At 41.9% G+C, this 487,587-nt stretch overlaps 4 protein-coding genes, 1 long non-coding RNA gene and 2 pseudogenes across 20 annotated transcripts; 4 read left to right on the top strand and 3 right to left on the bottom strand.

The window, feature by feature from the left end:
- Positions 1-635: 635 nt before the first annotated feature.
- On the top strand, positions 636-2,263 carry LOC125963650 (uncharacterized). The gene is made up of 2 exons (XR_007475885.1): positions 636-987; positions 1,997-2,263. It is a non-coding gene; the product is annotated as an uncharacterized LOC125963650 (long non-coding RNA).
- A 775-nt stretch (positions 2,264-3,038) lies between these two features.
- TMEM266 (transmembrane protein 266) lies at positions 3,039-147,199 on the bottom strand. 3 transcript variants are annotated; one of them, XM_049706609.1, is made up of 12 exons: positions 147,116-147,179; positions 135,294-135,367; positions 91,354-91,485; positions 88,694-88,882; positions 72,452-72,606; positions 69,448-69,521; positions 51,935-51,991; positions 50,374-50,512; positions 48,429-48,544; positions 34,914-35,103; positions 5,597-5,659; positions 3,039-4,261 (listed from the first exon to the last, which is right to left on the bottom strand). In XM_049706609.1, the coding sequence occupies exons 3-12, from the start codon at positions 91,389-91,391 to the stop codon at positions 3,681-3,683; spliced, it is 1,602 nt and encodes a 533-aa protein (XP_049562566.1). In that variant the 5' UTR covers positions 91,392-91,485; positions 135,294-135,367; positions 147,116-147,179; the 3' UTR covers positions 3,039-3,680. The 3 variants fall into 3 exon arrangements, with proteins under 3 accessions (XP_049562566.1, XP_004276399.1, XP_049562567.1); XM_004276351.3 differs by lacking the exon at positions 135,294-135,367 and having other exon boundaries at positions 147,116-147,199; XM_049706610.1 differs by lacking the exons at positions 51,935-51,991; positions 135,294-135,367 and having other exon boundaries at positions 147,116-147,199.
- UBE2Q2 (ubiquitin conjugating enzyme E2 Q2) lies at positions 17,364-386,371 on the bottom strand. Of its 3 annotated transcripts, XM_004276354.4 has the most exons (13): positions 385,879-386,368; positions 375,328-375,429; positions 370,889-370,993; positions 363,601-363,657; positions 360,621-360,761; positions 357,746-357,830; positions 356,338-356,398; positions 355,494-355,584; positions 333,644-333,702; positions 324,351-324,399; positions 323,802-323,897; positions 318,452-318,518; positions 313,867-316,564 (listed from the first exon to the last, which is right to left on the bottom strand). In XM_004276354.4, exons 1-13 carry the CDS (start codon positions 386,065-386,067, stop codon positions 316,533-316,535), a joined length of 1,134 nt encoding a protein of 377 aa, XP_004276402.1. In that variant the 5' UTR covers positions 386,068-386,368; the 3' UTR covers positions 313,867-316,532. The 3 variants fall into 3 exon arrangements, 2 of the variants coding, with proteins under 2 accessions (XP_004276402.1, XP_049562573.1); XR_007475879.1 differs by lacking the exons at positions 313,867-316,564; positions 318,452-318,518; positions 323,802-323,897; positions 324,351-324,399; positions 333,644-333,702 and adding exons at positions 17,364-17,577; positions 25,630-27,253; positions 348,126-352,063 and having other exon boundaries at positions 385,879-386,371; XM_049706616.1 differs by lacking the exons at positions 355,494-355,584; positions 356,338-356,398; positions 357,746-357,830 and having other exon boundaries at positions 385,879-386,371.
- On the top strand, positions 146,817-281,064 carry NRG4 (neuregulin 4). Of its 11 annotated transcripts, none has more exons than XM_049706625.1 (10): positions 146,817-146,980; positions 150,041-150,102; positions 155,523-155,610; positions 191,526-191,678; positions 195,671-195,736; positions 197,717-197,810; positions 252,608-252,757; positions 260,723-260,802; positions 270,408-270,491; positions 279,903-281,064. In XM_049706625.1, the coding sequence occupies exons 5-9, from the start codon at positions 195,727-195,729 to the stop codon at positions 270,422-270,424; spliced, it is 351 nt and encodes a 116-aa protein (XP_049562582.1). In that variant the 5' UTR covers positions 146,817-146,980; positions 150,041-150,102; positions 155,523-155,610; positions 191,526-191,678; positions 195,671-195,726; the 3' UTR covers positions 270,425-270,491; positions 279,903-281,064. The 11 variants fall into 11 exon arrangements, with proteins under 11 accessions (XP_049562582.1, XP_049562580.1, XP_049562584.1 ...); XM_049706623.1 differs by having other exon boundaries at positions 155,520-155,610; XM_049706627.1 differs by having other exon boundaries at positions 155,508-155,610.
- On the top strand, positions 182,738-183,839 carry LOC101281597 (surfeit locus protein 1-like; annotated as a pseudogene).
- FBXO22 (F-box protein 22) lies at positions 282,109-312,709 on the bottom strand. 2 transcript variants are annotated; one of them, XM_049706615.1, is made up of 7 exons: positions 312,620-312,709; positions 311,956-312,094; positions 301,678-301,765; positions 300,774-300,869; positions 296,611-296,775; positions 288,617-288,782; positions 282,109-283,563 (listed from the first exon to the last, which is right to left on the bottom strand). In XM_049706615.1, exons 3-7 carry the CDS (start codon positions 301,730-301,732, stop codon positions 283,146-283,148), a joined length of 900 nt encoding a protein of 299 aa, XP_049562572.1. In that variant the 5' UTR covers positions 301,733-301,765; positions 311,956-312,094; positions 312,620-312,709; the 3' UTR covers positions 282,109-283,145. The 2 variants fall into 2 exon arrangements, with proteins under 2 accessions (XP_049562572.1, XP_004276401.1); XM_004276353.3 differs by having other exon boundaries at positions 312,460-312,698.
- LOC101276858 (eukaryotic translation initiation factor 1-like) lies at positions 333,723-334,400 on the top strand (annotated as a pseudogene).
- Positions 386,372-487,587: the final 101,216 nt, after the last annotated feature.

The following is a 487,587-nucleotide window of genomic DNA, read 5'->3' as shown; positions in this document are numbered from 1 at the left end:
ATAAACACCCACCACGCCAAAGAGAATTCCTGGCCATCAGCCTCTAATTGTCCAGGGTCTGTGAAAAACCCGAGTCTATGTGACTTGATCTGAAAAACCAAGGTTTGGGCTGGAGGACTTGCCCAGGGCTGACTGGAGAGGGGCCGGTTGTGTCATTCAGGGAAGGTCTTACAGCTCCCCAGTTCTGGGTGGACTTAGAGCCAGGCCTGCAGGTCTCTGGCCAAGCTGCCTTGGGGGCTGGCCACCAGTACTGGTGGCTCTCAGCCTTGCCTTCGCTGCCAGGTCTGGCAGGTCAGGGTGGCACCCTGGCCACAGGATTGGCTCCTCTCCAGCTTCGTGGCAGGGCGGAGCCAAGAGGCTGGCCCTGTGGGAGGAGCCACAGGGCTCTGCAGAGAGGGTGGGTGGGTCCCTCCAGCCTGAGGGGCCACGTAGGCTGATTTCTCTCTCTGGCTCTCCTGACGACACCACAGTTCGTTTCACCATATCCAGCATGGCATCTAACCTAGACAGACCTGGGTTTGAATCCTGCCAGTAGTTTAGCTGTATGCCCTTGGGCAAGTCATTTAATTAATCATTCTGTGTCTGTTTTCTCCTCTGTAAAGCAGGGAAAACAGCACCCAGTTTGCAAGGCTGTGATCAAGAGGGAACGCTGCAAAGAGCACCCATCACAACAGGAAATGAATAAATGGGAGCCATTACTGTTATCACCCTCTTGTTGGCTTATAGGAGACAGCAGCTGTTACCAGACCCTCCTGTCTCCTGGAAGATTACCAGAGTGGGCTCTCAATGGGTTGACGAGCAAGGGGAGCTGTTTCCCAGAGCTGCAAACCTCCCAGGGAGTGCTCAGGCTCCATCTCCACCGGTCCCCAGCTGCCCGCCAGCCATAACTCTGGGCTGTGGCACCCGGGGGAACCGTGAAAGCCAAAGCTTTTACTCTCCACCTCCTGCACTTCAGGCTGTGAGAGACTGCCCTGCGCCTGTCCTCAGGTGAGTGGCTTCCTCTGTCTGTGTGCACCCTCTAACTCGGTGACTGTAGACTCTGTTCTCAGAGAGGCGGGACCACCTCTTGGCATCTCTGCCCCCAGTCTTCATCTGCTTGTGCGGCAGTTCTAACACTGCTACTGCCTGTTCAAGCAGGAAGGCAACAGTGAGTGCTCAGGCAGAATTTCACCTCACAGCAATTTGTAAATACCCTAAGAAACCAGCTTTTAAAAGTGGAGGTCTTCTAGGTGGGGAGACTGAGGCAGAGAGCAGGGGCCACTTGCCTAGCATCTTACCCCATTGCTTTCCTCCCTGTCCTGTGGTTTTCTCTGCAGTGGAAGGCCACGGCAGAGGCGGTGCCAGCTAGGAGCTGGGTTTCAGCTCTGGCACAGGACAGGCTCATTTACCTGTTTGGGTAGCCAGCACTAGCCCATGAGCTGGGGTGACGGGAAGTCAGCAAAGAAGGCATCACAGCTTAGCAAGCTGGGCCTGGCCGAGGAGGGTAGCTGTTTCTAGTCCAGCAGATGCAGACCGCTAATAACAGACCCTGCTGACTCCTGCCCTAGAGATTGTAAATCAGGTAATGCCCTCCAGCCCATCATGTGACAAAACCTAAGAGTGATCACTTTACTTCCAAAGGCTCTAAAACTTGGGAGTCCTAGCATCTAGCACACTGCCAGGCAGATTTGGGCTCCAGTTTCAGTGCCTCTCTTATTAGTGTTTGACCTCAGAGAAGTTTCTTAAACCTCTCAGCCTTGGGTGCTACACCTGTAAAATGGGCCGTGTTACCACCTCACAGGGTCATCAGAAGGTTACAGGAGCCCAAGTGTGTAGAGGCCTTACAGAGTGCTCAGTAATGGAAGCTGTAACTGGAATGCCTCAGATTACACCCCAAAACGGCTTGGTTGGACACTGCCCCCTTTAATATCTTTTTTGACAAGTGCTGATCTCCCCACAAATCATGAGGGTGTTCTTTGTCTGCATGTGGTAATTTCCCTCCTTTTTTCCAATTCAGCCATCTTTCCTGAGTGACTCTGTGCCCAAGCCTGTGGCCTTACGCAGGGCTCTAGGGTTTTAATGGGACTCGGGCCTGATCCCTGATCTTGAGGACCAAGCAAGCAGGGATGCAGATGCTGACCAAACCAGGGGATCACTGACTGCACTGTCAGGGTGAGTCCAAGGGGCCACAGGAGCTGGGAGGACACCCTGACCTACTACTGAGACACTTGAGTAGTGAGAACAACCTGCACACACAGGGAGAAGAGAAAGAGCAGGTTGGGAGGGGTGGCCAGGGGGCAGGCAAGTGAGCTCATTTAGGAGTTGTGACCCCACCAAGAAACTCAGTTGAGGCAATGGGAGCCCTTGAAATGAAAAAAATTCCCTTCCCTTTTTCTTCTGGACATATAAAATGAAACATAGTGGTCATAAAATCCCTTGGAGGCTTTTCAGCAAGGGAGACAGTGACCAGGCTCAGCAGCCCGGGTGGGGACACACTGATTGGAGGGGGGTGGAGCCAGAGCTGGGCCTGGGCCTTAGCAAGGCTGTGATGATGGGGTCTGGGGCAGGTGACTTGGAGTGCAGAATGGCCAGCGTTCCTTGACTGCTTGTGGGGGATGAGAAGGGAGCCAACATTCATTCACGTTCATGGCTGGGTGGATGGTGGTGCCCTGGCTGGGAACCCGGGAGGAGGCGCAGGCTGCGGGCAAGATATCATGCTCAGCTTTGGACCTGCTAAGTTCAAGATCCCTGAGGGATGGAGCCCTGGGTCAGTGAGCTGCATCTGGGAGTTGTCAGCAAGGAACACAGTATTCTGAGCTCCATTTTGGTGGGGAGATGAGGGAAGGGAAGGTACTAGTTGACAGTCACACAGGCAGGCAGTGTGAGCGCTTCCCTCCCCGGGTCCAGGGCTCCTTCCACTCTATAAAGGCCTCGGGCACACCAGAGAGGGGTTCGGGCTCCCTGGGTTGGTTTTCAAGGCCAACTCGAACCCAAACAAGCTACTCTGGGGTCCTCACTTGGACTAGCAACCAAAGGAACACCTCTGCCAACTGGAAGTCTCAGTGCAGGTGGTTTTTATTATTAAAGCCAAGATTGGAAAATGGCTGTCCCCCCACCCCCCTAACCCTCCCACCCACCTTCAGATCCATCCCTTTATGTCCTGTGAAGGTGAAAACTAGATTTGTCTTGAAAAGACTCAGAAATGCTCATGCCTAAATGAGAGAATGAGGACAAATGAAATAGGCTCAGATGGTGGTCTGTGTGTGATTGTGTTGGCTCCACCCAGGATTCCTGGAAAAGACGGCTTGGGGGTGGGGCTGGATAGCCCCTGCTCACAGTGCTGTTCCCGGGGGTCCGGGGTGGGCATCAGGAACAAAGGCAACGGAAGAGGCTGAGCTGGCCCCCGCACTCTGCCCTGCTGAAGCTGGGCCACAGGCTGGTTTTTGTAAAAGTGGTTTAAAAAAACCCCAGCCACGAGCACCACCCTCCCCTGAGCAGGGTGAGAGGAGGCGCCAGCTCTGGGCTTTGAGGTCTGAGGCATGTGGCCTCCTGGCCTGGCGTCACCTCCCTGGAGGCAGGCAGCACCCTGAGGGAGGCCAGGAGGGCTCCTGGGCCCCTTGTGTGGCCCCGGTAGCCTCCAGGGCCCTGGGAGAGCGTGAGATGGCTGGCTGCCCTGCTCCCTCCCAGCCTGCCCGGAGGCTCTAGGCTTCAGGGACCCTGTGCAACTTTTGCTCTTTGGATTCCAAAGATCTGAACTTCTCCTCCAGCACAGGTGCAGCAGGCTGGAAATGGATGACAGGCTTGATCTGAAAGACAGTGAAGCCCTCCTGGTTCTTCTGGTTGAACAGACTTACCCTGTGCTCCAGCTCGGGGCTGGTTTGGGCCAAGCCCGCTGTGCTGGGCCGGGCAAGGGAGGCTGGGTCCAAGGCCCTCTGGGATGGGCAGGGGTCCTCTGACAGGGAGGACAACAGGTCCTGGACTGTGGCCTCTGCCGTCTCCTGCTGAGGTGGCGGCGGCAGTGGCAGAGGGGAGGGGCTAGGCTCAGAGGACGGCTCCTCGCGGGCAGTGCTGCAGTCCGTGGAGGAGCCCAGCGTCTGGCTGCTGTCACTTTGTGCCTGGGTGACGGAGCGGGAGGCGCTCTCAGAGGTGGCGCTGGCGCAGGTACCATTGCTGCCAAGCTTCAGGGGCACATCGACAGAAAAGAGGTCAGAGGAGATGGGCTGGTGGATGTCTATGGCCGCCGTGGTGACCACGCACACAGCTGGCTCTGGGACACCGCTGTCTGCAAGGAAGGAGGGGATGCGGGTCACACTCCGCCCTTGCCACACCTCTGCGTGCCCTGATGGGGGCGGGTCTAGGAATGGGGCTGGACGGTGGGCAGTGAGTGTGAACGGGCTTTGCAGGGAGAAGTCTTGGTAGGCGGTCCAGTTCTCCAATATTCACTGACCGCCCTGAGGGAGGATTATGCCTCCCCATCTTGCTGAACTCAAGTGCGGACACGTGACGTGACTTGGCCAATCATCTGTAAGAACTGACACGTGGCATTTCCCAGAGAAGCTATGTAAACCAGACGTGCTTTGCTCTGGCAGTCAACACTGTTCTGGAAGGGGAGACAGGTGTTCTGCCTGCTGGGTGCTAGAGTAAAGATGACAGCCTGGGCACAGAGCCCCTGGCCAGTGTGCCATGGGCCTTTGTTGATTTATTTAAACCACACAAATGTGGGGTTATTGCCACTGTGGCATAACCTAGCCCATCCTAACTCAGAAAGCATGGTGTGCCATGACAAGGAATTTGAATTTCATGGTCAGAGGGGGTCAGAGTTTTAAATGGGTCCAGTGTGATAGTGACATGACCAGAGCTGTGCCTTCAGAAGACTGATTAATCTCTATATGATGCATTGTAGGGGGAGGGTGGAGGACACCTCAAAATGTCTTTTCTCTAAGTGAGGAGTATCAAGGGGCTGAATCATAGTGGATGTAGTGTGGTCAAGGTTTCTCTCTAAAGTGGTGGGGAGAGTGTACTAGGAGACAGAAGAGGGAGTCTAGCCTTAAAACGGAGTTTACCAGGATTTAAGGGCTGTGAAACCCAAACTACAAGATTCAAGACATTGGCTAAGGAGAAACAAGACGTTGAAGGACTGAGTATTATTTTTAAACTCAACCTTTCCCATAAGTGAAAACCACTAGGTCCCCCTAAGACTTTCTGAAGTGCAAGAATGAAACATAAATCAAGCAAGGACATGCCCAATGCCTGTTGCTTCTCGAGCCCAATTACGCTGCTATCTCACCCCCATCGTGCTCATCCTGAAAGGTTCTCAGGTTGGGAGGCGCTGAGGTCACTTAGACGTCTAGATTCCAGCCCCCTTCCATTCCAGGGTCCCCCACGCAGCTCTCTTTGGCGATCCCAGAGCATTCCCACCCCAGCACCCACAGCTCTAGCACTAGAGTTTGCTGGGAGCCTTGAACCCTGCCTGCAGTTATGGTTCACAGGTGCTGGGAGATGGACAGCCAGGTCGAGTTGTCCCTAGCCTGGATGTTAGGGGTTGCCAGGGTCACCTCTGGCGCAGGGCCACACAGAAGTTCTGGTACATGCAGAACAGCCGCCAACACAGACTTACCACTGCTGGGCCCATTGTAGTACTGGCTGATGTAGCTGTTCATGTCATCTTTCACTGCAGCTTCTATGGAGGTGGGGAAGAGAAGGGTGAGTGTGATGGTAAGCCAGAGAGTCCAAGAGGCAGGGGCTGTGGCCAGTTCACGCTCCTCCCCCAGTATTCCTGCCCCTACCCCCATTACCACGAGGGGAGGTAGGCACTTGTCTCCCACAAGCTCTCTGACGCTTTGATCCTCCGTGGGGGACTGCATGTCTCATCTGCCCCAGGGCTGGGCTGGACTGGGTATCAGGGAGCATCTCCAGCTTGCTGTGTGATATGAACAGGCCCTTTCCTTCTCTGTCTTCAGTTTCCCCCTCTCTGAGATAAGGGGTGTGGAAGTAGTTCCTCAGGGCCTTCCCTGCCTGGATGTCCTGAGTCTCTGAATCCATCTGAGGTTCTCAGGGTCACCGGGAATGCTGTCCTCAGTGCAAAAGCCTCAGAGCCCCATTTGCAGCCACACACAGCCAGGTGCTGATCATCGGCGATAGCCCCCTCGGGCTTCCACGCTGTACAGGAATGGACATGGGCGCTGGGCATGCCCACCCGCTACACTGTTCCCAGCACATGGTAAGTGCTCACTAAACAGTTATTGAATGAATAACAAATGAGAAGGTGTAAAGCTGTCCAGGTCAAGAGAGATGGTAAGGGAACAGGGTCTCAAAGAAATGTTGGTTCATTTTCCTGAAGGGGTGGGGAAGGAATGGAGAGAGGAGAGGTGAGAACTTCACAGAGAGGCCTGCCCATAGGAGGAAAAGCAGATGACAGGAGACCCCAAAAGCCATCCTAAGGAGCTTAGCTTTGCCTAAAGTACAGTGAGGAGCCACCGGAAAGTGTGAACATGGTCAGGTGCGAGTCACTCCCAAAGTTGTGGGGAGAGTGGCTGGGAAGGTGTCAGACTTTAAGACAGGAGAACAGAGACCACAGTGCCCGGGTGAGGAAGACAGGCCCTGAGGGAGGCTGGGTGGTGCCTGATGGGGCAGAAGGGAAGGACTGGGGTCCACACCCCAAGAAGCCATGGTCTGCAGGTGATCGGGCCTGATGCTTTCTGTGGCCACCTTCCTGGGCACACCTGAGATGGCTGCAGAAGCCAGTCTGCCCTGACACTGGGAGACAAGGTGGCAGCACACACAGCAACCTGGCTCTTAAAAGCTTTTTTGGCCTCTTTTGATCGTTAAATGCCTGTGGTCATTTCATTCTTTTTTAAATGAAAAAAGGTGTTTTTTTCACTAATGTCTGAGCTGAGGGAGGGGCCCCAGGCTGGCTCCAGGCCCTGCTTCAGGATCAACCAGCAACACTCCCTCAGAATCAGACAGCAACACTCTTCTCCATGGTCCTTCATAATTTATGTTGTAAATGCTGTCTAGCCCTGCAGGCCACCCTGGGTAGTGGGAGGTGGAAGGTTCTGGTCTCTTATCTTGGTTTTATCCTGAGGCCGTGGCAGCAGGCACCTGTGATGGGGCTGTATAGGGCCATGTGACATGGGCAGGACAATGAACTCAGCTAAAGTATCCACAGACCCATGAATCCCAAAGGGGCCACTCTCAGGAGGTGGCCTGGAGTGAATGAGAAAAACCCAGAGCCTGGGCTCTTGCGCCCACCATGGGAACCTGGGCACGTCACAGCCCCTCTCTGGGCCTCAGTTTCTTTATCTGTACCACGAGGGGGCCAGCGGGGCTCTTAGAGATTGCGACAGCTGGCTCCCGACCCCTCTGCCAGCCCTGAAGTTCCAAGAGGTGGAGTCAGAGCAGAGTGGGAAGGGACCGGAGGCATCTGAGCTGTGTCCCGAACCCCCAGTGCAGGAATCACCTCAACACCTGCCTGACGGGGGGCTCTCCCCACCAGGGCCTGTGCACCTCAGGGAAGGGGACTCCTACCTCTTTGTTGAGCAGCTCTAATAATCAGGGTCATATCACTGATGAACATAGATGCAAAAATCCTCAACAAAATACTAGCAAACAGAATCCTACAGCACATTAAACGGATCATACACCATGATCAAGTGTGGTTTATTCCAGGAATGCAAGGATTCTTCAATATACGCAAATCAATCAACGTGACACACCATACTAACAAACTGAAGGAGAAGAAACATATGATCATCTCAATACATGCAGAGAAAGCTTTCGACAAAATTCAACACCCATTTATGATAAAAACCCTGCAGAAAGTAGGCATAGAGGGAACTTTCCTCAACATAATAAAGGCCATATATGACAAACCCACAGCCAACATCGTCCTCAATGGTGAAAAACTGAAAGCATTTCCACTAAGATCAGGAACAAGACAAGGTTGCCCACTCTCACCACTCTTATTCAACATAGTTTTGGAAGTTTTAGCCACAGCAATCAGAGAAGAAAAGGAAATAAAAGGAATCCAAATCAGAAAAGAAGAAGTAAAGCTGTCACTGTTTGCAGGTGACATGATCCTATACATAGAGAACCCTAAAGATGCTACCAGAAAACTACTAGAGCTAATCAATGAATTTGGTAAAGTGGCAGGATACAAAATTAATGCACAGAAATCTCTGGCATTCCTATACACTAATGATGAAACATCTGAAAGTGAAATCAAGAAAACACTCCCATTTACCATTTCAACAAAAAGAATAAAATATCTAGGAATAAACCTACGTAAGGAGACAAAAGACCTGTATGCAGAAAATTACAAGACACTGATGAAAGAAATTAAAGACAATACAAATAGATGGAGAGATATACCATGTTCTTGGATTGGAAGAATCAACATTGTGAAAATGACTCTACTACCCAAAGCAATCTACAGATTCAATGCAATCCCTATCAAACTACCACTGGCATTTTTCACAGAACTAGAACAAAAAATTTCACAATTTGTATGGAAACACAAAAGACCCCGAATAGCCAAAGCAATCTTGAGAACGGAAAACAGAGCTGGAGGAATCAGGCTCCCTGACTTCAGACTATACTACAAATCTACAGTAATCAAGACAGTATGGTACCGGCACTAAAACAGAAAGATAGATCAATGGAACAGGATAGAAAGCCCAGAGATAAACCCACGCACATATGGTCACCTTATCTTTGATAAAGGAGGCAAGAATATACAATGGAGAAAAGACAGCCTCTTCAATAAGTGGGGCTGGGAAAACTGGACAGGTACATGTAAAAGTATGAAATTAGATCACTCCCTAACACCATACACAAAAATAAGATCAAAATGGATTAAAGACCTAAATATAAGGCCAGAAACTATCAAACTCTTAGAGGAAAACATAGGCAGGACACTCTATGACATAAATCACAGCAAGATCCTTTCTGACCCATCTCCTAGAGAAATGGAAATAGAAACAAAAATAAACAAATGGGACCTAATGAAACTTCAAAGCTTTTGCACAGCAAAGGAAACCATAAACAAGACCAAAAGACAGCCCTCAGAATGGGAGAAAATATTTGCAAATGAAGCAACTGACAAAGGATTAATCTCCAAAATTTATAAGCAGCTCATGCAGCTTAATAACAAAAAAACAAACAACCCAGTCCAAAAATGGGCAGAAGACCTAAATAGACATTTCTCCAAAGAAGATATACAGACTGCCAACAAACACATGAAAGAATGCTGAACATCATTAATCATTAGAGAAATGCAAATCAAAACTACAATGAGATAGATATCATCTCACACCAGTCAGAATGGCCATCATCAAAAAATCTAGAAACAATAAATGCTGGAGAGGGTGTGGAGAAAAGGGAACACTCTTGCACTGTTGGTGGGAATGTAAATTGATACAGCCACTGTGGAGAACAGTATGGAGGTTCCTTAAAAAACTACAAATAGAACTACCATATGACCCAGCAATCTCACTACTGGGCATATACCCTGAGAAAACCATAATTCAAAAAGAGTCATGTACCAAAATGTTCATTGCAGCTCTATTTACAATAGCCCAGAGATGGAAGCAACCTAAGTGTCCATCATCGGATGAATGGATAAAGAAGATGTGGCACATATATACAATGGAATATTACTCAGCCATAAAAAGAAATGAAACTGAACTATTTGTAATGAGGTGGGTAGACCTAGAGTGTGTCATACAGAGTGAAGTAAGTCAGAAAGAGAGAGACAAATACCGTAGGCTAACACATATATATGGAATTTAAGGAAAAAAATGTCATGAAGAGCCTAGGGGTAAGACAGGAATAAAGACACAGACCTAGTAGAGAATGGACTTGAGGATATGGGGAGGGGGAAGAGTGAGCAGTGACAAAGCGAGAGAGAGGCATGGACATATGTACACTACCAAATGTAAGGTAGATAGCTAGTGGGAAGCAGCCGCATAGCACAGGGATATCAGCTCGGTGCTTTGTGACCGCCTGGAGGGGCGGGATAGGGAGGGTGGGAGGGATGGAGACGCAAGAGGGAAGAGATATGGGCACATATGTATATATATAACTGATTCATTTTGTTGTAAAGCAGAAACTAACACACCATTGTAAAGTAATTATACTCCAATAAAGATGTTAAAAAAATAATAATAATCAGGTTCATCTGTGCTCAACATGGTCAGTGTGCCTGACCCTCTACCTCCAAGGAGCACAGTCAGGGCCTCCTAGGGACGTCCACTCCTTGGTCAAGCAGCCAGTCTCTGTCTCCTCAGGAAGAGCCTGCTATGTGAAGCCTTGCAGATCCTGCCCCCACAGGTACCAAGGCTAAGCCGATTTCTACTCACAGTCTGTATGACAGAACTTCCAGCACTTAAAAAGCCCTCACATCCCTCCTGAGAATTCTCTTCTCCTGAGAAACCCCTGTCCATTTTTCACCCCTCCCCAGTTTTCCAGCCTCTCCACTCTGAAGCTTTCACTGTGGGCTCTAGATGAGACCAAGATGGGGGGAGGAGTAGGGAGGAGGGAGCTAGCGTTTACTGTGCCCTTCAATGCTCCAGACTGCAGGTTCGGCACTTCACACACCAACCTCCTTTAATCCTCACTGCTGTCCTGCAAGGCTGGGATTGTTCAACAGATGGGTCCTTCCCAAGATCCGGTGTGATCATTCCCCTAATGCAGCCTAACCTCCTCCAAGTGGGTTTAGCAACCACCCTACTCTGCTGACTCACGAGCTCGTGGCCAACATCAATGCCCAGGTCTTCTCTGCAGGAGCTGGGGCCAGGCCAGCCAGGCCTTTGCCATGCTGTAGCTGTGTAACCCCCCTCCCCCAGAGGACTTCATGTTTATCATCTCAGGCAAATGTCAGCTTGCTGGTTTCAGCCCAGAGCCTGCTGAAAGCATTCTGAATCTTGATTCAGTCTACTAAGGTATTCTCTCTCTCTCCTGTCTCAGTGTTGACTATTTGAGGATGCTCACATCTTCATCCAAGCCATTGATAAAAATAACCTAGGCCAGGTGACCTTCAGCCCAGATATCTCTCCTGAGCTTTTGACTTGTCTGGCCAACTGGACAGCTTCACCTGGATGACCTCCAGCTACCTCTGACTCAACATGTCCAAAATAGAACTCAGTTTCTCCCTCCACCTCCATCTTGGTGAATGGTTCCCTTGCCCACCCAGGCTGGGACCCTGGTCACTTCTCCATGCTTCTTCTCCATCCTTACCAACAATGCAACTGCTGCTGAATCTGACCAGTTGAGGGACCCCAGATACCCTCTGCTATGGCCCATAGTCCAGCCTTAGGTCAGACCTCTTGCTTTCCCCTTTGGACTCTCGTCATGCCTGTGGGATTAATGAATGGGATTGCTCACTCCATGCACATGCCTGACACAGAACCTAGGTCTCCAGGCAGCCACTGCAGGCCTGTCCAGTCTGTATTTGCTTCTTCTGCTCCAAACATGTTCCCACACAGGGGCCTCAGAGTGAACTTTTAGACAAGTCAGAGCAAGGCCTGCCCGGGCTTCCCTAGCAGTGCTAATGCTGCCCGCCCACCCCCACCCCCGACCACCCGTCTCTGCTTCAGGTAGGCCCCCTTCTCCAAAACTGACCACTTGGGCTGGAGTTCTGTCCCCAACCACACAGGGGCCCAAGAGCCTTAGAGGGCAGGGGCCACATTTTACTCAGAGTCTCCCCAGCACTTAGCATGGGGCTTGGCGTATACGAGCGGCCAATAAATAGGATGACTGAACAGTGACTATGGCTGGGTCAGGGGCATGCAAGACCTCCCAGGACCATTCCCCTCACCCTCTGAGATGCTCTTTGCACCCTGCAGCACACAGCCTTGCTCTCAGTCCCTGGTACTTCCTGCCCAGAGACTAGTGACTACTGGGTGTCTGGGAGCTTGAGGGGGAGGGAAGAAAGGCAGGCACAGATGCTTGTGGCCAGGAAGAGGCCATCAGTCAGCCTCAACATGGGACTACCCATCTTCCATTTAAGAATAACCCCCTGCCCCACAGTTTGTTTTGATTTGGCACCAAGGAGCCCTAGGGCCATGTAGGAACTGCCTCACAGGGAGACTGGGTTGGCTGACCCTGGAGGGGTAGGAAAGAAGGGTTGGTACAAACACAGGCTCCAGGACAAAAGAGCCCAGGTGCCAACCTCAACTGTGCAGACATTTGCTGTGTGGTCTTAGGCAAATCCCTAGCCACTCTGAGCTTCAGCTTCCTCACCTGTAAAATGGGAATAAGAAATATCTACATGCAGGTGAGCTGTATGTTTCACTGAGATAATGAAGGTCAAGTCTAACCTGGGGCTGTTCCTCACCTCCCTGAAACCCCGGCCCATGGTGCTCCCTGCCAGCCCCAAAGTCTTGGGTCGTTTCTGTGGCAGCTGCTCTCAGCTGCCCAGCACCTTTCTTCCTAGGGTGTGAACATTCTGCGAAGCCATCCTGACTAATCCTCCTAAAGCCGGTCAGGTGCTGTGGTGGCAATGCTCATTATGTGGGGTTTGCTCCTTGGGCAGGGCCCCAACCTGCCCAGCGAGGCGGAGGTGGAGCAAAAGGGTGGTGAGTCAGCAGGGCCTCCCATAGGTGACAGGACTGGCCAGCCTGGGGATGGGGGTCAGGACTGCACACCCACACGTCATGTGTAGATCCAGGCCCCAAAGCCCAGAGGGAAGCCCTGATTGCTGGTCGGGACTCCCACTCCCAAACTCCAACTTGCTGCTCCACAGCTCAGCAAGCCTCACTGAGGGGGGACACTACTATTCACTGAGCACCTGCTGTGTACCAGGCTGAGGGCAGAGTGCATGACTGAATGTTCAGTTCCTCTCAGTGAAGATGTGCTTCCACTACTATTCTCATTTTGGAAAAATTAGGGTTGAGACACAAAACCAGCTGCATAACTTGTGGGGCCCCTTGTTTAAAAATCATTAAGGTTAGGACTTCCTGGTGGTGCAGTGGTTAAGAATCCGCCTGGCAATGCAGGGGACACGGGTTCAATCCCTGGCCTGGGAAGATCCCACATGCCACGGAGCAACTAAGCCCATGCGCCACAACTACTGAAGCCTGCGTAACTTGAGCCCATGCTCTGCAACAAGAGAAGCCACCGCAATGAGAAGCCTGCACACCACAACCAAGAGTAGCCACCGCTTGCCGCAACTAGAGAAAGCCTGTGTGCAGCAACAAAGACCTAATGCAGGCAAAAATAAATAAATAAAATAAATAAACTTATTTTTTTAAAAAAAGCATTAAGGCCCAGAAATAAACCTACCCATGTATGGTCAACTAATTTACAAACAAGGAGCTAAGAATACACAATGAGCAAAGGACAGTCTCTTCAATAAGTGGTCCTGGGGAAACTGGACCACTCTCTTACACCATAAACAAAAATTTACTCAAAATGGATTAAGATTTGAATGTAAGATACCCTCATCCACCAGAGGGAAGACAGCAGAAGCAAGAAGAACTACAATCCTGCAGCCTGTGGAATGAAAACCACATTCACAGAAAGACACACAAAATGAAAAGGCAAAGGAATATGTACCAGATGAAGGAACAAGATAAAATCCCAGAAAAACAATGAAATGAAGTGGAAATAGGCAACATTCCAGAAAAAGAATTCGGAATAATGAGAGTGAAGATGATCCAGGACCTCAGAAAAAGAATGGCAAAGATCGAGAAGATGCAAGAAATGTTTTAAAAAGACCTAGAAGAATTAAAGAACAAACACCTAGAAAAATTAAAGAACAAACAAACAGAGATGAAGAACACAATAACTGAAATGAAAAATACACTAGAAGGAATCAATAGCAGAATAACTGAGGTAGAAGAACAGATAAGTGAACAGGAAGACAGAATGGTGCAATTCACTGCTGCAGAACAGAATAAAGAATGAAAAGAAATGAAGACAGCCTAAGAGACCTCTGGGACAACATTAAATGCACCAACATTCACATTATAGGGGTCCCAGAAGGAGAAGAGAGAGAAAAAGGACCTGAGAAAATATTTGAAGAGACTATAGTTGAAAACTTCCCTAACATGGGAAAGGAAACAGCCACCCAAGTCCAGGAAGCACAGAGAGTCCCAGGCATGATAAACCCAAGGAGAAACATGCCAAGACACATAGTAATCAAATTGACAAAAACTAAAGACAAAGAAAAAGTATTAAAAGCAACAAGGGAAATACGACACATAACATAAAAGGGAACTCCCATAAGGTTAACAGCTGATTTCTCAGCAGAAACTCTAAAAGCCAGAAGGGAGTGGCATGACATATTTAAAGTGATGAAAGGGAAGAACCTAAAACCAAGATTACTCTACCTGGCAAGGATCTTATTCAGATTTGACAGAGAAATCAAAGACTTTACAGACAAGTAAAAGCTAAGAGAATTCATCACCACCAAACCAGCTCTACAACAAATGCTAAAAGAACTTCTCTAAGTGGGATACACAAGAAAAGAAAAGGACCTACAAAAACAAACCCAAAACAATTAAGAAAATGGTCATAGGAACATACATATCGATAATTAACTTAAATGTAAATGGATTAAATGCTCCAACCAAAAGACGCAGGCTCACTGAATGGATACAAAAACAAGACCCATATATATATGCTGTCTACAAGAGACCCACTTCAGACCTAGGGACGCATACAAACTGAAAGTGAGGGGATGGAAAAAGATATTCCATGCAAATGGAAATCAAAAGAAAGCTGGAGAGGCAATACTCATATCAGATAAAATAGACTTTAAAGTAAAGAATGTTACAAGAGGGGCTTCCCTGGTGGCACAGTGGTTAAGAATCTGCCTGCCAATGTAGAGGACACTGGTTCAAGCCCTGCTCCGGGAAGATCCCACATGCCGGGCAGCAACTAAGCCCGTGTGCCACAACTAGTGAGCCTGCGCTCGAGTCCATGAGCCACAGTTACTGAGTCTGCATGCCACAACTTCTGAAGCCCACGCACCTAGAGCCTATGCTCCACAACAAGAGAAGCCACCGCAATGAGAAGCCTGCGCACCACAACAAAGAGTAGCCCACACTCGCCACAACTAGAGAAAGCCTGCATGCAGCCACGAAGACCAAACGCAGCCAAAAATAAATTAATTAATTAATTTAAAAAGAATGTTACAAGAGACGAGGAAGGACACTACATAATGATCAAGGGATCACTCCAAGAAGAAGATATAAAAATTATAAATATATATGCACCCAACATAGGAGCACCTCAATACATAAGGCAAATGCTAACAGCCATGAAAGCGGAAATCAACAGTAACACAATAATAGTGGGGGACTTTAACATCTCACTTATACCAATGGACAGATCATCCAGACAGAAAATTAATAAGGAAACACAAGCTTTAAATGACACAACAGACCAGATAGATTTAATTGATATTTATAGGACATTCCATCCGAAAACAGCAGAATACACTTTCTTCAGTGCACATGGAACATTCTCCAGAATAGATCACATCTTGGGTCACAAATCAAGCCTCAGTAAATTTAAGAAAATTGAAATCATATGAAGCATCTTTTCTGACCACAATGCCATGAGATTAGAAATAAACTACAGGGAAAAAAATGTAAAAAACACAAACACATGGAGGCTAAACAATATGTAACTAAATAACCAAGAGATCACTGAAGAAATCAAAGAGGAAATCAAAAAATACCAAGAGACAAATGACAACGAAAACATGATGATTCAAAACCTATGGGATGCAGCAAAAGCAGTTCTAAGAGGGAAGTTTATAGCAGTACAATCCTACCTCAAGAAACAAGAAAAATCTCAAATAAACAATCTAACTGTACACCTAAAGGAAGTAGAGAAAGAAGAACAAACAAAACCCAAAGTTAGCAGAAGGAAAGAAATCATAAAGATCAGAGCAGAAATAAATGAAATAGAAACAAAGAAAACAATAGCAAAGATCAATAAAACTAAAAGCTGGTTCTTTGAGAAGATAAACAAAATTGATAAACTTTTAGCCAGACTCATCAAGAAAAAGAGGGAGAGGACTCAAATCAATAAAATTAGAAATGAAAAAGGAGAAGTTACAACATACACTGCAGAAATACAAAGCATCCTGAGAGACTACTAGAAGGAACTCTATGCCAATAAAATGGACAACCTGGAAGAAATGAAAAAATTCTTAGAAAGGTATAAACTTCCAAGACTGAACCAGGAAGAAATACAAAATATGAAGAGACCAATCACAAGTAATGAAATTGAAACTGTGATTTAAAATCTTCCAACAAACAAAAGCCCAGGACCAGATGGCTTCACAGGTGAATTCTATCAAACATTTAGAGAAGAGCTAACACGCATCTTTCTCAAACTCTTCCAAAAACTTGCAGAGGAAGGACCCCTCCCAAAACTCATTCTACAAAGCTACCATCACCCTGATACCAAAACCAGAGAAAGATACTACAAAAAAAGAAAATTACACACCAATATCACTAATGAATATAGATGCAAAAATCCTCAACAAAAAACTAGCAAACAGAATCCAACAACACATTGAAAGGATCACACACCATGATCAAGTGAGATTTATCCCAGGGATGCAAGGATTCTTCAGTATACACGAATCAATCAGTGTGATACACCATATTAACAAACTGAAGAATTAAAACCATATGATCATCTCAATAAATTCAGTAAAAGCTTTTGACAAAATTCAACACCCATGTATGATAAAAACTCTCCAGAAAGTGTGCATACAGGGAACCTACCTCAACATAATAAAGGCCATATATAACAAGCCCACAGCAAACATCATTCTCAATGGTGAAAAACTGAAAGCATTTCCACTAAGATCAAGAACAAGACAAGGATGTCCACTCTCACCACTAGTATTCAACATAGTTTTGGAAGTCCTAGCCACAGCAATCAGAGAAGAAAAAGAAATAAAAAGAATACAAATTGCAAAAGAAGTAAAATTGTCACTGTTTGCAGATGATGTGATACTATGCATAGATAATCCTAAGGATGGCATCAGAAAACTACTAGAGCTAATCAATAAATTTGGTAAAGTTGCAGGATACAAAATTAATACACAGAAATCTCTTGCATTCCTATACACTAACAACAAAAGATCAGAAAGAAAAATTAAGGAAACACTCCCATTTACCATTGCAATGAAAACAATAAAATATCTAGGAATAAACCTACCTAAGGAGGTAAAAGACCTATACTCAGAAAACTATAAGACACTGATGAAAGAAATCAAAGATGACACAAACATATGGAGAGACATACCATGTTCTTGGATTGGAAAAATCAATATTGTGAAAATGACTATACTACCCAAAGCAATTTACAGACTCAATGCAATCTCTATCAAATTACCAATGCATTTTTTACAGAACTAGAACAAAAAAAAAACCTTAAAATTTGTATGGAGACACAAAAGACCCCAAATAGCCAAAGTAATATTGAGGAAAAAAAACAGAGCTGGAGGAATCAGACTCCCTGCCTTCAGACTATACTATAAGGCTACAGTAATCAAGACAATATGGTACTGGCAAAAAACAGAAATATAGATCAATGGAACAGGATAGAAAGCCCAGAGATAAACCCACGCACCTATGGTCAACTAATCTATGACAAAGGAGGCAAGGATATACAATGGAGAAAAGACAGTCTATTTGATAAGCGGTGCTGGGAAAACTGGTCAGCTACATGTAAAAGAATGAAATTAGAACACTCCCTAACACCATACACAAAAATAAACTCCAAATGGATTGAAGACCTAAATGTAAGACTGGACACTATAAAACTCTTAGAGGAAAACACAGGAAGAACACCCTTTGACATAAATCACAGCAAGATCTTTTTTGACCCACCTCCTAGAGAAATGGAAATAAAAACAAAAATAAATAAATGGGACCTAATGAAATTTAAAAGCTTTTGCACAGCAAAGGAAACTATAAACAAGATGAAAAGGCGGCCCTCAGAATGGGAGAAAATATTTGCAAATGAATCAGTGGACAAAGGATTAATCTCCAAAATATATAAACAGCTCATGCAGCTCAGTATTAAAAAAAACAAACAACCCAATCAAAAATGGGCAGAAGACCTAAATAGACATTTCTCCAAAGAAGACATACAGATGGCCAAGAGGCACATGAAAAGCTGCTCAAACATCACTAATTCTTAGAGAAATGCAAATCAAAACTACAATGAGGTATCACCTCACACCGGTTAGAATGGACATCATCAGAAAATCTACAAACAACAAATGCTGGAGAGGGTGTGGACCTCTTGCACTGTTGGTGGGAATGTAGTTTGATATAGCCACTATGGAGAACAGTATGGAGGTTCCTTAAAAACTAAAAATAGAATTACCATATGACCCAGCAATGCCACTACTGGGCATATACCCAGAGAAAACCATAATTCAAAAAGACACATGCACCCCAACGTTCACTGCAGCACTTACAATAGCCAGCACTTTACAATAGCCAGGTCATGGAAGCAACCTAAATGTCCATCAACAGACGAACGGATAAAGAAGATGTGGTACCTATATAAAATGGAATATTACTCAGCCATATAAAGGAAAGAAATTGGGTCAATTGTAGAGATGTGGATGGACTTAGAGACTGTCATACAGTGTGAAGTAAGTCAGAAAGAGAAAAACAAATATCATATATTAATGCATATATGTGGAATCCAAAAAAATGGTACAGATGAACCAGTCTGCAAGGCAGAAATAGAGACACAGATGTACAGAACAAATGTATGGACACCAAGTGGGGGAAAGCAGGGAGAGAGGGTGGTGGTGGGATGAACTGGGAGATTGGGATTGACACATATACACTAATATGTATAAAATAGATAACTAATAAGAACCTGCTGTATAAAAAATTAAAATCAAATATGAGTCAAAAAAAAAAAAGTGTAAAACCTGAAACCATAAAACTCCTAGAAGAAAATATAGGCAGTAGGTAAACTCCTTGACATTGGTCTTGGCAATGCATTTTTGGATTTGACACTAAAAGCAAAAACAAAAGCAAAAATAACTGGGACTATACCAAATTAAAAAGTTTCTGCACAGGAAAGGAAACCATCAACAAAATGAAAGGCAACTTACCGAATGGGAGAAAATATTCGCAAATCATATCTGGTAAGAGTTAATATCCAATATATATAAAGAACTCATACAACTCAATAGCAAAAAAACAAACAATCCAATTAAAAAATGGATCTGAACAGACATATTCCCAAAGAAGACATACAGTAGGGCAAAGGTACATGAAAAGGTGCTCAACTTTACTAATCATCAGGGAAATGTAAATCAGAACCACAGAGAGATATCACCTCACACTTGTAGAATGGCTATTATCAAAAGGACAAGAGATAACAAGTGTTGGAAAGAAGATAGATAAAAGGGAACCCAAGTACACTGTTAGTGGGAATCTACATTGGTGTAGCCACTGTGGAAAACAGTATGCAGGCTCCTCAAAAAACTAAGAACTACCATATGATCCAGCAATTCTATTCCTTGGTATATCTCTGAAGAAAACAAAAACACTAATTTGAAAAGATACATGCACCCCAATGTACACAGCAGCATTATTTATAATAGCCAAGATATGGAAACAACCTAAATGTCCATCAATAGATGAATGGGTAAAGAAGATGTGATATATATATACATACATACACACACATATACACACACATATATATACAATGGAATGTTATTCATCCGTAAAAAAGAATGAAATCTTGCCATTTGCAACAACCTGGATGGACCAGAGGGCATTATGCTTAAGTGAAATAAGTCAGACAAAGACAAGGTATGATCTCACTTTTATGTGGAATCTAAAAACAAAACAGGAGGACCTTCAAGATGGCAGAGGAGTAAGACGTGGAGATCACCTTCCTCCCCACAAATACATCAAAAATACATCTACATGTGGAACAACTCCTACAGAATACCTACTGAATGCTGGCAGAAGACCTCAGACTTCCCAAAAGGCAAGATACTCCCCACGTACCTGGGTAGGGCAAAAGGAAAAACAGAGACAAAAGAATAGGGATGGGACCTGCACCTCGGCGAGGGAGCTGTAAAGGAGGAAAAGTTTCCATGCACTAGGAAGCCCCTTCACTGGTGGAAATGGGTGGTAGGCAGGGGGAAGCTTCAGAGCCACAGAGGAGAGCACAGCAAGAGGGGTGCAGAGGGCAAAGCAGAGAGATTCCTGCACAGAGGATCGCTGCTGACCAGCACTCACCAGCCTGAGAGGCTTGTCTGCTCACTCGCCAGGGTGGGTGAGGGCTGGGAGCTGAGGCTTAGGCTTCAGATGTCAGATCCCAGGGAGCAGACTGGGGTTGGCTGCATGAACACAGCCTGAAGGGGGCTAGTGTGCCACAGCTAGCCGGGAGGGAGTCTGGGAAAGTCTGGAACTCCCTAAGAGTCAAGAGACCATTGTTTTGGGGTGTTCGAGGAGAGGAGATTCAGAGCACCGCCTAAATGAGCTTGAGAGATGGTCACGAGCCACAGCTATCAGTGTGGACACCAGAGGCGGGCATGAAACGCTAAGGCTGCTGCTGCAGCCACCAAGAATCCTGTGTGCAAGCACAGGTCACTATCCACATCTCCCCTTCCGGGAGCCTGTGCGGCCGGCCACTGCCAAGGTCCCGTGATCCAGGAAAAACTTCCCCGGAAGAACACATGGCATGCCCCAGGCTGTTGCAATGTCACACCGGCCTCTGCGGCCACAGGCTCACCTTGCATTCCGTACCCCTCCCTCCCCCCGGCCTGAGTGAGACAGAGCCCCCTAATCAGCCATTCCTTTAATCCCCTCCTGTCTGGGCGAAGAACAGACGCCAGAGGGCGACCTACACACAGAGGCGGGGCCAAATCCAAAGCTGAACCCCAGGAGCTGTGCGAACAAAGAAGAGAAAGGGAAATTTCTCCATGCAGCCTCAGGAGCAGCAGACTAAATCTCCACTATCAACTTGATGTACCCTGCATCTGTGGAATACCTGAATACACAAAGAATCATCCCAAAATTGAGGCAGTGGACTTTGGGAGCAACTGTAGACTTAGGATTTGCTGTATGTGACAGACTAGTAACTGATTTTTATGTTTATCTTAGTATAGTTTTTAGCACTTGTTATCACTGGTGGATTTGTTTACTGGTTTGGTTGCTCTCTTTTTTTTTATTACTTTTTATTATTTTTTTATTTTAATAACTTTATTTTAATTTTAAAATATTTCTTTCATTTTTTTCTCCCCTCTCTTCTGAGCCGTGTGGCTGACAGGGTTTTGGTGCTCTGGCCGGGTGTCAGGACTGAGCCTCTGAGGTGGGAGAGCCAAGTTCAGGACATTGGATCACCAGAGACCTCCCGGCCCCACGTTATATCAATCAGTGAGAGCTCTCCCATATATCTCCATCTCAATGCTAAGATCCAGCTCCACTCAATGACCAGTGAGCTCCACTGCTGGACACCCCATGCCAAACAACAAGCAAGACAGGAACACAACCCCACCCATTAGCAGAGAGGCTGCCTAAAATCATAATAAGTTCACAGACACCCCAAAACACACCACTGGACATGGCCCTGCCCACCAGAAAGACAAGATCCAGCCTCATCCATCAGAACACAGGCACCAGTCCCCTCCAACAGGAAGCCTACACAACCCACTGAACCAACCTTACCCACTGGGGGCAGACACCAAAAACAACAGGAACTACAGACTTGCACCCTTCAAAAAGGAGACCCCAAACACAGTAAGTTAAGCAAAATGAGAAGATAGAGAAATAAGCAGCAGATGAAGGAGCAAAGTAAAAACCCACCAGACCAAACAAATGAAGAGGAAATACGCAGTCTACCTGAAAAAGAATTCAGAGTAATGACAGTAAAGATGATCCAAAATCTTGGAAACAGGATGGAGAAAATACAAGAAACATTTAACAAGGACCTAGAAGAACTAAAGAGCAAACAACCAATGATGAACAACACAATAAATGAAATTAAAAATTCTCTAGAAGGAATCAATAGCAGAATAATGGAGGCAGAAGAAAGGATAAGTGAACTGGAAGATGAAATAGTGGAAATAACTACTGCAGAGCAGAATAAAGAATAAAGAATGAAAAGAATTGTGGAGAGTCTCAGAGACCTCTGGGACAACATTAGATGCACCAACATTAGAATTATACGGGTCCCAGAAGAAGAAGAGTAAAAAGAAAAGGATTGAGAAAATACTTGAAGAGATTATAGTTGAAAACTTCCCTAATATGGGAAAGGAAATACTCAATCAAGTCCAGGAAGAACAGAGAGTCCCATACAGGATAAATCCAAGGAGAAACATGCCAAGACACATAGTAATCAAACTATCAAAAATTAAATACAAAGAAAAAATATTAAAAGCAGCAAGGGAAAAACAACAAATAACATACAAGGGAATCCCCATAAGGTTAACAGCTGATCTTTCAGCAGAAACTCTGCAAGCCAGAAGGCAGCGGCAGGAAATATTTAAAGTGATGAAAGGGAAGAACCTAAAACCAAGATTACTCTACACAGCAAGGATCTCATTCAGATTCAATGGAGAAATTAAAACCTTTACATACAAGCAAAAGCTAAGAGGATTCAACACCACCAAACCAGCTTTACAACAAATGCTAAAGGAACTTCTCTAGCCAGGAAACACAAGAGAAGGAAAAGACCTACAAGAACAAACCCAAAACAATTAAGAAAATGGTAATAGGAACATACATATTGATAAGTACCTTAAATGTAAATGGATTAAATGCTCCAACCAAAAGACATAGACTGGCTGAATGGATACAAAAACAAGACCCACATATATGCTGTCTACAGGAGACCCACTTCAGACTTAGAGACACATACAGACTGAAGTGAGGGGATGGAAAAAGATATTCCATGCAAATGGAAATCAAAAGAAAGCTCCAGTAGCAATTCTCATATCAGACAAAATAGACATTAAAATAAAGACTATTATAAGAGACAAGGACACTACATAATGATCAAAGGATCAATCCAAGAAGAAGATATAACAATTGTAAATATTTATGCACCCAACATAGGAGCCCCTCAATTCATAAGGCAAATGCTAACAGCCATAAAATGGGAAATCAACAGTGACACAATCACAGTGGGGGACTTTAACATCCCACTTTCACCACTGGACAGATTATCTAAAATGAAAATAAATAAGGAAACACAAGCTTTGAATGACACATTAAACAAGGAGGACTTAATTGATATTTATAGGACATTCCATCCAAACACAAGAGAATACAATTTCTTCTCAAGTGCTCAAGGAACATTCTTCCAGGATAGATCATATCTTGGGTCACAAGTCAAGCCTCGGTAAATTTAAGAAAATTGAAATCGTATCAAGTATCCTTTCCGACCACAACACTATGGAACTAGCTATCAATTACAGGAAAAATTCGGCAAAAAATACAAACACATGGAGGCTAAACAATACGCTACTAAATAACCAAGAGATCACTGAATAAATCAAAGAGGAAATCAAAAAATACTTAGAAACAAGTGACAATGAAAACACGACGACCCAAAACATATGGGGTGCAGCAAAATCAGTTCTAAGAGGCAAGTTTATAGCAATACAATCCTACCTCAAGAAACAACTCAAATAAAGAACCTAATCTTACACCTAAAGCAATTAGAGAAAGAACAAAAAACCCCACAAAGTTAGCAGAAGGAAGAAATCATAAAAATCAGATCAGAAATAAATGAAAAAGAAATGAAGGAAATGATACCAAAGATCAATAAAACTGAAAGCTGGTTCTTTGAGAGATAAACAAAATTGATAAACCATTAGCAACAGTCATCAAGAAAAAAAGGCAGAAGACTCAAATCAACAGTATTAGAAATGAAAAAGGAGACGTAACAACTGACAGTGCAGAAATACAAAGGATCATGAGAGATTACTACAAGCAACTATATGCCAATAAAATGGACAAGCTGGAAAAAATGGATAAATTCTTAGAAAAGCAAAACCTTCTGAGACTTAACCAGGAAGAGATAGAAAATATAAACAGACCAATCACAAGCAATGAAATTGAAACTGTGATTAAAAATATTCCAACAGGGGCTTCCCTGGTGGCGCAGTGGTTGAGAGTCCACCTGCCGATGCAGGGGACATGGGTTCGTGCCCTGGTCCGGGAATATCCCACATGCCACGGAGTGGCTGGGCCCATGAGCCATGGCCGCTGAGCCTGCGCATCCGGAGCCTGTGCTCTGCAATGGGAGAGGCCACAACAGTGAGAGGCCCGCGTACCGAAAAAAAAAGAAAAAATCTTCCAACAAACAAAAGCCCAGGACCAGATGGCTTCACAGGCGAATTCTATCAAACATTTAGAGAAGAGCTAACACCTATCATTCTCAAACTCTTCCAAAATATAGCAGAGGGAGGACCACTCTCAAACTCATTCTACAAGGACACCATCACCCTGATACCAAAACCAGACAGAGATGTCACGAAAAAAGAAAACTACAGGCTATATCACTGATGAACATAGATGCAAAAATCCTCAAAAAAATACTAGCAAACAGAATCCAACAGCACATTAAAAGGATCATACAACATGATCAAGTGGGGTTTATCCCAGGAATGCAAGGATTCCTCAATATACGCAAATCAATCAATGTCATACAGCATACTAACAAATTGAAGGAGAAAAACCATATAATCATCTCAATAAATGCAGAAAAAGCTTTTGACAAAATTAAACACCAATTTATGATAAAAACCCACCAGAAAGCAGGCAAAGAGGGAACGTACCTCAACATAATAAAGGCCATATATGAAAAACCCACAGCCAACAGCATTCCCAATGGTGAAAAACTGAAACCACTTCCACTAAGATCAGGAACACGACAAGGTTGCCCACCCTCACCACTCTTATTCAACATAGTTTTGGAAGTTTTAGCCGCAGCAATCAGAGAAGAAAAAGACATAAGAGGAATCCAATTCAGAAAAGAAGTAAAACTGTCACTGTTTGCAGATGACATGATACTATACATAAAGAATCCTAAAGATGCCAACAGAAAACTACTAGAGCTAATCAATGAATTTGGTAGAGTAGCAGGATCCAAAATTAATGCACAGAAATCTCTTGCATTCCTATACACTAATGATGAAAAATCTGAAAGAGAAATTAGGGAAACACTCCTATTTACCACTGCAACAAAAAGAATAAAGTACCTAGGAATAAACCTACCTAGGGAGACAAAAGACCTGTATGCCGAAAACTTTAAGACACTGACGAAAGAAATTAAAGGTGAGACAAACAGATGGAGAGATATACAATGTTCTTGGATTGGAAGAATCAACATTGTGAAAATGACTATACTACGCAAAGCAATCTACAGATTCAATGCAACCCCTGTCAAACTACCAATGGCATTTTCCAGAGAACTAGAACGAAAAATTTCACAATTTGTATGGAAACACAAAAGACCCTGAAGAGCCAAAGCAATCTTGAGAAAGAAAAACGGAGCTGGAGGAATCAGGATCCTGGACATCAGACTTTACTACAAAGCTACAGTAACCAAGAAAGTATGGTACTGGCACAAAAACAGAAATATAGATCAATGGAACAGGATAGAAAGACCAGAGATAAACCCACACACATATGGTCACCTTATCTTTGATAAAGGAGGCAAGAATATACAATGGAGAAAAGACAGCCTCTTTAATAAGTGGTGCTGGGAAAACTGGGAAAGCTACATGTAAAAGAATGAAATTAGAATATTCCCTCACACCGTATACAAAAATAAACTCAAAATGGATTAAAGACCTAAATATAAGGTCAGACACTATAAAACTCTTAGAGGAAAACATAGGCAGAACACTCTATGACATAAATCACAGCAAGATCCTTTTTGACCCACCTCCTAGAGAAATGGAAATAAAAACAAAAATAAACAAATGGGACCTAATGAAACTTCAAAGCTTTTGTACAGCAAAGGAAACCATATACAAGACCAAAAGACAGCCCTCAGAATGGGAGAAAATATTTGCAAATGAAGCAACTGACAAAGGATTAATCTCCAAAATTTATAAGCAGCTCATGCAGCTCAATATCAAAAAACAAACAACCCAATCCAAAAATGGGCAGAAGACCTAAATAGACATTTCTCCAAAGAAGATATACAGACTGCCAACAAACACATGAAAGAATGCTCAACATCATTAATCATTAGAGAAATGCAAATCAAAACTACAATGAGATATCATCTCACACCAGTCAGAATGGCCATCATCAAAAAATCTAGAAACAATAAATGCTGGAGAGGGTGTGGAGAAAAGGGAACACTCTTGCACTGCTGGTGGGTATGTGAATTGGTACAGCCACTATGCAGAACAGTATGGAGGTTCCTTAAAAAACTAAAAATAGAACTACCATATGACCCAGCAATCCCACTACTGGGCATATACCCTGAGAAAACCATAATTCAAAAAGAGTCATGTACCAAAATGTTCATTGCAGCTCTATTTACAATAGCCAGGACATGGAAGCAACCTAAGTGTCCATCATCGGATGAATGGATAAAGAAGATGTGGCACATATATACAATGGAATATTACTCAGCCATAAAAAGAAACGAAATTGAGCTGTTTGTAATGAGGTGGATGGTCCTAGAATCTGTCATACAGAGTGAAGTCAGAAAGAGAGAGACAAATACCGTAGGCTAACACATATATATGTAATTTAAGAAAAAAAAATGTCCTGAAGAACCTAGGGGTAAGGCAGAAATAAAGACACAGACCTACTACAGAATGGACTTGAGGATATGGGGAAGGGGAAGGGTAAGCTATGACAAAGCGAGAGAGAGGCATGGACATATATACACTACCAAACGTAAAATAGATAGCTAGTGGGAAGCAGCCGCATAGCACAGGGAGATCAGCTCGGTGCTTGTGACCACCTAGAGGAGTGGGATAGGGAGGGTGGGAGGGAGGGAGACGCAAGAGGGAAGAGATATGGGAACATATGTATATGTATAAGTGATTCATTTTGTTATAAAGCAGAAACTAACACACCATTGTAAAGCAATTATACTCCAATAAAGATGTTAAAAAAAAAAAAAAGCAAAGGATACCATAAACAAGAAGAAAAGACAGCCCTCAGGATGGGAGAAAATATTTGCAAACAAAGCAACTGACAAAGAATTAATCTCCAAAATATACAAGCAGCTCATGCAGCACAATATCAAAAAAACAAACAATTCAATCCAAAAATGGGCAGAAGACCTAAATAGACATTTCTCTAAAGAAGATATACAGATTGCCAAAACACACATGAAAGGATGCTCAACATCACTAATCATTAGAGAAATGCAAATCAAAACTACAATGAGGTATCACCTCACACCAGTCAGAACGGGCATCATCAAAAAATCTACAAACAATAAATACTGGAGAGGGTGTGGAGAAAAGGGAACCCTCTTGCACTGTTGGTGGGAATGTAAATTGATACAGCCACTATGCAGAACAGTATGGAGGTTCCTTCAAAAACTAAGAATAGAACTACCATATGACCCAGCAATCCCACTACTGGGCATATACCCTGAGAAAACCGTAATTCAAAAAGAGTCATGTACCACAATGTTCACTGCAGCTCTATTTACAATAGCCAGGACATGGAAGCAACCTAAGTGTCCATCGACAGATGAATGGATAAAGAAGATGTGGCACATATATACAATGGAATATTACTCAGCCATAAAAAGAAACGATTATTTGTAGTGAGGTGGATGGACCTAGAGACTGTCATACAGAGTGAAGTAAGTCAGAAAGAGAAAAACAGATACCATATGCTAACACATATACATGGAATCTAAAAAAAAAAAAAAAAAAAAAAGGTTCTCACGAACCTATGGGCAGGAAAGGAATAAAGACCCAGATGTAGAGAATGGACTTGAGGACACGAGGAGGGGGAAGGGTAAGCTGGGGAAAAGTAAGAGAGTGGCATGGACATATATACACTACCAAATGTAAAACAGATTGCTAGTGGGAAGCAGCTGCATAGCACAGGGAGATCAGCTCAGTGCTTTGTGACCACCTAGAGGGGTGGGATAGGGAGGTTGGGAGGGAGACGTAAGAGGGAGGAGATGTGTGGATATATGTATACATATAGCTGATTCACTTTGTCATAAAGCAGAAACTAACACACCATTGTAAAGCAATTTAACTCTAATAAAGATGTTAAAAAAATAAAATAGAAAATAAAAACAGAACAAAACTAAAAAGATACAGAGGACTGATTGGTGGTTCCCAGAGGCAGGGGCTGGGGGGTGGGTGAAATGGGTGGGTGAAAGAGGTCAAAAGGTACAAACTTCTGGTTATAAAATAAATGTCATGGGGATATGATACAGCATGGTCACTATAGTTAATATTGTATTTTATGTTTGAAAGTTGCTAAGAGAATAAATCTTAAAAGTTCTCATCACAAGAAATAAAATTCTGTAACTATGTATAGTGATGGATGTTAACTAGGGTTATTGTGACTCTGCAGTGTATACAAATATCGAATTATTACCTAGTATACCTGAAACTAATATGTCAATTATATATGTCAATTATACCTCACTGAAAGAAAAAAAGCATTAAGAATTTCAAGAGTGACAGCAGAGCATCGAACCAAATGTGAGGCCCTCGGTGACTGTATGGGTCACCCCACCATAAAGCCAGACCTGCTCAGAGTTTAAGTAGCTTGTTCAAGGCCAAGTTGAGATTCAAACCCAGCCCTGAGTCTTAAACCCACGTCCTTCCCTCAGTAGCACCCACACCAGCTCTGCCCTGTCAGCTGCCTCGCTGCCCAGTTCTAGTTCTACAGCTCTGGGGCTCCCCAGGGGCCCCAGGGGCCCCCATCAGGCACACACATCAGGAGGCCAGTGATGGCGGAAACCCCGGCTTGCCTCCATTGGCACACAGGCCCCTCCTCTCCCAAGGTTAAACACTGGTGCCAGCTCTGCGGGCCTGGTGCACCTCTGGGGGGGTTTCTCTGAGCACTGGTGCAGCACGGGGGGACACCGAGGCTCACTGTGATATATGGTGGAAGCTGCGGCATCCCACCAGGGGCTGTAATTCAGAAGTTATGGGTGAGCTTCAAGACTAATAAATTTGGGAGGGAAGTATTAATGACTACACAGGGGCACTGTGAACTTGGCAGGCCCCAAAGCCTGCAACTTTGCCGCCCGGGTTTTAAAAATGATTTGTGCTGGAGCAAGTTTAAACAGAAGCTGGTCGGCATTAGTCTAACCGTGACCTGCTGGCAACTGTTGAGACTGCAGGAGCCACTTCTGCCCGGGCTGAGGATGGCACTCCCGCCCTCCTGGGCTGCCATCTCCCCCCCGGAGCAAGGCCCTTGCCCAAGGGTCCTGAGACTTATCGCTGTTGTCTGCAGGTTAATCCCCAGATGGTCTGTGTACTAGTGTGATATGGTGAGCTTCAGGGCCCTCGCTGGCCTGAAGGTCATGGTGAGCAATGAACGTTGACCTTTCTCCGTCTCCAGCGTGGCCCAGAGCGCCCCTAGCTTGTCTAGCCATAATTTCTAATGACGTGGAAATCCCTCCCTGGACACAGCTCCTGGTCAAAGAGAGATCAGCTGGGGTGCCCTGTCTCTCTGGCCCATCTGAGGCTGTGAATCACGCATGCCACTTGCTAGCCCCCCAGGCTTCTGTCCTCTGCCTCAGAGGCACTGCCTTTTCTATTGACAGCTCTGGGGGTTGGCCATCAAGTGGCAGACCAGGAATGCACTGTGCACTACTGAGTGGGCTGGGGCAGGCAGGTGTGCATCTAGAGAGCTGGGAGGTAGGGGGTGTCACAGAGGAGATAAAGGAGAGCAGGGGTGGGATTCCAGGACTAGATGGGAAGGGCATTTGCAACTGCTCCCAGGGGTGCACGTTTGCCACCTCTATGGGAGGCCTGAGTGCCTCGTTCAGACATGCCTCTAGTTTCCGGGAGGGTCAGCACAGACCCCATAACACCCTAGCTGGCACATGCAGCCAGTCACTTTCTCCCTTCTTATTCTGTGTCCCTCCACCTCCTCCTGGAAGTTGCCCACTATGGGGACTGCAGAGAGAGGAGGAACAGGGTAGAGAGGAAGGCACTCAAAGCTTCACAGCACTAGAATGTGTGGGATTATTTTAAAGGCTTTGTTTGTTTGCAGACTCTCTGACCCCCGATCTTGATTCCCTGTGAATCCAAATGTGGCATCAGGTGTCCAGGGTCTGGAGGTCATTGGCTGGGGGATAGCAACGGCCATGCTGTTATCTCAAGAGCTCAGTCTCCTGATGAGAGAGACAGAGAGGTGCTGCAGAATGTGTGGCTGTACTGGAGGTGCTCAGCTGAGCTCAGGTGTTTCAAGGTGGGCTCAGCTGAAGACAGAACAGCACCAGGCAGGCTCAAGCATCAGGTGAGCAGCTGCCATGGGCAGGGCAAGGAGGCTGACCGCTAGGGAGAGCAAGGAAGCGGCTGCTCCAGCCCCCTCTGCTCCATCAGGAGGAAGGGCCTGTGATGGACCAGGAGGCTGTAAACCTGCTCTTCGCATCCTTGGAAAGCAAGACAAAGTGGGCAACAGCTGCCACTGACTTCCAGGAGAACTTTCAGAAAGAAGATTCTTATATTCTTGTTATATTATATTCTTTTATTCTGGATTCCACAAGCACCAGCATGGGGAGCTGAAAGCCAGGAGTGGGGTTTTTGGAGTGGGCTATTGCCAGATGCCCCCAAGCTCCGAGAGAAAACCCAGGATTGCAGGACCCAAGGGAAACAAGTGATGTCCACAAGCCTTATTTTGTTCTTCGATCAGTTATGGGCTTGCAGATTACATTCCATGCAACAGACTTTAAGGGGAGCCTGCTGAGGGCCAGGCGCAGTGGGCCCCGAAGATAAAGTGTGGGACCGACCTGGCACACTTGGGGCCTAGTGGGAGATCGTATAAGGTCTCAAGAGAAGGGCGTGGTGACTGGGAGCTCACTCTGTGACGGGTTTTAAGGATGTTTAAAGAAGTTTGGCAGGCAGGCCTGTCCTGCCAGTGAACAACATATGGAAAGGCTCAGAGACTTACTACTGCGCAGAACACTTCCCAAACGCAAAGATGTTTCACTCAGCTAGAGTGCAAGTGAAGACAGAGTGCAGACTGGAAGGAAATGAGATGGTGGGGGTCGGGGGAGTGGCCAGCCTGGGACAAGACCATCAAGGGTCTTATATGCCACCTGTTACGAGTTGAGTCATTGCGTCCTCCCCCACAAAGTCATATGTTGAAATCCTAACCCCCAGTACCTCAGACTGTGATTTCCTAATTTGGAAATGTGATTGTTGCATATATAATTAGTTAAGATGAGGCTGGACTTCCCTGGTGGCAGAGTGGTTAAGAATCCGCCTGCTGGGCTTCCCTGGTGGCGCAATGGTTGAGAATCTGCCTGCCAATGCAGGGGACACGGGTTCGAGCCCTGGTCTGGGAAGATCCCACATGCCGCGGAGCAACTAGGCCCGTGAGCCACAACTACTGAGCCTGCATGTCTGGAGCCTGTGCTCTGCAACAAGAGAGGCTGCGACAGTGAGAGGCCCACGCACCGTGATGAAGAGTGGCCCCTGCTCACTGCAACTAGAGAAAGCCCTCGCACAGAAACGAAGATGCAACACAGCCAAAAATAAATTAATTAATTTTTTTAAAAAAGAATCCGCCTGCCAATGCAGGAGACACGGGTTTGAGCCCTGGTCCGGGAAGATCCCACATGCTGCAGAGCAACTAAGCCCGTGTGCTACAACTACTGAGCCTGCGCTCTAGAGCCCACGAGCCACAATTACTGAAGCCCGCACGCCTAGAGCCCATGCTCCGCAACAAGAGAAGCCACCGCAATGAGAAGCCCGTGCACCACAAGGAAGAGTAGCCCCTGCTCACCACAACTAGAGAAAGCCCGTGTGCAGCAATGAAGACCCAATGCAGCCAAAAATAAATAAATGTATTAAAAAAAAAAAAAAGATGAGATCATACTGGAGTAGGATGGGCCCCAGACCCAACATGACTAAGGTCCTTATGAAAAGGGAAATCTGGACACAGACACACACTGAGGGAGAACACCATGTGAAGAGAAGACAGAGGTCAGAGTGACACTTCTACAAGCTAAGGAGTGCCAAGGATTAGCAGCAAAGCACCAGAAGCTGGGGGAGAGGCCTGAAACAGATGCTCCCTCACAGCCCTCAGAAGGAACCAACCCTACCAAGACCTTAATCTCAGACTTCCAGCCTCCAGAACTGCGAGACAGTAAACTTCTGTTGTTTAAGCCATCCAGTTTGCAGTACTTTGTTTCGGCAGCCCTAGGAGATACCAGCCAAGGTGTTAACTCAGGGAGTGACATGAAGGATTTATGAAAGATGACTGTGTGTGTGTAGGGGGGGACAAAGGACTGAAGAGGGCACCTATGGGGGCAAAGCTGAGGTCAGGGAGCCAGCCGAGGTCCAGAGATAAGGAAGGCTGAACAATGCACATGGAAAAGGGGAATGTTTCACGATATATGTAGGCAGTGAAACCGGAAGGAACTGGTGACGAGTCAGGATCTACAAAGTCCTAGAAACCCGGAGTAAAGGCAGGAATCAAACAAGCTACAGCTGAACACAAATGAATGTCAAAATCCACACGGGGGTACAGAAAGTGCGCTGCCCAAGGATGGGCTGCAGGGACACGGGGCTCGACAGAGCCATGTGGGCCTGGGTCACCTGTGAGCTCAGGCCAGGCAGCCACCACAAGGCTCAGGAGTTTTCTGGCCTTGTCACAGGGGTCTTGGGTCCAGAAAAAAGGCAGGGGTGGCCCCTCGACACTCTGCCCTGGTCTTGCAGCTCCCCAAGAACTGCGTGACTGAAACATTGGGATGCTCAGGGAGGGGCAGAACAGCAAGAACTTGGAGAGCTTGTCCCCTGAGGACTGGTTGTGGGAATGCAGGTGACAGTCTCTGGAGGAGAAAACAGAGGCCAGTCTCCGAAAGGATATCTCAGCTGGGAGGGCACCCACCAGGCCTATATATAAAAGCTTCGTCCATGTGGGAGAGGTGGGTGCCGGGGGCGGACCTCAGCACAGCCTGAGGAAGAATTTTCTAACGGGCAGAGCCATCTGATGTTGGGTTGCCATGGGCTTCTCTGGGAGGTTCGGGGTACCTATTCTTAGAAGAAGGTAAAACTCTTGCCAGGTGTAACAGATGGGATTAGCGTATCAGCTGAAGAGCTGGACTCAGAAGTCCCTTCTACCCCCCAAATTCTACAGTTCTAAGGTTGGAAGGTCTCTCAAAAGATCATAATAGCAATCACCCCGCTCCCCAAAACCTGTTCACAGTGCCTTATAGCCTACAGAGCTTTCTCACATCCATCAGTTCCCCAGACTTCCTGTAAGGCAGACAGAGCTGGAGTGATGAGTCCACTTTGCAGAAGGGAACACGGAAGCCCCAAATCACAGAGCCGGGGAGCGGCAGAGTCTGGAGCTCTGGCTTCCTGCTGCCCAACCTGCCCAGCCCTGCTGGCTGCCGCTACCCTGGCAAGGAGCACTCAGCATGCCAAGGCAAAGCGGGCCCCACATCAAGCTGGAGTTTAGGATCCCACAGCCTCGGTTCCAAGCCCAGCACCTCCATTTCTTTTGTGTGACCCCATGAAATTCTCTCGACCTCTTTGGGTCTGAGTTTCCTCCTCCGTATGAGAGAAAGGAGGTGTGAGGACGAAATGAAATCACACTGTAAAAAGCTTCTCTTGGAGGAGTTTGATGAATCTTAGTTCCCTTACCTTTAGGTAAAAAATGGGGACCCAAAAATGTATTCTGAATTATTAGGGGACATCGATACTTTAAAAAATATCTTGGTAAAGTGAAGAAATCCCTTAACCATCATTTTAGTGATAACATTTTCAGGTGCAAGTTGGGGCAGGGAGGACTCAGACATGAGCGTTCATGTTCAGGCTCCCAGGATTCCCCCGGGGCTCCAGCAAGACCACAGATCTCCCCCGCTGTGCCCCCTGAGCCGAGGCTGATTCCTGGCCTGAGCCCATGAGAACACAGTCTCTCCAAACCTCCCAAAGGCCCAAACCTGACACGGCTGCATCACCAGGTGAGGGTACTTTCACCCCCAATCACGAAATAATACCACCTGACATTTGCAGGACTACTTTGCAATTCTGGAAGCCACTTTCACCTGCTTCCTGGAGCCTCACAACAACCCTGTGGGAAAAGCTCAGCATTGTTCCCATTTGACAGCTGGTAAAACCAAGACCCAGAAAGGTTAATTCCCCTCTACAAGGTGACACAGCTGGTCGGTCTTCTACAGAGTATTCCGCCCCAGGGTATGGCCGGCACTCCCATTTCCACCAACATCACCTGCCCATCAATTTACTACCATCCCCAAAGCATAGGTTCTGGGCTGTTCTGGGCCCCAGGCCTGAACTTACTATCTGGGCCCTAGTGGGCTGGGCAGTCCAGTAGGAAAGTCCTAGGCATCTGGCTGGAAGCCTAGCTCTGCCATTTATTACTGAGGCACCTTTGGACAACTTTTCTGGGTCGCAGTTCCTTCATCCATAAAGTAGGAAAGTCAAGCCTCCTGCAGGCGGTTACCGCGAGGACTGGGGAAATAGTGCACGCAAAGCAGCCAGTGGCCCACAGGCATGAAATGAGTACACGCCACTGAGATCATGTAGAGGTCGGGTCAAGGGAGCTTACCTGAACGCTTTCTCCGAGGCTCAGAAAGGTAGTCCCGGGGGCACTGATCTGAGGGTCACCACCACCGCCACCGCCACAATCGTGGGCCGAGATGGGGGCACGGTCCTGCCAGGAGGCGTGCTCCAACTCCGGGAAACTGTGCACAGAGCCCTAGGGCAGGGGTGGGGACGGGGCTCCCCACGACGGGACTGGGGAGGCCGCGGGCGGGCTCACCTTGCACGGGCTGCAGCTCCTCCACGACGCTCTCATCCGCGGTCTCCTCGGCCCACGTACCGGCCTCCACCACCTTGTAGCGGCTGCGCGGCTGGCTGAGCACGTGAGGGGCCTGCAGCGCCGCCTCGCGCTCGGCCGCCAGGTCTAAGTCCTGCTGCGCCAGGTGCGCCCGCAGCTGCCGGATCTCAAACTGCAAGAAAGAGCGGGGCGGTGGGTGATGGGCTGCGCAGGGGCGGGGTGGGGGTGGGGGGCGTGGACCCGGCCCGATCCCGACGTCTGGGCGCTTTGCTCTTGGGGGAGCGGGGAGGAATGGGCTGAGCATCCCAAGGCTGGAGGAGGCGTTCCTTACAAATCTCCCAACGACACTAGTCGCAAGAGTCTCTGACGTTTCTGGAGCCTTTTCCGAGTCATAAAAAACACGTTCCTGTGTCTCACCTTGGATACTGTGTAGTCTGGCCCCATAGTGAAGACAAGATGGCCGTGAGAGGAAACACAGCCGTGGTTTGCGGGAAGAGCATCGGAGGAAGAGGAGTCAGGGAACGGGATTCGTTCTGGTTACTTGCCTAAACGTGCCACCCAAGAGCCTTATTCTGGCGTCCCACACTGACGATTAGTGGAAGACGGGAAACCCCGCAATATTGAGGGTCAGTGTAACTAGCCGGTGGGAGCCCATTGTGGCTTACTGGGCTGCCCCTGACCCATCTGTCTTCCAGCAACGCCCATATCCCCTCTTCTAGGAGGTGTTCCGAGGGCTGGCCAGACCAGACTGGACTCTAGTTCCCACCCTGCGGCGTACTGCCGTGTGTTCTTATCTGTAAAACAGGGGTTATCACCCCACAGAGCTCTCTGAGGACTTGAGGGCTTCATAAAGGCTTTGTAAAAAGCTGCACACATTTTTATTTTGGTTTCATTTTTTGTTGTTGTTGGGGAAGGTTGCCTAGAGAGGCTTCCAGATGCCTCTTGAGTTTGTGGCTGAGACGGCTGTTCACACGCTGGGGCCTCCCTGGGCCATCTGGGTGAAGGCAACGTTTGGGTCTGACACTGAAGGGCCTGGCCACGGGCTCAGGAGGAAGGAGATCTTTCACTGCCACCTAGTGTTCCAAACACACATTGCATCGCTTTGGCATAACCCCACAACCTCCAGTCAAACCCCCAAAGGCCTGAAGCAGGGAGGCGGGTAGAGGAGTCCCAGGGAGTCCCCGGGCCTGGGCTCCCTACCTAGGAGATTACCTACTTGCCCATGATCCCAATCTCCAGCCCTGGCCCCTCCCTGCAATGTCAGATCAAACCTCCAACTGCCTACCTGACAGCAACACAGAATTGGGGCACAGGTGTCACAAACTCAACCTAGTCTAAACAGGACACTTCGCTCTATCCCCACACCTGCCCCTCAGGTGTTTTCATCTCATTTTAGCTGTATCCCAAAAAATGCAATCTCCTCCCTTGCTTCCACACTTTCCCTTATCCTTGCCATCCAATCTGCCCTCAAGTCCAGCTCCCTAAGTGCTACCACAAGCCTGCCCACCTCCCTCCACCTCCACTGCCAGCTCTCACCTGGATGATTGCAGCCCTACAGCCCTCTACCGTCCATTCGCCAACAGGGGTCAGAGGGATTCTCGTAAACCTAGATCAGACCATGTCACCCCCTTGTCCATAGACCTTGTCCATAGACCTTGGCTTACATAACAGGTGCATGTTCTGGCTCTGCTTACCTGGTTCACTTCACCACATTCTTTCTCCCTTTACCTCCCGCTGTGACACAGGCCTTCTCATCATTCCTTAAACACACTAAGTGTGTGTTGGTCTCAGGTCCCTTTCCCAGGGACCTCTGGTCCCATATCACACTGCTGGCTCCCCCTCTTGGAGGCCTTCCCCGACCCCTGACCTAAGGCAGCCACCCAGGCACTCCATCACATCACTGTTCGAATTCTCTACATTTTGCTTGGCACCTTCTGATATTTTTGTTTATTTTAATGTTTTATTATTTTTCTTTTGACAAAAGTGAAACACACAGTTGAAGCATTCACTAACACTAGGGTGGCCAGGCATCAGGGCAACTTCCCAATGTCAGTGTTCACAAATTTTGTCTCTGGGAACACTCAGATTTTCCCAGAGTTCATCAGCCTCCTGCCTGAGGACACACCTCTGGCTGCCTCTGTGCTGGGAGCAGGGCAGAAAAATGGGGCAGAAGGTCCAGCCATTAGATGAAAGGACTTTCACCTAATCCTCATTTTCAGCCCTGAACCTCTCCCCAGGCCTCTGCCTCACCCAGTGCCCACCTGCAGAGCTCTCTGGTTCAATTTCTCCAGAGGACGAACCTCTTGCCTCTTGTATGATGGGGGAGTGTGCAGAACTTGGGAGGGGACACGGAGGGTTCAAATATTATGTGTACAGACTTCTAGCCAACCCCTCTCCCCTGTGGTCAGCTTCACATTCACCCCGTTCCTCCCAAAGTCTAAAGGGTACTGAGGGGGGAATTAGCCCATTTCCCTCACTATCCGCCTCTTTAGACACTATAGTTATAGATTCTCCACTCTGCTAAATCACTCCCCATTTCCCTAAATCCACTGAAATCTGTATCCTCTTTGTCCTGATGGACAGGACTTAAAGAGAGTTTCTTAATTCTTATGTGTTTATGATTTTTTTCTTTACTATCATCTCGGTGGAGTTTGGGGAAGGAGATCAGATAAACACGTGTGGTCCATCACTTCAGCTGCAGTAGTGTGCTGGTATAGAAAAAAAGAGGCCTGATTTATAGTACATGCTAATCTCTGGTATAAATACTCCCACCATGGCCAATTGCAAACTACCAACATGATGTCATGCAGAACTGTGAAGAAATGTGCACAGCTGGCTCTCACGAGTCAGTGGGAGCTCCAGCACACCACTGCCACCCTCACCGCTCTGTAAGCGCAGGGATATAGAATAGAATCTATATAAGAATAGAATATAGAATATAATCTCTGTAAGAGCAGGGATCTTGCCTGTTTTGTTGCTTGGTACACAGAAGGGACTCGGTAAATACTGCTGAATGAATCAATAAATCAATGTGTGAAACCAGTCAGCTTTGCCCAGCTTTTTTCTGCGGTTTCAGGCTGAGCCCTAACTCCAGCCACAAACTGGGCCCCAACCTTAACCCAAAGCTGAGGCAAAGCCTGAGCCCCAACACTGAGCCCCAAACTTGGTCACACATTGAGTCCTGACCCAAGTCACATACTAAGACCACATCCTGATCACACACTGGGCCCTAACTCTGGTCTCAGACTAGGCTCAGACCTGGATCTCAACAACCCAGTACTCGAATGGGGCCACTGGTCTCAGAAAGTGAGAAAGCGAGACTAGCTTATTATAGAGTGGCCTTCTGTGCAGGGGGAGAGGGCTCGAGCCACCCTTCTCGCAGCAAGGTCTCAGATGTCACGTAGGGCCCATTAGGCAACCCTCCTTAGCTCTGCTGGGGCTGGGAGCCCCTCCTGCCCAGGATGATCTGAACTTCCCATGGGCATACCCAGCCCACTTTCTCCAAGGCCGCTCATCAGGGCCGGCAGCCCTAGCTAATGGCCTCCTAGGCCACTCTGAACAGATGCATTATTGATAACTTGTAATTGATACAGAGCTGCCCATGAGTGTCCCACTGGAATTCAGGCCAGACGCCAGAGGCCATGGCTTGCCCAAGCCCACATGTGCAGATATAGGCATGTACACTGAAATAAGTTTTAGGCTAGAAATATGAACCCGAGTGTATGGTAGTTCCCCCATTCACTCCTTTATTCACTTATTCACTAAGAAGTCAGGTAAAGCATGGCGAGGGAAACGTTAAAATCCTGTTATGTGTATTGGAATGACACTGCCTCTCCCAGCTTCACAGTGAGTCCTGGGTGGCCCAAGCGACAGGCACTGTCTGCGGCACTGCAGGGAACAAATGTCCCAGGAGAGTTCTAAGGGCTAGCTCTGGGTGACATTTGTGGCAGAAGAGGCACGGTGTGTCCGGGAGACAGAGACCGGGAGGTAAGAGGTGTTGGGGGAGGTCAGCAGGGGTCACACCAGGCAGAGCCTTGTAGCCATGGTAAGACATTTTAAGGACTTCTGCCCTTATTTAAAGAGAAACAATATACCACTGAAATCTTCTGAACAGAAGGGTGGAGGGGTGGAGGTGGAGGAGTGGTGATTCAGATGAGCATCTCGAGAGGACTGTGCTGACAGCTGAGCGGGGAATGAACTGGATGGGGGTAAGCCAGGGCGGACATGGGAATACCAGCTGGGAGGCTGCTGCAGCAGTGCAGGCCAGGGATGACCAGAATTTGGACTAGGGTAGAGACAGTGGAGATGAAGATGAAGACTGTTTAGGAGGTAGAAGTGTCAGCATGGGCATGGATTGGAATGCGGGTGAGGGAGGAGGCAACCTGCTTTGGGGACATATTTTTACAAGCTTCACACCCAGAGGGCATGGGGTGGCTGGATGCTCTGATCCCTCACCCTGAGAAGGAACGGCTGACTCCTTACGGAGACACTGCAGATGGGCTAAATGGCTCTCAGCTCTGGTCACTGGCTGTGACAGCCCAGGGGACTGTCTGGATGTTCTAGCTGGGACCCTCAGAGCCTGGTTCCTGATTCCCATATGCTGAACATGGCCACATGTGCTTCTCCAGTTGATGAAGCGCTGTCAAGGGGTCCTAGGAGAGCAGGGCCTCTTTAGTCAGATGGGTGAACTGAGGCCCCATGATGGGCAGGAGGCTTTTGTGCTGGGGGACAGTGTGAGGTAAAGGCTAGGACCACATGGTGCATCAGAGCAGAGTTGGGCCCAGAACCCATGTCTCTGGCTTCCAGCCCCCCAGACCCGGTGTCAGGGAACTTGAAGCCTTAAGGGAGAGATGGAAGTGACTCAGCTCAAACAGAATATGGGGGAGCTTCATGGTAACGGGGGCCAGGAAAGAGCAGGAGGGCCCCCATGTGGGGAAAAAGCCAGGGCTGGAGGAGGAGCCTCAACTCTCGGCCCACCACCCCTCCCTCACTCTGACTTTGGTAAGTCTCCTTTCCTCTTTGGGCCTCAGTTTCACTGTGTGTTCAGTAAGGCTAACAGAGCAGCTGAATTCTGGTCTATAACAAGCTCTGTGCTGGCTCTGGGACTGTAACTGGGAGGGAACAAAGTGAAAGGGCCAGTTAATTCTTGGTGCTGTCTTCAGGGCCATCCCCTGCTCCTACGGAAATGCCTCACTGTCAGACAGCCAACTCTTTAGAGAAAGATAACATAACCCAGAACCTCTAAAATGCATCAACAATGTGTAACGTACAATAAGAATTACTATTCATGCAAACAAGCAGGAAAAAGGGATCGATTATCAAATCATAAAGCAGTTAGAGAAAAGTGTGGGAAAAGATGGACAAAATAGTTGTAGCATTTCAGTGGAGAAATAGAACCTAGAAAAAGAATCAAATGAAACTTTTAGGACCTTAACATACAATATTTGAAATTGAGCACTCAGTTGGATGGGTTTAACAGCAGACTGGACACAGTAGAAGATAGGGATGTTGAACTTGAGGATAGGTCTATAGAAAAATACTAAAAGTTACAGCCAGGGATTTCCCTGGTGGTGCAGTGGTTAAGAATCTGCCTGCCAATGCAGAGGACACGGCATCGATCCCTGGTCCGGGAATATCCCACATGCTGAGGAGCAACTAAGCCTGTGAGCCACAACTACTGAGCCTGCGCTCTAGAGCCCGTGCGCCTAGAGCCCGTGCTCTGCAAGAGAAGCCACTGCGATGAGAAGCCCACACAACGCAACGAAGAGTAGCCCCAACTCACTGCAACTAGAGAAAGCCCATGCACAGCAACGAAAACCCAACACAGCCAAAAGTAAAAGTAAATAGATAAATTTATTTTTTTTAAAAAAAGTTACAGCCAGAAAAAGAAAAAAGAGAGAGAATGGGGGAACAGAATAGGGTATAAGGAAAAAGTGAGGCATGATCAGAAGGTCTAACATATGTAATTAGAGCTCCAGAAGGAGACCGATAGGATGGGACAGAAGCAATAAATAAATGATGGCCAAAAACTTTGCAAATCTAATGAAAACACCAACCCACAAATCCAAACCCTAAGGAGGATAAATACAAAACTCCCACACCTAGAAACCCTATAGTCAAACTGCTAAACACAGAAAGGAGAAACACCCATAGCGCTGAGGCTCTCCAGGTTCACGTGAGCCTGGGCCTCTGGGAAAGAAAGTGCATGGCGGCTTTGAGGATAAAATGAAGCAAATTTTCCACTGGCAAACTGGGCCAGTGGGGAAAAAAAGACCATTCTATGAGTTGGGAAGAAGGAAAGTGCAGTCACAGCCCTTCTTAATGCACATTATTAGCTAAGTATTTCTAATCAGATAACCTGACCAGATCTGCTGGGATCCACAGGGAAGCCCTCAGCGTGCATTACTGGAGTGAGTCAGGCCCCTTCCATTGGGCTGGGCTTTTAATGCATGCCCAGGCGGGGCCAGACCCCGGTGCGGGGGGGTGGGGGGGGGCGGCAGGGCGGGCACACCCAGCCCATCTCTGCCTTTAATGGTCTGGTTTGTGAAGTACAACTGACAGGGCCTTGGCCTGATCAATGCACACTTTGGCCAGAAGCTCGATGGTATCTAATGCAATAGCAATAATTTTCTTCCATCCTATTAGTGCTGTCTGCACAGACTGCCCTGCCTTCAAACCCATCTGCTATTGGGATGGCATCCAATGTTTATTTCCATTAGTTTCGCCATTGTTGGTAACAATAAAACTCAGGAGACAGTTGCAAACTAATGATTTAGGAGCAGGGTGAAGCTGAATTCGACCTTGGCCCCTTTCCATCCACTGTGAAGATGACTGGTAGTTGGCTATAAATTTAAATTATGGCAAAAGGATAACATAAATTATTCCTCTGATGGCTAATTTTATCAGCTAAATAGGCTTGTCATTAAAGCTATCGGCTGTTTTACAAATCACTGCCCATGTTTAAAAAAAAAATTTCACTTCCCACAGTGGGGATCTTGAATAATCCGGGTAACAAAGACTATTGTGCTGAGCTGGGGGGCTTGTGGCCTCTGCCAAGAAAAGAGGGGGCTCTCTGGAACGCATCAGCGTCTAGCGACACCCCGAGCCAGGATAGAACCCCTTTCCTGCTGCTCGTGACCTGCTGAAGGGGCTGCTGGCCCTCGAAGGACCGTGGAGTGGACACCACCCCCCACCTGCCTCCAGCGGGAATGCCTATCGCTTAGGGTCCAGGTTATCGTCCTGTTTCTTCAGGAAACAGGCCAGGGAGACTTGCATCATCCAGGAAGGATTAATCATTGTGATGGTGCCTCCTGCTAGTGGGAAGCGGGGAATGGAGGTAGAAACATCGTGAGCCTATTAGGTGACTGTGCAGGTGACTGTTTTCTCCTTGGCCACTCAGACTACTTTTGTCAGCATCTGGTGCCTTAGGTGTGACTGTGTAACTGAGTCCTCCCACGAAATGGGGGCAGAAACAATGTCACCGCTTTCAGGCCCGGCCAGTAAAAATCTATGCACAATTCTCTACCCTCCCTTTCTTAATCCCCTGGCTGAAGGGAGAAAACTCCAAACACTTAGAAGAAGAAGGAGCCATGACAGGGGAAGAGCCTGGAGGCCAGAGTGACTGTGTGGAACAGTGTCCCTTTACCCCCTCCCCAAAGCAATTGCACTGGGCTGCGGTGTGGGTGACAAACACGCTCCTCTTGTGTTCGGCCACGGAGATGTCTGGATTTGTTTAATGGAGCAGTTTGTGTTACTCATTCTAACAGTGACTTGTACGGATGCCCTATTTCTGGTGGAGGAAAATGGACACTGAACTCTGAGTTCCACCCCAGCCCTTCCTTCCATGACAAACAGTGAGACACTGGGCAGGCAGCAGCCTCTCTCAGACTCAGCCTTTCCATCTATAAAAGGATTAATAATACCCAGCCTGCCAACGTTGACCATCAAAGTCAAAATGAGCTAAAACACGTGGCAGCACATTTGTAAATGGTCACCATTATATAAATGATTTAGTATTATTTTTGTTCTCCCTCTTTTTTAACATTTACTGAGAGACTCCAGTGGGCCAGACTTTATATATTACCTGAATTAATCTGATAGTCACAGCATCCTTGTGACATAAGCCTTGTTTCCTCCATTTTTCCAATGAGGATCCTGAGGTCCAGGGGTTAAGAGGGTTATTGGTGGAGCTGAGGTTAGAATCCCACTTGCTGATTCCCACGGTAAGAGGATGCTCTCCACCCTCCAAGCTGCCCCCGCACAGGACTCTTCTTTCAGAGACCACCGCCTGCCCCAGGTCTAAGGCTGACCTAAGGGGCTCACAGAGTTCCACTGGCCTCCTTGCTGGGCCTCAAGTCACCCTAGACTGAGCCCCACCTCCCTGGGTCTTTTGCCAGTGGTCTCACTGGATGGTGCTGAAGAAGAAGAACTTAACTGGTCCCACAGGGCCCAGCAGGGAAGAGAAACAAACTTCGACCATGAGCTGAGTTGGATCGTATTATTTTGGACCAAAAGTTGTTGCAAGGCTTATAGAGCAAAGAGCAAGTACAATGGGGACTTCAGAGTATGTTTTGGAATCAGAGCAAGGTCCTGGGCAGGGATGTGCTAAAACCTCAGAAGTGGTTTCTTAAGACAAGTTGGAAGAATATTTCACTGCATTGATTTAACCACTGCATCTGAAATAGCTTTGATTTCTGAAGCAGCCAGTACAAAGAAAGAGACAAAAAGTTCATACCATCTCTCTGAAGGGCAGGAACTAGCACCCCACCTCTGGAATCCATCTGTGTACCAGAGAGATGAGTGCCTAAGAAAATTCTGGCTGGACGGGCAGAGAACAAAATCCAGATACAGAGCAAAATAAAAGTGAAAGGACCTTCCAGTCGAAGGACTGTTGAATGCAGGGGTCTGAGGCGACCTGCTTCCACCACAGAAATGAGCCATCTGGAAGAAGGCTGCAGAAGGTCAGCCAGGGCTTGGGAAAGGTGAGACTGACCAACAGTGTCCCCCTCCCTCCCCCCGCCCCAACCCTGGCCCCTCTGGGCTCCTCTTTCCAGTAGGAATCTGCTAAGGATGAGGTGAGCCAGTAGTCAGGAGAGATGAGGGAATGAGGGAAGCACTGAATACTGTCTCCCTGTGAAGACCAGAAGGTCAGTGTGATCTGGGGGGAGGAAAGGATTAGAATGAGCTGTAAGAGACCCCTGTTCCATCCTAATCTCCTAACTGGCCTCAGATTCCTCCAACTGCCAAATCCAGGGCCCCCTCATCTATAACACAAGGGAGTTCTGGGGCACCTTGGGCATGGCCTGTGGTGAGAATGAGATGCCATGTGGCACAGAAGATAAAATGTGCGAGATATTCATGCAAGAAGCTAGCAAAGCATGTCACCCAAGAGTCTCCACAGGGTCACAGTAAGAAGCAATTTAAGCTTTCTAAAAAGGCTAAGATGAATTTAAAAAGAGTCACTTTACAGCGGAGAGACCTGACAAACACTACGTCAGCGTCAACATCCACGGTGATGTCATAGTGACAGTATGTACCTTTGATATGATGGGATGAGAATGGCACGGGACCTCTGTCTCCCTCCCCAAAACCCAGAACTCCAATCTAATCACGAGAAAAGCATCAGTCAAATCCCAACAGAGAGACATCCTATAAAATACCTGACCAGAACTCCTCGAAACTGTCAAGGCCATCACAAACAAGGCAAGTCTGAGGAACTTTTATAGCCAAGAGGAGCCCAAGGAGACATGATGACTCAATGTCATGTGGTGTTCTGGATGGGATCCTGGAACAGATCAAGGACATTCGATAAAAACTAAGGAAATCTGAACAATGTGTGGGCCTTGATAATAACATATCAATATTGGTTCATTAATTGTAACAAATGTGTGATACTAATGTAAGATGTTAATCATGGGGAAAAGGTGGGGAAAAGGGGTACAGGGTATATGGGAACTCTGTACTATCACCACAATTTTCCTATAAATCTAAAACTGTTCTAAAAAATAAAGTTTAGTTTTAAAAAGAGCTAAGATGAGTGAAGTGTTGGCAAACAGTTTTACAAATACATGCCAGGGAGAGAGCAAGGTGAATGCAAAGTGAGTGTTTTGTTTAAACTGAGATTCTACACACTTCATTGGAATTTTGGGTACATTTCAATTTCTTAGGTAGCACATACAAATTCAGTTTGGAAATTGCTTCATTAAGCCCTAAGAATTCCTGCTGGGAGAGAGAGAGAGAGCGCAAGAGTTTGTGACAGAGATGAACAGAATGACCTGGAATGGGGTTGGGTGGGGTGGGAGTGAGGGCAGCAGCATGAGACTCTTTGGAAATGCTACTGAGGCAGCTGAGGGCAGCCGGGTTTGTGCCTGCAAGAGAAGAGTTGTCCTCAGGCAGTGGTTTAAAGACACCCTGGTGCACAGTCTAATCAATGTTTTCACCGAGCCCTGAGAAGTGACGTGGGTATAAAAATGTCATAGAACACGATCCTTAGCAAGGTGGGCTGGGGAAGAACACCTTTCACAGATAGGACACCTGGATCTACTCCTGGCTCTAAAAGCCCTCTCTTAGCTCTGTGCTCTTGGGCAAGTCACCACTTCTCAATTTTCTTATCTGTAAAATGGGTGTACGTGGAGAAATGGGTGGTTAGTTCCCATAGAGTCACCATTTATCACGTGCCAGGCTTTAGGCTAAGCAATCGCACAACCATCCTTCAAGGATTGTATTATTATCCCCATTTTTCAGATTAGGAAAACCAAGGTCCACAGAGGTCCCCTTGGTGCCCAAAGCCACAAGTAGCCAAGCTGGCTTTGCACTCAGGTCTGTCCCTAACATCCTAACCATTCCAGGCACTATTCTCTCAAAGGGCCTAGCCATCCCTGACATTCCACGAGCCAGCATTCACATTTCTTTAAGGGCATTTTTTGCTCAGTCAAGTCCCAAGCCTGGCCTTAAAATCCAGCTGACAATGAGGTGTCTATTTGCTCCACCCTGTGGAGCGGGCACGGCTCTGGGAGAGCAGCGTTCGTGGTTTCTCTGCAGAACCCAGTGACCCAGCGTGTGGCTCTGGCCAGCCCCTCCCGCCTCCCTGGCAGCCTGCTGGGATTCCAGCCCATCTGGCCCTTTTTTGCTGTCTTAACTAAGATGACAGGCTTCAGGTGTTTTTTAAATTAAAATGGTTTGTTTCTGTTTCTCTCTTTTCCAGATGTCACTACGTAGAGGGAATCTGTCTTTATTTATTGGCTCTTTCCTGTGCAGAATGCAAGGGAGTCTCCCTCTGGCCCAGATCCCTGGGAAGGAGGCCACACATAGAGGGTGACGTGAACCGGGACGGCAGGAATGTGGGGTCCCCGGGGGCTCAGGACGGGGTCACAGTGGAAACCAGGAGGGGTGGCCTGCCATCGGCCACGCAGCACGTGGGCTGTTAACGTGGCCATGCATTTATGGAGGGCAGATGCGGCGCTGCGTCTGTGTCTTTCACGTGGCCAAATGCAACGAAGCAGAGCATTCATTTTCCTATGAGACAGCAGACTGAGAGCTGCCTGACCACGCTCTGGCCGGGTCCTGGATGACACTTGAGCTGTCCTCTCCCTGACCCCTCCACCTCCCTCTGCCCCAAGCCCAGGCCGCGTTCCCCTTGGTGGTTCTGCCGCCTCTACCGGGCTTCCCGTCTCCACTCCTGCCTCTCCCATCCGTCCTTCAAAGGCTTCCAGAAAGATGCACCAAAAACTCAAATCTGAGCAAATCCCCCCGGCCCTGCTTCCAACACTCCAGGCTTCTTCCCTCCCAACTGGATGAAGCCCAAACTCCCTGGTCAGCCCTGCGGCCCTCCCCAAGCCTGCCTCCAAATCCCCCCACTCCCCGCCTCTGCTCACACCCTGAATAGCCTTGATTCCCCCAGCCCAATGCCCACTCTCGTGCCTCACCTGTCCCCTCTACCTGGCACCCTTCTCCAGGGGTCCGTGGCTCAATGTCAGCGCTTCTGGAAACCCGTCCACCCCACCGAGAGCCCCCGACGTGTCCCTGCTGAAGCATGTATTACACGGGACTGCTGCTGTCTACCATGGGCCTGCCAAATGCCCCGAGTCACCCAAAGCCTCCTGAGGGCAGGGGCCTGTCCTGTGCACACTCCTGGCTGACCAGATGCACGGGTAAGCACGAAGCTGATGCCAACTGCTTCGGGACTGGAGCATCATTCTTCTTCCCAGCCTAGACGGCCCCACTCCCGGGACCCCAGGGACAATGTGCCCCTGGGGACTGTGCCCCCTGATGGCCCCTCTTGTCACTCATAAGCGTTTTGTGCTGAAGTGAAAGGCCGTGGTGTTCCCCAAGTAGATAAAGAGATAAATGTTCCCGGACAGACATTCCAAGGGGATGACTTGGAAGACATGGCCTGCGTGTTCCTGTGGGGTAATTCCACACACTCCCCACCCGCTCCAGCGCCTCCTCCAGCCACGAGAGCCTGGGGCTGGGGAGCCAGGAGACCCACACGTAGGGGGTGCTGGGCTGGGGACAAACACGAGTTGGACGAAGCCTGCCCTAGGGGAGCATCCAGCTTAGTGGGAGAAGCAGCTCCGGGTGCGAACAAGCACGGCCCGCGGCAGTGAGTGCCCAGGACCCTTGGAGGCCGACGGCGAGGGCTTCGGGGCTGGGGCCCATCCTCCCACACGCGTTCCCACCACCTTGCGAGCTAGTCGCTCTGTGGCATTCCCACCCTGCACGGCTGCTACCAGAACATTCCCTGCACTTGAGGCTATGTTTCTACAGCGCTTTGCAGCCTTGCTGCAGGGCCCTGCTGTCCTCCGACCTCCTGAGCACCCCAGTCCCCTCCCCTAAACTCCTATAGAAGGGGCTGTCTGTCCCACTCACATGCGAGCGGTCCCCTCATCTTAGGGAGGAAAGAACTGAGGGCAAAGAAGTGTGTGACTTGGTTGAAGTCCTGGGGGAGGGAGCAGAGGACTGGGGGGCTGGACCTTGAGAGAAGCCTCTGGATTCCCAGACAGACCCTCTCCAAGCCCCGGTTGCCTGTCCCCCTGGCTCTGCCCAGCACAGCCTTGGAGGGCCCGTCCCTGTCTCTGAGTCTTTGCCAGGGTTCCTAGAGGGCAGAAGGCGCTGCTGAAGCCTCTCTAGTGTGTCTGGGGGTCCTGGGTGGCAACTGGCCCACAGCGGTGCCCAGCAACCTCTGTACACAGAATCCGACCCCTGCTTCAGAGCCGGTTCAGGTTGGAGAGCTGACTGGTCACCACGGAGAGATGAAAAGAAGCCTGGCCTTAGAGCCAGGGCGGAGTCCGGGCCTGGCTGGGCTGGGCTGGGCATGAGTGACCTTAGAGACGTGTCTCCCCACTCTGGGCCTCAGGTTCCCATGTGTCTGTGAAGGGGCTGGAGGAGGTCGCTGACCGCAGGGCACCTGCAGCTCTGGCACCCTAGGGGACTTTAGAAACCGCTAGGGTCCTCAGCCCTGGACGGAACTGGGCAGAACTGAGAGTGGCCACGCGTTACCCCTTGCTCCTGACAGATCTGCGTCAGTCTCTCCAGCTGCTCGTCCTGGATGACCTTGGCCTTCTCGTACTGCTGGATGACCATCTCCATCTCCACCTTCACAGGCAGGACGTAGGCTGGAAAACAGAGACAGCCCCGTGAACAGCTTGGCGGCGGCAGGGCTTGGTGGGGGAGGGGCTGGTCCCAGCGTCCAGCCAGCAGCAGGCTCAGGCCCAGGTGTGGTTCCTGGAAGAACTGGGGTGGGGGCGGTGGTGTCAGGTACCCAACAGCACCCAGAAACTATAAGAGGGCTAGAACCCTAACCCATCACGACTAAGATACCGTTTTTTTTTTTTTCCTTTTCCATAGTGATAGAAGAACCCTTAATTTTGGCTGTGTGCACAGCTGCCTGGTATGAGGACTATATTTTCCAGTCTCCTTTGCAGCTGTGAGAAGCCATGAGACTACATCCTGCATGACGGGATGCAAGTGCAGGTGTTGTGCAGTGGCTTCCAGGAGCCTTCCTTAAAAGGCACCTGGAGTTGAGGAGGAAGTGGAAATATGAGAACCCTCCCACATGGCTGGTGGGAATGTAAAATGGGGCCGCTGCTCTGGAAAACAGGAGTTCTTCAAAATATTCAACAAGGAGTGACCATATGGCCCAGTAATTCCATACCCAGGAACCTAAGAGAAATGAAAACGTATGTCCATACAAAAACTTGTACATGAGTGTCCACAGCAGCCCAAAGTGGAAAGAGACTAAATGTCCATCAACTGACAAATGGATAAATAAAATGTGGTATATCTATACAATAGAATACTATTTGACAATAAAAAGGAATAAAGTACTGATGCATACTACAACAAGTGAAAGACGCCAAACACAACAGACCACATAAATGATTCCACTTATATGAAATGTCCAGAAGAGGCAAATCTATTCAGACAGAAAGTAGATTAGTGGTTGCTTAAGGCTGGAGGGGAATGGGGAGTGACTGCTAACTAATGGGTATGGGTTTCTTTTTGAAGTGATAAAAATGCTCCAAACTTAGATTTTGGTGATGTTTGCACAATTCTATGAATATACTAAAAAGCATTCAATTGTGTACTTTAAATGTGTGTTTTACAGTGTGTGAACTATATCTCAATAAAGATGTGTAAAAAGAAAAGGCAGCTGGGGCTTTCCTTTTGCTTCTTTATCTTCTTCCTCCCTTCCTTCTTCCTATTGGCTGAAATGAGGATGTGATGGCAGGCACTGAAGCAGCCATCTTGAACCATGAGGGTGACTTTGGAAAGTAGGCTATGTGCAGCAAAGCAACAATACAAGAGGAACCTGGAATCATGACTTCGGAAGCTCCTTATTGGCCCTGGACTGCCTACCTTACTGGCCCAGGCTTTCATGTGGGAGAAATAAGCTTCTGTTTTGTTTTAGTCACTGCTATTCTGAGTCTCTCTTACTCACAGTGGATCCTACTTATAAAAGACATACATTGAGACCCAGAGAGAGAGCCTGGACTCTGGATTACGGGGCCCCATGAGCTCCCAGCCAGTGGCAGCCCCTCAGGGACAGAGCCAAGAGCAGAGCCTGTGCAGATGGGGGAAGCTGAACAGCTAAGGAAACACTGGTGGGCGTCAGGGGTCCTTGGCTTCACTGCTGACTCAGAGCTGGTTTCCTGTGTAACCCTCATCCCTCTTGGCTTCAGTTTCCCCATCTGTGAAATGAGAGGAATGGACTAGATGATCTCCCAGTGCCTTTCCTGCGTGGGCCTTACAAAGCTGGACCTGATCACATCTCAGTTTGATGAGGACTCTGGATTAGGGGCTCCCTGGCAAGATGTCAAACCCCACAGTGTTCACAGGATGGGACATGGGGCTGGGGACCAGGGAGAGGGCACCCCGATAATGGGATGAGAGACCCCAGAGACCATCCTTCCTGCCTCGAACTCACCCCTTTCGGGCCACTCACCATCGATGACCCTCTTCACCCGCCAGATCCGGAGCATGATGATGAGGCTGATGGCATCCCAGGGGCTCCTGGGCCCGTTAGCCACAGTGGACGCCACCATCGGGGCCAAGGACAGGATGATCACAGCCCCATCAAACACCTGTGAGAGGAGGTGGATTTCAGTGCCCTGGGCCAACTTCCTGAATGTCCTGGAACCAGAGACCAGGTCAGGCAAAGCAGCTGGTGCTGGCCAGTGATCCCCTGCACCCCCCTCAGAAGTTCACCCCCATCCCTGGCTGCCTCTCGTGACCCTCCTTAGTCTTTAGGGACCTCCCACCCCAGACGTGCCCCTGAGCCCTCTCTCTCCTCCAAGTGACCTCAGCCCATCGCCAGCCTTGGTTCGGATGGCCTTGGGCTGTTCCAAGCTTCTTTTGCGAGCATACGTCTCCGGCATCTTGTCCCTTCTCGGGGTGGGGTTTGCATCCCGTGTCGCAGGTTTCCTGCGCTGGCCTCACTGAATCCCTCACTGGCAGTGGAGGCTGAAGGCAGGCCCCTTACCCCTGGGAAGCAACAGCCTAGAGCCCACATCTCATCTGCATCTGGTGCTGCTGCTGAGTCTCTAACCCTGCATGGAGGCAAAGCTCGGAGAGAAGGGGACCCAGCCTGCGCTTCAGCTCTGGGCCTTGACCTTCCATCTGCCTGTTCCAACCTGGCCTGGTCTGAGACTTCCACAGGCCAGGCCCCTATGTCTGCTCCCAGCATTTGGCCCAAAGAGGCTAAAAAGTGTGTGTGGTGAGGAATGGGGTGGTGAGGAAGGAATGGGCAGCAGACACTGACAGCCTTGCCTTGTCCTGTGCACACCAAACTCTGGGGGTCAGCCAGCCTCCCCCGCACCTCATCTCCACCCACCACACGCCACCTGCCTTTATACAAAACAAAGCAACCGGTTTGCTCTGCAGAAACCCAGGCTGAGAAACACATTTATGGTTCCCCCACTCAGCTCTCTGATCATGGGGCCATTTTAGAGTGGATTTGTTTTAAAACACATTTCAAAAGCTTTCCAAAATGATTCAAGAATAACTTTTTATGGCATGGACATATAGACACCACCAAATGTAAAACCGATAGCTAGTGGGAAGCAGCCGCATAGCACAGGGAGATCAGCTCGGTGCTTTGTGACCACCTAGAGGGGTGGGATAGGGAGGGTGGGAGGGAGACACAAGAGGGAGGGGATATGGGGATATATGTATATGTGTAGCTGATTCACTTTGTTATACAGCAGAAACTAACACACCATTGTAAAGCAATTATACTCCAATAAAGATGTTAAAAAAAAAAAGAATAACTTTTTAAATTTTGCAGAAAGTCAAGGAGATTTTTTAGACCATTCCTTTGCTGGAAACTTTCTCAGTTCACCCCCCTCCCCACCCACCCAAAGGCACAGCTGAACAGACTCCTGTGTCCAGTGTGGGAAGGAGATGGCCTTTGTTGATGGCTCCCACCCTGGGATGGATGAGACAGTGACATTTCCTGGCTTCCAGGATGGTTGGCTTGGGGGGTGCAGATGGACATTGGTCTTTACCTCTATTTTGTTTTCAATGTAATCCCAGATCCCGAGCACCACTATCCGAAGAACAGTCTGAGAGGAAGTGAGAAAAGAGGTTATGGTTATTGTTCTCCCTCCCCCCTCCTCCCGGCGGAGAGGATTCCAGAGCTCGGAATCAAGGGCTCTGCTTCCTGTTCAATAATGGGAGAAGTCTTCACCATCCCCTAAGTGCTTCTCAGCCCACGCGCTCTCTCCACCCCCGCTTTGAGTGCCCTAGCTCAGGTCTGCGTCACCGCCTGTGCCAGCCCCTGGCTAAGCACCTTCAATGCTCCCATTACACACACATACACTCTGAATCCTTGGAATGATACGCAGGACCCTGCCTCCTTCTCCAGTCATCTGTTGCACTCCTGTCATGTCACAAACCACTTGCAAATCAATAAACATGCAAGCTCTTTCTCCTTTGCCTTGTCTTTGCATGTGGCTTTGACTCCCCCATTGACTTCCCCCCGACCCCCAATCTCTCTTCTCTCCTTATACAATAATTGGAATTTCAGCATGGCCACCCAGATAAAGACTACATTTCCCAGCCTTCCTTGCATCTGTAGTGGCCATGTGACCAAGTTCTGGCCAATGGCTTATAAGGAGAGAAGCTCTATGTACCACCTCCTGGTTGCAACCTTTAAGGGATTAGGCTCGTCCTCCTATTTCCCTCTTCCCAAAGACTAGAATGTGGGTGTGTAGGTGTGGTGGGGAGGTGTCTTCAGTTAGGGAGGGCTGGCAACAAGCATGCTGGGCCCCCACCAGCCCCAAGCCACCACGTAAGCCTTAACTGCTGACCCCACCTTGTTTAATTAAGTCCATGTGTTTTTGGTTTTCTTGTTATAGCATCTTGGCCTGTGTGCTAACCAGCAGGGCCTTTTCCCCTTCCTCTTCTTGGAAAGGCCTTCTCCTTCTGGCCACGGCTCAAATGTCACCTTCATGAAGCTTTTCTACCCTCCCCAGGCTCGGTGCCTCCTTCCTGGGTGTTCCTATAGGCCTTGGACCATCAATCACCACCCTCCCTCCCTTGGACTTGATCTTACTCTGTGGTGACTATCTGCCTGATCCCCCAATTCAGGCTCAGGAGACACTGTCTGATTTCTCTCCTTTACCCCTAATCCCTGGCATAGAGTGACACTGAGCAATTACAAGTTGTGAATGAATGAACAAATGCATGCATGTCTGATTCCTTAAAGCCCTCAGGAACTCACTCCAATGCCTCCGCCTTCTGTGGCGGTTTCCTCACCAAAAGTACATCTTTCTCCAAAGAAGATACTTAAAAGCTGGTCTCATATGACCCTGGTACAATTGTCGTAGGCCCTTCCTTGAACCAAGATGAGAAGTTCACAGTAATTCACACCAGGTGAGGTCCCTGCTCCCACATGCCTATAGTACAAGGCCAGCCATCTGAATGTGGCAAAGCTGTAGAAAGCCTAGGGATCTCTACCCACACTTAAGCCACAAAAAGGCTTGGCTGCTAAAATTTACCTCTTCCCCATAAAGGACTATCCTGAAGAGATGAGAAGGAGGGACGCTGGTGGCGGCCAGCTCTGTCACCATGTTTGATAACACACAGGGACATGTGGCAGCCTGATGCCCATTCCACGTGGCTTCCCAATCTCTCGCTTAACTGCACCATAGCTTCGAGTGGGTGCAGAGAGATCTGGGTTGGAGTCCAATATCTTGAGGTCACAGCTCAGTAATCGGCTGGTTGTGTGGCCTTGGGCAAGTCAAATAACCTCTCTGGGCCTCAGTTTCCCCTTCTGCTAGAGAGATGAGTTAGAAGATACCAATCTTCCAATTCATTATGAGACTAACATTTGCCATCTGGTACATATCAGTAGGTTGCAGATCCTGGGCCAACCCTCCTCACACATGATTCTCATTTTACTGAAGGGGAAGCTGAAGCTCAGAGAGGTTAAGGAAGCTGCCCAAGGTCACTCAGGCCTTGGGAGGTGAGTCGGCCTTTGGACCCAGAGGTGTTTGACTCTGTGTAATGTACTCAAGCTGCCTAAGAACGCCAGATACTGTCCTCGTTTCTTTTGCTGCTGTTCACTCCCTCGAACTGCGCTGACTTTGAAACTCAGTATTTGTCTCCTCTGAAATGATACACCAGCCACATCCACCTCAAAATCCCAATTCTGGGGCTCCCACAGCAAAAAGTCCAGGCTAGCACAGAGAGGAACAGGGCCTGGTCCGGATGGGATACCCCCTTCTCCCCGCCCCGCTATTGCTTCGTCTTTGGAAATTGTGGTCAAATATACAAACATGAATTATATCATCTTAACCATTTCTAAAAGTGAACCGCGGCATTACGCACATTCACGCTGTTGTGCAATTATCACAACCATCCACCTCCAGAACTTTTTCATCACCGCAAACTGAAACTCTGTGCCCATTAACCATCAACTCCCCCTTCTCACAGCCCCTGGCAACCACCATCTACTTTCCATCTCTATGAATTTGACTCCTCTAGGTTACCTCATTTAAAAGGAATCATCCTGCTTTATAAACAAAGCAGCATTTACTAAAAAGTCAGTGTGGGTATGAGGAAGGGAGCTGGCCAGGCTGAAACTCAGCAGGAACCCCAGAGAGGGGAGGAGCAGACGGCAGACAGCACCGGCGGGGCCTCTGTGCTCTAGGAAGGGATGGAGGTTGCGTGGGCTTATGGGTCAAGGTGGTACCAGGTAGGCAAGTGGAACAGCGGGAGTACTGGCCACCTATTTGCCTTCCCTCCTTGCTGGCCCATCCACAGGGGACCCACCCTGTGAGGGAGACTTTCCTTCCTAGCCCAGCCCATGGAAACAGAACAGCCAAAAGGCAGCTGTGGAGATGGCTTGGGAAACAGCTCCCGGGCCAGCCTCCCGCTGTAGATGGGAAATGGCCTGGAACTGGCTGTTCCGAGTCAGGGTCAAAGGTGGAATGAGAACCCAGCTCTGAAACACTCCACCCAGGGTTTTTTCCCCTGCAGCATCCTTTGCTGTCCGTGGAGGTAGGGACCTGGCCATGCTGCCCTGCCGCGTCACGGCCCCCAGCACGGGTCTCACCCAGACTGACTAACCCATTGTTGGCCTGTGTGTCTCCATGTGCAGGCAAGGACCCCCTGCTTTAGCAACATCTGGGGATTTTGTTTAAAATGGAGATTCCTGGGCTCTCATGAAGATCCAGGATGTCAGGATCTCTGGGTGCAGGGCCCAGAAATATGCCCTTTTTTTAACAAACTCCCCTGGAGTACCCAACAGAACGGCAGGGATGTGTAAGGTGACAATGCCCTGGGTAAACCCAGGGAGACCACATGCCCAGATGCAAGAAGGAGAAAGAGAGTTAGATCAGGAGTCAAAGGTCAGGTCCCCCTTTTGGGCTCTGACTATCCCTTACTAACCATGGGACCTCGGCCGAAGCCCTCAGTCAGCCTGCAGGAAGGCAGAACTAGTGACCCCGTGCTGCCTGCCTCAGCTAGCCAGCTGCTACAAAGCTCCGTTGGAAAGAGCTTTGTTGACAGAACTGCAGGAGGACACTAAGGAGGGGTTATTTTTATCACCCACCCCCACCCCAGGGCCCGCGGCCTTGAAATCCTGCCCCTAAGATTTGCAAAGGGCTTTGAGGGGGGTGGGACTGAGGGACCTGGACCCTCAGCTCCAGCTGCCTCTGTCCCACCTGGGACAAAGGGTTTTCAGCCTCCTTCATTCCAGTCTCACCTTCCAGAGATGAGGATGCTCTGACAATCAAGATAGGCCAGAGTCTTGGCAAAATCTCCAGGATAGTACCATTTATTATTTACTATAATCCAAGCTCTCGTGCCATTTTACAGATGCACAAACTGAGGCTGAGAGGGGCAGGTAAACCTTCTGGTCCCCAGGCCCCTCTTCCTTCCCACCCCAGAGGCCTCATCTTTTCCCTCAGCAAGCCCCGCTCTCAGGAGGGACTCCCCTCATTTCTCCCAAGGGAAGGGGCTCAGGCTTCAGGCAGCACGAGGGGAGGATGGGAAGTCCTGACCCTCTGCATCTGCTCCAGGCCCTGCCTCGCTCAGGTGGCAGCAAGGACTCCTGGCCTCCTGCCGCCTGAGGCCTGAGCCCCTCCCCTTAGGGGAATCGGCCTCTTTCCCTGGGATGAGGCCTGATGAATTTCCTAGGGTTTAGGAACCCTGGGAGATGCAGGCAGAAACACCTGCTCGTCTATCAGACGCCTTTGAGCAAATTTTTCAAAGGCACCCCTTCCCCAAGCAGAAGGAGATCCCCTGGCTCACTGCCTGCTGAGCAGAGTGGGGGCTGGCACCCTTGCTCCCTGCAGAGCCATCCCCAAAGCCGGGCCCACCGGCCGGGGAAAACGGAGCAGCACACATCTCGCCCTGAGCTTGTGCCCCTGGAAGGCTGCAGCCGGTGGCGTTGGGGAGCGGGGTGCTGCACGGCTTAGGGGAACAGCCTGGCCTGAGGAAGACACACGATGGGCAGCAGGCCGCTGGGGGCTGACCCCTGGTACTTCCTCAAGAAGCAGATGTACCCTTGGGCAAGTTTTTGCTGCCAAGACGGCTACAGGCTCCCTCCTCTGCAAGCCCCCGGTTAAACTAGAGAAGCAAAAGGAAGACATGGAGTCCGGGATCCAGCTACAAGGAGAACTTAGGAAATGTGAGGAACGTTTGTGGGGGCTAAAAGCAGTCTTGAACTGGTTTGCAAAAGAAAGGTTTGCTAGATGACATGCACAGGTTGAGGGGTGATTGCAGGCAGCACCAGGGTGCCCCCTGGGGTTAGGCGTTGATAAAACAGGAGTAGAGCCCGCAGCCACCCCTTCCCTCCTTCACCCTCAAGTCTTCCAAATCTGTGCGGAAGAGGATGGTGAATGGAGACTGCCTCCTCCCTAGGGGTCTAAGGATGACTCCCTTCCAAGAGGCAGCAGCTGATATCTCCAGGGACCTGGGCTCCCAGGCACACTGGCTGCACTGTCTCCCGCCATGCTGGGTTCATTTTGGCAGAAGGTTCCCGGCTACCTTAAAAGAATGGGTTCAAGACCCACAGGGTAGAGCACAGTGGTGACAACATGACCAAACGGCAGTGAATTAAGCACTGACATGCCCTGGCTGTGTGCTCACCGTGCAGGGGGCACCGTGCTAGGCTTGGGTGACGAAGGGAGAAACTGGAACCCACGTGATGTGCAAGGTCTGTCCCAGAACTCCCTCTGGGCATATGAACATCTCCACTTCCTCCACCCTGAAACATCTCTCACTGACCCCATGTTCTCCCAAGTTTCTGAAGAGATGCCTCCACTAAACCCACTGCAGTCTGATGCCAGCACCCAACATTCCAGGAAAACTGCTCGCCCCTGGTTACCAATGACCCCTCAGCAGCTTCAGGTGTGCTGCCGGCTTCCTTGTTCTAGAAGGCCTCCTTTTGCTTCCAGGATCCCACACCCTCTGGGTTCTCCTCCCACCTCCCTGGCTACACCTTCTCAGTCAGCTTTCCATCCCAAAATTGTTTCCTGGGGCTCCATTTCTTCTCCTCTCACGCTCCCTTATCCCCGGACAATTGCACCCTTGGCTTCAACTCGCACCCAACACCCTGAAGCCCCACCCAGTCCACGACTCCAGCTGAGACCTCCTCCTGCAGCAGTTCCCAGGCTTAGCACAGGGCATCCCCACCCCCTCTTAGGAGGCCAGCCTCCCCCGGAAGTCGTGCTCACCCTCACTCTTGCTCGCACGTGCCCCCTCCCCCAGGATGGCCGGTCCCCAAGTCCTGCAGAGTTTAGCTCCTCCAACTCTGTCCAGCTTGTCCCTTCCTCCGTCCCACTTCCACTGCTCTGGGTCAAACCTTTAACCTCTTACAGCTAAATGGCACCTTCTAAATAGTCTCCAAATTCCAGTCTCCCCCCACCTCCGACCGCTGCTGCTTACCAGCTGCCAGAGGGATTCCTCTAAAAGTCCAACTTCATCACCCGCTTCTCCCGCCTGGAGCCTCCTCCCCACTGCCTTCAAAACAAGACCCCCACTCCTGAGCAAGACATGGAGGGCATTTCATGACCTGGCCTGGTCCCCAGGACATCTCTCACCATTCCCTGCTGTAGTCAACAACCAGGCACGCTGTGGTCGCTCACGCTGTCCCTTGTCTGCTCTGTGACTGCTGCCTGAAGGTCCTCTATCCCCACCGTGCACTTAGCACCTCACACATCCGCAAGCAGCCTGCTTTCCCTCTGAGGTCTCCTACTGACTGCAGCAGGAGACTTAAGCTCCATTTCCGGTTCTCTCATTACACACGTCCCCTTGGCGGCTTCCCAGTAGACCGCAAACACCTGAGCTGGGCCTGCACCTTGATGATCAGGGCAGAATCCTCACGCCCAGTACCACCTACAGCACCTGGCAAGGAGTCACTCAAAAATGTGGGCTGAATGAATAAATTAGCAAGAGCTTCCATTTATCAAGTCCTTCCTCTGTGCCAGGCTCTGTATTAGGAGCTAGGAGGTTAATTTTACGTGTCAACTTGGCTGGGCCGCAGGGTGCCCAGATACCTGGCCAGACCTCATTTGGGGTGTGGCTGGGAGGATGTTTCGGATGAGATTAGCATTTGAACTGGAAGAATGAGTAAAAGCTGATTGCCCTCCCCAACGTGAACGGGCCTCATCCTATCCAATCCACCTGATAAAACCAAAAGGCAGAGGGAGGAAGGATTTGCTCTCTCTGCTTGACTGTCTTTGAATTGGGACATTGCAGATTCCGACGTGCACTGAGATGCGCATCATCAGCTCTCCTGGGCCTCCAGCTTTTGCCCCCTACAGATCTGGGGCATTTCTTGACCTCTGTCACCACGTGAACCAAGAAGCTGTAAATCTCTCTTATTACATAAATATACACATCTAGGTTATATTTGTTGGTTTTGTTTCTCTGGAAAACCTAGACTAATAGAGGGACTTTATACACATTATTTCGTTTCTCACAAAATCCCTCTAAGATGGATATTTTTAACCTCCTCTTACAGACAAGGAAGGCTGATGCTCAGACAAGCTAAGTGACCTCCCCAGGACCAGACAGCTGGCAGGAGGCTGAACCAGGAGGCTCAGAGCCTGGGCCTGGCCTTCCCTCTATGCCACTGGCCCACATGAATGAACTGCCGCCTGGGTGGGAGGACACGCCACGACAGCCAGAAACAGCCAGAAGTGGTGTGAGGCGAGGGCGGAAGGGAGGACTCTGGGCAGGAGAGGAGCAGGGGGCGGCGTCACACGGGCTCAAGGGCCACTGCTCTTAAACCCAAACTGAGTCACGCTGAGATGGGGTGAGTCTGCAGGGCTGTTGCTGTTTATAACAGCAGAAAACGGGGAGAAATCCCACAAGTCCAAGATGAGGGTTAATCTGGGGACATCGTACAATGGCTGCAGCCACTGTATGGCAGGGGATTGCCAAAATGTTAGGATTTGACAAAGCTGGATGGTGGGAACACATGTGTGCATTAAATGGTTCACTATGTTTTTGATGTGTTTCAACTATTTGCTAATTAAAAAAAAAAAAAAAAAACACCAGGTAGAATCCCAAGCACGTGGTTGTAAAAATATGTACATGAAAAGACATTTACAAAATATTCACAGACAAAAAGTGCGTTCCAGAATACCAGGTCCACTATAACCCCGTTTTTCTTAAGGAAAAAGTGTGTACGTACACACTTGGGCATTGAAAGAGGCTCACTGGGCGTAAACCAAGTTAATAGTGGTTGTCTGTGGGCGATGAGAATGTCCAGTGACTTGGTCACTGTCGACGTAAACCAAGTGAATAGTGGTTGTCTGTGGGCGATTTGGTTTTTCTCGTTTTGTCTTGTCTGTATTTTCTACAATGGGTGGAATTATCTTTGTAAACATGAGGATTATTGTTATACATCAGGGTGATGAGACGGAACCTTGTGCTTATCCAGAGGAGTCACCAGGGACCCAAACTTTGGGTTGTCCGTGTGGTGGCCTCTCAGCTCCTTCTGAATGTCACCCTGACAGCCCGGCATGAGGTCTTGGTCTGTGTCTGAGGCCAAGGGTCACTGAGAATGTGCTTCTTCCCTACTAGGTCCCTCCTCCAGGAGGTAGAAGTATTAGCCCAGCTCTCCCCACTTGCATGGATCAGTTGTTGCTGAGAATGTGGTGTTAAGTGGAATGTTCTGGACCTGGGATTATTTCTACAATCTCAGAGCTGGAGGGAGGACCTTAAAGGTTACGTTGCATGGCCCAACCACCTTCCAATGATTTTTCATCCCTTGTCTGGTAGCCCAATGAGCTGGTCATCTAGCCTGAGCTTGCAGACTTCCACCAGCGGTGAGCTTGACATTGTCTAAAGCAGTACATTCCAACTTGTTTAGAAAATTCATCTCTATATCCAACTTTCATGCTCCCTAAGATCATTGTCAAGGTCATGGCAAATGAAAACAAGATTTTGAAAAAGAATTTCTCACATGTTTAATTTATTCATGCCTTCATTGGTGGGTGTCAGATGCCCAGCCCTACACCAGGTGATGGGGGAGACAGAAGACTATACAGGCACACCTTGGAGATATTGCAGGTTCAGTTCCAGACCACCTCAATAAAGCGAATATTGAGTATGGTAGCTCCTCAGAAAACTAAAAATAGAGTTGCCATATGATCAAGCAATCCCACTCCTGGGCATGTATCCAGACAAAACTATAATGCGAAAAGACACATGCACCCCTATGTTCATAGCAGCACTATTCACAACAGCCAAGACATGGAAGCAACCTAAATGTCCATCAACAGGTGAATGGATGAAGAAGATGTGGTACATGTACACAGTGGAATATTACTCGGCCAAAAAAAAAATGAAATAATGCCATTTTCAGCAACATGGATGGACCTAGAGATTATCATACTAAGCGAAGTCAGAAAGAGAAGGACTAATACCATATGATATCACTTATATGTGGAATCTAAAATACAACATAAATGAACATATCTAGGAAACAGAAACAGATTCACAGACATAGAGAACAGACTTGTGGTTGCCAAGGGGGAGATGGGTGGGGAGGGAAGGATTGGGAGATTGGGATTAGCAGATGCAAACTATTATATATAGGATGGATTAACAACAAGGTCCTATTGTATAGCACAGGGAACTATATTCAATATCCTATGATAGGGGACTTCCCTGGTGGTGCAGTGGTTGAGAATCCGCCTGCCAATGCAGGGGATCCGGGTTCGAGCCCTGGTCTGGGAAGATCCCACATGCCGCAGAGCAACTAAGCCCGTGCACCACAACTACTGAGCCTGTGCTCCAGAGCCCGTGGGCCACAACTACAGAGCCTGCGTGCCTAGAGCCTGTGCTCCACAGCAAGAGAAGCCACTGCAACGAGAAGCCCGTGCACCACAACGAAGAGTAGCCCCCGCTCGCCGCAACTAGAGAAAGCCCACGCACAGCAACGAAGACCCAACACAGCCAAAAATAGACAAGTAAATAAATAAATTTATTTAAAAAAATCCTATGATTGGGGCTTCCCTGGTGGCGCAGTGGTTGGGAGTCCGCCTGCCGATGCAGGGGACACGGGTTCGTGCCCCGGTCCGGGAAGATCCCACATGCCGCGGAGCGGCTGGGCCCGTGAGCCATGGCCGCTGAGCCTGTGCGTCCGGAGCCTGCGCTCCGCAACGGGAGAGGTCACAACAGTGAGAGGCCCGCGAACCGAAAAAAAAAAAAAATTCCTATGATAAACCATAATGGAAAAGAATATTAAAAAGTATATCTATATGTATAACTGAATCACTTTGCTGTATAGCAGAAATTAACAAAACACTGTAAATCAACTATACTTCAATAAATTAAAAATATATTTTTAAAAGTGAATATTGCAATAAAGCAAGTCAGGAATTTTTTGATTTCCAGTGCATATAAAAGTTATGTTTACACTACACTGTAGTCTATTAAGTGTGCAATAGCATTATGTCTAAAGAAATAACGTACATACCTTGGTTAAAACATACTTATTGCTAAAAAATGCTAACCATCTGAGTCTTGAGCAAGCTGTAATCTTTTCGCTGTGGAGGATCTTGCCTCGATGTTGATGGCTGCTGACTGATCAGGGCGGTGTTTGCTGAAGGTTGGGTGACTGTGGTGATTTCTTAAAATAAGATAACAAGAAGTTCGCTGCTTGGATTGACTCTTCCTTTCATGAATGATTCCTCTGCGGCAGGCAATGCTGTCTGATTGCATTTTACCATAGTAGAACTTCTTTCAAAATTGGAGTCAATCCTCTCAAACCCTGCTGCTGCTTCATCAACTAAGTTTATGCAATATTCTAAATCCTTTGTGGTCGTTTCAGCAATCTTCACCAGCAGTAGATTCCATCTCAGGAAACCACTTTCTTTGCCCACCCATAAGAAGCAACTCCTCACCTATTAAAGTTTCATCATGAGACTGCAGTAATTCAGTCACATCTTCAGGCTCCACTTCTAAGTCTAGCTCTCTTGCTACTTCTACCACATCTGCAGTTATTTCTTCCACTGAAGTCTTGAACCCCTCAAAGTCATCCATGAGGGCTGGCGTCAACCTCTTCCAAACTCCCATTAATGCTGCTATTTTGACTTCTTCCCATGAATCATGAATGTTCCCAATGGCATCCAGAGTAGTGAATCCTTTCCAGAAGGTTTTCAATTTATTTTGCCCAAATCCATCAGAGGAATCACTATCTGTAGCAGCTAGAGCCTTACAAAATGTATTTCTCAAAGAATAAGACCAAAAAGTCAAAATTACTCCTTGATCCATGGGCTGCAGAATAGATGTTAGCAGGCATGAAAACAACATGAATCTCCTTGTACATCTCCATCAGAGCTCCTGGGTGACCAGGCACATTGCCAGTGAGCACTAATATGTGGAAAGAAAGTAGGTATCAACAGTGGGCTTAAAATATCCAGTAAACCCTACTGTAAAGAGATGTGCTGCCATCCAGGCTTTGTTGTTCCATTTTACAGCACAGGCAGAGTAGACTTAGCATGATTCTTAAGGGCCCTAGGATTTCCAGAATGGTAAATGAGGATTGGCTTCAGCTTAAAGTCACCAGCTGCCTAAGTCCCTAACAAGAGAGTCAGCCTGTCCTTTGAAGCTTTGAAGCCAGCACTGACTTTTCCTCTCTTGCTATGAAAGTTCTAGATGGCATCTTCTTCCAGTAGAAGCCTGTTTCGTCTACATTGAAAGTCCTTTGTTTAGTGTAGCCACCTTCATTCATGATCTTAGCTAGATCTTCTGGATAACTCACTGCCGCTTCTACATCAGTACTTGCTGCTCCACCAGGTACTTTTAGGTAATGGAGATGGCGTCTTTCCATCAACCTCATGAACCAAACTCTGCTAGCTTCCAACTTTTCTTCTGCAGCTTCCTCGCGTCTCTCAGCCTTCACAGAATTAGGGCCTTGCTTTGGAGTAGGCTTTGACTTAAGGGAATGTTGTGGCTGGTTTGATCTTCTATCCAGACCACTACAACTTTCTCCATAGCAGCAGTAAAGCTATTTCCCTTTCTCAGCCTTCGTGTGTTCACTGGAGTAGCACTTTTAATTTCCTTCACGAAAGTTTCCTTTGTATTCGCAACTTGGCTAACTGTTTCACGCAGGAGGACTAGTTTCTGGTCTGTCTCTGCTTCTGACATGCCTTCCTCACTAAGCTTCACCATTTCTAGCTTTTGATTTAAAGTGAGAGATGTGTGACTCTTCTTGTCACTTGAACACTTAGAGGCCGTTACAGAGTTATTAACTGGCCTGATTTCAATACTGTGTCTCAGTGAATAGAGAGGCTGAGGGAAGGGAGAGAGACTGGGGAACAGCTGGTGGGTGGAGCAGTCAGAACACACAAAACATTCATCGATTAAGTTCGCCGTCTTACAAAGGATTCATCTCCAAAATTTACAAGCAGCTCATGCAGCTCAATATCAAGAAAACAAACAACCCAATTCAAAAATGGGCAGAAGACCTAAATAGACATTTCTCCAAAGAAGATATACAGATTGCCAACAAACACATGAAAGGATGCTCAACATCACTAATCATTAGAGAAATTCAAATCAAAACTACAATGAGGTATCACCTCACACCAGTCAGAATGGCCATCATCAAAAAATCTACAAACAATAAATGCTGGCGAGGGTGTGGAGAAAAGGGAACCCTCTTGCACTGTTGGTGGGAATGTAAATTGATACAGCCACTATGGAGAACAGTATGGACGTTCCTTAAAAAACTAAAAACAGAACTACCATACGACCCAGCAATCCCACTACTGGATATATATCTGGAGAAAAACATGGTCTGAAAGGATACAGCACCACAAAGTTCTTTGCAGCACTGTTTACAATAGCCAAGACATGGAAGCAACCTAAATTCCATCAGCAGATGAATGGATAAAGAAGATGTGGTACATATATACAATGGACTATTACTCGGCCGTTAAAAAGAATGAAATAATGCTATTTTGCAGCAACATGGATGGACCTAGAAACTGTCATACTGAGTAAAGTAAGTGAGATAGAGAAAGAGAAATATCATATGATATTGCTTATATGATACAAGTGAACTTATTTACAAAACAGAAACAGACTCACAGACTTAGAGAACGGAATTTATGGTTACCGGGGGGAAGGGACAGTTAGGGAGTTTGGGATTGACATGTACACACTGCTATGCTTAAAATGGATAACCAACAAGGACCTACTGTATAGCACGGGGAACTCTGCTCAATATTATGTAACAACCTAAATGGTAAAAGAATTTGAAAAAGAATAGATACATGTATATGTATACCTGAATCACTTTGCAGTACACCTGAAACTACCACAACATTGTTAATCAACTATACTCCAACATAAAATAAAAAATAAATTTAAAAAAAGAGAAGCACAACCCTCTTGCCTTCCATCTGATGACTGAGGCTCACCAGGGCCCCCCTGGGAGGAGGGAGCAGGCAGGAGAGGGACCCCTCACAGATCCAGAATCTTGGGGTGGCTGCTGATGTGCACAGATGAGGGAGGTCCTGACTCAGTTTAGTTTGGCAACGGCCCTCGCTTGGCACACAGCACAGGTAACCCAGCAGGCCAGACTCCCTCGAGACCCAGCGCAGCCGACGACAACTTTAAGAGACAGTGCCGGGGAGAACGAGGTGGCCCTAATAGCTGATGTTAAAGGAAACCTTGATCAACTGACAGGTGGATACACAAAATGTGGTCTATCCATACAATGGAACAGTATCGAGACATCAAAAGGAACAAGGCACTGATGCATGCTACAACGTGGATGAACTTGAAACTGTGCTGCATGAAAGGGCCAGACACAAAAGGTCATACATCGGGCTTCCCTGGTGGTGCAGTGGTTGGGAGTCTGCCTGCCTATGCAGGGGACATGAGTTCGTGCCCCGGTCCGGGAGGATCCCACGTGCCGTGGAGCGGCTGGGCATGTGAGCTGTGGCCGCTGAGCCTGCGCGTCCGGAGCCTGTGCTCCGCAACGGGAGAGGCCACAGCGGTGAGAGGCCCACGTACCACCAAAAAAAAGAAAAAAAAAAGTCATACATCATACAATTCCAGTTATATGAAATATGCAGAAGAGTTAAGTTCATAGAAACAGAAAGCAGGTTAGTGGTTGGCAGTGGCTGGGGAAAAGGGGGGATGGGGGAGTGGCCACTTAATGGGGACAGAGTCTCCTTTGGGGGTGATGAAAATGCTTTGGAACTAGGAAGGGGTGATGGTCACACAACACTGTGTGTGTGCTAAAGGCCACTGAACCTTTAAAATGTTTTGTTATGTAAATGTCACCTCAACTGAATCCTAATAATAATAAACAGGAGGAGGACGAGGAAGAGGACGCAGCAGCTGCAGCCGCTGCCTTGAGGCTCCTGTCTAGAAGGCCGGCTGTGGGTTGGCTTTCTCCTCTCCCAGGAAGAGCAGGGCCTCTCTGCATCTCCACCCCAATTAGGGGATGGGGCCGACACCCCATGACCTGTACTAAGGCCCTGCTGCAGGGTAGCCCAGCCTGGCTGGGCCCCAAGGCCTCCTGCAGTCTCAGGAAGAGAAGTTGCTGGCCTCCCTGGTGGCAAGTGGCTGCTGGGCCTGGTCTCAGACAAGGGCAGGGGGGCACTTTGGAAACACCGTTAGCGTAATTCTCCATCTGGATTCCAAAGGCTCTGCCCCATCTCGGTGCTGCAGGGCCCCATGGAAGTGGGATGACCCTGCCTGACCTAGCACGGCAGGACCCAGAAGCCTCCCAGGCACCCATTTGCACCTCGGGCCCCTGTCGGGCACCCACACAGCCTGACTGGGTGCGGGGCGCCTGCTCTCACCTGCCTCACTGGTGAATAGCTCGGCCTATTTGAATAGATGTCCTCAAACTGAGGCCAAACCAGCCCTGCACTTCTCTTCTGTGGGCCTAGCTCTGTCCTCCAGGGCATCTTCCCTGGAGCCGCCCTCAGAGCTCTGAGATGGGCAAGGATGGGCTGGCCCACTGCACACCCACCCCGAGGCCTGCATCTGTCCCACCTGCAGGCCTGGCCGGTTTCTGCTCCTCCTATAGGCCTCAGTTTCCTAACTCACAAAGTGTCCCGCCCAATTCAGGGGCTGTCCTAAAGCTCAGCTGGGACAAGGGGTGGAATATCGCTCAGCACAAGGTGAAAGGCTGCCTGGCATCAGGAGTCCTTTGGGTTGGACTTTCTTGGAATTTGCCTGTGACACCACACCCATGTTAAGTCATCTGGCTCGGACTGACCCCCACCCTTGGCCTGCAGCCATTTCCCAGAGGAAGAAAGGCCAGCCCCGAAGGGGTGGCATTCGCTTCTCCCTAGGTGAGGCGGCGTGCCAGTTGTGCTGGGTTTGTAGTCAGAGGTATTCCAGGGCTGGGCTTTTTCTTTCTCAGTTGCTGGTCCAGGCCCTTCCCCCAGATACTTGGTCTGCTCCCCACCTGCCGGCACTAGGGCCATGGGGAGGATGCAGTGGTGACGGACCAGAGGAAGAGTCCAGAGCCTTGGGCCGCTTTTGGTGGGAACTGGCTGTGTGACCCTGGGCTGCCGTCCTCGTCCATGTGGTTTTAAAGGGACACTGCTGGCATTTTCAGCAGGCAAATAACGCAGGGCCTGCTCTGTGGCTGAGGGATGTTTGGCTGCCCTGGCCCTTCCCACTAGAAAGAGGGAGTCACCGTGCCCCAGTCATTGTGCCCCAGTCATTGTGAGAAGCACAGACACCTTTGCACATTTCCAGCCCTCCGGGGAGCAGGGGGAGGGGGCCTCTATGGGACTGTTCTAACCTCTTCGGATGCTAGGTTCTCCTGGGAGGTCCGTGGAAACCCCGGCTTGCTAGCTGGGCTGCCTCCTCACGAGATCACTGGGTACCAGCCCCTCTGCTCACGCTGGGCTGGGTGTACTGGGGGAGGCAGGTCTCCCTGGTTACTTTCCTGTTACGCCTCTATTATCTCTCTGTTACTCCTCTGTTACCCCTCTGTTACTCCTGTTACCCCGTTACTCCTCTGTTACTCCTCTGTTACTCCCACCTTACAGCTCCACCCCCACCCTCACCATCTCTAACCAGGTCCAAGGTCACAGTCATCCTCCGCCAGCCCCCAGCTCTCCCTGCTGAGCCTGTGGGAAGCCCAGACTCTTCCGTGGCATGGGGGGGGGGCGAAGGGGGGGATCTGAGGCCGCCATTCCTCTGCACTGTCGCTTGTCTGTTTCAGGTGGCTCGTCTTCGGCAGTGACAGGAAGGGAATGCCAAATTAACACTGGGTGATAAATTCTGCAAAGCCAATAAAACGAAAGCAGAGGGATAGATGGAAGAACCGCAGCAACTGATTAAGCATTTTTGTTGGCAGTCACAGACACATGGCACATTTTCCAAGGTTTGCATCAAGGAGACATCTGGCTACAGCCCATGTGTGCATGGGAGGGAATCCCAGTGAGCGGAGACAAAGGGGGCCAGGAGGGCAGGACCCTCCAAGGGGCAGCAGGCTGGGGAGCAGGCACTATTCGGGGGTCTGAGGCGCCTCCAGGGCAATGACCTCGGCGAGCTGTTAGGGACGCTTCCCAGGAAGGGCAGTGTCGGAGTCCTCGCCTGCCAACCCCGTGGGCTGCGGGAGCCGAGGCCTGGGAAAGAATGTTCCATGCTTGGAATGCCTGCTGACCAGCCCCACCACACCCCACACCCAGACTCAGGATGCTGCATTCAAGGCCTGAGGCGCAGGCCTCCCCTGAGTCTGAGAGAGAAAGTGCGTGCCATTAGATGGGGTCAGAGCCAGCCCAGGAGGACCTTGGGGTGCCTAACTCCTTGGGCTCCCTGATCACAGTACAAAAAACTTTTCCTCCGTACCTCCACCCACAGCATTGCTCTCCCGGAGCATCCTTCCTCCTTCAAGGCCCCGCTGGGCTCTGGGACTCAGAGCCCCCTCTGCCTCTGAGACCCTTGCTGGTGTAAGCTGCGTGCGTGTGTGTGTGTGTGTGTGTGTGTGTGTGTGTGTGTGCACGCGCACACGTGCAGGCATACATGCCACCCCAGCAGGCTCTGTACCGTATTCCTTTCTTTCCGCCCACGGTTGCTGACCATGCTGAAAGGCCCCACTGGGGCTCTGCATGGGCTAATTTGGACCTGTGGTCGTGGGGCCGAGGGCACACACAGGGAGTGGGCCAGTGGCCAGCTGACTTGGGCCCGTCTTCTGTTAGGAGGAACAGGATTTCCACACAAAACTCTCCAGTCCTTCAAAGACCCGCCACCGCACATAGGATGAAGCCCAGTCTTCTCGGCTTCCCCTGAAGACCCTGCCGGGAGCAGCCCCAAGTCAATGCCCCTGAAACACAGGCCAGGGGGTCACTGTGAGAGGCCTCACCCCCATGTCAAGGTGGTGGAACTGTTCCCACACATTTCAGACCCACTCAGGGCTATCAGCTCCCACCAAAACCCAGGGTCCACGAGCTTCCAGGTGCTTTTTCCCTCTTACCTCACACATAGAGATACGGACTCGGGCTTCATCAGCTGGCTCTAGCAACGGCGAAGGGCACCCATGCTCCCTCATCCCAGACACGTGCCCCTTTGCTCCCACAGAGGGGGCACAGCTCAGTCTAGCCAGACCGTGTACCCACTGAAGTACTGGGTCCAGTCCACTGCCCAGCCCTGTGACTCCGCCCTCTCTGCCCCCTGGGCCTCGGCCCCGAGGGGCAAGTCACCTATGTACCCAGGACCATGGCCACAGCGTCCTAATCAGTCTCCCCACCTCCAGCCCCCTGGGCTTCAGCCCGGCCTCCGCCTTCTCCTTACCGGTCACACAAACTATTTGCTCTCCTTCAACTATGTCTCACTCAGTCTCACCTTCACAGATGTCACCATCTACCCTCACCTGGACGACACCTGCTCACCGTCTGGGTCACTCGCTGAGGCCCAGCACAGAACTCAGCTCCCTGCATCGTGTCTCCCTCTTTGCAGCCTCAAGGTCTGGCAGAGGGTCTGTCATTAGAAAGTGTTTAGAGAATAAAGCTTGGTCTCCCCGGGCCAGGAGTCGCCCTAAAGAGATGGTCACGGGGCCCAAGTCTCGACCTACCTCTGAGAAGAACACTGAGAGAATGACCAGACTGATCCAGTGTATCACGCCAGCAAACTGGAATGCACTGGAAACTGCAAAAGCACAATAACAGGGGCCAATTTTAGGAGCAAGGAATTAGGTGCAACTGTAGAGGGGCCCTCACAGCGCGGAGGCAGGCCTCCAGGAGCCCGGAGCATGAGTATTTAGAACTGGATGCATTCGGGCCAGAGAACACCAGGCAGCTTTAAGGGGTGTCTGTGATGGAGGTGGTGGGAGGCTGGTGGGCCAGTGATGCTGTTCTTCCCTCCATCCAACGGGCTGCCTCTCAGAGCTCCAGCTCCGTCCCATCAGCCGCCGTGGGCTTTGCGCCCAGAAAGAAGCCTTCCAGGGGAGCCTTCCAGAGGGAGCAGGAAGACACCTCAGACCTGGGTGGGCAGCTTCGGTCAGATCGAGATGAGCTTCCAGAAATCCCCACAATTCACCCCCAAAGCACTGTGCACTGTGAGTGGGGCTTCAGGCAAGCTTACTCTTCTCATTCTGAAAATTCTGAGTGGCTGAGACGGCGGCGTCAGCCAGGGTCTTCTGGGGGAGAAGGCAGGAGCCGGGACTGGAGAGGACACCAGTGGTGGGGCAGGGTGTCAGCCTCCCGAAAGTGGCAGAGCGAGCAGCTGGGGGCTGCCACGCCTCCGGACACCAGAGTATGAGCGGGGAGAGCTATCGGCCACTGAAAGCTCCCACCTCCCCTTCCACCAGGCAATCTTTGGCATTAAGGCAGCACCTCTGGCAGGCCCTTTCACAATACAGGGGCCGTGACCAGCCTCTGAGCTGTAGCGGAGCGTAGTTTATCAGGGAGTAAGGCCAAAAGTAGGGTGCTGGGGCCCAGGACAAGGTCAGGTGGGCTCCGATGGAGAGCGGGTGGGAGGGGATGCCCCCTCAGAGGACCAGCCTAAAAGAGATACTGGTAGAACATCCCCGGACAGTGGGGCAGGACTAAAACAAGGTGCAGGAATGCAGCTGGGAGCACACTTCCCTCTGGTCAGCACGCAGCTCAGATCCCCTGGGGGACAAGGAAAGATGCCCAGAGCTATCAGTGGGGTGGGCTGGCCGAAAGAGAGGAACCCACAGCCTCCCCCAAAGCTCTGACATCGGCAAGCCCTGGGGGTGGGTGGAAACAAGGCCCTGGAGCATGTCCTGGGGGAAGGAGGCTTCAAAGACAGGTTCCAAGTGGGAGACTTTGGGGTTCCTGGCTTTGGACCAATACGAGCCTCAGAAGGCAAGTCCTGCCACACTGTGGATTCTTTCCGTCCTGGGTCACATGAATACGAGTGGGAACCGGGAGGCTGAGGCCTGTGTGACTCTGAAGAGACCTCCAGATGATTCTGGAAGCATAAAATCTCTCCCCATTATTTCTCAAATGAATTCCTGTGCCTTTTTTTATGGTTTGCTTTAGAAGAGCAATAAATCTCTGATTGTGCATTTTATGGAATTTAAGATGCCTTTTATGAGCTGCTAGTGGATCTCCCACCAAAATCAATCTCCTGGACGCTTAGTTTTAAGCAAAATTCCAGTGTCGGCCGTGTTCTCAGTTCTACTCAATGCCTGAGCGGCCAGGAGCCCCAAGTATAACCCAGGAAAGAATGACTCTGTTACGGTCAGACCTCATAAAAAGCAGACATACCAATGAGTAGGAGGGAAAGTATACAACATGGTTTAATTGAAGACAGGTTGACTGTAAAATCGGTGCTAGTCACTTTCTGCTGGAAGATACTTTGATTGGAACCAAGGGGCCACCAGCTGTACAAAAGCCAACGAGGCTTATCAGACAAAAGCAGTTCTGCACTCCCCGCCGTCCTCTCTCAGAGAGCGGGGAAGGCTAATAGGACTTGGAACCCTGAAGAGGACGAACCCTGAATACAGACTCCAGTAAAGGGTCTGGGGGCATTGGAGAATACAAGTCTAAGATGACTGAATGGGTCCGGGGGTGGGCCAGATCTACAGTCCTGGACGTTGGCCAATGGCAGGAAAGGAAATCTCTCGGGTGGCGGGGGGGTCAACAATTTCATTTCTTTTTTTCATTTGCACTTGAATGAGCCGTCTTCTGACTGGGGGACCTCTGGGGAGCCAGGAGCTCTACCAGAAACCACTCACTCAGCCAAAGCCAAGAGTCAAGACCCTTGGCCCCCTGCTGGTGCCCCAAACAGGGGTCTACAGGGTGGGAGGCAGGAAGAGGGCCCTCCACTCTGACAGACGTGCTCCCAAGGGACACTTGGAAGGACAGAAGAGGTGGCGGACAAGCTATCTGCTGCCATGTGCGTCAGGCTCCCGTGAACATGAAACTAGGACGAACACCCAGAGGACCAGGTTGGGAAAGAAAACGGGCCTGATGGCTTGAAGTCCCAGCTCTAATACCTCTCAACTAGGAAAAGTCTAACTTCTCCCAAGCTTAATTCCCAAATCCATAAAAAGGGATAATACCAGTCTTGCCTGTCTCACAGGGTTGCTGCTAGGGTCAAATACATGGAGAAGTGCTTTCAAAATGATCACGTTATAGATAAATAACGCTGCCAACTTACAGATGGATAAAAATACAAGGAATCATAGCGTCATTGTGGCTGCTGTCATTATTAGTTACTACAAGGTGAGACGCCTCCACACATGGGAACTCTCTTTAAGCTACAGCAAATCCCAACCTGGAAAATTCCAAACGGGAACAATAAAAAAAATGGTGCACACAGGGGTCCCCAACATTTTGGATCTCATCAGTTTCTGATCACGGAATGCTGGGGAAGGGGAGTGAAGAGGCCACATTGGGCGGAGCGGGGCAAAGCGATGCTGGGGGTGGCAGGGAGAGAAGCTGCCAGATGCTTTCCTCCCAGTGGTCATACCCATGAGCCATGGGGCCAGGGGTGGGCAGTGCCGTCAGGCTGGGGGCAGATCACACTGCTAGTTGGGGACCCCTGATGAATGCACATGGAATATTGACATCATATGTATTTACATATGTATCTCTCTTGCTACTCACACTGGAGAAGCTTTATATCTATTAGAAGTTCCAGAGTCAGGAGAATCACCACCAATATTACACAGGCTACCAGGAAACTGTTGACACTTGCACTGAGCAAAAATACCTGCCACACGGCTGCTCTCTTCCCACAGCACGGCTTCAGCCAGGTAGACCTGCGGGGACAAAAGTGGGGGAGGAGGCACTGAGAGGGGGTGACGTCCCCACCACAGCCCTGCTCTCAATACCTCCCCGGCTCTGTGCTTCCTGATGAAACACAGCTTTCTTCAAGGGGCCACTAGAATGATGAAGACCGGAAACATCTCATTAAGAGATGGAGCTCGGTATGCAGGCTGACCCGGGCAGCTCACAGCATCTCCCTGTGCTTCAGTCTCCTCATCTTTAAAATGGGTACAAAACCACATCTCATAGGCTTCTTGTAAAGATGGAAGACCACAAAGGTTAGTGGAGAGCCTGGCTATGTGGTAAGTGCTGCATGAATTATTATTATTACACTTATTATATTATACTTCCGCATAGGTCTCAGAACCTAGCACAGGCTCTGCATTTAGGATACCCTCAGCCCACCTCTAATAAATGCTCAATGAATTCGTAAGTGAATTTTCTGTTTTTTCAGCTATACAAGGAAAGATTTGAACTGATCCCTGTTTCTCAAAGTAGATTGTAAGGAACGCTAGTTCCACAGAAAGTTAATGATTGTTACTCAATAAAAAGTTACTAGGGTTGGATAAGTTTTAGAAAATTTGGGTCAAAGTTAAGTGGATAGGGCTTCCCTGGTGGCTCAGTGGTTAAGAATCTGCCTGCCAATGTAAGGCACACAGGTTCGAGTCCTGGGCCGGGAAGATCCCACATGCCACGGAGCAACTAAGCCCATGTGCCACAACTACTGAGCGTGCGCTCTAGGGCCCGTGAGCCGCAACTACTGAGCCCGCGAGCCACAACTACTGAAGCCCATGCGCCTAGAGCCCATGCTCCACAACAAGAGAAGCCACCTCAATGAGAAACCCGTGCACCACAATGAAGAGTAGCCCCCACTCGCCACAACTAGAGAAAGCCCGCGCACTGGAACGAAGACCCAGTGCAGGCAAAAATAAATAAAAAATTTAAAAAATTATTAAAAAAAAAGTTAAGTGGATATTTTTCTCTGCAGGACCTTGTAGTGCCATTAATATGCTATCATGCATCACTGTGCTCCAAAAGGGATTACAGTATCAGTTTTTCCCAAACTCACTGGCCCACGCACCCTTTTGTCATGTAGCACCTGGAGGGACTAGTGTTCTATGGACCGTCTTTTGGGAAACCTTTGACTAGATGATCGTGAACGTTCACACATAGACATGAGGCCACCAACAATGAAATCTTTCCTGAGTAGGTTTGGAAGTGGAGAGAAGGCACAGAATCTCAGAGCTGGTGGGCCCCTTAGGGCATGTGATCCACTCCCTTCAGGAACACAAGATCCTGGTGGAAAGGGGGTGCCTCTAAGGGGGCATGGGGATGGTGAAGTCAGACCTCACTGCCTTGGTGGGTTGTTTAGAAGCTGGACCCGCCCGCCTGCCTTGATGAGGAAGAATTAGGTGCCCTAGAACAGCAGAGACAGCACTGGCTGGGGAGTCCTCACTGCTGGCTTGGCCTTCAGGCTCCCGGGACCATGTCAAAGGCGCTCCGGACGTCAGCCTCCCCATCTGTCAAACTCCTTAGCCTCCAGGGTTATTGACAGTTAAATGAGAAAATGTATCTGACCTGTAAAGCACCAAGTAGTTGATGGTGATGGTGATGATGATGATAAATTATCTGATGGCCCAAAGATTCGGCCGTCACCCACTGTCCTTCCTGTCCAGAGGGAGCAACTGGCTGGAGCCTGCTGCAAAGCGGCCGGTACCCATCCCTGAAGATCGCGAGGGTGTCTCTGGAAAGGGGAGCTCTGCCTTGAGGTGCTCCCTTCTCCTCGAAGGAATAATGTAGGTGCTTCAGGGAGATTTCTTCCCCACGGTCCATCAAGGGAAAGCTTGAAGGAGGCCCCAGCTGTTGGAAAGTGGGACAAAGCTCATGGCTCTTCAAGGAAATTTGGCTTTCAGGTGATGGGGGAAGAGGAGGGAGGCATTTCTGGACAAGCAGAAGATGATTGATGGGACACCCTCGCCCATGGCCAAGAGCATGGGGCGAGAAGCGAGGAGAGCTGCCAGGCAGAAGAGAGGGTTCTTACTGAGGACAAGCAGAAGACAGGGGGACAAAGGTGAGCGGAGGCCAGACGAAGGCCATCGATGAAGGCCTGCTTCACGCGCTGCAGATGGGTTTCAAAGTCCCCCGTGGAACCACTTCTCTCCACCTTCCTGCAGGTTCACGAGGGCCACCCAAAAGCAACAGGCTACAGGGTAAACCCCAAACTGATACCATGTGGAGCTCTAGGGTTACCAGAGAAAATACGGGACAAGCAGTTATATTTCAGGTAAACAATCTCTCAATGATCTTCTAGTATAAGTATGTCCCAAATGTTGTATAGGATATACTTACACTAAAAAATTTATTCATTGTTTATCTGAAACTCAAATTTAAATGGGTGTCCTCTATTCTTATTTGCTAAACTGACAGCCCTAAATTCAGAGCAGAGGGGTCTTGAGGGGGCCTGGTGAGGGTGGCTGGGATTTGGTCAGAGGAGTGCATGGGATCCCTGGGATACAGATTAGAAGACAGTGTCAGGAAAGGAAAGGCCACGTGAAGGACACCTGTGGAAGGGCTGAGCGTGTCTGTCCAGGAGGCCAGGAAAGAAGGACCAGAGTGGTCAGGGACAGCCGCGCCCTACCTGGCACAGAGAATCCTGGAGGCTCCACCCACAGGTGCTATCAGCTGTGTATGCTTTTGCCTATGAAAGACCCTTTGAATTGTAAGGTACCTTTGGCCATCATTACTTGGCTGACCTCCTCTCCTCCTGATACATCCCGAGAGTGTCACCCCTCCTTCTCCCACAGTGTGACATCCCCGCCCCCTTCCGCTGGCCCTATTTTAATCTTTCGCACCTCTCACCCCAGTTCTCGCCCAGCCTCCAGCTGCCTCGGCACTCCCTCTGGAAGTTTCCTGCGGCCTCCTACCCTCCTGCCCTCCTCCCCGGTTCCCAAAGGAGACCCGGCTTCAATTCCACATCCTCTCTAAAACCCAGTCCAATCGTCTGTGGCCCCTACACTGATGCCATTTCACTGTCACCTGAAATCTGAGGCAAGCACCCTCCGCAGTGATAAATGAAAAGGGCAGGTGCCAAAGCCGTCTGCCTGGGCTGGCGCCATGCTGAGCAACCAGAGGAAGACTCGCCTGCACGTCCAGCGTGAGAAGCGGGGCACCTGATCTCACCTGTGCCTTGTGCACCCCAGAAGCGTGGGGTGCATCCCTCAGAGACCGGGCCTTCTACCCTGAGAGGAAGGTCCCACGGGGAGAAAGGGATGAAACAAACCATTTGTTTCTTCAAGTGGCAGGCTTTCCCTCTAAAAAGGAGACTCCACACTTGACCTGCCTCTCCATGGGAACGAAAAGTCATTTTATGTTGCGGCTTCAAATGTTAAGATGTTGCTTTTGGGACTTCCCTGGCGGCCCAGTGGCTAAGACTTCACGCTCCCAATATAGGGGGCACGGGTTCGATCCCTGGTTGGGGAACTAAGATCCCGCGTGCTGCAAGGTGCAGCCAGAAAAAAGAAGAAAAGATGTTGCTTTTCCTTTTCTTGTTTGATCAGAAAAACTTCCTAAGCAGACCCAGGTTTGGTTATTGGGAAGCGGTCGGTGCAAAGTGGGGACCTGTAGTCCAAAGCTGGCAATGCGAGCCTTGCCCTGGCACCACGGCACTCCTCGGCCTCGGGAAGCAGCCAGGGAGGGGCCAGGAAGGTGGCAGGACTCAGAAACCAGGCAGGGAGGGGAAGGTCTGGAAGTCAAGTGATCGCCAGACACCCCATGTGCTAGTCAGGCACTGTGCTCAACACAGGCCACGGCTCTAGGGCAGTTGACATTCCAGTGGGTGAGAGTCAAACAATAAACATAACGAATTAGGAAACGAGATGGTGTCCTACAAGGTGGTAGGTACTGTGGGACGAAAGGGGGGCATGAAGGGTGACATTTTAAACTAGGTGGTCAGGGTAGGCCTCACCCGGAAGGGCTTCCCCTTCAGGGCTGGGGGCAGCTGACCTAACCCCACCCCGAGCAGGTGTTGCAGGTGTTCCCACAGCCCACGGGGCAACCAACCAACGCAGTTCCCAAAAAAGCCCAAGGCAGCTGCAAAGTGGAGCCCATGCTCACTGCCCTGGTCCTGTGCTTCCGCTCCCGCACCAGCCCAGTGGTTCCCCCCACCTCTGCTCTGCCTTCCACTACAAGCCCCTCAACCATGCCCGTCTGGGGGTGACTTCCTGAAACCCCCTTTGTGCACAAGTTCAAGGGGTGCTATTTGCACACACTCTATGTGAACCCCAGGACAATACACACAGGGGAGGACTCAACTGAAGCAGATGGAGGGAGACCACCCATCCAAGAAAGGATGGTGTCCAGGGATACAGTAGCGGCTGAGGAGTGGCGGCAGGGGGGCTGCAATCTGTTTCCAGGTCAGTGGTTCTCAACCCTGGCTGAGGACCACTAAGAGAGCTTTTAAAAATCCCAGTGCCTGGGCCATACACCAGACCACGCAGACCACACACTATGGGGTGGGACCCAGGCCTTAGCATGTTTTGATCTCCTTAGGTGATTCCAATGTGCAGCTGAGATTGAGAACCACTGTCCTTGGTCCTTGATGCTCAGTGGGCTCTGTAGACCAGCAGCATCAGCATCACGTGGGACCTTGTTGGAAATGCGGACTCTTGGGCCTTCCCATACCCACTGAAAAGTGTCTGCATCTCAGTGAGATCCTGGGTGATTTAGGTGACAACCACTGCTTTGGATTTAACAAGAGGTAACGGGTAGCTCAGGAGGTGGGCAGGGCATGGCAAAGGGAGTCTGGGTGCAGGAGAGATGAGGCAGTGAAGGCAAGCAGGTCCCCAGCCAGCCCTTGGGGCCGAGGTGCAGGACCCAACACTGAGGGAAGGGGGAAGCAGGTAGGCCCCCTGGGGAGCAGAAGGTAGCGCTGAGACTGAGTGTATGTGTTTGGGGGCATCGAGGGCTTCTTAGCCCAGACCTGAGGCTGAAGCCGGAGCCCAAGCAGGCTCTGGGCTTCCAGCTCCTTGAAGAGCAGGACCACGGACCCCAAGACTCCAGAAAAGAGGCTGGGATGAAGCAGAAGACTTTCTGGCTGCCCCAGTGTTTGGAAATCCCAGCTACTAATAAAATTTCCTCTGAAATTCAAATGACTCAGATATTCCTAGGAGACTGGGTTTTAGTAGAAAAATAGAATCTTTCCAGCTTCACAATATCCCTGAGTGATTAAATAATGACTCAAGGAGTTTAATGGGTCAAAAGGGAAATCAGCATTGACTCTTTAATTAGAAAAGATACCTTCCTCCATCTCTTGAGCGTTCAGCCCATCAAAGCCCTAGAGCTGGTTCTCAGGGTGGTGTTATCCCCAGGATCACCACCAGAGGGCAGGCGTCTCTCAATTTCCTATCGGTGCAGTGGCAGCGAGGGGACACCTCCAGGAGGCCGGCTTCGGCTGCCAAAGTCTGTAAATACCAACCAGATGGCATCTCCTGGCAGGCAGGTGACTGTTCTACTGTGTGGGTGCACCAGTCACTCCTGCGGCCTCAGAGAAACCCTGGAGAGGGAGGAGAGGCCGAGTACCCTTACTTCTTCTGCTTTCTATACTTAGGTGTCTTCATAAAAGTTTGAGAGGATAACTTTTAGAATATTAAAATGAACTCTGGCAAGTTTCTGATGAATCCTTTATATGAGGTCAAGCCACGAGAGTGGCCCAGAAGGAAGCGGCTCCAGGTCACTGCTCCATCAGGCAGCATTCCCAAGCCTGGCACTGAAACAGCCCCGTTCTGAAAGGTAGAGCAGAATTGCTCTGTGCAGTGCCAGGATGGCAGGGGCTATGTTTGCTCCTGGGGGGGTCTGGCTTCTCCCACCCTGGCAATCCACAGTGTGGCTGCCAGGCTGGCGTGGCTGGGAGGATGCACGATGGGGGGAAGGGGCGGTGGCGAGGTATGGGGATTGTGGAGACCCCCAAGTTGCCTGCAAAGTCCACAGGCAGGGGACAGTCATGATGTCCCTGGAGGAGGCGGAAGATCACAGAAGAGCTTATTTCCCAGTAGGTGGCCAGACCAGATGGCCTGCCAGTCCTACTCAGTGGAGATTTCCATCCATTAAGTCCCCAAAGAAAGGGCGTGTAGTTGAAGCCTTAATGAAGTCTGGGGTGCTGAGCCTCCCCAACCTGCCTCAACTATGACCTTGGGAGGCACTGCTAGATCAGAGCCTCAGAACCCTTCTGTGTTGCAGAGCTCTCCAGGGCGTGAAAACCGTGGCCCCATACCTGAACAGTGCACAAAACCACAACACTGTGCATAACATTCCAAGGGGTGCACGGACCCCTTGATTCTCACTGATAGGTCTTCTAAGGACACCTGGGATCCGAGTTCAAACCCCAGGACTGGGCAGTTGAGACCCGTCCAGGCCCTGAGATGCTCCAATTCTGTGACGCTAAACACCTGCCGCCTGGAGCCACAGACTTGGTGGTGTTTTTGTCAGAACATCCTATGGCCCCACTGGATTTTTCTTTACTGTATTTTTTCCCAAGGATTAAAATACTGTCAGAGAAAGCCACGAAGCTGACTTAAATCCAACTTCTGGCACTGACCTGGGTTTTATTTTTATTGATTTAGCAAACACTTATAAGGCACTTACTATGTGCGTATGCTATTCCGAGCACTTTACAAATGTTAACTCATCTAGTAGTTTTAAAAGACAATTCCTTCTATTTTTTTCTCTGTTGACAAACAATGGGGAAAGCCAGACTCTTCCAACCGTCTAGGTTTGGGTGGTAACTGTAGCCCCACCACTGCCTGAACACTGAGTGCGATCTTTGATCCCCAGTTTCCTAAGCTCCCAAATGGGAATAAGTACTATCTTACTGCAGGATTGTTGTTCTAAAATATTAAAAATAACATATATAAAGCCCATAACATAACGCTTACTGCACGGCTACCATTCATATCTACTATGATGATTTAGGCCTGTGAGCATTAGAAAAGGGATTAATCATCTAAATATGGGCAGTTCCAACATCCATTCCATTCTGTACATAGTCATTACATGCCCACTAAGTGCCAGGCACTCTACTGGGCGCTAAGCACAGGAGAGTGCTCAGGGCCTTCATCCGCATGGAGCCTGCAGCCTTATAAGTGAATTCAGACTATGCAATGAGCTCTTTGCCCCAGACTACCCTGAAAAGCTAAACACATAAAGGGAGAGGAAAAGGCAGGAGAGGGAAATGAGCTCACATGTGCAGAACTTCTTCAGAGAGACAAATATCCACCCATGAGAACCATCAACCCAACACCCACAGGGACACCCTTGTACTCCTTTCTCACTCTCGCAGGGAGAACCAGAAGAGCAGGAAAAGCACTGTCAAGCATCCCCTTTGTTCCTGTACCCAATTCCAAGAGGCAAGCCACAGCAGCACAAAACACCCAGAAATGAGAGCACACAACACACTGCAGTCACGAGGACTCTCAGGTTGGAGGTCAGAGGTGACTCTCCCAGCCCTTGGGGGAACTGAAGAAATTGAAGTTCCCATACGAGCAGCTTCCGTTCTGCAATCAGAGCTAAAGGTTAGCCCCACTGCCTTGGGGCGGAGGGAGGGAGGAGGGCTGTGTGCAGCTGGGGTCACGGGAGTCTGACATGTTCCTGTTCCAGAATCTCAGATTTCTTGCACCCTGGGAAATGCAAGCGCTGAGAAAGACAGCAGGGTGTGGTGGCAAGAGCCCAGCCCAGGAGCTGTCACCCCGCTTGGCGAGCCAGCAACCCCCCTCTGGGAACACAATGGCTAATACGCACCATCGACTGGCTGCCCCTACTTGGGGGAACCCAGGGCATTGCCCACACATCTCTGAAGGGCTTCCATGGGGTTCAAGCCTACTCAGGGGAGGGAGTGGGGCCCTGCTGGACCAAGGGGCCACAAGACCCTCTCCCACCTCGAGTCCTCAATTCTGGGAAGTGGCCAGAAGCTTGAGAGTCTCCTTCACGCTATGCTTTGTGGGCAGGGCTGCCCGAATGAGGTCAGCTTCCTACCCTGGTGGGAACCAGTGGGCTACGGCTTTCAGGCACACCCCACGCCCACTTCTCTGTCCAGCTCTCCCTGGTTCTGAGATGTGGCTTGGCACATCCCGGGATGGCCAGCTCCCTCTTCTTCTCTTTGGCTAAAGTTCAGATCTCAAGGGCCTCCGCAGATGACTGGAGACCCGCAGATCCCATAAAGTCAGCTCACTTTCCTTGGGCGACCTGGCCTTGGCTTCAAGTCCCCCACCCCATTCCATGCAGCGCTCACGCACCCACGCGAAGGTGGTCAGAGGTGCTCTGCTGCCACCTAGTGCTCTCCAGAGGCTGTACACCCTGCCCTGTGAGTAGGTGGGGACAAGAGGTTTACTTCGCTGAGAAATAATGTTATCTGTGAACTTACTGCCTTCTTAATCAATATAAAATCTTTGCAGTTCTTGGACTACAGGAAATAGGCTCACCTGTGCTTACCAGAAAATACTTTTTGATCTGAATCAAACCTTTATTTCCTGTTTGGGACATCAAGAACCCTCATGGAAGCCTAAGCCTACAAAAAATATAGAGTCGTGGGTCACAGGGTCAGCTCGGGTCCAGGGACAGCTGGTGTGCCAGAGGAAGAGGCAGAGTTTTATTAGAGACAAATCTGCTTGGCATCAAGCAAATGCAATAAGGAAGCTCTTTTTAACTTGTTTTCTTCCTTGAGGGAAAAATGAATCAAAGACTTCACAAGCCACGTGATGCAGAACTTCTGGACTTTGCACTTGCAAGGTCATGGCAGGGATGGAAATGCCTTTTAACCCTAAACCCCCAAAACCCTTCCCTTCTTCTAAAAGGATGCTAAGATTGTACTAAGTGAAGTGGGCATGTTCTGAGGCAAATCTGATTTATTTCTTTTAGGATGACTTTGTGGAGGGGGTGTGGAATTAGCAGGGATGCTCAAAGGTGGGCCAGCCAAAGACCATGGCCTTGAGTTGTGGGGAGTGAGAAGCCTGGTCCCTTCCTGTGGTTCTTCCTGGATGCCACACAGGTCTAGAGCCAGCCCCCAACTCTCCCCAAATGGAAGTGGCCTTCCGCTTCTCTTCTAATCCTTATCTTAACCCAGCCTCACTCGCTCAAGTCATTCCTTCATTTAATCAACACCCCTCATGTTCCAGGCTCAAAGGATCTGATCTCTGCCCTGAGGGAGCACTTGGTCCAGTACCAGAGATAGACTTGAGAACAGAGTAGAGCTCAGTGTCACAAGTGCTGAGATAGAAGAAGGTCAAGGGCTATGGGTGCACCAAGGTGAGGCTCTGGCCTGGGTGGGGTGGGAGACAGAAGACTTTCCGGAGGGGGTGGTCCTTGGGCTGGACAGTATGGGAAAAGAGAAGGGAATTGGGGGTTATGGCTCAGGGGGTACCTCCCCTCCTCTCTCTTTGCCTCCAGCCTTTGTTTGCTGGCATATCTAAAATTATTTCAGTCCTTATTTAAAGATGTTGCTATATTGGACCCTGTCATCTTTTCCTAGCCTGACATCTCAAAACCATTAGGTTTTCTTTCTCTGATTGTTAAGTTCCAGCAGAAATGTGCCATTGGCATCATCTCCAAGCAATAACGTCCCTTTCTGTCTACCCAGCCTTCCTCCAAGCTTCTCCCATCTGGGAGTCTGGCCCTGACCAACCAGGTCAGACCTCTTAGAACCCTAAAATGTAAATAATTACAAAAGGCTGAATATCTTTCATTTCTTACTTTGTTTTTATATTTTGACAAAGACTATCCTACCTACTCTTCCATGACCCTCTCTGCACCCTCTTTCCACTAAAAAGATGGGTAGCACTATCTCTCGATGTAGCCCACAGAGTCTCCTCTATAAAAGGGGGTGATGACCCTTGCCTTCGCCGCCTTCCTCACACATATATTGTCACCATCATTTTTCCTATCGGCTGTGAGCTTCCCGAGGGTGGAGGTTCTGCGCTTCTCCGAATTTTCTGTCTGCTGTGGCCTCTTGTCTAGCCCAGACCCTGCAAACCAACCAGGCCTTCAATGTAGTGTAGCTGGTTGAGAAAGAGTAGAACTCCCAGTGTGTGCCATGAGTCAGCCTCCTGCAAACCCAGTGTCCCTCTTCCAAAGGTGGACAGTTGGTTCACTGAGAAGCAGTTCTGTGTCTCACTTTCCCACTGTTGAATGGGGTGATGTCCAAAGGCAACCAGGCAGAAGGGGCTCTGGTTACATGGAAACACAAAGCGTTGTCCCCTGGGAGAGTGGACACAATTCAAACTGTATCTGAGCGAAATAATCGAGCCAACCAAGTTACTGAAGAAACAGTCTGAGAAGGCAGACATGCTTCTAGATCTTTTCCAAGTCGAACACTGACTAGAAAGGAAAAAGGGAAGCTCTAATTCTGGATCAAAAGCTACGAATGGAGGCTTGGCTTTCTTAGAGACTGTGGTGTATTGTGGGCAATTCTCCAATATCCATCCCACCCTTGACCCACGGGGTAACAGCAGTGTGTTTTGGGAAATGACACAGTTCAAGGGTGGCCCTGACTGGGCTGTGGATTCCCATACCCCTTACCATGTGACCCAATTCTAGCCAATGGGACATGAGGAGAGAGCAACTAAAGGATTCTGGGAACGTTCTTTGCTGCTCTTAAAAGAGAATGATGGGTAGCCATTCTCTGTTGCCAGACATGTATGAAGGATGTGGCCAGATTACCAAGGGCAGCCCTCTCAAAAAATAAGGGGAACCTTACAGCATCAGGATGAAGCTAACACTGTTGACAGCAGAGTGGACAGATAGAAGGAATCTGGTCCTTGTTGCTACTGTTGAGGGTCTGGACCAACCTCAAAGCTGCCCTAGCTCTGGGCTCCATGGGCCATGAGCTGATGAAAACCCTCATTGTTTGAGTCTGAGATAGGCTTCCTGTGGTATGCAGTCCAAAGCACCTGGCTGATAGGGTTACCAATCCTTTGTGAGAAGGATGATGCAGTGAAGAGATATTAGGGCAGTAGAAAGGTACAGGACTTGGAGATGACAGAACATGAGGACGAAGGAGAAGGAATTAAGCTGGTCTCTCAGGGTACCGATGTAGTGGGGCGTTGTGGCTGGCTCAGCTGGGGCTCAGAAGTGCTCAAGAACTTCCTCTGTTCCCCTTCCCCCTCCTCTGTCTGTTCACATCTGCAGACATTCATGGAGATCTGTGTTTTACCACTATTGAAGGAGGAGGAGCATGGCTGGGGGGAAGATGCAAGGAGGGAAAGGATGATGATGATGATGATGATGATGATGATGGTGATGGTGTAGCTGGCATGATGTGCCAGTGCAGCCCCTTGGATTGAACCAGAGACCTAGGTGTAGAGAAGTGAAGGCCAGAAGCAAATAGGACCAGAGCAGTGGCCATAAGCAGAGACAGTTCTGGGTTCACTGATAGCTTGGTACAGAGTCTGGGGGGAGGGGAGGCTTTTCTTGCCCATCTTGCATGGGCATCCTGTGGCCTTGTGGTTTCTGAAAGGCCCTGAACTGGGCACTAGTGTTCCCACAGTGGACACTGTCAGTGTCAGTGGCTTCATGGGCAGGGAACATGGACAAGAGGGAGCCAGAGCAGGGGAGGAAGAAGGATGCAAGTTCCAGTGGTGACTATGCCTGACCGACTGGCTTCATGAATCTTTGGTGTCTTGGAAGCCACTGGCTCCTGTTGAGGCAGGAAGGAGGCTGAGGGTCATTGGAAATGAGCCAACATGCACATGTGACTCCCTCTGGCAATGGGTTGGGGAGGTCAGCCAGGTAAGTCTAGATCCACTGACTGGGGCCAGACAGAATATGTTTTGGGAAAAGACAGTTCAGTCTGGGGCCTTGTTGGGTTTGAGATGGCCAGAAGTCCTGGTTGGGCAGATAATGGTTCCTCAGGCTGGATTTAAGTGCTGTCACCAAAAAGGCTATTTTTAGCAATGACTTGGGTGGAGACAAGAACATTTGCTCAATATTTGCTCAAATATGCAGCCAACTCAGAGGTAGAAGAACAGATAATTCCACAGACACTTGTTAGGATTCTAGGTGTGTCTGGGATCCTGTGGAGATGTCCAGGAAGTAGTTGGATGTGAGCCAGCAGTTTGAGAGAGAGAGAGAGAGAGAGAGAGAGAGAGAAAGAGAGAGCAGCTGTGCTAGAGACTCAGCTTTGAAAGTTACAAGCTGAAGAATGTGAATTTTGGTTATGTGGGTGGATGCAATTACCCAGTGGGTAGAATTAGTAGAGCTAAACTGGCCAAAGACAGAAAACGAAGAACCCCAACATCTAAGGACAAAGCAGAGAAAGAACAAGTTTTAAAAGGCCTAGAATGGATAGCCAGAGGGGTAGGAAGAAAATCCAGAAAGTGTGACAGAGCAGAGGACACACAAGACTGTGTTTCAAGGGCGGGGAGTGGATGACGTTTTCAAATGCTGGACAGAGGACAGTGTAAGGACCCTAGCAACACGGAGGCCGTTGATGACCTTGAGGAGAGCAGTTTCCACGGTGTGGATGGGGCTAAAGCTGGACTGCAGCAGGCTGAGGAATGAATGGGAGAGAGCAAAGGGGGCATGGCTAGTGCAGATGAGGCTTTTAAGAAGTCTGGCTGCAAAGAGGAAGAGAGAGATAGTGGCAGCTAATGGGGGCGTGGAGTCAAGGGGGGATGTGAGAGACCTGAGTGTGTGATGAGTCAGTGTGAGGATGCAACTGATGCAGCACAGTTCATGAGAAGGTGTGAGGGGAGGGGAATCAGAACTCAGAGGTGAGGTTGGCCCTAGAAGGGAGGAAGCGAGGGACTGAGGGGTGGGGTGAAGCTCATTTGTGACTGCTTCTACTTTCTTAGGGAAGGAGGAGAGGAGGTCATCTGCTGGAGGCAAGAGAAGGCTTGGGGGAAATGGAAACAATCTGAAATGGCCGCCTGGGGACCAGGAGTGAAAGCTAACCAGGACCACAGAGAACTGTCAGGCAAAACTGAGAAGCAAGTTGAGACTGGAGGCCTTGAGTCTGGGAGGTGCTTTTATAGACTGAATGTTTGTGTCCTCCCCCCCCACCCCCCAATTCGTATGTTGAAGCCCTAAGCACTGCACCCACCCCACCCTGACGTGATGGTATTTGGAGGTGGGGCTTCTGGGAGGTAATTAGGTTTAGATGAGGTCAGGGTGGGGCCCCTAATGACTAATGATGGGATTAGTGCCCTTATAAGAAGAGGAAGAGACCAGAGCTCACTCTTTCTCTCCACTCACGCACAACGAGGAATGGCCATGTGAGAACACAGTGAGAAAGCAGCTGTCCGCAGCCCAAAGAGAGAGCTCTCACCAGCCACTGACTCTGTTGGCACTTCAATCTTGGACTTCACACTTCCAGAACTGTGAGAAAATAAATACCTGTTGTTTAAGCCACCCAGTCTGTGGTCCTTTGCTATGGCAGCCCCACCAGACTAAGACAGCACCAATCTGCACAGTTGTCTGACTTTCCTACCTGAGCCCTCAGCAGTCTGTGTGTAGAAGCAAAGAGGGTAGACAATAGATAGCTCTGCAGTTTAAGATCTGCTAGGCAGGTCCACGAGAAGGACAAAGCACTGTTAGGAAAGTCAAGGAGCTTGAGACAGATGAAACTCTTCCACCTGTGCCTAGGGGTTTACCCACATCTCAGTGACTGCACGCCAAAAAGTTAAGGGCCTTTGACGGTATAGCCTAACAGTGGTATCATGTACAATGCATGCTAACCATAGTCACAACTGTGACGTTGTAAAGGGACAGGTGACAAATGGAAGCCCAGTAGTGCCAGCCTGGATCAGGAGCCAGGGCTCTATTTTTGTCTCTGTCACTATGTGACCTTGGGCAAGTTCCTTCCACTCTCTGGACTCTGCTATCCTATTAGAATATTTAGAATATATACTTTCTAAGGATTTTTCCAGCTCTAACATTCTCAGATTCTGGGAAACTTAAAAGCACTGAAATACCACTGAACTCAAAAGAAGTGAATGGTGGGGTGGCTGGGCACTATCTTGCTGGGGTCCCTGAGGTCCCTTCATTTCCTACAGAAAAGATTCATTCCTATATATAACACTTCCCTTAGTAGGAAGAGGTGTATTTGACAAGACTTACACCAAAGCTTTTCGAAGACCTACCAGAACTGTAAATTGTGTTGTTTTGCATCATTTCAGAAAGGGCCAGGTTGGAAATTTGGGGAAAACCCCAGGAAATGCAGCAAAAGCCAAGAAGCTTGTGAAGAGAGGCTTTTTCCTCCCTTCACAGTGTGCTTTTGTTCTGCTTCCTTGTCACCTGGCTTGTGTCCTGTGCCTGCTCTTCCTTCCTCCAGGAAGCCCTCTAGCTGCCAATGGAGCCGGCTGCCGAGAACTCCAGCAGCGAAGCAAATCTCTTCACCCGGCTGCTTCCTATTTACCCAACAGGAGCAGCTTTCCAGGGCACACCTGGAGACTCAAACCAAATCAAGAGCCTCTCTGCCTTGCAGGCATCCCATTTGTATTCTCCCTGCTCAGAAGAAACCTTGCAGGGGCCTGATTCAGAAGCAAATGGAATGACAAAGCAGGGACTCTGCCTTCTCCAGTTCAGGCTAAGGAGTGGTGCCCCCAAAGCCTGGACCACCTGTGGTGCGTATGCCTCCAGGGTGCAGGTGTGGATAGGGTCTGGAACTAGATCCTGCAAGGTGTTCCCGCTTCTTTCCTTGCCTTCCGACTATAAACTTGAAAAGAGCCTAAAGGTGGCGCTGGTGGGGCGGGAAATGAGTCCATGAGAATGGCTGGGGCAGGATACCAGGCTGCACTACCAATTTTGACCTCCAGAGGGCAGTGGCACAGTAGCCAGGTGCTCAAGGAAGGCTTGACCGCCAACATCTCTGGCGGAGCCAAGGACCTGGAGACCTGGAGAAGCTGGCCCTGTGGTCGGATGGTGCTGCCCATGCTCAGAATGCTGCCACCCTCTGCCAGGCCACCCTCAACTATTTCCAACCCATTTGCCTACCCTTGTTTCCAATGTCTTGCTGACTCTAAGCACAGTACTTGGAAAAAATTATATTTTCAGAGAAAGCCACTGGAGCGAAGTTTTTGCAAAAGGTGTATGGTTTCACAATTGTTACGCAATTTATCTTAGGGAGGCGGGGAGGCCCTTCCAAAACACTTACAGGGAATCCAAGCTCTGAAAATTTAATTGTAGCTAAGGCTTCTCATTTGCTTCTAAAATAACCTGGCAACCCTTCGTTTTTATATTCAAAGCTGTCAGCATGTTCCAAAATATTTAGCGGTAGCATCTGAGGAAGGAGAGTAGCCCAGAACTGGCTCCCAAGCTCCTGGCCAATGTTTAAAAGTCTATATCTAAGAGCAACAGGGTGGGGCTGGGGAAAGTCTGACCTGCCCTGTGACCCCAGGACCTGTTCTTGCCCTTGTCCAGCCTTCAGCTTCCCCCACGTGAATGGAGGGTGTCACTGCTGTGTCTTCCCTGTCCAGATTGAACAAAGGCATCCAATCTGATTGACCAGTTAAGTAGGAGTAGGTAGGGGCCACTCCTTTGAATCAGGAGCCAGCATATGCTATTTGTTCTCACTGGAAAAAGCAGCAGACCTTTTTAAGGTCTGCAAAGCTCCTGGCTGAATGGTGCTAAATTCCCTCCCACCCTTAGCATGTTACTGCACATGTGCTTTCTTCCCCATCTCGTCCCTGGTGAAAGAAGACGTGATAAAAAGAAAGTATATTCTAAATCCATTCTTTATAGGCACTGAGACCTTGGGTGAGTCACACTAAATCCTGTTGGTCTCTTGATTCCCAGGTGTCCAGATTGGGGGTTGGATGGGCTATTATGCAGTGTGACAGCATTTAATTTTATAATTCCCCAAGTTCCAAGCAAATGTCACTTAATAGGTTGTCTAGCAGCAACAGGTATTTTCTGTGCCCACAGCCTTTTTCTGAGGAAACAATATCTGAGGAGAAGAGCCGGAGTGGCCTGATGTGAACTTCTGGTCTCTTACTATTCAGCACCTCTCACCTCTGGGCTGCCTCGCTGTAGGTACCCATGGAAACCCAGGGAGTTATGCAAGAGACGTCTTAGCTACTCAACGGTACCAACACCTACCCTTCTCTTTGGTAATCTTCATCCAGATTTGACAGGAGCTGCGAGCCCACCGTGGAGAGGTCAACCGCAGCCAGGGGCAAGTCCCGATAGGCAAAGTTCACCAGCTGCACGGGAGCAATGCTCTTGGTTTCTTCGTCTACTTGTTGGGAGATGATCTCAACTTCGGAAGTTCCTCCTTCTGTGGCAGGCCTGAGTTGGGGATGGCAACAGGGCAGAGTCATCCCTCAAGAACAATTTTTCCATTCCCCAAGGAAAAGAGGGAGAATGCACTAGAATCTGTGCTGGAGGAGGGCAGGGGAAGTGTGAGGTCACCATTCTTCCCCGCTGGCCAACCCAGGGACTGGACTGAGGCCCTACCGGCCGCATCTCCCTCACGAGCTGGGGAAAAGTGGAAGCATGCTCAGATCTTAAAATATGAGGTTTGGGGGGCAGTGTCCTTCATCAAAGGGAGGTAAAGACCCAGATGGAAACTCTGCCAACCAGCAAAGCCAGGACTTAGACTTTTAGTCTTCTCGATAACTAGACTTTACGTTGGAGTAATACATTCTTTTAAATTGTCTTCCGTGTTTCTTTGTAAAGGTCCTTGGGAATGTTTCTACCATCTGTACCACAATAGAGAAGAGAGGTGTTTGTTCACAACTGGATGTACTGCTGGTGCTTGGGGAGCTGACCTGGAGGACTGTAGGGACCAAGTGAGCCTTGGGACGGTGAGGACAGGAGGGGCCAGCTGTTCTGGGTGCCACTCCCTTCCTACTTAAACTGGTCCTACTACAGCTCCCTTTATAAGGTTGACAGTAGGAAATGGGGTTCACTTGAACAAATGTCTGAGGGGTTTTGGGTCTCCTACTAGGTTACCATCAGGCTCACCTAGGGCACTGCAAGTAACCCACAACTCCATTGGCATTACAGGGCATCTCAACCAGAGGCAGGACTACCTCCCAGCCCACCAGGGGTATTTGACAATTGGTGGAGGCATTTGTGGCTGTCACATTACCAAAGGAGGTCACTAATGACATAACTAAGAAAGGGGACATTACACATCCTGCAGTGTGTTCAGTAACTAAGAACTCTTCTTTCCAAACACCAACAGCTACACTGTGAGTAGATGGTGGGCTGGATCATTTTCCTTTAACTTCCTGGGCTTCCATCTTTGGTTCCCCCAACACATCCTTGACCCTATTTCATCTGTAGAATCTGAGGGGCTGGGTCTTGTGTCTCTGGCCAAACAGTGGAGAGGAGTAAAAATTAAACATTTGAGGGAACACTGAGAGGCCAGTTGTAATGCAGCCCAGTCTGCGATAAACTGTTCAGGGGCTCTGGTGCTGATTCCAATGCTGACTTCTGCGGACCTCCTCTGGGGCCTCAGTTTCTCCAGCTGAAGCATGAGGAGGTGGAATAGAGGCTCTATTCTTTCTCTGTGATCTGACATGGATGTGAGAAATATGGAGCAGGTGGGAGGGGCTCTGGAGTGATAAGTTCCTACACTTGGCTGGACAGTACTACATTGTAAATTTTTCCAACCACCATTGAAAGCTAACCAATAATACACAGTGGCAGTTATCCAGAAAGTTTGGAACTGAATCTGCCGACTTCTCTTTTGCTTGAATCATCCCAGATAATTGAGAAAAAAGTGGGATTTTTCCTTGAACGCCACAGATTGGCTGCCTAAACTACCTGAATTCACCAAGTAATTTCCAATGCCCCACTTCTCTTTTGTAGGCTTTATTTAAACCTTAGCTCTTTGCTACCTGTCAAGCACAGATAATAGTACTCATCACGGTGTGGCATTTACAAAATGACTCAAGATCTTCAGACAGAACAGTCACAGGATGTGAAGCTTCTGTGTTTCTCAACAATTGAAATAAAAGTGTGGGTGTTCCTGGGGGGAATCCTGGCTCTTCCAGATGTTTCCCAAAAAGTAGATGCTGGGTCAAATTTGTTCTTTTGGAAACTGTGGACTGCCAAACTGAACACGTAGAGCTTTCTGATCAATGAGATATTCATGGAGGGCTGGGGTGAGTTTCTGAAACTAACAGGATGTGGCTCTGAGAAGCATGGAATAAGCTACTCCTGCCTTCCTGCCCTCTGTTCCCCTCTTGCCAATGGTCATGGTGGCCCAGCACCATCTCTGGCCATGGATCATCTCAGCGGGAGGAGACAAGGCCTCCTTTAGGGGGAGTGAAAGTCTCACAGTTATAGCCTGAGTACTGGGACTATTCCCTGGTCTTGAATATGAAGAACAGTATGGTGGACAACACGTATCAGTGGCTCTGCTCTGCACCCCTCACTTTGCCACGTGACTTTGGAGCTTCCCATCAAAGGGAAGAGTATATTTCCCCACCCTTGATGCTGTGTTCAGTCATGAGACTTGTTTCGGCCAATCTGATATTAGCAATCCCACTGGATTAGCAATGGGATTACAATCCCAGTTTTGGATTGCAGAATTCCTCTGCCTATTTGAACTAAAAAATGAGATGACATGAATAAGGTAACTCTGAGAAAAAGTAGATGTTAACACATTATTTTAATGTCAGGCTCAAGGACAAAACCACCTGGAGCCCCTCCATCTCTACAGGGCTGGGGAAGGAGCTATTGGCTGTACCCCCAATCCTGATGTGCCAACTCAGTATCCACAGAGGGCCGATCCCAATGCTACTTACTGCGGACTGGTCATGTTGAAAGATGCAACCAGAGCCATGGGTTTTTTGGGTGTCTAGTGGGGCTCAGCTGTCTTGAAGCCTGATGTCAGCATGTCCAAGCGTGGGTTCTATAAGGCATACAAATGTGGTGCCCTGAAAACAAATAATTGAATAGTAGGAATTGATTACACTCAGATGTCAAAACCAAAGTCCTCCTAAGCTCATCTAAAAATGGAAGCCCTTAGAACATTCTTCCATATAGACTTTCCTTCAAAGTAATAGTGAACAGATTCCTACCATTACCTATGGCGGATAGCAATAGGCATAATTTCACTCTTTTTTAGAGATGAAGAAACAGGCTCAGAGTGATAAAGTGACTTTCCTGTGTCACACAGAGATGGCAGAGAGCCAGGTTGGACCACAGCTCTTTCTACTAAATAGACAAGGAAAAACCAGGGTAACTTTATACTTCAGCTTTAGGAATCTCAAAAATCAGGTTTGTCTCAAAAATCTCGTTTCCAGGCTTCCCTGGTGGCGCAGTGGTTAAGAATCCACCTGCCAATGCAGGGGACACGGGTTCGAGCCCTGGTCCGGGAAGATCCCACATGCCACGGAGCAACGAAACCCATGAGCCACAACTACTGAGCCTGCGCTCTAGAGCCCACGAGCCACAACTACTGAGCCCACGTGCTGCATCTACCGAAGCCCGCGTGCTGCATCTACCGAAGCCCGTGCTCCGCAACGAGAGAAGCCACCGCAATGAGAAGCCCACGTACTGCAATGAAGAGTAGCCCCCGCTCGCGGCAACTAGAGAAAGCTGCGCGCAGCTATGAAGACCCAACACAGCCAAAAATAATAAATAAATAAAAATAAATAAATTAATTTTTTAAAAATATCTCATTTTCCCAGAAATTTCTTTCTCCCGAGATTTCCCTCTCCTCTGGTAGTTCTGTCTCTCCACTCTTCCAGGCGTTCCTCTCTTCTTCCCAATTGGGTCTCTCCAGGAGACAGGCAGCACACCCTAGAGCCAGCCTGCCCGTGGTCATGAGTGAGGAGATAGATGGGCCCCTGGGCTGGACAGCTGGTGTCTGTCAAGTGGAGTAAAATGGAAGCTTTGTTCTCACCCAGACGCTCCAAGGACAAAGCTAGTGGCAGAAGCTGAGCTGTGCTGAAGTAAAGAGATAAGATGTCCGCTCCGGAGGTCAAGGAAAACGTCCCTGTCTGCACATGCGCAGAAAGGCTCCTTGGGGGTCAAAAAGGGAGGGGGCGCCACCCCATAATAAGTGTGGACATACCCCCACAGGCCTCTGCGGTGGGATCCATCCTAGCAAAAAGTTGTGCAAAAAGTTGGGGAGGGTCCCAGGGCCAGTCAGGTGTGAGAAAAGAAACAAGATGCTCGGCCAAATGCAAACAAAGACCGGAAGGACTGCCCTATATAAGTGATTTCAATCCCTTCTTTACTGCCTCCTCATTCAGGACGCCTGCACTCCTCTCTGGGTGTGTATTTCTGCCTTGCTTCTGACTTCGATAAATAAACTGTTTCTGGGCTTCCCTGGAGGCGCAGTGGTTGAGAGTCCGCCTGCCGATGCAGGGGACATGGGTTCGTGCCCCGGTCCGGGAGGATCCCACATGCCGCGGAGCGGCTGGGCCCGTGAGCCGTGGCCGCTGAGCCTGCGCGTCCGGAGCCTGTGCTCCGCAACGGGAGAGGCCACAACAGTGAGAGGCCCGCGTACCGCAAAACAAAACAAAACAAAAAAATAAATAAACTGTTTCTCTCTGTGCTCTCCCATACCGTTGTGCTGTGCCTCTTATAATAAACTTTGTATCTGTTTTGCAGTTTTTGCCTCCTTGAAACATTTTTGCTTTCAAAGGAGGTAAGAACCAGGGAACTTTGCTTCTAGCCTCTAGCCCCTGGTGGACTAGCCGCTAGGGTCAATCCCTGGGCAGGGAAATAAGATCTGCTTCAAGACTGCTGTCCCAAAAATAGTCAGAGGCTGGCTCCCACTCACTAGCCCTCTGTCCTCAGTTTGTCCACCTATAAAATGGGAATAATAATAGAACTAACTAAATGAGTTAATGCGTGTAGAACACCTAGAATAGTGCCTGGCATGTAGTGCTGGCTTTTATCGACATAGTTACTGTTTTATAAATTTAAATTGCACAGTCTGTTGAAAGCATTTGGATGGCTGAGTGTAAGATTTCCTCTTAAAATCCAGACTAGGTAAATAGAGTATACTTTTCTATAAGTGGATGCTGTGGTACCACCTAGAAGTCTTCCGGGAGACAGTAACAATCAGGCAGAATGTACAAAGACAAGGAGACAGACCCATGTTCTGGGTGATTTTGAACAAGTTACAAGGGAGGTTATTCCAAGGGGCGGTCCTTTTGTAAGTTATATTCTAATTGCAAACTGCTTTTCCTACAAGACATCAACCCAGGATGAATACCCTCTCCCAATCCTGAAGCTCAGGAGAGACAAAGGGATAGAATTGTTACATCACGCAGAAGTAAAAGGTGCTCCTGGAGTAAGCAGTGATGGTAAATTTACAAAGTGGAGAAGTGTCTCTAACTTCTGTGTAATTAAGAAAAGTGAGAGGCTTCCCTTGTGGCGCAGTGGTTAAGAATCCGCCTGCCAATGCAGGGGACACGGGTTTGAGCCCTGGTCCTGGAAGATCCCACATGCCGTGCAGCAACTAAGCCTGTGTGCCACAACTGCTGAGCCTGTGCTCTAGAACCCGTGCTCTGCAACAAGAGAAGCCACCGCAGTAAGAAGCCTGCGCACCGCAATGAAGAGTAGCCCCTGCTCGCCACAACTAGAGAAAGCCCGCGTGCAGCAATGAAGACCCAACGCAGCCAAAAATATAAATAAATAAATAAATTTATTTAAAAAGAAGAAGAAAAGTGAGAGCTCAAGTTAAAGGAAACTGAGGAAATCCTGGGAAAGTCTGAACTTCGAGCAACCGGAAATAAGAGAGATGGAGAGCTTTCTAAAATCATACGGGCTTTAATACAGGGGACCACCGTTTTCACACCAGATGTTTCTGGGGCAAAAACAATAACAACAACAACATGGAACCAAGAGGCAGGGACAACAGCAAAGAGAATTTGGACAGACATTTTGTAGCCACACCTTGCCAGTGGTTTCACTTTACCTTACACTTTCATAAAGAGGGTCTACATGTAAAAGCCAGAACTCTCCTGTAGTATTTGTAGTATTAACTGCCTAGTAAATTTATAACGTTCTCCATTCCATAACACAGATTTAGTCAGTTTCAATCATTTCTGTTCTCTCTACAAAGCCTCCAGCTAACCAACTCCTCCCAGTGGTAGGAATGGTCGTGTGGACTGTCCATCCTCCACTAACAATGAAGTCGGGATGGAGGTGTCCACAAATAGGAGACCAGGTGAGCAATACTCCCTTCTGGAATGGTGTTTTAACGAGCTGTATTCCCAGGGTGGGCACTTTACAAGCTCCACAAGGTATTAGCTCTGTGGAGAATATATGAGGAAGGTCTCTGCTTCCATGGACCTTCCAGTCCAGCTGGGCAGGCAAGTGTGAAAAATAAAAAACTCCAAAATTTTTGGGTACCCTTAGCAGTGAAGAACAAGTAAAACTTGATAAATCTATATGTACAAAAAAATAAACATCAACTCCTATACTAATATATTATGGCTAATATAAAATATATATAAAAAATAGAAATGAAAGTGATTTAATTTTAATTTGACTTTTTAGGAAGGAAAATTTCAAATATAGAGAGTGGTAGGGAACTGTACAGTGAAATTCTAGTTAGTCATCACCCACTTCAACAGTTAACAGCTCAGGGACAGGCTTCTCTGTATCCTGCCCTTTCCCCACCTCTCATGATTATTTTGAAAGAAATCTCCGACGTCATTTCATTCATCTGTAAATGTTTCAATACGTAGCTCTAAGAATAAGGATAAGGATTCCTTTTAAAAGATGTAACCACAAAACTGTCATCACTACTAAATCAACAATATTTTCTTAATATTATCAAATATCCAGGAATTGTTCACATTTCCTTGTTTTTCCTGTAATTTTTAAAGGTTTGTTGAATCAGGAGCCAAACAAGGTCCACACATTATGGTTGGTTAATATGACTCTTCAGTCTCATTTAATCTGTAGGTTTCCCCCTGTGTCTTATGTTTTCCGTGCAATTTGTTGGAAAAACTAGATCATTTGTCTTAGAAAGTTTCCCACAGTCTGGATTATGGTGATTGTATCCCTTCGTTTTCATTTAACATGTTCCTCTGTCCTCTGTATTTCCTGTAAATTTTAGTCTACAGACTTTAATCAGATTCAGGTGGAACTTTTTTGCAAGAGTATAGGCAGTGTCATGACTTCCATTCAGAGACACAGAATGTCTTCTTTTTTCTCTTTTTGTGACATAACAGCCATTGAGGGTTGCCTCCTAGATCCATTAATTCATTAGGCCTTGCAAAAGGATCATGCTATGATTTCACCTTTCCTTCTTCATTTATCAGCTTCTATGAAGAAAAACTCCCCCTCATCAACTATTTGATTAGCCTAAGGTACAGTTCATATAGAAAAGGAAGGATAAATGCTTAACTTTTCCCCCTTTATTTATTGGTTTTCAAAATAATCTTCCAAAGTCAATCGATGAGGTGTCGTTTATTTTCCACAGTGTCACGGATTTAAACACTCACTCAGCAGGGGTTGAGCGGGGGAACAGGCTCGCTGGAAACAGGGACTGCAGTTTCCTGCAAGGAGATGTGGGAGTGGGGAAGAAATGATTGGCATCTCCTGTACAAGGCAGAGATGAGGCAGGAGAGAGGGTTAAAATCATATTTGGATGGACAGTAAGTAGGCTGCTTCAGAAGTTTTGATCCTTAACAAGTAGCACACTTTAGAAGGCAAGATGCTTTAAGATGATGTTCTTTAAAAATAATATTTTCCAAAGGAAAGAACGCCCAGAGCACAAGCCTAGCGTGAAGCAGGTGTAGTCTAGCACTCTATAAATGAACATCTGAAGTGCAAACCTGCTGTGTCTCATAAACCCGGTAAAAGCAGAAGAGAAAACCTGTTTTGGATTTACTGGGTCTGGCAGTGGTGGGGAGCAAGGCTGCTGTTTAAACTCTAGTAAAATTCCAGTCCTTTCCACTTGTTGCTCATGAGTCTGTCTACGTAATTTGCCAAGACCATATTTGCTTGTTCCAGCCAGATCTGCGAAGTTCAAGTGGGCATCCTAGGAACCTTAGAGCTGGAAAAGACTTCTAAGATCAAGCAGTCAGTTCCCTTACCTACCAGGGGAGAAAATCCATAATTCAGCTCACCTGTCCCCGGGGTGACCAGGTCTATTCCTCATCTCTTACTAGAGTGACAGCCCCTTGGCATAGGTGACCTGCTTTCATATGCATTCCATTGGTTACCAAACCTGGTTTCACCTGGCCTTTCAACCTGGCCTTCCGGGAAATATAAATTCAGAGGTTACACTACAGAAATGCTGAATCAGAACTCTGCAGGTGGAGTTTGAGAATCTTTTTAAAGTTCCCCTGGTGTTTCTGACATGCAACCACTCCAGTTGACCCTCAGTATCAGTGGTCTTACACTTTCCATTGCAACTGAATCACCTGGAAGGTTTATGAAGACACAGATTGATAGCCCTACCCACGAAATTTCTAATTTAGTGTGTCTGGGGTGGAAGCTTGAGAGTCTACGTTTTGAAGAAACCCCAGGGGATAATGATTTGCTGATCCACAGACCACGCTCTGATCTTGTGATTCAGAAAGTTTGCTTGAGGTAATAAAGAAGGTATTTTTTTCCCAACATATTTTGCAGATGAAGTTAACTGGTTACAAAGCTAGTGTGGTGGAATTGTCAGCAAAACCTACCCTGGCCAGGCTGAAGATGACCAGATATATCAGTTAGGAATACTTTTTATTTGCCAGTAACAGAATATCTGGCTAACAGTGACTTAGGCAGTGAAGACTTTTAATTATCTTACATAGCAAGAGGCCTGGAGGCAGTGGCTCAAAGGTAACACCAAGGACCCAAGCTCTTTGCATCTTTCCATTCCCCCATCCCCTGTGTGATGCATTATTCACACTTGTTGCCTTGTGGTTGCAGAATGGTTGCTGCAGCTCCAGCTTGCACATCCTCACACTAGCTCCCAAACAAGAAAAGAATCAGAGGTTTACTCCAATTAAGATGTAAAAAAAAAAAAAAGAATCAAAGGCTTTCTCCTCACGAAGCTTTGATCTTTTATTCAGTCAGCATTCTCTCTCCAAGTCCTCTAGTCAACATCTGATGTCTCTTGCGCAGAGTGGGGTCACACGGCTGCAAAGGAACCGAGGACAACGCACAGCTGGCCAAGGGAGTAAGGAGTGATATGAGAGCCTAGACCAATCATGATTCATCCTTTGGAGCTGTGCATATTGTTTCCATAAACAAATCTCAGTTCTCTTAACAAGCAAGGACAGGAAGGAGCTATTGTGTGTATAACCAATTGTCTGCCAGACCAGGTTTGGACACTCCACTGAATAAGTTTCCTGGGTCTCCAAACAAGACTGGCCAAGTGTTGGTAACTCGTCGGCAGGAGATGTGAAAGATGTGTTCTTACCAAACCTTGGGGCTCTTTTAGTTAGAGAGCATTGCATGTGTGTGGGGTTCAGTTTTGACATCCTAAAGCTCGCTGTAGAATCTGCTCCTAGGGAGAAGCCACTCAGGCACCTTTCACAGACATGATGTTCCACACCCCCAGGCGGAGAAGGGTGATTCTTATGCTAGAAGAGAAAGGTTGCTGTATAACAACATGAAGTCATCCTTGTTGCTACCCTGACCCATTCACACCTTGCTCCGTTAACAAGAAGTGAAAATGAAGAAAATCAATCATGTCTCCGAGCATTCTCCCACTCTGATCTCCAGTCCACTGCACAATCCTTAGTGGCTAAGCAAGTGGGCAGGGAGCACACAGTGGCTCTCTTTTCTAGATGCAGCACAGTCTCCCGTGGACCCCTCTTACTTTCTATTGTTTGCGCCTCTTCACTTACACAGCCTCTCAACTATTACCAGTCTCATAAAGCAGGGGAAACACAAAACGAGATCACACAAAACTAGATCTGAAATTACTCAGGTATTCCGAGAAGAAAACAAAGAGGACCGTTATTCTAATTCTTCCCTTCCTCTCGATATTCTTTTTCCTAACAAACACTCCCCTAAGTTGTCCCTGCTGGGACAAAGGACCTACTGGCTCCTCACCCCTGGCTGGCCTGGGCAGAAAAGGATGCCCCCCCCAGCAGGCATTCCTCAACCCCAGCCTGATGTCATTTTCCCTCCAGAATTCTGCAGTTCCCCAGGGGGAACTCAAATAGCTATGATACGGGGAAGCACCAACAATGAGCTAGGGCTGCAAGTGGCTGCCCTGTTACCCCTACGTTTCGCCTTTTCCGTCCCAGTCAAGCAAATCTTAAGCGTAAGATTTAAGATCTTAAGCGTAAACGCTGCAATTTGCAAATCTCTGAAGCAATCTTCACCTGTACGTGATGTTGACTAAACATGTTAAGAACCCAGACATAATTAACTTGGCAATTGAATTCTACATGGCACCAGGCAAGTGACTCTTCTTTGGTAAATGGAGGGACGAAGTCCTCTTTCTTCAACACTTTTTGGACTACATGTGGTATGATGCAAAAATGACCCCATTCTCACCCTTCCTGTATTTGTCATTGTTACAGACTGAACGTGTCCCTCAAAACTCATATGTTGAAATCCTAAGCCCCAACGTGGTGATATTAGGAGGTAAGGCCTTTGGAAGGTAATTAGCTCATGGGGAACGAGCCCTCACAAATAGGATTAGTACCTTATAAGAAGAAACACAAGAGAGATGACTTCTTAGCCATGTGAGAATACAACCAGAATACCACTGACTGTAAACCAGGAGACGAGTCCTCACTAGACCCCAGATCTGCTAGCACCTTGACCTTGGACTTCCCAGCCTCCAGAATTGTGAGAAATAAATATGTGTTGTTGAAGCCCCCCAGCCTAAGGTATTCTGTTACAGCAGCCCAAATGGACGAAGACAAGTCACATAACTTTCCACTGCCCCTTCACCTGTCACTGGGCTTGGCCATATGACTTGCTTTGTCCACGTAGGTTGGAAACTTGACACGCATAAAGGGATATTTGGTTAGATAGTATTTCTGGGTGTGTCTGCAAGGGTGTTTTGGATGAGATTAAAATTTGAATTGGTAGACTGAGTAAAGTTGGTTGCCCCCCCCAGTATGGGTGGGCCTCATCCAATCTGTCAATGGCCTACAGAGAACAAAAGGCTGAGTGAGAAAGAATTTTCTCTCTGCCTCACTGACTTTGAGCTGGGGCACCAGCCTCTTGTTTTCAGACTCAGGCTCGAATTTACACTATGGGCTTTACTGGGTCTGGACTTCTCAGCTTCCATAATCCTGTGAGCCAGTTCCTTATAATAAATCTCTTTATTCACACACACACACACACACACACACACACACACAGACAATACACATATATATCTATCCTATTGCTTCTGTTTCTCTGTAGAACCCTGACAACCGTATCAGCAAACATGAAAAGCATTCATGTGAGTGGGACTGCCCTCTCACGTACACATTTCCATGACAGCCTGCATGCCTGGTCACCCCAGCCAAGGACAGCCAACAGCCAGCTGCCCACCTCCCCCCCCCCCCACCCCCAGGCATGTGAGTTGGATCAAGACCAGAAGAGTCACACAGCTGTGCCCAGCCTAACTCGCAGGCTCACAGACCCAGGAGGTGAATAAAACTTTGGTTTTTTTAAAAAAATCATTCTTTAGTCATTTATTAGCACCTGTTGTGTTCTAGGAAGTATACCAAACATTGGAGTTATCAAGATAAAAGAGATGCACTCAAGAAACTAGTGGGCTAGTGATAAAGACAGATGCATAGATAGAAATTAAAATTCAAAGAGGTGAGAAGAATGAAGCATTACAAAGGAGTGTTTTGAAAGCTCTGAACTTCCTTATAAATATTAGGTAGCTAATGACTGCTCACGCTGGCAGGAACAATCCTCTTCCTTCAGCCATCTGTTAGGAAAGGTTTGTTTCTTTAAGCCCACCAAGTTTTGGGGGTGGTTTGTTATGTGGTATTATTGTGGCAATAGATCACTGACACATTATAGATAAATGTCCACTGCAACACATAAAATAATACAAAGATGTATATTTTAAAAAAGACAAACCTCTCTCCAGCCTCCATTTTAACCCTCCACTTCTCCCTTGAGGTCTTATGTTAATACCCAGGTGTGGAAACCCTTGCTCAGAACTATGCAAGCATGTACTCACATATATAGCCTAATTTTTGTGGGTTTGTGTTTAACAAAACAAAACCAACTTTGCAATTTGCTCTTATCACTTAGCAATATATAATGGACATCCTTTCTGATCAATAGGTAAAGATTTACATTTTCTCTAACTTCTTAATTCATATATATACACAGGTACAATATATAATTTTATATAATGTGCTTATCATAAAATTCACGTCTTTAGTGGCACCTGTTTTCTTTTTTGCCTGCTTCCCCCTCCCTTAATATACATATTCACAAACACACACCAGTGTTAAGCTTGTGTATATTTTTCCTTACTTTTCTTTGTGCTTACACAATTATACACAAATAAACATCTCATTGTTTGTTTTATTAAAAAAATACATTATTCAAACTTAACTGCTCTTTGTTTTTCACACTCAACAGCGGAAACTATAGAAATCCCCCTCTCCCAAGTCAGGCAGTAAAACTCGAACTCATTCTTTCTTTTATGCTACATAATATTCCATGGTATGAATGCTCCATAATTTAGTTAACGATGTTCCTGTTGATAGGCAGTTTTAGATGGTTTTTTTTTTTGGCCACTGTGAAAAATGCTACAATAAATATCCTTGTATACATTTCATTATGTACTGGTATTTTTATTTGTATGGGATAGATTCCCAGGAGTGAGACTACTGGGCCAAAGAGTATGTATCTTAAATTTTAATAGTTAAAACAAGACTGCTTTGCAAAGGGTTATAGCAATTCACACTCCACAGCAAAGTATGAATGCTCCCTTTTGAGGGAGCGTCTTAATCATTTGCAAGCTGTTGAGGGTGGCTGTGGACCAAATAAGTCCAAATACTTGCTTAATTATACCCTCTTCTCCATGGGCACTGGCGTGAAAATGGAGGACAGGATGAAACCAAAAATAGCAATAGATATCCTTACACCACAAGAAAAGACATAGTTGACTTAGGAACTACCCTGTCACAGTATTTCTGAGCTGTTTCAGCAACAGTCAAGGCCCGAGGATCCTGTTTCCTTCCTTGTGCCATAAACCCTAACCTCTCCCAGCTAAACCAACCACATAACCAGGTCCTGGGTTCCCACCCGTGCCCATCTCCTGCCCACCCCCAGGAGTTACAAGCTGTGCTCTATGGAAGCAGATCTGACTTTCCTGGGAATGAGGACAGGAGAGCACCACAGTGGAGGGGGCGACTACAGGAGATTCTGGTGCCACTTTCTAACAGTTTCCAGTAATATTTGGGGCACTAACCTATATATTGATATACTTACTTGTTAAAAACAGAGTGACTCTTGCTAAAATTCTCCTTTGATAATGATTTTTATCTAGTTGGTCAGGAACTATATCTAATTTAAGCCTGCTATATTTCCACCCACACTCTCTGCCAGTTTAGAAGTCTAAATGACATGGACCTCCTCAGTTGTACCTGCAGGGGCAGGTCCAATAACAGGAGAGACTAGGACCAACCCCATCCTTGAGGGGCTTTCTCCAACGTGGCTGTTCAAGGGGAGGTAGGGGGACTTCCAGGGTGGTCCAGTGGTAAAGAATCCGCCTTACAATGCAGGGGACATGGGTTCAAGCCCTGGTCTGAGAAGATCCCACATGCCGCAGAGCAACTAAGCCCGTGCACCACAACTATTGAGGCTGTGCTCTAGAGCCCGCGAGCCACAGCTACTGAGCCCGCGTGCCGCAACTACTGAAGCCCACGTGCCTAGAGCCCGAGCTCTGCAACAAGAGAAGACATCACAATGAGAAGCCCACACGCCGCAACGAAGAGTAGCCCCCGCTCGCTGCAACTAGAGAAAGCCCACGCGCAGCAACGAAGACCCAACAACGAAGACCCAATGCAGCCAAAAATTAATTAATTAATTAATTTAAAGAAAAGGGGGGCGGGAGGTAGGGAGCTGTCAGGAACCAAAGGGTGACCTTTGTCCCACTTCCAACAGGACAGGATGTCCTTCCAGTTCAGTGGAGAGAGCCCGGCCACAGCCTCACTCTGAGGGGTGAGGTCAAGGGAGTCTGGCTTCTGGGGCCGTGATTTCCAGAATAAAATTCACAGACGCTAAGTTGGCCCACCTCCTCAGTAAGCAAAGACACATAAATTCAAACCATTTTTTTCTCTGATGGACTGGGAAAGATTTATAATCCCTAGTACTGAGGATGGTGTGAGAAAATGGCCATTCATGCACATTGTTGATAGAAGTGTAAATTGTTGCAAATTTGCCGATGGGTAATTTAACAATATTTATCAAAATTATCTTAACGTGCACACTTTTTGGCCCAGTCACTCAACTGTTAAGGGATACACTTTAGGGAAATAATAAATGCATACACACATATACACATATAGAAGTTCGTTGAATTGTTACAATAGCACCATGCCTAGCACACAGTAGGTGCGCCACAAATATGTGTTGATAAGGAATCAATGAAACAATAAATTGAAAGCAATGTAAATGTCTATCAATAGGAGATTGGTTAAATACATTAAGGAACTTCTATATTATGGGATTGTCATACAGCTATTGAAAAGGATGAAGTTGAATGGTTGCCTAGAGCTGAAGATTGGGAAGTACTGACTGCAAAGGGACATGAGGGAACTTTTGGGAATAAAGGCAATATTCTAAATCTTTATTGTGGTGATAGTTCCAAGTGTGCATTTAAAATGGGTGCTTTTTATTGTTTATAAATCATTCTTTCACCAATGTGGCTGATATTTTTTTAAAAAATGGATGAAGGTGTACTATTCTCATTAACATGGAAAGTTGTCTGCAATATAACATTAAGTGAAAAGGTTACAAAATGACAAGTAGATGATGATCCCACTTACATAATATATAGAGAAAATATGTGTGTGACAGGGTGTGCAATAGGACTTTTCCTATTGTCTCAGAGTTTTGCAGATGCCCAAAAGTTGAGGACAAAATGGTAAGTACTCACATTTTCTAAAGAGAGATGTCAGACTATATATTTGGAACATACTAACAGATGGTGAAGCTGGTCCAGTAACTACTACTCCTGACAGCCTGCAGGAGAGAAGGCAAGAGAAACATATGCCAGACTCCCAGGCTGGCTGGGGCATGGGAGGTGGCCAGGTGGGGACAGAGAGCATTGGTGGGAGCAACCTGCCCTTAACCACCAGGCTAAGCAAGGATGTGGCATCAGTCAAGGATCTTAGTAAAAATTAAACTCAATAGTTTAAGCAGAGTATGCATTTTTAAAGGATGCTGAATGCCAGGTGGGTCAGAGAGCCAGGCATCAAAACTCTATGGTCAGGAACAGTGCCTGGACCCTGGCGCTGCTCCAGCAAAAGCATCGCTGATGCCACTGCACCACACCAACATCCTCTCCTTCTCAGCTTCCAAATCCTAGGTCCCAGCTCCATCTGATTGGCAGAGATAGAACACACAGCTGTATCCTGGCTGCAAGGGAGGCTACCACCTTGCATGGGGGGTGGACTCAACATGGGAATTTCCCCAGATCTAGAAAGGCCACTAAAAGGATGCAAGATGATCACAAATATGGCAAGTGCCCTCTACAGTTACAGATTCCAGGGGACATCTTGACAGGACTCCACCCAAGAAGGCCAGAGGGGTTCCAGGGGGACAGTGTCAAAAGGAGGAACTGAAGGTAGCCCTCCGAAGTTAGGCAAGTATCCAGTGGAATGGTGCGTGCAACTCCCCTACTGCCCCCAGAGGGGTTAGAGTGGGCAGAACACAGGAGGTGGGTTTCTAAGGAACTTACAAAAGCATCCCAGGATTAGGCTGAGTGAATTGTGGGGAAGGAGCAGAAGGGCTGATCTTTAGGTCAGGCTGTGTGGACTGGATGGAAGTTTTGATTTACATGGGATATTTTAACACCTGAAAATGAGCCTGTCCTAAATCCTGAAAGTGACTAGAAAAGCTAAGGCATCTTCCCACATTCATGTCAGGTGATGGGAAGAGAGAGACAGCAGAATATGTTGGAAGGACGTATCGCTTGATATGTTCATCTAAAAGGTCCAGATGCTGTATCCAAAATTATTAACAGGTAGGGAGGTAGGGAAGTGGAAATCTTGAGGAGAGGTCTTGTTTCTCAGTGCTTTTTGTTCATGAGCACCTTTTGTTTAAAAAAAAAAAAAAGGATAATCTAGATATAATGAACCTTGAAAACACTGTGATAGGTAAAAGAAGCCAGATACAAAAGGCCACATATTGTACGAGTCCATTTACATGAAATTTCCAGAACAAATAAATCTCTGGAGACAGAAAGCAGATAAGTGGTTGCCAGGGGCTGAGGAGAGAGGAATAGGGAATGAATGCTTAATGGATCCAGGGCTTCCTTTCGGGGTTATGAAAATGTTCTGGAACTAAATAACAGTAATGGTTGCACAACACTGTGAATGTATTGTCAATAATGGTACATTTCATGTTATGTGTATTCTACCACAATTTTAAAAACTGGGAAAGCAAAACCGAAAACCAACCAAAACAACAACAGAAATCTAGAAATACTGATTGACAAGGAAAGATGTTCACTGTAAGGTAATTTTAAAAAGTAGGCTTTAGGGGCTTCCCTGGTGGCGCAGTGGTTGGGAGTCTGCCTGCCGAGGCAGGGGACATGGGTTCGTGCCCCGGTCCGGGAGGATCCCACGTGCCGCGGAGCGGCTGGGCCCGTGAGCCATGGCCGCTGAGCCTGCGCGTCCGGAGCCTGTGCTCCGCAGCGGGAGAGGCTACAGCAGTGGGAGGCCTGCGTACCGCAAAAAAATAAAATTAAATTAAAAATAACTTCTAACTTTACAAAAAAAAAGTAGGCTTTAAAACTATGCTCATATTTGTAAAAAAAAAAAAGCCAGTATAGTGTGATTTATATAATGTGATCTGAAAGGATAGAGCCATAATGTTAACAGTAGTTATCTCTGGGTGGTGGGACTACAGGGAACTGTTTACTTTATATTTTTTTATGTTGTCTAATTTTCCTTAATAATGAACTAAATCTACTTTTAAACTAAAAAAGATACATAAGGTAAAAATTGATAAGTGTATACAAGAGATACAGGTAAAGGGATACGGGAATTCAGAGGCTGAAGAGACAGCTTCCAACTTCCTGGGTTCTTGATACTTCCTCAAAGTGGTCTTCTGACAAGTATCCTTACCTCCAGGCTTCTTTTCTCTGACACATCTTATATGCTGCTACCACATGACTCTTCTGAAGCACAGCTGGGGTTTGCTTGGTCCCCGCTGCTTACTGAACATGGTCTCAATTCCTTGGCCTGTGATTCAGAGGCTGCCACCAACTGGCCATAACCTTTGAAGCCATTCTTCATCCTCTTCATGCGCTATGGTCCAGCCACCTTGTGCAGACACCACTTTTCCCAGGACACGGACACATGCACACACATTATCCACCTCCCTGCCTCTGCTTATGGAATTCTCTCTGCATGGAACATGGATTCCCCTATTCCACAGGCCCCAACCATAATACCTGCTCTCCCATCCAATCTTCTATAACCCAGTGTCACTGCTTCCACCTGAAGACAGTGTGGGGGAAGGGCATCTCTCTCCCAACCACTTTAATGGTACCTCACTCAGTGCATGAATCACTTTTCTATCTTGTGTTATAGTGGTTTAGGCTCCTGTACCATCTACTCTAGACTACAAGCTCACTAAGGTCAGGGTTCATATTAGCAAATTAAAAAAAAAATCTCAAAGCACTTGAAAAGATGCTCAACATTGCTAACTGTTAGAGAAATGCAAATCAAAACTACAGTGAGGTACCACCTCACACTGGTCAGAATGGCCATCATCGAAGTCTACAAACAATAAATGCCAAGAGGATGTGGAGAAAAGGGAACCATCCTACACTGTTGGTGGGAATGTAAATTGATACAGCCACTACGGAGAACAGTATGGAGGTTCCTTAAAAAACTAAAAATAGAACTACCATATGATCCAGCAATCCCACTCCTGGGCATATATCCGGAGAAAACCATAACCCGAAAAGATACAGGCACCCCAATGTTCATTGCAGCACTATTAACAATAGTCAAGACGTGGAAGCAACCTAAATGTCCATCAACAGAGGAACGGATAAAGAAAATGTGGTACATATATACAATGGAACATTACTCAGCCGCAGAAAAGAATGACATCATGCCATTTGTAGTAACATGGATGGAGATCATCATACTAAGTGAAATAAGTCAGACAAAGACAAATATCATGTGACGTCACTTGTATGTGGAATCTAAAAAGATGACACAAATGAACTTATTTACAAAATAGAAAGAGACTTACAGACTTTGAAAACAAACTTAAGGTTACCAAAGAGGAAAGAGGGTGGCAAGGATAAATTAGGAGGTTGGGATTAACATATACACACGAACATACATAAAATAGATAAATAACAAGGTCCTCCTGTATAGCACAAGGAACTCTACTCAGTATTGTGTGATAAGCTATATGGGAAAAGAATCTGAAAAAGAATGGATATATGTATAACTGAATCACTTTGCTGTATACCTGAAACTAAAACAACACTGTAAATCATCTATACCCCAATATAAAATAAAAATTAAATTAAACCTTTAAAAATAAAAGAAAAATCCCTCAGGCACATTTCTATGTGCCAGATTTAGTTCAGCAGCTTTTCTAAAGGCAGAAAAACAATTCAGGGCCCTTAGATGGCCCCCATGAGTATGCTTTCTGCATTCAAAAAGTATTCCTCAGTAACCCATAAAACTCGAGGACAATTCTCAAACCAAGTCAATGCTTTGAGGCAGGCAGCTTTTGGAGGGGCTGTCAGCAGTGAATGTGCAAGATCACCTTTGCACCTAAGGAGAAACATGGATGAGCAATTACCCAGCAACTGATCTCCCTTGGAATTCAGTAGCACATTTTTAAAAATTTAATAGACTTTATTTTTTAGAGCAGTTTTAAAGTTTACATAAAAATTGAAAGTACAGAGCATTCCCATGTGACCATCTCCCCCCCCCCGCCGCCATAGCTTCCAATGGTGTATCTGTTACAATTGATGAACCAGTATTGATACTTTATTGTTAGGGTTCAGTCTTTGTCTTGGACACTCTCTGGGTTTTGACAGATTCAAAATATCATGTGTCCACCATGACAGTACCATACAGAACAGATCCACTGCCCGAAAAATCCCCCCTACCAATATCCAACAACAACTGCTCTTTTTACTGTGTCTATAGTTTTGCCTTTTCCAGAAAGTCATATAGGTGGAATCATACAGTATGTAAGCTTTTCAGTGTAACCATATCACTTAGTAAAATGCATTTAAGCTTCCTCCATGTCTTTTTGTGGCTTGATAGCTCATGTGTTTCTATTGCTGATTAAGTTCCATTGTCTGGGTACACCTCAGTTTGTTTATCCATTCACCTATCGAAGGACATCTTAGTTTCTTCCAATTTTTGGCAATAATGAATAAAATTGCCATAAACATTCATGTGCAGGTTTTTGTGTGAACACAGTTTTCAACTCCTTTGGGTATATATACTTAGGAGTGTGCTTGCTGGATCATGTGGTTAAGAGTATGTTTATTTTTGTAAGAAACTACCAAACTGTCTTTCAAAGTGGCTTCACCAAGCTGCATTCCCTGCAGCAATGAATGAGAGTTCTTGTTGCTCTATAGCCTCACCAGTGTTTGGTGTTGTCAGTGTTTTGGGATTTTAACCATTCTAAGAGGTGTGTAGTGGTATCTCGTTTTAATTTGCCATTCCTTCATGACATATGATGTGGAGCAACTTTTCATCTCCTTATTTGACATCAGCATAGCTGCTTTGGTGAGGTATCTGATGTTGGGATATTTTGTCCACTTTTCAACTGGGTTGTTTATTTTCTTATTACTAGGTTTAAAGAGTTCTTTGTAGACACTGATGAAAGAAATTAAAGATGATACAAATAGATGGAGAGATATACCATGTTCTTGGATTGGAAGAATCAACATTGTGAAAATGACTCTACTACCCAAAGCAATCTACAGATTCAATGCAATCCCTATCAAACTACCACTGGCATTTTTCACAGAACTAGAACAAAAAATTTCACAATTTGTATGGAAACACAAAAGACCCCGAATAACCAAAGCAACCTTGAGAACGAAAAATGGAGCTGGAGGAATCAGGCTCCCTGACTTCAGACTATAATACAAAGCTACAGTAATCAAGACAGTAAGGTACTGGCACAAAACCAGAAAGATAGATCAATGGAACAGGATAGAAAGCCCAGAGATAAACCCACGCACATATGGTCACCTTATCTTTGATAAAGGAGGCAGGAATGTACAGTGGAGAAAGGACAGCCTCTTCAATAAGTGGTGCTGGGAAAACTGGACAGGTACATGTAAAAGTATGAGATTAGATCACTCTCTAACACCATACACAAAAATAAGCTCAAAATGGATTAAAGACCTAAATGTAAGGCCAGAAACTATCAAACTCTTAGAGGAAAACATAGGCAGAACACTCTATGACATGAATCACAGCAAGATCCTTTTTGACCCACCTCCTAGAGAAATGGAAATAAAGACAAAAATAAACAAATGGGACCTAATGAAACTGCAAAGCTTTTGCACAGCAAAGGAAACCATAAACAAGGCCAAAAGACAGCCCTCAGAATGGGAGAAAACACTTGCAAATGAAGAAACTGACAAAGGATTAATCTCCAAAATTAACAAGCAGCTCATGCAGCTCAATAACAAAAAAACAAACAACCCAATCCAAAAATGGGCAGAAGACCTAAACAGACATTTCTCCAAAGAAGATATACAGACTGCCAACAAACACATGAAAGGATGCTCAACATGATTAATCATTAGAGAAATGCAAATCAAAACTACAATGAGATATCATCTCACACCACTCAGAATGGCCATCATCAAAAAATCTAGAAACAATAAATGCTGGAGAGGGTGTGGAGAAAAGGGAATACTCTTGCACTGCTGGTGGGAATGTGAATTGGTACAGCCACTATGGAGAACAGTATGGAGGTTCCTTAAAAAACTACAAATAGCACTACCATACAACCCAGCGATCCCGCTACTGGGCATATATCCTGAGAAAACCATAATTCAAAAAGAGTCATGTACCAAAATGTTCATTGCAGCTCTATTTACAACAGCCCAAAGATGGAAATAACCTAAGTGTCCATCAACAGATGAATGGATAAAGAAGATGTGGCACATATATACAATGGAATATTACTCAGCCATAAAAAGAAATGAAATTGAGCTGTTTGTAATGAGGTGGATAGACCTAGAGTCTGTCATACAGAGTGAAGTAAGTCAGAAAGAGAAAGACAAATACCGTATGCTAACACATATATATGGCATTTAAGAAAAAAAAATGTCATGAAGAACCTAGGGTTAAGACAGGAATAAAGACACAGACCTACTAGACAATGGACTTGAGGATATGGGGAGGGGGAAGGGTAAGCTGTGACAAAGCGAGAGAGTGGCATGGACATATATACACTACCAAACGTAAGGTAGAGAGCTAGTGGGAAGCAGCCGCATAGCACAGGGAGATCAGCTCGGTGCTTTGTGACCACCTAGAGGGGTGGGATAGGGAGGATGGGAGGGAAGACGCAAGAGGGAAGAGATATGGGAACATATGTATATGTATAAATGATTCACTTTGTTATAAAGCAGAAACTAACACACCATTGTAAAGCAATTATACTCCAATAAAGATTTTAAAAAATGATACAAAGGATCTTATTTACAAAAAAAAAAAAGAGTTCTTTGTATAATATGGACACAAGTCCTTTATTAGATGCGTGTTTTACAAATGTTTCCTCCAAGTTTGTGGCTTATCTTTTCATTACATATTGTTTTCTACCTTTATGAAAATAAGTACCACAGCACACAGAGAGACTGGGGCCATCTTTGACATCCAGCATTTATTGGGCCACTCCATTCGGCCCCCCAGGTCTATGGGCTTATGCTTGGTCCTGTGTGTGCCCTGAACAGACCTCGATTCACTGGGGTCAAAAGAAAAACTAATTTTTAAGTCAAATAGAAAAACCTGCCATTGCCACTTTTGAAGTGTGCCAGGAAGTGTGTAAATCATCACTAAGCATGTGGAGTCTTTTAATATGTTTAAGTATTGCTGCTGCATCTTTTTTGATCTTCATTTGTGCATTTATTCAACAAACGTTAGAGCCCCTGGAAAAACTCGGTGCTGGGCCTGGGTCCTTGCTTCCAAAGCAGCCACACTGCCTCTGCCCCAGGCCCTGGGCACCACATAATGAGCTGAGCCCGCAGCCTTCCCTCTCTATCCATGGACTGTGTTCAGAAAGACTCCAAGCCTCTGCACCTCTGCTAACTCCCAAACTACAAGTTTCCACTTCCAACCTCACCTTGCCCTTCAGGTCTGGTACCTGCTGAGGTCTTTCTAGTTCCAACTTGGGCTCCACCTCACTGTGCCTCTGATCCCAGGAACACCTGGTACCAAGACCCTCCAAGGCACAGGCCCAGGTACATGGGCTTTCCCAGCTCATGCGGCCTCTCAGAGGGGACTTCAAGGGAGATACACAGAAGAATAAGATATATCCTTGCTTCTAACAGTCTAATTGGAAGAAAAGGATATTAATACAAAGTAGTCTGTGATAAGTGCCAACAAATTCTGCAGATAGCAAATACAGTTGGTAAGTATAGTTAAAATTTAGAGGAGACTTGACTGTGAGTTTAATTAATCCCTCCCCCCTTAGTTTTCTCACCAAAATCCTAGCTTTTCTGAGTGGTCCCTAGACCAGTAGCAGCATTGACATCCCCTGAGAGCTTGTTAGAAATGCAGATTCTCATTCTCATTCCAGACCTACTGAATCAGAAATCTGCATCTTAACAAGATTCCCGGGACACTTGTAGGACATTACAGTTTGAAGAGCAGTAGGATGCATGATGTTTAAATTCCCTTTCAGTTCTAAGCTTCTGCAGTTTGTGACCTTTACTATGACCTGATCAGGAAGGAGGCTGCTAGGAGTTCCCTGGGAGGATGCTGACTGGCTAGGCCTGAAGTGAGCCTGAGGGTGCCTCCCTAACCAGGCTCCAGGGCAGGCATCCAGGCACGGCAGGCAGCTGCTGGCGGCTAGTTAGCGTGACCCTGTTGTAAATTCATGCTGCCCTCCAGCCAAGGAAACAGCGCAAGTTGTCACGATGGAGCGTGACCCGAGATGAAAGCTGGGGGTGGTGCCCACGTGCAGTGAGCTCTGCCGGTTTATGCGGCTTCACTTAGAGACCTGGAGTCCTGGTCACGGAGCAGGCTCAACTGCTCTGCCCATCCTTTGGGCTGCTGGGTAGGTGGAGTTAAGAGGAGAGACGGGAATTGCAAGAAAGATTTATGGCGAGTTCCGAGGCTGTGGAGATGGGGAAGAAAATGCCTGCTAAAATCTGTCCCTGCAAATACAAAGAAAGCTTCAGATATCAAATTCCCATGCTTTTTTGGCGTTGATCATCTGCATGACAGAAGGACACAGAACAAAAGCAGTGCAGAGGGAACCAGCAATGTGGGTTCTAGCTCCTGACTTCCCTCTTTTTTTTTTTTTGCAGTACGCGGGCCTCTCACTGCTGTGGCCTCTCCCGTTGAGGAGCTCCGGACGCGCAGGCTCAGCGGCCATGGCTCACGGGCCCAGCTGCTCCGCGGCATGTGAGATCTTCCCGGACCGGGGCACGAACCCGTGTCCCCTGCATCGGCAGGCGGACTCTCAACCACTGCGCCGCCAGGGAAGCCCCTGACTTCCCTATTTTGATTGATTTGGACAAGTCTCCCCGCATTTCTCAATTTCCACATCTGTAAAGTGAGACCAGATTCGCTCATTCAAGTCTTTGAGCTCCTAGGATGAGCCTGACACTGGGGCTAGGTGCTGAGAACACACGTGATATTTATGGCATTGACATTTGGATCATTTTCTAAAGAAACTTCCAGCTTAAATATTCTATTTTAAGGACAGGATTTGGACCGAGACCTGGGTTCAAATTTGAGCTTTGTGACTTAGCAGCTGGGTACAAGCAACCTCTTAAATCTCAGTTTTCTCATCTAGAAAATGGGATAACAGTTCCTCTTTCATATGGTTGCTGTGAGGGTTGGACAGTAGGTGTGAAGCACTTCACAAGGAGAACTCAATGCAGTCACTTAGTAGGCAGCTACCACCACATGCCCTGCATGAACTACGTACTCTAGTGTAGCTAGCCCAAACTAAGATGTTCTGTCCATGCAAAATACACACTGGACACTGAAGACCTAGTATGAATAAAATCATTTTTATATTGATTACACGTTGGAATGATAATATTCTAGATATATTGGTTATATAAAATACATTAAAATTAATTTCACCAGTTTCTTTGAACTCTTTGTATGTGCCCCTAGAAAATTTTAAAATTGTGTATGTGGCTTACATTTCTATTGGACAGTGCTGGTCTCAGAGAAACAAAAGCACACTCTGCTGTCCTTGTGCTCTGTTAGCTCACACTGTGATGGGGAGATGATATTTACATGGGAATCCATACCCAAGAGAACCCCAGTGCGGTGCGGAAGCACAGGATTGTGAAAAAGTAGAAAGGAAGGGGGAATCAGGCGGCCTGGGGTGGCTATGGCAAGCTTTCAGGAGGAGCTCAGGCGAGTACGGTGTGGGTAGGCAGAGGGCACCCCTGGAGGGATGCACAGACTGTGAGTGAGCTTCTTCAGGGAAGGGCCTATGATTCTCCCACCATGCCTTGCATACGACTGATGACTGTTTGTTCTTTGCAGGGGCCGAGGGGTGGTGGGCTGAAGGGGAACACAGGAACCATGCAGAGGGAGAGTGAACACAGAGGGCTTGTTTGTGAAGAGGCTGGACCCTCAGAACTGGGGGGCTGTGCACCTGGGAACAAGTAGGAGCAAGGTTGGCTAGACAGGGTGGCAGCTTAGCATTGAGGCAGTGGATGGCGAGGCCATCTCCGATCTTTCCCGGGTGTCCAGGGCTCATGCTCTCGCGTGTAATCCTTCCCTAGTCACAAGGTGACTGTAATGACAGACCACTGACAAACAGACCAAAACTTGCATGTCTGAGGGAGCACTGTCTTGTAATCTAAGCATCTCGGCAGGCCAAGTATGTATTTCAGCACATCCATTCATCTTTCATCCATTCAAACATTTCCTGAGCCCCTACCTGGTACCCAGATCCGACAACAGATATGGGGGCCACAGAGATAACTGAGACACCAGCTCTGCCATCCCCTTGAGCAGGGGTTGGCAGACTATGGCCCGTAGGCAAAATCTAGCCCACTGCCTGCTTTAGTAAATAGCATTTTACTGGAACACAGTCACGCCCAATCTTTTCTGTATTGTCTGACTGCTTTTGTGCTACAATTTGTGCAGAATGAATAGTGTGACAGAGATCAAACAGCCCACAAAGCCTAAAATATTCACTATCTGGCCCTTTGCAGAAAGTGTTTACTGACCCCTGTCTTCGAGCAACACCCATGTAAGCAAATAATGATAATGTGACACTACCAGAGTTCTGGGAGAAGGATGGGCACTGCTGAAAAGAAAGGGAAGGAGGTATCAGAGGGGCTGATGCTCAAACTGTGCCTTGCAGGACCACGGGTTGGCTGGGCAGCCAAGGGAGTAGAGAAATGGAAAGGATCCTCCTAGGAGAAAGAGCTGCATATGTGAACACACAGAGGTAAAACAGGGCAAATTCTGGAAGTTGGCTCTGGCAGGGCCACAGGCCTTTTCTTTATTTTAAAGATAGATTTTATTCATTAAAAATTTTTTTGTTTATTTATTTTTGGCTGCGTTGGGTCTTGGTTGCTGTGCGCAGGCTTTTCTCTAGTTGTGGCGAGCGGGGGCTACTCTTCCTTGCGGTGCGTGGGCCTCTCATTGTGGTGGCTTCTCTTGTGGAGCACAGGCTCTACAGCGCAGGCTCAGCAGTTGTGGCACATGGGCTTAGTTGCTCCGTGGCATGTGGGATCTTCCCAGACCAGGGCTCGAACCCGTGTCCCCTGCATTGGCAGGAGGATTCTCAACCACAGCACCACCAGGGAAGCCCAGGACCACAGACTTTAAGCAAGCCCTTGGTGCAGCCTGGCAACCCCACATCCATCCCCTAATCCCACCACTCTCGCGCTTTCCTGGATGACTCCTCGATGCCTTCCTCTCTCTCCTCACACCTCCGACGCTTCTGTTCACACTCAGCTGATGAACTCCTTACTGCCCTGGGGGAACTGAGGCAATCACAAGAGAACCTCCACATGCTCCCCAGCTTCCCTCTTACCTGCTGCCTTGCCACCAACTGTGCCCTCCCTCCATCCTCCAGATGAATTGTCCATATCTAACCAAAGACCATCCTACCGCTGGGGATGAGATCCTGTTGGCTCTTCCTTACTCAAGGCATGGTTTTCTCAATTGTCTCTTGCATCATCAATTTCTCCTTCTCCATTGGATTAATCTCAAGTGCTTCAAACACGCTATACTCCTCCTCTTGTCCTGAAAATTTCCCTTAACATCATAAGCCTCTGCCTATCTCTCTGCTCCTTCACAGCACATTCATCTGAAAAGGTGTGTGCATGTGCTGCCTCCAATCCCTCTCTCCTCATTCTCTCTGGAATCTATCTTCCCTCAAGCTTTTGCCTCCCCCTCCTCAAAACTGCTCTCACTGAGGTCACTGATGACCTACTTGTTGTTAAATCTACTGGTCAATTCTTCCAAACAGGCTTTTTTTTTTTTTTGGCCACACCACATGGCATGCGGGATCTTAGTTCCCCGCCCAGGGACTGAACCTCTGTCCCCTGCAGTGGAAGCACACAGTCCTAACCACTGGACTGCCAGGGAAGTCCCTCTACGGGTCAATTCTTGATTGTCAGTCTACCTGGCCTAATAAATGCATTTGACCTCTTCTGCAGTACACTTTCTTTACTGGCATCTAGGAATCTATCCTTTCCTGGGTTTTCCTCCTCCTGTACAGGTCACTCTTCCTCACCTTGCCAACAGATAAATGCTCACTTTTCTCCATTTACTCCCCTGGGAATCTCATCCAGACATATACGCACTGTCCAACGAGCTTGCTGTGATGATGGAAATGTTCTATACCTGTGCTGTCCAGTATGGTAGCCCCTGCTCACATTTGGCTATCGAGCACTTGAACTGTGGCTAGAGTGCTTGAGGGACTGAATTTTAAATGTTAATTTTAATTTATGTCAAATTTAAAAAGCCATTCGTGGATAGTGGCTACCATACTGGACAGTGCAGGTCTATTTGCTGATGACTCCCAAATACATCTTTACCCTCAACTGTTCCCCTTAATTCCAGACTTGTGGATCCAACTGCTGACCAGACAACTGTACTTAGATGTCTCACCTGCCTCAACACAGCCTTTCCCGTCTCTGTGAACAACAACCCCATCCTTCCAGTTGCTCAGGCCAAAAAGCCTTGGGGTCATCCCTGACTCCTTCCTTTCATACCCCACATCCACCCTGTCCGCAAATCTGTCAGTTCTGCCTTCAAGATACATCCCAAAACTTAACACTTCTCACCACCTCTCTACTCTGGTCCACGTCCCCCGTCATCTCTCAGCTGGATTACTGCAATAGACAGCTCACCTGTCCCCCTGCTTTCTCCTTTGCCTGTCCTTCGCCCAGCAGAAACCCTTTTAAAACCCAAGGCAGATACATCACCCTGCTGCTCACCACCTCCAGTAGCTCCCTACCCTGGCTGCCGAGTGACGGCCCTCAAGGTTCTGTACCCTGCCCCCCGGAGCCCCTGCAACTTCCACCTGTCTCCTCTGTGCTCACTTCTCCAGCCACGCTAGCTTCGTTCTTCAAACGTGTCAAGCACACTCCCCGCTCTGGGCCTCTTCTCTGCCTGGGATGCTCTTCCCTGAGACGTCCCAGGGCTTGTACCCTCACCTCCTTCAGGTCTTTTCTCAAATGCCACCTTATTAGCAAGGTCTTTCTGGACCACCCTAATTCAAATAATACGCTCTGCCCACATTTCCTATCTCCTCTACTAGCTTTGTTCTTTTCACAGCACGTCTCACCATCTGTATAATATACGATATGATTAGTATTTATTAAGTACCTCCCCCACTAGAACATAAGCTCCTTGAGAGCAGGGATTTTGTGTCTCTCTCATTTACCACAGTATCCTCGGCACCCAGAACAACACGTGCTCAAGAAATATTTATGGAATGAATGAAGTATAAGTGGCGATGAGCACAGGAAGGTGGAGAGGCTTGGGAGGTAGATGGCTCATGAAGAGGCTGGGGGACACGACCCTCAGGGACTGGGCATGGATGGAGAGTCACCAAAGGTTGCCGGATCACCTTGCCCCTCTAGCCAGGTGGCTTCTTTATCCTCCCAGCACTGCTCCCAGAACTGCTGACCTCCTGCCAGCCCCCATCTCCACGGAGTAGGAGACACACCCCCACTTCCAGCCAAGGAACCTGGTTCTTTGTTTACCACGCTAGTAGCTGGAGCGGTTCCCGAGTGCCTCCAAAGGGGGAGGCAGTCTCTGAAGAAGAGCACCTGCTCCTGGCCCCACTCCCACCTCACCTGAAGTGGGCAGCTGGCCAGGGTTGGGGGGTCTACCTGCCTTCGGGCTGCCCTCCCACTGCTCTGGCTGGCTGTCAGAGGGGAGCGGAGTCTGTGTGTGACAAAGGGGTGCAGGGAGGGATGTCTCCTCGATGTGGGTCTGAGGCTGGAATCCCAGCCTTTTCTGGATTCTGACGAGACAGGTTGCAATTGGTGTGGCCTGCAATTGCAAAGTGTCAGGGCATTTTCACACTGGAAGAGCCCATGGACATCACCTAGGCACTAGTCTGACCACCTCACCTCATAGGTAAACAAACCGAGGCCCAGGGTCCTGTCCAAAGTCACTCAGTGAGTTAGTACCTGAGCCAGGACTGGAATCTGGGTCCGCCTCCTGCATCTCTTCACCACATGGTGCTGTCTGGATAACAGTGTCCTTTGGATCCATTTCCCTTGGCCCCTCTTTCAGACCAGGCCTGGTGGTTTCAACAAAATGCTGATTCCTGAGTCTAGCCTGGGCTGTGCCATCACAGCCTGGTAAGGAGCATCCTCCTTTGGGCCTTAACCTCTGTGCCTGTACGTAAGGGTCTGACCCTGATCCTCACATGCTCTGATGGAAATTAGAGGACGACTGTAGTTGTCATGGCAACTCAGAAGTGCTTTTGCGTCAGGTACTTGGCATCCCTCAGCGAGGTGGTTTGCTACTGTCACCGACCAGCTATGTTATCCTGGGAAAGTCACTAATTCATCCATTTATCCACCCATCCATCATTCACTGACATCCAAACAGAATCTGTGCCAGCTTAAAATATCACATACAAAGCATGACCTCTAAGAGAAAAATAAAAGCTCAAAACCATGTTCAGGTAGAAATAGAGAGAGATTACAGGGGGTTAAAAAAAAAAAAAAACCCAAGCTAAGCATTGAACATGTATTGCTTTGGTAATTAGGAAAAAAACCCTTAAGAACTTAAGCTGATACAGCTATTACAATTTAACTGTAGGTTTTCAAGTCCTTTCTGCTCCCTGGCCTTAGTTTCCTCATCTGTAAAATGATGGGGTTGGACGTAGTGACCTAAGGTTCATTTCAGCGTTGTCATTTTGTGACTTTGCTCTTATAGAAGAATGAGGCAGAGTGTCCACTCCACACCTCCTTCTCTTCCCACCTCCCTCTTCCCCAGTGGCAGAACAATGACTGACACATAGACATACTTAAGCTACATTTTCCAAGTTCCCCCAATTGAAGGAAATGGACATGATCTGGTGCTAAAAGAAGCCACTCATCCAGTTCATTCAATATTTACTGAGCATATACCATAGGCAGGGCATGGTGCCATGGCTATGGTGATCAGTCAGATAAATCTGACAAGATGCTGTCCTCAAGGCATTTTCAAAGGCAACTGTAGTAAAGTCAGAAGTAGTGGGTTCTAATCAACTATACTCCCATAAAAATTTTTAAAAAACACAAAAATTAATAGAAAAAATAAAGAAGCAGTGGGTTCTAAAGAGGGCAGAGACAGAGACAAAACCCTACAGGAGCTCAGAGGATTGAAAGCCCATTTTTTACTAAAGGAATTAGGGAAGCTTTGGGAGGAAACTTTTACCCTAAAGGAAGGGTAGGAGTTTTTTTTTTTTGGTACGCGGGCCCCTCACTGTTGTGGCCTCTCCCATTGCGGAGCACAGGCTCTGGACGCGCAGGCCCAGCGGCCACGGCTCACGGGCTCAGCCGCTCCGCGGCACGTGGGATCCTCCCGGACCGGGGCACGAACCCATGTCCCCTGCATCGGCAGGCGGACTCTCAACCACTGCGCCACCAGGGAAGCCCAGGAGTTTTAAATGATGAAACGAATCTATGCACATAGTAATAACAATTCAAATGGTACACAGGTATATAATATGACAGAAAGTAAAAGTTTTCCTCTCAGCCTCCCACCCCCCAGTCCTAACCTGCAGAGGCAACCACCTCAAGTTACTTTTTAAAATATATGTTTCCTGTCTGCTGCATCCATTTGGGTCAGTATCTCCTGCCCCTCCAGGATGTGTGATGAAGTCATTGGCCTGGACACTTCTCTTGGCCTATCCTGAGGAGACAGGACAGTGGATTGTACGTAGATGTAGGCTCTGGAGCCAGATGGCTGGGGTGCTAATGTCATTGCTTCCATTTTCTAGCTGTGTGACCCTGCGCAGGTTACTTAGCCTCTCTGTACTTCAGTTTTCTTATCTGGAAAATGGATATAAAAATAGCACCTAACTCATAGCTTTGTTATGAATTCAATAACCTATAGTAGGCTTAGGATAGGGACTGGGACATAGTGGAGAGTCAGTAAATGTTAGCTATCAAATTACTAATACCCTTCTCCACATTCCAACTTTCGATTAGCTGACTGATTGATTACCAATGCTTCTTTACATGTCAAGGTTTAAATCATTCAGAGTGTGTTTCGGAGCTACATGAATTTTTGCATGCTTTGCAAATTGCTCATAAATTGCATCTAAAACTTGTAGAGCAATAAGCAACCTTTATATTTATGATTATATCCACTGCAGAATCAGGTAGTGTGGTTAAATCAGGACAGAAGGGATGTAACACTATTTCTATCGAAGTTTCTGGATGGAAAAAGTTCAAGTATATAGGTTTGTTTTTCTTTTCTTGTACGCCATCAAGCTGCTCAAAATCATTCTATACTTTAGTATGCTTTGTGCTTAGTCCAGACGTCTTCCGCAGGTTTTTCTTTATACTTCTGAAGTTTCTCACTGCCTTTTTTCTTACAGAAAGTAGATATATATGTTTTCTTCATCTTATGGTAAGATCATCATGATTTCTAATTTTCCTGTTAAATGGTGAATTTTGGACACATTACTCCATGGATCTGCTGCACAGCTGTTATCCTGGCTTGGTTCCTTTTCTTTTTTTTTTTTTTGTGGTACGCGGGCCTCTCACCGCTGTGGCCTCTCCCATTGCGGAGCACAGGCTCCGGACGCGCAGGCCCAGCGGCCATGGCTCACGGGCCCAGCCGCTCCGCGGCGCGTGGGATCCTCCCGGACCGGGGCACGAACCCACGTCCCCTGCATCGGCAGGTGGACCCCCAACCACTGCGCCACCAGGGAGGCCCGGTTCCATTTTTTTCCACCTCAGATACCATGTCCTCCTCTTCGCTGAATTCCTTTTATTTACGCTGGAGTTACATCCTCAAGTAATTTTCCTGAGTAAAATTATGTGGAAAGGAGATGTTCTGAGTATTTGCATGCCTGAATGTGACATAATTTTACATTATGCTTTTTCTAATTTTTCTCTTCCTACTTCAACACTGTGGTTTCCACCCCTGCCCTGCAATAAAAATGATCTTGATATGTTAGTCAGGAGCCTCCTAACTACCAAACACAATGGACACCTTTAGTCCTGAAACTTTCTGTGAAAGTTGACATTGCTGATGACCGTCTGATGCTTAAAACTCTTTATTCTCTTGGTTTTGGGGATTCTTTGTTCTTTCCTTCCTTTCTGCTTTTATTTCCTTTAAAGTTTTTCCTTCTTTTCACAAACCTTCAATGCTGATATTCTTTGATGCTCCATCTCTGCCCACTGACGGTCTCTTCTACATGGGCTTTCTGAAAAGGCTCATCTAACACCAGGACTTCAGCCACCATCTCTGTGTTGAAACAGAGCTCTAACTAAACTCTGCATAATAATTTCAAAATTAGTACATCTAAGGAGACAAAAGACCTGTATGCAGAAAACTATAAGACATTGATGAAAAAAAATTAAAGATGATACAAATAGATGGAGAGATATACCATGTTCTTGGAGTGGAAGAATCAACATTGTGAAAATGACTATACTATCCAAAGCAATCTATAGATTCAATGAAATCCCTATCAAACTACCAATGGCATTTTTCACAGAACTAAAACAAAAAATTTCACAATTTGTATGGAAACACAAAAGACCCTGAATAGCCAAAGCAATCTTGAGAAAGAAAAACAGAGCTGGAGGAATCAAGCTCCTGGACTTCAGACTATACTACAAAGCTACAGTAATCAATACAGTATGGTACTGGCACAAAAATAGAAATATAGATCAATAGAACAGGATAGAAAGCCCAGAGATAAACCCACACACATATGGTCACCTTATCTTTGATAAAGGAGGCAAGAAGATACAGTGGAGAGAAGACAGCCTCTTCAATAGTGGTGCTGGGAAAACAGGACAGCTATATATAAAAGAATGAAATTAGAACACTCCCTAACACCATACACAAAAATAAACTCCAAATGGATTAAAGACCTAAATGTAAGGCCAGACACTATAAAACTCTTAGAGGAAAACATAGGCAGAACACTCTATGACATATATCACAGCAAGATCCTTTTTGACCCACCTCCTAGAGAAATGGAAATAAAAACAAAAATAAACAAATGAGACCTAATGAAACTTCAAAGCTTTTGCACAGCAAAGAAAAACATAAACAAGACCAAAAGACAACCCTCAGAATGGGAGAAAACACTTGCAAATGACAAAGGATTAATCTCCAAAATTAACAAGCAGCTCATGCAGCTCAATATCAAAAAAACAAACAAGCCAATCCAAAAATGGGCAGAAGACCTAAATAGACATTTCTCCAAAGAACATATACAGACTGCCAACAAACACATGAAAGGATGCTCAACATCATTAATCATTAGAGAAATGCAAATCAAAACTACAGTGAGGTATCACCTCACACCAGTCAGAATGGCCAACATCAAAAAATCTAGAAACAATAAATGCTGGAGAGGGTGTGGAGAAAAGGGAACCCTCTTGCACTGCTGGTGGGAATGTAAATTGATACAGCCACTATGGAGAACAGTATGGACGTTCCTTAAAAACCTAAAAATAGAACTACCATACGACCCAGCAATCCTGCTATTGGGCATATACCCTGAGAAAACCATAATTCAGAGAGTCATATACCACAATGTTCATTGCAGCTCTATTTACAATCGCCAGGACATTGACACAACCTAAGTGTTCATCAACAGATGAATGGATAAAGAAGATGTGGCACATATATACAATGGAATATTACTCAGCTATAAAAAGAAACAAAATTGAATTATTTGCAGTGAGGTGGATGGACCTACAGTCTGTCATACAGAGTGAAGTAAGTCAGAAAGAGAAAAACAAATACCGTATGCTAACACACATATATGGAATCTAAAAAAAGTTTCTGAAGAACCTAAGGTCAGGACAGGAATAACGATGCAGACGTAGAGGATGGACCTGAGGACACAGTGATGGGGAAGGGTAGGCTGGGATGAAGTGAGAGAGTGGCATGGGCATATATACATTCCCAAATGTAAAATAAATAGCTAGTGGGAAGCAGCTGCATAGCACAGGGAGATCAGCTAGGTGCTTTGTGACCACCTAGAGGGGTGGGATAGGGAGGGTGGGAGGGAGACGCAAGAGGAAGGAGATATGGGGATATATGTATATGTATAGCTGATTCACTTTGCTATAAAGCAAAAACTAATACCCCATTGTAAAGTAATTATACTCCAATAAAGATGTTAAAAAAAATTAGTATGTCTAAATCTTTTTTTTTTTGGCTGTGCTGCACAGCTTGTGGAATCTTAGTTCCCCAACCAGTGGTCAAACCCGCGCCCTTCGCAGTGAAAGCACTGAGTCGTAACCACTGGACTGCCAGGGAATTGCCGAGTATGTCTGAATCTTAATCATTAGTTTACCTCCATTCAAAGGCTATTTCCATTCTTGTGGTTTTAATTTGGGATCATGGAGTCACCATTGACCCAAGTCTCCCTATTTAAGAACTGTGCCGTCATCTTCAACCTCTCCCTCTTTCATATCTCCCAACCAGTCGCCTAATCTATTCAAGTCTATATCAGAAATATCTCTGGAATTTCATCATCTTCCCTATTCTCACTGCTACCTTAATTCGAATTCTCATCATTTCTCACTTGAATTACGGAAACAGCCCCCTAACTGGCCCCTCTGTCCCCAGCCTCCTCCCAGTCTCTCTATCCTTCATTCAGCTAGTTACCTTCCAAAAATTTTTGTGTGTGTGTGATCATACCTTTCCTCTGTTTAAGACCCCAGCTGGCTCCCTACTGCTTATATATAGAGAACAGTGCTTAAACTCCTTAGGATTATACAAAATACTTTGCAATTTACCTCTCTACATTTACATTTTCACCCCTCCTCTCATCCTTCACCCCCACATTTTCTACATACACTTCAGCCATAGAAATTTCTGAGGATCCCATCCCTTCCTAGACTTTCCCCTTCACGGTGCTATGCATTCTTATTTACTGTTTCATTCCTAACTTTTTCAGGCTCAGTTGTCCTTCCACATTCCCAGAGAACCCTGCTAATAACTTTTTAGCATACAATATTGTTGAGATCCATTTTCCTATTCCTCTGTGGCTATGCTGTCAACTCCTGGGAAGCCAGGCCTGTGTTACACTTACTGGTATCATCAGCACCCAGCACAGATCTAACCATGAGAAGATGCTTCAATTCGATGTCAAGGGAAGAAAAGAAGGCAAAACCTCAGGGAACGAGTATGTTCAGGAGCAGGAAGGGGAACCATGGAAAGGGTTGCGTGAGGGTAATAAGGACCCTATAGAGTCACAAAGGCCTAGGGGAGAGAATTTCAAGGAGAAGGAGATGGTCAATGATGTCAAATGCTGCAGGGAGGTTGAAGATGAGGCTGGGAATAGGTCACGGTATCTGGAGACTTGGAGGTCTCTGGCCACCTTCAGGAAAAAGCATTTCAGTAGCATGAAGAAGGAGCTGATGAGATCTGAAGGGCTTAGGAGAGAGGAAGTGGTGTGGAAGCAGTTCTTTTCTGACCTGACTGCTACAGCATTTGACATCAACCCTGCCCATTTCTTGAATCACTTTCCCCTTCTTTGGCTTCTATGAGGCACATTTTTACATCTCCTCAGATTCCTTCATGGGCTCCTTGTTCTCTACTGCCCTTTAAATGTCAAGGTTTCCAAGGTTCTGTTTTTAGATCTTGTCTCTGCTCCCATTCATGATGATTGCAATGATGCCTACCTCTTGGCGACCCCACATCCTTATCTCCAGCCTTGGAATATCCCCAGGCTTCAGACCCATATTTAACTCCACCTGTTGGATGTGTAGATGCCCCAGGGGCACAGCAAGCTCACATTTCTGGAACTCAACTCATCTCCCACCACCAAAAAGCTCCCTCGAAAACTTGCTTCCCAATTTTCACCAACTATACCTACCTACCAAAGGGTACAACCTGAAGTTTTCTTAACTCTTTCCTCTTATCACTTTTTAAGTTTTGTTATTCCTATCACCTTCATTTTATACACTAAAAAAGAACCAGCAGAAAGAGAAATCACAAGAAAGCAATCCCATTTACAATCACATCAAAAAGAATAAAATGGGGCTTCCCTGGTGGCACAGTGGTTGAGAGTCCGCCTGCCGATGCAGGGGACACGGGTTCGTGCCCCAGTCCGGGAAGATCCCACATGCCGCGGAGCAGCTGGGCCCGTGAGCCATGGCCGCTGAGCCTGCGCGTCCGGAGCCTGTGCTCCGCAACGGGAGAAGCCACAACAGTGAGAGGCCCGCGTACCACAAAAAAAAAAAAAAAAAAAAAAAGAATAAAATGCCTAGGAATAAATATAACTAAGGAAGTAAAAGACTTGTACTCAGAAAAACTATAAGACATTGATGAAAGAAATCAAAGATGACACAAACAAATGGAAAGACATACTGTGCTCATGGATTGGAAGAATTAATATTGTTAAAATGAACATATCACTCAAGGCAATCTACAGATTCAATGCAATCCCTATCAAAATGCCAATGGCATTTTTTCACAGAACTAGAACAAATAATTCTAAAATTTGTATAGAAACACAAAAGACCCTGAATAGCCAAAGCAGTCTTAAGAAAGAAGACAAAGCTGGAGGTATCACACTCCCTGATTTCAAACTACAAATCTACAGTAATCAAAACTATATGGTACTGGCATAAAAACAGACACATAGATCAATGGAACAGAATAGAGAGCCCATAAATGAACCCACACTTATATGGTCAATCCACCTATGACAAAGGAGGCAAGAATATTCAATGGGGAAAAGACAGCCTCTTCAATAAATGGTATTAGGAAAACTAGGCAAAACTACATGCAAAAGAATCAGACTGACTACCCTCTTACACCATATACAAGAATAAACTCAAAATGAATTAAAGACTTAAATGTAAGACCTGGGGGACTTCCCTGGCGGTCCAGTGGTTAAGACTCTGTGCTTCCAATGCATGGGGTGCGTGTTCAATCCCTGGTCAGGGAACTAAGATCCCACATGCCGTGTGGCAAAAAATAAATAAATAAAAGATCATCATAGAAAAAGACCTGAAACCATAAAACTTCTAGAAGAAAGCATAGGCAGTATGCTCTTTGACATCAGTCTTAGCAATACGTTTTTGGATGTCTCCTCAGGCAAGGGAAACAAAAGCAAAAATAATCAAATAGGACTACATCAAACTAAAAAGCTTTTGCACAGTGAAGGAAACTATTAACAAAATGAAAAGGCTGCCTACTGAATGGGAGAAGATATCTGCAAATGATATAACTGATAAGGCATTAATATCCAAAATACACAAAGAACTTACACAACCCAACATCTAGAAGACAAAAAACCCGATTAAAAAATGGGCAGAGATGGGCTTCCCTGGTGGCGCAGTGGTTGAGAGTCCGCCTGCCGATGCAGGGCACGCGGGTTCGTGCCCCGGTCTGCGAAGATCCCACATGCCGCGGAGCGGCTGGGCCCGTGAGCCATGGCCGCTGAGCCTGCGCATCCGGAGCCTGTGCTCCGCAATGGGAGAGGCCACAACAGTGAGCGGCCCGCGTACCGCAAAAAAAAAAAGGCGGGGGGGGGGGGGCAGAGGAGTTGAATAGACAGTTTTCCAAAGAAGACATACAGATGGTCAAAAGACACATGAAAAGATGCTCAACATCACTAATCATCATGGAAATGCAAATCAAAACCACAATGAGATATCACCTCACACCTGTCAGAATGGCCATTATCAAAAAGACAAGAGATGACAAGTGTTGGTGAAGATGTGGAAAAAGGGAACCCTTGTGCACTGTTGGTGGTAATGTAAATTGGTGCAGCTACTCTGGAAACCAGTATGGAGGCCCCTTAAAAAACTGCAAATAGAACTACCATACAATCAAGCAATTCCACTCCTGGGTATTTATCCAAAGAAAATGAAAAGATATATGCACCCCTATGTTAATTACAGCATTATTAACAATAGCCAAGATATGGAAGCAATCTAAGTGCCCATCAACAGAAAAATGGATAAAGAAGTGGTGATATACAGATTTATAGATACACACACACACATACATACACACAATGGAGTATTACTTGGCCATAAAAAAGAATGAAATCTTGCCATTTGTGACAACATGGATGGACCTAGAGGTGCTAAGTGAAATAATACAGACAGAGAAAGACAATACTGTATGATTTCACTTACATATGAAATTTAAAAAACAAAGTAAATGAACAACATAACTAAATAACAGAGGCACTGATACTGAGAACTAACAGGTGGTTGCTAGAGGGGAGGGGGTTGAGGAGAGAAGAGAAAAAAAATCCTATTACCTCAAAAATCCAGAAATGTATCCCCTCTTTTTCCAAACCCACAGCTTAAACCCCAGCCCTAAAAATTTTCAGCTGCATTGTTAGTCTCCCCAATTCAATTCTCAATCCCTCTTCCAGCACGCTCCAACTGCTTCCAAAGAAGTCTTTTTCCTCTAGTACTTAAAAAAATGGATGCATAATTTACACACAATAAAACACACAAATTATAAGTGTAAAGTTTGATGGGTTTAAACAGAACCACCACCCGAATCAAGATATACAACATTTCTGTAGTCTCAGAAAGTTCCCTTGTGATTCTTTTCAGTCAAGCCCCTGATACCCAGAGGCAGCTGATATCTTGATTTCTATTACCATAGATTAGTTTTGCCTGTTCTAGAACTGTATATAAATGGAGTCACATGGTATGGATTATCTTGTGTCTGGATTCTTCAGTCAACACAGTGTCTGTGAGAGTCATCTAGGTTATAGCATTTTCACTAGTTTGTTCCTTTATATTGCTGAGTAGTATCCAACTGTATGGATATACCATAACTTATTTTTCTATTCATCTGTTGATGAAAAATTGAGTTGTTTCTAGTATTGGCTCGTATGAAAAAGCTGTCATGAACATTTCTGTGTCAGTCTTTTTTGGACATAATATTGTCAATTTTAGAGAAGTATGCAGGAGTAGAATTGCCAGTTCACGGGATAGGTGTATGTTAAATTTTATAAGAAACCGCGAAACGGCTTTCCAGTATGGTTCTAGTATTTTATAATTCCACCAGCCATGTCTGAGAGTTCCAGTTGCCAAAACAAGTCTTTTTCAAATGCAAATCTGTCATACTATTTTCCTACTTAAAGACCATCTCTGGCTCTCTCCACCTATGTTCACATTCCAAAGGAAATAGGCAAGGCTCTCCATTATTTGTGTCCCAATTGTCCAGCTTCATCTCTTGCTACTTCTCCACATGTTCCCTTAACTCCAGTCATACTAACCTCACTCAGTTCCCTCAACTCATGAAGTTCTTTCACTTCTTTAAGTCCTTCCCTCTGCTGCATTTGCATAGCGAATGCCTACTCATCTTTTCAGAGCTATGTGCTGATTACTTCACACCTGTACCCACACCCCTGTGAGTTAATTGCTGCTATTCTGTGCTCCCTTAACATACAGGATATAACTCCATTAGAATACTCTGCTCAAAGCACTAGAACACATTATTTTCTACTTGCTACTGGACTAGCTCCTGGAAGACACTACTACCATTATTTAATGATGGTCTACCACCAGACAGACACTATACTAGCTGCTATGCATAGAATGAGTAATAACAGTCATGGTCCCTGCTCTCCTAGAGCTTAGGGAAGGGTGGAGAAGAAAGCCAAGTAATCACACTCACAAATGCAGAATTAGAAACTGAGTTAAGTGGTCTGAACACAGGGAGTGATGAGTCTACGAATATGTAAACAAGAATCTGTCCTAAATAGGGTGGAGGGGGCATGGAAGGTTTCCCTGAGCAAATAATACTGGAATCTAAAGGAGGCACAGGAACTAATCAGGTGAAGTGTGTTGCTCCTTATTGTGGGAGAGAACCTGAGACTGTTCAGGAAACTGAAATTAAGCTGGCGGAGGTTTGAGAACAGAGACTAATGGGCCCCGTGTGAGGGAAAAGAGTTGGGCAAGGGCCAGACCAGAAGCTGCTCACATGTGGCCACCGTCTTGGTCAAGACAGAACAGCAGCAGACCTGGTAGTATCATCCTCTGCTGACAGCCATGATGGCTGTCCACTGTCCATCACTGTACCCAGCGACAGGGTCATGTGAAACAGACATTTGTGAATTAGTCAATTTTAGAAGTGTTCAAGGAGTTTGACAGCTAATGGAAAGAGAGATTACATGTATCCTGGGTGGGCTGCAAAGTTGGGGGAAGAGTGTTTTTAAGCAAAGGCACAACTTGGGTTTGTTGAGGGAATACAGCCAACAGAGGTAAAGGGATGAAATATGTAAATACAGTTCTGCCATAGGTGGAAAGGATGGAATCACAAATACATAGATTTTCAGTTTTGAAAAGGAAGAATCATTCTTCCTTTGAGGTAAGAGAAAAGGGCAGGAAAATGGGGAAAGATCTAGAGAAAAGACACTAACTCTTGGTAGTTATTACAGTCACGTGGTTCACTGGACATTTTCCTGAATCTGCATGGTGCTATCAGACAATCACTTTTTGTCAGCTGTGTCATGGATTCTGCCCATAATCATGGTAGCAGATTTATGGACTGGTGACTGTGCAACCAGCACAATGCTGGGAGTTTTCACATACATTCGCCATCTCACTAAATTTTCATAATTTTTCAAAGTATATAGTTTTAGGCCCAATTTACAGATAAATTACAATGTACAGAACTTGGGTTCAAGGAGGTTACAAACCTTTCCTGGATCTACACTGTCAGTGAGTGGGTGACCTGGATTTGGAACTCAAGGCCTGTGGCAACTTGGGAGCCACAGAACGTGAGTTCTTGTCCCTTCTCACTGGTTTCAGATGTTTTGCTCCAATACAGCTGTAGCCTAGGCACAGTGCAAGGTGGGACAGGCAGTTTTTGCCTATAGGGTCAGTTTAATTTGCATAATGTGCCCTCCAGGGTCTCATACCAGTGTATGAGGAATAAGAAGACAGTTTGGGAGGCTAGAATGTAACACTTTGGCATAGAACACATTGTCTTCTTATTGAGATGGGAAGGATCAGAAAAAAACCAACACTGGAGTACATCACAGGCTAACCTAACTAAAGATGAGATCAATAACTTCTCCACAGAGTCCCATGGAGTCCAAGAGTGCCATGGAGACATGCCTTCATGTGACCTTTTGAGCTTGGGGCACAAATGCCAAGATGGCAATAACTTGGGTGATAACCAGAGTGACTATGGGTGGGGCAGCCCTTAGAAGACAAACCTATCCCAAGAGGAGAAAAAGAGCCTTTGGAAGAATTGCCAGTGTCCATGGAAAGCTACAAAGCTGTGAAGATCCTGCACCAGGAGACAGGTATCCACACCCACAGAGAACAGCAGGCGATGTGGGAACTAGTTCCACCTGTAGAGAGCAGTACTGCTGGAGTGATCTGAATTAGAGGGCAGGAGAGCCAGATGGGCAGGTTCCCCATTTGGAGAGGTGCCTTTAGGGATATTAACAGGAGACATCATTGTGTATCACTGCTGCCACCAGAGAGGGTGGTCTCTTGATCATTACCAAGCTTCCTTATTATCTTACAGCCCATGCACTTAACAAATTGGTATCTACTTAGTCTGTGCTGTAGTTGACTCACATTTATTTTAGCATAACCTAAGACTCATTCCAGCCCTGGCAGCTTTTCCAACTTGAGGAGCTATATAGTCAGTTGAATAGTGTCCCCACAAAATTCATGTCCACCCAGAACCTCAGAATGTGATCTTATTCAGAAATCAGTCTTTGTAATTAGTTAAGATAAGGTTATATGGAGTAGGGTAGGCCCTAATCCAATGACAGCTTTCCTTATAAGAGACAGAAGAGGAGACAGAGAAGGTCAAGTGAAGACAGATGCAGAGCTTGGAGCGATGAGGCCACAAGCCAAGGAAGACCTGAATCCACCAGAACTGGCAAAGAAGGATCCGCCCCTAGAGCTTCTGGAGGGAATATAGCCCTGTTGACTCCTTGATCTTAGACTTATGGCCTCCAGAACTGTGAGAGAATGAATTTCTGTTCTTTTAAGCCACTCAGTTTGTTGTACTTTGTTACACCATCCCTAGGAAACAAATACAGGAGCTGAGGTCATTCTCCCTAAAGGGCATGTTAAGGAGCTCTCCAGCCCCTAGCTACACCCCTATATGTGAGTGCCGAGAAAAAATGTCTGCTGAATAAATGCATTTCCCAGATTTTAAATTGAGGGAGAAGCATGATGTCCCTGAGTTAGCAGGGAGGGATCAACAATAACACTAGATAGTATCTGGAAGACCTGAAGGCTGTCTATCAAAAAGTCTCATCGTGTGGCTTTGGCTGGCAAATGCAGTAAGTGTCAGGATGCGGCTTCTAGTTTTGTCAATCTCAAGGTTGAGTCAACCTTAGCATGATTAGCTAAATCATGCTAATCAAATTCCCAAGGAATAAAAACAAGGCTGCAAATGTATTGATCTGTATGTGTGTGAGAAAGAGAGAAAGCTTCTCTTTCAGGATCCAAAATGCTCAAGTTCACTGGCAGGGGCCCAGAGTCAGCACACCTGGAAGCTGATCAGTGACTGTAAGTTGTATGGAATGAAAGCTAGGAGGCAGGGCACCACCTAGCAAGCAAAGAGGAAGGGACTCCATCCAGGCCATAGAGAGGCCCAGTGGCCTTCCCTGTACCATGACAGACCGCAAAGTTCAGGCCCGCCTGTCTGCAGCATTCACTGCAAGTTTCTGGTTTTCTGGCTCTTCTTCTCCATGGTCTGGGGCCAACTGCCCCACTTCCATTCACATAGCTGTCCTCTAAACAGGGTGTTAAATGATTATGTTTAAACTTGCTATATTACAGTTATGTCTGGACTTGCCTCCCTAAGATCACAAAGCAGGTAACCTTAACTAAAGTTCTGGGTTCTTCCAAACCCACATTTACAATTTGTTTAATACCATAATAACTAATACCGCCTGCATTAGTTTCCTGTAGCTACTATAACAAAGTACGACAAACTTGGTGGTATTCCTTTTTTTTTTTTTGGCGGTACGCGGGCCTGTCACTGTTGTGGCCTCTCCCGTTGCGGAGCACAGGCTCCGGACGCGCAGGCTTAGCGGCCACGGCTCACGGGCCCAGCCGCTCCGCGGCATGTGGGATCTTCCCGGACCGGGGCATGAACCCGTGTCCCCTGCATCGGCAGGCGGACTCTCAACCACTGTGCCACCAGGGAAGCCTGGTGGTATTCTTTTTAAAGAATAGAAATTTATTCTCTTACGGTTCTTGAGGCCAAAGGTCCAAAACCAGTGTGTCAGTGGGGCTGGGCTCCCTCTGAAGGCTCTGGGGGAGAATCTGGTCCTGGCCTCTTCCAGCTTCTGGTCACTCCAGGTGTTCCTTGGCTTGGGTCTCATCACTCCAATCTCTGCCTCCGTGGCCACACTGCCACGTCTTTTTCTCCGTGACTTTCATACTGATAATCCAGAATTACCTCATCTCAAGATCCTTAACTTAATCACATCTTTTTCCAAATAAGGTAACATTTACAGGTTCTGGGGACTTCATGTGAGTATCTTTCGCAGTTGGGGGGATTTGGCGTCACCATTCGAGGCTTTTGAACACTGGACCTATCTATCTGTATTCATACATCTTCAGTGTCTCATACATGAATGAGACTGAAGAGTTAAATTAAGGCAATCTTATTTCTAAATTCTAAGGCACCTCACTACCGCTATATACCATCAATATCCCTCTGAAAGGAAATCTAGAATCTTGATATCATAGGCCTCTCAAGCACAGGCCAGTGTGAATGGGTTTCATGGGCTCATGATTCAATGCGAATTATCTCTGACATCTCTTCAGGCCAATCTGTCACTATAAACTGTAATTGCAATTAGCATTAAATTTGACTATGATATCAAATATCTGGCATGATTATCTTTTACTCTACCTCTTCAAATCCTTTCTACCTTTTGAGGCCCAGCTAACCCCTCGCCTTCCCAGGGCATGACATTTTCTTACTCTCCACAGCTTCTCACAATCCTGCTTTCCTCTGAGGTCTTCCTACCCTGACCGTGGGAATCACTTGTGCCTGGGACTTGATAAACTCTTCCTGAGAGTTTCTTTCTGCAATTAGACTCGATGCATATAATACAGTCTATTGTCGGAATTTTGTTAAATAACTGTTGGTTGATGAATGTAAGGGGAATTAGTGATGGTTAAAGCACAGATCACACCAAAACAAGACTGCTCTCCATTGTGAGGCAGGAAAAAAACACCTGTTTGCTTGGAAGGTCCAAGAGAAGAGAGAATACTTGTTTTGAGTCAGCTGATCTAGAAAATTAGATAATTATGTCCTAGAGGATGAGATGTTTAACATTCAGCTAAAAGGTAAAGTTCTTTTACGTAAGTGGTAACTGTTAAGACAGGGAATGTGATTTTCTACCAAGAAATATGGCATAGATCTTTCAGGAAGGAAAGTTAGAGGACCCAAAGTGTCTTCCTCTCCTCCCAGAAAGGATTTGGTGAAGCATCTGTGTAGACAAAATATAGCCCCAATTTCAAAATGTATGTGAATATCTGACAGAAGAACACTAAGAATCAGAGGCACTAAAAGGAAGGAGAACTGCCTGATTCAGGAGTCCCCCCCACATCATCGGTTAGACACAGACCCTGGTGACGGGAGCCGCATCCCAAGTACGAGCCATGACCTTCATGTTGCTAAATACGACACTCAGTTTCTCAGCCGCATTAGACACAACGGACCGCTCATTCCTTCTTCTTGAAGTATTTTGTTCTCTTTTTCTCTGCCCTCATTGGATGTTCCTTCTCAGTTTCCTTCCCTGGGTCCTCCACCTCCTCTTGACCTCTAAATGGTGACATGCCCCAGGGCTCAGTACTCAAGCCTCATATCTTATACATCTATCCTCTCTGCCAGGGCCTAGGTGAGCTCATTCAATCTCACGGCTTAAAATGTCATCCACACAGGCTTTCTCCAAAATTTCTATTTCTGGCCCCATTCTTTCCCCTGAACTCCAGACTTGCATATCTGCCTGCCTACTTGAACTTCTTTAGTGAGACATCTAATAGACTGTAAAACTTAACGTGATTGAAACAGAACTCTTCATTTCCCCCCACCTAAAATCTCCTCCTCCTCCGTCTCCACTTCGGGAAATGGCAGTTTCATTCAGTTGCTCAAGCCCAGAACCTTGAAGTCAACCTCGACTCCTCTTTCTCTCCCACCCCACATCCAATCCATCAGCAAATCCTACCGGCTCTACCTTCAACATATATCCAGAATCCAACCACTTGCCTCTGCTTCCACTGAGAGCAACCTGATCCACGCCACCATCAACTCTCACCTGAAAGAGCCTCCCCACTGCTCTCCTGTTTCCTCTCCCAACCCCTACCAGTCACGCTCTAAAGAGGAGCCCAGTGAACCTTCTGAGAAAAACTAAGTCATGTTACTCCTCTGCCCTCCACTATCCAAAGACGTCCCAGTTAATTTTCAATGAAGTCCAAGTGCTCACCATGGTCCACAAGGCCCTGCAAGCTCCCTTTCCAGTTTCATTTCCTACCCCCTTCATCACAGCACTTTGGTTACACAGGCCTCCTTGCTGTCTTCAGCAGGTTATTAAACTGAACGTATACTACCTAAAAATGTAAGATATAAAGAGAAAATTTGTGACATCAATAACACAGAGTGTGTGTAGGGGGGTGTGGAGCTGCAAAGGAGTTTTTGTGTTTAACAGGTACAGAGTTTCGGTTTCACAAGACGAAAAGAGTTCTGGACATGGATGGTGGTGATGGCTGCACAACAATGTGAATGTACTTAATGATAGGCTCTATTTCGTACAGATCTCCAGAACTTAATGGGAATGTACTTAATGTCACTAAACTGTACATTTAAAAATAGTCAAACTGGGGCTTCCCTGGTGGCACAGTGGTTGAGAGTCCACCTGCCGATGCAGGGGACATGGGTTCGTGCCCCGGTCCGGGAAGATCCCACATGCCGCAGAGCGGCTGGGCCCATGAGCCATGGCCACTGAGCCTGCACCTCCGGAGCCTGTGCTCCGCAATGGGAGAGGCCACAACGTGAGAGGCCCACGTACCGCAAAAAAAAAAAAAAAAAAAAAAATTAGTCAAACTGGTAAATTCTATGTTATGTGTATTTTACCAAAATAATAATGAAAAGAAAAAGATAATTAATATATGTATACATGTATAACAAGTCTGAAAGGATAGGAACAAAAGGGGAATAATAATTATCTTTAGGGTTACATATGATTACATATGATTTTCTTATTGCAGGAAAAGTATTTATGTATTACTTATGTGTGATTTTTATATATTACATATGTAATAAAATACATACAGAGCTGTGTATAAAACTTATACCTAGTGTGGTGATAATATTTAACTACATACAAACTCTGGAAATAAATACGTGTCACTAGCTATGGGCCCCAAACTTCCTATTGAGTGTCATCAATTTCAACGGACTCATCTCCACAGCAACCAGACAAGAGGCCTTTAATCTAAATACAGGAGCCCTCAGGTATTCAAACGCAGACTCAGGTGAAAACGTGGATGCTACCTGACACAGGCCAATCATGCTACAGATGAACGAGCTGTTGCAAAAACTGTGAATATCTCTACCATGTGTCATTTGATAATGTGGCATCTTTTGACACAGACCAAGCTACAGAGCTGCCTATCGTGTATAATTAAGGGTTTCGGGTGTACTAAGGTTTTCTCCTGCCAAACGCCATTCATCTATGCTTGAGTCTTCCAACAAATAGAACCGAAGTACAATTTGAAAAGCAAACTCACTGTGCGAATTATTTTGTCCTGCTGTTTTAAGTCACTGCACGGTTCAGAGGAGTAGAGAAATTATTCTGGAACACCTAAACCACAAAGCACAATCCCATCATTTGGGGAGAGGATGCCGAGACCCAGGAGAGTAAAGTGACTGTTCTAGAGCTGCCCTCCTAGCGTGTGGAATAGCTGGGGCTGGACTCCAGAAATCCTCACACCTTAGTCCCGTGCTTCTTCTCAAAAGTTGGAACGTTATCTTTGGAAAAGGAGAGTAACAACAGCCTGAATGTGGTTACGACTAGAAACAGCTTTATTTCTCTCCAACCTTTGTCTTCAAACAGACTCTATAGCTTTCTGGTTACACTTTCGAGAACCACCTCATTTCAGCCATTAAGACTAATTTTCAGGTGTTTCAAAAAAAAACCAACTCATCTGGTCTAAATCAAGTCTTCAATCTCACATCCAGCTCAAAGCTCTTCCCCTGATCGTGGCTCAGACTGTCTGTGATCATGGCTCACAGCTTGAGGTCTTGTGATGGGGAAGGGGGTGAAATCTGCTTTCTCTCCTCCTCCCCTTCTTCCACGGCTCTGGTTTCCCAGGATCGCTGGTGGGCCTGGGGTGGGGGAGTTGTCAAGGATTGAAGTCAAGGGACTAAAGTCTCTGCACTTGACTGTTTCTAGATCTCCCTCGGCTGACAGCATTCTCTGGGCTGGTGTCCAAATGCCGAATGTGCCGTGGGAGGCAGCTACGGCTTCTGAAAAGGCCTTATGGGAACCTCCAAAGGATCTGAGTCAGGGGCACCAAACTGATGGTGCTCTGGGAGCCCTCTCCCTTGGCTGGGAGGAATCAAGGCTCTCCCCGCTCTCCCACCCCCCACCATTGCACTGTCCCTCACACTCTGCCCAGGGAATCAACTCTCCTTGAATGTCTAGTCTTTTCTTCACACAGGCTATATAGGTGGGTGATGGCAGCCAGAAAAGTTCAACCACCTTTACATAAATCTGGAGCAGTTGTGCCTAGCTGTTCCTCTTTAGAAGGTGGGGATACGTACCACCTAGTATCTTCATAAAAAAAAATCCCAGTCAGTATTCTCTTAGAAGAGTCCTAAGTGTTGTTTGCAAGGTGGGAGGGTAGTTCTTACTTTTGGAAAGGAAGACATTACACAAAGAGGAAGGAGCCACTGGGAAGGTCCTGGGGAGAGAAAGGGAACTGCCCACGGACTGCTGGGAAAAGGAGGGGCCGCCTCCAAGGACAAATCCCCTCACCTTAGGGAATGTCAAGGACTCTGAGGGGAAGACTGAGGGGAGCTGCCTCCCTGGAACCAACCAGATCGGGTGCACGAGGATAAGACAAAACCCCGCCTCTGCCCTTCACCCACTCAGTGGTACAGCCTGAGCCCTTTCCTCCTTCTGGGCTCCAGGGTCCCCATCTATAAAATAGGGGGATGGTGAATATTTGTGGCTACAAAGCATTGGACTACCCTCTCGTTTTGGAGGAATTCCAAGATGGGATGCAGGCAGACTCCCTCCTGGTCCATCACGGAAGCCCAAGAGGAGGCCATATAGTCTCATTCCCTACCCCTCCCATATACTACAGCATGGAAATGTGACCCAGGCTCAGCTGAGGACTTTGAATCCTTAAGAATGCAAAAGTCTAGCTGTGGTGGAATGAGAAGTCCAGGGGTATGGCATGAATGCTGACTGGAAGTGACCAGCCTAGAAGAGTACAGGAGTGCCCAGTGCCCTCGAGCTGTGCCTGGCCACCTTGCTTATTTGCTGAGGCTGGCTCTCTAGTCCCCTATGATTCTGCAGAAATGCCATGTTCTTCTGTGATAGTTATTTCAACTTGACTCACAAGCCCCATTCAACCTCCTTCTCCCTTGTTTCCCTCTACCCTAGAAGCTAGAAAGCAAAATACTTGAATCCCCAGATGCCTTTGCATTAAGAAGTGGTCATGCGATACAGTTCTGATTATTAAAATAAAGGAATAAGTCCCTTCCCCCAAATGAAGGCAAAACCTGGAGAGGAGAAAGCTTTTGCACTGGAGAGGAGAAAGCTTTTGCACTTCACATTTGTCCCTCTCCTTCCTCCTACCTGGAATACAGATGAAATGCCTGGAGGTGAAGCAGCTGCTCATGACCATGAGGAACAAAATGCTAAATAGAACCCTAGCCTCTGATGATATCTCTGAGCAGCAAGGCAAGCCTGGACCACCACCTTTAGACTTCTTACACAATAAAAATAAGTCATTTACCTATTCAAGCCACTGTTTTTCAGACCTTCTGTTACTTTCAGATAAGCATATTCCTTCATGATATATTTTCAATAAATAAAAGTTGAGAATGGTTGTATTTACATTTATAAAATATTTTGTAGTTCATAAACTGTTCTGTTGTTTACCACCAGGAACTCCAAGTGGTACCACAAGCTCTCTTCCAGCTCTGATATTCTGTCCTTATAAGAGGGACATTTCTCTTACTAGGCAAACTCACATCACCCACAACTTTTACAACTCAACAAAAAAGAGCAGTTGTCTTGCTCTCAGCTGTTCTTTGAGATGGTACACCACTGAACCAGGTGCCCTACCTCCTTCTGCCTTCTCCGTCCTCTGATTCATTCCCTAAAGCTAAGGGCCAACCCCCCTACCTGAGACCTCCTAGCCTAATACTACCTCACAGAAGTTCCAACTTGACTAGAGGTCAACTTACAATTTTCACAGCCAAATAGATTCCTGCTATCCAGGCACAATCTGAGTTGAGTATGATATTTATATTAGTCAAATATTTTGTAGTTCAGAAACTTAAACTGCCTTTTTTTGTACCATCTCACTGATCCTCACAACAATGCTGAGATAAACAGGGCAAGTATAAAGACTGTGATGAGCCGCGGGTTCTAGGGATAATGAATAAAAGTGCTACATGACCCGAGGCAGTGGGGAAAGGGGAACAGACATTGGACTAGGAGTCAGGAAACCTAGGTTTTGTGTTCCAGTTCTACCATTAACTAGTAGCTTGACCGTGGGAAAGTCGTTTACCTCTCTGGGTCCAGTTTCCTCATCTGCACAATGAGGATGCTGGATGTATTAGTCAGCTTGGGCTGCCATAACAAAATACCATAGACTGCATGGCTTAAACAACAGAAACTTATTTCCTCAGAGTTCTGGAGACTGAAAAGTCCAAGATCAGGGTGCCAGTATGGTCTAGTTCTGGTGAGAGCTCTCTTCCTGGCTTGCAGACAGCTACCTCCTAAAGATCCTATCTCCACATACAATAACACTGGGGGTTAGGGTTTCAACATATGCATTTTGGGGGTCCCCATCCAGTCCACAGCACTGGAGTTCCTTCCACCTATTAGCACAAGTCTGGAACATTGAAGATGATCACAATTACCTGTGGAATCAGTAATTCCACCTGACCTTCTTGATTCAAGAAACTGCACAAGGCTTACTTCTCTACTCTCGGGCAATGAGCATCTTGGGGTCTTCTGTGTATGTTTTTCCTTTTCAAAGGCAATTAATATACCAAATGTGATCTCTGACCAAAGCAGGTCTCTCCTAAGGCTGGAGCCTTAACGTTTTTCAGAAAGCTGTATGTTTATTACTTTCAGTTTTGGGGTATGGCATGCAAATTAGCTACTGCATTTAGAAAGAACACAATGGTGACTGTCAGTTGGAGGTGGGTTTCAAATCACAAGTATACAGTTAAATTTTCTAATAGCCATGGAGATCGCTGATCAATTGCTGCCCTTCACCAAAGCCCAAAGTGCCTTGTCATTCCTACTTCGCCCCTGAAGTGCCTGAAAGTGCTGTTTTCAAGCAGGTTTGTGGTCAGAAGCAGACTCTGGTGAAGAGAGCCAGCCTACCTTAGGTCAAATATAATTTTCTCCATTGGTAATCAACCAAGATTTCACTAGAAATATTAATGATTTTTGGTTTAATATACTTACTGTCAAAGGCCTAAAAGTATGTGGGGCACTTAAATACAATTCCAACAAAAATACTCCAAGGATGATTGAAACAGTCCTAGAATGTGTTCAGACCTGAATGGTCTCAATTTCTGTAACTGCTTCATTTGTTTACTTCTTCTTATTTATGATAGACTCTAGAACTGCTTATTAACACTAAATTTTCTCTGTGTTAGTAATTTCAAACCCAAATTTACCTTTCATAGCTATTAAAGTCTTTATCTTCAATTGCCCCCAACTGTCTAAACTCTGGTATTCTACAAAATGGTAAGATGCTGAGTTTTCCTGATTGATTCTATAGAGCAACGGTTCTCAAATGGGAGATGCCAAATGTTCCCAGGGGGCATCTGGCAATGTGTAGAGACGTTTTTGGTTATCACAACTGGGGGAGGGTGGTAGTGCAACTGGCATCTAATAGGTAGAGGCCAGGGATACTGCTAAACACCCTACAGTGCACAGGACAGCTCCCCCCAACAAGGAATTATCCGGTCCCAAAAGTGCTGAGGTTTAAAAACCCTGCTATAGAATCTCAAGATGCAAAGAACATGGTCCTTAAGGCTTCCAGGGGAGCACAAATTCTATTGGTTTTATTGGAAGCCCAACTCTGTGACTGTACACGACCTCAGAGACACAGCAGAAACTGATGGAATATTTGCCATGCCAACGAAGAACGAAGAACGTCAGGAATGGGATTAATTTTTTTTTTTTAAGTAGGCAGCCCTTCCTTTGATCTTCATTCAACCTCAATGTCCTCTTCACCTGGGTAGTAAGGGGAAAGAAAACAGGACTAGAGCACTGGCTCAGGAGCAGGCCTGTGACAAGGTCTGAAGATTTTCCACTTATACCCTCAGGGCTCACTTTACTTGGGAGTGATGGTGTGAGGACAGAAAAAAGCTCCACACACTATAAAATCCTAACAGCTTCATGGGTTGGTAGGATTTCAAACTCCTTTTAAAAAGCATTAAATTACTCCCTGTGATCCCATTATTTTAATGATTTCTGTATATCCCTCCTCATTCCAAAAACGTTGATGTGGTTAACTCGCCCTGTGGTGTTGACTCAATTTTCCCATATAAAGCTTAACTGGGCTTTAGGACTGATCAATAGAAGTTTCAGTGTAGGAGGAAAAAGGATTTTGGAAGGACCAAGAAAACCTATAATGTTTTGGCAGTCCAAAGATATGAGTTAAGTTCCTACTATGTGTAAAGTATAGTGCTAAATGTTGAGGCGTATATTTTTTTTTAAGTATAAATCACAGCTGGTGTCCTTAAGTAATTTATAATCTGCCTGAGAGGGATAGGCTTGGTGCCCAAGGGAGGATGTCTTTCATTACAAGGCGGTCTGTGCTCAGAGCCTCCAGGCAGGCACAGCCCTCAGCTCTCTTTCCCTCCTCTGGCCAGGGAAGGAGGGGCAGAGCAAAGGCTCGGAAGTGGGCACACACTGGAAAGGGTCAGGGGCAGGAAGCAAACTAATCAGGCGCTAAAGTTACGGTTTTATCTTGCAGCTACAAGAGAGTCTCCAAAGGCATCCAAACAGGAAGTTATAATGATAAAAGGTGACACTGACTGAGTGCTTACTGTTTTCTAGGCACACTCATTTCATCCTCTTCCTGACAGCCTTATGACATAGCCACTCTTCTTCTTCCCATTTTACTGAGGAGGAAACTGAGGCACAGGGTTGTAAATCACTCCTGCAAAGTCACATAGTTAGCAAGGGCTAGAGCCAGGATTCACCCCTTGGGCAGAGCCCACACTCTTAACTGCTTCTCCAGACTGCCTGTTGACAGAACAGGAAGGATAAGAGCTGAGGAAAGACCAGACACATTAGGAAGAAGCTGCCAGCATTTCAAGGAGTGGAGTCAATGGGGTCAGATGTTGCTGAGCCATCAGGAACGAAATCTGAGAAAGGGCCACTGGATTTGTGATTAGGCAATCAGGCGTGACCTTTAAGAGTTCTGTTTCGTAGAAGGGTGGGGACCGGGGTTCCTGGCAGGACATGAAGTGGGGAGTGATAGAGTCCTGGGTAGAAACTGATAATGGAAGGACAGGGAGAGATGGGAGAGAATTTTCCAGGCTTCTCTTTTGAGACTATGCCCTCCCAAACAATGGAACATTTTCTTTATTTGAGGGATTACAAATATAATTCACCTTGTTCTTTTGTTTTGAAGGGCAAAACTAACAAATTTTAGTAGCCATGGTTAAACGAGAATTAGCAAGTGTCACAGAAATTTTTTTTAAAAACACTGCGTTAAACTCAGGTAAAACCAAAGATTTAACTGTTTGAAGGGAAATCGTTATGGGAGAAAGGTACTTGACCATACTATATATGGCATTGGCTGGACATGATGGCAGTTCTGAAACTGGGGTGGGAGACTGAGAGAATCACGGATGAAATAACTTGCTTCGGACTTGTTTCGAACCAAGAGTAGCAGAAAGCATTGCATGCCTTATGGCTTGAGAATGAAATCCAGAGAAGAGCTGCCTGACTGCAGTCTGGACTTCCAAATACCTGGCCTGCAAAAGGCAGAAATACTTATTAAAATTCTTTGTTTTAATGAGCTGTGGGAACTGAGTTATCAGCCCCTGTCCTAGCTACTGAGTAGTTTCCATTACAAATCAAAAGCAGTTTTAGGGAGGCTGCATTTTCTTGGAGGGGAATTCTCTCCTGGCAGATAATTCCGACTGCCTAAGGCAGCAATTAAAGACACCGAAGAGGAGGAGGAGGAGGAGGAGGAGGAGGGAGAGGAGGAGGGGGAGGGGGAGGGGGCAGGGGAGGAGGGGGAGGGGGAGGAGGAGGTTGAGGGGAGGGGGAGGGGAGGGGGAGGGGAGGGGAGGGGGAGGGGAGGGGAGGGGAGGGGAGGGGAGGGGAGGGGAGGGGAGGAGGGGGAGGGGAGGAGGGGGAGGGGAGGAGGGGAGGGGAGGAGGGGGAGGGGAGGAGGGGAGGGGAGGAGGGGGAGGGGGGGAAGGCACCAACAGGTATTTAAAAAAAAAAAAAGCAAGATGCTGATGCTGGTAGTGCAGTGATTAACCTGCCTGTGTGAATGTCCACAGATTCCTTTTCCTTTCTAGTGACTCAGGCCATGGGAAAGTTGGTGGAATCTGGAGCACCATTCTTGGAAGTTTTCAAAATATTTTGCACTCCAAATAGAGGGGAACCCACACAGGTCTCCTCCCCAACCCAGGCCATCTCCGCATGTACCTTTTGCTGCCTTGTTATACAGCCCAGCCCTCAGGAGACTTTCTTTCCATCTTTACGGGGCTGACTCTACCTGGGAGGTTCCTCTCTTCCTAACCTCGACTCAAGAGTAAGACAACATCTCTCCCAATTCTTCTCTACTTTCCTTGCTGTTCCCCCTGCCCCCAAACACATATAAAGCCTTTGCATTTGAGAGGTTTCACTGCTCACTACCAGAACTGTAAGGGCTACAAAAAACAAAAAGTGTGGGAGGCTGGAAATACTCAAGGATGCCACCGTGACCTGTCAGTTCTTTTCCACAGCACCAGGGTTAGGGGAGTGAACAAAATAGACAAAATCCCTGTACTCTGGAGTGTTCATTCTCTGTGGGAGATTTATATAGTATATTTAGAAGGGCTATGAATAAAAGCAAAGCAGGGAGGAGGAACAGGAATGCCTGTGGGAGGGCGTGTAGTTTTAAAGGAGTGGTGAGACTTTGAGCAAAGCCAGAAAGAGGTGAGGGCGCAAACCATGCAAGAATCTGCGGGAAGGGCAGTCCAGGAGACGGAAGCACTAGTGCTAAGGCCCTAAGGCGGGAGAACAGTAAGGAGGCCTGTGTGGATGGGCAGAGGCAGAGGAGGATGGGAGGCCAGAGAACGACGGGACACAGCACTCTCCCTCCTGCAATCAGAGTGAAAAGAAGGAGAAGGCCCAGATTTTGAGCCACACTGACCTGGGTCTGAATCTCAGCTCTGCTCCTTATGTCATGGACCTTGGGCTCTTCTCTCCTAATCTAGAAACAGCTGACCACAAAGGGTCATTGCAAAGGGTTAAAGGAGATATGGAATGTGAAACTACCTATCCCAGGACACAGCTGATGCCAGGTTCCTACCCAGCACACATTAGTTCCCTTCCTCTACCCCTGGTTACAGGGCTCCTCTCATCTAGTTCCCATTGTGGCTGTGTCTGAAAGTATGCCATTCAAGGGCCTTCTAGAGGTCCAAAGTCTACTACCAAGTGCAAGAAGAGAAACTGCAAAATAGTGTGCATCTATGTATAGCATTGTTGGCAAACAGTAACATTTTAGTATCCACATTCAAAAATCCAGAGAAATCTGTACCAAACTATTAATGGTGGTCTCACTAAAGTATAAGAATATCAAAGATTCTAACCATGGACCTCTACCTTCTCTATTTATGTAATGATCAAACATTTTATAATGAATACATATTTGCAAGCAGAAATCACAATATAGACTAGTGTTGGTACAGGAGAAGTGATTTCCTGACTCTTTCCTACAAGTAGCCTCCATCCTACCTTGCACCCAAGGCCCACTGGTGTGAGCTCACTTTAGGACCTCTTAAATCTTCCATATGGGGAAAATGAGCCCATGTAAGTCCAGCAGGAGGTCTAGGGTTCTCTATAGGAGAAGGTCCTACGGTGGGTGTGCCTGGCCAGCATTTGTGAACTCTGACTGGTTCAGTTTGGAAAGGGGATGGCTTAACTTGCAGGTTGTGAACTGCTTTCTAAATAAAATTAAAACGCTTGCTATAGCTTCCATCAAGGAGAGAAAAAGAAGACTGGTGAAAAGCAAGTATTTCAGAGTAAACTGTGAACTACTGTGATTCAAGATTGTTGACATTGAAAAAAAAATCTCATTTTAGAGACTACTGAGTTAAGAAATACTGTTAAGAAAACAAGACATTTCACAACTAAGTAGCCTACAAGGTCAGTCAAGGAAAGTCAAATACGCCAGTTCCCAGTATCTTACTCAACAATGCATTAAAATGTGCATTACAATCAGTCACTGCAATGCACGCTAGTTATATAGCTTGGAAAAATTTTAGTTGCTTCCCCACTTCCAAAAATAAGAAAAAAAAACCCTTGATGAGGGGAATAAAAAAAAAATAATGCTTAAGCATCCATAGTTGTTCATATGGCTTTTCCCAGTGTAAACATATGTTTCAAGAAGACAAATATGTAGTCAGAAACATTTTAACATTCCTCAAATTGACCATTGCACCAAAAAAGGGTGCTCAGGTCTGCAGTAAATAAAATCCTGCTTGAACAGAAGAAAGTAGACTTCTTAGATGCTTTTTAATTGTGAGACTTCTGACTGAAGAAGATAATGGTGCTCCCCATAGGAAAACCAATTTGCTCCCCAGAATCAAGCAGTACCTCTCTTTGCTTTCTGCTTTTTTTCCAATAACATCAGGACTCATCTTGAGTTTATCTGATCATAGACTGGAAATCCCCAGGGCAGAAAGACTCCATCTCAGCATTTCCATAAGCACTGGGGCTGAGCTCTTCCAAAACCGAGTGATTTCCATGAGGCAAAACGGCTATAACAAATTACTTTACTATCAACAGAATAGAGTATAATGAAAAAAGTAACATCATGGTGTCTGAAAACCAGTCAAGAAAGAAAACAGACCTTATAGAATTTACAAGAGTCTTTTATTTCTGACCTAATATTATTCATCAATTTATCATTAAACCTGTAATTTCCATGGCATATAATTTTCAAATAACCCCTTCTACTTAGCTGTACTTTTCTCACCACCATCTCAAATACGTGACCTGAGCATAAAACTTTGTAGCCCCCCCGAGTGAATTTCCCATTGGTGCAACTACAGTGATTTCTAAGTCTGTGAGAACTGTTAGGAATGTGTAGCACAATCCAATACCTGCATTATAATAATGCATTTACAAAAAAAGATTAAATTTATATCCATTGTTGACTGTACAAATTCCAAAACTTTCAAATGAAGAGCTGCTACAATCACAGAGACTGGATTATGGTTCACGACTTGTACGGATTCCTTCACCTGGTTAAGGCACTCACACACAAGCATGACAGACAATGTTGTTCTAATGACTGGCAGCGAGACCAGAAGATAGTGTGCAGGGCGGCAAGAAGATTGGAGGAGGATGTGATAATGAAAAACGTAATTCATTCTACCTGATGCATATACATTTTACAGATTTAAATCTGAAGGGAAACAACTTTTTGAACTTAATTGCTTGTTTGGGAGAGCTGAATGGAAACATCTTGAACCCCATGTTTATAGGCTCAGTGCCACCTTAAAAAATTCCACACAAACCCATTCTGAGCCACAAAGGTTGATGTGAAATCTATGAAATGGAAAATCAGATCCAAGCTTGTGTGCTCATGCATAAGCTTTGATCTTAATGAAAATGTAGATGAAACAGCAGCACCAGGGTTAAAGGCTACTCTCATCCCCCGCCCCCACTGACCCCCCCAGCAATCAGATGCACTAGAGTTTGCATCCTTATCCTGTCCCTGGCTGTGTGACCTTGGGCAAGTTAGCTAACCTTTCTAAGTCTTAGTCTCTTTATCTTCAACATGGAGATAACAGGTTTGTTATGAGGATGAAATGAGATATGTACCAATAGCTTGTAGCTCAGTACCTGGCACATATGAGCATTTAAGAAATGTGTTCTCATGATTAGATGTGGCACTCTACTATATATTTTAGAAGAAATTACAGTCCTGCTGCCATACCCCAACATCTTGTGGTAACCATTTTCATTCTATATTTCTAGCTTTTACTATTTTTTTCACCACAGTATTTCAGGGGGGAAAAAAAAGAAAGGTAATCAGTTACATACATCCCACTTTTTGAACTGTTTCTTGAAGCAAGGTGAAAAGCTGGGGAAATAGGCAACATCTACACTGAAGAGAAATTTACTCTTTAGGATATGATGTTATATGTGTATGGAATATAAACAAATCATGTAATTTCAATCTATAACCTATGGGGCATCAAATCATAGGTAGGTTTTATTTTAAAAGAGACAAAAGCCAAGCAGTATTAAAGAATATGGAAGGAATCAATATGGGCCTATTGCTATCTCAGTATTAGTGACTGAAACAGGGATTGGTGGGCTGGATTACGGGGGATTTCATGGGGTCTAACTTCCAACAGGTGGCAAGCTTTAGTCATCTTCAGATGCAAAACCTTAATGAGTTTGAGTATGCAAGTCTCAGGAATTCTGTTCAAGGCCTCCTCTCGGCAATCAAGGGATACAATTTTCTGGTTTTAAGCCACCCTGGCAAGTTAGCAAGCAGGGAACTGTCCGCCGTAGCTTGCACCTGTCCCTAGAACGGGGTTTTGGCCTGACGGTGAAAACCCACCATCCTTTCCTATCAGTCCATCCTGCCGCTGTGGCGCCTCCAGACAAATGGGGGAAGCCCACTAGGAAGTGGTCACGACCAACAAAGCTACAAATCCCCAGGGTGTGGGATTTCCACCTCAATACCACGCCTGAAAACCTAAAATAGGCACCCGCTTGTTATACTGCAATGGGATTCCCCCCCAGCAGCAATCCCCAACCCCCAGCTTGCATGTTTTATTAATAAATGCAAGATGGCACACAGAGGCAAAGAATGGGAGGTAAGGCATCTGCAGCTGGACCCGAACCAGGGCAGTTTGCAAAAATAAATAAGAAGCATGTGACAAGAAGCAGATCCCCAGGCTGGAGCTGAAGCCCTAGGCTGCCCCAGGCACCCTCGCCTTGCTACAGCGACCAGAGGGGATGAAGGTCAGTGGTAAGATCCCAGCCCTCCCGGACACGTACCCTGCAAACCCTGACCGGCCCCCACCCCCGCCCCGGCCACAGGACCCGGGAAGAGTGGCAGGGGAAGCCCCGGCCACGGCCGGCTGCGGGGACACATACCTGCTGCCCGGGCTGTGGATTCGCTCGGCTCTGCAGCGGCGCCGGCCGCGGCTCGCGCTCCCGGGGCTCCCCTCTCCGCCCCCCCGCCCCCTCGCGGCCCGCCGCTGCCTCCGCTGCCTCCGCTCCTCCGCCCACCGCGATCGGGGGCGCGCGCGGCCACGCGCCGGCAGCTCGCCCGGGCCCGCGCCTGCGCCCTCGCCTCCCGCCGTCGGCGCGCGCGCCCCGGAGGCTGCGGAGCGGCCGCGCGGCTGTCTAGGAAACGGCGGCCTCTGCGGGCCGGGCAGTCGGCGGGAACTGGGCAGGGGGATGGGGGCTGGGGACTCGGCCGGCGCCAGGGCCTGAACGGAGCGCGCCGGTTTCGTGGCGTGGGTGAGGGGGTCGCGGGGCCGGGGGAGGGGGGTGCTGTGCGTGCGCTTGTGGAGAGAGGAGGGGGTCGCGGAGAGAAGGTCTGAGGTGGAGGCCGGCGGGGCCGGGAAGCAACAAGTGCGGAGGCCGAGGGGGCCCCACCCGGGGAATTTCGTGCAGCCGAGAATAGAAACCTCCTCTGGCTTTGGTGGGGCTTTGCGGTTTCCAAAGCTCTTTGCTAGTTGTTGGCCACATCCACACACGGCACCCCGTGAGGGAGCAAACGGCGGGCATTCACTGCCCTCTGAGGTTTGAGGCACGGAGAGGAAAACACCTCTTTGTGGCCGAGATCGAACCAGAATCAGAGACCCTTGACCCTTAGGCTGCTGTCTGGGAGAAAATTACCTGTCAGGACCTTCATTTGATGGTTTTAGCTCAGGACCCTTATAGGACAGTGTTACTAAGCCTATTTTTTTTTCTTTCCATTATCGTTCTCTTAAGAAAAGCCTTTTTAAACGTTCTGTTCACCAGTCCCTTCCTCCCCACCCGCCATGAAATTATAATACCATTCATATCCTGAATAGCTGTTTATGTACCATACGTGTATCTGTGCTTTATACATGAAAAGAGTAAGATTTCGCCCCTTGGAGATAACATCAACCCCGTGGAGAGTGAATGCTTGCTTTAGGACCGTGGCTCTTGGTTTTAGCGGGTGGAGCAAGTGGAGTACCTGAGGGCTGTGGATGCAACCATAATACTCTCTGTAGGTTAAAGTCCTCCCATACAACTCTTTCTAATGTCTGCAGGTGCTGCTGTGAGCAGTGGAATACAATCACTTAAGCAGCTTCTGGATTCGGAATAGGTTTTGTTCCTCGTCTCAATTCAGGCTAAACTAGCCATTTTCCAGTAGGGTCCTGACATTTTTGCTAAGATACTTGAAAAGGTTGGAAACCCTCTTTTCTAGAACGCTAAGTTCCAGGATGGGCTCTAGCTCCGCAGACAGCCTTGATTTCCGGTTCTCACACCTCTTCTAGCGTGGGTTTTTTGTTTTGTTTTGTTTTGCTTGTTTGTTTTTTGGTTAGGCCTATTTGGTCTCCCAGGAACGTCTTAGTCATTCTTGCCTCTTCCTCCTCCCACCTCAGCTTTTCTAGCTAGAAGATGGAAATCAAAACCCAGGTCACAGAATTGCCACAGGGGCTTGGATCATACTTTTCTTAGACACAGGAATTTCTAGGTAGGGAATGAGTATCGAATTTTGGCAAGTTGGGAAGTAAGTAAAATTCCTTCTTCAAGTCCTCCCTCATCTTTCAATGTTTCTTAACCCAACTGTAATGGAATTTCAGAGGAACACAAAGCCCTTGGAGGTGATATTTGTAGAAGCTACCTGGGTTGCCAGAGGATTTTTTTCTACATTTAATGTGGACTGGAAAAGAGAAAGTGGGGATGAGTCAAGAAAACTTGGGAGGGTGGATGGGATTGCTGGGTGGGTATAGTTTTCTGACAGGTGGTGGCAACATTTCAACTACACTTTTAAAAAGTGTTAAAAAAAAAAACCTCGGCATAGCTTGTTAAAGTTGTTTTCCACCCCATCCCCCCCCCCCCCCAGAGCTCTAAAAACTTGATTAAAACCATTGAAAAGCATCCAGTTACAATGCTAGTTAAAAGAGTAGGACAAGTATTTTGAAACTTGCAGACAGAAAAAGTGGAACACCACTTTGGTTTACCTGGAATCTTTGTAGTCTAATACCAGTTTTGGATTCAGGTGCAAGGCTACTTCAAGGGAAATTTTTGCCTACAACAGCTGTCAATGAAGACCCTCTAGAGAGAGAAAACTGGAAATGACATGCTAACATATTTTATCTGTGTCTTTTAAGTGTGCTGCTTTGGGGTTTTTGTTTGTTTGTTTTTGTTTTTTTGTAATCTGAGTTCGTGGAAAATGTAGGTACACCATTTTATGTGGTAGTGTGAAGTCAAAAAATCCCCAAACATGTGTAATTTATCAGCTCTATGCTGCTCCCTGGTGGTGTCGTACTTCACATCACCTATCCAAACTAAAATCTTCCACTTCTTTAATTCTTTAGGATGTTGGAAACCTAAATCAGAGTTGTAGACAAGATGGTATTCTGCTTTCTCCAAACTTCTCCTGCTCTATTTTCAAATACCCTAAGTCCTAATACCCAAAGGAGGATTAGCCCTTGAGACTGATCAATTTGGAGGAACTGTGAAGATCTCTGGCAGGCCTCTCTAGTTTATTCTTAAATGTGTCTGTAAGAATCTCTTGAGGATACTTGATTAAAATCAGATACCGGAGCCTCACTTCAAACCCATTAAAATCTAATTTACGGGAGTGTGGCCTGTTATTTTTATTTCTAACTGTCCCAGGTGATTCTTATCAATGGGAGAGGTTGGGGAATCCTAGAGCTATAAACGGAACGGGTTTGGCATTAGTAGACTGTAAGTGACTAGTGAGAGGGATTTTGTGGGTGAAGGAGCCCCACAGCATAAAAGAAAATAGGACCTAAAATAGGAGTAGAAGAAATTAACTGTAGTTTTAAGGCTTGTGTGTCACTTTCTTGCCAGATATATCTGCTTCTAATGTGGCTGTAATTGGCACGCTATCCCATACCAAAGTACCTTTTGAGGTAAGTCAGATTTTCTTTCAGTTAAAAAGACTGTCTTTTCAAGAGTACCAGAATCACATAACCAGAAAATTTGTGCATGTATGCAGCTGCAAGATTATGAGAAGGCAGACTGGAGATTATGTTGATCCTGTGAATGAAAAAGATTGCTATTAGAGTTAAAATTTGTTCTCTTGAGGTAGCTGCTTGAAAAAGTAGAACATATGAATCTGATGCCACATGAGTTGTGAAATTTTAAAATATCAAGAGATTTTAAGTTGTTAATGTTTATGTAAATGTTAATATTTTAAAACCTCTTCTGAATGTTGATTTGTGATGCACCCTCACTTATTTGGAACACACAGGGAGAAAGCCAATTTAAGTTAATGAAAAGCTTGAAAAATGGAATATATGTGACTCTGATAATTATTTAAAAATTTAAGTATACATAATAACTGCTAACAAAATAGCTTTAAAAATTCTGCTGAGAGGGCTTTAATGAATAAATGTGATTGACTTGTAACTAGCAAAATTCATGTGCTTATGTTCTATGTGGATAAAACAAAGCACAGTACTGTGTACTGAATAGGTCCTCAATTAACATTCTTTTTAAAAACGTTTTCTCATAAGTAGCTTAAATACGCTTAACGTAGCGAGCCCATGTTCAAGGATAGTACCTCAGTGGCAGATTTCACCTTGAGCGGTGGCATGCCAGGCGTGGGAGCAATGAGAGCATCACTTGGGGTGTAGGCAACAAAAATTCTCATTGTCTGTAGGGAATTAAACTATAATAAACCCACTAAAAGTCTGTCCAATTTTTATTACCAGCAATTTCTGTGTACCAGAAATTCAAAACAGTGTCAATGATAAAATATTTCTCCCTGAAAAATTTCTTATGAGTCTATGTTCTAAACAATTACTGTAGTTACTGTTAAGTTTTAGTAATGTATATGTAAGCTTCAAATTAGCACATTTTAATTATTGATCCTTTAATAAATATCATATTCTACATAGAAGTTAAATCAGAGAACTCCCAGTTATACAGTTGGCCTTCAATAAACATAGACTCAGCTCTATGGATATTTTTCCAAATAAATTCATAAAAACTCAGGGTAATTCAAGGCTTCAGGTGCAGTTCATGTCTGCAGCCCCTTTGGTCCATATCTTTGCATTTATATAGTAGATTCTTAAGCAGTGATTGCATAGCGACTATAAGGATGAAGAAACAGACTTGATGACTTCAGTGTTGTCATTCTGTATGACCACTTAGGGTTTTCATTTTGCATGTAACATTTGAGGGAAACAAAGTCTAATATTTTTGGCTTGTAAGTACAAATTTAGTTAATATGTGAAATTATTCTTCGGAATAATTGAATTTAAAAAATCTTTTACTTTGAAATTTGTTCTTTTTAAATTATTAATGTTTACTTCAAAACTGAAGAAGGAATCAATAGGAGGTGCATTGTTATTACTTAGTACTTCCACAAAACAATATGTAGGTTTAAGTTTTTCCTTTTTTCAGAAACATGAATTCCGTTGCATTTTTCCTTTTTTGTACTGCAATATTTATTTTATATTTGCATATAAGTGGAGTTGAGTAAAAGAATTTTCACTGTCTGTTTCTTTCCTGGCTATTATTATTTGTTTCATTTCACGATCATTACTAAAAATAATTTTGTCACGTAGAGGAGGGTGTGTTAGAAAAAAAAATGATCCTTTTGGGTGTCATATTCTGAGTATACCACTGGGCTCAAGTGATCACAAAATAAATGGTATTCAAATTAAGTGAGCTTTATTATGTGTTTAATATCTGGAATTTTGCATGTACTTCATGAGGAAACCGTTTTGGGGGCACTGTTTATATGGCAAAATGAAATATCAGTGATTGTATATGTATTTTAAAACATAAAAATGATCTAGTATTCCAATTCTAGTCTAATTAGGCTATTTTAAAACCTAGCAAGTACATGTCCATGTGTTTATTGATAGACTCCTAATGATTACTGACATTTGTTAAATGCCTACAGTGTGTCAGACATCATTCTGTGAGCTTTATTTGTATTAACTTTTTCATAAGTCCTGTTGGGAAGGTATAGTTGTTATCTCATTTTACAGATGAGAAAACTGAGGCACCGTGGGATTAAGTAATTTGCTCAAGAACACCCAGATAATAAGTGGAGGAAATAAGATTCAAACCTGGACAGTCTGATTCAGAGACCTCAAGTTCAACCCTACTGCCTCACTGCCTCACATACACACACAAAGTTGTGTCTCAGTAAGCTTGAGGAATTAAGTGGGAAAAGCATTCTGGATTCCAGGGTTTCACCTCCAATTCATTCTTTAACTTTGAAAAAGGCAATTAAATGAATGTCTCTGATTTGGAGAGGATTGAACTTGGTACATCTAGAAATTCTCTAAATTTCTTTCTAGCTCTAAATTTTTCTGATTCTATGATTATTTTTATGTAAAGAAGAAAATTTGATTTTTTACTTATCTAACAGACTAAAAATGAACCAGAGCGGGGAAAAAAACTAGCATGATTAAATTTGAAGGTAGATAAACTTTTGATATTTTGTAGTTACAAAATTATACTACTTTTTTTGAAAAAAATTTTATTTATTTATTTTTGGCTGTGTTGGGTCTTCGTTGCTGTGGGTGGGCTTTCTCTAGTTGCAGTGAGCGGGGGCTACTCTTCGTTGCAGTGAGTGGGCTTCTCATTGCAGTGGCTTTTCTTGTTGTGGAGCACAGGCTCTAGGCGCGTGGGCTTCAGTAGTTGTGGCACACGGGCTCAGTAGTTGTCACGGGCTCTAGAGCACAGGCTCAGTAGTTGTGGCGCACGGGCTTAGTTTCTCCACGGCATGTGGGTCTTCCCGGACCAGAGCTTGAACCTGTGTCCCCCTGCATTGGCAGGCGGATTCTTAACCACTGTGCCACCAGGGAAGTCCTATGCTACTATTAAACCTTTCATGTTCATTATTCCTGTGACTACAGAAAGACCATAAACTTATTTTTTTTAAATGAAATATAATTGCTTTACAATATTGTCTTAGTTTCGTGTGTACAGCACAGTGATTTTGTTTTTTTGCAAATTATATTTCATTATGGATTTTTATAAGATATTGGGTATAATTCCCTGTGCTGTACAGTAAATCCTTATTGTATCCATTATAATTTATCCCTCACCCTCTCCCCTTTGGTAACCATAAGTTTGTTTTCTATGTCTGAGTCTGTTTCTGTTTTGTATACAGATTCATGTGTATTAGTTTTAGATTCCACATATAAGTGATAGGTAGTATTTGTCTTTCTCTGACTTATTTCACGAAGCATAATATTCTCTAGGTCCATCCATGTTGCTGCAAATGGCAATATTCCATTCTTTCTAATGGCATTGTATATATACATATACACACATATGTATATATATTCCACAATTTATTTATCCATTCATCTGTTGATGGACATTTAGGTTGCTTCCATGGCTTGGCTATTATAAATAGTGCTACTGTGAACACTGAGGTGCATGTATCTTTTCGAATTAGAGTTTTCATTTTTTTTCCTGGATATATACCCAGGAGTGGAATTGCCAGATCATTTGGTAGATCTGTTTTTAGTTTTTTTAAGGAACCTCCATACTGTTTTCCATAGTGGTTGCACCAATTTATATTCCCACCAATGGTGTATGAGTGTTTCCTTTTCTCCACACCCTCTGTAGCATTTATTATTTGTAGACTTATTGATGATAGCCATTCTACTAATGTGAGGTGATACCTCATTGTGGGTTTGATTTGCATTTCTCTAAATTAGTGATGTTGAGCATCTTTGCATGTGACTATTGGCCATCTGTATGTCTTCTTTGGAAAAATGTCTGTTTAGGTCTTCTGCCCATTTTTTGATTGAGTTGTTTGTTTTTTTGATATTGAGTTGTGTGAGCTGTTTGTATATTTTGAATATTAACCCCTTGTGGGTTGTATCGTTTGCAAATATTTTCTCCCATTCCATAGGTTATCTTTTCATTTTGTTGATGGTTTCCTTTGCTGTGCGAAATCTTTTAAGTTTGATTAGGTCCCATTTGTTTATTTTTGCTTTCATTTCTTTTGCCTTGGGAGACTGATCTACGATTTATATCAAAGAATGTTTCACTTATGTTCCCTTCTAGGAATTTTATGGTGTCATATCTGACATTTAGGTCTGTAAACCATTTTGAGTTTATTTTTGTATATGGTGTGAGAGAATGTTCTCATTTCATTGTTTTACATGTAGCTATCAAGCTTTCCCAGCACCATTTGTTGAAGAGGCTGTCTTTTCTCCATTGTATATTCTTGCCTCTTTTGTTGTAGATTAATTGAACATAGGTGAGTGGGATTATTTCTGGACTCTCTATTCTGTTCCACTGATCTTTGTGTTTGTTTTTGTGCCAATACCATGCTGTTTTGATAGCTGTAGTCTTGTAGTATAGTCTGAAGTTTGGGAGGGTTATACTTCCAGCTTTTGTTCTTTTTTTCTTCAGGATTGCTTTGGCAGTTCTGAATCTTTTGTGGTTCCATATAAATTTTAGGATTATTTGTTCTAGTTCTGTGAAAAATGTCATGGATATTTTGATAGACATTAAATCTGTAGATTGCTTTGGGAAGTATGGCCATTTTAACAATATTAATTCTTTCAGTCGAAGAGCACAGGCTATCTTTCCATTTCTTTGAATCATCTTCAGCTTTCTTTATCAATGTTTTATAGTTTTCAGCATATGGGTCTAGAAAGACCATAAACTTCTGAGGGATTGATTATGCATTCTGATAATTGGCTTGATATAAAAATTTATATTATTCATATATGCCACTTTTATATACTTAAGGTGTTCTGAGCCTTGACCTTCTTCTTCATGCCATATAAAGTAAAGCTCTTTGGGAAAAGGAACTTTTAAAGTGGAAGATAGATCATATTTTATACCACTTTTTCCCTTTCTTTCTCATGAAGGTTACCACTTTATTGAAATGACAATCCTTATTAACTCTCTATCCATAATATTGTATGTAAATTTTTTTCTTGGTGGAGACATAACACAAAAAGTAACTTTCATAGAAAAAGAAATAAAATTCCTTGTCATCCCCCAAAAGTCTCTGTTTGAAAGGGTTTTTTTCCTCCCACACAATAATCTTCTAATAAAATTCTATTTCCCTCTTAATCCAGCTCCTAGCCTAGTATTTAGAAGTATTAACAATAAATAGTTTTCCTGAGGCTTAAAAAAGGGGAAGCAGGAGAAATTAAAAATATTAAAGTTTCTGTTACTTATTACGAAGTTCTTTGAGAGTATTACTAAGTAAAAGAAAAAGCCCGTAAAATTTGTAAACAGATTCTACTCTTCTCTTCCATGTGTTGCTAAAATTGTTATATAAAATATTTTCTGTTTTTATTTTTCTTTATGGTGGCCACAGTTTCTATCAAAGCAGAAGAAAAAGAGGTGAACTATAAAGTGAGAGCCAGTTTCATCTCTACTCTGCAATCTAGGAGAAAAACTTTCACCCGAGGACAGATCGGGTAAGTAATTATTTGTTAATTCATTCTTTGTAATGTTTTGGGGCCATTTGTGGAGCCATGATTTGTCAACTATAGCCATAGATCATTGTTTTAATTCAACTAAGAGAAAATAGTGGTAGACTCCACAATATGGAAAGTTCTTTAACTTTTAAATTACAGAAGCTTGGGTCTCCATTCTAAAGTTGGAAAGGTGTGTGTGTATAGAACCATGTTCAAGTATGTGTTAACTATTCCTAAAAACATATTAAAAACAACAAACTTGTAAGCTTGGTCTGGTCTTTGTCATTTAAAAATAATATGAATAGAATTAAAGAAGGTTAAGAAAGCCTTGGAGAACAAGAGTCTGGAAAATAGTTCAAGTTGTTGAGTTTAGAAGAGTGAAGGCTAAGGGATGATATTGCTTTTCAAGTAGTTGAGATGCTGAGTTACTGAGGATGGTGCCTGTCCTTTTTCCATCTCTATAGAGGAAAAACAGCAGGAGAAATTTAGATAAGAAGAGTCAAAGCTTTTGAAATTCAGGATGTGTAAGATTAGAATGATTTACCTTGGGAAGTTGTAGAATCCTCTTTTTGGAAGGTCTTCTAAGTACAGTGATCATCTGCCAACAGTAGCTTATATATCCATCATAAGGCCTTCTAATTTTCTGTTGCTATGGTTTATTTTGACAAACATACGGTGATTTATGTCTAAGGCAGTAGCTAACATGATATATTTCTAATGATAGAATATATAAACTAGTAGAACTTGACTTTAGGAGTATTATAGAAAATTATAAAGTTCTTTTAGGAGCACAGAAGTAGTCATGTGTTTTATTCAGTTTGTTCCATTGTTGACCATGTGATCACCATTAACATGTTTAATTTTTCTGGTTCATATAATGCTCTTCAAATACATACGTTACTGTCAACAGAAATTGAATCACCTCTATTAAGACTAGAGAGAAGGATGGGAGGATAAATTTAAAGATGAGTGTGTTCAGATAGGATTGTTGAGAACAGCTCTCTGAAATGTGAGATAAGGTAGAGATTTCAAACAGTGGAGAGTGGGCCACAGTGTGATGATCTGAAAATGGCATTTGGGAGCAAGGAAGAGGCTGTTCCTCACTTCTTCCCATCGATTCAGAGAAAGCAGAAAGTAAGGACTAAATAAGTTATACTGGAAAAGGTACCTTGTGATCTAAGGAGGAACCAGATTTTTATTAAGAGTAAACTGCAGAGGGACTTCCCTGGTGGTGCAGTGGTTAAGACTCCACATTCCCAATGCAGGGGGTCCGGGTTCAATCCCTGGTCAGGGAACTAGATCCCACATGCACGCCACAACTAAGAGTTCGAGTCACAACTGAGGAGTGTGCCTGCCACAACTAAGGAGCTGGTGAGCTGCAACTAAGGAGTCCTTGAGCTGCAACTAAGGAAGCCATGTGCAGCAACTAAGACCTGGTGCAACCAAATAAATAAATAAATAAAATATTTCTTAAAAAGAGTAAACTGCAGAAAAGTGAAAAATAAATTTGGATAAAAGAGTTTTTCCTCAAATAAATGGACTGTCTAGTAGATGGGGGATAGGGCAGAGGGTAAAGAATGACAGAAGTTGAAGAATTGGGTGTGGAATGAGCGTGGTTGGGGGAGTTTGAGAGTGAAGATGTGCCAGTCACATGCAAAAGGGAAAAAAGACTTGTGCTGATGGAGGCGAGTAAATAAAACAGAAGGGAAAGAAGTATTTGAGTAGGAGAGAAGAGTAGACATAGGTTAAAGGAAAATCAGGGCCATTTAGGATAATATTTCTTTGTGAGCAAGGAAGTATTAAACTTGACCAGTTAGGGAGGGTGGGAGGGAGATACAAGAGGGAGGGGATATGGGGATATATGTATACGTATAGCTGATTCACTTTGTTAAACAGCAGGAACTAACACATCATTGTAAAGCAGTTATACTCCAATAAAGATGTTTTAAAAAAAACTATGTACAGTAAGGAAAATGGGAATGGATGATAATTACTCCAGTTCTGAGAAGGGTACACACATGTGAAAAATAACCAGGCTGAGTGACCCCTTATTTCAAGAAAAGTTTTCTGGGGCAGTGTTCAGAGACTTAATTCTGTTTGGATATTGGTTGTAGAGTTTCTAGGCTCCAAGGACATAGGAAACCTCCAGGAAGACCAGGATCAACACTGAGAGGTCAGTGGGGTTGGGAAGTGCTATGATTATTATCTCCTTCACATCTCTGTATAGAGCTGTAGCCTTTTGTAGGAGACATGCGTAATTCAAGACTATTCCTGGCAGCAAAGAATGGGAAGTTTGCTATTGCCATGTGGGCAGTAGCTTAAAAGAGTTTATTAGTCAATTACCAACCAGCTTTGAAAGAGTGATTCTTTTTTTTTTTTTTTTGCGGTACGCGGGCCTCTCACTGCTGTGGCCTCTCCCGTTGCGGAGCACAGGCTCCGGACTTGCAGGCTCAGCGGCCATGGCTCATGGGCCCAGCCGCTCCGCGGCATGTGGGATCTCCCCAGACCGGGGCATGAACCCGTGTCCCCTGCATCGGCAGGTGGACTCTCAATCACTGAGCCACCAGGGGAGCCCGAAACTGTGATTCTTGATGAATTATTAACTGGGGGGGATTTTGTGTTATTTCATATTTTGCATATAAAGTGAATCTTTATTATCAAATCATTTTACATTTGCATTAAATGCAACCATATACTATTAGATTTTCCAGTGAAGAATAATGATGGCTAACACCTGTTGAGTGCTTCTTGTGTTCCAGGCACCTTATATATATAAATTCATTTTATTTTCAGACAACTCTTTGAAGTAGGCACTATTATTCTGTCCCCCGCTACCTCAAGCCTCACATATGGATGAGGAAAATTGGCACAAAGATTTTTGCCCGATTCTATGGTAGAATGTTCTAATGTGGAACTAGGATTTGCACTCTAGCCTTCTGGCTCCAGAGCCCATGCCCATAACCCCTACACTACTTATCTTTTTATACATAAAAATGGTGATTTGAGGGTTGCTTGGAAACTATTTTACTTTGAATGGTTGGTGACTCGAGTATATTTATAAGTAGCACAATTTACATCAAAGAAAGTGGCTCTTGTGAGCAGCTACATGGAATGAAAATTGATTAAATGTTTTAAAGAAGTTCATGCTAATACACTCAGTGATGTAAAGGGCTATTGCTTGGGGCAGGCCAGCTGCTTTTATTCAAAAGACCACATTGGGTGGTATAACCTTAGTGAGTTTACTAGGGTCTAACTCTCAGTCTTGTGGTCTTAGAAACCTGATCTGGTCAGTAAGTGTCCCAGAGAGGATTAAATTAGTCTAACGACCTCATCAGCCTAATATGTAAAGCCAGAAAGCAAATTAATTTAAATATTGGGTTGGCCAAAAAGTTCGTTCGGGTTTTTCGGTAACATGGAAAAACCCAAACGACCTTTTTGGCCAACCCAATACAATGAGATAAAATTGTTACAAAAACCAGTTGTACCAGTATGATCAGTGTATTTTCTTCCAGGTGGTGGATATAGATGGGAAACCAAATTATAAGAGGTTTCTTGGTGAACAGCAGGCACCATGAATATTTCTGGTTTTGGCTTTTCGCAGTATTTATCTGTTTTATACATTTCTCAAGGATTTCATCAATAATAGCTGCTATTGGCATGTACTGTCAGTCCTTAAATTATAAATAGCCTCCACCCCTGTGCCCTTCCACCAGGGGCTCTGCTGCCATAGAAACAGCTGTTGAATAAACATGGGTATTTTAGAGAATCTGTGGGTTCAGAATTGAAGGAAAGGAAGAGTCTGTGAAAAGCAGAGTTACTAAAGGGTGTTAATTTAAGGGATAGACTCCTAAGTAGGATGGGTATGCCTGAGTAGAGATCTCTTTACCTAAAGTGTATTTCTATAGCACTGCCTGAGGAGCTTCCCCCCGCTTCTGTTATATTGCTTGAAATTTCACCAAATAGAGATTGCTTTTCATTTTTCAAACATTCTCTTAAAACTGTAAATGTCTATGTGTGGAGATATTCTTAGTGACCTTCCTTATACCCATTCCCTATTGCTTACCTTCATTTTGTTAGGGACAGCAATGTTCCCAGCTTCAAGCAAAAAATCCTGACTAGTTGAAGCCAGTCATGACAATCCCATTTTCCTTGGCCAGTGATCATGAAGGGAAGGCTCCCAAGTTCAGGGATGGCTTTTGCTTTCCTGATAAAGAGAACAGTGGTGGCTGGTACTCTCCTCTTTCCCCCTTCTTTGTGCCTTAAATGAAGACATGAAGCCTGGAGATATAGCAGCCATCTTTGCAACTATGAGATGACAAGTATGAGAGAGGAAAGATGATTCTGACAAGCTGAGGACCATGAAGGAGAAGGATTGAAAGAGTCTGGACATTGTTGAACAGCTCTTCCAATCTTGGACTGCCTACCTCCAGACATTATTGAGAAAAATAAGGAAAGTTGTAACCCTTGTTATACAGTAGCAAAGCATTTGATTAATCTGTACCTGCTGTTCTGTGGAAGGCTGACTATGCAAACTGAAACTGTGGTGTTAGGAGAAATGAAAGGAAGAATTTGGAATATTGTGCTGTATTGGTGACTTCTTGTGGCTTTTCAGTAGGATCCTACAGAAGGGGGTGAACTCAAATTAGTGCTCCTCAGCATGAAAGCAGAGAGGGCAGAAGACTATAGCTTTGCTACAAAGGTATTCTGCCTTTAGCTTGTACTCTAAATTGACAAAAGAGCCCTGTAATTTGGAATTTTGTAGGGATTAAGGGTAGGACCTTCTTACCTAAGACTGTTGTTGGAATTGCCTTGTCTGTTATGAGAGCTCAGAGGTCAGCAGCTAAGAGATTAGAATCTCCAGGCTTAAAGATTATTTCTGGAAATGTTTTTTGGGTGTGGTTACTCACACAAGGAATTGATCTGAAGCAGACAGACCAGAAGCTTGATATGTTTTTGAGGGAACCTGCAGTACAAAGCTGGTGATTCCTTGTGATTGTCTCTACCTTCCAAGCAATCCTCATCCTTTCCTCCCTAAGTCAAACCAGTATGGAGTAGGCTACAAAAGCTGTGGATCCCCTGGGAAGGACATCTGCTTCAAAACCTGCCTTAGATATGGCTACAGAGAACAATGACAAAGCAGATCCTCCTGAGACTTAAAGTAGGCGCTGTCAGAGTGACTGGCCAAGGGATTTACTTTATTGCCTGCCCAGGAATCTGTGATTTCTGTCTAGGAAGATATGATATAGATTGTGGATTCTTTACTACTGTGTACTTCCTCTTATCTCCCTTTCTTAATGGAATTTTTGGGGGGTCACTCTGTTCTTTCTTTTTCATCGTTGTATATATGTGAGGGGAGTGGTTAAGAGACAGCTTCCCTTTTAGCCATACAAATGGTCAGTTAAGAGTTGTCATATTTGGACTTGATAGAGCAGACAGAAAATCAACCAAAGATCCTGCATCATGCAGTAATTGGATGAGATAGTGGGGTTGTCTTCCTTGAAGAGAGGATGAGTATGTTGTGAGAGAGAGAGGATGAGTATGTTGAAGAGAGGATGAGTATGTTGAAGAGAGGATGAGTATGTTGTGTTTAACACATGTGTAAGAAGTATGTGTGTGCATATTGAGTTGAGGACTGGCAGACACTGTTGGCTGGCCAATCCATATCCATTTCTTACCTCTACCATAAAAATTAGCAAAGTTAAATATTTGATTTTCCAGTCTTCTTTACTGCTACAGTAGTCATGTAATACAATTCTAGCCCATAAACCTGCTAGGGGACTTCATTGAAGGCTTTCCCTTTTTCTGATAAAAGGGTCAGACAGCGATGGGGTTAACTTTTTTCTTGCTTTGACCTTAGATGTGATGCTTGGAGCTGCAGTGACCATCTTGAAAGCATTAGGCAACAAACACGAATATTAAAAGTAAATACACTCAGGATGGTGAAGCAAAAATATTGAAGATATGGATAGCACCATTGATGGGTAAACACCAACCTTAGCAATCACCAGGTCAAGATTTTTTGTCTTGTGAGAGAAGTGAATCCATATTTGTTTATGCTGTTGTGAACTGAGTTCTCTGTTGCCTGCAATCCAAAGCATTCTAAACTGATGCAGTATAAATGTCTCTTTCCTATACTGCAACCTCAAGGATAGTTTTTATTTGTTGGTTCATTTTTACCATGAAGTCTTATTAGTAAATAGTTATATGAAGTGAGGAAAATATTTTTTTTCCAATGGCTAATGGAATTTTTAATGGTATATTCACATAAAAGAACACTATACAGCAGTGAACAATCTACAACTGCTTATGGCAATATGGATGAACCTCAGATATATAATGCTGAGTGAAAGGAGCAGACATAGGACTTTGCTAGCAGTCCAGTGGTCAAGACTCTGTGCTTCAAATGCAGCGGGCGTGCGTTTGATCCCGGAGGAAAAGATTTTTTAAAAAAAACTTTGACAATAACCTGATTCACATATAAATTGCATTATTGATGCATTACTGTTGACAGGCATCTCCTCCATCTGTGACTTATCTTACATTTTTACTTTTTGGAATAGAATATTGGCATGGCTCAGCGTGCACATTTAATATAATTAGGGAACACCTTTTGGAAATTGGTTTCTCCTGCTGAGGTATACAGCAAGAAAAGCTAAAAATTGTTACAACCAAACAGAAGTCTTCAGGAAGAAATTGCTGACTGGAGTAGAACAGGTTCAATGTAAGTCTTGACTTTTGTATAGGACAATCTTTTATTTCTGCATCATTGACTACTAGTAAATGTTTACTACTTCCAAAATGATGTTTTACTCTAGAGCCTTTATATCAGAACATGTACTTTTTCTTCCAGTGTCCTTTTAAATGTTTTTGTTCATCATTTCAGAAAAATTTTTTATTCCAGTTTTTGACTCCACCATATGAGGTTCGTGATTGTACTTTTCTATTTTTGCCTTTCTTAAAATTAATTAGTGGTAATAGCCATGTGTGCCAGCTTTTTCTATCAAAAGGAAATGCTTGAACACTAACCAAAGGTAAATATGGAATTAAGGAGAACAGACATATTTATTTGGATGTATTTTATAGAAAAATTACATTTGGCTTCGAGAAAAGCTAGCTTTTTAATTTGTGTTCACATATTGACAAAATGTGATCCAAATCATTTTTTTCACTTCCTAAAAAACTATTTTAATCTGAAAGTTTCTTTTAAAATACATTAAATTCTAAAAACAAAAGCTTTTATTTATTTATTTTTTTATTTTTATTTATTTTTTTTTTTTCGCGGTATGCGGGCCTCTCACTGTTGTGGCCTCTCCCGTTGTGGAGCACAGGCTCCGGATGCGCAGGCTCAGCGGCCATGGCTCACGGACCCAGCCGCTCCGTGGCATGTGGGATCTTCCCGGACCGGGGCACGAACCCATGTCCCCTGCATTGGCAGGCGGACTCTCAACCACTGCGCCACCAGGGAAGCCCTAAAAACAAAAGCTTTTAAATTATTTTTAGAATAAGCTGGAAAGGCCTGACACTGAAGATCCTATTATTACCATATCTAAATATACATGAAGTGATTTTGGCGTATTGAGATATATTGGTCTCCACTGTGATTTTCTTGCTTGCTGGTTTCATACATAATATTTTGCTTTCCTTTCCTGATGTACCCTGAGTCAGTCCTGCCAAAAAACTAATAATATTGTAAGACTAGCAAGCTAACATCTAAGTGGGAAATTCTTAAATATACGATAAGGATATTTTTAACCAACTGATGAAAACTCTTTTTTTTTTTTTTTTCTGTGGTACGCGGGCCTCTCACTGTTGTGGCCTCTCCCGTTGCGGAGCACAGGCTCCGGACGCGCAGGCTCAGCGACCATGGCTCACAGGCCCAGCCGCTCCGCGGCATGTGGGATCTTCCCGGACCGGGGCACAAACCCGCGTCCCCTGCATCGGCAGGCAGACTCTCAACCACTGTGCCACCAGGGAAGCCCCTGAAAACTCTTTTTGATCTATTTCTACTAAGATTTGAACACTCTATAGAAAGAGTTTGAAACAGAGTGTAAAGCTTGGGGATTTTCTTGATTTAAATTACTCTTATTTTTAAGCATGTATTATTATTGGAGTGGTGGCTTTTATGACTACTGTATAAAGTCTGCTGGGTGATTCTCTATCTACTTTTTATGATTAAGTTTGCTGGCTTAAATCCTATATGATGTACACGTGCCCATCTTCTTTCACTATGAGAGGCAGCCTTGCTAGGTGGATGCCTCCCACTCTGGCCTCATCTTATGCCATTATCTGTTCAAACTTCACAGGTGGTCTTTTAGTACAGGTACCCTAGTTATCTGACTGTTATCTAAGTTCCCACAGTTATGAGATTCCAAAGGGAAGCCAAAGTTATAATAACATTCACTAATGAACAAACCACTTATAAAATTGGTTGTCCCTCATGCATGCATCCTTGTCTAGCTTAGAGGCATTGTTGGCCAGTCTTTTTATGATTGTTGAATACTCCTATAAAACACAAATACAATACAAGTGATTTTAGGGCAAAATTGTGAATCTTGAAAAGATGTAGGAGAGATGATGAAAATGATGTTGGTGAACTCAAATCACAAATGAAACCAATGACAAATGAAGATTTGGCAGAGTTAGGCCACAACAATTGAAAAACAGAGAAATTGCAATGATGATGATGACTCTCATCTCTTAAAATATTTGGATATCAGGATTAAAGGAGGGCCTTGGGAAAATTGTCAACAATGTCAAAATTTTTACAGCCTTCTTTACGACTGTCCATATGGAAACTAGACATTAGATGAAATCTGTTTATATATAACACAATTTTGTCAGAAAAATTATGCCCAAATCCCCACTTGATTTGTTCCTTCTAAGAATTAGCACACACTGGTATCACTTATATGTGGAATCTAAAAACATGGTACAAATGAACCTATTTATAAAACAGAAATAGAGTCACAGATGTAGAAAACAAACTTATGGCTACCAAGGGGAAAGGGGGGGGGGGTGGGAGGGATAAACTGGGGAATTGGGATTGACATATAAACACAACTATATATAAAATAGATAGCTAATAAGAACCTACTGTATAGCACAGGGAACTCTACCCAATACTTTGTAATGACCTATATGGGAATAAAATCTAAAAAAGAGTGGATATATGTATATGTATAACTGATTCACTTTGCTGTACAACAGAAACTAGCACAACATTGGAAATCAACTATACCCCAATAAAAATTAATTATGGGCCTTCCCTAGTGGTGCAGTGGTTGAGAGTCCGCCTGCTGATGCAGGGAACACGGGTTCGTGCCCCGGTCCGGGAAGATCCCACATGCCACGGAGCGGCTGGGCCCGTGAGCCATGGCCACTGAGCCTGTGCGCCCAGAGCCTGTGCTCCACAATGGGAGAGGCCACAACAGTGAGAGGCCCGCGTACAGCAAAAAAAAAAAAAAATTAATTATGAAAAAATTAGCACATAATTGCAATTATAACCCAAATTTGTTAAATAAAAGATGAAATAAACATCAAAATTCTTACCACTATTTTTTTAATTTAATTTAATTTTTATTTATTTATTTTTGGTTGCATTGGGTCTTTGTTGCTGTGCGCAGGCTCTCCCCAGCTGTGGCGAGCAGGGGCCATTCCCTGCTGCTGTGCGTGGGCCTCTCATTGCGGTGGCCTCTCCTGTTGCGTAGCACCGGCTCCAGGTGCGTGGGCTTCAGCATCTGTGGCATGCGGGCTCAGTAGTTGTGGCTCACAGGCTCCAGAGCACAGGCTCAGCAGTTGTGGCACACGAGGTCAGTTGCTCCACACCAGCATAGTTGCTCCACACCAGCTCAGTTGCTCTGTGGCATGTGGGATCCTCCTGGACCAGGGATTGAACCTGTATCCCTTGCATTGGCAGGCGGATTCTTAACCATTACGCCCATCAGGGAAGTTTCTTACCCCTCTTTTTATACGAAATTTTCATCTCTTTTAAGTGGACTTTTTTTTTTTTTTTGGCTGTGCCATGAGGTGTTCAGGATCTTAGTTCCCCAGCCAGGAATCGAATTCATGCCCCCTGCATTGGGAGTGTGGAGTCTTAACCACTGGACCACCAGGGAAGTCCCTAAGTGGACTAACTTTAAATGGCTTTTTTTTATATAATCACAATCATCTTCAGAGAAAGAGGATCTCAGATACATTCTGTACCTGGGATTTAAAACAATTTTATATATCCTATATCTTGGATTTTGAGGATATATTTACATATTCCATTTATAAGTAAATTCATAAGACTAAGTATGTATAGTTTATTTACCATGGCAAATTTTTTAAAATTCTGCCACTTACAAGCTGTACCTTGGGAAAAGCCACTTCACTTCTCTTAGCGTCAGTTTCCTTTGTAAAAAGAAGATAATCCCTACATTGTAAAACTATTGTTAAGTCCTATATAAGGTATATGAAGCTTTTATTATTTTGTCTGGCATACTGTGAGTACACAGGAAATGGTAGCCATTATTATTAACTCACATGGATATTAATGTCAGTCACATGTGAACATTTTTTTGACTTTGATTTTTTATCCACAGTTCTTGTTCATAAAATACTGAGAGGGCATAGAGCAATTCTGTGAAGCCAAAATATCATAGATCTAATTTAGGTTCATTTTTTTTTTTTTTAACATCTCTATTGGAGTATAATTGCTTTACAATGGTGTGTTAGTTTCTGCTTTATAACAAAGTGAATCAGTTATACATATGCATGTGTTCCCATATCTCTTCCCTCTTGCGTCTCCCTCCCTCCCACCCTCCCTATCCCACCCCTCTAGGTGGTCACAAAGCACCGAGCTAATCTCCCTGTGCTATGCGGCTGTTTCCCACTAGCTATCTGTTTTACATTTGGTAGTGTATATATGTCCATGCCACTCTCTCACTTAGTCCCAGCTTACCCTTCCCCCTCGCCATGTCCTCAAGTCCATTCTCTAGTAAGTCTGCATCTTTATTCCCGTCTTGCCCCTAGGTTCTTCATGACCTTTTTTTTTTTTTATTCCATATATATTAGGTTCATTCTTGAGTAATCAGTTGTATTATCTGAATCTGATTCACATTTGGGGGCTAACAAAGATTTTCTTCTTGACCAGTCTCTAGCCAGGGTCCTCTAAACCCTCTTCTCGATTAAGCCTCATCCTTGAACAGAACAGTAACATACCTTCTAACAGCTGAAGGCCACATCCCTAGAATTACACTACCCCCCACCCCCAAAGTGCCTGCCTCAGGAAACTCAAGGTTGCCAAAAGAATTTACCCAAAGATAGGGTTCCTATCTCCCACCCTCTATGGGAGTGTAGGAGCCTACCTTAGATAACTGCCAGTTAACAAACCCAAATGGGACACACATGGAAAAACCTCCCCACCTTCTTGCTTTTTGTAATTTTTCAATTCCTCAACTCTATTAAGCCCCCACTCACCTCCCCTCCCTATTCCCTCATTCTCCCTTTAAAACACCCAGTCAACTTTGTCCAAATCAAAGTTGAATTCAGTTCATGTTACCTTTTCATTTTGTTGATGATTTCTTTGCTGTACAGAAGTTTTTTAGTTTGATACAGTTCTACTTGTTTTGGCTCTTGTTGACTTTGTTTTTGGAATCAGATCCAAAAAATCATTGCCAAGACCATATCAAGGTACTAACTGCCTAAGTTTTCTTCTAGTTTTATGGTTTCAGGTCTTACATTCAAGTCTTTAATCAATTTTGAGTTAATTTTTGTGTATGCTATAAGTTAGTAGTTTCATTCTTTTGCATGAGACTATCTAGTTTTCCCAATACCATTTAGTGAAGAGACTGTCCTTTCCCATTCTTGCCTTCTTTGTCATAGATTAACTTACCATATAGGCATGGGTTTATTTCTTGGCTGTCTATTCTGTTCCATTGTTGTATGTGTCTGTTTTTATGCCAATACAATACAGTTTTGATTACTATAGCATTGTAATAGAATTTGAAATTGGGGAATGTGATGCCTCCAGCTTTGTTCTTTCTCAGCGTTGCTTTGGCTATTCAGAGTATTTTGTAGTTCCATACAGATTTTAGGGTGATTGGTTCTATTTCTGTGAAAAATGCATTGGGGTTTTGATAGGGCTTGTCATATATAGCCTTTATTATGCTGAGAAACGTTTCATCTACATCCACTTTGTGGAGAGTTTTTATCATAAATAGATATTGAATTTACCACCGTGTTCTTAGTTTCTTTACCATAGAGTTCTTCATTTCTTCTTGTGGAATCAGGCTTCAGTCTGGGATCATTTACCTTTAGCCTGAAGAAATTTATTTGTTGTTTTTTTGGAGAGTAGGTCTATTAGCTACAAATACTCTCAGCTTTCATTTTAAAGTGTCTCTATTTTGTGTCATTCCTTGAAGAATATTTTTCTTAGGTACAGAATTCTATGATAGAAGAATTTTTGTTTTTTCTTCAGCACTTGAAAGAGGTCCTTATTCTTCTCTTCTGACTTATTTTGTGATGAGAAATTAGCCATTGTTTTTTTTTTTAAACAACATCACCCTATTTCCTGCACCCCCCAGCTCCTGTCAACTATTGTTTCACTTCCTGCCTCCATGACTTTGACTTTTCCAGATTCCACATACAAGTAAGATGATGCAGTACTTGCCTTTGTGTGTCTGGCTCAGTCTACCCAGTGCTGTGTCCTCCAAGTTCATCCACGTTATCACAAGTGACAGGATCTCCTTCTTCCCTAAAGCTTAATAACATTCCATTGTTATACACCACACCAGCTCCAACCATTCATTTGTTGATGGACACCTAGATTGACTCCATATCTTGGGTATCATGAATAACACTGCAGTAAACGTGGGAGTGCAGATATCTCCTCAAGATTTGATATCATTTCCTTTGGATGCATATCTAGATGGGGGACCACTGGATCACATAGCAGTTCCAATTCCGGTCTTCTGAGGAACCACCATACTGTTTTCCATAATGGCTGTAGCAGTCTACATTCTTATCAACAGTACACAAAGGCTCCTTCTCTCCACATCCTCACAAACATTTGTTATTTTTTGTCTTTTTGATAATAGTAATTCCAACATGTGTGAGGTGATATCTTACTGTGGTTTTAGTCTGCACCTCCCTACTGATCATTGATGTTGAGCATCATCCCGTATATTCATTGGCCATTTGTATGTCTTCCTTTGAGAAATGTCTATTCAGGTCCTTTGCCCATTTTTAAAATCAGGTCCTTTATTTACAAAATAAGTTATCACTCAGAACCTTAATTCATTGGCCGTGTTAACAGGTTTAAGACATTTCAATTTACTAAAGCTAAATAATTCAATCTTTAAATAAAGAACTATAAGGTGTTTGGGAAAAAACAAAAAAAACAAAATAAGATCAGGTCATCTATTTTCTTGCTATGGAGTTGTCTGAGTCTCTCATATATTCTGAATACATTCTGAACTCCTTACCAAATGTATGATTTGCAGACATCCTCTCCTGTGCCATAGGCTGCCTCTTTAGTCTGCTGAGTGTCTTTGCCATGCAGAAGATTTTAGTTTGATGCAGTCTCATCTGTTTATTTTTGCTTTTGTTGCCTGTGCTCCTGGGGGTCAAATTCAGAACGTCCCAGGCCAATGTCAAGAAACTTTCTTCCTGTGCTTTCCTCTAGTAGTTCTACAGTTTTAGGTCCTATGTTTAGGTCTGTAATCCATCCTGAGTTGACATTTGTATGTGGTGTGAAACAATGTTCCAACCCCACTCTTCTGCACACAGACATTCAGCCTTCCCAACACCATTTATTGAAAAGACCATCTTATCTCTGTTGTGCACCCCTGTCAAAGATCAACTTACTGTAAATGTGAGAATTTATTTCTGGGCTTTGTATCCTATTCCATTGGTCTCTATGTCTGTCCTATGCCAGTACTACACTGCCTTGATTACCATAGCTTTATAGTATATTTTGAAATCAGACAGTGTGATGCTTCCAGCTTTGTCCTTTCTCAAGATTGCTTTGGCTATTCAGGGTTTTTTTGTGGTCCCATAGGAACTTTAGGATTTTTTTTTTCTATTTTTTGTGGAAAATGCCATGGAATTTTGATAGAGGTTGTTTTGAATCGTATATCTTTTTTGGGTAGTATGGAAATATTCTTCCAATCCATGAAGATGGAACATCTTTCCAATTATTTGTGTCATCTTCAATTTCTTTCATCAGTGTTTTATGACTTTCACTGTACATTCACCTCCTTGGTTAAATTTGTTCCTAAGTATTTATTTTTTGTAAATGGGATAGTTTTCTTAATTCCTCTTTATTTTAGATAGTTCGTTGTTAGTGTATAGAAATGCAACTGTTTTTTGTATATTTATTTTGTATCTTGCAGCTTTACTGAATTCATTGATTAGTTCTATATTTTTTTGGTGGCGTCTTCAGGGTGTTCTATATGTGATATCATATATCTGCAAACAGAGAATTTTGTTTCTTCCCTCCTGATTTGGATGCCTTTTATATCTTTTTCTTGCCTAATTACTCAGACTAGGGCTTTCACTACTATGTTGTCTTGTTCCTGATCCTAGAGAAAAAGCTTTCAGCTTTTCACTGTTGGATGTGGTGTTAGCTGTGACCTTGTCATATAAGGCCTTTATTATGTTGAGGTACATTCCATCTATACCTAATTTGTTGAGAGTTTTTAATCATGAAAGGATCTTGAATTTTGTCAAATGCTTTTTCTGTAACTATTGAAATGATGGTAGGATTTTAATCCGTCCTTTTGAAACTGCACTCCTTCTTGGGTGGGACTCGAACCCACCCGGACCTCAGAGTGGGGCTTGAACACACAATCCCTGGCTTAGGAGGGGACTTGAACCCACTGTCTTTTGATTAGAACTGCTCACTTGGTGTCAATACTTACTGAAGCTCAGGTTCTTTTGTCTCATTACAGAGACAATTCAGCGTGAGGCAAAGAGTGAGTTTACTAGCATAGGACACTGGTGAGAGATACAAGGAGCCCGGCAAGGGAGCAAAGCCCCAAGAACAAAGAGGGATACATTTTTATAATCAAAGAAAAAGTGGAAAGGGGAGAAGACTACCTACTTCCTCATTCTTTGGCAGACATCAAGACTTACATCATTAGTTCCTCCTTCGGCCCTACATGGTTTAACCGGGACTGTCATGGTGCTATTTAAATCATATATATATTAGCAAAAGGGTGGTGACATATACTAAAATATGGTAATTAATGTTAGGTTTCAGTATAATGTCCCCTTTCACCTAATTTCTTTCCCCTGTCAACTATATTTCTGTCTTGGCTACATGTAAAAATGCTACTCTTCAAGGACTATTAACTCTCTGACTTCACAAGATTGAGACCCTGTATCTATTGTCTTGTCAGGGTTAGTGGCTTGAGTGTGTTGGCACTTGGACGCACCTGGTCTTCCTTCAAGGTAGTGTAGATTGTTGCTAGGTTACTGGATTCTTTTCTTGAGTGGTCATTAGCTTACAACAGTCTCCAAACCTCCCTTAAAATTCCCTTTCTGTCTTTAATCCCCTAGTGGGATTTCTAAACTGACTCTTTAATTATCCTACTCTATCCTTATCACTTTTGTTAATATAGTGAATCACATTGATTGATTTGCACATGTTGAACTGCTTGCATCCCAGGAATAAATCCCACTTAATCATGGTGTATGGTGACTTTTAATGTGCTGTTGAATTGTTTTGCTAGTGTTTTGTCGAGGATTTTTACATCTATTTCATCAGGGATATTGACCTGTAATTTAAAATTTTTTTCTTGATAAATCTCAATAAATGCTAGTCAATTTTTCTAGTCTTTTCAAAGAATCAACTTTTGGCCTTGTTAATTCTCTCAGTTGTATGTTTGCTTTCCATTTTATTGTTTTTGCTTTTTATTTCCTTCTTTAAACTTCCTTTGATTTTGTTTTTCTTCTTATTTTTAGTTGGATGTTTAGCTTATCATTCGTAAGCAATTTTTCCCCTTAACATATGCATTTAAGGTTGTAAATTTTCCTCTAAATGTGGCTTCAGTTTCATCCACGTTTTAATGTATAATATTTGCAAAGTTGAATTAAAGTATGTTTTAAATTTCTTCACTGACCCATTTAAAATTTCTAGTTTATTCTCACTGTGGTCAGAGAACTTACTCTGTATGATTTTAATCATTTAAACGTTTCTGAGACTTGCTTTTCAATAATGATATGTTTTTTATAAATGTCCTGTGTATGCTTAAAAAAAGTATATTTAGCAGTTGTTAGGAGCATTGTTTTGTATACCTTCATTTGATCAAGTTTGTTTATTAGGTAATTCAAACGTATATCGTTGTTCTAACTTTTTACCTAAATGAAATATCTGCCAGTTACTTTTCCAGCAACAAGAAAAGTGGGTTTATTTGGGATCAGCAGAGAATTTCAGTTTGGGGTCTGCAACCATGGTGAGCTACGTGCAAGTCCCCACACAGCAAAGGAAGGAGAACACTTTTATAGAGGAGAGAAACAAGTTGGAAAGGCTATAGTAAACAAAGAGTCTGTGACTTTTTCATTGGCTGAGTTCCTAAGAGGAGAGGGGAGAAGTCTTCTTCCTGTTTACTCTGTCTCATCTGTTTCATATTTATTTTCTCTCCTTTGCCTTCTTTGGGATTTTTTTTTTTTTTTCAGTTTTCCCCTCTGCTAGTTTGAACTTAAACAGTTTCTATTCTGCTGGTAGTTACCTTATTAAGTACAACATACATTCTTAACTTAGCAAAGTCTAATGTTATTCAATACTTTTGCTGTCATCCCAGAAAATAAAAGGAAATTAGGACACATTTAACGTACTCCTTCCTAACTTTGATGCTTTTGTTTTCAGGTATTTAATACTACATGCATATTAATTAAACCCAAAGGACATTTCCACTTTTTATATAGTGTTTATTTAGATTTACCACCATATTCACAGCTTTCTTTGCCCTTAATTCCTTCTTACATCTATATCGTTAGCTAGAATCATTTTCCTTCCTTGCATTCATTCTTCAGTACTTTCCATTCATACTTTAATGCAGTTTTTTTAGTGGAACTTTTTTCATGTTTGGTTTATCCAAAAAGTGTTTACATTTTAAAAAATAAATCTGCTATGAACATTTGTTTACAAATCTTCTAGTGGACATATGTTTTCATTTCTTTTAGGTAGATTCTTAGGAGGAGGATTGCTGGGTTGTATGATAAGCACATGTTTAAATTTTTAAGAAACTGCCACACTTTTCCAAAGTGGCTGTACCATTTTACATTTCCACCAGTTTTGTATGAGGCTTACAGTTTCTCTACATCCTTGCCAAAACTATATTGTCAGTATTTTTTATTATAGCCAAGCCATTCTAGTAGGTATGTAGTAGTATCTCACTGAGGTTTTTTTTAAAATTTATTTTATTTTTTATTTATTTATTTTTGGCTGCATTGGGTCTTTGTTGCTGCGTGCAGGCTTTCTCTAGTTGCAGCGAGCAGAGGCTACTCTTCGTTGTGGTGCGCAGGCTTCTCAATTCAGTGGCTTCTCTTGTTGCAGAGCTCGGGCTCTAGGCATGCGGGCTCGGTAGTTGTGGCTTGTGGGCTCTAGAGCCCAGGCTCAGTAGTTGTGGCACATGGGCTTAGTTGCTCTGCGACATGTGGGATCTTCCCAGACCAGGGATTGAACCAGTGTTCCCTGCATTGCAGGCAGATTCTTAACCATTGTGCCACCAGGGAAGTCCTCTCATTGAGGTTTTAATTTCAATTTCCCTAAGTTGAAAAAGTGGTTGCCCATTTTTTGATTGGGTTGTCTTCCTTTTATTTCATTTGTAAGAGTTATTTATATCATCTGGATACAAGTCTCTAATCAGATATATGATTTGTAAATATGTTCTCCCATTCTGTGGCTTGCCTTTTCATTTTCTTAATTTTTTTAATTGAAAAAGTTTTAAATTTTGATAAAGTCTACTTTGTCAATTTTTTCTTTTATGAATTGTGCTCTTGCTGTCGTATCTAAGAAATCTTTGTCTAACCCAAAGTCACAAAGATTTTCTTCTAGAACTTTTGTAGTTTTAGCTCTTACATTTAGGTCTGTGATATATTTTGAGTTAATTTTTCTGTATGCTTTAAGGTAAAGGTATAAGTCTGTTTTCTGCACGTGGATATTCAAATATCCCTGTACCATTTGTTGAAAAGACTATCTTTTCCTCACTGAATTACTTTGGTTCTTTTGTCAAAATAATATAAGGCTTTTTTTTCAGTGCACAGTTCTTGATCTGTAGATTCAACACATTCCCTATCAGTATCCCAACAGCATTTTAAAAATAGCAATTGTCAAGCTAATTCTAGAATGTATATAGAAAGGCAAAGGACCTAGAATAGCCAAAACAGTTTAGACAAAGAAGAAAAAAGCTAGAGGACTTACACTACCTGATTTCAAATTTTGCTGTTGTAGTAATAAGGGAGTATGCTTATTTCCAGGAAGAAAAGAGAAATGCCAACTTTAGGCCACTGTCTTTATTTTTGAATTCTTTTCCATTATGTTTTATTACAAGATAGTGAATATTGTTTATGTATTTTATACATAGTAGTTTGTGTCTGCTAATCCCAAACTCTTAATTTACCTCCCCCCGCAACCTTTCCCCTTGGTAACCATAAGTTTGTTTTCTATGTCTGTGAGTCTGTTTCTGTTTTGTAAATAAGTTCATTTGTATCATTTTTTAGATTCCACATATAAGTGATATCACATGATATTTGTCTTTCTCTGACTTACTTCACTTAGTGTGATAATCTCTAGGTCCATCCATGTTGCTGAAAATGGCATTGTTTCATCCTTTTTTATGGCTGAATGGTATTCCCTCGTGTTTATGTACCACATCTTCTTTATCCATTCATCTGTCATCGGACATTTAGGACATTTACTTATTCCATAAATAGGACATTTATTTATTTCATAAATAGTGCTGCTATGAACATTGGGGTGCATGTATCTTTTCAGATTATGGTTTTCTCTGGTTATATGGCCGGCAGTGGGATTGCTGGAACATATGGTAACTCTGTTTTTAGTTTTTGAGGAACCTCCATTCTGTTTTCCATAGTGGCTGCACCAATTTACATTCTTACCAGCAGTGTAGGAGGGTCTCCTGTTCTCCACACCCTCTCCAGCATTTATTATTTGTAGACTTTTTAATGATGGCCATTCTGACTGGTGTTAGGTGATGTCTCATTGTAGTTTTGATTTGCATTTCTCTAATAATTGGCGATGTTGAGCATCTTTTCATGTGCCTTTTCGCCATCTGTATGTCTTCTTTGTAGAAATGTCTGTTTAGGTCTTCTGCACATTTTTTGATTGGGTTGTTTTTTTGATATTGAGTTGATTGAGCTTTTTGTATATTTTGGAAATTAATAGACCACTATCTTTAAAGCAGAAGTTTCTCTGTTTAATTTCTTGTTATCAGGACTGTAATCTATTTTGGATATTGCAAAGGCATAACCATCATAGGCATTGAAAAATTTCAGAAAGTTTTCTGGTTGATGGGTTTTTATCTTTTTGAGATAAGCCTAGTGGCAGCTAACATTCTTTTCTTGTGTTTGGGAGGTGAACCAGAAGAACCTGTAGAACCTATAAGAATGAGATTTAAAGGTGTGTCACTGGCCAGTACATTCTTTTGTGCAGTTCCAGTTCATTCCATACAGAATTATTTTTTAGGGTTTATGAAACACACACTTCTATTCAGCTTACGTGTAAGAAGATGAAGTTTGAGGTGTTGATAATTTTTCTGTCTTATTTACATAAATTAAAATGAAATATGGGAAGATTGATATGCTCTTTTAAGAAATCCCCTTGATAATTATTAAAAAGCTTGTCATTTTTTAGTAAAACATAAGAAATTACAAGTCAGTCTAGCAGTCAACTATCAGCAATAAATTCATAACAAAATATTTGTTAAACATCTACTGTTAATAAGGCAGTAGGCCAGATTTAGCCTAGAGGGATAAAGATAAATAAGACACTATTCCTGTTTCAGGAAACCTATAGTCTAGTAAGGAAATAAAGCATATTCATATAGAGACTAAAGAGAAATCCAGGGTAGTAAATTAAGAAAGTTATTGAGTTTCTCCTTTTTATCTTTTCTCTAGGTGATTAATTCTCCATTTTTCTTCCAGTGAATTCCTTAGAGTTTTATTCCCTTCATCAACCTGGTAGTACCCTGTGGATATGTTCTAGTTTATACAGCACAGACTACCATAGACATTCAAATTGTAGACTAATATGATGGTTCTCAAAGCGCCAAACTAGCACCATACCATCATCTGGGAACTTGTTATAAATGCAAAATTTCAGACCCCACACCGGATCTACTGAATTAGAAACTCTGAGGGTAGGGCCTAGCAGTCTATTCTTCAACAGACCTTCCAGATAATTCTGATGCTTGCTGATTTATCCCTTCACCTGTTGACGGACATTTGGGTTTTTCCAGTTTGGGGCTGTTATGAATAATGCTACTGTGAATATTCATGTACACATCACTCTGCAGATGTGCTTTTTACTCCTCTTGGGTAAATATGAGAGAGTGGAATTTCTGGGTCATATGGTTGGTTTATTAGTTATCTATTGCTGCAAACAAATACTCAGAGGCTAAAAACAACAAAAATTTATCATCTCACAATTTCTTTAGGTCAGGAATCCAGGAATGACTTAGCAGATAGTTCTGGCTCAGGGTCGGTCAAGGTGTCAGTCAGGACTTGTGCTCATCTCAAGGATGACTGGGGGAAAATCCACTTCCAAGTTCACACATGTGGCTATTGTCAGGCCTCAGTTCCTTGTCATGTGAGCCTCTTTATCAGGTCTGCCTCATGACATGGCAGCTGGATTCCCCCAGAGTAAAGAAATCTAAAAGAGGGAAAAAGAGACATCTAAGACAAAAGCCACAATCTTTATAATCTAGTCTTGAAAGCAGCACGTCATTACTTCTGCCGTATCTGTTCTGTAGAAGTAAGTCAGTAAGTTCGGCCCACCCTGAAGGGGAGAAGGTTATACAGGAGTGTGAGTATCAGGAAGTGGTGTTCATTGGGATGCACCTTAAAGGTTTTCCACCACAGTAGATGTCTGCTCAAATTTCTAAGAAATTGTCACACTGTTTCCCAAAGTCTTTATACCACTTTACACTCCCACTAGTGATGATGAGAGTTACAGTTGTTCCACATCCTTGCTGACATCTGATATGGACAGACAGCCTTTTTAATTTTAGGCATTCTAATAGGGATGTAGATTTTTATTGTGCTTTTATGTTGCCTTTGGTGATTAATTATGTTGAGCGTGTGCTTATTATTTTCATATGTCTTTGGTAAAATGACTTCACATTTTTTTTGCCCATCTTTTAATTGAGCTGTCTTATTATTGAGTTGGAAGAGTTCATTTATATATATATATAAACATATATAAAAACATAAAATATATAAATATAAAATGCAAATCCTTTGTCAGATACATTTATAGGAAATATCTTCTCCCACTTTGTGGCTTGCCTTTTCATTGTCTTCATGGTGTCTTTCAAAGAGCAAAAGTTTTGGGACTTCCCTGGTTAAAACTCCATGCTGCCAATGCAGGGGACATGGGTTCGATCCCTGGTCAAAGAACTAAGATCCCGCATGCCACGCAGTGTGGCCAAAAATGAGCAACAACAACAAAGAGCAAAAGTTTTTATTTGCTCAAGTCTAATTTATCCATTTTTTTTCTTTTATGGTTCATACTTTTTATGTTCTAAGAAATCTGCTTTCTCCAAAGTTGCAAAGATTTTTGGAGATTTTCTTTTTATTAGTGTGAACTGATGGAGGATTGGGAACCTCTCAATAATGTTATAGCAAAATACTATAACAACTAAATATTTTTTATAATTTATGTATGTGTAACATGTAGAAACTGCTTTGTATGGCTATACCTTTGCTGTTGAACTTTTCATGTTTCTCATCAACTAGACTATATGCTTCTTAAGAGTAGGAAATGATTTAACTCTTTTGCGATTCTTTTGTTGTCTGCTACAGAGTAGGGACTCAGTAAGTATTTGTTGGTTTGAATTCTGTATTTTGAATTTAAATAGAAGTGGGATATTTATGTGTAAGAGTTCAAAAGTGGAGCTTATAAGAATGATTAGGGCTGTAAATAAAAATGAGAGTTTTTTCCATAGAGGAGTAATTGAAGCCATGGGAATGGACTAGATCTCCAAAGGAGAGAGTGTACAGAGTTGAACCTTGGAGCATAGCACCTTTAAGGTATAATCAACAAGGATGCTTTATTTGATCTGTTCTTAAGAGGAAGGATGAATTTGGTTCAGTTATTTGCATTTTTTCTGACATCTCTGCTTGTACTATATCTATGCCATTGAATATTAAAATAATATTTTCAGGGCTTCTCTGGTGGTGCAGTGGTTGAGAGTACGCTTGCCGATGCAGGGGACACGGGTTCATGCCCCGGTCCGGGAGGATACCACATGCCGCGGAGCGGCTAGGCCTGTGAGCCATGGCCGCTGAGCCTGCGCGTCCGGAGCCTGTGCTCCACAACGGGAGAGGCCACAACAGTGAGAGGCCCGCATACCGCACACACACAAAAAAATTAATAATATTTTCAGTTCGAATAGTAAGAGTAAAATCTTTCAGTAGTCAAAAATTCATCCAGTTCAAGTACTGAATTATGAGGAAGCTTTAATTTGGCCTTAAGGCCAAATTTTAGCAATGTTTTCAACTAATTATATCTAATTGGTAATAGTATTTATTTATTTGTGGCTGCATTGGGTCTTTGTTGCTGCACGCGGGCTTTCTCTAGTTGCGGCGAGCAGGGGCTACTCTTCGTTGCAGTGCGGGGGCTTCTCATTGCGGTGGCTTCTCGTTGCGGAGCACGGGCTCTAGGCATGCGGGCTCAGTAGTTGTGGCACACAGGCTTAGTTGCTCCGCGGCATGTGGGATCTTACTGGACCAGGTCTCGAACCCGTGTCCCCTGCATTGGCAAGTGGATTCTTAACCACTGCGCCACCAGGGAAGTCCCGGTAATGCTATTCAATTCAGAATGCTGCTTTTGCATTGTACATTGTTTTAAGTTACAAGCCCAGCGCTTCTTAATGTACAGTCTGGGTATTTGGATGCTATTCTCTCTCTTTAGATGTTTCATCCTTGAGGTGTTTTGGTTTTTTTTTTTTTTTTTTTTTTGGTTGCATTGGGTTTTTGTTGCTGCACGAAATTTTTAGAGCAATTTTAGGTTAACAGCAAAATTGAGCAGAAAATACATGGAGTTCCTATGTTTCCTGCTTCTATACATGCACAGCCTCCCCAGCTATAAACATCACATTGACACATCATTATTACCCAGAATCCATGGTTTATATTAGGGTCCACTCTTGGTGGTGTACATTCTCTCAGTTTTGACAAATGTATAATGACATGTATCTACCATTATAATATCCTGTAGAATAGTTTCATTGCCCGAAAAGTCCTCTGTGCTCTGCCTATTCATCCCTCCCTCCCCTGTAACTGCTGGCAAGTACTGATCTTCATACTGTCTCCATAGTTTTGCCTTTTCCAGAATGTCACATAGTTGGAATCATACATCGTGTAGCCTTTTCAGGTTGGCTTCTTTCACTTAGTAATATGCACTTAGGGATCCTCTATGTCTTTTCATGGCTTGTTATTGCATTTCTTTTTAGCACTGAATAATATTCCATCGTCTGGATGTACCACAGTTTAATTACCTGTTTTTCTACTGAAAGACATCTTGCTTGCTTCAGAGTTTTGACAGTTATAAATAAAGCTACTATAAACATTAATGTACAGGTTTTTGTGTGGACATAAGTTTTCAACTCCTTTGGGTAAATACCAAGGGATGCGATTACTGCATCTTATGGTAAGAGTTATGTTTAGTTTTGTAAGAAACTGCCAAATTGTCATGCAAGTGGATGCACCCTTTTACCTTCCCAGCAATGAATAAGAGTTCCTGGGACTTCTCTGGTGGTCCAGTGGTTACGACTCCATGCTTCCACTGCATGGGGCACAGGTTCAATCCCTAGTCCGGGAAGTTCTTCTGCATGCCGTGCAGTGTGGCAAAAAAAAAAAAAAAAAAGAGTTACTGACATTCCACTTCCTCACTAGTATTTGGTATTGTCACTGTTTTGGATTTTTGCCCTTCTAATAGGTGTGTAGTTGTATCTCGTTGTTTTAATTTGCAGTTCCCTGATTACATACGATGTTGAGAATCTTTTCTTATGCTTATTTGCCATCTGTATATTTTCTCTGGAGAGATGTCTGTTAAAGCCTTTTGCCCACTTTTCAATTGGTTTGATCATTTTCTTATATGAATTTTAAGAGTTCTATGTATATTTTGGATAACAATCCTCTATCAGGTATGTCTTTTGCAAATGCTTTTTCCCAGTCTGTGGCTTGTGTTCTCATTTTCTTGACAGTGCCTTTTGTAGAGCAGAGTTTTCATTTCCAGCTTTATCAAGGAATTATTGACAAATAAAATTGTAGTATACTTAAAGTATACAATGTGATGATTTGATATATGTGTGCATTGTGAAAGGATTTTCAAAATCGAGTTAACACATCCATTACCTCATATCATATTTACATTTTCTTAAAATGAGAACCCTTAAGTTCTACTCTCTTAGCAAATTTAAGTTATACAATACTGTATTATCAACTATAGTTGCTTTGTTATACATTAGATCCTCAGACCTTGTTATCTTACAACTGAAAGTTTATACCCATTTACCACCTTTCCTCATTTCCCCTACCCCCAGCTCCTGGCAACCGTTGTTCTATTCTCTGTTTCTATGAGTTTGAGTTTTTAATTAAAAAAAACTTATTTTTAGACTCTACATATAAGTGATACCATGCAGTATTGGTCTTTCTCTGTCTGGCATATTTTATTTAGCATAATGCCCTCCAGGTTCATCCGTGTTGTTGCTAATGGCAGGATTTCCTTCTTCCTTTTTTTTTTAATTGGAGTATAGTTGCTTTACAATATTGTTAGGTTATACTGTACAGCAAAGTGAATCAGCTATACGTGTACGTATATCCCCTCTTTTTTGGATTTCCTTCTCATTTAGGTCACCACAGAGCACTGAGTAGAGTTCCCTGTGCTATATAGTAGGTTCTCATTAGTTATCTATTTTATACATAGTATCAGTAGTGTATATATGTCAATCCCAATCTCCCAAATCATCACACCACCATCACCTGCCCCGCCCCACCCCTGCTTTCCCCCTTGGTATCCATATGTTTGTTCTCTACGTGTGTCTTTATTTCTGCTTCATAAATAAGATCATCTATACCAATTTTTTCAGATTCCATATATATGTGTTAATATACAATATTTGTTTTTCTCTTTCTGACTTACTTCACTCTGTATGACAGTCTCTTGGTCCATCCATGTCTCTACAAATGACCCAATTTCGTTCCCTTTTATAGCTGAGTAATATTCCATTGTATATATGTACCACATCTTCTTTAGACATTCCTCTATTGATGGAATTTAGGTTGCTTCCGTGTCCTGGCCATTGTGAATAGTGCTGCAGTGAACATTGGGGTGCATGTGTCTTTTTTTTTTTTTTTTTTTCTGTATGCGGGCCTCTCACTGCCGTGGCCTCTCCCGCCGCGGAGCACAGGCCCCGGACACGCAGGCCCAGCGGCCGTGGCCCACGGGCCCAGCCGCTCCGCGGCACGCGGGATCCCCCCAGACCGGGGCACGAACCTGCATCCCCTGCATCGGCAGGCGGACTCCCAACCACTGCGCCACCAGGGAAGCCCTGCATGTGTCTTTCTGAATTATGTTTTTTTCTGGGTATATGCCCAATAGTGGGATTGCTGGGTCATATGGTAGTTCTATTTTTGGTTTTTTAAGGAACCTCCATACTGTTTTCCATAGTGGCTCTATCAGTTTACATTCCCACCAACAGTGCACGAGGGTTCCCTTTTCTTCACACCCTCTCCAACATTTATTGTTTGTAGATTTTTTGATGGTGGCCATTCTGACCACTGTGAGGTGATACCTCACTGTAGTTTTGATTTGCATTTCTCTGATAATTAGTGATGTTGAACATATTTTCATGTGTTTGTTGGCCATCTGTATGTCTCCTTTGGAGAAATGTCTATTTAGGTCTTCCGCCCATTTTTGGATTGGGTTGTTTATTTTTTTGATATTGAGCGCATGAGCTATTTGTATATTTTGGAGATTAGTCCTTTGTCAGTTGCTTCATTTGCAAATATTTTCTCCCATTCTGAGGGTTGTCTTTTTCTCTTGTTTATGCTTTCCTTTGATGTGCAAAAGCTTTTTAGTTTAAAAAGCTTTATTTTTTGTTTTTTGTGTTTATTTTTGTTTTCATTACTCTAGGAGGCAGATCCAAAAAAATATTGCTGTGATTTATGTCATAGAATGTCCTGCCTATGTTTTCCTGTAGGAGTTTTATAGTGTCCAGTCTTACATTTAGGTCTTTGATCCATTTTGAGTTTATTTTTATTATGGTTTTAGAGAATATCATATAATATCACTTATATGAGGAATCTAAAAAAATGATACAGATGAACTTATTTACAAAACAGAAATAGACTCACAGATACAGAAGAAATTGTTACCAAAGGGGAAAAGGGGGAGGGATAAATTTGGAATTTGGGATTAACAAATACAGACTACTATATATAAAATAGATAAATAACAGGGACCTACTATATAGCACAGGGAACTATATTCAGTATCTTTTAATAACCTATAATGGAAAAAAATCTGAAAAAGAACAGATACATATATGTGTAACTGAGTCACTTTGCTGTATACCTGAAACATTGTAAATCAACTACACTTCAATAAAAAAAATAAAAGTTAAAAAGATAGTGATTATTACTGATATGCTGAATTCGGTATAGCTCTAGATTTGAGTAGGAGGTAGAAAGAGCTTTGGAAAGGATGTCTAAGAAAATGAAAGAAGACTACATGTAATAAATAGTATGATTAGGAAGCTGAATATCTGAGGGCTGGGGCTGCAGGCCACAAGGCTAGGGCTGTTGCTGTGCAGGGTGGGCACCAGGCCGGTGTCATCAGGAGGAACATTCCTGGGGTTGTCCTGTGCCCAGGTGAGGACTCATCCAGGTATGCCCTATGTACCTAGGAAAAGCTGCCCTGTCCCTGCCCTCCACTTTGCCCAGGAGAGTCGGTGAGTATGGGCATTGCAATACGCTCTGGAACTGCCCCCTGAGCCTCTGAATCAGGCCCTGGTTGCATACCCGCTCTGGTTAGCACCCTGTCCTCATGAAAGCCCCAGGGCTGGCTCCTCCCGCACTCCTGTATTATACACTTGATTGTAGACATGCGGTAACTTCCTGTGCCTCCTTGGGCTAGTGCTGGGCCAACCCAAGACTGAAACCCAGGTGTCTAGGATCCTAAAGGAAAGCATAACTAATCATCACAGTTTGCATGTTCCTCCCAAGTGTTGGCCTAGAGACCCAGTAGGTGTGGCAGCTCTTAAGCCGAAGCAACTGCCACAGAAACAGAAGACGACACCTTTCTCTAGTGGTTTCTGCTTCTCATTCCTATTGCTATCTTTGGCCCAAGGACATGGCAGGTCCAACGTCAGAAGTGGAAGCTAAAGTTGGTCACAGAGCTAGTCTAGAGTGGTGGCCAAGCCCATCTCACTGCCAACAGACCCAGTGGAACTGAAAAATCTGGAGTACAGGCCAGTGAAGGTCAGGAGGCACTTTGACCACTCCAAGTTGCTGTCATGATGTTTTGGACCATGGTGAACCCTGCCCAGGAGGCTGGCCTACTGGCTCTCTTTGTTCGGTGGTGCTACCTTTTTACTCTGCTGACCTGGGAATTACCATCCTGCTAAACAGACGGTTTGTGCCCAAGAAGAAAGTGAATCCTGAAACATGGTGTAAAGGACAGATTGAGGGAGAAGTGGACCTAGTCGTGATGGTGAGGCTGACAGAAACCAGGAAGCCCTTTGTCTCTGAGAATAATCCAGACAGGAACCACTGGCATTACCACGACCTGGAGACCACGTCCAGGCTCCCAGGTGCAGACCCCATTTTCACTGATGCTGACTTCCAGAGCACAGTTCTTAAAAGACCTATTGGAGGGCAAACTAGAGTCACTCTGAGGAATGAGCACCTGCAGTACATCATTCACCTGGTACAGACTCTGTGCAGCCACGTCATACCTGTGGTTTAAGAAATTCCTACCTTGGACTCCTGGTGTGTGAAGAGATTAGCTGATGAGCCCTGTCCCTGAATAATTAGGAAGTCACGGAGTAAACATTTCAAGAGATTTGGTTTTATGCTGGATCATGTGCTATCGGTATAAATAAATCTCTACACTACAAAAAAAAGCAGCTGAATATTTGAGATGTTATGATAAAGCACATTATTTTTCAGTCATCTCGCCCGCCCCCCAAAAAGAAGGAAACTGTAAACTCTAAAGCTGTGCAAAAAAAACAGGATACAACTAAGATGCAAATTCAAATATAGCATGATTTTAATCAACCTAGAGTTTAAGAAAAGAGAATTTATTTTATCTTGCTTTTGGGAATATTGTCTTATGAATGGCCCAGGTATTGTGACACTGAAACAATAGAAGGAAATGTTATTCTTTCACACTGCATGGATCTGCTGTGATTACTATTTACAGTTATATTGACAGAACTGTAGTTTATTGGTTTTCAAGTTTTACGTCTAGAGGCAAAGTTATGAAAACACTTCATTAAGGTCACAGAGGAGAATGTAAATGTTAAAAACCTTCATGATGTAAGAGTCAAGGTATAGCTGCTAAGGCAGAAAGAGGAAGTGGGGAGAGAAAAGGTGGAAGCAAAGTTAGCAGTACAGTTACTTATTTTACATGTTAAGAAGTTAGTCTGTGAATTGACTCAAGTTCATTGATGAGGACAGAAGTATGAGTATATTATTTAAAATTACAGATATAACAAAGAGAAGAAATAGATAATAGTGTAACTTATCAAACATTCAAATTAAAGAGGTAGAGGGTAGTGTAAGAGAGCTGAAGCCTCATCTTTCATCACTGGGAGTTAGATGTTGTCTAGAGTGCTAAATCTAGAAATAGAGAGGATAAGCATTTTGAATTATGGAAGAAGAGCTTGCCATTGGTCATATTGGTTCTTCTCTTATTTCTCTGATAATTTCTTAGTGGGCTCCTTCTCCAACCATTAAATGTTGATATTTTCCAGGGATCAGTCCATGGCCTCTGTCTCACACATGTGCACACTCTGAGCTAATGACTTCAGCAGCCACCTGTGGAATTTGAATCCCAAATCTCTTATCTCTAACCTCATTCTTATCGTACATGCAAGATCTGCATTTTCAGGCATTTCCTTCTACATGTCCCAGTAACATTTTAAATATACCATGTCTTGAGAGAAATCATTATCTTACTCATGACATCTGTTTTGGTATTCCTTTATTTTGGTTTTAGCAGTTTTATTAAAGCATAATTTATATACCATAAAGTGCACTTATTTTATATTTTACTTTTTTTTTTTTTTTTTTTTTGCCGTACGCGGGCCTCTCCCTGCTGTGGCCTCTCCCGTCGCGGAGCACAGGCTCCGGACGCGCAGGCCCAGCGGCCACGACCCACGGGCCCAGCCGCTCCGCAGCACGCGGGATCCTCCTGGACCAGGGCACGAACCCGTGCCCCCCGCATTGGCAGGCGGACTCTCAACCACTGCACCACGAGGGAAGCCCTATATTTTAGCTCTATCAAATTTGCGACCACCTAAACAATCCAATTGTAGAATATTTCCATCATTCTAAAAACATCCTTTATGCTCATTTGCATAATTTCCTTTTCCCAGCCCCAGTCCCAAGCAATCATTAATCTATTCCTGTCTCTTCTGATTTGCCTTTTCTAAAGATTTCTTATAAATGGAATCATACAATATGTGGTTTTTTATGACTGGCTTCTTTCACTTAGCATGTTTTGTTTTAATTTTTTTAAAACTTAAAGGATATTTTATTGGTTATAAATGTCTAGGTTCAAAATTCTATACCTTTAACACTCCAAATGTTATCCTATTGTCTTCTTTTTTTTAACATTCTTATTGGAGTATAATTGCTTTACAATGGTGTGTTAGTTTCTGCTTTATAACAAAGTAAATCAGCTATATGTTTACATATATCCCCATATCTCCTCACTCTTGCATCTCCCTCCCACCCTCCCTATCTCATCCCTCTAGGTGGTCACAAAGCACCGAGCTGATCTCCCTGTGCTATGTGGCTGCTTCCCACTAGCTATCAATTTTATATTTGGTACTGTATATATGTCCATGTCACTCTCTCACTTCATCCCAGCTTACCCTTCCCCCTCCCCGTGTCCTCAAGTCCATTCTCTACATCTGTGTCTTTATTCCTGTCCTGCCCTGGGTTCTTCAGAACCTTTTTTTTTTTCTTTTTAGATTCCATATATTTTTGTTAGCATATGATATTTGTTTTTCTCTTTCTGACTTACTTCACTGTGTATGACACACTCTAGGTCCAGCCACCTCACTACAAATAACTCAATTTCATTTCTTTTTATGGCTGAGTAATATTCCAATATTCCATTGTATATATATGCCACATCTTCTTTATCCATTCATCTGTTGATGGACATTTAGGTTGCTTCCATGTCCTGGCTATTGTAAATAGAGCTGCAATGAACATTTTGGTACATGACTCTTTTTGAATTATGGTTTTCTCAGGGTATATGCCCAGTAGCGGGTAATGCTATTTTTAGTTTTTTAAGGAACCTCCATACTGTTCTCCATAGTGGCTGTACCAATTCACATTCCCACCAGCAGTGCAAGAGTGTTCCCTTTTCTCCACACCCTCTCCAGCATTTATTGTTTCTAGATTTTTTGATGATGGCCATTCTGACGGGTGTGAGATGATATCTCATTGTAATTTTGATCTGCATTTCTCTAATGATTAATGATGTTGAGCATTCTTTCATGTGTTTTTTGGCAGTCTGTATATCTTCTTTGGAGAAATGTCTATTTAGGTCTTCTGCCCATTTTTGGATTGGGTTGTTTGTTTTTTTGTTATTGAGCTGCATGAACTGCTTATAAATTTTGGAGATTAATCCTTTGTCAGTTGCTTCATTTGCCAATATTTTCTCCCATTCTGAGGGTTGTCTTTTGGTCTTGTTTATGTTTTCCTTTGCTGTGCAAAAGCTTTGAAGTTTCATTAGGTCCCATTTGTTTATTTTTGTCTTTATTTCCATTTCTCTAGGAGGTGGGTCAAAAAGGATCTTGCTGTGATTTATGTCATAGAGTGTTCTGCCTATGTTTGATTCTAAGAGTTTTAGACTGTCTGGCCTTACATTTAGGTCTTTAATCCATTTTGAGTTTATTTTTGTGTATGGTGTTAGGGAGTGTTCTAATTTCATTCTTTTACATGTAGCTGTCCAGTTTTTCCAGCATTATTCATTGAAGAGGCTGTCTTTTCTCCATTATATGTTCTTGCCTCCTTTGTTGTAAATTAGGTGCCCATATGTGTGTGGGTTTATCTCTGGGCATTCTATCCTGTACCTTTGATCTATATTTCTGTTTTTGTGCCAGTACCATACTGTCTTGATTAGTGTAGCTTTGTAGAATAGTTGGAACTCCAGGAGCCTGATTCCTCTAGCTCCATTTTTCTTGCTCAAGATTGCTTTGGCTATTTGGGGTCTTTTGTTGTTTCCATACAAATTGTGAAATTTTTTGTTCTAGTTCCGTGAAAAATGCCAGTGGTAGTTTGATAGGGATTGCATTGAATCTGTAGATTGCTTTGGGTAGTATAGTCATTTTCACAATGTTGATTCTTCCAATCCAAGAACATGGTATATCTCTCCATCTGTTTGTATCATCTTTAATTTCTTTCATCAGTGTCTTATAGTTTTCTGCATACAGATCTTTTGTCTCCTTAGGTAGGTTTATTTGTAGATATTTTATTCTTCTTGTTGCAATGGTAAATGAGAGTGTTTCCTTAATTTCTCTTTCAGATTTTTCATCAGTAGTGTATAGGAATTCAAGAGACTTCTGTGCATTAAATTTGTATCCAGCTACTTTACCAGATTCATTGATTAGCTGTGTAGTTTTCTGGTAACATCTCTAGAATTCTGTATGTGTAGTATCATGTCATCTACAAACAATGACAGCTTTACTTCTTTTCTGATTTGGATTCATTTTATTACTTTTTCTTCTCTGATTGCTGTGGCTAAAACTTCCAAAACTATGTTGAATAATAGTGGTGAGAGTGGACAACCTTGTCTTGTTCTTGATCTTAGAGGAAATGGTTTCAGTTTTTCACCATTGAGAATGATGTTGGCTGTGTGTTTGTCATATACGGCCTTTATTATGTTGAGGTAAGTTCCCTCTGTGCCTACTTTCTAGAGGGTTTTTATCATAAATCGGTGTTGAATTTTGTCGAAAAGCTTTTTCTGCATCTGTTGAGATGATCATATGGTTTTTCTCCTAGAAACAAATGACAATGGAAACACAACGACCCAAAACCTATGGGATGTGGCAAAAGCAGTTCTAAGACGGAAGTTTCTAGCAATACAAATTTTTTTGATTTCCTCTTTGATTTCTACAGTGATCACTTGGTTATTAAGTAGTGTATTGTTTAGCCTCCATGTGTTTGTTTTTTGGTTTTTGGGTTTTTTTGCTGTATGAGGGCCTCTCACTGTTGTGGCCTCTCCTGTTGCGGAGCACAGGCTCCGGACACACAGGCTCAGCGGCCATGGCTCACGGGCCCAGCCTCTCTGCGGCATGTGGGATCTTCCCTGACCGGGGCACGAATCCATGTCCCCTGCATCGGCAGGCGGACTCTCAACCACTGCGCCATAGGGAAGCCCCATGTGTTTGTATTTTTTACAGATTTTTTCCTGTAATTGGTATCTAGTCTCATAGCGTTGTGGTCAGAAAAGATACTTGATACGATTTCAGTTTTCTTAAATTTACGAAGGCTTGATCTGTGACCCAAGATATGATGTATCCTGGAGAATGTTCCATGAGCAGTTGAGAAGAAAGTGTAATCTGCTGTTTTTGGATGGAATGTACTGTAAATATCAATTAAGTCCATCTTGTTTAATGTATCTTTTAAAGCTTGTGTTTCCTCATTTATTTTCATTTTGGATGATCTCTCCATTGATGAAAGTGGGGTGTTAAAGTCCCCTACTATGATTGTGTTACTGTCGATTTCCCCTTTTATGGCTGTTAGCATTTGCCTTATGTATTGAGGTGTTCCTATGTTGGGTGCGTAAATATTTACAATTGTTATATCTTCTTCTTGGTTTGATCTCTTGATCATTATGTAGTGTCCTTCTTTGTCTCTTATAATAGTCTTTATTTTAAAGTCTATTTTGTCTGATATGAGAATTGCTACTGCAGCTTTGTTTTGATTTCCATTTGCATGGAATATCTTTTTCCATCCGCTCACTTTCAGTCTGTTATGTGTCACTAGGTCTGAAGTGGATCTCTTGTAGACAGCATATATACGGGTCTTGTTTTTGTATCCATTCAGCCAGTCTATGCCTTTTGGTTGCAGCATTTAATCCATTTACATTTAAGGTGGTTATCAATATGTATGTTCCTGTTACCATTTTGTTAATTGTTTTGGGTTTGTCATTTTAGGTCTTTTCCTTCTCTTGTGTTTCCTGCCTAGAGAAGTTCCTTTAGCATTTGTTGTAAAGCTGGTTTGTTGGTGCTGAATTCTCTTAGCTTTTGCTTGTCTTTAAAGGTTTTAATTTCTCTGTCCAATCTGAATGAGCTCCTTGCTGGGTAGAGTAATCTTGGTTGTAGGTTTTTCCCTTTCGTCACTTTAAATATGTCCTGCCACTCCCTTCTGGCTTGCAGAGTGTCTGCCGAAATATCAGCTGTTAACCTTATGGGGATTCCCTTGTGTGTTATTTGTTGTTTTTCCCTTGCTGCTTTTAATATGTTTTCTTTGTATTTAATTTTTGATAGTTTGATTAATATGTATCTTGGCATGTTTGTCCTTGGATTTATCCTGTATGGGACTCTGTGCTTCCTGGACTTGATTGACTATTTCCTTTCCCATATTAGGGAAGTTTTCAACTATAATTTCTTCAAATATTTTCTCAGTCCGATTCTTTTTCTCTTCTTCTTCTGGGACCCCTATAATTCGAATGTTGGTGCGTTTAATGTTTTCCCAGAGGTCTCTGAGACTTTTCTCAATTCTTTTCATTCTTTTTTCTTTATTCTGCTCTGTGGTACTTATTTCCACTATTTTATTTTCCAGGTCATTTATCCGTTCTTCTGCCTAAGTTATTCTGCTCTTGATTCCTTCTAGAGAATTTTTAATTTCATTTATTGTGTTGCTCTTCATTGTTCGTTTGCCGTTTAGTTCTTCTGGGTCCTTGTTAAACGTTTCTTGTATTTTCTCCATTTTATTTCCAAGATTTTGGATCATCTTTACTATCATTACTCTGAATTCTTTTTCAGGTAGACTGCCTATTTCCTCCTCATTTATTTGGTGTGGTGGGTTTTTACCTGCTCCTTCATCTGCTGTGTGTTTCTCTGTCTTCTCATTTTGCTTAACTTTCTGAGTTTGGGATCTCCTTTTTGCAGGCTGCAGGATCATAGTTCCCATTGTTTTTGGTGTCTGCCTACAGTGGCTAAGGTTCGTTCAGTGTGTTGTGTAGGCTTCCTGGTGGAGGGGACTGGTGCCTGTGTTCTGGTGGATGAGGCTGGCTGGATCTTGTCTTTCTGGTGGGCAGGACCATGTCCGGTGGTGTGTTTTGTGGTGTCTGTGACCTTATTATGATACTAGGCATCCTCTTTGCTAATGGGTGGGGTTGTGTTTCTGTCTTGCTAGTTGTTTGGCATAGGGTGTCCAGCACTGTAGCTTGCTGGTCATTGAGTGGAGCTGGGTCTTAACATTGAGATGTAGCTATCTGGGACAGCTTTCACTGTTTGATATTACGTGGAGCCGGCAGGTCTCTTGTAGACCAATGTCCTGAACTTGGCTCTCCCACCTCAGAGGCACAGGCCTGATACCTGGCCAGAGCACCAGGACCCTGTCAGCCACACAGCTCAGAAGAAAAGGGGAAAGAAAAGGAAGAAAGAAAAATAAAATAAAAATAAGGTTATTAAAAAAAATCGTTAAAAGTAAAAAAAATTAAAAAGTAATTTAAAAAAAAAAGAAAGAAGAGAGCAACCAAACCAAAAAACAAATCCACCAATGATAACAAGCACTAAAAACTATACCAAAAAAAAAAGGACAGACAGAAATCTAGGACAAATGGTAAAAGCAAAGCTATACAGACAAAATCACACACAGTCCGCCACCTCAGTTTTGGGATGATTCGTTGTCTGTTCAGGTATTCCAGAGATGCAGGGTACAGGAAGTTGATTGTGGAGATTTAATCCCCTGCTCCTGAGGCTGCTGGGAGAAATTTCCCTTTCTCTTCTTTGTTCGCACAGCTCCTGGGGTTCAGTTTTGGATTTGGCCCCGCCTCTGCGCGTAGGTTGCCTGAGGGCATCTGTTCTTCACTCAGACAGGATGGGGTTAAAGTAGCAGCTGATTAGGGGGCTCTGGCTCACTCAAGCCGGGGTGGAGGGAGGAGTATGGAGTGCGAGGTCAGCCTGCCGCGGCAGAGGCCAGTGTGACATTGCACCAGCCTGAGGCATGCCATGTTCTCCCAGGGAAGTAGTCCCTGGATCACAGGACCCTGGCAGTGGTGGGCTGCACAGGCTCCCGGGAGGGGAGGTGTGGACAGTGACCTGTGATTGCACACAGGCTTCTTGGTTGCTGCAGCAGCAGCCTTAGCATTTCATGCCTGTCTCTGGTGTCCACACTAATAACCGTGGCTCACGACCATCTCTGAAGCTCGTTTAGGCAGTGCTCTGAATCCCCTCTCCTTGCGCACACTGAAACAATGGTCTCTTGCCTCTTAGGCAGTTCCAGACTTTTTCCCGGACTCCCTCCCGGCTAGCTGTGGTGCACTAGCCCCCTTCAGGCTGTGTTCATGCACCCAACCCCAGTCCTTTCCCTGGGATCTGAACTCCGAAGCCGAAGCCTCAGCTCCCAGCCCTGACCCGTCCCGGCAGGTGAGCAGACAAGCCTCTCAGGCTGGTGATTGCTGGTCGGCACCGATCCTCTGTGCGGGAATCTCTCTGCTTTGCCCTCTGCACCCCTGTTGCTGCGCTCTCCTCTGTGGCTCCAAAGCTTCCCCCCCACCAATCCCCATCTCTGCCAGTGTAGGGGCTTCCTAGTGAGTGGAAACTTTTCCTCCTTCACAGCTCCCTCCCAGAGGTACAGGTCCCGTCCCTATTCTTTTGTCTCTGTTTTTTCTTTTTTCTTTTGCCCTACCCAGGTACGTGGGGAGTTTCTTGCCTTTTGGGAAATCTGAAGTCTTCTGCCAGCATTCAGTAGGTGTTCTGTAGGAGTTGTTCCACATGTAGATGTATTTCTGATGTATTTGTGGGGAGGAAGGTGATCTACACATCTTACTCCTCCGCCATCTTGAAGGTCTCCCCCCACTTAGCATGTTTTTGAAGTTAATTCGTGTTGTAACATGTACCAATACTTCATTCCTTTTTACTGCTGAGTTGTATTCCATTGTATGGTTGTACCACATTTTGTTTAGCTATACATCAGTTGATGGACATTTGAGTTGTTTTCTAGCTTGGGGCATTATGTATAATGTTCTAAGCATTACACTCCTATCTTTGTGTGGACCCATATTTCTATATCTCTTGGATACATTTATGGCTAATTTATGTTTAACTTTTTAAGAAACTTTCAGATTATTTTGCAAAGTGACTGTACCATTTTAGTCCCACCAGCAATGTATGAGAGGTCTAGTTTCTCTTTGTTATTGTCTGTCATTTTTATTATAACCATTCTAGTAGGGTGTGAAATGGTATCTCATGGTGGGTTTAATATACATTTCCCTAATGGATACTTGAAAGTTAGCCTTGATTTTTCTTTCTTTTGTACCCTGCTCTCCCATTCTGTGGGTGTACCTATTAAGTATATCTTTAGTTCTCTCCTTTATCCTCATTCCCATTGCTTTATTTCTTCACTATTCTTGATAATTAAAATGTCCTCCAAATAGTTTTCTCTGATACCAGTTCCTCGGCTGGTTGCAATCTATTTTCCACACGACTATCAAAATGAATTTTCTAAAATGTAGATGTGATCATGCCACTTCTTTGCTAAAAACCTTTCGAAGTATCCCTATTGCCTTTCAGATAGAGTCACTATTTGAACCCTGGTTATTTTACAAGATCTATTCTTACCACTCCTTCCCCCACCATCCTATCCTCTTATGAACTCACGTACACTCCACACACATACTCTGCACACATCCTGACCTGTAATCTACCTGCAGTTATCTGAATACATTAGGATTTTATTTCTTCTGTGCCTTTGAACATGCTGTCACCTCTGTCTAGAATGTTCATCCATCTCTGTTTACAAACTCTTACTCATTCTTCAAGGCTCAGCACAAATAAAACTCCCTCTTGGAATCTTTCTCTGATTCTCCTTAAGCTTTGTTTTTGTGTGTTATTATAGTGACATAAATAGGTGTCTTTGAGACTATATTTGGTTGAATTGCATGAAATTATCATTTTAAGCCCAATTATCATTTTAAGCCAAAATATGGTTTAAATGTCAGCCTACAACATTTTTGTAGTTACCTGTTTTTGTTCATGTGTCTATCATTTGTTAACAATAGCAGGCCACTTACAACATATTTGTTAATAGATGCATGAACAAATTATTCTTAAAGACCATGGCTTTTATTTAGAGTGAAAAGTCAACTTGAAAAACATTAGGTCTTCTTTAGAATCATGTAGCCTCAAAGGTGAAGTTTATTTGTATTGTGTGAAAAATTATTAATACCAAACCAACTGCCATGGTATGTCTCCTAATAAATACATCTTTAATATCCTGAATGAAGTCACAGATTATTATCTCTTACATACAATTTAGTAGTCATTTTCATGTTAGTGGACAGCATCATAGTTCCATAGTTCAAATCACATAATAAAGGTTACTGATTTTTCATAAAAATACCATTTTAAAATCGAAACACTGTAAGCTAACAAAATTTTATATATGTGTGTGTGTATATATGTGTGTGTGTATGTATAAGATTGTAACTATGTAAAAATTGCCTTTGAATGTGGAAGATAATAGTAATGAAAAGAATTGTTCTCAGAATATGAATTATATGAGATTATTTTAATATTTTCTTAAAAGAGCAAATGTATTCGTTTCCATGTTTTACATCAAACAAGGAGTCATGTCTGAATTGTGGTTTTAGAAAAGATAACCATCTGAATGGTTGGCATACTTTAGGTAATTACGTGCTGAAGAACCCCCACTTCATTTTAAACAAAATTATAGTTTTTGTCAATATTTTAAGTTATTTATGATTTTTAAACCTCATAGCTTCCCTTAATGCATGTATTACAGCTTTGTTATAGTTTGCAGATGGTTATATTGCCATCAGTATTAGTCATGTTCAGTGATTATATTTACTTCATATTGCACATGGCATTGTACACGTGTGTATTATAAATATTACCTTCTTTCAGTTTTATAAGCACTTCAAATCACCATTTGTATAAATGTTACGCGTTTTGTAAGGAAATTCCTTTTTTAAAAAAACCCCAGGGAACACTTGTCCACTAAATCCATATTCAAATTCCTTTTCTTCACAAAGTTGTACAACACTTTGGAATTATTCAGACATGCAGAGATAAGTTAGCAGTCTAAAGAATGTGGTTTACTTTATAAGTTAAAGAATTGGACAGTGATTTGAGAGCTCAGCTTTTAGTACAACTTCTTTTCTAAATAAAATTCTGCTCCATTTGCAACTCTGAACATGTGGACTGAAAGGGGTGGTTCCCTTGGCTGGAGCCTGACCTCTGTGCACACCTTGGTCTTTGTCTCCACTGCGCCCACACTGCACACTGCAGCCATATAAATCAGATTTTTGACGTGTTACAAAGGGCAAGGCACAGCTGCTGCAGACTGCATTGTTCAAAAACTTTTGAAGCGCTGCATATCCAACAAAATTTATTGTTTGTATGAATGTGAGTTTTTACTGAGGTAAGCCTTGTTTCTTTAGAAAAAGAAACTCATATGATGAGACAGTGATTATTTCAAATTAAATAGGTTTAACTTCTGTCTTTCTTTCTCTCATTGCTTGTCTGTTTAAGAAAGAGTGACTGGCTTTGAGAGAAGGCCTTGATTATTACACCTGTGTTAATAGGAAGTTGTTGATTGAGATTTCTGTTACAAAGTCTTTCTGCTTAAGTCAGGAGTGAGTCTCTTTTATAAAAAGAAATTGAGAGCATGTAATCATAATGTAAGTATAAATCTGTCATCTTTTCAACTGTATTTTGTAATTCCTTTGTTTCTGTTATAGCAGATAACTTCATATATAGCTACTTTGCTTTGCTAGATGCCAGATATTTTTTAAAAGGCATTTGTATATTGGTAAATGTAGTGCAATCTACAGTAAATTTGAAAGTACTTTTATAAAATTTTTAAAGTTTCAATAGAAATGCAGACCTTTTAAATGCAGTTCGTTTTTTCTATAGTGTGTTTTTTGGCCATTTTTAATAAACTGAAAAATAGAAAGTTGTTCTGTTAAAGTCAAATTAGAAATAGGCTTTATGAAAAAGTTGAAAAGTCAATTCAGGTTATTCAGTTTCACTTACCGACTCATATCTTTCATATATAATCTCATATAGTATACTACTAATTTAACAATGTTTATTAAAACTCAAACATTAGACGTTTCTTCAAAGAGAGATTTAAGAGTACATTATATTATTTAGGCAATGATTTGTATCTGGTGCATTTATACTGCTTGTTGATCTTTTAGTTTTATCTGTTCAGATTTTTTTTATTGATATGTGATAAGTATCTAAAAAAATAGATGCTCTAACCAAAGAATTTTGTCCCTAGCCTTTAAATGTCTTAATTATTTTCATTGTTTAAAAGAATATTACTGTTACAATATTTGACATTTTATAATGCTCTCAAAAGAAGATAATTTTTCCTAAATTGTTAATTTTAGGTGCTGTTTTTCAACCCTAAACTTTTGACCAAGAATGAAACTATTTAAAAATTAAGATGCCAACAGGTAATTTCTTGTAAGTTTATACTTTTGTCAATGTGTGTCACATAGAAATAGAACCAAACAACAAATGTATAGACTATATTTTTCCCCATCTAAAATTGTCCTAGAAATATGGAATACCTTGGTTTTGAAAGACCTTCCTTTATAACATGAAACTATTTTATTTTAGACCTATATTTTATCACTTTTATCACTTTTTACAAGCTGACAAATTCTGGCTTACTCTAAATCTGATAACAACTTTACAAATAAGTAAATGAAATCAGAATAAAAATAGATTCAGAGATAGTGATTCAGGTTAGATGAGTATTCTTTACTGATAAAATAGCAAGTGCTGAGTCATGACTGGTTGTAATCTTATTAAAAACAAGGACATTAATTTCAGCCACAGGAAGCATTCTGTGATGAAGTTGACACTCCACCCTCAATGGAGAAACCCTATGTGATGACTTCCATGATTCTAGCATAATGTAATGTCAACTGGGATTTTATTTGTTAGCCAAATTATCCCTGAAGAGTTGTAAGAATTATCTTATTAAAAGTTGTTTGGTTGTAAAGAAGCATGACATTGTGTAAAAAAGAAAAAATCTAAAAGATTAGTTCTGGTTGGTTTACTTTCTTCTTTTCCACTTAAATTCTTTATAGTTCTGTTTTCCTCTTTACATTTTTATACTTTTATAATTGTAATGTGATGGTGAAACAGAATCTTCTCAATTCTAAAGTAAAAGGAAAGTTTTAAAATTTCAAATTCTGATAGTGAAGACATCTGGTTCTACAGCAGTTATATCTTAAGGGTATTGATATCTTAGTGGCAAATAAATGCTAGATAACTTTTTAAAATTAGTATGCTATTTTTTTAAATGCTAAATTGGAATAATGCCATTTTCTTCTTCACAATAGATTCTATGTCACTTTCTGGACAGAACCAATCAGGAACCAACAATGTGCGATTTTAAAGCAATGTGATTCCCCCTTCAGGACCAAAAGATAAATCATTCAGCAATTTGCTTTTCTAATCATAAATAGTAGTATACAGTAGTATAATGACTCAATGAATTCTACTATGTTATTTCTAAATTTTTCTGTCTGATGGTTTTGGTGGGATTTTTTTTTTTAATGGTGGAGGAGGAGGTAGAGGCTGGAAGGAAGGAGAGGTACCAAGAGAGAAAGGGAAGGCAAAGAGAGAAAGAACATAAAGGAAAGGTCAAAGATAAAGAAGGTCAAAGATAAAGATAAGATAGATAAAGATAGATAAGATAGATAGAGATAGATAAGATAGATAAAGATAAAGAAGGATAGAGAAAGAGGAGGAGAGAAAGGAAGCAAGAGAGAAATGGAGGTTTATTTTCTTAATATTCTGAAAATTTTTGCTATTTATCAGATGATGACTCAGGTTTTCAATAGTTACTAGTTATTACCTAAAATTCCCTTGCAAACCAAAACCTAATAAGATTATATTTTTGTTGTTTTGATGTTAAAATTGTCATATGTAGAAATATTTAAAGATGATTTTGGACATCAGAATTTATTTAATAATCTAATTTTTTTCCCACAACAATTTCAGACTTTAATGTATTTGAGACCTTAAAGGAAAGATAGGAATCTAAATATACACTTGGGACAGAAAAACTCTAAGCAAAGCTGCAGAATCTATGTACTAAATGAGAAAAGCCACTATTTATTTTAAGATCATAATGTCCTCCTTTTAATCTATTATAGAGATTCCCTATTTCTGTAATATAGCTTTTAACTCCATTATAATTAATGACCATATCTTCAAGACAGATTAATTTTTTTCCTCAAAGGGATAGAAGTCCCTGCTTATCAAATAAGGAATAAGATTAAGTCCTTCATTTTAAGAAACAATTCTTCATTCTAATTTTTAGAATTACTACTTCAGTATAAGATACTTGGTCCTTTTCCTTATTTTATTAGAAAAACTATAATTTGTTTTTCTCTATTTTATTTATGTATATGTTTTAGATCATGAAGAGCCCTGTGGTCCCAGTCATAGGTCATTTTGCCTGAATGGAGGGATTTGTTATGTGATACCTACTATTCCCAGCCCATTTTGTAGGTGAGTGAAATGGACTGGGGGAGAGGGTGACTTTATTTTTTATCATCTACTAACTTCTTTGAGAAGTGATAAATATTGAACAAAGAGTATAAGATGAAAAAGTGTGAGGAACAATCTTCATATTTATGTAGAACAAAATTATGGTTTTAAAATAAAAACAAAGCAAAGTGGCAAATCACAATCTCAAAAGTGTTTCTTTTGAAAATTGGTAGTGGTAGCTTCAAGCCTATTCAGATTTTTTAATCCATTTTAGTGAACTCTCTATGATTTTAGCAATTTAGGGAAGACAGTCTATCCTTATTACTGTCAAAACAGCTATAGAATTCACTAATGTAAGAAAAGCAACATGAGATATTTTGCTTTGATTTAGAATACATGATAACTGTGTTGGTACCAACACTTCATTTGATATATTAAAAAGAAAATGAAGAGTTAAGTTTTTCTAATGGTAGCAGCAAATTTTAAAAAGAAGGGTTGGGCTTCCCTGGTGGCGCAGTGGTTGAGAGTCCGCCTGCCTGTGCAGGGGACACGGGATCGTGCCCCGGTCCGGGAAGATCCCACATGCCGCAGAGCGGCTGGGCCCATGAGCCATGGCCGCTGAGCCTGTACGTCCGGAGCCTGTGCTCCGCAAGGGAAGAGGCCACAACAGTGAGAGGCCTGCATACTGCCAAAAAAAAAAAAAAAAAAAAAAAAAGAAGGGTATCTTAGCCATTATTGTTTTAAAATAATATTATTCACTTTGGGAGTATCGTTATAGCCAGTGATCAATAAAAGACTTGAAAATAGTACTTGTGTAGCTGGCTTCGTGTGAGTTTGGTTGAACAGGATTTAAGGGGGTTATAATAAACCTCTTTTAATATGTGAACGAAAAACAGCACTACCAATAATGTCCACAGATTTTAGCAGAGCTAACATCTAAAGATACTTTGTAGCATGTGCATCAATTACTCTGTTTTTGTTACTTAACTGAAATGTGAGAGGTATAGAATCTAGATTTAAGATCTTACTAAAGGATAGGAAAGTAAAATTCACAGGAAAAGTGAAAGATACTGGAATTTAGTGTGGAGGAGGAGAGGCAGAGAAATAACCTTATAATTATCTCAGGAAGTTTTTAGAAGTTTTCATGGAGGGAATAGTGAGTGACTGTTCTTAAAAATAGGCATTTTTTCCTCTCAGGTAAAAAAGGAAGGGGATAAAGGAACAAATTAGCAATTATTTCTTACCCACCAGGAGCTTCTACGTTATTTTACATTTTAAATCCATTTACTGAGATAATTTATGTATGACAAACTACATTCATATTTATTTATTTATTTATTTGTGGCTGCATTGGGTCTTTGTTGCTATGCACTGGCTGTCTCTAGTTCTGGCAAGCGGGGGCTACTCTTCGTTGCGGTGCGTGGGCTTCTCATTGCAGTGGCTTCTCTTGTTGCAGAGCACTGCCTCTACGTGCACGGGCTTCAGTAGTTGTGGCTCGTGGGCTCAGTAGTTGTGGCTCGCGGGCTCTAGAGCACAGGCTCAGTAGTTGTGGCGCACGGGCTTAGTTGCTCTGCAGCATGTGGGATCTTCCTGGACCAGGGCTCGAACCCATGTCCCCTGCATTGGCAGGGGATTCTTAACCACTGCGCCACCAGGGAAGTCCCTACGTTCATTTTAAGTGCATAATTGATGAATTTTGACAAATGTTTATACCTGTGAAACCACCACCACCACAAAATACAGAACATTTCCATTATCCCCCCAAATTTCTTTACTGACCGTATTCTTTATTTACATTTTCATGTTTCATTCTCAGAAAAACCTTAGAGAAAAGGGGGAGAGGAGACCTAAGGAAATAGAAAAATAAAGGGAAAATGAAAAATTAACTGACTTGCCAAAAGTCATACAACTAGGAAAAAATTAAAGAAATGGCCTATGAGTATAACTCCCAGGGTTCACTTAATCTTATGATATATTCATTCTGGATTCTTTATAAGGGGATATGGCATGTGGCATTCATAGAACAAAACCAAAATGCTTACCAGAAAAAATAAATTTAATAATTAAAAAAATAGTAACATTTTGTATCTTGATCTTGGTGTAGCTATATGGGTGAAAAGGCTATCCTTTCTCTGTTGAATTGCCTTTGCATCTTTGTCAAAAATTAACTGACCATATATGTGTGGGTCTACTTCTGGGCTATTCTAAATCACTGATCTGTATTTCTGTCTTTTACCAATAACAAATAGTCTCAATAACTGTAGCTTTATAATAAGTGAAGTCAGGCATTGTGAGTCCTTAACTTTGGTCTTCAGTTCATTGATCTTTAGCCTTCTTTTTAACAGACAGTATTTAATGTTAAAAATTTCCAAATACATTTTAACTCCTTCCTACAAATTTTATAGCCTGTTGTTCAGTACTAAGTTTAAAATTTTTCCATTATGATTTCTTCTTTAACGTATGGGTTTTTTTTTCGGTTATCCTTTAAGATTTATATCTAATTTAATTGCATTGTAGTCAGAGTATGTGTTCTGTTAAGCTGTATACTTAATACTTGTCTGTATCCTAAATAAATGTCTGTTATGCTGCAGTGAATAAGTTGAAAGAAAGAGTTCAGAGTACTGAAATTTGGAGAATCATTGTAATGGGAAGAAATCTAGGGTCTTAGTTCAGGCTACTATAGCAAAATATCATAGACTGGGTGGCTTATAAACAACAGAAATTTATTACTCACAGTTCTAAAGGCCAGAAGTCTGAGATTAGGGTGCCAGCCTGGTTGGGTTCTGGTGAGTGCCTGCTTCCTGGTTTGCAGATGTACCTGGGTAGAACTTTTGACTGGCAGATTTATTTTCTGGAAGAGCTAGTAAGGAGCCAGCTATCAGACTGCAGAGACAACATATGACAGAATGAGGAGTACCTTCTTCTAGATGTAAGCAAATTACAAACCACAGGCCAGATCGTTTTTGTATGACCCTCAAGCTAAGAGTATTTTTCTTGCTTTTTAAAGCGTTGTAAAAAACACATGCAAAAATACGGAAGATTATGCCATACATGGCAGGAAGAGAGAGCTTTCTAGAGCCTCTTTGGACTTTCTTTCAAACCAGCCTCCTCTCATTTTTCTTATCTACTTTCTTTATTTGGTGATTTAGCACAGTGATTTTCTTTTTTTAAGCTAATATTTTAAAGTTGAGGACTACATGACATCAGTTCGTTAGTGTTTGTTGAGATTTGCTCTGGAGCCTGGTTCATGTACAATATTTTAAATGGTCTGTGTCTCCTAGAGAAGAATGTATATTCTTTAATTGACAGATACAGGGTTTTATGTATGTACCTTAGATCAAGCTTGTTATAATGTGCAGTTCAAATCTTACATATCCTTACTAATTTTCAATCTTCTTGATTTATCAATAACTGAAGAGTTATGTCAAAATTTCTCACTGTTTTTGGATCTTTAATATCACAATTTCTGTTAATTTTTGCTGAAAATATTTTGAGGCAATGTTATTAAGCCTATATTCATTTAGAATTGTTATGTCTTCTGGTGAGGTATCCCTTTTTATCATGATACAGTGACCTTCTTTATCTCTAATGTTTTTTGCCTTAAAATCTATTTATCTGACATTAAGGTAGCTATACTAGCTTTCATTTTTCAGTATTTGACTAATACACTTTTTTCTTCCAATTTTTCAATGTGTGTCTGTAAATACATACAGTTAGTTGAACTTTACCTTTTCTGTCTTTATTGAAATGATTTTTATTTTTCCACCCTACATTCTATTTATTTTCATTGATATGTCTTGAAATTAATTTAGTTGTGTCTGTCTTCTTTTAATGAAAAGAATAGAAAAAATATTAGAATAAATAGTGCATAATGAGTGTATTATTTGTGAAAGTCGTGCTTCAGGTGTGTGTGTGTGCATGTGTTTGGAGTCATGTCTATTATTATTTTTTTGATTCAGTGGCTCAATATTTTTTTTTAATTGGAGTATAGTTGATTTACAATGTTGTATTACTTTCTGCTGTACAGCACAGTGAATCAGTTATACATATACATATATCCACTTATAGTATTTAGTAGAGTTCCCTGTGTTATACAGTAAGTCCTTATTAGTTATCTGTTTTATGTATAGTAGTGTGTATATGTCAATCCCAATCTCCCAATTTATCCCTCCTCCTCTTTCCCCCCTGGTAACCGTAAGATTGTTTTCTACATCTGTGACTCTATTTCTGTTTTGTAAATAAGTTCATTTGTACCAACATCTAATTATTTACAAAGTCCTGGATTAAATGGAATTTATCCTTACTTCTGTATCTCTTTGCTCTTTCCTTAGTATTGTTTCTCTCCTGAGGTATTGCAGTAGCCTTCTTTCTTCTATCCTAGTCTCATTCACAATACTGCTCTAGTTGTCTTTGTCTTTTCTGTTCACAAAATATTTCAAAGGATACACTGTATCTCCAAATTTCTTAGCCTGGCATTCAAAGCTTTTCATCATATTGGTCTGTTCTGTTGACATCCTCTCCTATAACTTCTTCACACATACCTTGAGTTCTAAACATCCTGAACAATGTGAAGGTTCCCAAAGATGCTAAGCCTGATTCCATGCTTTGGCATATGTCAGTTCGCCTGCCTGAAATGCCTTTCCTCCCTTGTCTTTGAAGAGAGCTAATTTATCACTTCTGTGGAGCCTTCTTTGTCTTAACCAGGCAGTTTCATGGGCTCTTTCTTTTGTACCCCATAATACCTTGTGCATTTCATGCATACCTTTATTATGCCACTGATTAATATCTTAACTGTTTATTTACTGCCTTCCTCAAAATTGTGAATGCCTTGAGGGCAGAGATTTGCCATCTTTCTGCTTTTTGTGCCTAGCAAAATAAATAAATGAATAAATAAGTATAATGAAGGAAGGAAAGGAACAAATTATACCTATGTATTGCTGCAAGTAATTACAGAAAACTCAAATTTTAAATTGTTTAGTAAAATGTACTGTGTTATATTAGCATTACAAGATGAGTATATAATTTTTATGCAGTGATTATGGGTGGGTTTTTTTACACCTTTTTTGTGGTTTTCAGTATATTTCATATAAAAAAGAAAATGAGGCAGTATGAATGGCAGTATAAATATATTTTACATACTATTTATTAACTGAAGTTGTGAATTTTCCTTTATGAAAGTATGATTCTTATTCACCATAACACTTAATTTAAAGGTTTAGGTGAATTCTAGTATTTTTTGAATTATTTTTTATTGTAGTAAAAGATAGATAACGTAAAACTTACCATTATGACCATTTTTAAGTGTATAGTTCAGTGACATTAAGTACATTCACATTGTTATGCAACCATCACCACTATCCATCTCCAGAACTTTTTCATCATATCCTAAATGGAAATTTGTACCCATTAAACAATAACCTCCCATTTCCCCTCTTTCCAGCGCTGGTAAGCATTGTTCGACTTTGTGGCTCTATGAATTTGACTATCCTAGGTTCCTCAAATAAGTGGAAACATAACAATACTTAGCTTGTATGTCTGTCTTATTTTAGCATAATGACTTCAGGGTTCTTCCATTATAGCATAGTGTAGAATTTCCTTCCTTTTTAAAGATTAATGATATTCCATTGTATGTATGTAACATATTTTGTTTATCCACTCATCCATTGGGGGACATTTGGGTTGTTTTTAGCCTCTTGGCTATTCTGAATAATGCTGCTATGAACACAGGTATACAAATATCTCTTCAAGACCCTGCTTTCAGTTCTTTTGAGTATATAACCAGGAGTGGGATTGTATGGTAATTCTATGTTTAATTTTTGAGGCACTGCCTTGCTGTTTTCTACAGTGGCTGCACCGTGTTACATTCCTACTAGCAATGCACAGAAGTTCCAATTTCTCCACATCTTTGTGAACACTTGTTATTTTCTGTTTTTTTGATAATAGCCTAATGGATGTGAAGCAGTATCTCATTGTGGTTTATTTTATTTTTTAAATTTTTGGCTGCGTTGGGTCTTCGTTGCTGCGCCCGAGCTGTCTCTAGTTGTGGCGAGCAGGGACTACTCTTTGTTGCAGTGTACAGACTTCTCATTGTGGTGGCTTCTCTTGTTGCAGAGCACGGGCTCTAGGCACGTGGGCCTCAGTAGTTGCAGCAGACGGGCTCAGTAGTTGTGGCTCGCGGGCTCTAGAGCACAGCCTAAGTAGTTGTGGCACATGGGCTTAGTTGATCCGCGGCATGTGGGATCTTCCCAGACCAGGGCTCAAACCCATGTCCCCTGCATTGGCAGGTGGATTCTTAACCACTGTGCCACCAGGGAAGCCCTCATAGCGGTTTTTGTTTTTTTTTTTACAACTTTATTGGAGTATAATTGCTTTACAATGGTGTGTTAGTTTCTGCTTCATAACAAAGTGAATCAGTTATACATATACATATGTTCCCATATCTCTTCCCTTTTGCGTCTCCCTCCCTCCCACCCTCCCTATCCCACCCCTCTAGGCGGTCACAAAGCACCGAGCTGATCTCCCTGTGCTATGCGGCTGCTTCCCACTAGCTATCTACCTTACGTTTGGTAGTGTATATATGTCCATGACACTCTCTCGCTTTGTCACAGCTTACCCTTTCCCCTCCCCATATCCTCAAGTCCACTCTCTAGTAGGTCTGTGTCTTTATTCCTGTCTTAACCCTAGGTTCTTCATGACATTTTTTTTTCTTCAATTCCCTATATATGTGTTACCATACGGTATTTCTCTTTCTCTTTCTGACTTACTTCACTCTGTATGACACACTCTAGGTCCATCCACCTCAATACAAATAGCTCAATTTCGTTACTTTTTATGGCTCAGTAATATTCCATTGTATATATGTGCCACATCTTCTTTATCCATTCATCCGTTGATGGACACTTAGGTTGTTTCCATCTCCAGGCTATTGTAAATATAGCTGCAATGAATATTTTGGTACTTGACTCTTTTTGAATTATGGTTTTCTCAGGGTATATGCCCAGTAGTGGGATTGCTGGGTCATATGATAGTTCTATTTGTAGTTTTTTAAGGAACCTCCATACTGTTCTCCATAGTGGCTGTACCAATTCACATTCCCACCAGCAGTGCAAGAGTATTCCCTTTTTTCCACACCCTCTCCAGCATTTATTGTTTCTAGATTTTTTGATGATGGCCATTCTGACTGGTGTGAGATGATATCTCATTGTAATTTTGATCTGCATTTCTCTAATGATTAATGATGTTGAGCATCCTTTCATGTGTTTGTTGGCAGTCTGTATATCTTCTTTGGAGAAATGTCTATTTAGGTCTTCTGCCCATTTTTGGATTGGGTTGTTTGTTTTTTGTTATTGAGCTGCATGAGCTGCTTATAAATTTTGGAGATTAATCCTTTGTCAGTTGCTTCATTTGCCAATATTTTCTCCCATTCTGAGGGCTGTCATTTGGTCTTGTTTATGGTTTCCTTTGCTGTGCAAAAGCTTTGAAGTTTCATTAGGTCCCATTTGTTTATTTTTGTTTTTATTTCCATTTCTCTAGGAGGTGGGTCAAAAAGGATCTTGCTGTGATTTATGTCATAGAATGTTCTGCCTATGTTTTCCTCTAAGAGTTTGATAGTTTCTGGCCTTACATTTAGGTCTTTAATCCATTTTGAGCTTATTTTTGTGTATGGTGTTAGGGAGTGATCTAATCTCATACTTTTACATGTACCTGTCCAGTTTTCCCAGCACCACTTATGGAAGAGGCTGTCCTTTCACCACTGTACATTCCTGCCTCCTTTATCAAAGATAAGGTGACCATATGTGCATGGGTTTGTCTCTGGGCTTTCTATCCTGTTCCATTGATCTATCTTTCTGTTTTTGTGCCAGTACCATACTGTCTTGATTACTGTAGCTTTGTAGTATAGTCTGAAGTCAGGAAGCCTGATTCCTCCAGCTCCGTTTTTCGTTCTCAAGCTTGCTTTGGCTATTCGGGGTCTTTTGTGTTTCCATACAAATTGTGAAATTTTTTGTTCTAGTTCTGTGAAAAATGCCAGTGGTAGTTTGATAGGGATTGCATTGAATCTGTAGATTGCTTTGGGTAGTAGAGTCATTTTCACAATGTTGATTCTTCCAATCCAAGAACATGATATATCTCTCCATCTATTTGTATCATCTTTAATTTCTTTCATCAGTGTCTTATAATTTTCTGCATACAGGTCTTTTGTCTCCTTAGGTACGTTTATTCCTAGATACTTTATTCTTTTTGTTGCAATGGTAAATGGGAGTGTTTTCGTGATTTCACTTTCAGATATTTCATCATTAGTGTATAGGAATGCCAGAGATTTCTGTGCATTAATTTTGTATTCTGCTACTTTACCAAATTCATTGATTAGCTCTAGCAGTTTTCTGGTAGCGTCTTTAGGATTCTCTATGTACAGTATCATGTCATCTGCAAACAGTGACAGCTTTACTTCTTCTTTTCCAATTTGGATTCCTTTTCTTCTCTGATTGCTGTGGCTAAAACTTCCAAAACTATGTTGAATAAGAGTGGTGAGAGTGGGCATCCTTGTCTTGTTCCTGATCTTAGTGGAAATGCTTTCAGTTTTTCACCATTGAGGACGATGTTGGCTGTGGCTTTTTCATATATGTCCTTTATTTTGTTGAGGAAAGTTCCCTCTGTGCCTCCTTTCTAGAGGGTTTTTATCATAAATGGGTGTTGAATTTTGTTGAAAGCTTTCTCTGCATCTATTGAGATGATCATATGGTTTTTCTCCTTCAATTTGTTAATATGGTGTATCACGTTGATTGATTTGCGTATATTGAAGAATCCTTGCATTCCTGGAATAAACCCCACTTGATCATGGTGTATGATCCTTTTACTGTGCTGTTGGATTCTGTTTGCTAGTATTTTGTTGAGGATTTTTGCATCTATGTTCATCAGTGATATTGGCCTGTAGTTTTCTTTCTTTGTGACATCCTTCTCTGGTTTTGGTATCAGAGTGATGGTGACCTCATAGAATGAGTTCGGGAATGTTCCTCCCTCTGCTATATTTTGGAAGAGTTTGATAAGGATAGGTGTTAGCTCTTCTCTAAATGTTTAATAGAATTCACCTGTGAAGCCATCTGCTCCTGGGCTTTTGTTTGTTGGAAAATTTTTAATCGCAGTTTTAATTTCAGTGCTTGTGATTGGTCTGTTCATATTTTCTATTTCTTCCTAATTCAGTCTTGGCAGGTTGTGCCTTTCTAAGAATTTGTCCATTTCTTCCAGGTTGTCCATTTTATTGGCATATAGTTGCTTGTAGTAATCTCTCATGATCTTTTGTATTTCTGCTGTGTCAGTTGTTACTTCTCCTTTTTCATTTCTAATTCTATTGATTTGAGTCTTCTCGCTTTTTTTCTTGATGAGTCTGGCTAATGGTTTAACAATTTTGTTTATCTTCTCAAAGAACCAGCTTGTAGTTTTATTGATCTTTGCTATCATTTCCTTCATTTCTTTTTCATTTATTTCTGATCTGATCTTTATGATTTCTTTCCTTCTGCTAACTTTGGGGTTTTTTTTGTTCTTCTTTCTCTAATCACTTTAGGTGCAAGGTTAGGTTGTTTATTCGAGATGTTTCCTGTTTCTTAAGGTAGGATTGTATTGCTATAAACTTCCCTATTAGAACTGCTTTTGCTGCATCCCATAGGTTTGGATCGTCGTGTCTCCATTGTCATTTGTTTCTAGATATTTTTTAATTTCCTCTTTGATTTCTTCAGTGATCACTTCATTATTAAGTAGTGTACTGTTTAGCCTCCATGTGTTTGTATTCCTTACAGATCTTTTCCTGTAATTGATATCTAGTCTCATAGCATTGTGGTTGGAAAAGATACTTGATACAATTTCAGTTTTCTTAAATTTACCAAGGCTTGATTTGTGACCCAAGATATGATCTATCCTAGAGAATGTTCCATGAGCACTTGAGAAAAATGTGTATTCTGTTTCTGGATGGAATGTCCTATAAATATCAATTAAGTCCATCTTGTTTAATGTATCCTTACAGATTGTGTGTCCTTATTTATTTTCATTTTGGATGATCTGTCCATTGATGAAAGTGGGGTGTTAAAGTTCCCTACTATGATTGTGTTACTGTTGATTTCCCCTTTTATGGCTGTTAGCATTTGCTTTATGTATTGAGGTGTTCCTATGTTGAGTGCATAAATATTTACAATTGTTATGTCTTCTTCTGGGATCAATCCCTTGATCATTATGTAGTGTCCTTCTTTGTCTCTTATAATAGTCTTTATTTTAAAGTCCATTTTGTCTGATATGAGTATTGCTACTCCAGCTTTCTTTTGGTTTCCATTTGCATGCAATATCTTTTTCCATCCCCTTACTTTCAGTCTGTATGTGTCTCTAGGTCTGAAGTGGGTCTCTTGTAGACATCATATATATGGGTCTTGTTTTTGTATCCATTTAGCCAGTCTGTTTCTTTTGGTGGGAGCGTTTAGTCCATTTACATTTAAGGTAATTATCGATATGTATGTTCCTATTCCCATTTTCTTGTTTTGTGTTCATTATTGTAGGTCTTTTCCTTGTCTTGTGTTTCTTGCCTAGAGAAGCTCCTTTAGCATTTGTTGTAAAGCTGGTTTGGTGGTGCTGAACTCTCTCAGCTTTTGCTTGTCTGTAAAGCTTTTAATTTCTCCATCAAATCTGAATGAAATCCTTGCTGGGTTGAGTAATCTTGGTTGCAGATTTTTCTCCTTCATCACTTTAAATATGTCCTGCCACTCCCTTCTGGCTTGCAGAATTTCTGCTGAAAGATCAGCTGTTAACCTTATGGGGATTCCCTTGTGTGTTATTTGTTTTTTTTCCCTTGCTGCTTTTAATATGTTTTCTTTGTATTTAATTTTTGACAGTTTGATTAATATGTGTCTTGGCGTATTTCTCCTTAGATTTATCCTGTATGGGACTCTCTGTGCTTCCTGGACTTGATTAACTATTTCCTTTCCCGTATTAGGGAAGTTTTCAACTATAATCTCTTCAAATATTTTCTCAGTCCCTTTCTTTTTCTCTTCTTCTTCTGGAACCCCTATAATTTGAATGTTGGTGTGTTTAATGTTGTCCCAGAGGTCTCTGAGGCTGTCCTCAGTTCTTTTCATTTGTTTTTCTTTATTCTGCTCTGCAGTAGTTATTTCCACTGTTTTATCTTCCAGGTCACTTATCCATTCTTCTGCCTCAGTTATGCTGCTATTGATCCTATCTAGAGTATTTTTAATTTCATTTATTGTGTTGTTCATTGTTGCTTGTTTCATCTTTAGTCCTTCTAGGTCCTTGTTAAATGTTTCTTGCATTTTGTCTATTCTATATCCAAGATTTTGGATCATCTTCACTATCATTATTCTGAATTCTTTTTCAGGTAGACTGCCTATTTCCTCTTCATTTGTTAGGTCTGGTGGGTTTTTATCTTGCTCCTTCATCTGCTGTGTGTTTTTCTGTCTTCTCATTTTGCTTATCTTACTGTGTTTGGGGGTCTCCTTTTTGCAGGCTGCAGGTTCGTAGTTCCTGTTGTTTTTGGTGTCTGTCCCCAGTGGCTAAAGTTGGTTCAGTGGGTTGTGTAGGCTTCCTGGTGGAGGGGACTAGTGCCTGTGTTCTGGTGGTTGAGGCTGGATCTTGTCCTTCTGGTGGGCAGGTCCACATCTGGTGGTGTGTTTTGGGGTGTCTGTGGACTTATGATTTTAGGCAGCCTCTCTGCTAATGGGAGGGGTTGTGTTCCTGTCTTGCTAGTTGTTTGGCATAGGGTGTCCAGCACTGTACCTTGCTGGCCGTTGAGTGAAGCTGGGTGCTGATGTTGAGATGGAGATCTCTGGGAGATTTTCGCCATTTGATATGTGGAGCTGGGAGGTCTCTTGTGTACCTGTGTCCTGAAGTTGGCTCTCCTACCTCAGAGGCACAGCACTGACTCCTGGCTGCAGCATCAAGAGCCTTTCATCCACACAGCTCAGAATAAAAGGGAGAAAAAGAAGAAAGAAAGAAAGAAAGAAAGAGAAAGGAAGGAAGGAGGGAAGGAAGGAAGGAAGGAAGAAAGAAGGAAAGAAAGGAGGGAGGGACGGGGGGAGGGAGGGAGGAAAGAAAAAAGATAAAATAAAATAAAGTAAGATAAAGTTATTATAATAAAAATAGTTATTAAGAAAAAGAATTTTTTTTTAAAGAAAAAACAAAACAAAACAAAAAAACGGACGGATAGAACCCTAGGACAAATGGTGGAAGCAAAGCTATACAGACTAAATCTCACACAGAAGCATACACATACACACTCACAAAAGAGGAAAAGGAGAAAAAATAATAAATCTTGCTCTCACAGTCCACATCCTCCATTTGGGATGATTCTTTGTCTATTCATGTATTCCCCAGATGCAGGGTACATCAAGTTGATTGTGGAGCTTTAATCTGCTGCTTCTGAGGCTGCTGGGAGAGATATCCCTTTTCTTCTTTGTTCTCACAGCTCCTGGGGCTCAGCTTTGGATTTGGCCCCGCCTCTGCGTGTCATGTAGGTCACCCGGAGGGCATCTGTTCTTCGCTCAGACAGGACAGGGTTAAAGGAGCAGCTGCTTCGGGGACTCTGGCTCACTCAGGCTGGGGGGAGGGAGGGGTACAGAGTGTGGGGCGAGCCTGCGGCAGTAGAGGCCAGCGTGACGTTGCGCCAGCCTGAGGCGCGCTGTGCGTTCTCCCGGGGAAGTTGTCCCTGGATCCCGGGACCCTGGCAGTGGCGGGCTGCACAGGCTCCCCAGAAGGGAGGTGTGGATAGTGACCTGTTCTCGCACACAGGCTTCTTGGTGGCGACAGCAGCAGCCTTAGCGTCTCATCCCCTTCTCTGGGGTCTGCACTCTCAGCCGCGGCTTATGCCCGTCTCTGGAGCTCCTTTAAGCAGCGTTCTTAATCCCCTCTCCTCGCGCACCAGTAAACAAAGAGGGAAGAAAAAGTCTCTTGCCTCTTCGGCAGGTCCAGACTTTTTCCCAGATTCCCTCCCGGCTAGCCGTGGTGCACTAACCCCCTACAGGCTGTGTTCACGCCGCCAACCCCAGTCCTCTCCCTGCGTTCGACCGAAGCCCGCGCCTCAACTCCTAGCCCCGCCCACCCTGGCGGGTGAGCAGACAAGCCTCTCGGGCTGGTGAGTGCCAGTCGGCACCGGTCCTCTGTGTGGGAATCTCTCCGCTTTGCCCCCCGCACCCCTGTCGCTGTGCTCTCCTCTGCGGCGCTGAAGCTTTCCCCCTCTGCCACCCGCAGTCTCCACCTGAGAAGGGGCTTCCTAGTGTGTGGAAACCTTTCCTCCTTCACAGCTCCCTCCCCCTGGTGCAGGTCCCGACCCTATCCTTTTGTCTCTGTTTATTCTTTTTTCTTTTGCCCTACCCAGGTACGTGGGAACTTTCTTGCCTTTTGGGATGTCTGAGGTCTTCTGCCAGCGTTCAGTAGGTGTTCTGTAGGAGTTGTTCCACGTGTAGATGTATTTCTGGTGTATCTGTGGGGAGGAAGGTGATCTCCGCGTCTTAGTTTTCCGCCATCTTCCTCTCATCTCTCATTGTGGTTTTGATTTGCATTTCCCTAATGATTAGACATGTTGAAATCTTTTCATGTGCTTCCTGGCCATTTGTATATCTTCTTTGGAGAAATGTCTATTTAAGTCCTTTGCCTATTTTTGAATTGGGTTGGTTTTTATTTGTTGTTGTTGAGTTTTAGTTCTCTGTACATTCTGGGTATTAACACATTACCAGATGTGTGATTTACAAATATTTTCTCCCATCTTATGAATTGCCTTTTTACACAGTTGATAGTGTCATTTGATGCACGAAACATTTTAATTTTGATCAAGTCCAATTTGTTGTTTTTTTTCTTTTGTTGCCTGTGTTATTGGTATCATTTCCAAGAAATCCTTGCCAAGTCTATGTCATGACACTTTTGCCTTATGTTATGAAGCCTTTGCCCTGTTTTCTTCTAAGAGTTTATGTAGTTTTAGGTCATGTTTAGGGCTTTTTGTATTTTTAGTTAATTTTTATATATGGTGTAAGGTAAGGTCTTTTGCATATGACTATCCAGTGTTCCCAGCACCATTTGTTGAAAAGACTGCTCTTTCCCCATTGAATGGTCCTGGCACGCTTGTTGAATTGACTGTATATGTGAGGGTTTATTTGGGGACTCTCTATTCTATTCCATTGGTGTATATGTTTGTCCTTATGCCAGTATCATACTGTTTTGATTACTTAGCTTTGTAGTAAATTTTGAACTTGGGAAGTGTTAGTCCTCTAACTTTGTTCTTCACAATTGTTTGTTTTGTCTATGCAGGGTCCCTTGAAATTCCATATGAATTTTAGAATCAGTTTTCTTGTTTCTGTGGAAAACATCTATTTGGTTTTTAATCAGATTGTCTTGAGTACTTACATAGGTAGTTATTTTTTAATGTGTCAGACATTTTGTGTGAAAACTGTAGAGATATTTTAAGGTCTTTGATGGTGTTATCTTCTTTTAGAGAGGATTTACATAAGATTCTGACAAGTGGTTAGAGGCACTAGTAATCATAGATTACCTAATCCAATTAATGATTGAGATTGTTCAAAGCAGGGCTTCAGCTGCTGTGTAGAAACTAGTCTGTCTGGTTTACCATTTTGTCTAATTAAATTTTGGAAACAACTTGTCAACTTCCAAAAAAAATCCTGCAAGGATTTTAACTGGGATTGAATCTTTAGATCAAATATGAGAATTGGGGCTTCCCTGGTGGCGCAGTGGTTGAGAGTCCGCCTGCCGATGCAGGGGACACAGGTTCGTGCCCCAGTCCGGGAAGATCCCACATGCCGCGGAGCGGCTGGGCCCGTGAGCCATGGCCGCTGGGCCTCCGCGTCCGGAGCCTGTGCTCCGCAGCGGGAAAGGCCACAACAGTGAGAGGCCCGTGTACCACAAAAAAAAAAAAAAAAAAAAGAGAATTGGCCTCAAATAAAGTTGAGGACTTCCAATTCATGAACATGTTATATACCTTGATTTTATGTCTTCTTTTTTTTTTCTTTTTTTTTTATAACGTCTTTATTGGAGTATAATTCTTTACAATGTTGTGATTTTATATCTTCTTAAATTTCTTTCAGCAATATCTATTTTTTAGTCTTGGTGTTATGATCTTGCATATATTTCATTAGTTTTTAAAAATAGATATTTTAATGTTTTTGGATGGCATTTTCAATGGCATTAAAAAAATCATTTTCCAAATGCTAACTGCTTGTGTATGGAAATAAAATTATTTTTATACTGATTTTATGTGTAATGATCTTGCTGAATTCGCATATGAATTATGATAATTATGTGTCTAAATAGTCCTAAAGAATCTGCAATCTTGACATCTTTGAAAATGGCAGTTACACTTCTATCAAATCTTTATACCTTTTTTTTACTTTGTTGCCTGCTGTATTGTAGTGGCTAGAATCTGTAGTATATTTGTTGAATAGAGGTGGTGAGAGCACTCATCCTTGTCTTGTTTCTGACCTCAAGGAAAGAAAGCTCAATATTTCATTTTTAAGTATATCAACTGTAGGTTTTTTGTTGATATCTTTTAACAGATTAAGGAAGTTCCCTTCTGTTCTTTGCTGAGAGTTTTATCATAAATGTGTTTTATATTTTATTAAATGCTTTTTCTGTGCCTATCAAAATGGTCATATGATTTTCTTCTTTTATTTGACTAATGTAGTAGATTATATTAATTTTTTACAGCTTGATATGGTATATTTAAGGTATATTTTATACCTGTATTAAAGCATATTTAAAGAATACATATTTAAAATGTACAGTGTGAGTTTTGACATAAGTATGGAGCTATGAAACCACATGCATAATCAAGATAATGAAAATATCCATAATCTCAAAGTTTCCTAATTCCCCTTTGTAATTCATCTCTTCCTACCATCCCTGTGTTCTCAAGTAAATGCTGATTTGCTTCTTGTCACTATTGATTGATTTTGCAGTGGCTAGAATTTTATATAGTAAATGGAATTATACACTGTGAACTCTTTATAGGGTACTGCTAGCCTCATAGAATGAGTTGGAAAGTTGTTCCCATCTCTTCAGTTTTCTGGAAGAGTTTATGTAGGGTTTGTAATATTTCTTTCTTAAATATTTGGTTGAATTTAAAAATGAAGCCATCTGGGCCTGGAGTTTTACTTGTGGGAAGATTTTTAAATATAAATTCAATGCCTTTAATAGATGTAAAGTTAAAGTTATCTGTTTCTTCTTGAGTAATCTTTGGTAGTTTGTGCCTTTCAAGGAATAATTCCATTTCATTTAAGTAGTTAAATTTATTGGCATAGAGTCATTCTTGATATTCTCTAATTTAGTACAAAAATTTAAATTGGTAAAAAGAATTCCTATAAAGAATACAGGATTAGAAGATGCAGGGAGCAGCTACTACCTCTAAGCTGAGGGAGAGTACTCTAGAAAGGAAAAAACTTGGGAGATGCTCCATCAATGCTGAGATTCAGATCTTGATGGAGAGAGTTTGGCTATGGCCTATTAGATGGTGGAGAAATTCTCAGGCCAAGGCTGTTAAGCAGAAATCACCCGTTGGGTTGCTGGTGAGTCTCACTGGGAGGCTGCTTGCTAGTGTGTGAGCAAGACCTGCTGGGGTGCTGTTGAAACTTTCTGGAGGGTGTGTCTAACTGGGTATACCACCAGAAGCCTCCAACTGGCCATCACACCATAAGAGCAAGAAAAAAAATCCCTTCTTACGGTGTCCTTCCAGTGCTCTCTACTGACAAGGCCTAACATTATGCCAGCTGGCAAAGGAAAAATAGTATACTTTCAAGCCCAAGTTTCACAAGGCTTGGACAAAGTCTAGATTTAGAGGTGAGAGGCAGTAAATTGATAACTGGCATATCCCTCCTTTGGCTACCCAGCTTCTATATGTACATCTTACACTCACTTGAACTTCCACACACCAAGAAATTCTCATACTTTCCCCAATTTAAGAGGCATTCAGTCCCAACAGTAATTGTTTTTATAGCTGGCAATATTAATTACTCCTCAGGTTTAGTCATAGTGCAACTGAATATACTGTAATATAAAGACTAATCGCTAAGTTTAACCTCCAGTAATGGTAAGATGGAGAATGAAAAGAAAATGGTTAATAGCTCCAAATAAATACATACATATAACAAGCAAAAAAGATACATATTACAATCTTTTTTGTAAGTATTTGTTATGAGACCATAGGTGATTATCTGTGGCTTCCTTCTCCACTACCCATTCCATATTCCACTTGTCTTCAGCCATCGCATCAGTAGATTTCTTACCAAGTGGAGTAACCCAAACCTTCTTTCCTGAGGGATCTGAGTCCTCAGTACTCCAGCCTTTTTTTTGATTGCTGTAATTTGCCATTAACCTGCACTATTGAGAATTGACGTAGAGTATTAAGAGGCAGCCCAGAGAATTCCCTGGTTCCAGATATAGTCTTCCTTTTCCCCATTATATGCCAATAGCCCAATTTCCTCTTGATAGTTGGGATCAACTGCTGAAGCCAATAGAGTAACCCCCTCTTCTTCCTTTTGGTTCAGTTGCATGTGGAGCCCAAAATGACCATGTGGAAGTCTTACCTTTCAATTCAGTAGACCATCTGTGTATTCCTTGATGGAATTGTTATCCTTTTTGGGTCTAGCATCTCTGAACTTCATAGGCATGAAGTTCAAAATTGTAAGGTGAGAATAAAATTCAACAAGTGGGTTACTAGGTATAATAGTGAGTGAAGCCACTATCAGTTCCACCTCTTGATTCCCAGACCCATGCATTCTAACTATGGGGGAGACAGCACCGTATAAAATGATATCTGTCTGATTCAAAGCACATAACCAAATCCTGTAAAATGGAACCCTATCCTTTCAGCTTTATTTTTCTCCCATTAGTTTTATTTCATTTTTAATTAGGCCAGATGCTTCTAAGTGATAGCATATGTGGTAAAACCATTTTCATTCCATGGGTATGAACTCAGAGCGGCACTTCCTTAGAAATGAGTTCCATGATCAGAAGCTGTGTTATGGAATACTGTGATGGTAGATGAGACATTCTGTGAGTCCTTGGATGTTTGTGCTGGCAGACCATTATGAACAAGGAAGGCAGATCCATATTTGGACTACGTGTCATTTCCAGTGAGAACAAATCTCTGCCCTCCTCTGTGATGGAAAATGTACCATGTAACCAACCCACCACCAAGTAGCTGACTGTTCCCCCAGAAAATAGTTCCACATCAGGGACTCAGTGTTGGTCTCTTTGTTGGCAGACTTGGCACTCAGTAATAGTATTAGCCAAGTCAGCGTTGGTAAAGGGAAGTCCATGTTGTTGAGCCCATTCATATCCTCCACTCTGCCACTATGGTCACTTTGTTACTGGACCCTTTAAGCAAGCACTAGGACAGCTTGGGAAAGAGGGTGACTGACAGAGCATGTCATTTTGATTTAGAGCACATCACCTTATTATTAAGAGCACCCTCTGCAGTGAAGTCCATTTGATATGCAGTCACATGGGAACCAAATATCTTCACAGTCTGTGCCCATTCTGAAATATCCATCTACCTACTTCTCCACATTTTCTTGTCACGTATCTTCTATTCTTGTTACTTCCTTCCCTGACCATACAGCCAAATTGTTAACAACTGCCTGTGGATCTATATAGATCTGTAGAGCAACTGTCCGTGGATCCATACTTCTTGCCATCTTTTTAGACAAAGTGGATAGGCAATGTACTGCTCAGAGTTCTGCCCACTGGGAGGATTTTCCTTTATCACTGAATATTAGTCACCCCTGAGTAGGGGTGTAATGCTGTAACTGTCCACTTTCAGCACCAGCATATTGTACAGACCCATTTATAAACTAGGCTTGAATATTTGCTTCCTCTGCTAGTTATTAGGAACTCCTCAGGAGACTATAAGCATAGATTTGAGAAGAGGTAACACAACAGGAATCAGAGTCTGAACTACTTGCTCATATAACTTATTGTACCTTATGGATTTGCCTATACTTGGTCTCTTATATGGTATTTCCATTTGATAATGAATTGTTTATGCTCAAACACAGCTAGTTGAGTCAGACAGCACGCAGTTCATGATGGGAAGCTCAGACCATATGGTCATCTGATGTCTCATGGTGGCATCACCCATAGTCTATGTGGCCTACACAGAAGAGCAACCACAGAGCTCCTCAGAGATACAGATACTGCCCTCACTAATGAATTTACCAATGCCTTAGTGACAGGAGTGCCTTCTACACCTTCTTGGGAGACATAGTGGTGAGGTAGTCATGTAGCTCACACACGATAAATCCACTCCAGCACTCCTAACCCTAAGATTTCATGCTCCCTCATGTACAGCATGCCATAGGAGCTCCAGCATTTTATTTTCATTAAATGTAGGCTACTGAGTCCAAGTTTCAGTTAACCAACCAAGTTGTTAGCTCATACAATGGGAAGAAGCTCTAACACATTAAATCCAGAATCTCTAGTAAGTGCACCCATATCAATAAACTTATCCCTCTTTGGTCTTTTCTTAGAATCTACTCCTGCACATATTCCCCAGGATACACACACACACACACACACACACACACACACACACACACACACACACACAATGTAATTCTTCTGGTATATAAGCTTTCTCCTCTTGGATCATAGTGTATACATTATGTTTGGAGTATGCTGATGTTTGACCCTAGTTATTGGCCTAGTAGAAATAAGGGTTGATTTTGGTGGGTCTTGAGGAGAACGAGTGTCCCCTTGCCAGGCATTTGCCCCATGTAAAGTTATCACAGAGTTCTTTAAACAAAGGAAAGCTCCTTTCCTCAGACACAGGAAGGCCAGCTACTTCCACAATTAAGGGACTAGGGTATTTAAGATTGCCAGTTTCATCTTGCCTACCAGATGTCCCCATTTCAAGTTTTAAGGGCTCATTCTTTATCAATCAGTGCCCTGTTAGTCACATAAGAAGCTTGGAAAGACCATAAACTCAACTAGTATTGTAATTCAATAGCCTGAACAAAGTAAATTTCACATTAGATTTTCAGCAAAATCAGCTCTGTGGCTATAAGAAATGGATTATTTTAGGGTGGCTCTGGGAGCTTTTTAGTTCCCAGACTCGGATTTGAGTTTATCATTTTCTTTCTATAAGTGCTCTAGTGCATTCAAGACAATCTATCCCATACCTTGTCCTATGGTCAACATTACTGCCATAATACTTAAGAGCTCTTAAGTTGCTTTAATTGGTACAATTACAATGAATTGTAATTCATCGCAATTAATTGTGATGCTACTGCATGCTATGGATTAATAGCCTCCATTTCCTGTTGTCAGGGAGTTTATGCCTACGCTTAAACGTAAGGGCATGACCAGATCAATCCCAAAATCTTATCCTTGAGGTTCTATCTCCTGCCATCACACCCAGTACCAATTCTGTTTTAGTTAGGTTCAGTCAGGAGACAGGAACCAAAACAGTAACTTGAACAGTAATCTGAGTATTAAATATATAGAGAATTATTAAATATGTAAAAGAGGATTAGCTTCTAAGAAGGGTATAGTGAAACCTAAAGAATACAGGAATAACAGGTGAAGAGAGCAGCCACTACCTCTAGCCTGAGAGAGCCTACCTAAGGAAGAAACACCTTGCCCAATACCCCAGTTGTGGTTCAGATCTTCTTGAAGAGGGTAAGGCAGTGTCTTACTGGATGGGGAAGAAGTTTGCCAAGGTACCTTAGGCCAGTGTTGATGACCTTTCTTCTTTCTTAAATAAACATCTAGTGCTATAATTTCTTCTGAAAGCACTGTTGTTGTTGTTTTCTTTTTTGGCTGCCTCGTTGCTGCACACAGGCTTTCTCTAGTTGTAGCGTGCGAGGGCTACTGTTCATTGCAGCACGTGGGTTTCTCACTGTGGTGACTTCTCTTGTTGCGGAGCATTGACTCTAGGTGCGCAAGCTTCAGTAGTTGCAGCACGTGGGCTCAGTACTTGTGGCACACGGTCTCTAGGGTGCACAGGCTTCAGTAGTTGTGGCACACGGGCTCAGTAGTTGTCTCTTGCAGGCTCTAGAGCGCAGGCTCAGTAGTTGTGGTGCGCAGGCTCAGTAGTTGTGGCTCATGGGCTCTAGAGCACAGGCTCAGTAGTTGTGGTGCATGGGCTTAGTTGCTTCACAGCATGTGGGATCTTCCCGGACCAGGGATTGAACCCATGTCCCCTGCACTGGCAGGTGGATTCTTAACTACTGCGCCACCAGGGAAGTCAGAAGTCCCCTGAAAACACTGTTTTAGTTCCCATTGTTTTTGATACATTGTGTTTTCATTTTCATTTAGTTTATTTACTTTCTAATTTCCTTGTGATTTCTTCTTTGACTTATAAGTGTGTTGTTTAGTTTCCAAAGACTTGGGGATTTTCTAGACATTTTGTATTATTGATTTTTAATTTAATGCTGCTATGTTCACATTTTATGCTTTGTATGATTTGAATTCCTTTAAATTTATTGAGCCTTGTTTTAGGCTCATAATATGTCTAGCATATCTATCATTTACCATGTTCCATGCACACTTGAAAAGTACATGTATTTCTGATTTTAATGAGTGGAGTGTTTGATAAATGTCAATTAGATCATATTAATTGATAGTGTTCAGGTTTCTATATTTTTGCTGACATTCTGTCTATTCCACTGAAATTTACAACTGTAGTTGTGGATTTTTCTATTTGTTGTTTCTTCTATTGGTTTATGTTTCATGTATTTTGCTATTAGGTGCAAAAGCAATTTAGGATTGTTATGTTCTTTTGATGAATCGTCTCCTTGATCCTTAGAAAATGACTCTCTTTATCCCTAGTAATATTCTTTGCTCTATGCCTGCTTTGTCTGATTTTAACATAGACATTCCAGCTTTCTTCCCCTTAGTTTTAGCATGGTATATATTTTTCCATTTTTTAATTTAAAGCCTATTTATGTCTTTATATTTTAAGTGAATTTCCTTTTGACGGCATATAATCAGATTTTTAAAATCCAATGGACAATCTCTGCCTTTTAACTAGATTGTTTAGACTATTTACATTTAATGTAGTCATTGATACAATTGGGTTTAAATCTGCTATTTTGCTCTTTGTTTTCTACTAGTCCCTTCTGTTCTTTGTTCCCTTTTTCCTCTTTTTCTGCCTTCTTTCAGATGGAATGTTTTTATAGTTCCACTTAATTGCCTTTGAATCAGCTACAGTCTCTTTGCTTTTGTTTTTTTTTTGGTGGTTGTTTTTGGGTTTTATAGTACATCTTATCATTGTCTACTTTCAATTAATATTATGCTACTTCAATTATAATATAAAAACCTTTCAATAGTACACTTACATTTCCCCTCTTTTGGCCTTTCTGCTATTACTGCCATATACTTTAAGTCATTATATGTTATAAACCACACAATACATTGTTATTATTTTTGGCATTAACAGGAAATCAACTCTTAAAGAGATTTATAACATGAAAAAAAAACCTCACTCTATATCTTTCCTTAACATGATCGTACTTTCTTCCACCTTTTTGGACATATGGGATAATTTGTAATAGCTGTTTTAATATCCTTGTTCACTAATTCTGTCCTGTGTCACGTCTGGGTTTGTTGTGTTGTTTGTATTTATTTAAATAATTTTGAGCTTTTTCCTAGGATGTTGTTAATTTATTTGAAAGCAGTATGATCCTTCAGATTTGCTTTTTAAACTTGGTGAGATTAGAGAAATTTTTAATCTAGTTAATAATTTACCCCCACTACCGAGCCAATGCCATTCTGAATACACTACCTGATACCCGTGTATTACAAGGTTTCTCTGTTCTGGCTGCCAGGAGCATGAACTGTTCAACCCTGTGTGAATTTCATGAATTTTTCCACCTGCTTTTTTCCAGTGTTTTCTTTTTTTTCCCCAACCTTGTTTTCCTTATGTGTGTGCTGATCGGTGTTCAGTTGAAGACTTAAGTAGAACCCTCTGAAGATCTGTGGAGTTTTCTCTCTCTGGGCAGTTCTCTATATGGTGATGTGCCATGTGAATTTTAGCTTCCTTGGCCTCCTCAGATCCTAAACTCTGTCCCTCAAATCAGGAAGACCCATTTCCATGTGAATACCCCTCCCTGTGCTGTGGCTTGAAAATTTTCTCCAGCCAGTAAACTGTGGTAATCATAGAGTTTACCTCATTTATTACCCTTCTCTCAGGGATCCCCATTCTGTGCTGCCTCTTGTCCACTATGTGTAAACATTGTTTTATATTTTTGTCTTTATTTTTTAGTTGCTTAAGGTAAGAAGATAAATTTAGTACCTATTACTCCATCATGGCTGAACAGAAGTCTCTACATTGATTTTCAAATGTTTAACCAACCCTGCATTCCTGCAATAAACCCTGTTTATTTATGTTATTCTTTTTATATATTACTAGACTTGATTTTCAAGTATTTTGTTTAGGATTTGTGCATATGTATTCAAGAGAATATTGGCCTGTAATTTTTTTTCTTCTAATACCCTTTCTGGGTTTTGGTATCAAGGTTATACAAGTCTTATAAATTGAATTTGGTAGTGTTCCCTTTTTCTCTAGTCTCTTGACAGAATTTGTGTAAAATTGGTATTATTTATTCACTAAATGCTTAGAAGAATTTATAAGTGAGACCATCTGACAATAGCACTTTCTTTGTGAGACAGTTTTAAATTGTATACTTAGTATCTTTAACAGAAACAAGAAATTCAGCTTTTCTGTTTGTTCAAGTGCTAGTTTTGGTAAGTTGTATTTAAGGAATTTTTCCATTTCATAAGATGTCAAATGTGTTGGCATAATGTTGTTTATATTATTCTCTTATTACCTTGTAAACATCTGAAGAGTCTGTAGTGATGTTCACCTTTTAATTTCTGATGTAGAGTTTTGTGTTTTCTTCTTTCTTTCCTAGTGGTTTATTTATTAATTTTTTTCAAAACCAATTTTAAGCTCTGTTGATTTTTCTCAATTGCATTTTTTTTCTATTTCATTGATTTTCTTTTCCATTGAAACTTTTCAATTAGAAATTTACTTCAGTCCCCATCCCAAATCACATAACTTCAAGTCAGTTCAGCCCTTAGGCTGAGCCTCATGACCAATTGTTTTTACATAGAAGAAATCAAATGGTGTAGTCAACTTTTTCCATTTAACATTATCTCATAAATGCTTTTTTACATTGAATCGTCTACTTGACAGTGATCACTTTAATGTCATTTTTTAATGAAGTATAGTTGACATACAACATTCCATTTGTTTCAGGTGTACAACATAATGATTCGACATTCATATGCATGAATCTGGATGTCTGTGTCCTTCCTTCAGTTAGGGAAGTTTCAGCCATTGTTTCTTTGAATAAACATTCTGCCCCTTTTTCTCTCTCTTCTCCTTCTGGGACCCCTACAATGTGATTATTCTACTTGATGTTGTCCCATTGGTCCTTTAAGCTGTCTTCACTTTTTAAAATCTTTTCTCTTTTTGCTGCTCTGGTTTGGTGAGTTCCACTGCCCTGTATTCCAGACCACTGATTACTTCTCCTTCATCTAATCTGCTATTGAACCCCTCTAGTGTATTTTTTAATCCATTTATTGTATTCTTCAGCTCTGTGACTTCTCTTTGGTACTTTCCTATATTTTCCCTTTCTTTGTTGAAGTTCTCTCTGTGTTTATCCATTCTTCTCCCAAGTTTGGTGAACTCATTGTTGGATGTTATTGCTTGCACAATGCTGAAGTATATAACCTTGTACATAAATCTGCACATGTATGAAGTTATTTATCTGTAAAATAAATTCCTGGAAGTCAGATTTCTGGACTAAAGATATATATACATGTGTGATTTTAATAGGTGTTGCCAAACTGTTCTCTGTGGGGATTATAATACCATTTTGAACTCCCACCAGTAATGTATTTGAGTACTTGTTTCCCTTGCAACAGAGTTGTCAAACTTCTGCATTTTTGCCAATATGATAGATAAAATCATGGTATCTCAGTGTTCTTTTCACTTATATTTTCCTAATTATAAGTAAAGTCAGGCAACTTTCATTGTTTAAATATTAACTATCTTTTTTGATAAGTATTTGTTCACATATTTGCTTATTTTTAAAAATTGTGTTATTGATCCTTTTCTTTTTATTTCTAGAACTTTTCTTATATTAGGGAGATTAGCCTTTTCTGTGTAATATTAATTTAAAATAATTATTTATAGTTTATTATGTTTCTTTTTACCTAGCCTATGGTGTTTATTTTTCCATGCAGTAATTTTTCTGTTTGTCTGCAGTCAAAATTTTCAATCTTTGTTTTCTTAAACTTCGAGTTTAAGTCATACTTAGAAAAGCGTTTCCTATACCAAAGTTGTAAAGAATTTTCCCATGCTTGTTTCAGCTTCCTTTTTTTAAATTAAATATTTTTTCTATTTGGAATACATATATGGTATGAGGTATGGATCCAGATTTATCTTCTTCAATATAGCTACCCAGTCCTTCCAATATTTGATTTAAATGTCATAATCCCCATTAGAATGTCATCCTCATGAGGGCAGGAATTTTTATTCATATGTTTACTGCTAGAATAGTGCCTGAAACATAGTAGGTACTCAATAATTATTTATTAAATGCACGAATGCCCCCACTGATTTGAAATGCCAGCTTTCTTATATACTAAGTTTCATATGTATTTAAATTCTTACTGGAATTTCTCTCATTTTCCTTTGGTCTGTCCATCTGTTCATGTGCCAGTAGCAACCTCTTTTAATTGATGAATCTTTATAGTGAGATTTAATATATGGTAAGTCTAGTTTTTGCACCACCACACCCCTAACCATCCTTGCTTTTTTATTTTTTCATATGAACTTCAGAATTAATTTGTTTGTCCAAAAAGAAAAACTGTGGACTTTTTGAGGGGGTAATTGCATTAGTTTGATACATTCACATAAGGAAAAATTTTTTATAGTGCTGAGTCTTTTTATCCAAGAACAGTACATATCTTCTTACTTATTCAAATCCTCTTTTGTGTCTTTCAGGGGTGTTTTAAAAACATTTTATATAGGTTTTGCACATTTCTTTAGTTTTTTCCTATAGATTTTATTTTTTGCTACAAATGTAAATCAATTTTTATACATAAACTTAATAAATATCATGTTACTTCTATATTTAAAACTCTTCAGTGACTCTCCATCTCTGTCAAATAAAGATCAGAGGCCTATAAAACCCTAATGATATGGCCACAGTATTTCTCTGCCCTCATATCCTTCTCATGTCCTGTTGTTCAATCTACTTCAGCCACACGGACATCCTTGCTGTTCTCAATGCCAAGAAAATTCCTGATCATAAGATAACGTCCTGGTTTTTCTTTCTGTGTGGAATGCTCTCCCCCAGGATATCCTTATGGCTAACTCTCTCACGTCCTTCATGTCTTCACTGTCAACTTCTGGATGAAGCCTCCCAGACCACTTTTTAAAAAAATGAAACCTATTCTTCTCCCACTTCCACTCTTTCTTTCTCCAAATCTCTTATCATCTACTAACATGCTATGATTTTTTATTTACTTTTTTTATTATTAGTATCTCCCCAAGCTAGATTATAAACTCCATGGATTTTTTTTTATTTAAAAATTTAAGAATTTTTATTTTATTCAGTGATGTTTCCCATGCATCTAGAAGAGGCATAGAGTAAGCACTCAATAATTATCTATTGAATGAGTGAATGCCCAACTACTCTGCTGAATTCTTTTATTGTTCGTAATATTTTTTTCAGTTGATTCTCTTGGCTTTCCCATCATGTATGGTGGAAACTGATAAAGTAGAGTGATCTGATACCCAACTCAAGCGTTACATTTTCTATGAAGTTTTTCCAAGTAGAATTAACTGTTCTCCATTTGACACCCTGTGGCAGAGCCTGTTAGTGTTCAATAAATATCTATGGGGTCCTCTACATTTCCCAGCCTCACTTATCATTAGGTTGGGTCCACGTGATTGAGTTCTGGGACAGTATGCTTGCTATGTGAAGGGATTCAGGCCACTTTGAAACCTGGCCCTAAACAACCATCTCCTGAAAAACTCCAGCCTGTCTTTTTCCTGCCTCAGTGACCTTGGAGGCCATGTTTTCCAGGTAACAGATTTAAGAGATGGAGGAGTGCTGCCTGTCACTGGGCATTAGACTGTAATGTAAACAAGAAATAAAACACTTTTCTTGTATTAAGCCACCAATATTTGAGGGTTTACCTTAAATGGCAGCTAGTATTAATTTTACTGACTATTATATGTTCACGTTGTACTCAGACATGTTTCAGACATCTTTATAACTCTCTACTTCACTTAATGATTTATGTATATGCTGCTCCCTAATAGAATATAAGCTTCTTAGAAGAAATGCATCCTCTTATTTGTCTTTGAATTGCCTCCATCCAGTATAGGTCCTGGAGTATAATAAATGCTAAAAGAAAATGTTTTTTGAGTAAAATGTTGAGGAGGAAAACCAGGATGGAGAAGAATTTGGAAGTCTTATCACAGAAAAATAGGGATATTTAATACCAAGCAAACAAAGCTAAGATGTAATAAGACATTCTGTGAGGAAGATCTTTGTAATAGAGTAGATTTGAAAATAAAAGTTATTTGTAATTTTCTACAGAGATGTTACTGAATTGTTTTTTTACCCTTCTTTTTTAGTTTACATATTGCCTTCTCTCATTAAGTTTATAACAAACCAGTGCTTCTGAAAAGATAAGAAACTTTTCTTAATCTCAATAGAGTATTAGAGTGGGAAAGGGCTCATATGGGGGGAGGGCCGTGGAAAAAAGTCTTAAAAATATCAATAAAATAATTTCCTTTGTTTTACACCTGCCTCATCCTTTTTACAAGGCATCTTAACCAATATGTGTTAAATGGAAATTCAAAATGTAGAGCTAATTCTGGCCATCAAGAGGAAATGTGTAATTCTGATATTTATAGATCTTTATGATGCAATTCTCATAACACATTTCACTGGGAATATTTGAGGTTTGATCTAGGACCTGTTCATTTTCACATTCTGATACAACCATTTTGTCTGATTTCTACCAAGACAGTACAAGCAGATGTAGTAATAATAAATATAATATTGAGATCTAGCACTATCATTATGTAGATGAATGGTCTAAGCAATTCACTAGTTGCTGTAAAAATAAATTATTATAAACAAGAATTGGGCACTATTTTCCAGTTTTGTGAATGAATATCTTTTCTGTTACATCTAAGGGATAGCTTATGTTAGGGACTATGTCTCATTTCCTGACCTTTTGCCAATGTTCTCTTTTGTCAGCAGTATCTCTTTATTCCACTGTCTTATGTAATCAAGCACGTCTGTTAAAAAGCAAAGTTTTTTAATAATATGAAGATTTAAATTTCAAACTCTTGTAATTAAAAAGAAAATGATTTGAACGACTCAGTGAAGTTCATACACCTAGGAAATAAATAGCCTCATGAAGTACTGTGTGACCATGGTATTATCATAGTCTGGAGATCTCCTCTCAGCTTCTATGCTTAGGAAGCTAATTAAGCATATTGTGATGGGGGGTGGGTCTCATCTCTCATGAGCACAAACTAGACTTACAGAGACCAATGTCTAAAATAACTATTCTAATCTATTAATTTATGAGTGGTAGTTTACACAGACTTGAGTTAATGTGAGTCAGATATCCTCTCTCTGTGTGACTGTCATACAAGGGAAGCCAAGTTTATAATTAGAATGTTATTTAGTGAATATAGAGTGGAAACAAGAAAAATTATATAAATTGAATTTGTCACTAGCCTGATGCATTCATTGCCACAAGAGGAATAATCTTACCTAGGACTGTACTTGAAGTCTTCAGGCCATAACTTCTTCTCTGTTAGTGCTTAGATGAGCACTGCTAAGGTTTGCCTCTTGTGCCTTTTTTCCCTTGGTTTCTCTTGCTGACCAACAGCTCCTCAGATTGACAGGCTTTTTCTTTAGATATGTTAATATATATTCAGCCATTCTCCATTTTTTTAAAGGACCTTGGCTTTGTTCAGTTCTGACCCATAGACTTTATAATTTAGCTTTCATTAAATAACCTTGTTTCCTTCGTTTATCAGTAGTATAGAGCATCTTACAGTTGTACCCTTGTATTTAATACACAATCTAAATGTAGTTGAGGTATGTTGCAAGTATTACATATTCTTGTATTGTTTATTTTTCTTTAAGTGTCCTTTAGCCCATGACTATCAACAGTATGATTCTTATGGCTAGTACCATTCAAACTGACTAAACATTAAAGTAGAATTTTAATTTATCTGTAAGCCTTTTAACTACCTCTGTATTATTATATTTTTAGTTTTTGCTCCAAGGCTTTGAATGTACAGACTTAACTTTACAGTTAATATAATTATATTAACTTTCATATAATTTTCACTTCATATAAGATGCAGAAATCTTGCAACCATATTGTTCTATTTACTTCCCTGTTCTTTATGCCATCATTATTGTAGGTATTACATCTACATAAGTCTATAAACTCCATAATACAATGTTATTGTTTTTGGTTTAAATAGTCATTGTATTTTATCTAAATCGATATTTAAGTGACACTTCTTTTTTTAACTGTTTCCAATGCTTATCATTGCTTTCTGTAGATTCAAGTCTCCATCTAGTTATTTCCTCTCAGCCTGGAGACCTTCCCTTTACATTTCTTACTATGCAGGCTTGCTGACCATGAGTTATCTTAATTTTCTCGTATCTAAAAATGTCTTTATGTTGCCTTCAGTCTTTTTTTTTAACAGCTTTATTGAGATGTAAGTCACATACCATATGATTTGCCCATTTAAAGTAAACAATTCAGTGTTTTTTCGTATATTCACAGGGTTATGCAACCAGTTATCACTGTAATCTAATTTTAGAACATTTTCATCCCCTCCTAAAAGTATACCACAAACATTAGTAATTAATCCCTATTCCCCACCACACAGTTAATCTACTTTCAATCGCTATAAACTTTCCTATCTTGGACATTTAATACAAATGGAATCAGACAATAAGAGTTATTTTGTGAATGGCTTCTTTGACTTAGCCTAAGTTATTTTATGTTGTAGAGTTATCTATGTGTAGCATGACTCAGTACTTTATTTTTATTGCCAAATAATACTGCATTGTGTGGATATACATTTTATTTATCCACTTATCAGTTAATGGACATTTGAGGGGTTTCCTACTTTTTGGCTATTTTGAATAATGCTGCTATTATTGCCTTCATATTTAAAGCATATTTCTGCAAGATACAGAGTTCTGGGTTCAATTTTTTTCTTTCATCACTTTAAATATTTCCTTCTACTATCTTCTGGTCTCTATAGCTTCTGATACAAAATCAGCTGTCATTCATATTACTGTTTCCCCATATGTACTGTGTCATTTTCTCTGATGGCTTTCAAGATTTTCTCTCTTTTCCCCCAGCCCTTTAACTGTGATGTGCCTAAGTTTGCTAGGTGTAGGCTGAGTTTCAATATGCAAATTTGTCTTTCACTGAAGTTGGGAAATTTGGGGCCATCATTTCATTAAATATTCTTTTTTCTGCCCCATTCTCTCTCTTCTCTCCTTTTGGGTTTCCAATTACAAATATGTTGACCTTTTAATACTGTTCCACAGATCATAGGGTTTTTCTTTCTTTTTTAAAAATTTTTTCTGTATTTTAAACAGATAATTTCTACTTATCTGTCTTTAAGTTCACTGACTCTTCTGTTCTTTACAATCTGCTGTTAAGCCCATCCAGTCAGTTTTTTATTTCAGATATTGTATTTAATAGTTCTAAAATTTCCATTTTAATTTTTTTTCATATTTCCTATTTTTCTGCTGAGCTATCCTATTTCTTCATTGCTTACAAGTATATTTTCTTTTATATCCTTGAGCATAAAGCCTTGAGATATAAAATTCTTGTCTGCTAATTCCAACATCTAGGTCGTCTTGGGGTCAGACGCCATTGATTTTCTTTCCACTTGAGTGTAGCCATTGTAAAGTATGTATCCTAGTAGGGAAGAAAAATATTTTTCCTCTACCCATCTTAGGTTCCTTGGTTGAGGCCTTGCAAATTAGACTGACAAAGACAGGTTAAAAAAGAGAAAAACAGAAGTTTATTAATGCATATATTGTGAAAAACACATGTGAGTATTTGGTGATGGGTAACTCAAAGGGTTAGCTTAAATTTGGGGCTTATACAGCATCTGAACAAAGAACCACAAATTTGTAGAGAAGTAACGACGAGAAGGGATTTTAGGCTTTCAAGGGTGGCAACCTGTGGGAAAGTAAATATATGAGGAAAACTTAATGGAAGATAGGGACTAGTTAGTAAGTTTTGCCACATAGATTCCTCTGGTGTCAACCTACAGGTTGATTAGAATCTAGAGTAGTCTGGAGATGAAGAATCGTCCTGCTCTCCCTGGTAGAGAGGAGAAGGACAGATAATTTTTCTTGTGTCTGGTTCTTCTCACTTTCCTTCAGCTGAAAATAATCCTTATTTCAGAGTGGCACATTTTGGGGTGGCATATTCTGCTACCCTTCATCCCTCTTGAGGACTACAAAGTTTTCATAGCCAAGTCCCAGCTGTTTAGATTTGGAGGTCTAGAGATTGCTTTAGGATTTGAACAGGCTTTTGACTTGTGGTTTCTTTGGTAATGCAGTCCACTTAAAAACTTAACTGATGCTGAAAGCTCAGCTTCTCTGTACACCGGTGCCGAATCAAATCTTGGAGACAGTTTTGGGTGAAGTAGAAAAGGATAGCTTTATTACTTCACCAGGCAAAGGGGGACACAGTGGGCTTCTGCCACGAAAAACCATGTGTCCCCCCCCTTGGAGAAGATAGAAGTTTAATAGTAATTGTTCAAAGAGGGCGTGATCGGCTCATGGACATTCTTCTGATGGGTTGGTGGTGAGATAAGTAGGAGTCAGCATCATCAACGTTCAGGTCCAACTGGTCTGGGGTCTACATGCTTGTGGGCATCATCTGCTCAGTATCATTACTAGGCTCTAGATGTGTCCTTGTTTCCACTCAGTTCCGTGTGCGAATAACCATAGCTAGAGACCTAACATGAACAGTTTTTTTAACTTTAAATTTTAGGTCTTTCACTTAATGTCCTCTTAGTTTATCCTTTCCATTCCAACTTTGCCTCTGAGCTGGCTACCAGTGTCTGGCAAAAATATGAACAACAGGCCTGGGGCATGGTCTTAACTCATGCTAAGATTATTCCGTAAGCAACCATCTCCTAAGGTTGCTTCAGTTTTGGTTACAGAATACATTGACATTTTAAAAATTGGATAATAAATTTACATGGTCCAACAATTAAGCAATAATAAAAGATATACAGTATAAACTGTTTTCACCTATTTGCCTATTTTCTACTCACAAGTAACTAATATTATGTATTGTTTATCTTTAACATATATTTACACGTGTATAAGCCAAAACCAACCTGAAATCTTATTTTCTATAAATCATAACACTGTTTTCTACTTTGCTTTTTTCATTTCATAATACATGTTAGAGATCTTTCCATGGCAAAAGGCAACAACTTTGTTAAAATTGCATAGTATTATGTTTTATGTATGGTGTATTTAACCCTTTTGATGGACATTTGGGTTGTTTCTCATCTTTTGCTAATGCAGATAGTGCTACAGTGGATAACCTTATATGTATGTAATTTTATAGAGTGCAAGTAAATTCCAAGAATTTGACTAGGTCAAGGGTATATGCATTTGTAATATGGGTAGATATTGCTGAATTGCTCTGCATAGGTGTTTGAATTCCTACCAGCTGTGTTTGAGAGTGCCTCATTTCCCAGCAGAGTATGCTGTCTAAATTTGGACTTTCACCAATCTGATAGGTGAGAAATGGTATCTGAGTGTTGCCTTAATTCACATTATCTGTTTTTTTTAAGTTAATATTTTTTGGAGTATAGTTGATTTACAATGTTGTGTTATTTTCTGCTGTACAGCAAAGTGAATCAGTTATACATATATCTACTCTTCTTTAGATTCTCTTCCCATATAGGTCATTACAGCATACTGAGTAGAGTTTCCTGTGCTGTACAGTAGGTTATTAGTTATCTGTTTTATATATAGTAGTGTGTATATGTCAATCCCAATCTCCTAATTTATCCCTCCCTTCCTTTCCCCCTTGGTAACCATATGTTTGTTTTCTACATCTGTGACTCTATTTCAGTTTTATGAATAAGTCCATTTGTACCCTTCTTTTAGATTCCACATATAAGCGACATCATATGATATTTGTCTTTCTCTGTCTGACACATTTATCTTATGGTAGGTGAGGTTGAGACATTTGTATTTCTTTTTCTGTCAATGTTTTTTTTTTCTTCTCAGTTTTTCTATTAAGTTGTAGTCCTTTTAGGATTCATTTTTCAGGGCTTTTTATATAATAAGGATTTATAAAAAGATATAGTATCTTTTTGTCTGAGATATGAGTTGTAAAAATTCTTTCACAGTTTCATAAATTTTCACTTATCTGTAACTTTACTCCTAGTGAATTTTGGCCACAAATAAGATTTTTTAAATTTTTACATAGTTAATTTTATCAATCTCATATGGTTTTTGGATGTTGACTGATAATTAGGCTTTTCATATTCAAGAAGTGCAGAAAACAGTTAATATAGCAGTCCTGTGACTGCTGTTCTTAGAAGGACCTGTTTGTAAAGTTGACCCATGCTGGTGTCTGGGAACTTGGCTGGTAAACAGTTCCGTATGTTTATATATACTTCTTATATCATAAGGGTGTCTCACTGTGCCTAAATTGTTTCTATAAATAGTGTGGTTTATGCTGAATACATGCTTTCCTTGTGAGAGTCTGCAATTCTAGTATGTGTCCTGGGCATTTAGTCTCTGATGAGCTTCCGTGGTAGACAAAACTTCACATATATTGTCACAGTTCATTGCTAGAGGACTTAAGTATGTCCTTTGTGTCTCTGCTAGGAGAGCACACTTGGAAGCTTTTGCCTGATTTCCTCTGGACTTCAACCGATGTGCCTTTTCCCTTTGCATGTTTTGTTTTGTATCCTTTTGTTGTAATAAATCATAGCCAAGAGTACAACTACATGCTGAGTCCTTTGAGTCCTCCTAGCAGATCATCAAACCATAGAATTTACCTATGTTTTCTTCAGGAACTTTATAGTTTCTGTCTTTGGATATTGGGATAACATTTACATTCATAAATTAACTTAGAACTTATGCTTCTGAAGTTGAATCTGTTTTACTTAGAATATCTTTAAAAGTTTTCCTCAAATAGTTTTTACATATTTCTTAAATTTGCTCTTAGTTATTTCATCATTTTGTTTCTCTTGTGATTGAGACCTTTTCTTCCTATCTCTAATTATTGTTTATAAGTAACAAAGCTGATGATTTCTATATATTAATTTTCCTCCACTCTCTTATTGAATTATATTTCTATTTGTTGGAGTTTTTCATTTGATTCCCTTGGGTTTTCAAGGTATACAATCATAGCATCTATAAATAGTACTTACCTCTTTCTAATTGCTGTGACATTTATTTCTATATCTTATATAATTGCACTGTTAGGATCTTCAGTACAATATTAAATAATAGTGATGGCAATGGTGTCCTTTTTTTGTTTTGACTTTAGTGGGAATGCCTTTAGTATTTCCACCAGTAAACCTGATGCTAACATTTGGTTGTGAGGTAGATAAATTCTATCATGTTAGTAAGTACCCATGTATTTCTATTTTGTTGAATTTTTTTTTTAATTCCAGTTCTTGGATTTCCTTTTGTTTGTTTGTTTCTGTGTCTCTGCTGAGACCTCCCATTTTTCTGCTGAGATTTTCATGCACTCCAAACATGTTTTGCTTTACTTCATTAAAGATAGTCATATTAGTGGCTTAAAAAATTCTAGCCTTTTAAGGACTCTGCACTTTCATTGCCAAGGGTGAGGGTTCAATCCCTTGTCAGGGAACTAAGAGCCCACAAGCCAAGCCGTGCGGCTAAATTAAAAATTAAATAAAATAAAATTCTGGGCTTTGAGTTCCAATATATGATTCATCTTAACTTTGAACTCAGTTCATCTTTTTTTCTCTTGAAAATGTTCTCTTTTTTGGGGGGGGGTTGGTTCTTTGTATGCTAGGTAATTTGGGATTGTTTCTTAGACATGAGTGTTAAATCGTGGAGATTCTAAATTCTGTTATTTCTCTCTGATGAGCATGGTTTTCTGTGTTTACTGCAAACACTGTCTCTTATTTGGTAGCTTCAGTCTCTGTTCTGATACTTTGTTTTTACCTAGGTTGTTTTGAATTTGTTCTGAGCATGCATGGTTCAGGGGTCAGTTTGAGCTAGGTGTAGACAGAATTTGGGGATCCCCTCTCTGGCTTTTTCTCATCTAGGATTCTCCCACTCTTTCAGCATTTGTGGCTTCTTAGCTTCTTTTTTCTGGTTTCCCAGACCAGAAAGAGTTTTTCCATGTAAAGCCCCACTGCTGCTCTACTCACTACTTAAGCCACACTCAGCCCCAGGTTAAAAGCTGCAGAAATAGGAACTTACACTATCTCATTGCCTCTCTTCCTTCAACAGAGCATGAACTCCCCAATAGACTCTGTATTTGTTCATTCTCTGGGACTTTCAGGTAGTTGCTTTTCATATTTTGTCCAGATCTTCAGAGTTTTCTGCAGGGGCTGGGAGTGGTGGTCATCCTGTAGCATCTTAGCAAGTCATACCCAGAAGTGAAACCTCTCACATTCATCAAATGTCGTTGTTGTCAAGGATGGTTGTTGAATTTTATCAAATACCTTTTCAGAGTTTATGAACATGATTGTGTTTTTTGTTTTTAACTTTACTTACATGATGAATTATGTTGTTAGATTTCCTGATTTTGAGCCATTTTTGTGTTCCTGGAATACAACTCACTTATTCTTTTAGCGGTCTGCTGATTCTTGTTACTTACATTTTATTTAGGATTTTTGCTTTGATATTTGTAAGTGAGATTGGCCTATTGTTTTCTTATTTGTAAAATCTTTGTTAGGTTTTGGGATCAATGATTATCCTATTTCTTTGAAAGAATTTGAGTATTTTCCTTCTTTTTCTTTCTTTTTTGTGCTGTAACTGCTTTGGAACAGTTTAGCATCAAAATGATCTAATCTTTAAAGTTCGGTAGAATTCTCTATAGAGAAACTGTCTGGGTCTAGTTTTTTAGGGATAGCTCCTTGACAAATTTGTTGTATGGAGAATGGTCTGTTTGGATTTTCTTCTTTGGAAATCAGCCTGTTTAGATTTTGTATTTCATCTGGGGTCATTTTTGGTAAATTATATTTTGTTATACAATTATCCAATTCATCTAGGTTTCCAAAGTTATATGTAAAGAATTTATTAAAATAGCCTCTTTTATGATTTTAAAAAATATTCTTCATCTTTGTGGTTATTTCCTTTATCATGTCTTATGCATTTGTATTTTGGTTATCTATTTTGTATAACAAACCATTCTAAAAATCAGTAACTTAAAAACAACCATTTTATTTGCTCATAATTTCATGGAACACGAATTTGTACTGGTCTTATGTAGGCAGTTCTACTCCACATGGTATCAAAAGGTCACTCATTAGGCTACATTCAGCTTCCAGTAGCATTTCCTCACCATATTTGTAGTCTCTACCAACAGTCTCTGCCCCTGAGGCCTCCACGTATTGTTGGTTCAAATCTAATGCCACAGATGTTAGGTTTTTAGTTGCACCAACACCTTATTCTAAGGTTATCTATTTCTGTGTAACATCCTAAAACTCAGTGGCTTAAAACAACAACCATGTTATAATTTGCACACAATTCTGTGGATTAGGAATTCAAGCAGAGTGATACTGGGTTTTTCTTCTCTTCTATGTCGTATAGGGCTGTGTTCAGCTAGGGGCTTGGTGGTTTCTGAAACATCCAAAGTGGATTCAAGTCTCTGTCCCAACAGGGTAGTCAGACTTCTCACATAGAGATCAAGAGGGAATATTCAAATAGATGCAGGCAGATCTCTTTCAAGGTGTAACTTTGAAAATTATGAAGCATTATCTCCTACATTCTACTTCCCAAAACAAGTCATAGATTCAAGGGGAGGGGAAATAGACTGACACTCAATGAGGAGAGTGACAAAGACTTTATGGCCATCTTTAATCCACCACAATGTGCTTTCTCCCAAAGTTATTTTACTGAGAAGTAGCTCATAGATTTGTTTATTGTTGGGGTTTTTTTTTTCTGTTTTCTAACCCATTTATTTCTGCCTTTATCTTAAGTTCTTCTATTTCCCTTTTAATTATTATATCATTGTTTTTAATCAAGAGGACTTATTAACTTGTTTTCAGTTTTTCTTTCCTATTAATGTAAGTATTTAGAACTAATGAACTTTGCTTTGAACACTGCTTTAGCCGTATCCTATAGATTCTAATCTGTGATTTTCTAGAAATGCTATAATTTTGCTCTTAATTTCCTCTTGACCCAAGGAACTTCCACTTGGAAAGACCTTTTGTTTTCTGCTTTTATTTATCTCCATTTTTTCCCTGCAGTATTATCAGGATGGTCTCTGTAATATTTCTCCCTTTTGGAATTTATTAAGGTTCTGTTTTGATTTTTAGTGGTTTAATATTTAGTATTTTGAACTATTCCTTGGATATTTATATAGAAGGATTACACTATTTTTAAGGCAAAAAGTTTAATGTGTCAATCAGGTCATCTTAATTATATTATTTGGTTCTTTATTCTTACATAATTTTTGTCTATTTTATTTGTCATGGACTGTGAGAAGTAAATTATAGTCTTCTACTACTACTCTTGTTTCTGGCTTTTCCTTTATCTCTTGCAATTAATATTTCATGGTTATTGCTGCTCTGTTATTTTCTGTGAAGATATTAATAACTGTTATGTCTTCATTGTGAGTTAGATCTTTGTATTATGGAAGTACCTTTCTTCATCTAATTTAATGCTTTTTGGCCTGAATTCTACCTTGTCTAATATTAAAATCATGACTCCTGGTTGCCTTTCCTCTATCTTCCACTTTCTTCCTTTCTAAATTACTTTATTCTGGATATGCCTCATAAATGCAGCATAGAGTTGAGTTTAGCATCGTGAGCAATATGAGCATCTTTTTCTTTGAAACCCCTTTTTATTTATTGGTGCAGCATGTGTTTGGTTTTAATTCAGCCATGTTATTTTTTGTTCCTGTCATCTTTCCAAATCCTCCCACCCCATTTCTTTAGGTAGCATCTATTAATTCCCTACTATGAACGGTGATGAAGATGAGCATCCTTTCTCTTCTCCCTGCCTCTCCCTTTAGTTTTAGACAGTGATATTCTTTTTCAGTTTTTTTTAATAACATCTTTATTGGAGTATAATTGCTTTACAATGGTATGTTAGTTTCTGCTTTACGTTTTCAGTTTTTTAAAAAATCTTTAATGTGCTTATACTTCTCTACTACTTGATGTTTCAATGTTAAATACATGCCGCGACTGCCAGCCAACGTATGCTTTAGATCTCAGTCCTCACTTTACCCCTATCCTCCTTACTCTCTTCCCAGTTTTTGTAAATGGTACAATTTCTACTTTGTCAGAGTATATGACATTTTCATTTGTTTTGTCACTACTTTCCCTCATCTGTTTTAGTCTTTGTTCTGTAGTTGAATATATTCAGTGCTCCTTGCTTGCGCTTTTGCCAGTGCCTCTGCAATCATGTCACGATTAGCTGAAGTTTGTCTCCTAGCTGCCTTCCAGAAGTTGGGCTCACAGGTTCAATATTTCCTCCATGCTCTGCATACTTGCACATTTCTGCCACTGTGTCTCACCATTCCTGTGCTCCTGGTTCCTTCTCAGGCCACTGCAAACAAGAAACCAGATTCTTGGAAGTCAAAATGAGCCTTTCACCTTCCAGGAAGCAAATGGTACACACGGAGTTCTCCCTCCTTCATAGTCCCTCAAGCTCTTATTTTGTAGCACCTGCCCCATCTCAGCTTCTTTTGATATTTCTCACAGATATTTTAGAATCTGTGGATTACATCTTTTCAAAAAGTAGGAGGGAAGAAAAGGAGACACTTCTACTCCTTTTAAGGATATTTTCTCGAAGTTGGAAGTTGCACCCATCACTTTTCTCACACTCTATTAGTTGGAACCTAGTCACATGGCTATACCTCAGTTAAAGTGAGATTTAGAAATGCAATCTTTATTTCATGCAGCCCTGTGCCTAGCTAAGGATTCTGTAATTGGAGAAGAGAAAGGATAAAAGGATAATGGGAGTAGGGGATATCTAGCTGTTTCTGCCATATTTCCAGTCGTATTAAGGAAAAGGAGAATTATTGTCTCAAACACACGTAATTAAATGATAAAGAATAACATATATAACATTGGTAAGGATTAAAGGATAGATGTGTATTTCTCAAGCTAGAATATGAAATAGTCCTTTTTTTCTAACAATGATCTAAATTGAGAGGAGCCTTAGTTATACAGAAAGTTTTCCTTGAGGATATCTAAATTCTTTAGGTGATTAATTGCTCAACTTCCCTTTAGTGGGAATAAATGTAGCCAATTATTATTACCCAAATCTAGCTAAATGTGTAAAGATCTTGACTGATGTGACTTGATTATTTTCTGTGAATTGTGAGGTCCTCTGTTATATGCAAATAATCCTCCAAGGATTAATGCTTTGGTCATTAGTATTACTTAGTATTAGGAATCAATTTATCAGAACTGAGCGAAGTGTCTCTGATGGATGGAGGAGGCAGAGAGTGGTCTGGAGCATGGGATCTTTTCTGGATATCACTGCGGTAGGATGTCCTAAGTACCTTTTAAGACTCAAGGCTTCGGGAGTGGGTGCCATGTGGCAACAGAAAACTGAAAAGTGAGGTGAAATGATGCCAGAGATAACCTTGAAAGTTTACCATTTCGTTTGGAAATACCCCAGATTGTGTCTGACTTTCATACTGGGGGTATTCTTCCTCATACTATCTATTGGTTTGCTGTATTTGGTTATACTAATTAACATCAGTTAAGAAGTCCTCAAAGAAAACTTTTTTATTTATTTTGAATTTATCCAATATTTTTCAGTACACCCACACTATTCCTTTCACTAATCTCTATTTTTGCTTTTACTATCCTCTGGAGTCAAGATGTTTTGGGAAAGCTGACAGTTTCTTATGTGCCTAGTAAAAAAATCCTTGAAATGCATTCTTATCAGTTAATGTTTGTTCTGAAACTAATTTGTTTTACTACTGAACAGTTGGTTCATGTTGTCCAGTTTTAGATTGTGGACTCTTTTGAAGCAAAATTCTCTCTCATATATGTGTTTTGAATGGGTTATAAGATTATCAGATAAAAATAGTAAAAACAGTTAAATTTTAGCTATTTTGATCTTGACAAATAATATTTTCAAAATGGCACCAAGATAGAATTATTTGTTTGTGTGTTCTCACTCTAAACCTACATATTTAGGTTCATTAAAACAGAAAATTGTATTTCCCACATAATACATTGCTTGGAAATATAGAAGTAAGATATGTTTGTGGGTATATATAAATATATTTTATATGCAGAGAGAGAGAGTTAGCCCAACTACAAAAGAAAGGGGGGGTGTCAAAATCCATTCAATTTGGAGATAAGAAAAGAATAATATAAAGAGTTTTGCTGATATAAGCACAGGCTAATGCTATTACTGCCTAACTATAGCTATGCTGAGCTGTTCCACTGTTATTCAGGTGTCAGCATTTCTATTATGGACTTATGTTGTCATTATAAGAATTTACTGTAATTTATAGTCTGGAGTAAAAGGATACTATTGTTTTCGAACTTCAACTGAGAATGTTAATACAATAGGAAGAAAATATAGCACAAGTTTTAGATTTTCAGTCATATCATTAGCTTTTTACTCACTTTTAAAGAAAATGTATGTGTAACTACCTCACACTTTTTAAAGAAATTTCAGAAACTGAGTAATTATTATACATCTTCATAGATTCGTATGTATATAGTATATTTTGTAGTTAATCAGATACTCTATATAATTTACTCTGGTTTTACAAATAAATTTCAGAAATCCACATACTAGGCTTTTGTTTAGTGTGTCTAATTTGCATTATTCCTTTTTCCATTTATTCATTTCCTTCTCAGACTTTCTCTGCTAACACCATTCATAAAATTAGGAAAACAACAGTCAGGCCACAGCTCATGTTCAAGAGTTTGTTCGATCATTTATTTGTTCATAAACATTTTTGATCACCTTGATATGCCAGGTGCTTTGAAATACATGATCTCATTGGATCATCCCAAGGTCCCTTTTAGAGGGTGTGAGGCCCCAAGTTTGAGTAACTTATTTCAGGCCACTAGCCCTTTCTACTGCTGTACTCCTTCTTACCTTTGTGTACCCAAGACTTCTCTTAGGAACACGTATTCTAATTTCTGTCCAAGAAAAAGGTGGTTGTTAATCAGGGGCCAAGGGTGAAGTAGCAAAATTTTATCTTTTTACCTCTTCTTGTGTCATGATTCTTTTCCTTCTATTATACATTCTTTCCATGTTCTTTCTGTTTTAAAAATTCTTTCTGAAAATTTCCGTACACATGGAGATTTAAATGACAGTGTAGCTTAATGTATTAGTTTTCCCAAAGATATTGGCGTTTTAACTTTATCTGCAGAAAGAGGATTGAGAGCAGCTGAATCTCATGGCACCAATTGCCTAGCTATTAGGAAGTCCTTTACCCATATCTCATCAAAGCTGCCACTAAATTTGTTAGGCCCAATCTAGATGGATTTTACTAATTTATCATTTACTTGTTTGTAAGATAAAAGAAATTCCAGTTGATTTATTGCTTGACATTCCTTTTTATATTATTTTTGAGATTATTTTCCTGTTATATTACAGTGTACATGTGGCAGAAATTAACCCATGGCATTTTTTTCTTAACATCTTTATTGGAGTATAATTGCTTTACAATGGTATGTTAGTTTCTATATAACAAAGTGAATCAGCTATACGTATACATATATCCCCATATCTCCTCCCTCTTGCATCTCCCTCCCACCCTCCCTATCCCACCCCTCTAGGTGGCCACAAAGCACCAGCTGATCTCCCTGTGCTATGTGGCTGCTTCCCACTAGCTATCTATTTTACATTTGGTAGTATAAATAAGTCCATGCCTCTCTCTCACTTCATCCCAGCTTACCCTTCCCCCTCCCTGTGTCCTCAAGTCCATTCTCTACATCTGCGTCTTTATTTTTTATTTATTTATTTTTTAAATTCCATATATATGTGTTAGCATATGGTATTTGTTTTTCTCTTTCTGACTTACTTCATTCTGTAATGACAGACTCTAGGTCCATCCACCTCATTACAAATAACTCAATTTCGTTTCGTTTTATGACTAATATTCCATTGTATATATGTGCCACATCTTCTTGGTCCAGTCATCTGTTGACAGATGCTTAGGTTGCTTCCATGTCTTGGCTGTTGTAAATAGAGCTGCAGTGAACATTGTGGTACATGACTCTTTTTGAATTATGGTTTTCTCGGGGTATATGCCCAGTAGTGGGATTGCTGGGTCGTATGCCATGGCATGTTTTGATTCTGAAAGAAATTACATTTTCTTTACTTTTACCTACTTAGTTGTTAAAAATAGGGTAGTAGAAAAAATTGCAAAAGTATGGTTCTTTTCTAGTAAAAGAGTTTGATCCAGGGTAGTTTGTTTTATCATGACTTTTATCTTACCTTTAATTTTCACATATAATATGTTCCTGAAAACATGTTTGAAGGTCATTGTCTGAAAGTCGAATGATAGTGTGGTGTAAGGTACCCTCAAGGCCTAATGTGTCATAAAATTCCCAGATATGATCATGTAGTTTCTGCTCCCCTCTATCTTTGCAACCTAATTGGAGGGATAAGAACCTTCCCAGGCTCTGTAGCCTTGGGTCAGCCTTCCTGATGTTATAACATAATTTTTTTAAAAAAAACGGTGAAGGCCTGACCTCATACAAATGTAAATGAACACATGAAAGACATTGTTTAGTTCATTAATTAATGAGGGGACCAGTAAGATGTTAAAACCAGTTCAAAGCAACAGATGCATATATAATCAGGAATGCTGAAAGAAGTTTACAAATACATGCAAAACTATTCAATATCTACAGGGCAATAATCAATTGTATTCCACCAGACAAAATTCATTTGAATTTCTATGGAAAAGAATCATTTGTATTACTCTAAGTTTTCTATAATTTACAGAGTTGTAAAACAGCTGGAAGACAATGAAAGATGCAGGCCCCTAAAGAATCAGATCATCCAGAAGGATGGATTGGACAGAACACCCAGTAGTCTTTTTTTTTTTTTTTTGGTCTGTTTCAAAGTCTTTCATAATTTTTCATAACGGTCTTCCCCCTTGTAGTTATATAATCCCAAAAAATTATTCTATATTGGAAAGTGAAAATCCCTTGTAGTTATATAATCCCAAAAAATTATTCTTGGTGTAAAAAATGCTAGTGCAATAAGAGCATTAGTTAAATATATAGAATTACTGAATTTTGCAATTCAGTACTGAACATCCATGACAGTTACAAAATTAACTTCTGTTTGAAAGTTTTCATAAAGAATCTTGGAATTGACTTTATAAGCCTCTATTATTTGTTGTTGAGGGGCTAGAAAACCAAGCCTAAGAAACTAACTATACCAGATTTCACTTGTAGAGTACCTGTAAATTTGGTGAGTTTCTCTTTTCTCAGAGTCCCCCAAATTTGCTAAGGTTCTTGGCCTGCCAATAAGTGACTTCCTTACCTCCTGAGGGCTTGAACCTATAAGCCAGGTACCAGGCCATTTTTACTGCTTTGTAGATTTTGGATCCATATGTAAAGTCAGCTTTTGTTTTGTAAAAGTGGCTTGACTTACCTAATTCAAAGACAGTCATTCTCAGAAACGATAGTCCATGGGAGGCCTTGGTTGATCAAATGATTTGTCCAGTTTTGTCCTAATGAAAAGAAGAACGGGTTCTTGTTGGACATATGCAAATAACTATATTGCCATGAAGATTAAGGAGACTCAGTAATAGTTTCTGAATTTGCGAGTCAGGGGTTGCTTAATGAGAATCAGATAACATTTCAAAGTATTTTGTTGCATTTTACAGAAGTACTATTTACTAAATTGTTGTGGGTTATGGGTAGCTTAAGAAAAAAGAGAAGGGTTTTTTTTTTAATATAAGAAAAATAGGTCATTACAGTATTAACACTGTCCTAAACAAATAACCACAATAAATTCTCATCAATTCATTCAGTCCTGTGCTCCTTGAGATCTTGGGTTAACAACCTGCTTTCACAAGGCTGTCTGATTTTGAACTATAAAGAATCCTGATTCAGTCCAGTCACCTCAGAAGCTTGTACCCAAGAATCTTTTTTTTTAAGTGTCAGAAATTTGCAATCCTGGTACATTCTTTGTCCATGAGGCTCTGGGACTGTCCTTTTTAGTTCAGAATACAAACCCTGCCTTATAGCCTGTAGCAGTGCCTTCTGACATGCATCACATTAAAACAAAACTACACAGATGACAGATATGTAATGGCTGTGAGCCAGTTAATAATATCAGGGTGAATAAGGGTAAAATTCTCTGTTGGAAGTATAGTGTACAACTATTTAATAAGAGTTTTGATTGGCATTTGCCCTAAGATTAAAAACACTATGGACCGGGAATTCCCTCATGGTCCAGTGGTTAGGACTCTGTGCTTCCACTGAAGGGGGCACGGGTTTGATCCCTGGGAAACTAAGATCCTGTACGCTGCACAGTGTGGCCGAAAAAAAAAGAAAGAAAAAATTATGTGCAGCAAAGGCATTGACAGATCTCCAGGAAATTTCATAGATTTTTGTTCATTATTTTACTGTTATAATTATTTCTATCATCTCTGTTTTTAAAAGACAAAGAAAATTTGTGATTTTCTGCATTTTCTCTGAGAAATCTCAAATACAGTTTTGGGTGACTTTTTATTTTATTTCTTCTATATTTAGGATCCAATTTTGAGAAGACAAAATCAAAAAAGTTGTCAGAGGAGATTTTGGCACTTGGTTAAGATAGGTGCCTGAGAACTAATATTTAATAAACTCTTTAATCAATGAGACAAAATAAAGTTTATTTTCTAAATTCTGTTCACTACACTTTCCCATATTCTAATTAGAACAAACTGACCTGGTTCTCTTTCAGGGGTTTTACCCGTTGAAGCAATTTTTATAATACTGAGATGTTATTTATAACACATTGTGTGTTCATATTATTATCTTCAAGTGAATCAATAAAGTATTTGTAAATTAAATAAAATAATAAAAGTATTTTTGTAAATTTATATTTCACTTTCCAATATAATAAATACCAATAGTTTCTTAACCCATGTAAACAAAAGCTCTCTGGAGTCCTCAGTAAGTCCTAGAGTCCTTTGGACTAGAGACTAAAAAGCCTGAGAACTACTGCAAACTGCAGCTTTCAGACACATCTACCCTTGGAAAGCAAAAGTACACACAGAGTTGTGTTTCTCCGTCACAGTTGTTCCAAGTATAGTCTCATTACTCATATCTTTCAGCCAAGTAACTATAACTAACTTCTGTTTCACAGAGTACACTGGGGTAGTGGATAATTTAGAACTGTATGGCATACACAAGCAATTTAGTAGACTTGCAAAGTCATGAACTCACATATTACAACTTTCTACTGCCACACACATCTCTTCTATGACTCCTTAATGTGGCAAAAATGAATATGTTCATTAACATGACCAAAGCTGTAACCTTCAGAAGCAAAATTATATAAACTTGAAATTATACTTAATGATTAATGTTTCAGTATTCTATCTTACTTAAAAATTACCTGTGTCTAATAATATCCATTAATTCAATTTAATATAAATTCAGACTGGCAGGGACATACATAGCTTACCAAATGTAAAATAGCTAGCTAGTGGGAAGCAGCCGCATAAGGTAGAAACTAACACACCATTGTAAAGCAATTATACTCCACTAAAGATGTTTAAAAAAAAAATAATATAAATTCAAGCTTTTATCTTAGAAATTATCTACTACAAAACATAAATACTACAGAACATAATTATGGTTGAAATAAATGTTTGTCAGAATAATGATTGAATTTAATTGAATACAGTTTTCATTTTTCATAGTTTTTAATAATATGTAGGAGTAATATTAGCTTATTTGATCAGTAAACCTGTATAATTTTAGGAAAAGCAAACCCAAGTGGAATAAAATATATGCTTCTGTTATACCTAATACTGATAAATATATAGCTGTTTTATTAAGCCAAAATTATTAAGCTAGTATTGTTTACCAAAGATTTACTCTTATTAATGTGAACTTGGATTCTTAAAATGTTTCTTAGTTTTAGCAAGAAGAATTTTATTTTAGTATGTTTAAAGCATTAGAAGTTCAAACAACAAGGTCCTACTGTTTCGCACAGGGAATTATTAATATAGTCAATAAACTGTGATTAAACCATAATGGAAAAGAATATGAAAAAGAATATATATGTATAACTGAGTCACTTTGCTGTACAGCAGAAATTAACACAACACTGTAAATCAACTATACTTCAATAAAATTTTAAAAAATAAAGTATTAGAAGTTCGATTTCCTATTCTGGTAATTTTAGCAATACTGAATTTATGTAAGAGCTTGTTTATCTCTGTAAGTCAATCAGAACAGAGCTTCTTTCATTTAAGAGTCTTTATACTATCATTTTTTAGTATCCTCTGGAGAAAGAAAGAAATTTCACAGAGAGTAAGAGGTAAAGGCCTTTCTGAGTTTGACACATAGGCACAGAGAGAGCTTATAGCTTCAGACCTATAACTTTGGCACAGATCAAGTAAACACAGAAACATAAAATCTCACTGGTCCAAATGTCCAAGAGGTACTCTCCTTCCCAGTGGGTATGTAATTTTTAATTGATCTGAGCTAAAAAAATAGAGAAATAAATTTTTAATAAGAGTCTCTATCCTTTCACCTGGTTGAGTAGGTCTCTATCATCCATTTACAGAGATCATCAGATTGTCAAACTATAAAACCAAACTTCTTACCATTGCTCTTACTAATGGGAAAATAACTTATCAGTAGTAACTAAACCAACGACAAAAAAATAAAACATAAAGTTAGTGGAGAGGGGGAAAAAAAGCTAGAGAAACAGAGAACCAGCAAATTTTAAGTTCTATTGGTGAGTGGGATTCACCTCTGGGAGCCAGGAAAAGACATGCCTGGGCTTAAGCCATTAAGGAGGTGCACTTCACTGGCAACTCCATTTAACTAGCTCTGTCAGATGAATCCATCTCAGTGGGCAACCTTCAAACTGGTAAAAAAATAAATTTTTATATATGGGAAAATCATGATTTTCATACAAATATAAAATGAACATGTGTCAAAGACATATTTAACTCATTCATTAACAAGGGAACCAATAAGACATTACAACTGACTCAAAGATGAATTCAAACAACACATACTTGGGTGTTCCCTGGCTGTCCAGTGGTTAGGACTCTGGGCTTTAACTGCCGCGGGCCCGCATGGCATAGCCATTAACAAAAACAAAAACAACACACACATGTAAGTATAGGTGATCAGCCATGTTGAAATGAAATACTAAATACTTACCAATATCCACAGGGAAATCTCTTGTATTATACTGGACAAAATTTATTTATTGTAGGTTTTCTACAATTTACAGAGTTTGTAAAATAGCTCAAAGACAATGGAAAGCACAGGCCCCCACAGAATCAGATAACTCAGAAGGGTCATTAGACAGGGCACCGAACAATCTTTCTTGTCTATTTCAAAGTCTTTCACTGAGAACAATCCAGGCAGAAGCCCTTTCCAGCCCTTGTCCTCTTCGCCAACTTGGGCACAACGTCAGAAAGCCCCTAATCTTTCAACCTTCCAACTAGAACTTTATAGGTTCGTGGAGCAAGGATGGGGGAAAGGATTTGTCTTCACCTATGTTTGCATCACTAGCTGGATGAGGCCTTTCCTTGCTGCCTCACTTTCCTCCAGGCTTCTTGTGATCACCGTGAAGCCAATCATTGCACAGTGTGGAGGTGGAGTTTTAAGACATCAGGCAAAGGGGTATCTGTTGCTATAGTTACCCAGAGTGACTTAGTAAGCTCCAGTTCCCTGAGCCTGATCACCAGAATTCTCCCAGAGGGCCACAAGCTCAGACCAAAGCAGGCCCCTGCTGCCTTGACAGAAGCCAAGCTTTGTCCCCTATCCACAACAGTCAGTGTTGGCTAGGTAGAAATCATCATTTGTCAGGTGATAAAATAAAGACTGAATTCTATTTAAGAGAGGCAATTTAGGAGTACCAACTTATAATATATGAAAGGCTTGTTTTATGAAAGTAAAATAATTGAGGTTGAGAATCACAATTGGAAAAATGTAAGAAAATCAACATTTATTGTGCTTCTGCATTTGATACGTTGCCTCTTTTAATTGTATATTGCGTGTGTGTCTGTCCACAGTTTTGCTGGACCTCAGTGTGCTTTTTACTAAACTCAGTTTCCAAAAGGAATCATCTGGGTTTTATGAGTTGTTTTATTAACCACATAAAATTTTAAAGTTTTCTTAAGGTCAGTTGGTTACCATAGGCTAGTTCTTGGCACTCTTTTTAGGTAAGACTTCTGTTTTTTCATCTGTAAATTTAGTAGAAGGTTATGGTTCAAAGAAAAAAAATTCAAAATGCTACTGTGATATTAATCAGAACAAAGTCCTTTTTACTTTGACTTTGGGCACTGTACAATATGCTTTATTAAACATCAGGATTTAGATTGATCTTCAGAACACCTTTACAGAAAGGAAATCACAGCCTTGAAGCTGATAATAGAACAGTTGCAAAAAGCACGAAACAGCTGCTCTATTTAGCTATGCATTTTGTTAACACTTTTCATATTAGTAACCTTACTTCTGATAAAGCTTTTTCATTAGTATTCTCAGCAGAAACAACTGACATATCTTTCTTGACCTCACCATGCTTAGAACAAAAGCTTAAAAGAGGACCAATCTTCTTGAAACCATGTTTTTCCAGATCATCTGCTTGTCAAACATAGCAGAATATGGTTTTGAAACAGTGGAAACATAACTGCTCTCTTAGGTCTGCTTGTCTTCCACCAGCATTTGTCTTACTCAGTTGTGTCACTTGTTCAAGAGTAGAAGCTACTCTTCAGAACTAACTCAGGTTAGCTCATTGCTGTTCTAGGAAGCAGAATGCCAGTGAAAGATAATGAATGTCCTCCTTTAAAGCTCCTTCATTTTCTTCTTATTTGTTGCATAATAAGTTATATCAGATTACGCATTTGCTTCTGAATTTTGGTTATCCTTTTAGATAGTGTCTTTTCATCCACTATTTCCTTTGAAAGGCCCCTGAAAAATATCCCAATTTCTCACCAGTAAGATTTCATTTTCAACATAGGAATACCATGCAAAGTGACAACTGTGACTTTTGTTCAGCTCTAATACTTAACTTCTTTTGTCAGGAAGTGAACTGATGCTGGCTTCTCTTTGTCTTATTCCAAGTTGGGGCATGAGATTTTCCCTGCATTAGAAGGTTGTTGAGACCTGAAGCCTGGGAAGGTAAGATGCCAGCATGAATATTGTCCGTTTAGAACTGTGGTTTAATTGAGTGTCTGGTGATTTAAGAGCGTAAGTCTTTCCATTTGTTCCTGGATTTATGGTCTTGATGTCCTTTAAGTTTTACCAAAACATGTGAAAAATGTCTACAATTGGAAGGCCCATTTATAATTTATCATTTATAAATTCTAAATATAGCTTTATATTTACTGAAATTATTACTTAAAAGAAAGGAAGAACTGACCTATACCAGTTTTTATGTATAAATAAATCTTTGTATATACAAATATATGTGTATTTTTTACACCAAGGATCATAACAAAATAGAATACAAAATATATATATATATTTTCTGCTTGTAGTTTTACTTTTCCTCCCTGATCATTTTTTTAAAACATATATATACCTTATCTGTCAAGAGCAGTTTTGGATTTCCTCCCTGATTTTTTTTTTTTTTCCCTTGAGGAAAGCAAAATAAGGTGAGAATTGAGATCATTATTTTTCTAACATGGAGGAAGACAACATTTAAGAAACATTTTTTAATCACAAAATTTTCCCCAAGTACTCTGGTGAACCCGGCAGCATTCTATGGGTGTCTCTCCCAAAAAGTCTTAATCGGAAAAGAATAGCCAATGCATGGATTCAGTAATGAAGGTTGTGTTTTAAACTACTGCTGCTCATCATTTGTTTACATGCTTCCTTCATTCACTGTGCTTTAGCTAGTTTCAGTAAGTAAAATATTTCACATTTTCACAGTGATTTACTTAAGCAAAAAAATTATAACCCTTCACAATAAAATTATAACAATACCGTACATAATGACAAATATGAATTATTCTCTATGCAGGATGTTTTATTCATTTATATACAGATATAGTCTGTAGTCCATTTCAGCACATGAATTATCTTGTTCATAGTCAATCTTGGAAGAACCTAACAGATTTTGCTTTTTTACTAGACTTAGATTATACTTACACACTTGAAGCATACTAGTTATTGGTTTTAATTGGTGCTAATATCATATAAATATTAAAACTTTTGCAAGATCGAATATTAGCTAACTATCTCTAGGTACTATTAAGAATCTAATAAATGCTTAGTGAAGTTACATTTATGGCACTAGCTAATAAAAGAGTCAGTCTTCCCTGAATTCTTGGCTTCTAAAAATCTAGTAGGAGTTTCATAGGATGTTGGCATGTTTGTGTATTGTTATCTAGCCCTGGAATGCGAAAGGGATTTAAGCCCATGTGGTAAATTTGTGTTTCTTGAACAATCTAATAGTTTTATTTTATTTTGGTTTTGTTACCATTTTTCATGGTTTCAGATTGAACTTTGATTACTACAGAGTAGGAATCAAACTTGGAAGTCAATTTTGGCATATGCCAATATTATACTTTTTCTTTCCAGGATAGGTTAGCCCAAGTGAAGTGGCATTGACGTTGAATCACTATTTGGTTAGTGGACTCTTATAAAGTTGTTTATTGTTTCTGAAAAATATTTAATAATAATAACATTTATTGATCTCCATGCTCTTAACTTTTTCTGGCTGTAATTTTTCTTGAGCATTTTATTAGCTACTTTAATTTCAGTTTCACTTGCATAGTTTGTTTCAATGTTCAAGTCACTTTTAGACATTATTTGATTCTGACAATAGCCCTATGAAATAGCAAAAGCAGGTGTTATTTTGATTTTTACAGTGTCTTAGAGAGTTTGAGTGGCTTGCCCAAGGTCACACAGCCAACAATCATAAGAGTGGGATCAAGAAATCAGTTTTTTCTAGCTCATAGTCCAATACTCTTTCTTGAAGCTAAATGGCACTGTTTGTTTACATGATTAAAAACTTGGTTCTTACAACTTACCTGGAATGCTGTAGAATCTAATGAGTTTATTTCATGTCCAGTGTACTAAACATAGCTTCTGGGTTTAAGGACAAGATTGTTGGTGGTATTCAGCCAGAAAACCAGCACCCTATGACTTGGATTCTGAGTTTTGGAATTTCTCACCTAGTTGAGCATTTGTACCTGTTCCAGCATCATCTTTCAGTTCCAGGAGAATGTGTGTGACCCTAGTGCTTGGTATTCACCTCATTAGGTGGAACAACTGTTTGCTACTTGGCAGTCTGTGCAGAAGTGATGTCCGGAAATAATTTAGCAAGAAAGTTACATAAAGACTGAAGGCTACTTAGTTCTGCATGAAATGGTGGTACAAATGCCTCACCTTCCTGTTTTGCTTCATCTAGTACTACCATTTAGTTATCTGTCTAAATCTTCTTAATTCACCCTTATTTATCCTTAAAGGAGCTGACTTTGCCTAAAGTTTGATATTTGTGTCATAACTGGGTCATAACATTTTCATAAATGAGCTTGAGCTTTAAAAGTGGAATCCTTGGGCTTCCCTGGTGGCGCAGTGGTTGAGAGTCTGCCTGCCTACGCAGGGGACATGGGTTCGTGCCCCGGTCTGGGAAGATCCCACATGCCGCGGAGCAGCTGGGCCCATGAGCCATGGCCGCTGAGCCTGCGCGTCCGGAGCCTGTGCTCCGCAACGGGAGAGGCCACAACAGTGACAGGCCCACGTACCGCAAAAAAAAAAAAAAAAAAAAAAAAAAGTGGAATCCTTGTACATACTCATTGGTAGGCTGTGTTTACTTTTTTGTATGATACATATCTGAAATTTTTAAATTAATTTTTAGGTTAACCATTTCTACTTCTTAGATAACAGCATAATATTTAAATTTCTTTGCTTTTCTCTAAATTCTGATTTGACTAGTTAAATAATAACAAGATGTGTTTATTCTTCACTTTGCTTTATTTAAAGATACCATCAGCTTTTGACTTTCCCACAAGAGCATGTGTTTGCTTGGCCCTGCTGTAAGACAATAGAACAACACTGTAGTGTTGATTGTTTTCCTTTATATGCCTTTTTTGTTTGTTTGCTTATAGCCTGATCTGACCACTCAGCTTCTATTTATACCATTCTCTTGACTCCTTCCAGCTCAAAGTAAACACATAGGGTTAGTTACATCAGCTAGTTTGTCATCTTTTTCCTTGAAGTTCAATCTTACCTAAACTTGAACAGCCTTGAGTAATGAGTTTATAGCATTTTAAAAAAGAAATCTTCCTTATAAAGAAGAATTATACTGTTTCAATTCAGAATTTATTTCTTTAGAGTTCTAGCTATATTCAAATGGAAACTGAACCCCATTTTAATATCATTTCAAAACCTGAGAGTTATTTTAAAACGATGACAGTAACTTTTCCAGTGGCTAAATCTTTTCTTTAAAAACCTTCGGAAGTCATAAATAATTACTACTTACTGAATTCTGGTTTTGAAAAATTTAGAACTTTTTTTTTTTTTTTTACTGTGTGGAATGCCCCTTTCCTTCTTTGGTTATTTTGTGATGACATATGTATTGATTTTTTTGGTAGTCTCTATATTAACTTTCTAGGCCTGTGTGTGTCTGTGTCTCTGTGCATTATTTATTCCCTTTTTTGGAAGTGGGATGTGGGGCTAGAGGAGAAAGAAACAAATTATTTTCATTTAATCTTTTTTCTCCTCATACTTATTTAACTGACTTGATCTTTGGAAAAAGTAAGTATTTTTTATTTAGACGTTAGGTAATTGTGTTTTGTAAAGTATTTTACTTGCATTTCAGTTTGCCACTCATATTCTGTCCTTTCTTTTCCTTTCTGTTTCCTCAACTCCATCTTTACAGTAGTTTGTGAGAATCAAAACTGCTTCTTTGCTCAAACTGACACTCCTCCCCCCTCAGTGGAGGCCGTAACCAATAACACCACTGCCTCACCATGGGTAGGGCTTGAGGTTCATAAAACATCTTTCATATGCTCATTTAAGTAAAATCGATCCCTTGTGCTATAACTTGATATTCTTTTCTCTTATTTATTTGTATACTGCTTTATTAGCCTATTGCGTTAGTTGCCAAGCTTTGTTAGTAATCAGTTCAGCATGTAACTTTCTAGGACTGCATCCTTGTTAGACTAGGGTGGGAGAAAAGAAGATAACATTTGTAAATACTCCCTAAACTGGAAAGAGGTGAGGAGGAGAATTAATTTAGTAGAACAGATATTTCTATTTTGAGTAATACTAGCTTAAAGAATATATATACACACACATTTTTTTTACGCAAAATTATTGCTAAATGTAGTTTACTCCAGCGGTCCCCAACCTTTTTGGCACCAGGGACCAGTTTCGTGGAAGACAGTTTTACCACGGAGCCGGTGGGGAAAGGGGATGGTTCAGGCGGTAATGTGAGCGATGGGGAGCAGCAAATGAAGCTTCGCTTGCTGGCCCGCTGCAGACCGGTACTGGTCCGTGGCCTGGAGGTTGGGGACCCCTGGTTTACTCTGTAACTTCATGGGTTGCTTTATAAACAAACATTAGTATATATTAAAATACTATTCTTTATTTTAACTGCAACTATGAAATAATGAAATTGATCTGGTGCCAAACTCATTAGTTCATATCAATCTCTAGTTTTATAATCTCTGAACATATTAACAGGGAAAAAGGAACTGACTGATATTACCAAAGATTATGGTTCTCTCTATGGTCACATAGTTTTAAAGAGCTGAAAGTAATTAGCTTTAAAATATTTGGCTGGCAAATGAAAATACCACAAAATCTCTAGAAAAGGAAAGTAATAAGGTAAGGAGTAGAACTACTGGATACTAAAGCATATTATAAAGCAACAGTATTGAAGCAATATGGTAGAAGCCCAAGATTAGATGTATAGATCATTGAAGAATAAAGAAATGCTGTTACTTATACAAGTTTGACATACATTAAAGGAGGCACTGTTAAACAGTAGGAAAGGGAATGATTATTTAATAAATGGGGTTGGAATAACTAGTTAGCAATGTCAAGGAAAAATATACTTAGAACCACATCTATACCAGAAATAACAAAATAAATTTCAGATAAACTTAAGTGTGGATAATTACATATTGAAAATCTAAAAGATAAAAGGACTGAATATTCTATAATTTCTCTGGAATTTCTAAACAATTTGAAAACTGGAAAAGGAAGATAGCAAAGATTAGACTGCACATGCTAATTTGTTTTATTATAACTGTAGCTCTGTGAGCATTATAGGAAAGCATGCCTATTCTATGTTCACAATCTGAAAATTAGTCTTATTTTTTTTTCATACCAGCTGGAAACCTTATGCTTTCTATACTAGTTAATGGAACAGAGAATGCAGTTCTTTATCTAAAATTTTATTCTGTAGATGCATTGAAAATTATACAGGAGCTCGTTGTGAAGAGGTTTTTCTCCCAAGCTCCAGCATCCAAACTAAAAGTGACCTGTTTGCAGCTTTCGTGGCATTGGCTGTTCTTCTAGGAACTCTTATCATTGGAGCCCTCTACTTCCTTTGCAGGTAACCAAAATAAAAACATGCTTTTGGAAAGAAAAAGTAATGCAAAAAGTAGTTATCCTACTAAATAATCAATATGCCCTTTAGCTCTAGATTATTTTTCCAGATTGTTTTTCTGTTTAGAGTTATTTCTCTAATAGAGTTACTGTTATTAAATTTTATTATTTATTTATTTTGTTATTAAATTAATAAGTCATTTTTGAAAGGATCTTAAGCAGTCTGTATTTATTCTTTGTTACTGTCATCATCATTATTTACCTTGACTTTTCTAAACTAGTAAGGTAGGTCCACATTCACTAAAGTCATCATGCCAAAAACACCTAAATATTTGGACTAGGTCTATTTAAAATAGATTTTGTGAAAGAAAAGAAACAATTTATGCAACACGCTGTAAATATAAATTTAAGACATAGTTAATATCTAGGATCAGCTCTTTATTTAGTGCCTACTATGTGCTAGACACTTTATGCTGATAAGCATAACGAATATAATAGTGAAGAAAATAGACATGTTCCCTAACTTCATAGAGATTTAAATCAATTTGGAGAGACAGATGAATTGGCAGGCAATTAATTTGAGAAGACTAGTAACTCATAAGACCAAAGGAAAATTTATTCACATGAAACAACGCTTTGCACTGAAGATTACTTTCATTCATTAGTTTTGGTCTTCAGCTTTTTCTGAATTTTTGTGAAAATAAGTGAATATAGAATTTATTAAATTTAGGAGTTATCTGGTATCATAACTCTCATTATTAATTTTTATTAAATGCACACTGTATGCTATCATAGATATTTGTGCAAATGGAAAATGGAGCTGAGGGTAGTCATAAAAGAGATACAGTGGGCTTGAGAAATTTATATTCTAAGAAAAGTAACATATGTAAAATTATATTTCATAAAATCCTCAATTCTGAATTACTTTACACCATGGAGTAAATAAAAATTGGAGATTGTACTTTTAAAATATGTGGTATTGGTATTACATATTTTATTCTAAAATATATTATTTAGGCAATCTAATATGTTTTATCTCTCATAATTTTAGCATCTTACTACAGATACAAAAATTTAAATACAAGCTCATTGTGTCAGATTATATTTCCCAAAGATAGCCACAACAATATCTCTCATTCCCACATGCTCTTCTGCAGTGTGACCTTGCCACTCCTACATCAAGAGGAAGAGTTTATTTCTCTAAATCTTTGAATCTGGGCAGGCATTCAGTCTGCTTTGACCACAGAATATTGTGGAAATGGTGCTGTTCTAGTTAAGGACATAGCCTTTAAATGGCCTGGCAGCTTCCATCTCCTGTCACTCATACTTCCACTGCTCTTTCACACAATCAGCTACCATGTTGTGAGAACAGAGAACCAGCCTCAGCTGATCTCTCAGCCGACAGCCAGTGTCAACTACCACCATTTGAATAAGCCACCTCAGACATCCAGCTCAATTGAACCTTTAGTTGATCCACATTTAGCTGCCAGTTGACTGCAACCACAGAGATCCCAAGCAAAAACTGCCCAGCTGTCAACCCACAGAAAACCATAAATTGTTTTAATCCACTAAATTCAGGTTGATTTGTTATACTGTTATAGATAACCAGAACACCCATGTTTGGAATTAGGTGTACTCTTGACTTTAAATCATGTTTGGAAAAAGAATGAATAATGATTTATTATTTTATTCTATCCCTCTAAATATTTTGTTGGTCTAATATGCTAAGGAGAAGAACAACTGACTAATTCCCTCATTAATCACTCTAGTGCCAGGTTGGAAATATAGCATTTCATGTGTTATTGATTGGATAATAAATACTTTTGTAATATCAATCAGGATAGGCTAGGTAATTATCAACCCTAACAGTTTAGTGGCTTAAAAAATAAGACTATTTCCCATTCATAGCATATAATTATTATCATTTGGCAGACCGGCTTTTATAATCATAGTCACTTAAAATCTCAAACTGATGGAGCAATCACCATCCTGAATGCTGTGGGTTGCTCTGCCAGAGGGTTTCATATTTGAGTTGAAATGATCTGTCTGGCCATGATTCATTGGCCAGAATGAGCTGCATGGTCCTACTTAATTACAAGGGATACCAGGAAATGCAATTCTACCATATGCCTATGAGGTAGAGAGCTAGAAATACATGTCCTACATAATGACCAAAGGATTTATTAGGAAATCTAATATTCATTCCACTGGGAATTGTTAAGAGGGATTTTTCTTATTCCATAGAGCTTTAACATTGCTGTAATTGTCTAAAAATGAAACTCCTGTGCAAACCCATTGAGTTTGTGCCATGGTATGTTGTACCCCACAGGTGCTTAATGACACAGAGTTTCAGAGGAGACCTTCTAGAACACAGTAACTCTGCAAGCTTGAGCCAGAATTTAGCAATATTGCTAGTATGAGCAGGCTAAACAATACCTTTGTGGTAGAAAGTATGGATAAAAGAAAAATGAAAGTACAGTTGACCCTTGAACAACACAGGTTTGAACTGCATGGGTTCACATATATGCAAATTTTTTTCAATAAATACTACAGTACTACATAATCCATGGTTGGTTGAATCCCTGGATGTGCAATCATGGATATGGAGGGCCAACTGTAAAAGGTATATGTGGATTTTCAACTGTGTGGTGGTGGTCAGCACCCCTAACTGCTGCATTGTTCAAGGGTCAACTGTATATAAGAACAAGAAAGGACAAAAGGAACCTCCAATCACAAATATTATCTGGTTTGCATCCTGATGCAGTCTGAATGTCTAGGGAAAAAAAGCTAGGAATGTTGAATAATCCAGGCTGGCTGGATTAATCCAGGTGGTTGACAGAAACAAATGCAAATTAATTCTTGAAGAACCCACTTTCATCCTTTACCTTAAAAAGTATCTCACAGTATAACAAGATTACCAAACATATAAGAAAAGAAGCACCATGAGTTAGAACCCACAGAAACAACTGATAGTAAAATCAGATATTCAAAATCTTTATTTTTTGGAAGACTCAGGTACGTAATATAAAATACATATATTTAATATATACCAAGAAATAAATGAGAGGATTGTAAATAAGCAAATTTGACAAAGACCAAAACAGAACTATAATGCCTAAAATATAATAATTGTAATTTTTTAAAAGCCAATACATGTCTTAGTTCAATAAAATTTTTTAACCAAGAATATGTTTTTAATAGCAAATTAGACACAATAAAAGATTTAATGAAGTGAAAGATATAGATAAGAAATTACCCAGAAGGTAATTCTGAGAGGAAAGGAAATGGAAAATGTTATAGAGAGGTCAAGAGAAGTCAAGAAAAAGGGAGACTGGAGAGAAAGTACCTAGAAATGTATGATAGAAGAGAGAAAGGGGCAAAGGCAGTATTTGAAAAGGTAATGGCTGAGACCTTTGCAGAACTGATGAAAGTCAACCACAGATTCTAGAAGTCCAACAAATTTCAAGCAGGATAAAAATAAGTTTACCTATGGGCACAGCCCAGTAAAACTGTAGGATGCTCAAAGAGAAGATTGCAAAAATGTTACAAAAGAATGACAGATTATCTTTAAAAATGCAACAGTTTTACTGAAAGCTGGCTGCTCAGTAGGAAAGAAGCAAAACCAGAAGACAGAGCAAGCAATCATATTTTCAGTATCCACTGAAAATAACCATCAACCCCAAATTTCTATATCACAGAAAACATCTTTCAGGAATGAGGGTAAAATGAACATACTTTTATTTATTTATTTTTTTAAATTTTATTTATTTTTGGCCGCATTGGGTCTTTGTTGCTGCCCGTGGGCTTTCTCTAGTTGTGGTGAGTGGGGGCGACTCTTCGTTGTGGTGCATGGGTTTCTCACTGAGGTGGCTTCTCTCGTTGCCAAGCACGGGCTCTAGACACACGGGCTTCAGTAGTTGCGGCACGGGGGCCCTAGAGCGTGTGGGCTTCAGTAGTTGTGGTGCATGGGCTCAGTAGTTGCAGCACACAGGCTCTAGGGCACATGGGCTTCAGTAGTTGTGGCACGTGGGCTCAGTAGTTGTGGCTCGTGGGCTCTAGAGCGCAGACTCAGTAGTTGTGATGCATGGGCTTAGTTGCTCCACGGCATGTGGGGTCTTCCTGGACCAGGGATTGAACCCATGTCCCCTGCATTGGAAGGCATATTCTCAACCATTGGACCACCAGGGAAGTCCCAAAGATACTTTTAGATAAGCAAAACTTGTAAGAGTTTGTCCTCTCATATTTTCAAGCAGAAGGAAATATATTGAGATGCAAGAAAGAAGAAAGATCAGAGAAAGTCATTATGTGAATGAATCAAAACAAATATTGTATAAATTTTAATAATAGTACTATACTATGTCTTTGAAAAGAGGAATTAAAACACATGATGGCAGGACTTCTCTGGTGGCGCAGTGATTAAGAATCCACCTGCCAATGCAGGGGACACTGGTTCAAGCCCTGGTCTGGGAAGATCTCACGTGCCGTGGAGCAACTAAGCCCGTGCGCCACAACTACTGAGCCCGCTCTCTATAGCCCACTAGCCACAACTACTGAGCTCACGTGCCACAACTACTGAAGCCTGTGCTCCGTAGAGCCCATGCTCTGCAACAAGAGAAGCCACCACAATGAGAAAGAAGCCCATGCACTGCAACAAAGAGTAGCCCCCACTCACTGCAAGTAGAGAAAGCCCACATGCAGCAACAAAGACCCAATGAAGCCAAAAATAAATAAATAAATAAAATTTAAAAAAGAAACACATGATGGCGATAGCAAGTAAGTTGAAAGCATTGTAATTAACATATACTAAAGGTTTTTAAATGGGAGGAGGATAATATATAGGTTAATGTGAGACCTTGATATATTAGGAATGAACATGTCTAGGGTGACAATTGAAGAAAAAAATCAAAACATATAATTTACAACTTAGAGGAAGGACAAAAAGGAATAAAAAATAATCAATTGATTAAACATAAAGAAAAATAGAGAAAAAAGGATAAATAGAAAGTATGATATAACATGGTAGATTTATATCTAAATATATCAGTAATTATTTTAAATATAATTGTACTAAAGATTCCAGGTAAAAAACAAAGATTGTCATAATACACCTATATTTTAAAATCTAAATTCTAGATGCTAAGCCCTTCCAGATAAGGATACAAAAAGATTAGGAGTAAAAAGGTCATATAACTATCAGACAAAATAACTGTTATGGTAAAAGATTTAGTTCACTAGGAGGATTTAACAATTTAAAAATGTATGTGGTCTTATAAGCAAAATCTTAAAAGTATAAATCAAAATTTGAAATACAAAGGAGAAATAAGCAAAACCACCATCACAGTTAAATTTTAATGTATGAGTCTCAGAAATTTATAAGAAAGGAGATAAAAATCAGTAAGACTTTATAAGATTTTAGCAATGTAATTAACACATTTGATCTAGACTTATTCTAGAACACAGTACAAAATTCTTTACAAACTCATACAGAATATTTATGAATATTATTCTGTGCTGGGCAGTAAAACAGTTTTCAACACATTTCAAAGGTTTGATGTTATACCACATGCTCAGTCTTTAGTGTGATTAAGAGGAAAGTCAGGGACAAGAATAACTATCAAAGACCTTCACATTTGGAAATTAAGAAATACATGTCTGTATAATTCATGGATCAAAGAGCTCACAATGGAAATTGGGAAATACTTTGACTGGAACTATAATGAAAATACTATATAACAAATCTGAGAGATGCAAATAAACCAACAGAGGAAAACTTATAGCCCTAAATGCTTATATGAGAAAAGAAGAAAGCGTGGAAATAAATAAGCTAAGCATTCATCTCACTAAGTTAGAAAAAGAATAGCAAAATAAATGCCAGGAAACTAGAAGGAAGTAAAAATAAAGGGTAGGAGTTTAAGATAATAAATGTACAATAGGTGTAATAGAGAGGAACAACAAAGACAAAATTTGGTTCTATAAAAAGATTAATAATATTGACAAATCTCTTTCAAAGAAACGGGGGGAAGGCACAAATGAATAATATTAGGAATGAATAAAGATATAATAACTCAGGTGCCACAGGCATTAAAAAGATCAAATAACCTACACATATCCTCCCATATACTTTAAATCATCTCTGAACACCTAATACAATGTAAATGGTAGGTAAATAGTTGTAAATATGATATAAATACTATGTAAATAGTTGTCAGCATTAGGCAAATTCAAGTTTTGCTCTTTGGAGCTTTCTGTATTCTTTTTTTTTTTTCCAAATATTTTCGATTTGAGATTGTTTGAATCCACAAATGCAGAACCCTCTGATACAGCAGGTCGACTGTACAACAGAAATGGTTTACAGTGCAGTGGGGAAATAACGGACTTTCCAATAAATAGTCTTGGCATTACTGTTTATCCAAATGGAAGAAAGTAAAGTTGGATCTTTGCCTCAAAGCATACCTCAAAATCAGTACAGGTAGATTTCACCTAAATGTGAAATGCAAAATGAAAACTCTCAGAAGAACATTTAAAGAATGTCTTTGTGCCCTTGGGGGTAGGGATAGATTTCTGTAACAAGATTCAAGAAGTACAAATTGTAAAACAAATGGCAGATAAATTTGACTAAACTTCTTGTTATCAAAAGGCACTATGGAAAAAAAAGCCTATCTACAAAGTGGGAGAAGATGTTTGCAACATGTGAAAATAGATGCATCATGAACTCCTACAAATCAAGAAAATAGTAAACCTGTAGACAAATGGGAAAAATAAAAAAACTTTAAAAGATGAAGAAAATTCCATAAAATAAACATGAAAAGATGCTCAATCTTCTTAGTCAGGAAACTGCAAATTCAGCCTGCAATTATCTCGCCCATAAGATTGGCAAAACATTTTTTAAAAACCCAAACAATATAAAATGTGAGATTTTAGAGTTTGAAACAGTTTTGAACACTTTTGATTCAGTTTGCAAATGTCTTGTAAAGTTAAAAAACTATATGTGCTGCAACCAAGCAGTTTCACTTCTGAAATTCCTTTAAGCTGAGGGCCTTTTGAAATTTAATAAGTAATTAATGCCATATTTGAATGAGGTCCAAAATGATAACCCACTAATGCTGAACTCCAGGCTAGAATCAGTTGTGTTTCATGAGGAGGAATCAGTATATTTTTACAAAACACTTTCATTTTGCTATGGTAAAAGTGGTTTTGAATTAATTTTTATTAATGTAAGGTAATATTTTAGGTACTGACTTATTGAAAAAAACTGAAAGGAAGTGTACATTCCAAAATCTCATTTAATATGAAAAGTAGTTGTTTTTGTTTTTGTTTTGCAGTACGCAGGCCTCTCACTGTTGTGGCCTCTCCCATTGCGGAGCACAGGCTCCGGACGTACAGGCTCAGCGGCCATGGCTCACGGGCCCAGCCGCTCCACGGCACGTGGCATCTCCCCGAACTGGGGCACGAACCCATGTCCCCTGCATCAGCAGGCGGACTCTCAACCACTGTGCCACGAGGGAAGCCCCAAAAGTAATTTTTTAAAACTCTGTCATGACATCTGAATACAATTAGAACCTATATTAATTGACTCGATGACCAAAAAGATTGATGAACTGAAACCTTATAAAAGTGCAAATGAGTTTTTCAATAGTTGACTAAAGCCACCCCATGTCACATAAGGGTCCCAACTAATAATTAAAGCTAGCCACTTGAAGAAGAGCACAAAAACATTACACTAAAATACAACAGTTCTGCTGTCTTAAAGGAGGAAGACTAAGTGGCATCGTCAGCATCTGAGGTCCCCACAGATGACCTACCTGGCCTGGTGGATTTGTTAAATAATGGGGCATGGTTTGAGGGAAGCTCTGGCAGTTTCAGAGAGTTGTGGAAAAGAAAATGTACCTCCACATATTCAACTTTAAACTTTCTTTCCAGTTTTCCACTTACCCATTTTCCATTTGTGTGTTTCTTTCCTCTTTACTGTCAGGAAGGGCCACCTTCAGAGGGCCAGTTCGATCCAGTATGATATCAGCCTGGTAGAGACAAGCAGTACCAGTGTCCACCACAGTGAGTAAATTCAAAATGAAGTGCTTATTTTAAAGCCCTAGATTAGATGGTGGTTGTTACATGGGATTTGGATCTATCCAAAAAATGGTTGACCCAAAATTTTTTTCTGTGGGTTTTTCATGTGAAGATGAATTTCTTACTAGCTATATGACACAAGTCACCTTTTTACCCCAAAGAAAACCATGTTATCTCAATATGTGAAATTATGATGTTAGCTATAATGTGTTACATAGATTACTGTAAGGGACTGATCTCTCCAGAAGTAATCTGAAGTGGGCTGGTTGACAGGGAGGAGGAGGAGGATTTTTACCTACAAGTATAGGCAAATCTTTGGGAAGCTTGTAGGTCAGTTCATGTTTTAAAAGTATTGTGAGACTTCTGCTTCTGACCAAGATGGAGTAATGGGGCCTGGATTTACCTACTACTTGAAAAATTTAAAAATGGACATTATACATTAAGCAATGGTTTTCAAGACATTGGATGACAGGAAACAAAGGATCGTGATCCCTGAGAGATGGGAAACAGTTGAGATGAGCCAATGATTGCCTCAGATTATTGCCTTGAAGGAGTTTCCAGGGTGTGGCACAGGGGTTTGGGGGGATGGCCCAGGCTGAGCTTGGTTGATTCCCTGAATTGAGAAGATGAAGCTGAGAGTCCAGAAACATCAATGTGGCTATAGTTCACTGAATGGAGTACTGGAAAAGAGAGAGCTGCAAAGAGAGAGAATTTCAGAGATCTTCAGTTCGAGTATTCAGCTGAGTAATAATCAGCACATATATAGTAGGAAAATACTTGAGGTTAGGGTAAGAATTACCTGACAGGATTAGAGGTACCCAGTACTCACACAAGGCTAGGAAAAGTGCCTGTTCCCAATAATAAGGCTAAAAATCCTAAATATTCATTGGGTAGTAGGTAGAGTACACAGAAGAGTGTTTCCCCAGTAGTGGGGAATAATTAGCCCTAGATTGAGCACTGCTCCAGTCCTGCCTAACAAACCTTAAAAGCAAGAACTGAAAGAATCAAGTTGTTTCCAAATAACTGCATCTGAGATCAAAGCTCAATAATACAAAAAAAAAAAATCCAGTACCCAACAGGTAAAATTCACATATCTAACATCCAATCAAAAATTACAAACCTGTTAGTTTAACATATGAAAATCAGTCAATGTGATACACCACGTTAATAGAATGAAAGACAAAAACCACATCATTGGGCTTCCCTGGTGGCGCAGTGGTTGAAAGTCCGCCTGCCGATGCAGGGGATGCGGGTTCGCGCCCCGGTCTGGGAGGATCCCACATGCTGCAGAGCGGCTGGGCCCGTGAGCCATGGCTGCTGAGCCTGTGCGTCCAGAGCCTGTGCTCCGTGACGGGAGAGGCCACAACAGACCCATGTACCAAAAAAAAAAAAAAAAACATCATCACAGTAGATGCAGAAAAAGCATTTAACAAAGTTTGACATCCATTTATGATTAAAAACTCTCAACAAAATAGGTATAAAAAGATACTTCCTCAACACAGTAAAGGCCATTTATGAAAATCCCACAGCTAACATCATTATCAATGGGGAAAAACTGTAAGGTTTTTCTCTAAGATTCAGTATAAGGCAAGGATGCCCATTCTCACAAGTTCTATTCAACATAGTACTGGAAGTACTAGCAAGAGCAATCAGACAAAAGAAAAGAAGAGAAAGGAAAAAACATCCTGATATGAAAGGAAGAAGTTAAATTATCTCTGTTTGCAGATGACATGATCATATATGTAGAAAACCCTAAACACTCATTAATAAACTGTTAGAACAAATAAATGAATTCAGGAAAGTTGCAGGATACAAAAATCAGCATATAAAAATCAGTTGCATTTCTCTACACAGTGATCTATACAAAAAGGAAATCAAGAAAACAATCCTATCCTCAGTAGCGTCAAAATGAATAAAATACTTAGGAATAAATTTAACCAAGGAGGTGAAAGATCTGTACAATGAAAACCATACAATTCCAATAGCATTTTTCACAGAAATAGAAAAAACAATCATAAAATTTGTATGAAACCACAAAAGACTCTGAATAGCCAAAGCAATCTTGCAGAAGAGGAGAGTTGGAGGCAACATACTTCCTGGTTTCAAATTATATTACAAAGCTACAGTAATCAAGGCAGTATGGTACTGGCATAAAAAGAAACACATAGATAATGGAACAGAATTGAAGAAACCAGAAATGAATCCCATCATGTACAGTCAATGAATTTTTGACAAGGGTGCCAAGAATACACAAAGGATAGCCTTCTCAATAAATGGTGTTGGGAAAATTGGATATCCACATAGAAAAGAATGAAATTGGACCACTATAGTGCATCATACACAAATATCAACTCAGAATGAATTAAATACTTACATGCAGGACCTGAACCATAAAACTCCTAGAAGGAAATACAGGAAAAAAACTCCTTGGCATTTGCAATGATTTTTTGGATATGACACCAAAAGCTCAGGCAACAAAAGCAAAAATAAACAAGAGGGACTACATGAAACTAAAAATCTTCACACAGCAAAAGAAATAATCAACAAAATGAGAATGCAACCTAAGGAATGGGAGAAAATATTTGCAAACATATATCAGAAAAGGGGTTAAAACCCACAATAAATAAGGAACTCATACAACTCAATAGCAAAAAAAACCAACCAACCCAATTTTAAAATGGGCCTCTCCAGCATGCTAAGCTCATTCTTTCTTTGAGTTCTCAGAGAAATGTATGTAGAATGCCTTTTTACTGCTATAATTCTAAATATATGAAATATTAAAATAACTGTTTATAAAGCAGTCAAACGGGATTTTAAGTGTAGGATTTCTTATGAGTTAATCACAAGTTTTATTTTTTAAACCTTAAGTTCAAGTTAGATTCCTCTCTCTTCTTACTGAGTGTCATAGGACCAATTACATCTTAATACATAAGCCCATGAAGGAGACAAAAAATTTCCCACAGTTTCCAGAAATTAGTTTTTTCCTTTGTGTGTGTGACCAAAAAGGAGAGGAGCAAAGGACCTGAATGGACATTTTTCCAAAGAAGATATACAAATAGCTAACAAGTATATGAAAGGTATTCACTATCATTAATCATCAGGGAAATGCAAATCAAAACCACAATGAAATATTACCTCATGACTATTATCAAAAAGATAAGTGTTGGCAAGGATGTTGGAAAAAAAGGAAACTTTGTACACTGTTGGTGGGAATGTAAATTGGTTAAGCCATTATAGAAAATGTTATGGGGCTTCCCTGGTGGCGCAGTGGTTGAGAGTCCACCTGCCGATGCAGGGGACAAGGGTTCGTGCCCCGGTCCGGGAAGATCTCACATGCCACAGAGCGGCTGGGCCTGTGAGCCGTGGCTGCTGAGCCTTCGCGTCCAGAGCCTGTGCCCTGAAACGGGAGAGGCCATAACAGTGAGAGGCCCACACACCGCAAAAAAAAAAAAAAAAATGTTATGGAGGTTCCTCAAAAAATTAAAAATAGGACTACCGTATAATCCAGCAATCCCTCTTCTGGGTATATACCCAAAAGAAATGAAATCAGTACCTCAAAGAGATAGCTGTGCTCCCATGTTTATTGTAGCATTATTTACAATAGCCAAGATATGAAAACAACCTGTGTCCATCAGTGGATGAACGGATAAAGAAATGGTGGTATATACAACGAAATATTACTCAGCCTTTGAAAAGGAGATCCTGCCATTTGCAACAACATGAATGGACCTGCAGGACAGTATGCTAGGTGAAATAAGCCAGACAAAGAAAGAAAAATACTTCATGACCTCATTTATATGTTTTTTTTAATCTTTTTTTTTTGGCCACACTGCCTGGCATGCAGCATCTTAGTTCCCTGACCAGGGATTGGACATGCGCCCCCTGCAGTGGAAGTGCAGAGTCCTAACCACTGGACCACCAGGGAAGTCCCACATACGTTTTACCTACAAAAAGTTACACAGAAGCAGAGAGTAGAAGAAGGGTGGTTATGGGGGTAAGGAAGTGGGAGAAGTGGGGAGACACTGGTCAAAAGGTTGCAAAGTTGCGGTTATGTAGGGGTGAATAAATGAAGAAATCTAAAGTACAACATGATGATTGTAGTTAATAATACTATATTGTATACTGGGAATTTGTTAACATGTATATTTCATGTATATGTAAAAAAGTAAAATTGAGTAGTGGAAATCACCCAAGCTGAACAGAAAAAAGAAGAAAAGATTTTTAAATCAGGATAGTTTGAGACCTTTGGGACAACATCAAGAGTACTAACATCCACATTATAGAGGTCTCAGAAATAGAGAAGAGAGAGAGAAAGGGACAGAGAATTTATTTGAAGAAATAATAGTTGAAAACTTCCCTAACCTAGGAAAGGAAACACATCCAGGTCCAGGAAGCACAGAGAGTCCCAAACAAGATGAACCCAAAGTGATCCACACCAAGACACATTGTAATTAAAAATGGCAAAAAATTAAAGGTTAAGAGAGAATCTTAAAAGCAGTGAGGGAAAAACAACTAGTACAAAGGAACTCATAACACTGTCAGCTGACTTCTCAGCAGAAACTTTGTGGGTCAGAAGGGAACAGCACAGTATGTTCAGTGTGAGGAAAGGAAAAAACCTACAACCAAGAATACTCTACCCAGGAAGGAGAGATAAAGAGTTTTTCAGACAAGCCAAAGCTGAGAGTTCAGCACCAGTAAACTGGCTTTACAAGAAATGTTAAAGGGATTTATATAAGCAGAAAAGAAGAAACCACAGCTAGAAATATAAAAATTACAAAAGGAAGAATCTATAAAAACAGACTCATAGATGCAGAGAACAAATGGGTGGTTGCCAGAAAGGAGGGATGGTCGACAAAATAGGTGAAGGGCATTAAGAGGTACAAACCTCCAGTTATATAATAAATAAGTCATGGGGATGTAACATACAGCATAAAGAATATGATCAATAATATTATAACTTTGTATGGGACAGATGATTACTAGACTTATCATTATTTCATAATGTATGCAGATGTCAAATCATTATGTAGGACACCTGAAACTAACATAATATTGTACATCAACTATATTTCAATTTAAAAAAAAGAAAAGAAATAAATAGTATAGCTACTGTGGAAAACAGTTTAGCAGTTTCTTAAAGAGTTAAACATAAATTTATTTTAATATCCAGCAATCCCATCCCTAGATAACAACCCACAATAAATGAAAACATATGTCTACACAAAGACTTGAATGTCCACAGTGGCAATATTGATAATAAACCCAAAGTGGAAATAATCTAAATATTCATCAACTAGATATGGTATGTCCATAAAATGGAATACTGTTCAGCCATAAAAAGGGACAAAGTATTGATACACTCCGTAACATGGATAAATCTTTATGCTAAGTGATGCCAGCCACAAAAGACCACAAATTGCATGCTTGCATTTATATTAAGGTTAATGCTATAACATGGATGAACCTTGAATATACTATGCAAGTGGTTGCCTAGGGTTGAGTTTGGAATGGGAAGTGACTGCAAAAAAATTAAACATAGAATCACTATATGATCCAGCAATTCCACTTCAGGGCATATACATAAGAGAATCCAAGCCAGGAGCTCAAATAGTTATTTGTATACCACTGTTCATAGAAGCATTATTCACAATAGCCAAAAGATGGAAACCACCCAAATGTCCATCAAGGAATGAACTGACTGGACAGCTGCATGTAAGTCAATGAAGTTAGAACACACCTTAATACCATACACAAAAATAAACTCTAAATGGCTTAAAGACTTAATCATAGGACATGACATCATAAAACTCTTAGAAGAGAACATAGGCAAAACATTCTCTGACATAAATTGTACCAAGGTTTTCTTAGGTCAGTCTCCTAAAGCAATAGAAATAAAAGCAAAAATAAGCAAATGGAACCTAATCAAACTTATAAGCTTTTGCATAGCAAAGGAAACCATAAACAGAACAAAGAGACAACCCACGGAATGGGAGAAATATTTGCAAATGATGCAACCAACAACGGCTTAATCCCCAAAATATACAAACAGCTCATACAACTCAACAAAAAACCAAACAGCCCAATCAAAAAATAGGCAGAAGAACTAAACAGACATTTCTCCAAAGAAGACATACAGATGGCCAACAGGTACATGAAAAGATACTCAACGACTCTAATTATTAGAGAAATGCAAATCAAAACTGCAATGAGGTATCACCTCATACTGGTCAGACTGGCCATCATTAAAAAGTCTACAAATAACAAATGGTGGAGAGGGTGTGGAGAAAAGCAAACCCTCCTACACTGTTGGTGGGAATGTAAACTGGTGCAGCCACTATGGAAAACAGAGGTTCCTCAAAAAGCTAAAACCAGAGTTGCCATATAATCCAGCAATCCCACTCCTGGGCATATATTCAGACAAAACTATAATTCGAAAAGATACATGCACCCCTGTGTTCACAGCAGCACTATTCACAATAGCCAAGACATGGAAACAACCTAAATATCCACTGACAGATGAATGGGTAAAGAAGATGTGGTATATATACACAATGGAATATTACTCAGCCATGAAAAAAGAATGAAATAATGCTGTTTGCAGCAACATGGATGGATCTAGAGATTATCATACTAAGCGAAGTAAGTAGAAAGACAAATACCATGTGATATCACTTATATGAGGAATCTAAAATATAACACAAATAAACTTATCTATGAAACAGAAACAGACTCAGAGACATAGAGAACAGAATTGTGGTTATCAGGGGGTGGGGGTGGGGGAGTGATGGAGTGGGAGTTTGGGGTTAGGAGATGCAACCTGTTATATATAGAATAGATAACAACAAGGTCCTACTGTATAGCATAGGGAACTATATTCAATATCCTGTGATGAACCATAATGGAAAAGAATATTTTTTAAAAGATTGTATATATATATGTATAATGGAATCACTTTGCTGTACAGCAGAAATTAACACAACATTGTAAATCAACTATACTTAAATAAAACATTTTTTTAAAAAGGAATGAATTGATAAACCCAAAGTGGTACATAAATCCAATGGAATATTATTTAGCCTTAAAAAGGAATCAAATTCTGATTCATGCTACAACATGGATGAACTTTTAAGACAGCAGGCTAAGTGAAATAGCCAAACACGAAAGATAAGTATTACATGATTTCACTTATTTGAAGTATCTAGAGTAATCAAATTCGTAGAGACAGAAAGTAAAATGGTTGTTACCAGGGGCTAAGAGTAGGAGAATGGGGAGTTATTTAATGACTACAGAGTTTCAGTGTGGGATTATGAAAAAGTTTTGGAGATGCATGGCGGTGATGATTGTACAACAGTGTGGAACTGAACTGTACAGTTAAAAATGGTTAAAATGGTAAATCTTATTTATATTTCACCATAAAAAGCCAGAAAGAGATGCTGTTATTAAATGATACTGTCACATGATTCATTTTAATATGCTCAAAATTAACTTTTGAGTTATCAAGAGATTGAGATGTGTTCCTCTACTTTGTAATTGAGTGAAATCATGTATTTTAATGGTTTGGTGAGTTTGTTGATTTTTGCTAAATTTGTAATAATGATACTGTCTGGAACTACATTCATTTGTAAAATGCCTGATGGTAAAGTAACCAGTGAAGAAATTCTCAGAGAACTGAAAATTTATTATTGAGCATGGTTTTAACTGGGAAGATTAACACAAATAAGGCTTAAGATTAACACAAATAACACAAGAAAAAATGTAGGAATGGTTGACTGAATGCACAAGGATCCGTGTTTGTAATTCACCAATAACATTTCTCTTCAAAAGGTTTGCCTCTTAATTTTTTTTTTCAGAACGTTCAATGGGATGGTAAAAACTCAATTATTTTTTAGAAAATGTACACACATAAAAAACAAGTCGACCTCTTCCTGTTTATAAAGACATGTTTGTAATAAAATAGAAGCTACCTTGGAGCCTTTCCACACAGAGGTACTCTGGTTTCATTGAGAAAAGAGTTTTGGCACTTAAGTATTAATTTGCTGCTTTCTTTTAATGGAGGCAGAAAATGTCACAACAAAGGGTAAAAATCTAGATAAGGTATTGGGCATAGCTCACAAAATTAGCTGACTGACCACTTATTTTTTCAAGGTCAAACAGTCTATCAGTAACTGCAAGGCCATTACTTTAAGAAAAGCAAAAAGAAATGCCTTTTACCGCATGTGACAAGATCTGTGTCATGAAAATAAAGTTGATCATGCGGACTGGGAATTGCTTAATGCTATTAGCTTGTATTTGTTAAGAAAATCACAGCATGATGGTACACTCTATTTTAAATTTTATTAATGACCTGCTTTCACCAGGAAACTCCTCTTGCCACCACACCATAAAGCTTTATTCATTTTATCACTCCCTTCTGATAGGTTTGTTCGTGTCACCCTGTGTGCCTCTGGAATATAAACCTCCCTAGGCAATCTTTTCAATTCGTTCATTAAGTAAACCTACAGCCTAAAGTCCTAGCATTTAGATTGTGATTATGTATCCCTATTGCAATAATGCACTAGTTCTGAAAGTACAGCTCTTCAAATGAAAAGAAAGCAGTGTAATACGTAATCATGAACATCAGGTGTCTGTAGGTGCCAGGCACTGTGGTTGATATTTCATATCGGAGAAGGAGAACTCTTTTAAGTCCTAACACCCATTGTGAGGCAGGTGGTATTATTCTCACTCTACAAAAGAGAAAACTGAGGCTTAGAGAGGTTAACATCAAGATCACACATGAGGTGGTAGAACAAGGATTTAAACCCCAAGTCCAAGTTTTTTGTACTGCACTTATGCTTCCACAGATATGGGTTACAGACTTAGGGCTCATCGGCTATGGAGGGAATTGTCCCTACATTAAATAGTCCTAGCTAGCCACAGGGTTTTTTTGTTTTGGTTTGGTTTGGTTTTTAGTCCTGATTTTTGTTTTGTTTTTGCTACTTTCTTCTGTTTTCTTGCCATCAGTTATTAATTTTTATTGCCATTAGAATGACTCACTCTAGCAATCTTTTCCCCTTACTCTATCATTTGTAATATCTTTTTAAAAATTCACCAACGGGGCTTCCCTGGTGGCACAGTGGTTGAGAGTCTGCCTGCCGATGCAGGGGACACGGGTTCATGCCCCGGTCTGGGAAGATCCCACATGCCGCGGAGTGGCTGGGCCTGTGAGCCATGGCCGCTGAGCCTGCGCGTCCAGAGCCTGTGCTCTGCAACAGGAGAGGACACAACAATGAGAGGCCCACGTGCTGCAAAAAAAAAAAAAAAAAAAATTCACCAGGCTTGTTAGAACTTCAGGTAACAGAAAACAGGCAGTGAGGAAAGGCAGGGACACTTTCCTCTGTGAGATCTGAATGGAGGTGCTGGCACAACTCTTCTGTGTTCTGAGGAGCGTCGTGTGGCTTATATGGATGTTCTAGGCTAGTTCACCTCAACTCTTCATATCACAAACAGAAGGGGTGGATGTATATGTGTGAATAAAATAAAGATGTGTTGGAAGGTGTGCATATAAAGAAAAATTGAGATGGAGAAAACATCTTAATTCTTATTTTCTATAGGTCATGGAGAACATTGAAGAAATATCACAGTGAACCCAAATCACTGCTTTTTTGTTACAAAGGCAGAAAATGTAACACCAAAAGGTAAAAGAAATTAAACATTAATCCTTCTTCTCTAAATAAAAGACTGAAAGTTATCATACCCTGAAACACTGTCCTATTGCAAGGTATGTGTGTTTCTGTCACGTGTATTATTAGCTCATTTGCAGTAGGTAAATAGGGGAGTAATATCAATCCTATGTGAGAGTTGCATTGGTCAAACATGATTTTTCCCAGTAAGCTAATGTGTTGAAGCATCCAGAGGCAAACTTTCTCACAGCTAAGGAGAAACTTTTAGCAAATATACCACGACCCTAAGAGAAAAGATGAAAATCCTAACTAAGGGCAAGGAGAGGCTTTAGTGGCTTTCACTGTGTTAAGCTGTCTGGGGAAGTTGCAAGTACAGGTAAGGCATGAAGACATTTCACCCGGTGATTAGAAAAAAAGCATTGATTGATGAAGGTGAAACCACACAACTTGTCTCGGGACTTAATAACTCACAGGTTGTTATGTCTCGGTGCAGAAGGAATTCGGTGAGGGACAAAGTGGGAGGTAAGAAGTGGATTTATTAGTATAGGATGCTTCTGAAGGATACAAGTGGGCAGGCAAGAGAGCTCTGCCCCAGGAACTAAGTGGGCTATGTTTTTATAATCAAAGGAAAAGTGGGAAGTGGGAGAAGCCCACCTTCTTCCACATTCTTTGAGTAGACATCACGCTTACATCACTAGCTCCTCCTTTGGGTGGGGCAGAGGAGTTTTTGACCCTATTTGGTCAAACGGGGACTGTCATGGTGCTATTCAAATCAGCAGAAGGGTGGTAACATAGGCTAAAATATGTTAAATCATCTCAGGTTTCAGTATGAGGGTCTTATACTTTGGAATGCCACCTTTCCCCTGTATTCCTGTACATGCTCAGGTGCACGTCCTAAGGATCATTATCTTGCTGACCTTGACCAGCAGGCTGCAGGCCTTGTTTTTTCACTTAATGGCCTGGGGCATATCTCGTGCTTTTATTGCATGGTTTCATTGTTAAGCAGAGCTGTTTTGTTTCACAGTGTTCTGATTGCTTTCTTGAGTGTTCATTAGCTTACAGTGGACTCCCAAAGTTCCCTTTGTGTCTATAATCCCCTAGTGGGACTTCTAAAACTACCTGTGTTAACTATCCTGCTCTATCCCTATCATTGGCAGCTACCTTTAGATCATATTTTTAATATTGATGAAAATCATTTCTCTATGAGAAGCAATTGATTTCAAGGATCTATATCTGAAAGAAACACAAGCCCAAAAGTTTAAGTATGCAGAAGATGGACTAATTCTCAGTGGCTACTAGTGGAAATTTAGGATTCTAGTTTTTGTTACTGCTCAGGTTACAAAATTCCAAACTTATTTTCCCCATAAGGCTTTTAATTTTAGGGCCTGATTTTGCAGAATATGAGGTTTTCATCTTATTAGGAGCAAAATAAAGAATTCATTAGGCCAGAACAGTTTCTTCAGTTTTTCCAACTGTGTAGTTACCCTGAAATATAATAGAAAAAACCAATGGCAACTTTCAGGATATATGAAGAGTTGTGGAGTAGCTTGGAGCAGTGGGAGTTCTGAACACCAAAGGTCTAGGGCTAGTAAATAGCTGAGGCAGAGGAGCAAGCTCTGGCCAAATGAACAGCCCACCTGTGAACAACTTCCCCTTCAAGCCAGTTCTCCACATCCTTGCCAACACTTGTTTTTGTTTGTTTTAACAGCCATCCTAATAGGTGTGAAGTGGTATCTCATTGTGGTTTTGATTTGCATCTCCCTAATTAGTGATGTTTAGCATCTTTTCATGTGCTTATTGGTCATCTGTATATCTTCTTTGGATACCTGCCTATTCAAGTCCTTTGCTTATTTTGAACTAGGTTTTCTCTTCTTGCTGTTGTTGCATTTTAGGAGTTCTTCAAATATTCTGGTTATTAATCCCTCAGTCGGTACACACTGACTTTTCCCAACAGTCTAGCCCAGTGTGAGCACTGTGAATTGAGTCTGTCACTAGTGCCACTGATTCATTCATTCACTCATTCATTTACCCATCATTCACTTACAACTAATACATATGAGCTTGAGGCACTAGAGTATACAAAACAAAAAACCCTCATAGAATTTTTTAACAGACTATTTTTTTTAAAGTTACAGATTTATAGAATGATTGAGAAGACATTGCAGAGAGTTCCCATATACTTCCCTAAACATCTATGTAAAATGTACTAGTGCGCTACATTTGCTAATATAAATGAAACAATTATAAATTAAATGAAACAAATGAAACAACGTTTACAAAAGTCTATAGTTTACATTAAGGCTCCTCTTTTTGTTATAGTTTTATGGATTTTGACAAATGCATCATTTTATGTGTCCACCACTACAGTATCATGTTGAATAACTTCACCACCCTAAAGATCTCCTGTGCTCCATCTACTCAGCCTTCCCAATCTCACAGTGATAACCACTAATCCCTTTACTAGCTCTATAGTTTTCCAGAATGTCATATAGTTGGAGTCATACAGTATGTAACCTTTTCAGACTGTCTTCTTTCACTTAGCCATATACAAATTAAACTTCCTCTGTGTCTTGTGGCTTGATAAACTATTTTTTTTTTAAATAGCTAGGTTATATGACTTTTGGTGGTTTAAAAAAGTTTTTATGGTAGAAAAACATACATAAGATGTACGATTTTTACATATACAATTCAGTGGCATTAAGTATATTCACACTGGTGCAACCATCACCACCATCCATCTCCAGAACTTTCTCAGCATTCCATACTGAACACTGTACCCATTAAACAATAACTCCCCATTCCTCCACTCAACACCCTGGTAGCCAACATTCTACTTTAAGTATTTGAATATTCTCAATACTTCATGTAAGTAGAATCATGTATTTGTCCTTTTGTGTGTGCCTTATTTCACTTACCATGTCTGCAGGGTTCATCAGCACTATAGTATGTATCCAAATTTCATTCCTTTATATGACTGAATAATATTCCACTGTATCTATCTACCACATTTTGCTTATTCATTCATTAATCAATGAACATGAGTCATTTCACCTTTTGGCTATTGAGATAATGCTTCCATGAACATACATGTGCAAGTATCTGTTCAAGCCCCTGTTTTCTGTTCTTTTGTATAAATACCCAGAAGTGGAATTGCTGAGTCAAATGCTAATTCTGTATTTAATTTTTTGAGGAACTGCCTTACTGTTTTCTACAGCAGCTATACCACTTTATATTCCTAGCAGCAATGAACAGAAGTTCCAGTTTCTCCACATCCTTGCCAACACTTTTTTTTTCCCCCAATAATAGCCACCCTAATGGGTATGAAGTGGTATTTCATCATGGTTTTGATTTGCATTTCCCAAATGGTTAGTGATGTTGAGCATTTTTTCACGTGCTTATTGGCCATACTGTATCTTCTTTGGATACCTGACTATTCAAGTCCTTTGCCCAGTTTTGATTTGGGTTGTCTTTTGTTGCTGTTGTTGCATTTTAGGAGTTTTTTATATATTAATGGATATTAATCCCTCATCAGATATGTGATTTGAAAGTATTTTCTCCCATTCTGTGGATTGCTTTTTTCACTCCATTGATAGTGTCCTTTGATACATAAATGTTTAATTTTTGATGAAGCCCAGTTTGTTTTTTCTTCTGATGCCTATGACTTTGGTGTCATATCCAAGAAATCACTGCCAAATCCAATGTCCTGAAACTTTTCCCCTGTTTTCTTCTAAGAGTGGAGTTTTAAGTCTTAGGTTTAGGTCTTTGATCCGTTTGAATTAATTTTTCTATATGGTGTTAGATAAAAATCCAACTTCATTCTTTTGCATGTGGATATCCTATTTTCCCAACACCATTTGTTGGAAACACTGTCCTTTCCCATTAAATGGTCTTGGTGCACTTCCCCCAAATCATTTGACCATATATGTGAGGATTTCTGGATTCTTTATTCTACTCCACTAGTCTATATGTCTGTTTTTATTCAGTACCACAGTTTTGATTATTGTAGCTTTGCAGTAAAATTTGAAATCAGGAAGTGTGAGCCTTCCATCTTTAATCTTCTTCAAGATTGTTTTGGCTATTTGGGGATCCTAGATATTCTGCTTATTTTTCTATTTTCTGTAAAAAATGTCATTGAGATTTTGAAGTGGATTACACTGAATCTGTAGATCACCTGACATCATACCAGTATTAAGTCTTCCAATCTATGAACATGTGATGTCTTTCCATTTATGTGTCATCTTTAACATCATTCAGCAATGTTTTGTGGTTTTCAGTGTACAAGTCTTTCACCTTCATTAAGTTAATTCCTATGTATATTAGTTTTTGATGCTATTGTAAAGGGAGTTATCCTAATTTCTGTTTTGGGTTGTTCATGTTAGTGTACAGAAAGGCAACTGATTTTGTGTGTTGCTTCTGTATGCTTCAACCTTGCTGATTTGTTTCTAAGTTCTAACAGATTTTGGGGTGCAGGGAACATTAGTGTTTTCTACATATAGGATCATGTATTCTGCAGAGATAATTTTACTTCTTCCTTTCTAATTTCAATCTTTTTCTTGACTAATTGCTCTGCCTCAAACTTCCAACACTATGTTGAATAGCAGTAGTAAAAGCTGCATCTTTGTCTTGTTTCTTTCAGTCCTTCTCCATTGAGTATGTTAGCTGTAAGATTTTCATATGTGGTCTTTATTATATTGAGGTAGTTTCCTTCAATTCCTGGGGGGGTGGTTAATCAAAAAGAATTTTGTCAAATTCTTTTTCGGCATCAACTGATGGGATCCATGTGTGACCCTCATTCTGCTAATGCAGTGTATTGTATTTGATTGGATTTTCATCTGTTGAACCATCCTTGCATTGCAGCAATAAATCCACTTGTTCAAAATGTATAAAACTTTTAATGTGCTCTTGAATTCAGTTTGCTAATACTTTAAGATGTTTGCATCAATATTCATCAGGGGTATTGGTCTTTTTCTTTTCTTGTGTTGTCATTGTCTGGCTTTGGTATCAGGGCAATACTGGCCTTATACAATAGATTAGGAAGTGTTCCCGCCTATTGAATCTTTTTGAAAAGTTTGAGGACTGGAGTTATTTCTTCTTTAAATGTTTGGTTGAATTGAGTAAAGCCAGAGGTTGCAGGATTTTCCTTTGTTGGGAGATTTTTGACGGCTGATTCAATCAACCTCCCTTCTACCTATAGGTCTATGTAGATTTTTAATTTCTTCATTAATCAGTCTTAGTATGGTTGTGCTTTTGTTTTTAGCAATATATCCATTTCATCTAGGTTATTCAACTTGTTTAAAACTGCTCATAGTACTCTTATCCTTTTTATTTCTGTAGACTCATTAGTAATAACCCTACTCTTATTTCTGTTTTTAGAAGTTGAGTCTTCTCTTGTTATTGATCTAGCTAAAGGTTTTTCCACTTTGTTAACCTTTTCAAAGAACTAGCTTTTAGTTCAAAATTTTCTATTGATTTTCTTTTCAGTATTTTGCTTATCTTAGTTCTAAATCTTCCTTCTACTAGCTTTGGGTTTAGTCTATTCTTCTTTTTCTAGTTCCTTAAGTTATAAAGTTAGAATGTTGATTTCAGATTTTTTTTTTAAACGTAAGCATTTACAGCTAGAATTTTCTGTCTTATGGGGTGCAATGAAAGCAGTGCTGTTTTAGTATGTTGTGTTTTGCTTAATGTATTTTGAGGATGTTGTTAGATGTGTAAATGTTTATAACTGTTACATTGCTGTATAAAACCTTTTAACATATAATGTACTTTTCTGTCTCTTTAAATCCAAAAAGGTTCTAAGTCTATTTGTCTCATAATAATATACTGTTCCCTTTTGGTTACTATTTGCATGGAATACTTTTGCTCCTTATTTTCTGTGTTAGTGTCTTCTTTTGTGTTTTGTTTTCTAGTGAAACATTTAAATTCTCTTTTTTCCTTTTGTGTGTATTCTATAGCTATTTCTTTGTGGTTACCATGGGGATTCCATTTAACATCATGAAGTAATGACACTAATTTGAATTTACAGCAGCTTAACGTCAATAGTGCATAAAAACTTTGCTCTTATATAACTTTGCCCTCACTCCCTTTCAACTATTACTGTCACAAGATTACATCTTTAAGCATTGTGTCTAAAAACATAAACCAACTAAAAACATAAACCAATAACTGTATTTTTATATGTTCGTTCCTAAATTGTGTGGAAAACAAAGAGTTACAAATCAAAGTTATAATACTAGCTTCTATAATTGTTCATGTATACCTTTACTGGAGAGCTTTACTTCTTCATATGGTTTCCTGTTCCTATCCTTTGTCCTTTCATTTCAACTTGAAGAATTTCCTTTAGCATTTCTTGCAGGGCAGGTCCAGTTGTATCAGTGTCCAGTAATGTTTTAATTTCTCCCTCATTTTTGAAGGACAGTTTTGCCAGATAGAAGATTTTAGGTTGACAGTTTTTTCGAGAAATCTGATAATCTTATTGAAGATCCCTTTTTTTTTTTTTTTTTTTTTTAATGTGGTACGCTGGCCTCTCACTGTTGTGGCCTCTCCCGTTGCGGAGCATAGGCTCCAGGCATGCAGGCTCAGCGGCCATGGCTCACGGGCCCAGCCGCTCCATGGCATGTGGGATCTTCCTGGACCGGGGCACGAACCCCTGTCCCCTGCATTGGCAGGCGGACTCTCAACCACTGCGCCACCAGGGAAGCCCTGAAGATCCCTTTTATGTGATGTTTCTTCATTCTTGCTGCTTTCAAGATTCTTTCTCTTTGTATAGCTTAATTATACAGATTTTCCTCCAGTTGCAATGGGGTTGTATCTTGATAAACCCATGGTAAGTTGAAAATGCATTTTATATACCTAACCTACTGAACATCATAGCTAAGCCTATCCTATCTTAAATGTGCTGTGAACATTTACGTTAGCCTGTAGCTGGGCAAAATCATCTAATACGAAGCCTATTTTGAAGTGATGTAATTTACTGAATACTGTACTGAAAAACAGAATAGTTGTACGTGTATTAGATGTTTACTCATGATCATGCAGCTGACTGGGAGCTGCAGCTCTCTGCCACTGCTAGGCATCATAAGTGCATATCTTACTGCATACTGCTAGCCTGGGAAAAGATCAAAATTCAAAACCTGAAGTAAGTATGGTTTCTACTGAATGCATATCATCTTTACACCATTGTAAAGTTGAAAAAATCCTAAGTCAAATTGTCCTAGGTCAAGGACCGTCTATAATGTATCTTGGTGTCTCTTTTGACTCTACCCTGTTTGGAGTTTGTTGAGCCTCTCCTGATATGTACATCCATGTCTTGCATCAAATTTGGCAAGCTCTTTTGTCATCATTTCTTCAAATAAACTTTATGTAGCTTTCTCTTTTCCTTCTGGGACTCCTGTAATGTTTCTTCTTCCATTTGATGGTATCTTACAAATCCCTTTGATTGTTTACTTTGCTTAGACACAGTTACTTCAACTGTCCTGTCTTCAACTTGCTGATGAGTTCTTTTGCTTGCTCAAATCTGCTGTTCAACCCCTCCAGTGAAAATTTTGTTATTGTAACTTTCTGCTCCAAAATTTGTTTGGTTCCTTTTTATAATTTCTCTCCACTGGTATTCTCATTTTATTCATCACTTTCTTGATTTCCTTTAGTTCTTTGAGCATATTTAAAGGTCTTTTTCTAGTAAGTTCAATATGTGGGCCAAGCCAGTTTCTGTTCCATTGAATAGGCCTCATTTCCCTGTTTCTCTCTATGCCTTACAGATTTTTTGTTGTTGAAAATTGGGCATTTCACTATTACAGTACTGTAATTCTGGATATAACATTCTCTTCTATTCCCAGTGTTTACCAGTTGTTGCTGACTGCTGAACGCTGTTGTTCATTTGTTTTTGAGACTTCTCCAAGGTACTTTTACAAAGACTATCCCTTGTGTGTGATCACTGAAACCTCTGTTCCTATTATCTCATGTTCAGCTGTTTTTAGAGATTTCCTTGAATGCCAGTTCTCCTTTTTGCATTTCAGCTGTGTGCTAAGGCACTCCTGCAGCTCTTAGCTAGGCCTGCTTCTATCCTAGGGATCAGACCAAGATGAACACCTAAGGCTCTCTTAAATCTTTTCTGAGCATGTTTTGCCTGTGGATTCATTTGGCATTCTATATCTTCCCCTGGGTACAACTGCTTTTGAATGCCCAGTTTCTCACAAATCTCACCCCAGCTTCTCCTCTAGGCCTTACACAGCCTGTTTTATGTCTTCACCCATATCCAGGTGCCTGTGATTCTGCAGTCATCCTGCAGCTTTCACAAGCAGTGCCTACTCTTTCTTGCCTGATTTCCAAGTTATGCAAACAGTGATGAGCACCTTGAGTCAGTCCTTCTAATGCCCCCCCGCAGATTAGAAAAGACAAACAGTGATTTGCAAATAAAGTCTATTCTTCCTCTTCTGGTTTGAGGGAGGGAACTGGAAACCATCCTTCTGTCATTTTAAGAATAAGAGCACCACTGCATGGGAGGCAAGGGTGAGTAAAAAATCACAAAACTTTCCTACCATTCTGAGGATGGGTTTTCTTCACTGGGCACTGTGTTAGTTGCTGTAAACCTTTGTTTTCCAGAGCACCAACAAATTTGGTTCACACAGTTGCTAGTGTCACTCAGCTCAATTATGTTTATTCCTATCTGTAATTCTAGTATCCTGACTAGGCCTTGAACAGAGTTATGTTTTAGATACATGTATGGTAACTGAATTTTGGTTAGATGTGGAGGTATTGTGAAAAGGTTAAGAAAATGGTCTCAATTATCTTCACTGATTTACATTTAAAATTAATGAATATATGTATTTTTTCCAATTTCTTGTAATTATCTTGCATTTTTTACTGGCTGTGATGTCACTAGAGAACAGTAACTTTTATAAAAACTTTATGAAGTGAAATGCTCCATACACTCTTAGTACCAAGACATTAAATGAAGTTTATTGGGGCTTCCCTGGTGGCGCAGTGGTTGCGAGTCTGCCTGCCGATGCACGGGACACGGGTTCGTGCCTCGGTCTGGGAAGATCCTACATGCCATGGAGCGGCTGGGCCCGTGAGCCATGGCCGCTGAGCCTGCGCGTCCGGAGCCTATGCTCCGCAACGGGAGAGGCCACAACAGTGAGAGGCCCGCATACCGCCAAAAAAAAAAAAAAAAAAAAAAAAAAAAGAAGTTTACTGGCCTCTGCCAATGTTTTCTACTTTAGAGTAGCATATATTCTTCTATTCTGTCTCCATCATGGCATAAGGCAGAAATGAAACAAAAATAATATGTCTTGTAAATATCTGACTATTTTTCTCTACACAGGCTAATATTAAAAAAAACTTTCTGGTAACATTCTTTACATAGCACATGTATTAGTTTTGTTTATTTAACAAGGATGTTATTACTAATACTATGTTTTGTTATTTTAGGATTTTCATTAAGCAGACTCATTCCCTTTCTACAAATGAAAACCAAGTCAGTCATCTAAAATCTCAATTTCAAATCAAGAGGATTTAGTCTTCTGTTTTCATTAAAATGGAATTTATGGTGGTGTTCAAATGGGTTAGACTGGGCACAAAATGACAGAAGTAGATTTTTTTCTCAAAAATTTCTGCAGAATGCCTAGGAAATTCTCAGATTTGTAAACGTTTATTTTACATTCTTTGCATGTTCATTGTGTTAAGTTTGTAATGTAAATTAGTGGCAAAACTCTTGCTGTTTGGCTTCTCTTACTAGGTTGAAAAGTTGTTTTATTTACCAATGATGCAGGTTTAAGCAAAGTTGAGAATTAATTACAGTAGTGAACTGGCCTTCTGGACCTCCTTCATTACTCTAGCTCACAGACTATTAATTATAACAATGTGTAGGGTGTCTGTTTTGAGATCTTAATTCCAAGCTTCCTTACTCTTTTTTATATTGCTACTTGGCATTTCAAGGAGTTTATTCCTTTGAAGCAGCCTTTAACAAGGCAAATTGTAGCTGCAGAAAGATTCTGCTTTGAAAGCACATTAAGGAAATCAATATTTTTTAAACACCTTGATTAAACTATCCTATCCTTGTCACTTGATAGAAGACAGCTCAGTATTGTAAAGAAAACAGTAAGGGTACATCTTCTCTTTTTGTGCTCATGTCAGCTTTTTCATGTGATCATTTTTCCAGTTTCACAAATAACCACAACAGTTGCCATTTCTAGGAATTATGTTTTTAGCTGAAACAGTAACTTTTCCTTTAATGCCTGCTTTTAAGACAAGCCTTTCAAAACCATAATAAATTGTTTTAACTTTGGTTAAATTATCATCCCCCCCCCCCCAACTTCCACAGAAATGTCAAAGCCTCTGAGAGGCAGGGCCAATAACTTTTGTTTTCATCAGTACTACTCCTTCAATTGGTTCAACTTCTTCCCTTTCTATTTTGCACCAGGGTTACAATCTTGTGGCCAAATGAATTTACTGTTCCTAACAAGCTCCAAAGTCTCAGCTATAAAAAGGAGCCATATATTAACCTCGAATACTGTATGAAATGACCTTGCAGCAGACTCTCCTTTGAGTAGTAATAAAACATTTTATGTATTAATTTGAAAAAAATAAAACAAACAGTTCATTCAACCAGGTGCATTTTGTTCATATTTCCATTTTCAAAATCTTTTTTCCTCTACTGTTCAGTCAACTCTGGTTAATATCAAGGACAAAGAAAATTTACAAAGTATTTTCCTTATATGCTATGTAAGCATAACCAAGGACTTAAATCTTGAGATATTGTCTACTTGATAATGGGTACCAATGTCAAATAATAGAAGAGTTAATAAATAAAAATGGCTAAATATTAATATTCACAGATTAAAAGTTCTATGGCAATCAAACTTTTCTTTGGACTTTCTTCAGGAACTAAGATTGAGTATAACCATAAATTAAAGAAACTTTTAAGTATTTTTATCATTTATATAAATAAACAGCAAGAAAAAAAATCTTTTGAAGTAAAAATTGGTTTAAAAAAAGTGATTAAAAATAGAAAAGCAGGGGCTTCCCTGGTGCAGTGCCCTTCCCTGGGTTCGTGCCCCAGTCCGGGAAGATCCCACATGCCGCGGAACGGCTGGGCCCGTGAGCCATGGCCGCTGAGCCTGTGCTCCACAAAGGGAGAAGCCACAACAGTGAGAGGCCCGCATACCGCAAAAAAAAAAAAAAAAAAAAAAGGAATGTTGTTAATATATTTGATTTCACTTACCTTGCACGTTTTCTTCTATCCGTTAAAACCACTATTACAAAAGTGCCATATATCATACTGTATTAGAATATGCTAATACAGATATCCTGTAACAAAGACCTGGAAAAAAACAAGTGCCTTAGGCAAGAATGATGTTAATTTCTGTCTTGTAAAACACTCTGGAGATAGGCAGTCCAAATCAGTAATGGTAGCACGTCAACAAAACTGTATGGCAACCTAGGATCATTCTGTGTGATCTCTTCCACAATAGAGCATTGCCTCTTCTGTAGAGTCTAAGATGGCTCACAATCATATACACTTCTAAGCAAAAGGATCGAAAAAAGGCAAAAAAAAAAAAAAACAGTCTGTTTTAAAGGACATGTTATAATTTCCCTCACATTTCACCAGCCAGAACAGTCATACTTGCAAGGGAGACAAGGATGTAGTCTTTATTCTGGTGTGCATGTGCCTAGCTGAAAATCAAAGGTTTTATGACTGTGTGAAAAGGAAAGAATGGATATTGGGGGGGAAGAAACTGGTGTTCTCTACACAGATTTCATTTTGATATTTACATAATGAGAAATTTAAACTCGAAAAACATTTTACTGGAAATATGCCAGGATTTGCTAACTAACAAATACCATTATTCTGGGTTTTCTTTTCTAAAGGATTCCTTCACTCACTCACTAAAAGCAATGAAGTACACAGCTATCTGAGTTTCCAAGGTATGTTTTATTGGTATAAAACCAAAATAAGGTGATGTAATTGTCTCATGTGCCAATTAGTTACATAGAAGTAGGTGAAAAAAAGAATTTTCTGTTGCAATTTCTTTATTGAGGGAAAAGGAAAATTTTTTTCCTTATAAGGTAATAAAATACTGATTAGTCTTGGCAATTTATTTGACTAAGCAACTTTAGAGTACTAAAACAAAAATAGTTCTTTAACATTTATCAAATAAGTAAAAAGTCAGCAATTTGTTACAGCTTCTGAAAAAAAATGGTAAAATTGTAAAGCAGAGAAAAATTTCCCAAGCCATCTGTGTATTTTTCTCCTTTATTTAAGGGAGAAAAATATCTTCATGAGTCTGCTGAAAGATCATCTAACATTGCAGAGGTAGTCATGGAATGTCTTAAATCTCCTTTCTGTTGATGAATCCTTTTTCAGTCTTCCTATGCAAAAGACTATTTAAAGTCCTATCACACAGCAGCTACATATCTGGTGCAGTATAGCCATAATTGGTTCACTTGTGCCTGATGCAAAAGCTCTCAACTCCCGGTCTTGCATTACATCATGTACAAACTTGTCCTTCACCTAATATATTAAAAACTACCAAATAATCTTCAGAATGTCAAAGCTACAAAACAGATACATAGAAAGTTTTTTGTTTGTAATATACATATCCCAAGTTTCCATTTTCTGGAAAAGACAGAGCCCAAAAGTTATACATTGTGAAAGCCACTTTACAGGTGGCTTTATTTAGATGACCCAAGATGAATTAGTGCCATTATTGTTGTATAGCTGTGAAATAGATCATCATCCTTTACCTCATTACATTTCTTCAATATAAAGTTTCCAGTGACTATGCGATCACATCCAATTTCTCCATTTCCAAAGAAGCCAAATAAAGGAACACTAGGAAAAAACTTTCTAAATGCATCAGCCTCCACATTCCCCTTGTCTCTATAATACTGAAAGCCCCTACCAACACACGCAAACATGAAGCCAATGGTATTCTGCTCTGGAATGTTGGCTGCTTTGAGGCGCTGCATCGCAGCCTCAGCAGTCTTCTCGTCATTGACATCCTCATTGAGAAGCACTGTGGCACTCTGGATACGATGTCCGCTAAATGATAGTCCAACCACACCGGTGGCATCAATATCCAGAGGGTTCCTAGAAAATTAAATTAGAAAAGTGGCAATATATCATGAAACACCATTCAAATTTACAGTATAAAAGAAAAATCCTCCTGATTCATTTGGTTGGGAAGTGCTGCCTTAGTCTACAGTTAGTCTGAGGCTCTCTCTCCCTGATCAGAGGACTGTAATAAGGGTTAAAAATTAAACTACTGAAATTAATATATTAAAAGAATGCAGAAGGCAGATCTATGGAGAAGAAAGCAACCATTTCCTCAGTCACAGATACAAAGGGGCAAATGCATCATCTCCACAAAGATTTCTAAAATCCAACCTGAGTTTTAGAAGGGTACAGAGTATTCTTACCTTTCTCACTTCCCTGAAAAAGGAATCTTACAGTTTTATGCATATATACTATGATATGTATTAAAGCTTTTGGTATTATTTACCTCTTTGGTATCTTTTCTCCCCTACCTCAGCTGTCAAATTCTAAAAGAGGTGTATTAAATATTCTATCATGGAGGATAATTTTATTAAGAACCCATAATTCCAGAAGTTTTAAGCTCTATACTGTTTGGTCCATAAAGGAATAGACTATATTGCTGTGTCTTATTTATTGCTTTGACCTGATAAGTTAGCTTAATCTGAAGGTAAAATCATACATTTTCTTTTTGTTTCTATTTGCCTGGTATTTTTTTTAATGAAATATTTTATGGTTACTACAGAAAATAAAAATAAAATGCCAATAAAGTCGTAAAGCATAATACAGTGAACACCCATTGGGGGAAAACCAAGTAAGTACTTAACATTTCTATCAGAGTTTACGAAATGGGCAGGATTCACTGGGTTAACAAGAAACTAAGACTTAAAAAGCTTAAGCACTGAGCAACTTAAGGCTAACTAGTGGCAAAACCAGTTTCTGAGGGGCAGAATCCATCTTCTGAAGTCTGCTGCTGTTCCTTTAACCTTATTACATTTCCTCTTTGGTATACAACTGCAACACGAGTCTCCTGCCTAAAAAGAATTATTCACCTTTTTTTTGGAGGGAGCGGGGCTCCTATCTGGACACCATTAACATGGAGCACTGATTTACTCAATGGCTTCCCTTACTCCATGGCACAGTGTAAAGACCACGTTAAAATTAATGTGTCATGTAAGAGGTAATGATTGTTGAGGGTATATTTCCCATATTAGGTATAAAGAGTAGATTATATACAGACAGCCATGCTAACAGGCTAGCACCTCAGTTATATGTCTGAGTGAGCTGCATTTCAAAAATCAACTGTATGTTAAATTGCCATTGCCCTATCTGTATATAATTTCAAAGTAAAAGCAAAGACAATAAGGAAAATTAGGCAAAAGGAGAAATAACCCACAGATAGCTAACAAGAATCAGGTATACTTATGCATGAAATCCAGTGCTTAGAGTTCAGTGCAGTTGGCTTTCCTCCCTTCTTCCTCAGGTTCCAGGGAACTCAACTTAGCTAACTGCTTTCCCTGATCCATCAGTGCTGACTACCAGGAGGGAGATGATGACTGGGACGATTTAAGCTGCTCTTAATGATACTGATCTCTAACAGTGTGTCTCCATGTCACCACTCTAGGATCCAAATACTAAACACAAATATAGAGAGAAACAAATAATAGTGCTTGCAGAAAACATCTGGAGGATGGGGGCGGGAGGGGGGTGTCTCATTTTCTTGCTTTTGGAAACAGCTGATATTTATGTCCACTTAATTAGCTCAAACTCAAAATACTACATACTTTCCTTGGAAATGGAAAAGTAGTAATGGTTTAAGATAGAAGAGCAAATATTTTTTATCTTTGAAAACAAAAGCCCTAATAATAAAATGAAAGATGCATCATTTTTGAGCTTGAAAAAGCCTTTCAAAAGATCTAATACAGTATTTCCAATAACGTGTGCCAAGTAATGTTGCTATATGTGGAATCTAAAAAAATGGTACAAATGAACTTATGTACAAAACAGAAATAGAGCCACAGATGTAGAAAACAAACTTACTGTTACCAAGGGGGAAGCGGGGGGGGGGGGGAATAAATCGGGAGATTGGAACTGGCATATACACGCTACTATATATAATATAGATAATAAGGACCTACTGTATAGCACAGGGAACTCTACTCAATACTCTGTAATGACCTATATGGGAAAAGAATCTAAAAAAGAGTAGATATATGTATATGTATAACTGATTCACTTTGCTCTACAGCAGAAACTAACACAACATTCTAAATCAATTATACTCTAATAAAGATGTTAAAAAAAAAGATCTAGTACAGGATTTCCAAAAATGTGTGCCAAGTAATACCAGTCAGCCTGCAAGATGCTCCATGGACAAAAGGTTTTGTGGCCAAACAGATTTAAGAAGGGCCACAGGTAATAATATTCCCCCTCCCTCAAAAAGATCCAAAGTACTGAGCACAGTATTAGAGGCTCTGAGAAGTTTTACCATAAAGATGTACTGTTGAACCACGCATTTCCTTTAGAGGAGGAAAACAGAGCCAGAGAGGAAGTGACATACATATGAACCATACGAAGTCCCCTACGTACGAACAAGTCCCCTACATACGAACAAGTTCCGTTCCGAGAGCATGTTCTTAAGTCCAATTTGTTAGTTAAGTCCAACAAAGTTAGCCGAGGTACCCACCTAACACAATCGGCTATATAGTACTGTACTGTAATAGGTTTATAATACTTTCACACAAATAATACATAAAAAACAAACAAAAAATAAAACATTTCTAATCTTACAGTACAGTACCTTGAAAAGTACAGTAGTACAGTACAACAGCTGGCATACTGGGGCTAGCATCCAGTGAACAGGCAAGAAGAGATACTGACTGGAGGAGGAAGAGGAGGTGGGAGATGGTAGAGCTGAAGGATCGGATCGCTCTAGGAGATGGAGGGAAGCTGCAATTTCACTCACGCCTGACGCTGATGGCACAGGTTCTGGTTCCTTGCTGGGTTCAGTTCTATCTACCGTCTTGAAAAAGTGATGTCTGGGTAGTAGCTCTTTTTATCTCGTCACAGATGACACGGTAGCACTGGATGGCATTCTGAACAGCTGCTACAACCTTTGTGTACCATTTTACGTCCGGGTCCTATGCCTCAAAAAGTTAACAGTGCCTCCTCAAATAAAGAAAATCCCCTTGCCATTTCCTGTGTCGCGAATCTCTTCGGTTCTTCAGTTACTTCTTCCTCTTGTTTCTCTGTGCCCTTTCTCTGGGCCCCCAATTCCATCAGGCCTTCATTAGTAAGCTCCTCATGTTGCACAGCAAGGAGTTCAATGAAGTCGTCCTCTTGCAGACCTAGCTCCAGCTTCTCGCTGAGGGTCACTAAGTTGCTGAAGACCTCTTTGGATTCCTCATCCACTTTCTCAAATCCACAAAAGTCATGAACAAAAGTTCTTCCAAACCCCATTCATGGTGACGGCCGTAACCTCACACCAAGCAAAGTCAATGTTTCTCATGGCCTTGTATATGTTATAGTCCTCCCAAAACTGTCACAAGGTTGTTCCTGATTTGTCACTTGCCTTTACTGCCTGACGAAAAGTGTGACATAAATAATATTTCTTGAAAGTCATTATAACTCCCTGGTCCATAGGTTGGATGAGAGACATTGTACTCAGTGGCAGATGCATTACTCTGACGTGGGATGAAAGCTGTCTGTGAATGGGGGGGTGGCCCAGAGCACTGTCAAGCAGCAAAGGAATGCTGAACGGAACGTCCTTCTCCAAGCAGTATTTCTCTGCCTTCAGGATAAAGTGGTGGACAAACCTGTCCTGGAAAATGGCCTGTGTAAACCCAGGCTTTGGGGTTACTCTTCCACACAACAGGAAGAGAGCCCTTGGCTATGTTTTTAAGGGCTCTTGGGTTCTCTGAATGATAAACTAAGAGAGGCTTCAGCTTCATACCGCTGGAAACACTGCCACCAAACAACAGAGTTAGCCTATGCTTTGCTGTTTAGAGCCTGGCATCAACTTTTCCTCCTTACTGATGTAACTTCGGTCTGGCATCCTCTTCCTGTACAGTCTCATCCACATTAAAAACCTGCTCAGGTAAATACGTGCCTTCATCAGTAATTTCTCGAAGCATTTCAGGAAATTCCCGGGCAGCTACCGTATCTGCACTCACTACCTCACCACTTACTTTTACATCATGAAGGTTGACTCTAGTCTTGAACCAATGAAGCCAGCCGTGGCTGGCATTAAAAGATGTGCCCTCTGATTCTTTGCCATGTTTCTTCTTCAAGTCTTCATAAAGGCTCTTAGCTCTCTCTTGAATCAGCATTAAGCTGAGCGGGACTCGACACTGAGGCTGATCCTGCATCCACACACTGAGATGCTTCTCCATCTCCTCCATCACTTTTCCATACTTCTTCAATAATATTGTCAACATCACCGGCACAGCAGACTTCACATGTTCTTGTCCTTGTTCTTTAGAATCGTGCCAATGGTTGAACGATTCATGTGATGATAATGAGCGATGTCTACCATCTTTTTGCCTCACTCCACTCTCTCAGTTCTTTTCGCTTGGCGTTTCTTAGCACTATCAGCTACATCACCGCAGCTTTTATGCTTGCTTCCGGACATCCTGGGCTTTAACTAAAGATACTGTACTACTGTACTCTATACAGTACTGTACAGTACACAAAAGCATAACCACCTGTAGAGGATGCACGCATGTGACAATGTATGCCAGTCACGTGAACTAATTTACATGATTGGACATGCAAACGCACAAAAGTTTTGCAACTTGAAGGTTCGTTATGTAGGGGACTTACTGTATTGCAGTTACAGAGTACAGAGCTGTCAAGGGAGCTCAGTAGACAATGTTGAAAGTCAATTTTGAGGAGAGTATAAGTCCAACTAAGTTCTTAAAGGATACCATATATAAATTTCATTCTTCAAAGATAAGCAGAATTACATTGTGTGAGCCCCTCAACCTATGTCTATTGCAAAACGGAATTAACTATTAGCAATTCTTTAAGCATGTTTTTTAAAAACCCAAACACTTCCCATGAGAACATTTCCCATGATGTGCAGAAGAAAGCAGAAGCACATCAGACATACTTTTCAGAGGTCAGCGATGCCAGGTTGTCCACCTGGCCTCCAGCCAAGATGACATTCATATCACTGAAAGTGCTCACTACATGCTGCAGATAATTATTGGCTCCCACTTTACAGCAATTATAGCCAAATACAAGGACCACACGAAGCTCAGGGTTATCTAAAAGACCTGCAAAGAAATGAAAAGAAACAATTAAAGATAGCCTTAAAAAGAAATCCTTAAAAAGGAATTCTTCATTTTATTATTTTGCAAAATGAAATGTTACTGCTAATGTCCTGTAAGCCTAGTTAAGTGCAATTTACTGTTTAAGCTGTCAAGTCCTCCATTTTTTTTTGCAAACTTTAACATTACTCAAAATCTTTGCTATAATTAATTTTTCATCATTAAGAATACTAAATGGCTATTTGAAAATAATACAATCAACACTCAACACAAATAAGGAAGCAGCTATGTAACTGAGCAGCACCCTTGGTGGGCCTTGGTGCCATTCCACACAGCCACCACCTGGAATGGAAGGGAACACTGGTTTACGAAGCACAGAGTTAGACGCAGTGGGAATTTAAACATCCAGAGAAAATGGACAGAAACAGCACTAACCACCTGTAGTGGGTTGAATGTGGTCTCCCAAAGACATATCCACACCAAATCCCTGGAAAGAAGAATGTGACCTAACTTGGAAAAGAAAAAGGGTCTTTGCAGATGTAATTAAATCTTGAGATGAGATCATCTGGATTATCCATAGGCCCTAAATACTATACAAGTATCCTTATAAGAGAAATAGAGACAGACAGAAGAGACAATGTGACCACAGAAGCAGAAACTAGAATGATGCAGCCATAAGGAATGCCGATGGCATCAGAAGGTGGAAGAGACAAGAGATTCACCCCTAGAGCATCCAGAGGGAATGCAGCCGCATCAACACCCGGATTCCAAACTTCTGGCCTTCTGTGCTGTGATAGAATAAATGTTTTAAGCCACTAAAGTTTATGCTAATTTGTTACAGCAGCCTCGGGAAGCTAATACACCATTAAAATACAGGCCTTATCCATATATTCCAAGAAAGGGAGTGGAAGTGAAGGTGGTTTAACCATTGGAAACTCATTCCAAAGCAGGGAAATATTCAATTCTGCAGCATATGGATGAAAAGCAGCTACCACTAGAGGGCAGCATAGTCTATCAGGAGGCAGGCAGTACTCATGCTCTCCCCTACAAGCTCCCAAAGCTTTCACATGTGCCTCTTGCACCTTGTTTATACACTATCAACTTGAAATTTGCCAAAGAGGGGGCTCTGGGACACAAAAAAGAAAAAAAATCAAACACCTGACTCACATTTGAGTTTCCACTGACTCAGCCACATGACTTCCATCTTCACAGATGTAAGGGTAAATTAAGGTTGCCAGAAATAAGGCTCACTTAATAAGGAAACGGGGTGGAGCAGAGGTGAATGACAAATTCCTAACACCAAATAATGATTTATCTAGGGAGACTGCCTCTGGTCCATTTCTAATTCTCTATACAGTACATCACTGATTTGGAAAGTAAGAAGGATATTAGTACAAACCAGTACTTTCAAGATACCACATACCCCAAACCATTACTAAAAGGTCTTTTTCTCCACACAGACCAGCCCAGCAAATTTTCAGAGAATGTTTTTTTTTTTTTTTAGAATGAATTTTCAGAGTCAAAAGAGGCCCGTGGGATCAACAGTTTACGATTGTTTTACAAAGAAGGGCTGCTAATCCTAGAAAAGTGACTGGCCCAGGACGGCATCTTGGCAGACTCTAGACCCACATCTCCTGACTCTCAGTTTTAAGTTTTAGAAACCTAAAAACTTCTAAGTCTATCCCTTTCCTGATTTCTAAGCTCTAGGCCCTCTTTTACAATTGCCTACTAAAATTTTCATCTGAATGTTCTATAGGCACCGCCCTTATTCATCCAACGCACACTGAGTGCTTTCAACATCCTCCTCCAGTGGTCTGGTTCTACAGCGGGACCACACACACACAAATCTAGAAACTAGACTCACTTCCCCCCACCCAACTTGGAGAACAAATCTGCCTTAGCCCAGGCTGGCTGCCTGACAGAGCAGACAGGTCTGTATCATGTACCAGAAGGAAGGTACAATTCAAACTCCCTGACACTAAAAATTGAGGCCTAAGATACACGAGCCTGAAAAGACGACTACCCAGCTCATTCTGAGGGAAATCCTGGCACTGCCTTCAGTCCTGCCTCTGTGGGGAAACAGGAGGGCCCTCTGCTCACTACCAGCATCTGAGGACTTTCAACTTCAGGAAAGCACGCTAGCCATATTCTCAGCTCCGATGTTTATTGGGCAGATGACGTACTCAACCAGCCCAACTATAAAAGGTGCAAGTTCCAGTTCACTGTTCCCTGAAATCCAGCATGAGATCTAAGTCACAGCAGACTGAGTGGCTGAAGAGCACATGGGCCATCCATTCCTTTGGCACCTCTAAATATTTTTAGATTTTGCAGAGAGCTCAGTAACCAGACCTCATTGGTTTGGATCCTACAACTGCTTTTATTTTACGGAGACATAGTTGGGGTGATGCCATTGGTGTTCATAGAGTGACATGGGGTAAGAAACAGCTTGAAAAACAAGCTATTTATTATAAGGGCATATGGATCCACTAGAATTTATCTCAGTTCTCAGAAAACTGGGAAGAGTTAATGCTTCTCCTGCCCTAGCTCAGCCAAACCTGTGGCCCACATCTAGCAAATGATGATGGTCTGTATCTCATGTACTACCCTCCATCCTGGCTGCACTATATTCCTCCTACACATGTCCCTCAATTCAGAATTCCTCCACTGATAGTCTATGTATCTTTGTATGCTGCCTTAAATTCATTTTCAAATAAGGCAGAATATAAATTCATTATAGCTATGCTCAAGCTGGAAGGTTAAATAAAAGGAGAAAAATCAAATCTAGACACCCAGTGCAGCATCAGATTCAGGAAAGCCAGCTATGAAGAACTACTCCAAAGATTGGCTAGGACTGCTTGAAAAGGCTTTAGGTCTGCGTGTTCAGATTTCTACTCTTTTTAGGGAAGCCTCTCTGAAGACAGCTGTTTTATGGCCTGTTTGAAAGTGATGTAATCTAAATGCATGTAGAAAACCTACGTGAAAGATAATGTCTACTTGAAATGAGAGGCTAATACCATGAACAATTCATAGATAGAAGCTGTGTTCTCTCTTCCTCACAACCTTAGTTTTAGCATCACTTCCTTCCCTGTATCTTTATATCCATCTTTTTTACACTGAACATGTATAAATATGAACTCAGCATGCTAGGACATGACTTTTGGAGCCAGACCTGGATCAGAACTCAGGCTCAACCCCTTGTAGCCATCTGACTGAGCAATTTACGAGACTTTTCCAAGTGCAGCTTCCTCCTCTAAAACTGGGGCAGGAGCAAGTCTCAAGAGTGGTTGTGATGATTAACTACGATAATGTCATAAAGAAGCATCCAACCCTGCTCAGTGCCTGGCCCCCCGTAAGGGTTCAATAGAGGAGAGCTATCAAAACATGTTCTGGCTAAACTGAGGGCCCCGACCACGAGTTACACAAGTTATCAAATAATGAAATGACACTCAAGATGCTATTTCCCCTTGAATCAAATGAATCTAAAGTAAACATCATATTTAGAGGGAAAATAAAGAAGCCATGCATCCTATCCTCCAAACCAGCTAGGGGTCACCTGTGCTGCTCTGGCTATCACGTAGTTGTCATGCTTTTTTGAGATGCACCTTATCCAAAAATCTCTCTGATATCGTTCAATGAGAAGCCGTGTCACTTTACGTACGTGGTAGGGGATGAAAAAAAAGAGAAGCACCACACCAGTCAGCTCCATGAACATGAGCCCACGGCCCGGGGGCTCAGGGGCTGTATCCTGCCAGCACCATAACCTGGGAGCTGGCCCCCACCAGGCCCCTTACAGCTCTCTGCTAGTTCTCTGCTCCTGGAGCTGAGTGAAATCCACCACAAAGGGCAGGAAAGCCTAACAAAACACTGGCACCACCCTCCTTCTAAGTCACCTTCCTGCTTTAGAAGCTGCCCAGCTTTTTCAAGGGCTAGGCAGCTTCTAAAGCAGGACAAGTTCCGTCACTTAACTTTTAGCACCATTTTTCTCTGCTTTGCACCTGATCACTGACTGTGGCCCCCTCAAGATTCTCTATGAAATCTCCAGATAATTTAAAAACTTAATCCCTCAAATTTTTTTTGGACTCTGACTTAACAAATAATTAAAATTTAGTTTTTACACCTCTCAGTTGCTGGCACAGTAGTCATCAGAAGACCAAAATGAAGTAAGCAGAAAGGACCTGAACAACAACCATTAATTACCTGATATTCCTAAATTTGTATCTGTGGTCGAGACCATTCTCCTGAGCTCCAGACCCACATATTCAACTGTCTAATCAATGTCCCCATCTCAAATTCAATGTGTCCAACCCAGAACTGATCACCTGACTCCTCCAACCTGCGCCCCCGTCTATTCCTTACCTCAAGGAGAAGGTACTGCGCACCTGCCCTGGCAGAAACCTCGGTGACAACACTGCCATGGTCCTCATTCTCACCCCACAACGTTTTAACCCATCACCTCACCCTGTGGACTCACGTGGGAACTGCATCTTGAATCCGCCTATGTCTCTACAACACCACTGCAATAGCCACAACAGCCCCCGTTCTCCCTGCCTCCCCTCTTGTGCTCCTCCAAAGCCATCACACCGCAGCCAGAGGGGCATTTTCCAAACACCCATCAGTTGTGCCACTCCTTAGTTTAGATCCCGGCTTCGGCTTCCGCTGCCCTTGGGCACGTCAAGATCCTCAGTGCTGAGCGGCCCCACCCTGCATCCCAGCTCCACCTCACACCACACCCCTCCTCACACCCACCACTCTCCAGATACGCTGGAACTCCTTACATTTCCTATGAGCCGGTGAATCCACAGCACCTAAATCCTGAAGGTGACTTGCCAGGCCCTTTCTATGTCCTGTCCTTTCATCTATTTTTGTCAGTAAGCTGGAAAGAAGGTACAGTACTCCTACGATACTCTTCCTGACTCCACATCTGAGGGACCTCTCCCCACTCTAGTTCACTTCTACCCAGCGCTCTGCCCAAATGTCACTTTCCCAACACCCCAGAGTGGATTAAGTCCATGATTACGCTTCCTAGCACCTCTTCTACTTGGTAACACTTACACATCTGTGGTACTGTATTCAAAGTCGGCCTGGCCTGCTAGACTGGAAGCTCCAAGAGGCAGGACAGTGTGTCTCCAACAAGCATCTCCAGAGCCCCGCACATACAGGGACTGGCATATGACATGCACGTGAACAATTTTTGAATGAATGGACATTGGCTTTTATGGCACTTAGGGAACAGAGGTATTTTTGCCTTCACTCCTTAAGAATTAAGTGCTAGCCCACATACACATACACACACACACATATATATATATATATTTTTTTTCATTCCAGAGACTATTTTTAACACAGGATACCATTCAGACTTTAAAACAACCTATGCCTTGTTTAAGAAATGCACCAGTTTGGTAAGTTCTTCAAAAAGAATATAAAAGAAAGTGTGCATGTGTATGTATATATATAAATTTATATGTACCGTGACAGTGGGTCCGATTACGACACTCCCTATACACAGGGTCAGGAAAAACTATAATATCACACACGAGGTCCCTGCGCCCAGAGGCACTGCCTATTTCACAGGAGGCCGAGCTGCTTTGTTTGCTCACACACCACCTTCTAGTCAGAGTGGCCAAGACTACAACGCAGGGGAAGACAGACCACAGCCCAGGGGCCAAATCCGGCACCCCTGCTTTTGTATAAAGTTTTATTGGAACAAAGCTGATTTTTTATGTACTGTCTATAGCTGCTTCTGCACTCCCAACGGCAGAGTTGAATAGATGCAACTGAGGCTGTATCACTGGCAAAACCTGTAATATTCACTATCTGGCCTTTACAGAGAAAGTGTGCCGAGCCTGAGGGACACTACCAGGAACGGGGTGCCTTCCACTGTCATGGAACATAGATAAGAGTTGCTCCGGGTGTCTGGTTCAGGAATGCAGGCTGGGACTCTGGAGAAGGCACGTCCCACAGGCTCCAACCACTCACTCCTTGCCCACCTCAGAGGCCTCCATCTTCTCGTCCACATAAAAGACAATGGTCCAATTTTAGAAGTGAAGAAAATAGTATGGGAAAGAATAGAGATTATCATCTCAATCTAGGCAAAGCCTCAATTTCCAGAAGGCCACGAACAGGATGAAAATGATGCCTTGGAATAAGCCAAACTTGTTGACAGCAAACAGCTTAGGGAAAGGACACCAATAAAAACGCTTCACACAGCAGAAAAACGTGGGGCTCTTTTTCATTTCAGTTTTCTGATTCCTATACTTATTTAGCACTATAATGCAAACAAGGTCTAAAACAAATCTAATAACTATTTTATCATAAAATAGATGGTTCCTTCCACTCAAGATTTTGGGTCTTTCTTGTAAATGGACAAAACTAGGCTTCTAGCTTCAAGCGTACCATGAGGACCTCAATCATGGATTCCCCAGGTTGCTATAGGGCAGAGGGGAGCATGCCCAGGAGGCACCACACTTACTTCTGGACCCAAAAAGACAGTACAGAGGAGGCTTGGCAATATGACCTTCAGCAAAAGCACTGAGTCAAAGGCCAAACAAGCTTCTCTAACAAGTTAACCCCAATCAGTTCATCTGCAGAGGTAGATGCAAGGCCTTACACTGCTTTGCTTGAATAATTAGTTTGTTGCTTACTATATTAAATTAAGCTTTCTTATCAGAGCTTAGAAACTGAGCTAACCCTTTACCTCTTCAAAATCACCTCATGGGGCTTCCCTGGTGGCGCAGTGGTTGAGAGTCCGCCTGCCGATGCAGGGGACACAGGTTCATGCCCTGGTCCAGGAAGATCCCACATGCCGCGGAGCGGCTGGGCCCGTGAGCCATGGCTGCTGAGCCTGCGCATCCGGAGCCTGTGCTCCGCAACGGGAGAGGCCACAACAGTGAGAGGCCCGCGTACCACAAAAAAAAAAAAAAAAATCACCTCATGCATGACCTGTCTACTCCAGCCAAGCTTCCTGCCTGACATATCCTACTAAACCGTTGTTTGATATACTCTGCCTTAACTTACACTATTTCTAAAACTTATCAAGTTCGTTACACTTATTCCCGTCTTTCTAATTAGTCAATATTGAACTAACCTGTATCTTTTAATTTTTGAAAAAACAAATGCTTATTACTAGCATAAAAGAGAAATAAAACCTTAAACTTTTCAGCTTCAAAAAACAAAATAGAAACTTTTCAGCTTCAAAAAACAAAATAGGGCAAAATGATAAGAAAATGTTCAAGGGCTTCCCTGGTGGTGCGGTGGTTGGGAATCCGCCTGCCAATTCAGGGGACACGGGTTCGAGACCTGGTCCGGAAAGATCCCACATGCTGCGGAGCAACTAGGCCCGTGAGCCACAACTGCTAAGCCTGCGAGCCACAACTACTGAAACCTGCACGCCTGGAGCCGGTGCTCCTCAATGAGAGAGGCCACCGCAATGAGAAGCCTGAGCACCGCAATGAAGTGTAGCCCCTGCTCGCCGCAACTAGAGAAAGCCCACGCGCAGCAACGAAGACCCAACATGGCCAAATACTTTTAAAAAAAATAGAAAATGTTCAAAGAGGAAGAAATCCTTCAAAATTCAGAATTAAATACAAGTAAGTTTATTATCAACAGAGTATTTATGGAAAATTCATCTCTGGTTCTCTCAGGCTTTAATGTAAGTAAAATAATTTAAAAAGTAAATCCATTCTACCAAAAACAATATTGCACTAGCCTCTGTTAATCACTAATTTGAATTATCCACATCTGCAGTAACGTGTACTTAATTCAGACTCTCTCAAAGTAACAAACAAAATCAATCAACAATACGGGCAATTAATGGTAAATAATAACAACTTACCTACTTCAGTGAGTTGATGCCTTTCTAGTGTTAATTTCTTTGGATCCATAATAAAATGAAAGGGTTTTATTTTTATTCCTTCAATTTGAGGAAATAATAGAGCAAAACCAGATTCTCCAATTTCTATTTCCTGAGGTGGATTGCTACTTGATCCCATTGGCGTCACTAGGAAAAAAGTTAAACAGTTTTGTGAACAGATTCAATAAAAACAGAAGTTTCATCTGGTGTAAATTACCCAGCCACACCTAGGTAACTTCAGTTTAGGTCACTAACATAATCAATAAGGTAACAGGCCACTATCTGAATAAGAGTTTCTCAGCTTTGAAATTTTTAGAGGTATAAGGTCATGATGCCTAAAATTTACTTTCAAATTGTTCAGAAAGAAATGTTTTCATAAACAAAGACAGAAAAAGCAAATGTTGCAAAATTTTTTACAACAGTGAATCTAGATGAAGGATATATGGGTGTTTATTGTACTATTCTATTATTCTTTTCCCTTTTCTATAGGTTTGAAGCTTTTCTAAATAAAAAGTTGGGGGAGGGTAGTAACTACATCTTCACAGCAATTCTACTTGTAAAATTTATCATAGAATATTTGACAATTATATACACTATATATATTGTATGTATGTAGAATTGAAATACACACACACACATATATATAACTGTATTTGGAGATAAGGCCTTTAAATAAAGAGGCAATTAAGGTTAAATGAGGTCACAAGGGTCAGGCCCTAATCCAGTAAGATTGGTGTCCTTTCAAGAAGAGGAAGAAACATCAGAGATGAAGGCACACAGAGAAAAGAGAAAAAGCTATGTGAGGACCCAGTGAGAAGGCACGTGGCTGTATGTAAGCCAAAGAATGAAGCCTCAGAAGAAAGGAAAAATGCCAACACCTTGGACTTCCAGACTCCAGAAATGTGAGAAAATAGATTTCTGTTGTTTAAGCCATCCAGTCTATAGTATTTTGTTATGGCTGCCCTGGCAGACCGATACAAATACTGCAGATTACAAGTTCACGGAAAACTGTATTTTATATAAATATATAAATACATATTTTATGCATGCACATACATATACACACATATATACATATATCTATACTACATACCTATCTGTATCTATACTCTGTACTACATACCGAAAGTCTGGAAGGTTATGCATCATAAAATTAACAGAGTGGTTAACTCTACTTAAAGCTTGAAGTAGCTTAATTTTTTTCTTTTTTGCTTTTCTAATTTTCCTTTACTTTTTTTTAAAAACAGTAAATGGCTCTTACTAGTATAAAAAAGAAACTCTTAAAACAAAGTGTTAATAAGCCTTTTAGAAACCAAAGATAGAACAAAATGGAAAAAAAAATTTTCAAAGAGAAAATATCAGAATCTAATCAAACCCCACATAACATATTCTGAATTTAAAAACATGAAAATAAAATTTCAGAGATTATGAGGCCCTCTTCTACAAAAAAATATCAAAACATAAAAGCAATTTTTTTTGTCCGTAGCAGGCCTCAAGACAATCCGAATTAAAAGCCAATAGGCTTTGTTATAGAAATTGACAGGATGCTTCTAAAATATATGTGGAAATGCAAAGGACCTAGATAGCCAGAGCAATTTTTAAAAAGAAGGACATCAAGATCTATGGAAATCAATCTTTAAAAAGAACATCAAGACCTACAGTAATATGACTCTGGCTTAAGGATACACAAATAAATCAATGGAACAGAATCAAATCCAGAAACAGACCCACAAACATACAGCCAATTATTTTTGACAAAGGTGCTGAGACAATGTAATGAGGAAGAGAAGTCTTCAACAAATGGCACTGGAATACCTAGATAGACATATGAAAAAAAAATTAACCCTGAACCTACCTTATACCATACACAAAAGTTAATTCAAGTTAAGTCACAGAATACTACTCTAGAATTTTTTTAATGAATTACTCATATGCAAAATAACATGAGTCTCAAAAATATTATGTTGTTAAAAATATTTATGTTGAGTGAAAGAGCCAAGATAAAGAGAGTATATAACATGATTCCATTTATATTACATTCACCAACAGGCCAAACTAACCTATGGTCACTGAAACTGGAACGGGGGTTTCCTATGGAAGTAAGGAATGGCAGGAAGAGGGCATGAGGGAACTTCCCGGGGTGATGGAAACATACTAAATATTGACTAGCATGTCAGTTTCACCAGGATATGAATTTGTCAAAACTCATTAAACTGGGGCTTCCCTGGTGGCGCAGTGGTTGAGAGTCAGCCTGCCGACGCAGGGGATGCGGGTTCGTACCCCGGTCTGGGAAGATCCCACATGCTGCGGAGTGGCTGGGCCCGTGAGCCATGGCCGCTGAGCCTGCGCGTCCAGAGCCTGTGCTCCACAACGGGAGAGGCCACAGCAGTGAGAGGCCCGCGTACCGCAAAACAAAAAAAAAAACTCATTAAACTGTACACTCAGAATTGTGCATTTCACTGTAAGTAAAGTTTACCTCAATTAAGAAAGAAAATGATCTCTGTATATATAAAAATGAACAAATTCTCAAACTTGAAATTTTTCCAACCTAAAGAAGGAAGATGGGTTAGTAGCCAATGGCTATTTTAGAAATAATCACTAACTGTGGCCTAAGAAAAAGGAATCCAATCAACTGTCTTGGTGGAAGTTTTTCTGTGACATATGTGGAACAAAGAAAGTGTTCAGCTGTGGGAACAAGAATCAATAAGAAGGGTAAGGAGTAGGTCCAAGAAAACACAAGAGGACAGGTCCCGACTAAAGGGAGTTGGAATGATACTCACTCCCGACATGAAGATCGTTAAGAGAACTTAGAAAGATGACCAACTGCTCTGAAACATGGCAAACATGAGAGGAAGGCTTCAGGTAGACTGCCCACCCCTCACTATGGGGTCATGGAGGCAAGAGTGTTGCCCAGGTTGGCCCGCCCTCTCCTGTCCCTAACCCCCAGCTGAAATTTTAAAGAGGAGAACCTTAGTCATGCTTTGAGGACGCCACAGAGTGTAGGGTGGGGAGGTCTAACCAAATGATGTAAGAAATGAAAGCTATGTTTCTATAGAAGCATTTGTTAATAACTAATAATGGTAAAAACTAGATCACTCATTTAAGGAAAATTCGAAAGTTAAAAGAAAATCAGTCACTGCCGTCATTTTTTTTAATCCAATGAGAAACAAAATTTGTGGTGATGGGGCTGATATAATAGTATAGGGGTGGGAGCTGATAGCAGGAGGGATGAAACAGTCCCCCATCAACCATACATTCACCCTTATTCATCTGTAAACACTTGAAATCCTTTGTAGTTCATTGTACAAGACTCCTAAATTCCAATCAAAAGTCTCTCAGTGAAGATTAAAAATGCCATTTACGGAGTGCAACAAGAAATCATAATAGCTAACATTTAGTTACCGCTTATTGCATATCTTTATTCTAAATGCTGTACATGTGCTAACTCATTTAATCCTCAAACCCTCTGAAGAAGGTACTATCAATCACCCCCATGTAATAGATGGGGAAACTGAAGCCCCATGAGGTCAGCTAACTCGCCCAAAGTCATACCGATACTAAAGTGGTACAGCTGGGATCCCAATCTAGGGATGCGAACCACTGCACCATGACAGTTTTAACAGGATCTCGCTCCCCCCATTAGATACAGAAGTCAAAATAATTAAAACCAGCAAAAATTCACCAGTAGCAAACTTGGAAAGTTCCTGCTATAAACTTCAAACAGTGGCAGCCAAGCAGAGAAAGAGAAGTTTCCTAGTAAGGCCTACTGCAGCTCCTGATCGCAGCCCTACCTCACCCCATCCACCAGAAACAGTTCTGGCTGAACTGACAAAAGTAAGAATGCTTGCTAATACTTCCCAGTTTGTAGAAAGGAAGAATGAGATCTCTGTCCTCTTATGAATGGCTCCTGGAAAGATATGAATTAGATTTGGTTTACATGGACAGCCCTGAGATTTGAAATATTAACCACAATAACGTAAGGAAAATTAATATAAGTGAAATATAATACGATGGTATATATGACCAACTTTATTGTACTTTGGATGGCCAAAAATATAAACATGCTGTTAAGCTACAAATAACCCGCCAATCTATAGGACCCCACATTAATGCAAAGCAAGGAAATCAAGTTGGTATTCTCTCACCTACAATCCCTGGGGTCACAATCCCAAGGACTTGGCATTGTTTTGGGAACAGCTTCTCAAGGGCAAATGCTGCTTCCATAGAAGTTCTTTTCCTGGCTGTAATAACACGGGAAAATTATTCAATGTCATCCATTTAAGGTCAAATTTGATGAGGAAGGGGGAAAAAAAGCAAATATTAAATTATTTTACACCAGAACACTTTACAAGGAAGTCTAAAAGCTTTGATTAAAAACAAAAAAGTTTTTCTGTTTTGAGCCCTTGTTTTATACGTTAAATTCTAAATCTGACCTTAAACATTGCCAGTTTGCCTTCTTCTACTTGTTCACATACTGCTTCTGCCTCAATGACAGCAGCAGCAGCAGCTGATTTTCAGATTTACTATTATACCTTTCTGTTCAGCTGATATTAAAGCATAATGACTTTTCTACCACACTGTCACCTGGATTCAAATCAGACAACGATAATCCACTATCCAAGTCTAACTCTGGGCCTCAGTGTGCCCAACATGGGATATAGTCTGCTTCTTCGTTTAGCAAGCCAAGAATGCACAGTATCTACAGATAACCTTGGTAAATGGTCATCCAATACAATAAAAGGCTTGAATACCCAAAGACATCCTGTTTTAATAGTAAAAAGAAGTGCCTGGAGGATTCAAGTATTTCAAAAAGAGAAAAACACCTTACTAAAGAATTTGTTTCAATTGTACCACAAGGTTTAGAAATCAATATTCAAAGCAAAAGGGCTTCTCAAAGTTCAAAGACAGCATATTCATGCATTCTCCAGGGAGTAGGCCCATAGCCTCAGAAAGTCAGTAACTCTCAGAATGAGAATAGTATTTATCTCCAAAAAGATGTACACAGGGAACAAAAAAAAAAAATCCAAAACTTTTTCCTTTGATATTCACCTCTCTTATGGCCACGACACTCCTCCAGACTAATGAAAGTTTCTGAATCAGCCATGTAAAGAACTGTCTGTGGTAAGATATGGACATTCTGCAAAGGAAAAAAAAAAAAAATCAGAACCTGATCACACAAATCTATGAATGCTTTTGTGGTCCCTTAAAGTTCTGCCCTGGTCCAAACTACTGTTGCCCTACCCTCCCTTCAGGTCAGTATTGGCATTCTGAGTCGATCCATTTCTCACTCATTTTTCACTCATTTTTCACTCATGAGCTTTCATTTTCAGTTCATTCATTTGTTGAGCATCTATTATTTCTTCAAGTCAAACTCATTCCAGCTTGACTCAAGAAGTTCATTTTCACAATAATTTAAGCTCTTAAACAAAAACATTAAGTACCAGCAAAAGATTCCACTTGCTTTATGTGAACAGGTACCACAGCAACAGAAACATCTCAGCAACAGAGGGAAGGTATGCAGACCGTATCATTCCTCTTTTCATTGCCTACCGAATTAAATAATCCAGGTCTTCACTTCCAGCTTGCCAACTAGTTTCCTACAGGAATCTATTGCTCACTACTATCCAGACAAGCCCACTTCTGTATATATTCTTCTGCAGCTCTCTTCCTTTTGTACTTGATTTAAGATTGTTTCCCTTAAGAAACAGCGTTAAGTGCCAGACCCTCTATAAAACCTTTTCCTAGACTTCCTTAGGACCTCTGACCTCACATGCGACATCCCTGACATCCCAGTCATTCTTGTTTGCGTCTTATCTCCACTTACAAGGGAGGGCTGTAAGCCCTTACAACTTGGGCTTATTTGTTTTCCACCAAAATTCGTAACAGACAAGTGGCAAAGTGGCTCAACTAAATGAAAAGGTGAACATATTTTTCCTCCTACGCTGGTTATTTTCAAAGATTTTTACTATCAAAATGGAATGAAGAAGTGAGCATATAGCAAAGCCTCAACACTGACTAAATGAAAAAGAAATGTTGATTTCGGAAAGTTAAGATGTTTCAGAATAGATTCCATATAGACAAATTCATAAAACATACTGAGATAGAATGATGACCCTGAGGTCGCTTAAGGGCTGGATAAGACCTATGGATATAGTTTCCTTGGTCCACAAGGCATTTTCAAAGAATATAATTTGGGGAGGAGTGGCTAAGATAACAGAGTGATAAGACCTTGACTCACATCCTACCACAGGCACTCTAAAATTACAACTATTTATAGAGGAACTATTGATGAGAACAACTTCAAGACTAGCAGAAAAAATTTTCCACAACTAAAGACATAAAGAAGGAACCACCATGAGAAGGGCAGAAGGGGGAAACTGGAGGTACAGTATAGTCAAGACCCACACCCCTGAATAGGTGACCTACAAATGGGAGGATAATCACAATTGCAGAGGTTCTCCACAAGGAGTGAGGGATCCGAGCCCCACATTGGACTCTCCAGCCCAGGGGTCCTGCACCACGAAGATGAGGACCCAGAACATCTGGCTATGAAGGCCAGCGGGGCTTGTGTACAGAAGAGCCGGAGGGCTGGAGGAAACAGAGACTATTCATAGAGGGTGCATGCAAAATCTCATATGCCCTGAGTCCCAGCTAAGAGGCAGTAATTTGAAAGGAGCCTGGGTCAGACATACTTCCTGATCTTGGAGAGCCTCCTGGAGAGGCAGGAGGCAACTGGGACTCTCCCTAGGGACAGAGACACTAGCAGCAGCCATTTACAGGAACTTGTTCTAGCAGGAAAACACTGATGCTGGCTAGCACCATTTTGGAGTCCTCCCTCTAGTCTACTAGTGCCGAGGGCTTACCTACCCACCAGCTCCAGCCCCTTCTCCAGGCCACACAGCCAACTTCACCAGGACCCAGCCCCACCCACCAGCAGCTGGCAGCCTCCACATGAGGAGCACCTGGCAGCCAATAAGGCTGGGGGGCCAGCCTTGCCTACCAGCACACCCACAGTAATCAGCCCTGCCACAGCAGAAGGGCCCTTGCAGCCCACATAAGGGGCATCCCTAGAGGATATAGCTCTGGTGACCAGAGCTCCTGGGCCCCACAGGACATCTCCTACTTCTCCAAGATCAGGAAGCATAAATGACCTGCCTAATACAAAGAAATAAAAACAGAAAAATCAGGCAAAATGAAGTGACAGAGGAATATGTCCCAAACAAAGGAACAAGACAAAATCCCAGAGGAAAAAGTAAGTGAAGAGAGATAAGCAATCTACCTGATAAAGAGTGCAAGATGACAATTACAAAGATGCTCAATGAAATCAGGAAAAGAACGGACACAGTGAGAAGTTTAACAGTAAGTGATAAAGAAGAATCAAACAGATCTGAAAAACACAATAGCTGAAGTAAAAAACACACTAGAAAGAATCAACAGTAGCTTAGATGATACAGAGGAATGGATGAGTGTACTAAAATATATAGTACAAACTACTCAAGCTGAACAGAACAAAAAAAAATTGTTTTAATGACAATAGTTTAAGAAACCTCTGGGACAACATCAAGAGTACTAACATTTACAATATACGGGTCCCAGAAGTCGAGGAGAGAGAAAGAGGCAGAGAACTTATTTGAAGAACAGTAGCTAAAAACTTCCCTAATCTGGGAAAGGAAACAGACATCCAGGTCCAGGAAGCACAGTCCCAAACAAGATGAACTCAGAGGTCCACACCAAGACACACTGTTATTAAAAGGGCAAAAATTAAAGATTAAGAGAGAATCTTAAAAGGAGCAAGGGAAAAGCAACTAGTTAGGTACAAGGGAATTCCAATAACACTGTCAGCAAATTTTTCAGTAGACACTTTGCAGGCCAGAAGGGAACGGCATGATATATTCAATGTGATGAAAGGAAAAAATACACAACCAAGAACAGTCTATCTGGCAAGGCTATTATTCAGATCTGAAGGAGCGATATAGAGTTTTACAGACAAGCAAATCCTAAGAGTTCAGCACCTGTAAACAGCCTTTATAAGAAATGTTTAAGGGACTTCTCTAAACAGAAAAGAAAAACACCACACTAGGCAATATAAAAATCTAGTAGGAAGGTTAAAAGACAAAAGTAATAAAATCATCTATATCCACAAAAAGTAGTTAAGGGACACAAACAAACAAACAAAAAAGGAAAATATAATGTAAAAAAAACAATAAAAGGTGGGGGTGGATTCAGGTTTGTTAGAATGTGTTTGAACTTAAGAATCATCAACTTAAAATAATCACAAATATATACATGGGCTGTTATATATGAACCTCAAGGTAATTACAAACCAAAAATCTATAATAGATACACACACAGGGCTTCCCTGGTGGCGCAGAGATTAAGAATCCGCCTGCCAATGCAGGGGACACGGGTTCAAGCCCTGGTCCGGGAAGATCCCACATGCCGCAGAGCAACTAAGCCCGCGAGCCACAACTACTGAGCCTGCACTCTAGAGCCCGTGAGCCACAACTACTGAAGCCCTCACGCCTAGAGCCCGTGCTCCGCAACAAGAGAAGCCACCATGATGAGAAGCCCACGCATCTCAACAAAGAGTAGCCCCCACTCGCCACAACTAGAGAAAGCCTGCACACAGCAAAGAAGACCAAAACGCAGCCAATAAAATAAAATAAAACAAATTTTAAAAAAAAACGATACACACACACACACACACACACACACACACACACACGATAAAGAAATCCAAACCTAACACTAAGGATAGTCATCAAATCACAAGGGAGGCAAGCAAAAGAAGCAAAAAAGAACTACAAAAGCAACCTGGAAACAATGAACAAAACAGCAGTAAGTACATACTTATCAATTATTAATTTAAATGTAAACGGACTAAATGCTCCAATCAAAAGACACAGACTGGCTGAATGGGTGAAAAAATAAGACCCTTATACATAGTGCCTAGAAGAAACTCACTTCAGATCTAAAGACACACACACTGAAAGTAAGGGGATGGAAAAAGGTATTCCATGGAAATGGAAATGAAAAGCAAGCTGGGTAGCATTACTTTGATAAATGGATTGATCCAGCAAGATATAACAATTGTAAATATATATGCACCCAAAAAGGGATCACCTAAATACATAAACCAAATAGAAACAAAGGGAGAAAGTCCCAGTAACAAAATAATAGTAGGGGACTTTAACACCCCACTTACATCAATGGACAGATCATTCAGAGAGAAGATCAACAAGGAAACACTGGCCTTAAACAATACATTACGATAGACAGACTTAATAGCTATAACATATAGAACATTCCATCCAAAAGCAGCAGAATACACATTATTTTCAAGTGCACATCAAACACTCTCTAGGGTAGATAACATTCTAGGCCACAGAACAAGTCTCGATAAATTTAAGACTGAAATCACATCCAGCATCTTTTCTGACCACGACACTATGAGACTAGAAATTAACCACAAGAAAAAAAAATGGCAAAAAAACACTGGTGGGCCAAACAATATGTGACTAAGTAACCAAAGGGTAACTGAAGAAATCAAATACCTGGTGACAAGAAAAATATACCTGGTGACAAATGAATATGGAAACACGATCCAAAATCTGTGGGATGCAGCAAAAGCAGTTCTAAGAGGTAAGTTTATAGCAATGCAAGCCTACCTCAGAATACAAGAAAAATCTCAGTACAAAACCTAACCTTATACCTAAAGGAACTAGAAAAAGAAGAACACACAAACCCAGTTAGAAGAAATCATAAAGCTCAGAGCAGAAATAAATGAAATAGAGACAGTAAAACAACAGGAAAGAGCAAAGAAACTAAGAGCTGGTTCTGTGAAAAGATAAACAAAATTTAGATAAACCTTTAGCCAGACTCATCAAGAAAAAGAGAGCTGAAATCAGTAAAATAAAATGATCAAGGAGATGTTACAACTGACATCACAAAAATACAAAACATCTGAAGAGATTACTATCAACAATTACATGCCATGGGCTTCCCTGGTGGCGCAGTGGTTGAGAGTCTGCCTGCCGATGCAGGGGACGCGGTTTCGTGCCCCGGTCAGGGAAGATCCCACATGCCGCGGAGCAGCTGGGCCCATGAGCCATGGCCGCTGAGCCTGCGCATCTGGAGCCTGTGCTCCGCAACGGGAGAGGCCACAACAGTGAGAGGCCCGCATACCGCAAAAAAAAAAAAAACAAAAACCAATTACATGCCAATAAAATGGACAACCTAGAAGAAAGGGATAAATTTCTAGCAACATATAATATCCTAAGACTGAATCAGAAAGAAACAGAAAATATGAACAGACCAACTAGCAACACTGAAACTGAATCAGTAGTTTAAAAACTCCCAAACAAAAGTTCAGGACCATGGAGCTTCACGGGTGAATTCTACCGAACATTTAGAGTTAACACCTATCCTTCTCAAATTATTCCAAAAAAAAGAAGAGGAAGAAATGCTTCCAAACTCATTCTTATGAGGCATCACCCTGTACCAAAACCAGATAAAGACACCACAAAATAGGAAAATTACAAGCCAATACCCCTGATGAACATAGATGCAAAACTCCTCAACAAAGTATAAGCACACCAAATACATTAAAAGAATTATACACCATGATCAAGTGGAATTTATCCCAGGGATGCAAGGATGGTTCAATATCTGCAAGTCAATCCATGTAATACACCACATGAACAAACTTAAGAATAAAAATATGATCATCTCAATAAATGTAGAAAAAGTTTTTGACAAAATTCAATATCCATTTATGATAATAACTCCAGAAAGTGGATATAGAGGAAACATACCTCTACATAATAAAGGCCATATATGACAAACTCACAGCTAACATCATACTAAATAGACACCATACTAAATAGTAAGAAGCTGAAAGAAAACATTTCCTCTAAGATTAGGAACAAGACAAGGATGCCCACTCTCGCCACTTTCATTCAACATAGTATTGCAAGTTCTAGCCATGGCAATCAGACAAGAAAAAGAAATAAATGGAATCCAAATTGGAAAGGAAGAAGTAAAGCTCTCACTGTTTGCAGATAACATAATACTATATATAGAATACCCTAAAGAAACTACCAAAAAAATATTAGAGCTATTAACTGAATTCAGTAGTTTCAGGATACAAAATAAATATACAGAAATCTGTTGTGTTTCTATACACTAACAAAGAACTATCAGAAAGAGAAATTAAGAAAACATCATTTATATCAAAAAGAACTGGGACTTCCTTGGTGGTCCAGTTAAGACTCCATGCTCCCAATGCAGGGGGCCTGGGTTCAATCCCTGGTCAGGGAGCTAGATCCCGCATGCCCAAACTAAAAGAGCCAGCATGCTGCAACTAAAGATCCTGCATGCTGCAACTAAAGATCCCACATGCCGCAATTAAAATGATCCCACACGCAGCAACAAAGATCCCACATGCCGCAGCCTAAATAATAGATATTAAAAAAATAATAAAAGGGACTTCCCTGGTGGTCCAGTGGTAAAGAATCTGCCTTCCAACACAGGGAACGTGGGTTCGATCCCTGTTTGGGGAATTAAGATCCCACATGCCGCAGGGCAACTAAGCCCGCACACCACAACTATTGCACTCACACACCTCAATGAGTGAGCCCACATGCCGCAAACTACAGAGCCCACCCACCACAACTAGAGAGAAGCCCAAGCGCTGTAATGAAGAGACCGTGTGCCACAATGAAAGATCCTCCATGCCTCAACGAAGATCCCATGTGCCTCAACTAAGACCCAATGCAGCCAAAAAAATAAAGAAAATAATTTAAATAAAAAAACCCTAGGAATAAAATAACCAAGGAGGTAAAAGGCCTGTACTCAGAAAATCATAAGACACTGATGAAAGAAACGGAAGATGACACAAATGGAAAGATATGCTCTGGTCATCAACTGAAGAATTAATATTGTGAAAATGACCATACGCCCCAACATACTATAGGTTCAATGCAATCCCTATGAAAATACCAAAAGGCATTTTCATAAAACTACAACAAATAATTCTAAAATTTGTATGGAAACACAAAGGACCCGGAATAGCCAAAACCACCTTGAGAAAAAAGAACAAGGCTGGAGGTATCACGTTCCATGATTTAAAACTATACTACAGTAATCAAAACACTGTGGTACTGGCACAAAAACAGACACATAGATCAATGTAACAGAATAGAGTCCAGAAATAAACCCACACTTACATAGTCAATTCACCTATGATGAAGGAGGCAAGAATATACAATGGGGAAAAGACAACCTCTTCAATAAATGGTGTTGGGAAAACTGAAGAGCTACATGCAGAAGAATCAAACTAGACTACTTTCTCACACTGTACACAAAAATAAACTCAAAAGGCATTAAAGACTTAAATGTAATACCTAAAACCATAAAATTACTAGAAGAAAACATAGGCAGTACACTCTTTGACATGAGTCTTCACAATATTTTTTGGATATGTGTTCTCAGGCAAGGGAAACAAAAGCAAAAATAAACAAATGGGACTACATCAAACTAAAAAGCTTTTGCACAGTGAAAGAAACTATCAACAAAATCAAAAGGCAGCCTACTGAATGGGAGAAGATATTTGCAAACAATATGTATCTCTTATGGGGGTTAATATCCAAAATCTACAAAGAACTCATATAACTTATCCAAAAAAACAAACAACACAATTAATAAATAGGCAGAGTAAAGCAACCATACTTCAATAAAAATTATTTATATATAAAAAAAGGCAGAGAACCTGCATAGACTCCAAAGAAGACTTACAGACAAGCAACAGACACATGAAAAGATGTTCAACATCACTAATCATCAGAGAAGTGCAAATCAAAACCATAACAAGATACCACCTCATACTAGTCAGAATAGGTACTATCAAAGAGAAGAAACAATAAGTGTTGGCAAGGATGCAGAGAAAAGGTAACTTCATGCATCGTTGATGGGAATGTAAAATGATATAGCCACTGTAGAAAACAGTACGAAAGTTCCTCAAAAAATTAAAAACAGAACTACCATATGACCAGCAATACCACCTCTGGGTATTTTTCTGGGAGGAAAAAAAAACAAACAAAAACACTAATTTGAATAGATATATGCACTGCAGCATTATTTACAATAGCCAAGATACAGAAGCAACCTAAGTGCCCCCAAATAGATGAACGGATAAAGATGTGGTATACCTACAATGTGATATTACTCAGCCATAAAAAAAGAATGAAATCTTGCCATTTGTGACAATACAGATGGACCTAGAGGGTATTAGGCTAAGTAAAATAAGTCAGAGAAAGGCAAATATCATATGATTTAACTTATATGTGGAATCTAAAAAACAAAACAAATGAACAAATGTAACAAGTCAGAAACAATCATAGATAGAGAATAAACAGGTGGTTGTCATTGGGGAGGGAAGTTGGGGGATGAGTAAAACAGGTAAGGGAGATTAAGAGGTACAACCTCCCTGTTACAGAATAAATGAGTCCCAGGGATGAAATGCACAGCCTGGGGAATATAATCAATATTATAATAACTCTGTACGGTGACAGAGGAGAACTAGACTTATGGCGATCATTCTGTAATGTATAGAAATATTAAATCACTATATTGTGCATCTGGAACTAACTTAGTGATGTAAGTTAAGTATACTTAAATTGTAAAATAATTAATTTTCCCGAAGAAAACAAAGCAGACAGACACACACACGTATTTCGGTTGCCAACATTTAAAATTCCCACAAAATATTTATATAAAATGTGGATTTATTTTGAAAAAGTAGACATTCTGGCAACACTTATTAGACTGCATTCCCCTTGACTGGGGCCAAGGAGAAGCAAGCACTATCTGGTCTGCCATAGCCCTATCACTTTTGATGATGGCACACTGAGTCATCCACCCACTGTGAGTTACCTAACTCTGGAGTCATTTGAGTTTGTGATGCTGGGTATAGTGAGTAAAGGAGAGAGAATTTAAGAGATGTAGGTGTTAGTGCTGACTCTGCCATAAACCAGCAGAATAACTCCTGGAAGTGCTTATGCCCTGGGTTTCCTATTCTTAAAGTTTGGAAGTCTAACCCTGAGGTTTTATGATTCTCTTTTCTGGTACGTAAAGAGAACCCTGAGAAGCAACTGCTGAATTTTCCTTGGCAATCATCAACATGAAATGTTCTCAAAGCAAAATAGAAGACAACTAGAACCTCATTTAAAGAAGTTCCAAATGACAAGATGTCTTATAAAATTTTCAGTGGATTTTAAAATATTTCTAGTAAAAATGCTAAATCAACTTTCTTTATGGCTATAAAGTATCATGTCTACTAGATAATTTGGCAAACACAAAGAAAAAAAGCATGAATGATTTGGACAAGGTTTTCATGTTTTTGTCTCCACACTAGAGTTTTCTACAATGTATAAATTTCTTTAAGGGTATTAGTATATGAATTTTAGTAATGATATTAATAGAGAATAATACTTTCAATTATTGAAAACATTATATTCCTGGCACTGTAGGTAATGTTACATGGGTTAACTTTTCATTATTTAATCCTTACAACTCTGTAAGAGTGTAAACGGCATTATTTTCTTTTCATTTTACAGGCTCAGAGGGTTTAGGTAACATTTTCAAAGTCACACAGCTAGTATGTGCCAAAGCTGGGTTCACACCTATGTCTGCCTGGCTTTAACAGCCTTTGCAATATATAAACTTTTAAAGCTAAATAAAAATAATACTTGCAGTGGTAAAAATCTGAAGGAAAAGAAAAAGTTTTTAAAAACACAGTGTACACACACACACACACACACACACACACACACACACACACACTTCTACCCCCAAAGGAAACTGTTGCTAGCATTTTGGCTTCTTTTCTGTTCTTCCTTTTTTGCTTTTAATAATTTAGATTATACTAAACATATAATTTTAAACAGGACCAGGGATTGAAATTTTGGGGTTTAAGTATTGGTTCTTGGCATTTTTATGTGACACTATGCAATAGAGAGCCTTCAGTTACCACCCCTGCAAAACAGTGACAAGGAAAGCAGGTAAAAGGATGGTTCTAAACAGCATTTTCATAACAGTGGCAATCTGGATACATAAAGTGCCCAATATGTGAAGAACGGTCAAAGCAGCCATGGCACATCCTTACAATATAGTCATTAAAACTGATGTTTACAAAATCTTTTCATGTCACGAGAAAAACCTGCCTAAATTACAAAAAGTAACGCCATATACAAAATTGTTGCATTTAGTTCTCAACGACTGACCCACCAACCCTGCAAAGGACTGTACACAACACCCCTTCTTACTTACCTCAAGCTTTTCAGCTACCACGCGGACCAAGCAATGCTCCTCCAGGTGGCCGGCAATCGCCAAGCGCGCGGAGATCCAGGTCACACTCCGATGGGTCCGCAACACTCTGCGCACACACTCCCTCCATAAGCGACACACGCTGGGGACGCACACGCACAAAGGGCTGTGAACGGACGTTCACTTCCCTCTCTCCCGCGGCTCACAAACCACCGGCCCCCACCACCCATTAGCGCAACTGCAGGAGATTCCTGCGGGATCCGAAGTCCCCGGGAGGGGGAGGCGTCGGGCGCCGGTTCGGAGGGAGAGCCGGGGGCAGAGAAAACCTGGCTCCTCTGGGAAAGGTCCCCGGGAGCACTACGGCCGGGGTACCTAGCTTATGGGGCCACCACCTGGGGCAGGGGTAGGGATAGGGAGCCCGGGTCATCCCTGGGTCCCGACGGTATCCGCCCACCCCGCCAGCCCAGGCAAGTCCCGAGGTAAGCTTCCCGCCTCCTCTCCCCTCACCCGGCCACCCGCAGCAACGCCTTGGCGGGCAGGAAGGTGAGGACACGCTCCACCACCTCCGCTAGGTTACTCAACACGAAGGTGCTTCGCGGGTCTGCGGGGGAGGAGCCGCGGCGATCACCGCCACCGCCACCGCCCACCGGCTCCATGCCTCACCAACCCGACGGGGAAGCAGTACGGCGGCTCCGAGGGAGCGGCGTAGGCCGGGCCGTGCGCGTACTGAGCAGGCGCGCGCGCCACTTCCGGCCGGTCAGGGGAGGTGGTGCCGCTGAGGAGGCACCCACGTGACTCCAAGCCAAAGCGTTTCCGGCGCTGGTCTGGGAGCGGCGGCAGGTGCTTGGAGGTGGTGGCCACGCGTCGTGTAATCCTCCTGGAACTTTCCAGGAGGCTTTCCACAGTCGAACCACATCCACCTCCTTCTGTGCCTCTCACTGCACTTGCAGCGGTATTTTCTTTGTCGGTACAGGTCTTTTTCTAATTCATGAGTTCTGGAAGGCACAGACTAAATAATAGGTCTTCACAGTCCCAATGCCTGTTAACCGCATGAGTCCAATTTTTGAACTGGCAGTATCTGCTTTAAGATAAACTGTGAAAATCACCACCTTTATTCAACACCGTGCAGCCCTCAAGTGCTGAATGTGTTCAACGGCTTAAAGAGCACCTACCATTGCTATGAAAGCACGCCCCCAAACACTAGTTCCCTGCTAGTAGCATCAGATTCACCTGAGAAATTCTGTTTGGCGTATTCTCGGTCCTCACCCCAGGCCTACTTAAACACTTGGGGGTGGGGCCCAGCAGTCGTAGTTTCAGCTTTACTGTGATTTAAGCTTTCCCGTGATGCAAACCCAGCTTGAGAATCACAGATAGAAGGAATGTAAGCACAGCAGATACTGCTGTATCCCCAGCTAACATCTATTCCTCTTGCCGCTTCCTGGCTAACAAGGGCCTGATCTGATGCCCAGCTCTTGACTGGTAAATTTGGCTGGTCTAAACAAGCTGGTCTCAAACATTTTGGCCTCAGGACTGCTTCACAATCTTAAATATTGGCAACACTAAAGAGCTTCTTTAGATGGGTTATGACTATTTATATTTACATTAAAAATTAAAACACTGGGGGCTTCCCTGGTGGCACAGTGGTTAAGAACCCCCCTGCCAATGCAGGGGACACGGGTTCAAGCCCTGGTCCAGGAAGATCCCACACGCCTCTGAGCAACTAAGCCCGTGCCACAACTACTGAGCCTGTGCTCTAGAGCCTGCCAGCCACAACTACTGAAGCCCACGCGCCTAGAGCCGGTGCTCCTCAACGAGAAGCCACCGCAACAAGAAGTCCGCGGACCGCAACGAAGAGTAGCCCCTGCTCGCCGCAACTAAAAGAAAGCCCACATGCAGCAACGAGGACCCAACGCAGCCAAAAATAAATAAATTTTATTTTTTTTAATTAAAACATTGTAATATTAATTCACTTAAAATTCATGACACATAAACAAAATAACTTATGAAAAAATAACTTTACCAAATCTCCACCACTCTCCCCCTCCAATATTGAATAAGTGTAGCATCTTTACATCTTGCAAACCTCTAATTTCTGGCTTAATAGAAGACAGCTTGATCTGCTTCTGAATTCAATCTGTTGCAATATCACGTCTATCACATCACGTAGCCTCTGGAAAACTCCACTGTACACTTGTAAAAGAATGAGAGTGAAAATAGCAAATAATGCTTTAGTGTTAAGAGAATTGTTTTGATCTTAAAAACCTCCTAGAAGGGTCTCAGGAGCCTCCAGCTTTCTCCAAATCATAACTTGAGAACCACTGGTCCATATTAATCATGAAGGTCTCATTCTTTTCACCAGCCATTAGTTTAGGGGTAGACACAGGCCCGAGTTCTAGCCAAGGAAAAGTGAGAGGCAATAATGCTTTGGGGGTGGGGGGGGACTTCTAAAGAGCTCCTCACTTCCTAAGGAGACACTAGACAACAGGACCATTATCTACCTCTGGATGGATTAAGGTGGCTGCACATCCAAGACAACAGTCTATCCAAAGATGAAACCAACATGGAAAAATCTCAAAGCAGCAGAGGTACCATGCCTAGAATTTTCCTACCTCTGGACTTCTTGTATGTGAGATAAACTGACAATTGTGTAAGAGGCTATGGGTATACTAAAGAGGGAGCAGATTACTGTAACCTGGAGAACTAGGGACAGCCATAAAGAAAGTAGCACTTGAATTTATATTAAAAAATAAGTGTGGGAGAGGGAACAGGTTGAGGAAGCCCTGAGTATTCCAAGTCTATACACACCAATTCTGGATTCTCTAGCTTTCTCTTGTGAAATCAATCTGCCTCTCTTCCCCTCAAGCCTCTCACCCCATCCCACCATATATAATCCTATTCCAGAAACCCAACAGCCTGTAGAAACTTGAAGCAAAGACTATCTTTTATGAGGGAAAAGTGACAAAGTTATTTTTTAAATGGTTCTTTATTCATAAACTTGATGCAAGTTTACAAAATTTACTGTACATTGCCAAATAAATCTGCAATGAAAAATAAAGTCCCAAAAAAACCAAAAACCAAAAAAAAAACCAAACAAACAAAGCATGCCGAATGTGCAGCTGTCAATCTGCTAGCCATCAGGATATTAAAGAATTCAATAATGTATTCAAGATTTAGCCTTAGGTTTAAGGAACTTTAATGCTTTAAAGAATTCTTCCTTGTCACTTATCTGAGCAACTGGCGATCATAACTTTATACAAATGTAACCAAGTGAACAAGAATGCCAGAAAATCTTTTTCTACTGTCTTCTTAACCAAAATAGAAAAAAAAAAAAAAAGGAAATTAAACACAATAATGCAGAAGTGCCAAGTCTCTCAGATGTGGTTTACAAAGTTAAAAACTGAGTCTCAAAGCATAAGAAACACTTTTGAACTTTGTAATTGGTTTGTGCAGAAAAAATGTGCTTCTGGATTTCTTTTTAAAAGTGCTTAATAACTAGAGTTTACTTTTAAATCAAATTTGGGTATATAAAAAAATCTACTACCAACCCAACAGGACTGATTCTGGTAAGGCAATAAAATGGAGAGTACACTGATTTAAGTCAGGTTTTATAAAAGAATTAATATATGTAGAGTTCCTATTAGTCTTTCAATGTAAAAGCCATTGTTATGACTATAGCAAAAACTTTAGGTCTCCAAATTAGATACTTTTTGTACTTAACTGTGCAGTTTTTGTTCAAAGAGTCTTTGTGCCAATCACTTTATAAGTTTATTAGTTTACAACTGATTGCAACATCCCGTTAATAAAATGGAAACGTAAAATGACTTAGTATTTAAAATAACTTCAAGCTCTATACTTCAAGCTCTTCTTCATAGTAAATATTGAACCAACAAGAAGCAGATTCAGCCCACCAAGACTCTGATGCCCCAGTGGAAATGACTACTTACAAGCCTGAATTGGCACAGCCTTGCTTTGCTTTGCCTAAAAAGTACAACTTACTAAAGAGCAAATCTTGGAGAAACAATTCAGATCTTCATAGCCATAAAAAAAAAAAAAATCTTAACAGTTTAATAAGTATGTTTCCTGTCATTATTTTGGCAATATCATAAAATGGTTTTAACCTGAAAAAGCTACTGTGATTTAGAACATCTTAAATTTTCTAAACCAATATTAAACATCAATTAAACTTTTATTGGCTTTAAATGGAACAATATATTGCAAATCCTCATAACACATGAGCTCAAAATGGGAAAGTTGCCCTCAAGTTGCAACTTCAGTAACCTGATGCTGACTTGTCTGCTTAACACATTTCACCTTTCAAAGAAAGAGATAAGGAGTGGCCAGTATGTGTATTTATCAGGAAAAATATAGTAAAGGCCCCACTGCTCAGTCCAAGGTACCTAAAATGAGAAAAATGGAAAGGCTGTAACTTATACTGGATCAGTTGACAGATTATCCACTAAAATATCTATTAGCTAACATCTTCGGTACTGCTGTTATAGGGGCACTCAAAGCTTGTGTCTGCATGTTGGAAAGATTTTCTTTAAAGCAACATTGGTCCAAACATACAAAAGTCAACACATTTAGCCATCTTCCTTTGGAGGGGTGTACCAGCCTGAAAAAGAATGGGGAAAAAAACAGTTAAAATATTTTAATTCTTAAACCAACTAAGAGCAATGGCATTTTACCAAGGTTAGATACTTTCTCTACCCATGATTTTCCTCTGTAAACTACTGTAAAAATTAAACTTACACTTGGGTTGGTAACATAGCATTCTGATATTTATGTTCACAATATAAAGTTATTTTCTATGAATAAACTGTACTTGAGTTTTCAATATAAGATCTCTATATTAATGGCATTTCTACCAAAAGAGAACAGTGTGGAAATATTAGGCAACAAGCTAGGTTTTATATTTCATTTCAATTCAGTATTTGAAAGGAAACCACACTGAAAATAGCTATCCCCCAAACAAAATCCTGGTATTTTAGAATAAGAGGAACTTGGACTGTCATCAGGCAGTGATGTCATTTTACCAGTGAGGGTGCCATCTCAGCAGGTGCACTGATTAAGTAAGCCCAAGATCAGATTTAGCAGAAGATACTAGAAGCCATCTCCTGAATCTGAATCTATTGCTCTTTCACCATAGCTAATTATACACACACCCACACTTTCTCAAATACAGTTTCCATAAACATTTTTGAATGCTGACTACAACATCTAATTTAACAAAAAATAAGACACAAGAAAAAAATATGCTTCTAAGCTCAACAAAAATATAAGCTCTCTCTAAAAAGGCAAATGAGATCAAGTACTGCTTGGTACGAAATTGCCATTGGAACAGTATGAATATACCAAGATTTGTGAAGCATCCACGTGGTTAATGAAGTAGCATACAGGAGTCTTTGGGTCTGTTAATTTAGGGTGCTGGAGATTATTATTATGAAAACCCAGCTTTGTCCTCAAGTTTTTTATCATTTCCCTCTTCAGAAGCTTGAAAATTGTTCTGAATACTACTCTTTCAGAAGTAAGCAGTCACTGCAAAAGTGGCAAGTTTGCTCTGTCATTAAAATAAAAGTGAGCACACACAAAACACAAATCCTAAGTCACAAACTACCACATTCTAGCAAAGTAAAGAACACTTTACTGTAAATACTCTTGAAGAAAACTACTTCCTATCAATTTACTTACTCTGCACAAAAAAGCATCAGTTTCACTACCCCAGCTACCACGAATATCAGCACTTGGTTATAAAATGCTGTGCGTACACACTACTCGCTTTTTCCTCATGTTCGGCAAGACAGACATCATGCCAATTTTAGAGATGAGGAAACTGAGGCTGAGCGGTAATGGGACTAATTACCCATTAGCTAACGGGTGACACAAATGCCACTTGATAATAGGTCTTCTGATTCCAGGTCTACTTGTTTATTGCCTCACTATTAGAGACAAAAGCTCCAAACATGCATTGTGAAAATAAGCAAAATTTTAAAAGGCCAATAAAGTTTTGAAAGATATTTTAATATTTTTTTAAAATATACAACTCAAATATTCTTAAGTATAAACTGAAATCAGTACTTTTTTACTTGAATAAATAAATGTGTACAATTGTCAAAAAGCATTAAGTAGTCTGAAGATGTTTCAGAAACTGGTTCATGATCCTGATTGCATTTACTCAGTATTAACAGCAAGAACTCCACCTTTAGAGTTGCCTTTAACTCAATTCCTATCCTAATACCATACATTTCAAGTGAGTAAAGTGATCCATTCCTCAATCTACTCAAAAATCTTGACTCTGACTCAGAGGTTCGCAGGCCAAGTATTTAGGATACAAAGATTTTGAATGAAACACTGTGTATCCTCAGGTTAAAGTTTTTCACTGTAGTGGCTGTACTTTGTAAGAAATTAAAGCAAAAACAGAAGAATAAAACATGATAAATATCAACAGTACATTATGTAAAATTTCATAAATGGCAATAAATACTTATTTAACTAAACATACCATTTTTCTCATGTATCTGTACAATGGAATTATAGGATTGTTGGGCTCTTGCTAGATTATATTGATTCTGAAAGAGAATTATACATTTTATATCAAAACTATAAGTAGATGAAAATCATTACAAATAATTTATGGATGCATCACTGCTGTACTTAAAAGAACACAGGAAACTAAGTTATATTTCCATTTCCAAAATACATTTCTCAATTTCATTATTCTCTACCATTTTAGAGGGACAACAAAACCATAACTGTTCTCTAGGAAAGATCTACAAAATTCACAGTTCATTTTTATAAGTCCTCCTACCACTGCACAAGTACAAGGCTTTATGAATAAAGTTAAAGGATGCTATTTGGATGCAAGTAGAAAAACTCTTCCTCATAACTTCCATCAAAAAAAAAAAAAAAGAACTACAAAATATTACCTTCAGGTAAGGAAACATTAGGCTTTAAGGACTACACATATGAATGACATTTTGAGTTAAAAATCTAAAGAATGTCCAAGTGGCATCAAGCCATTACTAAAGGAGTCTTCTTTTGTTAACCTCTAGATCAGAACCTCTTTTAAGGGGCCAAGTTTAGCATTAATTTTATCCCCATGAGTACAACTGGCCTACATCTTAACTTCCAGTTAATACATCATAAGCATTCTCCATAGTGGTACACACCTATTATATTATGTCACAGAATTTTTAAATAAATTCACACAGCATAAGAATAAATGTATAAACATATTCTAAGTAACAACTCTCCTTCCTACCTGTCCTGAAACCACCCAGTTCCTCCCCTATCCACCTTCCTTCTTCTATCCAAATTAAATACTGTTATTAGTTTCCTTGTATATCCTTAAGGTTATACAAGAAAATTAATGTACAGCCTATTGTTGTCAGTCACTGTCCCCTGCTTTTTCCTCTCAACAAATGATAGGTAGCATGACAAAGTAAAAAATTATATCCTCCTAGTTAAATGAGACTTTCATCATTAAGTAGTTGCTAATGCTTTCTGTTCCAAAATCAAATTGTTTGATAGTGCAGCTACATCATCTTTTTGTTAGTGTATACAGGCAAACCTCATTTTATTGCACTTCACTTTACTGCACCTAGCAGATATTGCCTTTTTTACAATTTGAAGTTTCTGGCAACCCTGCGTCGAGCAGGTCTATAGGCTCCATTTTTCCCAGCAGCACTGGCTCATTTTGTGTGTCTGAAATATTTTGAATTACCAAAATGTGACACAAACTTTTTCATTGCTATATCTGTTACAGTGATCTGGGATCAGTGATCTCTGGTGTTACTACTACAACTCACTGAATACTCAGATGATGTTGTAAATGTTAGCATTTTTTAGCAGTAAAGTTTTTTTTAATTATGGCATGTACATTGTTTTTTAGACATAAGGCTATTGCACACTTAATAGACTGCAGTACAGTGTAAATTTTGTATGCACTTGGAAACCAAAAAGTTCATGTGACTTGCTTTATTGTGATACTGGCTTTATCGAAGTAGTAGTCTGGCACTGAACCCATTTAATAGCTCCAAGGTATGCCTATACTGGCCTATCTTTATCGTTCTTCTTTAAAAAAAATTTTTTTTTCAATCTCTTTGTATCCTTACATTTTAAATATACTTCTTGTGACAAACCATAATGTAGAAGAATATAAAAAATAATATATTTACATATGTATAAATGAGTCACTTTGCTGTACAGGAAAAAATTAACACAAAAGAAATTAACACAACATTGTAAATCACCTATACTTCAAAAAAATTTTTTAATAAAAATAAATAAGCAAATACACTTCTTAGAGACTTTTTTTTTTCTTTTCTTTTTTTTTTTTTTTTTTTTGCGGTACGCGGGCCTCTCACTGTTGTGGCCTCTCCCGCTGCGGAGCACAGGCTCCGGACGCGCAGGCTCAGCAGCCATGACTCACAGGCCTAGTCGCTCCGCAGCATGTGGGATCTTCCCAGACCGGGGCACGAACCCGTGTCCCCTGCATCGGCAGGCGGACTCTCAACCACTGCGCCACCAGGGAAGCCCAAGACCACTTTTTAATTTGAACTAACTGGTAACTTTAGTCCATTTTTATTTGTTATGACTTATTTATTTGGGCCTGCTTCTACAACTTCACTTTCTGGTTTCTATTTCTCTCTTTAATATAATTTTATTATCTCCTCCTGGGATTCGAATAAGACATGTTTTAGACCTCATTCTGATCTCTACCTCTTAACTTCTGCTGTACTGTCTATCCCCAGGTCTCTCTGTGCAACATTGAGTTATTTCTTCTAATCAATTAATTCCCTCTTCTGATGTCTAATCTATTGTTTCTCATTTCAACATTTTTCATTTCTATAAATTCTATTTCATTCTTTTTCAGATCTGTCTCATCATTCCTGGTCTTATCATTTGCTCAATTTTATGATTCTTTTTTCTTTACACTAGATTTTACATATAATTATTCATTTTCTCAAAATTCTAGTATCTGCTAATTCCAAAACCTCAAGTCTTTGGGAATATGTATCTCTTATTCATTGTTTCTGCCAGTTCTCATGTATGTTAGGTTGTCTACTTATGTGCTTGTCATCTTTCACTGAATTCGTATTTGCTTGATCTTAATCTTTGAGAATCTTACAGGCTTAAATTAGAAATGCTTTCCTCTGAAGATTGTATCTGCTGCTGATGAGAACTGTGGATACAACTAACATGAAACCACTTTAGTCCCCTTGGAGAATCTCGGGATTATTCAAGGTTCCCAGATTCGGCTGACCAGTCTCGCTCATTTATAATAGAAGACTGGAGTGCTTAGTATAGGTAACAACTTCCCCCAGGGAAAAAAAAAAAAATCAGTTCTCTCATCTGAATGTGATCACTGACTAGGGGATCCTATAGGTAAATAACTGGAGGTCTATGGGCTGTAGAGAAGACAGATGCCTTTCCTGATGATAGAAATAGCTAGTTAGGGCTGTGTGCTCTAGGACTTCACTATTTAGCTCAACTACCATTACCCTCCAAACAGTGAACAGAAGCTTCTTAGAAGGCACTGTCTTGCCTATCTAAACCCCCAATTCCTGCTAAAAGTCATATGATCAGACCTCTACTTTAGAAGGCTTTCTCACTACTATAGCCTAGAGTTAATGTTACAGTCTATATTCTATTCCATGTTAACTGAATAAGAAAACCAGCTTTGCCAAGATCCTTCTGTCCCAGGCATAGCTGCAGAGCCTCAGCTCTATCAATCTGACCCTATCTCCAAATTTCATGTGTGTGGATGGGCAACTTTTTCTGTTTTTCAGTACTTACGTATATTTATCTCATTTTAATAAGTTTTTTTAGGGTACAAACTCATTTATTTTGAACCAATAGCTGACAGTATTTTTTTATATTTTAAATATTTCTGAATAGTTGTATGGCAAAAAGAAATTCAAATAGCACAAATGATTTACAGTAAAGTCTCCCTCCCAATTCTAACCTGCCCCCTCAATATTTCAACACTCCCTTGTCAGAAATAATCGTTATTAGCATTTTCTTGAATATCCTTCCAGAGATATTCTCTGCTTATAAAAGCACATCTATAATATGTCCTTGTCTATCCCTCTTACACAAATGGTAGCGTATTTTTAACACCATTTAGCACCTTACTTTTTTGATAGTAGTATTTTTAAAGTTAACATTCAGACTATTCCCTGCTGAGTAGAAGGGAAGGTAACACTCATATTACATCATGCAAAGTTTCTACATTCTTAACTGACAAATATTTCTTAATAAGAAAAAAAAATAGAAGGGTAAGGTTTCACCTTGACAATTAAAAAAATTCACCTTCTAAGACATACTCTAATATGCAAACATATTTAGCTGCCTAACTTGGCACTCTATATAAAATGGTTATATTTACTTGCTAACAAAACTACAATTATGAAAATGTAAAGGTTTAAGGCAATTATATTGAAATTGATTGATTCCAAGGGAATTACAGCACTGAACAAAGATAGCGTATTGTTATTACAGAATGTTAAAACTGGAAGAAACTTAAAATATCCAGATCAATTGTATTTCAGGTAAAGATACAGATGCCCAGAGAGGTAAGTTTACAGTGTGAGTTATTGGTAAAAATGGTCTTTCAATTACTCAAAAAAAAATCACTGTTCTAAGCTTTTTGTATTTTCTCTTAATGGGAAAAACACGCTAATTAAAAAAAAAATGATGAAATTTAACATCAAGTTCTACATATAAATAAATGCCAGGAAGAAAATTTAAAAGACTGGAAGTACACCAAAATGCTAATAGTATTTCTAGACACTCAAATTACAGATGACTTTTTTAGTTTGTATTTATTTCTATTTGTATTGTATAGTGAGCGTAAATTGTCATTTAGAAAAACAAAGTTTTGATGTTCTAATACATCATTCTATTGCCACATTTAAAATACCTAAAATACATACACTGTTAAGAAACACTAGTTAAATGTAGTTATAAGCAATTCACTACTTTTCAATTAACTTCTAGATTTTATACAAAATGGTACTTTGTTCTAATGCAAAGAAATAGCTGTTTAAAAAGCTAAAAGTAAGTTATTTTATAATATTATCCCAAGTATATAATTCTGTAAAACAGCCTTTTCAATTTTTTGCTTCCCCTGTGAGTTAAGATTCTAGTGGGCTCACGATTTGATGTGCAATACAGTTATAAATACCTATTTAGATTTAGTACTATTTGGATAGGCATTTAATACAAAATTCACAAGAAACTTTAGGAACATCCAGATTTTTTTAAATGTCAGGTCAGGATGATTTCCATCACATATTTTTCCAAAACATACTAACTTCAGAGTACATCCTTAAGTGTCCACTTAAGTGTTTATAGATAACTACAATTAGACATGAAAAGATATTTCTGATATAGTAAGTGAATAAAGAAAAGAACTCAGTGGTTAAGAGCAGAGACTAACGGCCAGAAAGTCTGGTTCCAATCCTCACTCTGCCACCTGTGACCTTAGACGAGTTACTAACTTCTGTGTGCTTCAGTTTCCTCATCTACAAAATGAGGACAATAACAGTACCTACTTTTAGGTTATTAAGAGGACTGAAAGTTAATACAAATAAAAAGTTTAGATTACAGCCTAGCACGTATATGCTCACTGGGAATTAACTATTACAACATGATCTCAATTTTTGGAAACTTACAACTACATATAATTTTTTTACTTATTAGTATATATAAACCAAGAATAAATTTCAAATTATAGACATATTTAACTATAGTAGAAATAACAAAGACTAAGAGAATAGAAAGAAGCCTCCTCATAAGATAACAGGAAATATATCTTATAGTTTATGTGACATTCTTAATAAAAGTACCTTATTTGCGCCAAACTGCACTCTGGCTTTGCCTTTGACTAAGGTGGCATTGATTTGCATGATGACCGATTCTATTGAATAGGCACTGCTCCAGCCCTACAGAAAGAAGAAAACACTTTTTTAAAACACAGTGGTATTCTTGATTCCCAGTTAGGAAAGCTTAAGAAAATGGCATATAATGACTCAATAACAGCAAATTAATGTTAAGAAGTTTGTGGTCAAAGAGTAAAAGTAAAGTTGGACCATTTCCAAAATCTCACAAAAAACGAAGCAAAGCAAACCAACATTCGAAGTGCTAAAAATGAGCAAATTACAACTTTAAATATACATCACTCTTATTGCCCATCCTAGCATAGATTAAGCAGCAAGTACAATGTCATTTTACTGGTTTAAAAAGCTTTCATTATTAAAAGTAGGTGCTTTTAGCAAAAAACAAAAATTATGTTAAAGTAGGTACTATTACAAAGAGCTTTGTCCACTTAGAATCTAATTTACATAGTTAAAACACTCTATGTTTGAAAAACACGAATACCATAAGAAAATAGTCACCTGTTTTGTGAGTAGTTCCATGCATAATGCTCCACCACCCAACACATACCTTAAAAAGAAAACGGAATCATACAAAATTCTCTAGATCTTGGTATTCCTTCTTCATCAATTTTTAAAGTACCATTACTAAGAAAGTATGCATACAAGTAAAGATTAGAAGATAACATGCAAAAATGAAAATAGTTGTTAAGAGTTACAGGACTATGGGTAATTCTAAAATTCTGATGTCATCATCTAAATGTCTTTTTTTTTTTTAATAATAGTTCTTAATAACAGAAGACTTTTAAGGTATCAGAAACTAAGAACTTAGCCCTAAATATTCCAGAGAATGGGGGAGAAAATGGGGGAGAAAAATTTCCTTATATGGCCTTCAACTGTTCTACTCAACCAAAGATTTCTCCACCATCATGTTACACAGCCAAAAGTTTTTCCTCTGACAGGAGTGACTTTACCCTATCTATAATAATGAACATCTGCATTTATATTTATACTTAAAATTTTTTTTCATTCTGTTTTGAGGATCAAATGGTTCTGACCATGGAGCCCCTCTCTGGGACTCCCCTATTTCTCTTCCCAGTCCTGAGGACTGTTCTCTGAACCAACGACAGTTACTGGGGATTTCCCAGATCTCTGTTAGGAAATCATTATTTAGATCAAGATTCTTCAGCCTTTTAACACTTTCTCAAACAAAGTAATTCCTCCTTTAATGTTAAACTTTAAAACACATTAGGACTTCCCTGGTGGTGCAGTGGTTAAGAATCCGCCTGCTAATGCAGGGGACATGGGTTCGAGCCCTAGGTCTGGGAAGATCCCACATGCCGCGGAGCAACTAAGCCCGTGTGCCACAACTATTGAGTCTGTGCTCTGGAGCCTGCGAGCCACAACTACTGAGCCCATGTGCCACAACTACTGAAGCCCATGCTCCGCAACAAGAGAAGCTACTGCAATGAGAAGCCTGTGCACCGCAACAAAGAGTAGCCCCCGCTCACCACAACTAGAGAAAGCCCGCACACAGCAACGAAGACCCGATGCAGCCAAAAATAAATAAATAAAAATAAATAACTAAATTTATTTTTTAAAAAAAGAGCTCGAATCTTTACAAAAAATCATTAAATATCATGCTTAAAAATAAAATCAAAGGAATGGTAATTACAGAAGAAAAACTGTGGTAATCTTGAAAATACATAAGGTAAGACCACTGATCAGGTCTAGGTGAAAAGTGAGTCTACCACAAATTTTTTTTGTCCTCTGGGACTTTGCCCATGCCTTTCCCTTCCTTGCCTGAGATTCCCACTGCTGCCTACTCTTCCAAATGCCATATTCCCCCCTGCCCCATAAAACTTTCCAAGACCATTCTAGCCAGCAAATTTTGCATTCTGGCTAACCAAATGCATCCTTGTGTTGACTAAACCAAATTACACATAAGTAAGCAATCTAAAAACTTCTACTGTAGACCATTAGTAAAAACAGTTACAGTGAAATTATTCACTATCATAAAGTAGTAACTACCCCCATCCTGAAGAATTTAGGCAACTGTCTCTCTTACTTGCTTGTCCCAACTTCTGGGAACTTTCAAAGTAAAAGTTTAATACGAAGGAAAGAAAAACACTCCCAAAAATTAAATTAGGGAGGAGAATCATGGGATTGTAAACTTTGTATATTCTCTTATGTTCCTGAAACTCAGAAATCTGTCTCCAATTCTTTGAATCTCCCACTGGGCTCAAAGTGCATCTTGTATATAGTCAGCTTTAAATAAGCACTTGCTGATTTAACAGAATTACAAGATCCAAGTTCTCATTTGGATTTTGGCTCCTCCAGAACTGCTCAAAGTCTAGTAATCTGTTAATGAGTTAACACTCGTTACACTCATTGGTCCTTACACTTCAGAAATGCTAAAGAGAAACATTTTAGCAAGAGGAGATTTGTAGATGACACTGAGTCACGAATTATCTAACCACCACCTTCCCTTTTAGCACCCCACTCTTCATTTTGGGGTGGAGAGTCTTGTCAGGAGGGAAGAAGGGAAGTTTTCATACTTGTAGATCAAAAGAAAGTACATTTTCTACAAGCACATAATAGCTATAAAAATGTTTGTTGGATGTCTAACACAAGACAGAAGTAGTTCTAGTACCTATGCAAAAAGTGAGCTAAGTATATATTAATGCATATTAAACTTTTCCTTAATATACACTTACTAAGCTTTTCCTTAATATATACTGTCAGCAGCATTTACACCTAAAAAAAGTAGCCAATTCTACTTTTGTACTGTATCATTTTATCAACTCTACTTCTGTACCGTATCATTTTATCAATATGTATTCCAAGCACTTATTGCTCTTTGCCTCCAAAGAGTTGCTGCTGAATATTGAGACAATCCAAGAACACTAAAAAAATAATAATAATCTAAGAGTCATCTAAAGATAAAATGCCATATACATGGGCATAGTAATATTTTCAACTTAAAAAAATTTTCAATTGCCAAAGTTGTATAGCAAACAGTATCCTAAGCTCAGCCTCTTCAGGCATTCAATTTATAGAATTTTTGTTTTACTAGAAGGTTCCTGCAAGAATGTTTGCCAGCTAACCTCCCCACCCACAGTCTATGATGATCACTTAATTGCTTTGAGGGGACAACAGATACCATTAATCAGTACTTAAGGGGACAACAAGTAACATTAATCACACAACATGATTCTTAAATCTTATGACATGATCCAAAAAACAGAGATGAGAAATAAAATTTTTATATTATAGTCAAATTCTTGATAATGACATTAAAAAAAAAGACAGGCTTATCAGCCCACACAGAACAATCATAATCCTCCCCTTTCGAGGTAAGGAAAGGGGCAATGGATTCTAAGAACAGAGCCCTAAGAGAGGGATAAAGAAAATGCTGACATTTAAAACCAGTTTCTTAAGATAATGTTCTCTCAATACAGACAGAAACAACCCATGGTCATCTAGAAGTAGAAGTATTTTCTTTGTGGATGACTGGGGCACAAAGAATACTTCTTACTATATCAACCAATAAAGCATCTTCAGTTGCCTACAAACAGCTCTCTCACAATATATTGTATTATCATCAAATAATCTTTCTCATTCTCACTACGCTACACCCTGGACTAAGCAAGAAAGATGGTCAAGTTTCGATGGCTCAATAATATAGCTCATAAAAATACCAGTGGACTGGGAATTGTATATTACCCTAAATTGCCTACATCTTGCTAACTTACTGTATTTTCCTATCTCATTCATTCATTCAAAAATATCTACTGCATATATAGTATGGATGCTAAAGCACTGAACCAGACACAGAGCGTACAATGAAGAAAACTGACATGACCCTGCCTTCATGATGTTTACAATCCAGTAAAGATAACAGATGTTAAACAAATAAAGTGGGGGATGGAGACCCAGAGTTCTGTGAGCAGGAAAAACCAGGAGGCTTATTTTAAATTTGCTGGTCAGGAACAGCATATCTAAAAGTGACACACAGGCTGAGACCTGCAGGAATTGAAGTGTGGGTGGGAATAACATTCCAGGCAGAGGAAATGTATATGGAAGTCATGAGGAAAGAGTCTGCTCGGCACTAGGGGCTGAAAGACAACTAGTGGGGCATTAGCTCAGAGAGGAAAAGTGTAGTAACAAGATGACTGAAGAGGAAAGCAAGGGCAAGATCACAGAGGGCGTGCAGAATATGGTAAGGACATCAACCTGTAGGAGCAGTGGGAAGACATGCAAAGAGCTTAAGCAGGGGAGCAACATAATCAGAACAAATTTGTAAAAGCTCACTCTAGAGAAGCTTTATGAATGAGGGAATAGAAGCAGGAGTCTGATCAGGAATCCTCTGAAGTGATCCAATTGGGAACTGATGGTGGTAGCAACAAAAATGGAGACAAGTAATTGGATCTGAGAACTCTTTAAAAGGGAGAATCAAAGGAAAATGAGGAAAAGGTGATGTGAAGAATGACTCCGAGGTTCATTAATTAAGATAAGCAAGACTGGGGAAGGGAAACTGAAAAGAAGATGGGTTCAAGTTTTTGTCCTGAAGAGTTTGAGATGCCTGTATAAGAGACATTCAAGTTGAGGTGTCAAGAAGGCAGAAGGATATTGGAAGCAGAAAAGACATAGGGATGTGAGATACGAACCTGGGAGTCACTGGCACATAGAAATATTTCAAAAGCCATGGGAGCTTTTTCAACGAATCATGCTAGAGCAACTGGACATTAGGCAAAAATCTATGACCTACACCTCATACCTTATGCAAAATTTAATTCAGATGATTCACAGACTTATCTGTAAGTAAACTGTAAAACCTTGAGGAAAAAAAGGTAGGAGAAAATCTTTGGGATCTAGGACTAGGCAAAGAGTTTTTAGATTTGACACCAAAAGCATATCTATATAAGGAGAAACATCTATAAATTTGACTTCATCAAAACTAAAATATTTTGTTCTACAAAAGATTCTGTTAAGAAGATGAAATGAAGCTACATACTAGAAGAAATTAAAAAACCACATATCCAGGGTTTCCCGGGTGGCGCAGTGGTTGAGAGTCCGCCTGCCAATGCAAGGGACACGGGTTTGTGCCCCGGTCCAGGAAGATCCCACATGCCGCGGAGCAGCTAGGCCCGTGAGCCATGGCCGCTGAGCCCGCACATCCGGAGCCTGTGCTCCGCAACGGGAGAGGCCACAACAGTGAGAGGCCCATGTACCGCAAAAAAAAAAAAAAAAAAACACATATCCAGCAAAGGACTATTATGTAGAATATATTTTTAAAACTTGCAAAATTCAACGAAATACAATCCAATTAGAAAACTGGCAAAAGACATAAACAGATATCTCTTGGAAGAGTATATAAAGCTGTCAAATAAGTACATGAAAGATATTCAACACTGGGGAATATTAGGGAAAGCAAGTTAAAACCACAATGAGACATCACTACACACCTAACAGAATGCCTATAATAAAAACAAGTGACATCACCAAATGCTGGCAAGGATGTGGAGAAAGTGTGTCACTCACACATTCTTGGTAAGAATGTAAAATGGTAAAGCCACTCTGGAAAACAGTTTGGTAGTTTCTTTAAAAACTCTATATGCAATGACCATATGACCCAGCAATTGCATTCCTGGACTTGTATCCCAGAAAAAGGACAATACATTCACAAAAAACACCTGTACACAAGTATTCATAGCAGCTTTACTTGTAATACCCAAACACTGAGATCAGTCTAGAAGTCCTAAAGCAGATTACTGGTTAACCAGACTGTAGTACATGGTGCACCGTGGAATACTACTCAGCAATAAAAAGGAACAAAGTAGTCAGATGCTTAGATGACTCTCTAATTATGAGTTAAAAAAAAAGCTAATCCCTAAAGTTTGCAATCCAAAAATGTATGATTCCATTTATGTAAATTGTTTTTGAAATGACAAAATACTAAGAATGCAGGACAGATTAGTGGTTGCCAGGAATTAAGGGAAGAGGGGGCATTACAGTAAAATGGGTATGGTTTAAAGGGGCCTCAAGAAGGATCCTCATGGTGTTGGAACTGTTCAGTACCTTGACTGTGGTGGTGGATACACAAACCTACTCAATATAGAACTTAATACACACATACACACACGAGTTATAAGTAAAACTAGGAAAATCTGAATAATCTCTACTTATCGTATCACTATCTCTGTATCACTGCCTCATACTGTATCACTGCCTCCTCGTAATATTATACTACAGCTTTGCAGAAATGGTACCACTGGGGAAAATAGGCAAAGGGTACAAGGTATTTCTATTATTTCTTACAACTGTGTGCAAATACACAATTAACTCAATTAAAATTTTAATTTTTAAAAAAAGGCAAAGGAGGGCTTCCCTGGTGGCGCAGTGGTTGAGAGTCCGCCTGCCGATGCAGGGGACACGGGTTTATGCCCCGGTCCGGGAAGATCCCACATGCTGTGGAGCGGCTGGGCCCGTGAGCCATGGCCGCTGAGCCTGCGCATCCAGTGCCTGTGCTCCACAACGGGAGAGGCCACAACAGTGAGAGGCCCGTGTACCTCAAAAAAAAAAAAAAAAAGGCAAAGGAATGAAGGGAAAAGAAAAAAGGACCCAGTACTAAATTCTGAAGAACTCCAACAGGTAGAAGTTAAGTGAACAAGGAGTTTGCAGCAAAAGAGACTGAGAAGAGGCAGTCAGAAGCCAAGGGAAAAATGTTTCAGTGTTGCTGAGAAATCTGATAATCAGATATGACAGAGCCTGAAAAGGGACTTCTGTCCAATACCAAAGTCCCTATCAGCTATACCAGTTTGTTAGGAACACTAACAGCCAATGCCAGACTACATGGGGCTGAAAAGTGAACAGGAAGTGAAGAGTGTGGTTATATACACATTGCTTGTGGGAATGTAAATGGTGCAGCCACTTTGCAGTCTGGTACTTCATCAAAAAGTTAGTTACCAAAGGACCTAGTGCCTCCTCACATAGGTATATGCGAAAGACAAATGAACATGTGCACACAGAAGCGTGTACATGAATATTCACAGCATTATTCATGATAGCCCAAGGGTGGAAAAAGCAAATGTCCATGCATAAATAAAATGGAATGAAGTATTGATACATGCTGCAACGTGGATGGACCTTGACAAATTTTTTTTAATATAAATTTATTTTATTTATTTATTTTTGGCTGCATTGGGCCTTTGTTGCTGCACACAGGCTTCCTCTAGTTGCAGCGAGCAGGAGCTACGCTTCATGCGGTGCGCAGGGCTTCTCACTGCGGTGGCTGCTCTTGTTGCGGAGCATGGGCTCTAGGCACACGGGCTTCAGTAGTTGTGGCACGCAGGCTCAGTAGTTACGGCACACGGGCTTAGTTGCTCCACAGCATGTGGGATCTTCCTGGACCAGGGCTTGAACTCATGTCCCCTGCATTGGCAGGCAGACTCTCAACCACTGCGCCACCAAGGAAGCCCACAATTTTGTTAAGTGAAAGAAGCCAGTCACGAAAGGCTGTAATTTGTTTGGTTCCATTTAAATGAAATGTCCAGAACAGGCAAATCCAGAGAGACAGAAAGGAGATTAGTGGCTGCTGGTGGGTGGGGTGTAGGAGGGAGGAATGAGAAGTGATTGCTAATGGGTACAGAGTTTCTTTTGGAAGGTGATGGAAATTAGTGATAAAGGTTGCACAACTCTCAGTATACTAAACCACTGAATTATACACTTTAAAAGGTAAGTTTTATCATATGTGAATTGTATCAAAATAAAGCTGTTATGTTTAAAAAATTTTTTTGACTGTGACAAGAAACAAATAAGGGAGTAGCTAGGAGATGTGGGATATAAAATATCTGGAACAAATATTCCTTAATAATCTATCCAGAGTCACAGTGTTCAAGCTTTAGCCTTATTCTAAGATTGCAAGCTCTGTTCTATCAGGCTTCACACTTTTTAGTTCTTCTTTAGTTCTTCCCGTGTCAGCCAGTAATTCTTCCTCTTTACTTAATAGTAGATTGTTTTTTTGATTTTGCCTCAAAATCACTTAGATTCTGCCTCAAATCAGCACTCACCTTTCATTCATCTTTCCATTCCCATTACTACTGTACCGATTTAGGTTCTCATCACTTCATCCTAAGACAGTGACCTCAGCTCTAGGTAACAAGGCTTGCATTCTTCCAGGTTTTGTGAATATAAGTGTGTCCTGTAGTCTCTTCTACTGTCACCATATTTATCTTTCTAAAACATTCTCTTTACTGTTATGTCCCTGTTCCTGAACCAGTTACAGAAAGATAAATTCAATATCCATGGGAAATAGTCTGCTCACCAATCCATGCTCCTATATAATTATAAGATATTGTCAACACAATTTCTTATAATTCTTCTATATGAATTCTACCCCTCTTGTGTTATAGCTCAAACTGATCTGGTACACTCTGAATACATCATGCTCTTTCCCAAATGAGTGACTGTGTTTACTTTTCGACTACATAGACAATTTTCCTTCAACCTCCGTCAGTTGACCAAACCCCACCCAATACTTCATGGCCTAGCTGAGATCCCACCTACTTGTCCAAGTCTTCCCAGATCACTATCGCCAGAAGCAATCTCCTTCTCCTTCAACCTCAGAGAACTTAAGTCCATATTTAACATTTGACAATCAGTTGAGTACTCAATACTTTTAATCTTTTACATTGCTGGCTTTTCGTATAATGGAAAAATACTTTATTAGAAGTTAGAAGATTTATCTGGATAAGTCACCAGCTTATTATTCCAGTTATTCACTTGAATAATGGGAAAATAACCCCATTTGGTAAAAGGAATCAAAGAGAAACTGTTCAATATATAACAGATTTTTAAACTGAAAATGGCATTATTCATAATTTCATGTGTTTTCTCTACAACAAGGTGGTAAACTACTAAGATCATAAATTCTTAAAATTCTTGGGATTTTTCACAACAGAATGTGAAAAATCTATGTCAAGTTTACATGAGATTTCAAAATGAGCTGATAAAAATATTTTTATATATTTATCCTGAATTTACAAAAAGTTTCCAAATATTTTCCTCAATCATTTATAGCCACCCAGATTGCTTTAATCTAAATGAAACTATTACTATATCAACCATAGAGATGATCAGAGGACTGGATATTTTTAGGTTTTAATCACCATAATATGTCTCACAAAGTGGAATTGATTAGCTGAGCATATCAGAATTCTCAAATTAGTTTAACTGCTCTTACTTTGAGGATCTACAGAACATTTCACAACTAACCTAGGTACAAATTCTGATCTTTTCCCCATCCTTCATATGACTTCTAATCACCAAAAGGCAATATAAGCTTCAATTAAAAAATGGATGACAATTACCATTTGATCCTACCAAACTGAGACAACTACCTTTAGAAGATCAATGACCAGCTCCATAGGCCCATGAGATTTCCTGTGATTATTCCTAGGATCATAGGCATGTGGGAATCACTCTAATCCTAACTTTCTCTAAACCCTCAATCACATCTTACATTTGAAAAACTTGCGATTTTTTAAGGTGAAGTATATACAAATAGAGGTCATTAAAAACTCTACCTGTAAACATAATGGTTTATGCCAATGATTCTCAAATTATGGTTCCCAGCCTAGAACATCAGCTTCACCTGAGACCATCTAACACATGCAAATTCTTAGGCCCTACCCCAGTCCTACTGAATCAGAAACCTTGAGGTAAAGCCCAGCACTCTAGGCATCCTAGCATTTAACTACCCCTCCAAATGATTCTGATGTAGACTATCAAAGAAAACAATCACTTAAACTTACCCTCCTGAGAGAACAGGTAACACCACTCGAACAAATGGAGGATCAAATGGAAAGTTATCCTAAAAAACAAATAAGCAAGTTTAATTTTAAGAATATCCTTAATACTGTATTATTTAGACGATTTAAAAATACTCTATAGCCCAGTCACTGAGCCGCCACCAAGGACTCAGCAGCCTCCCCCTTGAGCCCCCTCGCTTCCCAACACTCTGTCCCCACAACCCGCCTTCTCCAGCCACCGCCTTCCACAGGCCGTTTCCACCGAGGAAAAGGGACTGCATCGTATGTCCACTATCCAGAAGCTCCACACTATCTACCCCTTTGCTGATGCAAGGGTGATGATCTGCTTCCTGCTGGCACTGAGGATTATATCCATATAAGAATTCAACAGGAAAACGGCAGGAAGACCCTTACTACTGTCCAAGGGATCACTGATGATTACGATAAAAAGAAACTAGCGAAGGCGTTTAAGAAGAAATTTGCTTGCAATGGTACTGTAATTGAGCATTCAGAATATGGAGAAGTAATTCAGCTACAGGGTGATCAGGACAAGAACATCAAAAATATATGCCAGTTCCTCGTAGAGACTAGACTGGGTAAGGACGATCAGCTCAAGGTTCATGGGTTTTAAGTGCTTCTGGCTCACTGAAGCTTAAGAGAGGATTTCCTTGCAATGAGTAGAATTTTCCTTCTGTCCCCTGTCACAAGTTTAAAAACCTCACAGCTTGTATAATGTAACCATTTGGGGACTGCTTTTAACTTGGACTAGTAACTCCTTCAGGCAATAAACGAAAAAGAGACAAAAAAAAAACCATAAACATTAAAAAGAAAAAAAAAGTTTATAAAGAATGTATACATTTATTATCTAATGATGAATGAGGGTCATAAACATAAAAATAGTCCTCCAAAATGAAATGAAATGAAAACGAAAGCTAACATAAATGAAGTTAAGATCAGGCCCAACAAAAACAGAAATATAGATCAATGGAACAGGATAGAAAGCCCAGAGATAAACCCACGCACATATGGTCACCTTATCTTTGATAAAGGAGGCAAGATTATACAATGGAGAAAAGACAGCCTCTTCAATAAGTGGTGCTGGGAGAAATGGACAGGTACATGTAAAAGTATGAAATTAAAAGACTCCCTAACACCATACACAAAAATAAACTCAAAATGGATTAAAGACCTAAATGTAAGGCCAGACACTATCAGACGCTTAGAGGAAAACATAGGCAGAACACTCTATGACATAAATCACAGCAAGATCCTTTTTGACCCACCTCCTAGAGAAATGGAAATAAAAACAAAAATAAACAAATGGGACCTAATGAAACTTCAAAGCTTTCACACAGCAAAGGAAACCATAAACAAGACCAAAAGACAACTCTCAGAATGGGAGAAAATATTTGCAAATGAAGCAACTGACAAAGGATTAATCTCCAAAATTTACAAGCAGCTCATGCAGCTCAATAACAAAAAAATGAACAACCCAATCCAAAAATGGGCAGAAGACCTAAATAGACATTTCTCCAAAGAAGATATACAGATTGCCAACAAACACATGAAAGGATGCTCAACATCATTAATCATTAGAGAAATGCAAATCAAAACTACAATGAGATATCATCTCACACTGGTCAGAATGGCCATCATCAAAAAATCTAGAAACAATAAATGCTGGAGAGGGTGTGGAGAAAAGGGAACCCTCTTGCACTGTTGGTGGCAATGTAATTTGATACAGCCACTATGGAGAACAGTATGGAGGTTCCTTAAAAAACTGAAAATAGGGCTTCCCTGGTGGCTGACAGTCCGCCTGCCGATGCAGGGGACACAGGTTCGTGCCCCGGTATGGGAGGGTCCCACATGTGGCGGAGCGGCTGGGCCCGTGGGCCACGGCCGCTGGGCCTGCGCACCCGGAGCCTGTGCTCCGCAACAAGAGAGGCCACAATGGTGAGAGGCCCGCGTAACGCAAAAAAAAAAAAAAAACCTAAAAATAGAACTACAGTACAACCCAGCAATCCCACTACTGGGCATATACCCTGAGAAAACCATAATTCAAAAAGAGTCATGTACCAAAATGTTCATTACAGCTCTATTTACAATAGCCAGGACATGGAAGCAACCTAAGTGTCCATCAACAGATGAATGGATAAAGAAGATGTGGCACATATATACAACGGAATATTACTCAGCCATAAAAGGAAACGAAATTGACTTATTTGCAGTGAGGTGGACGGACCTGCAGTCTGTCATACAGAGTGAAATAAGTCAGAAGGAGAAAAACAAATACCGTATGCTAACACGTATATATGGAATCTAAGGGAAAAAAATGTCATGAAGAGCCTAGGGGTAGGATGGGAATAAAGACACAGACCTACGACAGCATGGACTTGAGGATATGGAGAGGGGGACGGGTAAGCTGTGACAAAGTGAGAGAGTGGCATGGACACATACACACTACCAAATGTAGGGTGGATAGCTAGTGGGAAGCAGCCGCATGGCACAGGGAGATCAGCTAGGTGGTTTGTAACCACCTAAAGGGGTGGGATAGGGAGGGTGGGAGGGAGGGAGATGCAAGAAGGAAGAGATGGGAACATATGTATATGTATAACTGATTCACTTTGTTATAAAGCAGAAACTAACACAACATTATAAAGCAATTATACTCCAATAAAGATGTTAAAAAAATAAAAAAATAAAATAAAAAGATCAGGCCCAAATAGGACAGTATATTGTAAACTTAAGAAACACACAGAGATAGCCTCACCCACCAGAGGGCAGCCAGCAGAAGCAAGAAGAACTACAATCTTACACCTATGGAACAAAAACCACATTCACAGAAAGACAGACAAGATGAAAAGGCACAGGACTATGTACCAGATGAAAGAACACTATAAAAGCCCAGAAAAACAACTAAATGAATTGAAGATAGGCAACCTTCCAGAAAAAGAATTCAGAATAATGACAGCGAAGATGATCCAGGACCTCGGAAAAACAATGGAGGCAAATATCGAGAAGATGCGAGAAATGTTTAACAAACATCTAGAAGAATTAAAGAACAAACAAACACAGATGAACAACACAATAAGTGAAATGAAAAATACACTAGAAGGAATCAATAGCAGAATAACTGAGGCAGAAGAACGGATAAGTGACCTGGAAGACAGAATGGTGGAATTCACTGCTGCACAACAGAATGAAGAAAAAGAAAGGATGAAAAGTAATGAAGACAGGCTAAAAGACCTCTGGGACAACAATAAACGCAACAACATTCGCATTATAGGGGTCCCAGAAGGAGAAAAGAGAGAGAAAGGACCCAAGAAAATATCTGAAGAGATTATAGTCAAAAACTTCCCTAACATGGGAAAGGAAATAGCCACCCATGTCCAGGAAGTGCAGAGAGTCCGATATAGGATAAACCCAAGCAAAAACAGGCCGAGACACATAAATAATCAAATTGGCAAAAATTAAACACAAAGAAAAATTATTGAAAGAAGCAAGGGACAAATAACAAACAAGGGAATTCCCATGAGATAAACAGCTGACTTCTCAGCAGAAACTCTACAAGCCAGAAGGGAGTGGCATGATATACTTAAAGTGATAAAAGGGAAGAACCTACAAGCAAGATTACTCTACCTGGCAAGGATCTCATTCAGATTTGATGGGGAAATCAAAACCTTTAGAGAAAAGAAAAAGCTAAGAGAATTCAGCAGCACCAAACCAGCTCTACAGCAAATGCTAAAGGAACTTCTCTAGACATGAAACACAAGAGAAGAAAAGGATCTACAAAAACAAACCCAAAACAATTAAGAAAATGGTCATAGGAACATGCATATCGATAATTACCTTAAATGTGAATGGATTAAATGCTCCAACCGAAAGAAACAGGCTTGCTGAATGGATACAGAAACAAGACCCATATATATGCTGTCTACAAGAGACCCACTTCAGACCTAGGGAAACATTCAGACTGAAACTGAGGGGATGGAAAAAGATATTCCATGCAAATGGAAACCACAAGAAAGCTGGAGTAGCAATACTCATATCAGATAAAATAGGCTTTAAAATAAAGAACGTTACAAGAGACAAGGAAGGACACTACATAATGATCAAGGAATCAATCCAAAAAGATATAACAATTATAAATATATATGCACCCAACATAGGAGCACCTCCAATACATAAGGCAACTGCTAGCAGCTTTAAAAGAGGAAATCAACAGTAATACAATATTAGTGGGGGACTTTAACACCTCACTTACACCGATGGACAGATCATCCAAAATGAAAATAAGAAAGGAAACACAAGCTTTATATGACACAACAGACCAGATACAACTGATATTTATAGGACATTCCGTCCAAAAACAGATTACACTTTCTTCTCAAGTGCGCACGGAACATTCTCCAGGATAGATCACATTTTGGGTCACAAATCAAGCCTCAGTAAATTTAAGAAAACTGAAATCATATCAAGCATCTTTTCTGACCACAATGCTATGAGATTAGAAATCAATTACAGGGAAAAAAACATAAAAAACACAAACACATGGAGACTACACAATACATTACTAAATAACCAAGAGATCACTGAAGAAATCAAAGACAAAATCAAAAACTACCTAGAGACAAATGACAATGAAAATACAACGATCCAAAACCTATGGGATGCAGCAAAAGCAGTTCTAAGAGCGAAGTTTATAGCTATACCAGCCTACCTCAAGAAACAAGGAAAATGTCAAATAATCTAACCTTACATCTAAAGGAAATAGAGAAAGAAGAACAAACAAAATCCAAAGTTAGCAGAAGAAATCATAAAGATCAGAGCAGAAATAAATGAAACAGAAACAAAGAAAACAACAGCAAAGATCAATAAAACTTAAAGGTGGTGTTCTGAGAAGATAAACAAATTTAATAAACTTTTAGCCAGACACCTCAAGAAATAGAGGAAGAGGGCTCAAATCAATAAACTTAGAAATGAAAAAGGAGAAGTTACAAAAGACATCACAGAAATACAAAGCATCCTAAGAGACTACTACAAGGAACTCTATGCCAATAAAATGGACAACCTGGAAGAAATGAACAAATTCTTAGAAAGGTATAACCTTCCAAGACTGAACCAGGAAGAAATAGCAAATATGAACAAACCAATCACAAGCACTGAAATTGAAACTGTGATTAAAAATCTTCCAACAAACAAAAGTCCAGGACCAGATGGCTTCACAGGTGAAGTCTATCCAACATTTAGAGAAGAGCTAACACCCATCCCTCTCAAACTCTTCCAAAAAATTGCAGAGGAAGGGATACTCCAAAACTCATTCTATGAGGCCACCATCACCCTGACACCAAAACCAGACAAAGATACTACAAAAAAAGAAAATTACAGACCAGTATCACTGATGAATATAGATGCAAAAATCCTCAACAAAATACTAGCAAACAGAATTCAACAACACATTAAAAGGAACACATACCACGATCAAGTGGGATTTACCCCAGGAATGCAAGGATTCTTCAAAATACGCAAATCAATCAATGTGATAAACCATATTAACAAATTGAAGAAGAAAAACCATATGATCATCTCAATAGATGCAGAAAAAGCTTTTGACAAAATTCAACACCATTTCTGATAAAAACTCTCCAGAAAGTGGCCATAGAGGGAACCTACCTCAACATAATAAAGGCCATACACGACAAACCCACAGCAAACATCATTCTCAATGCTGAAAAACTGAAAGGATTTCCTCTAAGATCAGGAACAAGATAAGGAGGTCCACTCTCACCACTATTATTCAACATAGTTTTGGAAGTCCTAGCCACAGCAATCAGAGAAGAAAAAGAAATAAAAGGAATACAAATTGGATAACAAGAAGTAAAACTGTCACTGTGTGCAGATGACATGATACTATACATAGAGAATCCTAGAGATGCCACCAGAAAACTACTAGAGCTAATCAATGAATTTGGTAAAGTTGCAGGATACAAAATAATGCACAGAAATCTCTTGCATTCCTATACACTAATGATGAAAAATCTGAAAGAGAAATTAAGGAAACACTCCCATTTACCATTGCAATAAAAAGAATAAAATACCTAGGAATAAACCTACCTAGGGAAACAAAAGACCTGTATGCAGAAAACTATAAGACACTGATGAAAGAAATTAAAGATGATACCAACAGATGGAGAGATATACCATGTTCTTAGATTGGAAGAATCAATATTGTGAAAATGACTATACTACCCAAAGCAATCTACAGATTCAATGCAATCCCTATCAAATTACCAATGGCATTTTTTACAGAACTAGAACAAAAAATCTGAAAATTTGTATGGAGACACAAAACACCCTGAATAACCAATGCAGTCTTGAGGAAAAAAATGGAGCTGGAGGAATCAGACTCCCTGACTTCAGACTATACTACAAAGCTACAGTAATCAAGACAATATGGTACTGGCACAAAAACAGAAATATAGATCAATGGAACAGGATAGAAAGCCCAGAGGTAAACCCACGCACCTATGGTCAACTAATCTATGACAAAGGAGGCCAGGATATACAATGGAGAAAAGACAGTCTCTTCAATACGTGGTGCTGGGCAAACTGGACAGCTACATGTAAAAGAATGAAATTAGAACACTCCCTAACATCATATACAAAAATAAACTCAGAATGGATTAGAGGCCTAAATGTAAGACTGGAGACTACAAACCTCTTAGAGGAAAACACAGGAAGAACACTCTTTGACATAAATCACAGCAAGATCTTTTTTGATCCACCTGTTAGAGTAATGGAAATAAAAACAAAAATAAACGAATGGGACCTAATGAAACTTAAAAGCCTTTGCACAGCAAAGGGAACCATAAACAAGACTAAAAGACACCCCTCAGAATGGGAAAAAATATTTGCAAACAAATCAACGGACCAAGGATTAATCTCTGAAATATATAAACAGCTCATGCAGCTCGATATTAGAAAAACAAACAACCCAATGCAAAAATGGGCAGAAGACATAAATAGATGTTTCTCAAAAGAAAATATACAGATGGCCAAGAAGCACATGAAAAGCTGCTCAACATCACTAATTATTAGAGAAATGCAAATCAAAACTACAATGAGGTATCACCTCACAGCAGTTCGAATGGGCATCATCAGAAAATCTACAACCAACAAATGCTGGAGAGGGTGTGGAGAAAAGGGAACCCTCTTGCACTGTTGGTGGGAATGTAAATTGATACAGCCACTATGGAGAACAGTATGGAGGTTCCTTAAAAACCTAAAATAGAATTACCATATGACCCACCAATCCCTCGACTGGGCATATACCCTGAGAAAACCATAATTCAAAAAGACACATGCACCCCAATGTTCATTGCAACACTATTTACAATAGCCAGGTCATGGAAGCAACCTAAATGCCCACTGACAGACGAATGGATAAAGAAGATGTGGTACACATATACAATGGAATATTACTCAGCCATAAAAACGAACAAAACTGGGTCATTTGCAGGGACGTGGATGAATCTAGAGACTGTCATACAGAGGGAAGTCAGTCAGAAAGAGAAAACCAAGTAACGCATATTAATGCATATCTGTGGAACCTAGAAAAATGGTACAGATGAACCAGTTTGCATGGCAGAAGTTGAGACACAGATGTAGAGAACAAACGTATGGACATCAAGGGGGGAAAGTGGCGGGGTTGGGTTGAGGGGGGTTGTGGGATGAATTGGGAGATTGGGATTGACATGTATACACTGATGTGTATAAAATAGATGACTAGTAAGAACCTGCTGTATAAAAAAAATAAAATTCAAATAAAAAAGAAATACACAAAGGTGTTCCATGTCCAACAGAACTATATAAAGGAACCATCCCAATAATGATAGACTAGGTAATTTGGATCGATCCTCTGGCTAAGAATTAGAAAAGGTAGACAAAAATGTACAATTACAGAGCTAAGATCAGGAAGAGAAAGGGAACCCCAGAGAGTGGGGCCTTTTCTTTCCCTTTGGGTTTTCTTTCAATTACAGGAGAGGAAGATAAAGAGGTTAAGAAGCTAGGGCTAAGAAGATAAAAATTGGATCTCAGGGTCCACCAAGGGAGACCTTTATTAGGCTCCAACACTTTAGGTTGGGACCCTGAAGGACAAACCACAAACTGCCCTGATGGAATGAAGCCAATCTTTACATCATCTCAATGCCTTTCTGGATTCAGTGATCCTGGATTGCTACTGCCCAAGCACCTGACAGGGGCAAAGGTACATCTTCTCTGTAGAGCAACAGCATCTAAGGCTTCGAATTACCTCTCTAATTTTTCATATATAATATCTATCATCAAAAATAACCAGTCATAAAAGACTTAAAGACAGCCATGTGAGGCCTGGTCTTCTTGCACTTGAGGCTCCACGTGAGTTGCCTGCATGCAAAGAGCAGCTCCTCCAGGTTCCTTCCCTGTGCTAAATGTGGCCCTGCAGCTTGTCAGTACCCTGGGCGGTGCTTGTGGCCTCGGTGACCTGGGTGCCCGCGTGTCTGTGGTACACCCAAACCAGGGGTCTGTCTAGCTTCTGTCAAGTCTCCAGGGAAAGCCATTTTTTCAATGCCTACAATGGAATGGCAAGGCCTCTGATAAGCAGGTGTAGAAGATATGCTTGCTCTTCAGGCCACAGTTCAGAAGAGGGGACCTTCAACATGGCGGAGGACTAAGACATGGAGATCACCTTCCTCCCCACAAATACATCAAAAATACTTCTACAAGTGGAACAACGTCTACAGAACACGTACTGAACCTTGGCAGAAGACCTCAGACTTCCCAAAAGATGCCTGAAGGCGACCTACACGCACAAGGGGGGCCAAAACAAAAGATGAACAGCAGGAGTTGTGCGAACAAAGAGAACGGGAAATCTCTCCCAGCAGCCTCAGGAGCAGAGGATTAAATCCCCACAATCAACTTGATGTACCCTGCATCTGTGGAATGCCTGAATAGACAACAAATCATCCCAAAATTGAGGCAGTGGACTTCAGAAGCAACTGTAGACTTGGGGTTTGCTGTCTGCAACTGATTTGTTTCTCATGTTTACCTTAGTTTAGTTTTTAGCTCTTGTTATCAGGTAGATTTGTTTATTGGTTTGGTTGCTCTCTTCTTTTTTAATTATTTTTTTATGTTAATGTATTTTTTTTTTAATTTTTATTTTCTTTCTTTTTTCCCCCCTTTTCTTCTGAGCCATGTGGCTGACAGGGTCTTGGTCTCCAGCCAGGTGTCAGCCCTGAGCCTCTGAGGTGGGAGAGCCGAGTTCAGGACACTGGACCACCAGAGACCTCCCGACCCCCCATAATATCAACTGGCGAGAGCTCTCCCAGAGATCTCCTCCTCAACGTTAAGACCCAGCTCCACGCAATGGCCAGCAAAGCTCCAGTGCTGTATGCCCCATGCCAAACAAGGCAGGAACACAACCTCACCCATTAGCAGAGAGGCTGCCTAAAATCATACTAAGTTCACATACACCCCAAAACCCACCAACACACGGCACTGCCCACCAGAGAGACAAGATCCAGCCCCACCCACCAGAACACAGGCACTAGTCCCCTCGACCAGGAAGCCTACACAACCCACTCAACCAACCTCACCGACTGTGGGCAGACACCAAAAACAATGGGAACTAAGAAGCTGCAGCCTGTGAAAAGGAGACCCCAAACACAGTAAGTTAAACAAAGTGAGAGGACAGAGAAATATACAGCACATGGAGGAACAAGGTAAAAACCACCAGTCCAAACAAATGAAGAGGAAACAGGTAGTCTACCTGAAAAAGAATTCAGAATAATGAGAGTGAACATGATCCAAAATCTTGGAAATAGAATGGAGAAAATACAAGAAATGTTTAACAAGGACCTAGAAGAACTAAACAGCAAACAAACAATGATGGACAACACAATAAACGAATTTAAAAATTCTCTAGAAGGAATCAATAGCAGAATAACTGAGGCAGAAAAATGGATAAGTGACATGGAAGATAAAACAGTGGAAATAACTACTGCAGAGGAGAATAAAGAAAAAAGAATGAAAAGAATTGAGGACAGTCTCAGAGACCTCTGGGACAACATTTAACATACTAACATTCGAATTATAGGGGTCCCAGAAGAAGAAGAGAAAAAGAAAGGGACTGAGAAAATATGTGAAAAGATTATAGTTGAAAACTTCCCCAACATGGGAAAGGAAATAGTTAATCGAGTCCAGGAAGTGCAGAGTCCCATACAGGATATATCCAAGGAGAAACACACAAAGACACATATTAATCAAACTAACAAAAATTAAATACAAAGAAAAAATATTAAAAGCAGCAAGGGAAAAGCAACAAATAACATACAAGGGAATCCCCATAAGGTTAACTGCTGATCTTTCAGCAGAAACTCTGCAAGCCAGAAAGGAGTGGCAGGACATATTTAAAGTGATGAAAGGGAAAAACCTACAAACAAGATTACTCTACCCAGCAAGGATCTCATTCAGATTCAGCGGAGAAACTAAAACCTTTACAGACAAGCAAAAGCTAATAGAATTCAACACCACCAAACCAGCTTTACAACAAATGCTAAAGGAACTTCTCTAGGCAGGAAACACAAGAGAAGGAAAAGCCCTACATAAGCAAACCCAAAACAATTAAGAAAATGGTAATAGGAACATACATATCAATAATTACCTTGAATGTCAATGGATTAAATGCTCCAACCAAAAGACATAGACTGGCTGAATGGATACAAAAATAAGACCCATATATATGCTATCTACAAGAGACCCACTTCAGACCTAGGGACACGAACAGATTGAAAGTGAGGGGATGGACAAAGATATTCCATGCAAATAGAAATCAAAAGAAAGCTGGAGTAGCAATTCTCATATCAGGCAAAATAGACTTTAAAATAAAGACTATTACAAGAGACAAAGAAGGATACTACATAATGATCAAGGGATCAATCCAAGAAGAAGATATAACAATTGTAAATATTTATGCACCCAAAATAGGAGCACCTCAACACATAAGGCAAATACTAACAGCCATAAAAGGGAAAATTGAGAGTAACACAGTAATAGTAGGGAACTTTAACACCCCACTTTCACCAGTGAACAGATCATCCAAAATGAAAATAAATAAGGAAACACAAGCTTAAAATGACACATTAAACAAGCTGGACTTAATTGATATTTATAGGACATTCCATCCAAAAAGAACAGACTACACCTTCTTCTCAAGTGCTCATGGAACATTCTCCACAAGAGATAATATCTTGGGTCACAAATCAAGCCTTGGTAAATTTCAGAAAACTGAAATCATATCAAGTATCTTTTGCAACCACAACACTATGAAATATCAATTACAGGAAAAACAACTGTAAAAAACACAAACACATGGAGGCTAAACAATACGTTACTAAATAACCAAGAGATCACTGAAGAAATCAAAGAGGAAACCAAAAAATACCTAGAGACAAATGACAATGAAAACACGATGACTGAAAATCTATGGGATGCAGCAAAAGCAGTTCTAAGAGGGAAGTTTATAGCAATACAATCCTACCTCAAGAAACATCTCAAATAAACAACACTAACCTTACACTAAAGCAATTAGAATACTCTGGTTTCTCTTCAGATAGAATAAATCTTTCGCCTTTTACAAAAAAAAAAAAAAAAAAGCAATTAGAGAAAGAAGAACCAAAAAAACACAAAGTTAGCAAAAAGAAATCACGTAGATCAGAAATAAAGGAAAAAGAAATAAAGGAAACAAGAGCAAAGATCAATAAAACTAAAAGCTGGTTCTTTGAGAAGATAAACAAAATTGATAAACCATTAGCCAGACTCATCAAGAAAGGGAGAAGACTCAAATCAGCAGAATTAGAAATGAAAAACGAGAAGTAACAACTTACACTGCAGAAATACAAAGGATCATGAGAGATTACTACAAGCAACTATATGCCAATAAAATGGACAACCTGGAAGAAACGGACAAATTCTTAGAAAACCAAATCTTTCTGAGACTGAACCAGGAAGAAATAGAAAATATAAATAGACCAATCATGAGCACTGAAATTGAAACTGTGATTAAAAATCTTCCAACAAACAATAGCCCAGGACCCAATGGCTTCACAGGTGAATTCTATCAAACATTTAGAGAAGAGCTAACACCTAGCCTTCTCAAGCTCTTCAAAAATACAGCAGAGGGGGCTTCCCTGGTGGTGCAGTGGTTGAGAGTCCGCCTGCCGATGCAGGGGACACAGGTTCGTGCCCCGGTCCAGGAAGATCCCACATGCCGCGGAGGGGCTAGGCCCATGAGCCATGGCCGCTGAGCCTGCGCATCCGGAGCCTGTGCTCGGCAATGGGAGAGGCCACAACAGTGAGAGGCCCACGTACCGCAAAAAATAAAAATAAATAAAAAATACAGCAAGGGAGGAACACTTCCAAACTCATTCTATGAGGCCACCATCACCCTGATACCAGAACCAGACAAAGATGTCCCAAAAAAGAAAGCTACAGGCCAATATCCTGAGGAACACAGATACAAAAACCCTCAACAAAATATTAGCAAACAGGGCTTCCCTGGTGGCACAGTGGTTGAGAATCTGCCTGCTAATGCAGGGGACACGGGTTCAAGCCCTGGTCTGGGAAGATCCCACATGCCGCTGAGCAACTAGGCCCAAGAGCCACAACTACTGAGCCTGCGTGTCTGGAGCCTGTGCTCCGCAACAAGAGAGGCCGCGACAGTGAGAGGCCCACGCACAGCGATGAAGAGAGGCCCCCACTTGCCACAACTAGAGAAAGCCCTCGCACAGAAACGAAGACCCAACACAACAGAAATAAATTAATTAATAAACTCCTATCTCCATCATCTTCTTTAAAATACTAGCAAACAGACTCCAACAGCACATTAGAAGGATCATACGCCAGGATAAAGTGTGGTTTATCCCAGGAATGCAAGGATTCTTCAATATACCCAAATCAATCCATGTGATACACCATATTAACAATTTGAAGAATAAAAACCATATGATCATCTCAATAGATGTAGAAAAAGCTTTCGACAAAATTCAACACCCACGTATGATAAAAACTCTACAGAAAGCAGGCTCAGAGGGAACCTGCCTCAACATAATAAAGGCCATATATGACAAACCCACAGCCAACATCATTCTCAGTGGTGAAAAACTGAAACCATTTCCTCTAAGATTAAGAGCAAGACAAGGTTGCCCACTCTCACCACTATTATTCAACATACTTTTGGAAGTTTTAGCCACAGCAATCAGAGAGAAAAAGGAATGAAAGGAATCCAAATCAGAAAAGAAGCAAAACTGTCACTATTTGCAGATGACATGATACCGTGCAGATGGCATGATACTATACATAGAGAATCCTAAAAATGCTATCAGAAAACTACTAGAGCTAATCAATGAATTTGTTAAAGTAGCAGGATACAAAATTAATGCACAGAGATCTCTTGCATTTCTATACAATGACAATGAAAAATCTGAAAGAGAAATTAAGGAAACACTCGCATTTATCACTGCAACAACAACAAAAAAATACCTAGGGATAAAACTACATAAGGAGACAAAAGACCTGTATGCAAGGAATGAAGACACTGATGAAAGAAATTAAAGACAATATAAACAGATGGAGAGATATACCATGTTCTCGGATTGGAAGAATCAACATTATGAAAATGACTATACTACCCAAAGCAATCTACAGATTCAATGCAATCCCTATCAAACTACCACTGGCATTTTTCACAGAACTAGAACAAAAAATTTCACAATTTGTATGGAAACACAAAAGACCACCAATAGCCAAAGCAAGCTTGAGAACGAAAAACGGAGCAGGAGGAATCAGGCTCCCTGACTTCAGACTATACTACAAAGCTACAGTAATCAAGACAGTATGGTACTGGCACAAAAACAGACAGACAGATCAATGGAACAGGATAGAAAGCCCAGAGACAAACCCATGCACATATGGTCACCTTATCTTTGATAAAGGAGGCAAGAATATACAGTAAAGAAAAGACAGCCTCTTCAATAAGTGGTGCTGGGAAAACTGGACAGCTACATGTAAAAGAATGAAATTAGAACACTCCCTAACACCATACACAAAAATAAACTCTAATGACCTGAATGTAAGGCCAGACACTATAAAACTCTTAGAGGAAAACACAGGCAAAACACTCGATGATATACATCACAGCAAGATCCTTTTTGACCCACCTCCTAGAGAAATGGAAATAAAAGCAAAAATAAACAAATGGGACCTAATGAAACTTCAAAGCTTTCACACAGCAAAGGAAACCATAAACAAGACAAAAAGACAACCCTCAGAATGGGAGAAGATATTTGTAAACGAAGCAACAGAGAAAGGATTAATCTCCAAAATATACAAGCAGCTCATGCAGCTCAGTAACAAAAAAACAAACAACCCAATCCAAAAATGGGCAGAAGACCTAAATAGACATTTCTCCAAAGAAGATATACAGATTGCCAACAAACACATGAAAGGATGCTCAACATCATTAATCATTAGCGAAATATAAATCAGAACTACAATGAGGTATCATCTCACACTGGTCAGAATGGCTATCAACAAAAAATCTACAAACAATAAATGCTGGAGAGGGTGTGGAGAAAAGGGAACCCTGTTCCACTGTTGGTGGGTATGTAAATTGATACAGCCACTATGGAGAACAGTATGGAGGTTCCTTAAAAAACTAAAACTAGAACTACCATACGACCCAGCAATCCCACTACTGGGCATATACCTTGAGAAAACGAAAATTCAAAAAGAGTCATGTTGGGCTTCTCTGATAGCGTAATGGTTAAGAAGCTGCCTGCCAATGCAGTGGACACGGGTTCAAGCCCTGGTCTGGGAAGATCCCACATGCCACGGAGCAACTAAGCCTGTGTGCCCCAACTACTGAGCCTGCGCTCTAGAGCCTGTGAGCCACAACTACTGAGCCCACGTGCCACAACTAATGAAGCCCGCGTGCCTAGAGTCCGTGCTACGCAACAAGAGAAGCCACCACAATGAGAAGCCCACATACCACAATGACGAGTAGCCCCCGCTTGCAGCAACCAGAGAAAGCCCGCACACAGCAATGAAGACCCAACACAACCATAAATAAATAAATAAATTTATTAAAAAAACAAAGAGAGTCATGTACCACAATGTTCACTGTAGCACTATTTACAATAGCCAGGACATGGAAGCAACCTAAGTGTCCATCGACAGATGAATGGATAAAGAAGATGCAGCACATACATACAATGGAATATTACTCAGTCATAACGAGAAACGAAATTGAGTTATTTGTAGTGAAGTGGATGGACCTAGAGTCTGTCATACAGAGTGAAGTAAGTCAGAAAGAGAAAAACAAATACCATATGCTAACACATATATACGGAATCTAAAAAAAAAAAAAAAGGTTCTGAAGAACCTAGGGGCAGGACAGGAATAAAGACGCAGACGTAGAGAATGGACTTGAGGACACGGGGAGGGGGAAGGGTAAGCTGGCACGAAGTGAGAGAGTAGCATTGACATATATACACTACCAAATGTAAAATAGCTAGCTAGTGGGAAGCAGCTGCATAGGACAGGGAGATCAGCTTGGTGCTTTGTGACCATCTAGAGGGGTGGGATAGGGAGGGTGGGAGGGAGACACAAGAGGGAGGGGATATGGGGATATATGTATACATATAATTGATTCACTTTGTTATACAGCAGAAACTAACACAACATTGTAAAGCAACTATACTTCAATAAAGATGTTTAAAACAAAAAAAAAACTTAAAGACAACATGATCAGAAAACAAGAAGCAAACTACAGACAAAACTATAAGGGGTCAAAATAAGAGAGTTATCAGACACAGATTTTAAAATAACTATGCTGAGTATGTGTAAGAAAAGGCAAGATTGAAAACCTTGGCAGAAAATTAAAATTATAAAAATGAACTATATAGGAATTCTGAAGCTTAGAAATACAGTTACTGAAATTAATAACTTAATGGATGAGTTTACCACCATGGAGACTTGGAAGAGAAATTCAGTATGCTAGAAAAATAGGTCAGAAAACATCCCAAATGAAGCCAAGAGAGAGAAAAATGTGGAAAATGCAGATAATAAACAAGACATAGGGAAATGTATTGAAAAGGCTAATCATATATGTAGAGTCCTGGAATGGGACAGATGCAATATTTGAAGAGATAATGCCTGATAATGTCTGAAAATTTTCCAGAACTGATTAAAGGTTTCGTGAGATTTACGCACTATAAATACTTCAAGAGAAACAATGGAAGCTATAATAAGGGAATGATATCTTTGAGGTGCTGAAAGAAAGGAATCTCCAAACTAAAAATCTATACACAATAAAAATACTTTCCAGGGGCTTCCCTGGTAGCGCAGTAGTTGGGAGTCTGCCTGACAATGCAGGGGACAGGGGTTCGAGCCCTGTTCTGGGAAGATCCCACATGCCGCAGAGCAACTGGGCCCGTGAGCCACAACTACTGAGCCTGCGCATCTGGAGCTTGTGCTCCGCAACAAGAGAGGCCGGGAGAGTGAGAGGCCCGCGCACCGCGATGAAGAGTGGCCCCCACTTGCCGCAACTAGAGAAAGCCCTCGCACAGAAACGAAGACCCAACACAGCCAAAAATAAACACATAAATAAATAAATAAATAAAATTCACCTCTTAAAAGAAGAAAATTTAGGGTACTGAAAATTATATATATAAAAAAAATACTTTCCAAAAGTGAAGTCCAAATAAAGATATTTTCCTATAAGCAGACCCACACTGAAGGAAACAAAAAAGGATATTCTTCACGCAAGAGAAGGAAGATCCTAGATGGAAACCTGGAGAATAAAGACCATGAAAAGAGCTAATATGTACAAAGATCCAAATGAATACTGATGAATTATGTAACAATAATGTATAAGGTTTTAGATAAATATAGAACTAAATGCATGACAACAACAGCACGTATTTGGCAGGGTGTACATGTTCTAAGGTCTTTGCCTTGACAAGGAAAAGGAAAAACACAAATTAACAAATTTATATTATACTTTGACAAGCTAAGTATATGTATTATAATTGTAAGGTAGTAAATCAGAGTAAAGGATGATAAGCACCAAGCTAACAGAGGTGGGAAACTGGAGTAATAAAAAAAAAAAAAAAAAAAAAAATCCAAAAGAATGTGGGGGAAAAAAGCATGGAGCAAGGACAAGTAAATGAGACAGATTTAAACCCGAATAGCAATACCAACATTAAATGCAAATAGATAATTGCTCCAATTAATCTGACAACGATCATCAGACCTGATAAAAATATATAATGGCAAGATGAGAGAACAGAACCTCAGCTAACTCTCTGGCTGCACAATTCTCTGTTTCAAATTTTCAGTCCTGGAAACTGAGGTTTCCAAAAGAATAAAACTTTTTCTCTCAATGAACTGAAGTAAAGATGGTAGCTGAAGTAGCCAAGAGTGTTAGAGGTCAGTCTCTAGTGGCCAGGAGGCCAAGAAGGCTACGCCTCACTTTCCTACAACAGAGGAGCAGAGTAAACAGCATACTGCCTCCATGAAGATATGTCAGGAAGTCTAAGAGAAATTACTTCTGATTTCTGTGTTCAAATAAATGAGAAGAAACTAACACCTCTTATAAAATCAATTTGCAAGTAAAAGAGCTAAACAAACATTTGTTTCATCCAGTTATTTCTAAGGAACACAAAACTACAGTTTTAACTGGAAAAATAACCAGGATAATTCCAGTACCTTACTACCCATCCTCAAGTAAGATTCTGAGGAACATGTAAACTATGTAAATTCAATCCTAATAGGAGAGGGAGATAAAAAAGCACACTTCTGACGGCTAAAACAGATAATCTTAGCTATCTACTGCAAGGCAGAAAAAGAAGAAATCTACCCACACAAGAAACTAGCTTAATGACAGTTATTACAATCTACTTCCAAATAAGTAGCTTACCTTTTATCTACAACTTAACAGATAAAGAAAGGCATAGATGCAAAGCTTGGTAAAGTACAACTTCATTTAATTTTCTATATTTCAGATCTTTAAATATGTGATCCCAAATGAGTGACTACAACACCTTGTTTTTATATATATAAATTTATTTATTTTTGGCTACATTGGGTCTTCATTGCTGCATGCGGGCTTTCCCTAGTTGCAGCGAGCGGGGGGCTACTCTTGGTTGCAGTGCGCGGGCTTCTCATTGCATTGGCTTCTCTTGTTGCGTAGCACGGGCTCTAGGCACGCGGGCTTCAGTCGTTGTGGCTCACGGGCTCTAGAGCACAGGCTCGGTAGTTATGGCACACAGGCTTTGTTGCTCCACGGCATGTGGGATCTTCCCAGACCAGGGCTTGAACCCGTGTCCCCTGCATTGGCAGGCGGATTCTTAACCACTGTGCCACCAGGGAAGCCCCAAAACCTCTTTTAATTGATTATGTGACAGTGAGAACTCCCTTCATTTTAAGTAATCCTTCAGATTAACTATTCTACATCAAAACACAAGGATTCTATTCCATAAACTCTGTACCTTGGAACTCAGTAATCAAGATTTTACAGAAATAAAAAGGCATGGGGTTGTGGGGGGGTTGTTTACAGGCATTGGTGGGTGGGGTGGAGGAAGGTTTCTGTTTAAATAGATATGCAAGAGGGAATTCCCTGGTGGTCCAGTGGTTAGGACTCTACGCTTTCACTGCCAAGGGTCCGGGTTCAGTCCCTGGTTAGGGAACTAAGATCCTGCAAGGAACTAAGATCCCACAAGCCGTGCAGTGTGGCCAAAAAAAAAAAAAAAAGATATGCGAGCTATTGTGGTATACTAACTCAGAAACTAAGAACCTCAGGTTTTACAAGGATGTCATAAAGTTATCCGATTTCCAAATCAACATCTTGGGCTTCCAAGCTATTCTCAGCCATGAGGCACATTCTATTTTTAAAAGACTAGAGCCATCATCAGATGGCTCTAAATAGTTATATATCACCTCCTTATATTGAATTGAAAATTGTCTCTTTACAGTTTGACTTACTAATTCTATTGTCATGGCTTGTGTTCATCAAAAACTAATCAAACTAATATTTATACACATACAGCCCTTCAAATAGTTGAAGACAAGGTATCAGGAACCCCCATGTTCTCCTCTCCAAATCTATAATTTCACCTGCTATCTTAGGACATGGTATGGAATCTTTCTAATCCTTGCTACTATTCTCTAAATAAACCCAGATTTGTCTAAATAAACCCTTCTTAAAGTACAACCTCAAAATTCAACTCAGTAGATCAGATGTGGCCTGAAAAGCCAGACCACCACTTCCTTACCAAGTTGCTGACAAATCTAACAGGTCCCATTCCCTCCTACCCCTTCCCCTTCCCCATCCTTGTGTCATGTTACATCTCAAGTTTCATTTTCTTACTCTTTATGACCCTCAAGTTGTCACCATGGCCATCCAAGGCCCTAAATACTGTTCATGCTCCTTCTGTGACTCCTTCTTTCTGAGTCATACTTGCTAATCCTCCAAAGTCTATGAATCCCGATACTAGTAACTTGGCAATTGAGTTTAAGATCCTCTTAGTAAGGTCAGTTAGCTCAAGGCAATCACATTCTTCCCAGGCCTCTCAAGAAATACTTCAACCCTAGCAAAGGCCCTTCTTTCTGATATCAGGAACCATGGTTCAGAAACAAATCCAACAGAATTTCAGCCATTTACCTCCCAGATCATCCCCTCCCTGAAGTTCTACCTAAAGCAGGAAAATATAATGAAAACGCTATCTGCAGTCACAAGACCTTCAGTTTCCTGGTCAAGATTTCAGATTCCCTTAAAAGATATCTCTGAAAGACGAAGTAAGAGGGGAGGGGCCCACATCAGTCTTCAAAGATATTGATAAGGTTCTATTTCTTAAGCTTGGTGTTGGGCCTATGGGAATATGATTTAATATGATTGCTTAGATTTCAGGTTAAAAATATTTTGCATGTATTTTTTAAAAAGATACATTCTTAGGGTTTTTCTTCACCATATGCATCAGTAAAAATACAGTCACTAGCAATTTCAGTAAATATATACCAGATTCACTCTCTAGGAAGACAACCCAGTTGATAGCCACAATAATTTCTACAATAACAAAGCTGTGGGGAAACAATGACATTTGACATTTGGGCTATTTGAAGAAAGTTCAATCATAAATGAGGATATAAGCCCAAACAAGAATATACACACACAAAAGCTAAGTAAGCAGCTTTCAGAAAATTACCCTTTTTGCAAGTATAAAAGTATCCTTTCATGTCTTTTGTTTTCTTCCTTCAAAACATCTCATATCCATCTATTCTCACCTATTCCTACCACTACCAACCTTCATTGCTCTTTGCTCAGATTAAAATCAAAGTCCCCAACTAGTCTCCCAGAAATCTACTCTATCCTATCTACTCTGATGCTGAAGGCATACTAATTCTTTTTTAAAAATAAAATAAAAAGCCTAACAGATCAATCATGCCCCTGCCTAAAAACCTCTGTTGGCTTTTTACTGCATTAAGGTAAGCTCCCAGACTCTTCATCATGATCTCCAAAGCCCTACAGTTTCCCTCACAGATTTCTCCCCAGAAAGACTACAGGCTCTTGAAGAACAGGGATTATTTAGATGCCCCATGTCCTCAAGCCTTCTATAGCACCTAGTGCATTGAAGTCCACCTAACTGAAATGGGGGGGAAAAAAAAAGTTTACCTGCAAGACAACTGTTACACAATTTTTTCTCAATTTCAAAGAACAGGTCAAAAAGAAGCTCCAAATAATTAAAATATAACCCCTTAGAAACACTTCCTACTTTTTTTAAACAAAGATTTAAAACCACTACATTTTACCTAGATTCCATTGCTTTAACCTTTATTTTTTAGCATCTTTTAAAAACAAATATAACACATAAATTTAGAAAAGTGCATAAAATATAAAGGTACACCATTACAAACTAGCATGAAATAGTATCCATGCAACTACCACCCTGGTCAAGAAACAGACTACAGTCAATAAACAAGAAGCCCCCATGTGTCCCTTTCAGCTCACAACTCCCTCCCCGCTTAGCTAGATGTACTTGCTATCCTAAACTGTATGGTAATCACATCTTCGTTTCTCTTGATAGTTTTATTGCCCAAGTATGAATCCATAAATATTTCTCATTTTTGTTCCACTAAGAAGCCTTTTTAGAATAATTTTTTCCTAACTCCTCCCCGTCCTGCTCCCCGACAAAACTTTTAATACCACAGACATACTGTGTATCTATTTATGTATTGTGGCCCTTTCAAGGGCTACAGACTATTGTAATATTTAAGACTTTTTCACTCCAAGGACAAATTTTCACCCCATTCGGGGGAATACTGCCTCCGATGAGAAGGCATGCTTAAATAATAGAATTCAGTTTTACCTATTTTTGAGCTGTACTAATGAAATGGTACAAAACATGTTTTGGGAATATGGTCTCTTTTGCTCAACACTGTGTTTAAGATTCATCTATCTTGTTGCACATAGCTCTATTCCGTTTTATGAATACCACAGTGCTCCATTCTATTGGAACAGACACTTGGGTTATTTTTATTTGAGGCTATTATAAACAATGCTGCTTTGAACATTCTTGTGTTTGTCTCCTGGTGCATCTAAGTACTCATTTCTTGCAGGTTATATATCTAGGAGGAGAATTCCTGGACCACAGGATATGAGTATCTTCTACTTTACCAAGTTATACCAAATGGTTTTCCAAAGCAATTGTACAAATATACGTTGCCATTAGAAGCATATGGAGTCCCCTTACAATTTTCTTACCTTAAAAGAGAAGTTAAGCAAAATATATTCTATGCCTTCTTTTTCTTTTAAGATCTGAAGATCACTGTGCAAAGGACTATCAGGATCAACCCTAAGAATTACAAAACAAAAAACAGTTCAAACAAAAAGTCAGATTTTTTTTCTCACTAAACTCAAAAATGAACCATTCCAAGAGCTAAAACAGAGCCCCTAGGGTAAATTCCAAACAGAGAAGGTCTAAAGCTGCTCTATGGTTCCTGGAAAAACAAATTAACTATAGCCTCCAACGCCTTGGGATTAAATGTCCAAAAAGAGATCACAGTATTCTACACCTACTCTCCTAAGGGCATGCAAAGTTAGCAGTTATTCTAAAGGAAAGGGTCATATGTACATAATCTTCTCAAGAAAGTCTGCTTCTCTCAAACTGTATTATTAGACAAGGGGTTCAAGGAGAGAAATTTACCATGGACAAGACCAGAAAAAGTGAAATCACTAAAAAAATCTAAATTTGTCTACAACTGTTCTATATATTCAGGCCCTACTCAAATTTCTTATTTCAAATATAAACTGGTTGTCACAGTCAATCTCATCAAGTTATTTATACACTTTTGTTTGTATAGTTCCTAATTGTCTCATTAACTCCATGAAACACTTTTTCCCACAGCTGGCTCTTCTTTTTCTCCTCCTTCTTTCTCACTTTACTTATTAAGCCCAAGAAACAACTCATTTTAACAACCTAAGAACTATTTCTACAGAAACAGTAAGTAAAAGCCACAGTAAATAGGTATCAAATTAAGGGGGGAAAAAATCTCCACTGTGATAGTCTACCATTAAAAAGAGTGGATTAGCATAAAAAAGCACTTACTTCTGCAGTTTAACATGCCAGTCATATAAACTGTCATTTATGAGTTCCACTGAATAAATCCCTGTAAAGGTATAGGGCATGTTAGTTACTCTTCATTTGATCTTATAACTATTGCTCTGGTGTAAATATATACACTAAATAGCCAACAAAAGCTACGAATTTTGCCATTAAAACATGGAACAACTAAGCTGCATTATAAATATTTTGGTGCTGGAGCTGAGTATCTTATACCGTTAACAGATGAACAACTAAAGCCATCAATGAAGAGGATTTTTTGGGATTGAAAAACTGTTTACCATTAATTGTAAGAGGAAAAAAAAGCTTATGCAAAATCATATGTACTTAAGACTTTTCTCCTATGCATATATGCAAACAGTTCTATTAAAATGGAATCCCTCTACATACAGTTTTATAATCTTTCTTCAACTTTTTGGGACATCTTTCCATTAGAATATAAAAATTTATTGTCAATCTTTTTAATAACTGTAGTAATTTATTTTATGGATAAGCCATAACTTAATTCCACCATATAGCTGGTTATTAATTTAATTTTTTGCTACTACAAATAATGCAGTAACAAACAAGTGATGACTGAACATTTTAAGGTAAACCAGTATTCAAATATTTAACTTTATTATGTTTCTACACACAAACTTTTAGATTTCTTATAAGAGGAACTGTTAGGACACCAAAACTTCTAACAACCTCAGAAACAAATTTGACTTATCTTGGACTCTATAAAGTAGGGGGGTTTTTTTGCTTGTTTGTTTTTAAGTAAGCTCTAATGATTTAGACTTGATCACTCCGAAAAATTCTTAATGGATCATAATGCTACCTTTTCAAACAAACTAAAGTTTGGCTCTTTCTCTTATTCAATACTGTTAGACTCTCTGCAATAATCTGAGGGAATTTTATTTCAATTAGAGAGATTCCATAATATTTAAGCCTTATTGGGTAAGAAAGAACTCTTAAGTCAAACTATAAATTTTTAAAAGTAATACCATTAACTACAATAAGAGTTGATTATGTTGTTTTCAAAAAAAGGAAAAAAGAACATAAAAATCAACTTGACAACAGTTCTCTGTTCATACAATAAACATATACTCATTTATTTTCCAAAGCATAGATTTCTTGTACCTTTCCCAGAAGATAAAAATCATGAGTTAATCCCCATCAGCAAGAAGATAAAAAATTATGTGTCCATAAAAACATTTTTAAAAATCCAAACAAGTGAACTCATCCTATTTTACCCCATCTTTTGGTAACTTGATTAAATTTGTGTTTCACATTCCTAAAATAAAGTTAATAAACATTTCTGTTTCTGTCCAGTTATACTATAAGAAATGAAGTTACTATCTGAAAATTTAAAAGGGCATAAGGACAACAGCAGAGATCCAGAGGTCCTTACCTGTTTTATAACTCTGTGATCTGTATATGTCCCTGAGCTCTTTCATAAGTCTATCTGAAGCTTGTACAGACCCAGACACTGCACCCTGAAACATAAAATTTGCTGTTTACCAGGATCTACTGATTTAAATAACTAAAGATTTAAGGTATCTGAACCTGAAATAAACGTTTACAATGATATCGTAAAAATGGATCACCACTCAACATTTTAAGAAGTCAAAAAAGTTAAGTTCAATTAAATCAATGATCATGAAGTTTCAGTAGGAATATAAATTTGGGGCAGGTCTGATTCATTTACTATTTGTCATCTGAAAAAAAATAAATAAACAGCTAACCTATGTTCAGATCACCATGGCCACTCCAATAGCCTAGAACTAGTAAGGGTCTATTTCAAATTCCATCAATTAAAAAAAAAATTATTAATTTTTTTCTTCTTTACGATTTTATTTGGGGTGGGCAGTTTTAGGTTCACAGCAAAATTGAGAGGAAGGTACAGAGATTCCCCATATAGCTGCCCCCCACAGTGCATAGTCTCCCTCATTATCAGCATCCTTCGGAGGTACATTTCTTACAACTGATCAACCTATTTGGACACATCATTACTCCTGAAGTCCATAATTTACCTTAAGGTACCTTTACCTTTTGGTGCTGTACATTCTATGGATTTGGATAATGACAAGTATCCGCCCATCATAATAACATACAAAGTATTTTCATTGCCCTAAAAGTCCTCCATGCTCCGCCTATTCATCCCACCCCCCACCCCGAAACCCCTGGCAACCACGGATCTTTTTACTATCTCCATAGTTTTGCCTTTTTCAGAATGTCATATAGTTGAAAACACAGTCTGCAGCCTTTTCAGATTGGCTTCTTTCACCTAGTAATATGGATTTAAGGTTCCTCCATGTCTATGTCCTGTCCTTGACAGCTCATTATTTTTTTTTTTTTTTTTTTTTTTTTAGCAGGGACTAATATTCCACTGCCTGGATGTACTATAGTTTATTTATCCATTTTCCTACTGCTTCCAAGTTTTGGCAATTATGAACAAAGCTGCTATAAACATCTACGTGCAGGTTTTTGTGTGGACATAACTTTTCAATTCATTTGGGCAAATACCAAGGAGCTCAATTGCTGGATTGTATGGTAAGAGTATGTTTAGTTTTGAAAGAATCTGTCAGTCTTCTAAAGTGGCTGTGCCATTTTGCGTTCCCATCAGCGATTAGAAAAGTTTCCTGTCGCTCCACATCCTCACCAGCATTTGGTGTTTTCAGTGTTCCAGATTTTGGGCATTCTAATAGATGTGTAGTAGCTCCATGCATTTTTGAAAATACTAGAAGACCCTCAATGTGATACATTAACTAAAGCAGGTCCCTTAATCAGACTATAAGAATCTTATACTAACAATCTAGTTTACATATTAAGAAATTGAGAAACAACATGTCCACATATATGCAACTGTTTCAGTTCTTTTCAGTGTTCCACCTTCTCTGAAGATGAAAATGCACCAGTATCTTATCCTAAGACTGAATATGAATGGAACTATTTATCGTAAGACAAAAACATTTAGAATGTCTTCTGAATTAAAAAAACCTGACCTTGTAAAATTTTAAATGTTGCACCTTCAAAAGTTGCACTACACTTTGAGGTGGGGTAGAAAATCAGGTTTACAAAAGAAATCAAATGGGAAGGCATATAAACGTTAAAAGACTTTGCTTTAGTTTGTCATGTGATAGTGTTCAATAATTTGTAGTTGTTTTGACTATAACACACAAACTGGAAGCAATCACAAGATACAGAAAGTATCGTAAATATCTTTAACTTAGATACTACAAGCTTTTTTTAAAAAAAATAATCAAGATAAGGACTTGGCTAAGTTTCTTTGCTCTCTAAAGAAAGATTTGCTAATTACATTAATACAGTAAATAGGACTGAAGAAGTGAGAGTAATCTACCTGTTTACAACACTTGTCATCTCCTTGCATAACAATTCATTCCCTGTGTTTGAGAACCTATGCTCAGGACAAAAGAACTGGTTCTCAGATTTCATGGGTTTGATAAATAGCTCTAAAACAAAGGCAGTAAGTAAATAATAAGTATTGAGATGGATAGCTAGACTTTCGTTTGGTATTTCCCTACTCTGGGCATTTTATATACATCGTTCTCATTTATTATTTACAGGAATCATCTAAATGGTACATAATGTCCACATTATAGAATTGAGGAAAATGAAGCCACACAGCTGTGTTTGTCACCATGCTGCTTCACATAAAAGATGTTAAGTCAAAAGAAAAAATTACTTTTGGTTCAGTCAGGGCAGGACAAACCAGATGGCAGCTTCATGAAGAAGAAAGAATTTGAATTATACTTTGTACAAGAGACTGAATTTAAATTTGCACATCCCACAGGAGAAAGGTAAGGAGAGAAAACAGGATAAACAAGTTGGAAAGTCAATGATTTCAGATGAACGGGGTAGAAAGTGCCTATCAATAGATGAGAAATGTTGTGGGGGGGGGTGGGAAACTAGGGCAACAAAACATATGGCTGAATCTACAACCAAGGCAGGGATGGAGGGGGGTGGCTTTGATTGGTATCTTATTGAATTGCCCTGTATTTATATTATTCCTATACAGCTGACTCTTGAACAACACAGGTTTGAACTGCGTGGATCCACTTACATGCAGATTTTTTCAATACGTACTACACAATCTGCAGTTAGTTGAATCCTCGGATGTGGAACCGTGGATATGGAAGGCTGGCTGTAAAGCTATACGTGGATTTCGGTGCAAGGTCAGCACCCCTAACCCCAGCATTGTTCAAGGGTCAACCGTAATTACTTAACCACAAAAGTCCAGGTTCTATACATTTACACATACTTACATTTAGATGGTCTTGCCTTTGAGTCTTCCTAATTTTCTCTAATATTGCCAAATTTTCTTTTTCAATTCCTTCATCCTCTGACTTTTTCCCACTAATAGGCTCTTCTTCCTTCATTTCATAATGATCTAAGTCTTCTATATCCTAAAAAAATTTAAAAATTTAGCTTGTTCAAGCTCATGTCAAAAGCTAAATTATTCCTGACTCAGAGAACAAAGAGAATACATGTATCCTAAAAAAGCCTTCACATTCCATTCAAAAGGTTCTCTCCTTTTATATACTATACTTTAAAGCTAGAATCTGAGTAAAGCATATTTAATAGTTTTACAAAGCCATAACTACTACCAAATGAGCCATCTTAAATTGCTTTAAATCTCCTATTAAAGGGAACTTTTGCAACAGTTTAGCATGAGGTACCAAGAACCATAACTCGACTTCTAGAAATCTATTAGATTCAGTTTAGAAATTAGTCTAAAATGTGAACACAGATTTAGGCATAAAGATGCCTATTTCAACTTTATAACCACAAAAACAAACTCTTCATGTGCAAAATATCAGAACAGTTAACTTAATTCAATGGAATACCGGAAGACCATTAAAATGCCAACACAGCATAATGGTTTCTTCTGTATCAATAATGAAATGAAAAACACAGAATACAAAAATGAATATATAGAATCTTAGTTATGCCAAAATAAGCACAGAAAAAAAGAATAGGAGGACACATACTGAAATACTAATAATTATCAATAGAGACATTTAGTGCTTTTCCTTTTCCAAGTTTTCTGTAGTGAGCACCTATTGATTTTTATAATTAGGAAAAAAGTTAGAAAAAGAATTTGAGTATCACTAAGCCAACATCTTTAATCACTACAACATTCTTCTCCCTCCCTTCCCTTAGCATCAGCTCTTACAAATTTAAAAATTCTGCATAGATTTGTATAATAAATCCTAACCTTTTTCTATTACCTTTCTTCTAACTTTACCTCAATCATCAAAATCTCTAAAGAAGTAGTTTATACTTTATCTCCACTTTATCAAGCAGACTAATTCACTGTGATTTCTAGACCAGGTTAATAATTTAGACCACTTTCGTCCAGACTCAATGGTCTTTTTCTTGGACTGCCATCTCTTCAGCTCCTATTACATTCCTTTCTTATTCATACCGTGTCTATGACTGCATGCTTCATGGAGCTCCCTCCCCCTGGTTTGCACCTTTCAGCTACAATTTTCCGTCCTACACTTCTTTTCTTCAGAGTTCTCACAAATACCCTTGGCCTGTACCTCCTCCTCCTCCTCCAACTTCAACCTCAGTCATGTTCTAATCCACAAAATTTCTCCACTTGAGTATTAATCAACACAGAATTCATCATTATCATCTTTACAAAACAATATTCACTGTACACTATTCTCTGCTTAAGGCCTTACCAACAATCATACCAAATATAAACATATTTGTCTCTAATTCAAGACTTAGCCATCTGCCTTTTCTAGCCAAACTTGCTTTCCAAGACTCCAATACAGCAATGTCCTTCTCCCAAAAGGACAGCGTCCAATGCACCCAAACACACCATGCCCAGGGTTGTTCTGGGCCTTTTTACCACATTATTTTAGTTGCCTAGGATATCTTTTCACCTATCCTAATTTGACATCTCCAAAGTCCATCCCACCTTTCTAGATTTCCCTAAATGCTGCTGTCCTTTCTTCATATTATCTTGTGAGGGGAAAAAAGAAAGGTACATAAACTCTTTGAGTACAATGTCTACTTTATTGTACATTGGACCCATGGTAAAGGTTTAATTTTTCTTTTTTTCTTTTTTATTTATTTTTGGCTGTGTTGGGTCTTTGTTGCTGTGCACGGGCTTTCTCTAGTTGCGGCAAGTGGGGCTACTCTACGTTGAGGTGCACAGGCTTCTCATTGTTGTGGCTTCTCTTGTTGCAAAGCACGGGCTCTAGGTGTGCGGGCTTCAGTAGTTGTGGCACGTGGGCTCAGCAGTTGTGGCTCACGGGCTCTAGAGAGCAGGTTCAGTATGTGTGGCGCACGGGCTTAGTTGCCCTGCGGCATGTGAGACCTTCCCAGACCAGGGCTCGAACCCATGTCCCCCTGCAATGGAGGGCAGATTCCTAACCACTGTACCACCAGGGAAGTCCCAGTTTAATGTTTTCTTGCAGTTTATTCCTAAGTTAAACTGCATGAAAACATTAAAAAAAAAATCTATCCCCCCAAAAATCATTCTAACTGGACAATGTTAAGAACTATTTTACTTCCAGACTCACAAAACAAACCAACAACTACTTTAGTTCTAAGGCATTCTAAGAAGTGTATTTTAGATTTAAGGTAATAACCTAAATTAATTCTAAGATCCAAACAGAAAAATGTTTTAAAACCAAGACTGTGGAACTCAAATCCCTTGTATCAGGTCAATGTAGAGACACAGATTCTTCATTATGAAGTTTGAATTTAAATGCAAAGACTCAGAGCCTGAAAACGTCTAAAATTTTATCAATGGCTGGCAACTAAACTGACTTAAGCTCAGTGTCTTTGGAATTTCCTCTTTGATATTCTTAGATGATTTTTCAACATGAGATAGTTTTCATTACTTCTAGTGAATAGTCACTGAAATGTGGTCAAATTCTCCTTTTATTCAAACACAAAAATTCTGAAACTTCGTAGTTCCTATTCTTAAACCAAATCAGGTTAAGTACTGATTACTATTAAATGTAAATATAATTTTAGTGCTAAATGTTAAGAGCTCTTATTTTCCATGAAATAAAATCCAAGGACATCAAGATAAGAAATTTGCTAAAAAGTATACGATGAATTAGAGGTAAAGCCAGATTTTAGAAATTGTATTAAATTACAAATTCAATGTGCTTCTCATTATTCCACATTAACAATGGTTTATAAAGGAGATTAGAAAATTAATAAAATGTTCAAAAGTGAAGATAGTTATGAAATGTTATTCTTATATAAAATACCTACTTCAGCCATCTCTTCCTCTTCCTCCTCTTCTGAAGTCACTTCTTCTGCTGTCCCATTCTGCAAAGAGAAAAGAGTTTGCCAGGACTACACAGAATAAGTAAGCAAACACTGAGTACTTCAGAAGATTTTAGGGACAAAGTATCAATCATCTGTCACTGCAGTTCCACTAAGAGCTTATTAAAGTTGAAACATTTACTTTTAAATTCAGCTTTGATTTGACAAATAATATGTATCAGCTTTTTAAGAAGAAGCAATTTTGAAAAATTCAACTTAATAGATGCCTTAGAAATTAAGAAAGGCAATTAGTCAAATATAAAGCAAAACAGAAAAAAATTTAAACATATTCTAATTTAAAGTCAGAAAACATTTTACACATATAGCTACGTGTATAAGGCTAATGGCTTCTTTTGCTTAAAATACCCCAGACGATGGGTTTCTTAAAATATCTACCTTTTTAGCTTTGAAAAGCCTGAATCTTTCCATAAATTCTACTGGCTTACATTTTAAAAGGTCAAATGTGTTACACAGGCATAGACACTGTACAAAACTAAAAGTTACAAAGTGATCACCATTTCACTAAGGAGCTATTTTTCTTTTTTTTTTTTTAAACAACATGTCATTTACCACAATATTTCTGTATAAGACACAATTTAACACTCATTCACAACGAATCTGACGAGGTTTCAAGAAGGGCCTTCATACCTAGTTTTGTCAGAGTTCATAAAGACAAGCTTCCTGGACCACAGCACAGTTCTCTACGACACAATATATAAAAATTTAGTAGGATTTTTTTCCCCTAGAAATTCTTGCTGTATTTGTTCCAACTACAGCTGGTAAGGATCACACTCATATAGGACGCCAACCTTGCTGGCCTCTTAGTGTGTCAGAACCAGAGAGAAAAGACAATTTTTTAATGTAACTCAATGCAGCAGCAAAATTTCTTAACAGATTTATCTCTCCCTTTTACTCAGGAGTTGTAAAAGTCCACCTGCCAGCACGTCCCCATTCACGTGCCACAGGCAGAGCACAGGTGTGCAAAACCAGAAAGGGGAGGCCATAGCACAGAAGACTGACAATTGCTGAGGACACTCATAACAACTGATACTGATCAATGGTATACCTCATCTATAAATGAGTAGATAACCAAGCATCACCAGATATTTGAAGAAAACTAGCAATCTGAAAGAAAGGCACCAAGTTGAACAAGCAGAAAAAGTGACCTGAAGCATTATTAATGAAGGCAATAAAACAGAATTTAAAAATCTAATAATTGGAATCTTTAGCAGTAATTGAGAAGATACTGCATCCACAAAACCTAACAAGATTATTATGTAAAGAACAAGAAAGTTCTGGAAAATCAAAAAGATCTCCCCTCAAAGAAAAAAAAAAACTCAGAGGGGCCAGAGAGAACAATGGACCTAAATGAACAAAATATTTATGACTGAAGAAGACAACCAAACTGTGACATTCCCCTAAAATGTGGAGAAAAAGGAGGTGGGAGACGGGGAGAAGGTGATTAAAATAAGAGAAGAGTTAGGGAAATGGAAATAGGAATACAGAGATCCAATATTCATCCATCATTCATTCAGAAGATGAGGGAAAGGGACAAATGTTGCCAACCTAAAGAAGGACTTCATAATAGCAAGTGGCTCTGAATGCCCCAAAGGAATGTTGGAAATTAAAACCCCATACTTCACAGTTAAAGAAAAAAACCATGCCGACTTCCAGAAAGAAAAAATATAAAGAGCTAAGAATCAGACAGGCATCAGCCTTTTCATCTGTAACAACAAATACCAGAAGAAAAAAGTGTAAAGAACTTGGAAGAGACTCAATTATGAACTTAGAATTTGATATCTAGTTCTATCAGGATGGGAGCCATACCTGTGTTTGTTCAGCACTGGATCCTCAACATTTACAATAGAGTACATAGAGTGCTTTACACAGAGTCAAATAAATATTTGTTAAATGAATAATAAAAACAGACACAGTATTCAAGGAACACTCTTCATACACATCCCCACAAATCCTTTCTAGAAAAAAAGACATTATTCAGGGATATAGTTCAGAAAGGGGCAACCATGGAATACAAGAAACAGCAATAAGCGGAGACAACAGCAACATCAATGGTTAAGTCTAAGCAATTGCTGCTAATGCAGCTGAAAGGTTACAGGCCATATTCTCTGACCACAGTGAAAAACGAAAAACCCCAAAGCTGTCTGAGAATCTCTAAAAACATTTTTTTCTAAATAATTCTTGAATTTAAGAAGAAATGGACCCTCATGCCCCAGTAATCCACTCTTAAATACATGCCCAGAGACATACTTGCACGGGTGTACCATGTACTACAGACAAGAATGATCATGGTAGCACTGTTCCTAATAGAAAACTGGAATTAACCCAAATGTCAGTAAACAGTCAAATGGATAAGTATGTTATGGTACATTCAAACAATGGAATAAATACAGCAATGTAAAAGAACTACAGCTACACACAATATAAATGAATATACTCACAATGGTGAGCAAAGACAAACATGAAAGACTACATAGTATAACTTAATATGAAGCTCAAAAAACAGGCAACACTAAACCATATTGTTCAGGGTTGCATATATGAGTGATAAGACTAGAGAAAAGTAAGGAGAGGATTAGCATACAAGGGAATGATAATCTGAAAGGAGCCTGCAGAAGATTCTGCAGTGCTAGCAATGTTCTATTTCTCCACCTGGGTGGTGGCTAGGTGGTATAGTTGTCAGGTATTCACCATAACTTTTATACTAAACTTATGTCTATATGCTTTCAACACATATTATTTCGAACTTTTTCTTGTAAAATATAAGAGTGATACGAACAAGAGATGGAATCAAACTACTTAGAAAACACAAACTATTTAGAAAATAAGTATACTAAATTTTAAAACCTGTGCAATAAAGTCAAACAGCACTCGGAAAAAAACAAACACCCTTACATGTTTGATAAAAAAGCACTTTAAATCATATTGATCCAGTAAACTAAAAACGTAAAAGGAGACATTATTAAGACTGGACTGAAAAATAAAAACATTCAATATAACAAATAAAACTAAGGGCCAGTTCTTTCAATAGACCATTATAATAAAACAGACAAGCCTCTGACAAGTAATCAAGGAAACTTCAGGATTATAACCACAGATGAAGATGGTGCAAAAAGTGAATACTCTGCACATCTTTCCAAGAGCTTCAAATGTATAGATGAAGTTACCAATTTTTTAGAACCTAAAATTACTAAAACTGACAGAAGAAATGGAAAATCTAAATAGACTAATACACAGAAGAGAAAAATGGATCAGGTTCAGATCTTTGTTTAAATCAGGCTTTCTCAACCTTGGAACTATTGATATTTGGGGCCAAATAATTCTTTGTTGTGGGGAACTGTCCTGACATTGCAGGATGTTTAGTAACATCCTGTCTACCCACAAAAAGCCAACAGCACACTCCTCCAACCCGGCCAGCTATGACAATCCAAAATATAGCCAGATACTTCCAAATGCCCCATGGGAGGCAAAACTGCCCCCAGTTGAAAATTACAACTGTCCTAGATCTTAGGAAAAAAACAAAGGCTTGGGGCTTCCCTGGTGGCACAGTGGTTGAGAGTCCACCTGCCGATGCAGGGGACACGGGTTCGTGCCCCGGTCCGGGAGGATCCCACATGCCACGGAGAGGCTGGGCCCGTGAGCCATGGCCGCTGGGCCTGTGCGTCCAGAGCCTGTGTGTCAGGAGCCTGTGCTCCGCAACGGGAGAGGCCACAACAGCGAGAGGCCCGCGTTCCGCAAAAAAACCAAAAACAAACAAACAAAAAAACACAAAGCTTCCCAAGTCATGAGACTGCTTATACCCTGATACCAAAATGAAGCAAGAAGAGCTTAAAGGGAAACAGACTATATTACAATCTCACTTAAAGTATAAAAATCCAAAAATAAAGTATCACATCTATTGTGTTCCACCCCCAACTACCAACCTATGTAGGCGCCAAACGTTTATTACGGGAATGCAAGGATGACTCAAAATTAGGAAATTTCTTCATGTAATTCACAAGTTATATCTTGTGAATGGAATTAAATGCAGTCGTGAAAAACAAGGTAGATCTATATGTACTATGTCCACGATATATTAAGTTAAAAACCTAAGTTGCAAATATTCTAAAGAAGCAGATTGAACATAAAATATATTCTTCTCCCATCTCTTTCCTGAGGCTCCACTAGAATTACAATGAAGACACACGATGAAGAATAAACACTGTACAAACACATAATGGTAACAAAAAATAAAAGGGGGCTACCAGCAGAAAAAAGAATTCACTCATGCTAGAAGATGACAGTGAATGGAAGAATGGTAATTAATGGAGCAAACAAGTAAAGCCATAGGGTAGGGGATAATCAGGTGGCTAATTTGTCCCACAGCACCCTGGAGAGGCTCTAGACTCAGACACCAGGTACATTTCAACAGCAGGAGTGATGGATAGGATTGAAAATGTAGATTAACTGAAAGCCTATATACAGAACAAACTGTCCAGCCACCAAAACACACTGCTCTCCTTAAGCAAAACTCAGGCATACATATCTACCTCAAGCAAGAGATTATAAGGTTTCATGTCCAGAGAAACCAAATAGTTCCAGCCATCATTTATGATTATGCCAGGAAATAGGGGGTGGGGGATAGGGGGTTGAAGTCAGCTTAAATTCCTCCTAAAAGCGATCAGTTGACAAGTCTTGGCAACAAAGAACTCCCAATCAGCCTTTCAGTACACCTCTCTCAAATATGAATGAAGAAGAGGAAGGAAAAAACATGAATAAGCAACAGAGAATAAATAGATATATGAGGAAAGTCTTCAGAAAGAAAAAAAAGACCAAGATAAACTAAAAAAAAAATTATTAAAGACTTATTAAACTTATTAAAGAAAAATAGAGATGCTTGAGGGAGAGTATCAAAGTAACTCCTTAAAGACACTCACGAATATATTACATTGATAAAAACAAAAACAGAATGCTATCAATAAGGAATAATCAGAGAACAAGAACTTATGGTTCATCTTTGGAGAGGAGCCACAATGAACGACACCTCCCAGCATTCATCCCTTATATGGACCCCTCCCACCATATGGGCTGGCCCTGGACTTGCTTTAACCAATAAACATGGTAGAAATGACACTGGGCCAGTTCCAGATCTAAACCTTACGAAACCCTGGCAGCTTCCACTTTTGTGCTCTTAGAAGCCAAAAATAAAAATTCTGACTACCTTCCTAAATAAAGAGAAGCCACGTAAAGAGACCCTGGAATGAGGAGATGTCATGTGGACAGAAGGGCCATGTGAGGAACAGCAAGGCACCAGACATGTGAATGAAGAAGGCATGCTGGACATTTCAGTGCAGTCATGTGTCCAAATAACTACCAGTCCCAGCCACTATCTGACTGCACAGTGAAGTCAGCAGAAAAACTGTCCAGCTAAGCCTAACCAACTCACACAGTCGTGCGAGACAGAACTGTTGTTTTAAGCCATTAAGTTCTAGTGTAACTGGTTAAGCAGCAATAAATAACCAAAATAAAACTTAAAGTTATGACTGTTCAAATAAAATTTCCAGAAGTTGAAAGATAAGAAAAATGTTCCAGAATTTGAAATTAAGACAAAGAGACAGAATACAGTGATAATAAGAGATACAAAGACTCAAATGAGGAGGTCTAAAATCCTATTAGTAGGCATTCCAAAATGAACAAATAAAGAATGGAAAGGAGAAAGTTACCACAGAAAAAAATACAAGAACATTTACCCAAGAAGAAAGATTCAAGAATCCAAATTTGAGAAGGTCCATCCATACTGAGTACCCAACAAAAATGGAAAAAACAAACAAACAAACAAAAAAACTCAGTACACCACTGTGATATTTCAGAACAGCAGGGAAAGGACAAAGTCCTAAAAGCTTCCCGAAGTCGCACAGAGATGACTAAGACTCAGAATGGCATCAGGCTTCAATACCATTGACTAGAAGACAACAGCAGTTACCATTTATTCTCAGGGAAAATTATTCTCAACTTAGAATTATATATTCAACCACACTATCAGTCAAGTGAAGGCAGTTACCATTTATTGGGCATTTACTATGCATCAGGAACTGCTCTAAATGATTTACATGCACCAACTCATTTAATCTTTATAGCTCTCCCCAAATATAGGTATTACTACCATTTCCCCATTTTGCAAATGGGAAACTGATGTACATATTGCTAGGTAATTAGCCCAAGCTAATTAGGTAATTAAACCAAGATTCAAACCCATGGTGGTCTGGCTATACATATATATATATATATATATATATTTTTTTTTTTTTTAAGAAGTTAGAACTCAGAAAATGTACTACCCCTTGACGTTTTTCTAAGATTTTACTTGCATAAAATCATTTTCCTCAGGCAAAATGAGAAAAGGTAAGCCAAGAAAGAAGACATGAAATCTGGAAACAATGGATCTTCTACTCCAGCAGAGGAGACAAGAAAAATTTCAATATGACAGCTTAATAGCCAGCCCAGAAAACAACCTGCCAAGGCTGGTGCAGAAGAGCCAAAGGCTCCAGAAGAGAGGGAGATCTCATAGAAAAGAGACAGAACATAACTTTTTTAACTAAGAATTATTATTATAAGGAAGACATTGCAAAACAAAAAACTGTACAGATGAAATATAAAACTCTACACTACAAAGTCCTAATGATAAGTGGTGATTATTCATATTACTAAATATAATGATGTTTTAGGAAGGGGAGGTGGGTGGGTAAGTGGGTGGTATAAAAGCTAAATCTTTGTTATTGTACAAATCAATAAATTATGCCTAAATAGGTAAATCCAGAAATCCAGAGCGGTTAGAAGTGGTGGTGAGCTAGTGGGTACTTCTGCTGCCTGGAGGAGATAACATTTGAGTTAGGACTTAAGAAGCACAAATGGGTATAGAGAGATGGCATTCCAGGTGAAGGTAAGTGAATAAACAAAAGCAAACAACTGCAGAAGCAAGGAACAGTTATGGAAACCAGGAACATTAACAAAAAGGTGGTGGTAGAGAGGGGGCAACTGTTTGCCTGTCATAGTAAATAAGAGCAGCTCCCAAGAATGAAAAGGTTATTTTTAGTACCTAAAACAAACAAAACAATTCAACAGGAAAACAAAAACTAAGTTCTAAATAAGTTGTATAATAATGAGAAATCATCCTAGTTTTACTTGTGCTTGAGACAATTTATTTTAGCTCTTGAATACTAGAGAATTTTTACTTTACCTGACCCGTGGGTAGTGGCTGATCTAGCATCTCAACATCCAGGTGCTTAGGAAGGTTATATAATCTGCAGAGTTCACATATCAACCACTTCAACTGCTGACGAAGCTACAAAACACATTTCAGTAAATAAGCATTATGTTAAAGAGCCCTTAGAGACATGAATAACACTATAACTACTGTAACTAATCCAGTAGGAAATGAGAAAAGTTTATTACTGCTCAATTACAGCCTACAGATAAAATAACAGTCTTTAAAAAATATTTTAGGGGCTGCTAGTGTAAGAAAGTCACTATGGCTTTAGTGCAATCCCGACAACTGATACCTAGCAGAATGACATCAACAAAATGGCAGAGGAAGGGGAGCTCCAGACATTGTCTAATTTTCAGTTGTTAACTTCTTTTCTTAGTAACTTAACAAGAGTACATTAATACATTAATGAGGCTACAAAAAACAGAGGCAGTGTTGCTGCACACGGTTTATAAAATTATATATTTCACAGTCATTCATTTGAAAGTAGAGGCAAATGTGGTCTAGCAAACAGAGCCTTGGAATCCAGGTGACCTTGGATACAGTATCTAACGCCCTGAGTTTTGAGTCTCCCCATCTATAAAACAAGGAAATTAAAACCTTCTCATAAGGGTAAAAATTAAATGAACTCTTCTGTGAAAACACTTGACATTTAGTAGGCTCTTAAGTGTTTGTCTAAACAAACAAACAAACAAAAACCTTACTAGGAAAACTGCAAAGAATAACTCGTTTCCATTTTTAAATCCAGATTTTTAAGCATATTACTTTAAGTAAGCAAGGTAAATTATGTGCACAAACATGTTTTTCATTGTTTAAAAAATTGTTTTCAATGTATAAGTTTAGAATTATGATTTAAGAAGAATGGTCACTATCAGTAGCCATGATTGGCAGCAAGTAAGGTAACTTACTTCACTTGGTCAGGAACAGTTTCCTGGATGTCTCTAACCAAGAAAAGAGATGAAGAGAAAGGAGCAGGTTTATGAAGGACTGAGGAAAACAGACACAGAATTAGAATGGGTTAAACAAAGCAAAGAACAAGCCTTTCCAAAGTGGACAATGGAGCAAGTAAAAATGAGGAAAGTTGAGCAGTAAATTAGTATAAAAAAATATCCTCAAGCTTAAAAAGCAGCAAAGCCCCACCGTGGATTTGTTATCCATCCAATAAGCTCTGTTTTGTGCTCAGTACATAACAAAGACGAGGCAGGGTGAGCTGGACACAGACCCGACACTCCAACCCCTGGTACAGGAAGAGCTACGGTAGCACTGTGGGAAAGACAGCAGCGTGGTGGAGATGCACCAAGCAGTAAGAAACAGGGCAGCACAGCTTCCAGGAATTTCAACTTCACGCTCCACCCAAAAAAGTGTTTGAGGGATCGAAGGAAGTAACTAAGATCATGGGGAAGAATTTAAGAAATACTTATAGAAGGGAGATGGACAGGTCTTAGAAATTTACTAGATAGTCTGGAGTTGAGGGGGTGGGAGTCAGGAAACACTGGTATAAAAAAGAACTCTAAGATAGTTCCCAGCTTCAGACATGGGTAACAAGTTTCATTATTTCATTTTGCCCCATTCACAATCACAGAGAGAATTTTTGAGGGGAAACATGATGCGGGAGGTGGAGTACTAAGAGGTAGATGAGTTTAAATTTAGATGTAATCATTTTGAACAGCCACAGCACATCTGAGTAAGATTCCCTGGATCTGTGTGATATATAGACAGATAATGGGTTTCAAACTCAGGAGATAAATTTTATCTAGAGATACAGATTTAGGAATCACTGGAATATAGGCCATGATTTAAGTACTGGGAGTAGAAGAGATTACTCAGAGAAAGCGCAGAATGAGAAGAAAGAGGCAGACCAAGGAATAAGAGCTCAGAGGAGACCAAGGCAAGGCAATAATAAGAGATAAAAACAGGAGACAGTGATCTGATCGAAATCCTCATCAGATTATCAGTTCCCAGAGGACAGGGATATGACTTGTCTTTTATACCCACCACTTACCACAAAGCCTGGCATAGGAGCCAATTTTTTAAAAAATACTTTTCTGCGTTCTACTACTAATAGTTTCCTGTATCCACCCAGGTGGAAAAAAAGGTATGTATAATCCAGCATAGATTTATTTTTATTTATTTATTTTTTTTTACTTCGTATACTAAAGGAGCCAGATTCTAGACAATATGCTATGCCCTGCTTTTTCACCTTAGTATATCTTGGAACATTGTATGTGCTCTTGTGGAAAGACTGGCTGCATTCTTCTTAACTTCAACATGATATTCTATCATAAAACTATACAGTAATTTTTATTTAACCAGCTCTTTATTGGTGGACAATAAGGAATATGTGTTTGTTGAATGGAGAAATGTTTCAATAAGGAAAGAATCAACAGTATCAAAATGCTGCAGAAACTTTAGGACTAAAAAAGAAGTCCTGGATTTGGCAACTAGAAGTAAAAATTTTAGTACAACAAAGATGGCAGAATCCAGATTATAATGAATTAAATGAATTAAAGGTGAGGAAATAGAGCTTATTCTTATTCAAGACTAGGTAATAAAATAACTGGCAGAGAGTATAAGAAAGAGTGAAGCGTGAGTTTTGGCTTTTTTCTTTTATGTAAATATTTATTTATGAAATTGGATCCCATTTTATATCCTATGTCAATTTACTTTATGAGCATTTTTTTGATGGATACTTTAGACATCAAAAAATAACCCCACTCATTTCTACTATTACAAAACTTACACCTTTAGATCTTTAGAGGCAACCTCCTAAGCAGTAAGGGAGCTAAGTCTATCCCTCTTTACCTGTCCTGTTGCCCCCTCCCCTGCTGGAGATGTGAACATATGTCTGTCTAGCTTTTAATTTTTTCCTCTAACTTTCATGGCTCTCTTATTACTCTTATAATACTCTATAAACCAATGTTCTTCTGTTCTTAATTTTAAGAATAGATGTGCTTAAACCACCTCTAACTTATGGTGACAAAAATCTGAGGTAAGTCTCTAAATTCCCCAAATCATTAGTTCTCCCATTTATTATTAATAGAACAATCTATCCTTTCCTTATTGAGTATTTTGGTTCGATTTAACTCATTCTAAATTCTCAATTGCATGACTCTGTTTCTAAACTTCTAACTGCCTTTACTTGTCCAGTTCGGTGCCAGTACTCAATATTTTATTTTATTCAATATCTGGTCAGACATGTCTCTCATTTTTTTTCAACTCCATTATTGTTTTTGATTATTTACTCTTCAAAAACTTTAGAGTCACTTGTCAAGTCCCAAAAATAAATCTGTTGGGATTTTTACTGGAATTGCATTCAATTTATAAACTAACATGAAGCTATACAGATAACTGACATATTTATAATATGGAGTCTGCCCATCTAGGAACACAGTAGTCAAGTCTTTCATTTTACTCAGCAAATTTTTGTAGTTTTCTTGATACAAAACCTGCACACCTAACCTTATTCCTAGGTATTTAGAGTTGTCAATAAAATACTTGTCCACCATATTTTCTGATTATAGCTGATATTTGGGAAAACTTGATTTTTATATAATAGAACTTTTAACCAGTCATCTTAAAAATCGCTTTTGCAGCTGACTCCTTTCGATTTTTTTTTTTTAAGGTAAACAATCATGTCACCTGCAAATAATAATTGGTATTTTTCTGTAAGGACTTTGTGACATCGTGGAAAAATGTAATGATAATGTTAACTTTAAAAAAGCATTTAAATTATATAAAACATAACCTCAACTATTTAAACATATGTATAAGAGTATGTGTATTTTACTAGCAAGGGAAAAAAATACCGAGAAAAAATAGCCATCATGTCAACAATGGTTGTATCAGGTAGAGAAAATAAGATTTCTATTTTCCTTTTTTTGTTGTTTTTAATTTTATTAGTTCTCTCACAATGGTCACTTATAGTTTTATAATCAAAGAAACCAGGTTTCTAAAATGGAAAGTTAGATTGTTTTATATATTAGAAAATAACTTTTTATTTATATACCTTTGACTTTTACTCAGAGTTATAGACTCTTGACAGAAACAGCAATTGGTGTCATTCTGTCATTATTTGCCCCTCACATCTACCTTGATCTTTTTCCCTTTTTCTACTTCCTACCTTGGCTAGTGGTCCCAACCAAAAAGGCCTGCTTAGTTTAATGATTAGGATTCATGGAAAAGAGACCACCTAATTCCTGATCTAAATTAAGACTATACCTATGGGGAATAAAAATGAAAAACCAGGTATTAAACAGTAGAATATGAAGGACAAAAAAAAAAAGAAATCTTAAAGGAGCTAAAAACCAGGTTATCAAATAATCATTAATCAGGCTTCTATATCATATTACCTCTTAACACTTAAATTCTATATGTTCATGAGAAACAAAAAGTAGTGTGGCTTATTTTCTCACCGAATTGTTGTTCTTAGTGTCTTCTAGACGTTCCAGAACTGATGTCAGATTTGGGTCATCAGAGTCCACAAACCATATTGGTGAAGAAGATGGATAAGATTCCTGTTACAGAGACACCTACGTTAAACACATTTACAGACAGGATAACCTGGATATGCAATTAAACCTCACCACTAAATGGCAAGATGACCACAAATTTAAGTAAAGCATATCATGGAAAGAAAAGTAACACATTAAAATCCATGTGTGGAGAAACAAAATTTTTAATGGATTTTTTTAAATAAAAATTATGTTTTACAGTTTAATCTTTCCTGTTCCATGTTACATAATTTATTAGTCTTAAAAAAAAAGGACTTTACCCAGTAAGCAGTATGATTTAAAACAAACAGAAGAGAATACACTTCAAAAGTTATGTTTCATCAAAAGTATGCAAGCACCAAGGAAGACAGGATTCCTTTCTTTACAAAGAAAGGTCTATCATGGCCTGGATTCACCAGCTTTAACATTTAAGGGCTTTAAAATCTGGAATCACAATAAATCCCTCAAAAAGCAAAAACAAATTAAAAGCAAAAACTAAAAAACCCCAACCTTGAAGTAGTCTACAGAGTTAAACCATACTACTTTTTGCCTTTTAATATAATAAAACTACATTTCTAAGATTTATCTAGATGAGCTCTAACTCTGAATTTTTTTAAATAAAGCAAAGGAATACATATCTAGGCACATGTTTTTAAATCCTTACAAATGTTAAAAATGATTTTTTAAATCTTCTACTCACTATACTACTTGCCTTCTGAGTAGTGTAATTACAGAAGCTACTTTGAGATTTCTCTCCAATAGAAAATTGGCCCCTATTGGCCCCTAAAAATCAATCCCATTTAATTCTGCCTTTTTCCTAATAATTTCCCATCCCTTCTTAGATTGCAAGGAAGACTCTGGCTTCTAAAGGACAAATTTCTTAAATGAGGTTAAGATTACTTCTTCAAGACAGCAAGGTGTTAGAAAGGCAGAACAGACAGCAACATAGCTGTCTTAGGGCTACATTAGCCACTATGACATTAGTCATAGTGCTCACTAGCCACTGGAGTTGGGCTCTGAGACAGGCATTCTCCTTGTACAGCTACTGTCTGCGTGCTCCAGCTCATCCAGGTCAATGATGTTATTGAACACTGTAATAGGTTGCCTCTAAAATGGTTCCAATAATCTTAACCTCCTGGTAGTCACACCCTTGTACATGTTTCCACCTAATAACAGATATTTACTCTGTTCATTTGCACTGTTTTCTATTATATATTAGGGAAAAGCCATTAGTATTAGTATTAGGTACAGTTAGATTCTGGTCATAGAGAAACAACAATTTTGCAGAAACAGTTTAAAGAAGCATTGCTTTGAGAACTCTAATCTCAATTATAATATAGTTGGAGCCACAGAAACTGATTATTTTTAAAGCATTTTACAAAATGTTCTTTAAAGAAAGAAAAACTGTATTGAAGTAGGACATCATTATATCCATTCAGTAACGGTTTATTTTTGTATTCTCATTCCTCAAACTCTTACTGTGTCCCAAACCTCTTTAAGGCTAAAAGGTAAACAGACTGTCTTCAAAATTAATCCTACTCTTAAAGAGAATTACTTATTACATTTTCTTTAAATTCTTCAGCCTAGTTTGAGAACACACCATCTAAACCATTTTTATTGTTTTAGATTTGTATTTTCTTTAGCCTTAAAAGAAAAAAAAAAGCACTAAATTCTCAGCTTCATTATGTAGATTAAACTTCTGCATAAGCAAAAGAAAATATATGAATTGTTGCTCTGGACTAAAACCCCTCAAAACCATATTATGAGAATTGCAAAAAAAGAGAAAAACATAAAAGAAATACTGAGATCAGTTACTACCTATGCCATATTTTTCTAATCCTGTACAAAAGAAGACAGGATATATACTAGGTCTAAGCAACTCAAGTGGGGCCCTTGGACTCCTAGGTCCAAACTATTTCTACAAGAATACTAAAATGTTAATTGCCTTTTTCACATTGACATCTGTACCAATGGTGCAGACATAATGGTGGGTAAAACTAACTGCTGGTACCTTAGCACAGATAAAGGCAGTGACACCAAACTATACTTGAAGACATGGTATTCACCACCAGTCATTCAAGGTGTTTAAAAGAAAAAAAAGGCATTTCACTTATGAATGTCTGTGATGAGGCAGTTATTTTACTAAATCTCAATCCTTATGTCTTTTTAATATTGCACGTGATGAAATGTGAAGCACACATGAGCACTCCTACAGAACACATGAGAAAAAGCACTTGTATGACAATTGTGAGCTGAACTAACCACTTTCACAGGACACAATTTTCACTTGAAAGAATGACTGACAAACAATGGTTATTCCAACTTGGATTTTTGATAGATGTTTTCTCCAAAAAGAATGAAGAGAGCCTATCATTTCAAGGAAAACACAGGACAGTATTTATTGCCAATGATAAAATTCAAGCTTTCAAGCAAAAATTAGAATTTTGCAAAACCTGTATCTACCACTGTGAGCCTGACAGCTTCCTAACAGTATTCTGATGAGGTTGATGGTGATATTAATGAATATAATGTTTCCATGTCACCTAACAAAATGTATCAACATTTAGAAGACTTCAGTGAACCAATATTTTCCAAATGACCAATGCATGATGTCGTAATATCATGGGTAAAAGATCCATTCAAAGTTCAAGAAAAAAACAAGTTTGGGTAGAGTATCCAAAATGAATATCTACAACTATCTAAAACAGCTGTTACAATATTCCTTTTTCCAACCAAGTATCGGTGTGAGGCTGGATTTTCTTCCTATTACTTCAACCAGAACAACATATCACCACAGATTGAATGCAGAAGCAAATGATAGACCAGACATCAAAGAGATTCACCTCAAAAAATGTAAAATTGTGGGGCTTCCCTGGTGGCGCAGTGGTTGAGAGTCCACCTGCCAATGCAGGGGACACGGGTTCGTGCCCCAGTCCAGGAAGATCCCACATGCCACTGAGCAGCTGGGCCCGTGAGCCATGGCCGCTGAGCCTGTGCGTCCAGAGCCTGTGCTCCGCAACAGGAGAGGCCACAACAGTGAGAGGCCCGCGTATTGCAAAAAAAAAAAAAAAAAAAAAAAAGTAAAATTGTGCCACTATTCTCATTAAAACTTTTTGGTTTAGAGCATAAGGTCATTTTCCACAAAAACATTTATATTAACATGTAATGAGTTTATCTTAATGAATATTTTAAATATTTGTTTTAATTTCTAATGATAAATATTGACAACCTACATAAACAAAAGCTCCTTGGGACCTCAATATATTTTTAATAGTGTAAAAGAGTCTTGACTCCAAAAAACCTTGATAACTGCTGCCTGCCCCCTATCTCCCAACCTTTTTTCCCCTCACTCTCAGAATTTCTTCCTTGGAAGAAACATCCTTTTATCATTCTATATTAATGTGGTTCTACTGAGGTTAGTTTTCCTATCTCCTTCCCATCTTCCTACCTGCCTCCCTTGACCCAAAACCTGATCACAGGTCTCTACCAGCCTATTCTGCTCCCAGTGGTTAGCTGTCAGATGAGCTAAACCAGGCAAATCTGGGTCTTCTCTGGAACTAGAGCCGTCTTTCTTGGAGATCCAGCATCACAAGGACAATGTTGGCCAACCGGGGTAGCCAGCATATATCTTGCCAAAATAGAGAGGGTTAAAAGAAACCAAACTGTTTTCTAAAGGGTCATAGATATTTATACTATACTTTGTGCCATGACTGTGAGAATGCCCCTTTCACTTTACACCTGCTAACGTTTTTACCAATCTAATAAAAGCTGCTACCTGGAAGAAAAAAAAAAGTTCCTATACAATATAATTTGTTACAACATCTCCAAAAACCAATTCATCAACAAGAACAGAAAGCTATCACTTCTAGGAAAATTTCAAAGGATATTACCTATATGCACAAGGATTTAGCTCTAGCTATTAACGCTCAAAGCATTACTTAAAATAGAAGAAAACAGAAACCACTGATAGTAGCAGACACGACTGACTCAATGCTGTAGTCATGTAACAGAACAGCACATGATAATTGAAGACATTGGAGGAAAAAGTTTATGACAAAGGTCTACAACATTACTGAGTGAAAAATCAGATAACAAAATAACCTGATTTTTTTTTTAAAAGGGAGAGGGAATCTACATAAACATAAGAGAAAAAAGATGACCAGATGACAAGATATGTACCATAATTTTGACAGTGGTGTCTTCTGAGTGGTAGAATTACAGGTGATTTTTTTTTTCTAGTTTTGCTTATCTGGTTTTTAGACTTCTTAAATGTCTTATTTTCCACATTATAAAATATCCACTACCACCACCTCTGGAAACGTAATCTTCAGCACAAATTTCACATCATGGTCAAGGCTTGTTCAGTGTAATATTTAGAAGACAATCTACATACTTTGAAAGGCATCCAAAATTATCACCAATATTTAAAACTAAGCATTAATGCTTTCAACCTCTCATATACCTCAAGCTTTTAAATTTTTACAAGGTTAACAACTAAGCTTTGTATCTATCTTGAAAAGATAGTTTCCTTACTATTTCTCTTTAAAATGACCCATGATATACAATTTTTAAACAACAGATGGTACTCTAAAATCCCAGTGTAAGTTCAAGCAGCTTTCCTTACATTAAATGTTTAAGTGCTTCTAACACCTCTCCTTGCCAGTTATGAAAATTTTAGACAATTATCTAAGCATCTAATTACTCAGGGACCCTGTTTTTCCTCAATTCTACTATTAGTTTTATAGTGATTTTAAGGCTTGAAGGATGAAGTTGTCTGTGACCACCACCATAAAGGTTACCATAAGTGGACAAATTTCAAAGAAATTCACCACCACGGCCACTGCCACCATAAAATGTTGTGTTGTCCTAATCTAAGGCAACATAACTCAAGGTTAATCAAACCAACCTCTTCGCTTGTCATTGCCTAAGGAGTTTGTCTTGTTCAGAAATAGCTTTACCTATTTTTCCACATAAATCCACTAAGAGACCGATGTGTGGCTCTATATCAAGCACCAGCCAGCAAAACTGCCTGCCAGAATGCTCAGTTTCTGGCGTTTTTCCAAATGACATGAAATCCTTGGAGATGGCTGTATCCTAACTTTTTTTGAAAATTGATATACATACTTCTTGTTGAAGGTTCAAAGGTATAACAGTTTTAATTCTTCTGGAGAACAGCTATGGGACACTCTATTTTCACACTTTGCCGTTCAATAAATGTGGGATGGAGAATGAAATAAACTGACAGAATTACCATATGGTAGCTTAATAAAATTCTAAATGACCTGACAACATAAAAAAGCTACCCAAAAAAAAGAAGAAAGAAAAAGAGATTGCTCCCTGATAATCATTTTACAAGTAAATAACATACAACTAAATATCTAACATGACCAGAGCCCAGAGAAGCAGAGTAAAAACACTAACATTTGGTAAAAGAAAAATGCATATATACCCCTGTGATCTGAAAAAAATTCCTAAGTGCTTGTTTGAATAGCAAATTACAGCTAATCATAACATCATTCTAAAGGCACTGAGGCAGAGAAAACAAAAGTGCTGAAGAGAATTCAAACCACCTAATCTGCAGAAACCAATGGTTTCCTTGGATCTGAGTCCGCTTTGTCTCTCAGAATGATCTTTCAGAAGAGAACACAGAACACTATTACAATGGCCTTGGAAAAAGGGACCTCTGCTTCACCACTCTGGCTCTCCAGTAATGCTTTATTTGGCAGGGACTATTTAAATTCAATTCCCCACTAAATTCAATTCCCCACCCCTCAACTAGCTGACATTTATCTAATACTATCCTTTTCCAGGCCTAAGGAAGTTTAACAACAACAACGAAAAAAAACAAGTTACTAAAGGATACACCATTCACAAAATGGAAATCTAAGTCTCCCCTCTTCATGTATCTGTTCCTTTCAAGGAAGGGCATAAAAATGGGGATGAGGGAAGAGAGATACCAACTAGGAATTTGACTCTATATTATAAATTGGTCAAATGAATGGAAACAATGATTCCTCTGGACTGAAAGTACCACTGAGGTGCTTAACATGACAGCTGTGATACTTCCAAAAGATTCTCCAGGAGTTCAATTTGGAAAAGTAATCTGTCCCAGGAGAGTAGACCAAAGAAAAGGTCTTGGGCTCTTTAGTCAAGTTTTGTTATTTTCCTTTGTATAACCTTCTCTGGGCTACTTTTTATCAATGTAAAGACTAGAAACAAGAAAAATTAAGAAATTAACAGCACTGGTTTATTTCCCATGAAAAGCTATTAAAAAGCATTTTCAAAAGTGTTATTCAGCTGCTAATGACACCATCACTTTTATATTTGCAGAGATCATTATCAATGTTAAAGAGCTTTCCTATATATGCTCTCATGTGGGGCAAAAAGTATTATCTATTTCATAGAAAAATACAGTGAAAGTAGTAATTTGCTTAAGGTCCCAAAGACTAAAGACTAAATTTTTTTCTGTCTCCTAAACTCTCAGCTCTAACATTTTTAATTTAGTATCTTGCTGTTAGGGTTGGGAGGGGGGTAACCTTTTTGGCAATGATGAATAGAAATTTAATTAAAAAAATGTTCCACCACAAATAGCCTGGCAAATAGCCACTCAGGCAGAAACAGTAATGATTTATGCTACACAAATAATAAAGTACTATGAGGTTTTATTTGTTTACCGGCTAATTTACTTCTTGGGGGGGATTTCTCACTCTAAAACAGCAATTCCCTACCAAGAGTTCCCAAATGCCAAGAAGTCCATAAAAGGAGTAATAGAGTTGCCAAGGTATGCTAAATATTTCAAAAGGACTAAAACAAAGTCCTACACTAGCTCCCAATAAGGCTGCACAAGTTATTAAAACGAGCTGCTTTGATTTTAGGTGTGATCATAACTGGATGTTAGCACTGACTGGCAATTAGATCTATTTACTGAAAATGGAAAGACAATACTTCTAAGTTTGCATGACAAACTTTCATATCATGAGTTCACAGAAAACAAGTTTTTAAAAAAAGACTCCTTGAAGTTGAAAATAGCACTCTTTCCCTTTCATACTTAAGATTAGGACAAATTTATAAAACAGAAAAAAAAATTAGCTTCATTCCCTTGGCCTAAAGAGTAACACATCTATGCCTTGTTTTTTTTTTTGGTTTGTTTTTTGTTTTGTTTTGTTTACTTCTTAAAACGCTTTCATGTGAAGTCAAATTGCAGATTTCCTATCGAACCCTAAGTGGCCTTTTAAATATTTATGCACTACCCATGACACTTTCTTGATGTTTTCTCTGCCCTTTTGACCAACTCTTGGCAGTTAACTTACATGGTAGTTAAGATTTTTGTTCCAACAGAATATAGCTAAAATGGTGGCCATATCATCAATAGTACAAATATTTACTGAGCATTTAGTGAGAGGAAGATGAAAAATATAACTACAGAATATTCCCCCCTGCCACCATAAAAAAGACTTTTAAAAACTACACAACTAAAAAAAAACAAAAAACAAAAAACTCCCCAAGTATTATAATATTAAGAAAACATAACCAAAGCAATAAACAGTTAAGGACTATAGAAGACAGGAAAGGAAATAGATATCAGCATAAACAGCTTATGACTAGAAGAGCCTTGGGGATGGTCAGACATGTCAAGACAGATTGGGGTAGGGTAAGGGGCACATTCCACATGGGAAAAAATGCTGATGCAGAAGCCTGAAAGAAAAAGGGGGCACAATATCTTTAGAGGACTACTCAGAAATTGACATGCAGGTGTATAAGGAAACAACTAGTGAGGTACCATTCACTCAAACATTACAGAAACTGCCTAAGGATGCTTCTTGATAAGCATGGAGAAGACAGGGCCTGGCATGTAGAAGAGCTCAATAAATATATGGGAATAAGAGGAAATAAGAGGAAAAGTTTTTTAAAAGATAGATCAAAATTATCATTATTTTTTAAGAGCTAAAACTTTTTAGAGAATAGCAAATCAAACACAGTAGACAGGTCCTGACATATGAAATCCAGCCCCATTTTTTCCTTGCTCCTTCCCCTCTAAGAAAATGGCATCAGCAAGAGCAAACCATGGTGATTTTATCTAAACACTCAGCCATGCTTAAAGAGTCTTTATCTTTTAGAGATACACACCGAAATATTTACAGATGAAGTGATATGTCTGGAATCTGCTTCAAAATAATCCGAGGTGGGGTATAGATGAAATAAGATTGGCCAAAAGTTTATCACTGTTGAGGCTGGGTACGTGGAGCTTCTCCACACTATTCAACTTTTTATATGTTTGATGTTTCTCCATAATAATGTTAACACACATTCATATACACTGAGCATCTACCATGATAATTATGTTCTGATAATGTGTCATAATTCACTAACATCTCAATTTGAATAGTTTGTGTTAGTGGTACCATTATACTGGTCCCCACCAGAGCCTCCTTTTGCCAGGTGCCTCTAATTCACTTCTTGTTCCACTTCCTAATCCAGGTCATCACTCAGTATCTTTCTGTGCAGCTGACTCCATCAGCCTCCAATATGGCTCTCAACAGGGCACTGCTGGCATTTGAAGTGGGATAATTCTCTGTCGTGGCAGACTGCCTGAACATTACAAGACATCTGGCATCCCTGTACCCCTGCCACTAAATGCCAGCACAGCACAGCAACACCACCATCCCACCCCCACTGGGATTACCAAAACCACACACTTTTCCTAATGCCACCCACTGTACAGAACCACTCCTAGTCCTGGATGGCAAAAACATCTTCCCATTTACCTAACTCAGCAGCTCGCCCACAAGCCTACAAGTTCACTCTATCATTGAAACGAGCCCTACTTTTTCCTGGCCATACCTGAACCTGTACCAGAATAATCATCATTCAGACTAGCCAGTCTCTTTATTATCACCTACTTCATGCTCACTACTACTTCCTGTTTTCCATTCTTGGAAAATCTTCACCTTCACCAGCCTATATCCTGGGCTTCTCAAGTCTCATTATAACTTCTCTACTCCTAGTCAATCCACATTTTCTCAAGCTTTGCTGTCTTTTTTAGATGGAGTTTCCTCTGCCTGAAATGCCCTTTCCTTCCCTTCCAAAATTCTACTCACCTGTGAAAGCCCAACTCCACAATCAGCCTCTCCTCAAGGCTTTCTCTGAAGCGACACCACCACCACCAAAGTCCAAGTTAATTGCTCTCTTTGGCTTTCATGATGATACCATAGAACCTGGTCACACTTCGTTGTGTAAAACTCTTCCCCCAAGAAGACTAAGTTCTGAAAGCAGGGACTGCGCTACCCAGTTGTGCAAAACCAGCGCCTAGAAAAGAACACCTGAGTACAGCTCTTTACTGAACTTTTTTTTTCTGAAATATACACCTGCTCCCCAGTACTCTGAAAACTACTTTAATGTTAATTATCATAACTTCAAGGCTTTTACAGACTCCGGAGCGCCAGGTACGCTGCAGGGTAGGCACTTAAGTACCTACTAACTTAACAAAAGGGAGTTTAATGACGCCAGACTCGGTTTTAGCCATATTTACAGAGGAACGTGAAACCTTAACTCCTGTTATAAGAGGCATATTCCGCAGTTTGGACCAATACTCTATGTCAATTTCACAACGAACAGCCTCATCATACACTTTTATGAAGAAACTTATTTAACTTTTTTTTTTTTTTTACGCGTTTCTGACGAGCTTTCAGATGAAGTTAAAGAGTGAGCTTTAACGGGTCTTCTCGGCTTTGGGACATAAAACAATCCTACTGGGCAGCAGACTTGGGCACGTATCGCCTTTCGCCAGCTCCTAATCTGAACGGCTTACCCACAGGAGGGGCTGCACAAACATACTCCCAGAACACCTGCCGCATCCAAGGTCCAATGCGCCTTCGGAAACGCGTTAGCGCGGAGCCAGGCCAGCAGGAAGGGGATAATTCAAACAGCGCCAGAGGCTGCATTCTAAACTTTTTTCCCTCAAATGCGTCAGTTTTCAATGTTAGCTTTTCCTTAAGCACAAACTTAAAATATAATTGGGGGAATACGCGGAACCAGGGAAATCTGACTCGAGAAGGACGCGCTCAAACTTGAGGGCCCTTCGCCTGCCCCGCCGGGGCTCAAACAACAGCCGACCCGCCGCACCGCGGCCCCGGAGGCAGGCCCCTGGCTGTAAGCGGCCATGGCGACCCAGCGAGGGCTCGGCCGGCAGCGGTCTCTCACCTCAGGGCGCGGCGACGGGGGCCGAGAGGGACCAGGAGTCCCAAACCCAGGCCGGCGAGAAGAGCCGGAGAAACGAGCAGACCGCCTCCTCCCACCCGAGCCTCGCGCAGTCCCGGCGGGGCTGGGCCGGGCCCTTCTCCGGGGAAAGGGGCGGGCCCGCCCCGCCCGGGGGTCCGAGGGGCCTCTCCGGGGCAGGCTCCCCTTTGTCCAGGGACTCTGGGCGCCCCTTTCCTCCCCGGCCCGGCCCTACAGGGCTGCGGCCGGGCGCCTCACCGTGATATTGCAGTGGAGTGTGAGCGGCGGCGGCGGGGAGTGAGGGCTGCCCGGCGGCGCCGGTGGCGGCACCAGGAACTGGCAATTCAGCTCGTCCAGCTTCCAATTGACGATGCGGAATCTCTCGTGGTTCTTGTCGAAGATGGACGCCAGGAACTTCAGCTCGGCCTTGAGCCCTGACACGGACATCTTCCCCTCATCTCCGGCGGGAGGGGTGCGGAAGGGGAGCCGGGCCCGGAGCCGCCGTCACGGCCGCGACCGCCCCGCGGGGCCGGCCCGGGCCGCGCTCTCGCGGCTCCGCCTCTCCCCGCCGCCCCGGCCCGCGTCGGTCGGGGCTGGAAAATGGCGAGGGGCTGTGTGGCGGCCTGGGCGGCTGCTCCCTTTGTAACTGACTCCACCGGCAGGAGACGGCTGCCCCGCGGCTTAAAAGGGCAACAGCGACACCACCCCCGCTACCGCCTTGGGAAAGGGCTGCCCCCACTACCGCCTGGGAAACGGCTGCCCCCACCCCGCCCCCATCCCTCCCCGCCCCGGCGCGTGCACGCGGCTAGCGCGCGCGCCCGCCAGGCCGCCCCCTCCTCGCCGTGACCCAGCCCCCTTCCGCCCGGCCCAACTGCTCTGCTCGCGCCCGCGGACGCCAGGCTCAGGCCAGCTGGCGCCCCGGCCTCTGATCACCAGGAACCTGAGACCCCCGCGCTCCCCTGTTCCCCAGCTCTGGAGCAGACACGTGCGCGGCCTACTGCGCCGGCCACGTCGGCGGGGCAGCGGACGCGCGCCGGCCCCTGGGGGCGGTGCTCCGCGAGGCTACGAGCGGGCCACCCACTCACCTGACCCAGCCCCGGGCCCTCCCTGGTGGGAGACTGCGGGCTGTGAGGAGCATTCGGGACCCGTATCGGCCCACCTAGCTTCATCTCCGCTATTCTCATCCTAGTCACCTAGCCACCACTTTAGCCTGAGTTCCTGCCAGGACCTTCTCGCCGGACTCTGCTCACTCCTTTGCTCTCAAACAATCCTTTTACCAAAAAATGATAATTTGGTCTCTGCCGGCTGCTCCCTCCCACCTCTCGCAATTTCATCCTTCCCCTTACCCACTACCTCTGTTCACTCTGGCATTCATTTTCTCTCCCTCTTTCCAGCCTTGAGCTTTTGTCATTGCCCAAGCTTAAGATAACTCTCTCCACCTCCCATGGAGGCAGGGCTGGCCTATTTTCAGTAAAGTCTTAGTTCAAATGTCATCTCAGAAAGGGCCTCCCTGACCACCTAATCTAAAACAGCCACCTGGGCATGGACATATATACACTACCAAATGTAAAATAGATAGCTAGTGGGAAGAAGCCACATAGCACAGGGAGATCAGCTTGGTGCTCTGTGACCACCTAGGGGGGTGGGGATAGGGAGGGTGGGAGGAAGAGGCAAGAGGGAGGAGATATGGGCATATATGTATATGTATAGCTGATTCACTTTGTTATAAAGCAGAAACTGACACACCACTGTAAAGCAATTATACTCCAATAAAGATGTTTAAAAAATAAATAAAATAGCCACCTAGTCACCCTGTATCACATCATCCTATGTTAATTTCTTTCTCATCACCTGTCACTATCTGATATTTTTCCTGTTTATTTATTGTTTCTGCCCAACATGAATGTCTTATGCAGAGCCATAGTCCCAGAACCTAGAACAAGGCCTTTTATGTAATAGACACCCAATGTTATGAATGTATGCTCCTATCTGGAATCCACAGCACTCAACACAATCCCTGGCATATTCTAGATGCCCCCAAAATGGATGGAGGACTGCGTGGCAGTCCAAAGGAATATAACATAATTGGGCAGGTAATTAATAGTGTGTTTAGTGGTATGTCCTAAGGGCAGGACCAGTTTCATGGGTGTGCAACCTGTAGTTGCATAGGGGTCCTGGCTTAGAAGGGCCTTGTGCTTGGTTTAATGCTCTGCTAATAATTTTCCAACAAGGGGCTCTGCATTTTCCTTTTGCACTGGTCTTGACTGGAGGTACCTAGCCTTCTCTGGTCCCTAAATGTATCCTACTTCATGATCTACAAATGGTCCCTTGTCTACTGGTCCTTTAGATAACAAAATTCAGAACAACACTGGGAGGTAGTAAGTCCACTGAATGGGGAACATTTTAAAAGTTTTTATTTTCATTTACTTCTGAGATATCGTATCATGTTATATTGCCTTTCAAGGGGTCACAGACCCCTCTGAGAATCTAATAAAAGCTATGATCCATCTTCCCAGGAAAATACCTCTGCAGGTAAAGTGTTATATTTATGGGGATTCCTGACCCTGGCACTAGAGGTACCACTATGACTGGGACTGGGAGAAGAAGGGGTTCCAGTCCTGAGCTCTGAGCCAGAAATAACTAGGATACTGTATTGGCATTATTGCTGGGTTAAGCACAAGTATGGCTTGCTGCTTTTTTTTCCTTCAGTCCCCAGTACTCTTGGGACCCTAACAGGCATGGCAGTCACAGACAAGGACTTGAGAAAAAGAGAACAAATTGTTCAGAACTTGGTATGACTTTGAGAAGTAAAATTCCCTGAATAAGTTATTTAATCTATCTAAACTTTATTTTGTTATCTCTAAATTGCTATGAGAAAATAGAGCTTTATAAATTGCAAACACTTTTACTAGTTATATCTCAGAAATATATATATATTAATTTCACAATCCCATTTTTTGAGTATCTGCTGTGTTCCAAGCCCTAAGAGAGCTAGAAATGTAAATAGATACAGTCCCTGAATTCAGGAAGCTTAAAATCTAGCATCAGAAACAAAACATTGTTTCCTGGTGCAAATAACAGAAAAATGTGACTTAAAGTGGCTTGGACAATAAGGAAATATATTACTTCACATAATAGGAAGTCCAGAATCAGGGCAGGCACTAGGATTGGTTGATTAAAGCTTTGATAATATCAAGAGCGCAGACTCTCTATTTCCTTTGTCAAGATGAGAGCAAGGTGGCTGGAGCTGTTCTTGCAGGTCACATCCAGACATAACAATATCCAGAATCGGAAAGGACTGTTTCTTCCATGTCTCCTTCCAAGACATGGGGATTTTCCAAGAATATACCCAGCTGACCTCTCTTCTGTGTCTTTGGCCAGAAATGTGTCACAAGCCTACCCCTAAACCAATCACAGGTAAATGGATGGGATCATTCATTGGACTTCCAGTCATCTGGGGTGGAATGGATATTGGGGAGTCAACCATAATGTCTACTACAGACTCATAAATAAAGACAACATCAGATCACATTTGATAAGAGGTTCAAACTACTGAACTATGACATATCAGAGGAGGACGAAATTAATTCCAGAAATTATTTGCATTAAAGTATGGCCATGTTCAGAGAACATCCAAGAGCCCAGCTGATTATATAGTACAGCAAGGTGCCAAAAAGAAGATATAGTTGAGATTTTATTTGAGCCTGGATTTTGGAACCCTGAAATACCTGGGACTACTACAGTTTCATTTGGTGAGAGTCACCACTTTTAAGAAGATTAATCTGGCATTTGTGCACAAAATAGATTACAATGGGTTTAAAACTGTCAAGTAGCCAACGAAGAAGAGGCAGGAAACCCAGATTCTAGATCTGGCGTGCCATTAATTTCATGGGGCAAGTCACATCCAACTCAGACATTCTCCAGCTCCAAGCAATAGAGTCTTTTGGATTGGTCCAAGTCAATAGTGAGAAACACTGAAATAGAAATGGCAGTGGGCATGGAAAGACTACACTGATTCTAGGGATATTTCTAGAGTAGAACTGCTAGATCTTAGAGCTGATTCAGGGATAGAGGAAGGGAGAGAAGTGTTGCTTTGTTTAAAGTAACAATTTGAAATTTCTACGGCAGGTGGCTGGGAAGGAGTGATAGTATTGACACAGCCAGACAAAGATGAATTTGAGGTGCTGATGGGACCTCACACAGAGAATTGTATTATAGGTCTGGAGTTTATAAGGGAAGTCACAGCAAGGGACATATACTTGTGGATCACCCAAACGGGATGATAGTCAAAGTCGAAAGTCAGAGGATGACCTGGGTGTCAAATTATTTGTGGAAAGGGCAAGAAAGATCAGGACCAAGAAAAAGCCATGGGCTTTAGGGATTAGGAGGTCAATGGTGTTTTAGAGAAAACAATAGAATGATGGGCATGGGGAGGAAGTGGAGACAGTGTATGTAGACTACTACCTTGAAAGGTTTCAGAGTGATGAGAAAGAAAAATGAACAGTCATGTAGTAGCATAGCAAAGGGAAGCTTTGGGGTTTTGTATTGTTTTTATTATAGTATGGACAGAGGTGGATATACTATGTCACTTAAGATTTAGGGCCCCTTACACAGGCAAAGGCCCCCTTCTGTATAAATATTAGCTTTTGGTTTTAAGTGGGTATTTGTAATTTTGTATTCTTTTTCTTGAAGAGAGCCCTCCAGATTGAATAAGCTTCAGGCCCTACAAAACCTGGATCTGCCCCTAAGGAGAGAGCCATTTACAGGCAATGAAAACTGAAGACACAAGAGGGGAGATAAGGCATAGAACTAGGTTCTGGAAGAGAAGGGAAAGGATGGGATAAGGAGCTACACATAGAGAGGAATTCCCCCTCCAAGGAGGATGGGGGTGGGGGAGAGAACTGGGGAACACACAAAGAAATGTTGAGTTAGAGTGGAGGGTTGTTGAGAGACCTCATGCTGAATAAATGACCTTGAATGTAGCAAGGCACATTCAGGGATGGGCAAGACAGATAAATACAGAAGCCAGAGGACAACGGAGCGCTGACAAAAATGGGTTGAAAACTCTGACCATGGAGTCCCACCTGGATGCACATGAAGGACCATGAGAAGAAGCTGGGCCTGAGAGTCTGGAAGTCTCCAGGGAGACAGAGCAAGTTCAGTATGAAAGAAGAGTGGGAGAAATCACAACGTGTACAGAATTGCAAACTTCAAGAACTTGAATGCGGAATAATTCCCAGTGACAGCATATTCCATGCTACTCTGTTTCAACATATCCTGTAGGGCTACTCTCAAATGGCTTTATCCTTTTTCAAGCCTTCCCTAGTCCTCTAAAATGAATTTAATCTCTCCTTTTCTCCAATTTCCCAGTACCTTGCCTGTTCCAGCACTTATTTCATTGGTTTTGCCTTGGTTATGACTTGCTGGTTTTAGGTTTGTCTCCTCTACTAGATTATAAACTTCTTGTCTTAATCGTCTTCATATCTGTAGCACTTAGCCCAATCCTTGGGACATAGAAAGCACCCAATGAGTGATCACAGAGTGAACATAGCCTACTGGAAGTGAAAGCCATGTAACGTCTTCAATTAAAGAGACTGCAAGTAAATTGTGAGAGAAGTGATCTAGTTTCAGTGAAATCTCAGGGAAGCTGCGAGGACCTCTCTCCCTCTCTCCCTGTCCGAAGAGCGCACACATCATTATGTGGCCGCATATGCCCAAACCACAGTATGCCCAAACCACAGGGCTCCTCACGAGGCACAGGAAACGGGGCCCATCCCTGTTGAAATGAACAAGTGACTCATTATTCTGCTGCAGCCAACTCAGCCAGAAACTGTTCTAAGCTGAAATTTTCACAAGTTTGGGCTCTGGCTTGTAATAAAACTCCTATCTTTGATTTTACTTTTAGTTACCGATGCCCACCTCTTGCCTGTATTGTAAGGGGCTTTCACCAAGGTGCAAACACGCTGAAATTGTGTGAATTTGAAGTAGATATGCATATGAATATTATTCCGGGGAGAAAGTCGAAAGCACCACTATCCTGTAGAACTTTCTGTAGTGATGGAAGTGTTCTGTATTTGCACTGTCCGCTAGCCATATGTGGCCATTGGGCACTTGAAAAGTGATTAATGTGACTGAAGAACTGAAAGTTACTTTTATTTAATTGTAATTAATTTAAATTTAAATAGCCACACATGGCTAGTGGCTACCATATTGGACAGCACAGCGCTAGGTTATTCTATAATACCGCATATTAGCTCAGTCCAGCACTTTTTAAAACATGTCTGTCCTTCCTTACTCCTTGAAAGCAGCGACCATCTGTTGCTAATTACCATATCTTCAGTGCCTGACAGACTCAGTGTTTAATAAATGTTAAATGAAGACCAAATTTCACATTTTCTCTGAACTTAGTTTTCTTATTTCTAACATAAAGACAGTGTGCACTAAGATTTCTTCTAGCTCAAAAAACAAAAACAAAAAACCCTAAGACTCTAGTAAGCAAATATTCACTCATTCAACAAGTATCTATTGAAGTAGCCAAGTTACTCCATCATTGTAGCAACCTGAGGAAACTATCATTATACTCCCAAACAACTGAATTTCAGAAAAGGGAAGTAATTTGCCCAAGATCATGCAGCAAGTAACTGACCAAGTCAGAATTTGAACCCAGGTCGGTCTAGCCGTTTCCACGATAATCCTGCTTCTATATAAATTATAAATAAAAATGTAAATTTAGATAAATATGAAATAGCAAATAACTTAGCATTGAGAAGGCAGGGCAGCACAGAAACTTCACTGGAGTGAGATATAGATCGTCCTGTTAGGAAGATAACAGGTTCTACAGACAGATTCTTGATTGCTGAGTGAGGGCTGCCAGCTCCTTCAGGAAGACCACCTGGTCTATTGAGTAGGGGCACATGCTCCTCCAGAGAGGCTACTTAATACAATGGGAGGAACTCCCGACCCCTGATGCGGACGAAAGGAGACAGGAGGGAAATCAGCCTGAGGTTCATTACAGTAAATCCCTAGAAACCTTTCAGAGCATTATCTCCCCTCCGTTATCAGCATATGAAAGATTCAAATAAAAAGATTCCCTCCTTATCCCATCCACTTGGGAATTCTGTCACATTCTTACAAAATGTTCTTTTGGAATGTTTAAGGCTAATGAGTGAGAACATCCTTCTAGAGCTAGGCATAATATACCTTCGACCCAGTAATTTTTCAAATGTAAGCATTTATCCTGAAGCATTTATCCTTGAGCACGTACGTCAAGATTTAGTTACCAAAGGGAATGTTACCAAACGCATCAAACATTTATGAGCCAATTGGAGAAATCTGAACATTAAATATTTGCTGATATTATGGAATTATTGTTTAATTTTTTTGGTGTGGCAATAGTATTGTTATTGCTATTTTATTTTTCAAATGAGAGTTACCTTTTGGAGCTACTTATTGATGAAATAAAAAAATTTTCATTAAAATATTTATTCCAGCTCTTTTTATAATAGTAAAATATAAGGAGGGACCCAGTGCTTAGAATTGGATGTACCAATGTAAGTTTTTGTCTGTCCTCACAATGGAATAACGTGCAGCCATTAAAATCAAGTTGTGTTTATATATCTGGAAGGATATACCAAAATGTTAACAGTGGTCAATTCTCTTGAAAAGTGGCACATAGGCAACTATAGCTCATTCCCCTCCAGGGAACTCTGAGAACATTACAGAATATGCTTCAAAGTTATCCCGACCATGAGGGAAGACGCTGGTGTATTCATTCACCAACTCCCCGTTCGCTATTGGTCATGGGCTGAGTACACTGTGCATGACAGAACGTGCCCCCCATGATAGAAGGTTGCATATGATCACAGATTTCTTTTTTTTTTAGTTATTTCTGAGATATACATTTTAAAGTAATAACTAGAATTATGACTTATGACATTATACCAGAACATATAAGATTTTTAGAAATTTCATGTAATGTTTGTAACATTTATATTAACATATTTACATACAAATAACCCAAAGTTTAGTATTAGTTGTTTGTTTGTTTGTTTATACTGCAGGTTCTTATTAGTCATCAATTATATACACATCAGTGTATACATGTCAATCCCAATCACCCAATTCAGGACACCACCATCCCCACCCCACCGCGGTTTTCCCCGCTTGGTGTCCATACGTTTGTTCTCTACATCTCTGTCTCAACTTCTGCCCTGCAAACCGGTTCATCTGTACCATTTTTCTAGGTTCCATATACATGCATTAATCTACGGTATTTGTTTTTCTCTTTCTGACTTACTTCACTCTGTATGACAGTCTCTAGATCCATCCACGTCTCAACAAATGACTCAACTTCATTCCTTTTCATGGCTGAGTAATATTCCATTGTACATATGTACCACATCTTCTTTATCCATTTGTCTGTCGATGGGCATTTAGGCTGCTTCCATGACCTGGCTATTGTAAATAGTGCTGCAATGAACATTGGGGTGCATGTGTCTTTTTGAATTATGGTTTTCTCTGGTTATATGCCCAGTAGTCGGATTGCTGGATCATATGGTAATTCTATTATTAGTTTTTTAAGGAACCTCCATACTGTTCTGAATAGTGGCTGTATCAAGTTACATTCCCACCAACAGCACAAGAGGGTTCCCTTTTCTCCACACCCTCTCCAGCATTTATTGTTTGCAGATTTTCTGATGATGCCCATTCGAACTGGTGTGAGGTGATACCTCACTTTGGTTTTGATTTGCATTTCTCTAATAATTAGTGATGTTGAGCAGCTTTTCATGTGCTTCTTGGCCATCTGTATGTCTTCTTTGGAGAAATGTCTATTTAGGTCTTCTGCCCATTTTTGGATTGGGTTGTTTATTTCTTTAATATGGAGCTGCATGAGCTGTTTATATATTTTGGAGATTACTCCTTTGTCCGTTGATTCGTTTGCAAATATTTTCTCCCATTTTGAGGGTTGTCTTTTCGTCGTGTTTATGGTTTCCTTTGTTGTGCAAAGGCTTTGAAGTTTCATTAGGTCCCATTTGTTTATTTTTGTTTTTATTTCCATTACTCTAACAGGTGTATCATAAAAGATCTTGCTGTGATTTATGTCAAAGAGTGTTCTTCCTATGTTTTCCTCTAAGAGTTTTATAGTGTCCGGTCTTACATTTAGGTCTCAAATCCATTTTGAGTTTATTTTTGTGTATGGTGTTAGGGACTGTTCTAATTTCATTATTTTACATGTAGCTGTCCAGTTTTCCCAGCACCACTTATTGAAGAGACTGTCTTTTCTCCATTGTATATCTTTGCCTCCTTTGTCCTAGATTAGTTGACCATAGGTGGGTGCGTTTATTTCTGGGCTTTCTATCTTGTTCCATTGATCTATGTTTCTGTTTTTGTGCCAGTACCATATTGTCTTGATTACTGTAGCTTTGTAGTATAGTCTGAAGTCAGGGAGTCTGATTCCTCCAGCTCCGTATTTTTCCCTCAAGACTGCTTTGGCTATTCGGGGTTCTTCTGTGTCTCCATACAAATTTTAAGATGATTTGTTCTAGTTCCGTAAAAAATGCCATTGGTAATTTGATAGGGATTGCATTGAATTTGTAGATTGCTTTGGGTAGTATAGTCATTTTCACAATATTGATTCTTCCAATCCAAGAACATGGTATATCTCTCCATCTGTTGGTATCATCTTTAATTTCTTTCATCAGTATCTTATAGTTTTCTGCATACAGGTCTTTTGTTTCCCCAAGTAGGTTTATTCCTAGGTATTTTATTCTTTTTGTTGCAATGGTAAACAGGAGTGTTTCCATAATTTCTATTTCAGATTTTTCATCATTAGTGTATAGGAATGCAAGAGATTTCTGTGCATTATGTTGTATCCTGCAACTTTACCAAATTCATTGATTAGCTCTAGTAGTTTTCTGGTGGCATTTTTAGGATTCTCTATGTATAGTATCATGTCATCTGCAAAGAGTGACAGATTTACTTCTTCTTTTCCAATTTGTATTCCTTTTATTTCTTTCTCTTCTCTGATTGCTGTGGCTAGGACTTCCAAAACTATGTTGAATAATAGTGGTGAGAGTGGACATCCTTGTCTCATTCCTGATCTTAGAGGAAATGCTTTCAGTTTTTCATATTGAGAATGATGTTTGCTGTGCGTTTGCCATATATGGCCTTTATTATGTTGAGGTAGGTTCTCTCTATGCCCACCTTCTGGAGAGCTTTTATCAAATTGGGTGTTGAATATTGTCAAAAGCTTTTTCTGCATCTATTGAGATGATTATATCGTTTTTATTCTTCAATTTGTTAATGTGGTGTATCACATTGATTGATTTGCATATATTGAAGAATCCTTGCATCCCTGGAATAAATCCCACTTGATCATGGTGTATGATCCTTTTAATGTGTTGTTGGATTCTGTTTGCTAGTATTTTGTTGAGGATTTTTGCATCTATATTCATCAGTGTTATTGGTCTGTAATTTTCTGTTTTTGTAGTATCTTTGTCTGGTTTTGGTATCAGGGTGATGCTGACCTCATAGAATGAGTTTGGGAGTGTTCCTTATTCTGCAATTTTTTGGAAGAGCTTGAGAAAGATGCATGTTAGCTCTTCTCTAAATGTTGGATAGACTTCACCTGTGAAGCCGTCTGGTCCTGGACTTTTGTTTGTTGGAAGATTTTTAATCACAGTTTCAATTTCACTACTTGTGGTTGGTCTATTCATATTTTCTGTTTCTTCCTGGTTCAGTCTTGGAAGGTTATACCTTTCTAAGGATTTGTCCATTTCTTCCAGGTCGCCCATTTTATTGGCATAGAGTTGCTTGTAGTAGTCTCTTAGGATGCTTTGTATTTCTGCGGTGTCTGTTGTAACTTCTCCTTTTTCATTTCTAAGTTTATTTTTTATTTTATTTTATTTTTTTTGCGGTACGCGGTCCTCTCACTGTTGTGGCTTCTCCCGTTGCAGAGCACAGCCTCCGGATGTGCAGGCTCAGCGGCCATGGCTCACGGGCCTAGCCGCTCCATGGCCTGTGGGATCTTCCCGGACCGGGGCACAAACCCATGTCCCATGCATCGGCAGGCAGACTCTCAACCACTGCGCCACCATGGAAGCCCATTTCTAAGTTTATTGATTTGAGTCCTCTCCCTCCTCTTCTTGATGAGTCTGGCTAATGGTTTATCAATTTTGTTTATCTTCTCAAAGAACAAGCTTTTAGTTTTATTGATCTTTGCTGTTGTTTTCTTTGTTTCTATTTCATTTATTTCTGCTCTGATCTTTATGATTTCTTTCCTCCTGCTAAATTTGGGTTTTGTTTGTTCTTCTTTCTCTAGTTCCTTTAGGTGTAAGGTTAGATTGTTTACTTGAGATTTTTCTTGTTTCTTGAGGTAGGCTGGTATAGCTATGAACTTCACTCTTAGAACAGCTTTTGCTGCGTCCCATAGGTTTTGGATCGTCGTGTTTTCATTGTCATTTGTCTCTCGGTAATTTTTGATTTCCTCTTTGATTTCTTCAGTGATCTCTTGGTTATTTAGTAACGTATTGTTTAGCCTCCATGTGTTTGTGTTTTTTACGGTTTTTTCCCTGTAATCCATTTCTAATCTCATAGCATTGTGGTCAGAAAAGATGCTTGATATTATTTCAGTTTTCTTAAATTTACTGCGGCTTGAGTTATGACCCAAGATGTGATCTATCCTGGAGAATGTTCCATGCGCACTTGAGAAGGAAGTGTAATCTGCTGGTTTTGGATGGAATGTCCTATAAATATCAATTAAATCTATCTGGTCTACTGTGTCATTTAAAGCTTCTGTTTCCTTATTTATTTTCATTTTGGATGACCTGTCCATTGGTGTAAGTGAGGTGTTATAGTCCCCCACTATTATTGTGTTACTGTCGATTTCCTCTTTTAGAGCTGTTAGCAGTTGCCTTATGTATTGAGGTGCTCCTATGTTGGATGCATATATATTTATAATTGTTATATCTTCTTCTTGGATTGATCTCTTGATCATTATGTAGTGTCCTTTCTTGTCTCTTGTAACGTTCTTTACTTTAAAGTCTATTTTATCTGATATGAGCATAGCTACTCCAGCTTTCTTTTGATTTCCATTTGCATAGAATATCTTTTTCCATCCCCTCACTTTCAGTCTGTACGTGTCCCTAGGTCTGAAGTGGGTCTCTTGTAGACAGCATATATATGGGTATTGTTTTTGTATCCATTCAGCAAGCCTGTGTCCTTTGTTTGGAGCATTTAATCCATTCACATTTAAGGTAATTATCAATATGTATGTTCCTACGACCATTTTCTTAATTGTTTTGGGTTTGTTTTTGTAGGTTCTTTTCTTCTCTTGTGTTTCCCACTTAGAGAAGTGCCTTTAGCATTTGTTGTAGAGCTGGTTTCGTGGTGCTGAATTCTCTTAGCTTTTGCTTGTCTGTAAAGCTTTTGATTTCTCCATCGAATCTGAATGAGATCCTTGCCAGGTAGAGTAATCTTGGTTGTACGTTCTTCCCTTTCATCACTTTAAGTATATCATGCCACTCCCTTCTGGCTTGTAGAGTTTCTGCTGAGAAATCAGCTGTTAACCTTATGGGAGTTCCCTTGTATGTTATTTGTCGTTTTTCCCTTGCTGCTTTCAATAATTTTTCTTTGTCTTTAATTTTTGCCAATTTGATTACTACGTGTTTTGTCATGTTTCTCCTTGGGTTTATCCTGTATGGCACTCTCTGTGCTTCCTGGACTTGGGTGGCTTTTTCCTTTCCCAGGTTAGGGAAGTTTTTGACTATAATCTCTTCAAATATTTTCTCAGGTCCTTTCTCTCTCTCTTCTCCTCCTGGGACCCCTATAATGCGAATGTTATTGCATTAATGTTGTCCCAGAGGTCTCTTAGCCTGTCTTCATTACTTTTCATCCTTTTTTTTCTTTATTCTGTTTGTGCAGCAGTGAATTCCACCATTCTGTCCTCCTGGTCACTTATCCGTTCTTCTTCCTCAGTTATTCTGCCATTGATTCCTTCTAGTGTATTTTTTGTTTCAGTTATTGTGTTGTTCATCTGTGTTTGTTTGTTCTTGTTAACCATTTCTCACATCTTGTCGATCTTTGCCTCCATTGTGTTTCCGAGGTCCTGGATCATCTTCACTACCATTATTCTGAATTCTTTTTCTGGGAGGTTGCCTATCGCCACTTCATTTAGTTGCTTTTCTGGGGTTTTATCTTGTTCCTTCAACTGGTACATAGCCCTCTGCCTTTTCATCTTGTCTATATTTCTGTGAATGTGGTTTTTGTTCCACAGGCTGCAGGATTGTAGTTCTTCTTGCTTCTGCTCTCTGCCCTCTGGTGGATGAGGCTATCTAAGAGGTTTGATGGGAGGGACTGGTGGTGGGTAGAGCTGACTGTTGCTCTGGTGGGCATAGCTCAGTCACAGATTTCTTAACTTTGGATATTTGTGTTCTCTCTGTGACAGACCATAGTTGTCCATGTCTGCCCCACCCCAACGCCCCCCCCCATTCTCCTCTTTCAAAATAAGAATTTAAATTGGACATAGGGCTACCTAACCAGAGATGTCTTTTTCAACTTTCTTCACAAATAACTGTGGCCAAATAGCCTAGTTATGGACCATGGCGTGTGGCTGGAAGGATGTACACTACTTCCAAGTTTTGCCCTTAAAAGGATGGGTCAGACACTCTACCAGTCCCCCACCCTGACTCCCCACTTTCCTCTGGAGGGGATGCTAAGACCAGAACAGCCAATCTGGACTCAGTGACAGAAACCACATGTTAATGATGGAGGAGCCACCCTTCCAGCTTTTGAAGCTATCTCCTGATTGTTATGTAAGAGACAAACTTCTTTCTAGTTTAAACATTATATTTTGGGGTCTCTATTTATACCAGCTTAGCCTGTACCCTAACCAAAACAATTCCTTTCTCTCAGGACTTTAAATTTTTCCTTTTTAGCCTTATCTTATCCCTCTTATTGGATAATGTCTTTTAGTATGTTTCCTTACCTCCTTCCTGGCAAGAGGCAAGTAATTTAAAAAAATAAAGAACAACTAAACCCCTGTGATATTTGCCATATCCATGGCTTCCAGTCATGCTTTAAATCATCTTTTTATATTTGGGAAGGTTCTGTCAAAGATAAATACAGCTGGACATGAGTAAAAGTGATCTAAACAGAGTTTATTCAGTAACTACTGACAGCACAGGAAATACTGTGCTCTGATTTGTACAGAGGTGACAGTGCATTTTAAAAGGAGAAGGAAGGAGCAGGGAGGGGGAGAAAGAGGTAACTCAAGTAGAAAGTTACAAAGGGTTGCCAGGTGTACATGTGATTAGCCCAGCTGTGTCTGATAGCTGGCAATTATGGAAGTTAGGATTCTCTCCTCCCACACAGACTGGGAGACAGAGGCCCTATCCCTCTTGATGATAACATTTTAGAGAAATTGTTTTCAGGTTCTTGAAAAAGACACTCCTGACTTGTAGGAGATACATAAACATCTGGAGGGGACAGAAAAAGGATTCATAATTGCAAGTCCTTTCTGATAAATGCTCTAAGAAAGGGAGATCAGATGCCTTTCCTCAGGTATTGGCTAGAACAGACCGTAAATTCCTTTGACAGCCCTGAGCTTTTCCAGACAGGCACTCGGGAGGCGGCTGGGTTGTCCCAGGCATGCAGCCTTAGGCTTCTAGAAGCCATGTTTTTGCAGTTCTCAGTTCCCACTTTATGAATTCCACCACCTCAATGAAGGAGTCAGAACTCACAGCTCCAGACTCCCTTGCAGCTAGGTTGCAGGTGCTTGACGAAGTTTCTAACATATTCTTGGATGGTAACATGTGAGTAACATGATGAGAAGGCCAGACTCAGGGAAAATGATCTTCAAGTAAGCACAGTAGTGAAGATATTGGGATTTCGTGGCAGCAAGGCTGATGTCTCTGAGGGGTTGTGTAAGACTGGGTCTCAGAGCGTATAAATACTGCGTATGGAATTGCTTGCTTCTGCTTAAGACAACTGCCACCACCAGGATGAAAGACTGCTGCTGGGGGGATGCTGACAGAAACAGGAAGCAATAACAAGGAAAGCACAGATCCCTTCTCCCTTCTCCAACCTTTCAGATGCCTTCAAGCAACTCCTACCACCCAGTACGCAGAAGAGGAATATAGTCTGTAGCCCCAATACCCCAAGCAGAGTATAGAAGGGTGGGTTTGAAACAGAGAAACAATAGCTTAATAATCAGCAATGATCTTAAAAACAAAGGTGTTATATGTTCTTAGAGGTACATTATTTCTTGCAATGGAATAGACCCTTTGGTTATTTCCTTTATTTGTCTCTTTTCTTCTTGTCCTCTTCTCTCTTCCTAAGTGATCTCCTCCATGGCTTCAATTACAGTCTCTATGACATTATCCCCAAATTTCTATTTCCAAGGCAGACCTCTTGTCTGCACTGCAGTCCTATATATTTGACTGCCCTCTCAGTATCTTCTCCTTTTGTCTCCCAGGCCCCTCAAACTTAACACATCCAAACTCTTGGTCTTTCCCTGGAGGATGCTCCTCCTGCAGCATTCCCTAGTTCCACGAATACACCATCATTTCCCCATTTCTTCTTCTTCTTTTTTTTTTTTTTTTGGCCACACTGTGTGGCATGCAGGATCTTAGTTCCCCGACCAGGGATTGAACCTGTGCCCCCTGCATTGGGAGTGTGGAGTCTTAACCACTGGATTGCCAGGGAATTCCCACCATTTCCCCATTCCATGCTAACACCTGAGAGCTACTCTTGATACCTCCCCTCTTCCCTCATTTTTCACATCCGTTTAGTACCAAGTTCTGTGGGCATACCTCCTCATTATTTTTGAATGTCTTCTTCACTTCTCTCCACATCTACTACTCCTGCCCTGGCCCAAGTCACCATCTTCTCTCACCTGAGCTGTTGCAATAGCCTCCTAAGTAATTCCCTGCATCCACTTTTGCTCCCCACAAGTGCAGTCTTCTCAGTGATCTTTTAAAAATCTGATCATAACTCCTCTAGGTTTAAAACCCTTCACTGGTTTCCTGTTACTCTTAGGATGAAGTCTAGAATCCTGACCATGCCTTGCAGTCTGCCTACCTTCCCAAACCATTTTACAGCCCTCTCCTTCTGACCATTTATATACTAGGCCATGAATCTGTTTTCAGTTATTTCAAAGTACCATCTCTGTCCTGCGTCACGACCTTTGTACATGTCTTTCCCTCTGTCCAGATTTCTCTTCCCATCTCCTAGACCCTTTACCTCACTATCTTCTACTAATCCTTCAAGTCTCAGCTTAAATGTCACTTCCTCAGGGAAGCCTTCCCAGATCTAACTTCCGTCACTGTCGCCTGGGCTAGATAAGGCCTGCTTTTATGAGCTCTAATAGTACCCTCAAATTCTTTGTGGCGTTCATCACCCTTGTAATTGCTTATTTATATAATTATAAATAATTATACAATATGTAATATGTCTTCTCACTACACTTAAAGTCCATGAGGACAATGTCTGTCTTGTTCATTGCTATAGTCCAAGCACGTATCATTTATCTATCCCAGCATATATACCACAGTGTCAGGCACATAGTAATACACAGTAAATATTTGATGAATAAATGAGTGAGTGATAAGAAAGCTACTTTAAGAAGCGGCATAGCATAGTAGAAATCACACTGAACTAATAGCCACAAGACCTGGGTTCTAACCTTGGTTTCATCATTTCCCAGGTAATTTTCAGCGATTATAAATTTCATTGAGTTTCATTGTCCTACTCTTTAAAACAAAGAGATAATGAATGGTCTCTGAGATTTCTTCAGTTTCCAAATGCAGTACTACTTTCTAGTGATGACTCTAGTGGCCACATGAAAGGGTGTCACTATGTTGACTGCAGTTCTGGAAAAGAAGAGCAGTATCTTTCCCCAGGTTTCTAGATTCACCTTTCCCAGGTCCTCCCCATCTCACCTCTCTTGGCTTGATTACAGAGTAAATATCCCTGTCATTACCACCAAACCAACAGCTGACCCATCTGTTTGGCAGATTAAGAAATAAAGAAGAAGTTAAGGTGTGTCAAGCTTCTAGCAAAGACTGGGAACTGGTTCCCCTGAAAACAACTTTCCCTCTTGGGCTTGAGAATTAGAGAGTCAATTTATTTATTTTTCTTTGAATTTTATTTTATTTTATCTTTAATACAGCAGGTTCTTACTAGTTATTTGTTTTATACATATTAGTGTATATATGTCAATCCCAACCTCCCAATTCATACCCCCCCCACCCCTTTCCCTGCTTGGTGTCCATACGTTTGTTCTCTGCATCTGTGTCTCTATGTCTGCCTTGCTTTGCAAACCGGTTCATCTGTACCATTTTTCTAGATCCCACATATATGCGTTAATATACGATATTTGTTTTTCTCTTTCTGACTTACTTCACTCTGTATCCACATCTCTACAAATGATCCAGTTTCGTTCCTTTTTATGGCTGAGTAATATTCCATTGTATATATGTACCACATTTTCTTTATCCATTCGTCTGTCAATGGGCATTTAGGTTGCTTCCATGACCTGGCTACTGTAAATAGTGCTGCAGTGAACACTGAGTTGCATGTGTCTTTTTGACTTATGGTTTTCTCTGGGTATATGCCCAGTAGTGGGATTGCTGGGTCATATGGTAATTCTATTTTTAGTTTTTTAAGGAACCTCCATACTGTTCTCCATAGTGGCTATATCAATTTACATTCCCATCAACAGTGCAAGAGGGTCCGCTTTTCTCCACACCCTCTCCAGCCTTTGTTGTTTGTAGATCTTCCTATGATGCCCATTCTGACCGGTGTGAGATGATACCTCATTGTAGTTTTGATTTGCATTTAGAGAGTCAATTTAGTAAAAGTACCTGAACTTTCCTATACCCATAGCTCTCAGCGACACTTCCACGTGGGAAAGGCTGCTCAACGGGGAGTGTGGAATGATGCTGAGGGCAGAAGCAGCACAAACCCCGGGTTCATTCACAACAGGCTCCCGGATGGGTTTGGGCCTGCTTGCATGTGGGTGTGTCAGGCATTCTGGGAATTCATGTCAAACAAAATCACTTCTCTACAACAGGAAGGTCTGAATCACAAGACACAGACAAGTTGTCCGGTTATCCCCACCCTGCTCCTTGAACTATTCCTTCCCTGCCCCCCAGCCCACACCAGGGATCAGTGCACTCTCTGTGTGAGTGGTACCAGGCTCTAGCCAGAAAGAGCAGGCTCAGAACAGCACCCCGACCTCCCTGCCCCCCAGCTATTCTCAGTCACCAACCATGCAGTTTGGGGTTTTAAAGGCCTCTCAGGAGCAAAGCAATTATATCCAGAACTGCAAGAAGCATTTGCCCCCAGAGATTCTGTGGCCCAATTGCATTATAATACACCTATTTGAGCTCTGCCATCCAGGGCTCTCCTCCCACATTCAGGAAGCTAAGGAGGAAATGTGTGAAAAAGATCACGCTGCAAACAAAAATATCACATTTCCACAAAATCTGAGCTGTAATAGGCTTCCTCAGAGAATCGGTCACATTTCTATGTTTTGTTCAAGAACAGGGTACCTGGTTTGGGGGGCTGAAAGCCAGTCCACACTCAACGCTTCAAACCCTGTGTTTTGGGACCCACTTCCTTCCAGAGCCTGTGGCTTTTCCTGTTTCGCACAAGGGCAGTGTAGGAGCTAGTGGTGGCTCTGGCCTAGGACTCCAGATCTAGAGGGGATAATGACCATCTCAGAAAGAGACACACATTCATAGTGTGGTTTTGCCCCTCTCCTTTTCTGAATCTCCTGCAAAATCCTATCTTATTTCTTCAAAGCAGTATTTTGTCATTCATTTAGGAAACATGTATCTTCTCTGTGTTGGGCAGACTGCTACATTAGGAGGTTGTATCAGAAAACATTTCCCAAGAGAAAACAGATGGCACTCTTAGATTCAGATAATTTAAGGAGGAGGTCTATTAACAAAATAATAATGTGTAAAGGTGTATTTGTGGAGGACTCACGAGGAATAGGGCAGTAACCTAACGCAACCAAGCTGTTTCCACTCCTAGGCTTGAGGGGAGGGAGTGATTACTTGGGAGTTGGAATAAGAGAGAATCAGTGTTACCCCAAGTGTGATCTGGGGACCTGTGCAGGTCTGTACAGTTACCAGTCTATGAGAGACATGTATGGCAATTGAAAGTAGACTTTTAGAAAATTCGATTGCATTTTGACATTACCATAACATCAAAGTATGTGATCAGTATCAGGAATTGTAGTCTGAAGTTTAGGTTTTGTGGAGGAATATGTTCTGCTGATGCAGCTGCAATGACAGGAAAACATTCTGGGGTACTTATTCAGATTAGGAAGCATGTGTCAGAATGTAAATCAACATGCTACTTCCTTCATTGAGAAAGTCGTACTCTCCTCCCCACCACCCCACCCTGCAAGAAATAAATTAATACAAAGTAAGCTAAATTTTCTTGTGCTAGGTGACATAGTAAAAATTGTTCATTCCTTAAAGGCTAGTGAATGTGTTCAATTTGAGACCATTTTCTTTATTTTGTGATAATCTGGAAGCTGATCATAAACAACTGTAATTATACCCTGAAGTATGATGGTTATCTAAGGGAAGAGTTCTGTCAAGAATGTTTGAACGACAGAATCAAACTCTGTTTCTGCAAAATAAGATACTAGTTTGATCCCAACTTTTTCAGGTTGGACAGCCAGACCTGCTTTTTTGTTTGATATCTTGAGTATTTCTAATGATCCTAATACTTTCATGCAAGGAAGGAATAGAAGCTTGGAAGAACAGTGTTTCTACAAAGGGAATAGTATATTCCAAAACCTAACAATTATCCACAAAGTTGGTGAAAATGCTGATATTGCATATCTGTGAAAAGTTAACACCAAATACCTTACAAATTTGATAGAACATTTTCAGTTCTATTTTTCATCAAAAGAAGTTCCATGCATAGGAAATTAATAGATCCAGAACTATAACTTTATGGGATAAATTGTTCATGTTGGCTATTGATAAAGGAAAGGAGATGACTTTTGAAATGCAGCATCACTTGCCTCATTTTGTACTGAAGTAAAAAACAAATAGTCTGAGCCTGCTGAGATTGCTTAAAATCTTTTCTTCTATTCCTGTCAACATACCTTTTTGAGACTAATTACTCTAAAGTGTAATTTTTTAAAAACATTGAAACCGTTTATATATACATCATATCCTGTTGGTATCAATGTTGTTCATCCAACCTAGATTAAATTAACAAGCAAAAAGCAAGATATTTGTCACATTAAAAACTTAAAATTGACATATACATTGCTCTTTCCAATTATGTGTAGGCATTTAACATGGGCAATTACTACATCCTTCCTAATTTTGGGTTTAGATACCATTGTAGAACATCAAGAATTTATGTGTGGGGCAGCAATTCTTTATACTAACCACCTATATGCAGACTTTCAATGAGCAGTATGTATAGTGTTTGCAATTCTTTTCTTTTTTTCCTCTGTTATGTTTCTTCTGATTATATTTCTTTTGAATATAGCTTTATGACTTTAAATCTAGTCATAAAAATCTGGTCTTATATTTTATGTTATTACTTTTTAATCTTTCTAATAATTCACTTTTAAATAATTAATTTAAATTGTATTTCCTAAAAGTATCATTCTGCACTCAGTGGGAAATAAAACAAGCTGACTCTTCACCCCACATAGTTTGCGGAGGAAGAAGAGGGCCAGAAGACCGGCTGTGAACTTCAGTGAGGGAAGCAGCCAGCCTGAGGCCATCTCCTAGGGAAGGAGCCAGGAACAAACACCAGGACCTCACTTCCCACCCTCCTGTCTCCTGCTGGGGCCTCTCCCAACTGGCCCAAACCAACCGGAAGCCAGAGGGCAAGGACACCAATACAAGCAGTCCTTTGAGGTCAGCCTCCAGGGCAGAGGGCAGGATGGAGGACAGAGAAGGTATATCTTGGTGGGGGAAGGGGGTGGACAGAGACACAGTCTGTGTCCCAAGGTGTGTATTGGCTTTTTGGGGTAATAGGCAAATAGATCATCACAAGGCAGTATAATCAGTGCCAGGATGGAAGGAAAAGTGGAATCCTGTGGGAGCACACATCTGATCCAGGGCACATCTAACAAGCCTGGGCATTCATTTGGGGCCAGAGGTAGTCAGGTCTGGAATGGCTTCCTAAGGCATGTGATGTGTGAGCTGAGGAATGAAGAAAGAACAGTAGTTAGCCAGGAGACAGGGCCAAGGGGAGTGAGGGTAAGGGTGCCCCAGAGGGAACAGCCCTCACAAAGGCACATATGTTGAATGACAGGAACAAGGAACGAAGTGGGTGAGGCAGGATGGGTAAGCCTAGTCAGATCATGGGGCAGCTTACTCTTGGGCAAGGCATTTGACTTTATCCTGACATCAAGCGGGTGTAAAGTTTATGCCGCAGAAAGAATGACTGAGAAGCTCTTGAATTTGAAAGGCCACAGGGAAAAGCAGGAAGCCTCAAAGTCTGGATTCAGGCAGGAGCAGAGATGATAATAATAATAGCTAAGCTTTAGAGAGGGCTTACTCGGTGCCACATAGCGTTCTAAGCTCTTAACATGTGTTAATTCATTTAATACTCCCAGCAACACTGCCAAAGAGATGCTATTACTACTCCTACTTTGTAGATGAAGAAACTGAGGCACAGAGAGTTTGAGGAATAGCCCGAGTTCACACTTAGTAAGTAAAAAGACCTAGGATTTGAACCCAGGCCGTGTGGCTCCAGCATCTGTGCTCTTAACCACCACCCTGGGGCAGGGGAGCAGGCCAGAGTAGGGCATCTGGGGACCAGGGGCAGGGGGCGTTAAAGCTAACACCTGCCTTCTACTGTTTCCTGTATGGAGAGCCTGTTGAGCATGAAACCTGTGGCTACTCCGCCTTCCAAATTGGCCGTTCCTCAGTACCTTATTCGTCCTTGCCCACACCCCTGAGATGCACAAACCTATCATCTGTGCTGGATGAGCTTTTCTCATTGCCATTTGCATCTTGGCTTATGACATAATGGCAAGAACACAAGAGATGGGAGACATAGACTCAAGTCCCAGCCTGATCCTACGGCCCTGCTCAAGTCACCAACTCATAGGGTGACTGTGTAAAATGATTTTCCTTCTTCCAGTAGCTCCCCTTTTGTCTTTTTGTGCAATCTGATAAAAATTTGCTGTCTTTGTCACATTCCCTCCCATTCTGGACATTTTGTTGGTTGATAGCTACATTATGTTATTATTGGTCTCTGACTATGGGTACTTGCTGTTTTAGTTGATCTGTGTTGCTTCTGAAGTGCTTCATCATATACTAATGCAGGGTAGGGCCTGGGTTCCTATCAGTGGCACAAACAAGCAACTCGATGTGCGTGTGTGTGTGTGTGTGTGTGTGTGTGTGTGTCTGTCTGTCTGTCTGTCTGTCCCAAGGGAACAGGGCACTGCTGAGTTCAGGCTGATTATTAGCTCATGGTCTGTCAGGAAACTATGTTCACAAGAAAGCAATTTGCTCTTATATCTCCTGCAGTGATGCCATGTTGCTCATGTTTTATGTTTTTCAGAGTTCATTAGTTTTTATGCATCCTCGGTTAATATCTAGCTCAATGGATTTTGTAAGTGGAATGTCCCCAAACACAAAGTCACCCTCTTAAAATATAATTGAAAATACGTGCACATTAACTTCGAGTTGCTGACACTGGATATTATAATGGCTAAGGGCACAGGATCCTGGAGTTAGACTGCAGGGTTCAAATCCTGACTCAGCAATGGCTAGCTAAAAAATACTTAACAGCTTTAAGCTTCAGTTTCTTGACCTGAAGAATAGAAATTATGAAATGAGGGAGTCTGTGTGGAAACTTTTAGCGAACTGCCTGGCTCAGGGTAAGTCCTCAATCATTGCTAGCTATGGTGTCTTATCATGCCAACTACACTTGCATCAACGAGGCAGGAAAATGCTCAAGCTCCACAGCTAAGCTAGGAGGGGTACACGTGTGTGCGTTCTGGTGTTTTAGCTCAGAGCCCCTAGTCTAGTGGGACTCTTGAACTCAGAGCCCCCAGCAGCAACAAGTTAACTTTACAGTTGAGCTATCACTTCTGCTGATCAATGAAACTGACATAATGCCCCATTTTTTGAGCACCAGCCATGTGCCTAGAGCTGTCTGTGTCAAGGAGAGCAGCGTGCTTCAATTGGCTGGAGTGAGCAATCCAATTAGGGGAAGAATAAGAAATGCTGATGGGATCAGAAGTATAAACAGCCTGGCTAGAGATCACTGAAAGTCAGGAAAAGGAAATGGGGTGCAGTATCATGTTAGGACAGAGCCAGTCATCCTCTGGTCCTACAGATGGCTCCTTGGAGAGGAAACTGAGCCAGGTCTGAGGCTGCAGATCCTAAAGGACCACCAGCAGCTCTAGGCTAAGTCAGAGGAGCAGAGGGGTGGCCATCAGGTTGGAAGAGAGGGCTGGGGGACATGGCTTGAGTCCCCTGAGACTGGGAGAAGAGATTATGCCCAGAACAAGAGACCTCACATCAGAACTCTGCCCAACCACACCCCCTTCTCCTCAGGGCTTCCTTGACCACAAACAATAAATAAACTTGCTGGAAAGCCAAGCAGATTCCCACAGGGATGCCTACCAGGCCAGACCTTGCTGCCCTTGACCGGTGACTGAGGATGCTGCCTGACCCTTCAGCACACCTTGGAGGATCTTTCCATCTGCAGACACACCGTGCCCACAGAGGCAGCTGTGAAGGTTTCTTTTGGTTTGGGGAGCTGTCCCAGCAGTTGCCTTACAAATAGATGGGTTTGAAACGGGATGCCCTAGAGCTTAGTTAACTTTTTTTTTCCTCTAGAATGAAGGGGCTCCTAGTTCTGTTTGCTTTATGAAAAGTGGATCTGTGGTTGAGCTCTTAGAACATTTGGAGAAAGATTTGTCAGAAGGCAGCTAGCCTGAGCCCTCAGAGATGTTTCTCTCTTCCTAGAGCACTAGATTGGGAGTCCTGGATTTTCATCCTGGCTCAGCCACTCTTCAACTATGTGGCCTTCATGAAGTTGCTTAGTACATTATCAGGCATATAATAGGTACTTGATAAATGGTAACCCCAATAAACTTTATAATGTTTTAGGGGAGCCTAATGGCAGAAGCATTTGAAAAGACAGACTTGGACGATGACTATTTCTTAGAGATGTGAACCTCCCGCATCCACAACCCCCAGAGACCCTTGGCATTTGCTCAGTGGGCCCTTCATTCTCTTCACTCTCGTTCTGGGCTGAAGCGGTTGCCCTACGGCTGAGCAGGACTGCCTCCACAGCCTCTGTTGCTACAAGAAGGCTTCCTCTCCCGAGGCTAACCACAGGTCGGCCGCTTGCATCATATGGCTACAGGAACTCAAAGAGAATGAAAAACGTTAACACCAAACCACAACTTATTCATCTACTCTCAGCTGGTCGGCAGTAGGTTTTTGCTATTGTGAACAGAACTGTTAGGAATTTTTCTTGTACAAGTCTCCTATCTCACACGGGCAAGAATTCCTCTTGGACATAGAGTGGAAATGCTGGGTTGTGAGGCATGTGAATATTCAACTTTATGAGATAGAGCAAAACTGTTTTCCAAAGTGGTTCTACCAATCGACACTCCCAGCAAGGAACGCATAAGAGATTTCAGTATCTGCATCCTCTGGTGTTGTCACTTGGCAGTCAAAAAGGATGAACCAGCTACAAACGTTGTTTATATGAATCTTAGCAATATAATATTAACTGAAAAAAACCAAATCCCACAAGGATGCATATGGCATACTTTATGTAATTAGGAAAACAGCTAAAAAGAGAATATGTATATATATTTCGGATTATATAAGGGTAAAATAAAATAAAGCTATAGCAAAAACAACTCAAGGGGAAGAGGTATTTGTACACCCATATTCACAGCAGCATTATTTGCAACAACCAAAAGGTAGAAGAAACCCAAGTATCCATCCATGGATGAATGATAAACAAAATGTGATATATTCATACAATGGAATATAATTTAGCCTTAAAAAGGAAAGAAATTCTGATATATGCTATCACATGGATGAACCTTGAGGACACTATGCTAAGTGAAGAAAGCCCATCACAAAAACATACTCGGGGGCTTCCCTGGTGGCGCAGTGGTTGAGAGTCCGCCTGCCGATGCAGGGGACACGGGTTCGTGCCCCAGTCCGGGAAGATCCCACATGCTGCGGAGCGGCTGGGCCCATGAGCCATGGCCGCTGGGCCTGCGTGTCCGGAGCCTGTGCTCCGCAACGGGAGAGGCCACAACAGTGAGAGGCCTGCGTGCCGCAAAAAAACACACAAAAAACAAAACATACACCATATGATTCCACTTAGATGAGATACTTAGGGCAGTCAATTCACACATACAGAAAGTAGAAGGGTGGCTGCCAGGGGATGTGGGGAGGAAGGAAGGGGGAGTTGTTTAATGAGTACAGAATTTCTGTTTCTCAAGATGAAAGGCATTCTGAAGATCGGTTGCACAACAGTGTGAATATACTTAACACTACCAAGCTGTCCACTTAGAAATGATTAGGATGGTAACTTTTACATTATGTGTATTTTAACACAAAAAAAGGAAGTCAAAGGAGCCAGGAACATGAGATTCAGGAGAGTGGCTACCTGTGGGTGGGTGAGGTAGGGAGTGGGCGTGATGAGAAGACAGGCATGGAGAAGTACCACATACGTAGCTCTAAGTTGCTGACAAGGTCCTAACTTTCATTTTAAGTGGTGAGTTCCCTTAAAAAATATATAACACTAATTACATTTTAAAAATAAACAAACACACAAAAATGCTCCTGCATGCACCAATGATGAGAGTGTGTCATCAACCAGAGATTAGATCAATCCAGTTCTCTACAATCAAGGTGCAAAAACATTTATTCTCAAGGTCCTCTATAGGAAATTATAAACTGTTTTTAATTTTACAATAGGAGTTTAAGCTTCCCCCACTAACATCTTCCTCTTGTCAATTTTATAAAGCCTTGAATTAAAGAACTCTTCCAGGTGTTGCTGCAGATAGAAGCCTGAACCAGAGGGACCCCCATCTGGCAATTTCAGTCAAAATTCTGGCACCCAGCAGAGGTAAACAAGATAGGAAGTTTGCTCTTATAGGTAGGTATATTTTAAAACAATTCAACAGAACGTTAATTTATTAATTAACCCAAATGAGAATTTGGTTGCAAGTGGGCTAGTCAGTACTTCGAATTTTTCTATAAGATTAATCCATAAAAAATTTGATAACTAATTCTGACCTAAATTTGTTATAAGATGATGATTTAACAAGGCTTTGTTCAGGTCTGTTTATATCACAGGGTATAACAACATGATTTTAGAACTGAAAGTAACTGGAGAGGTCATCTTGTCTCTTTGCCAGAGATGGTGAATAGTTGGTACATATGCCACTAGTTCCCAAACTCATGCCCATGGCAGACATTGCTAATCAGTCGTGGCACACTGTCCCCTTAAGCCTGGTCTACCGTAGAATCTTTTATAATGCAGCTCTCCACGTGAGATGACACCTATTTGGCATCTCTGATCTAGTCCAACCCTCTGCTTGTACAGATGGAGAAATAAGCAAAGGAGGTGACTGTCCAGGGTCACATAACAAGTCCAGTGTCTTTTCCACCACCCTGAGTCATCCTTTCCTTTGGGCCTCTGACAGAAATCAGACACTGTCATCACAGGAATCCCAGCCTTTGCTGCTCTTATGAGCTGAATCCAGCCCTCGTTATATAGCCCCACCCACAGACGATTTTCCTTCTGGGACTTGAAGGCCTCTCTCTCGCTCCCTGTCCTTTCAGCTGTGACTGCTGCTGTTGGCAAGGCTTTCCACGGAGGAGAAAGCATCCTTCTCATCTTTCATGATGTTCTGTTGGCATCTCCCCAAGCCAAGTCTTTACAAACAACAGTGTCAGGTCTGGGGCGGATGTAACCCGTCACGTCACTCAGCAGGGACATCTTCCCTCCAAGGCTGTCTTATCAACATGGAGCAGTTTCCCTTCATGGCATGAGATGATTCCCCCTCAGTAACTCCCTACCCCACTCCACCTCACCCCCACGAATAACCAGAGCATTACTTCTCCAAGGAAACCTACAAACTTCAAATTTGGGGGCAAATGAAATAGAGGTAAAATTGTAGGAACAGGTAAATTGGAGAAAGGCAGGCCGCAGCTAAGTACCTTTCCCTTTGAAGTGCCACAGAATGGCAGCACGAAGGCCTTATTCCATTGAAAGTGTCACCGGGGCAGGTAAGGCATCATCACCTTCCCTTCAGTCATGTAAGGACATTTCACAACCTTGGCCAAGCTGCTGGATTTGATTTAAACGCCAAGTGGTTTTGCCAGACCCTCTTCCAACTGAGAAGTGAATACTTCATCTTAAGACCACAGGAAATGCTTTGAAGATAACTGGTACAAGTGTCTCATTTCAGACCAGAGAAAGTGGAGCACAGATCAGGCAGGGGTCAGCTTCAGGCCATACCCAGGGAGTCAAAGCCCAAAGTCAGAGTCCACAGCTTCTGCCTCTGGTCCAGGGCTCTTCCTCTGCTCCTGTTTCCTAACCAGTGGGCCTTGCTTGGTGCCCTGGGAAAGGGACATATCAAAGAGAGCAAAGAAACTCACATCTGAAGACTAGCCTCCATGGGTGAGTAAATGAAATTGAGGGATTTCAACCTCGCAACTGGAGGGTGAGGTTGACACAGGCAGGGGCTGGAACCAGCATGGAGCCTGGCATGGTGCTATTGCCTGCGGGGATTTTTTCTCTTTTAATCCTCTCAGCAGATCTGGGCAATTTAGACCCATTTCATGAAAGAGAACATGGGGGCTCAGTGACAGTAAGCAACTGGTCTAAGGCTGCCTCATCAGGAGAAGTTGGCTGTGCCATTTGAACCCAGGTCAGCCCTGTGAGTCTGGGCTTTCCTTTCCAATACCCACTCAGGATCACCTCGGGCCACACAGAGTCAAGCCAGTCCCTTGTGGATTTTTAAGAACCCAGAGTTAGGTAGAGGTATATGTCATTTTGATGATTCCAAGGAAACCCTGGGTAAGCAAACCAGATCATGGGTAGGTGTGGGGGAATTTTATTTTTTGTGCGGGGGGGATATATAATCCTCTTAGGAGAATAAAATGTTCTCAAGCCACTTGGCAGTAGCTATTTTTATAGATCCATTCTATTATAAGGTATTACTTCTAGCTCACTGGCCTACATCTTCCAGAAAAGAAAACTTTGCATTTAATGTTTAAAATGAAATAAATACTTATTTATATAAGGCATACTATTTATACCTTATTACACATTTGGGAAATGCAGGAAATTGGGGTCTGCTGTGAGCCCTGTAAGGGCAGGAAGACCCATAGCTTCAAGCTGGGGCTCTTCTGCACATGCTGTTTCATAATGGGAATGTTGTTTAATAACTCAGCCAAAATCTTACGGTTGGACATTTACAGCTGGCCCACTGTATCCATGGGTTCCACACCCGTGGATCAAAAATATTTGAAAAAAAATTCCAGAAAGTTCCAAAAAGCAAAACTTGGATTTGCCGCGTGCATTTACGTTGTATTAGGTATCATAATCTAGAAATAATTATAAGTATACGTAGGAGAGGATGTGTGTAGGTTATATGCAAATACTACTCCATTTTATATAAGGAACTTGAATATCCATTGATTTTGGTATCTACAGGGGTCCTGGAGCAAATCACTCACACATATGAGGGACCACTGTATATTGTTTTGTTTTTAAAATATGATCAACTACATTGTAACAAATAGCCTCTAGTTAAGTCATAGCTGATATATGACGTTATTTCGTTATAATTAATTACTGGAAATTATGGGTCAGATTTAAGACTTTTGATAGATGTTGCCAGATTGGCCTCCATAAAAGTTGCTCCAATTTACATTCTCAGCAGTGTATGAAAGGCCTATTTTCTCAAATCATCATTAACGCTGGGTTTACTTTTTTTTCTATCATCAGTGAAACTGAATATTGTTTTATATATTCATTGGACATTTGTATTTTTTCTTTTCTGAACTACACTTCATTTCCTTGCCTCATTTTTTCTTATTACTGTGCTTGTCTTTTTCTCATTAGTTGACAAGTACTTTTATAGAGTGGAAATACTATTTCCACACTTTGATATACTTCATTATGTAGAAATCAAAACTTCCGTATGTTACGAGACACCAGAAACATAAATTAAAAGACAAAAGACAAATGGAAAAAACAAATTTACAACGATGTAACACTTTTTCTTTTTAGTTTCATGCTTAGAAAGTCCTTAATCATCCCCAAGGTTAGAGAAAAATCCATTTTTGTTCTCTATGCATTTGTTAGTGTGTTTATAGTTTTCATTATAAACATCTAAGCCTTTACAAGAACTGGAGTTGATTTCTGATATGAGGTTTAAAGCAGTAATGATCAAACTTGATTTTTCTCCAGGTAGGTAATTAATTGTTCTAACATAACTTATTGAATAATCCTTCCTTTCCTTGGGGATTTCAAATGCCATTTTTTCACATCCTAATTATATCCTCATGAAAATTTGGGTTTGTTTCTGGACTTCCTATTCTGTTCTGTGAATGCTGGCCTCTTCTAAATTCTAAAGCTATACCTATTCCAACAAGGGCTCCCAAGTTCTCAGAAATGGATTTTGCATTGCTTTGGAGGTTTCTGTGTATATTCTTGTCTCTTACTCTAGACTGTGAGTTCCTTGAGGGCAGAGGATCTGTCTTATTCCTCTTTGCACCCAGAGTGCCTAGTATGGTCCAATGAAAGGAGGACACAGCAGCATCACAGAGAAGGGGACACAAGTCCTAGGCAGAGGGTTGCCAGATTCAGCAAATGAAAGTACAGGATGCCCAATTAGATTTGAATATCAGATCAACAATAAATAATTTTTATATGCAATATTTAGGACATACTTGTCCTAAAAAATTATCCGTCACCTATCTGAAATTCTAATTTAAGTGGGAGTCCTATATTTTATCTCGCAACCCTACCCGGAGTGGATGTCAAGAGACCTGGCTTCAGTTCGGCCTCTGCCAGGACTGGCTAGGACACCTTGGACAAGCCATGGAACCTCTCCAGACCTCAGTCTGTCATTGTGTAATTAGGGACTTGGTTCATTCCACAGACATTTATTTATCAAGGACCCACGACACACCAGGTTCTCTAAGGCAGCTGTGTAGCAAAAGCACAGGTCTGGGAGGCAGAAGTTGCGTTTCTGATTCGAGTTCCCCCCGACCAACATGGTAAGACACATACCAGGGAGAAATTAGGCTAGGTGAGCTCGCCAGTGCCTCCCACCCTGCATTTCAAGGGCCCACCCAGACATCCCCTTTGGAACGCTCACTCTCCCTGGACCTTGCATTTGGCCTCAGCCCTTGCTATGCACTCTGCACTGGCCAATAAGGAATTCATCTTTTACAAACTAAATGTCGCAACTGAACAGGCTTGAGTTAGAAGTACCCAGCTCTCTGAGTGCGAGGGTGTGGAATGCAGCCTTCCACGCCTGCAGAGGCAGCTTCGCAGGCCAGGGAGGCACTAACTCACAGCCCGTCCTCCGAAAAGCCCCAGGGACCTGGACCCTAGTGGAGTGGGGCAGACATTCTATAATTCTGCAGTGACTATTCATGCTCTTTAACCTTCCCTTTGCATGTGAAGGGAAAATAGGGCTCTTCTCTGATACCACCCAGCACGTGACGGCAGACTGGACACGCCCAGCAGATACTCAAACAAGCTGGTGAAGCAGTTATTCCGTTTCTCCTTTTTTCCTCTACACCCTCTCCTGTGTACACAGGTGACACAAGCCCACACAGCCTACGTACTTGGTCCAAACGGTCCCGAGTCTGTGCCAAACACAATGCTAAGCACTGGGGTTACAATAGTGTACAAAAACCATCCTGGCCCTTGCTGCCATGGAGCTTTCAGTCTAGCGAAGGAGATGGCCATGAAGCACACAATCAAACTTATTTAATTGGAAAAGTATAAGGAGATATGAGGGCATATTAGTAGGAAATCTGATTTGATGGAATGGGTAGTCAATACCTCAAACAAAGGATATTTGAATAGGAGTTCACTATCTATTCTAGGAGAGGTCTTTCTGGCAGAAAGAACAGTATGTGCAAAGGTCCTGAGGTGGGAGGGTGTACCCTCAAGGATCTGAGATGAGAGAGGGAGTAAGAGAGAGAGATTGAAGCAAGAGGAGACTGCAGAGGCAGGAAGGAGCCAGATCCTGCAGGCCGAGGGTGAGTCAAGGCCATTGAAGGATTAAGCAAGATGGTGATTTAATGATATTGGGTTTTTAAAGATGAGTATGGCTGTAATACAGGAATGGGTGGTTGGAAGGGGCCGAAGTGGAGACTACTGGGAGTGTGTCTGTGAGGGCTGATAGTGACCTAGTAGCAGAAATGGGGAGGGAGAGAAATAGACTGTATTTGGCTTGGTCATGATTGAAAGAGGCATCAGTGAGATGGTGGCACAGCAGGGGAAGACTTCACCTATGGGAAGAGGGGCGTGGAGAGAAGCAGGAGCCTTCGTAGGGGCGGGGGGCGAAGGGGGTTGGGGAAGGGAGGGAGCAAGAGAGAAGATACAGGAGCAGGAGGGCTGCAGCCGAGAGCTCAGAGGACCAGGGAAATCCTATAATACCCAGTCAGAGGTGGGGCAAAGGGAACACTAATCTTTCCCAGCTTTATCTCATTTTAGCCTCACAGAGATCCTGCCAGGGAGGGGCCTCATCCCCCATTTTGCACAGGAAGCAAGTACAGTTCAGAACTTTTCCCAGAAGGCAGAGTTGGTGCAAGGCAGAGTTGGGATTTACACTCTGTTTAACTACACTCTTTCCCCTCTGCCAGGAGCTCCCTCCTGCCCCCTGATTCATGGGCTGATGGTTTAACAAGGTCCAATAGTTAAAAGGGAGAGCTCACAGATTCTCCAGGAGGGGAGGAAAGCAGATTGGTGGGAGAGTTAATTCTCATTTCCTGTAGCGATCACCTGGGAGCCTGGGAGCCTGGGAGCCTGGGGCGGTATCGGGGAACCAAGGCAGCTGCAGAGTGGACACAGCAAAGGGCAGTGGTTCTCAACCCTGCCTATGCATTGCAGTCATCAGAGGAGCTTTGAAAAGTCCTGGTGCCCAGGCTGCCTCCAACCCATCACTCCTCCCAAGTGATTCCAACGTGCAGCCAGGTTAAAACCCACTGGCATATCAGCTGCTCTCAACTCCATCCTCTCTTGGCCCCTCAGACTGGAGAATCTTAGAAAGGCCTCCCACGGCTGTGTCTGGGGATATATTGCCCAGGACCCCAGCCTAATCTGAGTTTAGGGCCTAATTAAGGTCTTTAAAGGCCCAAGACACAGCAAACATTACCTGGCCTCCATCTCTTAAGTAATTCAAAATAAAAACCAGACTCAATCATAAAATAAAATTTCATTTTTTGGGGGGAAATGACACTTTCATGGCAGCTGAAATTAAAATAGCTTATTTCTAGGGAATTCCCTGGGGCCCCGGGTTCAATCCCTGGTCAGGGAACTAAGATCCTGTAAGTGGCGTGGCCAAAAAAAAAAAAAAAACCCAGCTTATTTCTGGATTTTCTGGGTGTGTGTGTGTGCATATGCATGTGTGCACTCTGCCTTGACTGGCGCCCCACATGTGTAATTGCTCTGTGTACTGGGTCAATCTGCATAGTTTCAGACTGCTCAACTTCTAGCAAATGAAAACTCTACACAGTCCGATTTCTGGGCAGTAGAGATGGAAGCAGCAGTCTCCTTTTGGGTTTAATTTGAATTAAACTGCCAGGCTGTACTTGATGTAGGAAACTGAGAATTTTCAACAAGAAATCTTCAGATGAGGCCTGTCAGCGTGAAGTGTAACTCTATAGCCTGCTTGGCAAGGGAACCAGCTTTGTCCAGAGGCCAAGTCAAATGGGTTCCCCATCAGGAGCATGAGACAGGCCAACAAGACCTGTCCATTAGGGAAGTGACCCTTGGTCTGTCCAGTTTTAACAGAGGAGAGTGCTTGGTGCAATGACCACTTCTAATGGGGGAATTAGTCAGGGACATGGCCACTGCCTTTTCCACTTGGACACCACTGGGTGCCCACACCTGAGGGATGAACAGTTCCTGGAGATGGATCAAGAGTGGTGTGTACCTGTCAGAATGGCCACCATCAAAAAGTCTACAAATAACAACAAATGCTGTGAGGATGTGGAGAAAAGGAAACCCTCATACACTGTTGGTGGGAATGTAAATTGGTGCAGCCACTGTGGAAGGCAGTATGGAGGTTTCTCAAAAAACTAAAAGTAGAACTACCATATGACCCAGCAGTTCCACTCCTGGGTATATAGCCTAAAAAAACCAAAAACACTAATTCAAAAAGACACATGCATCCTAACGTTCATAGCAGCATTATTTACAATTGCTAAGATATGGAAACAACCTAAGTGTCCATCAACAGATGAAAGGATAAAGAAGATGCGGTATATATATACAATGGAATACTACTCAGTCATAAAAAAGAATGAAATGTTGCCATTTGCAGCAACATGGATGGACTTGGAGGGCATGATGCTAAGTGAAATAAGTCAGACAGAGAAGGACAAGTACTGTGTGACCTCACATGTGGAATCTAAAACACAACAAATTAATGACTATAACAAGAAAGAAGCAGACTCACAGATACAGAGAACAAACTAGTGGTTACCAGTGGAGGGGGGGGCAATATAGGATGTGGAGGAATGGGGGGTACAAACTATTGGATGTAAGATGGGCTCAAGGATATATCTTACAACATGGGGAATAGAGCCAATATTTCATAATAACTGTAAATGGAAATTAACCTTTAAAAAAGTATATAAAAACAAAATATAATATAAAAATAAATAAAAATATATTTCCATTTAAAAACAAAACAAACAAAAGAGTGGTGTGCATGTCAGGGGTGCCCAGGTTGGGCTCCTCCAACCATCCCTTGATCCTGCCCTCTGGAACTCTGGGCAGGCTGATGGAGAGGCTCCTCGGGGTCTTAGCTTCTGACCAGGATACCCACGTTCTCCTAGCACCCCAGCAGGGAAGCATGGTTTGAAGATCCTGGGACTGGGAGAACAACTGATCAAGTGAACCCAAGATGCAGCCAAAACTCCCTTTGACAGGCAGGCTTTGAGGACAAAGAATCTCACTCAAAGAGAGATGGCATGTCTGACCAAATCCTCACTCTGACGCACTGAGACAATAAGCCTAGCCTCGCTCACATTCGGGGCTGGAGGAAGCTATTTCGTCACCTCCTGTGTCCTCGTCACAGCTGATTTCACCCATCCCAGTCCTCTGCCAGAGCCAGACCAGCCTGCCACGTCCTGCCATTTCGGTCAGGACTCTCTTGCTGTGAGTGACAGAAAATTCACTTGAGTTAGCTCAGGCAAGAAGAGAAGCTCACTGGCTCAGTAAATAAACCACAGAAGGGCAAAGGATCAGCTGGGCCTGGGGAATACCTGGACCCAGGGTCATCAACACAGCTAGGATTTGTAGTCTCCTTCGTCTGTCTCTGCTTCAGTCTGCGTATCAGCTTTGTTCTCTCAGAGCAACTTTTCCCATGAGGTAGGAATCAGGCTATTGGTGGTACTAGGCTCCCATCTTCCTGGCTTTACCACCCCGGAAAGGATGATTCCCCCCCACCCCATCTTAGTTCCTATTCAGAAAAATCCAGGGGAAGTTTTCTGGTTGGTCTAGTCTGGGTTGCCTGTCCAGCCCAGCTGGGGAGCCAGGACACTACAGCTGCAGGACGTTCTAGTATCACATGGTTGGAGTTGAGTGGGGAGGTGTGTTTATTAGCCTACTGGGGCTGCCACAACAGAATGCCACAGACTGGGTGGCCTAAACAACAGAAACTTATTTCTCACAGTTCTGGAGGCTGAGAGGCCCGAGATCGAGGTGCCAGCCAGGCAGGTTTCATTCTGAGGCCTCTCAGAATGGCTGATAGGCAGCTGCCGTTCTGCTGTGTGCTCACATGACCTCTTCTCTGTGTGTGAGGGAGAAGGAGAGTCTGTGTGAGAGACAAAGAAGGGGCGGTGGCATGGAGGGAGAAGGAGAGGGAGCACTAGCTCTCTGGTGTCTAGTTTTGTAAGGACATTAATCCTATAAGATCAGTGCCCCACCGTTATGATTTCATTTAACCCTAATTACTTCCTAAGAAGCCTCATCTCCAGATACAGCCACACTGGGAGTAGGGCTTCAACATATGAATGCGGGGGCGGGGGAACCAACCATTCAATCCATAATAGGAGAGAGACACTATTTACCCAAAGAAGGGGATTTGGTGGTCAGACAGGAAGGAATTTGGGGGCTCTGGGCCCCCCAGTTATTTTATAAAGAACATCTTCGAAAATGTCCAGCACAATGGCTTCTTGTCTCCACTACCCAAGATCCACAAGGCCTCGTGTTTGGACAGATTTTGTTTATCAAGCAAACTGCATTCACAGTCACGCTTCACTCATTTTCCTAGGAAATATCCCAAGTTACAAAAGAGGGATATGTTTGTTGAGAAAATTCCAGCCCAAAGGAAAGACACTTCCTGTTTTGGTTTGCAGTGCAGCAGCCCTGTTATGGATCAATATTAGATTTCCATGAGGCACTTTGCATTTTGCAAATATTGCTCAAGTCAGAGACCTAAAAAGAATACCAGCTTTGGAGGCAAAGACCTTTGCATTCAAATTCCAGCAAGTCACTAGCCCACTCCAATCCTGTGTCCCTGTTGTATAGCCACCTACTTCCCGCCATTTACAAGGATGGAGATAATGTATGTAAAGTGCCCACTTTGTGCTCAGCACATAGTAGGAGCTTAGTAAGTTTAAGTTCCCTTCCTTCCCCACTATCCTAATGTATGTGTTAAAGATGGGGGAAGAGAGGTATGGGGGAATGGGATGGGGAGAACAGTACCAGGGAGGCTCCAGCCGTATGCTTCACAATCCTACCAATCAAGTCTCTGAATTAGGCCTCAGCTTTCCGTTTATAAACTTAGGCAGGACAGGGGTGGGTAGGAAGAGGAGGAACTTGGCTTTGTGGTTCCAGCAGGGCCCTTCTGATTCCATAACCTGGTCTTCTCTGCCTGGTTCCTGCCCACCCCATAGCCCCCGCTTCCCATGCTCTGAAGGTCTTTTGGCCAAGTTCAAGTCTGTAGAAAGAAGGGTGGAAGGAGGGAAGGAAGAGGCATTTCCCCCAGAGAGCCTGAAGGTGGCACCAGAGCAGCGCAGGAGCTGACATCGGTCTCTAGCCATCCTGCCCAGCAAGCAAGGTGGGATAGGGCAGGCAGAGGTGGTGACGACCGCTCAGCAGGGCAGCGACACGTGGGCGGCAAGCCAGGCTGGGGCATCTGTCCACACCATTTGAAATCGGCACAAGAGCCCTCTGGCTAATTTCCTCTCTTTGGTAGGATGATCATGTGATTTACCATTCAAATCCAGACACTGATTTATCCCTCAAATCCAGATGCTTCAGAGTGAAAGGGGCACTATTAATAATTGCTTCCGGGACAGCAGGCTTAAACTCACCTGTCCCTGGCAAAGCAGAACTTCCTGTCACCTTACCCTCAGGTCACATTTTTCTTCATTGTTTTCACTATTCTTTTCTCCCAATCACCACTGTCTTTTTTTTTTTTTTTTTTGGCCGCACCACACAGCATATGGTATCTCAGTTCCCCAACCAGGATTCAAACCGCACCCCCTGCAGTGGAAGCACAGAGTCTTCACCAATGGATCAACAGGGAAGTCCCCATCATTGTCTTTGAGGATATTGTCCTTGCAATGGGATATTTTAATATATATATATATTTTATAAATTATTTTATTTATTTATTTTTGGTCGCGTTGGGTCTTCGTTGCTGCGCACGGGCTTTCTCTAGTTGCAGAGAGCAGGGGCTACTCTTCATTGCAGTGCACGTGCTTCTCCTTGTGGTGGCTTCTCTTGTGGAGCACGGGCTCTAGGCATGCGGACTTCAGTAGTTGTGACATGCAGACTCAGTAGTTGTGGCTCGCGGGCTCTAGAGCGCAGGCTCAGGAGTTGTGGCACACAGGCTTAGTTGCTCTGCGGCATGTGGGATCTTCCCCAACCAGGGATCGAACCCATGCCCCTGCACTGGCAGGTGGATTCTTAACCACTGCGCCACCAGGGATATCCCACAATGGGATATTTTAGACCTTGAAGCACGTGCTTTAACTTCTTAAGTCTGAACAGAGTCTCTCTGAACCCACTCCAATAGCTGGTTTTACTTCTAGTCAGAAGATTCTGTGTTCCCTGGTTTGCCAACCCCACGGCTCAAGAGTTAAAGATGTCAGATGTGGAACAGTGACCCTTATCTCAACTTCAGTTGAGATTCATTTATTTATTTATTTATAAATTTATTCAGGAATAAATTTATTCCTGTAATTTTGTTCTGAGTGCTCACATCCTTTAACTCTTTGAATTTAACTCTATTGGTTTATTGAATTGCAAATAGACAAGTCCCATTAAGAAGAATTCTTATATTTCCAAGATCATCCCGTTACTCCATTCAATCCCAAATTAGCATGTCATTTATCCCCTTGTTTCTGAATCCTCTTCACTTAATAGCCTCATAAACATCCATCCATTGCAAAAAGGGCTCAAACTTTTCTCACTTCCAATTTTGGTTGATTCATTGATATCCAAGTAATGGATTTGTCTGGGGGGGTCACTGTAGAGAACCGTGCCCTTAAACATATTTTTAGAGTTGGATTTTGCTAGTTAATAGCCTATCTCTCTTTCATTCACACTTGCCACAAATGACTAAAGATTTCAGTCTTAACCTAAAATCTAAGTTAGGCTTTTCACTTTATCTGAATAACGCAGTTAATGTGAGAAATAAAAATGCCTTTACGGAAATTTTCTCAGCTAAGAAACTCATGGTCACAAATATGTGTAAGCAAGAGGAAAATTAGGTTCGAAATATATAAAATCTTAAACTGTTATTTTTAGAGGCAAGATTGTCCATGTTTATATTTTTTCTTTATTAGTGAAGTACATTTTACATATGGTAAGGTACACATATCTTAAGTGTACAACTTGATGACTTTTTGCATATGCAGTGTAACCATGCCCAGCTCAAGATATAGAAAGTTTCCATCACCCTAAAATGTTCCCTTATGCCTGCTCCCAGTCTCTACCCACCTCAAAGATAACTGTTCTGATCTTCACAATCATAAACTAGTTTTGCCTGTTCTTGAACTTCATATAAATGGAACCATACAGTATGTGCCCTGTTGTGGCCGGCTTCTTTCACTCAGCATAATGTGTATATGATTTATCCATGTCACTAGTGTGTACTGGTAGTTACTTATTTTTCATTGCTGTGGTTTCCCATATTTTATTTATTACTCTCCTATTTATGTGTAACACAATGTCTTATGGGGTGTGTTGTTCCCTTTGGCTAGATTGATATTAAAAATCTTCATATCAATGGAGCGTAGTAATTTTTAGAAGACAAAAGCCAAAACCATCCAGTCTTAAACCAACTTTTCTCCTCATGCCTCCTTCAGTCAATCTTCTCCTTGTGCTACTTTTCCTCAAAATTGATAGAAAATTAAGGAACCTTAAAGCTCTTCATTGTGTTATCAGCGTAGGGAAACTTGTCATCTGGACAACAGGGTAGAACATTTACAATCCGAAATGCTGAAATAATTGTAGCAAACACATAACACTTACTAGTGTTCAAAGTGCTTTATATATATTACTTATCCTGAAAACAACTCTATGAAGTAGAGTTGTTTCCGATGGGGAAACTGAGGCACAGAGAGGCCAAGTAACTTGCCTGAGGTGGTAGAGCCAGAATTTGAATCTGGACGGTTCAGTTTCAGAGCCCTCACACCTCACCACCACCTTGTGCTGCGTGATACTTTCTGTAGCTGAAGTGTTTTCTTCTATGAGCTTGGTAGCACTTTCTGAATAATTCAAATCTTACAGATTTGCTTCAAAGAATACAACTAAATTGAATGGAAAATCTAATATAGAATGTGTGGCATTCATGAATAAATTATAAGGCTCTCTGGTTTTAAATAATAATTATTTGCTTATCTTGTGACTTCTGCCAGATGGGGCTGTGATGTGCCGAGCCTCATTTCCCTTCTCTTCAGTGAGAGGCACGATTTATCGTAAAATCTCATCAGCCTCATCATCTGGCAAGCTGGAGACAGGTTTTTTTTTTTTTTAATAGTTTTAAAATTTATTTATTATTTGGCTGCACTGGGTCTTACTTGTGGCACTTGGGATCTTCGTTGCGGCATGCAGGATCTTTTAGTTGCAGCATGCAGGCTCTTAGTTGTGGCATGTGGGATCTAGTTCCCTGACCAAGGATCGAACCCAGGCCCCCTGCATTGGGAGCACGGAGTCTCCCACTGGAGAGAACCACTGGACCACCAGGGAAGTCCCTGGAGACAGGTTTGTGGAGTCTTAACTGGTTGAGACAGAGTTGAATGCCACTTGTAGCATTGTGAGTTCAAGAAAGATGATTTTCACCCTCAATTCTGTTGCACAGGGTCGTGTAAGCTTTGGCAGTTAATATAGGTGATTGACAGTTTTCTCACAAAAATTATCAGGGTTCCAGGCGAAACTGTCTTCATGTTTCCTTCTGCTGCTAAAGACAGGAGATGGGGGCAGACTGACTGTTCCACTTCTAGACCTCTGGTTATAAGCTCGATGGGGAAATGCCATGGTAATTGGGAGGGGGTATTTTTATTTTCTAACATCCTCTCCCCATGCTATACTCAGCACTGGAACTCAGTCCCTTCGAACAGCCTGAAGCCTGCACTCTGGGCCACATGTCTAGTTTTCTGGCTTCTTTCTCAGCCTCAGCTGTGCTCACTTGTTCCTTACCTCTACCCACTCTGGTACTAGATCTATCCCCCAAATACCCCTTCCATCATGTAAACTTCCCTCCCACCCAAGGCACCTTCCACCCTACGAGAAATGACTCCAACCTCAGCCTGGCATTCAAGGTTCTTCCTGATGTGGCCTCGCCTTTTACCACTCCACTGTGTCACCCCTCGGCCCCTGCCAAATTGGATCGATTTTTCCAATAAACAGGCTGGGCTATCCCACCTCCAGGCCTTTGCTTTCACGGTGACTTTCGCCTGAATGCGTTCTTCCTCCCTCTCCCCAAGTCCAAATTATATCCATCCTTCAAGGGCCTGGCTTAACTACTAGGTCTCCATAGCTTAACTACTAGGTCTCCATGGCTTAACTACTAGGTCTCCATGGCTTAACTACTAGGTCTCCAAAAACAACTAACTCTCTCTAACTCTCTCTCTTTCTCTCTCTCTCTCTCTCTCTCTCTCTCTCAATACTGGTGTACTTTCCTTGGGCTTTTTTTTTTTTTTTTTTTGCGGTACAGGGGCCTCTCACTGTTGTGGCCTTTCCCGTTGTGGAGCACAGGCTCCGGACGCGCAGGCTCGGCGGCCATGGCTCACGGACCCAGCCACTCCACGGCATGTGGGATCTTCCCAGACCAGGGCACGAACCCGTCTCCCCTGCATCGGCAGGCGGACTCTCAACCACTGCGCCACCAGGGAAGCCCCTCCTTGGGCATTTTTTACAGTTAGCTTTGGGTTGGAGTCGTGTCCATGCTTCATGAATCCAATTAGTCTGGAAAGCTCCATCGGGGCAATGACCTTGTGTTTTCAGCTCTTAATACTCTACCATACCCAGCACACTGTAGGCATTCAAAAACTTGAGTGGACGCATGAATGAATAAATGAGTGGATGAAGTGAGACAGAAATAAACATTATGAGAGATCGGAGGAGACAATTCACTCCATGGTTGGCCATGGTCAGAAAAGGCTTCAAAGAACAGCGAGGATCTGGACAGGCAGGGGAAGGGATTAGAAAGATCCCAGAGGTGAGATCATTAAGGTGTGCTGGGGACGATGAAAATGTGTCTGGCCAGAGCAGAGGTTCCCCAGAGAGGCAGGAAATGGCCATATTTGCACACTGGAGAGAAAGATTTGCTATCGTCAGTCCCAAAGGCAAGAGGAAGGACTTGATGACCTTTGTACATAACGATTCAAAACTCATGGTCAATGCCAAGTTCTCACAATGAAACCTCTGGGGATGGCTCCTCAAAGATGAAGATTTAGCTATGTGGGCAAAGAATCTAAAAAAGAGTGGATATATGTATATGTATAACTGATTCACTTTGCTATACTCCTGAAGCTAACACAACATTGTAAATCAACTATAGTCCAATAAAAATTTTTAAAAAACCAAAAAGATGAAGTCTTACGTTGGAAAGGAGTGATTCCATCCCATCCAAAGTGGGATGTGTACTCACTTGTACATTCTGGAGGAGGAAGAGCTCTTAGAAATGATCCGGTCAAACCCTCATAATTGGCAGAAGGAGACACTGGGGCCAAGAGAAGGGAAGACAGCCAGACAGTGATGGAGGCAGGACTGGACCTAAGAGCTCCAGAGACAAGTGCTATCCATGCCTCCCTGCTGACTCTCCCTGGGGCAGGGCGGCGGTGGGGGGGAGGGGAAACAGCAGCAATCTGTGGGGTTTTTTGGTTCAGCTATTCCCAAGGAGATGAGACAAGATGGGACAAGCAAACCCCACACACCTTCTCAAGGTGTTATGCGGGTTTCAGCCTCAAGGGCCACGTTCCGTAGATCTAGAATGTATCTGACCCACAGTCACGGTGGGATCAGAGAAGGCCTTGGATGCCTGCTGAAAGCTGGACCTTGATCAGACAGAGGAAGGTCTCTGGGGAGAAGGGGAAGGGCGGGGACTGGAGAGGCCCTAGCAGCTGGTGAGGGAGTACCTGTGGCAGGTTGGGAGGGGCTCCCACCTTGTGCATCCAGGTGGGCCAAAGGTAGCCACCTCCCATCTGGCCTTCTCCAAGAAAAGTCTGATTTCCTTTCCCAGTTCTGAGCTTGTCTCTGCCCTTACACAGTGAGAAAATTGTGTTCCTTTCCCAGTGATCAGCCAGCAGCGGGAAGCAGCAGTTTAGGAAGAAAAGGCTGGCAAAGTGAATGCAGCATGAAACCACCCAAAGATCAAGATCCATTTTGCAGCCTTTGAAACCCCTGGTGTCTGGCTGAGAGAGATAGTGAAAAGATTTGGGATTGGAGGTTTGTGTTCCCGTAGTGGCTGTAACACCAAGCTGCTGTGTGACTGTGGGCCAATCACTCAACCTCTCTGAACCTCAGTTTCCTCATCTGTAAAGTGGGGAGAATGCCACTATCCTCTCTGGGCTTGGAGGAGGATCAAATGAAGGTTCAACTCTACCTAAATACTTGTCACTGTTCCATTTATAGTTTCCCTCAACCGCCCCCTGCAAGTGATCAGTTCCTGCTCTGCTGGGCTGGAGATAAGAGGACCAAGCAGGAAGCAGCTGGGACTTTTGCAGAAGTGCCGCTGGGTAGCAGATCATGGAGTGTGACCTATAACTGGAATTCTCAGCGATGAAGGAGAATGGCAGGAAGGAGGGGGGAAGAAGGAAGGGGAGAGGGCAGAATCCATTCCCTCAGCTCTCGTTTATTTGAGCCTACTGTGAGCCGAGCACCATGCTGGGCCCTGGGGCCTCAGATGAACGAGACCTTCCTTCACCCTTTGTTGCCCCTCCCCCCAACCCGTGCAGCCTGCGGGATCGAATCCGGGGCCACAGCAGTGAAGGCACCAAATTCTAACCACTGGACCGCCAGGGGATTCCCTTTCCTTCACTCTTGAACAAACTGTTGCTGAAGGACTTTAGGAAGATGCCAGGCCCTGGGATACCCCAGGAGGGAGAGAGGGGCAGGAGGGCAAATGAGCAATTGGACACAGCGTGGGGTGGACAGAGAGGACGGCACAGAGTGCCCTGCGTACGGAGGGAGGCAGAGGGCGTTCCAGCCGGAGAGAGGCCCCTGTTCTGAGGCTACATGGAATTCTGTGGCTGGAGGGGAGGGGATGCGTCACGGGGAGAGGGGAGGCTGGGAAGGCCAAGAAAGACCCTGAATGCCACCAAAGATTTGGGCCACATGGTCACAGGGAGCCGCTGAGCCCCCTCCGAGAAGGGAAGGGCCAGGCTCAGATTCTAATTTGGCTGCACCGTGGCCAGTGGAATGGAACTGGGGGACAAAGCAAAGATGAAGGAGGAAGGAAGGGATGAGCGTCTGGAGATAGTGGGAGAACCCGGTGGCTGCTTAGCTCTCGGGGGTGATGAAGGGGAGCAGGTACCATGACGGCGTGCGTTCACCGCACTGGGAGGGACAGCTGGGGCTGGGGGAGCAGAGGCTCCTCTAGCTCAGGCTCTCTACTCCCTTTCCAAGACTTCCCTCGTGGAATCAGAAGAGGGTGTCTGAATTGGCCTGGATGGCCCAAGCTGTACTGTCCTGGGGTGGGAGCGGGGGAAGGGTGGATGGGTCACTTCCGCAGGCCCTCCCAGCTCTGCCCCTTCGGTGCTTCTGTGGTTGTGACTGCATCTCCAGGCTGGAGCTTGACCTTTACCGGTCTAAGCACTGAAAATATGGTCGTTTTCCCCGGCAGGGGGAATTCAAAATAAAAACGAAACTATAAACCTTAGAACACAACATGCGGATGGATGCCGAACATAAGATGGTATCTTTCTAAATTTTCCAGTCGCAACAGATGGAGTAAATACTTGGCAGCTAAACCTCTTTTGCTCTTTTTTGGAGGGTATGTGGGCTTTGCAGTGACCCTAAGCCTGCCTCAACTCACCCATGTATTAGGTCACTCACTCAACCCTGAGGACCTTTAGGTTCCAAGGCGCAGGGACCTCCACGCACACCAGGGGATGGGAAAGGCTATAGGAGCCTCTAATATTCTTCCTGGGGCAGGAGACCCACTGATTCCTCTGTGGTACCTAGCACCTACCCACCCTCATTCTGAGGACTCCGCAGGTTCATCCAGGGAAGAAGGGCTTTGATGCATTACTCAGGGCTTGCCCCAACCGGCCCTCGGCTGACTCCCAACCTGTGACTCACGTGGGCTGGAGCTCAGTTGAGTTCAGGGGAGACCCTGGTGAACAGAAGCTGTCTAGGCCTGGAGTGGGAGGCGCTGATCAAGGTCAGCTCTGCTGCATGGGCCACAAGGACCCAGAAGCTTGGGGATTTTGTGGCTGGCATGAGCTGGAGCTCCTAGCTCAAAGACAGGCATTCAGGGAGAGAGGGATGTAAGCTACGGAAGCTAAATCAGAGCCAAGCCAAGAGACCTAGGCCACAGCACACGGTGGCAGCTGGTGTGATATGGGAAGCCTGGGCCAAGGCTTGTGCCTGGCACATGGTAAGAGCTCAAAAAGTAATGACAGAACCGAATTCCCACCAGCAGACCTCATGCACCCTGGCCCACCACACTGGGGTCCTGCCTTGTGATGTTAAACATATGAAGCCAGTACACAGACAAACAGCCAGTGGCCCTCTCCCTGCCTGGTCCTTCCTGGCCTCAGGCCACACACCACCTCCAGGAAGCCCTTGGTGTTCACTGTAATCTGGCTTCCTCTGCTCGGAGTATGGTCTGGGGGAACCGCACTGGGCAGACCCCAGCCAGCCCCATGGTGTGAGCTTGGCGTGGAAGTCTCTTGCCTGGATTCCGACTCTAGGTCCAAGCATGACAGTGGTGCTCACTCACCATGTGGTCTTGGGCAAGCTACTTAACCCTTCCAAGCCTCCATTTCCTCATCCATAAGTGGGGACTAATAATAGTACCTGTTGTTATTTCTCCTAGAGCCGTGTGAGGTTTCAGTGAGAAGTGCCTGGCATACGAGAAGCACTTAACATGCGTTAACTGGATGAATGAACAAGTGAATGAATGAAGAGGGGCTTTCCTAGGGTGTGGCCTAGGGAAACATCTCCTGGCTGGTTAGGACAAGAAGGATCTGGGCCAAACCCTCTCCATCACTCAGAAAACAACAGGGGCCAGCAGGTGAGGGCATAGAAGAGAATGACAGTGAGGAGAACACCTCCAGGCCTGGGAGGAGGTCTGTGGGACCCCTTCTAGGCAGCAGGCGGGGAGGGAGAAGAGGGTTAAAGGTGGGAGCCATCCCAGGACTACATGAGTCATCACAAGATTGAATTGCAGGTGCCCAATTTACATGATACATGATAAAGCTCCTTTTGGAAGGAGTGGAAATAACTCTGGTTTTAAGAAATGATTTAGCCATGAAGAAAGACATTGAGAGACAGAAATAAATGTGAATGCCCAGTCCAAATTCATTCCTCTCAAAAAATGGTCCGACTCCCTGGAAATTGGTGTTGTAAGAGGCATCTCCACCACTCCCACCCAGACTCTGTCCCAGAGGACCCCCCACCCAGAAGAGGTGAGGTGCCCAGTCACCTAGGAGGGGAAACAGCTTCAAATCCTACAAGTCAGTTCTTTTAATTCTTTATTCTATGATCTTTATCACCCCACCCCTTTCAAAAGCTGTGGTCCATATGTGTCATGGGGTAACATCAAGGAGGCAGAAAGTAGCTTGGCCTGTGGGATCTTAGATTTTATTGCCATCTCAGGATGTGGACCTCCCTCGCCTGGAGCTGCAGGGGACATTTCAGATGCACTTCACAATCTTGATTTCAATCCTCCTCTCTCCCACCACTATGACAACCAGGGTTTTTACTAGAAGGCCTCAGCATGACATGGTGACCTCCACCCAACATTTATTGGGTGATGCCTCTCCTGGGAGCCCCCAACCCTCACTGGCCTCAATTTGTGAGCTATGGGGTCCTATGACATTCACCTTGATGTTTGAGTGCCAGCTCCTCCAGCATGATGTCCAGCATCAACAGGTCAGATGAATACCAATATATTACATAAATCCTACAGGTCAACCAGGAAAAAAGTAAAGGCCAACTATCCAAGGCAAAACAGGGGTAAATGATGATTTACCTGATTCAGGTTAATTAAGGGAATACAAGCTGACATAGGACTCAAATATGGCCTGATCCAGGAGAAGTGTGGGAAGGAAATGCCAACTCTAGCAGCCTGTCCTTGGACCCTGACAGGGAAGCAGAGTCCACATCCGCTGTTCCAATTCCAATAGAAGGCATCTATGGGAGATCCACTGGTGACCCCTACAAACCACTGTTCCCAGTGTTCCAGCCTTTGTGTGGCCCCTCCCACTCTGGGCTTGGCCACGTGACTTGCTTTGGCCAATGGGACATTACCAAGTGTGATACAAGCAGAGCCCACAAGCTCTTCTGGAAACCCAGCTGCCACACTGTGAGGAACTCCAGGCTATCCTGGTAGAGAGAGAGAATCACATACAGAGGCCCTGGAAGGTGAGACACTTCATGAGGAAGAGTTCACGTGGAGGAGAGAGAACCAAGACATTCCAGCCGAGCTCCCAGGTAAATTCAGTCTTGTGAGCGGCCCCAGCCAACTCCATGTGGAGAAGAACCGGTCAACCCATAGAACAGAGAGAAAGAATAAGTTGTTTTAGCCACAAAGTTTTGGGATGTCTTGTTACGCAGCAATAAATAACCTTAGAGATTTATAAAAATGAGGTGGTGAGTTCTCCATTCCTGAAGCTATTTAGCCCTGTTGGGGCCAAACTGTGGAGATAATGTTTGCACTGAGTAGGAGGTTGGACTAAGATTACAGAAACCATCCATCAAAGCTTATCTAAATCATGCAAACATTCCATCCTCAAATATGTTAGCTAGGGAGTGAGTAGAGTGGTCAAGGCCCTAGACTCAGACTTTCAGGATTCAAATCCTGGCTCTGCTATTTACTAGCCATGTGACCTGAGGCAAATTACTTAACCACTCTAAGCCTGGATTTCTCCAACTCTAAAATGAGATAACAATAGTATCTAGTTCTCACAAGGCGATTGTAAAGATTAGATGAAGTAATGTATATAAAGATCTTGCAACAGTGGCTATGACATAGAAGTTAGCTAATTATTACCCATAATAACACTTATTATCTCCCAGATAGCCTCTCACACAGCAACAGATCCAAAAGCTCTAGTAATGCCACAAGTCCAGATTTCTGGCTCATATAATATGGTCTCAGGAACTAAGGTGGTCTCCCAGGCTCTGTCAATGCTAAAACTCTGTGGCTCCCTCCTTCCCTCTCTCCCTTCCTTCCTGTCACACCACCACACTGCTCCATATTGCAGTCTTTGTGACTTATTCTTTTCATATTCCCTCTTTTCAAGGATGAGTCCAAGGATGCTGAGGGGTGTTGGGCCACTATGGCAAATAGCAGGGCATATAGGACTAGGCCCAGGAGCACTTCCCACTGCATCTCATTAAGAGTGATCCCAGAATGAGAAATTAAGAAAATAATCCCATACACAATTGCATCAAAAAGAATAAAATACCTAGGAATAAATTTAACCAAGAAGGTGAAAGACCTATACACGGAAAACTGTAAGACATTAATGAAAGAAACTGAAGAAGATACAAATACAGGTTTCTTTCACTATACAAAAGAAGAGCATTCTTACGAAAACTTTTGTAAGCTGAAATGATGTAAAGAGAAGAAACAATTACCTTAGGACATTTTTTACATCTTATTTCGATGTAAAAAAACAAATCTAGATAAGGCACAGATGCTCACAGACACAGTTCAAAGCTACGATAGCTTGATGCTGAGATGCTGAGTGTAGTTCCCAGGGCAGGAGCTTGGTGGTGCCACTCTCGCTGTCACTGAAAGGGCTTGCTACAAAAGAAACACTGAACACTATTTTCACTTTCCACCTTTTTATATAAAAGCAAAAATCCTCTCCAGATTTCTTTTGGTTAGCAAAAACAGGTACTAATGTAGTAGTTCTTTGGTAAAAGCAAAGTAGCACAAAGCAAACTTTCAAAAAGAGATTTACATGGGATACCTGTAAATGTAAAAATATTCCATGTCCTTGGATTGGAAGAATTAACATTGTTAAAATATCCATACTACCCAAACCAATCTACAGATTCAATGCAATCTCTGTCAAAATTCCAATGGCATTTTTCACAGAAATAGAACACACAATCCTAAAATTTACATGAAACCACAAAAGGCCCTGAACAGCCAAAGCTATCATGAGAAAGAAGAACAAAGTTGGGGCATCACACTCCCTGACTTCAAACTATATTTAAAAGTTATAGTGATCAAAACAGTATGGTATTGGTTTAAAAACAGAGACATAGATAATGGAACAGAATTAACAGCCCAGAAATAAACCCACACATATGTGGTCAACTAATTTATGAAAAGGAAGGCAAGAATATACAATGGGAGAAGGACAGCCTCTTCAATAAATGGTCCTTAAGAAACTGGACAGCCACTTGTAAAAGAATGAAACTGGACCACTATCTTACACCATACACAAAAATGAACTCAAAATTGATTAAAGCCTTGAACATAAGATCTGAACTCACACGACTCTTAGAAGAAAACATAGGCAATAAGCTCCTTTACATCAGTTTTGGCGATGATTTTTTTGATTTGACAACCAAAAGCAAAGGCAGAAAAACAAAAATAAACAAGTGGGATTACATCAAACTAAAATGTTTCTGCACAACAAAGGAAACCAACAACAAAATGAAAAGGCCACCGACTGAATGGGAGAAAATAATCATATACCTGAGAAGGGTTAATATCCAAAATATATAAAGAATTCTTACAACTCAATAGCAAAAAACCAAACAGCCCAATTTAAAAAAATGGGCAGAGGATCTGAGTAGACATTTTCCCAAAGACTACAGATGGCCAACAGGGAAGTGCAAATCAGAGCCACAGTGAGGTATCACCTTACACCTCTTATAATGGCTATTTTTGAAAGGACAAGAAACAGGTGATGAGGATGTGGAGAAAAGGGAACCCTTGTGCACTGTTAGTGGGAATGTAAATTGGTGCAGCCGCTATGGAAAACAATAGGGAGGTTCCTCAAAAAATTAAAAATAGAACTACCACATGAACTAGCAACCCCACTTCTGGGTATTTATCCAAAGAAAATAAAAACACTAATTCCAGAAGATATATGCACCCCCATGTTCATTGCAGCATTATTTACAATAGCCAAGATATGGTAACAACTTAAGTCCTCACTGATGGATGAGTGGATAAAAAATGTGATAGATATAGAAACAAATATTATATATAATATAAATTTTGTAACTATGTATGGTGATAGATGTTAACTAGACTTATTTGACCATTTCACACTATACACAAATATTGAATTATTACATTGTATGCCAGAAACTAATATAATGTTATATGTCAAGTATACATTAAAAAAAAAAAAAAAAAGAGTGACCCTGAGCCAAGACACTTGGGACTCCAGGATAAAGATCTATAGACCCTGAAGGGCAAACTAGGTCAGATGGAAGAGAGATGATAGGTGTGTGGGGGGGTAGTATTTGCTGCCTCTTAACTTCCTTCATTCAGTCCACAAATGGACTGTGGCCTGGTGGTGACCACTCAGGGATAAGTAAGACACAGTCTCCAGGTAACTCACAGAATTGGGAGGACGGGAATATCACCAGATAAACTCAGAGGTTCCTTCTGAGTTTTGGGCTTCCGTATTCAAAACCTTGAAAATTTGGTTTTCAAATTCACTAACTCTCATAGAGCAGAATAGTGGACAAACTAAGCAAAGTTTGCTCCGTGCATGAGTAGAGTACATATAGCCTCAAGATCTCCCCCAGCTTCCCAGCCCATCCTTCCTGCAAGAAGTCACTCTTAAGGTTGGTTGGACTCCAATGTACTGTGAAGTCATGTTTACCAGTGAGCAGGGTCATTACTGTGAAAAGGTTCTGCACTTGGACATGGCATGCGAGGGTTCCTCTGCCTCCATGGAGCTCCCTTCACAAGACAGGCTGACCCTGGTTGGCCAAGCCTGGTCATCTCGCTTCCATTCCTATCCTAGGCCAGAGCTGTCCTGGTGCCTTGGTCTCCTGCCACCTGAGGGTGGTACAATTCTGAGGTTCGTGTTGGGTTAGAGCAGTGGGTTTCAACCAAGGGACATTTGGCCATGTCTGGATATTTGGGGTTGCCACAACTCTGGGGAGGGTGCTACTGGCATTTAGTGGGTAGAAGCCAGGGACGCTGCTACATTGCATCCTACAATGCACAGGACAGCCTCTTACAACAAAGGACTATCTAGTCCAATATGCCAATAGTGCCGAGGTGGAGAAACCCTGGGATAGGGGCAGCAAGAGCCCTCCTAGGCATCCTCCAGAGAGCATGGCCTTAGGGTTTCAGCCCCTCTAAGAATGAAGTGGTCCTCATCTTTTTTCTACATCTCCCATGGGTCCATATGGGGATGAGAAAGCAATTAGAACAGCGTAGGATTCAGGCACTCCTGTATCTCTTAGCCAAATATGGTTCTCCAGGTAGCATAACTTTCCCTAACAATGCAGCTAGAATGGGGTGGATAGGAAAAATGCTTCCTTCCATCCTCTAGTAGATTGGATTTAAAAACTCACTTAGAAAATATTACAAGGGGGATTTCCCTAGTGGTCCAGTGGTTAAGACTCCACTCTCCCAATGCAGGGGCCCTGGGGTTTAATCCCTGGTCAGGGAACTAGATCCTGCATGCTACAACTAAGAACCTGCATACTGCATCTAAAAAAAAAAAAAAAAAAAGATCCCGCATGCCACAGCAAAGATCCCGAGTACTGCAACTAAGACCCAGAGCAGCCAAATACATAAATAAATAAACGAACATTAAAAAAATATGACAAGGACATTCACTGCAGCACTATTAGCACTGTTGATACTGAAAAAGATCAAAAACAACCTAAACGTCTATTAACAGGGACCAGATAAATAATACATTCAACGGTGAATGATATATTAACACAGTGGAATTCCATGCAGGTGCTGAAAAGAAGGAGACAGCCCTAATAATGATATGAAACAATCTCCAAGACCTATTGTGAAGAATGCCAGTGAGATGCAGGAACAATGTGCTTGGTTTCCTAATACCTGCGTGAAAATATATTTGCAAATATTATTTAAATGTATGTGCTGAATATGCATTGACTCAAAAAAGAGGCATACGAATCCAGTAACAGCGGTTGTCTGGTTGTCTCTTGGGAGGGGATCTGAGGCCTGGAGTGGGCAGGAACAGAAGCCATTTCACTCTATGTCCTTTTGCATCTTTTGAATTTTATATTCTATTCATATATTATCTAGTCACAAACAAATACATGCTATAACATGGTTGAGCCTTGAAAACATTATGCTAAGTAAAAGAAGCCAGACATAAAAAGAAAAATATTACATTCCACTTATATGAAGTACCTAGAAGAGGTAAATTCATAGAGACAGAAAGTAAAGTGGTGGTTTCCAGGGGCTGAGGGGAGGGGGAATGGAGAGCCGTTGTTTAATGGGTACAGAGTTTCAGTCTGGGAAGATGAGAAGGTTCTGGAGATGGATGGTGGTGACGGTTGCACAACATTGTGAATGTACTTAATGCCACAGAACTGTACACGTAAAGATAATTAAGATGGTAAATTTTATGTACACTTTACCACAATAAAAAAATATAACATAATCTATTTAAAAAAATATATTTTACAAGTTCATTGTCTAATGATAGTAAATATTTTAGGCTCTGCAGCCCCTATATATATATAGTCTCTGTTGCAAGCAATTAATCAACGTGAAAGCAGCGACTGTTGACAATACATAAATGAATGAAAGTGTCTGTGTTACAGAAAAACAGGCAGAGGCTGATCGGATTCGGTCCACTGGCTGTGGTTTGCCAACGTCTGCTCCATGGCACTCAGTCCCCTCATTTGTAAGATGGGGACAATAACGTACCTACTTCATAGGGTTGTTGTGGGAATTAAATGGAGTGATGTGTCAAGTACTTTGCTCACTGCCTTACACGCAAGAAGCAGACAATAAATGTTAGTTATTATTGTTGATGTGGCTGTTGAGATAGGTGCTGAGCACACAGAGGAAGGAGGTCACCTTTACTCAGCACCTGCTGTGCATATAGTAGGACTGAGTATTAAAGGGACAGGACTTCACTTTGTTATTTTTATGTTACTTAATAAAAACATCTCATGTTGGCAGAGAGCTTTGTGCATTTGGTCCATTATCTCATTTCATCTTCCTGATTACTCTCTGAGGTAAATTTCCAGAGCAGGAAGCCAGGACTCTAAGTTCACTCTGCTAGGAAGAGCAGAGGGAAGGTTTGAATCCTCAGCTATCTTATTCCAAAACCCGTGTTCTCAACCAGGGGCCGTACTGCCTACCCCTTCTCCACCCAGTCCCTACTGCCACCCTGGGAAATTTGGAAATGTCTGGGGTGTTTTGGTGGGGAGGGGTATTAAAGAATGGAGAGACACTACTGGAGTTTAGTGGGCAGGATCCAGGAATGTCCTACAGGACAGCCCTGTAAAATGGAGAATTATCTGATCCCAAATGCCAGTGGTGCCCCACGGGGGAGCTCCATTCCACATCATGCAGCCCGGACCAGCTCACAGTCATATGGAGAGATGGGCTCACCAAGAACACAGAGGGATTAGCACCAGCAGGGAGAGGGGGTGGGCTGCAACGTGGCATGGGGGTGTGCATTCAGATCTGCCGGGAGTAGAAGGGACAGGTGGCTCGAGTTGTTAAATTTTGAGTTCAGTGGATCCTTTAAGTTTTCCCCTAAATTTGCCTGAAAGAAGGAGTGTGGTATAGTAAAAAGAGCACTTAGTTTTCAGGGGCTGAAAGCACTGACCAGCTGTGCAACTTGGGGCAACTGAATTGACCTCTCTGGGCTTTGAGTGAAATGAGGATAATGACCCGTGTCCGTCCCCTTGCAGGGCTGCAGAGAGGATCCGATGAACAACAGAGTGAAAGGGAAAGAATTTTACTAAATGAATCATAAAGCAATTGTCAACAAAATCAAGCTCTTCCCTTTTAAATCTCGATTTTGGCTTCCACAGGCTGTGTGGAGGTTTATCTAACAGCCCAGGTGCGGGCCTGCCACCAGCTGCCCCTCCTGCCCAACAAATTGAGCTTTAGCTTTGATTGCATCTGCAGCAAAACCAGGCAGCGTGAAAAATGAGCCCAGGAAAGAAAACGCCCATTCTTCCCGTTGGCTGTAACTCCTCGGAGCCGTGGAGAAGCCATCCGTGTCCAGCCAGATGTTGAGCCAGAGAAGGGGCTGGAACAGATTGATGGGGTCACCTACCGGTCAGGCCCCACAAGCTGTTTCTCCCCTGGGGAAAGGAAGGGTTAATAGTTCCTTTGGTCAAAATGTCAAGTTGGAATTAATCTATATAAATGTCAAGCCTGCTCTGTGAGCAAAAATGAGGAGGTTCGTCATTGCAGAAAGCCTGTCTGCACGATAAGGAACAGACATGTTATCTACAAAGCTCTGATTTCTGTTTTTCTACCCAGAGACCAGATGGATCCCCTGCCTCTTGAGATACAGCTAATCGTGGTTCTAGCTCTGCAATTCCACACCTTCTGAAGCTTTCCCCAAGCTACCTGCAAGGTTCTGGGGGCTGCACCTCATGGCTTCTCTCCTCTGCCTGCCCTTTGTCATTTGTCAAACCAGCCAAGAAACTTGACCCATTCTCTAGTTCCAAAAACACCACCAGAAAATCAGTCCTAGAAGGATCCCCAAATAAGAAGAATTTGTTTTGCCAACACAGCAGTCAATCTTGTGTTGCAGAAAACAGGTTTCGGAGTCAAAATTCTTCGGTTGAAACCCCAACTCCCTCACATACTAACAGGGTGACCTCATGAAGTCACTTAATCACTGGCTTCAGTACTTTCATCTGTAAAATGGGGTGGCCAATCTCTACATTAAAGAGTTGCTGTGAGGACTAAATTAGATTAGTCATGTGAATGGTAGGCACATGTTATGCGCTCACTTCAGTTAGAACTCTTTTTTCTACAAATTGGTTTACATAGAAGGAATGTGTAGGCTGGCAAAACTTCAAAGTTTGGAAGTTGGTCAGGCTTCAGGCAGAGTTTGATCAGGGTCCCGGCTCTGTCTCTTTGCATTCCCTAGGCTCTGCTCTCCTCTGTGTAATTGTTTCCTTTTCTGTCCAGCTTCCTTCAAGATTACAAAATGACTACCATTGTTTTGGGTCTCACATCTACCCTCTGCGACATCCAGAAGAAGAAAGCTTCTTGTCCTTTGACCATCGAACAAAAGTCCTGTTCACTTTGATTATAATACTTAAGGTCAGGTACTCTCTTCTGAACCGATCACTGTGACTGGGGCTATGCTTTGCCCTGTTTGGCTTAGGCTCAGGTGGCAGAGGGATGGGATTACACTCAGTACCCTTAGGTACCCTGAGATCTAGGGATCACCCACATGGGATCCTGCTTCTTCCTATCTGTGTCTGTAAAGCCTGGCACAATGTAAGAGCTTGTTGAATGAATGATTACTGTTGAATGAGGATTATAAAATCTGAGAGAGGCTGTGTGTGGTTAGAACATCTAATCATTCTCTGAATCAGCTGCCCAGTTTGTGGTAATTTCCCAGATACTCTCTTCAACGAAATCCCAAATCACAAATGTTGACCTTCACCTTTCCCCAGAGAACAGCCTTCTTCTTCCAGTAACAGCAGTGAAAGCCTAAATAACTCCCCCTTGCCAGGGCCTCCTGAGCTATCTTTACACAGCTCACTCCAGCAGGGAGCACGGAAATCAAAACTCTAAATCCATTTTTAATCACTGGATCCAATAAAGCATATTAAATTTATCTTTAAGTAGCTTTTTAAAATTTTATTTAATGGAAGTGAGGAGGAAATTGAGGTTTGAAAGAGCAAGGTTTTTTACAAAAATCTTTTATCAGAACGTGTGGGGGCCAAACCCCAGGCAGCCGTCCTAAGGGACATTCTCCGCTGCTCTCACAGATATCCCGGCAGGGACGGAGTACAGTGTCTCGGTAGGGGGGGAGCGGGGGCACAGCCACATTACCCAGGTCCTGGAGTATGACAGAAGAGATGGAACAGCAGGGCCCTGCTCTTCAGAGATCCCCTGCCCTGGGCCCAGCTGAGCACCCAGCATGGGAGGAGAGGGGAGGGAGTTGAGCCAGGTCACACAGCATTCAGCCTGGGCTGCCCTGTACCTCCACTGCCAAGATCAATGAGTGGGATGCTCATTCAACGGGGCCCTGAACTTGGTGGTGGGGGGACCCCAAACAAGTAACTACAATATATCCCTGGGATTCAGACCCACATATCCTGCTGGTAATTGCCTGGATGGCCCACTGCCTCCTCAAACTTACCTTGTCCAAATACGGACTCATCACCTGCTCCTGACTGCTGCTCCCCATCTCCTGTACCCAGCTCCACCCCCCCCCAAACTTCCTAGCCAGCTGTTTGGGCATCATCCTAGACCACCACCACTCCACTCTCACCTGCCAAGGTCATTGCTTACCAAGACCTATTCATTCTAACATCACCACATCTTTTGATTCTTCCCTCCTACGCTTCCCCATCCCCTCTCCCTGAATTGGTCTTTCTGGCTCCAATCTCACCTCCTCCAGTCTTCTCTCGGTGGGGTCACCAGATCTGGGCTTCCAGCACACAGATCGTAGCCTGCTCTTCACCTCCTCAAAAATCTTCACTAGCTCCCCATTGCCTACAGAATAAAGTTCATATTCTTTACCAGGTACCCGAGGCCCATGACTTGTCATTGTATCCGCATGTACAATGCATGGGGAGCCCTATTCCCTGAACCAGGTGATGTCCTGCCTTCGCCTGGCTGCTCTGGACACTGGGCTTGCCATCCCCTAACCCTTGCCCCCCGAAGTCCTCCTGTTTTCCAGGCTCAATGCTGCCTCCTTCAGGGCACCTCTCTGGGAAGTGAGTGGGTAGTTGTTTCCTCCTTTTGCTGCTGCCCTTTGCTGGTGTCTCTATTTCAAAATGTTTTTCATTTTGCCCAGGGCAGTGAGGAGGAAAGTGGCCGGCCAACATATATATTAAGCAATTGTGTTTGCACCAGGCACTGGTCAGGCGAATTTACATTTAATCTGAACAGCCAGGGGAGGTGGTTTCATCCCCATTTCACAGTCAGGAACCTGCAGCTCAGAAAGGAGATGTGATCTGCCCAAGGATGTGAGAGCAGGTTCCACTCTGCATCTTCTAACTCCGAGTCCGATGCCAATTCTCCCCCACCTCCCCTGTGCAAGGCAGCCCTGGGGTGGGTGAACCCTCTAGAAACATATCTGTTCTCTGTTTTACTTAAAGGGCTCTTGAGTGCAAAGCCAGCTGGCAGAACACACGCCTGTGATCACTAATTCAAATTTGCCCTCCCTCCCAGTCCCTGCCCTCCTGATGCCCCTCGTGAATCAGGGTCTCAGGCCCAGGAGTGAGCAGGTCTGCAGAATTTCCTGAATGTCACCAAACATGTCTATCACTCTCAGAGCTTCCCAAACGCCATCCTGGGTGCACGCAGGGAGGCTCTGAGCCATATGGCCAAGGAGCCCCACTGTGAAATCCCATTACCACTTTCTGCTAATTGGCTTCAAAGCATGAATGGAGAGTACACCATCCCAATGGGCCCTGAGAGCTTCCTCATCGCTCCCTCCCCATCGGGAACTCAGCTCTTTCTAAATGTCTTTCCTCTCTCCCTCCCGTGGCCTAGGCCGCCTTGGTGAGGCAGAAGGACGGCTCAGTGAAACATTTATATTCAGACACATGGGTACTTGTGACAGGAGCAAGTTTGGAAATACTAACCCAAGCTTTTCTCTCTTTCCTGTCCTTCCCCCTCATCCTAGCTGGGAGCCAGCTCTGGACCCCACTGCCTGTCGGGGGAGGATATGGTAGGGTGGAGGGAGGAAGGGAAGGACAGAGGGAGGATGCCCAGCCCTCTTGCACAGCATTTCCTGGGCCACAGAACAGAAATAATGGACAGAAAAGATGGACATCTCAGCAGTAATCTGGCTGGAAGGATGACTGAGGACGAGATGTCTCCTCATATCCCAAACCCCCTGACTTTATATAAGACCACAGGACAGAGGCACAGCTGACTGCCCAAGAAAGGGAATGTTGAGTTTTAGAAATTCAAATGTTGCATTTAAGAAGATAAAGGCCAGCGATACTTCTTGTGCACCTGAGTTCTGGATTGGGATGCAATGTCCTACGGAGGGAGTGCATACTAGGGTTGGGGTCTTGTGTTAAGCACTTTGCATCCATTCTCTCCAGCCTCCCCAGCAGCCCCCAAGATGGGGGGCTGACAGATGGGTCAGAGGCCACAGGGAGGCCATGGGGAAGAAGGAGAAGCAGGTACCTAGAGTTTGAGACTGGGCTGGGAACCAGGCCAAGGATCCACGTCTCCCTCCCTCTGAGGGCTGGGCTCTCCAAGAGGCTGCCACAGGCCTAAGGGCCAGAGCTGGAGGAACGGACATGGAGTCATAGACCCTCCCAGGGTCACTGCAGAATTGCAAGAGCCTTCCTTATGGAGGGACTTTTCTACCAAGTGCTTCTACCCCACTGGGCCTGGTAGCACTCTCCGTGGCTGGAATGTTGTGATTGTCCCAGTGGCCTGAGATGATGATGTCCACTTCCCACAGGGTGCGAGGGAGACTGGGAGAGGATGCAGGAGCCCAGCCAGTGGGGAGCCCAGGGGAGAATGAGGGCTGGGGAGGGGTGAGAGAAGGGCCTCTGGTGATGGCCAGGTGCCTCAGCTGACAGGTCACGACCCAGTTTCAAGTATTATCCTCTCAATGGGGCCACCCATTCAGGAGACCCCAGGGCTGGGGAGCAGAGCTGCAGTCCAAAGAAGCGGTTTCTGAGGCACCTCCCTCTACAGAAGGGCTTGCCAAGTGGTCAAGGCAACCCCCAAAGCAGGAAAACCAACATTTTGCTAACGGAACACTGACAAAACCTGCTGAAGATGTGTAGCCCTGAGTGATTCAAATGGAGCTAGGCCAAGGCATTATTCAAAAAACAGAAAAAAGAAAAGACATGAGTCTCACTGCCAAAGCGCTGAAGTGTAACATAAATCGTTAGTCGTGGTTTCATGGGGACACGGAGGAGGGGTTTATGCGACACATCACAAGACGAAAGAACCCCAGATCTCCTCTAAACACTTCTCACCACGAGCCTGGTCCTTCCAGTCGTTCCCCAAACCTCTGCCCCTCTTTTCTCCTGCTCACCCCAAACTGCAGCTATGCCCTGTCTTCCTTTACCCCACCCTCCCCTCCAGGGGTTTCTCCATCTTTCCTCAGATGGATCGATCTGGCCTCTCTTACCTTGTCCCACTCTGCACCTCAACCTTTCTCCCTTCACAACATAAGAGACACAATAACTTCTGGGAAGCCAAGAGCCCACAAACAAGGAATCCTTCCTTTAGAGAAAGGACGGGAGAGGTGACTACAAGTTCTTTGCTATCATTTTCTTCCCTGACATACCTGTTTACATGGGAACTGGAAAGATCTTTCCAGCCCACTAGAAAGATCCCAGGACCAGCTCCCATGAGCGCTGGAGCAAGCAGGGCCCAGGAGCCTTTGATGAGGGCCCTCACATCCCAGTCCTTAGCCACTCCCACCCTGATGTCGGGCGCTTCCCCAGCCCCCTCAAGCCTCCCCGCCACCCTGCCCTGTCCTGTCTTGTCCTTCCTCAGCCTGCCCAGGGAGGCCAGTGCTTGAGGCCCCCAGGAGACTCATCCCTTCAGATGGGGCCCAGTAAGTCCAACCTTCAAAGTGTGATTGGGATTTGGGGCCAGCCAGGAAGCGGATGTGGACAGGGCAGGCTCAGGGCTGAGTGGTGGGCCAGGCGGGCCTGGTCTGGAGCCCTCAGCAGTGCCTCTTCCCCCCTCCTGGCTTCCTCTTAGCATCCAGCTCCCAGATTCTCTCTCACGCAGCTAGAGCAATGGACTTCCACTGCTGCACCAGAAGCTCGGAGCTGCAGAGGGCCCTGAAGAACATTAGCTGAGTCTGAATCTGGTGACTCAAGATGGGGATGTTGAGGCCCAGAGAGAGCCAGGGACCCTCTCAAGGTCACAGAGCTCTGACAGAAGGAGCTAGAACCGAGGTCTCTTGGCTTCCCCGCTAGTGCTTCCCGCACAACACAATTTCTAAACTATGGAGTGGGGTGGAGGGCGAGTGTTGTAGAAGTGAATGAAATTAAAAATGCAAATTGTGGGTCCTCTCGCGGTTATTTGCATTTTAAGTGGAATACAAAGATCAAAACATCTTCTTGACTTAAAGCAAATCTATGCAGACAGAAAGCAGACAGTGGTGGCCAGTGCCTGAGGGTGGGGAATGAGGAGGGACGCCTTCAGAGGCGTGTGGTTTCCAAAAGTCCGAGAACTAGATAGTGGTGATGGTTGCAAGACCCTGTGAATGTACTTAATGCCACTGAATTGTACACTTTAAAATGGCTGAAGTGGTTGATTTTATATTATGTGTATTTTACTACATCAGCCTTCTGTATGCATGGGTTCCGTCCAAATCCACAGATTCAACCAACCACAGGTCGAAAATATTTGGAAAAAAAAATTCCAGGAAGTTCCCAAAAGCAAAACTTCAATTTACACCAGCAACTATTTACATACATTTCACACTCTATTGACAACTGTTACATGGCATTTACACTGTATTAGGTATTTTAAGGAATCTAGAGATGATTTCAAGTATACGGGAGGATGTGCGAAGGTTACGTGCAAATACTGCACCATTTTATATAAGGGACTTGAGCATCCGAGGATTTTGGTATCTGCAGGGGGTACTGGAACTAATCCCCCATGGATGCCAAGGGACGACTGTACAATTTTTAAAAATCTGCTTGACTCTATAAGTAAAAGCTGTCATGAGGAAATGCCAGGAGTTTGTTTTGCTTCGTCTCATCTCTCCTCTTTCCCTCCCTCACCAGACGTGTGCTGGGAGCCTTCCCAAGCTAAGGGAGCCCTCCACACCGTGTACAGAAAGACCAAGAATCTATTCAAGGATAATGCTAAGAAACAAAACAAAACATAATAAAATGATAGAAGCAGCTGTTCCTGACAAAACATCCAGGAAGAGGAGAGAGCACAGGTGAAACCAGGGGAGGGGCCTGTGAGCCCCTGACGGCCCATTACTCACCTGGGCACTCCCGGCTCAGCGCAGAAGCTTTCTCCCAGCTCTGAGGGCAGTGGCAGCCGTGGAGCAGTCTGGGGGCCCCAGGCCACCATCCCCTGACTCTGCCGCTCACCACTGTACTTCCCAGCCACACCCCTTCCTCACCACCAGCCCCCACCCTGCCCTCCAGGAAAGCACTGCTTCCAGCCAACTCCCCCTTCCTCCCCCAGCCCACTGCCTATATTCTTCTTACTTCTCTTATTAGGAAAACACCAGGGCCATGAAGATTTTTACACATTTACCCGCTTTTGTAAAGGTTTACATAGCAGAGAATTCCCCACAGGTTTACATTCTCATTTAAATGGTAAATCTGTGTGTGTGTGTGTGTGTGTGTGTGTGTGTGTGTGTCTGTGTGTCTGTGTATGTAAGGGGTGGGGGGCATTTTCATTTTAATCCCTTCCCTGAACCCCCCACGGTGCCCAGACCATGTCCTGCGCACCATCACCTGGCAGGAGGCTGGTACTCAGCCTGGTGTGGGGCTCTGCCCCTCTGCCCCATGGTGCTAGGGGCTGGCGGTGCTCCCTGGGGGTGGGAGGGGGACCCAGGGCAGACAGAGGCCTCTGGTCACCTCCAGAGCTGACCTCAGGGAAGCTCTGCAAACACCCCATCGAAAGGACTCCATTAGAACTCATTTTCCCCAACTCCATTTGGGGAGACGAGGACGTACGGTGAGAGGTTTAATTCTTCCAGTTACATTAGTCATCAGCTCTGGAGGTCTGAGCCCTGAAGTCTTGGGCAGTGCAGGGACAGGGAGGCAGGGGTCCACTTCACCCCAGAGGCTGCTATGTGCCTTGCCAAGGCCGGGACTCAGAGGAATTGACCACCCACCGCCTCTGGGAGGCAGATACTTCTCCCAGAGACCCAGAGATACATACAGTGCCAAGCAGGGAGGTGGGACCAGTGGGGGTCTGAGGCCCAGAGAGGGCAAGGAACGGGCCAAGTCCTCCACAGTGAAGAGGGTACTTCATCTCCTCCAGTGCCTGGCCCCAGAAGGCCCTCAGGGCAGTGCTGAGCCACCGCCCCTCCACTTCCCTAAGTGTAGCTAGCGGGTCACCTGTCATGGTCAAGGGATTCTGCAGCCAGCAGCGCTCAGCTCTGGAGGTGTATTAGTTTCCTGTGGCTGCTGTAACACATTACCACCGAGTGGCTCAAAACAACAGAAATTTACTCACAGTTCTGGGGTCTAAAATCAAGGTGTCAGCAGGGCCACGCTCCCTCCTATGAGATAATAGAGAAAATATGTATCGGTCTCTGTTTCCAGTTCCTGAAACTGTTGTAATTTCTCAAGTGATGAGAGCACTAGTAGCATCTTTTGTTCCAGTATTTGGTCTCTGGCCCTGGTCCCTGACACACAGCTCCTGAAACCCTTGTAATTTCCTGGGTGATAGGAGCCTCTTCGTTCTAATGAGGCAGCTCTAGGTGGGCTCCTGGATGGCTCCCTGGTGGGGGCTGATCACCAGAAAGAACAAGCCTCCATCAGAAGCTTGGAAATTCCAGCCCCCGCCCCCCATTCTCTTGAGAAAGGAGAAGGGCTGGGAACGGAGTTCGTGACTCATCGTGCCCACGTGATGAAGCCTCCATACACACCCGCCAACGTGTGGGGTTTGGAGAGCTCTGGCTGGGCGCTGGGAGAGTGGCACCCAGAGAGGGCATGGATGCCCTGCGCCCCTTCTCACATACCTTGCCCTGTGCATCCATGTACCAGGAGGGGGATGCCCACAACTCCACGGGGACAGAAGTTCCTGTGCTCAGGACCCAGACATCGTGCGGTGAATCTCTTCACGCGGCTGTTCGTCTGGACCCTTTACCGTATCTTTTAATAAACTGGTAAAGGTACTCAAGTGTTTCCTGAGTTCTGGGAGCCACTCCAGCAAATCATCAAATCCAGTGGGGAGGAGGTCACGAAGACCTCTGATTTGTAGCCAAGTTGGACAGTAGTTGTGGGTAACCTGGGGACCTACTGTTCTCAATTGGCATCGAGAGGGGTGGGAGGAATCTCATGGGACCGAGGCCTTAACCCATGGGAACTGAGTTAAACTGTAGGACACCCAGCGGGTATCGCAAAGAATTGCTTGGTGTGGGAAAAACTGCCACACATTTGGTGACCAGAAATGTTCTTCTTCATTTTTTTTTTTTTTTGGCCACTTAGCTTTTTAAATTCTCTTTTTAAATACTGTAGCATGAAAATAAACATGCTTTCTTATCTATCAGACAAGGTTGGTTCCCTCTCTCCTGGGTTCTATGTGAAACTAAAGGAGACACACAGGAAAGAAAGACACAGGTGGAAGAAAGGCTGAAATCTTTCCTAATACATCTCTGAAGGGGTTCCAGCTTCTGGTGGCTCCAGGCCTTCCTTGGCTCGTGGCTGCATCTCTCCAAATTCAGCCTCTTCCTCACACCGTCTTCTCTGTGTCTGTTCTTCTTCTGTTTTGTTTTTAATATATTTATTTATTTATTTTTATTTGGTTGCGCTGGGTCTTAGTTGTGGCAGGTGGGCTCCTTAGTTGTGGCTCCAGGGCTCCTTAGTTGTGGCATGCGAACTCTTAGTTGCAGCATGCATGTAGGATCTAGTTCCCTTGCCAGGGATAGAATCTGGACCCCCTGCACTGGGAGCGCAGAATCTGCTTCACTGCACCACCAGGGAAGTCCCTCCTCTTCTGTCTCTTATGAGGACATTCAGCATTGGATTTAGGGCCCACCCAGATAATCTAGGATGATCTCATCCAGAGATCCTTAATTACATATACAAAGATACTCCACCCCCCTTTTCCAAATAAGGTCACATTCTCAGGTTCTGGCAGGTAGGAATTGGACATATCTTTTTGGGAGCCACCATTCAACCCACTTCATATGTCAATGGGTTGCCCCACTCCCCCACATTGCCAATCAGACCCTGTTGTTTATTATTGGGGGTAATGAAAGCAACAGTAATACTAATAGATAACATTCATCCGAGGCACTTACTAAGTGCCAGCCACCACGATAAGCCCTAAACATGTATTAGCTCATTTAATTGTCACTACAATGCTTTGAGGTGGATCCTGTTATCTCCAGATTACAGATGAGAAGGTCAGAAAGGAGTATATTGCTGGTAACAGGTTGATACAGAACTCAACCCCCAGACTCCCTGAGGCCAGAGCAGACTTAGAAATGCATGAGAGACAGAGTAGTTGTCCCCCAGGGCTGGAGAGCATGAAGACCCTAGGAAGGTGATGGAGGGGCTCTGGTGGGCACCGCTCTGCCCTTCCAGCCATGTTATGGGAGGCAGGGCCCTGGCCATCTCTGAGCTTCTGTCGAGTGAGGTGTGGAATGGACTCTTCCTGACTCAGCTAGCCATGGCTCGAGGACACTGGTCTTAACCCTGGATGCACAATAAGGTGCCCTGGGAGCTTTTAAAAATCCTGATGTCCAGGCCACACTCCAGCCAACTAAAGCAGAGTCTCTGGGGGTGGGATCCAGGCCTGGGTGGCTTTTAAAGTTCCCCAGGTGATTCCACTGTGCAGCACAGGCTGCGAACCACTGCCCCAGTCTGTCCGTTCTCTCCCTGGTTCATCATGTGCAGTAGGGAAGCTGAGGCTCCCTGTTCCCCAGCTGACTCACCTGATTGAGTAAAGATGAGGGAAACCTGGGGGCAACAGTAGGGAGGGGGGTGGGGGGAGAACAGGAAATGGGTCCTTCAGGATGGGGATGGACACGCCAGACCCCTGATGTGAGCAGTCTCTGCAGGCCTTCTGGGCCTAGTCTCAGGAAGGAGTGGCCTGAAGCAGGGGCCCCAGTACCTGGGCCGCAGACTGGGAGGCATGTTAGGAACCGGGCCGCACAGCAGGAGGTGAGCAGCAGGCGAGCAAGCGAAGCTTCATCTGCTGCTCCCCATCCCTCCCCATCGCTCCCCATCCCAGCCCATCCCTCCCCATCCCTCCCCATCCCAGCCCATCCCTCCCCATCGCTCCCCATCCGTCCCCATCACTCTGGATCCCTCCCCATCCCTCCCCATCGCTCCCCATCCCTCCCCATCGCTCCCCATCCCTCGCAACCCCTCTGCATCCCTCCCCATTGCTCCCCATCTCTCCCCATCCCTCCCGTCACTCCCCATTGCTCCCCATCGCTCCCCATCCCTCCCCATCCTTCCCCATCGCTCCATATCGCTCCCTATCCTGCCCCATCGCTCCCCATAGCTCCACATTCCTCCACATCGCTCCCCATCCCTCCACATTGCTCCCCATCCCTCCCCATCGCTCCCATTCCTCCCAATCCCTCCCCATCCCACCCCATCGCTCCCCTTTCCTCCTCATCCCTCCCCAACGCTCCTATCCCTCCCCATCCCTCCCCATCGCTCCCCATCACTCCCCATCGCTCCCCATCCCTCCACATAGTTCCCCATCCCTCCCCATCGCTCCCCATCCCTCCACATTGCTCCCCATCGCTCCCCATCCTGCCACATTGCTCCCCATCCGTCCCCATCGCTCCCATCCCTCCCCATCCCTCCCGATCGCTCCCTATCACTCCCCATCCCTTCCCATCACTCCCCATCGCTCCCCATTGCTCCCCATCTCTCCACATTTCTCCCCATCGCTCCCCATCCCTCCACATCGCTCCCCATCCCTCCACATCGCTCCCCATCCCTCCCCATCGCTCCCCGTCATTCCCCATCGCTCCCCACTGCTCCCCGTCGCTCCCCATCCCTCCCCATCTCTCCCCATCACTCCCCACCACTCCCCATCGCTCTCCATCCGTCCCCATCTCTCCCCATCTCCTGCATTACCGCCTGAACCACCACCACCACCCCACCACCCCACCCCACTCCCCCCACCCCCTGCTCCGTGGAAAAACTGTCTTCCACGAAACTGGGCCCTGGTGCCAAAAAGGTTGGGGACCGCTGGCCTAAAGGGCTTGTGCCTGGCAAGTTTGAAGTATCAGAGAGCAGGGCAGGATCCAGGGACACCACTGTGTGACCTCTGGGATGAAGGGCTGGCAGGAAACAGATGGAGGATTAATGCCAAACAGGACCAGCTCTGGGGAGACCTGATCAATCGGGACCACAGGGGCGCCCGTGGGGGCCTTGCCCCGTCCTGTCTACCACAGCTCTGGCAGCTGAGTGGTGCGCCAACACCCGGGAAGAGGCTGCTGAGGGGAAACTGGGTCAGGACTGCAGAGGAGGTTGACCAGCCAAAGGCTGGAATTCCATGTCTGGCGCTGGAGAAAGCGACCGAGAAGAAGCCAGGACAAAACCCCACAGTTCCCTCTTTCCTAACAATTAGGAGATGGGGGCCCTCTCTGACCCTTTAAGAACTGGGTTTTAAGCCCAGGTTAGGAACTCTTCTTGATTTAAAAAAAAAAAAAAAAAAAAGGCTCTTATGTTGCTTGTCACTAACAGGTAATAAAATTCCAACATAAAAAGAAAGGTACTGCTTGTCTTCCTGCCTTAGGGTCTCTCCTCAATTTGTCCCCTCAAGAACATACTAGACCTTTCCACTTCCCATCCTTCTGGACCTAAATCTCACCTCCCCCAGAGAGTCCTCTCCCTCTGTGTCAGCCCTCCCCTAGTCTCTCTGACAGTCCTCCACCTTTCTGAGGGTCTGTCTGTCTGCCTCCTTCTGTTTCTATGTGTCTAACTCTCATGGGCCCTCTCTCTCTCCATCTCTTTCTCTGTCTCTGTCTCTGTCGCTCTCCTGTGTGTGTGTGTCTCAGTTTCCCCTCTCCCCCTTAGTGCTCATTTGGGGCAGACGCTATTTTGTAGTGAAATTTTGGCTTCCGTCTCTTCTCTCAATTTCTCTTCCTGTCTCTTTCAGTTTCCCTCTCTAAGTCTGTCTGCCTGTATCTCTTACTGTCTAAGTGTCTCTCTCTGTCTGTTCTCCCTCTGCTGTTTCTTTTTATCCCTTTTCCTCTTTCTCTGTTTCTCTCTCTTGGCCTCACTCTCTATCTCACCGTATTTTTATCTCTTATTGTCTCTCTTTCTGTTTCAGTCCCTCTCCAATTCCGAGTTTCCTGACTCTTTCTGTTCTTCCTAACAGATAATAACAGCCATAGAGTCACGAGTTAGTTCTGGAGACACACACATGCGTGCGCGCGCACACACACACACACACACACACACACACACACACACACAGACACACACACACACACACACTCAAATCCACTCTTATAGAAGCTGATACCTAGGTGGAGACCAGAGGCCTGGACCTCTGGATGCCCAAGCTAGGCTTTTTCCCTGACACTAAACCACTGCCTATCACTGACTGTCAGGATTGGTGGTACCCAGTTGCTGGCAGAGGTCAGGTGTGAGGCACAGGGCCCACCCCACACAGGGCTCTGCCCTCCCATCCGGAGTCATGGCTCTCCAGGCCCACAATTCAGGCCTTGCAAGTCTTGTTTCTGGGAAGCCAGATTGAATTAGCTGTGGGCCCATCTGGCCAGCCCTTACCCTAATACCGCCTGGCAGCTCATGTTTCAATGCCAACCCTAGACCCATGGCCTCATGGCCAGAAATCCAATTTGCCACAGCTTAATTGAGCCCTGGACTCCCGGGGGCATTGGCCCTCAGGCCCTCCTGCCCAGCCAGCAGCACATTTCCTGGTGATTAGGAGAAGGAGGAAAAAATGGCAGGAGCCAAGTTCATCTCAATTACCCTCATTTTCTCCCTGGAGCAGCGCACACTCCTCGCTAAGTGCAGCTTTGTGTCAGCTGCGGTGGTATTTGGAGCACTTGGGGTGCCCCAGACACCTTGCATTTATCTGCTGACTGTTCAGAGAGCAGACGGTGCCCCCCAGCACTTAGTCCCATTTTACAGAGTCTGGAGAAGATGCTCAGAGATGCCATCAAAGCCAAGCTGCCACAGACCTGGGTCTCCCACAGTCCCGGTCCCTGGCTCCTGTCTACTTCTGGTGGAATCAAAGATGGGGCTCCAACAAGGTTTTATGACTCTGATGAGAATCACCCCTCTGGCTCTGCACTGCCCACCCCACATCCTCCTGGAAGCTCAGCTAGAACAGCCACCTCTACCGAGATGGTGGCCTGATAGCTGCGGCCTCCTGCAGAGGGCTAGATCAGTAGGAGGCAGTCACCTTTCTTACATCTGGAGATGCTAGGTGCAGACTGTGTCTAGAGCTGCACCCTGTCCAGACTCAAAAAGACACCAGCATCAGTCCTTAGGGATGATTAAGTCCAACACTGAGACCCAGAGACGGGAGGATTCTTGTTCAAGGTTACACGCCAGTCAGTGCCCAGGCCGGAGCAGGATTACAGTCGTATAAATCTCAGTCCGGGGGCCTGTTCTCCATCTGACTGGGGAAATGGACACTCCTGACTGGGGAAATGGACACTCCTGGCTGGGTGCCCCCACCCCTGCCCCCGCCCCCGACTGAGCACACTCCCTCACCAATCTCTGGGAGGCGGGCTCCAAGCAGGGACAGCTACTGTGTCAGACTGAGTCCACATATCCAGGCACTTGGCTGGATTCATGAATCCACGAGCTAAAAGGAACTTCCACATGCAGCTGTAGAGCTGCAACTTCCACACAGGTGCTCGCTGTCTGCCAGGACCGCCCACGCTGCTCTTGGCACAATGGCAAACACGAGGAACCTGAATCAGGAGTTGGAGAGAGGGTTACCAAAGTGCTGCTTGACCTCAAGCTGCAGGGAGAGAGGGAGATGCCCTTAGGGCTGCAGCACAAGGGCCCAAGTTCCAGGGTCATCTGGATCCTCCAGGGGGTCCTCAGAGCTCCCCTGCCTCCTTCCAGCCCCCAGAACTGCCCTGCTGGGAGTGGAGCAGATGACTGTCCCAGGCCCTGCATCCTGGGGGTGGGGAGGCCTCGGAGGCTCAGGGAAGCAGCCTGAGGGAAGAGGGGCTCTGTCAGGAGCTGGGTAGGGACCTGGAAACGGCCTCAGGACAGGAGAAGGAGATGGTGGACTCCTTTTACCATAGCCATCAGCGGATTTCTTCCCATTGTGAGCACTGGTGAGAGGCTGAAGGATTGTAATGAAATCTGTCCTGTTTTGAACCTGCCAGAACTGGATCTGGCTGCCTTTGGTCTTGACAAGGGGCCAGGAAGCCACAGATCATCAGCATCAGGTGGGCCTGGTCAGAGCATCCTCCCCACCCATATAGCTGGTCTCCTGACAGCCTCCTCTGAGAGGCCCCAGGGCTACCTGTCCCTCCCGCAGGAAGGAAGGCAGGCCCGGGTAGCTGTGAGTCCCTGGCCTCTCATCTCACCTCCCAGGGTGTGGACCCTGGCACAACAGACCCAAAGCCAAGCACCCTACTTGTGGCACCTCTGTGGCCAAAGTGCCACTTGGATCCACCCCATCCCACTGCCTCAGTCCTCTACTGCACTTCTGTAGGTCAGGGGGCTTCATATTGGGCCTCAGAACCCTAAAGGTTCCCCGAGATCAGCACTTCACAAACTCTTTGGTCTTGGGGCCCCTTTGCATTTTTAAAAATTACCAAGGATGCCAGGAGCCTTTGTCTCTGAGTTATACCTATTGATATTTACCATGTTAGAAATTAAAAGTGAGAAATGTTTTAAAATATTTCTTAACTTATTTTAAAATAACAATAAGCCATTACATATTACAGAAAACATATTTTTATGTAAAATAAGCATATTTTCCAAAATAAAAAAAGTTTAGTGAGAAGAATGGCACTGTTTCCACTTTGCAAGTCTCTTTGATGTCTGGCTTTAATAGAAGACACCTGGGTTCTCATAGCTGCTTCTGCGTTCAATCTATTGCAGTGTGGTGTTTCAGCTAAAGTGTATGAAGAAAGATGACCTCACAGAGGTGTGTAGGAGAAGAGAGGAATGTCTTAAGATTCTTCTCAGATAGTTATGGATATTCTTCTTAAACATTACACTAAAAATCAACAAGTTGTAGCTTTTTAAAGGTTAGTTGCAACATGGAATCTGAAACCATATCACTGAAAATTTGGTACTCTGTTACATTAAAATCCATTGGTTTATCTGGACTTTGAATGAATCTTTTACTGGGCATGATTTTGTAACATTGTGCATTGATCATTTGGAAAACATTGGTTCCCTGAGTTATGGGGGGGTCTTTCAAATGTTGAAACATTTTATTATACAATATTAAAAAAACACATTTATTAATATTAGTACAGAGCTCATGAGAAAAGTCTTCAAGCGTTGGAAAGATGTTAAGCTTATGGCCATGGATACAGGTTTTCTAGAATTCCCATTTCTACTTGAAACGCTCAAATTGTATCATTACCAACAAAGACTATCATTTTCCTTGAAATGACAAGGGACTTCCCTGGCGGTCGAGTGGTTAGGACTCTGTGCTTCCAATGCAGGGGGTGCAGGGTCGATCCCTGGTCGGGGAATTCGGATCCTGCATGCCAGGTGGCGCAGTCAAAAAAAAAAAATTACAAGCTTACTTTCTTCGTTTTTGAAAAAACTACCAGCCACAGACCCAAGTCTGAATCTAGAATTTGTCAGTCAGCAGTTCTTTCAAGCAAAAATGGTGTTTCACGAACAATGCAGCTAGTTCAGCTCGCAACTCAGATGATTGCACAAATGTTTTTTCTCGAGACATTCATCATATTTTGGAATGAAGCCAAAGTGCTTTGTCTGTATTTCCCATTTCTTCACATGGATTATTAAAAAGATGTGGACTCAGGAGCTGGGACTTAACAAAATTATGCTTTTTTTCTTCAGCAAGGACAACTGTAAGTGAAACTGGGTTTCATTTGCTTTGAGTGCATGACGATGAAGAATATAATGTCCACCAGGACAGTTCGGTGCCACCGTGCTGGTAGGGCACAGCAGTTTTACTCCTGAAAGGAAAAACTCTCCATTTTCCTTCTCTACACTTACTACTTCTGGCCACCAAAATATGCGGGGAGTTTTCTCACACCAAGCAGTTCTCAGACTGGGTGTCCTACTTCAACTCAGTTCTGACATCTTCTACCTAGGGGTAGTGTCAGATCCCAAAGGCTAAGGGCTCAGTCCCACACGACTGCCCCCACTTCAGACACCCATCACAAGTCCAGGTTGTCGTCTGTGCTTCTGTTGACCCTCTCCGCAGGTTCGATAATTTGCTAGAGCAGACCACAGAACTCAGGAAAACACTTTACTTACTAGATCACCAGTTTATTATAAAAGGACAGAATTTAGGAACAGCCAGATGGAAGAGGTGCATAGAGCAAGGTATGGGGAAAGGGCATGGAGCTTCCATAACCTCTCCAGGTGTGCCACCCTCCCAGCACCTCCATGGGTTCACCAAGCCAAAGCTCTCCCAACCCCATATTTTAGGGATTTTTATGGAGGCTTCATTATATAGGCAGGATTGATTAAATCATTGGCCATTGGCAATTAATTCTACGCCCCTCCCAGGAGGTTAGGAGGTAGGGATGAACGTGCCAACCCTTTAATCACATGATTGATTCTCCTGGCAACCAGCCCACCATCTTTAAGAACTTTCCAAATGTCACCGCATTAATATTGATATAAACTCGGGTGTGATTGAAAGGGGTTTGTTATGAATAACAAAAGATGCTCCTTTAGCCTCTATCCCTCTTATCACTTAGAAATTATAAGGGTTTTAGGAGCTGTTTGTCAGGAACCATGAATGAAGACCAACATGTCTGTTTCTTATTATAGCACAATATCCCAACCCCCATTGCTTTTGTATTATCAATGCAAAAGGCAAACATCATTGCATATGATGAAAATGATTTGGACCTTGTACATCTCCTAAGAAGATTTTGGGGACCGGAGGTTCATTGACCCCACTTTCATAACCACTGCCCTATGGTGCTGTTTATCAAACTTCAGCGTGCATAAGAATCACCCGGAGAGCTTATTAATAGGCAGATTCCTAGGCCTTCTCCTCCAAATTCTGAATCTGTAGGTCTGGGGTGTGGCCTATGCTTCTGCATTTCTAACGAGCTCCCAGGTGATGCTGATGCTGTAAACCCACAAAGCACACTTGGAGGAGAAAAACCCAAGAGGACCACAATAAATATTTTCAGAGGATGTTAGCAAATATTCCGCCCCCCCCCCCCCGCAAAAGCATTCTGTGGCCAAAGACATCTGGGAAACACTAGGTTATTCAGAACAGACAGGTTTCTTTGCCGTAGGACTCGTTAGAACACTTAATAAGCCAACGTGTGTTGGAAATATCCAAGAGAGGGATGGTGTGCGGGGTTCCAAACCTACTTGGCTGTGGGAACATTTTTCAGTGGGGCCCTTACTCACTGTGTCCTTCAAAGCATGCTTTCCGAAACGCTTCTGAAGTGGCTTGTTCGTGCATCACTCCCAGGGGTCTGGGTGGGGGCAGCCCCAAGCCTCTCTTCCTCCTCTCTCTCCCTCCCGGGCCAGCTCCGCTCAGGCCACACGCCTCATCCATTTCCCAGGGGCAGGCAGTAGGCCCACCCACTGCCACTGAAGGGCAGCACAGCACCACAATTGGCATGTGGTGTTTCATTTGTTTTTAAATTTCTCACTCTGTGGCAGACCTATTACAGACACGGATCACCACGATGCAGGCAGATCTGTTCCATATGAGGCTTGGTGTGTTTTTGTGGATGTTTTCTTGTTATGTTTCCACACAGATGAGTGCTCTGCAGCTCTCTACAAGGTATGTGTGCACTTCCAGAGATCATAAAGACCATTCTCTGAAAAAGACATGGACTTGGAAGAGGAACCCAAATGGAGGTTCAGGGTTCATGCGGAACAATTCATATGGCTTCTAGGGCACAGGAGATCAGGGAGACCCTTCCTTGGGTGATATGACTCCAGGAATCTGGAGCCTTAGGGACAAAGTTCCATCTGAGAGAGGAGGCTGGTGTGTGGGAACACTGCTAACCAGCGTCCCTTGGCCCTGAGTGGGTGGGGCAGGAAGGGAGAAAGACAAGAGGATATAGGACTTGCCAGCCGCCTGGGGACACACATTGCTGCCTCCATGGTGAATGGCACGGGATGAGCTGTTTAGCTGGGAGGGAGCTCAGTGTACAGGGCATTGTAGAGGACAGAGGAGGGACCCAACCCAGCCTGGCAGTCACCAAGGCTTTCTGGACGAGGTGACCCTGGAGTTCCCAAGGAGAGGTAGATAGTGAGGAGATGGGAGTCTGGGGCTGTTACACTAACAGATGTCCCTCCACATGGAAGGAAGCCCCAAGAGGGGGCATGAGTGTCCCTCCCCCAACAGGTGAATTTGAACCATCTAGGAATAGAAGGGGTGAAAGGGCGTTTGAGGAAGGGGGCCAGCACGGACCAAGGCTGGGACGCATCCAGGAGAACGTGGCTCACCGAGAAATTACAGAGAGATGAGGCTGGAGACACAGGCAGAGTCCAGCTCAAAAAAGGCCTTGAATGTCATGCTAAGGATTGCGGTTTTGATCCTGCTGGCTCTAAAGGTCAACTGAAGAGTTCAAGCAGGGAGGCGCCACGCTCAGACCTGTGCATTCGGAAGGTGGCTCTGGCTGTGGCAGTACGTGATGGGGGAGGAGAGGCTGAAGGCGGCAGCGCCGTGATGAGCCCCCACAGGACAGTGAGGCTGAGTTAGGGCAGTGGCTCTGGGTGTGCAGGGCAGAGAGGCCAGGAGCTCCACAGGTGGAGTCCCAGGTGAGGGGAGGGAGTGAGGAGGCCGGGACCTCACCCAGGTGTAAAGAACCCTGGAGAAGCTGACAACAGATGTGGCGTGTGTGCACAGTGACAGGGTGTGCAGAGTGTCTTCATGGAGTAGCCCGGTGATTGGGTACTCAGGGGCTCAAAGCCGAGGCTGGCATTGATTTCCCCACCCCGTGATGACTGGAAAAGTGGTTCTTAAGGTCTCAGGACAAGCAGAGATCAGTTCAAGATGGGAACTGGGAAGGTACCTTTATATCCTCTGCTTCATTCAAGTGATGGGTCAGTGAGCGAAAAGTCTAGACCTACCGCAGCAAAGAGGACGGAAGGGGGTTCTGGAAGATGGAAAGGAGGAAGAGACCTTTGGAAGAGGAGCAGAAGCCCAGAAAATATGCAAAGGGGCTGGAACCAGGGGGGCTCACCCATCTGCCAGCGGAACCTCAGAGCACCTGCGGGTGTGAGGGCAGGTATCACAGAGGGAAGAGTGAGAAGTGGGGCTGGAACAGGCAGAGCCAGTGAAGATCCAAGTGTGAATACTTCATGCTCGTTCCACCAAGTCATGAATGCAGCCAGGCACCTACCTACCCCAGGGAAGAAAATCAGAGTTTCTTCTCTAAAGACAATTGAATGAGCTGCCTGGTGAGAGTGGGTGTTGCTAGCGTGGTCAGCAGTCCCCTTATTCCAGCATTTAGGGTCCCCTGGTTAACAGCTGGTTCCCCATTTGTTCACTCTAAGCTCTGCCCATGTGCGTATATCCCCAGGTCAGCCTGCTTAAATACTAAAAGATGCCAGGTAGCTCCACACATTTTGACAAAAGCTTCCAAAGTGAAGGTGAAAAAACAAAGGAAGTCCTCAGAGAAAATTCAGAGAACAAAAGACAACTGAAAAACAAAGAAAATTCGTATCCTAAGGAATACTCAAGAATATGCTGCATCTTAAAAGAAAAAGACAAGATGTTACCAAAAAAGAACAACTATAGAAAAAGAAATAACTTATAAAAAGTTGTGGTAAAATACACACATAATATAAAATTTACCATTTTAACCATTTCTAAGTGTACAGTGCCATTAAGTGTACTTTCTTTCATATTGTTGTACCACCATCACCACCATCCATCTCCAGAATTTTCTTTATCTTGCAAAATGCAACTCTGCACCTATCAAACACTAAGTCCCCACTCCTCCCTTCCTACCAGCCCCTGGCACCCACCATTCTACCACCTGTCTGTATAAATTTGACTACTCTAGGTACCGCGTATAAGTGGAATCACACAGTATTTGTCCTTTTGTGAATGGCTTATTTCACTTAACATAATGTCCTCAAAGTTTATCCATGTGACAGCCTGTGTCAGCATTCCCTTCTCTTTTAAGGCTGAAAAATATTCCATTTTGTGTGTGTATAGCACATCCATTGATGGACACTTGGTTTGTCTCTACCTTTGGGCTATAGTGATAATGCTGTTATGAACATGAGTGTACAAATATAAAAAATAACTTTTGAAAATTTAAAAAATGCTTGCCATAATAAAACTTTTTTCTTTTCTTTTTTTTTTTTTTGCGGTACACAGGCCTCTCACTGTTGTGGCCTCTTCCGTTGCAGAGCACAGGCTCTGGACGCGCAGGCTCAGCAGCCATGGCTCACGGGCCTAGCCGCTCCGCGGCATGTGGGATCTTCCCGGACCGGGGCACGAACCCGTGTCCCCTGCATCGGCAGGCGGACTCTCAACCACTGCGCCACCAGGGAAGCCCCATAATAAAACTTTTAATAGGTGGTTTGAAAAACATATTGGTGAACTCTCTAGAACATGGAACAAAATGTCAAAAAGAAAAATATACAAGAGGAAAGATAATCCTTAGTGAAATAAATTCAAGAAGTTCAACATCCAACCGACTGGCATTCTGAAAAGAAGACAGAAAAAAAAAAAGGCGGGGGGAAGGGGTTATCAAAGAAATAATGAACAAGAATTTCCCAGAGCCATGGCTGGCCATGTTGAGGCCCTATTACGTGTCACGTACCATGTGGATCCTGGGGCCACAACTGACACAGTCCTGCCACGTGGCACTGAGAGTCTTGGGAGAGAGAGAGACAGAAATCAAGCAGCTACATAAATTAATGTAAAACTGCAACTGGAATACACATCATAAAGGAGCTATGGAAATGGGGAAGAGCTTCTGAGAGAGGGACATCTGAGCTCAGATATAATCAGGCAGGAAAGGGAAGGAGGAGCATTTGGGGCATAGGTGGTGGGAGGGGAGGGGTGGAGCTGACCACGTGGGTCTTCGAGGCCCCAAGAGTAGTAAGAAGCCAGGCCTTGGAAACAAAAGCAGGTATCTAGGGAGACAGGAAGTGCTTTCTATTCCTTCTGGACACCAGGACCGAGAAGCAAATCACAAGTTAAATTTTCAGCAACCACCTGGCCCTCTCTGGTCCTTGGTGGTACCAAGGACCACCAGAAGGAGCAAAATCCAGCCCTGCCCTGCGTGCCACGAGGGGGCGCTGTGAGGCTCAAACCAGAGAAAGGCTGGGGACTCTTTTGCTCTTTAGGGGAAATCACAGGCACTCTTGTCCTAAAAGCTTGGAGGAGGACTTGGGTGACTGCTGGAGTTAGCTGGAGGAGCAGGGTTTGGACTCGTGGATGCATATTTAGGCAGTTTCTATTTTCCATGCGTGAGTGCCACTGAGATGCATGCACATTAATGCATTCATTTCGTGCATCTGATTATTTCCTCAGGATCAATTTCTGGTGCAAACAGATGGAAAGCTTTAAGGGCTTTCACCCTATAGAACAGTTGTACCAATGCACAGCCCCAGCAGCAGTATGTGGGCGTCTGTTTGTTCAAACTCTCCCCTGTCTGGGTGTCATTTAAAAAATATCTTCTGGGGCTTCCCTGGTGGTGCAGTGGTTGAGAGTCCGCTTGCCAATGCAGGGGACACGGGTTCGTGCCCCGGTCCGGGAAGATCCCACATGCCGCGGAGCGGCTGGGCCCGTGAGCCATGGCCGCTGAGCCTGCGCGTCCGGAGCCTGTGCTCCGCAACGGGAGAGGCCACAACAGTGAGAGGTCTGCGTAGAGCAAAAAAAAAAAAAAAAAAAAAAATTTCTTATCTGTGCCCATTCAGCTGAGGCAGAAAGAGGTAACTCATGGTTTTAGTAGCATTTCTTTTATTACTATTTATGTTGCAGATGGGTTCACATCTCTGATAGGCTCAGTGCCCATTCCTGTTTGGCTGATGTCTTTTTCCTATTAACTTGTAGTGATATTAATGCTTTGTCAAATACATATTGAATCCTCCCAGTTTATCATTTGCTTATTAATTTTGTTTATGATATTTTTGATGTGTGAGATCTTTTCACAGTCACATTTTTCCAACTTCCCTTTATGGTTTCTGCTTTCAGTGTTAAGCTTAGGGTGGCCTCCTCTACACTAACATTATATAAATATTTTCCTCTATTCTATTATCTTTTTGGTATCATTGTTACATTTAACTCTTTTTTCTTATTGCTTTACAGTGGTGTGTTAGTTTCTGCTTTATAACACAGTGAATCAGTTATACATATACATATGTTCCCATAGCTCTTCCCTCTTTACATTTAACTCTTTGTCTCATTTGGAATTTATGTCAGTATGTGGTTTGAGGAAAAATCAAATCCTTAATTTTCTCAGCCATATTTATTCATTGCCAATGCATGCTGAAATGCCACATTTTTCATATTCTAAATATTTAAAGTATATTTGGGGACTCGTATGGAGGTTCCTTTAAAAACTAAACATAGAACTACCACATGACCCAGCAATCCCACTAGTGGGCATATACCCTGAGGAAACCATAATTCAAAAAGAGTCATGGGGCTTCCCTGGTGGCGCAGTGGTCGAGAGTCCGCCTGCCGATGCAGGGGACATGGGTTCGTGCCCCGGTCCGGGAGGATCCCACGTGCCGCGGAGCGGCTGGGCCCGTGAGCCATGGCCGCTGAGCCTGCGCGTCCGGATCCTGTGCTCCGCAACGGGAGAGGCCACAACAGTGAGAGGCCCGCGTACCGCAAAAAAAAAAAAAAAAAAAAAAAAGAGTCATGTACCACAATGTTTATTGCAGCACTATTTACAATAGCCAGGACATGGAAGCAACCCAAGTGTCCATTGACAGATGAGTGGATAAAGAAGATGTGGTACATATATACAATGGAATATTACTCAGCCATAAAGAGAAATGAAATTGAGTTATCTGTAGTGAGGTGGATAGACCTAGAGTCTGTCATACAGAGTGAAGGAAGTCAGAAAGAGAAAAACAATACCGTATGCCAACACATACATATGGAATCTTAAAAAAAAATGGTTCTGATGAACCTAGGGACAGGACAGGAATAAAGACGCAGTTGTAGAGAATGGACTTGAGGACACAGGGAGGGGGAAGGGTAAGCTGGGACGAAGTGAGAGAGTAGCATTAACATATATACACTACCAAATGTAGAACAGATAGCTAGTGAGAAGCAGATGCATAGCACAGGGAGAGCTCAGTGCTTTGTGACAACCTACCACCTAGAGGGGTAGGATACAGAGGGTGGGAGGGAGGCGCAAGAGGGAGGGGATATGGGGAATATATGTATACATATAACTGATTCACTTTGTTATACAGCAGAAACTAACACAACATTGTAAAGCAATTATACTCTAATAAAGATGTTAAAAAAAAAAAAAGACACATGCACCTCAATGTTCATTGCAGCACTATTTACAATAGCCAGGACATGGAAACAACCTAAATATCCATCAACAGAGGAATGGGTAAAGAAGATGTGGTACATATACACAATGGAGTATTACTCAGCCATAAAAAGGAACGAAACTGGGTCATCTGTAGAGAAATGGATGGACCTAGAGACTGTCATACAGAGTGAAGTAAGTCAGAAAGAGAAAAACAAATATCATATATTAACATATATGTGGAATCTGAAAAAATTGGTATAGACGATCTTATTTACAAAGCAGAAATAGAGACACAGATGTAGAAAACAAATGTATGGATACCAAGGGGGAAAGAGGGGGTGGGATGAATTGGGAGATGGGGATTGACATATATATACTACTGATACTATGTATAAGATAGATAACTAATGAGAACCTACAGTATACACAGGGAACTCTACTCAATGCTCTGTGGTGACCTAAATGGGAAGGAAATCCAAAAAAGAGGGGATATATGTATACATATAGCTGATTCACTTTGGTGTACAGTAGAAACTAACAACTATACTCCAATAAAAGCAACTATACTCCAATAAAAATTAATTTAAAAAAAAGTATATTTGGGACTTCTGGACTTTCTATTATATTACATTTGTATATCTTTTATAAGTATCATAGCCCCATACAATATTCTTTCTTTCAGTATTTGACTATTTTCTCCCATTTACCAGTGATATTTAGAATGGATTTATTAAGTTCACTACCATTCTCCTCCCCACAAAGTAATTCCTTTAGGATCCTGCTTGGAACTTATTAACCTGAAGGTAACTTCCCATTCAGAGATACTGTTCTGTGTCTGACTCTGACGCCTCACGTTAGAACATGTTGACAATGAACAAGGTCAAAGGTGGTGCATCCAGCAGGCTCCCGGTCTTGCTGGGAAGCCCAGCTTCTCCCTACCCTCTGCCTGCAGGACTTGAAAGGTCCATTAGGAGGAGGCCATCCTCTGTCTTCATTAACTCCTGTGCCCTGCGGGCCGGGTAGAAGTTCTAGGAAGTAGTAAGGGCCTCTCCTCAGCTACCCCACAGCCTGTCCGCACCCTCTAAGTGATGGACTCGTTGGGGAGCAGCTGCAGAGTCACCGCACCCTGGTCCCCACCCCAGCACGGGCACCTGGAGTTAGAGCCACAGGGCTGCAGGGAGAGGGAGGGAGCTTACCTGCCAGCACCCTGGGGTCTTAATTGGGGGGTGGACTCCCCTGGGCAGGACAAGAATGCAGATGTCCTGATGCTCAGCTACCTCTATACTATTGATGGGGGAGAAAGAGAGATGAAGAGAGGTTTCTAACCACAATTTACAAGAGTAGAACAGAAAGACAGGAAGGAGGGTGAGCTTCTTTCCCTGCAAAGACGCCATACCACAGCTACCCAGACCTCAGCCCCTCCATTTCTCTCCTCTCCACCCACCCCATCCCACTCCCACCTCCACCGCCCTCTATAAAGTGTAGCAGGTGGACCAACAGCATCCGCTTCACCTGGGAGCTTGTTAGAAATTAGAATCTTGGACCCACTAGGGTCCTGCTGAGTCAGAATCTTCAGTTTAGTGGAATCCCCACGTGATTCACATGCATGTTAAAGTTTGAGAGCCGCTCTAAAAGACCAAGGGAGGTGTGCTGCCGGGATCCCGAGACTCACCTGAGCTGGAGGGAGCTCTCAGTAACCCCTGAGACGAGGATCCACCCCAGCATCCTCTCTCCTGAGCCAAGCCTGACCTCAGGATCAGCGCCTGGGCCAGGGCTGCAGGATCCCACTGCAGGATCTCCCCAGCTCTCATCACCATAACAATGCACACTCCGTAATAAAAAATTAGAAGCATAATCAAGGGAAGCAGGAGGAGGGAGCTTTTTATGCTTTTCTTTGGACCCCCATCAGTCATTCTGCTCTCCTTCTTTCAGACTTTCCACATCTTATCTACTGCACTTGACAGTGAGCACTGCAAGAATGCACCCTATATCCGGATGTTCCCAACATTTCTGTTGGGAAAGGAAGGAGAATTCACCATGAAAGTTTTTAGCAGCAAGCAATTTGAAAGTGAAATTTTAGAAATCCCTTTTAAAATAGCATCAAAATTTATCAAATACTTAGGAATAAATTTATCAAACCTCTACACTGAAAACTACAAAACATTGCTGAAATTAAAGATATAAATACATGGAGAAATATGCCAATTTTTGCATTGACAGATACAAAATGCCTAGTATAGCTTCCCCCCAACTGATCTATAAATTCAATGAAATTCCAATCAAAATTCCAGCAGTCACTTTTTTTTTAGAATTCAAAAGTCTGATTTTAAAATGTACATGGACATTCATAGGACCTAGAACAGCAAAAGCAACTTTTTTTTTTTTTTTTTTGCGGTACGCGGGCCTCTCACTGTTGTGGCCTCTCCCGTTGCGGAGCACAGGCTTCAGACGTGCAGGCTCAGTGGCCATGGCTCACGGGCCCAGCCGCTCCTTGGCATGTGGGATATTCGCGGACCGGGGCACGAACCCGTGTCCCCTGCATCGGCAGGCGGAGTCTCAACCACTGCGCCACCAGGGAAGGGCCTGCAAAAGCAACTTTTAAAAAGAAGAACAAAATTACCCTACCTGATTTCAAGACTTCCTTAAAGCTACAGTAATCAAGACCATTTGGTACTGGTAAAAAGATAGACACATAGATAAATGGAACAGAGTAGAGCCCAGAAAGAGACCCAAACATACACGGCAAATTGATTTTTGACAGAAATACTAAGCAACTCAATGGACAAAGGAAAGTTTTTTCCAACAATTGTGCTGAAATTACTGAACATCCAGTGGAAAAACAATGAATAATAATACCACATACCATATCCAAAGTTTTACTCAAAGTACAATCAAAAACTAAAATGTAAAACCTAAAGATATAAACTTCTAGGGCTTCCCTGGTGGCGCAGTGCTTGAGAGTCCGCCTGCCGATGCAGGGGACACAGGTTCGTGCCCTGGTCCGGGAGGATCCCACATGCCGCGGAGTGGCTGGGCCCGCGGGCCATGGCCGCTGAGCCTGCATGTCCGGAGGCTGTGCTCCGCAGCGGGAGAGGCCACAGCAGTGAAAGGCCCGCGTACAGCAAAAAAAAAAAAACAAAAACAAAAAAAACAACTGTTGCTCTATAAGAAAATAAAAAGGCAAGTCATATTCTGGGAAAAATTATTTATAACATATATCAGATAAGACTTACATCCAGAATGTATAAAGAACTCTTACAGCTCAATAATAAGACACAACTCAATAAGAAAATGGGCAAAGGATTCGAAGAGACATTTTACAGGAGAAGATATACAGATGGCTAATGAGCACATTTTAAATATCCCAACATCATTAATCATCAGGAAAATACAAATTATAACACAATGAGATACGACCTCACATCCAGTAGAATAGCTCAACTTTAAAAAGCTGACTATACCAAGTGTTGGTGAGGACGTGCAGCCATTGAAACTCTCAAACACTATTGGTGGGAATATAAAATTGTACAATCGCTTTAGAAAACCATTTGATAGTCGCTTAAAAAATGAAACTTACACCTACCACATGACCCATCCATTCCACTCACAGATACTTACTGTGTGGAAACAAGTTTCCACACAGACACTTGTTCAAGGAAGTTCACAGCTTTATATGTAATAGTAAAAGAATAGAAATAATTCAAATCTCCAACAACAAGCAAATAGCTGAACTGTGATATAGCCATACAACGGAATAAAAGCAATAAAAGGAAAAAACTGCTGACACATTTGATGAAATGGAAGAACCTCAAAATCACTAGGCAGAGGCAAAGAAACCAGACTCCTCTCTCCACCCGCCCAAAGCATACATACTGTGTAATTCCATTTACATAAAGTTCTAGAAAGTACAAACAAATCTATGGAACGGAAAGCAGATCAGTGGTTGCCTGGGGCAGGAGTGGAGGGAGGGATGGATTACCAAGGGGCACAAGAAACTTTTGGGGGTCATGGAAATGTTTGCCCTCTGAATGTTGCTTTCATGAGTATGTATATATGAATATCAAAACTGACCAAATTGCACATTTTAAATATTTGCAGGTCATTGTTCTTCAATTAAACCTCCATAAATGTGGAATTTTTTTTAAACATGTGAAACTACACCATTAGAAGCCAGAATAGTGGCTCCATTTTGGGAGGGTAGTGACTGGAAAGGGGCACTGGGGGGCTGGTAATACTCTGTGTCTTGCATCTCTCCCAGTGCCACAGCTTCCCCTGGTGTGGCCATTACTTCCCAGTACTCCGTGGCTGGGCTGCATGCTTTGCCCACATTATGTCATTTAATCATCAGGACAGCCCAATAGCAGAGGAAAAGGAGAAAGTAAGTTTTCCAAGGTCATGTAGCTCCCAAGTGGCAGAGCAGGATAGGGGCCCTGTCTATGGACTTCACGGCCCTAAGTTTTGAAAGCCATGGAGTCTAGGGGTTGGAAGGATGAGGGAGAAAATTCACTCCGACCTGCCGTGTAACGGAGGAGGATTCTTTGAGACCAGGAAAATAGTTAGGCTGGCCGCCGCAGGCACTGAGATGGGAGCAGCCCAGATGGTGAGTCCTCAGAAATGCCTGGGGTGGGGCCAGCCAGAGGGGAGGGGACCAGCTGCTCCTCCTCTTCATCCCCTCAGGTTGGGTGCCTGCACTTGCAAGGTTTCGGCCCTGAGTCAGCTTGACTGGCGTCCCTGAGCCCAGCTGCAGAGCCACCAACGCTGCTGACTTTGTGGCCTCAGCTGCTGCAGGCCCCAGAAGCCATTAGCAGAGTGGAGAGTGGAGCTTGTCTGCAGGAAAGAGGGAGCAGGCCGGGGAGCAGTGGAGAGGCAGAGAGTGGCAGGGTCAGGGAGCCAGGGATCCAACAGAGGCTGAGCATGGATGGAAATTGCTGCTCCACCTCCCACCCCAGCTGTGAGCAAGTGGAGGGGCCGTGGGCTCTGGTGCCTTGTAGTCCTGGGTGCAAACACCAACTCCACCGACGGTCTTGCCCTTCATTTATAAAACGGAGCCATCAATTCTTGTGATGACAAAATGAGAAAATTAATTACGAAGTATCTGACACCATGTAGAGGCCTGGCACATTGTGTCTTCCTCCCACCTGCCCCAGGAAATGAGGATCAAAGACCCCACCCTGTCCCTGAAGCCCTTTCAGACTAGTATGGGGTAGACCATTTTTACAAACGATTCTGCTAAGAGGCTGAATGAAGCAAGTCTCACTGGGGTTGCCAAGGGAGAGAAGGGAAGGTTTCCTGGATGAGGCGGGAGCATCCTGGTAGAGCACTTGCCACTTCAAGCCTGCCTTGAAGGACGTGTCAGGGTTCAATCAGGGAAGAAGCAGAACCACCATGAGTTATGGGCTGAGGGATTTATTACAGGAATTAGGCCCTACTTGATTGCGGGAGGAGCTGGGGAAGTAGAGGTGCTGGAGGATCAGACAAGGGGTCACCAATCGTTCAGTCTGAGAAGTCATGTCCGGCCACCTAAGTGGGACTGCCAAGGGGACGCTCCTGGAGAGGACTCTGGGCAGCTGTGCCAACCCAGAGCTCCCACATCTGCGGGTCTGCCGCTCAGTGTTGAGAGGTAGGCCTGGGGCCAGTGTTGGACAGCAGGGTCAAAAGCCAGGAAGAAGAGCTGGATGCAGGGCAGAGAGCTGGACCTCACAGGTACTGCTACATCTATCACCACATATAACCACAGCAGCCTTCAGACAGTAATGGCTGCCTCTTCACATCTGCCTTCCAAATCTCATACAAATTTGTCTTTTGGCTGACTCAACCCAAAACCAAACACAGAAGGGGATTCTGGGAAATGTAGTTCCAGCTTAACCAAGTTAACACAGTTTAAACCACCACAAAGGATGAGTGGGAAGCAAAGACAAGGAAGGGCATCCAGGCAGAGGGAACTGCACTTGCAAAGGCTCAGAGGCATGAACACTCCAAGCTGTTCCCACCTTAGTTCCACCCACATTCATATACACACCCTGTTGTTCTCTCCTGGAATATTCAGTAGTTTTCCTCATTATAATATGTCAGTCTTCTCTTCTTTATGTGTTTGTTTAATGTGTGTCTCTTCCACTAGACTGTTAATTCCATGAGGGCAGAGACTCTGCTTAGCCATCAATTTATTTCCAGCACCAAGAACAGATCCTGGTACAAAGTAGGTGCTTGGGGCATAGTCTACTATGCCCTATTTCCCCTGCTTCCACCATGGTAGACCCCTGATTATTTGCTGGACTACAGCCACCCAGAACAAAGACTACATTTCCCAAGCTCCTTTGGAGCCTAGCGTGACTAAGATCTGCTCAGTGGGATGTAAACAGAAGTGTTAAGTGGCAGTTTTCCAAGAAGTTTCCTTAAAAGAAAGCTGGCCTATGCTCTTAGCTTTTTCTTCTTGACTCCTTACTCCTTTGGCTACCTAGAGTGCACATGTGATGGCTGGAGCTCTAGCAGCCATCTTGCAACATACAGACAAGAAATATTGCCTTAGGATCATACAGCAGAAAGCTAGAAGGACCATGTGTCCCCAGGAAGTTTGTGAAATAAAGTGAACATATTAGTCCTGTATTGCCAACCCCCAGGTTTCTATGTAAGAGAGAAGTAGATTTCTATGCAGTGCTTACATCACTGTTACTTTTGGTTTTTACTCTTTACAATCAACCCAAACTGAACTGTTATAATGGTCAATAAATGTTTGTGGTATGAATGAAGAAGGGAATAGATTCATGGCATGTCTGGGTAGTGTTTAGAGTGAGGAGGTGGTAGGGGGGCTAAGCCTGCTAAGGAAGGCAGACCTTGAACCTTGGAAGGAGTCAGTGCTGAGCCAGAGGGACTAGAACCACAATGCCACGGTCTGGAGCCTGAAAATCTGAGATCTTCCCAAGAGCCAGAACCTAGCCTGTTAAGCCCTGGGACCCTCCAGAACTCAGAGTGCCAGGAGCAGGTAGGACAACTGCTGCTGCAGGAGCTCAGTCCTGGCTCCAGTGTCAAAGTGAAAGGGTGACATTTACCAAAATGGGTTGAATGTTTGGGAAGAAAACAGAACTCTTCACCTGGACCCAGCTCCTGGTCTCTGGAGTGTTTGGGTGGGAGCAGCCTGGATGCAGAAGCTCAGGGAGGCATCTGGGAAAAGGGGCTCTACCCATCCTCATAGCCCTCTCCTGCTCAGTCTTCTTCCTGCTCCCCTGGATCATTGCCACAGCCCCCACCCACACCCCAGCCTGGCCTCTCCACCTCCAGCCCATGCAGTCTCCAGGGTTGTATTTCAAAAGTGCAAAGTACAAACCTGAGCATAATTACATCACCCCCCCGACCTTCTGTGGCTCCCCATTTCTTCAGGGCCAACTACCCTATCCCGGCAGACTATGCCTCTGCAACTACCTCTCTTCAGCCTCCAGTTCTCACCATTGTCCCTTATGCTCCATATCAAATCATAGTGAACTCCTTGGGGTTCCCTCACTGTGTCATTTTCTCCAAGTCAACCCCCCTCTTGTCAACTTTGCTTCCACTATCTAGAGCCCCCCTCCATGCCCATCCCCTCACCAAGCTTGACAACTGCAGCCTTTTCTTTCAAGACTCAGCTTGAGGATCACCTCTTCCAGGAAGCCTTCCCTGACTCCTGCAGAATCAGTCTCTCTCTCCTCTGTTCTCCCAGGTCCTCCATGCTTTCATCGATTGCACATTGTAGCACTCACATCACTGACCTTGAACAGACAGTGAGGTCCTCAGAGCCAGGAACCACAATTATTTAAAATAATAAAACTTTTTTCCTTTTTTTGAGGTGAAATTCACATAACAAAATTAACCATTTAAAGTGTACAGTTCACTGGTATTTAGCACAGTCACAATGCTGTGCAGCCACCACCTCTATCTAATTCCAAACCACTTTCATCACTCCAGAAGAAAACTGCATACCCATTAAGCAGTGATTATTATAAGCAATCATATAATATTTTTAAATAGAGATAAATACAGGTAGCATTAAATGTACTTATAATATTTTAATTTTTTAAAAGGGTCCATTACCCCTGAACCTCTATTTCTCTGTACTTCCGAAGAGGAACTTGAAAACGGCCTTCTTAAAAGTACTTACTTAAATTTTCAGCCCAAAGTCTCTCCCTTTGAATGCAAGGAGAGTGAGATGGAGAGGGAGTTCACTTACTTATCTGATTACTTGTCAAACAGTTAGAGAAGCATCAGGGGTACCTGCCTTGAGATAGGGTTGTCAGATAAAACACAGAACACTGGTGAAATCTGAATTTCAAATGAACAATGAATAACTTTTTAGTTTAACTATGTCCCATGAAATATTTGGGACATATTTCATTTAATTTGGCAACCTTACTTGGGAGTTGTTCCGAGAATTGCAGGAGATGCCAGGAAGGACAGTATTTGGAAGTACTGGTGTTTATGGGGAGGCAGTTTGTACCAAGGCAGTCTTTGGGGGTGTTCCCATGCCCTAAAAACAGCACCCTCATCCCTCCCCTAAGACTGGACCAGTTCTAGACTCCCACCTTCCCCCTTCCCCCAGCTCAGGGCGCTGTGTGGAAGTCACAAAGACACGGGAAGGCTTTAAGGCTCTACTTGGTCTTCCGAAAGTGTGTCGACTTCTGACCTGATCCTTTACAGCTCTTGCCCACTTCCTTTTCACATTCCCAGCAGAGGACGATATGGTTTGATTTGGGGAGTGTTTTCGTTTGTTCGTTTTTCCTTTCTTGAATCTGTCCCAGGTACTTAAAAACTTTTTCCCCGACATTTTATTATGAACAATTTTAAACAAAAGTTGAAACAACTTCCAGTTTCAAAAAAAAATGGAATCGAAGCACTTCTCCTGACCCTTTCACTGATGCAACAAAACCCCCTGTATATTATATACAAATGAAAGATAAGAGGACTCTGAAAGGTGGAGGGAAGAAAGTAGACTGGCCAGGAACCTCAGGACCTGAGGAATGACAGGGCAGGCAGTTCCTGGGTTTTCTTTTTTGCCTAATATATGCCCAACTTGGAGCTAGAGAAGCCAGCAACCTAAAAACACCAAGAGGCACAGACAAAAAAAATGCCTTAACTTAGGCTACTCTCTAACCAGAGGACAAGGCAAGGAGCAGCCCAGCAAGATAGAAAGCTCTAGACAATAACTGTTCTCCTCCAGCCAAACATCCTTGAAAAGACTGTGGCCCCAGCCACATCCCATGAGCAAAGATTTCCATTGTTACCGTGCTGTAGCAAGGGGCCCCTAACTCCCAAAGAGGGTGTCAGCAAGGGTCACTGGGGAATGGTAATAGGATGCCCCTCCCCTTCCCAGCCAGACTGGTGTCAACCAAGGACACCAGAGGGAGCCTACACTTTCACCCACACTGAGCACTAAAACACAAGGTTGAAATAAGATCTGGAGTCTCAAAACATCATATCTAAAATGTCTAGGACACAACCTAAAATCACATGTCATACCAAGAACCAGGAAAAACTCAACTTGAATGACAAAAGACAATCAACAGACACCAATACCAAGCTGATACAGATGTAGGAATTATCTCACAAGGATTTAAAAGCAGCCATCATAAAAATGTTTCAACAGGCAATTGCAAACATGCTTGAAACAAATGAAGAAAAGAAAAGTTAAGAGAAGTTAACAGTAATCTCTAAAATACCTGTCACCTGATTCTTTAATTAGCCTTTTACTATACTTGCTTCCTCACCTATCAATCCATCCCTCTATCCATCCATTGCTCCATCTTATTTTTTGTACATTTTAAAGTCAGTGGCAGACTTCAGTACACTTCTGTTCATGTGGGTTATGTTCACCCTGAGCCCAAAGGCCTCAGACGCAATGCTGGCCTGCAACCTCACAGAGTTCTGGGCTCCTTGGAAGCGGGAATACGGGGAGAGTTACGTGTCTTGTGGCTGGGTGATGCCTAAGAATGTGTCTCTGTGTGTGTGTGTGTGTGTGTGTGTGTGTGTGTCCAGTATTTGTCTCTTCTTAAGAGGGAAGCACTAACAGGAAAAGGCAAGTCCAGGATGGGGATGAAATGCCAGGAATTGAAGGCGGACCTATGCTCAGCCCCTATTACCTTGGTTAGAGAGGCTGGAGCCCAGGGCATCAGCCACAGGCCTCAGGACCAACCCTGGACACAAGAAAATAGAGCTGGGTGAATCCTTGGAGACCACACAATCTACAATCTCACCACAGATGGAGAAACCAGGCTCTGAGTCTGCTATAGATTTGTGGCAGATCCCAGGCTGCTACTCCTTCTCTCTGGCCAGAACCACTGCAGCCTCAGTTGGTGAGCCAGCTGGCCTGACCCACTGCCAGGGCAACTACAAAAAGAGCACGTACCAGTCATGGGCAGAGCCCCAAGCCAGGACATCAGCCTAGCTCTCTGGCCTTTGGAGAACTGCTCAGCCTGCAGCTGGGGCCAGGCCAGCCAAGGGACCTGGCACACAGAAGGGAGGGTGTTACTCATTTTGTAGTCATTGTCCTCCTGGGCCTACTCACCAAAGGCACTCTTTTTTATAAAAAAAATTTTTTTTAATTAGGAAATATCTCAAACATACATAAATCTATAGGAAATCATATTATGAACAACTGTGTACCCCTATCCAGCTTTCTCAGACTTAATAACACTTAGTCATATTTGTTTCAGATCTCCTTTTCTTGTTTTAAGAAATAAAAGCATTTTTGATACAAGTGAAACCCCCAGAACCTCTCCCCAAGCTTAATCCTCTTCCTGTCCTCAGATGTAACCACTTCTCTGAACTTAGAGTTTATCACTCCTGTAATGTTTATACTTCTGCTACTTATGTGGGTATCTTTAAACATATATTTTTTTGTGTTTTTTTTTTGTTTGTTTTGTTTTGTTTGTTTTTTGTTGTTGCGGTACGCGGGCCTCTCACTGTTGTGGCCTCTCCCGTTGTGGAGCACAGGCTCCGGACACGCAGGCTCAGCAGCCATGGCTCACGGGCCTAGCCGCTCTGCGGCACGACCCCGTGTTCCCTGCATCGGCAGGCGGACTCTCAACCACTGTGCCACCAGGGAAGCCCTTTAAACATATTTTTAAATGTTAGTGAATATGTATATACCCATATATAATATATGTGATTTGTAAAGATGGTTCAAAATTTACTTTTTTGCTTAACACTACTTTTTTTAAAAAACTTTATTTTATTTTTGACTGCATTGGGTCTTTGTTGCTGCACGCGGGCTTTCTCCAGTTGCGGCGAGCAGGGGTTACTCTTCATTGGGGTGCACGGGCTTCTCACTGTGGTGGCTTCTTTTGTTGTGGAACACGGGCTCTAGGCATGCAGGCTTCAGTAGTTGTGGCTCACGGGCTCTGTAGTTGTGGCACATTGGCTTAGTTGCTCCGCGGCATGTGGGATCTTCCCAGACCAGGGCCTGAACCCATGCCCCCTGCATTGTCAGGTGGATTCTTAACCACTGCGACACCAGAGAAGCCCTAAACCTACTTTTTAAAGACTTATTTAATGTTAATTAACATGACTCTAGGTCAGGGGTCAGCAAACTTATTTTGTAAAAAGCCAGATAGTAAATATTTTAGCTTTGCAGGCCACATGTGGTCTCTGTTGCACATTCTTTGTTCTGCTTGTGTTGCAGTTGTTTTGTTTCTTACAGCCCTTTAATAATGTAAAAAACATTCTTCTTAGCTCCCCAGCTGTACACAAACAGGCCATGGGCCAGATTTGGTTCTAGGTCATATTCTCTTGTATGACTATCCCACAGTTGATTTCTCCATATTCCTATTACTGGACATTTCAGTGGTTTCCAAATTTTCACTGTTACACACAAGGCAACTATGAACATCATTGTGTAAATGTGTGAGTACGCACCAAGATGTGGAAGGGCTGGGCTTCGGACATAAGCATCTTTCACTTCATGACCCAGCACCAATTTCTCTCTGTAATCAGTGCCAGTTTTCATTCCCAGCAGCAGCATATGAGCATTTCTGTTGTTCTGTATCCTTACTATCACTTGCTATTATAGGGCTTTTAAAATCATATGAAATAGTATCTCATTGTTGTTTCTATTTGCATCCTCCCACTCCTATTGAGGATAAACATTTTTTCCTATTTTTTTTCCCACAGAACTAGAACAAATAATCCTAAAATTTATATGGAACCAGAAAAGACCCAGAATTGCTAAAGCAATTCTGAGGAAAAAGAACAAAGCTGAAGGCATAACCATCCCAGACTTCAGACAATGCTACAAAGCTACAGTAATCAAAACAGCATGGTAGTGGCACAAAAGCAGACATATGGATGAATGGAACAGAATAGAGAGCCCAGGAATAAACCCACACACCTACAGTCAATTAATCTTCAACAAAGGAGACAAGAATATACAGTGGAGAAAAGACAGTCTCTTCAGCAAGTGGCGTTGGGAAAGCTGGACAGCTGCAGGTAAATCAATGAAGTTAGAAGACTTCCTCACACCATACACAAAATAAACTCAGAATGGCTTAAAGACTTAAATACAAGATAAGACACCATAAAACTCCTAGAAGAGAGCATAGGCAAAACATTCTGTGACATCAACGTTTTTTGAGTTCAGTCTCAAGGCAATAGAAATAAAAGCAAAAATAAACAAATCAAATGTATAAGCTTTTGCACAGCAAAGGAAACCGTACACAAAATGAAAGCACAGCCAACAGATTGGTAGAAAATATTTGTAAGTGATGCAACTGACAAGGGCTTAATTTCCAAAATATACAAACAGTTCATATAACTCAATACAAAAAATGAACAACCCAATCCAAAAATTGAGCATAAGACCTAAATAGACATTTCTCCAAAGAGGACATACAGATGGCCAATGAAAAGATGCTCAACATCTCTAATTATTAGAGAAATGCAAATCAAAACTACAATGCAGTATCACCTCACACCAGTCATAATGGCCATCATCAAAAAGTCTTCAAATAATAAATGCTGGAGAGGATTTGGAAAAAAGGGAACCCTCCTACACTGTTGGTGGAAATGTAAATTGATGCAGCCACTATGGAGAACAGTATGGAGGTTCCTTCAAAAACTAAAATTAGAGTTACTATATGATCCTGCAATCCCACTCCTGGGCATATATCCAGAGAAAACTAATTCAAAAAGATACATGTACTCCAATGTTCATAGCTGCATTATTTACAATAGTCAAGACCTGGAATGGATCATTAGATGAATAGATAAAGAAGATGTGGTGTATATACATACAGTGGAATGTTATTCAGCCACAGAAAAGAATGAAATAATGATGCTTGCAGCAACCTGGATGGACCTAGAGATTAACATACTAAGTGAAGTATGTCAGACAGAGAAGGACAAATATCATATGATATCACTTCTACGTGAAATCTAAAAAATGAAACAAATGAACTTACTTACAAAACAGAAACAGGAGACCTTCAAGATGGTGGAAGAGTAGGACATGGAGATCACCTTCCTCCCCACAAATACATCAGAAATACATCTACATGTCAAAGAACTCCTACAGAACACCTGCTGAATGCTGGCAGAAGACCTCAGACCTCCCAAAAGGCAAGAAACTACCCACTTACCTGGGTAGGGAAAAGAAAAAAGAAAATACAGAGACAAAAGAATAGGAATAGGACCTGCACCTCTGGGAGGGAGCTGTGAAGGAGGAAAAGTTTCCACACACTACGAAGCCCCTTCACTGGGGGAGACGGGGGGTGGGCAGGGGGGAAGCTTCGGAGCCACGGAGGAGAACACAGCAACAGGGGTGCAGAGGGCAAAGCGGAGAGATTCCTGCACAGAGGATTGGTGCCGACCAGCACTCACCAGCCCAAGAGGCTTGTCTGCTCACCCGCCGGGGCGGGTCGGGGCTGGGAGCTGAGGCTCCAGCTTCGGAGGTCAGATCCCAGGGAGAGGACTGGGGTTGCCTGTGTGAACACAGTCTGAAGGGGGCTAGTGCGCCACAGCTAGCCAGGAGGGAGTCCAGGAAAAAGTCTGGACCTGCCTAAGAGGCAAGAGACCATTGTTTCGGGGTGCGCGAGAAGGGATTCAGAGCACCGCCTAAACGAGCTCCAGAGACAGGCGCGAGCCGCGTCTATCAGCGCGGACACCAGAGACAGACATGAAGTGCTAAGTCTGCTGCTGCAGCCACCAAGAGGCCTGTGTGCAAGCACAGAGCGCTATCCACACCAGCCCTCCCCAGAGCCTATGCAGCCCGCCACTGCCAGGGTCCCGTGATCCAGGGACAAATTTCCCGGGAGAACACACGGCGTGCCTCAGGCTGTTGCAATGTCACGCCGGCCTCTGCCGCCATAGGCACACCTCACATTCCGTACCCCTCCCTCCCCCTGGCCTGAGTGAGCCAGAGCCCCCTAACCAGCAGCTACTTTAACCCCGTCCTGTCTGAGCAAACAACAGACGCCCTCAGTCGACCTACACACAGAGGCGGGGCCAAATCCAAAGCAGAACCCCGGGAGCTGCGCGAACAAGAAGAGAAAGGGAAACTCCCTGCAGTCTCAGGAGAAAAGGATTAAATCTCTACAATCAACTTGATGTACCCTGCATCTGTGGAATATCTGAATAGACAACGAATCATCCCAAAATTGAGGCAGTGGACCTTGGGAGCAACGATATATATATATATATTTTTTTTTTTTTCCTTTTTCTCTTTCTGTGAGTGTGTATGTGTATGCTTCTGTGTGTGATTTTGTCTGTATAGCTTTGCTTTTACCATTTGTCCTAGGGTTCTGTCTGTCTGTTTTTTCTTTAGTATAGTTTTTAGCGCTTGTTATCATTGGTGGATTTGTTTTTTGGTTTGTTGCTCTCTTCTTTCTTTTCTTTTCTTCTTTTATTACTTTTTATTTTTTAATTTTAATAATTATTTTTATATTAATAACTTTATTTTATTTTATTTTATTCTCTTTCTTTTTTTCTCCCTTTTCTTCTGAGCCGTGTGGCTGACAGGGTCTTGGGGCTCCAGGCAAGTGTCAGGCCTGTGCTTCTGAGGTGGGAGAGCCGAGTTCAGGACATTGGTCCACCAGAGACCTCCGGGTTCCATGTAATATCAAATGGCGAAAGCTCTCCCAGAGATCTCCATCTCAAGGCTAAGACCCAGCTCCACTCAACGACCAGCAAGCTCCAGTGCTGGCCAACCTATGCCAAATAATTAACAAGACAGGAACGCAACCCCACCCATTAGCAGAGAGGCTGCCTAAAATCATAATAAGGTCACAGACACCCAAAACATGCCACCAGATGCAGACCTGCCCACCAGAAAGAAAAGATCCAGCCTCATCCACCAGATCACAGGCACTATTCCCCTCCACCAGGAAGGCCACACAACCCACTGAACCAAACTTAGCCCTTGGGGGCAGACATCAAAGACAACAGGAACTATGAACCTGCAGCCTGAGAAAAGGAGACCCCAAACACAGTAAATTAAGCAAAATGAGAAGACAGAGAAACACACAGCAGATAAAGGAGCAAGGTAAAAGCCCACCAGACCTAACAAATGAAGAGGAAATAGGCAATCTACCTGAAAAAGAATTGAGAGTAATGATAGTAAAGATGATCCAAAATCCTGGAACTAGAATGGAGAAAATACAAGAAACGTTTAACAAGGACCTAAAAGAACTAAAGAGCAAACAAACAATGATGAACAATACAACAAATGAAATTAAAATTCTCTGGAAGGAATCAATAGCAGACAGAATAACTGAGGCAGAAGAACAGATAAGTGACCTGGAAGATAAAATAGTGGAAATAACTACTGCAGAGCAGAATAAAGAAAAAAGAATTAAAAGAATTGAGGACAGTCTCAGAGACCTCTGGGACAACATTTAACACACCAACATTCGAATTATAGGGGTCCCAGAAGAAGAAGAGAAAAAGAAAGGGACTGAGAAAATATTTGAAGAGATTATAGTTGAAAACTTCCCTAATATGGGAAAGGAAATAGTTAATCAAGTCCAGGAAGCACAGAGAGTCCCACACAGGATAAATCCAAGGAGAAACATGCCAAGTAATCAAACTACAAAAATTAAATACAAAGAAAACATATTAAAAGCAGCAGGAAAAAACAACAAATAACATATAAGGGAATCCCCATAAGGTTAACAGCTGATCTTTCAGCAGAAACTCTGCAAGCCAGAAGGGAGTGGCAGGACACATTTAAAGTGATGAAAGGGAAAAACCTACAACCAAGATTACCCTACCCAGCAAGGATCTCATTCAGATTTGATGGAGGAATTAAAACCTTTACAGACAAGCAAAAGCTAAAAGAATTCAGCACCACCAAACCAGCTTTACAACAAATGCTAAAGGAACTTCTCTAGGCAGTAAACACAAGAGAAGGAAAAGACCTACAATAACAAGCCCACAATTCAGAAAATGGTAATAGGAACATACATATCGATAATTACCTTAAATGTAAATGGATTAAATGCTCCAACCAAAAGACATAGACTGGCTGAATGGATACAAAAACAAGACCCATATATATGCTGTCTACAACAAACCCACTTCAGACCTAGGGACAAATACAGACTGAAAGTGAGGGGATGGAAAAACTTATTCCATGCAAATGTAAATCAAAAGAGAGCTGGAGTAGCAATTCTCATATCAGACAAAATAGACTTTAAAATAAAGACTATTACAAGAGACAAAGAAGGACACTACATAATGATCAAGGGATCAAGCTAAGAAGATATAACAATTGTAAATATTTATGCAGCCAACATAGGAGCACCTCAATACATATGGCAAATGCTAACAGCCATAAAAGGGGAAATCAACAGTAACACAATCATAGTAGGGGACTTTAACACCCCACTTTCATCAATGGACAGATTATCCAAAATGAAAATAAATAAGGAAACACAAGCTTTAAATGATACATTAAACAAGATGGACTTCATTGATATTTATAGGACATTGCATCCAAAAACAACAGAATACACTTTCTTCTCAAGTGCTCATGGAACACTCTCCAGGATAGATCATATCTTGGGTCACAAATCAATCCTTGATAACTTAAAGAAAACTGAAATCATATCACGTATCTTTTCCAACCACATCGCTATGAGGCTAGATATCAATTACAAGAAAAAATCTGTAAAAATATAAACACATGGAGGCTAAACAATACAATACTCAATAACCAAGAGATCACTGTAGAAATCAAAGAGGAAATCAAAAACTACCTAGAAACAAATAACAGTGAAGAAACGATGACCCAAAACCTAGGGGATGCAGCAAAAGCAGTGCTAAGAGGGAAGTTTATAGCAATACAATCCTACCTCAAGAAAAAGAAACATCTCAAATAAACAACCTAACCTTACACCTAAATCAACTAGAGAAAGAAGAACAAAAAACCCCCAATGTTAGCAGAAGGAAAGAAATCAAAAAGGTCAGATCAGAAATAAATGAAAGAGACATGAAGGAAACAATAGCAAAGATCAATAAAACTAAAAGCCGGTTCTTTGAGAAGATAAACAAAATTGGTAAACCATTAGCCAGACTCATCAAGAAAAAAAAGGGAGAAGACTCAAATCAATAGAATTAGAAACAAAAAAGAAGAAGTAACAACTGACACTGCAGAAATACAAAGAATCATGAGAGATTACTACAAGCAACTATATGCAATAAAATGGACAACCTGGAAGAAGTGGGAAAATTCTTAGAAAAGCACAAGCTCCCAAGACTGAACCAGGAAGAAACAGAACTATAAACAGACCAATCACAAGCACTGAAATTGAGACTGTGATTAAAAATCTTCCAGCAAAAAAAAGCCCAGAACCAGATGGCTTCACAGGCAAATTCTGTCAAACATTTAGAGAATAGCTAACACTTCTCCTTCTCAAACTCTTCCAGAATATAGCAGACGGAGGAACACTCCCATACTCATTCTACGAGGCCACCATCACCCTGATACCAAAACCAGTCAAAGATGTCACAAAGAAAGAAAACTGCAGGCCAATATCACTGATGAACATGGATGCAAAAATCCTCAACAAAATACTAGCAAACAGAATCCAACAGCACAGTAAAAGGATCACACACCATGATCAAGTGGGGTTTATTCCAGGAATGCAAGGATTCTTCAATATACGCAAATCAAACAATGTGGTACACCATATTAACAAACTGAAGAATAAAACCATATGATCATCTCAATACATGCAGAAAAGCTTTTGACAAAATCAACACACATTTATGATAAAAACACTCCAGAAAGTAGGCATAGAGGGAACTTACCTCAACATAATAAAGGCCATATATGACAAACCCACAGCCAACGTCGTTCTCAAGGATGAAAAACTGAAACCATTTCCACTAAGATCAGGAACAAGACAAGGTTGCCCACTCTCACCACTCTTATTCAACATAGTTTTGGAAGTTTTAGCCACAGCAATCAGAGAAGAAAAAGGAATACAAATTGGAAAAGAAGAAGTAAAGCTGTCACTGTTTGCAGATGACATGATGCTATACATAGAGAATCCTAAAGATGCTACCAGGAAACTACTAGAGCTAATCAATGAATTTGGTAAAGTAGCAGGATACAAAATTAATGCACAGAAATCTCTTGCATTCCTATACACTAATGATGAAAAATCTGAAAGAGAAATTAAGGACACAAACCCATTTACCACTGCAACAAAAAGAATAAAATACCTAGGAATAAACCTACCTAAGTAGACAAAAGACCTGTATGCAGAAAACTTTAAGACACTGATGAAAGAAGTTAAAGACGATACAAACAGATGGAGAAATATACCGTGTTCTTTGATTGCAAGAATCAACACTATGAAAATATCTATACTACCCAAAGCAATCTACCGATTCAATGCAATCCCTATCAAACTACCAATGGCATTTTTCATAGAACTAGAACAAAAGATTTCACAATTTGTATGGAAACACAAAAGACCCCGAATAGCCAAAGCAATCTTGAGAAAGAAAAATGGAGTTGGAGGAATCAGGCTCCCTGACTTCAGACTATAGTACAAAGCTACAGTAATCAAGACAGTATGGTACTGGCACAAAAACAGAAATTTAGATCAATGGAACAGGATAGAAAGCCCAGAGATAAACCAACACACATATGGTTACCTTATTTTTGATAAAGGAGGCAAGAATATACAGTGGAGAGAAGACAGCCTCTTCAATAAGTGGTGCTAGGAAAACTGGACAGCTACATGTAAAAGAATGAAATTAGAACACTCCCTAACACCATACACAAAAATAAACTCAAATGGATTAAAGACCTAAATGTAAGGCTAGACACTATACAACTCTTTGAGGAAAACATAAGCAGAACACTCTAAGACATAAATCACAGCAAGATCCTTTTTGACCCTCCTCCTAGAGAAATGGAATAAAAACAAAAATAAACAAATGGACCTAATGAAACTTAAAAGCTCTTGCACAGCAAAGGAAACCATAAACACGATGTAAAGAAGACCCTCAGAATGGGATAAAATATTTGCAAATGAAGCAATGGACAAAGGATTAATCTCCAAAATTTACAAGCAGCTCATGTAGCTCAATATCAAAAAACCCACAACCCAATCCATAAATGGGCAGAAGACCTAAACAGACATTCCTCCAAAGAAGACATACAGATGGCCAATAGGCACATGAAAATATGCTCAACGTCTCTAATTATTAGAGAAATGCAAATCAAAACTACAATGAGGTATCACCTCACACCAGTCAGAATGGCCATCATCAAAAAATCCAGAAACAATAAATGCTGGAGAGGGTGTGGAGAAAAGGGAACCCTCTTGCACTGTTGGTGGTAATGTAAATTGGTGCAGCCATTATGGAGAACAGTATGGATGTTCCTTAAAAAGCTAAAAATAGAATTACCATATGACCCAGCAATCCCACTACTGTGCATATACCCTGAGAAAACCATAATTCAAAAAGAGACATGTACCACAATGTTCACTGCAGCACTCTTTGCAATAGCCAGGACATGCAAGAAACCTAAGTGTCCATCGACAGATGAATGGATAAAGAAGATGTGGCACATATATACAATGGAATATTAGCCATAAAAAGAAATGAAATTGAGTTATTTGTAGTGAGGTGGATGGACCTAGAGTCTGTCATACAGAGTGAAGTAAGTCAGAAAGAGAAAAACAAATACCATATGCTAACATATATATATGGAATCTAAAAAAAAAAGGTTCTGAAAAACCTAGAGGCAGCAGAGCAATAAAGACGCAGACGTAGAGAATGGACTTAAGGATACAGGGAGGGGGAAGGGTAAGCTGGGACGAAGTGAGAGAGTGGCATGGACTTACATATACTACCAAATTTAAAACAGATAGCTAGTGGGAAGCAACCTCATAGCTCAGGGAGATCAGCTCGGTGCTTTGTGACCACCTAGAGGGGTGGGATAGGGAGGGTGGGAGGGAGACGCAAGAGGGAGGGGATATGGGGATATATGTATATGTATAGCTGATTCACTGTGTTATAAAGCAGAAACTAACACACCATTGTAGAGCAATTATACTCCAATAAAGATGTTAAAAAAAAACCCTAAAAAACAGAAGCAGACTCACAGACATAGAAAACAAACTTATGGTTACCAAAGGGGAAAGGGTGAGGAGGGATAAATTAAGAGTTTGCGATTAACATTTATACACTACTATGTATAAAATAGATAAACAGCAAGGACACAGAGAACTATACTCAATATCTTGTAATAACCTATAATGGGAAAGAATCTAAAAATATATATATATTTATGTATTTATATATGTAGAGCTGAATCACTTTTCCGTACACCAGAAAGTAACACAACATTGTACATTTGTACATCGACTATACTTCAATTAAAAAACAACAACAGGGCTTCCCGGGTGGCGCAGTGGTTGAGAATCTGCCTGCCAATGCAGGGTACACGGGTTCGAGCCCTGGTCTGGGAAGATTCCACATGCCGCGGAGAAACTAGCCCCATGAGCTACAATTACTGAGCCTGCGCATCTGGAGCCTGTGCTCCGCAACAAGAGAGGCCGCGACAGTGAGAGGCCCGCGCACCACGATGAGGAGTGGCCCCCACTTGCCGCAACTAGAGAAAACCCTCTCACAGAAACGAAGAGCCATACACAGCCATAAATAAATAAATAAAAAATTTTTTAAAACGGCAAAATTCCTTTAAAAAACAAAAACAACAAAAAAAACCCCACATCTTTTCCTATGTCTGTGGGCCATTTAAGTTTCCTCTCCTGTGAATTACGTGTTTGTGGCATTTGCCTATTTTTCTCTTTGGTTGTTTAACTTTTTAACACACTAATGTTTATAGGAATTCCTTAAATATTCTGGAATGTATCCTTTGTTGATTATATGAATTGCAAGCATCTTCACTCACTCTGTGGTTTCTCTTGAAACCTAATTTGAGGTATGTTTGGTTGGAGAGAAGTTCAAATAGTTTAGTGAAATCAGACCTAACAACATTTTTCTTTGGGAATTATGTTTTAAATATTTTGTTTAAGAAGTTACTTTCTACCTGTTATGCACTGAATGTTTGTGCCAACCCCCAAATTCATGCGTTGAGATCCTAACCCCTAATGTGATGGTTAGGAGGTGGGGCCTTTGGGAGGTGATTAGGTCATGAGGGTTGAGCCCTCATGAATGGGATTAGTACCTTTATAAGAAGATACATGAGAGAGCTTGCTTCCTCTCTTTTTCTGCTCCCTTCCATGTGAGGATACAAGGAGAAGGTGGCTGTCTGTGAACCAGGAAAAGGACCCTCACCAAGAACTCAACCATGTGGCACATCTTATCTCAGACTTCCAGCTTCCAGAGCTGTGAGAAATAAATGTTTATTAAAGCCACCCAGTCGATAGTTTTCTGTTATAGCAGTCCAAACTAAGACATTTACCCTAGTCATCATGATATCTTCCTATATTTCCTTCTAAAAGTTTTTAAAGTTTTTCATTTCACAACTAGATCATTAATCAACCTGGTATTTTTTTTTTTGGGTATGATGGGAGTTAGGGATCTAACTGTGTTTACTTTCCATGTGGATAATCCATTGTCCCAGCACCATTTATAGAACATTCCATCCTTTCCTCATTGATCTACACGGAAACATCTGTCTCATTTCACATTTCCATGTGTCACGGGTCTCTTGATGGGTTCTTGTTCTCTTCCAGTGGTCTATTTGTCCATCCCCTTGACAACACTTCACTGTCTTAATTTCTATGGCACTATCATATGTCTAAATATCTTAATAAGTTCCATTATCACCACCCCATATACCATTCTTATTCTTTAAACATGTATTCATTTGGGTTGCCCTAGAAGCAGAGCCTGAGAGAAGGATTTGGATGTAAGAATTTTCTTTAGAAAGCAGTCCCAGGAAGAACAGGTAAGACAGTGGGGAAGTGAGATAGGGAAAGGAAGAAGGTCAATGGAGGTGCATTAATGAGCAAGATGGAAGGTCACCTGAGCACAGTCTCACTGGGCACTTCAGAGTTACTCCAACTGAGAGGCAAAGAAACTGGAGTATTTATCTACTAACTCTCATTCCTCATTGGCTATTTTTAAAATGTACCCAGGATTTGTTTTAATCTGGTAAGGTAAGACATACAGACATAGAAATGACTGTCATAAAGGAAGAAGTTTTCCATACCCACAGATCTTTAGAAACAGGAGGCATGGCATGTCATGTAGGGCCACAGGGGGAAGCACCAAGTTCAGTCAGGAGGCAGAGGGAGTGCGAGGAAACATAGCATGAGTCTTTATTGTGATTTCTGCAGGAGAGGCAGGGCAAGGTAAGCAGGCTTAGTGTTGACTAGTTTGAATAATTTCAGTGGCCTCTGGGGCATATCAGCTATCTGTAGTTGTCTAGTACTTGGCCCTAGGATGATTAGGGCAGGTGGATAGTGGTCTGGAGTATAAAAGCCTGATAAGGAGGTGGTTGAGGGCTATGGGCTTTGGACGGTTGGTTTGCATACGAAAGTTGCACTTGCAGGTGAGTCCTTTATTATCTCTAGAAATTGGCTAACCCCTGGGAGGGGGAGTCTCTCCAGGATCAGCAAATCTTCAGATGTCAAAACATCAGAAAATAAAAAGGCATGATTAATACACTAAGGCTGCTCTCGGAGGCATCAACTCCCTGGCATGTATGGGGTTGGTGATGCTGAGGGACAGGGGCAGGGCACCATTGGTGTCTGCTACACTATTCTTGGTCCCTTGAATTCTATAGGGACTTTGCAACCCACGCATTAAGTTCCATGAAAAATTCTATTGGGATTTGTGTGGGAATCACATCAAATTTATAGATTAATTTGGTAATAAGTGATATAATTGCAATATATGTCCTCCTGTTCATAAATATAAGTACTTCCATTTTATAATTTGAGTCCTTACATTCATAAATATGTTATATATTTCCATTTAGTCAGTTCTTCCTTTAAGTCCTGGAGTAATTTTTATAATACTCTGCATGAAAGGTCTTGTGTGTCTTTTGCTTGATGCATTCTCAGATTTTTGTTGCTGTTGTGAATAGAATCTCTTTTTCTATTACATGTTATAATTTGGTATTATTCAGGTATAAAATACTAATAAGTTTTTAAAAGTTGATCTTGAATTCATCAACCTACTCTCTTACTAGTCTTAATTACTTATCTGTATATTCTCTTGGATTTTCTACATAGACAATCATATTGTCTTCACATACAGGTAGTCTTCCTTTCCAATTCTTAAATTTCTTTCTTTCTTTTGTAGGTTGAATCATATAAATTGCTGCTGTTGGGCAACCTGTGACCTAAAAAAATGGCAATTTCATATCACTTAAGCTAGCACATGAAGGCCTAGGACCTCCAGTGTAGTGCTGAATAGAAACCATGATAGAAGGCATCCTTGTCTAATTCCTGACTTTGATGGAAATTGCTTTTAAAATTTTACCATTAAGTCTGATCATTGCTACATGTTTATTAGGTTAAGGAAGCTAGTTTGCTAACAGTCTGCATTGCGTGAGTAATCTGTTAAGGTACATTAGTGATTTATCTAATATTGACTCACTCTTGTATTCTTGGAATAAACCCTACTTTGCCATGATGCATTATTTTTGTGTGTACACTGCTGTTTTCAACTTTGGTATTATTTTATTTAGAATTTTTGAATCTACATTCATGAAAACTAATAATAGCTAACATTTAGTAGGTGCTTTCTATGTTTCAGGCACCATTAAGGCATTTTCCATGAATTATTTCATTTCATCCTAGAAGGTCTATTGTTTTGAAGGTTATTTCCTCCTCTGAAATATGAGAGAACTGAGGCACAGAAAAGTCAAGTCACCTCCCCAAGCTCACAGAGAATATTAGCAGTGACACCAGAATACAAATCCAGACTGCCTTGCTCCAGGGGCCACGTACTAACCACTAAGCCATGCCATCTCCCTGTGACAAATACCCATAAATCATATTGGTCTATAATTCTCTTGTATGTCCTTGTCTGGTTTAGTACCATAATTATACTATCCTCAACAAATAAGTTTGGGTAGCATTTCCTCTTTTTCTTTTCTTTCTAAAAATTATTTGTCATACTTCTATAAAAATGTATTTCATCTGGAGTGAATTCGCCGATTTCTTTGTTTCGTTTGCTACCTTTGTTAGCCTTTGATTGCTGA

This window comes from Orcinus orca, chromosome 2, assembly GCF_937001465.1.
Source record: "Orcinus orca chromosome 2, mOrcOrc1.1, whole genome shotgun sequence".
NCBI classification, from domain to species: domain Eukaryota; kingdom Metazoa; phylum Chordata; class Mammalia; order Artiodactyla; family Delphinidae; genus Orcinus; species Orcinus orca.
Note: the sequence above shows the minus strand (reverse complement) of the source record. Positions and strands in the feature narration are given on the sequence as shown.

Coding starts and splice junctions, on each gene's coding strand:
- UBE2Q2 (XM_004276354.4), bottom strand. CDS start 386,067: ATGTCCGTGTCAGGGCTCAAGGCCGAGCTGAAGTTCCTGGCGTCCATC. Junction 355,585..356,337: donor TGGCATGTTAAACTGCAGAA/GTAAGTGCTTTT, acceptor TGTAATTCTTAG/GGTTGATCCTGATAGTCCTT. Junction 324,400..333,643: donor TTACCTGTTCTCTCAGGAGG/GTAAGTTTAAGT, acceptor TTTCTTTTTAAG/GTATGTGTTGGGTGGTGGAG.
- FBXO22 (XM_004276353.3), bottom strand. CDS start 312,608: ATGGAGCCGGTGGGCGGTGGCGGTGGCGGTGATCGCCGCGGCTCCTCC. Junction 288,783..296,610: donor GCATCAACTCACTGAAGTAG/GTAAGTTGTTAT, acceptor ATTTCTTTGCAG/GTCTTTTAGATAACCCTGAG. Junction 283,564..288,616: donor GCATCGCTGACCTCTGAAAA/GTATGTCTGATG, acceptor TTAATTTTCTAG/GAACCCTCTGGATATTGATG.
- NRG4 (XM_049706625.1), top strand. Junction 197,811..252,607: donor ATTCCCAGCCCATTTTGTAG/GTGAGTGAAATG, acceptor TTTATTCTGTAG/ATGCATTGAAAATTATACAG. Junction 252,758..260,722: donor GCCCTCTACTTCCTTTGCAG/GTAACCAAAATA, acceptor CTTTACTGTCAG/GAAGGGCCACCTTCAGAGGG.
- TMEM266 (XM_004276351.3), bottom strand. CDS start 91,391: ATGGCTCTGGTTGCATCTTTCAACATGACCAGTCCGCA. Junction 88,883..91,353: donor TTCAACATGACCAGTCCGCA/GTAAGTAGCATT, acceptor TCCCCAACTCAG/GCCTGCCACAGAAGGAGGAA. Junction 51,992..69,447: donor TCTCAGTGTTCTTCTCAGAG/GTAGGTCGAGAC, acceptor ACTTCCTCTCAG/ACTGTTCTTCGGATAGTGGT.